Raw genomic sequence first — 500935 nt, 5'->3', positions numbered from 1 at the left:
TCTAGATGTCTGTTTGTTGTATGGAAAATTTGGGGGAAATATCCAAAATACAAACTGTGGGTTGAAATATTAACTGTCTCCTTGGTTCCTTGGTATTCACCGTGCCTGATCTGCACATTTCATTGTGGCTGTTTCTGTATAGCCTATACTGCATTAGCCCAAGAGATAGTTGCTTTGTAACTTTTTGCACTATTGTTTTGGCTGGATTTGTATTACACACAGTTTAAAAAAAAATACCTAAGCCAAAGCCGGTTTGGCTCAGTGGATAGAGCGTCAGCCTGAGGACTGAAGGGTCCCAGGTTCGATTCCGGTCAAGGGCACGTAACTTGGTTGCGGGCACATCCCCAGTAGGAGGTGTGCAAGAGGCAGCTGATCGATGTTTCTCTCTCATCGATGTTTCTAACTCTCTATCCCTCTTCCTTCCTCTCTTGTAAAAAATCAATAAAATATATTAAAAAAAAAAAAAAACCTAAATAGACACTTCTCCACACTGGGCATATAGATGGCAAAGAGACATATGAAAAAAATGCTCCAAGTCACTGATCATCAGAGAGATGCCAATTAAAATGACAATGAGGTATCATCTCACATCTGTCAGAATGGCTACTCTCAACAAATCAATAAATGACAAGTGCTGGTGAGGATGTGGAGAAAAGGGAACCCTTGTCACTGCTGGTGGGAATGCAGACTGGTGCACCCATTGTGGAAACAGTATGGAGTTTCCTCAGAAAATTAAATATGGAACTGACATTTGACCCAGTGATCCCACTTCTAGGAATATATTTTAAGAAACCCAAACACCAATCAGAAAGAATGTATGCACCCCTATGTTCATAACAGCACAATTTACAATAGCTAAGATCTGGAAACAGCCCAAGTGCCCATCAGTAGACAAGTGGATAAAAAAGCTGTGGTACATTTATACCATGGAATACTATGCAGCAGTGAAAAAGAAGGATCTCTTACCCTTTGATACAGCATGGAGGCACTTGGAGAGTATTATGCTAAGTGATATAAGCCAGCCAGAGAAAAACAAGTATCACATGACCACACTCACATGTGGAATCTAATTAACAAAATAAGCTGATGAACAAAATTGATCCAGAGAAAAAGAAGCATAGAATACACTGCAGAATCTCAGAGGGAAGGTGGCAGAGGGTGGGTGGGAAGTGATCAACCAAAGAATTTGTATGCATATATGCATAACCCATGGACACAGACAATAGGGTGGTGAAGGCCTGGGGCAATTGTGTCAAACTCCAAGGTTGACTCCCAGGTACAAGATTGACTCCCAGGTCCTGAGGGCATACAGATCCCAGCCAAGTCAGAATGTCCTTTCCTTAACCAACACAAGGCAATCATGGTTAACAGAGCATAATGAATACTTCCCATAACAATAGCCAGTTCCCAATATTCCTTTCTTGCCTCTAACACTAGGAGAATAGAAGTCCAGATAAAAGAATTGTTGCCTCAACCAATTTGGCTCAGTGGATAGAACACTGGCCTACAAACTAAAGGGTCCTGGTTTCGATTCCAGACAAGGACACATGCATGGGTTCCAAGCTCCACCCCAGGAGGGGGCGTGCAGGAGGTAGCCAATCAATGATTCTCTCTCATCATTGATGTTTCTATCTCTCTCTCCCTCTCCCTTCCTCTCTGAAATCAATAAAAAAATATACTTAGCCGAAACCGGTTTGGCTCAGTGGATAGAGTGTCAGCCTGCGGACTGAAAGGTCCCAGGTTCAATTCCGGTAAAGGGCATGTACCTTGGTTGCGGGCACGTCCCCAGTAGGGGGTGTGCAGGAGGCAGCTGATCGATGTTTCTCTCTCATCGATGTTTCTAACTCTCTATCCCTCTCCCTTCCTCTCTGTAAAAAATCAATAAAATATATTTTTTAAAAAAATATATATATATAGTTAAAAAATAATTGTTTAGTCCTGGCCTGTGTTTGTCAGTGATTAGAGTGTCACCCATTGCACCAGAGGATCTCATTTCAATTCTGGGTTGAGGGCAGTTACCCTGGGTTGTAGATTCCATCCTCATTCCAGTAGGGGTGCATATGGGAGGCAACCAATCAATGTTACACTCTCACATGGATCTCTCTCTCTCTCTCTCTCTCTCTCTCTCTCTCTCTCTCTCTCTCTCTCTCTCTCTCTCTCTCTCCCGTGCTACCTCCCTATCTTCCACTCTAAAAATCAGTGGAAAAAAATATCCTTGGGTGAGGATATTTAAAAAAAAAAAAGAATTATTTGAGGCAGGAAATTAGAGAGCTAAGGTAGACTAACATGTTAACTTTTACCATTAAAGAGAAAAAAAGGCAAACACTGGGCAGGGAGTTCAGTTCATTAGGGCATTATCCAAGCACACCAAGGGTTCCATCCAGGGTCAGGGCACATACAAGAATCAGCTAATGAATGCATAAATAAGTGAAACAACAAATCAATGTTTCTATCTCTATCTCTATCTCTATCTCTATCTCTATCTCTTTCTCCCTTCCACTTTCTCTCTAAAAATTAATTTTAAAAATTTACTAAATAAAGAAAAGAAGACAATATTTTAATAATTGAAGCACTGAGGACATTTTTATGTGGAAGAAGGAAGTTGTTCTTTGTTCAATGTGAATAATAACTCATTATCCTCTTACCAACAGGTAAAATAGTTAATATTACTGTAACACTTTTACAGATAAGGAAACTGAGGCGAAGAAAGGATAAGAAACTTATCCAAGACACCTATGGAGAGAAACCAAGATGGCAGCATAGGTAAACACCTGAACTTGCTCCTCGCACAACCACTTCAAAACTACAACTAAAAGACAAAACGGACATCATCCAGAACCACGGGAAGGATGGCTGAGGGGAAATTATACAACTAGAAGGAAAGAGAAAAGCACACTGAGACTCGGAGGAGGAGCGGAGGTGAGAAAGTGAAGTGCGGAGGTACGGAGGTGCATGCGGAAAGGGGCAGGAAAATGAGTAAGCTGTTGTCTTTTTCAATCTCGAGGGAGACACAAGCTCCCAACTGCTCTGAACTCCAGTTCTGGGCAAGACTCTGGGGACCCAGACTCATACAGGGAGAAACTGGACTGTCTGGCATCGTGCCGGAACATGAGGGCAGCTTTCCCTCAGAGGTGCTTGCAGCAATCATTGTTCCTGCACAGTGCCATGGGACACAGAGAACCAGGGACCTCTTCCAGGCAGGGCTGACGGTCAGCCATTGCTGTTTGCTCCACCCTGGTGATTCTCTGAGACCCCACCCCACCCACGTTACAACCCCACCCAAGCTGTGCACAGAGGCTTTTGCATAAGAATGGCTTGGCACTTTGCAATCTAAAACCTAACATATTGCAGCTGGGTCAGAGCCCCAGAGCCTACAAAAGAAGGCCCAGGGCTGGACAGCAGCTTGCATTGCTTCACAGCTGGGCCTCATCTGGGCACCTCCAAACCCCAAACAAAGAGGAAGACTCTGCCCTAGCTGGTTTGGCTCAGTGGATAGAGCAGCCTTGGGCAAACTACGGCTCGCGGGACAGATATGGCTGTTCTATCCGGTTCTCTTGCTCTCCCCTCTGCTCCTTTACTTTGAATTTATATTAGTTTACACAAACACTCCATCCATACTTTTGTTCTGGCCCTCCGGTCCAGTTTAAGAACCCATTGTGGCCCTTGAGTCAAAAAGTTTACCCAGCCCTGGGCTACAGCATCGGCCTGTGGAATGAAGAATCCCGGGTTCGATTCCCGGTCAAGGGCACATCCCCGGATTGCGGGCTTGATACCCCCATAGGGGGTGTGCAGGAGGCAGCCGATCAGTGATTCTCATCATTGATGTTTCTCTCTCTCTCCCTCTCCTTTCCTCTCTGAAATCAATAAAAATATATTTTAAAAAATCAAACAAACAAAGAGGAAGAATCTGCAGATCTCTCTGTAGCTCCTGCTGGGTGGCCTCAGGCAGTGGCTGACTTTGCACCTCCTTAGAGATCCAAGAGCCAGTGTATCCAGTGATCAGAGTGAGACCATCCAGATTACAACTCTTCACATGCATAAGAGACACACTCAGGGGGCAGACTCAGTGAGCGCCAAAGCCCCACTGAAGCAAGTCTTGCCTCATAAGGGTGTCTCCAGCACAGAAGTTCTCCCATTGTAGACACAACTGATCCTCACAGCCAATTGGCCTGGAGGTCAATTCTTCCCAGTGATACCAACACTCAAGGTTTAACTACCACAATACTGTGCTCACAGCCCACAAAGGGTTGCACCAAGAGTGTCCACCTTAGGTAATTAGGGAGGCCCAGCCACCCCTATAGGACACCTAGCACACAAAGCCACTCTATCAACACATGGAAGCAGCCAAAATGTGGAGACAAAGAAACAGGTCACAAATGACAGAAATGGAGGAAAGCAAACTACTGGATATAGAGTTCAAAACCACGGTTATAAGGTTACTCAAGAATCTTCTAGAAACCTCTGAGAAATTTAGTGAGACCCTCAAGGATATGAAAAAGGACCAACTGGAAATTAAGCATACACTGACTGAAATAAAGAATAATATAAAGTGCCGAAACCGGTTTGGCTCAGTGGATAGAGCATCAGCCTGCGGACTGAAGGGTCCCAGGTTTGATTCCAGTCAAGGGCATGTACCTTGGTTGTGGGCACATCCCCAGTAGGGGGTGTGCAGGAGGCAGCTGATCGATGTTTCTCTCTCATCGATGTTTCTAACTCTCTATTCCTCTCCCTTCCTCTCTGTAAAATATCAATAAAATATATTTTTTAAAAAAGAATAATATACAGAGATCCAACAGCAGACTAGAGGATCCCAAGAATCAAGTCAAAGATTTGAAATACAAAGAAGCAAAAAACACCCAACCATAAAATCAAAGAGAAAAAAGAATCCAAAAATATGAAGATAGTGTAAGGAACCTCTGGGACAACTTCAAGCGTACCAACATCTGAATTAAGGGGGTGCCAGAAGAAGAGAGAGAGCAAGAAAACCTATTTGAAGAAACAATGTCAGAAAACTTCCCCTACCTGGTGAAAGAAATAGACTCACAAGTCCAGGAAGCGCAGAGAACCCCAAACAAGAGGAATCCAAAGAGGACCACATCAAGACACATCATAATTAAAATGCCAAGGGCAAAAGGCAAAGAGAGAATCTTGAAAGCAGCAAGAGAAAAACAGTTAGTTACCTACAAGGGAGTACCCATACGATTGTCAGCTGATTTAACAACAGAAACGATGCAGGCCAGGAGGGAATGGCAAGAAATATTCAAAGTGATGAATAGCAAGAATCTACAACCAAGATTACTCTACCCAGAAAAGCTATCATTTAGAATTGAAGGTCAGACAAAGAGCTTCACAGACAAGAAAAAGCTAAAGGAGTTCATCACCACCAAACCAGAATTATATGAAATGCTGAAGGGTATTCTTTAAGAAGAGGAAGAAGAAGAAAAAGTTAAGGATAAAAATTATGAACAAGAGAGAAACCAAGATGGCGACATAAGGGATACACCTGTATGTGCTGCCTCTCACACCACACCAAAACTACAACTAAAAGACAAAATGTCTATCACCCAGAGCTATGGGAACGCTGGCTGAGTAGAAGTTCTACAACTAGAAGGAAAGAGAAAAGAGCATTGAGACGTGCACAAGCGTGGGAAAGCTGAGGTACACAGGCGCGCGAATCAGGCTGGCAGTTGGCCATTGGGTGCGCTGTTTCTTTCAACCCGAAGGGAGACACAAGCTCCCAATTACTCTGAACTCCAGTTTCTGGTGAGACTCTGGGGACCCAGACCCCTACGGAGAAGCTGGACTCTCTGCCATCGGGTCGGAAAGTGAGGGTGGCTTTCTTGCAGAGCTGCGCGCAGGAATCATTGTTTACTGCACTGGGGCGCGGGACATGGAGACTTGGAAACGCGGAGACTTGGAAACGCAGAGATGCAGAGACAGCTGACTGGCAGCCATCGCTGTTTGCCACGCCCTAGGGACTCCCTGAGACCCCGCCCCATCCAATTTACAAACCCAACCAAACTGTGCGCAGCAGCTTTTGCATATAAATGGCCTGCCCTAACGCAGCTTAACCTAACAAACTGCAGCTCTGGTCAGACCAGGAGAAATCTGTAGACCTCGCTATAGCTCCTGCTGGGTGGCCTCAGACAGTAGCTGACCTGCATGCCATTGGAGATCCAGAAGCCAGTATACCTAGTGGTCAGTGTGAGACAACAACAGATTTCAACTTCTCACATCCATAAGTGACACATTCAAGAGGCAGACTCAGTGAGCACCAAAGCCCCACTGAAACAAGTCCTCCATAAGGGTGTCACCAGCACAGCAGTTCTTCCATTACAGACACAGTGGGTCCTCACAGCCAATTGGCCTGGAGGTAAATTCCTCCCAGTATACCAACAGCAGTCAAGGCTTAACTACAACAAGACTGTGCACGCAGCCTGCAAAGGGGTGCACCAAGAGTATCCACCTCAGGTGATTGGGGAGGCTGAACCACTGGGCCCTATAGATCACCTACCACACAAAGCCACTCCATCAACACAGGGAAGCAGCCAGAATGCGGAGACAAAGAAACATGTCACGAATGAAAGAAATGGAGGAAAGCAAACTACTGGACATAGAGTTCAAGGTTTATAAGGTTACTCAAGAACAGGGGTCCTCAAACTTTTAAAACAGGGGGGCCAGTTCACTGTCCGTCAGACCGTTGGAGGGCCGGACTATAGTTTAAAAAAAAAACTATGGCCGAAACCGGTTTGGCTCAGTGGATAGAGCGTCGGCCTGCGGACTGAAGGGTCCCGGGTTGATTCCGGGCAAGGGCATGTACCTTGGTTGCGGGCACATCCCCAGTGGGGGGTGTGCAGGAGGCAGCTGATCGATGTTTCTCTCTCATCGATGTTTCTAGCTCTCTATCCCTCTCCCTTCCACTCTGTAAAATATCAATAAAATATATTTAAAAAAAAAACAACAAAAAAAACTATGAACAAATTCCTATGCGCACTGCAGGCATGGGACAAGTCGGCTGCTAAGCAGGACAGGCAGCGGCACCTGGCAGGCCGGATAAATGTCCTTGGCGGGCCACATGTGGCCCACGGGCCGTAGTTTGAGGACCCCTGCTCAAAAATCTGCTAAAAACCTCTGAGGAACTTAGTGAGACCTTTAAAGATCTTAATGAGAATGTCAAAAAATGGAAAAGGACCAGTCAGAAATTAAGCATATACTGTTTGAAATAAAGAATATACAGAAATTCAACAGTAGATCAAAGGACCCCAAGAATCAAACCAAAGATTTGAAACATGAGGAAACAAGAAACACCCAACCAGAAAAACAAAAAGAAAAAAGAATCCAAAAATATGAAGATAGTGTAAGGAGCCTCTGGGACAACTTTAAGCGTATCAACATCCGAATTATTGGGGTGCCAGAAGAAGAGAGAGAGCAAAATATTGAAAACCTATTAGAAGAAATAATGACAGAAAACTTTCCCTACCTGGTGAAAGAAATAGACTTACAAGTCCAGGAAGTGCACAGAACCCCAAACAAGAGTAATCCAAAGAGGACCACATCAAGACACATCATAATTAAAATGCCAAGGGCAAAAGACAAAGAGAGAATCTTGAAAGCAGCAAGAGAAAAACAGTTAGGTACCTACAAGGGAGTACCCATACGACTGTCAGCTGATTTCTCAACAGAAACTATGCAGGCCAGAAGGGAGTGGCAAGAAATATTCAAAGTGGTAAATAGCAAGAACCTACAACCAAGATTACTCTACCCAGCAAAGCTATCATTTAGAATTGAAGGTCAGATAAAGAGCTTCACAGACAAGAAAAAGTTAAAGGAGTTCAGCACCACCAAACCAGGATTACATGAAATGCTGAAGGGTATTCTTTAAGAAGAGGAAGAAGAAGAAAAAGGTAAAGATAAAAATCATGAACAAAATGACAACAAATACATACCTAACAACAAGTGAATCTAAAAATCAAGTGAATAAAAAATCTGATGAACAGAATGGACTGGTGAATAGAATAGAATCAGGGGCATAGAAAGGGAGTGTACTGACAATTCTCAGGGGAAAGGGGGTGTGAGGGGTGCGGGAAGAAATTGGACAAAAATCTTATACCTATGGATGAAGACAGTGGCAGGGGGTAAGGGCATGGGGTGGGGTGAAAACTGGGTGGAGGGGAGCTATGGGGGAAAAAAGAGGAACAACTGTAATAATCTGAACAATAAAGATTTATTAGAAAATATAAAATAAAAACAAATTTAAAAAAATAACTATGTTAACCAGTGTCACCCTAATAAATTCAATTAAAAGTAATAAATAAAATATAAACTGAAATTTTTAAAAATTAAAAATAAATTATGAACAACAACGTGACAATAAATACATATCTATCAACAAGTGAATCTAAAAATCAAGTAAATAAAAAATCTGATGAACAGAATAAATGGATGAATATTCTTGGGGGGGAAAGGGGTGTGGGGGTGTGGGACGAGACTGGACAAAAATTGTACACCTATAGATGAGGACAGTGGGGGGAGGTTAAGGGCAGAGAGTGGGGTGGGAACTGGTTGGAGGGGAGCTATGGGGGAAAAAAGAGGTACAACTGTAATAATCTGAACAACAAAGATGTATTTTAAAAATATCTTACACCGCCGAAACCGGTTTGGCTCAGCGGATAGAGCGTCGGGCTGTGGACTGAAGGGTCCCGGGTTCGATTCCAGTCAAGGGCATGTACCTTGGTTGCGGGCACATCCCCAGTTGGGGGTGTGCAGGAGGCAGCTGATCGATGTTTCTCTCTCATCGATGTTTCTAACTCTCTATTCCTCTCACTTCCTCTCTGTAAAAAATCAATAAAATATATTAAAAAAAAAATCTTACACCTATGGACAAGGACAGTGAGGGAGGGAGAGCATGGGGTGGGGTGGGAACCAGGTGGAGGAGAGCTATGGGGGAAAAAAAGAGGAACATCTATAATAATCTGAACAATAAAGATTTTTTTAAAGTATCATATTAGCCAAATTATAGAAACAACTTAAATGCGCATTAATTGATTAATGGATAAATAAAATGAGATATAGCCATACAATGGAATATTATTCAACAATAAAATTCAATATACCATCAATACATGGTACAACATGGATGAACCTTGAAGACACTGTGCTAAGTGAAAGGAGCCTCTCCCAAAGACCATTATCTGATTACATTTATATGAAATGTCCAGAAGAAGCAAATATAGAGAGAAAAGTAGATTAGTAGTTGCCCAGGGTGGAGGTGAGGCAACTAGGGAATAAAAAAAACTTATCCAAGATTACATAGCTAGCAAGAGGCACTCAAGGACCTAGGATTCTTGGCTCCAGAGTTCAGAGTCTAAACCACCTCACCAAGCTGCCTTTGCAAGGTATGTTTCTCCTAATCCTATATAATAAAGCTTAATATGCTAAGTGCCCAGTCATCTGATCATCTGTTAAACCAATCAAAGTATAATATGTTAATGATATGCTAAGACCACTCAACCACTTGCTATGATGTGCAATGACCACCAGAGGTAGACACTCCAACCAGTAGGTTAGCTTGCTGCTTGGGTCCAGTCAATTGGGACTGAGCGAGATGGGCAAGACCCGTCCTGGAGCCCTCTCACAGTCCCTCCCTGGCTGGCCAACCTCCCACATCCCTCCCCTACCCCGATCATGCACTGGTGGGGTCCCTAGACCTGGCCTGCACCCTCTCGCAATCTGGGACCCCTTGGGAGATGTCAGAGAGCTGGTTTAAGCCCAATCCTGCAGGCCAGGCCAGGAGGCCCCACTGGTACATGAATTCATGCACTGGGCCTCTAGTTTATAATATTTAAGTCTAAACATATCATTCTTTTTTAAAATAAAACTTTATTGTTGAAAGTATTACATATGTCCCTTTTTTCCTCCATCTCCCTCTCCTCCCCTCCACCACCAAGCCTTACCCTCTATGTTGTCTGTGTCTCTGGGTTATGCATATAAACATATGAGTTCATTGGTTGATCTCTCTGCCCTTCCATCCTCCTCTGCCTTCCCTCTGAGGTTTGGCAGTCTGTAAACGTATCATCCTATCTAATAAAGAGGGAATATGCTAATTGACTGTCACGCCCTCACAAAGATGGCAGCACCCACAGCCACAAGATGGCAGTACCCAGTCCCCTCAGCCCCACTGGGGTGGCAGGCACATGGCACAGTGGGGCCTGCCCCCAGGCAGGTCCGGCTGCTCCGCACACCTGCTTCTGGAGTCCCCAGTCCTCTCAGCCCCCAGCCGCCCAGGGCCGGCCCGAGGTGCAGGCAAGCCTCAGATGGTGGCTGCCCAGTCCCAGGGCCGCCCCAGGCTCATGTAATCAGGGCTGGCCAAGGCTTGTGCTGCCGGCAGTGGCAGCAGCAGAGGTGTGATGGGGAGGTCACCTTCCCTTTATCACTGGGTCACCTTCTGCCCCTGAGGGCTCCAGGGCAGGCGGGATCCCACCTCCAGTGCATGAATTTTCATGCACTGGGCCTCTAGTTCTTATATACTTTAAAACACTGTATAAAGGAATACATTATAGAGAATAGGCTTATAAACTTTTTTTGACCATGACAATCACTAGGATACATATTATACACAAAGACCCAGTATAAACCTAACTATATACATAACTACATAATTGAAATAAAAGTTACTTTAGAAAATTATTGCCTTTACTACCTTAGGTGGATTTTATATTTTATGTTCTACTCTATTTAAATATAGTCTGGCCCAAACCAGTTTGGCTCAGTGGATAGAGCATCAGCCTGGGGACTGAAGGGTCCCAGGTTCGATTCCGGTCAAGGGCATGTACCTTGGTTGTGGGCACATCCCCAATAGGTGTGCAGGAGCCACCTGATTGATGTTTCTCTCTCATCGATGTTTCCAGCTCTCTCCCCCTCTCTGTAAAAAATCAATAAAATATATTAAATAAATAAATAAATATAGACTGTACTGTTTTCTTCCATTTTGTTGTTGCTTTTGGTTTTGAGGGTTTTTTGTTGTTTTTTTTTGGTGTGTGTGTTTTTATTGAATTTCAGAGAGAGAGGAAGGGAGAGACAGAGAAAGAAAGAAGCATCAACATGAGAGCAACACATTGATGGCTACCTCCTGCATGTCCCTCATTGGGGATCAAGCCTACAACCTGGGCACATGCCCTGATCCAGAATCGAACCAGCAACTCTTCAGTGCAAGGGATGACGCCCAACCAACTTAGCCACACCAACCAGGGCTGTTGTTGTTTTTAATAAACAGTGGTTCCAACCCACCAAATCGATTTCTTAGCTTACAAACTATGATTTGAAAAACATAGGTGGAGCCCACAGAAAATGAGAAAGTTGGCTGACCCATCCCCAGGCCTCCTGCCGCTAACAAACCAGCCTTAGAGTGCAACTTGCCCCCTCTGGCTCAAAGCTAAGTCCCGTGGAGAAAGACACAAACTATAGATCACTGGAACTTCAAACAGGTTGCTGGACCCCAAAGGAGGACAATTTCTGATATTGGACAGCACCTAAGTACCTCTTAGGGAGCACAATGTTGGCAGACAGAATAGTCAGCTGCAGTCCTCAGAAGATCAGGAGATCAGGATCCAAACGCAGCTCCTAGGAGGTACTCAAGTCAGCTGAGAGAAATGAACCTTAATTTTTTCTTTTTTTCTTCCCTTATTTTTCTTTTTACAAAATTTTAAATGATTTTTTTAAAGTATATTTCCATTGCTTTCAGAGAGGAATGGAGAGGGAGAAAGAGATAGAAGCATCAATGGTGAGAGAGAATCATTGATCTGCTGCCCCCTACAGGCCCCCTACTTGGGGGTGGAGCCTGCAAGCCAAGCATGTGCCCTGACCAGGAATGGAACCTCGACCTCCTGGTACATAGGTCTCAGCCCAACCACTGAGCCATGCTGGCTGGGCTCTTTTTAAATTTATCTTCTTTCTCTATCTGCATTATTGATTTATTATTATTTTAGTATCTATTGTTTTTTCATATATCTAATTTTTCTCTTCCCTTCTCCTACTCTATTTTTTCTTTTTCTCCTGTTTTCTCATCTTTTCTCCTTTTCTAATTTGTGTCTATCTACTTTCTCCTCTATTTTCCTTTTCAAATGGTTTCTTCCTCTTTTTTTGACATTTTCAACTACCATTATATTTTTTTATTTTTAATTATTGTTTTAATAATACTTTATTATTGAAAGTATTACATATGTCCCTCTTTTTCCCCCATTGACCCCTCCAGCCCACCCCGTACCCCTGCCCCAGGCCTTCTGCACCCTATTGTCTGTGTCCAAGGGTCATGCATTTATGCATACAAGGACTTTGATTACCTTCCACTCACCCACCCACCTCTGTTTTCCCTCTGAGATTGTACACTCTGTTCCATGCTTCCATACCGCTAGATCCACTCCATTCATCAGTTTATTTTGTTAATTAGATTCCACATATGAGTGCAATCATGTGATACTTGCCTTTCTCTGGCTGGCTTATTTCAGTTAGCATGATACTCTCCAGGTCCCTCCATGCTGTCTCAAAGTGTAAGAGAGTCTTCTTTTTTACCGCTGCATAGTATTCCATGGTCTAAATGTACCACAGCTTTTTTATCCACTCATCTACTGATGGGCACTTAGGCTGTTTCCAGATCTTAGCTACTGTAAACTGCGCTGCTATGAACATAGGGGTGCACACATTCTTTCTGATTGATGTTTCTGGTTTCTTACGATATATTCCTAGAAGTAGGATCACAGGGTCAAATGGCAGTTCCATATTTAATTTTTTGAGGGAACTCCATACTGTTTTCCATAATGGCTGCACCAGTCTGCATTCCCACCAGCAGTGTCCTAGGGTTCCCTTTTCTCCACATCCTCGCCAGCAGTTGTCATTTGTTGATTTCTTGATGGTAGCCATTCTGACAGATGTGAGGTAATACCTCATTGTTCTTTTAATTGACATCTCTCCGATGATCAGTGACTTAAAGCATTTTTTCATATGTCTCTTAGCCACCTGTATGTGTCTATTTAGGTTCTTTGTCCATTTTTTAATTGGTTTGTTTGTCTTCCTTTTGTTAAGTTGTATGAGTTCCTTACATTGGATATTGGATATTATCCCTTTATCAGATGTATCATTGCCAAACAGATCCTCCCATACAGTGAGCTCCCTTTTCATTTTGATGATGGTTTCTTTTGCTGTGCAGACACTTTTTATTTTGATGTAGTCCATTTGTTTATTTTCTCCTTAGTTTCCTTTGCCCTAGGACAGTGGTCAGCAAACCGCGGCTCGCAAGCCACATGCAGCTCTTTGGCCCCTTGGGTGTGGCTCTTCCACAAAATACCACAGCCTGGGCAAGTCTATTTTGAAGAAGTGGTGTTAGAAGAAGTTTAAGTTTAAAAAATTTGGTTCTCAAAAGAAATTTCAATTGTTGTACTGTTGATATTTGGCTCTGTTGACTAATGAGTTTGCCGACCACTGACCTAGGAGATGTATCCAAAAACATATTGCTATGAGAGATGTCTGAGATTTTATTGCCTACTAGAGGCCTGATGCATGAAATCCATGCAAGAGTGGGCCTTCTTTCCCCTGGCTGCCTGCACTGGCTTCCCTTCGGCACCTGGGACCCGGGCTTCCCTCTGGCTGCCAACAGGCACCCAAGAACCCAGGCTTCCCTCACAGTCCTGGCTTCCTCCGGAAGGTTGTCTGGAAGGATGTCCATCTAATTAGCATGTTATGCTTTTATTATTATAGACTAGAAGCCTGGTGCACAAAATTCGTGCAAGGGGTAGTGGATCCCTCAGCCCGGCCTGCACTCTCTCCAATCTGGGACCCCTCAGACATCCCTCTTGCAATACGGAACCACTGGCTCCTAACCGCTCGCCTGCCTGCCTGTCTGATTGCCCCAACCCCTCTGCTTGCCTGCCTGATTGCCCCTACCTTGCCCACCTGCTGGCCTGATTGCCCCTAACTTGCTCCCCTGCCAGCGTGATTGCCCCTAACCACCTCTGCCTTGCCCCTGGTCTAAACCACAGTCTGGACTCCCTCTGCGGGAGGCAACCTCGCCAATCAGGGGAAGACGCCGCCCCCATCACCCCGCTGCTGCTGCCACTGCCGACCACCATGGCTGCCTGAGCCTGGGCCCTCGCATCTGCTGCAGCTGCCTGAGCCATGGTCTGCCCCTCTTGTGTGGCACCAGACCAGCCGCACCTTCTGTGCAGTGCCGGCCCTAGGCTCTCACAGCCGCTGTGGCTTTGTCCAGATGGACGTCTGAATGGACATCCGGAAGACGTCTGCTCTAATTAGCCTATTACCCTTTCATTAGTATAGATGGTTTCTTCTAGGATTTTTATGGTTTCACCTTCCATTTAAGTCTTTTACCCATTTTGAGTTTATTCTTATGTATGGTTGTAAGTTGGTGGTCTACTTTTATTGTTTTGCATGTATCTGTCCAATTTTTCCCAACACTATTTATTGAAGAGACTGTCTTGACTCCATTGTATGTTCTTGCCTCCTTTGTCAAATATTAATTGAGCATAATGTAATGGCTTGGGTAGATTTTTAGGGTCTCTGTTAGGTTGCATTGATCTATATGCCTGTTCTTGTGCCAGTACCAGGCTGTTTTGATTATAGTCGCTTTGTAGTACAACTTGATATCTGGGATTTTGCTTTCTCCAATTTCGTTCTTCTTTCTGAAGATTCTTGTGGCTATTCAAGATCTTTTTTGGTTCCATATATGTTCTTGGAGTATTTGTTCTAAATCTGTGAAATATGCTATTGGTATTTTAATAGGGATTGCATTAAATCTGTAGTTTTGATGTGGTTGTGCGCAGCAGCAAGTTCGGGTGTTTACCTATGCTGCCATCTTGGTTCCTCTCCCGCTTTCACCACTCTTATTCAACATAGTACTGAAAGTCCTAGCCACAGCCGTGGGCACCCCAATTAGGTTCATGCTCAGAGCGGCCTTGGCCATTCTGGTGTACTGACAACAAGGCCTCTGTGCTCCCATTGGCCTTGACTATCCGGGGACCCTGGTGTGATTCCCACAATAGCTAAAGAATTAATATATTATATTAGGTTACATTATGTTATAATATGCTATTTTACTAGTAGTAATATAACATCAGTTCCTACTGAACTACAAGGTTTTTATTTAAACTCATTGATCTTATATTTGTATTTTCTTTGTTTCATGCCCCAAATCCAAGTTCTCAGAGACATACTTCTTAGTTGCTTCATCCCACATACAGACACAGCTATCATAACATAACAATACACATAATATAATCACTGAAAATAGTTTAAAATTAGTATAAAGCTACTTTTTCCTTAGGGAAAACTCAACTTAGCATGCTTGATAAATTAATGTATATAAAGTCAGTTGGTGTGGCTAAATGGTTATGCTCCCAACTGAATACACAAGTTTTGCTTTACTTTCAAATTTTAGGGATGACTTTTTAATTTTTAATTATGTTTTGTAATACATAAAATATTTACATGGAGTATAGGGAAAAATTAGAGTTAAAATATTGTGAAGTACTTATATATTTATTTTATTTTGTTTTATTGTTAACCCTCATCTGAGGATTTTTTTTCCATTGATAATTAGAGATAGTGGAAGGGATGGGGAGAGAGAGAGAGAGAAACATCTGTGTGAGAGAGATACATCGATGGGTAGCCTCCCACATGTACCTTGACCAGGGCCAGGAATCAAGTCTACAACTAAGGCATGTGCCATAGACCAGAATTGCACCTGCAATCCTTCCATCTACGGCTGACGCTCTAATCACTGAGGAAACTGGCCACGGCAGTACTTATAATTTTTAAGAGGAGAGCATAAGTATAATTTACATAGATATTTCTAAAGCAAGTATGTATGTTTAAAAATGTAAGAATAGCTAGTAAAAGAATACAAAAATTAGTAGTAATAAGAATAAGGGAAACTTGAAAAATCACACAAAAGGCAGTATATTATTTGCTATCTATAATAATAAAAGCGCAATATGCTAATTAGACCAGACAGCCAAATGACCTTCCGGGCGTCATTCCAGATGTCTTTCCAGAGGAAGCCGAGGCAGCAGGGGCCAAGGCAGAGGAAGTTAGGGGCGATAAGGCAGGCAGGCAGAGTGGTTAGTGGCAATCAGGCAGGCAAGTAGGCAAGCGGTTAGGAGCAAGTGGTCCCGGATTGCGAGAGGGATGTCCAACTGCCAGTTTAGGTGGGATCGGGCCTAAATCAGCAGTCGGACATCCCCAAGGGGTCCCAGATTGTGAGAGGGTGCAGGCCGGGCTGAGGGACCCCACCCACTGTGCACGAATTTCGTGCACCGGGCCTCTTGTTAATATATAACAAATTACCCCAAAACCTAGTAGCATAAAAGAGCAAATATTTATTATCTCACAGTTTCTTTGGGTCAGCAATTCAGAATCCTAGCTGGATGGAATGGACTCAGGGTCTCTCATGAGGTTGCAGTCCACAGGTCAGCCAGTGCTGTAATCTGTCTGAAGGCTTGCCCAGGGCTAGTGGATCTGCTCTGGGGCCCAGTCATGTGGCTGCTAGCATGTGGACTCAGTTCTTTCCTGACTGTCCCTAAAGTTGCAGTGTGCTTTTCATATAATTCAATTAAGCAGAAGCAAGTACAGTAGCTAAATGCAGGCCCTGCTCAAGGAGAGAAATAGGCATCACAAATTAAGTGGCAGAGTAGCAAGAATTTATAGGTATATGTTAACACCATCACAGTCAGGAAGGAGGAAAATACATTAGCAAAGAAAAAACTTAGGAAACACAAAGATGTTTCTTTCTCTCCCCATCTCTCATTTCCTCTTCCTTTCTCTCCCTCTCCCTCCCTCCCTTCCACTCTAAAAATCAATAGAAAAAATATCCTCAGGTGAGGTTAAGAAAAATAAATAAATAAATAAATAAATAAATAAATAAATGGCAGCAAATGTGCTACTTATGAGATACTCCAAATATAATAGAAGATAAAGAGATTTTTAAAAGAATTCTTCACAAATACAGGGGTGGGCTAAACTAAGTTTACAGTTGTGAGTACATGAAACCATTTATTCTTGTATTAGTATTTATTAATTATTGCATTATTTATTCATATTAGAACTGCAAACCTACTTTTGCCAGTGCCTATATTAAGCAAAAGAAAGTGATGAAACAATATCATATAGACTAGGCATCATTGCAAAAGGCATAGTAGGCAAAATAATTTACTGATTAAAGAAACTAACCAGAAAAGTCTAACAGCTCTGATATTGTATGCACCTTATATGCAAAATTGAAAATTATCAGGAGAAATTTGAAAATCTACAGTTATGCCACATTTTCATAAAAATCAAGCAGAAAAAATATTTTAACTTATAGATCTTTTTTCAATTATAGCCTTTAAAAGCTGCTCCAGAGTCATAGCAATGTGGAAAATTTCACTCACTCACATAGAGGAGCATGAAAGGAAAACATGGAACCTTTGAAATTGCAGATTAAATAACATGTCACTTTTGTTTTCCATTTCCAGAAGAAAAGGACTGAAGGCTACCATTGACAATCACACCCATCTGCAGGACACCCAAGGGCCACTGTTTTAGATCTACATGATACTGGGGCACACACACCTCCCACTGTGATCTTCAAAGTTGCCTCAAAAGGTTTTATCCTTTTATTTTTTCCATGTGAAAATTAAGTACAGCTTCTCAAGTTTCCCCAAAATCTGAGACATGATTTAGATTGAAATTGCAGTCAGTTTATAGGTGAACCAAATTGACCTCCTTACAATTAATTTTTCCCACCAATAAGCACCACTGGTCCCCTGATGCAGAGCTTCTGTTCTGCCTTCAATGGTGCGTTAGGACACTATCCTGAAGGTCACACAACCTTTCCTTAGATTTATTACTTATACTTTTAAAAATATTATGTCTCAATTACAATTGATATTCAATATTACTTTATATTAGTTTCAGGTGTAAAGGATAGTGGTTAGACATTTATATAATTTACAAAATGATTACCCTTCCCCCCTCAATAATTCAGGTACCCACCTGCCACCATACAAAGTTATTACAATATTTTCACTATATTCTCTATGGTGAACTTTATATCCCCGACACTACCAATTTGTACTTCTTAATCCCTTCAACTTTGTTACCCAGTCCCCGAACTCCTCTCCCCTCTGGCAACCATCAGTTTGTTCTCAGTATCTGTTTTGTTTGTTCATTTATTTTGTTTTTTAGATTTCACATATAAGGGAAATCATATGACAATTGTCTTTCTCTGTTGAGTTATTTCACTTAGAATAATATCCCCTAGGTTTACCCATGCTATTGCAAATGGTAAGATTTCATTCTTTTTATGGCCAACTAATATTCCATTGTATATATACACAATCTTTTTGTTGTTGTTTTTTTTTTGTTTTTTTGTTTTGTTTTGTTTTTATATATATTTTATTGATATTTCACAGAGAGGAAGGGAGAGGGACAGAGAGCTAGAAACATCGATCAGCTGCCTCCTGCACACCTCCCACCGGGGATGTGCCAGCAACCAAGGTACATGCCCTTGACTGGAATCGAACCCGGGACCTTTCAGTCCGCAGGCCGACGCTCTATCCACTGAGCCAAACCGGTTTCGGCTCTTTTTGTTTTTTAATCCTCATCCAAGGATATTTTTTTTCCATTGATCTTTAGAGAGTGGAAGGGAGGGAAGTGGGGATTGGGGAGAAAGAGAGAGACAGAGACAGAGAGAGAGAGAGAGAGAGAGAGAGAGAGAGAGAGAGAGGAGAAATATCAATGTGAGAGAGACACATCAATTGGTTGCCTCCCTCATGTGCCCTGCCTGGGGCCGGGTACTGAACCTGCAACCAAGGTATGTGTCCTTGACCAGAATCAAACTTGGGACCCTTCAGTCCTCAGGCTGACACTCTATCCACTGAGCAAAACTGGCCAGGGCTACACCCTGTATTTTTAGTGTAAAAACTGTCTATTTGCTAATTGTATAATTCTGCATATATATATATATATAGTATATCTCCTAATTTATTTTTTTAATCTCCTTGATCAATCAATTTCTGAGAGTGGATATATTAAAATCTTCAAATAAAACTGTTTATTGATTTATATAATTCTCACTTAATTTTTTTGTTTGGCTTTATGGCTATATTATAGTAGTATATTACTTCCTTAAGGCAGCCTTAACAAGTTACCAAAAATTTGGTGGCTTAAAACAACAGAATTACACAGGTTATCATAAACATAGATCACAACATTTGTGGGCATGAAGGATTAGAGAGAAAAGAAACTAAGGGAATTAATACCTCAGATAAACCAACAACAAAACAAAAAAGTATTTTAAGAAAGAAAATGAGGAAAACTTGTTAGAGCTTGAAAAACTTAAAATGGCTGGTTGATTTTTCAAACTTTCTTCCCTCTCTTCTAATAATGTTTAAGATGAATACAATGATTTCCTATACTACTATCTGAGATGGTGGAAATATTAGGTATCTGCACTGTCCAAGGAAGCTACTAGGAGTAAGAGTTTAAGTAATTTGCTAACTGGTAACAAAGATTCAAAGGCAGGCAATCTTAGTCCCAATGCTCCTGCTTTTCCACCAGTGGTGAGTTCTTAATTATTAAAAGACCCATAATAAATAACATTGTCTTTTTCTTATCAGTTTCATGATTTTTTTATTTGGCTCTTACAACATCCTATATTATATTACAAACCAGAGGCCCAGTACACAAAATTCATGCACAAATAGGGTCCCTAGGCCTGGCCAGCGATCAGGCCGATCTGGGACTTCTGGCTGCCAGCTGGGGCCTTTCTTCTGCCTGCTGGCCAGGGCCTTCCTTCATTCTGCACCGCCCCCTGGTGGTCAGCACACGTCATACTGAGTTTTCGAACTCCCAGTTGAACTCCTGAGGGGACCTTTGCATATTAGCCTTTTATATATATAGACTAGAGGCCCGGTGCATGAAATGCATACACGGAGGGTGGGGTGTCCCTCTGCCCAGCCTGCACCCTCTCCAATCTGGGACCCCTCAAGAGATGTCCGACTGCCCTGGTAGGATCGGGCCTAAATGGGCAGTCAGACATTCCTCTCACAATCCAGGACTGCTGGCTCCCAACTGCTTACCTGCCTGCCTTCCTGATAGCCCCTAACCGCTTCTGCCTGCCAGCCTGATCACCCCTAACCACTCCCCTGCCAGCCTGATTGATGCCTAACTGCTCCCCTGCCAGCCTGATTGCCCCTAACTGCCCTCCCCTGCAGGCCTAATCACCCCTAACTGCCCTCAACTGCAGGCCTGGTCACCCCTAACTGCCCTCCCCTGCAGGCCTGGGTCCCCTCAATTGCCCTTCCCTGCAGGCCCGGTTGCCCCCAACTTCCCTCCTCTGCCGGCCTGGTCACCTCTAACTGCCCTACCCTGCAGGCTTGATCACCCCCAACTGCCCTCCCTTGCAGGCCTGGTCCACCCCTCTCAACTGCTCTCCCCTGCAGGCCTGGGTCCCCCCCAGCTGCCCTTCCCTGCAGGCCCAGTCACCCCCAACTTCCCTCCTCTGCCGGCCTGTTCACCCCTAACTGCCCTCCCCTGCAGGCTTGATCGCCCCCTACTTCCCTCCCTTGCCGGCCTGGTCCCTCCCAACTGCCCTCCCCTGCTGGCCATCTTGTGGTGGTTATCTTGTGATGGGGCAGCCATCTTGTGTGTGGGAGTGATGTTCAATTTGCATATTACTCTTTTATTAGATAGGACTAGAGGCCCTGTGCACAAATTTGTGCACGGGTGGGGTCCCTTCACCTGGCCGGCAATGGAGGCCAGTCAGGGTCATCTCACCCAGTCCTGATTGGGGCCAATCGGGCCAGTGGCAGGGAGGGACCACGGGTTGGCTCCAGGGCGTGTCCGGCCCCATCTCACCCAGTCCCCATCAGCGGGACTCCAGCAGCAAGCTAACCTACCAGTTGGAGCATCTGCCCCCTGGTGGTCAGTACATGTCATAGCAACCAGTTGGTCAACTGCTTGGTTGGACACTTAGCATATTAGGCTTTTATATATATAGATCGTAACTCATGGTGCAGAATGCTTGGCATGCACTTTCCCTCCAGCCCCTGATCTTGGAGACCTCATGTCCTTCCAAGGCTCTGCTCAGCCTCTTAAGCTGCCACATGAAGCAAATTGCATCGTGTGCGTGGAAACCCTTTGCAGGCTCTAAGTGTCTTTACTTAGCTGCAGTTCTGATTATTCCAACATAAGGAGAGACACCCTCATTATCAGGTAACACCATCATGGTAAGACCACTGCTCAGCCTACTGCAGCAGTTTTAAATAAGCCATGGGTCACCCTAGAAGGTTCGGCTCAGTGGATAGAGCCACAGCCTGCGGACTGAAAGTTCTGGGTTTGATTCCAGTCAAGGGCACATTCCTGGGTTGTGGGCTCAATCCCCAGTAGGGGGCGTGCGGGAGGTGACAGATTGATTCTCTCTCATCATTGATGTTTCTATCTCTCTCTCTCTGCCTTCCTCTTTGAAATCAATAAAAATATATTAACAAAAATATAGGCCATGAATCAAATGTCGCTGCTCTCCATCCATCCAGTCCCCTCACACCCTCTTTTGTCTTTGCCCCCCCGGCCACACACACACTCCACTGGGTCTGTAAAATGGGGTCAGGATTTATACTTCAACCAAGGGCAACGCTTCTGCAGGGCCCGCCTTCCTCACCCATCTCTGTCCCCAGTCCTGTGGGGTCTCTCCCTCCCTCCCTTCCATTTAACTTGGTGGGCACTGCTCTGTCCTCTCCTCTTGCGACCTCCTATCTGCAGCCTCCCCCTTTCTCCTCCAAGGTGGAGCTCCCCAAAGGCTATGCAGGGCGGGGCTGTGTGGGAAGGGGCTATGTGAGGCCATGGGGAGCTGTGCAGGGGTGGTGGGGGGGAGGGCGAGCAGAGAGCTGGGGTGGCAGGTCATGGGGAGGAGGAGGGAGGGACGTGGAGCCTGTCCTGTGGGAGAGGCACCAGGCTCCTCAGCTACCCCCACCCAGCAGCTTTTCTAGGCCCCTGCGCAACTGTTGCCCTCCTCTCCTCACTGCCTCCCACTTCCTCTTAAGTTTTGGACTGGGTTTCTCTGACTCAGCCCCGCCCCCCCTCTCTGCTGAGTCCTCACGAGCCTAAGGCCACCTCATGGCCTCGAGCAAGTGTACCTGTCTTGTCACCAATGTAATGGTGCTACCCATTCTCCTGGAGTAGTTAGTGAAACTTAACAAATAAAAAGAAGAAGCTCTTAAGATTATAAATTGCACACTGAGAATGCCACAGACTGGGGAGGGCTGCGCAGTCCACAGCTCTTGGATCGCATGTAGCAGCCTTCCACGCCACCATGTCCCTCCTGGCTCCTGCGTCTGCCTGCCTTCACCCAGGGCTCATGCCAAACCTTGGGATCTTCCTGAGGGCTCGCACCTCACACCTCACTTTCCAGTCCAGCCCACCAGTGCCTGCAGCAAGCTAACCTACTGGTCCAGCGTCTTCCCCCTGGTGTTTAGTGCATGTCATAGCGACTGGTCCAGCCATGGAACTCCCAGTTGGGGGGACAATTTGCATATTAGGCTTTTATTATATAGGACTAGAGGCCTGTTGCAGGAAGATTCCTGCAAGAATATAGCTTCCTCGGGCCTATTCCTGCAAGAATATGGCTTCCTGCGGCCCGGAGTGAAGCAGAGAAGGGAGCTTGGTGGGCCGCTCCCTTCTCCGCAGCCTTGCTCCCTCCCGTCTCCGCTGCCTCGCTCCCTCCCTTCGCCACCGCATCGCTGCCTTCTGTAGTGCTTGGCTTCCTTCTACGCTGTCTTCAGTCTTTGCTCTGTGCCTGTGTATGCAAATTAACCATCATCTTTGTTGGGTTAATTTGCATACTTGCTCCTGATTGGCTGGTGGGCATAGCGGAGAAATGGTCAATTTGCATGTTTCTCTTTTATTAGTATAGATTAGCAAGTGAAGCTGAGGGAGAGTAAGAGATGGTCAAGGGGCCTTGGATGGCTAGCTCAGTTGGTTAGCAGGATGTCCTGATATGCCAAGGTTTTGTGTTTGAGTCCCAGTCAGGGCACATACAAGAAACAACCAACCAATGCAGAAATAAGTAGAACAACAAAGCCTTGGCCGATTTTTCTCAGTGGTTAGAGCATCTGCCTATGAACCGAAGGGTCACAGGTTCTATTCTGGTCAAGGGCACATACCTTGTACCTCAGTAGCAGGCTGGATCCCGGGCTCCAGTAAGTCGGGGTGAATGCAGGAGGCAAACAGTTGATGTTTCTCTCTCTCTCCCTTCCAGTCTCTCTCTATAAAAATCAATGGGAAAGCCCTGACCGGTTTGGCTCAGTGGATAGAGCGTTGGCCTGCGGACTGAAGGGTCCCGGGTTCGATTCCGGTTAAGGGCATGTACCTGGGTTGGAGGCACATCCCCAGTGGGAGGTGTGCAGGAGGCAGCTGATCGATGTTTCTCTCTCATCGATGTTTCTAACTATCCTCTCCCTTTCCTCTCTAAGAAATCAATAAAATATTAAAAAAAATCAATGGGAAAATATCTTAGGGTGAGGATTAACAACAACAATTTAAAAAATCCTATCAATTAAAAAAGCCATTGTTTATCTTAATATAAAAAAATGTATTTAGGAAATAAATTTTGTGTGACATTCAATTTATTGAAGTATATATTAACACTAGAGGCAGGTGCACGAAATTAGTGCACGAGGGGTGTGTCCCTCAGTCCAGCCTGCACCCTCTCCAATCTGGGAACCCTCGAGGGATATCCGACTGCCCATTTTAGGCCCGGTCCTGGTAGGATCGGGCCTAAATGGGCAGTCAGACATCTCTCTCACAATCCAGGACTGTTGGCTCCCAACTGCTCGCCTGCCTGCCTTCCTGATTGCCCCTAACCGCTTCTGCCTGCCAGCCTGATCACCTCCTAACCACTCCCCTACCAGCCTGATTGATGCCTAACTGCTCCCCTGCCAGCCTGATTGCCCCTAACTGCCCTCCCCTGCAGGCCTGGTCCCTCCCATCTACTCTCCCCTGCTGGCCATCTTGTGGCGGCCATCCTGTGGCCACATGAGGCAGCCATCTTTGACCACATGGGGGCAGCCATCTTGTGTTAGAGTGATGGTCAATTTGCATATTACTCTTTTATTAGATAGGGTAGAGGCCTGGTGCAAGGGGGGGGGCAGCTGGTTTTCCCTGAAAGGTGTCCTGGATCAGGGTGGGGGTTCCCTTGGGGCGTGGGGCAGCCTGGGCGAGGTGCCTGTGGTGGTTTGCAGGCCGGCCATGCCCCCCGGCGACCCAAGTGGAGGCCCTGGTATCTGGGATTTATTTATCTTCTACAATTGAAACTTTGTAGCCTTGAGCGGAGGCCAGGGAAGGCCAGGGCGGGCGGGAAGCTTGGCTTCCTCCATTACTGGGTGCAACCCAAGCCTCCTGCTTGCTCTAGCTCTGTGGACGCTGCTATATTTGTTGGGTTAATTTGCATACTCAACCCTGATTGGCTTGTGGGTGTAGCGGAGGTACAGTCAATTTGCATGTTTCTCTTTTATTAGGACAAATGAAGACTTTTTAAAAAAATCTTTATTGTTGAAAGTATTACAGATGTCCCCATTGACTCCCTCCACCTCCAACTGACACTCCCCACGTCTTCACCACACTATTATTTGTGTCCATGAGTTATGCATATATGGATATCAATTGTTTGGTTAATCTCTCCTCACCCACCCGCCCACCCCTGCCTTCCCCCTGAGATTTGTCAGTCTGTTCCATGCTTCTGTCTCTGGATCTATTTTGTTTATCTGTTGTCCTAAAATTTCAACATTCTCTGATAATCGCCTTTATCAAGGAAAAGAAATGTTATCAATTTTTCATCTTTGAAGAGTATCAAATTCAAGAGAATGGTGAGCAAGGTAGTACTTCAGAAAAAATATGAAATGTGGCTACTTAACCTAACAATTTAAAGTTTCTGACAGCCCTTACTTTAAATGATATCTACAGAGCTTTTCTCTACCAACTTAAATTACTTCTGGCTTTGCATTTATAGGTGCTTAACACAAGAAGGATGACTAGAATTTATAACAGTTATGAAAATGTTGGAATTACGTCTTGTTGCTTCATTTATTTCCAACCAATAATTGAGGGCTGGTAATAAAATATTGGTGACATTAACAATGTCCATGAAATATAGCACAGTGTATACAAGAAACCTAGGACTCTCATCAATCTATGAACATGATTTTGTCTTAGAAGTTGTTTAAGTTTAAAAAATTTGGCTCTCAAAAGAAATTTCAATAGTTGTACTGTTGATATTTGGCTCTGTTGACTAATGAGTTTGCCGACCACTGTCTTAGATGATTTGCGTCTGTTAATTCAATAAACTTGTCTTTATCCTAAGTACTCAGAAGTAATCAAATGGGGTTCAATCTGTTTTTTACTTAAATGGTGTTACCTGTGTTTCAAGACATGATCAAATGGTGTTTGACCAACTTCCATTAAATCCCACTCAGCCGCTAGGGGGAGACGCAGGCGGGCGGCGGCAGCGCCCAGAGACTCGCAGCGGGTCAGGCTCCAGTGGCGCCCCCAGGGCCTCCATCTTGGCCTTTGGGGTGGGAACCGTGTCTGGGTCTCCTTGCCGTCTCCAGTCCCTGGGCCCCACGCGGACGCCGGGAGCAGGCTGTCCCTTGGCCGAATGGCGGAGCGCAGCGGTGTCTGCAGGGGACACGTCGCCCAGCCCCACAGACCCGGTTCCGAGTGGTTCCGACAAGATGGAGGACGCCATCTCCTCCCGCAGCCGTGACGGGCGGCGGCGGTGCTCCTCACGGGATGAGGCGCGGGTGGACGTGCGTCCGCCCCAGATCGCTCCGGGACGCCTTCGCCCGCCGCCCGATACGCTGGCCCGGGGCTACTCCTGCCCGTTGACCCGCACGGGGCCTCCAGCCTCCAGGACTTGGACAGGAGGGCGTAAGGGACATCGAGGCCGCGTCCCTTCCCGGGCAAAATGCTGGGAACCGCCGCGGCGGACTGGGCGCCCCGGCCCGAACGAGGGAAGCGGTCCGGCTTCAGTGTCTCGGACTCTCCGGACACAGCAACATCTTGCCCATAGTCCAGGGATCCAGCTCTTGGCCGTGAGGCGGCAAAACAAGGGTGACAGGCCCGACGGACTAGGTGGGGGCGGGGTAGGGAGAGAGGAGATGGCCGGGCCGGCAGGGGGAGCGAAGGCCGAGGGTGGGACAGCCTCATGGGCCATCCCTTGATGGACAGCCTCACGGGCCATCCCTTATAGGGATTCCTGAAGGAAGGCAGATGTAGCCAATGGACGCGCCCCCGGCCGGACCTCCACTGCAGCCATTGGGAGCTTGGGAGGCGGGGCCTGCCCCGGCTTGACCGCGATGTCGCCGCCTCCCGCTCACAGCGCTAAACCCGGGACTGCCTGGAGTGGGCTAGTGCGTGTCGCTCAGGGGCGTGGGTCGGGGAGGGGAGCTTCATTCCGGGGAGCCACAGCCAGAACCGGTGAGGCTCATCTCCGCGGTGTTTGCATTCCTGGCACGCCGACAGCCTCCAGAGGCTGAGATGGGCGAGGGAGGCCTCCAGAGCCTCTCACCGGCCCGTGACTAACCCCTGAGGCGCGGCTGCTGTCGCCACTGCGCGTCGGGCCCAGGGGACTAGTCGGGTTCCCGTGCGGCCTGAGGGCTGCGGGCTGGCGGGCAAGGCCAGGTGGCCCGGGTGAGGACGCTGGGCGGGGACGCCGCGGGCATTTTCCTTTCAGTCTGGGGAGCGATTGGGGAGGGGGGCCCGGTCTTCCCTCTCTCCCTGGGCTGCGCCAGAGCCCGGGGTCCCCAATTTTGTGGGTGAAGTTCCGCGTCCGCTCCAGGGCCTGCGCTCCCCTTCAGGTCTTAATGGGGCGCATTCTCGTGGCGGACGGGTCGCAAGTCTCGGACCCAGGGCAAACGATCGGGACCAACGTGGGAAATTTCAGCTCTGTGGCGATGTCTACAGCGCCTACCTGGCGCCCGGAGTGATGCGGGTGGGTCCATTTGGGAGGTAATGCCATTATGCCATTTCCCTTGCTGGCGTCAAAGCAACGTTTGCCCGGCTCCCATCCTTTGAGCTGGCCGGGTGCCTCCGCCCCCCGTTCTGTACTTTGAGGGAACAGACTCAGCTCTGTCTGGTGGTGCGATACCAGTTTTTAAATTCTGGTTTCCCTGCTTCATTGGGGGATGGGGAGGGCAAAAGAGCCCTGAGTGTCTTTATTCTGTGTCCCTCTGCAGGGTAGGAATTGTACAGCGTCCAGGTTGGCTGTAACTAAACCGTTTTTCATCTTTTCTCATTCTAGGACCAGGAATTACTTTCTGGCCAATCTGGTGACGCTTTGGCAGAAATTAAGAAGGAAAATATTCCCCTTAAGAGTAATTTAACCCTGCTTCTCTGTTTCATACATTGAGTGCAATAGTACAATGTTGTTCTGTGTGATTTATCTTTCTGTTATCTTGAAGGCAAAAAGCTAATTGCTTGGATGGACCCTGTCACCAGAGCCCTGCCAGGCAAACACCTGGGAAAGTTCTGGGAATGGGTGCTATTGATACTTAATACCACTGATATTCTCTAAAGTTCCAAAATAGGACTTAAAGATAGTTCTATTTTACAGGCTTTGCATTTAATATTTTTTCTTTCCAATGAATACAAAAATTTTTTTGTTTACTGTTGTATTAACAAAAATCTGACTCTCCAGTTTTGTTTTAAAGTTCATATAAAGAGTATTTTTTTGTATGTGTCTGTCTTACATTTCAGGGAAATTTAATTTTATGTACCCTTCTGGTCCCCAATGAGCATCACATCAGGAGGTAGATAGTCTAGTTGTCATAATACATAGTTCCGAGATCAACCACTGAGTTGATAGTGACCAGTGACCACCAGATCCTTCCATTATGAAGTGAATATTTTTTCCTTGTTATCAGAAAGTAATCTACTTGGTGTTCACTTTTTTGAAAAATATTTTTATTGATTTCAGAGAGGAAGGGAGAAGGGGAGTGGGAATGGAAGGGAATGGAAAGGCACAGGTGTACTCCCAGGAGGTAAAATGCCTTTTTGCAACTTTAAAAAAGCACATTTAAAAAAACGATGACACCAAAATATGCATTTAAAAATGATTAAAATGGCAAGTTTTATATATACACTAGAGCAGTGGTTGGCAAACTCATTAGTCAACAGAGCCAAATATCAACAATACAACTATTTTAATTTCTTTTGAGAGCCAAATTTTTAAAACTTAAACTTCTTCTAATGCCACTTCTTCAAAATAGACTCACCCAGGCCGTGGTATTTTATGGAAGAGCCACATTTAAGGGGCCAAAGAGCTGCATGTGGCTTGTGAACTGTGGTTTGCCGACCACTGCACTAGAAGTCTGGTGCACAAAATTGTGCACTGGTGGGGGGCATGGCCTGTGGGGATCAGCCCACTGTGGGAATGCTGCTCATCCTGGTCAGCTGAGTGCATGGACCACCAGGGGGCAGCTCCTGCGTTGAGCGTCTGCTCCCTGGTGGTCAGTGCACATCAGAGCAACTGGTCACCTGGTCATTCTGGTTGTTCTGCTGTTCGGTCACTGGGCTTTTATTATATAGGATTTATATATAATTGTTTTTTAAAAAAATATATTTTATTGATTTTTTACAGAGAGGAAGGGAGAGGGAGAGTTAGAAACATCGATGAGAGAGAAACATCAATCTGCTGCCTCCTGCACAACCAAGGTACATGCCCTTGACTGGAATCGAACCTGGGACCCTTGAGTCCGCAGGCCAACGCTCTATCCACTGAGCCAAACCGGTTAGGGCTATATATAATTGTTATGTACATTTTTTAGAAATAATGCTGTTGCATACTTAATAGACTACTATAGAGTGAAAGCATAACTTTTATATGCACTGGGAAACCATGTGTATCACTCTTTATTGTGATATTTGCTTTATTGCAGTGGTATGGAACTGAACCCTCAGTATCTCCAAGGCATGCATATAAAAAAAACTATGAGCCCTAACAGGTTTGGCTCAGTGGATAGAGCGTTAGCCTGCGGACTCAAGGGTCCCAGGTTTGATTCCAGTCAAGGACATGTACCTTGGTTGCAGGCACTTCCCCAGTAGGAGGTGTGCAGGAGGCAGCTCATCAATGTTTCTCTCTCATTGATGTTTCTAACTCTCTCTTTTTTTTAAAAAATAAATCTTTATTGTTCAGATTATTACAATTGTTCCTCTTTTTTCCCCTCATAGCTCCCCTCCACTCGGTTCCCACCCCACCCTCTGTCCCACCCCCCACTGTCCTCATTCATAGGTGTACAATTTTTGTCCAATCTCTTCCCGCACCCCCCACACCCCTTTCCCCCCCGAGAATTGTCCACTCCCTTTCTATGCCCCTGATTCTATTATAGTCACCAGTTTATTCTGTTCATCAGATTTTTAATTCACTTGATTTTTAGATTCACTTGTTGACAGATACGTATTTGTTGTTCATAATTTTTATCTTTACCTTTTTCTTCTTCCTCTTCTTAAAGAATACCTTTCAGCATTTCATATAATACTGGTTTGGTGGTGATGAACTCCTTTAGCTTTTTCTTATCTGTGAAGCTCTTTATCTGCCTTTTAATTCTGAATGATAGCTCTGCTGGGTAGAGTAATCTTGGTTGTAGGTTCTTGCTATTCATCACTTTGAATATTTCTTGCCACTCCCGTCTGGCCTGCATAGTTTCTGTTGAGAAATCAGCTGACAATCGTATGGGTGCTCCCTTGTAGATAACTGTTTTTCTCTTGCTGCTTTTACTATTCTCTCTTTGTCTTTTGCCCTTGGCATTTTAATTATGATGTGTCTTGGTGTGGTCCTCTTTGGATTCCTTTTGTTTGGGGTTCTGTGTGCTTCCTGGATTTGTAAGTCTATTTCTTTCACCAGGTGGGGGAAGTTTTCTGTCATTATTTCTTCAAATAGGTTTTCAGTATCTTGCTCTCTCTCTTCTTCTGGCACCCCCATAATTTGGATGTTGGTATGCTTGAAGTTGTCCCAGAGGCACCTTACACTATCTTCATATTTTTGGATTCTTTTTTCTTTTTGCTTTTCCGGTTGGGTGTTTTTTGCTTCTTTGTATTTCAAATCTTTGACTTGATTCTTGCGATCCTCTAGATTGCTGTTAGATCTCTGTATAATATTTTTTATTTCAGTCAGTGTATGCTTAATTTCTAGTTGGTCCTTTTTCATATCCTCGAGGGTCTAGCTAAATTTATCAGCCTTTTCTAGAAAATTCTTGAAAAACCTTATAACCATGGTTTTGAACTCTATATCCAGTCGTTTGCTTTCCTCCATTTCTGTCATTTGTGATCTGTTTCTTTGTCTCCACATTTTGGCTGCTTCCCTGAGTTGATAGAGTGGCTTTGTGTGCTAGGTGTCCTATGGGGCCCAGTGGCTCAGCCTCCCCAGTTACCAGAGGTGGACACTCTTGGTGCACCCCTTTGTGAGCTGTGTGCACAGTCTTGTAGTTAAGCCTTGATTGTTGTTGGTATCACTGGGAGGAATTGACCTCCAGGCCAATTGGCTGTGAGGATCAGCTGTGTCTACGCTGGGAGAACTTCTGTGCTGGAGACACCCTTATGAGAGAAGACTTGCAAAAGCCTCTGTGCTCAGCTTGGATGGGGCGGAGTCTCAGGGCGGAGCAGACAGCATTGGTTTCCCGTCAGCCCTGCCCTAATAGGCCCCTTTGTCTCAGTGTCCTGTGGTAATTGCTGCAAGCACCTCTGAGAGAAAGCCGCCCTCGAGTTCCGCCCGCCGCCAGACAGTCCAGTTTCTCCCCGAATGAGTCTGGGTCCCCAGAGTCTCTCCCAGAACTGGAGTTCAGTGCAGTCCGGAGCTTTTGTCTCCCTCCCACTTGAGAAAGCCAGCTGTGTACTCAGTTGCCCGCCCTCTCCGTGCACGCATTTCCGTATCTCTGCACTTTGCTTCTGCAGCTCCTCTGAGTCTCAGTGTGCTTTCCTCTTCCCTTCCAGTTGTAGAATTTCCACTTAGCCAGCCTTCCTGTGGTTTTGGATGATGTTCATTTTGTCTTTTAGTTGTTGTTTTGAAGTTGTTGTGTGAGGTAGCAAGTTCAGGTGTTTACCTATGCCGCCATCTTGGTTTCTCTGATGTTTCTAATTCTCTATCCCTCTCCCTTCCTCTCTGTAAAAAAATCAATAAAATATTTTTTAAATAAATAAAAATAAAAACAACTATGAGATGAGTTGTTACTAAAAGTAACTAATTACAATTGGGCAAAGTAACCTTATATATCATGCTTGTGTTAGCTTTTATCTTTAGCCCTAAGTAGACATCCTGTTAACTTTACAAGGGCTTTATTCATTACTAGAGATTTGCATTTGAGTTCTGCTTTAGTTTCTTCCTTTTTGTATAGTGGTAGTATAATTTTGTATCAACCTTCTCTGTGTAGATTTTCCTTTGATTTTACATTAATTTTCATTTTATCATGCAAAACTAAATTCAATTAAACATTAAATAATTTTTAGATGAATGAGATAACACAAGTTATGAAAATGTTTAAGATTAATTAGACAATTGTTGAAATCCTAAGATATAGGCCAAAGATTCATCTAAATACTGTCTCATGCACAATGATTTAACATTGTTTGCAATCTTTCATATGGTCCAGGCATGTTCAATTATTTCAGTAAAAACCTTGGAGTCATATTATCCCCATTTAGTTTACAGTTTGGAAAACTAAAACTCAGTGGCACACAGCTAATTATTAAATCCATAATGTTTTCTCTGTTTTTGAATAATATTATAGAAATAGTAGGAACTTTTATGTAGCCTTATGTTTATGGAATTAAGAAACTGTTAGATGGCTAAATTACACAATGGCTTTTAGTAGTGGTTAACTTTTTTATAATCTGTGATTCTGAAAATAGGTGAATACTGCCCTAACCGGTTTGGCTCAGTGGATAGAGCATTGGCCTGCGGACTGAAGGGTCCCAGGTTCGATTCCAGTCAAGGGCATGTACCTTGATTTCGGGCACATCCCCAATAGGGAGTGTGCAGGAGGCAGCTGATTGATGTTTCTCTCTCATCGATGTTTCTAACTCTCTCTCCCTCTCCCTTCCTCTCTGTAAAAAATCAATAAAATATATTTTAAAAAAAGAAAGAAAATAGGTGAATACTTAAACTTTTTTCTTTTTTAAAAAATATATTTTTATTGATTTCAGAGAGGAAGGGAGAGGGGAGAGAGAGAGATAGAAACATCAATGATGAAAGAGAATCATTGATCGGCTGCCTCCTGCACGCCCCCTACCGGGGATCGAGCTGGCAACCCCGGGCATATGCCCTTGACCAGAACCGAACCTGGGACTCTTCAGTCCACAGGCTGACGCTCTATCCACTGAGCCAAACCAGCTAGGGCTTGAACTTTTTTTCAGAGGTAGGTGACTGCAGTGAGCTGAACATAAAGAAAGAATGCCCTTTGTATTTTCTTTGAGAAGATTGAGGTAGGTCCTAGGACATAGCAGCCACAAGAGTCTACTATGCAGTTGACTATAGCTTTTTTTCAGAAATTGTTTTTTTCTGTTTTACATTTATTCAAATGAAGAAAGGACTGAGAGAGTTTGTATATAACGGTTTTTATATTTCATAACTCAGTTGAGGCTAAATTATTGCCTCTTGCCTTTGAAAATCAACCATATACTAAGTTTACTGAAGGAGTGGTGACCATGATCCCAATTTTTTGTGTTTATTTTGTAACCCTTCTATACTGGTCTCTTAGATTCATTATTTCTGCAACTTTGATATAGACTTATTTGAATGTTGACTTTTTGAAAATGAACTAGTTCATTGTAATAAAAGAAGTGATTTTAAAAAATTGTTTTATATATTAATTGCATATAACATAGTGGTTGTGAGATAGATTCTGGAGTCAGATTTCTTGGATTTGAATCCTGACTCTATCCTTCCCAGCATTAGAGACTTGCCAGGCCATGCGGATTCCTTATCTTCTGAGTCTTAAGTTTCCTATTGGATAAAGTGGGGAAAAAGAATAGTTCCTACCTCATGTAAGCATTAACTGAATATATTATTGACATAGCAGCTATTACATGACTATAACTATTATCAATTAAGTTACTTGGGAAAATTTTAGAATAGAAATGTTACTTAGCATATTTCAATATGAGGTGTTTAAAATGGAATAAAGTGAGTTTTTTAAAACATGCAACACCCATACAGTTCCCACCTCCTTCACTCTCGAGTTTCTAGCTAAGAAAATTGAGGCCAGCATGGATAAACTTACCTTAGTTTTCCACCTATCATTTCTACACTAATATACATTCCAGTTATGCCTACTTTTTCCCCTCTGGCCTTTGAAATAGAGGTGATTTTAATTTAAGATAAATTGCACTCCCACCTGTGCACATATCCACATCTCACTTGCAAGAGCCTCACTTTATTGATTATTCACTTCTCCAGATTCTTTTTTTTTTTAAATCCTCACCTGAGAAGTGAGTGTATTTTTTCTTTTTTTTTTTTTAAGAGGGTATTTTTTCCATTGACTTTTGGAGCGGGTAGACGCGTGGGGAGAGGAGGAGAAAGAGAAAACCATCAAGATAAGAGAGACACATTGGTTGTTTGCCCCCTACTGGCGCCCAGATGGGACCCGAGATCGAATTTGGGACATTTTGGTCCTCTGGTCCACTGAGCAAAACCAGCTAAGGCCAGATTCTTTCCTTTGTCATACCCAAGTGCATAGTAAGTACAAAGAAGTGTTTGTTGAATATAACAGAGTGGTTAAGAATTTGGAGTCTGGAATTAGAGGCCTGAGTTTAAGTCCTATTTGAGCTTATCCAGAACAATTTAGTTAGCTTCTCTTTCCTGATCTGTAAAATTGATTAAATTATGCCTATGTCATGGGGTTTATAGAATTTTACATAGAAAACACAGCATGATGTTTGAAGATTACTGCACAAAAGGGCAAAAGTGACTCAGAAAGATTTAATCATATAGTTATATTGGAAGAGAATTTGAAAAATGACAAAAGGCTAGGGAAATAGGGATTGGACAATGACAGTCATTTTAATAGATAGTATATGTAGTATGCTGATTATATTTGGAGTGTGGATTATTAGTACTTGATAAATTATTTTATTACTGTTTTCTGTTTTTTTAAAAAAATTTTTTATTGATTTTAGAGAGGAACGGAGAGAGAGAGAAACATAAATGATGAGAGAGAATCATTGATCAACTGCCTCCTGCATGCCCTGCACTGGGGGATCAAGCCTGCAACCCGGGCATGTGCCCTGAACAGGAATTGAATGGTGACCTCGTGGTTTGTAGGATGACGTTCAACCATTGAGTCACACTGGACAGGCGTTACTGTTTTTTATTTCAAAAGAAGACAGATATTTTTTTCCCTATAAAGGGTGAGTAGGTAATTGAGTACAGTAGGTCCTCAAAAACTGTGTCATTATAACATTGATGAGATGCTGTAGGAACCAGGTATTGTTTATATCCTATGGTTATATCAATTAGACTATGGTAAAATTGGTTTCCTTAAATGTTTTCCTTAAGGTAACAGAACCTATTGATGATGCTAAATAAGGATTACTGTTAGTTGAGTAGATGTTCTTTTAAGATTTGACTTTGGTTGTTGGTCACACAGAACAATATACAGATCTTGCAGCATAGAACCCCATACCTGAAACCTGTATGATCATGTTAACCAATGTCACCCCAATAAATTTAACTAAACATTTTTTAGGGACTACCAAAAATTGTATAAATTTTATCGAACTCTGAAGAAGTAAGCATTAATGGAAGAGGATAAACAGAATAGATGACCAATTTTTTTCCCTAAGTGTTAGATAAAAATCACATAAAGAATAGAATTTAAAATTTCATTTGTGCTAGTTCTTGCAATAATCATAATGTACTATAACTTTTTTTTTTTCTTTCTCTGTCTCTTACAGGTTTTTTTGTCATGGACACAGGTTCAGTGGGAGGATTAGACTTGACTGAACAGACTTCTGTGTTATTAGGGAGTAAAGCCATGGCAACTAGTCTCACAGATGTAGGAAATTCATTTGGTCATCCAACTAGTACTTTAGTTAATAGATCTAGAAACTCATCGGTGGAAGATGATGATGATGATGTTGTGTTTATTGAATCTATACAACCTCCTTCAACTTCTTCAGCAATAGTTGATCAAAGAGATTTTATATTTGCTTCATCAAGAAATGAAAAGCTACAAGGAAATGATTCCCTAATTCCTTCCTCAAGAGATTTGGCTTCTCAAAAGGGATATATAAGTGAGACTATTATTATTGATGATGAAGAGGACATAGAAACAAATGGAGGAAAAAAGAAAAATTCTTTCAGTTTTATTGAATGGGGACTTCCAGGAACTAAAAACAGAACCAAAGATGTGGACTTCTCCACTTCCAGTCTTTCAAGAAGAAAGGTAAATGTAGGAATGGGTAATAGTGTTATCACTACAGAATCGACTCTGAAATTCAGATTGCTAGTGTTACAACCTTAGAAACAGGTATAAGCTCTGAATGATGGGCAAGATATGAACTTAATGATTACATTTATAGCATCACTATAGAATACCAACTTGGGAGATGTCGCTAAAGGACTTCAGCCAAGTAATTTTGGTGTTAATATACAAACATACACCCCATCTTTAACTTCACAGACCAAGACTGCAGTAGGACCTTTTAATCCTGGTAGGATGAATGTGGCAGGAGATGAATTTCAGAAAGGAGGATTTGCGACTCATCATAGTCCTGGTAAGCCATGAGTGATGTACCCCAAGTAAAAAAACCATTGGCTGTTATTTTTACAACCCATTTCATTTATGTTCTATATGTTAAATATTTTCTTTCTCTTGACTTTCAGGTTAAGATAGCATATTTTACTTAACAAAACTGTGCAGTCTACTTGGTCTGTGAATTTTCATAAATTTAATCTATTTTACCTATTGTAGTTTACATCTAAAGTGGTTTAATTGAAAACCTCCATAACTATTACCATTGACCTTGTTTACTAGTGTCTATTTTAATGTAAAAAATCATAGAATAAAAAGGTGTGTTAGCCAACTTGCCTTAGTGCAGTGGTTCTCAACCTTTCTAATGCCGCGACCCTTTAATACATTTCCTCATGTTGTGGTGACCCCCAACCATAAAATTATTTTCGTTGCTACTTCATAACTGTAATTTTGCTACTGTTATGAATCGTAATGTAAATACCTTTTTTTCCCCGATGGTTTTAGGCTCTACAGCAGCCAGGGTCACCTAAGACCATCGGAAAAAAAAGATATTTACATTACGATTCATAACAGTAGCAAAATTACAGTTATGAAGTAGCAACGAAAATAATTTTATGGTTGGGGGTCACCACAACATGAGGAACTGTATTAAAGGTTGCGGCATTAGAAAGGTTGAGAACCACTGGCTTAGTGGATAGAGCGTCAGCCCACAGACTGAAAGGTCTTGGGTTTGATTCTGGTCAAGGACATGCACCTAGATTGCAAGCTCCATCCCTGGCCTGTGTGCAGGAGGCAACCAAATGATGTGTCCCTCTCACATTGATGTTTCTATCTCTCTCTTCCTACCTCGCCCTCCTTTCCACTCTCTCTAAAAATCAATGGAAAAATATCCTCAGGTGAAGATTAACAACAACAACAAAAAGATGTGTTGAACTGAAGGGGAATATAATGTAATATTATGTAGTAATTGAATTTTGTGTGAGTTATAATTATGTAACTTGAAATTTCAATTTTTGCTTAACTGGTGTTTATTTTGGGACTGCTTGTCTCTGATTTTCATTTTTAAATAATTTTATTGCTTAATTTTAAAGGTTTCTTGCTTTAATTAAGAGACCTATACTTTTAAAAGTCTTATTCTGAAAAAATTAAGATATAATGATAGTTATTTAAAACTTAGTAAATCTTTTTTGTGGCTTTTTCATGACGTGGGGTTTTTCTTTTCCAAATATATTTTTATTGATGTCAGAGAGGAAGGGAGAGAGAGACAGACACCAATAATGAGAGGGAATCATTGATCGGCTGCCTCCTGCACTAGGAATTGAGCCTGCAATCTGGGCATGTGCACTGACCAGGAATCAAATCATAACCTCCTTGTTCATAGGTTGAAGCTCACCCACTGATATTTGAGTGTTGATTTTGTTATCTGCTACGTTGCCAAATTCATTTATTAAATCTAGTAGTTTTTTGGTGGAGTCTTTATGGTTTTCTATGTACAATATCATGTCATCTGCAAATAATAATAGTTTTACTTTTCCTTTCCAATATGGTTGCCTTTTATTTCTTCTTGTCTGATCACTTTGGCTAGGATTTCCAGTACTATCTTGTAAAGGAGTTGTGAAAACAGACATCCTTTATTCCTGTTCTTAGGGGAAATAGTTTTAGTTTTTGCCCATTGAGTATGATGTTTGCTGTAGGTTTTTCATATATGGACTTTATCATGTTGAGATATGCTCCCTCTATTCCTACTTTGCTGATATATTTTATTAAAAAAAGGGTGTTTGATTTTGTCAAAAGCTTTTTCTGTGTCTATTGATATGATAATGTGATTTTTGTCTTTCAGTTTGTTTATGTGATGTATCACATTTATTGATTTGCGAATATTGTACCAGCCTTGCAGACCTGGAAGAAATCCCACTTGGTCATGGTGTATGATCTTTTTAATATATTGCTGGATCTGATTTGCTAATATTTTGTTGAGGATTTTAGCATCTAGGTCAGGGGTGGGCAAACTTTTTGACTCGAGGGCCACAATGGGTTCTTAAACTGGACCAGAGGGCCGGAACAAAAGCATGGATGGAGTGTTTGTGTGAACTAATATAAATTCAAAGTAAAGGAGCAGAGGGGAGAGCAAGAGAACCCTCCGCTCTTTCGGCTCCGCGGGCCGGATAGAACAGCCGAATGGGCCGGATCCGGCCCACGGGCCGTAGTTTGCCCACGGCTGATCTAGGTTCATTAGGGATATTGGTCTGTAAATCTCTTTCTTTGTAGTGTCTTTATCTGGTTTTGGAATTAGGAAAATGCTGGCCTCATAAAAAGAGCTTAGAAGTTTTTCTTCCTCATGGATTTTTTGGAATAGTTTGAGGAGGATAGGTTTTAGTTCCCTTTGAAGGTTTGGTAAAACTCCCCTGTGAAGCCATCCGGACCAGGACTTTTGTTTGCTGGAAGTTTTTAAAACTACTAGAGGCCTGGTGCATGAATTTGTGCACCAGTGGCGTCCCTCAGCCTGGTCTGCAGGATTGGGCCGAAACGGCTCTCCGACATCCCCTGAGGGGTCACAGATTGTGAGAGGGCACAGGCCAGGCAGAGGGACCCCACCAGTGCACAATCAGGGCAGGAGGTTGGCCAGCCGGGAGGAACTGCGGGAGGGCTCCAGGGTGTATTCAGCCCATATCGCTCAGTCCCGATTGGCTGGACCCCAGCAGCAAACTAACCTACTGGTCGGAGCGTCTGCCCACTGGTGGTCAGTGCACGTTATAGCGAGCAGTTGAGCAGCGTTAGTGTTGTGGCAAATGACCTAGGACAGTGGTCAGCAAACCACGGCTCGCGAGCCACATGCGGCTCTTTGGCCCCTTGAGTGTGGCTCTTCCACAAAATACCACGGCCTGGGCGAGTCTGTTTTGAAGAAGTGGCGTTAGAAGAAGTTTAAGTTTAAAAAATTTGGCTCTCAAAAGAAATTTCAATCGTTGTACTGTTGATATTTGACTCTGTTGACTAATGAGTTTGCTGACCACTGAGCCACATGAAAAGAGCTTAGAAGTTTTCCTTCCTCATGGATTTTTTGGAATAGTTTGAGGAGGATAGGTTTTAGTTCCCTTTGAAGGTTTGGTAAAACTCCCCTGTGAAGCCATCCGGACCAGGACTTTTATACATATTTTATATATATCTTCTTTTGGCGGGCCCCTCAGGGTGGGCTTTGTAGCTCTGCCCAAGTCAGTTAGAATGGGAAGTAAGATTACTTTTTAACTAGATACCAAACTATGCTATAAACCCCTAAAGTTACCCCTATTTTCCTTCTCATTAGCATATCATTAGCCTAGTATGCTTTGGTTGAAAGGACGACCAGACACTTAGCATATTAGGCTTTTATTATATAGGATTTTATCAGTTATCAGGTTTTCTGATTCTTCCTGATTCAGTTTCAGGAGATTGTATTTTTCTAGGAATTTGTCCACTTCATCCACACTGTCTAGCTTGTTGTCATATACTAGGTGTATCAGTTAATAATGTGGATTTTGTAATCAAAGAAAACACGATAATTTCAAGAGAAACATCAAAAGTGCTTTATTCAAAGTAAAGTTCATCGCTAGCTACACATTTCCCCCATCTTTCAGGTAATTTGTGGATACCGTCCCAATAGAATTTTTCTTGTTTTGAGGCAAACCATTCAGAGACCCAATTTTCCACTGCTTTGTACATTTTGAAGTGCTGCTCAGAAAGTGCATGTGCCATAGATCGGGACAAGTGGTATCCTGAAGGAGCAAAGTCTAGAGGATGAGTTAATACTTCCCAGACAAGATCTTTTAATGTGTCTTTAACTGGTTTTGAAGTGTGTGATGATGTATCATCATGAAGCAAAATTACTTTGCTGTGTCTTCTGGCACATTCTGGTCGTTTCATGATCAAAGTGGGGTTCACATTGATTATTTGTTGTCAGTAGTGATCAGTATTAATGGTTTCACCTGGTTTTAGAAGCTCATAATACACCACACCTTCCTGATCCCACCAAATGTAGAGCATTGTCTTCTTTCCGAAGCGATTTGGCCTTGCAGTCGATGTTGATGGTTGACCTGGATTAACCCATGATTTTGTGCGTTTGGGATTCTCAAAAATAAATCCACTTTTCATCACCAGTCACAATTCGATGCAAAAAAAGACTTTCTTTTGTGCTATTGAAGCAACATTTTACTGATGACTTTTCGGTTTTCCATTTGTCTTTCGTTCAGTTGATGTGGCACCCATTTTCCTTCCTTTAAAATCTTGCCCTAACCGGTTTGGCTCAGTGGATAGAGCGTTGGCCTGCACACTGAAGGGTCCCAGGTTCGATTCTGGTAAAGGGCATTTACCTTGGTTGCGGGCACATCCCCAGTAGAGGGCGTGCAGGAGGCAGCTGATGTTTCTCTATCATCAATGTTTCTAACTCTCCTTCTCCCTCTCTGTAAAAAGTCAATAAAAAATATTAAAAGAAAATCTTTCCCATTGCTTGTAAACGATTGGAAATTGTTTGCTGAGCAACGTTTAATCTTTCTGCAAGTTGTGTTTGAGTTTGGCACGCTTTTTCATCCAATAATGCTTGTAATTGTTGGTCTTCAAACTTTTTTGGTTGACCTGGACGTTCTTTGTCATTCACATCGAAATCATCACTTTCGAAGAGTTTAAACCAGCGTTCACAAGTATCTTGAGATGGAGCATGTTCACCATAGGCTTCCCAAAGTATACGATAACTTTCAGCAGCACTCTTCTTCAAAATAATGAATTAAAACTTCCTGCAAATGCTCTTTTTTTGGCATGAAATTTGACATTTTTAAGTGTAAAAATATCTATGATGTTAACACCTTCAGAAAATTTGACATATGAAGTTTTGAAGCTTGTTGTCAGTACAACAAAATAGCATACATATCAAATCGCATATATATCAACATATGTGTAACTTCATCTATTGAAAAAAATCTGCATTATTAACCAGTACACCTAGTAGCTGTTCATAGTATTTTCTTTCAATCCTTTGTATTTCTTTGGTATAAGTGGTTACTTCTCCACTTCTGTTTCTGATTTTATTTATTTGGGTCCTTTCTTTGTTTCTCAATGAGTCTGCTAAGGGTTCATCAATCTTGTTTATCTTTTCAAAGAACTAGCTCTTGGTTTCATTGATTTTTTTTTTTTAAGTCTCTGTCATTTATTTCTGCTCTAATCTTTATTATTTCCTTCCTTCTACTTACTCTGGCCTTTTCTTTTTTTCCCCTTTCTGATTAATTGTAGGGGTAACTAGTTTAGTATTAATTTTTCTTGTTTTTTGAGGTGGGCTTGTAATGCTATGACCTTTCCTCTCAGGACTGCTTTTGCTGTATCCCAGAGATTTTGGGTTGTTGTGTGTTCATTTTCATTTGTTTCCAGGAAGCTTTTTATTTCTTTCTTGATCTCATTCGTAACCCATTTATTGTTTAATAACATGCTATTTGGCCTCCATGTAGTTGAATGTTTTGGGGTATTTTTACCATAGTTGATTTCTAATTTCATTCCACTGTGATCTGAGAAGATGCTTGATATGATTTCAATCTTCTTGAATGTGTACAGTCTTGTTTTATGTCCTAATATGTGGTGTATCTTTGTGAATGATCCATGTGCACTTGAGAAGAATGTATATTCTGCTTCTTTGGGTTGAAATATTCTATAAATTTCAGTTTAATCCATCAGATACAGTGTGTCATTTAGAGTCACTGTTTCCTTGTGAAGTTTAGGTGCTTGTATATTGGGTGCATATATGTTTACCATGGTTATATCCTTTTGTTGGATCAATCTCTTTAGTATTATGTAGTGACCTTTATTGTCTTTTGTGATGGCCTTAATTTTGAAGTTTATTTTGTCATATATGAGTATTACTACCCCAGCTTTTTTATTCATTTCCATTTGCCTGGAATTTTTTTTTTTTTTCATTCCCTCACTCTTATCTTGTGTGAGTCTTTTATTGTGAGGTGGGACTCTTGTATACAGCATATAGTTGGGTCATGTTTTTGTATTCATTCAGCTACTGTATGTCTTTTCAGTGGAGCCTTTAAGCCACTTACATTTAAGGTTATTATTGATATTTATTGCTATTTTAATTCTGTATGCTTAGGTTTCTCTCTCTATTTCTTTTTCTCATTACAGCAGTCCCTTCAGCATTTCTTATAGTGCTTGCTTGGTGGTGATGAACTCCTTTAGCCTTCTTTGGTCTGGGAAGCTTTTTATTTTCATATCGCTCTCACATCCTATTTCAACATCTATATTAACCCATTGTACGCCATAAGCATCTGTAGACACAAGCAGTGGACCTTCCCCACATGCCTTGCAAGTCTATAAAAAAAAAATGTTTTCCCTAAGTGGCAGCCCCGACCATCTTTAAAATCATTTTTCATGAGAATTTTCAGCTGAAAATATTTAAGAACACCTGAATTAAGTAATATATTTATTTTTATAATATTCATTGTAACTTGATTTTTTAAATTCAAATCAAAATATCATGACCTGTGGGGATGGTTTCCGTTTTAGATGCATGGCACTTATTGGTTAAATAATAGCCTTGCTGAATAGAGTAATTTTGGTTTCAGTTCCTTGCTTTCCCTTACTTTGAGTAGTTCATGCCATTACCTTGTGGTCTGTAGAGTTTCTGATGAGTAATTGTGTGTCAGCCTTATGGAAGCTCCTTTGTAGGTAACAGTTTTCTTTTCTCTTGCTGCCTTTAAGATTCTTTGTATTTAATTTTTGGCATTTTAATTCTGATGTGACTGAGCATGGGCCTGTTTGGGTTCTTCTTGCTTGGGACTCTCTGTGCCTCCTGAACTTGTTTGACTCTTTCCTTATCCAGGTTAGGGAAATTTTCAGCCATTATTTCTTTTTTTTTAAAAATATATTTTATTGATTTTTTACAGAGAGGAAGGGAGAGGGATAGAGAGTTAGAAACATGGATGAGAGAGAAACATCAATCAGCTGCCTCCTGCACACCTCCTACTGGGGATGTGCCTGCAACCAAGGTACGTGCCCTTGACTGGAATCGAACCTGGGACCCTTGAGTCTGCAGGCCGACGCTCTATCCACTGAGCCAAACCGGTTTTGGCCTGCCATTATTTCTTTAAACACGTTTTTTATCCTTTGTCTCTTTCTTCCACTTCTGCCACACCCATTATGCCAATATTGTTATGTTTCATGGTGTCCCACAACTCCCTTAAGTGTCCTCCTGTTCTTTTACTTTGTTTTTATTTTTAAGACTAGAGGCCCGGTGCACGAAATTTGTGCACAGGAGGAGGGGTGTCCCTCAGGCCGGCCTGCACCCTCTTGTAATCTGGGACCCCTTGGGGGAATGTCCAACTGCCAGTATAGGCCCGAATTCCTGCGGGATCAGGCCTAAACTGGCAGTTAGGCATCCCTCTCGCAATCCGAGACCGCTGGCTCCTAACTGCTTGCCTGCCTGCCTGATCGCCCCTAACCACTCACCTGCCTGCCTGATCGCCCCTAACTGCTCGCCTGTTTGCCTGACCGTCCTTAACTGCCTCTGCCTCGGCCCCTGCCGCCGCGGCTTCTGGATGTCTGGAATGATGTCTGAAAGGTCGTTTGGGTGTCTGGTCTAATTAGCATATTACGCTTTTATTATTATAGATATGTATATATATATTGATTTCAGAGCGTAAGGGAGAAGGAGAGAGAGATACAAACATCAATGATGAGATAGAATAATTGATCTGCTGCCTCCTGCATTCCCCCTACTGGGGATTGATTCTGCAGCTCAGGCATGTATCCTTGACTGGAATCGAACCCGGGACACTTCAGTTCTAAGTCTGACCCTTTTATCTACCAAGGAAAACCAGCTAGAGTTCCTCCTGTTTTTTAATTGCTTTTTCTTTTTGTTTTTCTGATTAAGTGATTTTTTTTCTACCCTGTCTTCTAATTCACTCAACCAATACTTAGCTTCCCCTAATGTGCTGTGTATTACTTCCACTGTGTTCTTTATTAGTGCTATGTCATTCTTCATTTCGGACTGTTCTTTACTCATAGTTACTATATGTTTTCTTATGGTGGTTAGCATATTTACCATCATTAATCTGAACTCTCTATCAAATAAATGTCTTATTTCCATTTCATTTCTCTCTTCTGGAAAAATCTGTTGTTCTTTCATTTGGGGTTTTTTTGTTATTCATACGCATTTTAGTTGTCTGTTTGGGTGTGTGTCTATGTATTAGGTAGATCTGCTATGCCTCTATTCTCTAGTGCAGAACAGTGTCAAACACTGTTTTTGACTAATTAGATCAGGCAAAGACTCAAAGCTTCCAGAAACCCACTGCTGCCTGCAGACTGATTAGATTCAGTCTTGAGTAGCCCTCAGGCAATGGTCCATAGTTAGGGCAAGAGGTTTTCCAACAGGTTAGGGCAGTTGCTTCTGCATGGATTCTGTTTTTCTCAGTCTCTTAGTGGGCTTCAGAAACTCCACAGGGTGGGGCAAGGTGTTTTCCAATAGGGTGGGGCAACTGTTTTCCCCCAGTCAAAAACCACCTCGATAAAAAATGTCTGCCTTTAAAAGGTCTGCCTTCAAAAGAAGACCTCTGCAATGTTTGGGAATGACTCAACACAGAAAGCTGGGGTGTTTGCCTTCTGAGCTCTAACATCAGAGCCCCCAACCCTGGCTTCTACCCACATAGCTCCAGTTCACTCTGTTCTCCCTCTGCCGGACTCCAAGATGAGTGGCTGCACATGACATTTTGTGTGTTGGTCCTTTAAGAGGTTGCCAGCATTTCTAGGTGTCTATCCCTAGTAGACAGCAACCCTGCTGCTTTTCACTGATAGATCCTATGTAGGCACCTTTCTCAGTTCTGTTCTCTGCTGGGGAGCCAAGCTTGGGGATTAGACCCCAGAGTTCTAAGTGGCAACCCCCCACAGATGAAATATCTTTCCAGAACTTCAGTTGCTGTCTATAGGAGCCCGGCCAGCCCTTTGTCTCCTTAACTCTTCCTACCAGTATCTATGCAGTCTCCATTTTCCATCCTTGGTTATCAGGGTTCTCTCCAGCTAGTTTTCAGTTGATTATTTACAATTTTTTTTTTGTATTTTAGTTGTACTTCCAGTTTGGTCTGCATAACCTGTCTGTGTAACATCCACTTACTGTGCTGCCATTTTTTTTTAAAATAAATCTTTATTCAGATTATTACAATTATTTCTTTTTCCCCCCATAGCTCCCCTCCACCCATTTCCCACCCCACCTTCTGCCCTTACCTCCCCCCCACTGTCCTCATCCATAGGTGTATGATTTTTGTCCATTCTCTTCATGAACCCCCCCATACCCCTTTCCCCCTGAGAATTATCAGTCCACTCCCTTTCTATGCCCCTGATTCTATTATATTCACCAGATTATTCTGTTCCTCAGGTTTTTAATTCACTTGATTTTTAGGTTCGCTTGTTGATAGATATGTATTTGTTGTTCATAATTTTTCTCTTTACTTTTTTCTTCTTCCTCTTCTTTAAGAATACCTTTCAGCATTTCATATAATACTGGTTTGGTGGTGATGAACTCCTTCAGCTTTTTCTTATCTGTGAAGCTCTTTATCTGCCCTTCAATTCTGAATGATAGCTTTGCTGGGTAGAGTAATCTTGGTTGTAGGTTCTTGCTATTCATCACATTGAAAATTTCTTGCCACTCCCGTCTGGCCTGCATAGTTTCTGTTGAGAAGTCAGCTGACAGTCGTATGGGTGCTCCCTTGTAGGTAATTAACTGTTTTTCTCTTGCTGCTTTTAATATTCTCTCTTTGTCTTTTGCTCTTGGCATTTTAATTATGATGTGTCTTGGTGTGGTCCTCTTTGGATTCCTTTTGTTTGGGGTTCTGTGGGCTTCCTGGACTTGTAAGTCTATTTCTTTCACCAGGTGGGGGAAGTTTTCGGTCATTATTTCTTCAAATAGGTTTTCAGTATCTTGCTCTCTCTCTTCTTCTGGCACCCCCATAATTCTGATGTTGGTACGCTTGAAGTTGTCCCAGAGTCTTCTTACATTATCTTCAACTTTTTGGATTTTTTTTTTTGCTTTTTGCTTTTTCGGTTGAGTGTTTTTTGCTTCTTTGTATTTCAATTCTTTGACTTGATTCTTGGGTTCCTCTATTCTGTTTCTGGGTCTCTGTATAATATTTTTTATTTCAGTCAGTGTATGTTTAATTTCTAGTTGGTCCTTTTTCATATCTTCGAGGGTCTCGTTATATTTATCGGCCTTTTCTAGGATATTCTTAAAAAGTCTTATAACCGTGGTTTTGAATTCTATATCCAGTCGTTTGTTTTCCTCCATTTCTTTCGTTTGTGATCTGATTCTTTGACCCCGCATTTTCACTGATTCCCTGAGTTGGTAAGGTAGATATTTGTGCTAGGTTTCCAATATGGCCCAGTGGGTCTGCTTCCCCAGTTAACCTGAGGTGGACACTCTTGGTGCACCCCTTTGTGGACTGTGTGTACAGCCTTGTTGTAATTAAGTCTTTATTGTTGTTGGTATCACTGGGAAGAATTGACCTCCGGGCCAGTTGGCTGTAAGGATCAGCTGTGTCTATGCTGGGAGAAGCCCGGTGCTGGAGACAGCCTTATAGGATTAGACTTGCCAAATTGCAATAGCCTCTGTGCTCAGCTTGGATGGGGTGGAGTCTCAGTTTTGGCTTCCTGTCAGCCTTGCCCTTGCGCGCATGTGCGCTTTCAGTCCTCCGCCTTCCCCAGCTCGAGTCTCCGCCTGAGAGTCCAGACTCCCCCCACAAGAGCGTGGGTCCCCAGGGGCTTGCCTGGAACTGGGGTTCAGTGCAGTCAGAACTGGGGCTCAGTGCCGTCAGGAGCCTCTGACTCCCTTTCACTAGGGAAAGCCTGTGGCAACCTCCGCAGCCTTTGTGAGCACTGGCACGCGCACGCGCGCTTTCAGTCCTCCGCCTTCCCCGGCTCCCGAGTCTCCGCCCGAGAGTCCAGACTCCCCCCGTAAGAGCGTGGGTCCCCAGGGGCTCGCCTGGAACTGGGGTTCACTGCAGTCAGAACTGGGGCTCAGTGCCGTCAGGAGCCTCTGACTCCCTTTCACTAGGGAAAGCCTGTGGCAACTTCCGCAGCCTTTGTGCTCACTGGCGCGCGCTTGCGGGCACTTTCAGTCCTCCACCTTCCCCGGCTCCCGAGTCTCCGCCCGAGAGTCCAGACTCCCCCCGTAAGAGCGTGGTTCCCCAGGGGTTCACCTGGAACTGGGGTTCAGTGCTGTCAGAACTGCGGTTCAGTGCAGTCAGAAGCTTCCTTCCCCCTTCCGCCAGAGAAAGTCAGCCAGGCTCTCAGCCGCCCTTCCTCTCTGCGCGCACAAAGCCCCTTTGCCGTACCTCCAATTCTCTGTGAGCTTTCCTCTTTCCTTCTAGTTGTAGAATTTTCACTCAGCCAGCTTTCCTGTGGTTCTGGATGGTGTCCGTTCTGTCTTTTAGTTGTAGTTTTGAAATTGTTGTGCGAGGCAGCAGTTTAGGTGTTTGCCTATGCCGCCATCTTGGTTTCTCCCCCATTTTTAATCTCCTTATCTTATTTTCTTGAGTTGAGTTTCTTTAATGAAATTGCTAAGTCCACATATTTTATAAAGCTTTTGTTGGTTAATGCAAAATTGCTCCCATGAGAAAACTATTACTTATAACTTTTTAAAAAATATATTTTATTGATTTTTTACAGAGAGGAAGGGAGAAGGATAGAGAGTTAGAAACATCGGTGAGAGAGAAACATCGATCAGCTGCCTCCTGCACGCCCCCCACTGGGGATGTGCCCACAACCAAGGTACATGCCCTTGACTGGAATCGAACCTGGGACCCTTCAGTCCGAAGGCCAACGCTCTATCCACTGAGCCAAACCGGTTAGGGCATTATAACATTACTTTTGTTTCCATATTGTAAGCTTCCCACAGGGGTAGGAGTATTACTTAATGTTTGCTAAACTGTGCTGTCTTTTTTATTTAAATATATTTTCATTGATTTTAGAGAGGAAGGGAGAGGGAGAGAGAGATAGAAACATCGATGATGAGAGAGAATCATAGATCAGCTGCCTGTTGCATATCCCACACAGGATAGAGCCTGGAATTCGGATATGTGCCCTGAACAGGAATTGATCTGTGAACTCCTGATTCATAGGTTGATGCTGAACTACTGAACTATGCCAGCTGGGCTAAAATGTGGTATCTTGATTTAATTTGTATACCACTGAACTTTTATGAAAAGTATATTTGAAAGTATATTTGCAAACTTTTTTTTTTTATGAAAGTATATTTGCAAACATTTTTTTAAATATATTTTATTGCTTTTTTACAGAGAGAAAGGGAGAGGGATAGAGAGTTAGAAACATCGATGAGAGAGAAACATCAATCAGCTGCCTCTTGCACACCACCTACTGGGGATGTGCCCACAACCAAGGTACATGCCCTTGACCGGAATCGAACCTGGGACCCTTGAGTCAACAGGCCAATGCTCTATCCACTGAGCCAAACCGGTTAGGGCACAAACATTTTTATGAAGTCTTCACTCATGTTTGTTATCCATTTACTACCATGTACACCTTTTCTTTTTTGTTTAATAGTTAAGCCTGTCAAATAATTTTATAAAAATTTGGGATTACTATATTGAATAATGTGTTAAACTTACAAGTAATTGCAGAAGATGTTGATTGGAAATAATGTTCAGCCCTGGCCAGTGTGGCTCAGTTGGTTGAGTGTCACCCCATGTACTAAAATGTCAATGGTTTGATTCCTGGTCAGGTGCAAATCTAGGTTCCAGCTTGGTTCCCATTGGGGTTTGTATGGGAGGCAATCAATAGATGTTTTTCCCTCACATTGATGTTTCTCTCCCCCTCTCTTCTTCTCTCTCTTGAAAATTAATAAAAACATTTTAAGAAACCAAAGTAGGGAAGAAATCCTATCTAATAGAAGAGTAATATGCAAATTAACCACCACTCACTACACCGACAAGCCACGCCCACTAGCCAATCAGGAGCGAGTATGCAAATTAACCCCAACAAAGATGGCTGGGGCCACGGAGAGAGCAGGAGGGCGGCTTGGGTTTCCCGGGTGATGGAGGAAGCCAAGCTTTCCACCTACCCTTGTTGGCCCAGGCCTCCATTCAGTGCTACAAAGTTTCAATGATAGAAGATAAATAAATTGCAACAGAAATGGCGGCAGCCATGGAGCTGGAGAGAGCAGGAGGCTAGGGTTGCCCGCGGCGATGGAGGAAGCCAAGCTTTCCGCACACCCTGGCCGGCCTAGGCCTCCGCTTAAGGCTACAAAGTTTCAATTATAGAAGATACATAAATCCCAACAGAAATGGCTGCCACCACAGAGGGAGCAGAAGGCTTGGCTCCACTCCAGGCTACAAAGTTTCAATTGTAGAAGTTAAATAAATCCCAGATACCAGGGCCTCTACTTGGGTCGCCGGGGGGCGTGGCCGGCCTGCAAACCACAACAGTCCCCTCGCCCAGGCCGCTTCACGCCCCAAGGGAACCACCACCCTGATCCGGGACACCCTTCAGGGCAAACCAGCTGGCCCCTTCCCATGCACCAGGCCTCTGTCCTATCTAATAAAAGAGTAGTATGCAGATTGACCATCACTCCAACACACAAGATGGCCACCACAAAATGGCCAGCAGGGGAGGGAAGTTGGGAGGGACCCTGCCGGCAGAGGAGGGAAGTTGGGGGTGAATGGGTCTGCAGGGAAGGGCAATTGGTGGGAACCCAGGCCTGCAGGGGAGAGCAATTGGGGGGTACCAGGCCTGCAGGTAGGGCAGTTAGGGGTGACCAGGCCTGCAGGGGAAGGCAGTTACGGGCAAACAGGCTGGCAGGGGAGCAGTTAGGCATCAATCAGGCTGGCAAGGAAGTGGTTAGGGGGTGATCAGGCTGGCAGGCAGAAGCAGTTAGGGGCAATCAGGAAGGCAAGCAGGCAAGCAGTTGGTAGCCATCAGTCCTGGATTGTGAGAGGGATGTCGGGCCTAAACAGGCAGTCAGACATTCCTCGAGGGGTCCCAGATTCGAGAGGGTGCAGGCTGCACTGAGGGACACCCACTCCCCCCGTGCACGAATTTCGTGCACCGGGCCTCTACTTTTATAATAAGAAAAGAAATAATGTCCATTGAAAATTATTCTTTTGGGAGAAACTAAGATGGCGGCATAGGTAAACATCTAAACTGCCGCCTCGCACAACAATTTCAAAACTACAACTAAAAGACAAAACGTCTATCACCAAGAACCACGGAAAAGCTGACTGAGTGGAAGTTCTACAGCTAGAAGGAAAGAGAAAAGAGCATTGAGACGTGCACAAGCGCTGAAAAGCTGAGGTACGGAGGCGCGCGAATCGGGCTGGCGACGGGTGACTGGGTGCACTGCTTCTTTCAACCCGAAGGGAGACAAGCTCCCGATTACTCTGAACTCCAGTTTCTGGGGACCCAAACTCCTATGGGGAGAAGCGGGACTGTCTGCTATCGGGTCGGAAAGTGAGGGTGACTTTCTTCCAGAGGTGCGCCCAGCAATCATTGTTTACTGCGCTGGGGTGAGGGACGCGGGGACTTGGAAACGCAGAGACGGATGACAGGCAGCCATCACTGTTTGCCTCGCCCTAGCCTAGTGTCTCCCTGAGACCCCGCCCTGCACAATCTATAGACCCACTCAAGCTCCGCGCAGCGGCTCTTGCATATAAATGGCCTGCCCTATCGCAGCTTAACCAAGCAAACTGCAGCTCTGGTCAGACAGCTCCAAAACCTCCAAACCCCAAGCAAAGAGGAGAAAACTGTTCTAGCTGTACCTCCTGCTGGGTGGCCTCAGACAGTAGCTGACCAGCACCCCATTGGAGATCCAGAAGCTAGTGTATCTAGTGGTCAGTGTGAGACAACACCAGATTTCAACTACTCACATCCATAAGTGACACATTCAAGAGGCAGACTCAGCACCAAAGCCCCACTGAAGCAAGTCCTGCCCCCTAAGCATGTTTCCAGCGCAGCAGTTCTTCCATTATAGACACAGCGGGTCCTCACAGCCATTTGGCCTGGAGGTCAATTCCTCCCAGTGACACCAACAACAATCAAGACTTAACTACAACAAGGCTGTACACACAGTCCACAAAGGGGTGCACCAAGAGTGTCCACCTCAGGTAACTGGGAGGCCGACCCACTGGCCCATATAGGACACCTAGCACACAAAGCCACCCTACCAACATAGGGAAGCAGTGAAAATGCAGAGACAAAGAAACAGATCACAAACGAAAGAAATGGAGGAAAACAAACAACTGGATATGGAGTTCAAAACCTCGGTTATTAGGTTTTTCAAGAATTTCCTAGAAAAAGCCAATAAATTCAACGAGACCCTCAAGGATATGAAAAAGGACCAACTAGAAATTAAACATACACTTGCTGAAATAAAAAATATTATGCAGAGAGACAACAGCAGACTAGAGGAATGCAAGAATCAAGTAAAAGATTTGAAATACAAAGAAGCAAAAAACACTCAACTGGGAAAGCAAAAAGAAAAAAGAATCCAAAAATTTGAAGATAGTGTAAGAAGCCGCTGGGACAACTTCAAGCATACCAACATCCAAATTATGGGGGTGCCAGAAGAAGAGAGAGAGCAAGATACTGAAAACCTATTTGAAAAAATAATGACAGAAAACTTCCCCCACCTGGTGAAAGAAATAGACTTACAAGTCCAGGAAGCGCACAGAACCCCAAACAAAAGGAATCCAAAGAGGACCACACCAAGACACATCATAATTAAAATGCCAAGAGCAAAAGACAAAGAGAGAATCTTAAAAGCAGCAAGAGAAAAACAGTTAATTACCTACAAGGGAGCACCCATACGATTGTCAGCTGATTTCTCAACAGAAACTATGCAGGCCAGACGGGAGTGGCAAGAAATATCCAAAGTGGTGAATAGTAAGAACCTACAACCAAGATTACTCTACCCAGCAAAGTTATCATTCAGAATTGAAGGTTAGATAAAGAGCTTCACAGACAAGAAAAAGCTAAAGGAATTCACCACCAAACCAATACTATATGAAATGCTGAAAGATATTCTTTAAGAAGAGGAAGAAGAAGAAAAAAGTAAAGATAAAAATTATGAACAACAGCCCTGACTGGTTTGGCTCAGTAGGTGGAACGTCGGCCTGCGGACTCAGGGGTCCCAGGTTCGATTCCAGTTAGGGGCGTGTGCCTTGGTTTCGGGCACATCCCCGGTGGGGGGTGTGCAGGAGGCAGCTGATTGATGTTTCTCTTTCATTGATGTTTCTGACCCTCTCCCTCTCCCTTCCTCTCTGTAAAAAAATCAATAAAATATATTTTTTTAAAAATTATGAACAACAAATACATATCTATCAACAAGTGAATCTAAAAATCAAGCGAATTAAAAATCTGAGGAACAGAATAAACTGGTGAATATAATAGAATCAGGCACATAGAATGGGAGTGGATTGATAATTCTCAGGGGGAAAGGGGCGTGGGGGGTATGGGAAGAGACTGGACAAAAATCATACACCTATGGATGAGGACAGTGGGAGGGAGGTAAGGGCAGAGGGTGGGGTGGAACCAGGTGGAGGGGAGCTATGGGGGGAAAAAGGAGAATCATCTGTAATAATCTGAACAATAAAGATTTATTAAATTTAAAATAAAAGAAAATTATTTTGGTTCTACTTATTTCTTTCATTGTTTAAAATATTTATAAAATATATTTTATTGATTTTTTACAGAGAGGAAGGGAGAGGGATAGAGAGTTAGAAACATCGATGAGGGAGAAACATCTATTAGCTGCCTCCTGCATACCTCCTACTGGGGATGTGCCCGCAACCAAGGTACATGCCCTTGACCGGAATCGAACCTGGGACCTTTCAGTCCTCAGGCTGACGCTCTATCCACTGAGCCAAACCGGTTAGGGATAAAATATTTTTTGTTTTGTAATTATGCCCTAAATTTTAGATGTGTATTTGTGTAAGCAAGAATTCCATCTTAATGTTCATGCATGCTCTTATGTGGAGTTAAAACCACAACACTTGTTGCCATGTATTTCTTTGATGTTTCAGTGTTCCCATTTTTCACCTTCTAGGCTAAATTGTAGTTTTTTGTTTAATATTGATGTGGATGAATAAGGTGCTTTTCAATGTAAAAGCATAGCATAATGGAATAATTAGATATAAAAAAATCAGCCTGTAGTTAAATACTATACTCATTTCACTCAAATTGTGGGCATAATTGAGAATTGGAAAATTGTTTGAATGTAGTTGTTCTTTGTTGTTTTAAAAATATTTATTGTTGAGAGTACTACAGATGTCCCTCTTTTCACATACCCCCATTATGTGTCTCCACCTGGTTCCTGCCCCACTCCATGTCTTTGCCACCCTTTTTTCTGTGTCTGTAGGTAATGCATATAAGCATATAATATCTTTGTTTAATCTCTTCCCATCCTTCCTGCTCTCCTTCCCTCTGAGGATCGTGAATCTGTTCCATTTCCATGCCTCTGATTCTATTTTATTCACCAGTTTATTGTGTTCATTAGGTTTCTTGTTTGTATATTTTTAATTTTAGATTCAATTGTTGATAAGTATGTATTTATTGCCATTTTATTGTTCATATTTTTGTTCTTTTTCTCTTAAAGAATACCCTTCAACATTTTATGTAATACTAGTTTGGTGGTGATGAACTTCTTTAGCCTTTTCTTTTATGTGTAACTCTTTATCTGCCCTTCAATTCTAAATGATAGCTTTGCTGGATAGAGTAATCTTGGTTGTAGGTCCTTGCTAGTATTCACTTTGAATATTTCCTGCCACTCCTGTCTGGCCTGCATAGTTTCTGTTGAGAAATCAGCTGACAGTCTTATGAGCACTCCCTTGTAGGTAACTAACTGCTTTGCTCTTGCTGCTTTTAAATTTCTCTCTTTGTCTTTAATCCTTGGCATTGTAATTATGATGTGTCTTGGTGTGGTCCTCTTTGGGTTCCTCTTATTTGGTTCTCTCTGTGCTTCCCTGACTTGTAAGTCTATTTTTCCAAGTAGGGCAAGTTTTCTGTCATTTTTTCTTTTGTTTGTTTTAGAATTTTTTTAAATTATATTTTTATTGATTTCAGAGAAGAAGGGAGCAGCAGAGAGAGATAGAAACAACAGTGATGAGAAAGAATCATTGATGGGCTGCCTCTTGCATGCCTCACAGTGGGGATCGAGCCCACAATCCGGGCATGTGCCCTTGACGGGAATTGAACCTGGGACCCATCAGTCCACAGGCCAACACTCTATCCACTGAACCAAACCAGCTAGGTCTGTCATTATTTCTTCAAATAGGTTTTGAATATCTTGCTCTCTTGCTTCTCCTTCTGTAACCTCCATAATGTGAATGTTGTTATGCTTGAAATTGTCCCACAGGCTCCTTACATTATCTTCATATTTTTAGATTCTTCTTCCTTTTTGCCCCTTTTCCATTTTTAAGCTTTCATCTGTTTATTCACCAAGAGGTATCTTTATTTTAAAAATAGGTTGAACACGATTATTCTTTGTGACTAATTCAGATGGCCATGAGAGGGCAAAGTATACATTATATCACTTTATTAAGAGTGAACCAGTATCAGTATTCCTAAACTATAAACAATTGGGAACTGAGGTATCAAAGAAACACATTAGGGACCATATTTAAATAAACAAAATCCCTTAAATTTTCTTATTGTCTTTAAACATCAATGTGTAATATTTTAGCTTAAGTGAATTCCTTATTAAGCAAACATTTTTGCATACATTGCTTTCTCTTTATCTTCCTGTGCCTTTATCTTTTGTTTGACTTTCAGCAATTCTGCCTCGATAACTTTATCTTCTAGTGCTATCTCCTGAACTTTCTTAAGATCAGCCAATGCTTGGTCATATTCTTTCAATTCTTGCCATCCTTGACCTCTATGATATTTGATATTTGATGGATCTATTTCAAGAGCCTCCAAACAACTGTCAGTTGCTCCCTGCTAATTTGACATCGTCAGTTTACAATCACCAATATTGGGCATGCAACTTAAAAGCTACAGGTTGCAGCTTAAATCTCTGCTTTCTCAATAACAGCTTTTGAACCTTACACATATTTTAAAACCTTTGTGTGTGTGTGTGTGTGTGTGTATACACACATATATATATATATAAACACTTAAATATATTTTTGTTCAGAGAGGAAGGGAGAGGGAGAGAGATAGAAACATCAATAATGAGAATCATTGATCAGCTGCCTCCTGCATGCGCCCTACTGGGGATCAAGCCCACAACTCAGCATGTGCCCTTGACCAGTATAGAACCTGGAACCCTTCAGTCTGCAGGCCAAAGCTCTATCCACTGAGCCAAATCACCTATGGCAAAAACCTTTGTATATTTTTTAATGGCCATCTCCCAGTTCTGGGATTTGAAAAAAGTATTTCCAGTGTTTTTTAAGTCTTCTGTTATTAATAATACTTTATGTCTTTTAAATCTATATCTGCATCCTCAGGGAAATCAGGATGACTGTCACCATAACCATCTTTTGAGAATATTCCCCAGTCACCCCCTTCCTTCAGTTCTCCACATTCTGCAATAACACACAATTTGGCAGTTTTTTCACCATTCACTTCTACATTTTCTAGAATTCTTGCCATACCCATTTCTTTAATTACCTAGCCAAATATTACGTTTCCCATTCAAATGAGGAGTTGGAACTGTTGTGATGAAGAACTGAGAACCATTTGTATTGCAGCTTATATTTGCCATGCTCAATAAACCCTCTTGGTTATGCTTATGAAGAAATTTTCATCTTCAAACTTTTCACCATAATACTTTCTCCACCTGTCCCCTTCTGATTTGAGAAGTCTCCATCCTGAATCATAAATTTCTTAATAATTCAAAGGAGAGGTTTCCCAGTGGTGGGTCCAGTGAATTTTTCTCCTATACACAATGCATGCAAATTTTCTGCAGTTTTGTGAACAATATCTGCAAACAATTCTAAGACAATTTGACCAACTCGCTAGTCTCCGATGTCCCTGTCAAAAAAGACTCAGGTTTGGGAGAAACCAAGATGGCGGCATAGGTAAACACCTAAACTGCTGCCTCGCACAACAATTTCAAAACTACAACTAAAAGACAGAACGGACACCATCCAGAACCACAGGAAAGCAGGCTGAGTGAAAATTCTACAACTAGAAGGTAGGAGAAAAGCTCACAGAGAATTGGAGGTACGGCAAAGGGGCTTTGTGCGCGCAGAGAGGAAGGGCGGCTGAGAGCCTGGCTGACTTCCTCTGGCGGAAGGGGGAAGGAAGCCTCCGACCGCACTGAACCCCAGTTCTGACTGCACTGATCCCCAGTTCCGGGCAAACCCCTGGGGACCCACGCTCTTACGGGGGGAGTCTGGACTCTCGGGCGGAGACTCGAGCTGGGAAAGGCAGAAGTCTGAAGGCGCACGCGGGCCAGTGCGCACAAAGGCTGCGGAGGTTGCCATAGGCTTTCACTAGTGGAAGGGAGTCAGAGGATCCTGACTGCACTGAGCCCCAGTTCTGACTGCAGTGAACCCCGGTTCCAGGCGAGCCCCTGGGGACCTACGCTCTTGTGGGGGGAGTCTGGACTCTCGGGCGGAGACTCGGGAGCCGGGGAAGGCGGAGGACTGAAAGCGCGCTCGCGCCAGTGCGCACAAGGGCTGCGGAGGAAGCCGCGGGCTTTCCCTGGTGGAGGGGAGTCAGAGGCTCCTGACGGCACTGTGCCCCAGTTCTGACTGCACTGAACCCCGGTTCCAGGCGAGCACCTGGGGACCTACGTTCTTGTGGGGGGAGTCTGGACTCTCAGGCGGAGACTCGAGCTGGGGAAGGCGGAGGACTGAAAGCGCACATGCGCGCAGGGGCGGGGCTAACAGGAAGCCAAGACTGAGACTCCACCCCATCCAAGCTGAGCACAGAGGCTATTGCAATTTGGCAAGTCTAATCTTATAGGGCTGTCTCCAGCACCGGGCTTCTCCCAGCATAGACACAGCTGATCCTTACAGCCAACTGGCCCGGAGGTCAATTCTTCCCAGTGATACCAACAACAATAAAGACTTAATTACAACAAGGCTGTACACACAGTCCACAAAGGGGTGCACCAAGAGTGTCCACCTCAGGTTAACTGGGGAAGCAGACCCACTGGGCCATATTGGAAACCTAGCACAAATATCTACCTTACCAACTCAGGGAATCAGTGAAAATGCGGGGTCAAAGAATCAGATCACAAACGAAAGAAATGGAGGAAAACAAACGACTGGATATAGAATTCAAAACCACGGTTATAAGACTTTTTAAGAATATCCTAGAAAAGGCCGATAAATATAACGAGACCCTCGAAGATATGAAAAAGGACCAACTAGAAATTAAACATACACTGACTGAAATAAAAAATATTATACAGAGACCCAGAAACAGAATAGAGGAACCCAAGAATCAAGTCAAAGAATTGAAATACAAAGAAGCAAAAAACACTCAACCGAAAAAGCAAAAAGCAAAAAAAAAAATCCAAAAAGTTGAAGATAATGTAAGAAGACTCTGGGACAACTTCAAGCGTACCAACATCAGAATTATGGGGGTGCCAGAAGAAGAGAGAGAGCAAGATACTGAAAACCTATTTGAAGAAATAATGACCGAAAACTTCCCCCACCTGGTGAAAGAAATAGACTTACAAGTCCAGGAAGCCCACAGAACCCTAAACAAAAGGAATCCAAAGAGGACCACACCAAGACACATCATAATTAAAATGCCAAGAGCAAAAGACAAAGAGAGAATATTAAAAGCAGCAAGAGAAAAACAGTTAATTACCTACAAGGGAGCACCCATACGACTGTCAGCTGACTTCTCAACAGAAACTATGCAGGCCAGACGGGAGTGGCAAGAAATTTTCAATGTGATGAATAGCAAGAACCTACAACCAAGATTACTCTACCCAGCAAAGCTATCATTCAGAATTGAAGGGCAGATAAAGAGCTTCACAGATAAGAAAAAGCTGAAGGAGTTCATCACCACCAAACCAGTATTATATGAAATGCTGAAAGGTATTCTTAAAGAAGAGGAAGAAGAAAAAAGTAAAGAGAAAAATTATGAACAACAAATACATATCTATCAACAAGCGAACCTAAAAATCAAGTGAATTAAAAACCTGAGGAACAGAATAATCTGGTGAATATAATAGAATCAGGGGCATAGAAAGGGAGTGGACTGATAATTCTCAGGGGGAAAGGGGTATGGGGGGGTTCATGAAGAGAATGGACAAAAATCATACACCTATGGATAAGGACAGTGGGGGGGAGGTAAGGGCAGAAGGTGGGGTGGGAAAGGGGTGGAGGGGAGCTATGGGGGGAAAAAGAAATAATTGTAATAATCTGAATAAAGATTTATTAAAAAAAAAAAGACTCAGGTTTACTGGGGTTGGAGGTCTTAGCCTGGGGGTTGAGTTACTGGGGTTGGAGGTCTTAGCCTGGGGGGTTGAGTTACTGGGGCTGGAGGGCTTAGCCTGGGTGGATGGGGAGGACATTTTGACTTCAGATGCATTTGAAAGCAGATTCAGGGCACCTTGTAGCTGCAGGTCACTGAAACCTTTGAGCATCTCTCATTGGAGACCTGGAGGCCCTTTTCGCTCTTCTGATTGGGTGTTTTTTGCTTCCTCATATTTCAAATTGTTTATTTGATTCTTGGAATCCTCTACTTACTGTTGAATCCCTGTAAATTATTCTTTATTTCAGTTAGTGTATGCTTAATTTCTGACTGGTCCTTTTCCTTGGCATTCTCACTAAGATTCTTAAAAGTATCACTAAGTTTCTTAAAGGTTACATGAAGATCCTTGAGTAACCGTAACCATGGTTTAGAACTCTGTATTCAGTAATTTGCTTTCTTCCATTTCTAGGACTCTGGGAGGTCTAGATGTGGGGTGGGACCCCTTGTTCCTCCTGGCGGCCTCTGCAGGGGCAATCTCCCGCAGGATTAAAAAACGGCCCACATGTGTGTTGCAGCAGCCTGTTCTGTGCCTTTGCTCCTCCACAGTCTCTGTTTGAATGTAGTTTTGATTATTCTTGGACTTTTAAAATTATTGTCATCCTTTTATTTCAGTAATTCAAAACTGTATTTTATATTTCTGACATGTTTCTTTGTGACATGTTTCTTTGTCTCCACATTTTGGCTGCTTCCCTGTGTTGTTTCTATGTATTGGATAGAGCTTCTATGTCTCCTGGAGTTGGTAGAGTCACCTTGTGTAATAGGTATCCTTTTGGGTCCAGTGCCTCAGCCACTCCAGTCACTTGAGCTGCAGTGCATCCCTATGTGGACTGTGTGAAAGGTCTTGTAGTTGAGACTTGATTGCTGTTGGCCTCATTGAGAGGAATTGACCTCCAGGCTAACTGACTGTAAGGACCAGCTGCGACTACAGTGGGAGAGCTGCTGTGCAGGAAACACTGCTATGGAGCAGGACTTGCTTTAGTAGTGCTGTGGTGCTCACTGAGTCTACTACCCCTTGAGTGTTTCACTTGTGGAAGTGTAGATTTATAATCCGGTATGGTCTGAAGCTGATCACCAGGTGCACTGGCTCTTGGGTCTCCAGGGAGGTGCAAAGTCAGCCACTGCCTAGGGCCACCCAGCAGTAGCTACATTGAGATCTGCAGCATCCTCCTATTTGTATTGTATTTGTATTTGGAAGTGCCCAGGCAAGACTCAGCTATGCAGCAATGCAGGCTGGTGCTGGTGCCGGATATTGGTCCTTATATTGATAGGCTTGGGGCTCATTGCCATCAGCTGTAGCTTGTTTGAGATTTTTAGCAAAGTCTGAAGCCTGAGCCAGAATAGGCCATTCATATGGAAAAGCTGCTGCAAACAGCTCTTGTGGAGCTGTAAATTGGATAGGGTGGGGTCTCAGGGAATCACCAATATGGAGTAAACTGTGTGCGCCAGGTTGATGGAGACTCAGATATGGTTTCCAGTCTGCCCTGGGGCAAGGGAGGTCTTGGAATAGGAACAGTGACCCCTGAGAGCACCTTGATCTGGTAGAAATCCACTGCTGAGTTCTTGCCCCGATGCCAGACAATCTGGTTCCTCCCATATGTGTCTGGGTCCTCAGTGCCAGAGGAAGCTAGTCCAAGTAAGTTTGTTCCCCGCCTTTAAGAGGGTCGTTTGGATCTCCAGCAGCCTCTGTTTCCCTCAGGCACAATCCCTGTTGGTTTTTACAGCCCAAAGTTACAGGGGCTTATCTTCCCAGCTCTAGGACTCTGGGAGGTCTAGATGTGGGGCTGGGACCCCTTGTTCCTTCTGGCGGCCTCTGCAGGGGCAATCTCTGCAGGATTAAAAAACGGCCCACATGTGTGTTGCAGCAGCCTGTTCTGTGCCTTTGCTCCTCCACAGTCTCAACGTGCTTTTTTCTTTACTTCTCTAGTTGTAGTATTTCCATTCAGCCATCTTTCAGGCAGTTCTGGTTGATGGTGGTTCTGTATTTCAGTTGTAATTTTGCTGTGGTTGTGGGAAGTGGGCGAGTACTGACATTTGGCTACTCCAACATCTTGGTTCTTCCCTTTCTGTTTGAATGTAGTTTTGATTATTCTTGGACTTTTAAAATTATTGTCATCCTTTTATTTCAGTAATTCAAAACTGTATTTTATATTTCTGATACTTTCTCACTGCATAAATTATCAGTGATATTTTTTGAACCTACAAAGCTAAGGTGTTTTTCTTTTATTGTTTAAAGTATTACAAATAGTAGAACATATGTCTCCTTTATCCCCTATTGACCTCCCCCCAGCCTCCTCCGCTCCTCCTGCACATGCCCTCACCCCCTTAGTGTCTGTGTCCATTGGTTATGCTTATATGCATGCATACAAGTCATTTGGTTGATCTCTTACCCCAGTGGCCAGCAAACCGCGGCTCGTGTGCCACATGCGGCTCTTTGGCCCCTTAAGTGTGGCTCTTCCACAAAATACCACGGCCTGGGCAAGTCTATTTTGAAGAAGTGGCGTTAGAAGAAGTTTAAGTTTAAAAAATTTGGCTCTCAAAAGAAATTTCAATCGTACTGTTGACATTTGGCTCTGTTGACTAATGAGTTTGCCGACCACTGTCTTACCCCCATCCAGCCCTCCCCTGCCTTCCCCTGAAGTTTGACAGTCTGTTCGATGCTTCTTTGTCTCTATCTATTTTTGTTCATCATTTTATGATGTTCATTACATTTCACAAATAAGTGAGATCATGTGATGTTTATCTTTCTCTGATTGGCTTATTTTGCATAGCATAATGCTCTCCAGGTCCATCCGTGCTGTTGCAAATGGTAAGATTTCCTTCTTTTTTATAGCAGCGTAGTATTCCATTGTGTAGATGTACCACAGTTTCTAATCCACTCATCTGCTCATGGGCACTTAAGCTGTTTCCAAATCTTAGCTATTGTAAATTGTGCTGCTATGAACATAGGGGTGCTTATATCCTTTCTGATTGGTGTTTGTGTTTTCTTGGGATATATTCCTGGAAGTGGGATTACTGGGTCAAATGGAAGTTCCATTTTTAATTTTTTGAGGAAACGCCATACTGTTTTCCACAGTGGCTGCACCAGTCTGCATTCCCACCAGCAGTGCAAGAGTGTTCCCTTTTCTGTGCATCCATTCCAGCACTTGTTGTTTGTTGATTTGTTGATGATAACCATTCTGACAGGTGTGAGATGGTACCTCATTGTTGTTTTGATTTGCATCTCTTGGATGATTACTGAATTTGAGCATGTTTTCATATATCTCTTGGCCTTCTTTATGTCCTCTTTTGAAAAGTGTCTATTTAGGTCCTTCGCCCATTTTTTTTATTGGATTGTTTATCTTCTTTTTGTTAAGTTGTATGAGTTCCCTATAAATTTTGGAGATTAAACCCTTATCGAAGATGACGTTGGCAAATATGTTTTCCCATGCAGTGGGCTTTCTTGTTTTGTTGATGGTTTCTTTGCTGTGCAGAAGCTTTTTATTTTGATGTAGTCCCATTTATTTATTTTCTCTTTAGTTTCCATTGCCCTAGGACAGTGGTCAGCAAACTCATTAGTCAACAGAGCCAAATATCAATAGTACAACAATTGAAATTTCTTTTGAGAGCCAAATTTTTTAAATTTAAGCTTCTTCTAACGCCACTTCTTCAAAATAGACTCGCCTAGGCCATGGTATTTTGTGGAAGAGCCACACTCAAGGGGCCAAAGAGCCTCATATGGCTCGCGAGCTGCAGTTTGCCGACCACTGCCCTAGGAGCTGTATCAGTAAAGATATTGCTACGACATATGTCTGCTATTTTGTTGCCTATGGCTTCTTCTAAGATTTTTATGGTTTCTCATCTTTCGTTTAAGTCCTTTATCCATTTTGAGTTTATTTTTGTGTATAGTGTAAGTTGGTGGTCTAGATTCATTTTTTTCTTTTTTGCATGTATCTTTCCAATTTTCCCAACACCATTTATTGAAGAGACTGTCTTGACTCCATTGTATGCTTTTGCCTCCTTTGTCAAATATTGATTGAGCATAGTGGCTTGGATCGAATTCTGGGCTCTCTGTTCTGTTCCATTGCTCTATATATCTGTTCTTGTGCCAGTAACAGGCAGTTTTGAGAACAGCGGCTTTGTAATATAGCTTGATATCTGGTATTGTGATCCCTCCAACATTGTTCTTCTTTCTCAGGATTGCTGCAGCTATTTGGGGTCTTTTTTATTCCTGATGAATTTTGGGGGAGTTTATTCTAGGTCTGTGAAATATTCTTTGGGTATCTTAATGGGGATTGCATTGAACCTACCCTTGGGTAATATGCACATTTTAATGATGTTGATTCTACCAACCCATGAACACAGTATATTCTTTATTTGTTTATGTCTTCTGCTATCTCTTTTTTGGACGTCCTTTAGTTTTCTGAGTAGAGGTTTTACCTCCTTAGTTAAGTTTATTCCTAGGTATCTTAATTTTTTTGTTGCAATGGTAAATGGGATTATTTTTTTTTTTTCATTTCTCTTTCTGTGAGTTGATTATTGGTGTATAAAAAGGCCATAGATTTCTGGGTGTTAATTTTGTATCCTGCTACATTGCCAAATTCATTTATTAGGTCAAGTAGTTTTTTGATGGAGTCTTTGGGGTTTTCTGTGTATATTATCATGTCATCTGCGAATAAGGACAGTTTTACTTCTTCTTTTCCATTTTGGATGCCTTTTATTTCTTCTTCTTGTGTGATCACTAAGACTTGTACTTCTAGTACTATGTCGAACAGGAGTGCTGAAAGTGGGCATCCTTGTCTTGTTCCTGTTCTTAGGGGAAATGGATTTAGTTTTTGCCCATTGAGTATGATGTTGGCTGCAGGTTTCTCATATAGGGCTTTTATTATGTTGAGGTATGATTCCTCTATTACCACTTTGCTGAGAGTTTTTATCAAGAAAGTGTGTTGGGCCCTAACTGGCTTGGCTCAGTGGATAGAGCATCGGCCTGGGGACTGAAGGGTCCCGGGTTCGATTCCGGTCAAGGGCATGTACCTTGGTTTCAGGCACATCCCCAGTAGGGGATGTGCAGGAGACAGCTGATCAATGTTTCTCTCTCATTGATGTTTCTAACTCTTTATCCCTCTCCCTTCCTCTCTGTAAAAAAATCAATAAAATAAAGTGTGTTGGATTTTGTCAAATGTTTTTTCTGCATCAATTGATATGATTATGTGATTTTTGTCTCTCAGTTTGTTTATGTGATGTAACACATTTATTGATTTGCAGATATTGTACCATCCTTGCATCTCCAGAATAAATCCCAATTGGTCATGGTGTATGAACTTTCTAATGTATTGCTGAATCCGATTTGCTAGAATTTTGTTGAGGATTTTAGCATCTATGTTCATCATGGATATTGGCCTCAAGCTCTCTTTTTTTGTGGTGTCTCTGTCTGGTTTTGGGATTAGGGTAATGCTGGCTTCATCGAAAGAGCTTGGAAGTGTGCCTTTCTTTTGAATTTTTTGGAATAGTCTGAGGAGGATAGGTTTTAGTGCTTCTTTGAATGCTTGGTAGAACTCCCCTGCAAAGCCAATCAGACCAGGGCTTTTGTTTGCTGGAAGATTTTTGATCGTTGTTTCAATTTCTTCAGTAGTTATCGGCCTATTCAGGTTTTTTTATTCTTCTTGGTTGAGTTTTGGGAGGTTGTATTTTTCTAAGAACATGTCCATTTCATCTAAGTCAGTGGTTAGCAAACTCATTAGTCAAAAGAGCCAAATATCAACAGTACAAAGATTGAAATTTCTTTTGAGAGCCAAAATTTTTAAACTTAAACTCCTTCTAACGCCACTTCTTCAAAATAGACTCGCCCAGGCCGTGGTATTTTGTGGAAGAGCCACACTCAAGGGGCCAAAGAGCTGCAGGTGGCTCGCAAGCCGCAGTTTGCCGACCACTGTAGTAGGTTGTCCATTTTGTTGGAATAGAGTTGTTCATAGTATTTTTTCATAATCGTTTGTATTTCTGTGGGATCGGTTGTTACTTCACCTCTTTCATTTCTGATTTTGTTTCTTTGGGTCCTCTCTCTTTGCTTCTTGGTGAGCCTGGCTAGAGGTTCATCAATATTTTTTATCCTTTCAAAGAACCATCTCTTGGTTTCATTGATCTTTTGTGTTGTTTTTTTTTTGGACTCTATGTCGTTTATCTCCGCTCTGATCTTTATTATTTCCTTCCTTCTGCTTACACTGGGCTTTTCTTGTTACTCTCTTTCTAACTCTTTGAGTTGTATGGTTAGATAGTTCATTACCATTTTTTATTGTTTTCTGAGGTAGGCCTGTAGAATTATGAACTTCCCTCTCAAGACTGCTTTCACTGTGTCCCATAGATTTTGGATATTGTGATTTCATTGTTGTTTGTTGCCATGATGCTTTTTATTTCTTCTTTGATCTCTCTGGTAACCCTGTCATTGTTTAATAGCATGCTATTTAGCCTCCAGGTGTTTGATTTTTTTTATTGTTTTTATTGTAGTTGATTTCTAGTTTTATGCCATTGCGATTTGAGAAGATGCTTGATATGATTTATATCTTCTTGAATTTGAAGAGACTTTACCTGTGTCCCAATATATGGTCTATCTTTGAAAATGACCCATGTGCACTTGAGAAGAATGTATATTCTGTGACTTTGGGGTGAAATGTTCTGAAGATGTCAATTAATTCCATCTGATCTAGTGTTTCATTTAGGATTGATATTTCTTTGCTGATTTTTGTTTACAGGATTTTGTCCAGTGGTGTTAGTGGGGTATTAGAGTCCCCTACCATGACTGTATTGCTGTCAATCTCTCCCTTGATATCCTCCAGAAGTTTCTTTATGTATTTGGGTGCTCCTGTATTGGGTGCATATATAACAAGAGTTATATATTCTTGTTGGATTGCTCCCATTAGTATTATGAAGTGGCGTTCCTTATTTCTTGTTATGTCCTTCACTTTGAGATCTAATTTGTCAGATATAAGTATTGCTACCCCAGCTTTTTCTTTTTCATTTCCATTCTCCTGAAATACCTTTTCCATCCCTTCACCATCAGTCTGTGTGAGTCCTTTTTTCTGAGATGGGTTTCCTGTAGACAGCAGATATATGGGTCATGTTTTGTTATCCACTCAGCTACCCTATGTCTTTTGATTGGGGCATTTAATCTATTTACATTTGAAGTTATTATTGATAGGTACTTGTTTGTCGCCATTTTTATTTTTTATGCCTGTGTTCCTTCTTCGCTTCCTATTTCTTCTTTTTACAGCAGACCCTTTAGCGTTTCTTGCATTGTTGGTTTGGTGGTGATAAACTCCCTTAGTCCTTTTTTGTCTGTGAAGCTCCTGATTTCATCCTCAATTTTGATTGATAGCCTTGGTGGGTACAGTATTCTTGGATTCTGACCCTTTCTTTGCATGAGTTTGTATATTTCATTCCATTCCCTTCTTGCCTGATGTGTTTCTGTTGAGAAATCAGTCACTAGTCTGATGAGGGATCCTTTGCAGGTAACTTTCTGTCTCTCTCTGGCCACTTTTAAGATTCTTACTTTTTCTTTGGTCTTTGCCAATTTAATTATAAAGTGCCTTGGTGTCGGTCTTTTGGGGTTCATTTTGTTTGGGACTCTGTGAGCTTCTTGGACTTGTGTTAGTTATTTCTTCCTTATAACAGGGAAGTTTTTTGTCATTTCTTCAAACAGGTTTTCTATTCGTTGATCAGTTTCCTTTCCTTCTGGCACCCTTATTATGCAGATGTTGTTTCATTTCATGTTGTTCCAAAGTTCCCTTAGGCTCTCCTCTTGTTTTTTAAGCTTTTTTTCTAGATGCTGCTCTGCTTGGGTATTTTTTTGTACCTTGTCTTCTAGCTCACTGATGCAGTCCTCCGCTTCTTCTAGTCTACTGTTGATGCTTTCTTTTTTTTAAACATTTTTATTGATTTTTAGAGAGAGAGAGGAAGCGAGAGGGAGAGATAGAAACATCAATGATGAGAGAGAATCACTGATTGGCTGCCTCCTGCACACCCCCTACTGGGGATTGAGTCTGCAACTGGGCATATTCCCTTGACTGGAATTGATCCCTGGGCCCTTCAGTCCACAGGCCAACGCTCTATCCACTGAACCAGACAAGCTAGGGCTGATGCTTTCTATTGAGTTCATTATTGCAGTCATGTCATTTTTCATTTTTTCTTGATTCTTTATTTACTCTTGGTTCTTACACATATTGTTGAATTTGTCTTCCAACCTTTTCAGCGACCTTACGTCCATTTCTCTGAATTCATTCTCTGATATATTGCTTCCCTCCATTTTGTTTACTTCATTTTCTGGTGATGCCTCCTTTTCTTTCTCATGCGGGCTGTTTCTTTTTCTCCCCATGGTCTCTCCCCTCCGGGTGTCTGGTTATGTAGCTCTCTTTCTACTGTGTTGACTTAAAGGCACAAAATACAACACAACAAGGCACAATGCAAAACACACTGAAAACAAATGTTTTCACGATACTAATAACCCCAAATAAAGGTGACCACCAGAAAAAAAAGTATTTGGGGATTAAAAAAAAGTACAAGAATGATATTGAGAAAATGACAAAAAGTAAGAGAGAAAAGAAAGAGAATAAAAAATAAGGAGGAAAGTTATTTATATGGGGAGAAAACTCCAACAGGACAATAACTAATCCAAAAAAAAATGCAAACAACTAACACCCAGATATGAATACAAACTACAAGCAACAACTAATAACAAGCAAGGAGAGGAAATACAGACCAAAAAAAAAGAAAAAGAGAGAGAGAGAGAGAAACAATCACACAAACAAAAAAAACAATCTAATCAACAAACTAACAACAACAATAGGACAGAGAGAAAGAAGGGCAAAACAAAACAAAATAGAACATTTAAAAAACAAATAAAAGGGAAGAGAGGAAATAAATTTGGATTGTGAAGAGAGAAAAGAGAGAAATGTGTATGGACTTGGAGCAGGGAATTGGAAATTGGATATATAAGTAGGATGAATTTTTAACCGGTTGAAAAGAAGGAATAGGGAAAATCTAAAGCAGAAATATGGTAAGAGAAACAGGACAATAAAAGAAGAAATGTGAGGAAAAGAGTGTTTGCATAAAGGTAAAGTTGAGATAGAGTAAAATGATGCTAAAGGAAAAATGAAAATAGAATGTAGAACACTATTAATAAAATAAAATAAAGAGAAAATAAAATAAAACTTTAAAAAAAGGGGAGAAGAAACCAAAATGGCGGCATAGGTAAACACCTAACCTGCTGCCTGGCACAGCAATTTCAAAACTACAAATAAAAGATAAAAGGGACATCATCCAGAATCACAGGCTGGCTGAGTGGAAATTCTACAACTAGAAGGAAAGAGAAAAGCACACTGAGACTCAGAGGAGCTGCGGAATGCAGAGGTATGGAGGCGCGCGCGCAAAGTGGACTGGCAACTGAGTACGCGGCTGGCTTTCTCAATTGGGAGGGAGACAAAAGCTCCCGACTACGCTGAACTCCAGTTCTGGGCGAGACTCTGGGGACCCAGACTCATACGGGGAGGAACAGGACTGTCTGGCAGCGGGCAAAACTCGAGGGCGCCTTTCTCTCAGAGGTGCTTGCAGTGATTACCCTGGGACACTGAGACCCACGGGCCTCTTAGGGCAGGACTGACGGGAAGCCTTTGCTGTTTGCTCCGCCCTGAGATCCCGCCCCACAAAGCCATTGCTGATTGCTCCGTCCTGAGACTCCGCCCCATGCAAGCTGAGTGCAGAGGCTTTTGCATATGAATGGCCTGGTCCTTTGAATTCTAAAATTACCTAACAAACTTCAACTGAGTCAGTGAGACCAAGAACATCCAAAAGAAGGACCAAGGACCCGCAGCAGCTTGCATTGCTTCACAGCTGGGCCTCATCTGGGCACCTCCAAAACCCAAACAAAGAAGAGGAATCTGCAGATCTCTCCATAACTCCTGCTGGGTGGCCTCAGGCACAGGCTAACTTATCAACTCCTTGGAGATCCAAGAGCCAGTGTACCCCAGCAGTCAGAGTGGGACCATCCAGATTACAACTCCTCAGATTCATAAGGGACACACTCAGGGGGCAGACTCAGTGAGCACCAAAGCCCCACCGAAGCAAGTCTTGCCTCATAAGGGTGTCTCCAGCACAGAAGTTCTCCCATCGTAGACACAGCTGATCCTCACAGCCAACTAACCTGGAGGTAAATTCCTCCCAGTGATACCAACAACAATCAAGGCTTAACTACAACGAGACTGTGCACACAGCGCACAAAGGAGTTCACCAAGAGTGTTCACCTCAGGTGACTGGGGAGGCTGAGCCAGTGGGCCCTATAGGACACCTAGCACACAAAGCCACTCTATCAACTCAAGGAAGCAGCCAAAATGTGGAGACAAAGAAACAGATCACAAATGAAAGAAATGGAGGGAAGCAAATGACTGGATATAGAGTTCCAAACCGGTTATAAGGTATTTCAAGAATTTTCTAGAAAAGGCCGATAAATTTAGCGAGACCCTCAAGGATATGAAAAAGGACCAACTAGAAATTAAGCATACACTGACTGAAATAAAAAATATTATACAGAGATCCAACAGCGGACTAGAGCAGTGGCCGGCAAACTCATTAGTCAACGGAGCCAAATATTAACAGTACAACGATGGAAATTTATTTTGAGAGACAAATTTTTTTTTTTAAATATATTTTATTGATTTTTTATGGAGAGGAAGGGAGAGGGATAGAGAGCCGGAAACATCAATGAGAGAGAAACATCAATCAGCTGCCTCCTGCACACCCCCTCCTGGGGATGTGCCCGCAACCAAGGTACATGCCCTTGACCGGAATCGAACCTGGGACCCTTCAGTCCGCAGGCTGACGCTCTATCCACTGAGCCAAACCGGTTAGGGCTGAGAGACAAATTTTTTAAACTTCTCCTAATGCCACTTCTTCAAAATAAACTTCCTCAGGCTGTGGTATTTTGTGGAAGAGCCACACTCAAGGGGCCAAAGAGCCACATGTGGCTCGCGAGCCACAGTTTGCTGACTACTGTACTAGAGGATCGCAAGAATCAAGTCAAAGATTTGAAATACAAAGAAGCAAAAAACACCCAACCGGAAAAGCAAAAAGAAAAAAGAATCCAAAAGTATGAAATTAGTGTAAGGAGCCTCTGGGACAACTTCAAGCGTACCAACATCCAAATTATGGGGGTGCCAGAAGAAGAGAGAGAGCAAGATACTGAAAACCTATTTGAAGAAATAATGACAGAAAACTTCTCCCACCTGGTGAAAGAAATAGACTTACAAGTCCAGGAAGCGCAGAGAACCCCAAACAAAAGGAACCCAAAGAGGACCACATCAAGACACATCATAATTACAATGCCAAGAGCAAAAGACAAAGAGAGAATCTTAAAAGAAACAAGAGAAAAACAGTTAGTTACCTACAAGGGAGCACCCATAGGATTGTCAGCTGATTTCTCAACAGAAACTATGCAGGCCAGACGGGAGTGGCAAGAAATATTCAAAGTGATGAATAGCAAGAATCTACAACCAAGATTACTCTACCCAGCAAAGCTATAATTCAGAATTGAAGGGCAGATAAAGAGCTTCACAGATAAGAAAAAGCTAAAGGAGTTCATCACCACCCAACCAGTATTATATGAAATGCTGAAAGGTATTCTTTAAGAAGAGGAAGAAGAAGAAAAAGGTAAAGATAAAAATTATGAACAACAAATACATATCTATCAACAAGTGAATCTAAAAATCAAGTGAATAAAAAAATCTGATGAACAGAATAAACTGGTGACTATAATAGAATCAGGGGCCTAGAAAGGGAGTGGACTGACAATTATCCGGGAGAAAGGGGTGTGGGTGGTGCGGGAAGAGATTGGACAAAAATCGTACAACTATAGATGAGGACAGTGGGGGGAGGGGGCGGTAAGGGCAGAGGGTGGGGTGGGAACTGGGTGTAGGGGAGCTATGGGGGGGAAAAAGAGGAACAATTGTAATAATCTGAACAATAAAGATTTATTTTAAAAAATTGGAAAAAAAAGAAACTTTAAAAAAAGGTAAAATAATTTTAGTAAATATACTGATTAACAATAAAAATATAATTGAAAAAATAAAATCAAGTGAGAAAAAAAGAAAAAATATTTAGTTTCTTAAGTAAAAAGTACAAAATAAAAATGTGTAGTAGTGAAGCTCATTCACTTCCTCTACTGTTCTGTTCGCATGCCTGTTTCCTGTCAGGTAGTTAGGACAGTGTTGAAATTCCCAGCTCGTCTGTGGTGTAAACCACATCTTGTTTTCAAGCAGGCCGTATTTCTTTGTTTCTCAGCCTGCCTGTGGTTGCATTTACACAAGAGTCAATTTGTGATTCAACCCCTGGGTGGCAGTGTTTCTGTATTGACATCCGAAGCTATAAGTCCTCTCTACCCAGTATTTAGAATTTGTTTTCCCTGCTGCACTTAATACTGGTTTGATGGTATAGACTGCCCCAGATCTCGTTTTCTGATCGTTTCTCCCTGCTCTGATTCCCCAGGATCCACAAAAACAACTTTCCCCTGCAGTCTCTGAGAGTGTTTTTAATTGGGTTATCCTATGTCAGCCGTGGGCAAACTACGTCCCGCGGGCCGGATCCGGCCCGTTTGGCTGTTCTATCCGGCCCGAGGAGCCGAAAGAGCAGAGGGTTCTCTTGCTCTCCCCACCGCTCCTTTACTTTGAATTTATATTAGTTCACACAAACACTCCATCCATGCTTTTGTTCTGGCCTCCGGTCCAGTTTAAGAACCCATTGTGGCCCTCGAGTCAAAAAGTTTGCCCACCCCTGTACTATGTACTGGGCTTAGTAATCAAAAGCAAGGATTTAAAGAGAAAAAAGCCAGAGTAAGTGTGCCAACTCGTGACTTTTTCGCCCAGGCACTGCGCACGACTCTGCTCAAGTCTTTGTGCAGGTCTTTTTCCCCTGGCATAACCTAGCCAGTTTACTGGGAAAGCTTCAGGCTGCCTTTTTTTGCCCAGCCCAGCTATGGATTGATTTCTAGAGTTCCCTTCTGTCAGCAGCCCTGTGGAGCCCCTTCCACATTCGCAGACTACACTGGTCCCAATGTCCGCGGATTTTGTGGGGCGCAGACTTCCTCTGAACTCTAAATCCCGCTGTGTGCATTTCTCTCTCTAGCCTGGATCGCAGACCTCACCTTTCTCTGGGTGAAATCTGACCTTTCTGTGAGAAGGTGCAGAGCTTATCGGAGTCCATGTATTCGCAATCCTTGAGACCTGTGTTTGTGGGTTAGAAGCTGGTCCCTGGGTGTTGTGGTTGTAGGGTCCTGGGAGGTATCCAATTCTTCCCAATTGAAGGCAAGGCTAGGCTTCCAATCACAGCCACTCTCCCCTTCAAAGTGGCACGATCTCTGCGGCAGAGCCAGTCACTCCGGGAGAGATTTCAGCAGCAGTGGAGGCTGCTCAGTCAGGGGAGCCTGGTCTGGCAGTCCCCAACAGTCTCTTGGAATATAGACACTATCCCTCACTCCTGAATAGACACTCTCCGTACATCCATACACTCTCCTTTCGTTCTCTTACTCACACACTATCGTGCAGCCTACCTTCCCATCGGCAGCCATCTTTCCTCAACCTTTATTTTATTACTAGAGGCACGAGCAGAAAGATTCGTTCAAGAATGGGCCTTCCTTCTCCTGGCTGCCAGCACTGCCTTCGCTCCAGCCTGGAGTCGCCTCTCTGCCTTTGCTCCGGCCCAGAGCCGCCTTTCTGCCTTCCCATGCTGCCCAGAGGGCTGGAGCAGCTGGGGCAGTGAGGAATGCCTGCGTGGTTGCCATGGTGTCCCACCCCGCCCCTGGCTGCTCAGCACCTACATATGCAAATTAACCTGCTGTCTTTGTTGGGTTAATTTGCATACTCACTTCTGATTGGCTGGTGGATGTCACAAAGGTACGGTCAATTTGCATCTTATTCTTTTATTAGTGTAGGTTTTTTTGTTAACCTTCATCTGAGGATATTTTTCCATTGATTTTTAGGGAGTGTGGAAGAGGGAGGGAAAGCCAGAGAGAAACATTATTGTGAGAGACATCAATTGGTTGCCTCCTGCACAAGCCCCTACCAGGGCCCGGGGAGGAACCTGCAACCAAGGTATGTGCCCTTGACTGGAATCGAACCCAGGACTCTTTGGTCCGCAGGCTGATGCTCTATCCACTGAGCCAAACCGGCTAGGGCCAAATAAGCTACTTTTGAATAGAGTCTCATTTCTCAAAGTTTCACATCCGATTAATGCAGATTCTCAAGCCCCTCCTAGGACCTAATAGTTTAGAATCTCTGTTTAGATCAAAGCTTCCCAAATGATCTCATACATGTTAACATTTGAGAAGCACTATGACCTGTACATCAAATTGTACAATTTTGAAGCAACAATAATGTATGATTGGGGTCAGGTAGACCATGTATAAAGACTTTCCTATATTAATGCATATGAAATATTTTAGAAGGCTCGGAAGTAATTGTGGAAGGACTTGCTTTAAAATGTTATGTCTAGCCTGGCTGGTTTACCTCAATTGGTTGAGTGATGTCCTGAGCACCTAAAGGTTGCTGATTTTATTCCCAGTCAGGGTACATGCCCGGGTGTCAGGATTGATCCCTGGTGGAGGGCATGCAGGAGGCAGCTGATCAATGTTTTGCTCTCACATTGATGTTTCTCTATCTTCCTTCCTCTCTCTCTAAAAAAATTAATTTTAAAATGTTAAAAAATAAATCTTATGTCTAGCCAGTTTGGCGCAGTGGATAGAGCGTCAACCTGCGGACTGAAAGGTCCCAGGTTCAATTCCGGTCAAGGGCATGTACCTTGGTTGTGGGCACAACCCCAATAGTAGGTGTGCAGGAGGCAGCTGATCAATGTTTCTCTCTCATCAATGTTTCTAACTCTCTATCCCTCTCCCTTCCTCTCTGTAAAAAAGCAATAAAATATATTTAAAAAATAATAATAAAAAAAAATAAATGATATGTCCAGAATGGCTCAGCATCACCCTGTACATCAAAAGGTTGCTGGTTCAATTCCCAGTCAGGGTACGTACCTGGTTTGTGGCGAGCATGTATGGAAGGCAACCAATCGATGTTTCTTTCTCACATTGATATTTCTCTCTCTCTCTCTCTCTTTCTCTCTCTCTCAGCATGTCCTCCGAGAAGGATTAAAAAAAGAAAAAGCCAAAACCGGTTTGGCTCAGTGGATAGAGCGTCGGCCTGCGGACTGAGGGGTCCCGGGTTCGATTCCGGTCAAGGGCATGTACCTGGGTTGCGGGCACATCCCCAGTGGGGGGTATGCAGGAGGCAGCTGATCGATGTTTCTAGCTCTCTATCCCTCTCCCTTCCTCTCTGTAAAATATCAATAAAATATGTTTAAAAAAAAAAAAAGAAAGAAAAGAAAAGGCCTTAGCTGGTTTGGCTCAGTGGATAGGAGCCTGTGGGCCAAAGGGTCCTAGGTTCGATTCTTATCAAGGGCATGTACCTTGGTTGCAGGTTCCTCCTGAGCGCGGTCCTTGGTCAAGACGCATGCAGGAAGCAACCAATTGTTGTGTTTCTCTCACTTAGATGTTTCTCTCTGTCTTTCCCTCTCTCTTCCACTTTCTCTAAAAACCAATGGAAAAATATCCTTGGGTGAGGATTAAAAAAGGGGGGGGGGCGAGGGTCCTGACTGGCGTGCCTCAGTGGTTGAGCATTGACCTATGAACCAGGAGGTCTAGGTTTGATTCCTGGTCAGGGCATATGACTGGGTTGCGGGCTCCATCCCCATTGGGTGGGGGTGGAGGGCGTGAAGGAGGCAGCCGATCAATGATTCTTTCTCATCATTGATGTTTCTATCTCTCCCTCTCCCTGCCTCTCTGAAATCAATAGAAGTATTTAAAAAATAAAAATAAAGGATATTAAAATGTTACATCTAAATTACATGTATTTCAAAGTATTTTGGAGGGAAATGTATTGATGTCTACATATTACTTGAAATACAGAAAATATTTCTAGGGTTGTATAGACAGAAAGATGTGTTAAAGCATAAGTAGTAAAGTAGTAATAGTAAAGTAGTGTGGAGGGAGGACAAAGAGGGTAAAGGGGGTCAAATATGTGGTGACAGAAAGAGACTAGACTTTGGGTGATGAGCACCCAATGTAGTATACATATGTATTTTAAAATTGTATACCTGAAATTTATATAATGTTATTAAACAATGTTATCCCCAAAATTTTAATTTTAAAAAATTATAAAATGGTGTGGAATCTATTTGGTGGGCATATAGGAGTTAACTGTGCAATTCTTTCAACTTCTCTATATACTTTTAATTTTTCATAATAAAATGTTAATGGGAAAGCTGTTATGAAAATGGAAATCATATACCACACTCTATAGTTATCTTTGTATTTTCATATTTGCTTTATTTTATAATGTATTGGTATTTTGTTCCTAGAGAAGAAAAATGGCTAATATTTTTTGCAAGTGCCTTGAACCAAACATAAGGCTTTATTGTTACACTTTCATGAGTTAGATATGATTGTCAGTTTGTAGTTCAGAAAACCAAGACATAGTTTTATATACTTGTACAATCTAGTAATCTCAGAGCATACCTTTTGAACCTGGATTCTGACTTAAGAGTTGATGGCTACCGAATTGCACAATTTCAGGGCCACCGTTTTCATCATTGGCACAATAGAGTATCATTCACTTAGAATACAAAGTGGGTAGTTCCCCTGGGATTGTGTAACAAGACTGCCTGGCCTTAACCACTTGCTTATATGGCTGCCTCACTATTCTTAGACTTTTAAATATTTTTCTGATGTGAATTTTGAATTGTTCCATGACTTTTTCTTGTGTTTTATTTTTAAGATTCTTGGATCTCCCAATCAGCATCATTTCCGCGTAATCAGAAACAGCCAGGGGTGGATTCTTTATCACCAGTGGGCTCACTTCCTAAACAGATTTGCCAGTCTTCAGCCCAACAGCAACTTACTAAACCGGCTAAAATCACTTGTGCAAACTGCAAAAAACCTTTACAGAAAGGACAGACAGCTTATCAACGAAAAGGATCAGCTCACCTCTTTTGTTCTACCAACTGCCTTTCCTCCTTCTCTCATAAGCGTACTCCAAAAAAACACGATGTAATGTGTAAAAAGTAAGCTGTACTTTCTCCATATGCTTGATGCTGACATTGTAAATGTGTGTTCTGAATGTAATTGGAGAACTGCATAAATTCATGGGTAGAACTGTTGCAGACGTGTCCTCAAGTTAATTGAGCTTGAGTTATCTTAGAGTTGATCAGAGTTCAGAGTTTGTCAGCAGGCTTATTTGTACTGTCCTTACTCTTAGCAGGAAAATGGAGTGTGGGTATGGAAATAAATTGACCCTCTCCCTGCCACCAACTCTGCCTCATCAGCCCATCCCCTATCTCCTTCAGTTCTACCAAGTTGCTAACACCTGTTGTTGTTGTTTTTATTTTTTTTTAAATATATTTTATTGATTTTTTACAGAGAGGAAGGGAGAGGGATAGAGAGTTAGAAACATCGATCAGCTGCTTCCTGCACACTCCCTACTAGGGATGTGCCTACAACCAAGGTACATGCCCTTGACCGGAATTGAACCTGGGACCCTTGAGTCCGCAGGCCGACGCTCTATCCCCTGAGCCAAACCGGTCAGGGCTGTTGTTGTTGTTTTTTAAAAATATATTTTATTGATTTTTTTACAGAGAGGAAGGGAGAGGGATAGAGAGCTAGAAACATCGATGAGAGAGAAACATCGACCAGCTGCCTCCTGCACACCCCCCACTGGGGATGTGCCCGCAACCAAGGTACATGCCCTTGACCGGAATCGAACCTGGGACCCTTCAGTCCGCAAGCCGACGCTCTATCCACTGAGCCAAACCGGTTTTGGCTGTTGTTGTTTTTTTTTTAATCCTCACTTGAGGATATGTTTTTATTTTAAAGAGAGAAAAAGGGAAAGAAAGAAACATCAATATGAGAGAGAAACAGATTGCTTAGCTCTTGTAGGCACCCCTGCCAGGGATGGAATCCACAACCTTTTTGATGTATGGGACTATGCTCCAACTAACTGGGCCTTCCAGTCAAGGTTTGCTACCACCTTTTTGATTGCTTCTAAAAGTCATCAGAATCTATGGCAAGGATCTTGTGATGTAAAATATTTTTATTTATAAGTCTTTTCTTCCTATTTTGTTTAGGAACTCTTGGTGATGAAACCAAGAAGTGGATTTTGCTAGATCCCCAAATTATAGTTGATTCGTAGTATTAAATTATGAGAAAATGAAGACTGTCCATTATTTTTTATATATTTGAAAATAAAATGCAGTGTTATTAAATTGTGTTTATCCCTGTGTTTCAGAGATGCACCAACAAAAAGGGCTACTGTTGTTCCTCAAGTGCAGTCGAGCCAGCCCTTCCAGGAATTCTGCAATACATACTGTGTGTCTCCCTACAAAGACAACCAGAGTCTCAGAAAAAGAATTTCAAATAAATCAAGATGTACAATCTGTAGTAAACTAACAGAGGTCTGAGTTTTTCTATCTTAAGTTATCTGTGATAACTTTAATATGTTTTTTTTAAAATTTATTTTAGAGAGAGAGGAAGGAGGAGAGAGAGAGAGGGAAAAAAACTTCGAAATGAGAGAGAAACATCAGTCGACTGACTCTTGCATACCCCGCTACGGGGGATCGTGCCCGAAACCCATACATGTGCCCTGACTGGGAATTGAACCAGTGACCTCTTGGTGCATGGGACAACCCTCAACCAACTGAGGCACACTGGCCAGGGTTCTAGAATAATTTTAACTGTTAAGTGCTATTCTGTGCTCTGCCATCTACATAATGCACATGTCCTGAATCTGCACAGTGAAGTTAAAGGAAGGAATAAGGATATGCCAGAACTATTTTATAAACAAATGTCCTATTTGCATAGTATGAAAAATATACATCTGTTTCTATAGAAATGGATGTACTCATCCATAGAGTAATAGTTGTATAGTGGATTTTGTTCTTACCAGACACAGTAAATTAAAATGTAGGTTCAAGACACAAAGGAAGCAACCAATCCTAGTGCAAGAACATACAGAACATATGGACTGAAAGTATGTTGATAACTTCACATTTCTTAATTGGTATTTCCATCCTTCCAGTTCCAGAGAGAGGAAACATGCATGTAGGCAGTCCTTACTTAACACAGTCCTTGGTAACAGTTTGGTGTTGGTTTCTGCAGAGCCATGCAAATCCAGAACACAGTTTTATCTCAGTTACCACAGAGCTGAGCAAAGCAAGAACCACTTAGTCTTGTATATCCAGACATCATCCCAATATGGAATACTGATTCACTTAGTCCCTCCCACAAATTTTCTAGATCAGTGAAGCTTATAAGACAAGAATTCTCAATCCATTTCTTTTAAGTGGGTGGTATAAAAATCCTTTAAATCCGTTCATTTTCTGGAATGCTTAAGTGTATCTGGGGAAGTTATTGCTGATTTTATTGCTTTTTGTTATGTGTATCTTATTTTGATAAAAATCAAAGAATGATTTTACAAAGAAATCAAAGATAAAAATGAAAGAATAATGAAATGAGCTTTTTAGTCTTTTTCCTGAATATTTTTTTCATTGAGAGGTTACTAGAGTTTCTTTGTTTCTGTTGAAACTAGTTATCTCATTGCTAACTGTGCTAATCTGGTTTATTTATTTAGTAAGTTCTCATTTTTCTTTTAGATTCGCCATGAAGTCAGCGTTAATAATGTGACACACAAACTGTGCAGTAACCACTGCTTTAACAAGTACAGGTTGGCTAATGGTCTGATAATGAATTGCTGTGAACATTGTGGAGAGTACCTGCCTAGCAAAGGTTCTGGAAACAGTGTCCTTGTGATTGATGGTGGCCAACAATTGACATTCTGCTGCCAAAGTTGTGCTAACGAATATAAACAGGTAATTCTTTTAATGAATTTTAGATGATCAGGTATACAATAACTTCTACCTATTAGCTTACATTAACCAGATTGATCTTAGAATCTCATTTAGTTCCACTTTTGTCAGTCTGTCATTGAGGTCTCACATCTGAAGTGAGTATTTAAATCAATTGTTGTAAGTAAGCTTATTTAAAATTTTTACTCTTTGCAGACATTACTACAAGTAATTCTTTTCTCTACTATTTTGCACTCCTACTGATAACTCAATAGTTCCAGTTACTTCACATTCTCACCAAAACTTGGTGTTGTCTGTTTTTTTTGTGTGTTGTTTTTTAAAATATTGAGAGGTAAAGATAGAAACATCAATGAGAAGAGAAACCTGAACCAGCTGCCTCCTACATGCTGCCTATTGGGGATTGAGCCTGAAACCTGGGCATGTGCCTGACCAGGAATCGAACTGTTACCTCTTAGTACATGGGATGATGCTCAACCACTGAGCCACACTGGCTGGGTGGTGTTATCTGTTTTGATTTAAGGTATTATAGTGGATATAAAATTTGCATTTCCTCAATAACTAATATCCCCCTTTCATCATTCATATATTGTCTTTTGTAAAATGTCTACTCAAGTCTTCTGCTCATTTTTAAAATAAGGTTGTTTTTGTATTATTGAGTTATAGGAATTCTTTATATATTGTGGATGCATATCTTTTATAAAATAATGTATTGAGAAGATGTTCTTCTGGGCAGTGTTTTGTCTTTTCATTTTCTTCATGTTTAAAAAAAGCCCAAGTGTTTAATTTTGTTTAAGTCCAATTTACTATTTGCTTTTCTAATTAATACTTTTTGCATTTTGTTTTAAGGTATCTTTGCCTACCAAAGTTATGAAGATATTTACCTTTATTTTCATCCAGGTCAAGGCACATCCCCAAGTTGTAGGTTCAATCCCCAGTTGGGGGTACATACCGGAGACAACTGATTAATGTTTCTCCTCCCTCTCCCTTCCTCTCTCTTTCTAAAATCAATAAAAACATATTTTAAAAAATTAATTCAAGATGGATCATAAATATAAAACCAGGAACATTCTTCATCCTCATTGAATAAGGGTTTAAGTGGATAGCTTTTATTTTTTTAATTTTTTTTTTAATATATTTTATTGGTTTTTTACAGAGAGGAAGGGAGAGAGATAGTTAGAAACATCGATGAGAGAGAAACATTGATCAGCTGCCTCCTACACACCTCCTACTGGGGATGTGCCCACAACCCAGATACATGCCCTTGACCGGAATCGAACCTGGGACCTCTCAGTCTGCAGGCCGACGCTCTATCCACTGAGCCAAACTGGTTAGGGCTAAGTGGATAGCTTTTAGAGAAAAGTAACTCAAGTGCAAGGCTATTAAACAATAGAGGAAACAATAGATACCCATAGTTGACTGTCAGTTTTTGCAAAGAAAGCTAGTTTATATTCTCTTCATTTTTCTTAATGTTTTTTTTTAATTTCTTTATTGATTAAGGTATTACATATGTTTCCTTATCCCGCCATTATCCCCTCAAACCCCCCACTCATGCCTTCACCCCTCTGTTGTCTGTGTCCATTGGTTAGGCTTATATGCATGCATATAAGTCCTTTGGTTGATCTCTCCCCTTACCCTCCCCTACCTTCCCTCTGAGGTTTGACGGTCTGATTGATGCTTCTCTGTCTTCATTCTTTATATATAGTACATCTTCCATATAGCTAAGCTGTTGGATGTGGCTTCTAGAAAAGCACAGTGAGCAATTGAAAAATGGCAAAAAGACAGTATAGATTATCTTTCCAAAAGAGTACATGGCAAAAATAACCTAATGAACTTGAGATTGGTAATAAACAACTATTTTAGGTCTTAATATTTTTACAAATCTTTTTTTTAGTGGATGATTTACCTATATCTGCATACACTATGAGTTTTTGCAATGAGCTCATAATTTTTTTTTTTTTTAGGACAAATCTATTTATCATAATGTATGTTTTAGAAACAATGTGCCAAAGTCTTGGGGATTAATTACAGAAATCATGGTGTATACAATTATATATAATTTCTAAATAATACTTAATCACTAAAAAGTATGTTATAGAATACTTCCTGACATGAGAGTGTTTTATTTAAGAAAATTAGCAAGTTACAAAGCAGGATGTATAATATGATTATACTAGAGGCCCAGTGCATGAAATTCGTGCATGGGGAGGGGGTGTGTCCCTCAGCCCAGCCTGCACCCTCTCTAATCTGGGACCCCTCAAGAGATGTCCGAATGCCATTCGGACATCCCTCTCACAATCCAGGACTGCTGGCTCCCAACTGCTTGCCTGCCTGCCTGCCTGATTGCCCCTAACTGCTTCTGCCTGCCAGCCTGATCAACGCCTATCTGCTCCCCTGCCATCCTGATTGTCCCTAACTGCCCTCCCATGCCAGCCTGGTCACCCCTAACTGCCCTCCCCTGCTGGCCCGGTCACCCCTGCAGGCCTGGTCACTCCCAACTGCCCTCTTCTGCGGGCCTGATCACCCACAACTGCTCTCGCCTGCTGGCCATCTTGTGGCAGCAATCTTTGACCACATGGGGGTGGCCATCTTGTGTGTTGGAGTGATGGTCAATTTGCCTATCACCTTTTTATTATATAGAATTTTAGTTTGGAGAAAAAAACAGATTTGAAAAATTATAGTTAATTTTTAAATTAAAATAGATTTGAGCCCTAGCCAGTTTGGCTCAGTGGATAGAGCATCTGCATGTAGATTGAGGGGTCCTGGGTTCGATTCCAGTCGGGGGCACATGCCGGGTTGCAGTCTCGATCACCAGTGAGGGCCGTGCAGAAGGCAACCAATCAATGATTCCCTCTCATCATTGATGTTCCCTCTTCCTCACCCTTCCTCTCTGAAATCAATAAAAAATATTTAAAAAAATAGATTTGAAAGGACACAAAACAATGACTCTGAGTACTGTGATAGTGAGTGTATTTTCCTTCTCCTCCCCTCCCCCTTCTTCTTCTTCTTCCCTGTTTTAAAGTTAAAAAAAAAAATGATCTACTATAAGCAGTAAATTTTAAACAGTCTTATGCGGTCTCCACTTTCGTTTCTCGGGTATCAAGGTTTTCTCCTGTGAGTTTTCCATTAATTATTCAGGAAGTTTTTCTGTATTTTAGTTGTAATACCAGTTTGTTCCTGGGAGAATGTCTGTGCAGCATCCACTCACTCTGCCGCTATTTTTAATCTCTGAGCTCATAATCTTCAAACAGATATAAAGTTTATCCTGTGAATAGGGTAAGGCTTACTAGTACACATAGATTATGAATTTTTTATTCCTGAACAAAAACGACATAAAAGTGGGAAAACAGAGTCAAAATAAGCAGCAACTATATACCTAGACTTTCTTGAATAACTACATTGCCAGCCACTCTGATTCTACCATGGGTGTATTAGTAGTGCACAATAGCTCATAAACAGTTTACAAATGCAGGAGTGTCATTTCTATAGAATGCAGAAGTTTTATAAATGTGCTCTCACCACCAACAACAATACATTTGGGGTGTTTTTGTTTTTGTTAATCCTTACCCAAGGATATGTTTTTATTGATTTTAGAGGGAAAGAGAGAGAAACATCAATCGGCTGCCTCCCTTTCATACCCCAACCAAGGATGAAACTGGCAATCTAGGTATGTTATGTGCCCTGAATGGGAATTGAGCACTCCAACTGAGCAACCCAGCCCGAGCCACATTGGTAATTTTTGTTTGTTTGTTTGTTTTTTAATATTTTTATTGCTTTTTTTAGAGAGAGAGAAAAGGAGGAGAGGAGAAACGTTTGGTTGCCTCCTGTATGTACCCCAACTGGGGATGGAATCTCCATCTTGGGCATGTACCCTGAAAGAAATTGAATTGGCCATCTTTTAGTGCATGGGACCTCCCTCAACAAACTAAGCCACACCAGCCAGGGCTGGCCACAATGTTTTTGTTTGTTTGTTTGTTTTCTAAATATATATATATTTTTTAATTTCTTTATTGATTAAGGTATCACATATTTGTGCTCATCCCCCCATTCCACTCCCAAACCCTTCCCCACGCATGCCCCCACCCCCCTGTTGTCCGTGACCACTGGTTAGGCTTATATGCATGCATACAAGTCCTTTGGTTGATCTCTTCCCCTTACCCCCACCCTCCCCTACCTTCCCTCTGAGGTTTGACAGTCTGATCGATGCTTCCCTGTCTCCGGGTCTGTTTTTGTTCATCAGTTTATGTTGTTCATTATTTCCCCTAGATGAGTGAGATCATGTGATACTAGAAATACACTTATAAGAACCGAAAATGGGACAAGCAATAATGGTTATGCTGAGAGGCAAATGAATCAGTCTGTAGTGAGTTTCTTTCTGGGCCAACAGTTCTTTTGAGTCCCAATTTCAATGTCAAACAGTTCCTTATGTGTACATGTCAGCAATGATATTTCAGTTCTGGATGGTGGACAAATGGTGGTAATGCAGGTCCGACCCTCTCTGGTTTGGTCCTGGGCAACCTGCAGCGATGCACAGCTGCTGACTGCTAGTATGGCAAGGCGTCGTCAGCGTCTTCCATCTCTGGACTGTTTCTCTTCTGTCTGCATGGCTGGAGCAATTCCTCTCTGTTGCAGGAATCCACATGGTCTTGGAGGTGTTTTCTGAAAATATACAAACATATTCTCTACCAAAAGTTAATAAAGGAATCTTTTCTATAAATTTGACTTGGGATCCTTTTTCATTTTTTTGCCCAAATGATTTTCCTTTGGCTTGTTTTGACACCATGTGTGTTTTTCATGGTTGTCTTGCTGTTAGCATTACATATGAAAGTTAATTTTCTAAAGTAAAAATTTTCTAGATGTAATTTACTTACAGGTTATTTTTCCTTACATGATAGTCTTCTACTGTCCCCCCTTTTTTGATTTAAATATTAGGAGGCTTTTGGAAATTTTATAATGTAGTCTTGATAGCTTTTAAATTTTAATATTTTGCACTAAAATATAATTGCTTTAGGTTAATTACATGTTACGCAATTTTACCATGAGATGAACTACCAATAAAAATTTTAGTTAACCCTTTAGGAACAGCTTTTTGTCCAGTATCATTAATTTTTCTAGAATATTCGCTTATTTCAATTAGCCAATTTAAATTAGTCTGAGAACTTGACTACTATTTTACTATCAAATTTAATACTCTATCAACAATCTTATTTCACCCTGTAAATATTAGTGGGAAGGATTATTTGCCTTCTTGAGTAGGCCCTGAGCATTCCTGGTGCTAGGCTGGATTTAGATATCAAAAATCCACTTCCCCACACCATGGGTACAAGACAACTCAAACAAGTCTTGTTGCAGTGAGAGGGCAGCTGCTGTCGGCCAAGTCTCTGTCTGTTACCTGGGTCCCGATTTGAGTTGGGCATGGGATCTAAATATATTTTTATTGATTTCAGTGAGGAAGAGGGAGGGAAAGAGAAATGAAAACATCAATGATGAGAGAGAATCATTGATCAGCTGCCTCATGCATTCCCCCTACTGGGGATTGAACCCAAAACCCTGACTGGGAATCAAGTCCTGACCTCCTGGTTCATGGGTTGATACTCAACCAGTGAGCCACACTGGCCAGGCCCACATTGGTGTTTTTAAGTGATTAGTGGCAGGCCTTATCACATTAGAAAGCCTTTATGATCTATGAAGATCTTAAGAAAAAACTGAAGTTTTGCTGTTATAAAAATGGATTCTTGATCTTACCCAGTGACCTAATTAGGATTGATTTTGTCCGCCTGGGGTCATTTGGCAGTGTTTTAAACAATTTTGATTACCACAGCTGGGTGGTTGCTGCTGGCATCTAGTGGGAAGGGGTCAGTGATGGTATTAAACATCCTGCAATCCACAGGACAGTCCCTACAACAGAGTTATCTGGCCTAAGACTTAGTGCCAAAGTTGAGGAAATCCACAGGATAAGTAGGTGCTAGACAGCCGTGGGCAAACTACGGCCCGCGGGCCGGATCTGGCCCGTTCAGCTGTTCTATCTGGCCCGCGGAGCCGAAAGAGCGGAGGGTTCTCTTGCTCTCCCCTCCGCTCCTTTACTTTGAATTTATATTAGTTCACACAAACACTCCATCCATGCTTTTGTTCCGGCCCTCCGGTCCAGTTTAAGAACCCATTGTGGCCCTCGAGTCAAAAAGTTTGCCCACCCCTGTATGTGTGTATATGGTAAGTATCATGAGAGGAAGATCTAAATTCCCATCCTCCTCATTGAGAATTCAATTGATGATGCCTAAAATAGGAGGCAAAATCAATAAATAGTCATGCAGACATGTTTCTTTGCTATTTCAAAATAAATACCAAAAGAATCAGCTAAATGTGTTAAAAGTAATTTAGTTTTGGGAAAGTGAACTACAGGGTGTCCCCCCCAAAATGTATACACACTTCAAATTATTTTAAAGTCATTGTTTTTTAACGTACAGTTCATTTTCAAAATTTAAAAGAATCTACAGAAATGAGTAATTATTTTTGTCATAATAATTACTGGTCCAATAATAATAATAATAATTATTATTATTATTATTATTATTATTATTATTATTACTGGTCCAGGTACTGCTGATAACTCGGAGCAATGGAATCACAAACATCAAGAATAATTTCAATTGAGCTCTAGCCAGTTTGGCCCAGTGGATACAACATCAGCCCTCAGACTGACAGGTCACAGATTCAATTCCAGTCAAGGCAATCAATCGATGTGTTTCTCTCACATCGATGTTTCTCTTTGTCTGTCTCTCCCCTTCTCCACTCTAAAAATCAATGAAAAATATCCTTGGGTGAGGATTAACAACAACCAAAAAGAGAACCATTTCGTTCAGTATATATGTGCCCTCAGTTCGTCAACTATTGCCATTTTTGTACCATAAATTTTATCTTTTATATATCCTCATAAAAAAAAGTCTAGTGACACTTTAAGCTAAGTTTTCTTTGTTCAAAGCTTAGTCTGGCTTTACCCACTATTTCATATCAGTTAAATCATTAAAAGTGAAAATTAAGTAAGTTATCAGCTGTTAAAGTGTGTTTACATTATTTGGTACACCCTATATTTGTTGTAATTAACCAGGTTTAACTAGTTGATGCTTTATACTAAATGTATATTCAGTTTTGATTAAGTAAAACCGTATAATACATTAAAGATACTGAAGTTCAGAGAAAACGTGTTAGCCAGAATCACAGCTAGATTTGACTTCACATTGGAAACCTTAATTAGTGCATGAAACAAACATTTGATTTACATGTGCCTCATTTTCCCAAATAAGCCATAGTTCCCTGAGGCCAGGATCTATATCTGATTCCATTCAGAAATCTCCAGAATAACTAGCCTTATATGTGGGGTGACCAAGCCACTGGGACACTTCTGAAAGTGAAATGATCTATTAATAAACGTAGTGCTCTCCATCTTGGTACCTCCCCCCCTCCTCCTCTTTTTAGATGCTTTAGTTAATTGGTGCCTATCACCTACCTTTTATTTGCCTTTAGTTTTCATCCAGGTCATCAGTAAAAATATTTATGTGACAGAAGAATGTAGTATTGCACTAAAGTATTTTTGAACTTGATTTTCAAGAAATCTCAGATGTGTTTTCCTGGAGAGAGAGCCTGAGTATCATGGATGAGGAGAGATATTTTAACCTTCAGCCTAGAGCAGTGGTCGGCAAACCGCGGCTCTTTGGCCCTTGAGTGTGGCTCTTCCACAAAATACCACAGCCTGGGCGAGTCTATTTTGAAGAAGTGGTGTTAGAAGAAGTTTAAGTTTAAAAAATTTGGCTCTCAAAAGAAATTTCAATCGTTGTACTGTTGATATTTGGCTCTGTTGACTAATGTGTTTGCCAACCACTGGGAGTATACTGCAGAAAATTTATGAGCCTTTGCACCAACGAGTAGCTGACTCAACAACCTTTATCTTTATCATCAGTTCTTTGCTATCAGACCCTATTCAGTAATTGTCACATAATTATGAGTCTCATTGTATGTGTGTATGCCAATAAGGTCAACTAACATGAGTTTACTCTGATGCTAGATACAGCTTTTCATGCATTTTCACATTTAATCATCTTAAGTCTTCCGAGTTAAGTACAATTGAGGTCTTCATTTTATTGGGAGGAAACAGAAGCTTAGGTGATTAAGTGACTTGCCCAAAGTCATATGCCTGGGAAGTGTCCCACCCATTGAGAATTATAACAAGTTGACTACTTATTCATTACCAAGAAACTCAGGAAGATAAAAGAAAAGATCAGCGTTTGGGTTGGGTTGTGTAAAAATTAATATTGCAATCCTTGGCTTTCTGTTTCGTTCTTTTTTAAAATATATTTTTACTGATTTCAAAAAGGAAGGGAAAGGGAGGGAGAGAGAGATAGAAACATCAATGATGAGAGCAAATCATTGACCGGCTGCCTCCTGCACACCTCCCAGTGGGAGTTAAGCCCACAATCCAGGCATGTGCCCTGTCCAGGAATCAAACCCTGACTTTCTGGTTCATAGGTCCACGCTCAACCACTGAACCATGCCTGCTGGGCTATTTATTTTCCTGTGTGCTCTTGTAGTATAGTCTTCTCCACTACCATAGTTTCAATTAATATGTATTTTGATGACTTCCAAAATATCTGAAGATCATATTTATTCAGTTTCAGACCACCTGTAATCTCCATTTGACTGTTTTATATACCTCAAATTCTATCTAAAACTGAAACTCCAAACTTGTTTTTTTTTAATTTGTTTCCCTTGTTATTAAATTATCCCATCATCTAGTCAGATGCTTGAGAGGAGGGAGAGTCATTATTTATGACAAATATTCCACATTCATGATCCTCTCTGGCCAGAAGTTCTTTGAAACCATGCCATGGAGTCATCTGACTCACCCATCTTAGGGTCATTCTCTACACCTCCCTCTTCTCAGTCTCCAGATTCACTCAGTTACCAACTAATACAGATGTTGCTTTCTAAATCTCTCTGCACTCTATCCTACCTCTATACCTATCATCCTAGACATAGCCTCCATCCACTTGCCAGCATTACCACAGCTTTCTGTCTCTTTACGCTTGGCCTTCCTTACAGTTGCAAATCCATGTTATAATCAGAGTGATCTTTCTAAAGTACAGATTTGATCATGATACACTTCTGCTTTTTTTTACTTTAGTGCTGTCACATTGCTTTTAGGATTACATCAGAACAAAGCTCCTCCTGTTTTTTGTTTGTTTTAACTTTCGTTTACCAATTTTTTACAGAGATGAAGAGAGAGGGATAGAGAGCCAGAAACATCGATGAGAGAGAAACATTGATCAGCTGCCTCCTGCACACTCCTCTACACTCCTTAGTATGTGCCTGCAACCAAGGTACATGCCCTCAACCAGAATCAAACCCGGGACCCTTGAGTCCACATGCCCCATCCACTAAGCGAAACCGGTCAGGGCTGTTTTAATTTTTTAAAAAGATTTTTAAATTGATTTTTAGAGAGAGATTAAAAGAGAGGGAGAGAGTGCCGAAACCGGTTTGGCTCAGTGGATAGAGCGTCGGCCTGAAGACTGAAGGGTCCCGGGTTCGATTCCGGTCAAGGGCATGTACCTTGGTTGCGGGCACATCCCCAGTGGGAGGTGTGCAGGAGGCAGCTGATCGATGTTTCTCTCTCATCGATGTTTCTAGCTCTCTATCCCTCTCCCTTCCTCTCTGTAAAATATCAATAAAATATATTTAAAAAAAAAAAAAAGAGAGAGGGAGAGAGAAATATTGATGTGAGAGCAAAACATCTATTGGGGAAGGGGTGTTGAGCCCACAACCCTGGCTTGTGACCTGACCTGGAATTGAACCGGCTACCTTTTGATACATGGGATGTTGCCCAACCAACTAAGCCACACTGGCCAGGGTTTGTTTTTTGAGCGAGTTTATTAAAGCTGGGAATAGTGGCCTAGTCAGTGTGGCCTGTGAGTGCCAACCTCTGGACCAAGTGGTCATGGTTTGATTCCTGGTCAGGCACATGCCTGCATTATGGGCTCTATTCACAGTGCGGTGGGGAGGGCCGTGAAGGAGGCAGCCGATCAATGATTCTCTCTCATTATTGATGTTTCTGCCTCTCGCTCTCCCTTCCTCTCTCAAATCAATATAAATATATTTTTAAAAAAAGCTGTGGATAGTGAAATAACAAAGGGCTTAGGACAGAAGAAGCAAGAGGAGAGAGCCTGAGAGGGAGCTGCTTTGGCCTCTAGAAATGTTATAGTAAAGAAGTGAGGGAAAACTCACAGGAGAGAACCCTGATACCCAAGGACCAAAGGTGGAGACCACATAGAGACCGGTAGGTGGGGCGGAGTCAGGAAAGGGCTGGCCGGACACCAGAGACAGCAATTGAAGTCCTGGAGAGATATCTCAGCTGTGAGTGGGAGGCACTGAGAACTCTGGGATCTAATCCCAAAGCTGGTCTCCCCAGCAGAGAGCACCAAACTGAGGAGGGTACCTACATAACATCTAGCAGTGAAAAGTAGTGGGGTGCTGTCTGCCAGAGAGTGGCAGCTGAAAGTTCGGGCACCCTCGTAAAGGGCCAACTCACAAAAATTCCCTGTGGAGCCACCCACCTTGTGCTCTGGCAGAGGGAGGGTGAAGTCGACTGGAGCTGTGAAAGCAGAACCCAGGACTAGGGACTCAGGAGATAGAGCTCAGAAGGTAGACACCCCAAGTTTCCTAGGCTGAGTCATTCCCTCACACAGTGGAGGACATCTTTCCCACACAGACATTTCCCTTGCCTAGAGGGGAAGACAGTCGACACATCTTATTGAAAAAGACCTTGCCCTTAGGCATCTTAAAAGTAACAATTAGCCCTAACCGGTTTGGCTCAGTGGATAAAGCATTGGCCTGCGGACTGAAGGATCCCAGGTTCGATTCCAGTCAAGGGCAGCAGGCAGCTGATCAAGTTTCTCTCTCATCAATGTTTCTAATTCTCTCCCTCTCCCTTCCTATCAGTAAAAAAATCAATTAAAAATATATTTTTTAAAAAAGTAACAGTTAGCCTCCAGACAGAAGCAGCTGCCCCACTCTGTTGAAAAACTCTTGCCACACCTGAGGACGATTGCCTGGGGGCATTTCAAGTCAGAATCCTACTAGTCCAGGGGTGGGCAAACTTTTTGTCTCGAGGGCCACAATGGGTTCTTAAACTGGATCGGAGGGCCGGAACAAAACCATGGATGGAGTGTTTGTGTGAACTAATATAAATTCAAAGTAAAGGAGAGGAGGGGAGAGCAAGAGAACCGGATAGAACAGCCAGATCCAGCCCGCGGGCCATAGTTTGCCCAAGGCTGTACTAGTCTGTAGACAGAGGCACTCCCTGTGGAGGCTTTGAGTCTTTGCCTCATCCAATTACTCAGAAATAGCCTTTAACACTATCCTGCACTAGAGATTGAGAGGTGTAGAGGACCTACCTAAAACATAGTCACAAACCCAAGCAGACAACCAAAATAGGAGAAAAAGAAACAACCCTCAGATGAAAGAACTAGGGAATTCTCCAGAAGAGATAAATGAAGCAGAGATAAGAAATGTATCTGAAACAGAGTTCAGAGTAATGATGTTAAAAATGCTCACCAGTTGAAAAAAAGATGCAACAACTATGAAAAAAGAACAGTCAGATAAAGAATGACATAACACAAATAAAGAACACATTGGAAGGAATACACAGCATTAGGGGAAGCTGAGGATCGAATCAGTGAATTAGAAGACAGAGTTGAAAATATCACTCAATTACAGAACCCTTTAGAAAAAAACAAAAAACAGGAGGACAGTTTCAGAGAGTTGTGGGACAATGTGAAACGTAACAATATTAGAATAGTAGGTGTGCCAGAAGAGGCAGAAAGGGAGAAAGGAATAGAGAAGGTGTTTGAAGAAATAATGGTAGAAAACTTCCCTAACCTGGTAAAGGAAAAAGTCACACAAGTTCAGGAGGCACAGAGAATCCCAAACAGACCCATGCCCAGACACATCATAATTAAAATGCCAAAAATTAAAGACAAAGGAAGAATCTTAAAGGCAGCAAGAGAAAAGAAAACTGTTAACTACAAGGAGTTCCCATAAGGCTGACACCTGATTTATCAGAAACTCTACAGGCCAGAAGAGAATGGCATGAAGTACTCAAGGTAATGGAAAGCAAGGATCTGAGACCAAGATTACTATATCCAGCAAGGCTATCATGCAAAATAGACGGTCAAATAAAGAGCTTTCCAGACAGAAAAAGGCTAACGGAGTTCATCACTACCAAGCCAGCATTACAAGAAATGCTAAGGGATTGCTGAGAAGAAGAAACACAGAGAGAAACCTAGCCATACAGAATTAAAATGGCTATAAATAAGTACCTCTCAATAATAACCCTAAATGTGAATGGATTAAATGCTCCAATCAAAAGGTGTAGGGTAGCTGAATAAATACAAAAACAAGACCCAACTATATGCTGTCTATAAGAGAACCACCTCAAAACAAAAGACACACAGAGGATGAAAGTGAAGGGATGGAAAAAATCTTTCCATGAAAATGGAAAAGAAAAAAAACTGGAGTAGCAATACTCATACCCGACAACATAGACTTTAAAAGTATCAAGCTAAGTGAAATAAGCCAGTCAGAGAAAGATAAATATCATATCATCTCACTCATTTGTGGAATATAATGAAAAACATAAACTGCTGAACAAAAATAGAGCCAGAGGGGGAAAATATCCTAGAATATAATAGAAGTAATCCTGTTATTTGCAGGTTTTTTATATTTCCTACAACTTTTGTGATATACTATGTTAGTACAGTTCTGGTAATATTATTATACTTAAAATCCATTTATTCTTGAAATATTAATGTTTATTGAATGTAATATTATATGTAAGATCATTTTTCTTGAATAATTGGTGTTTATTGCAGGTAACATTTAAAATCATTTTTCTTGAGATATTAATGTTTATTGCATTTAACATTATTATATTTAAGATCATTTTTCTGGAAATATTAAGGTTTATTGCATGTAATATTATATTTAAAATTATTTTACTGGAAATTTAAATCAAAGAACTTCATCAGCAAACTGAAAGAGAAGGCATGTTAATATACCATCAGGTTTAATGACTATTTTAATTACATAAAATTAATTTTAAGTAAATGGAGAGATATACCATATTCATGGATTGGAAAATGTCAATACTGTGAAGATGTCAGTTTTCCCCAAATGAACTGTAGACTCAATGTAATTACAATAAAAAGCCCAGGAGAACCCTGGCCAGCCAGTTCAGTGGTTAGTGTCACCCTGCACATGGGAGGATTGCAGGTCCAAACCCCACCCTCCCCCACCCTCCAGTGCTTGTGGGAGGCAACCAATATATGTCACATAAATGTCTCTCTCTCTCTCTCTCTCTCTCTCTCTCTCTCTCTCTCTCTCCTCCCTCCCTTTCACTCTGTCTAAAAGCAATGGAAAAAATATCCTCACTCCTTAGGTGAGCATAAAAAAAAATCCCAGTAGGATGTTTAATTGACAAACTGATTTTTTATATATTTATATTTATATTTATATTTATATTTATATATATTTTTATTTCAGAGTGGAAGGGAGAGGGAGATAGAAACGTCAATGATAAGAGAGAATCATTGATCAGCTGCCTCCTGCACGCCCCCCACTGGGGTTCGAGCCTGCCACCTGGGCATGTGCCCTTGACCGGAATCAAACCTGGGACCCTTCGGTCTGTAGGCCGTTGCTCTATCCACTGAAAAAAACCAATTAGGGTGACAAATTGATTTTAAAACACAGTAAGGTTATAAAAAGAAAAAATGATAACTTGAAAAAAGAAGAAAGTTGGGTGAAACTACCTGATTTCAAAGCATAGGCTAAAGAAAGAACAGTACAGGTCAAGGAAAGAGAAAAGAGTGCAGGTTTTCTTTTCTAGACTTTTGATAAAGATACAAGGTAACAAAGAAGAAATACTCTTTCCAATTAATGGTGTTGGAACAAATGGGTATCTACATAAAAAAAAAAAAGTGAGCCAAGGTGGGGCTAATGTCAGCTAACTCAAAAGTCAGGTAAAAGGGAGCCTTGGGGACAGGTTTAGGGGTTTAGCCCAGGACAAGCTGCCACTGCCCATTGCTCCACTTGTTGTAAGTCTCATCAGATCCCTTAGAGTTTAGGAGATACATGCCTGTGGGGGAATAAGAAATAGAAGGGACAAGTTTTGGCCTGCTCTGGGGAGGGAGAACACACCAACTCTTAGTTTCTTAAGCTCCATTGTATAAATTGTTCAAGTTATGACATATAAAACTATTGTAGCTATCAGGCCTTCAATTCCCATTGTATACATCATCGTTCTTTTTTTCTTTATTTTGTATTTTTATTTTATTGACTCCAAAGTAAGTAATGTATCTTTTTATTAAATGGAATCATACAATATGTGGTACTTTGTGACTGGCTTTCACATACTTACCATCTGTTTTCAAGGTTCAGCCGTGTTGTAGCATGTATCTTGGCTTCACTTTTTATTGTCAAAGTAGAGGTTGGTGTACAAATTCATGCACGGATGGGGTTCGGCCAACTGGCCCCAATCAGCCCTGTTTGGACTGGGCTGGCCGAGAGATTGGCTGGCCGCCCCCCCCCCCTGATTGGGGGGGCCAGCTTGGGGAAGGGACCACAGGCAGTTGGACTGCTGGCCCGCCCTCTGGTCAAATTCCCAATCAAACTCCCAGTCAAGGGGACAATTTGCATATTAGCCTTTTATTATATAGGATAATTTTCCATTGTATGGATAATACATTTTAATTTATCCATCAGTAATGGACATTTGAATTATTTCTACATTTTGCCTATTAGGAATAATATTGCTATGAACATTTTGTGTAAATCTTTGTGTGGGCATATATTTTCGTTTTGGCATTGCTAGGTTATATGATAACTCTCTTTAACTTTTGAGTAATTTCCAGACTGTTTTTCCAAGCAGATAACACCATTTTACATTCCCTCCATCACCGTAGGAAGATTCCAGTTTTTCCACATCTTGTCACTACCTGTCTTTTCATTGTAGTCATCCTAGTGGGTGTAAAGTAGAATGTGGTGGTTTTTATTCGTATTTCTTCTTTGATGACTAATGATGAACATCTTTTGGTTGCTTACTGGGCATTTGTATATACATTATTTTTTTTAGTGTTAATAATTCTAAGATAAAAGTATAATCTGTTTCTCCTTAGATGTTGGAAACAAAATCAAAGAAAATATCCATATCAGAAAACAGGAAAAGAAATGCTATTAGAGAAGAAAATGAAAGGAAATTATATGGATCATTGAATACACTTTTGGAAAAAATAGAGGGAATACCAGGAAAAAAGGAAAAGATTTCAGAGCCACAGGTATCAGCAGAGTGCAAGATAGAAGCATCACTAACCAAACAGGATATGAATTTACCTGCTTCTGTGTCCATCATAGATGATACATTTCAAGAGCAACTGGAAGATAAAAAATCCGAAGACTCCACTCAAGCAGTTGTGCTTTCTGCAGATCCAGGCACATGGCCCCGAATTTTAAATATTAAACAACGGGACATTCTTGTTGAAAATGATCCCCCTCAAGTAAGAAATTTTAACTTTCCAAAAGACAATACAGGGAGGAAGTTTTCAGAAACTTATTATACACGAATTCTTCCAAATGGTGAAAAAACCCCTAGATCCTGGTTGCTTTATTCAACCTCAAAAGATTCTGTGTTTTGTCTATATTGCAAACTCTTTGGGGAAGGAAAAAATCAACTGAAGAATGAGAATGGGTGCAAAGATTGGCAGCATTTATCACACATTCTTAGCAAACACGAAGAAAGTGAAATGCACATCAACAATAGTGTTAAGTATTCAAAATCAAAATCTGATGTGAAAAAAAAACAAAACTATTGAAACTGTAGAACACAAAGTAAATGAGAAAGAGACCAAAGAGAGTGTGCTCTTGCTGTACACATGATATACCTGATAGGATCTTATGTTCACTCACAGGAGATCTGTACCTCACAGTCATTACCATTGTGTTCTAAGGCTCCTACAGAGAGTAACTCAACAGTCCATTTGCAATAAGCATAATAGCAAAGAAATAGTAAAGAATGTTTGTTTTCCAAATTCTAAAGGTATTTTGGTTCAATAGGAATTAATGCAGGTTTCAATAAACTAAGTTGTTAATTTTTTCAGTCAATTCACACGTTTTTAAAATGGCATTTAATAGGTTTGGTTAATTTTCTATTCTGAGTAGAAAACACAGAAAGAGGTAGAAAAAGGCTTAAATTTATCAATACCAGTTTAAACAAGATACTTATGTGAACAAGTGTTATCATCATTATTATTAAAGTAAAAATATTCAGCAGTCTAAGAATAGAATGGGATATGAAACTACAGATTTTTGCTCTTAAACCAAATACTTGTGATTTATTTCTTTTGGGTAAAACATCCTTTTATTTTAGGAAAATAGCATCATTTGTTAAATAAATGTTTGAGGTGGTTAATTTGCATTTTATTGGTTTTGTTTTAATTTGTAAATGTTTTAGCTTTTATTGTTTTGTGAGAACTGCAAGCATAAAGTACCTATTTTAATCTTGGTATACATATAAGAAATATGAAAATAAAAATATATTAAGTTAATCTTTAGGTATTGTGGCATTTTTTTCCTTTGAAGGAGGCTTTCTGCTTGAAATCTGAAAAATACTCATGAAAAGTAAGGATCTCATTTTCTCAGATGGTCAATCAATGTTCCCATCACTGTATATTTAGTAATTCTCTATTGTTTCTGGTTTCTGATAACAATTTTTACCAGATATTAAATTCTTTTTAAAAATAATATATTTTTATTGATTTCTGAGAGGAAGGAAGAGGGAGAAATAGAAACATCATGGATGAGAGAGAATCATTGATTGGCTGCCTCCTGCACACCCCACACTGGGGATAGAGCCCACAACCCGTGCATATACCCTGACCAGGAATTGAACTGTGACCTCCTGGTTCATTGGTCGGCAAACTCATTAGTCAACAGAGCCAAATATCAACAGTACAATGATTGAAATTTCTATTGAGAGCCAAATTTTTTAAACTTAAACAATTTCTAATGCCACTTCTTCAAAATAGACTCGCCCAGGCCGTGGTATTTTGTGGAAGAGCCACACTCAAGGGGCCAAAGAGCCGCATGTGGCTTGCGAACTGCAGTTTGTCGACCACTGTCCTGGTTAATAGGTTGACACTCAAATACTGAACCATGCCAACTGGGCTAAATTCTTATGTATACTTCAGCTTCTCTTAAGGCTTTTCCTAGGAAACAAAATGGCATATGAGCAGAACAAGGTACATTCTTGTTGGTGGGGCTGACAATCAAGAGTACTTGACTGTAAGTGAGGCCTGTGTTAGATCCCCCAGGGCAGTGGTCGGCAAACTGCGGCTCGCGAGCGACATGTGGCTCTTTGGCCTATTGAGTGTGGCTCTTCCACAAAATACCATGGCCTGGGCGAGTCTATTTTGAAGAAGTGGCATTAGAAGAAGTTTAAGTTTAAAAAATTTGGCTCTCAAAAGAAATTTCAATCTTACTGTTGATATTTGGCTCTGTTGACTAATGAGTTTGCCGACCACTGCCCCAGGGAAATCAATCTCATTAATTTATAATGCTTTGTTTTTTTTGTTTTTGTGTTATTTTTGCAGTGATCATTTCAGTCTTTTAGACTTGGATCTGAATGAGCCTTTGGGATGTTTCAAAAAATCTAGTTTACTCTGAGAGGCTTATAAGGATATTCTAGAAAATATAGCAGGTAGTTCTGAAGTTCCTTTGCAAAAGGTTAATGGGCTCATTATTTCATTAAAGCTTAGAGTTAATTGAATGACACATTTGTTACATGATTATATTAGACTAGGGGTCCAGTGCACAAATTTGTGCACCTTGAAAGGAACTGTGGGCCGCAAGGCTGTGGTGGGCACATGGGCAGGTCTTGGCCCATCCTTCACGCCCCTGCCTTGCCCCTCCCGCTGTGGCCCCTGGTCCCCTGTCTGCCGGCAGTCCCACTCCTGCTGCCACTGCTCCCACATGCTGACAGCGCTGGCACCGCTCGCACCTACTGATGGCATGGAGCGATTGGGGCCAGCGCCAGCAGTGGGTGCAAGTGGGGCTGGTGCCATCAGCGGGTGTGTGCGAAGGCTGCTGCCCCAATCGCCCCTTAGGAGCAGGGGGAGATGGAGAAGCCCTCAGGGGAAATCGGGGCCAGCAGCTGCCACTTGCACCCACTGATGACGCTGAGTGATCGGGACCTGTGCTGGACACTGGCAGTGGGTATGAATGGCAGCTCCACCACCAGCTGCAGGTGCAAGCAGCACTGGCACCAGCAGCAGGTGCGAGGCGGGACCATGGTGCATAGGAGCAAAGAATTTTCAGTAACCACCAGAGGCTCACCCCAATGACAGCGACCAACATCTCACCTTGGTCTGGCACCCCTGCTCACCTGCTGCACCATCCCGCCATGGCCAACGCCCGCCATGTTCCGTGCTCTGCCCGCCTGCTGTCAATGCGTGCCATTTTCCGTACGCACCCCCTGGTGGTCAGCACACATCATAGTGACTGGTGGTTCGGTTGTTCTGCAGTTCAGTCTATTTACATATTAGCCTTTTATTATATAGAACTAGAGGCCTGTTGCAGGAAGATTCCTGCAATAGGGCTTCCTGCGGCGGTCTGCTTCCCTCCCTTCTCCCCCACCCCACCTGCTTCCCTCTCTTCTCCCCCAACCCACCTGCTTCCCTCCCTTCTCCCCCCCCCCGCCTGCTTCCCTCCCTTCTCCCCGCCCCGCCTGCTTCCCTCCCTTCTCCGCAGCCCCACTTGCTTGCTTCTGCAGCTTCGCTCCCTTTTGCAATGCTTGGCTTCCTTCTACGCTGTCTTCAGTCTTCGCTCTACTCCTGGTTATGCAAATTAACCACCAGCTTGGTTGGGTTAATTTGCATACTCGCTCCTGATTGGCTGGTGGGCATGGCTTGTGGATGTAGTGGAGGTGTGGTCAATTTGCATATTACTCTTATTAGATAGGATAGACTGTTGAGTGTCTGAGCAAAGTAATGAAGTCAACCAGTGTCTACTTAAATAATTTGGTAAGATCATCAAAAACAAAATTAGATCCTCAAATTCTTTCATTTCTTCACCATAACACACATCTATCAGGCACCATTAACCATTCATATAGTAATGAGTTAAATGTGAAAAATTCAAAATTTAGGTGCTCAGTTTATCTGTGTTCACTGTAAATTTCTTTCAACTTTTGGTATGTCTGAAGTTTTTGATAATGAAATGTTGAGGGGAAAAACCAACTGTAAATTCAGGAGATGATAAAAGTAAATATTTCTTGGCAGGGGAATAACTTAGGTGTTTGTTTTCTTCTTATCTAGCTCTTTTCTTTACATTGTAAAATTAGAATGTACTTGCTGTAAAGAAGGAAGGCAGAACACAGAATGAGAAAGGCAAGTCCTGTTTTCTGTCCCCCACTCTTCTGCTGTGGGATTGGTCACTGCAGATGTGAACTATACTCAGGGTTTGTTTCCCATCCTTTTAATTTCACTGAGAAAAGGCATTAGAAAAAATTAGAAAGGACAATTCAAAGTAACAGTCCCTAAGAAATGGCAATTTGTTGTTTTTCTAATTGAGAACAAGTGAAATTTTTTTCATAAACCTCACAATTTCAAATATTCCATCTTTAAAATTCTTACATTGAGACTTTTTTTTTCCTGTGATCCCCTAGTTCACCTCTGCTCAGTGCTGGAAGCTAGTAAGAGTTGCTATTTGCCACTTTATGTATAATGTACAATTTGCGACTTAAGATATAAAAGTAAATAAGAGGTTGAAATAAAGAGTTCAATCAAGTTTGGTAGAAAAAGTAGTGCTATATTACTTCAGGTCTTATCTATTGTGTTTCAAAGTTTTGAAGTTCCCCACTGCTTCTAGTTTAAAACTCCAATTTCTTAACGTAAGTTAGGTAGATGTAGTCATCAGTGGCAGGTAATAGGGGAACACTGTAGACAGAACATGAAATACAAAATTTTGGAAATGGAATAGTCTTCTATAGTGTTGAATTATATAGAGTGATTATATTAGGGTGAAATTAGGAATTTGAAAATTTAACTGAAGCTGAAAGGAAAATCTGAATCATGTGCCTACATCTGTTTCTAAGACAGTGAGAAGTTAGTTTGAGGAGATAGTAGCATAATATTGAGGACTAGAGATAATTTTCAAAAGCTTGTAGTTATCATTATTGTACAAATTAGCCAACAAGGTCCTGGCCAGGTGACTTTGTTGGTTGTGTTACCAGACAGCCACCTGAATCAGGGGACAATGGGTTCTCCCCTCCTCAGCTCTTGCTAATCTTGTGAGAAGGAATACAGACAAATGGCAGACAGCAGAAGGAATACAGACAAGTAGCACAAACAAAGCAAGCCAATTTATTAAGAATACACTTGATGCCCTAGCTGACTTGACTCAGTGGATAGAGTGTCGGTGTGCAGACTAAAGGGTCACGGGTTTGATTCTGGTCTGGGGCATATGCCTGGGTTGCAGGCTCGATCTCCAGTAGGGGGCATGCAGGAGGCAGCCAATCGATGATTCTCATTGATGTTTCTATCTCTCTCCCTGTCTCCCTTCCTCTCTGAAATCAATAAAAATATATTTAAAAAAAAAAAAATACACTTGGCATAAAGCACAAGTGGGCAACTCAGCTAGTCTGAGCGTACTGCCCTGTGGAGGTTCAGAGGGTTTTATAATCTTGGAATGTTTGTTTGTACACATACATCTGGTCATCTTGTTGGGCAAGTCCTAAAGCAGCTGACTTCTTTTTTAATAGGTGAAATAAACTGCCCCCTTTTTTCCTCTCCCCCTCCTTCTGCCCTAGCATCTATTTTTCCTGCATAACATCCCCCAAACGGTATCTGTCTTTGGGTTTAGCTGGCACAAATTGCATTAATTTGGTCTTCGTTCTCTATTTTCCCAGGCTAGGATGATTTAAGCTATGTGTTCTCTGGTTAGGGTGGTGAGGTATAAATCATTTACTCTCAATATCTTTGGTTGGGAAAGATAAGGTCTTGCAATTCACAAGCTGAATACATGCTGCCCAAACTGTTTCACCTTGTTTAATTTTCTTGTCTGTTTCCTCATTCCATTTGCCCAGGAATTTTCTTAGCTTCTTACTATCCTGCCATAGTTGGAGCATCATCCTGTATACCAAAAGGTTGCAGGTTTGATTTCGGGCCAGGGTACATACCTAGGTTTCGGGTTCCATCTGTTTTGGGGTACCGGAGGCAACATCGATGTTTCTCTCTCTCACTCTCTCTCTCTCTCTCCCCCTCCCTCCCTCCTTCCCTCCTTCCCTCTCTCCCTCTCTCCCTTCCTCCCTCTGTAAAATCAATAAAAAAATATTCTTTAGTGAGGATTAAAAAAAAAAAAAAGAGCCTTCTATTTTATGAAAAGTTTAAGGACAAACACAGTATCTATCATCCAGTGTAAAGAACGGTGGAGGTGGCCCTGACCTGATACCTCAGTTGGTTAGTGTCATCCTGATACACCAAGGTTACAGGTTCAATTCTGGTCTGGGCACATACAAGAATCAACCAATTAATGCATAAATAAATGGAACAACAAATCAGTGTTTTTCTCTCTTCCCTTTCCCTTCTCTCCCTAAAAAACCTATAATAAAAGAGTAATATGCTAATTAGACAGGAAGGCCTTCTGGAGGTCCTTCCTTCGACAGAGCTGCAGCGGGTGGGGGCTGCTGCGGAGGTGGCAGAGCCCCACCCCCACCCTAACCCCGGCGGGTAGGGCTGGGGCCAAGGGCCTTGCATGAATTTCCTGCATCCTACCTCTAAGTAAGTAAGTAAGTAAGTAAGTAAGTAAATAAATAAATAAATAAATAAATAAATAATGGTCGAGCTGTCTTGGAATACCCAGGGGATCAGCCTACACTGTAGTGTAAGAACCTAGCAGCATCAACCAGTCAAAATAAATGAATAAATAAATAGAGCTACTTTAAAATGGAGCTAGAGCTGCCATGCCAGAGGAACTGCCTTGCATTTATTATGCCTCAAACCTTGGAAAGTTAAAACAGAGCAAAATAACTTGAACTGGGCCTAAAGCAACACTCTGTTCCAAAAAAATGTTTGCAAAGATAACAAGAAAGCAAATCTTATGACTACTGAACTGATGGCTATAGTACTAAAACTTAAAAACATTCTTTAGAATTAACATCACTATATTAACTTATCTGCATCAATAAAAATGCCTTCCTTCTAGTAATACAATTGTTCCCCTTTCCCTTCTCATAAACACCCCTTACCTTTGTCCCCTAACATAACATCCTGAATGAATTAGTGGGTCATGTTCTTTGATCTCAAATAAATGCATGTTGTGCTGTCTTTGGAAGGCTTTTTTATTTTTATGTTAGAGACCTATGAGAGCCTGTGAGACATAGGCCATATTTGGAGGGCTGAGAACATGAAAAATACAGACATTAAGAAGCAACAGTGTGACAAGTGTTCATTATTCCCATCTTTATTCCACAATTTAGAAAGAACAGGTCTGTGAAGAAATTTACTTGATTTAGGAGAAGAATACTAGAATGAGAAATAAATTTGTTATATTTTGGCCTCTTTTCTTACATGTTTTGGTGAGAAGAAATATTTCATTCCAGGAAAGACATTTTCTTTGTTATTCAGTAACAGAATTTAAATATTTAATATTCTTTTCTTAAAGCTAAAAACATTAAACTCAAAAAGGTTGCCCTGGCTGGGTGTCTCAGTTGGTATTAGCGTTATCCCATACATCAAAAGGTTGCGGGTATGATTCTTGGTCAGGTTGCATATGGGAGGCAACTGATTGTTTCTCACATCGATGTTTTCTTTCTCTCCCTTCTTTCTTCTAAAAAAAAAAAAAAAAGAACATATTCTCAGGTGAGGATTCAAAAGAAAAGGCAACGACTTTCTTAGACTCTATAATCTCAACATTCAAATACCAGTATAAATTCCTTTGGATTTTGATCCTTAATTTGCTGCTATTACAGACAAAAATATTTCCTGTGGTTTTCTCAGAAAGTTAAATGCTGTTTTCAGAGATTTCTAGAAGTGTTCTTCTATTTAGAGAACCTAAGGCAAACCTGAAAAGCTTCTTTAAACTTTGGATTTCTGATGTATGGCCCTGGCATCTGTACTTTTCACATACTGGAGAGGATTCTGATGCTATTACTAGGTCACACTTTGAGAAACACTGGCCCAGAGGAATGGATTCCTTACAACTGAATTATGCATATGTGTTGGTCCTCTTTTCTATGACTACACACATATTAGAATTGCCAAAATCCAGAACACTGACAACACCAAATTCTATCAGGGATGTGGAGCAACGGAATCCTCATTCATTACTGGTGGGAATACAAAATGGTGCAGCCACTTGGGAAGATAGTTTGGTACTTTATCAAACACTAAACACACTCTTATGATGTTATCCATCAATCTTGCTGGTAGGTATTTTACCCAAACAAGTTGGAAATGGGTCCACCCAAAAATCTGTGTACACAGATGTTTATAGCAGCTTCATTTATAATTGCCAAACTTGGAAACAACCAAGATGTCCTCCAGTAGGTGAATGATTAGATAAATTGTGGTCATCCAGACAATGAAAAAAAAAAATGAACACTAAAAAGAGATGAGCCCTGGCCAGTGTGGCTCAGTGTCTTGCACTGAAGGGTTGCAGGTTCAATCCCTGGTCCTGGTCAGGGCACATGTGGGAGGCAATCAAACCATCTGTCTCTCTCACATAGATAGTTCTCTCTCTCTGTTACTCTTCTCTTTTTCTCTAAAATAAAATATTTTTTAAAAAGGGGTGAACCAATATTTTTCAAATGACTAGTGCATGATGTTACAAAATCATGGGTAAAAGAATTCAAAGTGAATGACCAATGGATTTTAATGTAACAGCATGAAAAGTTCATTGGTATGGTTTCAAAATCCACATTGCAACTAGTCTTGTTTTTGGTTTTTTTTAAAAATATATTTTATTGATTTTTTACAGAGAGGAAGGGAGAGGGATAGAAAGTTAGAAACATCGATGAGAGAGAAACATCGATCAGCTGCCTCCTGCACACCCCCTACTGGGGACGCGCCCGCAACCAAGGTACATGCCCTTGACCGGAATCAAACCTGGGACCTTTCAGTCCGCAGGCTGACGCTCTATCCACTGAGCCAAACCGGTTTCGGCATTTTTTTTTTTTTTATATATTTTTATTGATTTCAGAGAGGAAGGGAGAGGGAGAGAGAGATAGAAACATCAATGATGAGAGAGAATCATTGATGGGCTGCCTCCTGCACGCCCCACACTGAGGATCAAGCCCACAACCTGGGCATGTGCCCTCCACTGGAATCGAACCCGGAACCCTTCAGTCCACAGGTCGATGCTCTATCCTCTGAGCCAAACTAGCTAGGGTGCAACTAAGCTTTAAGAAACTACAACTTGTTGAATTTTGGTGACCAACCAAAAAGACTGTCCACAATTATCTGAAAAGGTTAGAATAATCCTCCCTTTTCCAACTACATATGTATATGAGGCTGCATTTTTTAAACACTTTTGCAGAAATGTGAGGCAATGCTAGCCTTCTCACTAAATTATGTTTTGATATAGTTCCCTTTCTTTTTTTTTAAAATATATTTTATTGATTTTTTACAGAGAGGAAGGGAGAGGGATAGAGAGCTAGAAACTTCGATGAGAGAGAAACATCGATCAGCTGCCTCCTGCACACTCCCCACTGGGGATGTGCCCGCAACCAAGATACATGCCCTTGACCCGAATCGAACCCGGGACCCTTGAGTCCGCAGGCTGACGCTCTATCCACTGAGCCAAACCGGTTAGGGCTATAGTTCCCTTTTATAGAAAAGATGTGACTTATGTAAACACATAATGAGTTTATTATTGCAAATTTAAATAAATTATTAGGTACGTTTAAAAGGGGGGGGGCGGGCTGGCCAGGTAGCTCATTTAGTTATAACATCATCCCAATACATCAAGGTTGTGGGTTCAATCTCTAGTCAGGGCACATACAAGAATCAACCAATTAATGCATAAATAATTGGAACAACAAATCAATCTCTCCGTCCCCACTTCCTTTATTTAAAAATCAGTAAAATTATTATTATTTTTTAAAATGAGCTATTCAGCCCAACCTGCATTGCTTAGTGGTTGAGCATTGACCTATGAACCAGGAGGTTATGTTTCGATTCCTGGTCAGGGCACATGCCTGGGTTGTGGGCTCCATCTCCAGTGTGGGGCCTGTAGGAGGCAGCTGATCAATGATTCTCTCATCATTGATGTTCCTATCTCTCCCTTTCCCTTCCTCTCTGAAATCAATAAAAATATATTTTAAAAAAGAAGGTAGAAGGGAAATGATCAATAATAATAATTTTATGGTGCCAGAATATTTTCCAAAGACTAATGAACTCATTTAACATGCACAATAAGTTTACAAAGTAGGTATTATTCCCATATTATACATAATGAAACTCAGGCACAGATCTACCATGTCAAATGCTGTTGAATGATCTGAGGTTTGACTGTTGTATCTGGTAAAGTGGAGGCTGTTGTCCACTGTAATGAGAGAGGTTTCAAAGGAATGGAATGTGAGGATGGATATCTAATTAGTGGGGCTTAAGGAGAAATCAAGAGATGAGCAATTGGAGACAGAAAATACTGATGACCCTTTCTTCTGTAAAGAAATAGTAGCTAAAGTACATGTGGTCTAGGCAGGTTTTTTTCCCATTATTATTATTTTTTTAAATATATTTTATTTTTTTTTAAATATATTTTATTGATTTTTTACAGAGAGGAAGGGAGAGGGATAGAGAGTTAGAAACATCGATGAGAGAGAAACATCGATCAGCTGCCTCCTGCACACTCCCTACTGGGGATGTGCGCACAACCAAGGTACATGCCTTTGACCGGAATCGAACCTGGGACCTCTCAGTCCGCAGGCTGACACTCTATCCACTGAGCCAAACCAGCTAGGGCTTTTTCCCATTATTTTTAAGATAAAAGTTTTATCAGCAGTTTGTTTTGCAGATGGGAGTAGTTCAGTATTGATCAAGTAACTGATCACTTGGAAAGGTGATAGATAAAAGCAAAGTACTTGGAAAGAGGATGCTATCCCGTGGGTTGGCATTAGAGAAGCTCAGTGGCAATTAACTCAATATAACAGGAGGGAAGGCAATATATAAGGGTACATATGGAGTTGAGTTGGTAGATTTTGTGTTGATAGAAGGAGGCAATTTTATTTTGTCTTTTTTTTTTTTTTATGAGTGAGGTGGGGATGAGTGTTGGTTTGAGGAGAAAAAAAACGTGTGAAATTGTTAAATAGGAAATTAGGTGAGAGAAATAACTAGGGGCCTACCAGATATTTGTGGTTATAAATTTAGAGGGGCCAGAAAGAAGGGGATAAAGGAGAGTGGGAGAGATGGAGTTTATGCTGTCATGTGCTTTTTGGAGCTGGGATTTTTGTTGAAGGAGAGAGGGGACATGTCCTAGTTGCAAGGTATAAGCAACCAAGAATCCCTGCTATTGAAGGGGTTTGGGCAACTGCATTTGTGGGACCTACAAGGAACCCTGGAATGGGAAATTGGTACTGCTGTGCACGGGTCCATGCTAGCTCAGGTGCGTTGGTGCCAAGACTATTCTATTTTTTATCGTGTAGTATATTCTATTACATGAATGTACCACTGTTTATCCATTCACCAGTTGGACATTTGGATTGTTTCCAGTTTTTTGCTGATTGTAACAAAAGTCCCTATAAACATTTGCATATAGATTTTTTTTTGTGTGTGAAGACAAGTGTTTATTTTACTTGGCTAAATAGGAGTTGGGTTGCTGTTCTAAAGTCATCCTGTGTTTAACTTCATGAAAAACTATCTGTTTTGCAGAGTGACTATGAATTCATTTATTCACATTCATTGAAGACTTACCATTTACCAAGAGCAATACTGGGAAGAACTGGCTAGTTTGGTAGACACTGTATGGTTCTCAGATCTTAAAATATTTGCAGTCAGGTCTTTTACAGAAAACATTTGTGGACCCTTGTCAAAGTAGGTCGATAGTTCTGGATCTGGCTGTACTACTTTCTTTTTTTTTAAATATTTTTTATTGATTTTTTACAGAGAGAAAGGGAGAGGGATAGAGAGTTAGAAACACTGATCAGCTGCCTCCTGCACACTCCCCACTGGGGATGTGCCCGCAACCAAGGTACATGCCCTTGACCAGAATTGAACCAGGGACCCTTGAGTCCGCAGGCCGACGCTCTATCCACTGAGCCAAACGGGTTAGGGCATGGCTGTACTACTTTCATAGGCACACTTATTTTATAGAATTGTAGTGTCTCATTAGAAAATATAATAAAAACCTTGCTCTTGAAATAGACAGAAATGTATTTTCACCTGTTTCAATTACTGGAAAATATCCCGTTATTCAAAGCTGTGTGTAAAATGGGCAGGTTTTTATTTTCTCATTGTCACTGAAAATTGGGCTGGATATTTATAAGAATGGTGCCAATCAATGAACTCATTTAACATGCACAATAAGTTTACAAAGTAGGTATTATTCCCATATTATACATGATGAAGCTCAGGCACAGATCTACCATGTCAAATGCTGTTGAATGATCTGAGGTTTGACTGTTGTATCTGGTAAAGTGGAGGCTGTTGCCCACTGTAATCCCAAATCAGCGTGGCCCGCATTTATCCTACACTCCACAGTATTGGAACGGCGCTGAATTATTGTATCTAATAAAATGTGTCTCCCCTCCAACACGGGAGGTTTCCGTGTTTTGGAATTCTATTGTTTTACTTACATATCATATTTTCACACACTGCTGCACACATCGCACAATTTTGTCAACGTAAGAAACATTTAAACCTGTAGAGAATTTTTGTGAGTTTATCTGAGCCAAACTGTCAATAATTGCCAGGCAACAAAATCTCAACAGATTAAGATAATGCTCAGGAGCAGTGGTCGCCAACCTTTCTGACCTCACAGACCACCGGTTGGTGACCGCTGCTGTGGAGAATGGCAGTTTTGTATCTTATTTTATACATTACAATCAAAAGAGGAGACCTATGTGGGTTACATGAAATCCATTGGTGATAGGTGGGAAAAAGCAAAATAGGGCAACTTCTGGGGTTGGATCAAAAGTAAAATGAAGACACATACTTCTTTTACATAGGTGGGTATAGGATAGTTAACGGTCAACAATTAACTCAATAACAATGAGAGGATTTGTGACTTTGGCTAAGTGGTGCCTGTGCTTTGAGGGGTCAGAACAAGGATAATTACTTTGACATTCCAAAGATGCAAAAAGACAACAGACAGGCTCAGTTGGGTAAGGATTGAGCTTTGTCATGGAAATGCCAGCCTAGGACATGACTACCTACCATAAACTGCTTTTAATTAAAATTTTTTAATTTTAGGTCATCTTTTGTGTGTTTTTTTTTTGTCTCTTGAGTTTGTAAGGTCGCCATGCAAACCTCCCCTGAGCTTGTCAGGTTTAATATGTGGCCCCTTTTAGTCCACAATGTTTACCATCGACATGTACAACCAAGAATCCCTGTTATTTTAGACGTTTGGGCAACTGCATTTGTCAGACCTACAAGGAACCCTGGAATCGAATAAGGGTAATGCTGTGCGCAGGCCTATGCTAGCTCAGGTGCACTGGTGCCAAGACCGCGCAGGCGCCTTGACTCCGTTCTTGTGATTACGTAGGGGCGGGGCTTGTGGTCGGCGTCACTTCCAACTGCGGCTGGAGGCAGCGCCATTTTGAATGTGCAGCGGCTGCAGGCATTAGGTGGGTTGGAAAGGGTTGCTGGTTGCCGGCGTGGCGACCTCCTCGTCTTCTCTGGCTTTCTCCTTCACAGTACCGTCTCCATAGTGAGACACGGAGCCATAGACACATCTCTAAGGTTGCTTCCCGGCCCGAGGTGAAGCCCTCCGATGATGTTAAGGGGAAATCTGAAGCAAGTTCGCATTGAGAAAAACCCGGCTCGCCTGCGTGCTCTCGAATCGGCGACGGGCGAGAGCGAGCCTGCAGCCGCCATGGCCCTCTCACTGGCTGGGGAGCCGGCGCCCCCCGCTCCCGTACCCGCAGAGGAGCGCCCGGAGGAGGAGGTAGGCTTCACCATTGACATCAAGAGCTTCCTCAAGCCGGGCGAGAAGACGTACACGCAGCGCTGCCGCCTCTTTGTGGGCAACCTGCCCACGGACATCACGGAGGAGGACTTCAAGCGGCTTTTCGAGCGCTACGGCGAGCCCAGCGAGGTCTTCATCAACCGCGACCGCGGTTTCGGCTTCATCCGCCTGGTGAGTTTTCTCCCCGCCGGCGAGTAGCCGGCGGTTTGAGCCGCCTGCCTCACTGACGGTTAGCCAAGCCCGGCTGGATGTTGGTTACTAGTCCGGAGAACCAGTGGGGTGGGAACTCGGGATCCAGGCAGAATAGTAGGGAAACGAACAGGATAGGAATTGGGAACGGGAGCCGTTTCTTACCAGAAGTCTCATTGGGCCCGAAGGCCCTCCCAGCGAAATTGCTTCTTACAAATTTACCCATATCGTCCCTTTGGCTTCCAACAGACCTGCAAGCATTTAGCGGTAAGCCTCGGTGTTTCTCACGCCGCCTCCTCCCGAATCAGCGTGGCCCGCATTTATCCTACACTCCGCAGTATTGGAACGGCGCTGAATTATTGTATCTAATAAAATGTATCTCCCCTCCAACACGGGAGGTTTCCGTGTTTTGGAATTCTATTGTTTTACTTACACATTTTAATACTAGAATACTATATATCTTTATTACTTTTAAGGCTAAACCTTAGGAATTTATCCAGTAGCTTGCACAATTTGTGCCTCCCTTGTATTTTTAAAAAAATATATGTTTTTTTGATTTCAGAGAGGAAGGGAGAGGGAGAGAGAGAAAAATCAGTGATGAGAGAGAATCATTGATTGGCAGCATTCTGCACAACCCCCACTGGGCATGGAGCCCACAACCCCAGGCTTGTGCCCCAGAGTAATTGAGCCCAGGACCCTTGAGTCTACAGGCCAAAGCTCTATCCATTGACCAAACTGGCTAGGGCTCCCTTGTATTTTTTAAAAGAATCTGATTGGTGAGGATTTACACTTAACAGGGACACAATATCAGCTGCTTGGTTTTCCTATGTGCTTTCTAGTGAATTTCATCAGTGTCAGTTATACAGCACTGTTTTAATTCATACTTAGATGCTGAATTTTTGCCAACAAAATAATCTTTCTTGAATGGAGGCTTTTTTACACAAAGTAATGTTTGCACAAAGAAGTGTGTTGTCTGCCTTGACTCTCAAATTATTTTTTTATATTTATTTTTTATTGTTTATTAAAGTATTACATATAATAGTACATATATCTCCTTTTTTTCCCCATTGACCTTCCCCCAGCCTCCCCTACCCCTGTCGCATGCCCTCATCCCATCCCCCGAGTGTCTTGTGTCCATTGGTTGTGCTTGTATGCATGCATTCAAGTCCTTCATTGATCTCTTTCCCCCCCTTTGACTCTCAAATTTTATGTTCATGGCAATTTGTGGAAGCTTTCTTTTGGAACTTTAGCTTTTAATATTGGGTTTTGTCAGTGAGTGGTCAAGGCAGAATTTTAATATGCATAGAAAATTGATTGTAATTAAATGACAGTACCTTTTAGGGAGAACATTTGAACATCTAAATGGCCTCCAGAGAAGGGTAAATCTTCATAGGGTATTAATGAGACATGGAAATTTCCTTAAAATTCAAGTTAAAGAATGCATTTTCAACATAAAATCATAAATGCTCTTTATTATGTATTGGATATTAGAGAAACAGCTTGTCACTTGGTAAATTTGTTTTTAATATATCTACTCAAAATTTTCTTAAAGGAAGTTAAGAATACTATAATAAAGTATTATAGACAACTTTTAGTAAACTTTCCAAAAGGATGCTGTTTAACATTTTCTTGGTCTATTCTGAAGCTGCCATTCTGGAAGAATGGTCCGGCTGCATTTCCCTCTCTTTTGGAAGTCTTATGCTTAAAAATAAGCCAATTTATCTACATGGGAAAATATTTTTCCTTCCTATCTTTAAAGCTAATAATCCTTCCTTCTTTAGTGTATTAGTGCTGTGCAATAGAACTTTCTGCAATGATGGAAATGCTATGTTTCTGTGCTGTCTAACATAGTGGCCACTATATGTGATTGTTGAGTAATTAAAATGTGGCTATTGTGGCTGAGGAATTGAATTTTACATTTTATTTATTTTTGAATAGTGGCTACTACATTGGACAGCACAGCTCATTGCTTTTCTTTCTTTAAAAAAAGTCTATGAAATTATGAAATGTGGAACTAAGAGAGACTGCTATTACCTTGTTCCTTTGGGATATGCCCCTCCAAGCCTATCACCTTAAATTTTTGTGTAAGAATGTTAAAAATTTGTCAGTTGGAAATTAGAATTTGGCTTACAAAATTTGACTTCATGGATAACTTTACTATTTAATCTGAGCTCTGTGATTAATAGGTAAGTTTTAAAGCTTGAAATATTTTTGAGCTATTATGTATTTATTTCTGCTTAGGAAAATCATAGAACGTATGTCTGATTTGAATGTAAGTAATGGTATAGTGGCTATAGTGTGGATGTAGGGATGGCTCTAAAATACTGCTGGTTTTATCTGGTTTGTGTTTTTACAAATACTGTTGTGTGGGGTTTTTTTTTTTTTTTTTGTAAATATGTTTTCATTGACTTTTTTTTTTTTTTTTTTTTAAAGAGAGGAAGAGAGAGATTGAAACATCTTAAAGAGAAACTTAGATCTGCTGTCTCCTGCACACTCCCAACTGGGGATTGAGCCCCCAGCCTTGGCATGTGCCCTGATCTGGAATCCAACAGTAACCTCCTGGTTCATAAGTCGATGCTCACTGAGCACTGGCTGGGCTATGTTTTTTGTTGTTTTTTTAAAAAAATATATTTTATTGATTTTTTTACAGAGAGGAAGGGAGAGGGATAGAGAGTTAGAAACATCAATGAGAGAGAAACATCGATCAGCTGCCTCCTGCACACCCCCTACTGGGGATGTACCCGCAACCAAGGTACATGCCCATGACTGGACTCGAACCTGGGACCTTTCAGTCCGCAGTCTGATGCTCTATCCACTGAGCCAAACCGGTCAGGGCAGGCTGGGCTATGTTTGTTAATCTTTATCCGAGAATATTTTTTCCACTGTTCTTCCCCCCCCCCCCCCCCAAAGTGGAAGGAAAGTGGTGGCAGAGAGAGAAAGAGAGAAACATGGATGTGAGACACATCTATTGGTTGCCTCTTGCACACGATCCAACTGGGGCCTCGGATTAAACCCCACCCTTTTGGTTCCCTTTTGGTTCGAGGGTGTTCATTAACCACTGAATCACACATGCCCGGGCAGCAATTAATTTTTAAAATGCAAATACATTTTCTTAGACTGGTAGTTGTAGTTTTGCAGTTAACTGATGAGGTCAGACAAAATTTTTTTTTAAAGGAATCTCTTTAAAAAGTTAATTTTAGAGCGAGAAAGAGAGAAACAGTGATGTGTGAGAGAAACATCTGCTGCTCCTGTACTTGCCCAGACGAAGGATTGAATCCTAATCTGCCACCCTTTGGTATACTAGCTGATGCTCCTACCAAGCCACACCGCCCAGGGTGAGAGAACATTTATGAGATGGTATAGCATCAGCATTACTAGTATATAATGGTAGGGAAAAGAATTTTAAAAATTTTTATTCCTTGATTTGAGAGAGATAAACATCGGTTTGTTGTTCTGCTTACTTATGCATTCATTGGTTGCTTCTTGGGTGTGCCCTGACCAGAGATCCAGTATTAGGATGATGCTCTAACCAAGTGAGCTACCTGGCCAGGGCAGGGGAAAGAATTTTTTTTTGTGTGTGTGTTTTTTTTAATTGCAGTTTTAATTTTATTTTTTTAAAATACATTTTTATTGATTTCAGAGAGGAAGGGAGAAGGAGAGAGAGATACAAACATCAATTATGAGAGAAACATTGATTGGCTGCCTCCTGCATGCCCTACACTGATGATGAAGCCCACAACTCAGGCATGTGCCCGGACCTCCTGGTTCATAGGTTGATGTTCAACCATTGATCTACACTGGCTGGGCAAAGAGAAAGAATTTAAGTAGCACTTCCTTGTAAGATCCTAGTCCATAGTGTGAGCCCCTGGTACATTAGAGATGAAATAGACTGTGTATTTTGGATACATTTTGTGGAGTTTTTGGACCCAAAAGCTTATGTTTTTACTGGTTACTGCAAATTTAGATTGGATAAATTAACTCAAAAGTTGTAGTGCATTTTAAAGCTAGTTTAATGTAAAGCTCTTTATTACTTTCACCTGAACTCGGTTTCGGCTTCTTCTTTTTTTTTTTTTTTTTTTAACCCCAGCCCCTACTTTTAGCTTTAGTAAACCAGATTTCTGAAGCAATATTTCACAAAAGTGTGGTCCCTGTCCCAACAGTTTCCATTCTCTCCGTAGTGTAACACGAAGGCCACTTATTTTCCCCTACCACTCATGCTAGCAATGCTGATCTTTTTTTTTTTTTTTTTTTAAATATATTTTATTGATTTTTTACAGAGAGGAAGGAAGAGGGATAGAGAGTTAGAAACATCGATGAGAGAGAAACATTGATCAGCTGCCTCTTGCACACCTCCTACTGGGGATGTGCCCGCAACCAAGTTACGTGCCCTTGACCGGAATCGAACCTTGGACCTTTCAGTCCGCAGGCTGACGCTCTATCCATTGAGCCAAACTGGTTTTGGCAGCAATGCTGATCTTATACCATCTCAAAAATTATCTCACCTCAACAGTCAACTGGGAATTTGTTAGAAATAGAAATGCAAATTCTAGGGCTCCTTTGTAGATCTAAGTCAGAAATTTTGGGTTTGGGGTCCAACAATCTTGGGTGGTGGTCTTAAACTATATGTGTTTTTTTTTTTTTGAGAGAGAGCGAGAGAAAGGGAGAGGGAATGAGAGAAACATCCATCAGCTGCCTCCTGCATGGCCCCTACTGGGGATTGAACTCAGGCATATGCCCTGACCAGGAATTGAACCTGCCACTTCTCAGGGAATGGGACTATACTCAACTAACTGAGCCACATCAGCCCAGGGCATCTTTTTTTTTTTTTACTTTAAAAAAAAAATCCTCACCAGAGGGATATGTTTATTCATTTTAGATGACGGCGGCAGGGGTGGGGTGGGTTGGGGTGGGGCGGGGAGAGGCAGAGAGAAGAGGATTGAGGAAGGAGAAAGAAAGGAGAAAAGGGGAAGGAACATTGATTGGTTGCTTCTTGTACACACCCCAACCAGGACAGAATTAGGAACCTAGGTATGTGCCCTGAATGGGAATAGAATCTGCAAACTTTATTATTTTTTTTCCTGCAAACTTTTGGTGTATGGGATGACACTCTAACCAACTGAGCAACATCAGCCAGGGCTTGGGTGTTATTCTGATGCTAAAGTTTGAGAACCATTGTTCTCATTAAAGAATTAGAAATTAACTGTATTTACTTATATTTAATTATGGAGGACTAAACCCTCTTCCCTCATGCTTTTTATTTTATTTTTAAAATATATCTATTGATTTCAGAGAGGAAGGAAGAGGGAAAGAGAGAGAGAGACATCAATGATGAGAGAAAATCATTGATTCACTACCTTCTACACACCCCACACGGGATTGAACTCACAACCAGTGCATAGGGCCTGACTAGGAATCAAACTGTGACCTCCTGGTTCATAGGTTGATGCTCAACCACTGAGCCACTGAAGCTGGGCTAATGTATGCTTCTTATAGAATGTTCAAATATTAATTAGACAATGCAAAATGTACTTAGTGGGCCTGTTCAGCATAATTTCAAGTCATCTTTTATTTCAGGGAAGTTATCTTAATTATAATTTTACACTAGTGAAAGATCTTCCTCCCCCTAGTATACTTACTAAACATGATCACTTAACTTTTGTGTATTTTTCCATAAAAATCAAACTATACTATACATTGTATTGTGATTTGAGTTTTCATTATATCTTTGACATCTTTTTGTGTCATTAGATTATTATTTTTTATTTTTTTATTTTTTAAATATATTTTATTGATTTTTTACAGAGAGGAAGGGAGAGGGATAGAGAGTTAGAAACATCGATCAGCTGCCTCCTGCACACCTCCCACTGGAGATGTGCCCGCAACCAAGGTACATGCCCTTGACCAGAATCGAACCCGGGACCCTTCAGTCCTCAGGCTGATGCTCTATCCACTGAGCCAAACCAGTTTCGGCGATTATTATTATTTTTTAATCCTCACCTGAAGACATGCTTAGAGAGAAGAGGAAGGATAAGAGAGAGAGAAACATTGATGTGAGAGAGAAACATTGATCCATTGCCTTCCATAGGTCTTCCAAATGGGGATTGAACCTGCAACCCAGGTATGTGCTCTGCTGGGCAATCAACCAGCAACCTTTCAGTGCACTGGACCTGCTTAACCAACTGAGTGACTCAGGCCAGGCTAGATTCTCTTTTTTTTAAAATATTTTTTTATTGATTTCAGAGAGGAAGGAAGTGGGAGAGAGAGATAGTAACATCCATGATGAGAGAGAATCATGGATCGGCTGCCTCCTGCAAGTCCCCCACTGGGGATCGAGCCCACAACCCGGGCATGTGCCCTTGACCAGAATCGAACCTGGGACCCCCCAGTTCGCAGGCCGACGCTCCATCCACTGAGCCAAACTGGCTAGGGCAGCCAAACCGGCTAGGGCTAGATTCTTTTTAATGACAATATTTCACAGTATGAATGTATACTGTAAGTTATTTATTCAACTTTCTATTGATTAGACTTGAAGGCTATTTCCATTTTGCATTAGTGGGTTTCCTTATACTTATTAACTTAGTATTCTTGCAGTGGGGTATTTTAATCACTAATAAATAATGAGAGTAAAGATCATGTGGTTTGGAAAGGATTCCCTGGTAATCATTAGGTTCTAGTTCAAGCAGCCTCCCTCTTAGGTAGTCACTTCGTTTATTTTTATTTTTATTTATTTATTTTTTGTATTCCTTTCAGTTAAGAACCTGTAGTTTTACCTTTTGTGCAGACTGATGTAGGGACACAAGCTGGAAGGTAGGATTTGTATTGGTGGAGATTGTGAATTGTGCATAGATTTAAATTAGCATTTGCAGTGTGTGATCTTGGGCAGGTAAATTGAACATCTTTAGGCCTGTTTCCATATATGTGAAGTGGGGATAGTAACAGAACCTACGTCATAAGATTTGGCAAGGATAATGTTATAATGAATGGCTGGAATATAATAACTACTTGGTAAAAGTTTTTCTGATGCTGAAAGTTAAAGAAATCTCTGGTTTCATTTCAAATACGTATTTTTAATTGATTACTAATACTTCAGTACACATTTAGAGAAGTGGTTCTCAAATAGGGTAGTTTTGTTTTCCAGGGGACATTTGACAGTATCTGGAGACATTCTTTTCTTTTTTTTTTTTTTTAATATATTTTATTGATATTTCACAGAGAGGAAGGGAGAGGGATAGAGAGTCAGAAACATCGATGAGAGAGAAACATCGATCAGCTGCCTCCTGCACACCTTCCAATGAGGATGTGCCCGCAACCAAGGTACATGACCTTGACCGGAATCGAACCCAGGACCCTTCAGTCCGCAGGCCGACGCTCTATCCACTGAGCCAAACCGGTTTCGGCTGGAGACATTCTTGTTTGTCAAAACTGTGGGTTGGTTCTACTGACATAAACATCCTACAATGCAGTGGACAGCGACCCGCCCCCCCAAGAATGATCTTGCCCATGTCAATGGTGCAAACGTTAAAAAACTCTGAAGTAGCTCTGGCCAGTCTGTGGGTCTGTGGGTCAGTGGGTCAGTGGATAGAGTGTTCATGGGCCATGGACTGAAGGGTCCCAGGTTCGATTCCGATCAAGGGCACGCACCTGGGTAGCAGGCTCAATTCCTGGCCCTGGTCAGGGTGTGTGCGGGAGTCAACCAATGGATGTGTCTTTCTCATATCAATGTTTCTCTCTGTCTCTTCCCCTGTCCCTCCCATTCTCCTTAGAAAAATCAATGAAAAAATATCATTGGGTGAGTATAATTAGTAACAATAACAAAAAAAGTTATTATTTTGAGGCAGGAAGTAAAGAAATCAATGGTTTCATTTCAGATACATATTTTTAATTGGTTACAAATACTTCAATACACATTTAGAGCAGTGGTTCTCAATGGGGTAGTTTTGCTTCCCAGAGGCCACTTGACAGTGACTAGAAGCATTTTGTTTGTTAAAACTTCACGTTGGTTCTACTGACTTAAACATCCTATAATGCATGGGACAGCCCCTACCCCCAACAAGAATTATATTTCCCATTATGTCAGTGGTCTGAGGTTAAAAAACCCTGATGTAACCCTCGCCAGTGTGGTTCAGTTGGTTGAGCATTGTCCCATGCACCAAGAGGTAGCTGGTTCTATTCCTGGTCAAGGCACATGCATGGGTTGCAGGCTTGATCCCCAGTAGGGGATGTGCAAGAGGCAGCCTGTCATTTTTCTCTCCCTCTCTCTTCCCCTCTCTCTCTAAAAATCAATAAAAACATACTTAAAACAAAACACACAAATAAACCCTGATATGGAGCTATTTAAAATCATGAACAACATAAACTTTAAAAAAGCGTGATGGAATTGAAAATTCTGACCACATAAACATTTTCCTTGGGCCAAGAAGTATAAAAAATTGAACTCATTGCCAACAGTGAAGAATTACTTGATTTAATAAAAATAGAGATTCCTTGCTTCCCTTAAAACAAAACAAAACACCCACGCTAAGCCATGGCTGGTGGTCTCAGTGGTTAGAGCTTTGGCTTGAACATTGAAGGGTCTTGGGATCAGTTATCAGTCAAGTGCATGAACCTAGGTTGCAGATTCAATCCCCAGCTCTAGTCAGGGTGCTTGTGGGAGGCACCCAATTGATGTGTCTCTCTCACATCCATGTTTCTCCCTCCATCTCTAAAAATCCATGGGAAAAATATCTTCAGGGAATGATTAACAACAACAAAAGAAAGTTGTGAAATTTATCTGACTGAATCTGAAGAGGTGAATCCCTCTAGAAACACTCTTTAACTTTACAAAGGCCTCACCATGTTTTCTTATCCTCCTGCCCCAAACATCTATATATATAAAAGCCAAGCGACTGGAATGGCAGAACAAGAACGACTAGTTGCTATGACATGCACTGCGGTGGCCAACCAAGCCCGATGAGGGCCCTGATCAGCATCCCCAACCGCCCACTGCCCCTCTACCCCAGCCGGCGCATCCCCAGTCGGCCCTCTCTACCCTGATTGGGGGCAGGACCAGCTGGCCAGCCTTCCGCGTCCCCTCCCTGCCACTGCCTGGCCCTGACCAGTCCCCATTGGGGTGCTGGCCAGCTGGATCCCACCCTTGCATGAATTCATGCACCAGGCCTCTAGTCCTATATAATAAAGAGGTGATATGCAAATTAACCCTCAGGCCCTCACAGGATGGCTGCCTACGACCAGGCCGGCATGGGGGTTAGTGAGGGACGACCAAACGACTGAACAGCAGGCTGTGTGGGGCGACCAGGCCAGCAGGGGCGTTAGTGGGCCTAAACTGGCAGTTGGACATCCCCCAAGGGGTCCTGGATTGGATAGGGTGCAGGCTGGGCTGAGGGACCCCTCCCCCCGTGCATGAATTTTGTGCACCGGGCCTCTAGTTTTATAAAATATTTGAGACAGAAATGAATATGCATACACCCATCACCTAGATTTCACAGTTAAATGTTTTGGTATATGTTATGTTTATGTTAAACTAGAGGCCCGGTGCACGAAATTCGTGCACGGGGGGAGGGGTGTCCCTCAGCCTAGAGTGGAAGAGAGGGAAAGATAGAAATGTCTATGTGAGAGAATCACATCATTTGGTTGCCTCTTGCAATGGAGGTACATACTCTCGACCAGAATTGAACCTGGAACCCTTCAATCTGCCCCGACGCTCTGTCCACTGAGCAAAACGGGCTAGGGCTGATTTGGTGATTTTAGGTAATTACATTCATCTGTTTAATTCAGACTCGTGTATGATAGAGAACATTATCGCCATCCTTAACATTTCCTTGTGTCCCTTCTTATTCGCAGTTATACCTGATAGCATTTAAATTCAAGATTCCATTCCCAAAATGTACTTCACAACATATCACAGGTTATATGATATATTAAATACATAGTAACTATTCCTAGTTACTCATTAAATATTTGCTAGTACTACTATTAAGTGTAAACAACAAAGTGTCCATTTTGAATATCTATTAAAAGTTTGGATTCATTTGTCTTTGTAATATTAGCTCTGTAGATGGATTTTTGCATAAGTGTAGTACTTTGAAGCTGTTGTTAACATTTTAGGGATTGAATAAAGAGCTATTGTGACCTTCAGACTTTTTTCATAAGATAGTATATTTGTACTCTTACAAATGCATATGAAGCCTCTTTTACATCTCTCTGGAGAGTTCTCACAACACAAAGAAAAAGAACATACTTGCATTATTAAGTTTACCAGTTTGTTGTTGTTTTATATGCCTACGTTCTATACCAGGGGTGGGCAAACTTTTTGACTCGAGGGCCACAATGGGTTCTTAAACTGGACAGGAGGGCCGGAACAAAAGCATGGATGGAGTGTGTGTGTGAACTAATATAAATTCAAAGTAAACATCATTACATAAAAGGGTACGGTCTTTTTTTTTTATTTCAATAGTTTTATTCATTTCAAACATTTTAACAATGCTGAAACCGGTTTGGCTCAGTGGATAGAGCGTCGGCCTGCGGACTGAAGGGTCCCAGGTTCGATTCCGGTCAAGGGCATGTGCCTTGGTTGCGGGCACATCCCCGGTGGGAGGTGTGCAGGAGGCAGCTGATTGATGTTTCTCTCTCATCGATGTTTCTAGCTCTCTATCCCTCTCCCTTCCTCTTTGTAAAGTATCAATAAAATATATTTAAAAAAAACAAAAACATTTTAACAAGAAGAATGTAAACACTAATTATTATAATTTGAAACTTCAAAAAATGGGGGAATCATAGCACAATAACATACCTTATATTGAAGATGGCAAAGGCAAAATAAAATTGCCTAACAAAGGAAAGGTACAAAAGCCTCTCAAATTAAACTTAAATATAATAAACTAATTTAAAACTAAAACAAATAGAAAAGAACAAAATGTGTAAACAGTAAGTTAAACATTTTCTTTAGTGCAACTTCCAAATTATGCCCGGGACGTAGATGTAGATGGCAGTGTAGACTGGGTTGAAAGGTTTTTGGTCTTTAAAACATCAACTTCAGTGGGAACAGTGTTGTTGGTCTCCTTTTTTAGCTAATGCATCAAAGTCTGGAGTTAGTTTTGTTGTGGCTATTCTCAGGATAGATCTGAGGTGTTCGTCAGTTAAGCTGGATCTGTGAGGGACTTTGTTGATGTTCATGACGCTAAATGTCTGCTCACAAACAGGTTGACCCAAACAGCACCAGTATCTTCTGTGCCATCCTCCGGATGTTTGGAAAAGTGGCTTCATTAAGTGAAGCATAAAAGTCTCTTAGTTCAAGAGAGCTGAATTTCTCCTTTAGGACAAAGTCAGACTGAAGATCGATGAGTTCCAGTTGCACCTCTTCTGGTGCTGTTTCAGGGTTTTGTGACAAAGGACAGGCCACCAGTTGAAGTGACTGGTCAATTTTTTCAACATCAGAAAACCGACGACAGAATTCTGCATGCAGGTCATCCAGTGATTTGCTGTATTTCTTCACATTTTGGATGGTCTCCTTCTGTGTGGCTAGTGTGGTAAAATGAGTGAAGACTTTGTCTGAAATTTGTCTGGAAAAGAAAATCAGCTTCGATTTAAAGGCTTTCACATTAGTGTACATGTCATGTACATACTGATCTTTTCCCTGTAGCTTCACATTTAGCTCATTCAAATGTGAAAATATATCTACAGCAAATGCAAAGTCACACAGCCAATTCTTGTCACTCAGATCAGTAAATTCGTTAGACTTCCCCTTTAATTTCAAAAATGCACCAATCTCTTCTTTGAGCTCCTACAGTCACTGGAAAACTTTGCCCAAACTCAACCAGCGGACACGAGAGTGGTAAAGTAAGTTGTGGTGATCCGCATCAGTTTCCTCCAGAAACTTAATAAACTGATGGTGCTGAAGTCCCTTTGCTCGAATGAAATTAACAAGCTTTACGACTGGATTAACAACATGATTAAGTTGTAATATAGACTTGCACAATGATTCCTGGTGAATAATACAGTGAAGAAAAATAACATCTTGGTTAGGGTTCTCCTCTTCCACTTTATCCTGAATTCTTTTTAGCAGTCCAACATTTTTTCCAGTTAAATTTGGAGATCCATCTGTCGTGACATTAGCAAGTTTACTCCATGGTAGCTTCATTTTCTCGATGACAGTAGACACCCGGTCATACATGTCCTCTCCCCGTGTTTTTCCTTTCAGTGGCTCATGGCTAAAAACTCCTCCGTAATTTCAAAATTGTCACTAATCCCTCGGATAAAAATTAAGAGCTGAGCAGTGTCCTTTATGTCATTACTTTCATCCAATGCTAGTGAATAAAACTTAAAGAACTCTGCCTTACTATTTAACTTGCTGGCCAAGTCTTCATCAATCAGTTCCACTCGACGAGTCACTGTCCTGCGCGATAAGCTGAGTTTTTCAATCTTGCCTTTGCTCTCTGGACACAAGAGACCTGCTGTCTCTATCATACATTCTTTCAAAAACTCTCCTTCAGAGAGAGGTTTGCTAGCTTTTGCTAATTTGAATGATAGCATAAAACTTGCTTTGGTAGTTGTCTCTTGAATTGCAGTTTGTCTGTGAAAGACATTTTGCTGAGCCTGTAATTTAGCCATCAACCTCTGTGCAGTAGCCTCCCGTTCTTGAGGTGACTGCTTGCTAGCATAGTTGCCATGCTTTGTGGCAAAGTGACGGCTGAGATTGTACTCTTTGAAGACTGCAAGTGTTTCCTGGCATATCAGACATACTGGCATTGATTGGACTTCAGTGAAAAAATACTTTGTCGTCCACTCCCTCTTAAACACTCGGCATTCACTGTCCACTTTCCTTTTCTTTGGTCCACTCATGTTTAATATTGGGCTAAAACCAACAGTACCGTTCTCTTATTAAATTCTTTACTAAAATAACACAGTAAAGTATAAAAACAAGTGATTAAATTTGCTCTACTCTAACATTTTTGGTCTTCTAAAAAATATATATATAACAAAATCATCTGAAAAAGTTCAGACATGGGACAGAGGCACACCCTGACCATAGAGAACAACCCCTTTCCTCCACAGGAAACCTGTGTATCTTTCACACAGGCCCTTTGTTTATGGTAACACACATAGCTGCACATTGCTGTGTCTTCCAGACACACTTGTATGGGAGGTGCTAGGGCAGTGCAAAACATGGGTAACCAGTAGTTACCACTAGCACTTCCGTTACTGGCAAAAAACAGCCACAGTGCACATAGTGTGAAAGAGCCCATTATCAATGTCAGATTGCATCCACTGGACTCTATAAAAACAACCAAGTGCCACTTTTAAATGCCCATTGCAACAGTTTTTCTTATTAAAAGCTGGAAATGGCAGGATATTTATATATATACCCCTACTGTGACAGCCTGGCAGAGCATTACAAAGGAGAAAACCCAGCATCTGGTGATGTCCATAAGTACAAGACTTCAGGCTGTCATTACCAGGAAAGGGTTTCATCCAAGTATTAGATATGAACATTTGATTTTCAGTTTTTCATTTGTCCAGTTACTTCTGAAACCCTGAAATTAAGTGATTTTGTAATAAAATCTTTAGTTCATCACATTTCTATACAATCTTTTTGTTCAACCCACTGAATTAGGGTTCGTTCACACTAGCCGTGCTGCCGTTGCAGTGTGGTGCAGTACTGCAATGCAGCGCAGCTAGGGTTAATGCAGGGTACACAGGTTTCCATCATGTTTGCGTTGATGCTAATGTGCAGTGGTGCATGTTAACACATGCCTTGTAGCACGCATTTTTACAGGCGCAAGGGGGAGAAGCAAATGCAGCACAAAATGCATTTGTTTTGCCGCTAACACATGCGGTTAGTGGCCATGGTAGCGTTACTGATACCGCATCCGTATCAGCAAAAAAATGCAGCCGCAGCATGGCTAGTGTGACATGTCCTCTGTGTGTCTTTTTCCCTGCTGCGCGCATCCGCAGTGGGAAAAAAAACCTGCAGTGGATACGAGCCCTAAAAGCTGAAAGTCTTTGTTGTTTTATTAACAAGTCATTGTGATGTACAGAATGTGGGAACAGGAAAAAATTTTGTTTGAGTAGAGCTCTTAATCTTACCTCAGAAAGGCTCTGATACTGTGCTCTCCAGGGGCGTGTCTCCCTACATCACCATGATAACGTGTCTACGCATTCCCAGGGTGATGTTGGGAGACGCGTCCGTGGGCATTACAAGGAGACTCTGGAAGCTTGAGAGGTTGTTCCTTCTACTGAATGGGTGGATATAAATCCGCCCACTCAGAAGAAGGAGCTGCGGCCGTGTTTCCCGACGTTGCCATGTTAACACTGCTGCTGGTGAAGGAGTGGAGGGGAGAGCAAGAGAACCCTCCGCTCTTTCGGCTCCGCGGGCCAGATAGATCAGCCGAACGGGCTGGATCCGGCCCGCAGGCCGTAGTTTGCCCACGGCTGTTCTATACCTTCTTTCAAGAAGTATCATCTTTTGTGATTTCTAGTTTATAAGTGCATGTGCACTTGCTTTTCTATGAAATGGAGAGAACTCTTATAAACCATGAATGTGTGTGTGTGTGCTTCTTTCAATATAAAGCTGAGAAATGTGTAGCCCATGAAAGTATTTCTGCAGAAGTGATTAACAATAACTGATAGTTTTCACAGATAATCTATAATAATAACAGCGTAATATGCTACTTAAACCAGACAGCTGAAAGACCTTCCAGACGTCATTCTGGATATCCTTCCGGACGAAGCCACGGTGGTGAAGGCCAAGGCAGAGGTTGTTAGGGGCTATCAGGCAGGCAGGTGAGCAGTTAAGGGTGATCAGGCAGGCAGGCAGAGTGGTTAGGGGTGTTCAGGCAGGCAGGAGAGCGGTTAAGGGTGATCAGGTAGGCAGGCCAGTGGTTAGGGGCGATCCGGCGATCAGGCAAGCAGGCGAGCGGTTGGGGGCGTTCAGGCAGGCAGGCAGAGGGGTTAGGGTTGGTCAGGCAGGCAAGCCAGTGGTTGGCCTCTTAGTCTATAATAATAAAAGCATAATATGCTAATTAGACCAGACGTCCTTCCTGATGATGCCCGGGCTGTAAGGGAAGCCTGAGTCCTGGTTGCCTGCCCGTGGCCAGAGGGGAGCTGGTGCCGGCAGCCAGGGGAAGGAAGGCCTACTCTTGCATGAATTTTGTGCGTCAGGCCTCTAGTATAAAAGAAAAATGGAAATAGAAAGGAAAGGTGATTTGTTTGACATTGGAGAGGTAGATCTTTTATTAAGATATTGATAAATATGCCCTGACTGGTGTGGCTCAATTGATTGGGCTTCGTCCTGTGCATGTAAAGTTTTCCGGTTTGATTCCTGGTCTGGGCACACGACTATGTTGGGGCTGGATACCTGGTAGGGGGCAAGCAAGAGGCAGCCCATCAATGTGTCTCTCTCACATTGATGTTTCTTTCCTTTCCTTGCTCTCTAAAATATCAATGAAAAAAAAAAGATATATAAAAAATGCATGGACATTTTGTTTTTACAGTAGTTTCTTGTAATAGTAACTGGTACTTGGTCTTGAATAGTAATTATGTACAGTATTTCTTTTAACATATGTAGGAAATTTTAAAATATATTGCTTGGAATAATTAGTGTGTAATTTTTTATGAGCAGATAACATTAAGTGTTGGCTTTTAATAGGACATTGGGCTTGGGATTTTCTAGAACATTTAAAATTACTTACTTTTTATATATTTTTATTGATTTCAGAGAGGAAAGGAGAGAGAGAGATAGAAACATCAATGATGAAAATCATTGATTGATTCCCTACTGCATGCCCCCTACAGGGGATCAAGCCAGCAACCTGGGCATGTGCCCTGAGTGGGAATTGAAATGTGACCTCTTGGTTCTTAGGTCTGAAACTCAGTGGTGGGACTAAAATTAATTAACTTTTAAAATTAGCTTTAATTAATTTTTTGCTACCAAAATTGAAAGACACAGAAACAAAGTGGTTTTATCAGTCATTTCCTAAAACTACCCAGCAAGTCTCCCTAGAAACAAACCACTATTTTAAATTTTTTGTGTTGATATCATTAAAAAGTGATTTTTCCTCCTAAAAAGGAATCCAGAACACTGGCTGAAATTGCAAAAGCAGAGCTGGATGGCACCATTTTGAAGAGCAGACCTCTCCGAATTCGTTTTGCTACACATGGAGCAGCCCTGACTGTCAAGAATCTTTCTCCAGTTGTTTCCAATGAGCTTCTAGAGCAAGCATTTTCCCAGTTTGGTCCAGTAGAGAAAGCGGTTGTGGTTGTGGATGATCGTGGTAGAGCTACTGGAAAAGGTTTTGTAGAATTTGCAGCGAAACCTCCTGCACGAAAGGCTCTGGAAAGATGTGGTGATGGGGCATTCTTGCTAACAACGTAAGTTTTAAATATCTTGTTATTTCCTAGGCAGTTACATATGGGTTTCTTTCTGTTTTGGATTTCTGTGTTTCCTTGTAGTTCATATTATCTTGGCATATGGTCAGTAGGTATTGAGAAAAGACTCAGTGAAGATTAATAGGGAATTTTTGTGTACCTCTAGGAATTGGGGTCATACTTTCATCTAACTTAAGTATATGGATTCATACTTGAATTTTAGGGACGTTTCAGATTATGATTTTCATTTAACTTTTTGAACATCTATTATATGCAAAGCAAAATTTTATAGAGGAGATAATTTGGGTTAAGTTTCAAACCAATAAAATAAAGTGAATATGGTGATAAAGCAAGTCACATGAATGTTTTGGTTTCCCAGTGCATGTAAAAGTTATGTTTATACTATATTGTAGTCTATTAAGTGTGCAATAGCATTATGTCTAAAGTACATACTTTAATTTAAAAATACTTTATTGCTTAAAAAAACAAATGCTATTGAAAGAATGGCAATGATGGTAGACTGCTGGACACAGGGTTGTCCCAAAACTTCAATTTATAAAAGCACACAATATCTGTGAAGTGCAATAAAACAAGGTATGTCCATCCTATATAATAAAAGCCTAGGTGGTGTCACACCCTCACACAAAGCTTTCAGGTCATCACAAGATGGCCACTCCACGTCGTCACAACATGGCCACCACAAGATGGCTGCCCCCATGTCATCACAAGATGGCCCCCACAAGATGGCCGGCAGGGGAGGGCAGTTGGGGGTGACCAGGCAGGCAGGGGAGGGCAGTTGGGGGCCATCAGGCTGGCAGGGAAGCAGTTAGGCATCAATCATGCCAGCTAGGGGAGCGGTTAGGGGGCAATCAGGCTGGCAGGCAGAAGTGGTTAGGGGCAATCAGGCAGGCAGGTGAGAGATTAGGAGCCAGCAGTCCTGGATTGTGAGAGGGATGTCTCCCAAGGGGTCCCAGATTGGAGAGGGTGCAGGCTGGGCTGAGGGACACCCTCCAGTGCACAAATTTCATGCACCGGGCCTCTAGTATCTACACTAATAAAAGAGAAACATGCAAATTGACCATCACTCTGCTACGCCCACAAGCCAATCAGGAGCGAGTATGAAAATTAATTCAAATATGGTGATGCCACAGAGCTGGAGCAAGCAGGAGGCTTGGGTTGCCCCTGGTGATGGAGGAAGCCAAGCTTCCTGCCTGCCCTGGCCGGCCTTGGCCTCTGCTCAAGGCTACAAAGTTTCAATTATCCTATCTAATAAAGAGGGAATATGCTAATTAACCATCACTCCATCACAAAGATGGCTGCACCCACAGCTGAGGCCAAGTTCCCATAAGGAGCCTTAACAAGCAATCAGCAGGGACCTGAGGCTACGCCTTCCCCTGCCCCTGTGGGGCTTGACAGGGGACCTCAGGCTGGCAGGGCTTGACAGGGAATCTCAGGCCGCAACCCCCACCTGCGGGGCTTGACGGGACCTCAGGCCACCTTCCACACCCAGCAGGGCTTAACCGGGGACCTCAAGGTGTGCTTCTCGTCCTGGTGCTGGGCTAGGGGACCTCAGGCTGCTACCCCCACCCCAGCGCCAGGCTGGGGACCTCAGGCCACGCCCCCCACCAGTTGGGGCTTGACAGGGGACCTCAGGCCATGACCCCACCCCAGCACCGAGTCAGGGGACCTGAGGCTGCGCTCCCCTGCCTGGTGGGGCTTGACAGGGGACCTCAAGGTGCACCCCCAGTGCTGGGTCGGTGGAACTCAGGCCGCGCCCCCTGCCCGGGGGGACCTGAGGCTGCACCCCCCTGCCAATGGGGCTTGACAGGGGACCTGAGGCTGTTCTCCCCTCCCAGTGCCAGGCCGGAGGACCTGAGGTTGCGCCCCCCCTCCTGCCTGGCGGGGTTTGACGTGGGACCTCAGGCCATGCCCCCCACCCAGTGGGGCGTGACAGGGGATCTCAGGCCATGTCCTACACCTGGCTGGGCTTGACGGGGGACCTCATGGCATGCGCCCTCCTCCCCCCCCTCCCGGGTCTGGGCTGGGGGACCTCAGGCCATGCCCCCCGTCCTGGCGCCAGGCCAGACCTGTGGCTACGTTCCCTGCCTGGCGGGGCTTGACAAGGGTGGGACTAGCGAGGTCTGGATCTATCCCAATGAGGGTTGGGGGGCTGGCCAGGTCTGGGTCGCACTCGATTTTGAGGCACATGTGGGTGGGCAGGGACTTGACTCTGGGTCCCGTGGTGTGCCCCAGACTCTGAAAGGAGGAAGGTTTTCATATACATTTTACTAATTTTCTTCCATCTCTGACACTTCTATTATAGAGAAAGGGCAAATAGTAATATTAAATTTTTCCCTCTAATTAATCCCCTTTTAATGTGCACGAATTTCATGCACCGGGCCACTAATAAATATAAATAAATCCCAGATCCCTGCTTCTAGCCGGCCCTGGCCTCTGCTTAAGGAGGCGCTGGGAAAAAAAAAAAAAAAAAAAAAGGAGGGGCTGGGAGCCTGGATTGCTGGGGGCATGGCCAGCCTTCAAACAGCCCTCAACTCCTCACCCAGGCTGGCCACACTACCATGGGGTGAGGGTCCCCGCTGGGGGGCTTAGCCAGCCTGCAAACAGCCATCAGCCCCTCACCCAGGGTGGCCAGACACCCCAGTGGGGACCGCCATCCTGAAGTGGGTATGGCCAGCCTGAAAACAACTCTCAGCCCCTCACCCTGTCAGTGGGGGTCAGTTGGAGGTGATCAGGACAGCAGGGGGGCAGTTGGGGACGAGCCGGCCAGTGTGGAGGGAAAGTGGGGGTGAGCAGGCCAGCAGTGGGGGGTAGTTGGGGGTGATCAGGCTGGCGGGGGAGGCATTTGGGGGTGAGCAGGCGGCCGGCGGGGGGGCAGTTGTGGGTGAGCAGGCCGGCAGGCGGAGCGTTTAGGAGCCAGCAGTCCTGGATTGCAAGAGGGATGTCTGACTGCCGGTTTAGGCCCGTTCCCTGTAAACCGGCAGTAGGACATCCTTCGAGGGGTCCCAGATTGGAGATGGTGTAGGCCGGGCTGAGGGGACCGCCCCACCCCCCATGCATGAATTTTGTGCACTGGGCCTCTAGTTTAAATAATAAATGAAAACAACATGTTCATCAACTTTATTGGGGTATAATTTACATACATCAAAATGCACTCAATTTTATTTTATTTTATTTTTTTAAATACATTTTATTGATTTTTTACAGAGAGAAAGGGAGAGGGAGAGAGAGCCAGAAACATCGATGAGAGAGAAACATCAATCAGCTGCCTCTTGCACACCCCCTACTTGGGATGTGCCCACAACCAAGGTACATGCCCCTGACCGGAATCGAACCTGGGACCCTTGAGTCCGCAGGCTGACGCTCTATCCACTGAGCCAAACTGGTTAGGGCAAAATGCAGTCAATTTTAAATCAATGAGTTTTAACAAATCATATGTATTCACACAATGTACCATCATAAGATAAAGAATATTTCCATCATCCCACAAAACTACTTTTGTGTCCTTTTGCATGTATTCCCCACTCCTTATCTTTGTCCTACACAGCTATTGATCTATTACTATAAATTAGTTTTGCCTTTTCTAATATTTCATAAAAATGGAAACATATGTACTCTTTTGTGTCTGATTTATTTTGCTTAGCATAATGTTTACAAGATTGCGTCCTTGTCATTGTATTCGTATTTTGTTCTTTTTTCATGCCTGAGTTGTATTCCATCATATGATTATAACCACAGTTTGTACAGTGACCTAAGGTTGGACATTCAAATTTCTTCCAAATTTTGACTATTATGAATAAAGCTATGATGAGCATTTGTGTATAAGACTTGTGAACATTATGCTTTCATGTGGTTTCAGTATATTTAAGAGTTAATGGCTATATATTCACCCTTATAAGAAATTGCCAAGCCCTAGCCGGTTTGGTTCAGTGGATAGAGCGTGGGCCTGCGGACTTAAGGGTCCCGGGTTCGATTCTGGCCAAGGGCATATGCCTGGGTTGCGGGCTTGACCCCCTCCCCCCCCAGTAGGGGGCGTGCAGAAGGCAGCCAATCAATGGTTCTTTCTCGTCATTGATGTTTCTATCTCTCTACCTCTATCTCTCTCCCTTCCTATCTGAAATCAATAAAAAAAAAAAAAATTAAAAAAAAGAAAAATTGCCAAACCCTTCCAAAATGGTTATACCATTGAACTCTCCCACCAGCATTGAATGGGAAAGTTCTAGTTGCTGCATATTTCTATCAAAACTTCATAGTGTCTCTGTCTTTTAGATATCTTGAGTGTAGAATATCTTCGCAATGGGTTTTATTGTGGTTTAAATTTTATATTCTAATGACTAATGATGAGTATCTTTTCATGTCCTCTTTACTCTTTTTATATTTTTGTAAAGTATTGAAAGCTTTTATTTTTTTTTATTTTTTTTTTAAATATATTTTATTGATTTTTTTTACAGAGAGGAAGAGAGAGGGATAGAGAGTTAGAAACATCGATGAGAGAGAAACATCGATCAGCTGCCTCTTGCACGCCCCCTACTGGGGATGTGCCCGCAACCAAGGTACATGCCCTTGACCGGAATCGAACCTGGGACCCTTGAGTCTGCAGGCCGACGCTCTATCCACTGAGCCAAACCGGTTTTGGCGAAAGCTTTTATTTTTAATTGGGTGGTTTGTCTTATCGCATTAACAAATTTGGGAACAGGTGTGTATTATGACTATTTGTCCTGGACTGTGGGTTTTTAATTTTCTTCATAGTGTTCTGCAAAGAGCAGAAATGTTTATATTTTATGAAGTCTAATTTATCAAATATATTTTTTTATGGTTTGTTTGTGCTTTTTGTAACGTTGTATTAAATCATTGCCTTTCCTAAGGTAGGTAATAAAGCATTTCTTGTGTTTTCTTGAGAAATTTTATAGCTTTTTTATTTATACCGGTAATCCATTTGGAGTATAAGGTAACAATTCATTTTTTTTTCATATAGATACCCATTTGTTCCAACACCATTAATTGGAAAGAGTATTTATTTCTTCTTCGTTACCTTTTATCTTTATCAAAAGTCTGGAAAAGAAAACCTGCACTCTTTTCTCTTTCCTTGACCTGTACTGTACATTCTTTAGCCTAAACTTTGAAATTGGGTAATATTCAACTTTATTTATTTTTTTTCAATTTTTTTCTGGTTATCATTTTTTCTATTTATAACCTTATTGTGTTTTAAAATCAGTTTGTCAATTAAATATCTTACTGGGCCTTTTTTTTTTTATCCTCACCCAAGGAGTGAGGATATTTTTTCCATTGCTTTTAGACAGAGTGAAAGGGAGGGAGGGAAAAGAGAGGGAGAAACATTCATGTGACATCTATTGGTTGCCTCCCACAAGCACTCCAGAGGGTGGGGGGTGGTGGGGATTGGATCTGCAATCCTCCCATGTGCAGACCGACACTAACCACTGAACTGGCTGGCCAGGGCTCTCCTGGGCTTTTGATTGTAATTACATTGAGTCTACAGTTCATTTGGGGAAAACTGACATCTTCACAGTATTGACATTTTCCAATCCATGAATATGGTATATCTCTCCATTTACTTAAAATTAATTTTATGTAATTAAAATAGTCATTAAACCTGTTGCTATATTAACATGCCTTTTCTTTCAGTTTGCAGATATTCTTTTTTTTAAATTTCCAGTAAAACGATTTTAAATATAATATTACATGCAATAAACCCTAATATTTCAAGAAAAACGATCTTAAAATAATAATGTTACATGTAATAAACATTAATATCTCAAGAAAATGATTTTAAATATGATGTTACCTGCAATAAACACCAATTATTCAAGAAAAATGATCTTACATATAATATTACATGCAATAAACATTAACATTTCAAGAATAAGTGGATTTTAAGTATAATAATATTATCAGAATTGTACTAACATAGTATGATATCACAAAAGTTGTAGGAAATATAAAAAACCTGCAAATAACAGGATTACTTCTATTATAGGATATTTTCCCCCTCTGGCTCTATTTTTGTTCAGCAGTTTATGTTTTTCATTATATTCCACAAATGAGTGAGATGATATGATATTTATCTTTCTCTGACTGGCTTATTTCACTTAGCTTGATACTTTTAAAGTCTATGTTGTCGGGTATGAGTATTGCTACTCCAGTTTTTTTTCTTTTCCATTTTCATGGAAAGATTTTTTCCATCCCTTCACTTTCATCCTCTGTGTGTCTTTTGTTTTGAGGTGGTTCTCTTATAGACAGCATATAGTTGGGTCTTGTTTTTGTATTTATTCAGCTACCCTACACCTTTTGATTGGAGCATTTAATCCATTCACATTTAGGGTTATTATTGAGAGGTACTTATTTATAGCCATTTTAATTCTGTATGGCTAGGTTTCTCTCTGTGTTTCTTCTTCTCAGCAATCCCTTAGCATTTCTTGTAATGCTGGCTTGGTAGTGATGAACTCCGTTAGCCTTTTTCTGTCTGGAAAGCTCTTTATTTGACCGTCTATTTTGCATGATAGCCTTGCTGGATATAGTAATCTTGGTCTCAGATCCTTGCTTTCCATTACCTTGAGTACTTCATGCCATTCTCTTCTGGCCTGTAGAGTTTCTGATAAATCAGGTGTCAGCCTTATGGGAACTCCTTGTAGTTAACAGTTTTCTTTTCTCTTGTTGCCTTTAAGATTCTTTAATTTTTGGCATTTTAATTATGATGTGTCTAGGCATGGGTCTGTTTGGGTTCTTCTTGTTTGGGGTTCTCTGTGCCTCCTGAACTTGTGTGACTTCCCTTTACCAGGTTAGGGAAGTTTCTACAATTATTTCTTTAAACACTTTCTCTATTCCTTTCTCCCTTTCTGCCTCTTCTGGCACACCTTCTATTCTAATATTGTCATGTTTCACATTGTCCCACAGCTCCCTGAAGCTGTCCTCCTGTTTTTTAATTGTTTTTTTTCTAAAGGGTTCTGTGATTGAGTGATATTTTCAACTCTGTCTTCTAATTCACTGATTCGATACTCAGCCTCCCCTAATGCTGTGTATTCCTTCCAATGTGTTCTTTATTTGTGTTATGTCATTCTTTATCTGACTGTTCTTTTTTATAGTTGTTACATCTTTTTTCATACTGTTGAGCATTTTAAAAAATATATATTTTATTGATTTTTTTACAGAGAGGAATGTAGAGGGATAGAGAGTTAGAAACATCGATGAGAGAGAACATCAATCAGCTGCATCGTGCACACCCCCTACTGAGGATGTGCCTGCAACCAAGGTACATGCCCTTGACCGGAATCGAACCTGGAACCCTTCAGTCTGCAGACCGAAGCTCTGTCCACTGAGCCAAACTGGTTAGGGCCTGTTGAGCATTTTTACCATCATTACTCTGAACTCTGTTTCAGATACATTTCTTATCTCTGCTTCATTTATCTCTTCTGGAGAATTCCCTAGTTCTTTCAACTGAGGGTTGTTTCTTTGTCTCCTTTTTTGGTTGTTTGGGTTTGTGACTATGTTTTAGGTAGGTCCTCTACACCTCTCAATCTCTAGTGCAGGACAGTGGACAGTGTTAAAGGCTATTTCTGACTAATTGGATCAGGCCAAGACTCAAAGCCTCTAGAGACTGCCTGTGTCTATAGACTTAATAGGATTCTGACTTGAATGGCCCCAAGCAATAGTCCTCAGCTGTGGCAAGAGTTTTTTCATCAGTGTGGCTGTTGCTTCTGCCTGGAGGCTAATTGTTACTTTTAATCTCTTATGTGGCCTCAGGGCACGGTGGTATTCAATAGGGTGTGTCAACTGTCTTCCCCATAGGCAAGGCAGATGTCTGTGTGGGAAAGATGTCCTCCACTTTGTGAGGGAATGACTCAGCCCAGGAAGCTTGGGGTTTCTGCCTTCTGAGCTCTATCCCTCGAGTCCCCAGTCCTGGGTTCTGCTCTCAGAGCTCCAGTCCACTTCATCCTCCCTCTGCTAAGGTGAGTGGCTCCACAAGGAATTTTTGTGAGTTGGCCCTTTATGAGGGTGTCTGAACTTCCAGCTGCCACTCCATGGCAGCAAGCACCCCACTGTAGATGTTATGTGGGTACCCTCCTCAGTTTGGTGCTCTCTGCTGGGGAGACCAGCTTTGGGATTAGGTCCCAGAGTTCTCAGTGGCATCTCCCCCCTGCCCCCCTCCCCTGACTGCTGAGATATTTCTCCAGGACTTCAGTTTCCATCTCTCGGTTCCCTGCCACCCCTTTCCTGCCTCTGCCCCTCCTACCAGTCTCTATCTGGTCTCCACCTTCGGTCCTTGGGTATCAGGGTTCTCTACTTTCAGTTATCCATTGATTATTCAGGAAACCTTTACGTATTTCAGTTGTAATTTGCAGCTTGTTCCTCGGATCGTGTCCATGCAACATGCCCCTTGTTTCCTGCCATTTTTAATCTCTCCTAGAAATCAAGAAATTCTTGATATTCATCCTTAGTCTATAGTTTGTATTTGATGTATAAGGTTTTTATTTGATTACTAGTGGCCTGGTGCTCGGATTCGTACACAATGAAAGGAAATTAATTAGAAGAAATATTTTAATATTGCTATTCGCCCTTTCTCTAAAATAGAAGTGTCATCCAAATTCACGATCAACAATGACAGATCAAAACACACGTGTGCAATTGGTGCCGAGAGCTTTATATGTATTGCACATGCACGAGTCAACGTTTAGTTTTAAATTGCCAGTGCTTGTCATTTGTACTGGCCAGTCGATTCATCAGATGGACATACAGTCGGTTACTTAGCCTTTATATATATAGATTGCATTGATTCCTTTTATCTCTGAAACTGTGCCCACCTCTGGTACTTGCTGTGCTATCAGTTGGAATCATTCAACTGTTTTAGGGTTTGGGGAATTGGGTACAAAGACTATGTAAAAAAATTGTTTTCTGCCCCCACCAGCTTAGTTTGGTGAATTGTAAACCATTGTTCAGTTTGTTTTACATCATGCCGAAACCGGTTTGGCTCAGTGGATAGAGCGTCGGCCTGCAGACTGAAAGGTCCCAGGTTCGATTCCGGTCAAGAATCACGTACCTTGGTTGTGGGCACATCCCCAGTAGGAGGTGTGCAGGAGGCAGCTGATCGATGTTTCTCTCTCATCGATGTTTCTAACTCTCTATCCCTCTCCCTTTCTCTCTGTAAAAAATCAATAAAATATAATTAAAAAAAAATGTTTTCTGCCCCCACCAGCTTAGTTTGGTGAATTATAAACCATTGTTCAGTTTGTTTTACATCAGTGGTTCTCAACCTTCCTAATGCCCCGACCCTTTAATACAGTTCCTCATGTTGTGGTGACCCCCAACCAAAAAAATATTTTCGTTGCTACTTCATAACTGTGATTTTGCTACTGTTAATGAATCGTAATGTAAATATCTGTGTTTTCCGATGGTCCTAGGCTCTATAGCAGCGGTTCTCAAGGTTGCTATAGAGCCTCAGACTATCGGAAAAGACAGATATTTCCATTACAATTCATTAACAGTTGCAAAATCACAGTTATGAAGTAGCAACGAAAATAATTTTTTGGTTGGGGGTCACCACAACATGAGGAACTGTATTAAAGGGTCGCGGCATGAGGAAGGTTGAGAACCACTGCTTTAGATGGTTAAGCATTTGTGCCATGTCTGCTGTTTCACAACACTGCCAACTTGTTCTCTTAGAGACTTTGGTCTTATCTCCTTTGCTTAGAGAATTTTCTCCCAGTTACGATAGACCTTGATTTTCCATTTTTTTTCAAATTTTGCTGGGATGTTATCTCCTGATTGTATTACATTAAGATAGCATCACTCCCCATGCTTTACTCTCCAGTTTTTTTTTCTTCAGAGAATTTACAGTTTTAATTTGTATGTCTTTCTCTGCGGCAGAATGTAAGCTCCACAAAAGCAGGGACTTAGTTTTGTTCAATACTATAATCCTAGCAGCGGTATTCTAATAATTCCTAACCATATAGTAATAAGCTTATAGTAATTATTTAATGAATGAATGAGGGAAGGAATGAAAGCAATAGACAACGCATGTGATAGTATTTTCCCCCACTGCTAACTTTGGTTAATTGGTGTTTTTTAAAGTCATAGCTAGGCATTGGTAAAAATATATATGTGTATGTGTGTATATATATGTGCACATATATATATATATACACACATATATATTTTTTAATATATTTTATTGATTTCAGAGAGGAAAGGCGAGAGAGAAACATCAATGATGAGAGAGAATCATTGATCAGCTGTCTCCTGGACACCCCTATGGGGGATTGAGCCCAAAACCCAGGCAGGTGCCTTTGACCAGAATTGAACCTGGGACCCTTCAGTCCGCAGGCTGACACTATCCACTGAGCCAAATCAGCTCTTGCGTAGCAATTGGTAAATATTTAACCAGTTCTTACAGGTAGCTTTTAGAATAATTGAAAAACAGTTTTAATGGGATGGGTAAGGTGTTGAATATTTTATTATCTGTCAGATATTTCATAATCATGATCTCTTAGATTTCCATAACAACACTGGCTATTATTTGTCCCATGTTTCAGGTGAGAAAATTAGGCCAGAGATGTTAAGTGTTTTGCTTAAGATTGCTCAGCTAAAAAGTGGCAAAGTTTAGTCTGATGCTAAATTATTTTTTTTTTATAATTAAAAAAAAAGTTTTTATTGGTTTCAGACAGAGGAAGGAAGAGGGAGAGATAGAAACATCTATGAGAGAACCATAGATTGGATGCCTCCCGCATGCCCTCTAATGTGGATCGAGCCTGCATATGTCCTCACTGGGAATCAAACCTTGTCCTCCTGGTTCATAGGTCAGCACTCAACCACTGGGCTCTACGGATGCAAATTCTTGCCTTTAAAAAAAATCACTGATTGGCTTCCTCCTGCATGCCTCCCACTGCGGGGAATCGAGTCTGCAACCCGGGCACCTGCCCCTGGCTGCAATGGTACTTGGGACCCTTTAGTCCGCAGGCAGATGCTCTATCCACTGAGCCAAACTGGCGAGGGCAAATTCTTGATTTTTATATTGTGCTACAAGTGGAGTTATTTATTCTTCCTGTGCCTCCATGCTCAGGAACTTTGTTGTTAGTTAAACCTTGTCATGGAATTCAGGATGTTGTTTTCTGGGCTGCTAGATCATTGGGTCTCAGTTAAAATGTCACTTCATGGAGAGGATTTCCTGACTGCCTTATCTAAAGTGTGTTCCCTCTGTTCTTTCTAATAGCTCTTAAAATGATTACACTCTTTTATCTCTCAGAAGACTTTAGGGATTATTTTGTTTACCCTTGTATTCCTGGCCCTAAGTACTTACTAGGTATACCGGTTAATAATTGGATTTTTTTCCATAGATGGAGTTACACATATGTTGATATATATGTGCTTTGATATTTATGCTATTTTGTTGTATTGACAACAAGCTTCAAAACTTCATATGTCAAATTTGCTGAAGGTGTTAACATCATAGATATTCTTACACTTAAAAATGTCAAATTTCATGCCAAAAAAGAGTATTTGTGGGAAGTTATAATTCATTACTTTATTTTGAAGAAAAGTGCTGCTGAATACTTCAGGAAACTTATGGCGAACATGCTCTATCTCAAGATACTTGTGAACTCTCCTTTAAATGTGATGTTTCTATGTGAAAAACGAAGAATGTTCAGGTTAACCGAAAAAGTTTGAAGACCAACAATTTCAAGCATTATTGGATGAAAATGCATGTCAAACTCGAAACAACTTGCAGAAAGATTAAATGTTGCTCAGCAAACAATTTCCAATCATTTACAAGCAGTGGGAAAGATTTTAAAGGAAGGAAAATGGGTGCCACATCAACTGAACGAAAGACAAATGGAAAACTGAAAAGTCAACAGTAAAATGTTGCTTCAGGGGCACGAAAGAGTCTTTGCATCGAATTGTGACTGGTGATGAAAAGTGGATTTATTTTGAGAATCCCAAATGCATAAAATCATGGGTTGATCCAGGTCAACCATCAACATCGACTGCAAGGCCAAATTGCTTTGAAAAGAAGACAATGCTCTCTGCATTTGGTGGGATCAGGAAGGTATGGTGTATTATGAGTTTCTAAAACCAGGTGAATCCGTTAATACTGATCGCTACCGACAACAAATAATCAATTTGAACCATGCTTTGATCATGAAAGGACTAGAATGTTCCAGAAGACACAGCAAAGTAATTTTGCTTCATGTTGACGCACCATCACACTCTTCAAAACTAGTTAAAGACACATTGAAAGATCTTGCCTGGGAATTATTAACCCACACGCTGTGTTCTCTAGACCTTGCTCCTTCAGATTACCACTTGTTCTGATCGATGGCAGTCGCACTTTCTGAGCAGCACTTCAAAACATACGAAGAAGTGGAAGATTGGGTCTCTGCATGGTTTACTTCAAAACAAGAAGTATCTACAAATTACCTGAAAGATGGGGAAATGTCTAGCTAGCAGTGGACATTACTTTGAATAAAGCACTTTTGATATTTCTCTTGAAATTATCATGTTTTCTTTGATTACAAAATCCACATTATTAACTGGTACTAGGTAATGAATTATTTATTGATGAACAGACTGAATCTCAGACATCTGAGTTAAATGAAGTGATTTGGTATCATAGTGATTTATTTATTAAATGTAGACATATTGTGTAATGAAAATTTCTTTAAATTGTCTTAAAATGGTATATATTACAAATGGTTTATGTATTTGTACAGTATATATAATTATTAACATATGGAAAAGTATGTGTACATTATGTACTTATGCTCTTTTGAAATTATAAGAGGGAGAAAAATGGGGGTGGAGGAAAATTAAACACCTTTATTTCTGATAATAATGGTATATCCACATTGTTAAACATTAGAATCGCACCTAGCTCATGCCTAGAATTGCACAGGAATGATAGACACTCAATAGTGAAATTTTTCTCTTTCTAGCTTTTTAAATTTTTAAAAAGATTATTGCAGGTTAAATTAAATGAAAATTCCAGAGAGAGGGGACAATAATAGGTTTACAGTTGTTTGTATAGAAAATAAATAAATAATAATATTATTGTAGACTTACTTTTGCCCCAGTCTATTTTTACCATTTTCCAGCTGATACTTAAAAATAATGTTGGAGCCCTAGTCGGTTTTGGCTCAGAGGATAGAGTGGACTGCGGATTGAAGGGTTTCAGATTTGATTGGGGTCAAGGGCACATGCCCGTGTTGCGGGCTGGATCCCCAGTAGGGGTCATGCATGAGGCAGTTGGTTAATGATTCTCATCATTGATTTTTCTATCTCTCTCTCCCTCTCCCTCCCTCTCTGAAATCAATAAAAAAAATATTTAAAAAATAATAATAACGATGTTGGAGTTGCTTCCCTAAAAGCAGAAAAATGTGACTCTGGCCTGGTGGCTTAGCTGATTAGAGAGTGTTGTCTCGTATACCAAAGGGTTGTGTGTTTGGTTCCCGGTCAAGGGCCCAGATCTAGGTTTTTGGTTCCATCCTGGTTGGAGGCAGTCATTAGATGTTCCTTCCCTGCTTTCTCTCTCTCTTGCTCTCTCTCAAAATCTATAAAAACATATACCCTTAGGTGAGGACTAAGAAGAAAAATGCAAAAAAATGTGCCCATTTCAATTTTGGTTAGGAGAAGAAATTTTCTCGTTAAAACAATCCTTTAATGGTATTTGCATTTACTAATTGTTAGCATTTGCCACATTCCCTCTACCCCTCCACACTATGTACACACCCAAATTTTGCTTGCAAATTCATTTGTTAATCAGCTACAGATTTTATACTATACCCCTGAATACAGTACTTGGCATGTGTCTCCTGAGAATATTCTCTCATAAAGCTACAATATCATTATCACACTGAGGAAATTTAACATTTATTCAGTATTATCTAATATAGTAGAGACCTGGTGCATGAAATTGGTGCACAGGGGTATGTGTCCTTCAGCCCAGCCTGCACCCTCTCCAATCTGGGACCCCTCAAGGGATGTCCGACTGGGCAGTCGGACATCCCTCTCACAATCCAGGACTGCTGGCTCCCAACTGCTCGCCTGCCTGCCTTCCTGATTGCCCCTAACTGCTTGTGCCTGCCAGCCTGATCACCCCCTAACCACTCCCCTGCCAGCCTGATTGATGCCTAACTGCTCCCCTGCCAGCCTGTTTGCCCCTAATTGCCCTTCCCTGCAGGCCCGGTCGCCCCCAACTTCCCTCCTCTGCAGGCTTGATCACCCCCAACTGCCCTCCCTTGCAGGCCTGGTACGGCCTGGTACCTCCCAAATGCCCTCCCCTGCTGGCCATCTTGTGGCGGCCATCTTGTGTCCACATGGGGCAGCCATCTTGTGTGTTGGAGAGATGGTCAATTTGCATATTACTCTTTTATTAGATAGGATAGTCTATGTTTGAAATTTCCCCATTGCATAGTAATATTCTTTATAATTTTTTTTCAGTCTAGTAATCAAAGACCACACACTGAATTTAGTTGTCATCTTTATCTATAATAGTTCTCCAAATGACAAAATGTCAGTGCCAGGACATTGGCACTTTAAAAGACATTTTGTTTCTAATTTTTTCTTTCTTTTTTTTAAAAAATATATTTTTATTGATTTCAGAGAGGAAGGAATAGGGAGAGATAGAAACATTCATGATGAGAGAGAATCATGGATCGGCTGCCTCCTGCAAGTCCCCCATTGGGTATCGAGCCCACAACCTGGGCATGTGCCTTTGACCGCAGTCAAACCTGGGACCTTTCAGTTCACAGGCCAATGCTCTATCCACTGAGCCAAACCGGCTAGGGCTCATTTTTTATTTCTTAAAGTGGGGCAAAAGTAAGTTTATATCAAGCTTTTTAAGGTATTTCTTTCTCTTTTTAAAATTGATTTCTGAGAAGAAGGAAGAGGGAAAGAGAGATAGAAACATCAACGATGAGAGAGAATCATTGATCAGCTGCCTTCTGCATGCCCCCACTGGGGATTGAGCCTGCAACCCAGACATGTTCCCTGACCAGGAACCATGACCTCTTGGTTCATAGGTCGATGCTCAACCACTGAGTTCAGGACAGTTTTTTTCAGAATGTGCTTCAGTTTTTTTTTTTTTTCTTTTAAGTTTTAAGAGTTTATGCTTATTCTTTTTTTGGGGGGGGGGTTTATAGGAAGATTTTTGGACTTTCTCCTTTACATCTCTACCTACTTTTTTACCTTTGGGATTTATTTATTTATGGTAAATCCAAGAACAACTTTAAAAAATTTTATTTTAAAGATTTTTAAAAATTGATTTTTAGAGGGAGAGGCCGGAGAGAGAAACATTGATATGAGAGAGAACAAGCTATTGGCTGTCTTTGCATGCCCCCTATCAGGGATCAAGCCCATATTGATGTAGCTCAAATCATTGTTATGTGTAGTATTAATCTATTTGATATATATTAGTCCCTTTCATTTTTTTTTCTTTTTGAGAAAGAATTTATTACTTCTTCCTAATTTACCAATTCTCCTTCAACTCCTAGGGCTTTCTTTTAACTGAGGAGAGACAGTTGTGGCTAGGTATTTTTTGTTGTTGTTAATCGTCATCCAAGGATATTTTTTTCATTGCTATTTTAGAGAGAATGGGAGGAGGGCAGCGAGAGAGGGAGGGGGAGAGAGAGAGAGAAACAATGTGAAAAAGACACATCTATTGGTTGCCTCCCTCAGGAGTCTCGACTGGGAACGGGGATCAAACCTACAACCCAGGCATGTACCTCTGGCTGGGAATCGAACCCTCTACCCTTTGGTGCTGACCCCCTAACTAACCATAGAACCTCACTGGCTAGGCAGGGCGTGGCTGGATATTTAAATCACTTTTAATTAGTAATTAAAGAAAGACAAACTTAAAAAAAATATTATGTTGGTAAATATTTAAAAATACACAGTGAATGAAAATGATGCACATGAGCGTTTTTATAACTCCTGGTGCAAATGAAAATTGTTTATTTTCTTTTTGGAAGGCATTTTGCTACTGGGTATAAAAACCAGGGCCTGGGCTGGGGAGAAGCCTGAAACCGAGGTACATGCCCTTGATGGGAATCAAACCTGGGATCCTTTGGTCCGCAGGCCCATGTTCTATCTAGTGAGCCAAACCTGCTAGCAGTCTTTTTTTTTTTTTTTAAATTCTCACTTGAGGATATGCTTCCATTGATTTTAGAGATAGAGCAAGGGAGAGAGAGAAACATCATTTAGTTTTCTTCTGTATGTATACCTGACCAAGGATTGAACCTACAGTTTGGGTATGTGCCCTGACTGGGAATTGAATTTGTGACCCTCCATTGCATGGGACAACGCTCCAACCAATTGAGCCTCACCAGCCAAGGCAAAAAATTTTTTCAATTAGAGTTTACATTATTTCCTACTGTTTTTGATACCCTCTTCCTGTTATCTTGCTCCTTGAATATGTTGTATCTTCTGATTCCCTTTCCTTCCCCTATGCCTGGCTGATACCTTTTAGGTCTCATTTCATGTTTTAGAAAGACTTTTCTGAAGAAGATTGGTTAAACACAGAGGCTATGAGAGGTAGGTAGAGATGGGAGTTTGAGGTCGTGGGAAATGGGAACATGATACCATATACATAAAATATGAATTAGGTACTCATTCCTATTCTTATCCTTCATACTTTATAAAGGTTAACTACATGTTTATAAAGGTTCATAGTGGGTTTTCTTCTCTCTCATCTTAAATAGACTCTGTTCTCTAGAAACAAGCATTCGTCTTTGTCTGACTTTGTTGTTCACCTGTGTCTGGCTCAGCAAATGGTAATTGATTTTCTGAGTATATATGATAAGTTCTGAGAAATTTATCTTGAGAGACAGTTTCCAAGTATATATCTTGGAATTATAAAACATTGCTAAGAGAACGTTAATTTTAGATACTGTATTAATCCTTATTAATGCTCTTTACCTGTCCAGGACCCCACGTCCCGTCATTGTGGAGCCAATGGAGCAGTTTGATGACGAAGATGGCTTGCCAGAGAAGCTAATGCAGAAAACTCAACAGTATCATAAGTAAGATTGTGTGATAAAGATATTTTACATATGTGCCATCTAGGCTATTTATTACGTCACATTTGTTTTCAAATATTTTTGGATTATAAGGTATTCTGTTTAGTCATATAATCTGGTTATCAGAGTGGCCTGGTCTACATGGAATGCTAGTTTTCTTTGTATATGGGTAAAACATTAAGTTAATACTTTTAGAAAAGTCCCTACTTTTATAATGGCCTGTAGTGGGGTAGGTAGGAGGATATTGGCAGTATTTATTTTAGAGAAACAATGAACTCTAGATTTATGAACATAGTTCTTTAATTAGTATACTTTAGGTATGTTATTAGTTAAAAGGAGACTTTTTTGGGAGGTAGAGTTGGGGGCGGTCCCAGATAAATAACTTGGCACTTTTTATCTCTTGTTAGAGGTTTAAAAGAAAATTATCCTATTGTTAAAATACTGTATATTATTTTATCAGTTGCTTTTCACTCAGTATGATGAAACTTTTTAAAAAATTTAAATTATTTTTATTGATTTCAGAGAAGAAGGGAGAGGTAGGTAGAGAGAGATAGAAACATCAATGATGAGAGAGAATCATTGATTGGCTGCCTCTTGCACTTCCCACATTGGGGATCAAGCCCGTAACTGGGCATGTACCCTCGCTGGGAACCGAATGGTGATCTCCCTGGTTCATATAGGTCAAACCGAATGGTGATCTCCTGGTTCATAGGTCAGTACTCAACCACTGAGCCACACCAGCTGGACTGATGCAACTTTTTATGTAAGTTGCTGTATAAATACATTTTAACCAGTCACTTGTTTATTATAATGTATAAAACTGTAACTGAATTGAACAAATATTGGAATATCTTGGTGCCAGGCACTGTTCTAGGTGTTAATCAATGCAACTTTGCACTGTTACTGCTCTTACGCTGCTTACATTTCAGGTGGTGGAGATATCTGATAAGTAATGAACCGAAGAATAGAAAATAAGAACAAAAAAAACCACACATTAAAACACCCTGGCCAGTGTGGCTAAGTTGGTTGAGGTTCTTCCTGTGCACTGAAAAGTTTGCCAGTTCCATTCGCAATCAGTGCACATACCCAGATTGGGGTTCCATCCCCTATGAGATGCCTACGAGAGGCAACTGATTGATGTTTTTCACATTGGTATTTCTCTCTTCCTCTCCCTTTCTCTCTCTCTAAAATCGGTAAAAAAAACACACCCAGAAACCTGTAAAACTAAATAATGATCTAAAGATTATAAAACATCTATTAAGTAGTGAGAGGTACTATTTAATTTACTTTTTATTTTATTTTATTTATTTTTAATATATTTTATTGATTTATTACAGAGAGGAAGGGAGAGGGATAGAGAGTTAGAAACATCGATGAGAGAGAAACATTGATCAGCTGCCTCCTGCACACCCGCTACTGGGGATGTGCCCACAACCAAGGTACATGCCCTTGACTGGAATCGAACCTGGGACCCTTCAGTCCGCAGGCCGATGCTCTATCCACTGAGCCAAACCGGTCAGGGCTTTAATTTACTTTTTAAAAGAAATCAGTATTTTTATTGTAATATATATTTTTTTTATTTTTAGACAAAGAGGAAGTGAGAGGGATAGAGACATAGAAACATCATTGATCAGCTCCCTACTGCATGCTCCATACGTGGCATTGAGCTTGCAACCGTGGCATGTGTCCTGACAGTAAACCGAACCATGACCTCCTGGTTTATGGGTTGATGCTCAACCATTGAGCAGCACCAGCTGGGCAGAAGTAATATTTAAAGAACTACTGAAAGCCTAGCCAGTGTGGCAGCCGATCAATGATTCTCTCTCATCATTGATGTTTCTATCTCTCTTTTCCTCTTCCTTTCTAAAATCAACCTAAAAAAACAACAACACTTAAAGTGAGGTATAAAGGCCTAGATCAAAAGTCATGCATATTGAAAGTTGATTGATACTGCCAAATGGTTCTCCAACAATTTTATACCAATTTATACTTATGATGTATATTTAAATGTATTTTTCTTCATGATAAATGGGTGTTAGGATTTTAAGATTTAATCGTCTGTTCAAAATACTATATTTTGCCTGTTATTTTATTTATTTATTTATTTATTTATTTTTTGAAATTTCTTTTGAGAGCCAAATTTTTGAAACTTAAACTTCTTTTTTTAAAAAATTTAATTTAATTTTTTTAAATTGTTTGAAGTATTACAAATAGTAGTACATATGTCTCCTTTTTTTTCCCCATTGACCCCCCCTTGCCTGTTATTTTATTTTATTTTATTTATTTTTATTTTTTTAAATATATATTTTATTGATTTTTCACAGAGAGGAAGGGAGAGGGATAGAGAGTTAGAAACATCGATGAGAGAGAAACATCGATCAGCTGCCTCCTGCACACCCCCCACTGGGGACGTGCCCGCAACCAAGGTACATGCCCTTGACCGGAATCGAACCTGGGACCTTTCAGTCCGCAGGCTGACGCTCTATCCACTGAGCCAAACCGGTTTTGGCTTGCCTGTTATTTTAATTGGCATTTTTTATTTTATTTTAGTGTAGTTAAATGTTTTCCATTTCACTTGATTCAAATGATATATAGTGGTTGCTATATGCCTAGTGATGAAGATGTATCAGAGAACAAAATAGATTAGAAATTCATGCAGTGTGGGGTGGTAAAATTTATGCAGTGTGGGGTAACCAATAATGTAAGTAAAATATGGTGACAAAGAATGGGAAAAGTGGGTGCTAGGGAGCAGAGGATTGTGGCTCTTTTTTGTTGTTGTTGTTAATCCTCACCTAGAGGATACTTTTTCCATTGATTTTTTTTTTTTAGAGAGCATGAAGTGGGGAGAGAGAGAGAGAGAGACATTGAAGTGAGAGAGACATATCTATTGGTTGCCTCCCATACGCGCCCTGGAGATTGAACCTGCAACCCAGGTTTGTGCCTGGAAATCAAACCTGGGACCCTTTGGTGCCCGGGCTGACAATCTAACAGCTGAACCATACCAGTCAGGGTAAGTGTGGCTCTTTTACATGTGCTTTTACTACTATCCTTAAAAGTTACTACTTAAAAGGGGGAAAAAAATTGATTCCAGACAATTAACTTCTGACACATTTGATTTATATGTTGCAGATTCATTATGTAAAATTGTTTGTTGAATGAATACTAGAAAGGCCTTATTGTAGGAGATAATTAGGGCAGTACAGGTTTAGTATTCTATTGCATAGGTTTGAATCTGTTTTCATTACCTATTATTGGGGCATTCTTGGGCAGTTTATCAAAATCATGCTTTTTAAAATCCGCATCACAGTATTGCCATGAGGCAATTCAGGTAGAGTATTTGCCTGACAGTGCCATGAATATTGTGAGTGCTCAGTAAATGGGGCTCTTTTATTTTTAGCTGTTTTACCTTTTAAACATACACTTCTGTATGTTTTTAACTGTAAACTTAGGGAAAGAGAACAGCCACCACGTTTTGCTCAGCCTGGGACGTTTGAATTTGAGTATGCATCTAGATGGAAGGCTCTTGACGAAATGGAGAAGCAGCAGCGTGAGCAGGTCGACAGAAACATCAGAGAAGCCAAAGAGAAGCTGGAGGCAGAAATGGAAGCAGCCAGGCATGAGCACCAGTTGATGTTGATGAGACAAGGTAAGGGGGTTCATGTAGATGGGTTGGTTTTCTTTTTTTTTTTTTCTTAAGGCTTATTTATAGTTCCCAGTGACATCTATTAATAATTAAGTTGCCACTTAGTTGTTTAGAGACAGTTGGAACTCAAGATATTAGAAACAACATTCTCCTTTTTCCGAGAGAATCTCCTTATAAAAAAAATAAATTTTCCCTACACAAGTAGTGTTGTTGGAGGTAATTAAGAATGTTAAAATCAGGAAAGTAGATAATTTTTGGTATGTAGATAATGTTAAAAAGTCACACATCAAGATTTTTCTTTTGTGTGTGTGTGGAAAGAATTAGGCCAAATGCTGGCTATTTAAGATTATTACCACATGTGAAAAGATTGCAAATGGATATTCTTTGGCAGAGATAAAAAAAAAAAAAAAGATTCATGTCCTAGACATTTGGCTCAGTGGATAGAGTGTCGACCTGCGGACTGAAGGGTACCAGGTTCAGTTCCGGTCAAGGGCACATGCCTGGGTTGTGGGCTCTATCCCCAATAGGGGTTGTGCAGGAGGCAGATGATCAGTGATTCTTTCTCATTGATGTTTCTCTCTCTCTCCTTTCCTCTCTGAAATCAATAAAATTATTTTTAAAAAATTGAAAAGATTCATGTGTACTGGTGGATATGATTTAGGAAGACTAAATTCTTAGTGATTGCAAGAACATTTTAAACACTAGAGACAGCTAACAATTTCTAAGAAGTCATAATTTACTGGTCAAATAGCTAACAACATGATAAGCTCTTTAAATCTACATCAGAAGCTCACTTCTTGTCCCCTTTCCTCTTTCTAGGTTTCTTTTTATACCTTTTTTTTTATTTCTCTCTTTTCCTTTTTTTTTTTGTTCTTTAATTCTCCAAATAATCTTTTCTGGTTCTTCCTATCTGTCATCTTTTTCACTATTTATAATAGCTTTGTATTTAAAAAAAGCACCTAATTTTTATTACTTTATTCTTAAATCGCTTTTTTTCAAACATCTTTATTGTTGAAAGTATTATAGCCCAGCTGGCGTGGGTTGAGCATCGACCTATGAACCAGGAGTACACCGTTCGATTCCTGGTCAGGGCACGTGCCAGGATTGCGGGCTCAGTTCCCCAGTGTGGGGCCTGCAGGAGGCACTGATTAATAAATTCTCTCTCATCATAAAAAAGAAAGTATTACATATGTCCCCTTTTTTCTCTCACTGACCCCTTATAGTCTGCCCCCTCATGTTTTTGTTCTTTAATTTAGCATTTTAGTAAATGTTTATCTACCTTTTCTTGGCAGCCCCCAGAGATCAAGGTCCCCCTCTTTCCCCCCTCCAGATGCCTTTCTGGATTTCTGCAGTAGCTTTCTTATCAGACGTTTTGCCATCTTCCTCTAAACCATTTACAAAATATATGTTTTTATTGATTTCAGAGAGGAAGGCAGAAGGAGAGAGAGAAACATCAAGGAACAGAGAGAATCATTGATGGCTGCCTCCTCCACGCCCTACACTGGGGATTGAGCTTGAAACCTGGGCAGTGCCCTGTTCAGGAATCGAACCGTGGCCTCCTGGTTTGTAGGTTGGCATTCAACCACTGAGCCACGCCGGCTGGGCTAAACCATTATTTTTTAATTCTAGAGCCAGTATTTCTTTGAAAGATTTAAATTTGTTTATCACTTAATCTGTAAATCCTTTTGGTAGATTCTCATTTCTTTTAGAACAAAAATACGGGATTTTACTCCCTCTCCCTATTCAGAAAATATTCATTGAACAGTTTGCTCAAGTCTCTGAATAACTGTGCTGATGCCAAATAAGTTAAAACAAAATCCAGCTCAACCAACAATAGAAATTGGTCAGACTTTTATTTTATTTACTAGTAGCCCTGCGCACAGCATGAATCCATGCGCCAGTAGCTTGCTGCCACCCTCCAGTAGCTCTCCACTCACTGCCCTGCCCTCCTGTAGCTCCCTCCACCCCCCCATAGCTTCCTGCCCTGCCCTCTCCTATAGCTCTCTGCTGCCCTCCTTTAGCTCCCTCCGCCCCCCGCCCCCCCCCACTACCAATTGCTTGCTGCCCTGCCCTTTCCTGTAGCTCTCTGCCCCACCCTCCTGCTGATCCATGATCTGGTCCTTACACAGTCAGTTGTTAACGCTTCACAGCGTAATGACCATTTGCATATTACATCTTTATTCTATAGGATTTTAAAAAATATGTAAGGCTCCTTGAATTTGTGTGACATCTTTGCTCAGGGGCCATGCTAACCTCTGTATCGTTCCAATTTTAGTATATGTGCTGCTAAAGTGAGTACCAGACATTTCTTTTAATTTAGACCCTAAACCTAGCTGTTCTGTAAGTTTTCTAATAAAATTGAGCTCATTTATATGATATAGTATGCTTAAAAAGTATTTCTCTTGCAGAATATTTGAAAATTGTTACCTAAGATAAAATCCAGAATCATTGGCTAGAGTGGAAGAGAGAGCTTAAGGTTCATCCAGTTTGGTGGTTTTGTGGTTTTAAAATTTGGTTGCACATCAGAATTAACTGGGAAATTTTAAAAACTTGATTTATTAGGCTCTAGCACTTCTATCTGATATGAATTGTTCTCTGTTCATAGACTGTTAGGTCCTTTACCATTTTAGTTTCCCACTATCTACAGTCATGACATGGCTAGTAAATAAGAAGTGAAAGCACTAAAAGATATTTTGTTGCTACTGACAGTAGTGTAAGTCATTACTTCAGCACTCATTTAATGTTAGTTGTAGGAAACATTATCTGAGGTATTAAGGATATAGTGATGACAAAGAATAATATGTATTTTTTTAGGCCTCATAGAGATCTTGTGAGCTCTTAGAAAACTTTGCCCCGCCCAGCAGGCATGGCTCAGTGATTGAGTGTCCACTTATGAAGCAGGAGGTTAGGGTTCAATTTCTGGTCAGGGCATATGGTTGGGTTGTGGGCTCGATTCCCAGTAGGAGGCAGCCAATCAATGATTCTCATCAATGATGTTTCTATCTCTTTCTCCTTCTCCCCTCTTCTCTGAAATTAATAAAAATATTAAAAAAAAAACCACACACACAAAAAACCCAGCTTTGCCTTACCCAAAGGGTATATTGACTTCTGAAGTAATTTTGCAAAGTTAATTCCCATGAGCTTTTATTTTATTGCTTTTTGTGTTTTTGTTTATAATCCTTGTTAACAATATTCTGGTTTATAAAATTTGAAAAGCACATTGCTTAATGTTTTCCAGTCTGTACTTCTGGGTTTTCTTCTGCTGAAGTACATCTTGTATTTATTTCAGCAAAAGTCTGCAGGTGATAAATTTGTTTCAATGTTAGTTTGTTTAAAATTCTTCATTTTTTTTTTTTTGTTCTACATTTATTATTACATATTTCGGCTAGCATTTCTAAGGGTGTTTTTAAGTGGGGGAAGGACTCTGGGTAATCTTATTTTTTGTGGCTCTGTGGAAACACGGGACTTTCCTTTGACCTATTATGTAAGGAGAAAGCTCAAACGGTACAGGAAAAGTCCCTCTTGCCTTTCCCACCTTCTATTTTCTGTGGGAAACACTATTTCTTCTGTACTTAAGTTTCTTTTGTATTTTTAAAATATATATATTTAAAATATATTTTTATTGATTTCAGAGAGGAAGGGAGAGGGAGGGAGAGATAGAAACATCTGATGAGAAAGAATCATTGATTGGCTCCCTCCTGCATGCCCCTACTGGGGATCGAGCCCCGACTGGAAATCAAACTGTGACCTCCTGATTCATAGGTAGATGCTCAACCACTGAGCCATGCCTGCAGGCTTTATATTATATTTTTATTGATTTTAAAGAGAGAAAGGGAAAAGGAGAGAGAGAGAGAAAGAAAAAAAAACACATTGATCTTCTTTCTCCTGTATGCTTCCTACTGGGAATCGAGCCCACAACATGGGCATGTGCCCTGACTGGGAATTGAACCATGACCTCTTGGTTCATAGGTTCATACTAAGCCACTGGGCAATGCTCGCTGGGCACACCAGTATTTTTAATAACTGCTTCATTTATACTTTACCAAATTTTATTTAGTCCCTTCTAGATCCAAATCTCTTTATACTCATTACATGTTATATTTTTCCTTCTTTGTCTGTGTTTGATCATAAGTATAGTAGCAGTTCTTGAATTTTCTTTATGGTTATTTTTGTGTTTCCTTTGTTATATTCTTACTACAGACCCGGTGCATGAAATTCGTGCATGGGAGTTTTGCGTGTGTGTTTCTCAGCTCAGCCTGCAACCTCTCCAATCTAGGAACCCTCAAGGGATGTCCGACTGTCTGGTGGGATCTGGCCTAAATGGGCAGCTGGACATCCCTCTCACAATCCAGGACAGCTGGCTCCCAACCGTTTGTCTGCCTGCCTGCCTGCCTGCCTGATTGCCCTTAACCGCTTTTGCCTGCCAGCCTGATCACCCCCTAACCACTCCTCTGCCAACCTGATCGAAGCCTAACTGCTCCCCTGCCGGCCTGATTGCCCCTAACTATCCTCCACTGCAGGCTTGGTCGCCCCCAACTGCCCTCCCCTGCAGGCCCGATCAACCCTAACTGCCCTCCCTTGCCAGCCTGGTCACCCCTAACTGTCTTCCCCTGCTGGCATGGTCGCCCCCAACTGCCCTCCCCTGCAGGCCTGGTCACCCCCAACTGTCCTCCCCTGCAGGCCTGGGTCCCCCCCCTCCCCCCGCCAACTGTCCTCCCCTGAAGGCCTGGTCCCCCCTAACTGCCCTCCCCTGCAGGCTTGATTGCCCCCAACTGCCCACCCTTGCAGGCCTGGTCCCTTCCAGCTGGCCTGATCAGCCACAACTGCCCTCCCCTGCTGGCCATCTTGTGGCAGCCACCTTGTGTCCACATGGGGGTGGTCATTTTTGACCACATGGGGTTGGCCATCTTTTGTGTTGGAGTGATGGTCAATTTGCATATTACCTCTTTATTATATAGGGCAGTGGTCGGCAAACTCATTAGTGAACAGAGCCAAATATGAACAGTACAACGATTGAAATTTCTTTTGAGAGCCAAATTTTTTATACTTAAACTTCTTCTAACGCCACTTCTTCAAAATAGACTCGCCCAGGCCGTGGTATTTTGTGGAAGAGCCACACTCAAGGGGCCAAAGAGCCGCATGTGGCTCGCGAGCCACGGTTTGCCGACCACTGATATAGGATATATATAAACTAGAGGCTCCATGTACGATGTGCATACACTCAGTGGAGGCTGGGGGGGGGGGGGGGTCCTCAGCCTGCCCTGTGTCCTCTTACAGTCCAGGACCCCTCGGGGTACATTCCCTGAGGGGTCCTTAGCACTGCCACAGAGGAGGGAGAGGCTCCTGCCACAGCCGCTGCACTCGCCAGCCTTGAGCCCGGCTTCTGACTGAGCGGTGTTCCCCCTGTGGGAGTCACTGATCATCAGGGGCAGCTCCTATATTGAGCGTCTGTCCCCTGGTGGTCATTGTGCATCATAGCGACCGGTTGTTCAGTCGTTCGGTTGATTTGCATATTAGCCTTTTATTATATAGAAAATCTTATATGCAAAGTGTCTTCTCTGGAGTTTGACCGCTCGCTATGACGTCCGCTGACCACCGGGGGGCGGCACAGAATGAAGAAAGACCCTGGTAGGCAGCTGGAGAGGCAAGGCCCCGGCCTGCAGCTGGCAGGGACCCTATCTGAGCACGAATTTTGTGCACTGAGCCTGTAGTGTAAGTATATAATTCTTGGTGGATAGCGTTAACTCTGCCATGCATTTTGCTATTACTCTCCACTCTTGTACCGCTGGACATTTTTGACTATGCTATTATTTTTGTATGCGTTTGTACTGATAAATCAAGTAATAGAAGTACATTTCTTTCCTTTAAATGATATCTTTTGGTTCCTGGTTACCGAAGGAAAAAAGAACAACAGAACAACAAAATAGGATATTTAGCTCCTCTTCCTCTCACTTTTCCCCTTTACTTTTATTAATTTTGTTTCCAATTTATCTAGATTTATTACATTGACTTAATTTTATTTATTTATTTACTTATTTATTTTTTTAAAAATATTTTTATTGATTTCAGAGAGGAAAGGAGAGGGAGAGAGAGATAGAAACATCAATGATGAGAGAGAATCATTGATTGGCTGCCTCCTGCACGTCCCCTACTGGGGACCGAGCCCGCAACCCAGGCATGTGCCCTTGACCGGAATTGAACCTGGGACCCTTCAGTCCGCAGGCTAATGCTCTATCCACTGAGCCAAACCAGCCAGGGCTACATTGACTTAATTTAAAAAAATTTTAAAGCTGACTTTGTCTTTTATGTGTGAGAACCTTTAAGTTCTAATCTCTTTAATCAGTTTTTAATTATATAATACTGTTACCAACTCTAGTCACCATATTATAGATGAAATCCACTGACCTTACTCATCTTTTAGCTGAAAGCTTGTACCCTTTTTTTTTTAAAATAAATCTTTATTGTTCAGATTATTACAGGTGTTCCTCTTTTTTTCCCCCGCATAGCTACCCTCCACCTGATTCCCCACCCCACCCCACCCCATGCCCTTACCCACCACCACTGTCTTCATCCATAGGGGTAAGATTTTTGTCCAGTCTCTTGCGGCACCCCTCACACCCCTTTCCCCCTGAGAATTGTCAGTACACTCCCTTTGTATGTCCCTGATTCTATTATATTCACCAGTTTATTCTGTTCATCCGATTTTTTATTCACTTGATTTTTAGATTCACTTGGTAGGTATGTATTTGTTGTCATTTTGTTGTTCACAATTTTTATCTTTACCTTTTTCTTCTTCTTCCTCTTCTTAAAGAATACCCTTCAGCATTTCATATAATACTGGTTGGGTGGTGATGAACTCCTTTAGTTTTTTCTTGTCTGTGAATCTCTTTATCTGACCTTCAATTCTGAATGATAGCTGTGCTGGGTAGAGTAATCTTGGTTGTAGGTTCTTGCTATTCATCACTTTGAATATTTCTTGCCACTCCCGTCTGGCCTGCATAGTTTCTGTTGAGAAATCGGCTGACCGTCGTATGGGTACTCCCTTGTAGGTAACTAACTGTTTTTCTCTTGCTGCTTTCAAGATTCTCTCTTTGTCTTTTGCCCTTGGCATTTTAATTATGATGTGTCTTGGTGTGGTCCTCTTTGGATTCCTCTTGTTTGGGGTTCTCTGCGCTTCCTGGACTTGTGAGTCTATTTCTTTCACCAGGTAGGGGAAGTTTTCTGTCATTATTTCTTCTATTAGGTTTTCAATATTTTGCTCTCTTTCTTTTTCTGGCACCCCAATAATTCTGATGTTGGTACTCTTGAAGTTGTCCCAGAGGCTCCTTACACTATCTTCATATTTTTGGGTCCTTTTTTCTTTTTGTTTTTCTGGTTGGGTGTTTTTCGTTTCCTCATATTTCAGTTCTTTGGTTTGATTCTTGGAGTCCTTTGATCTACAGTTGAATTTCTGTATATTCTTTATTTCGGACAGTGTATGCTTAATTTCTGACTTGTCCTTTTCCGTTTTTTTGCCATTCTCATTCAGGTCCTTGAAGGTCTCACTAAGCTTCTCAGAGGTCTCATCAAGTTTCACGGCAGTTTTTAGAAGATTCTCAAGTAACCTTATAATTGTGGTTTTGAACTCTTATGTCCAGTAGTTTGCTTTCCTCCATTTCTTTCATTCGTGACATGTTTCTTTGTCTCCGCATTTTGTTGTTTCCCTGTTTTGATGGAGTGGTTTTCTGTGGTAGGTGACCAGTGGTTCAGTCTATCACCTGAGGTGGACACTCTTGGTGCACCTTTTTGTGGGCTGAGTGCAAAGTCTTGTGTAGTTAAGCCTAGATTGCTGTTGGTACACTGGGAGGAATTGACCTCCAGGCCAATTGGCTGTATGGACCCGCTGTGTCTATAATGGAAGAACTGCTGTGCTGGAGACCTGAGTCTGCCTCTTGAATGTGTCACTTATGGATGTGAGTAGTTGAAATCTGGTGTCGTCTCACACTGACCACTAGATACACTAGCTTCTGGATCTCCAATGGGGTGCAGGTCAGCTACTGTCTGAGGCCACCCAGCAGGAGCTACAGCGAGAACTACAGTTTTCTCCTCTTTGCTTGGGGTTTAGAGGTTTTGGAGCTGTCTGACCAGAGCTGTAGTTTGTTAGGTTAAGCTGCGATAGGGCAGACCATTTATATGCAAAAGCTGCTCCGGGGAGCTTGGGTGGTTTGTAGATTGTGTGGGGCAGGGTCTCAGGGATTCACTAGGCTAGGTTTTGGCAAACAGCAATGGCTGCCAGTCAGCGGTCTCTGCGTCTCCGCGTTTCCAAGTCCGTGTGTCCTGCGCCCCAGCGCAGTAAACTGATTGCTGCGCGCACCTCTGCAAGAAAGCCACCCTCACTTTCTGCCCTGATGGCAGACAGTCCAGCTTCTCCCCGTAGGAGTTTGGGTCCCCAGCGTCTCCCCAGAAACTGGAGTTCAGAGTAATCGGGAGCTTGTCTCCCTTCGGTTTGAAAAAAGCAGCGCACCCAGTCGCCCACTGTCAGCCCGATTCGCGTGCCTCAGTACCTCAGCTTTTCAGCGCTTGTGCACGTCTCAGTGCTCTTTTCTCTTTCCTTCTAGTTGTAGAACTTCCACTCAGCCAGCTTTCCCGTGGTTCTGGGTGATAGACGTTTTGTCTTTTAGTTGTAGTTTTGAAATTGTTGTGCGAGGCAGAAGTTTAGGTGTTGACCTATGCCGCCATCTTGGTTCGGTCAAGCTTGTACCCTTTACCAACTTCTTTCTACTTCCCCTTGCCAGTTCCTGGCAACCACTTTTGTACTCTATTGTTTCTATGAGTTTGACTTATTTTGGATTCCATATATGTTATACCATACAGTGTTATTCTCTGGCTTATTTCACTGAGCACAATGACGTAATGGTTCATCCATGTTGTTTCAAATTGGCATTTATAAAAATTTGCTAAGATTGCTCTGACCTGTCTGGCTCAGTTGAGCATCATCCCCTGCACCAGAAGGTCACCTGTTCTTTTCCTGGTCAGTATAAATGCCAAGGTTGCAGGCATGATCCCCAGTAGGGGGCATGCAGGAGGCAGCCAGTTGCTGTTTCTCTCTCCTTCTCTCTCAGATCAATAAAAACATATTTAAAAACATTTGCTAAGATATACTGATTTCTCGTGGCTGAATAATACTCCACTCCATGGTGTGTATGTATATTCATACCTATATTTTTGTACTTATATTGTGTATATAGTTGTGTATGTGTGTGTCTATATATATATATCACATTGTATGTCATATACACCACATCTCATATATATATTGTATTGAGTTAATGGTGTGACGTTGGTTAATAAAATTACATAGATTTTAGGGTACCATTCTATAGTACATCATTTCTATAATATATTGTATTGTGTGTTCACCACTCCAAGTTCACCACTCCGTCAGCATTTATGCCTCTCACCCCACATCTTCCTGATCCAGTCACCTGATGACAGATCTTAGTTTTTTTTTCCATATATTGTCTAGTGTGAATAATGCTGCGATGTTAGCTCTTTAACATTGTTTTAATGTTCTTTAACAATAATCCTTATATGTGTTTAAATCTTAACCTTTTTTAAATAGGTTGAGGCATGATGTTTCTCTTCATTACTTCATTGTCTGATGTTTACCCTCATAATTTTTTAAAGAAGGTTTTACAAAAACAATCTTCCTGAAGTACTCTGTGATACTTATATTTAAACTGGCACTTGAATGGTAAAAATTCGTATGATTTTTCTCCCCTCCATTTCTTAAGTACTTTATAGCATGTCTCATTGTCTTCTAGTATTGAATGTTTCTGTGAGGAAGTCTGAAATAAGCCTGGATTCAACCCCCCCCCCCCCCACACACACACACCACACACACTTGTTACTTGATCCTTTCACCAAGCTTGCATGTGAATTTTTTCTTTTTAAAGTCTAGTAACTTATCCAGGACATGTTACCCCAAAAATTTTTGTTATGAGGAATCTTCAACAAAATACTTGAAAGAATATTAGGGTGCTCCCTACTTAGATTCTGTTGATAACATTTTAGCATTCTTGCTTTATTAAATCTTTCCATGTGTCAGTTTTTAAAAAATTTTATAGAGATATTTTCATTGATTTCAGAGAGGAAGGGAGAGGGAGAAATAGATAAAAACATTGATGAGAGAGAAACATTAATCGGTTGCCTCCTGCATACCCCCCAGTAGGGATGGAGCCTGCAGTCTGGGCATCTGCCATGACCTCCTGCTTCCTAGGTCAACCACTGAGCCATGCTAGCCAGGCAAAAGTATTTTTATTTTTATTTTTTTACTGCTCTTGACTGGGAATCAGACATGAGATCCTTTGGTTCATGTGCCAACGCTTTACCCACTGAGCCAAACTGGCCAGGTCCCTTGAGGTTATTTTTTTAAAGAAATTCCTATATGGGTATGATTTACTGGATCAAAGGATGAAAGTTATATATATTTTTGTTAATTTACCCCGAGAAGGATGTTATTGCAGTGTACAGGTATATACACTTTAGTGAAACTTGAGGAACTTTGGATATTAACAAAACTTAAATAATTTAGGTCCTGGACGGGTTGCTTAGTGGGTTAGAATATCGTCCCAGTATGCCAGGAAGTTTGTGGATACAATCCCTGGTCAGGGCACATACAAGAATCAACCCTATGAGGGCATAAATAAGTGAAACAACAAATCAGTTGTTTGTTTCTCTTTTTCTCTCTCTTTCTATTTTTATTTTTTTACTGCTCTTGACTGGGAATCAGATCTGAGATCCTTTGGTTCATGTGCCAACGCTTTACCCACTGAGCCAAACTGGCCTGGTCCCTCCCCCCCCCCCTCTCTCCCTCCCTCCCTCTCTCTTCCCCTCTCCCCCTCTCCTTCCTCTCTCCATCTCTCCCTCTCTCCCTCCTCCCCTCCCTCCCTCCCTCCCCTCCTGCTCTCTCTCAAATCAATTAAAGCAATTTAGTAAATGTAAAATGGTAGTTTTAAGTTGATATTGTGCCTATTTAGTATCAGATAATATGCTTATCTGATAATTGCATTGTCCAGTCCTTTGAACTAATTATTATACCAAAGTTACAGGCAAGGAAATGTGATCCGAGAGGGTAAACTAGCTTTATCAACTGGCACAACTTAAAAGGAGAAGATACAGTTGTCAGAAAACAAACATTCATGTTCTTTTCTTCTTTTTCATGGACAAAAATGTAATGTATATACATACAGTTAATCCTCACAGAGGATATTTTTTCCCATTGATATTTTTTAGACAGTTGATTTTTTTTTTTTTTTAAGAGATATTGGAAAGAAGGGAGTGGGGGAAGAGGAGGAGAAAAACAGCTATGTGAGAGAGACACATCAATTGGTTGCCTCCTGCTCTAGCCCCGACTGGGGCCTGGCATTTGATCCTGCAACTTAGGTATGTGCCCTTGACTGGGAACCAAACCCACTACCCTTTGGTGCTTGGACCGACGCTCTAACCATTGAGAACACTGGCCAGGGTTGTAATTCATATTTTTACATCTATAATTATACTAGAGGCCGAATGCATGAAATTCGTGCAAGAGTAGGCCTCCCTTCCCTCGGCTGCCGGCACTGGCTTCCCTCTGATGCCTGGGACCCGGGCTTTCCTCCGGCACCTGGAATCTAGGCTTCCCTTGGCCACCAGCAGGCATGCAGGACCTGGGCTTCTCTCGTAGCCCCGGCTTCGTCCGGAAGGACGTCAAGTCTAATTGGCATATTATGTTTTTATTATCATAGACTAATGGCCCGGTGCAAGAAATTCATGCACATTAAAAGGGAATTAGAGTAAATATTTTAATATTGCTATTTGCCCTTTCTCTATAATAGAAGTGTCAGATATGAAAGAAAATTAGTAAAATGTATATGAAACTCTCCCTCCTGTCAGAGTCTGGGGCGTGCCATGGGACCCAGAGTCAAGTCCCCGCCCACCCGTGTGCACATCAAAATCACGTGAGACCCAGACCCGGCCGGCCCCACAGCCATCAAACCCCACAGGGTGGGGGGCGCAGCCTCAGGTCCCCTGTCAAGCCCCACCGGCTGGGGGGCGCAGCCTCAGGTCCTTCATCCCGGCCTCAGGTCCCCTGGCCCGGGCATGACGGCACGAGGGCATGACGATGATTTGCATATTAGCTTTTTATTATATAGGATATGGTAGGTAGTCTCAAAAACTACAAAGGCATGATAAATTTTTACAGGCTATACTGGATTGACTTTCTTGGATACTTAATGATAGTAGGACATTTTTCATAGCTTCGCTTATTGAAGAAATAGAGTCCTGGTGCACGAAATTCATGCATAGGTAGGGTCCCTCAGCCTAACTGGCGATAAGGGTTGATCGGGGCCTTTCTTTGTTCTGCGCCACCCCCTGGTGTTCAGCGCACAGCCACAATTTGCATATTAGCCTTTTATTATATAGGAATAGAGGCCTGGTGTGTGAAAATTCATGCACTGGAGGGAGGGGGATCCCTCAGCCCAGCCTGCCTCCTCTCTCAGTCCGGGAGCCTTCAGGGGTGGGAGGTGAAATGGCGATCAGGGTAAGGCGATGCCCTGGATGCCACCATCTTGTGGCTGTGGGCGCTGCCATCTTTGAGGGTGTGACAGTCAATTAGCATATTCCCTCACTGGCTGTGGGCACCACCATTGTTGAAGGCAGGGCAGTCAATGAGCATATCCTCTCTTCATTGGCTGTGGGTGCTGCCATCTTTGAGGGCGGGGCAGTCAATTAGCATATTCCCTCCTTATTGGCTTTGGGTGCAGCCATATTTGAGGGCAGGGCAGTCAGTTAGCAAATTCCCCCCTTATTGGCTGTAGGCGCCACCATCTTTGCGACGGTGTGAGGGTCAATTAGCATATTCCCTATTTATTAGATAGAATTTCTCTTAGGAATATAAGTTGATTTTATATTTTAGATTTCTCCCACTAAAGTAATTATGTCATAGTTTTGTGGCTCTCAATGTTGGTTGCACAATGGAGTCATCTAGGGAGGTTAAAAAAAAATACTGATGTCTGGTCCACTTGCTAAGACATTTTCATTTATTATTTTTATTTTTTAAAAATATATTTTTATTGATTTCAGAGAGGAAGGGAGAGGAAGAGAGAGATAGAAACATCAATGAGAGAGAATCATTGATTGGCTGCCCCCTGCACACCTCACACTGGGGATCAAGCCCGCAACCTGGGCATGTGCCCCTGACCAGAATCGAACTTGGGACCCTTTGGTCTGTAGGCTGATGCTCTATCCATTGAGCCAGACCAACCAGGGCAAGCTAGACATTTTCATTTAATTGGTCTGTGGTTAAAAGGTATTTAAGTAAATCTAATTAGCAGTCAGTTATGGTTGACAACTAATTGTGTAACTATTTGAAATTATTTTAGTCATATTTGATATTCTTTAAGATAGCTAAGTGTTATCTCATCGTGAATCTACACTAATAAAAGAGAAAGATTCAAATTGACTGTACCTTTGCGACACCCACCAGCCAATCAGGAGTGAGTATGCAAATTAACCCAACAAAGATGGAGGGTTAATTTGCATATGCAGGCGCGGAGCGGCCGGGGCCTGTGGGCAGCATGGGAAGGTGGAAAGGCTGCACCGGGCCGGAGCAAAGGCAGAAAGGCGGTTCCGGGCCAGAGCGAAGGTGGTGCCGGCAGCCAGGGTAAGGAAGGACCATTCTTGCATGAATCTTCATGCATCGGGCCTCTAGTGTTACTATAATTACCTGGTCCCTATCCCATATGCCAAAACTGACTTTTCTGAACAGAGTCCCAAAATCTGTTTTTTAATTTCTACTTTTTAAGTTTCCCTCTGTTTCTAATTATCCAGGCTTGGGGCACTAGCATTTTGGAAAGAGCTTTGTAATTAGGACACATTTGGCTGTGTATTCCTGTTGAACTGAGCATAGCTGAATGGCTAGAATACATTTATAATCCATATGAATCATTTTTGGGGGGAGAGGGCATAACATACAATTTGTTTCCAATCTATAAGATGACTTGATAATATTTACCTTGTTAGGGGTGTGATTCCAGTCCTGTTATGGTTATGATGATAGGGTTATTGTCACATAGAAAGTTAACTGGAACTGTTAATATTTTGTAAGTTATGAATGTAGTAATTTATTATGAAGTGTTAAAAGTGAAATAATTTATGTTTATTTTAGAAATTCTGGTATCATGATGAGAGACAAGGAAAATAAATGTAACCAATAATTGTGCCATTCAGAGTATTTCATTATTTTGATACTTGTTAGTCTGTGCTTATATGCACACATAATTTGGTGAGATATTACAAAGATTTTATTGTTTGGAAAGTTAATCCACTACTTCTCAACACAAATGCACTTTTTGTTATCGTACACTATTATCGATCTCCTGTTCTTGATGTAGCAAGTATGGTGACAGTGGGAGTGGAGTGCTTTGTTTATCTTGTTCAAAATGATCTTGTTCATCTCAGTATTCAGCCTTTTTCCTCTTTCAGGGATTTTTTCCTCATTGCCCTTTTTTTATAAAACACTGACTTAGTGTAGGAGGAATTTCACACTAATTGTGTTGGGAGGGATGCTTTTTGGGCTTTATACAGTGTATAACCGCTATACCTTCTGTTTGTCTGGTGTGGTCTTACATGCCCTCTTGCTGATGTCTTCTAAAGAATGTTTTTGGGCTTTGCACTTGTTACTGAAAAATTCTGATTTGTTTAAAAGGTGTAAGTGAAAATACAGCTATCATTTATCCTGTTTTCAGTATGGTTTAGTCCCTATGTTAAAAACATTTATCTATTTTAATTTCTGAAGAAAAGGATGAATTTTATTCTCTTCAGACAAATGAAGAAATAGGCCCAGGAAGTATATTAATTTTATTAATTACATAGCTTATAATCTTTTATTATAAGGTTATATGAATGAGAATAAATTATGAATTTTGCATAAATATGAATAAATTATTGCCCATAATAGATTCTATATGCTCATTGATAAAAAAAAGTACAGAGGCAAGCTAAAATATTCAATGGGTATATTAATGGGTAATCAATATTTTATAGATTTAATGAGGCGTCAAGAAGAACTCAGACGCCTGGAAGAACTCAGAAACCAAGAGCTGCAAAAACGGAAGCAGATACAACTGAGGTAAAAAAAAGTACATTGTAACATAGATGTGAATACACATAGTTCTTGTGTGTTACTAATAAAACATTACTCTCCCATTGTAAACAAATTGTACAAGTTGGAAAATACAAACAAAATTGTCCATTTTTGACTATACTTAGGGATTTATTCCACAAAGTAGCATATTTTTTTTGTTATTCATAGGATTTTTAGCTGGTTATTGACACTTTGATGGCATACACTGTGACTTTACATATGGGGCCTAAGCATTATTGCATACAATTGATTGTAAGAATACACTGTGATTTACTGCATTTTTTTTTAGTTTTAATTTTTTGCCTGTGTATGATACTGCTATGAAATCCTTTATGCATCTTTGTGCTTCCGAAACACATTTCTATGTACCTGTAATATTTAATTGTGAAATATGAGGTAAATGTTACTCTTAAAAGTTAAAAATCATAATAATTAGGAAATGTTATGAACAAAGCTATGATAGATTAAAGAAAACTTAAAATTTGGTTCTGAAAGTACTATAAAAGTGCAGTAAGTTCTTAAATAGGAAGTAAGGTGCTCATGGGAAATAAAAAATAAAGAAGAAAGTAAAAAACATTGAATGAGTGTGAAGTGTCTTCATAGTCTGGGAATAGGTAGTATTTAGTATTTTTTAGTTTATTTTTTCCAACTTTGTACCTTGTTTGTATATATGTTTACATCTTGGAACTACTTTGATTTTACTGTAACCTACTTATTCTCAAACTAGAGGCCTGATGCATGAAGATTCGTGCATGAATGGGCCTTTCTTCCCCTGGCTGCCGGCACTACCTTTGCTCTGGCCAGAGCAGCCTTTCCACTCTGGCCTGGAGCTGCCATTCTGCCTTCCCATGTTGCCCAGAGGCCCAGAGCGGCTGGGGTTGTGCGGAATGCCTGTGTTGGAGCCTGCGTATGCAAGTTAACTTTCCATCTTTGTTGGGTTAATTTGCATACTCCTGATTGGCTGGTGGGCGTCACAAAGGTACGTCAATTAGCATGTTACTCTTTTTTTTCTTTTTTAAAAAAATATATCCCATTGATTTTCTACAGAGAGGAAGCGAGAGGGATAGAGAGAAACATCGATGAGAGAGAAACATCAATCAGCTGCCTGCTGCACACTCCCCACTGGGTATGTGCCTGCACCCAAGGTACATGCCCTTGACCGGGATTGAACCTGGGAACCTTGAGTCCGCAGGCTGACGCTCTATCCACTGAGCCAAACCGGCCAGGGCAGCATGTTACTCTTTTATTAGGTAGATTGTAGTACTTGACCAGGCTACACCAGTGTTCTAACCAGGGAATGGTTAGTAAGTCTCAAACCTCTCCTCATAACTATAGGGACAGAGCTTTAATAAATTCTCTAGGTAATTCTGGGATTCCCTAATGCTTCAGAGTCATTGTTGTATACAACTCCCCACATGAACTCATTATATGAGAGATCTTTTTTCTAGCTCTTTCTTGTATCTTCTTTTTATGTGAATGTGTTAAAGTCTCTTCTACTTTTACAAAGAAAAGGAATCCTCCCCTTCTATAACAAAAAACCCTATCTGAATTCAGCTTTCATTTACAGTGATACAGTGGAACCTTCATTCCAGCAGGGAAGGGATATGTTCAAAAAGTGAAATAATTTTTTCCCATTAGAAATAATATGAATTGTATTAACTCGTTTCAGACTCCAAATGATTTTGTTTAAATGTTTCTATGTACAGTATGTCTATGTACAGTACTGTTTATAAACAAACACTTATTTTCTTAAATTTATTGAACTACAGTTTACTAGCCTTAAATCATTTTCAATACTGGTTCCAGGGGTGTCTTTCAGGAGGTCAGTATGAGGCATCTTCGCTCTTTCACATATCATTACCTCTGAAATGACGTCACTTATTCCAAGTCATCATTGTTTCTTTTACACCCTTAGCAACATTAGCACTCTTTCTTTTTAAGATTTTTTTAATTGATTTTTAGAGAAATATCGATGTGATGGAAGAGTGAATAATCAATTGGCTGTCTCCTGCAAGCCCCGAGTCTACAACCTGGGCATGTGCCCTGACTGGGAATGAAACTAGCAACCTGTTGGTGCACTGGGCGATGCCAATCTAAATCAGTCACACTGGCCAGGGCAACATTAACACCCTCCCCCCCCCCTTTTTTTTTTAGGTTAATATTCACTAGAGGATATTTTTTTCACTGATTTTTTTAGAGAGGGCAGGGAGGAAGGAGAGAGAGACAGAGAGAGAAACATTGATGTGAGAGAGACACATCTATTGGTTGCCTCTCTGAATTGGGCTGGGGATTGAACCTGCAACTCAGATAAGTGCCCTTGGATTGGAATTGAATCCATGACCCTCCTGTGCTCAGGCTGATGCTCTAACCACTAATCAACACTGGTCAGGGCAATATTAGCACTATTGATAACCTCCTTATGTTTTAAAATTGTGCTAATCTGTCCATTTGGCCAGTAAGAAAAGCAAAAAACAACAAAACAAAAAAACCCCCAAGAGAACAAATATAAAACCCCCCAAAATATTCACAGCACAGTTTTCTGAGATGTTAACAAGGAGATGTTTAGCTGTATACTGACTCACCTGGGCACATTCTCTCCTTTGTTTTTGCTTTGTCATGCTAATGAACCAGCATGAAAGGGTTTTCAGTATACCAAAGTTAACAAAAGACATTTTGACAGTTTTTTTTTTTTCCATGAACAACTTGGTCAAGAACCAAATTGAGAGATGGGAGTTCAAGAACCACAGTATGACCCTGGCCGGTTTGGCTCAGTGGATAGAGCATCGGCCTGTAGACTGGAGGGTCCAAGGTTGGATTCCGGTCAAGGGCATATGCCTTGGTTGCGGGCACATCCCCAGTGGGAGGTGTGCAGGAGGCACCTGATTGATGTTTCTCATCTATGCTTCTAGGTCTTTGTCCCTCTCCCTTCCTCTCTGTAAAAAATCAATAAAATATATTTTTTTTTAAAAAAAAGAACCACAGTATGTATGACTGTTTGACGGCTAGGATTTTTACTTATTTATTTAAAATGGATTTTTATTGATTTCGGAGAGGAAGGGAGACGCAAAGAGAGATAGAAACATCAATGATGAGAGAGGATCATTGATTGGCTGCCTCCTGCATGCCCCCCACTGGGGATCGAGTCCACAACCCAGGCATGTGCCCTTGACTGGAATCAAACCCGGGACCCTTCAGTCCACAGGCTGACGCTCTGTCCTCTGAGCCAAACCAGCTAGGGCAGTATTTTTAATTTTTTTTTTAATATATTTTATTGATTTTTTACAGAGAAGAAGGGAGAGGGATAGAGAGTTAGAAACATCGATGAGAGAGAAACATCGATCAGCTGCCTCCTGCATACCCCCTACTGGGGATGTGCCCGCAACCAAGGTACATGCCCTTGACTGGAATCGAACCTGGGACCTTTCAGTCCACAGGCCGACGCTCTATCCACTGAGCCAAACCGGTTTCGGCAGTATTTTTAATTTTTAAAACCAATTTAAACTCATCTAATATGACTATAGTAGTAGTTTTTCTTTTCTTTTTTTAAATTTTATTTTTCAATTACTGTTTACATTCAATATTATTAGATTATTTTCAGGTGAACAGCAATAGTGGTTAGACCTAACAATCATATGCTTTACAAAGAGTTCCCCCTATATTTCAGTACCCACCTGGTACTATATAGTTATTGCAGTACTATTGACTATATTCCTTATGCTGTATTATACATCCCTATGACTATTTTTATTTTATTATTTTTTAACTAGAGGCCCGGTGCATGAAATTCGTGCACGGGGGGGGGTGGGGGAGGTGTTCCTTAGCCCAACCTGCACCCTCTCCAATCTGGGACCCCTTGGGGGATCAGGCCTAAACAGGCAGTCAGACATCCCTTTCACAATCCAGGACTGCTGGCTCCCAACTGCTCGCCTGCCTGCCTGATTGCCCCTAACTGCTTCTGCCTGCCAGCCTGATCAACGCCTAACTGCTCCCCTGCCGGCCAGATTGCCCCCAACTGCCTTCCCCTGACAGCTCGGTCACCCCCAAATGCCTTCTCCTGTATATTCCCTCTTTATTAGATAGGGTTTTTTCTTTAATATATTGGACAGCCCTAACTGGTTTGGCTTAGTGGATGGAGCGTCAGCCTGCAGACTCAAGGGTCCCAGGTTCGATTCTGGTCAAGGGCATGTACTTTGGTTGGGGGTACATACCCAGTGGGGAGTGTGCAGGAGGCAGCTGATCGATGTTTATCTCTCATAGATGTTTCTAGCTCTCTATCCCTTTCCCTTCCTCTCTGTAAAAAAATCAATAAAATATATTTTTTAAAAAAGAAACATTTAAGATTCCTCCATATCTGCCTGGCTGGTGTGACTCAGTGGTTGAGACCCCAGGCTGCCGCCGCTGAGAGGGGATCGGCTCTGTGGGGGTGCGCGTCCCTCTCAGGCTGAGACCCCAGGCTGCCGCTGCTGGGAGGGGATTGCTCCATGGGGTTGCGCGTCCCTCTCAGGCTGAGACCCCCGGTGGGGCTGAGAGGACTGGGTGCCGCCATTTTTGTCGCGGAGTGATGGTTAATTTGCATATTACTCTTTTATTAAATAGGATGCTCCCCCAAGGACATGCTTTTCATTGATTTTTACAGGGAGAAGGGAGAGAGAGGAACAGATTGGTTACCTTCTATATGTGTTCCACATGGAGTTCAAACCCAAAACCTGGGTATGTGCTGTGACTGGGAATCAAACCTGTGACCCTTTGGTGCACGGATGATGCTCCAACCAACTGAGCAACACTGGCCAGGGCCCCATGACTATTTTGTAACTACCAATTTGTACTTATTTATTTATTTTTTTAAAATATATTTTATTAATATTTTACAGAGAGGAAGGGAGAGGGATAGAGAGCTAGAAACATCGATGAGAGAGAAACATCGATCAGCTGCCTCCTGCACACCTCCCACTGGGGATGTGCCCGAAACCAAGGTACATGCCCTTGACCGGAATCGAACCCGGGACCCTTCAGTCCGCAGGCTGACGCTCTATCCACTGAGCCAAACCGGTTTCGGCCAATTTGTACTTATTAATCCATTCACCTTTTTCACCCAGTCCCCCACCATCCCTCCCTTCTGACAATTATTAGTCTATTCTCTGAGTCTATGAATCTGTTTCAATTTTGTTTATTTTGTTCTTTAGCTTCCACATATAAGTGAACTCATATTGTATTTGTTTTTCTCTGACTAACTTATTCATTTAGCATAATACCCTCCAGGGCTTTCCATGCTTGACAGCTAGGCTTTTAAAATTGGTACCCTACCCTTCATGCACTGAAAAAATAAATAATTAAAACCAATGAGAATTTTGGAGACTTGAAAATAGAGTACAAACGTAACAAATGGCCTAGCTAGTGTTGCTCAGTGATTGAGCATCGACCTATGAAGGTCAGGGCAACATGTCTGGATTGTGGGCTCGATACCCAGTAGAGAGTGTGCAGGAGGCAGCCAATCAATGATTTTCATCATTGATTTTCTCTCTCTCTCTCACCCTTTTTCTTCCCCTCTGAAATCACAGCAAAAAAAGAAAACAACCATAACAAATATACCTAACTATTTCAACTGGAAAATATCACACTGAAAGCAGATGGGAAAGAAAATAAGGAATCTAAGTAACTTTGGAAAACAGTATCTTGATTCGATAGTATAGACCAATGACAAAAAGAACAATGTAATGTATTTGGTCTTTTTCACTGAGATGATGTATTAGCAATTCTGAAACTACTTTGTATGTTTGTTTTATCTTTAATCAGGTCTTTAATCAGGAATAAATGTATATACTTTTTAAATTGAACACATGAGTAAATATAGATAATGAGACCCAGGTTTCTCATTGTTGGAGAAAGAAAGGAGCAGGGCTAAAATTAAAACGATCTTCTGTCATATTAGTATCTGAGGTGTCAGTATGAATTTTGTAGTATTTAATTTAGACAAATATAGAAATATAGATGTGTGCATATGTGTGTATGTCCAGGTGCATTCATTTATTTTATAGTCCTATCTCGAAGCAGTGATGCCTTAGAAACGGTGGGCCCATCTAGTGCCCAGATTTTTGTTTCAAAACATTTTTCTCTAGCCATAGCCGTTTTGGCTCAGTGGATGGAGTGTCACCCCGTGGACTGAAGGGTCCTGGTTTCGATTCCTGTCTAGGACATGTACCTTGGTTGCAGGTTTGATTCTCGGCCGTACGTGCGCTGAAGGCAGCCAATTGATGTTTCTCTCTCACAATGATGTTTCTCTCTCAGTATCTCCCTCTCCCTTCTACTTTCTGAAAATCAGTGGAAAAATAACCTCAGTGAGGATTAACTTTATTTCTTTGCTTTATTATTACTTTTTATCTTTATCATGTTGAGAGAGAGAGAGAAAGAGGGAGAAAAATTGTTGTGAGAAACATTGATCGGTTGCCTTTTGCACCTTCAACCCAGGTATGTTCCCTGGCCAGGAAGCGAAGGCAAACTTTAAGTACAAAGGACGAGGCTAAACCAACTGAGCCACTCCTGAGGACTGGCTAGGATAGAAAAGTTTAAGATGAGCCTGGAACCTTTTTGCCAGATAGTAAGAATATAATAAAAATAGGATGGTACCTGCTCTGGCTTGTCCCTCAGTTGGTTGGGCTTCGTACCAAGCACCAAAAGGTTGCTGATTCCATTCCTGGTCAGGGCACATGCTCTGGTTGTGGGGTCAATCCCTGGTAGGGGGCGTATAGGAAGTAGCTGATTGATGCTCTCTCACATAGATGTTTCTCTCTCCTCTCTCTCTTTCTCTCTCTCTCTCTTCTCCCCTCCTCCCTCCCTCCCTTTCTCTCTTAAAAATCAATAAAAAGCTGTTTTTTAAAAGAACGAAAAGGTTAGGACATGTTGAAAAGAACATGAGCCAAATTGAAGGAGACCCTAATGGCCAAAGTTGGAACAGTTTCAACAACAAAGTAAAAAATGGTAATGTTAGATTAAAAATATTTTTTTAAATTTACTGATTTGAGGGAGAGTTGGGGAGGGAGGGAAGGAGAGAAAGCATCGATTTGTTGTTCTATTTATTTATGCATTCATTGGTTGATCCTTGTAAGTGCGCTGACCAGATATAGAACCTTGGCATATTGGTACGATGCTCTAAGCCAGTAGTCGGCAAACTGCGGCTCGCGAGCCACATGCGGCTCTTTAGCCCCTTGAGTGTGGCTCTTGCACAAAATACCATGGCCTGGGCGAGTCTATTTTGAAGAAGTGGCGTTAGAAGAAGCTTAAGTTTAAAAAATTTGGCTCTCAAAAGAAATTTCAATTGTTGTACTGTTGATATTTGGCTCTGTTGACTAATATAGATGAGAATTTGCCGACCACTGCTCTAAGCAAATTAACTAGGTCTGATAATGTTAGATTTTAAGCTGTAGAATAAATACCCATGAGTCCATATGATAGGAGTACATAAATAAATGAATGAATAAATAAAAGGAGGAGAATGGGTGGCACATTTTTTTCAGTAAAATTCCAATTAACGCAGAAGGAATGAGAGGGATGAGAAAATCACCAGTGGACAGATACTGCAATGATGATTGTTACTCATAAAGTCTACTGATGGGTGCTAAAGCTGTTATGCAAAACTTGCAAAACAAGATTTGCGTCATCTCAAATTTGTATTATGTACATATCAAAAAATAGTAAACTTAAAGTGGAGAAACCCGCCCTGGCTGGTTTGGCTCAGTGGCTAGAGCGTCGGCCTGCGGACTGAGAGGTCCCAGGTTCGATTCCGGTCAAGGGCATGTACCTTGGTTGCGGGCACATCCCCAGTGGGAGGTGTGCAGGAGGCAGCTGGTCGATGTTTCTCTCTCATCGATGTTTCTAACTCTCTATCCCTCTCCCTTCTTCTCTGTAAAAAACCAATAAAATATATTTAAAAAAAAAAGTTTTAAAGTGGAGAAACCCAGCAGAGCCACCATTACCAAGTGTTAAAGTTTAAGTGATGTGTAATAAGACATTGACACCAAGACCCCCTTGATATGATTCACTTAGAAGAATAGTGTCATTTCGGGGAAAAAAGGGGACATATGTAATACTTTCAACAATAAAGAACGATTTAAAAGAAAAAAGAATAGCGTCATTTCTGTGGTTTTCTTGTCGAAATTTGTATAACCTCATGCTAGTCATGAGAAAACATAAGACAAACTCAAATTGAAGGATATTATACAAAATAATCAGTTTCCTTTAAAAATGCCATGTTTATGAAAGTCAAAAAGTGAACTGTTACAGACTGGCCGAGAATAATGAGAGGAAATAATTAAATGTAATGTGGGATTCTCGATAGGGTCTTGGAACAGAAGAAGGACATTAATGGACAAACAGGTGAAATTTTGAATAAGATTTGTAGTATTATACCAATGTTAATTCCTGGTTTTCACAATTGTATCATGGTCATGTAAAATATTAGTATAAGGGAATGCTGCGTGAGGGATATGTAGGGACTCTGTACTATTTTTGCAGCTTTTCTGTAAGTTTAAAATTAGAAATAAGGGGAGTGGGGAGAAGTACCCTAGGTATTGGGAATTCCGTGGGGGAACAAAAGACAAATTCTGATACTTTGGAACTTACATAGGAGGGAGGCACATGTAAATTGGAATTTTCAGATTATTAAAAAGCAGGTGAAGTACACAGAACTAGTATGGAGTACTTATTGAAATTTTTAATAGGTTATTTTGTTTCATAATAGGAGAAATATTGGTTGCTTGACCAATAAATTTTCTGTGTATATGGTTATTTTTCATTGAATGTTGTTTTCATTAATCTTGTTTAATATGCAAAGATTTATCATATTCAACCTAAAATTCAGGTAACTGTATATTAATAGTAAAACTATCTCATCCCTGGCCAGTTTTTGTTCAGTGGTGTGGTCCATGGACTGAGGGGTCTCGGGTTAGATTCCCGTCAAGGGCACCTACTTTGGTTGCACGCTTGATCCCCAGCCCCTTCCATTATCTCTAAAAAATCAATGGAAAAAATATCCTCGGTGAGGATGTACATAATGCACATCTCTACAGTGAGGTGATAATTTGATGGATAATCTTTGTGCTTGGTTACATTCTAGTAGATAAGTGCGGGGACATATGTGTTAACAAGTTTACCCTGTGCCTGGTGGTGGGGAGTTCCTTTTGGAATTACTGTGATAATACTGCTTTAAGAATCTGAACAACTTTTCTTAAAATCATTAGTTTTGTAGCATGCGTCAAGGGAAGGGAAAAAGTTGCCGTGTTTGGGAAGTTAATTTCATGCTAGTAATACTTGTAAGACAAAGCAAATAAAATTAATAGCAGTAAAACTGCAGAGATATATCTGACCAGACTGCTACCATGGAAGAAGTATTATTTAGGCCCTGGCTGGGTAGCTCATTTGGTTAGTGTCACTCCTATATACCGAGGTTCAGAGCTTGATCCCTGGTCAGGGTACATACAAGAATCAATCAGTGAATGCATAAATAAGTGGAACAACAAAAATTGATGTTGGGGAGGGGGCGCAATGGAGGGATAAGGACACATATGTAATACCTTAATCAATAAAAAAAATAAAATAAAAAAATTGATGTTTCTTTCTCTATATTGTACATATGTTTGCTTATTTAAAAAAAATTCTTTTTATTGCTATTTAGAGAGAGAGGAAGGGAGAGGGGAAGAGAGAGAAACATTGATCTGCTGCCTCCTGCATGCCTCCTACCAGGGATAGAGCTTGTAACCTAGGCATGTGCCCTGACTGGGAATTGAACTGGCAACCTTTCAGTCCATGGGAGGATGCCCAACCAATTGAGCCACACTGACCAACGGATATAAACTTTTTCATGCTCTCTTTTCTCCTCATACAAAATGATTTTTTAAAGTAGCAATTGACCCAACTGGTTTGGCTCAGTGGTTGAGCATCAACCTATGAATCCGGAGGTCAGGGCACGTGTCCAGGTTGTGGGCTTTATCCCTAGTGGGAGGAGTACAGGAGGCAGCCAGTTTTCTTTTATTGATGTTTCTGTCTTTTCCTATGCCTTCCTCTCTGAAATCAATAAAAATATATTAAAAAGAAAAAAGCAGCAATAGGAGTACTATTCTAGTCCTAGCTAGTTTCGCTCAGTGGATAGAGCATCAATCAACCTGAGGACTAAAGGATCCTAGGTTTGATTCTGGTCAAGGGCACATACCTTGGTTGTAGGCTTGATCCCTGGCCCTGGATAAGACGTGTACTGGAGGCAACCAATCGATGTATCTCTCTAACTTGGATTTCTCTCTCTCTCTCTCTCTCTCTCTCTCTCTCTCTCTTTCTTTCCTCTCCCTCCCTTCCACTGTCTCTACAAATCAATTGAAAAGTATCTCAGGTGAAGATTAACAACAACAAAAAATAGGAGTGCTGTTCTTATACTTGCTCATTTTTCTGACAATAACTTGGACATTCACTCATGTCTGTAAATGCAAATTTACTTCTTTTAACAGTTGTGTAGTGTTCTTGGCATTGGGGAACCATAGTTGTCCCCCCATTTATAATTGACTAGTGGCCCGGTGCACAAATTTGTGCACATTGAAAGGAAATTAATTAGAAGAAATATCTTAATATTGCTATTTGCCCTTTCTCTATAATAGAAGTGTCAACCAAATTCATGATAGACAATGACAGTTGAAAACACACCCGTGCGATTAGTGCCTGTGAGAGCTTTATCTGTATCGTGCATGCGCGAGTCAACTTAGCATAGATATAGAACAAACTTGCTTAATTAGACCTGCTTTCTGATTAATTGTCAGCAACACGGCAGTAAATATCAACAAGAAGCAGATTATTATTGTAGATCACACAGGGAGAACAAAGGGTGAAATATTTAACTGTAGCAGTGTTTGACTATATTCTGCGCAGTGAGAAAACCTGAAGTTATTTTCAAGGTCCACCATTTCTTACTTCCTCTCAGTCGGGTCAAGTTTCTAAGCTCTAAATCTCCATTTTCCGGCTAATGAAAAGAAAATAGGATTCCATCGAGTCCCCTATCTACTTACTCCAGGACTTCTGTGAGGATAAAATGATGTGAGGCATGGGAAAATGCTTCACTTCACAGACATTTGGTTACAGTGTAAAGTGTTTTCCACCTGGCTATAAAGCAAGTTGTGTTCCGAGGCTGCAGAAACTGCAAGGAGGCTAGTAGTAACCAGGGAGAGGAAGCCAGTCGTTGCTATGTGATGTAATTACCGGACAGAGGGAAGGACACTTAGCATATTGGCCTTTTATATATATATAGATAGATTGTGTCTACAACCTTTGCCACAGTATATATATGCATATAGACACCCTTGCACATTTGTGTAGATATTTCTGTTTAGTTTACTGGGAATGGACTTGCACATTTAAAGTTATCTTACGTATGTATTACAAATTGGCCCTCAACAAGGTCATTGTTATAATTCCAAAGACCAAAAAAACCTGAAAACCCAAAAGCCTTTTCATGTACCATTATGTGATAGGATCTGATATGAATGTGTTGTATGGAAAAAACCTGACCTGCACTTATGATTGTCGTCATGTCCAAGCTTTTCTTTTTTTTAATCCTCACCCAAGGATATTTTTCCATTGATTTTTTTTGAGAGAGAATGGAAGAGAGAGGGAAAGACAGAAATATCGATGTGAGATTGGTTGCCTCCTTCACGAGCCCCGACCAGGGCCCAGGTACGTGCCCTTGTGCTGAACTGAACCGGGACCCTTGACTCTTCAGGCTGATGCTCTATCCACTGAGCCAAGCCGGCTAGGGCCTCTCCAGCCTTTTCTATGTCCACAGAATGTGAATTTTCATTTTTACTGCAGAAATAATGATATGGTTGATTATTAGGTCTTGTCTTAAATCCCACTGGGGATATAAAAATAGTATATTAATCCTTTTTAAAATCGGAAAAACTCAGTTTCAAAACACATGTGGCCTTAAGAATTTTTGAATAGGGTAAATTTTATCTGTACTTACGTACATTGTCAACAGTATATGAATACAAAGCTATTTTCTTTTTTTAAATTTTGTTTTTCAATTATAGTTTACATTCAACAATGTTTTATATTAATTTCTGTTGTACAGCATAATGGTTAGAGTGACAGTCATACTTTACATAGTGATCTCAATATTTTTATTATCCACCTGGCACTATACATAGTTATGCAATATTAATTACTATATTCTCTTATCTGTATTTCACATCCCCATCACTATTTTGTAACTACCAATTTGTAGTTCTTAATCCTTTCACTTTTTTTTTTTACCCAGCCCTCTACCCCTTTTCCCTTCTGTCTGTTCTTTGTATTTATGAACCTGTTTTAATTTTGTTCATTTATTTTGTTCTTTAGATTCCACATATAAGCGAGATCATGTGGTATTTGAAAGTATTTTAACATTAAGATTTATGATTGTGTTAATGTCCAATAAATGGATTAACCAATTCACTTGAATATTTAATTTACTTAAGTAGAGTTTTATATAGGGAACATTATTCTCAAAATATTTCAGATTTTGCTTGAAATCGCTTATGAACATTGTCTTATTACTTGCATGTGGTCTGACATGAAGTCCTAACAGCCATTTATTTCTGCTGATTGTGGGAGATTTCACCATTTCTTTTAGATCTTGGACTTGTAGTACAACAAACAACAACAAAATTTCTTGAATTTTGAATATTACACTCAGTGTAGAAAGGTGCTTATAAGAGTAACCTGGATCCCTGGATGGTGTGGCTCACTTGGTTGAGCGTTGTCTAGTGCACTGAGAGGTTGTGATGTCAATTCCCGGTCAGGGTGCATGCCCGAGTTGGGGTCTCTATCCCCAGTAGAGGGTGTGCAGGATGCAGGTAGTCGATGTTTCTCTTTCTTTTATCGATATTTCTCTCTATCCCCATCTCTCTCAAATCAATAAAAACATTAAAAAAATAAAAGAGTAACCTGGAAAATGAGACCTATTTGAGGGGGCTATCAGCGTTAATATAGTCTTTACTATTTTTATTTGTTATTTTTTAAAAATATATTTTATTGATTTTTTACAGAGAGGAAGGGAGAGGGATAGAGAGTCAGAAACATCCACATTGATCAGCTGCCTCCTGCAAACCCCATGCTGGGGATGTGCCCACAACCAAGGTACATGCCCTTGACTGGAATCGAACCTGGGACCCTTCAGTCCACTGGCCGACACTATCCACTGAGCCAACCCGGTTAGGGCAGTCTTTACTATTTTTTTAAAAAATATGTTTTTATTGATTTTTTACAGAGAGAGAAAGGGGGAGAGAGAGATAGAAACATTGATGGGCTACTTCCTGCACAACTTTCACCAGGGATCAATCCCGCAACCCAGGCATGTGCTCTGACTGACAATCCAATTGGCAATCTCTTGGTGCATGGGATGACCGTCAACCTACTGACCCATACCAGCTGGGCTCGTCTTTACTATTTAAATTACGTTTTTGGCTTGGCCAGTGATGCTCAGTGGTTAAGCATCAACCTAGGAACCAGGTGGTCATAGTTTGATTCCCAGTCAGGGCACATGCCTGGGTTGAGGCCTAGATCTCAAGTGGGGAACATGCAGGAGGCAGCTGATCAGTGATTCTCTCTCACTATTGATGTCTCTATTTCTCCCTCTCTTTTCCTCTTTGAAATTAAAAATATATATGTATTAAATTTTTTGTTTTTGGGTGGAGGTTATCTGTATTTGAGTTTGATTTAAATGTCAATGTAATATGAGTCTATTACTTTACTATTATTTTGTAGGATTTCATCTTAATCCTATATAATAAAAGGCTATTGGGCCAATCAACCGAATGGCAGAACGACTGGTCGCCATGACATGCACTGACCACCAGGGGGCAGACGCTCAACTCAGGAGCTGCCCTGTGGTGGTCAGTGTGCTCCCACAGGGGCAGTGCAGTGGCAGTGGCAGGAGTGCTAAGGATGTCCATTGCAGAGTGGGCCTAAGCCGTCAGTCAGATATCCCCCAAGGGCTCCTGGACTCTTCGGCCGTGCCTCTGCCTGGCCCCTCGCGCAGTGGCCCCTGTCTGCTGCCAGCCCCACTCCTTCCACTCCCACGCGCTGAAGGTGCTGACCCAGCTCGCACTTGCTGATGGTGCGGAACAATTGGGGCCTGCAGCATCAGTGGGTGCAAGTGGTAATTACTTTCCCGATTCCCCCTGAGGAGCAGGGGGAGGTGGAGGGGCCCTCAGGGGCGTTCAGGAGCGGCACTGGCAGCGGGTGCAAGCGGCGGCTCTGGCATTGGCAGTGGGTGCCAGCGGGGCCGGTGCTGGCAGGACTGCGGCATGCGGGAGCAAAGAATTTTTAGTAACCACCAGATGACAGCCACCGGTGCCCCGCCTTGTTCACCTGCTCCACCATCCCACTGTGGCCAACGCCCACCATGTTCCACGCTCTGCTTACGCCTGCCATTTTCCGCGCATGCCCCCTGGTGATCAGTGCACATCGTAGTGACCAGTTAGTTATTCTGCCATTTGGTCTATTTGCATATTAGCCTTTTATTATATAGGATAGGATTACTAATTTAATAGTAATCCTGCACATATATATGGTTTTATTTTTATTTTTACTTTTCCATTAATGCTTCAATATATTTATAGGGCAGAGACTGACAAACGTTTTTGGGAAAAGGGATAGATAGCAAGTACAATTTAGGCCTTACAGGTCATACGGTCTGTCTCAACTACTTATCCTGAGGTAGCCATAGACAGTAAGTGCTTGTTCTCTGAAACATAATTTACAAAAACTGGTGTGGGCTGTCCCTTGCTACACAGGAATTTGTCAGTGGTTTGTTGAAATGGGGATGGGAGAGTTTAAGACCTTCTATTTGTAATAGAATTTTTGTCTAGGCAGTACAATCCTTTGCACTGGCTTACATAGGGATACATTCTGAGTGTCTGTGCGAACTTTGCTATACCAGTGATTGATCCCACGCTTTTCTTTAAACAGCAACATAGTACATATTTGGGTATTTGGACTCTGAATTTTTTTTTTTTCCTGTAAGCCTTTAACTTTACTGGTTATATGTTGTTATCTTTTTGGAATTATTCTAATTAAGTTACTTGATATTTTTGGTTTATTTGATTTATTAAAGATTTAGAGCAAAATAGAGGGAAGGTAAATCTGCTAAACCAGTCATTGTCAACAGATTTGACAGTGTATTTTGCATAAATGATTTTTTTTAACCTGAAATAAAATACCTGATTATGGCTTACAAAGCAATCATGTTGAAGTTTTTATTTAAATATCTTTTAGACATGAAGAAGAGCATCGTCGTCGTGAGGAAGAAATGATTCGACACAGAGAACAGGAGGAACTGAGGCGACAGCAAGAGGGCTTTAAGCCAAATTATATGGAAAATGTAAGTAAAATACTAGTTAATTAAAATTACTTTTTGTTGTCAGGTGGATTATGTATGTTGAGCATTCTTTAGGTATTGCTTTATATATTAATATATTTTTTAATCTTTCTGAATTTTTTAAATTTTTGTGTGTTAAATGATTTTTTTAAACCTCTTTCATGTAGAAAATTAAAATTAGTTTCCGACAGTAATATTCATGTTTTATGAAATATATGTTAATTTTTCTTCAGTTTTACCTTATTTAAAAAAAATGTTACTTAATTAGAAATCTTTATAAATCCATCTCCACTTGATTGATTTTCATCATTTAATAATAACACAAATTCTTTACTTTGTAAGATTTTAGATATTGTAAAAGTAGATTCGCATATGTTCATCACCCAAACATAATAGTTACCAACACCCGGCTGATCTTTTTCTTCATCTTCAAGTATACCTACTTTCCCCATTTATTTTGTATAAAATTCCCAACTTCAAATGATTTTACTCATCCGTATTTTAATATGTATTTCGAAATGATAAGGACTTGAGGATATGTTTTTATTGATTTTTAGAGAGAGAGAAACATCAATTGGTTGTTTCCAGTATGGGCCCTGGCCGGGCATCGAACCTGGCAGATGACCCTCCCATCAACTGAGCCACCTGGCCAGGGCAGGACTCTGTTTGAAATTATCTTTATATCTTAAAAATTGTTGATTCTTTTTTTTTTTAATATGTTTTTATTGAATTTTGAGAGAGAGAGGAAGGGAGAGGGATAGAGAGATAGAAACATTGATAAAAGAGAAACATCATTGATCTGGCTGTCTCCTGCACACCCCTTACTTGGGATCGAGCCCACAAACTTGGCATGTGCCCTGACCAGGAATCAAACCTGTGACCTCTTGGTTTATGGGTCTATGCTCAACCGCTGAACCACACTGTTAGGGCAACAAATTATCAATTCTTTAATATCCTAACTAATAAAGAGGGAATATGCTAATTGACCCTAATGCTTTCGCAAAGTTGGCGGTGCCCACAGCCAATAAGGAGGGAATATGCTAATTGACTGCCCTGCTCTCAAAGATGGCGGCGCCAACAGCCACAAGATGGTGGTGCCTAGTCCCCTCAGCCCCCCAGCCGCCCAGGGCTGGCCTGAGGCGCAGGCAAGCCTCGGATGGCAGCTGCCCAGCCGCCCAGGGCTGCCCAAGGCTCAGGTAACCAGGGCCAGCCGAGGCTTGTGCTGTCAGCAGTGGCAGCAGCAGAGGTGTGATGGGGTGTTGCCTTCCCCTGATTGCCAGGTCGCCTTCCACCCTGAGGGCTCCCGGACTGTGAGAGGGGGCAGGCTGGGCTGAGGGCCCCCCGCCCCCTCCATTGCATGAATTTTCATTCACCGGGCCTCTAGTTAAGTAATAAATGCTTAAATTTGCCCAGGCCTTTAAGGGTTTTTTTTTTTTTTTTTTTTTTTTTTTTAGACAATTGGTTTCCTTAAATTGATAAGTCATTTTAGTTCATAGGTTTTTCTCTCATTTTTAAGTTTTTCCTTTTTTTTTTTTTTTTTAATCCTCACTGGAGGATATATTTATTGATTTGAGAGAGAGAGAACATCAGTTGCCTCTCTTACGTACCCCTACGGGAGATTGAACTCGAGTTCTAGGTATGTGCCCTGTTCGAAATGAAGTCTGAGACCTTTTTGGTAAATGGGACTAAGCTCCAACCAACAGAGCCATCCAGCTGGGTCATTTTTTCCCGAGTGTTATTGTATACATTATCTCATATCGTGAATTTTGTTGAATGTTTTGTTGCAGTGTGTTTAACAAGTTTCTTTTTTTCTGAATTTCTCATGAAGTGGAGTTAATTCCAAAGAGATGATCTGACTCAGGTGGTTATTTTGGGGAGGCAAAATGCTAGGGCAAACAAGGATACCTTAAATATGTTAAAATTCACAAGCTCTTAATAAGTAACAGAATCTCATTGTTTACATTATATGAATGCCAGCTTAATTCATTCTGTAAAATATTTACTACTATTTTTTCTCCAGCTGTTTAAAAGCCATGGTTCTTTAATAAGTTTTTGAAGCTATAAGTATTCAAGTCATTGTTGCCCTTTTTTCTGACCTTCTTTGTTCCTGTTTTTTTCTGACCCAGAACATTTTTATTTTTTTAATGCTTTTATTTTATTTTGTTAGAGAGAGAGAGAGAGAGAATCGATTTGAGGAAGAAACATTGATTGCTTGCCTCCCATATGCACCCCTATCGGGGACCAAACCCGCAGCTACCTACCTGTGTGTGTGTGCACTGACTGGGAATCAAACCAGTCACCTTCTGATGCATTAGACGATGCTCAACTGAGCCATACCCGCCAAGGCTATCCCTAGAACATTTTTCCACTTTCTTATTTGAAAGAATGTTCACACTGTAAAATAAGTTCTAACTTGTATAGCAGTAAGAAATTTTTATCTTCACTCCCATCAAGTAAATATTATTTGAAAATTATGCGTCATTTAAATTCAATTTAAAATTTTTTTATTTATAAGTCATATGAGCTCAGCTGGAGTGGCTCAGTTGGTTGAACATCATCCTGTTCACCAAATGGTTGCCGGTTTGATTCCTGCTCAGGGCACATAATTGGGTTGGGAGGTTCGAACCCTAGTCAGGGAATGTATGGAAGGCAACCGATCGATGTTTCTCCATCACATCCATGTTTCTCTCTCCCTCTCCCTCTCTCTCAAATCAATAAAATAATATCCAAGGGTAAAAAAAATCTCTTAAGATGTATCAAAGATTTAATTTATTTTTAAATTCATCACCAAATTAGAAGAGTAAGTATTTTTAAGCATTGTAAATAGTTTTTGAATAATTCCTAACATTTTTCAATTCTATTTTTCTCTTTGAGGGCATATTTTAAACTGTTTTAGATTTCTTTGATTGTTATATTTGAATATAAACCTCTTGGATTTATCAATGTGAGGATATTTTCTGATGTTATAAAAGAAAGTAGAATTTAAATTTTCAGGCCCATATTTTGAAAACTAGTTGCTAGTGTTTTTCTTTTCAAATATAGTCAAGATATAAACCTTTTCTTAGGAAAATTTTATTTGTTTTCACTGAGGATTAGAAAATTCTTCCTAGTCCTTTTATGTATCTGAACATTTCTTTTACTAAAGTGCTTGGTGGAATTAACATTCTTAATATTTTTCTGGCATAAACTTTACATCCTTGGAGAAAACATGTAGCTATTTGTGATGATGTGATATACATAAATCATTTAGGTTTGTAGAAGAAAATGATTAAAACATACCAGTATCCTGCTGTTAAACTTGATTAAGTTTACCATCACAAACTTCATTGCAGACTATTTGAAATCTTTTCAGTTTACAAAACACCAGTGTTTTAATATGCTCATTGTCATTTACTGTAAGTATGTTTAATGGACAGATCATTTTAATTTTATTTTTCTATTAAAAAACTACTTGGAAATGTTGCTACAATTTAACACTGAAATACTACGTAGCCTTATTTTTAATTTAAAAACATTTGTATGCTTACGATGCATTTTATTTTATTTTCTATCATCTTTTTAAAAAAATTGGTTTTAGAGAGAGAGGGGAAAGGAGAGACATCGCTTTGTTATACTTATTTGTTGCATTCATTGGTTGTTTCTTATATGTGCCCTGGCCAGGGTTGAACCCCACAACCTAGATGTATCTGGATGATGCTTTAAACAACTGAGTTAGCTGGCCAGGGCCTAAAATGCATTTTATTGGTGGGCAAAAGTTTATAAATATTTGATGAATTTTGTGAATAAAAAAATTAAATATAAATCCAACTCATTTTGGATTTATATTGGCATTTGAAAAATAGATTATTTACTGTTCCACTCTACTGCAGAGCTAAGAATAGTGTTTACATTTTTAAAGGGTTGATGAGTGGTGGGAAAAAGGAATATTAGAGAGTATTTGTGACCACAGAACCCAAAATACTTTTACTCTTTGACCCCTTAACAGAAAAAGTTTGCTGACTCCTGGGCAGGAGTGTTGATTTTTTTTTTTTTTTTAATTAGTACTCTGTTAGGCCTCAAAGTTTACTAAGTTGTTAATTTTTTTGAAGAGGAACCATATTTAAAATAGTGTGTAACAATGAATTAAATCTTTGGGTGAAGATAATCTTTGTTCTATTTTTAGATCTCTGAGATTAGAAATTATGAGCAGACACAAGTGCTGTCAATTTTGTTTAATTCCTAACTTCCTGATACTTGTTACTGTACACTAATCAAGTACTAAAAAAAAAACTAACAAAAAGCTCTATAGGTCTTGGCTATTTTTATTTTAATGGAAAAAATATTGAGGCAATTGTTTCAGTTATTTTATATTTACTTTGAAAACTGCCTTTGGAAAAATTGTTTAAAATTTTAATGTTTGTTTTTGTTCTTAAAAGCCTTGAAAATTAGGCCTTCTTATGTGCTTTCTCTTTTTCACTGTTCAGTTTAATGGAATCAAATGGTAAGTGTTCAGCTCGCTCACATATTAAGAGTAAAGTAGATTTACTTGTTTTAAGATGCCACCTCTGATTTTTTGCTAATTTTTCTCTTAGAAGTATTTCAGAACAACTAATAGTATGGGCTTTGAAGTATAAATAAATACTGATTTTCTTATTTTGTGTCTTTTAATAATACTTTGTAAAAAATGGGACAAAAGATGAGGGAAGACATGTATCATGCTTGGCCATGCTTTTTTTTGTTAGCCTTTAACTTTATGGTGTACATGTGAATATATTTTTCAAAGTTTCAAGGCTATGTTAGTACTTCATCACTTAGATGTTGTCATTTTTATTTCATATCTTATTTCTCCTTAAAGAAAGGCAAGCTCTATGATAAAAGCTTTAGCAATTATAAATTAAACATGTTATTTTTCACTCCTATAGCATAATGTATATTTGAAAAAACTACCATAACAATGCATATATTTTTATGTTATGCCTTCATTACATTTACTTTTTATCTTTATTGTAGTGTAGAATGTATTTGAACCATATTTTAGATATTATTTACGAGGTTCAAATTTTCTACTTAACACAGTTTTATAGCTTTTGGACATATCACAAGAGGTTATTCTATATACATTAGGAATTTATGAAATTGTCTTGTGATTGTCTTCGTGTTAGTTTGCTCCACTTATTGTTGATTAAATTAGTGTAAATATTGATATACTACATTGTCCCAGCCTTTATTTGTGGATTCAATCTGGGTTGGAGTAAAGGGGACATTTTATTTTATTTTATTTTATTTTTTTTAAATATATTTTATTGATTTTTTACAGAGAGGAAGGGAGAGGGATAGATAGTCAGAAACATCGATGAGAGAGAAACATCGATCAGCTGCCTCCTGCACACCTCCCACTGGGGATGTGCCCGCAACCAAGCTACATGCCCTTGACCGGAATCGAACCTGGGACCCTTCAGTCCGCAGGCTGACGCTCTATCCACTGAGCCAAACCGGTTTTGGCTAAAGGGGACATTTTAAATAGAATTTTAAATAATGCAGTTTCTAGAGTAAACTTTGTTTTCTTGGGAAAATGGTAATCTCATAAAAATTTCTAAATGTCATTCTAGCTATAGTAGTTTTAAAATACTTTGTTTAGGAAAATTGGGTGCTAATTTGTTAAAAGTGTCCTCTGATAAGATATTTATGTTTGGTTTTTATTGAAGAATAGGTCTTCATATTTGATTCAAAATATATATGTGACTTGATATTGAAGAGTTTTTATTCCTATTTGAATAGTTGGGAATAGGTGGGAATATGTCTATAATATATGAACAAATGTGCATAATGAACCTGAAAATGAATGTATATTATATGCTATGGCAATAATTTGACCCAATCATGTTTCTTTGTCAGTGGCTATTCCATTATAGCTCCAGGGATTATTAAATAGTGAGATCAAAAGCATTGAGGAGATGTGACCAAGAGGCTAAAGGTATAATGTCTCTTCCATGACATTTTCAAATAATACATACACAGCTTTTTTAAAATATGGGTTCTTAGGTCTCCAACCTATAAATTTATTTGTGTTTTGGTTTCAGGCCAAATTTGAACACTGTTTATGGAACAGTTTTATTGGAACACAGCCTTGTTTATATTTTGTTTATGGCTGCTTTGCCTCAATATGGCAGAGAATTGTCTAGTTGAGACACAATCGTATGCAACTATATCAAGACTCTATGACCTATAAAACCTGAAATATTTACTATCTGGACCTTAACCAGAAAAGTTTGTAAATTAAAATGGAAATGTATTAATTTATATGTTCTTTTCCAGTGTATTTTAGAAGGCTTATTGAGCAGAGCACCTCATATCTTAGACCCAAAGTTCCTGAAGAATCCAAATTAGTGCCAGAAGGTTCATTGATAGTCATGGTTATATAAGTCAGAGTAAATTTATGGGAAGAACTGATAGAGCATTGCTGCACTATAGCCGATGGCGTTTTATTTATTTGTTTATTTTTTTAGTTAGTAGAGACATAAAACATTATTTTTGTTTGTGTGTGTGTATGTGTGTTTGTTTTTTTTTAATCCTCACCTGAGGATGTTTTTATTGTGTAGATAGAGAGAAACATTGATGTGAAAAGATTAACATCAATTGGTTGCCTCCTGTACAAGCCTGGACCTGGGATCTAACCTTCAATCTAGGTAGATGCCCTGACTGGGAATCAAGCCCTGCATGGGACAACGCTTTAACTGACCGAGCAAACTGCCCAGGGTGCGTTGTTCTTGATCAGATGTTATTTCCTTTTGATCAGTATTGCCATATTTAGCCTGTTGTTTAGTCAGCCACTTCTTTATGTCAGTGTCTTTTTTCTGCTTCTTGAGTGGGTATTCTGTCTCTTATTAACCCTTGATTATAACCAAAATTCTCCTGATGTGCCTTGTACAAAACTCAAAACAGACACTTCAGCCAATAATAAAATTTTATTACTAAGTGCTAGCAGAGAGAGCTGATATCTATTGAGTAGGTACAAATGAGTATGTGCAAATACATTTTCTGATAAGGTTTGTGAATTTTTGAGGGCGGGGGAAAGAAGTTGCCATTTTGTGGTTTCCACATGGCCATCACTCCTCTTTTTTTTTTTTTTTTTTTTTTAATATTTAGCCCCTCTAAGAGATTTGATTGTATTGCAGTAGAATATTGGTTTTTTTGGAAGTCTAAACATCTTAAGCTTTCGAGCAATTGAATATTTCACAAGGATTTTTATAGGCTCTCCGTTATTCTTTGGAAATCACTGAAGAACTATTTGCTGTAGGGTTTGGTGTTATATTTAGATGCGACCTGCTTTAGTATAATGGCAGCTAATTTCCAATGGACATGATGCTGAAAATCAAATTGGATAATAATAGTTATATTGCAGTGGTCTAAAATATAATGCTCTAGTTATGATCAGTTTTTAAAAAGTTATTCATTAAAAAATTGAATTGATTTCCTACAATGAACTAAGAACTGCATATTTGGGATGCTACATTATTGGAACTTGACTTAAACTTTTATAGTCACAAAAACAAAGATAGATGTTTATAATGGTTACATATACACTTGGAAGTGACCTCTAGGATTTTTACAATTTGTTATATTTGAGTTGAAGATGTATGTTAATTTGAACAAACTTGAAATCTTGGATCACTTATCAAAAGGATTATTTAATAGTTTTAATAATCCATCATATGCAGGGGTAACAAAAAGTTTCATTCAAACTGGGAGAAGTGAAGATGGGTACTGTTATGGTTATTGTGTGTGTGTGTGTGTGTGTGTGTGTGTGTGTGTGTGTGTGTGTGTTTAATATCTGATTAAAGGTTTTCTGAATAAGTCCAGATGAAAATGATTACTGAATCCTTTACACCCTGCATACACACTATCAGAGGACACTTTATTGAATTAAATTATTTCTGTGTCATACTAGATGATTCAGATACTTCTTTTTGTCTTACTTTCCATTAGAGTTTCAGAGAGGCTTATAATCAGGAAAAATTTTCAGTATCTTTTTTCCTCCTGGAAACTCAGTGCATACATAACCTCTTCTGACTACTCAACCCAGCTGTGATCCTTTATCATTTTTAATATGGTTTCTATTACCTATCACCTTGCTTTCTAACTATTTTCTGACTTTGTTGTCCACTAATTGAACTCTAAATTTTTTCAGGTCAGGAGACTTTTTCATATTGTAGTCACATAGATATGAGCTGAGAGAATTAAGTAGTTGCTTGATGTCTGATTTTTTTTTTAATCCTTACCTAAGGATATGTTTATTGGTTTTAGAGAGATAGGAAGGGAGAGAGAGAAAGAGAAACATCAATATGAGAAAGAAACATCGATTGGTTGCCTCTCGTACGTGCTATGATTGAGGATTGAACCTGTAAATTTATTGTTGTATAGGATGACACTCCAACCAACTGAGCCACCAGCTGGGGTTGGTGTGTGATGTTTCACATGCCAGTGCAGCTCAATCACATGGTTTTCAGTGTTCTTTATGGGCTACCGTACTTTCTTACAGATGTTAACATCACTATTTTTGAAAAATAGGTGGCATTGAGCCACCACTATTTTTCTAGACTTCATAATGAAATAACATAATGAAGAGTGAATTTTAAACAGTTAAATGACCACAATTTTTGTGTACTTGGTTTTCAGTACACCTAATATTTCAATATGCTGTTTCCAATTGATTATCCCTTCAGAGCATTAGACTTACAGGAAGACTTGGAGGTTTCCATTTAGTACAGTAGAGGATACAGAGGGGATTTCAGAGTATTTTAGGTACGGATACCTCTGTAGAGCAAGCATATGAAACCACAAGTTTGATATGCTTGCTAGAGTATGAGAGAGATATAGTTAAGAAGTTTAGAGAATTTACAGGTTCTCTATTAGGGAATGCCTGGTGTGTTGAGCATTCTTAGCACTGTTGTCAAAATTATTTTCGGTTTATTTTCTGTTCGTAAATGACATGATTGGTTTATTATTCCACTGTGTTGTAGGTATAGCCCATATCTTTTCATTTGAAATGGTAAGTTCTAATCTTACTTGGTTCAAAATGATAAGATCTTTTAGTGACACCATTTTTGAGGGGTCAGAGAAGAGGAGAGTGAAGATTGTCAAATAGTTTTCAACTGAAGCAAACACATTTTTATAATATCTAGTATATGTAATATGAATAAGAATTTTAATTATTAAATAGTTTGAATTAATAGCAAAACATTTTATTTAACCTGTTACTGCTGCCTTGTGACTTTTTGATATAATATTTAGAGCCTCTTTACATTTTTTATATAATTACACAAGGTGATTATATAAAAAATTTTTTTAGGCCAATCAGTATCTAGTATCTTCTGTACTTCATATGGAAGGCAGTAAGCTCTGGTAGTATCACTTGAAATGGCAGAATTTTATACCGGATCTAACAAGGTAGATATGAATGTCAGTGTCCATGTGTAGTTATTAACTAAATTACTAGTGATGTAGGGGGTAGGAATTTGGGTTTGTAAGCATGCTCTGCTGATGAAATATATTTGTTTCTGTTTAAGATTTTAATTAAAAGTACATAGGTAAATTTGCCTATTCGTCTTATGATATCCTGCATATATTGTGTTTTAAATTCTTCTTTCTGGTTGTAAGTTTCTCAAAAGTAACTTAACTACCGCTTAAATAATTAAAAATTACTATTATATTGAATCTGTTGCTTTATCTACTTAGGAAAAATATATACTTTGACAGAATTTCAAAGCTTCAGTAGACAGATAATTTGGTTAATTTCTAGTATTACAAACAGAAAAAGATACTATCTATTAAGTGTGTATTTAATTTTTCACACATTGGAACACATAGGCTTTGTTTGCTGCTTCTACTGCTTTCGTCTGTTTGTGGGACCAAGTTGGAATAGCTTCTCGTGCAGTTTATATTTGTTCTTTGGCTTAATCTTTCATACTTTAATCTGGCTAGTCATGGTAGTAGTTTTGATTTTGATAAGGAAGTGTACTGGGTAAGGGGTTATGGGTAAAAAAATGTAACTAGTCTCATTATGTGAACTTTGATATGATACTATATTAAAAGTATTGTGTTTTTAGAGTAGCTGTGAGATCGTTATTGTTGATTTCTTGAAGAATTTGAGATAAAATAAATTAGAAGAGTAATTAAATTCTAATCAATTTCAGTTTTTAAAAGCACCTCTTCAGAGAGTTTGCCATGACAATTGAAAATGATAATCTTGAAAATTTTCCTGAGTTATATAGATTAAAAATAAATTCTCAGCTGAATATAAATTTAATTGTTTTGATGCATTCTGGATTATATGTTACTATATTTAATTCATGTTTAGTTATAAAGCTACCCTGTGTATTTTAAAAAGTGGCATTTAATTTTGCTACATAGTCAGTTGAATTTGACAGTGACATCAGAATAATCTGTTTACTCAATTACTTGAACCAGACAAAAAATACATTGTCGAGTAAATCTAGTTTAAGAGGAGGTATATATCTTTTGATTAATGAATACAGTGAGCTAAGAATAAGTTCCCCTTCTTACATTTGTTGTTCCCTCTATTTCTGATATGAAATTTAACAAATATTTTGTGACTAATACTTGTGATATAAAGTAGGATAATTGTGCAAAAACATTTTTAAAGTTTTTTTTTTTTAAGATAGACTTTTTAAAAGTAGTTTTAAGTTCAGAACAAAATTGAGCAAAAGGTATAGAACATTTTCATGTGGCTCCTTCTCCCACATACACACAGACTCCATTATCAAATTCCCACAGTACAGAGTGGTACATTTGTTGTAATTGACACATCCTCGTCACCTGAAGTTTATTGTTTACATTAGGTTCATGGTTTGTGTTGCACAATCTCTGGGTTCGAACAAATGTATAATGTCATGGATACACCATTATAGTATCACACAGAGTAGTTTCACTGCCCTGAAGTTTTCTATGTTCCACCTGTTCATCTGCCCTCTTTCCCTCATTTCCCCAACATCTGGCAACCAGTTTCTCCATAGTTTTGCCTTTTCCAGAATGTCATATAGTTGGAATCATAGTAGCCTTTTGATATTGGCTTCTTAGTAATATTCATTCAAGTTCCTCTGTGTGTTTCATGACTTGATACCTCATTTATTTTTAGTACTAAATAATATTATTCCTTTGTCTGGATGCACCACAATGTGTTTATCCCTTCACCTACTGCAGGAAATTTTAGATGCTTCCAAGTTTTGACCATTATAAATAAGGCTGCAATAAACATCTATATGCAGGTTTTTGCGTAGACATAAATTTTCAACTCCTTTGAGTAAATACCAAGGAGTGTGATTGTAGGATTCTGTGGTAAGAGTACTAGTATGTTTACTTTTCTAAGAAACTGTTAAACTGTCTTCCAAAGTGGATATTCCGTTTTGAATTTCTACTAGCAATAAATGAGAGATCCAATTGCTCCATATGATTGCCAGCGTTTTATGTTGCCAGTGTTTAAGATTTTGGCCATTCTGACGGGTGTATTTTGGTATCATTATTTTAATTTGCAATTCCTTGATGGTATATATTGTAAAACTTCATTTTAACAATAACATAACTGAAAAATATTTCCCCAGTATTGATGGGTACAGATATTTTGTCATGCATGTATTCAAATTGAGAGGAAAAAACCATCATGGATTGTGTATATTAAAAGATCATCTTACGTTACAGAAAGTATTTTCCCCTTCCTTGTCTAGCAAGTTTTCCAAACGTTCTCTTTTGGTTATGTTGGAAAGTTTGCATGATATTATTTGAGTTGTATCAATGGCAACATGTCTTCACCTTTTTAGTTTAAAATTTATTTACTTTTTAAAGGAAAAGATACTTAGTTGATGCACACCTTTTAATATCTTAACACCTTTTAAATGAGTGAATAATTTATTGGCAAAGGGGCCTACTTTTCAGATTTATTTCTTTATACCTATTTTAATATTTCACATACTTGATGTCCATTCCTCAGAATATATTGTTTATTACCTAATATTTCTGGATAGTAACATTGTCTAATTTCTCCCATGACAATTTGACTGGCTATCTAATCATCTTATTATTCCTTTACTTCTAATGAAATAAAATATAAATTTTCAAGTGGTAAGTGTAATTTCTTTTTAGGAAAAAGATTTGGAATATTTGATGATGAAAAAGTTGAGTCTTGTTAACCGCCAAAACTAATACATTTCTCTGTAATCATATTTCTTTTAATATTTTAAATATGTTCTATATCAGTATTTTTATAACAGGACTTTGAGCATTTTCCTTATTAAGACAGGGAATCTAAATGGCTCATGGTGATCCCTAGACAATCCATAGAATCTTTTAAGGGACATAATAAAGATGTCTTTATAAATTAAAGAAGAGAAATGATTGTGGCTAATTGAATCCAAACAAGAATTTAGGTTGATCACAGTGTTAGATAAACATTTTGTTTGTTTTTTTAAATATTCACTCTTGTTTTACAGTTCCTTTTCTTTATTATTGGTTTTTTAGAGAGAGGAATGGAGGGAGGGAGCGAGAGAGAGAGAGAGAGAGAGAGAAACATCGATGTCAGAGAGTCCCCAACCTGGGTATGTGCCATGACTAGGAATCGACTGGTTGCCTCCTGCTCAGGCACATGCCCCAACCAGGGGACAGGGTGCAAACTTGCCCTTGACCTGGAATCCAACCTCTGATGCTCCAACTACTGTTTACACTGTCAAGGGTTATACATAATTTTAGCCTTATTTTTGTACCATGTAAAACCTTTACCTAGAATAAATATGTTTAAAATCACAGATTGATATCCTTAGTATTAAAGGAAAAAAATCCTTACACAAAATAATGTCAGATGTTGCACTTTAGGGTATATTGCTTTAGTTAATTTACATTAGTGCAAATTTTCTGCTATTTTATGGTTTTCAGAGTTTTTGGTTTTGAAATTCTATTTATAGAGTATTAAAAATTAGGACCCCCAAAGAGCTTTTGTTTAGGTTATATCAGTGTTTACCATATTAGAAATTTAAAAGGAATTTGGGGGGTGGTGGTTAGTGGGAAGAATGGCCTTATTTTGTATATATTTTTTGCAAACTTCTTTAATGCTCAACTGTAATGTAGTAGGAAGAATGGTATTATTTTACTGTGTTGTAAATTTATTTAATGTTTGCCTTTATGGAAAATGGCTGGCTCCCCGTATTTGCTTCTGCATTCCATCTATTGCAAAATGCTCTTGGTTAAAGTACATGAAAAATGTGCTGAGTGGCCAGATTATTATTATGCTCTCTGAAGGCATAATAATCTGGCCACTCAGTGTGTGTGTGTGTGTGTGTGTGTGTGTGTGTGTGTGTGTGTGTGTGTGTGTGTGTGTATATATATATATATATATATATATATATATATATATATATAAATATATAAATATATTAGAGGCCCGGTGCATGAATTTGTGCATGGGTGGGGTCCGGCCAGCCTGGCCAGGGGGAGGGGACATGGGTGGGTGGCCGGCCTGCCTGCTGGTTGAACTCCTGGTCGAGGGGACACAATTTGCATATTAGCCTTTTATTATATAGGGTATACACTGGCCAGATCATTATGCGTTCAGACATCATAATAATCTGGCTACTCAGTGTGTATGACTTCACAGTGGAGATGTGCTTTAAATTTTTCAGGTAATTGTGGATATGCTTGTTTGATACTATAGTAAAACTTGATAGGCAGTAATTTCCATTACAATCATATTGGTCTACTTTGAACTTTGAATGGCTCTTTTACCCAGGCATGTTTCGTAATGTCATGTACCCAACATTAGAAAAATACTGGTTTATCAAGTTACACAAATATTTTAGATTTTAATGTATTTTATTATACAAAGTAAAAATCCACATCTTAATACTAACACTGATGTCATCATAAAATGTCTGCAAAAATTTGCCTGTCTAATGCTGTCTCAAGAAAAATTCTTGTTACAAACCTAAAAGGGTTTCATTCAGCTTCTAACCCAATCACAGTAATTGTTTTTCTTGAAACAATCATTGTACTTCATAATGCAGCAGACATGCTTTATGTATATATCCTGTGTTGTTGCATAGAATATTAAAAAGATATGTATCCAAGGATAGTGATTTTAATAAACTTAATTTTTATTGCTTCACCCAGGTATCATGATTGAAAATTTTAAGCTGCTATTGTATTGCATGTGAAGAATACAATGATTTCTAGTAAACATTTGAATACAAATGCTTTGATTTTTGCCAAAAAAACAGGATTTTTGCCCATCATTGCTTTTGCACTATCCACAGATGTTGTAGAGTGAAAAGCCCGACTAGATCATAACATTATAACTATGTTCTAGTGTTAATAAGGCATGAAACAGTTTTGAATCTGTGCACTTCATGAAATGGTGTGGGGACTCTGAGTATTCCATGAACCACACTTCCAGAATTGCTGTTTGAATGGAATGTTGCTTTGATATATATTTCTGAAAATCAGTCAACTTTGGTTGATTTGTTGGTAATATGTTAATTTAAGCTTTCTTCAGTGACAAGCTTTCAGGGATACCTATGCAGAACTCTCAATGGACAGCATACCTTCTGATAAACACTGTAAGGGTAAATTTAAAAATTGTGTCTTTTGTTAGTTTTTGTTGGAGTTCTTAAAAAATGAAGGTGTCTTATGAAAGTGAAAATGTAATAAACTGTTTTGGCAGAATTTTATAGGCCAGCTCAGCCACTTACTATATGTATGTATGACCTTGAGTAAGTTATTTAAAAGTTCCGTGCCTCAGTTTTATGATCTCTAAAATAGGATAACAATAAATCTACTTACAGGGTTGCTATGAGGTTTAATTGAATTAAAAAAATTTCATAGCTTTATCTTAGCTTTATTACACTGCAATCTTTTGAGGTTTTGTTTACATATAGGTTGTCTCATGTTAAACCACAACTCTTAATTTATGCTAAAGTAATAAAGCATTGTTAAAATTTGTATTATAAAAATATCACACATACTGTGAGCCAGTTCTAATTTGAAATATATAAGAATAATTTATAGGAGAAGTGAAGGCCTATGAATTGCTTCTTGGGTGGGTACACAGTTATAGTGAACTTCTTTAAGTGATTCTCCTTTTTGATATGTCAAGCTATAATGAAATTTACTGTCTTAATTTCCTTTGATGACACTTGAATAAAATTTCTGCCTCTTTCATTTTACTACAAGTATATAGCAGTTGATTTATAGAAGGAAACAGTAACCTTAAGACATTACTAGGAACCTGAAAACTTTGCTTATTCTAAAATAGTTTAAAAATGATCTTTCATCTAATTATACTATCTTTTTTAAAGTTATGAGTGAAGCTGTATAAAAGCACTAAATTATACTCCTTAAGGCAATCTCAACACTAATAAATTGTATGTGTGTTTAGTGAAACATGCTGTGTTGTACAATATAAATTGCTATGTTAACATGGATTATTGTAAGCTTTTGATTATTTTATTTATAGAAATATATTTTAGAATTGGAACCAGGTTCTAAAAGAGCATCAGGAAGGGAATGTTACAGCCACTGTTGCATAGTTGACTTAAAATCATAGATCTCTTCACTGTGTTAATATGATTTTCACAAAATTATGTTAACTAAGAAAATGGAATAATAGAACAATTTAAGAATATTTTTTAAAGTACTTAACTTTGTGAATAGTAAAGCTAAACATGTTATTTCAGAAAGTGATAGATATAGGTAAAACTGAAGTTATAAAAATATAATAGAAATGGTAGTCTCTCCCCCTTAATCCTACCAGTGAATCATAGGCATCGAGTTAAGGTGTTGGGGTATGTAAGGGGGATTTGAAAATTGAAGCTTCAAACAGTGAGACTATAATAATTACCTTCTGTTAACTGCATTTCTGATCTTCGTAGTTAAGTCAAATATAAAAGTAAAAATACAAATTGAACCCTTGTCCTTCCCCCCCGCCCCCTCTCCCGAATGTCATGATCATAAAATTCACGAATTAAGTATCTGCTATAAATAATGCCTGGAAGATTTTGGGTATGCTGAAGCTGTCCACACTTTATCAGTAGGTTTGGATATGTCAGCTTGTTTGATTTATTGGTACTAGTACTAAGTGTGATTATAAAATAATATTTTCATACAATTAGAAAATTATATGGCTTTATTATTAGTCAGTTTTATAAAATAGTCTAGTTTTATTGCTGGTGAATAATGGTATCATTAATCAAGTTTTATGAGTCAAAATCATTTTTAGGAAAGCTAAAAAACTGGCTCTGATAACGTTTTGGCATTTAAATTTTCTAAATAAGGCGACAACATTTATTTTTTGTTGTTTTTAACCCTCACCCGAGGATATTTTTCCATTGATTTTTAGGGAGAGTGGAAGAGAGAGGGAAAGATAGAAACATTGATGTGAGAGAAACACATTGATCAGCAGCCTCCTGCACGCCCCACACTGGGGATCGAGCCCACAACCTGGGCATGTATCCTGACTGGGAATAGAACTGTGATCTCCTGCCCTAATCGGTTTGGCTCAGTGGCCTGCGGACTGAAGGGTCCCAAGTTCGATTCTGGTCAAGGGCTATGTACCTTGGTTGCGGCACATCCCCAGTAGGGGGTGTGCAGGAGGCAGCTGATCAATGTTTCTCTCTCATTGATGTTTCTAACTCTCTATCCCTCGCTCTTCCACTCTGTAAAAAAGGCAATAAAAATTAAAGAAGAAAAAGAAAAAAAAAAGAACTGTGATCTCCTGGTTCATAGGTTGATGCACAAGGCTAAAATTGATTTTAAAAGTAGAAAAATTATGCTTTCTTTAGATTCAGACATTGTTACTTTTGTCTGAGTATGTTTTTTAGGATCACTACATTTAACACATTTGATACTGGAAAAGATGATCAAATAATAGTGCAAATTGTAACTATAATAGGTTGAGTCATTTCACCAAATGAAATGAAAAATTTTAGGAAACAGTTTCTGTATTGATATTTAACATTTTATACATTTATATGACCTTTGGTGTTCACCTCAAGAGCATTTTGTTTCATAACTTGCCACCTGTGTAATACCACTTTTATTTAGGTTTCCAAATAAAAATACTGTTCTAATGAAAGAAGGGAATGTTACATTGAGCACTCAATAATTATTTGAGTTTTGTGGAGACTTTTATGCTAACCCTATATTATATTGGTCGTGGGTAAAATAATGCTTGAATACTTGAATAAAAAGGCAAGGATGAATTACAGTATTTCAGAAGTGAAAATAATCTATAACTGTTTTAGCTTAGTGTCCCACAGCTGTTTGGATTGTATGTATGAATGTGTTTGAATATAAAAGTGGTAACAGTCATTTCTGTTTGAAGACTTTAGTGATTTGGGAGGAAAAAATAATTGGCCCTGGTGGTTATTATCATGAGATTTTTTAAAAATCTAGGCATGTGTCTTGGATGTATTAGAATAAAAACATTAAAAATATTCTGTGGTAAATTTCATGTAATCTGATTTATAATCTAGCATTATGAACTGGGTGCTTTAAACATTGTAGTATGTTAAGCCTGGGAAACTGAAGTTTCTTTTCAGTGCTCTTATTAAGTAAGAGGTATTGGAAAATTAAAATTTTTAATGGAAAGTGTTGTCCCAATTTATTCTTTTCTTTTTGATTTTAGATGGGAAATGTGATAAGATCGATAGGTTGACTGTGACAACTATGTTTACTTACAGAGAGAACAGGAAATGAGAATGGGTGATATGGGTCCCCGTGGAGCAATAAACATGGGAGGTAGGGATTGGAAGCAAAGGCTTCTATAACTTACTTGTAATTCTTTGGGCAACGGTACATGCTATTTGTGGTATCTACATGTCAGTAACAAATAAAATTTGGAATCAATATTTTAATGATGAAATCTCTTACATTTATGAAATTAAAAGATACAAGTATATTTAAAAATATATGCCTAGGGAGAACTTTTTGTTTATTTGAAAGCTAAAATAGGCAGTATCTTTTGTTTTTATATTTTTATTAAATATGTTTTTATATTTTTTTAGAGAGGAAAGAAGAGGGATAGAAAGATGGAAATATTGAAAAGAGAGAAACATCAATTGGCTGCCTCCTGCACACCCCTTACTGGGGATCAAGCTGCAACTTGGGCATGTGCCCTGACCTGGAATCGAACCAGTGATCTACCTCTTAGTTCATGGGTTGACGCTTAACCAGTGAGGCACACCAGTCAGGCTGTATTATCTATTAATAGATTTAATGAAAAATACCTGTAACCAGGTTTTGATACAATATGAAACTTGTTCAGTTAATTGCATGGTATAATATTTCAAAAATCAAATTTCATGCCTTTAAATTGACCTTTTTACTTTGGAAATTTGGTAGTTTTTGAGTTGTAGAGTATTTAAACGTTTGGGGAGTATTTTAGAAATTTCTATTTTAAGGTACCTTTTCTGTAACTTTGTTGTGTAGCTAATTTTATTTATTTTACTAAGTGTTTAATATTTTGCCGTATTGTGCACAGAAACATGCTCTTTGGAAACATTATGACTGAGAAGGAAATGAGATGTCTTACACATTTAGGTTAATACATAACTTTAGAGTTGAGTTGATATAGTTGTGTGTATGTGTGTGTTTTAAATTATGTTTTTATTGATGTTAGAGAGGAAAAGAGAGAAACATCCATGTAAGAAACATTTACTGGCTGCCTCTTTTATGCACCCTACTGGGGATCAAGCCCTTAGCCCTGGCATGTGCCTTGACCAGGAATCAAACCGGCGACCATTTGGTGCATGGGTCAACACTCAACCAACTGAGCCATACCGGCCAGGGCAAGAGTTGATATAAAGTTTTTAAGAAAATGCCTATGATAATAACATCTTTAATATTTGTTGGCTTATAACCATGTTTTTAGGAAAATAGCACTGAGTAAATAAGCTAGGGAAAAGTAAGTGTGGAAGTTTTTCATGTTATTAACTTTGAAGTGTCTCGCATTTAAAAGTTATATAAATCTTTACATAACACACGTACATATTGTAAAAATTATATTACCTTAACATTTCAATATGCATAACATGCACACCCACTGAACAAATCCAAATTGTACTTAGATTACGTAGTATATGGAATAAAACATCTTAAAGCCTCTAATGTGTGATACAAGTATTTTCCATTATCAGCTTCCTTTCTTCCTCTCATGGCAGTTTCTTTGCCACTGCCAATTAGATGATCTAAAATTGTTTATTGCTGCTCACTTTGTTGCTTTTCTTACCTGCTGAAGTAGTAACTGAGAATCTCTGGCATGCAAAGTAAGCATGAAACATGGCCCTTACCCATAATGAACTCCATTGTGAGTTAATGCAGTCGAGGCACAAAGTAATCAGCAGAGTAAATTAATTGTAAATTATGAAGCACAGTTGTATATATAATAAGTACAAGTAGTTCAGTATTTATGTCTATTTCAAAGTAAATTGTGGGTTGGTCCAGGTGGTTTTAAGAATAAAAGTGTGATTTTATGGATTGTAGTTCGCTTTGAAATGCCATTTTAATTATTAGATTGTCATTAATATCAGAACCAAACTTGAAGTATATCTGATGTTTCCAGGGATACAAAAACATTCTGACTGCTTGGTTAGCAACTTTATCAGAAGAAATATAAAACTGTGCCTTTAGATTCTTTATTTAGTTAGGAATTTAAGAGAATCACAAATTTTATGGCATTTTATTCACCAGAGAACCATGTTTACATTTGAGCATTTACTCAGCTTCCTAAAGTCTAACCCATGTAATTTTTTCCTCTTTACATTTTATTTAACGTGACACTTGTCCTAATGATTTACTGGGTTATGTATCATTATATAGTTTTGTTGCTGGTGTCAGTTCACATCCTGTCAAGTTACATTGATGGAATGTGTCAATAGATTTTCTGGTATGTTTACCAGTGTACATACCAAGTGGAAAATACGTTACAAAACTGTTTTTCATGGGATCAGATAATTCTAAGATTTCTTGGATCTTTAATTTTTTTTTTTATATTTTTATTGATATTTCACAGAGAGGAAGGGAGAGGGATAGAGAGCTAGAAACATCGATGAGAGAAACATCGATCAGCTGCCTCCTGCACACCTCCCACTGAGGATGTGCCCGCAACCAAGGTACATGCCCTTGACCGGAATCGAACCCGGGACCTTTCAGTCCGTAGGCCGACGCTCTATCCATCGAGCCAAACCGGTTTCGGCTTTAATTTTTTTTTTTGAGAGGAGGGAGGGAGAGGGGGAGAGAGAGAGGGAGAGAGAGACTGGTTTGTTGTTCTACTTAGTTATGTATTCATTCATTTGTTGATTCTTGTATGTGCCCCGACTGGGGATTGAACCCACAGCCTTGGCATATTGGGCAGATGCTCTAACCCAGTGGTCGGCAAACTCATTAGTCAGCAGAGCCAAATATCAACAGTACAACGATTGAAATTTCTTTTGAGAGCCAAATTTTTTAAACTTAAACTTCTTCTAACACCACTTCTTCAAAATAGACTTGCCCAGGCCGTGGTATTTTGTGGAAGAGCCACACCCAAGGGGCCAAAGAGCCGCATGTGGCTCGTGAGCCGCGGTTTGCCGACCACTGCTCTAACCAACTGAGCTAACTGGCCAGGGCCTTAGATTTTTATTTTTTAAATATGTACTCTGTAGCTTTTACAAAACTGATTTGAGAGAGAGATTTATTTATGTTGGAAACATCCATAGGCTGCTCCCAGGATGTGCCCTGACCAGGGATCAAACCTGCAACCTGGATGTGTACCCTGATCCGGAATTGAACCCAAGACCCGTAGGTGCACGGGACGATACTCCAACCAACAGAGTTATACTGGCCAGGGCTAGATTTTGTTAAGTTCAGTTTAATTACAGCTGTGTGGTAGAAGATGTAATTAGTAAAAATAAGACTGTACTTCAACTATTGATAGTTGGAAATATTATTTTTTAGTTATTTTACTACACCTATAGTAGCATAGTTATATTTGAATCTCACAAGTTAAATGTAACAATTCTGTTCTATTAAAAAAACCCTCCCTGATCTATAACCTGTTGTTTTTGCAAAAGTTGAAGTCAGATTGATTCCTCCCAGATCCATGTCTTCATTCTTTCTCATTTCCATTGTGAGAGATGTTTTGAAAGTCTAGTAAAATTTTTTGTTTATAACTGTGCTAAGGAATAGAAATTTCTTGGTTAATGTATAGATTTATCAGGAAGAACATTTATGGATTAAGGAAATAATTCCTTCCCTAAGAAGTTGTTAGATTCCTGAGGATTGGGTTCAGAAAGAGCAATAGTGTGTTGTCAGGGACAGATAAAGGAGTAGGACTTTTCTCTCGCAGCTGTTCCTTGTGTTCAGCCATTTAGACTTGTCAGTTTTTTTGTTTTTTTAAAAAATATATTTTATTGATTTTTTACAGAGAGGAAGGGAGAGGGATAGAGAGCTAGAAACATCGATGAGAGAGAAACATCGAGCAGCTGCCTCCTGCACACTCCCCACTGGGGATGTGCCCGCAACCAAGGTACGTGCCCTTGACCGGAATCGAACCCGGGACCCTTCAGTCCACAGGCCGATGCTCTATCCACTGAGCCAAACCGGTTTCGGCTAGACTTGTCAGTTTTAATGAAAACTTCAACTCATGTTATAATGTGTTTTTGAGAAATTGAATTCAGGATGTTATAAAATTGACCTACATAATGAAATACTAGAAGAAAACTCGAAGTTAAAGTCAATTTTTTTATTTTTTAAATATTTTTATTGACATATATATATATATATATATATATATATATATATGAGAGAGACTCATTGATTGGCTGCCTCCTACATGTCCCCTACTGGGCGTTGAACCCACCAGGGCATGTACCTTGACTGGGAATAGAACCCAGGACTTCTTGGTCCCTGAAACAACACTTTAATCCACTGAGCCACCACAGCCAGGCTGAGTCAATTTTTATTATGAATGTTTAATGATAAATATATCAGTACTTTAAAAATTAAAAATTTGTGGAAGGTATCTAAAAATGCTGTGTTTGAAGCCATTATAAATGTGGTATTACAGCTCAAACACTATTGTAGTTTTCGTCTTTCTTAAGAAAGAGTTTGTTCCCATTTGCAGAATTTCAGCGCGTTGAAAAATTTAAAAATCTAATGTATTAATATTATATCTGTATTTGGTTGCAGTGGCTTTTAAAAATAAGCTTTGTCATGTTGAGAGTCATTTCAATTTGTTTGTTTAGATCACATATTTCTACATAAAGTTAAAAAACAGTACCTCATAATTTTTGGAGATGTTCAATAACTATATAAAAGTCAAGAGATTAGTTATAGTGAACACTATATATTTAAGGAATGGATTCTCTCAAAATTAATGCAATTTACATGATAACATTTTTAGTCATGACTACAAATATTAAGTGATTTTCAAAGTGCTAATCTTTTGCTTTTCATTTAAACTGGTAGAGTTTAGCCACCATGTAAAGGGAGTATTTGGTTAAAAAGCAAACTATAGAAATCATACTGATTTTTTTTTTTTTTTAAATTCTCAAGCTTTTACAGTCTCAAATGTCCTTAAGTGATTGATAGTTGTCTCATGTTTTATATACTTTTGTTTGGGGAATGAAAATTCTGTTAGTGTAGGTAACACTCTGTTACAGAGTAGTTAGCTGAGTGTCCCATTCTCAGAGAAGGAAAATTATTTTGATGATGTCATCTGTATACATTGCCTAAGTGTTCTTACTTTTTTGTTGTTGTTACATTTTTAATGTTTATTGAACTAAGATAGGACAGCTCTAAGTTTAGATTGTTTTGCGTAGATGGGTTTAGCCCAGCACCTGCTGGTAACCAAGGTCCTCCTCCAATGATGGGTATGAATATGAACAACAGAGGAACTATACCTGGCCCACCAATAGGTCCTGGTCCTGCCATGGGACCAGAAGGAGCTGCAAATATGGGAACTCCAATGATGCCAGATAATGGAGCAGTGGTAATGTATCATAACTATTATTTTGATTATATTCAATAATATATACTTATGCTCCGAAGGTAACTTCACACTTAAGATAATTTGGGACTTGTTTTGGCAGTAAATATTAATATGCAATGAAGAAAAAGCAATCTTGTGAAGTTATATGTTAATTATGAGGCAATTTTTAAGTATCTTGAGAGAGTTATGATTACCATCCATGGCATGCTTTGTACTTAAGTATGTAGCAAACACATATGTTACAGTTGTTTTTACAGTGCTTTTAATTTGTATCCACCTCTTACCAGCATTCAAGTACTTTATGTGTTCTTTTCCTGTGTGGACTTCTTACCTTTGGTGGGGGACAAAACTCTAGTACGTGTGAAAACAATTTTTTGTAAACATAAGTTTAAAATTTTAAACTTACATTGTAGAATTACTAATTACATTTGTTACTAAGTTAAAAGTAGACAGTTTTATGTCTTGGTTTGAGAGTGTGAAGATATCTTTGTGTGCATTATTATAAAAATGTTTTTCAGTAATAATTCTTACATTTGAATATCAGTAGCAAGACTTAATACCTCTTTCTTTTCCCTCAAAGTAAATCACTGTTTAAATGAGCTTTATATTAGTTAAACATTTTCTCATTTGTTTTTTGTTGATGGTTGTTCTAGGTACCATTTAGAAAAGGAAAATTGGTTGACTGTATATTTTGAAAAGGAAATTTAGTTTTAAAACCACTACAAAAATCTTAAGGCGCCATTGCTGCTAAGAAAGAAAAAGCACTGCAAATTAAACTCAGACATGCCATCAGCTGTAACTTCTTCCTGGTCTCAGAGGTGTTAAAAGTGAATGTGTGTCTTAGAATTGGTGGATGCAATATTTTACCATTTTAAAATTTATTTATTTATTTTTTAAAATTTATTTACTTTAAATGCTATCTTTTATGAATTTGGGGAAATTAGACATGCTAACAGTGTTTTTTAAAATGAGTGTAAAGGGAGATAAAGAGGCAGTGCTGTCATATCTACTATGATCAGATGGCGCTTAATGTAATTAGTGTATTTGTTAACTTTAGTGGAGGATTTTTTTTTAGAGTAAAATATCTGAAAGCTAGTAAAAACTTGTAACACCTTGTTTAAATTTTTGTGTAGCAATATAATCATTAGTAGTAATTTTGAAGTGCTATAAATGGCCAATTTTTCCACCCCTCCCTCTGAAATTGTACACTTTATTTAAATATTGTCTTTGGTCTTTTTCACACTGGAGTTTTGAGTCTGTTCAACTTTTGAGATTAATATATGTGGTTATTACTGTGAAATTTTTCTAACTATATGATTCAGATGTCTAATAAATTGTTGATTTTAAAAAACTTTATTTTCTCAATAATAGTCTTATACAAAAAACATCTCAAAGATTTCATAACTTTTTACGTACTGAATATGATGCTACTCCTCATTTTTATCTCTGATGTTTTTTTAAAAGTATTTTTTATGCACCACAGTTACATGCAATATGAACTTTTTTTAAAAAGGTACCAGAATAGCACTATAATATTGATTAGAGGTTTTTAAGATGGCATTTGCTCCATTAAAATCATTTTGTTCTTCATGAAATTGGGGCATTATATAGCAGTATGTAACTCTTCGGATGTTTTGCTTTTTTAAACATAGTAACTAATTAAATTGCTCCTTTCTTCCTTCTATGTGTGATCCTGATTCTGCTGGACTTTCTGCTGAACTTCATGACACCACTACTTGGGATTTTGCCAATTTTTCTTGTCACTTATATTTGGCGTGTTCCAAATGGACTTCATATTTATTGTGTTGTATTCTAGCACAATGATAGATTTCCCCAAGGACCACCATCTCAGATGGGATCACCTATGGGTAGTAGAACAGGTTCTGAAACCCCTCAAGCACCCATGAGTGGTGTAGGTCCTGTTAGTAGTGGTCCTGGTGGTTTTGGTAGAGGAGGCCAAGCAGGCAACTTTGAAGGCCCTAATAAGCGTCGTAGATATTAAACATTCTTTCATTCCTATTTAGAGAGAAAGAATTCAGTGGTATGCCTTTACACTTAATCTGTTACCTTGGAAGAATGGTTTTATTGTTAATGTATGCAGATGTTAAAGTATTTCTTTGTAAAATGAGGTTTTGTATTTTTCTTTATTCATGAGCTTTGTAGATTAGAATGGTAATGCTGATGCTCATCATTGTGAATGTTAAAATGTGTTTGTGACCTTAGCTAAATATAAATATCCCATAGTACTGTTGAAATCTATGTAGTTACTTCAATAAAGAAATCATTTTGGATGATTTATAAATGTTATTAGTGGTATTCTCTTACAGTTTTGCTGAACTTGGCTATAACAGTAATACTTTGGTTGCTTTAACTAATCCAGCCATCTGAAAATGAAAATGGATTTTCTTTTTTTTAGTTTGTGCAAGAGCACTGAAGATAGCAGCTTAGTGAAAGGTAATGTTAATAAGGGGTCTGGCCTGGGAGTTTACATTTGTGTAAACCATTCATGTTCTGTGAAACCAGAGTTCCTGTCAGATTTCATATAGAATCTGAATATTCAGATATTCCAAGAGGAATCTTAAGGATACCTTTGTCCTGTGCTGATTTTTTCAAATAAATCTTTTCAATATTGGAAAAAAACCTGTTTGAAGGCAAATCTCTCTTGCTTATGATACAATGTTTGTGTTTTTTTTCATTTTTTATTTATCTTTCCTCCCATTTGGTGTCAATATCTAGATCTTATCCTTTAAATTTTCTTTAAAATTAAACAATACTGTTAGATTGTATACTAAGTGAGGATTTGCTGCATGATTTATAAGAAATAAGACATTTCTTGAGGTTAGTTTCTAAAAATATTAAAGATGGTTGACTCTGCAGTGTTGTAAATATTTTCCTAGAGTTGGTAAGTCTCCACTAAAACTTGTCTGATGGGCTAGGTGTATTTGTCTCCAAGGAATACAAGTTTAATTTTAAAAAACAGAATTAACTTGAGAACGGCTAAAGTCATTGGAATCATAATACATCTCTCTATTATTGAATATGTAATTTGAATTTTGATTTTCAATACTAGGGAAAAACCGATTTTATGACATAATTTTTATTTTAAAAGAAAGCCTTTGCTGTGTTTAAAATTTTGTTTTTTAACCATGCATGTTTTAAAATTGCATTTAAGGAACATATCTTTAAATTAAACTGCAGATCTGACACATTAGCCATTGATCACAGCATATTTTTTCTTCATAACTTTTCAGTGTTACCATATCATGCTTTAGCATTTCTTTTGGAAGAATAATGCACTATTATAAAATGAACAGCATGTAAATACTACCTTTTATTTCTGCATGGTTTCTGTTTTTGCTGGAGGGCATACTTTGGAAAAAAAATAAATTTGCTTAATTTAAAATCTTGCATAAACACAGTTGGGTGTGAAGTATAACTGAGATGACTTCTTTTGTACCAGTTAAAATGTTCTTATGTACTATTTTTTAGATACAACAGTATGGGTGGAATTATTTTCTAAAATTTGCACCAATCACAGGCTTTTGTTTATTTTGGCAGTCATGGAGATTGTAAAATAATAAAGATTATTCTCATTGCTGTTTTCCATGAATATATATTGGCAGCGAGTGGGATTTGTTTTAATTTGTATATTAATTTCAGTGTGAGGAGTTTAAACATTAGCTAAAATTTTAAAGTAATATATATTGCACCTCATTATACCTTTCCTATCATCTATGGGTGTTTTTTTTCTTTTTTTCATATAATTCTTAAGTAATTTTTAGCTTTGTATTTTGTTTCAAAGCAGAATTGATGTTGGGAAAAACTTTATCCTTTGATGTTAATAGAATAAGCTATCTTTGGCCAAGGCTGTGGAATTCTGTAAGATTCATTCAAGAACATTTGAAAGCCAGTGCACAAAGACGTGCAAATCTGCTGAACATTCTAGTGTCCGGCTCAGTTCTGGCTCCAAGAAAAGAGTTCTGCACAGCTTTTCCCCTGCATCAAGAAAATCCTTGTTCCAGTACTTAACCAAGTTTACCCTGGGAACAGTCAGCTTCTGGGAGACAGTCAAGTGGAGCATCTGTGAACTCCTAGCTATTCAGTTTTTAGTGTGCCTGTAGAGTTAAATACCTGTGGCTGGATTAGTCAATATTTTTTCTTGTGAATTAGTATACCAATGAATATATTTCAATGGTATTTGCTTAAAAGTGGTAGATATGAAAATAAATGTAAGTTTGTTTATATATGCTACCATAATTATTTCCATAAAATGGTAATATGAAACAATTTTAGTATTATAATATCACAATATTATGTTTTGTGCCATGATTTGAAACACGGTTTAAAGTCTGCAGGATTTAGATTTTATATACTATTAATGTGTAATTAATATGCATAAAATAAAGGAACACTCATTTTTCTAATTGCTTTATTTTAGCAGTGTATTTTCTCAGAATTTCCCTGTTTTTGTTTATTATGAAAATAAATGCATTCACTTTCTTGAGAGATACAGTTTTATTTGAAGGATTCTACGTTCACTTATATTTCATAAAGCATAAAGCTTAATTGGTTATTCTTTGAGTTTTTGGATTTTTCTATTTAAATAAGTGCTGAGTGTTCATTGGAGGAGATTAAATACTTGTTTTTTTTTAAACTCTACAATATCAATAATATTAGGGAAGAAAATGTTTAGTTGGAATTGTGATTTAATGGAAATTATCAGTAAGGACAGTAACTGAAATCTTATTTCTCAAATACTAATGGAAACGTATATTTTCATGTTTTATTCAGAAGCATACTTGAATATTTCAGTAACTTGTTGTTTATGTGTAAAGTCTATAATTGCTAAATGTTACTGTAATCAATAGTTAATTAAAAATGAGGGTTAGGTTGATAATTACAACCAAGATTCTGAATGAGAAAAAGAACATAAATGTGTGATTGAAAGGAATTATTTTATGAAATAATGTAATCAAGTGTATGTTTAAACCTTTAAAAGGTTGGAAATTTAGTGTCAAATGGGACTAGTCCAAAATAAAAGGTACTAATTTTTTTTTTTTTCAATAACGGTAAATTTCTTGGGGGGAGTACTGTGGTATTTATGTTTTTTTTTGTGTGAAGAGTTTTGTTACAATAGCTAATATGTTAAAATACATTCCTGAAATTTGAGAGGGTAGTGATGATGTAAAAAGTCACAATTTCAAGAATTAGCTAGTAAACACCCACATACCTAACTCCTAGATAAAAATGTTTTTCTGTGATTATTTCATAGACAGATATTCTTAGACAGTGGCATTACTATTTCAAAGTAAGTTTCAAGCTATATTTCATGGTAAAGAAATGATCATTAAGTAAAATAAACAGTACTTTTAACATAACAAGAGCAGTATTTTCTTTAAATTATCTTTCATTGCTAAATTTTAAAAAAATCAATTTTAATGTGCTCACTTTACATATTTTTCCGCCAGTTGTGTAAAATGAAGTATGCATACAGTTTCCCAATTGAATGCGATCATATAATTTATGGAATGTCACACTGGGGAAATAGTAAAGAATTTCACTATTTTAATAATATTTGATCTTTAAAATATGCATTTATATACTTCATTAGCTCTTTTTTTTTTTTTTTTTTTTTTTTTTTTTTGGTCAAAAGCACTGTCTTCTAAATGTGGGGAAAATACTTAAAATTTTTTATTTGTTTCCTTGATTACATATAACAGTATTAATTGTTGACATTTGAATCTTAAAAAACTAAAGGCCCAATCAGAGTGCTATGTTGGGAATATTTTTTGACCACATGTCTTTCTCTATAAAACCATGTGTAGATTATAAATATCTAGGGCTTCCTTTTGGTTGAAACTTCTTATTCAATAAGAAACTTCTTACTCACTTTAAATATATTTTTATTTATTTGAAAGGAAGGGAGAGGGAGAGAGAAAGAAACATCAATGATGAGAGAGAGTCATTGATGCACTGCCTCCTGCACACCCCACACTGGGAATTGAGCCTGCAACCCTGGCCTATGCCCTGACTGTGAATTGAACCGTGACGTTCTGGTTTATAGGTTGACGCTCAGCCACTGTGCCAAGCCAGACGGGCATTATTCAATTACATTTTTATTCACCTGGTAAAATTAGCAGTCTGTACTTTCTTTGTTTATAGTATTTAATTTTCCTTGTCAGTGAGACAAGCCTATATATTCTAGGTGGAGGATACTGCATCCCTTAAAGTAATTTAGGTGGAGTTTGTAATTCCCATTTTAAAAAAACCTTATTCGAGTATATTATTTTATTGCTCAAATTACTATATCTATACCAACGTCTCTTTCCTCTATAACAGATACTATATTTTGTTGACTATGTTCATTTAAAAACCTTAAGTTAACATTACCGTTTAATTTGTCTCTGAGTTAAAGCATTGAATTTTAGGAGAGATGGTATTCTGCTTATACTTGTAAATAAAATTTCAGTTCTTTTTCATAAAATACAGTCACCTAAATTTCATGTGAGGCACTTCTCTCTCAAAATTAAGACTCAAAATAGTATGTTTAGGTAAAAAAAGAAATGTAATTAGTTTGAATATCTGACCTTTTTCTATTCAGTTTTCCTTATTTTTATAAAAGTATAGTTAAGTAATATTTTTGTTATTAAGTACAAAGGTCAATAGTAATTTAAGTGGACCATATACTTCTTAAATGCTCTGTATAAGTGTGTCATCTGTAGTGTTGAGGACTTTGAATTGATATTTATACTAAAATTAGTTTCTAGCTCTGAAGTTGTCAGTGTAGATTCAAACTTCACATTTTTATTATGTACTAGAGGCCCAATGCACGAAATTCGTGCACAGGGCGGGGGGAGGGTTTGTGTGTCCCTCAGCCCAGCCTGCACCCTCTCCAATCCAGGACTGCTGGCTCCCAACTGCTCGCCTGCCTGCCTTCCTGATTGCCCCTAACAGCTTCTGCCTGCCAGCCCAATCACCCCCTAACCATTCTCCTGCCAGCCTGATTGATGCCTAACTGCTCCCCTGCCAGCCTGTTTGCCCCTAACTGTCCTCCCCTGCAGGCCTGGACCCGCCCAACTGCTCTCCCCTACAGGCTTGGATCCCCCCCAACTGCCCTTTCCTGCAGGCCCGGTCGCCCCCAACTTCCCTCTTCTGCCGGCCTGGTCACCCCTAACTGCCCACCCCTGCAGGCTTGATCGCCCCCAAATGCCCTCCCTTGCAGGCCTGATCCCTCCCAACTGCCCTCCCCTGCTGGCCATCTTGTGGTGACCATCTTGTGTCCACATGGGGTCGGTCATCTTTGACCACATGGGGCAGCCATCTTCTGTGTTGGAGTGATGGCCAATTTATTCTTTTATTAGATAGGAGGATTAGATAGGATAGAGGCCTGGTGCACAGGTGGGGGCCAGCTGGTTTGCCCTGAAGGGTGTCCCGGATCAGGTTGGAGGTTCCCTTGGGGCGTGGGATGGTCTGGGTGAGGGGCCTGTGGTGGTTTGCAGGCTGGCCACGCCCCGCGGAGATCCTGGTATCTGGGATTTATTTATCTTCTATAATTGAAACTTTGTAGCCTTGAGTGGAGCCAAGCCTCCTGCTCGCTCTGTGGCCACAGCCATTTTTCTTGGGATTTATTTATCTTCTATAATTGAAACTTTGTATCCTTAAGCGGAGGCCAAGGCAGGCCAGGGCTGTGGAAACTTGTCTTTCTCCATCGCCGGGGGCAACTCAAGCCTCCTGCTCTCTCCAGCTCTGTGGCTGCCATCATTTTTGTTGGGATTTATTTATCTTATATAATTGAAACTTTGTAGCCTTAAGCGAAGGCCAAGGCAGGCCAGGGCAGGCAGAAAGCTTGGCTTCCTCCATTGCTGGGGAAACGCAAGCTTCCTGCTCTTTCTGTGGCCGCAGCCATCTTGGTTGGGTTAATTTGCATACTTGCTCCTGATTGGCTGGTGGACATGGCTTGTGGATATAGCAGAGGATGCATATTACTCTTTTATTAGAGAGGACTAGAGGCTCAGTGCACAAAATTCGTGCATGGGGGTGCGTCCCCTCAGCCCATTCTGCACCCTCTCTAATCCAGGACCCCTCGGGGGATGTCTGACTGCTGGTCTAGGCCTAAACCCTGGGATCGGGCCTAAACCAGCAGTTGGACATCCCTCTCACAATCCGGGACTGCTGGCTCCTAACCGCTCTCCTGCCTGCCTGATCGCCCTTAACTGGCCCCTCTGCTGGCCTGATCACCCCTAACCGCCTCTGCCTGCTTGCCTGATTGCCCGTAACTGCCCTCTCCTCCTGGTCTGATCGCCCATAACTGCTCCCCCCCCCCCCCTGCCAGCCTGGTTGCCCCTCACTGCCCCCCTTTTGGCCTGGTCGCCCTCAACTGCCTCCCCATACCGGCCTCTTTGCCCCTCACTGCCCCTCCCTGCCAGTCTGGTCGCCCCACGCAGCCTGCTGTTTGGTCATTGCATGAGGGCATCCTGACTAATTTGTATATTCCTCTATTATTAGTATAGATTATACATCTCAATTTAAGGTAGAAAATATATATATTTAAGGTAGTATCAGACTCTTAAATGAAAAGCCACAGTGGTTTACTATGTTTTATGTTATGATTGGATCTCTAGGACATAGTCTTTCTTGTTCTATCTCTTATGCAGATTGTCACTCAGATAGACTTTTGTAAATGTGAGATTTTTAAGTATGTTTCTGGATTTTAGAAGAACTGTGTAAACAATCCTTATCACGGTGAATAACATTTTCTGTGCTTAAGTTTATTTTTTTTCAAATTATCCATATTATCATATGTGAAAATAAAGAACATTTTATTTTATTGTATATTTTGCCAGAATAATTTCCATTAATTTTCCCCTAGGGCAGTGGTTGGCAAACTGCGGCTCGTGAGCCACATGTGGCTCTTTGGCCCCTTGAGTATGGCTCTTCCACAAAATACCACGGTCTGGGCCAGTCTATTTTGAAGAAGTGGCGTTAGAAGAAGTTTAAGGTTAAAAAATTTGGCTCTCAAAAGAAATTTCAATCGTTGCACTGTTGATATTTGGCTCTGTTGACTAATGAGTTTGCAGACCACTGCCCCAGGGTATACAGATTATTAGATAATGTCAATTGGTATATGTGAGACATTGCTTAGATTTACATATCTTTTTTTATAATGTAATGAGAAAAAGTCACGCACGAAGTGATTCTCTTAATAGTTTCTGACCTTTTTAGTTTTGGAGGCATTAGTGACTTAACTGAGTGATTATAATGTTAATGCTTTAATTTGGTTAGAATATTTACATGTTCTTGGACTTGGTTAGAATATTTTAAACATTAGGATCACTATGGAGCCAATAGTTGGGCAAACTGAACATAGTAATTGGAGTAATTGTGTACAAAGTGATATTTTTTCAGCCATGTGGAATTTTTGGGGTAGCTATGCCATTCAGAACTTCCCTTTATGCATTTATTGATTGTACTAGTATTTACCAAGGGGTCCTATTGCGTGACTGGATCCTTTCCTAGGGCTGATAGAAAAGCAGCGGGAGAACAAAATCCCTAACTTGTTTGTTCTCAGAATTCCCTGGAGGGCTCATTAAAAAATAGACTTCTGGACCTCTACCCAGTAGTTTCTCATTCAGCAGGTCCCAAAGGGGGCTAAATAATGTACATTTTTAACAAGGTCCCAGGTGATACTGATAATAGGTTTAGGGACCTTACTTTGAGAACCTCTGTTCTGGTGTTACTCAAAATACGCAGTGTTTTTGTTGGTTGATTTTGTTACATAATGACTATCCTGGTATATTGTGTATTGTTTTAGACGAGTGGTTGGCAAACAGTGGCTCGCAAGCCACATGCGGCTCTTTGGCCCCTTGAGTGTGGCTCTTCCACAAAATACCACGGCCTGGGCGAGTCTGTTTTGAAGAAGTGGCGTTAGAAGAAGTTTAAGTTTAAAAAATTTGGCTCTCAAAAGAAATTTCAATCGTTGTACTGTTGATATTTGGCTCTATTGACTAATGAGTTTGCCAACCACTGTTTCAGACAAAAAGCGGCTACATGCTATGTAGGGAATGCCTGCATAACAGCCTTGCAAACTTAGAGACCTAAACAAGCATGTCAAACTCAAAGGCTAACACGGGCCAAATAAGGTTTATGTGGGTTGCAAAAAAAACAAAAGCTTCAATTTTCATAGAATTGTAGGTTTATTTCGATAGAGACAAGTTGAATGCGAAGGACTGAAATAAATGAGTGATGGTTAAAATAATAGAACATTTTAATAAAAATATTTTTTCTTTGTATACTAACTAATCGGACACTGAACAACTGCACAAAATAATAAGCGTAATGCAAATAAACTTATTTTGCTTGTTCTTCGAAAGCGAAATAGTTCCTGTTAGGAACACCAAACAAGTCAGTCCAAGACTAATGACGTGGCAGTTAGCTGCTAAAAGATTCGCTGCTAGTATTAGTGGAGAGAAATGGTGCGCCTGCACATGAGGCGTGTGAGGGAAATGAATTCAACACAATTATAGTAATCAGTCATTAGTGAACGTTGTAGTTCGTTATTAATAATTATGTATAACAGGATATTGTAAAAATTAGTCTACAAAATTTTTATTAAAACATTTCTTACATACCATTATATTGGCTGGGCTGCAAAAATATCCTTTGTGGGCTGCATGCAATCCACGGGCCATGAGTTTTACATGCTTGACCTAAAGTAACCACAAAAGATGGTCTGAATTTAAAACCTTTTAACTAAAAGCAGTTTATGGCAGGTCGTCATGTCCTAGGCAGAATCTTCCCAGACAAAGGTCTATCTTTGCTTTAAGCCTGTCTATTGTCTTTTGCATCCAGGATAACATTCCTTTGGGATGTCAAGGTAACTCCCCCTTTCCAGACCCCTCAGGATGCAACCAGTTCACCAGGCCAGAAACCTTAAATCCTCTCATTGTTATTGTTAATTGTTGACTGTTAACTATCCTGTACCCACTTGTGTAAAAGATGTGTCTATCATTTTACCGGATGGCTTCACAGGGGAGTTTTACCAAACCTTCAAAGGGAACTAAAACCTATCCTCCTCAAACTATTCCAAAAAATCCATGAGGAAGGAAAACTTCTAAGCTCTTTTTATGTGGCTCAGTGGTCAGCAAACTCATTAGTCAACAGAGTCAAATATCAACAGTATAATGATTGAAATTTCTTTTGAGAGCCAAATTTTTTAAACTTAAACTTCTTCTAACGCCACTTCTTCAAAATAGACTCGCCCAGGCCGTGGTATTTTGTGGAAGAGCCACATTCAAGGGGCCAAAGCACCGCATGTGGCTCGCAAGCCGCGGTTTGCCGACCACTGCCCTATGGAAGTGCACTGACCAGCAGGGGGCAGCTCCTGCATTGAGCGTCTGCCCCCTGGTGGCCAGTGTGTGTCATAGTGACCGTTCATTCTGCCATTTGGTTGATTTGTATATTAACCTTTTATTATATAGGATTTTAATCTAGATGTCATCTGCGTGCCTCTCCTGCTTCCCAAAGACTACCATAGCTTAATGTGCTTTCAATTTCCCAGGAAGTTCACTTGTCCAAGCTTTTTGTATTTTTTGTGTGAGGTACAAATGTGTTTGGCTTTGGAAAGGTATATATGAGATCAAGGAAGTCCTCTTATCAATCCTTTTATCTTTTAACTTTGCACCAACCCACCTCTCCCTCATTTTTTAAATTAAGGAGTCAAGATTCCTTGCTGCTTCTAGCCCAGGACTTTGAGTCAGCTTTACCATAAGGGGCTTCTTAACCTGTTTTCCAACTGAGCAATTCTTATGAGGGCTAATGAGAGTAAAAAAGTTTGTCTCATCTGCTAAAAAAATTTATGAGGCTAGTTTCTTGATAAGATTTATTTTTCTGTTCAATTATTCCAATCAATAAATTATTTGAAATCCTGTGATTACAATGAGTTAGTTATATCTCTACAGAAGTTAGTGCTTAACTTTATTTTTGGGCACATGAATACAGAAAAATAAAACGAATTTTGAGTTTCTCATTTGGTTTCCCTTATACTCTTCGCTTTTCCTCCTCCCATACATTTTTATGTGATAATAGCCCGACTTTTATCCTACTAGACATTAAAGTTTTAAATTTACATGTGAACTATTGGCACTATTTAGATTTATGCATGATGATTAACTAGGAAAATTTAAAAAGACCTTGGGTTGTTTGTTTTTGTTTGTTCGTTTGTTTCTTATTTGTATATATACCTGGAGCCATTAATGCTTTTAAAATATTAGTACGAGGAAGATCAGAAGTTTTTGGAAAATTACATACTCCAAATTTGGGGGTGGGTGGGAAGTACAATATAGAATATACGTATTCAGATGTTTCTGCCTTGCAATAAATATAATGTGCTTTTAGGAAGATTAAGTTTAATCTACGTCCTAGTATTTGTGCTACAAGTGTGAGAGGTAAGGTAAAATTAAAGTATAATGTGTCATATTATGATCTTTTAGACCTATGAGGTATTCCATAGGTTGATTAAAACTACAGATCTCAATTTGGATTATTTTCCAATTGATCAATATGGAAGAAAACTATCTGTCACAATGAGTTCCTAGTCATACTTTTTTAAATTTTTTATCCTCATTGGAGGATATTTTTTCCCATTGATTTTTAGAGAATGGAAGGGAGAGGGAAGGAGGAGAGAGAGGAGAGAGAAACATGAATGTGCGAGGGACACTAGGGGTGGGGAAGGAACCCAAAACCCTGGTATTGGCCCTTGACTGGGAATCCAACTGGAGACCCTATGTGTGTGGGCTTATGCTCTAACTACTGAATTGCTGGCCAGGGCTTGTAATTCTTTTTTATAGATCATATAAGAATCATGTGTATCAAATACAGGGGTGTGGAAAAGTAGTTTTAGCAAGATTTGAAATGCTCAATACTGGTTTTCTACAATTGCTGTATAGACAATTTCTTGCAGTCTCGACACTTAGGATATAGCTATGCATAAAGTAGACCAGCCCTCAGCTCCCTGTGGCACATGTGTTCTAGATCTGCAGGGACAAAGAGTGACTAAGAGTTGAAATAACTTAATGTCAAAAGGGTAGAGAAAAGGACAGTAGCTATTTTAGATAAGGGGACTAGAAATTGCCTTTCTCAGGATATGAAGGGGCAACATTCTGTTTACTTTAGTCTGTTGGCCAAACAAAGCTGTGGTGTTATAAGTGGATGCAGTAAAGTGCACTGTGGGAGCAGTGCTATCCCGTGTGGTGGCCATGTGTGGCTGTTGAATCTTAGGAATAGGACCAGTGCAACTGTAACTAACTTAAATTCAGCTATCAAATGTAAGCAAACTTGGAATGACATGGGTGTGTGCATCTAAATTTAATGAACTCTACAAGTATCAAAGAAATTTTACCACTTGAATTAAAGGTGTAAAATATACACAATTGCAAATGTTTTGGTATGAAGAAATGAATGTGAAATATCTTTTAATTTTTACATGGTTACATATTGAAGCAATACTTTGACTATATTGCTTAAATAAAATATGTATACTTAATAGTATATATACTAATTTTATCTTGCTTTTTACCTTCTTTAACTTAGTTTCTAAGAAATTTAAAAATTCTTATGTTTGCACTTTTCTTTTGGGTAGTGCTAGTTTTAAATAATAAATTTTTATCTTTTCCTTGCATGATTGTAATCCCAGAATCTCATTACATGGTCTGTAGTGATTATAATTCATTTATTTTTAATCTGTATATCTACCTATCTATTATTTTAAAAATATATCTATATGTATTTTTTTTCAGAGAGGATTAGAGAGGGAGAGAGAGATAGAAACATCAATGATGAGAGAATCATTGATCAGCTGCCTCCTGCACGCCCCACACTGGGGATTGAACTCAGAACCTGGGCATGTGCCCTGACCGGGAATTGAACCGTGACCTCCTGATTCATAGGTTGATGTTCAGTCACTGAGCCATGCTGGCCGGGCTATTTTTATCATCATTTTAAATAAATAATTTGAGGTTGAACTTTAAAGTTTGTTAAGTACATACCATTAGGATGAGACCAATTTACTTGGTGCTTGTGCAGAAGTGCAATAGAGTTATTGGAATACCCAGTTCTCAGGAGATAAATTGCACATATTAATCTTACATTTTATTACTTTCACTTTTATTACTTTTCCTTTGTGTTTTATATCTACTTGGTACTCTCTTCATAAAAATATTTAAGCAAACATAAGTCCTGAAAAATTTTTGTCATCAAGATTCTCTTTAAAAAAAAAAATTGTCTTAAAACCTTTATGTGAGCCCTAACTGGTTTGGCTCAGTGGATAGAGCATTGGCCTGAGGACTGAAAGGTCCCAGGTTCGATTCCGGTCAAGGGCATGTACCTTGGTTGTGGGCACATCCCCAGTAGGGGGTGTGCAGGAAGGCAGCTGATGGATGTGTCTCTCTCATTGATGTTTCTAACTCTCTATCCCTCTCCTTTCCTCTCTGTAAAAAATCAATAAAATATATTTAAATAAAAATTATTCTTAAAAATATTAAATAAATAAAAGATAAAACTTGTCCCAAACGCACATCTTTAAAAAAAAACAACAACAAAAAAAAAAACACCTTTATGTGAAGTTTCCATATTTATTTATTTGTTTACTTCATTCCAGGATGTCAGCTCTAAGAGAGTAGGGATCTTATTTGTCATTGAGTGATTTATCTTCATTTTCTAGCAAGTCTTTATTAAATGTTTGTTCAGTGAATGAATGACACCAACTGTAGGACAGATGATGTTTACTAATGAGAAGACAAAAATGAACAAAATGTGGTCCCTGCGCTCTTGGGATTTGGAGTCTATTGAGTATCTGTAGAGCTGTAAGCATACTGACCATTTTGTTTTAATGAAGGGAATTGCAAATGCTCTGAAAACATACACAAATATACACCTATGTTGGGAAGACTTCAGTTAGATAACTTGAGCAGATCTTAAAGGTGAGTATGTATTTGCCAGTTACTGATTTAAAAAAAAAATTTTTTTTTTTAGGGAGAGGGTAGGGAGTGTGTGGTTAAAGGCTAATAACGTTCTGGGGAGAAGGCAGAAAGTTTAGATAAACTGTGATTGATCTAAGTTAAAGAGTTTTGCGCTTTATCTTTTAGGTAACTAGGAGTCAGGTCAGTTATTTAAAATACAAGAGTAATGGAGAAAATGGAAAGCAGAGGGACCACATGGAACATCGATCCACTGCCCCACCCCCAATGTGATATTTGAAAGAATCTTTAGTGTCAGGTTTGCTCAGATTCCAGACAGGAATAATTCAGAAGTAAAATGAATTGAACATTTTTATTGGTGTGTAGATGGGGGAGAGGGAAATGCAGTGGTCTGGGAGTTTCTGGTTTGAATGGTGGAGTGATGGTGATACCACTAACAGACATGGAAGGTAAGTATATTCAACATTGTGGTTGGGGTATGGGTGACTGCCTGAGGGTGAGGAAGATGGATGTTGGAATCTGTTTGATTTTATATATTTTGGTTGTGAATACCTATGGTTCTTGGGATTTTGAAAACTAGACAACCTGTTTGCCTGGTAAAAGCGTTCTTTCTCAGGGCACTACCGTGTATTGCTGAAGGTGACTGGTGCCCTGACTGGTCCTGCTTTTACTTTTGCTCTTGCAAATTATTCTCCGAGTAATATCTTCTGCTTCCTTTAGAAATGTGAATTAGATCATTGTTCCTGTCCTTCAGATGCAGCCACTTTCTGTCTGTATCAAAATCCAACTACATCGTAGGGCACAGGGCTTTATTTGATCTGCTTTCAGTGGAACTTTCCAGCCTCATACACCTTTGATTCCTTGCTCCCTAAATACTCAGGTGGTTCCTCTGTCTCCCCAGGTATTTTGGTAGGTTTCTAAAGAAAGAGCTCCCCAGTAGAAGGACATATCATCTCTTCTCATTCTTGTCACTTGGTCAGTATGTGATATTTACTTTTTGTGCCCGCATTTTATTAATCTTTTATTAATGTTCTCAGTATCATAGCACAATGTTTGGCAGTATTTTTTGACCCAGGCTGAAGGAAAATCCAGGAGAAAAATACAGAGTAATGGCACAGATTTATTGTTTTCACTACCAGTTGGAAGTGTGTGGCTAAGAATTGCAGATGGCTTATTTATTCAATAGTTATTAAGCATTTTTATCTCAACTCTTTAGAATTGCTCCCCATCTTTGAGCTTGGACTCTGGTGAGTGGCAGGAGAAATTATGGGAAACAACGAATTCTCAGACAACTGCATGTTTGTGACAGAGCAAGAAGAGCCAACAGAGAATATGAGTCCAGTTTTTAATAAAATTGGGATGTGTACTCCTGCATATGTATAAATAGAGATATGTCTAAAAAGAAAGTACTAAGAGAAGTGGAGAGAGAGTGAATATGTAAAGGGTGTAATTTGGGATAATGGATGGAAGTCCAGACCTCTTTGTCTGAGGCTGGAGAGGGGCTAAGTAGAAGACAAGTTCTTATCAACTGGAACAATAATCTCAGGGTTTGTTTAAATTTTTAAACTTTGAAATCACAGAATATCTTTTGTGTATTGGCTATACTGATACAATGTTTGGTGTTGGTGGAACCCCAAGCAAGGAGAACAGAAGAACTATAGTAAGTTTAAAATGCTTGCCTGAAATGTCCAAATTTTACTCATAGTTCTCTTTAGGAAAGTAATTTTTTTCTAATTGAGTGTAAAATGAAGACTGTTGGTTTTAAAAGTTTACATATTTTTTTCCTCTTTTATCTTACATGGATGTACATTGAAGAGACGATCAGAAGCAGCAAAAGTGGGGTAGGTTAGCAGTTAAGAGCAACTTATAAGGAAATGTTCAGAACTATCTCATTAAAATGCAAAAACTTCTCATTGATGTGGCTATCCGTATATACTTCTATGTGATCATCATTTACACTTCTACAGACACTGAAGGTCTAATGATGGTAACCCTCCTAGTAATTGAACTTTAAAATGACAAAGTGATTAAGATATCCAAGAGAAATAATTCAGTAAACCTTGTATGTTATTATGAAGGGTACACTTAATCCTCTCAGAGGCTTTATAAATAAGTTGACTATTGCACCAAAAAACATTGAAAAATCGTTTTGCACAAATACTGGAAGGATGAAAAGCATGTAATGCTTAGTTTGAAGAAACATTTCTCTGACTTGTTTTTTTTGTGTTAATAGTTCCAATTTGAGAGTGGATAATTCTAATATTCTAAGAGGTTCTTAAATGTGACTTCCCTTCCACCTGTCCTGTTTTATCTTGCTGCTTTTATTATGATCTTTAAGTTTAAATTTTTCACTGTTCAATTGAATGGATTGTAGAGATTTTTAAAAATTACCTATAAAATAAGCATTGTTAGTTTCTCAGGATTGCCTTTAAAATTATTTGAAATGTTTCTAAGAGGACAGGTTAAATTAAGATTTTCTTAGTGATTGGGTAAACATTACTGAAGTTCCTGTGTTTTTAGTTTTTCTTTTATTAAGTACTAGAGGCCCGGTGCACAAATTTGTGTACCAGTGGGGTCCCTCTGCCTGGCCTGCGGGATCGGGCCAAATCTTGCTCTCCAACATGCCCTGAGGGGGTTCCGGATTGCGAGATGGCGCAGGTCAGGCCAAGGGACCCCACCGGTGCACGATCGGGGCCAGGGAGGGACACGGGAGGGGCCACTGGAGGGCTCCAGGACATGTTCGGCCCATCTTGCTCAGTCCTGATCAACTGGACCCCAAGCAGCAAGCTAACCTGCCAGTCGGAGCCTCTGCCCCTGGTGGTCAGTACACATCATAGTGACTGGTTGACCAGTTGACTGACTGCCCCCTGGTGGTCAGTGCATGTCATAGTGAGCAGTTGAGCAGCCTTATCATATCATTAGCATATTACGCTTTGACTGATTGAATGGACCACCGGACACTTAGCATATTAGGCTTTTATTATATACGATATTTAGCATGTTTGTGTAAGTATCCTGAACTATATATGTTACAATGAATGCAAATTAATATGAGCAGGTCAAGAAGAATTGGAGTGCCACCATGTTTTGGGTAATAACTTGTTACAGTGGTATCATCTAACTTCTTTTGAAGGACAAATGGAATCAAGTCAGGTTAGCCAAAGTTCTAATATAACTTGTTTCTATATAGCTAATATATAGTATATGAAATATAAATATATTTTAATACATTCATTTACTCAAGTCATGCTGAAATTTCTATCTTCATACTTAATAGGGTGGAAAGAGGGTTGTTTGTTTTTTCTTTCTTAATACTCGCCCCAATGGGTATTTTTCTATTGATTTTTTTTAGAGAGAGTGGAAGGATTGGTTTTTAAGACCATTAATTAGCTGGTTGAACCCATTTGTGTAAGTTTGTCATAAAATTTTTTACCCAGCATCAATACCTCTACCATTTCCTTAATTTTCCATGCCCTTCATCATCCTATCTTTATTTAGCTCCTCTCTGTATTACACACTTCCCTCTGGAGGCCTGCCTTTCTCTGCTCTAATCTGAGCTGATGCTGTGTAGAATAACAGCAACAAAAACAAATCCCTTAGGATTCCAGTGCTCTTATAGACTCCATGTGCTCTTGGCTGAATTATCTTTAAAGACTTGGATTCATTTTGACAGTTAACTATAATTCTTTCCTGTTTATCCTTTAATAGTTAATTTCTTTTGCATAGTACATAAGTATGCACACATACAATAGCATGGGTACCAGTACTACCATGAGTTCTGCTTTAAAAACTTTTACTACATTGTTAAAAGTAACTAAGGTATTAAAGTGTTAATTTAATGCACTTGGTTTGTTGCTGTCACATGATACTTGGCTATATATTAACACTATTTGGTCAATAAAACAGTTTAAAAACCATGTAAAGGGCACATGAATTAATTGTAAAGGTTTATAGCATTGTCATATTTGGAAATAGTGTAGGTTAATGTACACCAGAAGTGGTCATCAGTTATAAATGACTAAGTAGTTCTATAGTAGGTATGGGTGACCTGGAATATGAGCTCCATTCAGTAACTATTTCCTTCATTTACAACTAAGGCAGCCAATATGAGTTGGGTACAAGGTGCTTTTCTTCTTGAACAATTCCACACTCAGAGATAGAGGTGAGAATACAACACAGCAGTTACAATCCAATGCAGCAAAAGCCCAAAGGGAAAACCAAAGGATACACCTCTTAATAATTTATCTTGCACCACATTTGCAAGGATTGGGAAGTGGACAGAAAGGAAGGAAAAACTCAAGAAAGTACAGGGGGACACAGAATAAATCTTGGATTCCTGTTACTAAGAATGCATTTTGTGTGGTTGGCTTATTAAAGCTTCATGTAATTGGTTATCTAGTACCCATTACCCATTTGAAAAAAAATCACTGGCTCTGTGTCCAGATCAGTAGCAGTGCCTGATAAATTTGGTGACTTGACAAGTGAAGCCTGTTGTCCAAAATTGAGTGTTATAAGGAGTTCAGAGAAAAGTGCGTATAAGATAAACCAGTTGGGGGGAATTTGCATAGGATGCGTGAAAATGTTCTTGGGTGGGGAGGGTTAGAAGGCTATTTAGTACAATAGGGGTGAGTACCTTAATGTACAAATCATCTTTTAAGATACGTTATCTTTTTTTTGTAAAATGTTTTTATTTTTAGAGAGAGGAAGGGGGAGAGATGGAGAGGTAGAAACATTGATGAGAGAGAAACATCATCAATTGGTTGCCTCCTGCACGTCCCCTACTGGGGATCAACTCCACAACCTGGGCATGTGCCAGTAACCTCTAGATTCATGGGTTGATGTTCAACCTCTGAGCCACAATGGCCGGTAGAGTTATAACTTGTTTGGTAGCAGGTGCTATCAGAGAGGAGCCATTATGAATGACGCTGGATGCTGATAAATGCATGAAGCTGTTACCTACCTGAGATGAGACTGGAAAACGGGATCAGATCATATTCCATGATGAGCTACCAGGAGTTTTTGCAAAGGAGAGCAATACATTTGTGGGAAGAATGCATTTATAGTAAGCCAGAATGTAGAAGGGGAAGCAGTTGATATGTGGTGTTAGGATTGGAGAGGAAAAGTAGAAATCAAGATATATTGATCATGAAAATAGGACATGGTGGTTAGTTGGATGTGGGAGGGTTATGTGGAGGAAATAAGGCAGGGATGATTGGTGTTAAGGAAATGACAGGTACTTTTGGTTCTACCACCTTTTAGGAATAGTTAGGGCAGCAAGATCAGGATGGAAGGCATCAATTGGGTCCTTGTGACATCAGGTCCTTGAGCACAAAGTGGTGCTTAGGAAAAGGTCTTGGCTCAAGAATTTGGAATGTCATCAACAAAGTAAGCAATAATGGATAAATGAAAGTATGACACATATCTAGTTCACCAATGCAAAATTTATATAGGGCTGGGTGCTGAGATATCCCCTAAACGTCTAAAGACAAGGCTGTTTATGTCACATTCATTGGTTACAGAAGCAAGCATGTTTTAAAAAATGGCATTTATTGGAGGTTATTTTATTCATATTTGGTCAAAGATAGCATGAGGAAATGTGGATAACAGAGATGGACTTACTGCTATTCTCATCTCTCAAACTTAAAATTACCTTGGTCCTATTTTATAGCCATCATTCAAATCCTTGAGATATAGAAATAATTTTATCACATCATTGGACATTAGCCTTCAAATACTGTTGATGCATAAACTATAGTTTTGAATTCTTTGAATAATATTTATCTGATACACAAACAAATACAAATTGGTACGTAATGAAAGTAAATTTCTCTGTGTTCACCAGTTACCCAGCTTCTCTATCCAGGGGCAACTTTTGTGAGTGATTTCTTAAAAGTTTTTAAGATGCCGCCTATTGTAACCATGGACAATGAAAACTTAACTTTGTTCCTTGCATTTCCCAATCAAATGTATAAAGTAAATAAGGTCAGATATTGATTAAGAAGATTGTTTCAGGTAATAGTAAAACTTAGGTATAGAAATTATATGATTTTAGTAAATAAATATTAATATCTCAGAAGTTTACATGTTTGGTACACACACACACACACACACACACACACACACACACACACACACACTAGAGGCCCAGTGCACAAAATTCATACATGGGTAGAGTCCCTAGGCCTGGCTGGTGATCACACACACACACACACACACACACACACACACACACACTAGAGGCCCAGTGCACAAAATTCATACATGGGTAGAGTCCCTAGGCCTGGCTGGTGATCGGGGCCTTTCTGCTGCCAGTTGGTGGGCCTGCCTTCCTGCTGCTGGCTGGGTCTTCCCTCCATTCTGTGCTGCCCCCTGGTGGTCAGTGCACATCATAGCAAGTGATCTAGCTCCCAGTTGAACTCCTGAGGGGATACTTTGCAGATTAGCCTTTTATATACTAGTATATAGATACATATAGATGTGTGTGTGTGTGTGTGTGTGTGTGTGTGTGTGTGTGTGTGTGTGTGTGTGTGTATGTGTATGGCTAAGTGTCAGTCTCAACCAATAACTATGATGTGCACTGACCACCAGTGGGTAGATGCTCAACGCAGGTGTTGCCTTGATGCACATTGGCCATTTAAAAATAAATGGCACCACGGGCCTGGCACTGACAAACCAACACTCGGCTTCCCCCAAGTGGGACATAGGCCCCGCCACCACCCCAGAGTGACACCCCACCAAATCACAGCCAATGCTGTCAAGACCCCATGGCACAAATGTAGCTCATAGCCCAGCCTGGAAACAGTCACTGTGGGTGCCGGGTAATGATGCCTGGCTTCCTCTCCCTAACGATTAGCCTCCTTGGAGTTTCTTCAGCCCAGGAACACGACTTGCTTTATATTTATAGCCAGGTGTAAACATTGCACAGTTTAACCAAATGCTCGTGAAGCGTTTTCACGTGCCTCACCTCATTTGATCCTCACAAATCCTGGAGTAGATAGATAGGAGACTCCATGATATCCTATTTTCTTTTCATTAGCCGGAAAATGGAGATTTAGAAAGCTTAGAAACTTGACCCGACTGAGAGGAAGTAAGAAATGGTGGACCCTGAAAATGACTTCAGGTTTTCTCACTGCACAGAATATAGTCAAACACTGCTACAGTTAAATATTTCACCCTTGGTTCTCCCTGCGTGATCTACAATAATAATCTGCTTCGTGTTGATATTTACTGCTGTGTTGCTGACAATTACATCAAAAGAGAAGTTGGGGTGCTTCACTGGGCTGGAAAAAGTTTAGCTAAATCAGAAAGCAGGTCTAATTAAGCAAGTTTATTCTATATCTATAAAAGGCTAAGTTGACTCATGCATGTGCGATACATATAAAGCTCTCGCTGGTGCCAATCACGTGTGTTTCGATCTGACATTGCCAATTGTGAATTTGGTTGACACTTCTATTATAGAGAAAGGGCAAATAGCAATATTAAAATATTCTAATTAATTCCCTTTCAGTGTGCATGAATCTGTGCATTGGACACTAGTGTGTATGTTTGTGTGTGTGTGTATAGAGGAAGGGAGAAGGAGAGAGAAACATCAATGATGAGAGAGAATCATGGATCAGCTGCCTCTTGCACGCCCCCTACTGGGCATGGAGCCCTCAACCTGGCCATGTGCCTTTGACCAAAATTGAACCCAGGACTCTTCAGTCCGCAGGCTGACGCTCCATCCACTGAGCCAAACTGGCCAGGGCTATGTTTGTGTTTTTAAATAGCATGATGAGCATTAACATTTTGCTTTATCAGGTATTACCAAGAGTTCAATAATGGCTTAATTTACTTTTGTGATTGAAAAGGAGGGCATTAGACTCAAATTCAGAAATCTTCCATTTAAAAAAAATTCTCCAATTCTCTAGCAATGGGAAATGGGTATTATTAACATTGCTGTGACCAAATGGCCCCCAGTGGATGCTTGAAATTGTGTATAGTACTGAACCCTATATATACTATGTTTTTTCCTAAACATATATACTTATGATAGTTTAATTTCTAAATTGGGCACAGTAAGAGATTAATCAAAGTCATGTGAATATGGTCTCAAAGTAATCTTATTGTATAGTACACTCATCTTTCACTCAAAGGAAGCACTTTATGGCTTCTCTGTGGCCTTTCTGAATTGTCAGCATCACTGATTTTGCACCTTGGGGCTGCTATTAAGTAAAATAAGTGTTACTTGAACACATGTATTAGTGTTCCTGGGATTCCTCAACAGGTGAACTGATAACCTAGGCAGCTGCCAGTGGGCGGGGAGCATATACAACCAGGTATATGTGGGACAAAGATGAATCACATTCCAGAGGGATGGAGTGGGATGGCATGAAATTTCATCATGCTACTTAGAATAGTGCAGCACCCTAGCTTATGTTGCTAAATGGTTAGTGCACACCAGAGGGTCACAGGTTCGAGCCCTGGTCAAGGGTACATAACCGTGGTTGCAGCATTTGTTATATATATATTTTATTTCAGAGAAGAACGGAGAGATAGAAACATCAATGATATGATTGAATCATTGATCAGCTGCCTCCTCCATGCCCCCACACTGGGGATTGAGCCCCCAACCCATGCATGTGTTTATTTCCAGAACTTTCCATTTAGTATTTCTGGACCACTAAACACTTGTGTTCATGCCCAATGAATTGTGGTTTGTTATTTTAGTGAATTAGTACATCAATTTGAAGTATTTGTAGCAAAATGAAATGATTTTTTAATTTAAAAAATTGTATTTTAGGCTAGTTAACTTATAACAATAATGAGTACATTTATACGTAAGGACTTGAAGGAGTGCAGTTGGCTATTTGAAAAAAATCTCCATCTTATACTTTAATGTTCATTGTAATTGTGAATGTTATCTTCAAGTTATGAATGAAGAGTAAACATTTTTTTTCATCATATATTGTACTTAATAGTACTATGTTTATTAACAAATATTTGTTGAGCATATACTGTAACAATACTAGGGACTGTTCTAGGCACTGGGAATATCTACTGGTATCACTGTGGTTTGGGAAAACAAATACATCCATTTAGGTAGGATGGTCTGGGAGGCCCTTCTGAGGAGACATTTGAGTTGATATCTGAAAGATCAAAAGGAGGGACTTGCAAAGTTGGTGGTGTTGAATTCAACCCAGTTCAATGTGAGGGGATTACCATATAATACAAGGAAGAGGAAAATGTCTAATGTGTCTGAAATTGAGTGAACATGGCAAGTGTTTCTCAAATCTTTTTTCTTTCTAATTGACCCAATTCTCTAATGAAATATTAACACCACAGACAGCTGTTTCAGTTTCATAGGTGTATCTTTTATCTATGCTTTAAACATAAGGGATTAAAGTTTAAGATTTTTGTCCTCTCCTACTCCCACCTCCAACTAATTTTTCCTTACTGGGGGCAATGTAGAGAAACAACCTATGCCCTGACAAATAGTTAAGTCTTTTCTTGATGAAATATAAAATGGAAAGGCTTTGGCCACATAGTGATGTGATCTAATTTATGTTTTAGAAGAGAATTTTAACTACTCATGGAGACCTGGCTGATGGAGAGCCAGAATAAAAGCTGGCAAACAAATTGGGCCAATAAGGTGAGGTGGAAAGTGATGGTGGTATAGTCTACAAAGACTACTGATAATGTAGATGCAGAAGAGGAGAAAGGAAGAGAGAGAGACTCCTATATAATAAAAGGCTAATATGCAAATCGAACCAACGGCGAATGACTGGTCGCTATGGCGTGCACAGACCACCAGGGGGTAGGCGCTCAATGCAGGAGCTGGCCCCTGGTGGTCAGGGTGCTCCCACAGAGGGAGGGCTGCTCAGCTAGAAGCCCTGAGCCAGGCTCATGGCTGGCTAGCATAGTGGCCCTGGCGGGAGCCTCTCCTACCTCCATGGCAGCACTAAGGATGTCCAACTGCTGGCTTAGGCCCACTCTCCACAGGGAGCAGGCCTAGGCTGTCAGTCGGACATCCCCTGATGGCTCCTGGACTGCAAGAGGGCACAGGCTGGGCTGAGGGGACCCTACCCCCCCCCCCCCAAATTGCATGAATTTCGTGCACTGGGCTTCTAGTAATTAGATATAGCATTAACGGTCATAAATAAGGTAAGTCTGCACAATATTGATGAAAGCTTAGGGAAAATACCCTTGTAGACACAGAGTTTGCCCTGTGCAACACACTTTATTGTAGGAAAGAAACGTCCCTTGGGTAATGAGACTCGTCTGATTTTTAACCTTGATATAATTTTCCTATTTCTCAATCGTTTGTAATTAGTTGATTACACACAACCTTCCCTCCCACCCCCATCCCCCACCCCCGATAATTTAGAGTGTCAAAACTCTAGGTTCATTTAAGTTTTTATTTTGTTTCAGTAGGAACATGCCCCCATCCCCATATTTTGTGCCTTCCATTCACTCCATGCCTTTTACTGGGGAATCTGTTTAAAAGCCAGTCTACTCTCTTTTTCTGCTATAGTAGTAGTGATTATAATTGTTTCTGTTAGAATTAAATAATCTTTTTATAGTTCTTGGACCCTCTGAAATACTGTGAGTTCCACAGGGCATCGGGACTCTGTTGTACATGTTGACTGCATTTTTGTTGTATCAGGAGACAAGACAGTTTTTCTAAGGTCATACTGGAGTAATTAGAGTCAAAATGAGCCCGGCTGTTGTCGCTCAGTGGTTGAGCATTGACCCAGGAACAAAGAGATCACAGTTCAATTCCCTGGCATGTCCCAGATTGTGGGTTTGATCCCCAGAAGGGGGAGTGCAATAGGCAGCCTACCGATGATGTTTCTCTCTCATGGGTGTTTTTATCTCGCCCTCTCCTTTTCTCTCTAAAAATCAATAAACATTTTAATTGGTTTTAAAATCAAATGAGATTTATTTATACTACACAGTTTTGTCTCCATTCTATGTAATCAATGCAATGTTTTATTGTGAATATTTTAATAAGCCCTGATGGTGACTGAAAATGTGAAAAGCATATATGGTCTACAGCAGGGGTGGGCAAACTTTTTGACTCGAGGGCCACAATGGGTTCTTAAACTGGACCGGAGGGCCGGAACAAAAGCATGGATGGAGTGTTTGTGTGAACTAATATAAATTCAAAGTAAACATCATTACATAAAAGGGTACGGTCTTTTTTTTTTATTTCAATAGTTTTATTCATTTCAAACATTTTAACAAGAAGAACGTAAACACTAATTATTATAATTTGAAACTTCAAAAAATGGAGGAATCATAGCACAATAACATACCTTATATTGAAGATGGCAAAGGCAAAATAAAATTGCCTGACAAAGGAAAGGTACAAAAGCCTTTCAAATTAAACTTAAATATAATAAAATAATTTAAAACTAAAACAAATAGAAAGGAACAAAATGTGTAAACAGTAAATTAAACATTTTCTTTAGTGCAACTTCCAAATTATGCCCGGGACGTAGATGTAGATGGCAATGTAGACTGGGTTGAAAGGTTTTTGGTCTTTAAAACATCAACTTCAGTGGGAACAGTGTTGTTGGTCTCCTTTTTAGCTAATGCTCTGATACTGTGCTCTCCAGGGGCGTGTCTCCCTACATCACCACGATAACGTGTCTACGCATTCCCAGGGTGATGTCGGGGGACGCGTCCGCGGGCATTACAAGGAGCCTCTGGAAGATTGAAAGGTTGTTCCTTCTACTGAATGGGTGGATATAAATCCGCCCACTCAGAAGAAGGAACTGCGGCCGCGTTTCCCGATGTTGCCATGTTAACACTGCTGCTGGTGAAGGAGCGGAGGGGAGAGCAAGAGAACCCTCTGCTCTTTCCGCTCCGCGGGCCGGATAGAACAGCCGAACGATCCGGCCTGCGGGCCGTAGTTTCCCCACGGCTGGTCTACAGGGAGTTCAAAGGTTCACACACTGTTTAGGAGATAATATTATGCATTGTCATGGGAGACATGGCATCCTATTGGGTTCTGATGAGACATAGTGCAGGTGTTGTGTTTGGAGTTTTTCATGATGGAAGTTTTTGAATTTACTGATGAAGTGGAGGCACAGAAGTTTGAGAAGTGAGATTTATGACTGTAGTACTTTGTGTCTTGTTTTTTCTTTTTAAAAAAAATCGTTGTAATTGCAAGTATTATATATGTCTCCCTTTTCTCCCCATTCACCCCCTCAAACATGTCCCACCCCTCCACCCCAGGCCTCCACCACTCTATGGTCTGTGTCTAAGGACTATACGTATATGCATATAAGTTCTTTGGTTAATCTCTCCCCGCCTTCCCTCTGAGATTTGACAGTGTGTTTCATGCTTCTATATTTCTGATTCTATTTTGTTCATTAGATGCCACATTTTTTTTCATTAATTCCCCACCCCACCACCCCCAATTCTCATCCAAGGATATGTTTTTATTGATTTGAGAGAGAGAGCGGAAGGGAGAGAAAGAGAGAAACATTGGTTGGTTACCCCCCATACACACTCCAACCTGGAATTGAAACTGCAACCTTGGTATGGGCCCTGACCAGTAATTGAACCTACAACTTTCCTATGTACAGGACAACACTCCAAACAACTGAGCCACCCAGCCTAGGCATTTTGTGTCTTTTTAATACCTTATTTTTCTGTTAATCTGGTTTTTATGCTCCAAATTTCTCTCAATAAAGCTTAAGTCTTGTGACATCTAAAAATGTGAATTTTTGACTCGTAATAGAGGACAGGCTGATAGCTGTTGGGGGAGGGAGGAGGAGTATTGAGCAAAAAAATCCAAACAACTTATGGACATGGATAACTGTGGTGATTGCTGGGGACGGGGAGAAGAGCAAAGGGGGGATAAGTGGTGATGGACATAGACTTGACTTGGGATTGTGAACACACAGTACAGTGTACAGATAATGTGTTTTGAAATTGGGCAGTTGAATCACATAATTTTGTTAACCAGTGTCACCACAGTAAATTAAATAAAAAATAAAAAGAAAGTATATGGGGGAAAAATAAATAAAAATGTGTCTTTTAATTCTCCCCCCTTTAAAAAAATATATGTTGGTAACTTGTTCAGGATAAAGCATTAACACATTTAACAAAGTGCCCTGATTGGTGTTGCTCAGTGGTTAGAGCATACATCTACCTTTACACCAAGGGGTTGTGGGTTTGATTATCAGTCAAAGAGGATGTACCTGGGTTTCAGGTTCGATCCCTGGCCCCAGGCCATTCTTGTGTGGAGGCAACCAATGGTTGTGTCTTTCTCACACTGATGGTTCTCCCCCACCTCCCAACCACCTTCCTCTTCTACTCTAAAAATCAATGGAAAAAAATAACCTCATGAGGATTAACAAGAAAAAAAAATTAATGTATTTTTGTATTTTCATGTAATTTTAGTTTGGTGATACATTTCTAATTAGAAATAGGGTACCCCCACAAATTGAGTACCCCAGGGAGGACTTGCTAAATGAAGAACTAGATAAAGGAGGGTTCTGATTGGTGTTCACCATCTTGCCTCAACACTGATTTTGTTTACCACCTGCTTCTACCCTATTTTTTTTTGTTTTTGTTAATCTTCACCCAATTACTTTGGTGCAAGGGTGAACACTAACCATTGAGCAACACTGGTCAGAGCGTGCCATCCTATTTTTATTTATTTTATTTTTTAAAAAAACATTTTATTGCCAAAACTGGTTTGGCTCAGTGGATAGAGCGTCTGCCTGTGGACTGAAAGGTCCCGGGTTCAATTCCGGTCAAGGGCATGTAACTTGGTTGCGGGCACATCCCCAGTAGGAGGTGTGCGAGAGGCAGCTGATCGATGTTTCTCTCTCATCGATGTTTCTGACTATCCTTCCTTCCTCTCTGTAAAAAATCAATAAAATATATTTAAAAAAAAACATTTTATTGATTTTTTACAGAGAGGAAGAGTGAGGAATAGAGAGTTAGAAACATCAATCAGCCTCTTACTGGGGATGTGCCCACAACCAAGGTACATGCCCTTGACCGGAATCGAACCTGGGACCTTTCAGTCTGCAGGCCGACGCTCTAGCCACTGAGCCAAACCGGCCAGGGCTTATTTATTTTATTTTTTAAAATATTTTTATTGATTTCAGAGAGGGAGAGAGTGATGGAAACATCAACAATGAGAGAGAATCATTGATAGACTGCCTCCTGCTCGCCCTATACAACCTGATTATGCCCTGACTGGGAATTGAACCATGATCTCCTGGTTCATAGGTCAGTGCTCAACCATTGAGCCACGCCGGCTGGGCCACCCTATTTTTAAATAGATTTTAATAGGTGGTTAACACTGAACAATTCAGATTGTACTTGTTGGATGTCTGAGTAATTTTTCCCACATACAACATTGTGATATTATTTACTGCATACCAGTAAGTTCATTTCATGGATTCTGCAAAAGTTTTTCCTAGTAGAGTTACATGGGATCTTCAAAGTAAGTAACAATGGATGCTATTTTTAAGTGGTTTTAACTATATGATCAAAAATTAGCTGTTGACTATCATTTCATAATTGTTTTCTGTGCTGCTTCATTAAATATGAACGTGGTTTTACATTAAGTAACTAACAGGAATTCTTTGATGTAGCAGTAATTTCCTAGACATATTTTTTAAAATAAATCTTTATTGTTCAGATTATTACAATTGTTCCTCTTTTTTCCCCCCATAGCTCCCCTCCACCCGGTTCCCACCCCACCCTCTGCCCTTACCTCCCCTCCCCCACTGTCCTCATCCATAGGTGTATGATTTTTGTCCAATCGCTTTCCGCACCCCCCCACACCCCTTTCCCCCCGAGAATTGTCAGTCCACTCCCTTTCTAGGCCCCTGATTTTATTATATTCACCAGTTTATTCTGTTCATCAGATTTTTTATTCACTTGATTTTTAGATTCACTTGATAGATATGTATTTGTTGTTCATAATTTTTATCTTTACCTTTTTCTTCTTCCTCTTCTTAAAGAATACCTTTCAGCATTTCATATAATACTGATTTGGTGGTGATGAACTCCTTTAGCTTTTTCTTATCTGTGAAGCTCTTTATCTGCCCTTCAATTCTGAATGATAGCTTTGCTGGGTAGAGTAATCTAGGTTGTAGGTTCTTGCTATTCATGACTTTGAATATTTCTTGCCACTCCCGTCTGGCCTGCATAGTTTCTGTTGAGAAATCCGCTGACAGTCGTATGGGTGCTCCCTTGTAGGTAACTAACTGTTTTTCTCTTGCTGCTTTTACTATTCTCTCTTTGTCTTTTGCTCTTGGCATTTTAATTATGATGTGTCTTGGTGTTGTCCTCTTTGGATTCCTTTTGTTTGGGGTTTTGTGCGCTTCCTGGACTTGTAAGTCTATTTCTTTCACCAGGTGGGGGAAGTTTTCTGTCATTATTTCTTCAAATAGGTTTTCAGTATCTTGCTCTCTCTCTTCTTCTGGCACCCCCATAATTCTGATGTTGGTACGCTTGAAGTTGTCCCAGAGGCTCCTTACACTATCTTCATATTTTTGGATTTTTTTTTTCTTTTTACTTTTCTGGTTGGGTGTTTTTGCTTCTTTGTATTTCAAATCTTTGACGTGATTCTTGCTATCCTCTAGTCTGCTGTTAGGTCTCTGTATATTATTTTTTATTTTAGTCGGTGTATGCTTAATTTCTAGTTGGTCCTTTTTCATATCCTTGAGGGTCTCGCTAAATTTATCAGCCTTTTCTAGAAAATTATTGAAAAACCTTATAACCATGGTTTTGAACTCTATATCCAGTCATTTGCTTTCCTCCATTTCTTTCATTTGTGACCTGTTTCTTTGTCTCCGCATTTTGGCTGCTTCCCTGAGTTGATCGAGTGGCTTTGTGTGCTAGGTGTCTTATAGGGCCCAGTGGCTCAGCCTCCCCAGTTACCTGAGGTGGACACTCTTGGTGCACCCCTTTGTGAGCTGTGTGCACAGTCTTGTAGTTAAGCCTTGATTGTTGTTGGTATCACTGGGAGGAATTGACCTCCAGGCCAATTGGCTGTGAGGATCAGCTGTGTCTATGCTGGGAGAACTTCTATGCTGGAGACACCCTTATGAGACAAGACTTGTAAAAACCTCTGTGCTCAGCTTGGATGGGGCGGAGTCTCAGGGCTGAGCAGACCGCAGTGGCTTCCTGTCAGCCCTGCCCTAAGAGGCCCCCTGGGTCTCAGTGTCCCGCGGTAATCGCTGCAAGCACCTCTGAGAGAAAGCAGCCCTTGAGTTTCACCCGCTGCCAGACAGTCCAGTTTCTCCCCAAATGAGTCTGGGTCCCCAGAGTCTCGCCTGGAACTGGAGTTCAGAGCAGTAGGGAGCTTCTGTCTCCCTCCCGGTTGAGAAAGCCAGCCGCGTACTCAGTTGCCATCCCTCTCCGCACGCATGCCCCCATACCTCTGCCTTCCACAGTTCCTCTGAGTCTCAGTGTGCTTTTCTCTTTCCTGACAGTACTGTTTCTCCCCGAATGAGTCTGGGTCCCCAGATTCTCACCCGGAACTGGAGCTCATCGCAGTCGCGAGCTTTTATCTCCCTCCCGCTTGAGAAAGCCAGCCGCCACTCAGTTGCCAGTTCTCTCCGGGTACGTGTCTCAGTACCTCTGCCTCCTGCAGCTCCTCTGAGTCTCAGTGTGCTTTTCTCTTTCCTTCTAGTTGTAGAATTTCCACTCAGCCAGCTTTCCTGTGGTTCTGGATGATGTCGTTTTGTCTTTTAGTTGTAGTTTTGAAATTGTTGTGCGAGGCAGCAGTTTAGGTGTTTACTTATGCCACCATCTTGGTTTCTCCTCAATTTCCTAGACATATTGAACTTTTAAAGAAAATAGTGAAGGCTATACAGGTAAGTTCATAATCATCATCTGTTATCTTGAACTAGAAAAGTATTTTATTATAATCTAAATTTTAAAAATTATTTTTGTTAATCCTCTCCCCCCCTTTCCATTGAGTTTTTAGAGAGGGTGAAATGGAGGAAGAGTGGAGAGAGAGAGCGAGAGAGAGAGAGAGAGAGAGAGACCTATGAGAGAGAGACACATTGATTGGCTGCCTCAAGTAAGCACTCAAAGGACCGAAACTGCATCCCAGGCTTGCGCCTTTGATCTGGAATCAAACCTGAGATCCTTCTGTGTGGGGGCTGATGCTCCAACCACTGAGCCACTGGCCAGGGCCCAACTTGCCTTTAAAACTTAACCTTGATTATGCAGTGACCAAGGGATTTTTTAATTTAACCTTTTGGGGACGGGTGCTTGATAAATCTTAGTTTATCACAAGACCATAATGCAGCATTTTAAAAATTGCACTGGCTTTAAAAGAATTTGGGGTCAAAATTAAGTTTGAAAAATTTCAGTGTTATCTTTCACTCCCCATTCTTTGTTTACCATCTCAATTGCTTTGCAAATATAGCACATAGAGGTCTGGACCCTTGACTCTGCAGTAATACTAACTTTTCTTAGAAGTTATTAATTGAATATGTTTGATCAAGTCATGAATTTGTACTTTATTGTATTTCATTTGAGTCCTTGCTGAACTTTGATAACCACAGTAAATGTTACTTAAGACCTTTAGAGGAAAAGATTGTATATATCTCAATAAATTATTTTCCTGAAAAATATTTGCCATCAATAAAACTGAAAAAATGTGCCTTGTGGCTTAAATAAAAAGTTACAATCTTTTTTCCTTCAATATTTTCTAGGTTTCAATGTTGATATTTACAAATGCTGATTCTTATTTCTTAAATAGAACCTTATTTATGTACTTACTTCTTACTTTTGAGTTGCTTCATGAATTTAAAATAACCTTTTCTGATTCATTAGTTCAAAACTTAAAATCCTGCTTTTTAAAAATGTAGACTTCCTTGTCACTCAGAATTTGTGATCTTGCTTGATTCGACAGTGTCAGTTTTCATATATTTCAGATCTTATGAGGTACTTCTCAGTCCACCTCCCACATCAGAGGTAACCATTATTCTATTCTGATTACCATAAGGTCAGTGTTCGCTGTTTTTGAATATCATATAAATGGAATCTTACTCTTTTGCCTGTGGCTTCTTTCACTCAACATAGTGTTTTTGAGATTCATCTGTATTGTTGCATATGTCAGTAGTTGTTTCTATTTTAATTGCTGCCTAGTGTAACCATTAAATATACATGCCATGTTTTGTTTGTCTAGTCCAGCCGTGGGCAAACTATGGCCCGCGGGCCGGATCCGGCCCGTTCGGCTGTTCTATCCCGCCCGCGGAGCCAAAAGAGCGGAGGGTTCTCTTGCTCTCCCCTCCGCTGCTTTACTTTGAATTTATATTAGTTCACACAAACACTCCATCCATGCTTTTGTTCCGGCCCTCCGGTCCAGTTTAAGAACCCATTGTGGCCCTCGAGTCAAAAAGTTTGCCCACCCCTGGTCTAGTCTGTTATTGATACACCCTTGGAATAGCTTCCAGTTTGGGGTTATCCTATATAATAAAAGCCTGATCTGCTGAGTTTCCAGTCATCCGTTCAACCAATCAAAGCATAATATGGTAATGATAGGCTAAGGCCACTGAACCGCTTGCTATGATGTGCTCTGACCACCAGGGGGCAGACGCTCCAACTGGTACGTTTGCTTGCTGCTGGGGTTCAGCCGATTGGGACTGAGTGAGATGGGCTGGATACACCCTGGATCCCTCCTGGTGTCCCTCTCCAGCTGGCCAACCTCCCGTGTCCTTCCCCAGCCCCGATTGTGCACCAGTGGGGTCCCTCGGCCTGGCCTGTTCCCTCTCACTATCTGGGATCCCTTGGGGATGTCAGAGAGCCAGTTTTAGCCTGATCCCACAGGCTAGGCCGAGGGACCCCACTGGTACACAAATTTGTGCACCGGCCTCTAGTTGTGAATAAAGCTGCTATGAACATTACTGTACCAGTCATTTACACATTTTTCTTTGGAGTGGAATTACTGAGTATAGGGTATAGGTATGTTTCTTATATATTGTCAAACAATTTTCCAAAGTTTCCTGCTTTACACTCCCATGAGCAGTGTATGTGGATTCTGTTGCTCTGCACACTTGTCTATACTCAGCATAGTCAGTCTTACTGGTTTTAGACATTGTAGGGCGTATGTAGAGGTATGTCATTGTGGTTTTAGTTTATATTGCTCTAGTGACTTCTCATATGAATACCATTTCATATGCCTTTTCCTACTCATCATACCCCCATTGCTATTTAAAGTTAGGCTGTGTGGTTGCATTGCTCTCTGATGCAAAGCATCGGCGTATGTATAACCTGTGGTGTAAAAATAAAAGTGGCTTTGTTAAAATTCTGGAAAACCAGATGCTGATGGGAATCCAGAATTAAATGTTCCTATTATGGATTTTTGTTCATATTATGGAAGTTATTCATTATATAATTGAATTTTCAATTCAGCAGTCTTGAAAATTAAAGTGTTTACAATTTTTTCTTTTTAATTTCTAATGATATTGTCACGTAATTTGTTCACCAGTTAAAACTATTGCTTCAAAAAGCAGAATAAACTTAGTATGTTGTCAAGTATTTTACAAATTTGCTTCTTTCATGGGCATTTTCTCAAGTTCAGTATGAAATTATGGATTTTGAGTTTTTTGCCTTAATCTTTTTGATATTATCTCCACATACTATTTCTCTATACTGTGACCTTCTTTGCTGCATTTAAATAGAATCTATTAGTTAACATTGTAATAAGATTACTTCAGTGGAGAGTATCCTGCATATTTTGCCTGTTGTGAATTGCCTGTAATAGCATTTGGCTTATTTATTGCTTTAATCTGCATCTTTGTCATGAAGGCAAAGGATCATCAGGTGTGAATACCGTTACGTAGATCTTTCTGGACATGTTTGATAATGTGGAGCCCCGGCCCTGTGTTGAGCATGTAGATAACAATACAATTCCTTCATTGTTCTCTACCATGGGTGTCTGCTTGAGAGAAAGCCTGCCTTTGAGGTTGACTTCTGGCAAGGAGTCTTTCCACGAGTCCTTATTGAAGTCCTATTTCTTGGATTCTTACAATTTGTATGTTGTAATTTGAACAGATTTGCAGAGCACTGTTCTTGCCTCTATGCTTGTTGGATCCTGTTATGTATTTCTTTCCTTAGAATGACCTGTTCTCAGTAGAAAAGGATACCGTTTGTAACTTAAAAGGGAGGGGAGAATATTAGGTGCATTATTACTATTAAGAATGGGACTTTGTATCTTCAATGCTGTATTCTTTATGGAAAGTCTTCAGAAATGTATATGTAGTATTGGCTGTCTACATTTCTGACTATATGAAAAAACCTTAGGGTGTGGTTAGAGATGCTTCTTCACTGTTAACAATTCAAATGTTTTGGCATAGGAGGGTAAAATGCAACATTAACTTGCACATGGTTCTCATTGACCCAGTTTTACCTTAAAATTAATTAAAAACACTACTTTTGTCCAAAGTGGTGTCACATAGTCTTGTTACAGTTAAGCTTTAAGATTTTAATTAAAAGACTTTTCCTTTTAATGCAGTTATTTTTTTCCATATTTAACAGTATCATTTTGATATAGAACAGCTATTCCTTAAGATTAAAGTGCCTCTATCTTTTTGTGTATGAACTGTCTCACAGATTTTAAAATCCCAATTACCAGTATCACTGAAAGGATGCACATGTGAAGGAACTCCACATGATGTTTTATTAGTGTTGATTATATTGCAGTGTACAGGAAACGTGGCCACAGAACTTGACTGGCTTTGAACATTGTGTTCAAATAGTAACATAAGTCTCCCTTTTAAAGTCTGAATATTGGCAACTAGAATTTGGCTAAATTCTAGAGATGAGTTGTGGACTACTGTTCTAATATGTCAGGTACCTTATAAGACACACATTTTGTAAGGATATGAAACATAAAACTGCCCCAATGAAAAATCTGGGGTACACTTTTAGGAGAACATTGTTCCAGGGTTTTTTAGTAGTGTACGTTAAGAGTCTTTCTATGGAGTGCAGCAGACATTTATGTGCCCTCCCTCGCTACAAGAATAAAATTTTGTAAATACAGTAGGAATCAGGATTCTGTGTAGGATTTTGGATAATACGCCTTCAAGAGAACCAATCTAAGGAAAACAAAGAGGATTTAGCAAAATAGTCAATATTTTATAATCATTAGCAGACTTGAAGATGTAGTGTTTAGAATTTAATAGTGTTTAATGCCAAAACGTAAAAGTGAACTGAATTTTAAGTCAGTTGATCTTTGAGGAAATGAATTAAAGAAACATCATACTGAATGGAAATAATCAAATGTGGTATAGACTTTAAATAGCATCTTAATGAAAACATTACTGTTAACACCTCTAAGGAATGAGTTAATATTTCTGTCTTTTAAATCAGTGGTCGCCAACCAGTGGTCCGTGGACCACTAGTGGTCCGTGAGGTCCGAAAGCTTGGCGACCACTGTTTTAAATGATTACTGAAACTGGTTTATAAAAGGCTAAATTTGATTTTATTGTATCCTAGGATGAAATAACACATGGATGAAGCTACCTGAAATTCTACTTCCAGCATGAAACAAGTTTAGAGATGATGTCCTGAAGTCATTTATTTTCAGGTGTGTCTCTGTTGTAATTGTTTATTCCTTCTTTCCTTGTTTTTTTTTCTTCTTTCTTTATTAAGGTATTGCGTATGTGTCCTCATTGTCCCATTCTCCCCCCGCCCCACCCCCTGCTCATGCCTTCCCCTTCCTGGTGCTTGTGTCCATTGGTTATGCTTATATGCATGCATACAAGTCCTTTGGTTGATCTCTCTCCCTTTCTAGTTTCTTTAGTGATTTTCCCTGGTGCTGACGGTTGACTTGGTGAACATTCCATTTTCTCTGAGCAAGGATGGAGGTTATTTTTTTGTTTTTTTTTTTTTTTTTAATCCTTACCCAAGGATATGTTTATTGATTTTAGAGAGAAAGGAAGGGGGTGGGAGGGAGTAGAGGGAGAAAGAAACAAGAACATCAATTGCCTCTCCCATTTACATGCCTGGACTAAGGATTGAACCCTCAACTTAGGTATGTGCCCTGACCAGGAATGAAACCCATAACCTTTTGGTATAAGGAAAGACGTTCCAACCAGGTGGGCCACTGGAGGTTATTTTTAGCTCCAAATTGCCCTTGTATTTCCTCAGTGGTAGTAATGTGCCTTGATTTGTCTTTAGGTAAAACTGGACTGAGAATAGAAATTACATATTGTCTTACTTACTAAAGGAAAAAAAATTTCCTCTTGGTGTTCAGGGATCTGAAGCCTAAAATTTTAGTCTTACGTTCCCTTGGAGAGACTGTAATCTTAAAAATGGTTTAATATCAAAAAATCCAATCAATGGTAGGGGGATAGAAGGTCCCTTTCTCCCTTGTTGCTTTCCAACCTTTGTAGAGGGATAACACTTTTTCTATTATGTTGTCAGACACAAAACTTTGTTAACATTTATAATTCTGTGATCTTTATGACTAGAATTTTTATGATGTTGTAGTCATCCTGACAGATCCAGAAGTATTTAGTGTATTCCTTATCTGCTGAAATTTCCATTCTCTTGGGACCAGAAACGCAAGCATTACCTGAGCCTCTTGAAAGTGCAGAATCTCAGGACACACAGTGGAACTACTGCCGTTTCAACAAAACTCAGAGATTGCCATGCACACTAAGGAACACTGATGTAGCATACTTGACTTTTGAGAAGTTCAACCGTTTAAAAATATCTGACACCTCATGCAGCCCCGAAATGTGACAGCCATTTTGCGTACTATTGTATAGCTCTAGAAAATTAAGGTTGGGCAGTGATTGTCAAAGCTAGTCCCTAGTAGCATTACCATCTGGGAACTTGTTAGAACGAACATTCTCAGATCCACCCTTGCTCCACTAAAGAAAATCTTGGGGTGGGATCCAGCAACATTTTTTGTTTTGTTTTGAAAAGCCCTACAAATAGCCCAGCCGTTGTGGCTGAGTGGTTGAGTGTGGACCTATGAGCCAAGACCTCCCTGGTTCGATTCCTGGTCAAGGCACATGCCTGGGTTGCAGGTTCGATCTTCAGTAGGGGGCATGCAGGAGGCAGCTGACCAATAATTCTCCCTCATCATTGATGTTTCTCTCTCCCCCCTAAACATAGATGTTTCTTCCTCTCTCTAAAATCAATAAAAATATATATATATAAAGCCCTATAAATAAATCTGGTTTCTACTAGAGAATCACTTACCTATGGGTCAAGAAAAAAAAAATCTAATATACGTAGGCTAAATGCACCACACACCAAAACATTTGTTATTGGAACTTTGGGATTAAGTTAATTTGGGTAAAAAAAAAAAAAAAAAAAAAAGTGCCTGGCCAGCATGGCTCAGTGGTTGAACGTTGACCTATGAACCAGGAGGTCATGGTTCAATTCCCGGTCAGGGCATATGCCCAGGTTGTGGGCCTGATCCCCAATGTGGGACAGCTGAAAAATGATCTCTCTCATCACTGATGTTTCTCTCTCTTCCTCTCTGAAATCAATATCCTATATAATAAAAGCCTAATATGCAAAGTGTCCAGTTATCTGGTTGGCCATTCAACCAACCAAATTATAATATGCTAACGATATGCTAAGGCCTCTCAACTGCTTGGTATGATGGGCACTGACCACCAGGGGCAGACCCTCCAACCAGTAGGTTAGCTTGCTGCTGGGGCCAGGCCGATTGGGAATGAGCGAGATGGGCCGGACATGCCCTGGAGCCCTTCCACAACTCCTCCCCGGCCCCTATAATGCACCAGTGGGGTCCCTTGGCCTGGCCTGCGCCCTCTTGCAATTCGGGGGATGTCGGAGAGCTGGTTTCGGCCCAATTTTGCAGGCCAGGCCGAGGGACCCCACTGGTGCGTGAATTTGTGCACTGGGCCTCTAGAGTGTGTGTGTGTGTATACACATTACAGTAACTACTTTTCATTACAGAATTTTATTTTCTAGTCAGTGAAAAGATACAGGTTCATTCCAGGAAGATAATTTTATTAACTTTCTTAACATTAAATTAATAAAATACCAGATACAAATTTAATACTCATAGAAGGAAGTGACATGGCAATTTCCTCTTTCAAAAAATCTTACTAAAAACATTGACATCTTCAGGTTATCCTTTCAAACAGTGGTTCTCACGCTTGGAGGTGTAGAAGAATCCCCTGAGGGCTGGTGAAAGCGACTGCTGGCTTCGCCTGCATGTGATTTGAGTCTGAGGTTCTCATTTCTACAGAGGTGGGGCACTCTGGTCTGGGAACCATTACTTTTTAGTATTAACATATTTATCCCCTTAGGTCCTTAATCTCTATATGACCTCACAACAAAATGCCAGTCCTAGAAGTAAGTGAATTACTGAATAATATTTTATAGTTCAAATAGACTAGTTCAATGCTTGAATATTTTTGGGTCTGCTGCTCAGTGACTCAGCAAATTATTTTCTTTATAACAGAATGCTTGTAATGACATGGGAGGGAAAAAGCCATAAAGCAATTGTATTTCATTTGTGAGTTTATTACTCCATATAAGCAATGTATACATATAGGAGCAATAACACTTAAAATTTAAAAAATTAGGCCTCGTGGACAAATTCTCTATGGTTTAAATGTCTGGAATAGAGCAAACTTTACATTTTTGTTAAGTTTTTTTATTTTAAAGATGTGTACCAACTCCTTGTGTGGTCTTTCTGGTTAATGTTGGAAAGTATTATGGTAGCAGCCCACAAACACAGAATAACTGACAAACCACTTTTTCAACTCTTTGTGAATAGGAACCATTGGAGGGATTTTTACCCCATGCAATTTTGGGTCAGTCTGCAGGATAAGGAGCCATTCAAGAAGTTTGTCATTGTTGTGAGAAAAATCATGTTTTTACTAAAGCATGTATCTTGGCCCGAGGAAAGTAAATGGGCGATATGAGTAAGGCAGAGATAATAATGAAAATCATATTCTTACAAGTTAAACTGGTTTAGATTCCAACTGGGAGTCCTCTGGGAGCTCAGGATGACAGACAGATAACTATTTCACAATTTTGTTTTAATTTGTTTCTGATTTAATTGTGAACCCTCTTTCATTATAATTTCCAGCTTATTACTAGAGCTCCTATGTACAGGGAGGTAGCATCCAGGCCTAGAGATCCCAGACTGGGTTGGAAAGAAGTATTATCTACATGTTAGCACAGGATGGAGGAAGCAAGGTGTATTCTATCAGCCAGCCTCTGAAATGAGTAACATTTAGTTTTAGATGTTTATACAGTATTATACTATGAAACATTAACTGTATGAAAAATTTCAAAGTTCTCATTTTTGAAGTCAATTTTGGCTATTGCGGTATGTAAGGGTTTGGCGAAAGTAGATTTACACTTTTCTGTTTCTCCAAGTTTTTACTCAAAGTCTAGACTTTCATGGTAAATGGTTTGTGAGGCCTTTTCACCGTTAATATTCTGTCAGCACTAGTAAGTTATCCTTTGACTTTTAATGCTAACAGTGTAGCTAGTCAGCGTGGGTCAGTGGTTAAACCTCATCCTATGAACCAGGAGGTCATGGTTCGTTTACCTATCAGGGCACATGCCCAGATCTCTAGTGGGGTGAGTGCAGGAGGCAGCAGATCAATGATTCTCTCTCATCAATGTTTTCATCTCTCCCTCTCCCTTCTTCTCTGAAATCAATAAAAATATATTTTTAAAAATAAAGCTAACAGTGTAATGCTGAGAATTTTAAAAGCAGTACCTGAGTTTCAAATTGCAACCTCCTGACATTCCAATGAGTAAATTCTACAAATTTAAGAATTCAGATGGAATTACTTGAGAAGCTATTGTATGAAATTAAATAATTTCATATCCCTGGACTGAAACCAAACTATTTAACTGTAGTCCATCATTTAGTGAGTGTTATTTGGTACTTCTCTTTGGTACTAGGTATTGCAGATAAAAGAATGTGTATGTGCTGTCTATAAGCCATACTCAGAGCAGATCTGAATGGTGCAGTTAGGAAGTTAAATTGACTGAATAACCCAATTATGTGTCCTTATGTCATTATACATTGGAAAGGAGTAATGGCTGAGTGATTTTTTTTTTTTTTTTTTTAAGATAAAATTGGAGCAAAAAGCTATTACTAACTGCTTTTCAGGGAGTCTGGCCAAAGAGGAACGCTTCCCATTTTTGATGACCAGCTTAGTCATGAGATCACCTGTGGCTGAAATGATAAGCTCAGGTATGTGTTCTGAATTATTTATACACATTTTATACAAGGAGATTGTTTTGTTTTGACCTGTAGTATTAAGCCTATCTGTATAAATTTTGGTAAGTTACCACTTAGAAATTGATTTGATTCCCAGAGAAATCATTGTTCATACCATCCTATATAATAAAGAGCTAATATGCAAATGGTTGAAACGGCTTCACGGCATCATGCTGTAATGGCTCAGACACTCAGCACTGGGGAGAGAGGAATGGGGACCAGCCAGGCACAAATGAGCTCACGAGAGAGGAATGGGGACCAGCTAGGTTGTGGCCTGGGAGAGGGACAAGTTGCCCGCCCATGGTCCCCTGCGGCTGTGGGCGGCCGGCCGGGCAAAGCGGGCCTGGGTCCTGGGTGCCTGCGACCAGCCGGAAGAGGGAATCCGGGTCCCGAGTGTGGGGCGAGGCAGAGGCGGTTAGGGGTGATTAGGCCAGCAGGGGAGCAGTTAGGGGCGATCAGGCAGATGAGCAGTTAGGAGACAGTGGTCCTGGATTGTGAGAGGGATGTCCAACTGCCTGTTTAGGCCTGATCCTGGGGGTTCCAGATCAGAGAGGGTGCAGGCTGGCCTGAGAGGACTCCCCTCCATGCATGAATTTCATGCACCGGGCCTCTAGTTTACATATAAGAAACCAGAACTTTCAGCATTTTCCACTCAGGGACAAGTATGTTTTTAGAGAAGCTATAGGTCTGAGCAACTGTATTAAATTACTTATCTCTACATATATTCCAGTAGACATACTGTTCACATAATTTACTAGCACATCTGTCACAAGGTGGGTAGAAAACTGACTCAAACTTTCATGTTCTCTGATCCTGGTTCAGTTGAAATAACTGACCAATTTTTCCCTTGATGACTTTTCATAGCTCATTCTTATTTCTCAGCCTAAACTCCTAAAGGAACTACCTTATTTCTACTCGTTTTCTACCCTAGATAGCCATGCCTCCTGATAAATAGAATATAGTTGTTTAATATGTTCTTGCAAAGTAGTTATGACCTAATAGGAATTTTCTTAAAAAGACCATTCCTCTTATTTCTCTTACATGTACTGGACCAAGGTAACTGCTGACCCCTTCCCCCTTAATGTTCCTGATCTTTTGCACTGTTGCTAACTGAAATCTCAATTTTTTTTCAAAAACTATGAAATCAGATACAGTCTAGTACAAAATTTAGCTAAAAACTACACATTTGGTATCCACCCTGTTTTGTGATACAAAGAAATAAGAAAGACCAACATTGGGGTACTTTAATGAGAAAACTAGGGAAAGACAGTTTTAGTCTATAAAGTAAAAATGGCTGTCTGAATTGTAAACACAATGTATACAACATATAACAGCCTTGGGCAAACTACGGCCCGCGGGCCGGATCCGGCTGTTCTCTCCGGTTCTCTTGCTCTCCCCTCCACTCCTTTACTTTGAATTTATATTAGTTCAAACAAACACTCCATCCATGCTTTTGTTCCGGCCCTCCGGTCCAATTTAAGAACCCATTGTGGCCCTCGAGTCAAAAAGTTTGCCCACCCCTGGTCTAATATGTGACATTCTGAAAAAATTTTTATTAAAATTACTAGAGGCCCGGTGCACAAAATTTGTGCATGGGGCAGCGGGGGGTGTCCCTCAGCCCAGCCTGCACCCTCTCCAATCTGGGACATCCCTCCCACAATCCAGGACTGCTGGCTCCCAACCGCTCACCTGCCTGCCTGCTTGCCCCTAACCGCTTGTGCCTGCCAGCCTGATCACCCCCAACCACTCCGCTGCCAGCCTGATCGATGCCTAACGGCTCCCCTGCTGGTCTGATCGTCCACAACTGCCCTCCCCTGCTGGCCCTCTTGTGGTGGCCCTCTTGTGTGTTGGAGTGATGGTCAATTTGCATATTACCTCTTCATTAGATAGGATAACTCCAGACTGAGCTTGATTTATTAGTTTTATTTATGGAAAAGTCCTTAAGAACATTAACCTCACATGAGGCAAAAGCTGGCAAAACTGGTTTGGCCTCCCAGTATTCAAAGTAAGGGCACTTATAATATTTCTTTTTAGGCCTCACAATGTTCTGGTTTACATCTTTTCTATTTCTTAGGTTCTGATCTTTTCAAATAAAAAATAACTGGAAACATACAAAGATTTCCTCTTCCAACTTGGGATGTGTGGCAACTGCATATCAGAAATAGATCAGTCCTTTTTGCTCAAATTTCAAGGGGGGCAAATTCACACTTTATTTATTTACAGAAATTCACCTGGGGTAGTAGAAAACTTCAAGGTAAAAAGAAAATTTCAAATTAAAAAAAAAAAAGTAATTTTCTTAAATAATCCCGTACCATTCCACATTGTGGAAAACCTAAGTATGCAGTTCAGACACAACACCAATTTCAGAGCATTGGCACAAATACTTACATTTCTGTATTTTATGTTACAGAGAACAAATTATGTCCCACATATAACAGATGATAGGCCTTAAAACTGCATGAGGTTTACAGATCAAACTTTAAATTTAGAAGAGTTAGTTGTGCCAGAATTCCAAATTGTTTAGAAGGGAGTATTTAAAAATAGGTCTGAAAGCCATTCCATCCCAATTCTTTGTTTGATCATTGCAGCTGCACTCTGTACGCACCTATTAGCAATTTCACCTGTAGGAAGCAAAAAAACATCATATGGATCAGCACAGAGGTAGTTCTCCTTTCTTAGAAGAGGGGAGAAATATACATGCCCAAGACTTGTTCCTGTTATTTGCAATATTCTCAAATTGGTTATCAATGTAAGTGGTTAGATTATCACTATTTTAATAAAAAATCCAAGTGCTTATAATTTGATTTTGTTATATTTAATACTTTTACTATTACACAGACACCAGCTTCATTTTACAAAGAGAGTTTAGTGACTAGCCTAGAGACATAACATATGGCAATTAAATACCAAAGCCAAGACTGCTATAGAGATGCAGTGTATTTTATATCTGCCATATTTTACATTCATACTGCACTGACTTCTACCCAAGGGAGCACAGGTCTGTAGGACAGGCATACCAAGAAGCCACAATAAGATAACGTTGTCTAGCATAACAATTTGAGTAGGAACAATAAATATGAGGAAAGACTTCTCACCTTAGCAGAGGGTGCTTCTGTCAACCTTATAAAGAGTTTATTGAGGCCTGCAACAGGGCTGAATGAGTAAACAAAATGACTATCCTAGGGAAAGAGACCAAAAAGGGTCAGTATTTCTTCCAACATCTACATTTAGAAATAGGCCAAATCTGAAGAGACACCAGAAACCTTTAAAACTCTGTAAGCTCTGTATTTGAATTCATGAGATAGTAAACTATGATTTCTTTAAATTTCCCTTGACTTATTAAAAAGCTACAAATAAAAAACAAACATCCACGTAAATGTTTGATTAGAATGCATCCAGTAATATACAGCGTAAGTGTTAGAGATCTTAATAACTACGTAATTTTGCTTAATTCAGCCTAAGGAAAGAGTTCCAAATGTGACCAAGGAATCATGCATTAAGGTTCTTCAAGGGCATTTTTTTATGTTAAAAAGGAAGATCTACAGCCACTATATATTTTAAAATATTTGTAATAAAAATATAAATTTTAGCGTAATGAAAGCTAAAATTAAGCATAAACTAAGCACAAATACAACCAATGTCCTACTGTTGGTTGTATTTGATTATTTGAAGCATGAACAGGTGTACTTTTCTTTTTTGTTGAATTTCCTGTAAGTGAATGTTTATAATTATAATGGTGGGAAAAGGCATAATATTTAAATTCTTATACCATAAGAATTTATATTCTGTATGTTATTTTTGACAAAATTTAGGATGATTACAGGTTATTGCCTCATTTCCAACAATAGGTTTACTGAATTATAATTAACATTTTATTAAAACATAGCCACTTAAGTCATCTTTTGATTAGAAAAATGTACTTTTCAGTAATGAACTACAGGAAAGCCTTACCAGAAAAACAGGAAGTTGAAATTTATCATTTAAAATTACAGCTTGTACACTACATGGTCCACAGAGTCGAGCAATAACATCTTTACCCAAAAAATTCGCATGGAAAATGAACAGCAGGATGCCAGAGCCTGAGCAGGAGAGATGCACACAGATTTTTAACCCAATCCTTGAACCTCCACCTTCCAGTACCCTAAGGGAGGAGTTGAGGGTAGGGGTGGGTAGGGTTGAAGTCAGACACAACTTGTGTGCCATACCCATTCTCTCCTCCCTAGTGAAGGACTCTTTCAAATGTCCAATAACTATTGTTATTTTTTTGTCTATGTAATAGTTCCTACTGGTAGCTCATGGAACGGACTTTTTAAAATGTGCTTTTCTACGGTAAAATTATTTTGTTTGAAAAGAAGTGGCATTTGCTGAATGCATAGATATCCCTGGAAGTAAACCACTGGGCATTCTATGGTAGTTGTGTTTGGGTGTGGGTTTGAGTGATTTTCTGTTTTCTTCCACATACTGTTTTGCCTTTTCCAAATTTTGTGATTAATAGAAGAAAAAAATCTCATTTTGGAAAAAAAAGTTAGCATGAGATTTGAAAAAACTCAAGAATATAGACAACAGTATGGGATTGTGGAGGGTGAGGGGGTAGGAGGTGGTGAAGATATAAATAGATGTAGACTTGGGGTGGTGAATGCACAATACAGTATACAGATGATGTGTTGTAGAATTGTGCACCTCAAACCTGTATAACCCAATAAATTCAATAAAAAGGAAAAGGAAGTTAAAAATTTAAAATATTCTACAAGATTAATTTTGAATAAAAGCTGTTCAATTTAAAAGAATAGTTTATTGATTTTTAGAGAGAGGAAGAGGGAGATTGTGAGAGTGAAATATCAATGATCAGCTGCCTCCTGCACACCCCCAATGGGGATGCCCACAAGAGGGACATGTGCTCTGACTGGGAATCAAACATGCAACCCTTCAGGGCACAGGACTATGGCCAACCAACAGAGACACACTTGCCAGGGCCCCTTTGCTTTCTTTATTCTGGTCCCAGGGAAGGAAGGGCACACCTGTCAAACTATTTACGGTTTGACAGTGATTTTGTTTTCCAGCTCTATAATGCAAACTGACATTAACAGTCAAAACTACAAATTATGATTCTTCAATGCCAACTTCACCAAATAGTGAGTGTTATGAATGGCTGTCAATTATTGATAGGGCTAGATTTTCTTGTATACATTTTAAAATTGGTGATAGGGTTTTACTTATTTAAACAAAACAAAAAAAGCCAGGACCCAGCTTCCTACTTTTAGGAAGAGACTCAGCTTTCTGTATGTGTGGCATCTGGGTCCTAGAGAAGGCATGGTGGTCAGGAAGCAGAACTGAGGTTTCTATTTTCTGCTTTTAAACTTTATTAAAGGGCAGACATAGAGGGGAGGTCAATGGGGAAAAAAAAAAAAAAAAGGAGACATATGTACTACTATTTGTAATACTTCAAACAATAAAAAGAGGTTTCACGTATATTTTAAAAGGCTATGTAAATAATTCAATTAAATTAGTACAAATCCAAAAAAAAATAAATAAAAATAAAGATGTCGTATATGTAACAGGAAAAAAATGCAATATACAGATGATGTATTATCAACTGTACACTTGAAACATACGTTATTAACTAATGTCACCTCAATAAATTTAACAAAAATAAAAACACTTTAGAAAGAGAAAAAATAAAGGGCAGACATATATTTTTTTCTTTATAAAAGGCCAAGAGACTATTGCCAATAATAAAATCCAGAAGAAAAAAAGAAATTGATTCTGGGCTCAGAATGTAAAAATTTAAATAAAAACTAGTATAATTATTAAGACCAAACTTCCATACTTTGTAAACAAGTTCTACAACATGCTCTGTGGACCCCTCAAAGTCACCTGGGATGGTAGATATCAGCTGGTCTCTTTTTTTCTGCCAGAGCAACTCTGTTGATAATTATTATACTAATAGAATTTTCTTAAGATTTGTTTAAAGAATGAGCTAAATTAATCAGCTAACAGCTATAGTGTCACATTTCAAACTGAGAAAATGTAGGCTTACCTTCTGTTATGTTCTGTGGAGGTTTATAATTGAAATCCGTTGAAAAATCTGGCCCCTCACAGAGACGATGACATGCTATTGGAAAAATTGGTTCTAGAAGAGCAAGGCGTGCTTCAAAATAATCCTTTATGGTTTCTTCTGCTACTCTTGAAAGTCTAACAAAAAAGTATGTAGTACGAGTTAATATTAATGTAAAAAAGAATCATGAGACATAAAATTATGAAACAGTTGAATCCAGATCAACTTTAAAAATAACATGCAATTCCCTTATCCCACTACTCTGCACTCGGCATCTGACATGCCATTTGTCTTTCTTACTGTCTGTCCTCTCCCAAGGATTCTGGTTCCATGAGGGCAATCCTTACCCCCACTGCTCTCTACACCTCCCCAGCAGTCTGAAAAGTGCCTGGCACATAGTGTTCAATAAATATGTATCTAATAAATGAATGATCAATTTGCAGAATCAGAAATGAGAATTCTGTTAAAAAATAAATCCAAGAATTGGCACACACACAAGCAGTCAAAATCAGTGCTAATTCAGAAAACTTTTCTTCATTTAAACAGTTTTTAATGAAAGCTGTATATAAGATTACTTTATTCCTACATTTTCTCAATTGTTTCTTCCTTATTATTTGCCTTTTTTTTTTTTTTAACTTGGCTTTACACTCAAGGATCTTTTTGTCGTCTTTGTCCAGATTTAGTCTAGTGATAACCATCTTGCTGGGATGAATGACTATGAGATTTCTACAGATGGCATTTCTTCCTGTAAACCTTGAGTATTTTGCCAATTTGCTGCCCTTTGCCATCCTTTTGGATGGGCATGAATTGAACATTGTACGTCTGCCTCAGCTCTTTGAAAACAGGAGATACATGTGGGAAAATGCATTGAAATGGTTTTTATGGGTTTTGTTTCGGGGTCAGAAGTCACAAAGGAATTAAACTTCATTTTTGGATGCTGCTGCTTCAATGATGGCCACAAAAGGGCAGAAACTATCTCACTAAGAAAGTAAACAACTCATCTGGTTTGCCCAGCATCCCAGGAATCCCTCCATCTATCATGCAAACCAGGAAGGCTGGTCGACCTACTTGCAGGCTATCTGGATCTATTACCCATGTGAACAAACTGAGATGAACTGGCTTCCCAGGATTCCATGCAGCCATAAATGCTGGTCAGTCACACACACAAATTATTGGTTGGGCCCTGGCCAGTGTTGCTCGTTGGTTAGAGTGTTGGCCCACACATGGAAAGGTCTTGGGTTTGATTCCTGGTCAAGGGCGCTTACCTGGGTTGCAGGTTCAATCCCCGGGCCCGGTTGGGGTGCGTGTGGGAGGCAGCCAGTCCATGTTTCTCTTTCACATCGGTATTTCTCTCTCTCTCTCCCCCTCTCCCTTCCACTCTCTCTAAAAATCAATGGAAAAATATCCTTGGGTGAGAATTAACAACAAAAATCAATGTTATTAAGAAATTGTGGGTTGGGTGAGGCTCCCATCAAAGTCTGTTAAAGGGGGCACACTCACTAGGCACATAGTCCTTTATTTTGACCTCTGCCGCCTTTTTTTGTCTCCTGTCCAAAACTGACCTTACTTTCTGCTTAGAATATAGATCTCCTACACCTGGAATTGGAGTTACCATCTTGTAGACATGAAGATCCAAGTCAGATTCTAACTATGGTGGATGAGAAAAAGAGGCTATTCCTGCCCAAGGCTGCCTACCTCTATACTTGGTTATATGAATAATAAATACCTTACTTGTGTTAGCTACTGTCTGTGACGTTTCTGTGATGTGTTGCTAAAATAAATGTCTTAGAATTAATTTGAAAAAGAATGGATAAATTGTGAAGCATCTAGACAATGGAATGATTCAGCATTAAAAAGAAATGAGCTATAAAGCCAGAAAAAGACATGGAGGTCATTTAAATGCGTATCAGTAAGTAAAAGACCATCTGAAAAGGCTACCGACTATATGATTCCAACTATGTGACATTCTGGAAAAGGCAAAAATATGGAGACAAAAAGATCAGTGGTTTTCAGGGTTTAGAGGGGAGAGAGGGATGAATAAGTAGAGCCCGGGAACTTTTAGGGCAGTGATACTATTCTGTGTGATACTATGATGGTGGGCATGTGTCATCCATTTATCAAAACACACAGAATGTACAACACCAAGGTGAACTAACAAACATGGATGATAAGTGTGTATGTAGGTTCATTAACTGCACCACTTTGGTAGAAGAGGTGGGGGAGGCTGTGCATGTGTGGCGGCAGGGGTTATATGGAAAATCTCTTGTACAGGTACTTTCTGCTCAATGTCACAGTAAGCCTGAAAGTGCTCTAAAAATTGTGTCCATTGAAGAACAAAACAAAACAAAACAAGAATGAACTAAAATTTAAGAAAATGTTTGTGAGCCAAATTAAGAGCCTAGTCAAGATTTTAAGGAGATGCTTCTAGATTAAGTCTAAAAGTTTCTAAGACCTCAATACCTGTAGAAAAGTAATTCATATGCCACTTAAATGTGATCTTTTTTCTTCTTTTTTTAAAAAAAACTGTGGTACATCTACACAATGGAATACTACGCTGCGGTAAAAAAGGAATTCTTACCATTTTCAACAGCATGGATGGAACTGGAGAGCGTTATGCTAAGTGAAATAAGCCAGTCAGAGAAAAATAAATATCACATGATCTCACTCATTTATGGAATATAATGAACAACATAAACTGATGAACAAAAACAGATCCAGAGACAGAGAAACATCGATCAGACCGTCAAACCTCAGAGGGAAGGTAGGGGAGGGTGGGGGTAAGGGGAAGAGATCAACCAAAGGACTTGTAAGCATGCATATAAGCATAACCAATGGACACAGACAACAGGGGGGTGAGGGCATGAGTGGGGGGGATGGGGGGTAATGGGGCATGAAGGACACCTATGTAATACCTTAATCAATAAAGCAATTAAAAAATAGATTAAAAAAACTGAAGAAAAGCCCACTGGGACTCTACTTGACAATCTTTTCTGAGCAGTTACATATATAAGCCATTCCAGTTTTTGTGTTTTTTTTTTTTAAATAATTCATATACAGGACCTGCTCCCAGAGGGAGATAAATTAAAGTTTGAGAGACAGAGGAACCTAGCAAGGTGCTTCTTAATCCTCAAGAGGATATGGTTTTTTATTTTGGGGGAGGAGAAGGCGGGGAGCGGGGGAGAGAAATACCAATGTGAGAGAGAAACATCTATCATTTGCCTCCGGCACACACCCCAATCGGAGATCGGACTCACAACCTAGGCATGTGCCCTGAATGGGAATCAAACCTGCAACCTCCTGGTGTATGGGTTGATTGTTTAACCAACTGAGCCACCCTGCCAGAGCTAGGCCAGTGGTAGGCAAACTCATTAGTCAACAGAGCCAAATATCAACAGTACAACGATTGAGATTTCTTTTGAGAGCCAAATTTTTTAAACTTCTTCTAATGCCACTTCTTCAAAATAGACTCGCCCAGGCCGTGGTATTTTGTGGAAAAGCCACACTCAAGGGACCAAAGAGCCGCATGTGGCTCGCGAGCCGTAGTTTGCCGACCACTGAGCCAGGCCATTTCTGTTTTCATGTGTCCAGCCCTGTAACTTAACTATGGCACAGTCACAGCACACTTACGTGTCTAAATGATTCTTCAGCAAGTCGTACACCAACACATTGTTACACTGCTTTGCAAAATACATTGCGCTATTTTGGTGCTTTGACAAAATATTGCAGTCAGCTCCACATTCAATTACAAGTCGTACAATATCCAAATTTCCTCTTTTACAGGCCTAAGTCCCCCCCACAAAAAAAAAAGAAGAAGAAGTAGTAATTAGCTAAAATAAATTTACCAGTCAGTGTTTGCCTCTTTCTTCACACATGAGCCAGCCTGGGAGCTCTTTGTGAAGAGAAGGAAAGAAGGTTGGAAAAAACCTGGAGTTGGGTCTCCCCGGGTATTGGAAACGTTTACATAAACAGGAGGGGTCCAGTACAGAAATCTGTGTGCTACATTCAAAATGATACCTCTATCCCAACTCAGAAGAAACACCAGGCCTTTCTAAGCTCCACTCTCATTCATGTCCTGTTGTCCTATTAAGCTGATACCTCAGAGGCGGCGTCCAGAGGAGAAAGCCTGCTCCTCAGTCTTAGAGAGGTTATTAGCCCTGGGAATCTAAAGCGCCTCTTAGCATCACAAAATCTCAGAATTTTCCTAGTAGTTGCTCTGAGGAGACTAACAAGCATGGATACACGTCTGAATTTAGCAAATCCAGAATGGCCCTGAGACCACTCTGGCGTATCTGTTTAGAACCCACTTGGTGATTTCTCAGTAAGATGGTTTTAATTCATTCTTTGAATGCCACCTCTGCTCTAAACATTGGACAATTAACAAACATAACAGAAAAAAAATTCAAAAGTAGGGCTCCTGATCAAAATATTTCCATGAGCCACCAATGAAATGGAAACACAAACAGTGAGCCGGGTTTAAACCCTAAGTGTAAAAGCGTAAGGCTGAAGCAGCAGGTGGGCCAGGCCTTGAGTATAACGAATTAGAAAGCAGATTCAGGTAGTCCACTGTTAACCTGGCTGTGGCCGAGCTTGTTTACTGATTCCTGAAAGAAGGCTGAAAACAGACTGCAGACAAATGCCAATTGCTCACAAACTGTGTCTAAGGAGAGGGCAGCAGCACAGCCTCCACTTGGGGAATTAAACCACTACTAGGTGTTAAGAACTACTGTATCCTAATAGCATTTTAGGCCAGGAACCCAGAACTGCCCCAGAACAGACTAGAACATGCAGAATTTGCCCCCATAGATGCAAATGCAAAACCACTAACCATGGAGGGGTAATACAGGAGTGCACGGGGGCGGCTTTAACCACCTTCCCCTTAAAACTATCTGCAAACCACAATTCCCAACACACAAAGGATGAAGCGATGAATTCACCAATAAAAACTAGAGTACAGCCTCCACTTCACTCCTTAGGCCACTGGGAGCCACAGGACTGAACCTTGTCTGGACTCTGATAGAATCCCTTAGCTCCATGCTTACTCCTCTCACGTCACTCATCACACTACATGTTAAGTGCTTCTCTGATGGTCTACTTTTCCCATTCACCTATCAAGTGCAAGTCCAGAGATTATCTCGTTCCCTATTATATCCCCAGATCCCAGCTGCTGGAGGCCCGAACATGCACATCTGAGGGGATGAGCAATCATGTGAGGCATTTACCTTCATTAAAGCGGTCTCACCACTGCTCTGCTGGACATTTACAAAAGCTCCTGCTTCCAAAAGAATAGCCACTGTAGTTAAAAAGTTCTATTAAAGAAAAGAAAACAAATTTAATTATTCAAATTCTTACATTCAAAATATATTTTTGGATATTTTGAAACTTTTAGCCCAGGGGTGGGCAAACTTTTTGACTCGAGGGCCACAACCGGTTCTTAAACTGGACCGGAGGGCCGGAACAAAAGCATGGATGGAGTGTTTGTGTGACCTAATATAAATTCAAAGTAAACATCATTACATAAAAGGGTACGGTCTTTCGGCTCCGCGGGCCAGATAGAACAGCCGAACGGGCCGGATCCGGCCCGCGGGCCGTAGTTTGCCCATGGCTGTTTTAGCCACTAGGAAAAAGACAGATTCTATCCCAAGCAGTTAGGTGAAGTTTCCTGGTTCTTTACTATGCAGATGCAGGGTCGTGAGAGAACCAGAGGTGCTGGGTGGGTTCAGTCCCCCGCCCAGCCACACTCTGTTTTGCCAGTAAGTTCAATCTGAGGGTTAACCACTGCTTTCTACATAAGACCCTCTGCATAGCAATCCTTTAGATAGATATTATATGGGAACATTTTAATTATTTTCAATTGGAAATGATTTTTTAAAAGACCCAACTGATTGAAATTGAAACTGATTTTAGTACCTTAGTCAGAGGTCCTGTTGAATATAAATCATTTTCAACTAGATAATCATTTTGAAAATTCAACTGCAAAGTATTGTTGATTTAAAACATCCATTCATAACAAGTCACAGATAAAATGAAATATAAAATTAAGTTGCCTGTATGACTTATATTTCACTACAGAAACAGATTTTGTCTTAGTTCAGGAGCAGGAATTCCTGCAAGACTATGAAATGGCTACACTGTGAGTGACTAACCTTTTCAGCTGCATGAATGAGTGCAGTGGTCCCATTCTTCTGTCTGCCATTCACTTTGGCTCCCTTTCTGATGAGGAGCCTCAATAGATCGTCCTGACCTCCAGCTGCAGCCAGCATCACCAGTGTCATCCCACTTGAATCCTTCATTAGTTTTGTTTAAGGAAAAAATGTCAATGTTTAATCAGAAAAATTTTATAACTAAGTTCTTTTCATCTAGACTGTTTCAAAGTGAAATTATTAAAGTACATTGATTTAAGCATCTATTTAAATTTTTTCACTAAAATATTCTAATCTAAAAAATAAACTAATATCCTTTGGAATTTTATATATATAAATGTTATGGGAACCCTAATCAGAGTACACTGGATGTTCAAGGCCAATCTAAGCAAGGACATAGCAGTCTTACTGTGTGCACTGAGCAGGTGTACCTTTCTGTAGCCCAAATACTGATGTCACTATTTGGCAAGAAGCCTCTTCTAAGTTAGTATAAAGATGTGTTACTGACCAGGTGGTACGAGGCTGCTTTTATGTGGGCTGGGCTGCTGTGTGTGCAATGGCTCCTATGTTTGCTGAGGCTGCTTTGTGCGGCTACTGCTTAGTAAGCTACTTTGAGAAACTGCTTTGTCTAGTGGCTACTTAGCAGCAATGGCTACTTGGTCTGCTTCTCATGTCTGCTTCGTCTAATTCTCGGCATCCATGAAGGTCCAGTTCCTGGCAGAGAAGGACCTGTGCTCCACTGTTAGCGTAGTCAAGCAGGATCAAAGAGTAAGTACTCCGACAGTTACCATAAAATTTTACGACTTCGATGTATTAAGTTCTAAAGGCACATCAATACTTTGCACAAATCTTGAAGCTATCTAGATGGCAAAGGTATTTATCTCAAATTTCAGGTCTAAAAGTTTCCTTGTGTTCTAGGCCAGTGGTCGGCAAACCACGGCTCGCAAGCCACATGTGGCTCTTTGGCCCCTTGAGTGTGGCTCTTCCACAAAATACCATGGCCTGGGTGAGTCTATTTTGAAGCAGTGGCGTTAGAAGAAGTTTAAGTTTAAAAAATTTGGCTCTCAAAAGAAATTTCAATCTTTGTACTGTTGATATTTGGCTCTGTTGACTAATGAGTTTGCCGACCACTGTTCTAGGCAAAACTCATACATAGATTATATTCTTTTAGTTGGCCCAAAGATGTAAGGCTAGAAATGACCACTGGTCACCTAAGCCCAGTGTATTGAGGACACAATGAAATGAATGTTATCTGGATTAAAAAACCATTGCTAACTGCTGGGAAGTTAAGAGTTTGACTGCTCTAAGGATAAAAAAGATTCATAAGTAGGGAACAACACTGATATGAAAAAAGTGAGTAAAAAACTCCTTTGAATAAGATAAAATTACTAAAGTTGGCGAATAATAAAAAGGTAACTATTAGCTAAAATATTTCCAATTGCTAGTTAAAACGAACACCAGATGAGAAAACGAAACTATTAATTACCACCCGATACAACCAAATTCCAATAGTATGAATTAATTTGGTTATAATCTGAAAGTTTTAGCAGAATTTGCCAGTATGAGTAATCTGAAGGAACACTAATGTATGAAAAATTACTTTTCTAGATTTGTAAAAATCTAACTTTAGAAAGTTCCCTGCATGCATCTCACAAAGACTGGGTGAGTTGGAGAATAGGGGCCATAGGGTGGTGGGAGGAGGAGGAGGAGGCCGTGGCAGCAAGTAAATGGCTCTGAAGCAGGACCAAAGTCTGAATTTCAGGAGGGTTAGTGAGTGCTGCGCTTTCACAGGCCTAACTTTTTTTTTTAATCCTCACCCAAGGATATATTTAGGGACTGAGGGAAAAAGAGGGGGAGGGAGTGAGAGAGAGCGAGATAACGCTTGGAGGGAGGACTGAACCCACCACCTAAGTATGTGCACTGATCAGGAATTGAACACTCCACCTTTTGGTGTAACCAACTGATCCACCCGGCCAGGGCAACAAAGCTGCTTTTGAATGCTGGCGGTTCTATTCCTTTGACACTACTCATTTTTATAATATGTTTCTGTTATATGACAAAATGATCTAATTCCTAATGCAAAAGGTTCAATTTAGTACACATAACTGAAGATACTCATCCACTTGTGTTTTTTTTAAATTGGCACTTAAAGTGTCCATCCTTTGCAAATCATCTATATTGTTCTTTAGGCCAGTGGTTGGCAAACTGCAGCTCGCGAGCCACATGCGGCTCTTTGGCCCCTTGAGTGTGGCTCTTCCACAAAATAGCACGGCCTGGGCGAGTCTATTTTGAAGAAGTGGCGTTAGAAGAAGTTTAAGTTTAAAAAATTTGGCTCTCAAAAGAAATTTCAATCGTTGTACTGTTGATATTTGGCTCTGTTGACTAATGAGTTTGCCGACCACTGCCTTAGGCATTTTATCTTTGCTCAGATTGTTGAAAAGTGGTGGCTTGTTTTATGTGTTTTTATTTGTGACGAATGCACATTTTACCTTGGCAGATGCAACGCACCATGTGCTACAATTTTCTGGAAAAGTAAATCTTTTAGGAATTGTTTTTCAAATCTTCAAAGAAAATATCTGCTAAACCCAACATGTATCCCCGATACTTAAGCAGCTTAAAAAAAGGGCAGAGTATAGGAGGTAAACCACCAACAAGACAGAAATCAAACCTGATGCCAAGACCTTGAGGGAAAATCCTACTCAGACCAAAAACAGAACAGATTACTTCTATCACCACTGTTCAGATATCACCAATTTCACAAGACCAAAGAAAGAAATATTGAAAATAAGGGAAACAAAATAGATACTTTTAGCAAGTGGTCCAACTCTCTATCTAAAAAGGAACTTAAAAATTACCACAGTAAGAGAATTTTCTAAAGTGGCTGGAGACACAAACACAAACAGAAATCAATAGCTTTATCACAGTTAGAAAAAAAATGTGGGAGAAAAAAGATCCCAATAATCATAGCAAGATAATTACAAAATTATAAAATATTTAGAAATAGAGCTGAAATAAATGTATAATAACTATGAAGAGAAAAAATGTTTTTGCTTAAGGAAATAAAATGAAGAGCTGAATGTAGTTATGTTCCTAAATGGAAGACTGAAAATATAATCATGTTAATTCTCAGCCAAATTGATCTGTATATTTCATGCAATTTTAATCAAAATAATTTTTTGAAGTGTAACCCCAAATGATTAAACCTAAAAATCCACAACTACAGCAAGAAAATGAAAGAAGGAAATATACAAATCTTTTCTAAGCAAGAGAAGACACCCAAAAGCCATAAAGGAAAAGATCAACCACTGTGACTACCTAAAAATATAAACCCCTTTACCCTGGCCGGGTGGCTCAGTTGATTGGACGTTCGTCCTGTACACCATAAGCTGGTGGGTTCAATTCCTGATCAGGGCACATACCCAGGATGCCGGTTCAATTCCCAGTCTGGGTGTGTGCTGGAGGCAACTGACCGATGTTTCTCTCTGTCTCAAATAAAGACATTCTCAGGTGAGAAAATAAAAATAAACAGAAATCTTCCAAGCAATAAAAGATTAAAAAAAAAAACACACCCACAAACCAACAAACCTAAAAACCAGGAAAAAAAGGGTTTATATGCTTTCATATTTTAAAAAATAACAAAACATTCAATCTTCTCTCTTCCATTTTTTTCTTGGAAGCAACCAAAATTTTGGTGGCCTTGTTTCAATAAGGCTGAAAAAAAAATTCATAAATCAGTATAAAACCCACGGCAACAATAGGAAGTCAGGCAGTTGCTGTTAATAGACAGGTCTCAATGAAACATGGTGACATGAAACACCCCTAATAGCAGCAGAGGTTAAACCATTGACAAAATCAGAAGGATCACAGCTGAACCAAATGGTCACTTTAGGAGTGGGAATACAGGGACTAAAATTTCCTACATTCTACAATTTTTGAATTTTATAAAATGAAAATGCATTACTTTTCTAGCTAAAATAAAAAAGTAAAACAATTATTTTAAAAGAGCTAATTTACATATTCCTTTCATGAGATTTTACAAAGATGTATTTATTACCTCTTGGTCCAGGTTATATTCTTCATTTGAATTAAGTGCAACCTTCACAGTAATATAATCCCCATTTTTCACAGCATCCCTCAATAAATCTAAAATGAAAGAAAAGATATTAGGTTTCTGTATCTAGATTCATGAAAAGGATGCCCATAACTCCCAAACTACTCACTACTTGGAACGGCATCTGTTACAGAAAAGTTCTCATCTTCCCCATCAAGATGCTTTTGAAAATCTTCTAGTTTCATCCATTCCAGCTGCAGGTCCATGCCCAGACTCAAAATCTGCTGTCTGCCATCTGGAACACAGAAGGGCTTTAAGATACTTTTTTTTGTATTGCCTTAACCAAAACTTTATATACACCTTTAACATATGTCATTATGTAACTGAGTCTTCAATGAAATTTCTGATTTTCTGTGGCAAGTAACATAAACTACCCATATTTAGAAGTTACAATGCTTCAAAAGCTTGAAGATAAATTGGTAAACTAATTACCTGATAAAAGGGTAATACGCAAATTGACCCTAACAGCGGAATGACCAGGAATGACCGGTCACAATGATGCGCACTGACCATCAGGAGGCTGACGCTCAATGCAGGAGCTGCCCCCTGGTGGTCATTGTGCTCCCAAAGGGAGAGCTCTGCTCAGCCACAAGCCGGGCTGACAGTGAGCGCAGCAGTGGCGGGCGCCTCTCCCTCCTCCTCCGCAGCGCTAAAGATGTCCCCAAGGGCTCCCCAACTACCAAAGGAATGTCTGACTGCCAGCTTAGGCCCGTTCCCCTGGGGAGCAGGCCTAAGATGGCAGGTGGACATCCCCGGAGGGGTCCTGGACTGGGAGAGGACGCAGGCTGGGCTGAGGGACCCCCTGAGTGCACAAATTTTCATGCACCGAGCCTCTAGTTAACTATAAAATAGTAAAATATGAATTTTAAGTATAACATTAAGTAACTCAAAGGAAGAGAGAAACTAGAGTCAGTAAAACTGCTAACATTTCTTTCTTTGGCCATTCTTCTTGTACATTGCTTTCAATCATTAGAAATGTGTAAATCAGACCTGTGTGTAAATAAAAGTAAATGCTCTTTGATCTTTCCAGACTCAACTCACACTTTTCTTCCTGAAAGCTCTCTCTACTGAGAGTACTCCAGGCCCCACCACCACCATGAAGCAAATGCTGGTCTCAGCTGTCTGATCCCTGGATTCACCATTAGGATGGACAGCTCATCCTCTATTGACAGTGCGGTAATTGAGACTTAAGCATAACTCATTTGGGAGAAATTCAAAATGACTGAAAAGCACAAATAGTTAAAGGATCTTCACCTAAAACCAATTCCTCAAATGACACAGATGTTAGGCAGTTAACCTTGCCATAGAAATGGAATTTGTAAAAGCCATGCAAATACATTTTTCCCAAAGCTCTCAACTGGAACCAGCACTGAGCATGGAGACATGACAGCACAGCCTCCAGAGTGACACACCTGGATCTGTACTCCAGTTCCCTGTTAGCTGTAGGACTTTAAGTCACAGAACTCACTGTACCTCCCTCTCTGAATAGACAAAGCAGCTAACACTTCATAAGGATTGTGTAATTATTTCTGTGAATTAATGCATTTAGACTGTATAATGACCTGTGAGGTCACTGACGAGGAAAGCGAGCCACCTCCTCCCACAACTGTGGGAAACCACAAACCACAGGAAGCACTGGGGAGGTCATACAAATGAGAGTCCATATAAACGGAGACAATGCCATCTAATTTACAGGACTGTTAAGTAACAGAACACAGAGCTCCAAATCAAGAGCTCTCTTCCCCATGAATGTGTGTCTATCTGTTTTTTAGATCTGCAAGAACCTAATTCTGAGGTGTCTAAACACCCAGTTAAGTGCTGTTATCTCCTGCTAGTTTTATACAGCGGCCTCAATAGAACATGGGGCGATTACTGCTGAAGCCCGATACATGGATGGTCTAGTCCAGTGGTCGGCAAACTCATTAGTCAACAAAGCCAAATATCAACAGTACAACAATTGAAATTTCTTTTGAGAGCCACGTTTTTTAAACTTAAACTTCTTCTAACGCCACTTCTTCAAAATAGACTCGCCCAGGCCGTGCTATTTTGTGGAAGAGCCACACTCAAGGGGCCAAAGAGCTGCATGTGGCTCGCGAGCTGCAGTTTTCCGCCACTGGTCTAGTTGGGCAACCTGTCCAGAGGGGTTACAGCTGTTATTCAACCCAACACGACACTGTCTGTATGGAAACAGAGAGGGCCTGCAGCAGCCAGTGGGCTGAACTCAGTAGTTTGGCTGATGATCAGTCAGGATCCCTGGCCATTAATATTTTGCACTAACAGGTGGGCTATTCTAAAGGGATTGACCCTGCAGCTCAGTGTAAAGCCACAGGTGGATGATCATGAGTGAGCTTTTGTGGGGTCAGGGCATGTAGAAAGGCATTTGAGTCCACCTGCAAGAGCCTAAGGCTCCTTACTTTTCCACATCCCAACACATGAGGCACTGACACCCCCTGGCAATCAGGAAAGTGAGGCCCTGACAGCTGACCCTTCAGTGGATGCAGCAGATAGGTACATATGAGTGGCCACCATAGCACCTGGGTGGGATGGGAGTATCGCTCCATAAATAGTGACTTGTTAATGCAGTGACAGTATTAAACAATTCACAGGGCAACTGCCACAGGAATTGGGGGCCACACATTCATTGTATCAGCGCCTCCCTCCAAGTGGGGCAAACCGAAGCTATGCAAACCAGGCTGCCACTACTAGAGAATTAGAGAAGTTGAGAAGACAGTGATGGGGTCACGTTTCAGAGATCATAATGTGCTAGACTGGGCAAAAGAACATGACACGACTGGAGGCCCATCCCCCTTATGACCTACAGGCAACAGGGCTGGTAGAAAGGAATGAGTAGTAAAGCCACAGATTACCTTACTAACAGGTAATCCACCTTGCCAAGGTAGGCTAAAGTACTATCCCAGGCTTTCATAGTTGAATGATCAGCCAGTAGGGCCCATTGTCCATATGATAGACTAAGGACCCCTATTGAGGCACCTAATGCCATAAAGCAGGGGTGGGGAACGCTGCCGTGGCCCGCAAAATCATTTGGTCTGGCCCTGCCAAGGCATTAGGGTTGAGTTAATTAAATGCTAGCAGGCTAATTTTTTTAAGTTAATAATTTTGTATGGCTGGCAAATTATGTTATAAATATCCCAATAGCCCTTGGCAGAAAAAAGGTTCCCCATTCATGCCATAAAGGAACGTAAGTCACAAGAGACAGTCATTGCCCTGACTCGCATTGTGGACCAAAGTGCTGTGCTGCTAAGAACACGAAGCCCCCTCACACTTGGGAGATGCATCCATCACCTACAGGAATTTGCAATGAGATGCCCCACTGGGATGAGGGTGACTTGGCATCCCAGGTGAGGGGAACTACCCAGTCTCCACTGGAACCCTGCTGTCCTGCCAGCTGACCAGTGGAAAAGCACCTGGAATGAATCATGCACCACTGAGAGAGAAGATGAGCTGGGGGTCCTGGTATGGCATGTTCTACTCCCAGCAGTACATCTCCTCACCCTGTGTGCCCCAGCTGACATGAATGGTATACACGTCCTGGTCAAGTTCCTAAAGTTGCCAACCCCCCTCTCTTCAAGGCCAGATTCGGTTTCCCATAGATGCCATAATTCAGCTGCCATCTCTGTTCCCTCCATTGTCCTGGAGGATGTTACAACACACAAGAAAGCCCCTACACTAAACTCACCCAAGCCTTGAATGTTAGCCAACAAAACACATCTTTAATGAATACTAAAATGTTCCTAAAGAGAGAGCTGTCCTCTGAAGCAGGATGGCCTTGGACATTATTACTGCTTCACAAGGAGGCAGACCTGTGCCATTGTCCAAACAGAATGTGTTCATACCATAAGTCTGCTAATGTATCACAATGAGGACACACATGAATGCACTGAGTGATCTGACCCCTAGCCTAGCAGACTTAATAAATCAGTGGTTCTAATCTTGGGGCTTAGTGGAAAAATTATTACTTGCTTTGGGAATCATTATCTTAACCTGTTATCGCTTGCATATGCCTGTACTGTTGCTGTGGTGTCTGTCTCCAATGCAACCAGACAGAGGCCAAAGGAGCCACCTCCATGCTGTGAAAAACCACGCTGACCCCTCAGGGCACATTGCGGAAGAGGAGGCATGTGACATTGTAAGAGCCAGTCATAAGGGGCGGAGTGTTGGAGGTGGTCATTCAGAGGACATGACCATCGACTGAACAGTGAGATGGACATAGGCAATTGGAGGATCCCTCAACCCTCCCATACCTGGAATGTATGTCCTCACCACCGTTCCCCACAGTGGGAGCCACTTCATGGATGCAGCCTTGATAGCAGAAGGTATTGTGAGACCACCTGGACTGAACACCATTTAGGCCTCTCTATAAACTTTAAGACTTGGCAGGCAGTTTGGAGATGTACTTGCCTCACATTCCCCCAAGATGAGCCTCTTATGTTAAGTTTCCTTGCTTATTCCACTTGCCAACTACCAATTTGGGGTGGCTGCCTTCCAGTCTCTCCCTGCCCTCTGTGTAAAGGGTGATTCAGATGTCACCTGGGGATGCCCAAGGGTACAAAGCAACATCTACTGTGTGTGTTCATTGCCTGGCATCCCGAACAGCAGAGTTGCTATTTGACATTTGGCCTCGGGGCAAGCCATTTCCTCCCCCACCTTGTCTATTGGTCCTAGCAATTGTCTCAATTTCCTACAAGCTAAGTAATGCATCTAAAAGCATGATTTACCTGATACCCAGGGCCTAATTGTTTTGTAGTAACAAGGCAACCCAGACTATGCACTCTGCCATATATTCTGTAACATTAATTCTCTTCAACTGTTTCAAGATTCAAATGATACAGTTTTATCAGCTTTATTCTGTCCTAGTTATAAGTACATATATATGCACTCTTTCTGTTACCCTCAAAGCCAGTGTGCCCAACATTCCATACATTGACCTCCCTCCTCAACCAATCACAACATCCTCAGGAGGGCATTTACAAACATGCCATTTAGGAAGTGTCATTTACTGCAAAGTTAAAAGGACAGAATACAAGTAAGCCTGCATTTGATAATTTTCTGAAAGAAATCTATTAGATATACAATCAGGCTACTTCGCAAGAGTGGTGAAGACAGAACACCTGAAATTTGTACAATTTTAAAATGTGCTGGTCACATCACAGGGACTTACAAAACTTTGTGTGGTCAATTTAAAAACCACAGAATGCCCTAAGTCTTCAATATAAAAAGCTGTTTATTCAGGAAATTGAAACAAAATTGTCTATGCCTTTATTTTCTGATCTTGAGTTACAATGGGAAAAAATGAGGTGAGTGAAATCATACTGCCCTGAAAAAATATGCAAACTCACTGCAAACACACTCACCAGTATTCTCGTCGGCTGGGCACATACCATCTAGAACATCCTGATCACCTTCTGCAGCTATATATGCCCATGTGTCAGCCTCATCTCTTGTATTCCTCCTTTCTTTAAGTACCTGATTGTTTTCCTTGGCTTTGTGATCTTCTGCAAAATTACAATCCAGTGGTGTTTCTTCTCTTTTCTGATTATTTTCAAGAAAATCATTTTTTTCTTCTGGAGTTAATTTAAATAAATCAAATGCATTTCTGATTTCCTTAAATGCTAGTGGAAAAAAATAAAAATGGTAATGAATAGGAACCACAATTTCTGTTGTAATCAAAAGAAAATCTGGGTTTGGGTTAAAGAAACAGGTATTTTCTTAATTTTTACTAATATCTACCTTGGTTCTAAAGCAGGGGTGGGCAAACTTTTTGACTCGAGGGCCACAATGGGTTCTTAAACTGGACCGGAGGGCCGGAACAAAAGCATGGATGGAGTGTTTGTGTGAACTAATATAAATTCAAAGTAAAGCAGCGGAGGGGAGAGCAAGAGAACCCTCCGCTCTTTCAGCTCTGCGGGCCGGTAGAACAGCCGAACGGGCCGGATCCGGCCCGCGGGCCGTAGTTTGCCCACGGCTGTTCTAAAGCATCATTAGGTTTGTAGTATCAAACCCATGAAGCTGTTTTAATTGGTCTTTCTATTGGCTGCTCAATGCTTAGAAAGGGTTTATATCCAAAATGAATGGCTGTTTTCCACTGTTATGAACCATTCCCAGTTTTGACAAGACAGTCTGCCTCAAAATAACCCCAGTCATGCCACCAACTGTCCTGCTTAGACAACTGCCTACAACTGTAACCTGAAGCTAACCTTGTACACAATGATCTCTGGGGTGAGTGGGGAAATAGAAGGGTACCATGCCAGCACACTGACTGTGCACCTGGTAAAATTTAGCTGATGCATGTGAAACTCCACAAAACTTTTTTTTTTTTAATATATTTTTATTAATTTCAGGGAGGAAGGGAGAGGGAGAGAGAGACAGAAATATCAATGATGAGAGAGAGTCATTGATCAGCTGCCTCCTACATGCCCCACACTGGGGATCGAGCCCGCAACCCGGGCATGTGTCTCGACTAGGAATCGAACCCTGACCTCCTGGTTCATAGGTCGATGCTCAACCACTGAGCCACACCAGCTGGTTCAACTTTTAACTAAAGATAAAAGTGAAAAGAAGACTGGCAAAGCACTAGATCTGACATAATAACCGAAAAAGGGGCAGATATACAGAACAGGCTGGGGCCACACCCAGCTGTGGCGGTTTAAAATTGGGAGGCATGGCCAGGGGAGGGATGGCCCTGACCTAGTAACTCAGTTGGTTAGAGCAGTGGTCGGCAAACTGCGGCTCGCGAGCCACATGCAGCTCTTTGGCCCCTTGAGTGTGGCTCTTCTACAAAACAGCATGGCCTGGGCGAGTCTATTTTGAAGAAGTGGCGTTACACTTCTTCAAATAAGTCTAAGTTTAAAAAATTTGGCTCTCAAAAGAAATTTCAATCGTACTGTTGATATTTGGCTCTGTTGACTAATGAGTTTGCTGACCACTGGTTTAGAGCATCATCCCAATATGCCAAGGATGCAGGTTTGATTCCTGGTCAGGGCACATAGAAGAATCAACCAATGACTGCATAAATAAGTGGTACAATAAATCAATGTTTCTCTCTCTCTGAAAATAAATTAATAAAACAAAACTGGGCCTTGGCCAGTGTTGCTCAGTGTTTAGAGAGTCAGCCGCACACCGAAGGGTCACGGGTTTGATCCCCAGCCCTGGTCAGGACATGTGTGGGAGGCAACCGATCTATTTGTCTCTCTCACGTTGATTATGTTTCTCTCTCTCTCTCTCCCTTCCACTCTAAAACTCAATGGGGAAAAAAAATCTAGGTGAGGATTAACAAAAAAAAAAAAATAAAAAATAAATATAAGAGAAGTCCCCATAACTTCTGGCTGGAAAAACCACCAGGGACTGTGGCTGAGGGAGATGGAGGGCTGCTTGAATCCCAGGCAATTCCTCTTAAAGGATCCATGCATGGACTTAGTCCAACTCACTCCGTTTAAGCTCCAGTGCTGGAGTAGCAGCTTGAAAGGAAACAGGGACTTACGAGAAGGAACTGAATTGTCTGCCATGAGGGCAAGAGCAGGGGAGGGGGCAGTTTTCTGTTCAAATGAAAAGTGCTGGCAGAGGCCATATCTCAGTCTCCATTAACCTGGCTCACACTCTTTACCACACCCTGGTGATTCCCTGAGACCCTACCACACCCAGTTTGTGGACCCACCCAAGCCATTTCCAGTGGCTTTTCCATACAAATGGCCTCTCTTGCCTCATGCTTCGAACTTACTGAAAACCTCTCAAACATGCAGCATCTGGCCTCTGCATATCTCATACCTCTTGCTAAGTGGCCTCAGGCCTAGCACTAACAACAGCCAACCTTGGTTCACAGCTTTGCCTCTCCTGGGCACCTCCAAGCCCAACACAAGTAGCAGCCATCTGCAGATTGCTCTATAGCTCAATGCCAGGTGGCTGACCTTGCATTTCCAGAGTCAGGGCATCCAGGGGACTGCTGCAGACCATACCAGATTGTAACCCTATCAACTCCAAAAGTGATACATTCAAGGGGCAGACTCATGGACATCAAAGCCCCACTGAAGCAAGTACTGCTTCATAAGATCCACTCCTGCACAGCAGCAGCTCTGCTGTAGTTGCAGCAGGGCCTCACAGCCAATCGACCTGGAAGTCCATCCCTCTGGCCAAAAACAATCAACACTCAACTACAACAGGACAGTGCACACAGCTCAGACAGGAGCACACCTGGAGTGGCCAGCTCCAGTGACTTAGGAAGGTGTGCCACAGGGCCCTACAGGACACCTACTACAAAAGGCCATTCTACCAAGTCCAGGAGACATAGCAGCTCTAATACATAGAAACAAATATATGCAGAGACGAAGAAATAAGTTCCAAATGAAAGAACAAGAGCAATCTCCAGATAAAGAACTAAATGAAATGGAAGCAAACAACCAACCAAATACAGAGTTCAAAACAATGGAACTTAGTGAGAACTTCCAACAACATGAAAAAGGACAACAAAACCATAATAAGGAATCAGTCAGAAATGAATGGTACATTTACTGAAATGAAAAATAATTTACAAGGAATCAACAGTAGTGTAGATGATGATGAGAATCAAAGAGCAATTTGGAATACAAGAAAGCAAATAACAACAAAACACTCCATCAGAACAACAAAAAGGAAAAAATCCAAAAATATGGAGATAGTGTAAGGAGCTTCTGAGAAAACTTCAAGCATACCAACATTTGCATCATGGGAGTACCAGTAGGAAAAGAGAATCAGGAATTAAAAACCTATTTGAAAAAATGACAGCCCTGGCTCGTGTGGCTAAGTGTTTAGAACTTCAGCCTATGCACCGAAGGGTTGCGGGATTGATTCCTAGTCAAGGGCACGGGAATTGAGCTGCAGATTAAATCCCCAGCTCTGGTCAGGGCATGTGCAGGAGGCAACCAATTGATGTGTCTCTCTTGCATCAATGTTTTTCTCTCTCTCTCTCTTCCTCCTCCCCTGCCCCACCCCGCCTCATCCCTTCCCTTTCTTCCACTCTCTAAATATCCTCCGTGAGGATTAACAACAACAACAACAACAACAAAAGACAGAAAATATCCCTAACCTGGTGAAGGAAATAGACATACAAGTTCAGGAAGCGCTGAGTCCCAAACAAGATTAGCCAAAGAGGCCCAAACCAAGACACATCATAATTAAAATGTTCAAGACAAAGGAAGTGTCTTAAAAGTAGCAAGAGAAAAACTGTTGGTTACCTACAAGAGAGCTCCCATAAGACTGTCAGTTGATTTCTCAACAGAAACTTCGCAGGTCAGAAAGGAGGTTGCAAGAAATATTCAAAGTGACAAATAGCAAGGACCTACAACTAAAATTACCCAGTAAACCTATCAGATAGAATCGAAGGACATATAAAGAGCTTTCCAGGCAAGAAAAAGGAGTTCACCACCAAACGAGCATTACATGAAATGTTAAAGGGTTTTCTTTAAGAAGAAGAAAAAAAAATTTTTTTAAATGAACAATAAAATGGCAATAAATATATACCTATCAACAGTTGAATCCAAAAAAAAATCAAAATAACAGAACAGAAACAAACTCAAAGATACAGAGAACATATTGAAGGTTGCCAAGATGGAAGGAGGGTTGGAGGAATGGGTGAAAAACGTGAAGGGATTAAAAGTACAAATTGGTTTTTACAAAATAGTCTTGGTGATGGAAAGTATAGCATAAGGAATATAGTCAATAGCATTCTGCTAACAATGTATGGTGTCAGATGGCTGTGAGATTTACTGGGATGATAACTTAGTAGTTATATAATATCTAATCAATGGGGTGTACACTTGAAACTAATATAATAATGTGTGTCAACCTAACTGAAAAATAAAAAAAAATGATTAAAAAATAATAAAATCTCCAGTTCTGTGACATTGCAGATTAGAAGAGAGAGTATCCCACAGTAAATTTAATTCCTTGTATAAAAGATGGAAATGGTAAATGGTAGTATTAACACTCACTGTTTAATCCCTTTGGCTCTTTGCGGCCTTCCTTGTCCAAATCATGTCTTTTTTGATATTTTTCTTTGGGTTCGTTTTTTTTGGTCTCTTTCTCCTGAAAGAGAAACATGTAAGACCCAGAACAGGAACATATAAGAGCTCATACCACCTGATACTGACACCTCTGTGTGCCATAGCACCTGACCCTCATGATTCAAAATCTTGTTCATATAAACTGCTTCCCCAAGTGAGATTATTTCTCAACAATAATTTACAAAACGTCAAATTCGAAACCCAACACCAATTTCCTCAAGTCTGTATTAAGAGTTTTTTTTTACTATCAAAAATAAAGAAAATTAAAAAAAAAAATGGTGCCCTACAATCCTACTAACCAAACATGACTTATTTCTGCACATTCTTACCTTCTGAACATTCTAATTTTGCAGATAACTTTGTTGTTTAAAATTCATTTTAAAAATTTACATTGCATAGATTTTTTTTATATCACTATGTTCATATGTATGTATGGTTTTCTTCACCATAAAATTTTGTTCTTTTGATCTCATGATTAATATTTCTGGATATATAATAGTTCTCCAATTGATACAACAGTTTCTTAACCATTTCCCTCATAGCTAGACAGACTGGTATCAGTTTTAGTGAAGATAACACTACTATAAATATATTTGTCTATATAACTCTTTCTCCCTTTAAAATAATTACCTTAAGTCTACAAAACTGGGAATAATGAATGAAAAAAATTCACCATTTTTATAGCCCTTCATAATGTGTAAAATAGTTTCATTTTGAAAACCCATATGAAAATAACTTTTTAAATAAGGGGGCAAATTACTTAATATATTTTTGTAAGAAAAGACTTTTAATTGTTAGTGTACTCTGTGCACTATTATTTGAGTAAAAAGTGGTAGATTCTTAAGACAATAGGGGGGAAATACGAAGTAGGATGTGAAAAGCTAAAAAAGACAACTGATGAAGCTGTAAGCTTTACAATACAATGCTACTAGGCACACTAAACGCCCTAACAGGAGAAAAATTGTTCCTATACTTCCACTGTTTCCTCATTATTTGTGAAACTTCCTGGCCACTCAAAAGAGCGCTAGCTAGATGGGAATATTGCTTACCCTGTAAGATTTTTAACACATAGTCCTTCAACCAAACCCTCCCAGAGTACTCACTTCTCCAGCAGAGTCAGTGGACCGAAGGCCCCTCTCTTCCCCACCCACCCTTGAGCTCTTTTGTGTCTGGGCCAGTCCCGATGTCAGATTATCTGACTCAGTAATACTTCTGCTTTTGTCTTGATTCCTCTGCTTTTTATGTGCATTTTTCTTCTCTAAAGAAAGGTTCTTATTTTCTAGCTTTTTGCTCTCTTTAAATTCCTCAACCTTTCTGGGTTTCTTTTTGTTTCTCCTTCCTCTGACATCAGCATCTTCATCAGCACTTCCGGAGCTGTCCAGGTGTTTATCTAGAACAGCATCTTGAGCTGCATCTAGCCCTGCTTTGTCTTTTCCACTTTTAATCTTTAGTTTCTCTTCTCTGTTGTCAGACTGTAAATCTTCACTGTCCCCTTCCTGAAAGGGGAGATCATTAAGTACATCTGATTCAGAGTCCAACTGAGATTCAACACATTTCTCTTTTCTTGTTTTTCTGTTTTCTTTGGAATCTTCTTTTATTTTAGTCTTTAAATCTCTTATTTCACCCTTTTTAACTTTCTTTAGTTCCTTAGTTTCTTTTATATAATCTTTTTTGGGCTTTTTGGATTCCTTTAGTTCTTCTTTGGCTTCTGAAATTCTTTTCTTTGTCCTTAAATCAAAAAATGAAATTTCAGAGTTCTCCAAGTCTGGTTTGGATTTCTCTTTTAGTTTCCCAGGCTTTGCTTTTTTCTTCTTCAGATCATCTGGACTTTTCTCTTCTCTCTGCCTTAATTTTTTCTTTTTCTTTTTTGGAGAAGTATCTTCTTTTGTCTCACTTTGCTGATCGCTATCAGAGTTTGCCTCAAATATGTCATTATTTAAAGATAATCTCTATAAAATAGAAAATATTTAAATACTCATTAACATAGTAATTCAGAAGGTATTGGAAAGTAGTACTAATAATATATTGTAGAAATGTCTTTTTTCTCCCCAGCAATTTCTCACTCCTTAAAATTACTTACCTAAACAGAAGTTGTTTAATATTACTTATATCTCTGATTTAGCAAATAAGACTTGGTAGTGATGATGAACTTCAATTTAAGAAAATAGATAAACACATACAGAGGAACAAAACTGTTAGCATTGCTGAAGGTCTGAAGCTAAAGGTTATGAACCAAGAGTTCAAGGTTCGATTCCCGATCAGGCACATGCCCAGGTTGAGAGCTCGATCCCCAGTGTGGGGTGTGCAGGAGGCAGCTGATCAATGATTCTCTCTTATCACTGATGTTCCCTCTCCCTTCATCTCTTATTCTCTCTTATTCTCTCTTATCACTGATATTCCCTCTCCCTTCATCTCTGAAATAAATAAAGAAAAAATAATAAACAACAAAGCAACTTCAAAACTAAAAAAAAGTCTTATGTATGGTGATGGTAGTGGTGATGGTGGTGGTGGTGGTAGGGAATGGGGTTGTACATGATTTGAACCTCAAAATACTCCAAAACACCAAGTAATTTGTATAGACTTTCTTGGTTGCCAAAAAAGTATTTACCAATCCAAACAAAATTTTGTTTATTTTTTTTAAGATTTTAGGTCCCAGAATGGTCATAAACTTGCTGTTAAACTTCAATGTTGCATATGGAATGAGCTAAGATGGCATCCAAATCTCACCTCCACAACTGATTTGTTATATACAGTTGATCCTTGAACAACTCAGGAGTGGGGCCACAGATTCCTGCACACTCAAAAATTAGAACATAACTTTGAACCCACCAAAACTTTACAGTCGTGCTTCAGTATCCAGGGGACCCCCACCTCCACAGATAAAAAGATCCATGGATGCTCGTCCATTATATAAAACTAGAGGCCCGGTGCATGAAAATCCATGCACTGGAGTGGGGGGGGGGTGTCCCTCAGCCCGGCCTGCCCGCTCTCACAGTCCAGGAGCCCTCAGGGGCAGGAGGCGACCTGGCGATTAGGGGAAGGCAACGCCCCCATCACACCTCTGCTGCTGCTACTGCCAGCAGTGCAAGCCTTGGCCGGCCCTGGTTACCTGAGCTTCGGGCAGTCCTGGGCAGCTACCATCTGAGACTTGCCTGCGCCTCGGGCCCGCCCTAGGTGGCTGGGGGGCTGAGGGCAGGTCCAGTGCACCTGCTGCACCCTCCCCATGCCGGCGGGGCTGAAAGGACTGGGTGCCGCCATCTTGTGGCTACAGGTGCCACCATCTTTGTGACAGCATGATGGTCAATTTGCATATTCCCTCTTTATTAGATAGAACTAGGTGCCCAGTGCAAGAATTTGTGCACCTTGAAAGGAACTGTGTGCTTCCAAGCTGTGGTGGGCACAGGGGCGGGTCTCGGCCCATCCTCTGTGCCCCCGCTGGCCCCTCTTGCCACGGACCCCAGTCCCCTCTCTGCTGGCAGCCCTGCTCCTGCTCCACCACTCTCACAAGCTGATGGCGCCAGCCCCACTTGCACCCCCTGACGTGTGAAGCGATTGGGGCTGGTGCCAGCAGCGGGTGCAAGCAGGACCGGTGCTGTCAGCAGGTGCGAGCCGCGGCTGCTGCCCTGATCACCCCTCAGGAGCAGGGGGAGGTGGAGAAGCCCTCAGGGGCAATCGGGGCCAGCAGCTGCTGCTTGCACCCACTGATGGTGACAAGTGATCGGGGCTGGCACCAGACGTCGGCAGCGGGTGCAAGTGCCGGGCGGGACTGCAGCACATGGGAGCAAAGAATTTTCAGTAACCACCAGAGGCTCGCCCTGATGACAGTGATCAGCGCCCCCCGCCTTGGTCTGGCGCCCCCGCTCACCTGCTCCACCATCTGGCCACAGCCAACACCCACCATGTTCCACACTCTGCCGCCTGCTGCCAACGCCTGCCATGTTCCGCATGCGCCCCCTGGTGGTTAGCACACGTCATAGCGACTGGCTGTTCTGTTGTTCTGCCTTTCGGCCTATTTGTATCTATATATATTACATATATAGATGGCATAGATCAATATATACACAGTAGGACCTCACATCCACAGACTCTCACAGTTGAATCCATAAATGAGGAAACTAATAGGGAGGGCTGGGCTAAAGGTATATTTATTGAGAAAATCCACACATAAATGGACCTCTGCAGTTCAAACCCATATTGTTCAAGGATCAACTGTACTTCAAATTAGGTATGGACTGGGAGACAGGGAGAAAAAGGTACTAATTAACAAATAAATGAACCTGTTTACCAAATTGATAATATAACCACACAAAATAATTAACCCACGTAACTTTAACACTAAACACCCTCAGTGAATTTTGTATGTACAAAAAAACCCTGCAACTAAATTTGGAATTTTACAGTAAGATGGGTGTAACAAATCGGAAGCTAATTCCTAATCACTGTTGTACTGAGTAAATTAGTACAGATAATGTTGATGGGAACCAGAGTATGAAAAGGGAGCTAAAACAATGACCACTGTGAATGAGAGGAGGGCATTGTAGTGACAGACTGAAATTATAGATATCAATATTAATTTATGATTTAAATAAAAAATGTACGTTTTCCTAAAAGGGCTTAGAAATAATGGTACCCTAGTAGCAGTGAATACATCTTGGCTTCTAAACCCTATTCCCCTCTAGAGAATGAGTGCTGGAGCAGAAAAGTTCATGGCAAAGCAAGGATTTGCTCAAAACTGACAAGGGAATATCAAAAGGACATAGGAGGTGGATGGAAGGGGATCCGACTAGACAAATTAGGAACCATTTTAGCATTAAAATGAATAATAACAGGAATACACATAACACATTGACTAATAAGATTCCATGAGTGTACTGACACTAAGAAAACTTGAGAGAGAAGGGCTGCCCTTATAAGACACAGATTGAAAAACACAGAATAATAAATAGGAAAATCAATATTTTGCAACAACACAGTAAAAGCTAATTGAGGCAAGAATCACCCAAGTATTTGAAAATCATGGGGTGACAGGTTGGGGAATAAGAGATTCTCACAGTTTCAAAGATTACAGTCAAAGCTTGGTTCTTGAACATCTACCATCTTGAACAATTCAGTTCTCCACCAAATAGTTCATGGGTAAAAATGTCTCTGCTGTTGAACAAGCTTCAGTTTTTTACCTGACAACCCTTTCCTACTCTATATTAGCATAACAAAAAGCATCTCTCAGGCCACAAACAAAGGAGAAAATGCTCCAGTATGAGTCAGTTTATGGCTAACATCTCAAGATAATGTGCTGTGAATATTTTTTTAAGTATATTTTTTATTGACCTCAGAGAAAGGGAGAGGGAGAGAGAGATAGAAACATCAGTGATGAGAGAGAACCATTGGTTGGCTGCCTCCTGCACACCCCGCACAGGGATTGAGCCCACAACCCGGCATGTGCCCTTGATCAAACCCGGGACCCTTCAGTCCACAGGCTGGCACCCTATCCACTGAGCCAAACAGGCTAGGGCATGCTGTGAATATTTTTGTGGGGTTTTTTTGCTTTTGTCGCTGGCAAATGGACAATTAGCACAATTTTAAAACAGAATGAGGCCATCAAGAGTGCTAATGTTACTAATGGTGTGAAAGAAACAATGATCTTGAGGAGAAACCAAGATGGCGGCATAGGTAAACACCTGAACTGCTGCCTTGCACAACAATTTCAAAACTACAACTAAAAGACAAAACGGACATCATCCAGAACCACAGGAAGGCTGGCTGAGTGGAAATTTTACAACTATAAGGAAAGAGAAAAGCACTCTGAGACTCAGAGGAGCTGCGGAAGTAAAGGCAGAGATAAGGGGGTGCGCGCGTGGAGAGGGCTGGCAACTGAGTACGTGGCTGGCTTTCTCAATCGGGAGGGAGACAAAAGCTCCCGAACGCTCTGAACTCCAGTTCCGGGCGAGACTCGGGGGACCCAGACTAATACGGGGAGAAACTGCACTGTCTGGCAGCGGGTGGAAATCGAGGGCGGCTTTCTCTCAGAGGTGCTTGCAGCAATTACCACGGGACACTGAGACCCAGGGTCACTTAGGGCAGGGCTGACAGAAAGCCATTGCTGTTTGCTCCGCCCCGAGACTCCGCCCCATCCAAGCTGAGAACAGAGGCTTTTGCATATGAATGGCCTGGTCCTTTGAAATCTAAACTTACCTTACAAACTGTAGCTGAGTCAGTGAAACCAAGAACATCCAAAAGAAGGCCCAAGGCCCCCCAGCACCTTGCATTGCTTCACAGCTGGGCCTCATCTGGGCACCTCCAAAACCCAAACAAAGAAGAGAAATCTGCAGATCTCTCCGTAGCTCCTGCTGGGTGGCCTCAGGCAGAGGCTAAATTTGCACCTCCTTGGAGATCCAAGAGCCAGTGTACCCAGGGGTCAGAGTGGGACCATCCAGATTAAAACTCCCCAGATCCATAAGGGACACACTCAGGGGGCAGACTCAGTGAGCACCAAAGCCCCATTGAAGCAAGTCTTGTCTCATAAGGGTGTCGACAGCACAGAAGTTCTCCCAGCGTAGACACAGTTGATCCTCACAGCCAATTGGCCTGGAGGTCAATTCCTCCCAGTGATACCAACAACAATCAAGGCTTAACTACAACGAGACTGTGCACACAGCCCACAAAGGGGTGCACCAAGAGTGTCCACCTCAGATAACTGAGGAGGCTGAGCCACTGGGACCTATAGGACACCTAGCACACAAAGCCACTCTATCAACTCAGGGAAGCAGCCAAAATGTGGAGACAAAGAAACAGATCACAAATGAAAGAAATGGAGGGAAGCAAACGACTGGATATAGAGTTCAAAACCACAGTTATAAGGTTTTTCAAGAATTTTCTAGAAAAGGCTGATAAATTTAGCGAGACCCTTGAGGATATGAAAAAGGACCAACTAGAAATTAAGCATACACTGACTGAAATAAAAAATAATATACAGAGATCCAACAGCAGACTAGAACAGTGGTCGGCAAACCGCGGCTTGTGAGCCACATGTGGCTCTTTGGCCCCTTGAGTGTGGCTCTTCCACAAAATACCATGGCCTGGGTGAGTCTATTTTGAAGAAGTGGCGTTAGAAGAAGTTTAAAAAATTTGGCTCTCAAAAGAAATTTCAATCGTTGTGCTGTTGATATTTGGCTCTGTTGACAAATGAGTTTGTCGACCACTGGACTAGAGGATCGCAAGAATGAAGTCAAAGATTTGAAATACAAGGAAGCAAAAACACCCAACCGGAAAAGCAAAAAGAAAAAAGAATCCAAAAATATGAAGATAGTGTAAAGAGCCTCTGGGACAACTTCAAGCGTATCAACATCCAAATTATGGGGGTGCCAGAAGAAGAGAGAGAGCAAGATACTGAAAACCTATTTGAAGAAATAATGACCAAAAACTTCCCCCACCTGGTGAAATAGACTTACAAGTCCAGGAAGCACACAGAACCCCAAACAAAAGGAATCCAAAGAGGACCACACTAAGACACATCATAATTAAAATGCCAAGGGCAAAAGACAAAGAGAGAATATTAAAAGCAGCAAGAGAAAAACAGTTATCTACAAGGGAGCACCCATACGATTGTCAGCTGATTTCTCAACAGAAACTATGCAGGCCAGACAGGAATGGCAAGAAATATTCAAAGTGATGAATAGCAAGAACCTACAACCAAGATTACTCTACCCAGCAAAGCTATTATTCAGAACTGAAGGTCATATAAAGAGCTTCACAGATAAGAAAAAAGCTAAAGGAGTTCATCACCGCCAAACCAGTATTATATGAAATGCTGAAAGTTATTCTTTAAGAAGAGGAAGAAGAAGAAAAAGATACATATCTATCAACAAGTGAATCTAAAAATCAAGTGAATAAAATATCTGATGAACAGAATAAACTGGTGAATATAATAGAATCAGGGGCCTCGAAAGGGAGTGGACTGACAATTATCGGGGGGAAGGAGTGTGGGGGGTGCAGGAAGAGACTGGACAAAAATCGTACATCTATGGATGAGGACAGTGGCGGGGGGGATAAGGCCGGAGGGTGGGGTGGGAACCGGGTGGAGGGGAGCTATGGGGAAAAAAGAGGAACAACTGTAATAATCTGAACAATAAAGATTTAAAAAAAGAAAAAGTAACAATGATCTTGCACATTATTCATGGTGGCCAAGACATGGAAACTACCAAGATGTCCTGTGATAGAGGATTGGATAAAGAAGCTGTGGTACATCTACACAATGGAATATTTTTCAGCCATAAGAAAGGATGAAATACTGCCAATTGCAACAACATGGATAGACCCTGAGAATATTATGCTTAGTGAAATAAGTCAGAAAAAGCTAAGAACCATACGATTTCACTCATGGGTGGGATATAAAACAAACTCATGAACACAAACAGCAGTGTGGTAGTTGCCAGAGGGAAGAGGGTGGGAGAAAAGGGGGACCTAATATATGGTGACAGATTTGACTTCTACATTAAAAAAAAAAAAAAAAAGAAAAGAAACAATAATCAATCACAGACAATTGAAGAAGCAGAAACACTGCTGATTTGGATAAATGAAAAGCACTTGGCTGGTGACAGCATTTGGAGGCAATGACATGTGAAAAAGCTAAGACACCGCATACTGACCACCTGGAAAGACAACCTGGAACGAGTGTTGACAGTGACTCGTTTAAGGCGAGTAGGGATTGGTTTAATAAATTTAAGAAAAGTGTTTATTTATAGGTTCAACAGTACTGTATTAAACATGTACTGTATTTAAGAAAGGTTTTAAAAACAGAATCATTTGGGGGTCTGGGATGAACTAATTCAATTTACATGATATCTAATGGGAAAAAAATGATTCGGTTTTCGAACAAACAACAGCCTTATGGAATGAATTAAGTTCGAAAACCGAGGTTCCACTGTACTTATTAAATGACTAGAGACCTAGCGCGCAAAATTGTGTGAGACCCAGACCCAGTGCACCGTGGGACCCAGCGTCAAGTCCTGCCGGCGCCACAGGACCCAGTGTCAAGTCCCACCGGCGCCGCAGGACCCATCAATGCACCTCCTGGTGACCGGTCTTTGGTCGTTACGGTGTTACGACCGCTGGGTTTTTATTATATAGATTTATTATCAGGTTACTTAATATTTTAAAAGTAAAAAGGTATTTTTAAAAAGGGTGAAAAAAATAATGGGCCTGATTATCACATAACTATAATTTATGATCAGCAATAAATTAGAAAACTGACATCACAATCCTTTTTAAAAAAATTCTCACCTGAGGACATGCTTAGAGACAGGAAGGGAGAGAGAGAGAAATATCAATGTGAAAGAGAAACATCAATTGGATGCCTTTCAAAGGTGCCCCAACCAGGGATTAAACCTGCAACCCAGGCAGATCATGTCCTGATGGGGAATCAAACTGGCAACCTTTCTGTGCAGGGGACAATGCTCAAGCAACTGAGCCACTCCAGCCAGGCAGACATCCTATCTTGATGTAATTATTGTACACCACACTGAATCTAATCAAGAGAAAACAAATCATCTTATTCCAATTTTAAAAAATACTGTTTATTTGTGATTTAATATTAATTAATATTCGTTAATTCCAATTTAAATGACCTATGAAACAACTGGCCTAGATTCATAAAAAACTGTCCACATCATGAAAGACAAAAGGCTATGGATGTTTTCTAGACTAGGACAGGAAACTAGAAAGACATGAAGCAAAATGCCCTGCATAACAGGAAGCAATAAAGGACCTTTGACAAGGACAATGCGGAACACAGCAATGTGTCAGCTAGACATTAGACAACAGTGTTGCAGATGTAATGCTACTGATAGGTACAGTGAATTTTCCTGAGGATGTCTCTGTTGTTATGAGAAACATGCTGAGGATTCAAGATATAGTTTGCAATGTGCTCTGAGGTTATCATGTCCTCATCCTACAACTACCTGTTTTGTTTTGTTCTTTTAAAGGGATGTGTTTTTTATTTTATGTATTTATTTTTTTATTGATCTTAGAAAGGGAGGGGGGCGATAGAGGAATAAACAATCAACTGAGCCACTGCAGCCAGGGCAACAAATACCATTTTCTGCAACATGTGTATTTTCTGGTAAACAGCATTAACAACTATTTCTGGATTATTTTAAGAAACCATTTCTAACTTCTTGTTATACTTACTAAGTCCTAAGTAGGCAGTGCTTCCAGAATTAACGAAAGAAAGTGACAAATCAATATTCTTACAGATGCTACTTTGTTAAAACCTCTCCTTAAGACAAAAACTTTGGTGATTGGGAAATACCACAACATTCATAGGCAGCACATATGCTACTTATATGAATGCACACAAAGAGATGAATGAAGGGGCTGGCCAGGTAGCGCACTTGGTTGGAGCATCGTCCTATACAACAAAAGGTTGGGGGTTTGATCCCGGTCAAATGAGTATAGGAGGCAACTGATCAATGTTTCTCTCTCTCAAAATCAATTAAAAAAACATTTCCTTGGATGAAGATTAAAAAAACAAAGAGGAGATGAACAAAGTAATTTTCTCCTACTTTTTGTTGTTAAACCTCACCTGAGGATATTTTTTCTGCTGATTTTTTTAGAGAGTAGAACAAAAAGTGGGAGAGGGAAAGGGAGACGGGAAGGGGAGAGCAACATTGACTGGCTGCCTCCAACAAATGCCCTAACTGGTGAGGGGATTGAACCTGGAACCCAGGGATATGCCCTTGACGGGAATCAAACCTGCGACCCTTTGGTGCTTGGGCCAATGCTCCAACCACTGAGTAACACCAGCCACGGCTCTCCTACTGACTCCTTATTCCTCTATCTACAGTCAAAGAATCACGAGAGCTTATGAATAGCAAAACTAGCAGGTCAACAAACAGTTGCATTTTTGCCATATTCCTGTTTATTGACACCACTTCAATGATTAGGCCAGAGTCATAGAAATATAAATATTGGAAATACTTTATAAACAACAATCCATGAGAAAGCTGGCCTGATACAGGAAATTGAGATTTCATGCTTATAAAGTTTCAAAATGTTAGTAGTGCCTAAAATTTTAAAATATTTATGAAATAGGAAGGATAGCTCACAAAAAGATAAAGTGAAGTAGCTTTCTAAAAATGGGACAAAAAATTTTTAAGCTTAAGAATATGCCTCATACATCAAACTAAAAAGTTTTTGCACAGCAAAGGAAACCCATCAACAAAATGAAAAAACCCACTGAATGGGAGAACATTATTTGCGGACACATCTGATAAAGGACTAATTTTCAAAATTTGTAAGAATGTATAAAATTCAATACCAAAAAACCCCACAATCCAATTTAAAAAAAAAAAAAAAGGGCAAAGGACCTGAATAGACACTTCTCCAAATAGGACATCTAGATGGCTTACAGACATATGAAAAGATGCTTAATGTCACTAATAATCAGAGAAATGCAAATTAAAACCACAATTAGCCAAGGTGGTGTGGCTCAGTGGTTGAGCAACGACCTATGAACCACAGTTCGATTCCTGGTCACGGCACATGCCCGGGTTGTGGACTTGATCCCCAGTGGGGGGCGTGCAGGAGGCAGCTGATCAATTATTCTCTCATCATTGATGTTTCTAGCTCTCTCTCCATCTCCCTTCTTCTCTGGAATCAATTAAAATATATATAGATATTTTAAACATACTGAGATATCACCTCACACCTGTTAAGAGTAGCTACCAAAAATAAATCAACAGCCCTAACCGGTTTGGCTCAGTGGATAGAGCGTCGGCCTGCGGACTAAAGGGTCCCAGGTTCGATTCCGGTGAAGGGCATGTACCTGGGTTGCGGGCACATCCCCAGTAGGGGGCGTGCAGGAGGCAGCCTGATCGATGTCTCTCTCATCGATGTTTCTAACTTTCTATCCCTCTCTCTTCCTCTCTGTAAAAAATCAATAAAATATATTTTAAAAAAAATAAATAAATCAACAAACAAGTGTTGGCAAGAGTGTGGAGAAAAGGGAACCCTAGTGCACTGTTGAAGTGAATGCAGACTAGTACAGCCACTGTGGAGAACAGTATGGAGTGTCTTCAAAACATTAAAAATGGAACTGCTGTAAGACCCAGAAATTCTACTTCTGGGAATTTATAAAAAACAACAACAAACACCCAGAACACTAATTCAAAAGAATATATGCATCCCTATGTTCATTACCACTCTTATTTACAATAGCCAAGATTTGGAAGCAGCCCAAGTGTCTATCAATAGATGAGTGGATAAAAAAGCTGTGGTACGTTTACATAATGGAATACTACTCAGCTGTAAAAAAGAAGGAAATCTTGCCTGGCCAGGTGTGGCTCAATGGTTGAGCCTATGAACCAGGAGGTCAGTTTGATTCCTGGTCAGGGCCCATGCCTAGGTTGAGGGCTCAATCCCCAGTGGGGGCCGTGCAGGAGGCAGCTGATCAATAATTCTCTCTCATCACTGATGTTTCCATCTCCCCCCAACCTTCCTCTTTGAAATCAACAGAACTATATCATAAAAAAGGAAAATGCAAGTCTTAAAAAAAAAAGCCTTAGCCGGTTTGGTTCAGTGGATAGAGCATCAGCCTGGGGACTGAAGGGTCCCGAGTTTGATTCTGGTCAAGGGCACATGCCTTGGTTACAAGCTTGATACCGGTCCTGGTTGGGGTGTGTGCAGGAGGCAACCAACTGATGTCACTCTCACATCAAAATTTCTCTCTCTCTCTGTCTCTCCCCCTCCATTTCACTCTCTCTAAAAAAATCAATGGAAAAATATCCTCAGATGAGAATTAACAACAAAAAAGAAGTAAATGTTATTTTTAAAAAATATGCTTTTATTGCCTTTTAGAGAGAGAGGAAGAGAGAGGGAAAGAGAGGTAGAAACACTGATGAGAGAGAAACATTATAGATCAGCTGCCTCCTGAGTGGCCCTGATGGGAAATCAAACCACTGTTTGGTTAACAGGTGGAAGCACAATCACTGAACCCACCCTCATAGGGCATAAAAAAGAAGGAAATCTTACTCTTTGTGACAGCATGAATGACCTGTTGAGCATTATGCTAAGTGAAATAAGCCAGTGAGAAAAAGACAAGTGCCATATGATTTCAATCATATGTGAAATCTAATGAATAACAGATTAACAAGCAAAATAGAGACAGACTCACAGGTAGAGAACAGATTGACTGCTCAGTATGTATGTGGGGTGGGAAGGTGGCTGGGTGAGGAGGGGGTGGTGAAGGGATTGAGCCAAAAAGAGAAAAAACTCATAGACATGGACAACAGAGTGGTAATTGCTGTGGGGAGGGGAAGTGGAGGAGGGAATAGGAGGGATAAATGGTGTTGGACGGAAACTTGATTTGGAGTGGTGAACACACAATACAGTGTACAAATCATGTGTTGTAGAATTGTGAACCTAAAACCCGTATTAATTTTATTAAATAATGTCACCCCAATAAATTCAATAAAGAGGGAGGGGGGAGTATGCCTCAAACACTGTACCAGTCATCATCAATCATTTTAAATCAAGGGAGTTGCTGTTGGGTTACACTGGAAGCTTAGTAAAGTGAAATAAAGGGATGAGAAAGCCAAAGCTGTATAATACAAGATTTCATGGGAGAAGTGTGAGCAAATATCTTACTAATAAAGCAGGAAAGTGAGAAACTGAGAAATATACATTAGGGTGACTTCAATCACAATATCTAAATTTTGGGAGAAATATGAACCAAATCACTTATTAAAACATGTGCATTGCCCTAGCCCAATGGTCGGCAAACTCATTAGTCAACAGAGCCAAATATCAACAGTACAACGATTGAAATTTCTTTTGAGAGTCAAATTTTTTAAACTTAAACTTCTTCTAACGCATTTCTTCAAAATAGACTCGACCAGGCCGTGGTATTTTGTGGAAGAGCCACACTCCAGGGGCCAAAGAGCTGCATGTGGCTCACGAGCCGCAGTTTGCCAACCACTGTCCTAGCCGGTTTGGCTCAGTGGATAGAGCCTCTGCCTATGGAATGAAGGGTCCAGGTTTGATTCCGGCCAAGGGCACATGCCTGGGTTGTGGGCTCGATCCCCACCGCTGGGCGTGCAGGAGGCAGCTGATCAATGATTCTCATCATTGATGTTTCTATCACTCTCTCCCTCTCCAAAATAAATAAAATATATACTTTTTTTTTTTAAATGTGCATTTGTGTGAATTTTTAGGGAAAGAATTAGGGATGGAGGCAGTAGGCACCCATTCTAAAAAAGTGAAATATACCTAGAGCAAAAAAATTGGGAGGAAAAAAGTTTTTCCTTTAACCTGAACTCATTTTGAAAAGGGTTTCATTTATAAAAAATTTTAAAGTACTAAGCATTCTGCTTAGTAATTTAAAAACCATATTTATTAAAGGCCTTGCCATAGTAGCATAATTTTAAAACACTGATACTCCACTTCTCTAAGTAGATTTCAAGCTATTGCCAAAACTAAAAGGCAACCTACAGTGGTTACGAGTGCAGTAGCCTGGCTCTGTCATTACTAATGGATGAATTTGGGCTAATTACCTTATCAAAGCCTCAGGTTCTCATCTTAATCCATATAAAGTGCTAATCCAGTGTTCAGTAAATAAAAGCTGCCTCTGTTGTTGCTGTTATTATTATTAACAACAGTACACATAGTCAAAACTGGGTCTTTGGACACAGACAACAGGGGGGGTGAGGGCATGAGTAAGGGGGTGGTTTGGGAAAGTAATGGGGGGATGAGGACAAATATGTAATACCTTAATCAATAAAGAAATTAAAATGCAAAAAAACCACAAAAAAAACTGGGTCCTAATATTGTTTTGGCAATTTAAAAAATACTTAAGTATTTTTTAAAATGTGGCTGAAGAGCGGAGGATCCAAGATGGCGGCGTAGGTAAACACCTAAACTGCTGCCTCGCACAACAATTTCAAAACTACAACTAAAAGATAAAACGTCTATCACCCAGAACCACGGGAAAGCTGGCTGAGTGGAAGTTCTACAACTAGAAGGAAAGAGCAAACAGCATTGAGGGGTGCACAAGCGCGGAAAAGCTGAGGTACGGAGACGCGCGAATCGGGAGCACTGCTGTTTTCAACCCGAAGGGAGATAAGCTCCCGATTACTCTGAACTCCAGTTTCTGGGGAGACGCGGGGGACCCAAACTCCTACGGGGAGAAGCTGGACTGTCTGCCATGGGGTCGGAAAGTGAGGGAGGCTTGCTTGCAGGGCTGCGCGCAGGAATAATTGTTTATTGTGCTGGGGCGCGAGCCGACTTCTGGCAGCCATCGCTGTTTGCCACGCCCTAGCCTAGTCAAGCCCTGAGACCCCGCCCTGCACAACCTACAAACCCACCCAAGCTCCAAGCAGCGGCTTTAGCATATGAATGACCTGCCCTAGCAAACCTAGCAAACTTGCAGCCAGGGTCAGACAGCTCCAAAACCTCCAAACCCCAAGCAAAGAGGAGAAAACTGTAGTTCTCGCTGTAGCGCCTGCTGGGTGGCCTCAGACAGTAGCTGACCTGCACCCCATTGGAGATCCAGAAGCCAGTGTACCTAGTGGTCAGAGTGAGACACCAGATTTCAACTCCTCACATCCATAAGTGACACATTCAAGAGGCAGACTCAGTGAGCACCAAAGCCCCACTGAAACAAGTCCTGCACCATAAGCGTGTCTCCAACGCAGCAGTTCTTCCATTATAGACACAGCGGGTCCTCACAGCCAATTGGCCTGGAGGTCAATTCCTCCCAGTGTACCAACAGCAATCAAGGCTTAACTACACCAAGACTTTGCACTCAGCCCACAAAGGGGTGTACCAAAGGCGTCCACCTCAAGTGATTGGGGAGGCTGAGCTACGGGCCCCTATAGGTCACCTACCACACAAAGCCACTCCATCAACACAAGAAAGCAGCAAAATGCGGAGACCAAGAAACATGTCACGAATGAGAGAAATGGAAGAAAGCACACTACTGGACGACATAGAGTTCAGAACCACATTTATAAGTTACTCAAGAATCTTCTAAAAACCGCTGAGGAACTTAGTGAGACCTTTAAGGATCTTAATGAGAATACCAAAAAAATGGAAAAGGACCAGTCAGAAATTAAGCATACACTGTCTGAAATAAAGAATATACAGAAACTCAACTGTAGATCAACGTACCCCAAGAATCAAACCAAAGATCTGAAATATGAGGAAACAAAAAACACCCAACCAGAAAAGCAAAAAGAAAAAAGAATCCAAAAATATGAAGATAGTGTAAGGAGCCTCTGGGACAACTTTAAGCGTACCAACATCCGAATTTTTGGGGTGCCAGAAGAAGAGAGAGCGCAAAATATTGAAAACCTATTAGAAGAAATAATGACAGAAAACTTTCCCTACCTATGAAAGAAATAGACTTACAAGTTCAGGAAGCACACAGAACCCCATACAAGAGGAATCCAAAGAGGACCACACCAAGACACATCATAATTAAAATGCCAAGGGCAAAAGACAAAGAGAGAATCTTGAAAGCAGCAAGAGAAAAACGGTTAGTTACCTACAAGGGAGCACCCATATGACTGTCAGCTGATTTCTCGGCAGAAACTATGCAGGCCAGAAGGGAGTGGCAAGAAATATTCAAAGTGATGAACAGTAAGAACCTACAACCAAGATTACTCTACCCAGCAAAGCTATCATTCAGAGTTGAAGGTCAGATAAAGAGCTTCACAGACAAGAAAAAGCTAAAGGAGTTCATCACCACCAAACCAGGATTACATGAAATGCTGAAGGGTTTTCTTTAAGAAGAGGAAGAAGAAGAAAAAGGTAAAGGTAAAAATTATGAACAACAAAATGACATCAAATACATACCTACCAACAAGTGAATCTAAAAATCAAGTGAATAAAAAATCTGAAGAACAGAATGGACTGGTGAATATAATAGAATCAGGGACATAGAAAGGGAGTGGGCTGACAATTCTCAGGGGGGAGGGGGTGTGAGGGGTGCGGGAAGAGATTGGACAAAAAGCTTACACCTATGGATGAAGACAGTGGCGGGGGGTAAGGGCATGGGGTGGGGAATCAGGTGGTGGGAAGCTATGGGGGAAAAAAAGAGGAACACCTGTAATAATCTGAACAATAAAGATTTATTAAAAATAAATAAATAAATAAATAAAATAAAATGTGGCTGAAAACTCAAATTGTAGGGAGAGAAGGGATCAATATTCAGTCCTTACATAAAGACCTCAATAAGTAAGAATCCGTTTCTTGTGAAAATTTTTACTACATAGTTCTAAGTTCAAGAACCTTTGCCAGTATTAAAAAAAAAATTATTCCTGATGAAAATGAAAATTCAAAAGCAAGTGAGTTAAAATTGGTTCAATATATAAATAGAAGCTATAAATGAAATTTATATTATAAAGAAAAATGGGAAATTCTTCCAAGACTCATAAATAAAGCCAATTTAATTATTTGTGAAATAAGAGAATCAAGGATCAAACAGTGGACACATCATTAAACCAAATTCATGTGTTAGGAGTTTTTGTGATTTTTTTAATCCTCACCAGAGGATATTTTTCCATTGATTTTTTAGAGAGAGTGGAAGAGAGAGGGAAAGACAGAAAGAAACACTGATGTGAGTAAAACACATCAACTGGTTGCCTCCTGCACATGCCCTGGTAAGGGCCTGGGCCGGGGAGTAGCCTGTAACTGAGGTACATACCCTTGATGGGAATTAAATCTGGGACCCTTCGGTCTGCAGGCCAATGCTCTATCCACTGAACCAAACTGGCCTGGACTGTGTGTTAGTTTTAACATTATTCCTCTCTAGCCCACAATCAAACATTTTTCCAAATTGCTGATGAAAAAATTTAACTTCAGTGAGTTCCTTCCATCTTTTTATTCTTCCTTACCATCAGGAAGAGCTACAAAAAGCAATAAAGTAACTAAAATTGAAGTGGGAACAGAAGAGAAAAACAAAGGACCTGGATAACCAGACCTGTGAATAATCTGAAATGGATTAAAATTGATAGTTTTATAAAAAGATCTAAAAATTGTGTTATTTTAATTAGCAGTAAAATCAGATATAAAAAATATGTTAATAATGCATATTAGCTCTGGCCAGGAGGTTCAGTTGGTTGGAGCGTCATCCTGTGCACCACAAGGTTGTGGGCTCCATTCCCAGTCAGGGGCGAATATGGGAGGCAAGCAATCGATGTTTCTCTTTCACATCTATGTTTCTCTCTCTCTCTCTCTCTCTGTCTCTCTCTCTCTCAAATCAATACAGAAATATATTCTCAGGTAAGGATTTTTTTAAAAATACAAAAGTATGCACTATATCTATAGTAGTAATATGAACGGCACACAAAATATTCCTTAGGTATTCAAAAACAAGATGCTCATCTCATGGATAGTTTTGACATGTCTTTTCCCCACTTTCATCTTACTCTTAACTTAAAGGAAAATATTAACATGTCCAAGCTATACCTGTTTGTCAACTGCAATCACAGGTTGGCTACAAATAGTTTGGCAGAACTCAATGAAAGCATTCTGTGAGAACTAATCGGCTATATAGAGTCTGTAATAGGAATATTATCTATTTCATTATTACTTGTAAGTTCTATAGTGCATTCTCTGTATCAGTAAAATTTATACATTTATTGTACCAAAAAAAAAAAAAAAAAAGAAGAAAGAAATGAGATAAAACACGATACCTGAATATCTTTCTTGACTGGTTTAGCTTTGTTATCCACAACTTTCTTCCTAAATTCAAGAAGAACTTCTTTACAGTCTTCAAGATGAACCTCAGGCTCCCAGGTATCATCATCTGAGGTGTATCCTTTCCACCGAACTTTGTAAAGGATTTTACCCTGTTACATAAATTAAAAATAGGCAAATAAAAGACATTACTGACTTGATCAAATTTCCAAAACAATACAATTACTGAGAATATGGGAACAAACTTGAAATGGAGATTAATATCGTTATAAAGTATGTTCATCTCCTGAAGTGGCTTAAGAACAAAACAGGAGCACACCAAAAGCAAAAACAAAGCTTCCACACAGCAGAGGAAATAATAAACAAGATGAAAAGGAGCCCACTGAATGAAAGAAAATATTTCCAAATTATATAAGGGGCTAATATACAAAATATATAAAGAACTCATATAACTCAACAGCAAAAAAACAAACCAATCTGATTTAAAAACGGGCAGTTCTAAATAGACATTTTTTTCAAAGAAGATATACAAATGGCCAACAGCTACATGAAAAGATGTTCAAAATCATTAATCATCAGGGAAATGCAAATAAAAACCATACAGGTATCACCTCACACATGTTAGAATGGCTGTTTTCAGTAAGACAAAAAATAACAAGTGTTGGTGAGGATATGCAGAAAAGAAAACCCTATGCACCATTGGCAGGAATGTCAATTGGTGCAGCCATTGTGGAAAACAGCATGGAGGTTCCTCAAAATATTAAAAATAGAACATGATCCAGCAATTCCACTTCTGGATGTGTATCTGAAGAAAATGAAAACATTAACTCAAAATGACGTATGAATCCCCATGTTTACTTAGCATTATTCACAATAGCCAAATATGGAAGAAACCTTGGTGTCCATCAACAGATGAAGAAAATGCACAGGGTATAGCAAAAGTAGGTTTACAGTTGTTCATATGGAAAACTAGTGGCCTGATGCACGAATCCATGCACATTGAAAGGAAATTAATTAGAAGAAATATTTTTTTAAAATATATTTTATTGATTTTTTTTTTTTTTTTTTTTTTTTTACAGAGAGGAAGGGAGAGGGATAGAGTCAGAAACATCTATGAGAGAGAAACATCGATCAGCTGCCTCCTGCACACCTCCCACTGGGGATGTGCCCGCAACCAAGGTACATGCCCTTGACCGGAATCGAACCTGGGACCCTTGAGTCCGCAGGCCGATGCTCTATCCACTGAGCCAAACTGGTTAGGGCAGAAGAAATATTTTAATACTGCTATTCACCTTTTCTCTATAATTGAAGGGTCCACCAAATTCACGATTGATAATGACTGATCGAAACGTGTGTGACTGGCGCCAGTGAGAGCTTTATATGTATCGCGCATGCACGAGTCAACTTAGCCTTTTATAGATATAGAATAAACTTGCTTAATTAGACCTGCTTTCTGATTTAGCTAAACTTTTTCCTGCCCAGTGAAGCACTCAACTTCTCTTTTGAGGTAATTGTCAGCAACACAGCAGTAAATATCAACATGAAGCAGATTATTATTGTAGATCATGCAGGGAGAACAAAGGGTGAAATATTTAACTGCAGCAGTATTTGACTATATTCTGCGCAGTGAGAAAACCTGAAGTCATTTTCAAGGTCCACCATTTCTTACTTCTTCTTAGTCGGGTCAAGTTTCTAAGCTTTCTAAATCTCTGTTTTGTGGCTAATGAAAAGAAAATAGGATGCCACGGAGTCTCCTATCTACCTACTCCAGGATTTCTGTGAGGACCAAATGAGATGAGGCACAGGAAAATGCTTCACAGACATGTGGTTAAAGTGTAAAACGTTTGCACCTGGCTATAAAGCAAATCGTGTTCCTGGGCTAAAGAAACTCCAAGGAGGCTAGTCGTTGCTAGGGAGAGGAAGTTGAGCGTTGTTACGTGACGTCATTACCCGGCACCCACAGCGACCGTTTCCTGGCTGGGCTGGGCTGTGGGCCACATTTTGCACTATGGGGTCTTGGCAGCATCAGCTGTGATTTGTTGGGATGTCGCTCTGGGGTGGTGGCGGGGCCTGTGTCCCACCTGGGGGAAGCTGAGTGTTGCTTTGTAGGCACCAGGTCCACAGTGCCGTTTGTCTGTAAATGGCCAGTGTGAGTCATGGCAGCTCCTGTGTTAAGCATGTCTGTGCGCATCATAGCAACCAGTCAGACAGTCAGACACTTAGCATATTAGCCTTTTATATACATAGATAATACAATAATCAATGCCTAATAATTTAAGAATAAACTGTTTTGCGTAAACTCACAACTGTAAACAGAGTTTTGCCCCACCCTATATATTATTCGGCCATAAAAAAATATGAAATATTGGCTTTTGCAACAACATGGATGGATCTAAAGTAGTGGTTCTCAACCTTTTTATGGCCATGCCCCACCTAAGCATCTCCAAAATCCTAATGTCCACCCTGTGTCTGTGACACAGACACTGGGCAGTGGGGGCTTGCTCGAGGTGGGAATTGCTGGGGGGGGGGGGTCAATTGGGAAAACAGGAGACATATGTAAAACTTTAGACAAAAAAAAAAAAAAAAAGAAATGACCAAATCAAAGTTACCCAAAGATATTGACAACAATTTGATCTATTTCCTTCACCTTTTACATTTATAACATATTTAATATATATCTTTTTTTTTGTATATTTGAAAGTTGCAAATGTTAAATGAAGTTATTGTGGTAAAAGATTTTAATATATCTATCTATCTATCTATCTATATATATATACACACACAAAATAAAATCATTTCTATACACCTAAAACTAATATAATATTATATGTCAATTATATCTCAGTAAAAAAAATAGCTTTATGGTTGACAAAAACATTTCTTCAGTTGTTTAAAAATAAAAAATACTTCTATTTTCAGGAAGATGATAAAGAGGAAGAAAGTCATTATTTTTTACATTCAAACACTAATGAAAATAAGACTGACATTTCAAGAACAATTCATGAAATAAATTCATCTTTAATACTTGAAGCACCCAAGGTATTTAGTAAATTTATTTCCCATTTGAATGGTTTGCTGTGAGCTAAAGTTGCTATAAAGAAGACAAATCTTGTTTCCACTACCTTACCTAAATATATAAAATTTATGTATTTTTCTTCCCCGCTCCCTCAGCACCAGCCCAGACCCTAACCGCCCCATTGTCTATGTGTCCATGAGCCAAGCATATATGCATACAAGGTCTTTGGTTGATTATCTCATGCCCACCCACCCTCCCCCACCTTCCCTCGAGTTTCTGCACTCTGTTCCATGCTTCCATGTCTCTGGACCCACTCTATTCATCAGTTTACTTTGTTACTTAGATTCCACATATGAGTGAGATCATGTGATACTTGTCTTTCTCTGACTGATTTAATTCACTTGGCATGATATTCTTCAGGTTTCTCCATGCTGTCTCAAAGTATAAGAGATTCTTTTTTTTTTTTACTGCTGAATAATATTCCATAATATAAATGTACCACAGCCTTTTTATCCACTCATCTACTGATGAACACTTGGGCTGTTTCCAGATCTTAGCTATTATAAATTGTGCTGCTGTGAACTTTCTTTTTCATTGCTAGTTAGGGTTTCTTAGGATATATTCCTAGAAGTGGGATCACTCGGTCAAATGGCAGCTCCATATTTAATTTTTTGAGGAAACTCCATACTGTTTGCCATAATGGCTGCACCAGTCTGCATTCCCACCAGTAGTATACTAGGGTTCCTTTTTCTCCACATCCTCACCAGCACTTGTCATTTGTTGATGATAGCCATCTGACAGGTATGAGGTGACACCTCACTGTCATTTGAATTTGCATCTCTCTGATGATCAGTGACTGAGCATTTTTCATATGTCTCTTGGCTATCTGTATGTCCACTTTGGAGAAGTGTCTCTTTAGGTCCTTTGCCCATTTTTTAATTGGATTGTTTGTCTTCCTTTTGTTATGTTGCATGAGTTCCTTATATATTTTGGATATTAACCCTTTATCAGATGAATCATTGCCAAATACATTCTTCCACACAGTGGACTCCCCTTTCGTGTTTTGTTTGTTTTTATAGAAAATCAAACATTAAAAACACTTTAATTCTAGCCTAACAGCGCCAGGTGCAATGTCTGTGGACAGACTCTGGGTACACACGTGGCTCCAAGAAGGCCCCTGAGGGGGACTTACCTTCAGGGGGCCGACCCAAGGGGAAGAGGGAAGGCCTCCAAACAGGGAGTAGGGGCAAGCATGGGGAAAAGGTGCTAATTCTTGGCAAAGGAGATCTTCATGGTGTTGTTCTGGGTGATCTTAAAGCCCTGTAGGGCACTGCAAGCAGCCCCTGCCTGAACCACATTGTCAAGCTCCACAAAGGTGATGTTGTGCTGCCCTGGGACCAGCTGGACTTCCTTGAAGCCATGAGCACGGCATCAAGTGCCCATCAACTGAGCGGCACTCCCACTGTGAGAGCACACTGAACACCTGGGGGCAGCTCCTGCATTGACCGTCTGCCCGTGGTGGTCAGTGCATGTCATAGCGACCGTTCAAACGGTGAACCAATCATTTGGTTGCTTAGGGTTTTATATATGTAGATATAAGTGAAATCATAAGGTTCTTGTCCTTTTCCATCTGACATGTTTCTCTTAGCATGATATTCTCAAGATCCATCCATATTGTTGCAAATGGCAATACAATATTTCATCAATTTTTATGGCTGAGTTGTATTCCATTGTATATATGTACCACATCTTCTTTATCCATCGAAGGACATTTAGCATATTTCCAGGTCTTGGCTACTATGAATAATGCTGGGATAGGGGTATATACTAGTATATCTTTACAAATAAATGTTTTCACATTTTTCATCATTTAATCTTCACAAAAATGCTGCGAAGTACTATTACTCATTTTATTGATGAGAAAACTGAAGCTTCTAGACAGTAAGTAGTGAAGATTATCCTATATAATAAAAGCCTAATATACTAAGTGTCCGGTCATCCGTTCAACTAATCGAAGTGTAATATGTTAATGATATTCTAAGGCCGCTCAACTGCTCGCTAGGATGTGCACTGACCACTAGGGGGCAGACGCTTCAACTGGTAGGTTAGCTTGCTGCTGGGGTCCAGTCGATCGAGACTGAGTGAGACAGGCTGGACATGCCCTAGAGCCCTCCCACAATCCCTCCCCCGCTGGCCAACCTCCTGCGTCCCTCCCTGGCCTCGATCAGGCACCAGTGGGGTCCCTTGGCCTGGCCTGCACCCTCTCGCAATCCAGGACCCCTTGGGGGATGTCCAGAGAGCAGGTTTCGGCCCGATCTTGCAGGCCAGGCCAAGGGACCCCACTGGTGCATGAGTTCATGAGTTCATGCACCAGGCCTCTAGTTACGTAGATAATGATTAGAGCTGAAATTCAAACCCAGAGCCTGGGCTCCTAACCTACTTCTGCACATGAAGTTTTCCAACCCTGGAGGGCAGGCTGTGTAACTGCCAGAAGCAGACAAAGGGAATACATTACATTTCAGCGAGTTTCCCAGAGGGATGCTCATTGTCTTTGAGAGACGGAAGGTTTTCTAGGAGAATGAGATCACATTTCTACCATGATAGCAAATACTAACTTTACACCACGAGGTCTAAAGTATTTACTATATGCCCAGCCGGGTGGCTCAGTTGGTTGGAGCATTGTCCCAAAGACCAAAAATGTCACAGGTTTGATCCCAGTTGGGGTGTGTATGAGATGGGGCAGAAACAGAATACTGGGAACCAACTAGAATGTTAAGAAATATTAATCATGTTCTGTTAACCATGATTGTTTTATTCTGATTAAAGAAGGCACATTCTAACCTGGCTGGCAGTTACACAGGACCTGGGAGCTCACCTGGAAATGCAGCCCATCCTACCCATTTGGAACAGCCTATTATCATGGAAAGATTAACAACTTTGATACATAAACCAGAAACGCCAGCCCTTTGAAGACCCCCACCCAGCCCTTGCACATCACTAGCCATTTGAAGATCCCCAGTCCTCTGCTTACCTATTAACTGCCTATTTGGCATATCCTTTGGCTACTTCCCCATTTAATCTTTGCCTTTTACCCAAAATAAGTAGCTGGTTTATAGTGGGGTGCAGAACAGATTTTTGTGGTAACTGCTGCTCTCCCATACTGCCAGCAGTATTGGAATAAATGCTCATATATCATTCAACCCTGTCTCTGCTTAATTGGCTCAGGTAGTGACAGGCAGCACAGAACCATACTTTGTCTGGTTACATATGGGAGGCACCAATTGCTGTTTTTCACATATGTTTCTCTCTCTCCCTCTCTAAAAATCAATAAACATATCCTCAGGTGAGGATTAAACAAAAAAAATATATTTACTATATGGTGACTTATCAAAAATGTCTGTTGACTTCTGTTGTATAACATGTCCACTTACAAAATTATCATTAAGCCATTTACTTTTTTCTTTAAAAAAATTACCTGTTGTGTGCCCATGCTCACCACTTCAACACTAGAGGCCTGGTGCATGAATTCGTGCAAAGGTGGGGTCCCTCCGCCTGGCCGGCAATTGGGCCCTAGCAGGGGGGCTGGCCAGCTCGGGGGGGCAAGTGAGGGGACCACGGGAGGTTGGCCGGCCAGCCAGCCAGCCAGCCATGGGAGGTTGGCTGTCGGAGCACACTAACCACCAGGGGGCAGCTCCTGCATTAAGCATCTGCCCCCTGGTGGTCAGTGCATGTCATAGCAACCAGTCAACCAGTCATTCGGTCGTTCGGTTGCTTAGGCTTTTAAATATATAGATAGTAGTGAGAGTTCTAGCCAGAGCAATTAGACAAGTAAAAGATACAAAAGGCATCCAAGTTGAAAAAGAAGAATCCTATACAATAAAGAGGTAATATGCAAATTGACCGTCACTCCAACACACAAGATGGCCGCCCCCATGTGAACACAAGATGGCCGCCACAAGATGGGCGGCAGGGGAGGGCAGTTGTGGGCGATCAGGCCAGCAGGGGAGGGCAGTTGGGGGGGACCCAGGCCAGCAGGGGAGGGCAGTTGGGGGGGACCCAGGCCAGCAGGGGAGGGCAGTGAGGGGGACCAGGCCTGCAGGGGAGGGCAGTTGGAGGGGACCAGGCCTGCAGGGGAGGGCAGTTAGGGGCGATCGGGCCAGCAGGGGATGGCAGTTGGGGGCAACCAGGCCTGCAGGAGAGGGCAGTTGGGGGTGACCAGGCCTGCAGGGGAGGGCAGTTGGGGGCGACCAGGCCGGCTGGGGAGGGCAGTTAGGGGTGACCAGGCTGGCAAGGGAGGGCAGTTAGGGGTGACCAGGCCAACAGGGGAGGGCAGTTAGGGGTGACCAGGCTGGCAAGGGAGGGCAGTTAGGGGTGACCAGGCCAACAGGGGAGGGCAGTTAGGGGCAATCAGGCTGGCCGGGGAGCAGTTAGGCGTCGATCAGGCTGGCAGTGGAGTGGTTAGGAGGTAATCAGGCTGGCAGGCAGAAGTGGTTAGGGGCAATCAGGCAGGCAGGCATGCGAGCGGTTGGGAGCCAGCAGTCCTGGATTGTGAGAGGGATGTCCAACTGGGACTAAACAGGCAGTTGGACATCCCTTGAGGAGTCCCAGATTGGAGAGGGTGCAGGATGGGCTGAGGGACACTGTCCCCCCCACCATGCACAAATTTCGTGCACTGGGCCTCTATTGAAACTATATTCACAGATGACATGATTCTATATATAGAAAATCCCAAAGAATCCTCAAGGAAATGACTAGATCTAATAAGTGAATTCAGCAAAGTTGCAGGGTTCAAGATGAATACAAAATCAGTTGTTTTTTGGGGGCATAAAAAATAATTTTTGGCATATAAATAAAGTTTGCGGATAATTTCAGTCCATAAAAAAAAAATTTTCTTCCCACCTTCCAAGTTCTTTTACCTGGGCTAATAATCAAATTAACAGATACAGATTAACAGGATAAAATCAAATTTCAAAACATGTACCTAGGGAATTCAAAAAAACATGTACCTAGGGCAGTGGTTGGCAAACTCATTAGTCAACAGAGCCAAATATCAACAGTACAACGATTGAAATTTCTTTTGAGAGCCTAATTTTTTAAACTTAAACTTCTTCTAATGCCACTTCTTCAAAATAGACTTGCCCAGGCCGTGGTATTTTGTGGAAGAGCCACACTCAAGGGGCCAAAGAGCCGCATGTGGCTCGCGAGCCGCAGTTTGCCGACCACTGACCTAGGGAATTCAAAAAAAGTATGAAAATTCCAAAGACAGTGAGGAAAAATGAGGTATATACTGGATATCCCAAGAAAATGTATACACACTTTAACAGCTGATAGCTCAATTTTGAAAATGAAATGTATTTTAATAAACACTGCCTTTACAATTGTTCAAAATGTGTGTATACATTTTTGGGGGGACACCCTATATGTCATTTTGGACACTATAGAAAGTAGGGGGAAGGGTTCTGGGATTTCAATGGAGAATTAGGCAATTCACGGGTAGCAAACAAATTCTTCGTAAGCAACTCAGAAACAATGGGACAGAGGGAACTCTAGTGAACAGATTTTTGCATGGATCCTTCCTGTCGACCATACTTAATTCAGATGTGCTAAAATGACTATGCTAAGGCAATTATGCTTAAGATTCCCTTCCCCAAGCAGGTTTTCCTATCTGAATCTATTTAAGAGAGAAAAAGGGGTAAAAAAAACTCTTCCTGAGTTTGTTGGGCTTTAATTGTTTTCAACAAAAAATAATCTGCCAGAGTGGCACATTCCCAGGAGACTCACTCCTGACCTCCAGTTTCTATATACCTACTGCAACACACAATCCAAAAAGGAAACTAAGAAAGCAATTCAATTTACACTAGCATCTGAAAGAATAAAGCAAATATTTTTAACCAAGGAGAAGACTTGTACATTAAAAACTAGAAAATACTGCTGTAAGAAATTAAAGACAAATAGATGGAAAGATATCTGTTTTTAGGTAGAAAGACTTAATATTGTTAAGTAAACACTAACAAAGTGATTTGCAGATTTATCTCAATCCCTCTCAAAATTCCAACAGCCTTGTTTGCAAAAATGGAAAAGCCAATCCTTGAATTCATATGAAATTACAAGAAACCTAAGTCAGAAGATTCAAACTTCCTGATTTACAACTAATACAAAGTTGCAGTAATCAAAACAGTGAGGTACTAGCATAAGGACAGACACAGAGAGTCCAGAAACAAATCCATACATATATGGCCAATCAATAGGAAAACAGATTGTGCCAAGACTTGCAAAAGATTGATGTTAAAACTGGACCACAAGAAACCGGACATGTTTATACAGTATCCTATAAAAAAACACAGGAGGCTGTTCTCAGTCTATCCACAAGGACCAGCCAAATTAGCTAACATCGCCTAAAATGAATCCAGCTAACTAACCTAAGTCTGCAGTTAGCAGTTGAATGACCCAAGGTGACCTTGAAAGCTCAGCAGAACCAAAATTCACTCTTATAGAACTATCATGTAAAAACCTGGTCCTCACAGACCCATTTCTAAAGCAAGAGGTACCTAAAACTGTTGCCCAGCAGGAAAGAAAACCAGACACCACTAGGAATGTGTGACTCCAATCAACTAGACCCTGCCACATTGGAATTCCTTTGTGCCTTCTCTTCCCCTTCCCCAGACCTTATCTTAAATGGCTAAGTTTCAAAATTATCCAATCAGACCCTCCCAAATCAGAATTTATGACTATATATAGGTTGTCCCCTAAAAATGTATACATAACAGCTGATAACTCATTTAATTTTGAAAATGAATTGTATGTTAATAAACACTGACTTTATAATTATCCAAAGTGTGTATACAATTTTTGGGGACATCTTGTATAACCTCTACCTTTTAAAACTTGTCTCTTGCCCTGACAGATGTGGCTCAATGGTTGCAGTGTCTGCCCACACATCGAAGGGTCTTGAGTTTGATTCCAGTTAAGGGCACATACCTGGGTTGCAGGTTCTGTCAGGGTGTGGGTCTCTCTCTCTCTCACATCGATGTCTCTCTCTTCCTCCTTCCCTCCCATTCTCTCTCCCGTCCTCCTTTCCCCCCTCCTAAATATCAACAGGAAAAATATCCTCGTGTAAGGACTAACAACAACAACAACAACAAAAAAAAAGGGCAAAGGAGGACAACATGAAGAGGGGAAAGTCAGGTGGCTGCTACCGCCAGTTAGTAGCCAGAAGGAAAATGGAGGAGCAGTTGTCTGATGAGAAGTGGTATAGCAGCAAAACTCATCATTCATGCCCCTCCTGGGGAATTCATCGAGGTATTTAATGATGCTCGGTTACTGCTTAATAATTAGATAATCTTCTCAGGGAAGGAGCAGCTCATGCATTTGCATATAACTTGGACCAGTTTATTCCAGCAAAAATTCAAGGTTATAATAAACAGTATCAGGTACTGATAAAACATAATGACATGGGAAATGACAAGTTTTGGGATCCAAAAAACAGAATCAGTTTCAAATTTAAAGCAACTGATCCAAGACTGTATGAAGCAGAGAATGCAACTGAATCATGGAGAACTTCAGTAGAAACTGCTCTAGGAGCATATGTAAAAGAACATTACCCAAATGGGGTCTACATTGTATATGGTAAAAAAAAAAAAAAAAAAAAAAAAAAAAAAAGGCTAGCAAACTATTATTACATGCACAGAAAGCCATCAGTTCCAAGGAAAAAAACCTTTGGAATGGTGACTGGCAGTCAGAATGGAAGTTTACAATCATTCCTTTAACCACTTTGACATGTGGTTTGCATCTTGAAAATTCAGGTTCATTATTATGAAGATGGTAATGTTCAGCTAGTGAATCATAAAGATATACAAGATTCCCTAACTGTCTAATGAAGTGCCAACAGCAAAAGAATTTATAAAGACTGTAGAACAACCGTGGGCAAACTACAGCCCGCGGGCCGAATCCGGCCCGTTCGGCTGTTCTATCTGCCCCCATGGAGCCGATAGAGTGGAGGGTTCTCTTGCTCTCCCCTCTGCTCCTTCACCAGCAGCAGTGTTAACATGGCAACGTCGGGAAACACGGCCGCAGCTCCTTCTTCTGAGTGGGTGGATTTATATCCGCCCATTCAGTAGAAGGAACAACCTCTCAATCTTCCAGAGGCTCCTTGTAATGCCCACAAACGCGTCCCCCCAACATCACCCTGGGAATGTGTAGACACGTTATTGTGGTGATGTAGGGAGACACGCCCCTGGAGAGCACAGTATCAGAGCATTAGCTAAAAAGGAGACCAACAACACTGTTCCCACTGAAGCTGATGTTTTAAAGACCAAAAACCTTTCAACCCAGTCTACATTGCCATCTACATCTACGTCCTGGGCATAATTTGGAAGTTGCACTAAAGAAAATGTTTAATTTACTGTTTACACATTTTGTTCCTTTCTATTTGTTTTAGTTTTAAATTATTTTATTATATTTAAGTTTAATTTGAAAGGCTTTTGTACCTTTCCTTTGTTAGGCAATTTTATTTTGCCTTTGCCATCTTCAATATAAGGTATGTTATTGTGCTATGATTCCTCCATTTTTTGAAGTTTCAAATTATAATAATTAGTGTTTACATTCTTCTTGTTAAAATGTTTGAAATGAATAAAACTATTGAAATAAATAAATAAAAAAAAAGACCGTACCCTTTTATGTAATGATGTTTACTTTGAATTTATATTAGTTCACACAAACACTCCATCCATGCTTTTGTTCCGGCCCTCCGGTCCAGTTTAAGAACCCATTGTGGCCCTCGAGTCAAAAAGTTTGCCCACCCCTGTTGTAGAAGATACAGAAAATTAATACCAGACTGCTATCAGTGAGAATTAACAAAGACATCAGACACTACTTTCAAGCCTTATGTTAGCGGTTGCCAGTTACATGCACTAAGATTAAATGGAACAAGATTTTACAAGATTGGCAAAAAGATGTAGAATGCATAAGATGAACATTGCATGATCGAATCATTTAAATGTCTTTGCATTTAAAAAAATTTATTGCAAAATTATTAAGAACTGTCAAGCTACCTAGTCAGATGGCTGTTGCCATTTAAAGATCACTGTAATTAGTTTGGTTAGAGCACAAAGCTTAGCTAATCAACCATTATTTTTCATTTATTTCATTCAAAGAGGATTGAAAATCAATTTAGTTTAAATATCTTTCACTTTCAGTTATGCCTTTCTTACAATGAAGAAATGATTCCTAAGTTTAATATCAAGTTTTTTAAGTGTTTCAAAAATTTTACTTACCGTAATCCTAAAATTATTTTCTTTTGGTTTATGAAGTAACTTTTGATATTTACCCAGTTCTTTTTTGTTGTTGCAAATCCTCATTTGAGGGTATTTTTCCATTGATTTTTAGAGAGAGTAGAAGGGAGGGGGAGAGACAGAGAGAAACATCAATGTGAGAGAGACACATCAACTGGTTACTTCCTGCACATGACCCGACCAGGGCCAGGGATCGAGCCTGCAACCAAGGTACACGCCCTTAACTGGAATCGTACCCAGGACCCTTCAGTCTGAGGGCTGATGCTCTATCCACTGAGCCAAACAGGCTAGGCCTCCCCAGTTCTTTTTAACAGGGTCAATAATGGACATTCTAGTTTAAGGTGGTTTATGGATTTAGCCATATATACTGCTAAAGAAATTGTCTACCTTTTTCTTCTCACCTCTTCCATTTATGTAAGATTGAGATTAGAAGGAAAGCCTTTTCTATATCAATTATGTTTAAAGCTTTCAAGGTTATTTAGCTAGCTGAGTGTTTAAATAAACATTTTTAAAACAAGGGCAATGTCTAATGCTGTTTTGAGATTCCAGAATTAAATGAAAAAACTTATTTCAGAAATGTATTTAATGCTTTTTTCTTGTGACAGTTACGCAAATTAGCTTGAATTCCGTATGTTCCTGAGTTGTTTTTAACCATAATGCTCTAAATTTATAACAAAGCAAATTTATAATATACATAATCCTGAAACCCTAAAAAAATGGGCAAAGGACTTCACTAGACATTTGTAAGATATACAAATGGCCAAGAAGCATATGAAACAATGTTCAACATCATTAGTCCTTAGGCTAATGCACATCAAAACCATAAAATACTACCTCACACTACCCACACCTACTAGATGACTAACAAAACAAACAAAAGCATGAAAAATAACCTGTACTGGTGAGGATGTGGAGAAATGAGAACCTTTTTACATTGCTGGTGGGAATGTAAAATGCTGCAGTTGCTGTGGAAAACAGTTTGGCAATTCCTCAACAAGGTCAACTGAATTGCCTCATGACCCAGCTAATTCCACTCTTAAGTATATACTCCAAAGTATTAAAAACAGGGACTTGCCCTAGCTGGTTTGACTCAGTGGATAGAGCATCAGCCTGCAGACCTAGGGGTCCTGGGTTCAATTCCGGCCAAGGACACACGCCTGGGTTGTGGGCTCAATCCCCAGTGTGGGGTGTGCAGGAGGCAGCTGATCAATGATTCTCTCATCATTGATGTTTCTATCTTTCCCTCTCCCTTCTTCTCTGAAATCAATACAAATATATTTAAAAATAAAAATAAAAACGGACTTGGATAGACGGTCGGCCTGCAGACTGAAGGATCCTGGGTTCACTTCCGGTCAGGAGCACATGCCCGGTTGCAGGCTCTATCCCCAGTAGGGGGCATGCAGAAGGCAGCTGATCAATGATTCTTCCTCATCATTGATGTTTCTATGTCTCCCTCCCTCTCCCTTCCTCTCTGAAATCAATCTCTACTAATAAAAGGGTAATATGCTAATAAAACCGGACATCTTCCAGCCGTCTATCCGGACAAAGCCACAGCGGCTGCGAAGGCCGAAGGACGAGGACTGGCAGCGCAGGAGAGGTGCAGCCGCGAGAGTGGGAGTAGAGGTGGTGGCGGTGCTGCAGCTGCCTCCGCCACCACCCCTTTCACAGAGGTGGCCTGGGAGAGGCCTCAGTGTGGGCCGGTCCAGTGCCAGGGCCCCTTCCTCAGAGGCAGTGGGAGAGAGGGCTCTGCGGTCCGGGTCCCAGTATTGCCACTTCTGCAGAGGCAGCCACAGAGTCAGTGGCACGAGTGGCACGGGCGGTCCCGGCACCATGCCTCCGCAGAGGCTGGACGGGGTGCGACCTGCTGTGCTTCAACCTCCCACAGCCCCTCCCCCAGCCAGCCTGGCCCCCGGTGGCTGGGGGGCGGGGCCAGCGCTAAGAAGCAAGGGTTGAGGGCCTGCAGTGGCGGCGGCGGCGGCGGCGGCGGCGGCGGCGGCGGCGGCGGCGGCGGCGGCGGCGGCGGCAGCGGTGTGATGGGAGCAGTGCCTTCCCATGATTGGCCTGGTTGCCTCCAGCAGAGGGAGGCCAGACTGTGGCTTAGGCTCACTCCCCCTGAGCTGTCAGTAGGACATCCCCTGAGGGCTCCGGGACTATGAGAGGGGGCAGGCTGGGCTGAGGGACCCCTCCCCGCCACAGTGCACAAATTATCATGCACCGGGCATCTAGTAAAAACATTTAAAACAATAACAACAAAAAAACAAACAAACAGGGACTCAAACAGATACCTATACACTCATGCTCAGTGCAGCACTGTTCACAATGGCTAAAAAGTAGAAAAAACCCAAGTGTCCACTGATGGATGACAAATGGATAAAACGTGGTCCATCCAAACAATGAAATATTCAGCTTTAAAAGGGGAGGAAAACCTGATATGCTACAACATGGATGAACCTTAATAACATTAAGCTAGAGCCCTGGCCGGTGTGGCCTAATTGGTTGGAGCATTGTCCCTACACTGAAAGGTCATGAGTTTGATTACCGGTCAGTGCACATACCCAGGTTGTGGGTTCGATCCCCAGTCAGGGTGAGTATGGGAGGCAATCAATCAATGTTTCTCTCTCACAATGATGTTTCTTTCTCTCTCCCACTCCCTTCCTTTCTCTCTAAAAAATCAATAAAAACAGCCCTAGCCAGTGTTGCTCTAAAGTTAGAGCACCAGCCCTCGCACAGAGGGGTCACCGGTTTGATAACAGTCAAGGGCACATACCTGGGTTGCAGGTTCAATCCTTGACCCTGGTTGAGACATGTGTGGGAGGCAACCAATCGATGTGTCTCTTTCACACTGATGTTTCTCTGCCTCTCCCCTTCCCTTCCACTCTCTAAAAATCAATGGAAAAAATATCCTCGGGTGAGGATTAACAACTACAAAAAGGTTCCTGACACAGTATTTGTTGAATGAATGAATGAAACAAAACTATAGAAATAAAGGCTGACAACAATGATCAGTAAATTAAACCTGGAGCTAGAATTGAAATGTGCTCTTTAATACTCGAAAATGATAATACCTTCACTCATTAACTAGATCAAATTTAATTGATAACAAATATTAAATTTACAGCTGTTCAATGTAGAGGTAAAAGTTTATTAGTGTTCCGACTGCCATTTTTTTTTACCAATGAGGAAAGCTGTAAGAATACATAGAATTCCCATTAGATCTTCATCCAGATCCCCAGTTTTTAATACTGGCTTTATCTTTTTTCTATGTATCCATTTTTGTTCTGACCTATTTGAAAATAAGTAGCGTGGCTCTGGCCAGGTAGCTCAGTCAGTTAGAGCTGATACACCACAGTTGTGGGTTTAATATAAGCAGCATTCAAACCGGTGAAGAATTTTTGTGATATTATTTGAGCCAAACTGATGACAAATGCCGGAAAACAGAATCTCAATGGATTGCGATAATGCTCCAGAGAATGGCAGTTTTGCACTTTGTTTTATACATTACAATCAAAAGAGGAGATGTAAGTGGGTTACATGAAATCCATTGGTAATAAATTAGGAAGGCGGAAGCAAAGGGGGGTGGGATAATCTCTGGGACTGGATAAAAACTAAAATGAAGAGAAACGTACTTCTTTTACTTAGGTGGGTCCAGGATAGTTTACAGTCAACAATTAACTCAATAACACTGAGGGTATTTGTGGGTTCTGCCGAGGGGTGCCTGTGCTTTGAAGGGTCCGGAAAAAGGAAAATTACTTTGACATTCCAACCATATGTTATGATATGTTAGCATAGATGCAAAAAGATAATAGGCTCAGTTAAGGTAAAGATTGACCTTTGTCAGGGAAGATACCAGTCTAGGACATGACTACCCACCATAAACTGCTTTTTAGTTAAAAAGTTTTCATTTCAGACCATCCTTTGTGGCTACTTTAGGTCTCTGAGTTTGCAATGCAACCACAAAAGCCTTCCCTGAGCTAGTCATGTTAGCATGTGGCCCCTTTTTGTCCACAGGCTCATTCTCTAGTCAGGGCACATACAGTGTAAGAGTAACCAATGAATGCATAAATAAGTGGAACAACAAATTGATGTTTCTCTCTCTCTCCCTCCCTCTCTCCAAAATCAATAAACAAACATTTAAATAAATATGTAAGTAGTGTTTTTGAAAAGCTACAATGAGTAACATTTACCGCTATTTTTATGCGTACACAAAAATAATATGGCGGATCATTAGTTTGCATACCCTGTTATTGAATAAATTATCATATTCCAGCATTCTATCTTATAATGATATAACTCTTCATATGATGTTTCTACCAAGACCAAGCATACTGCTTTTTTAAGGTGGTATTGCATACTGCTAAGATTTCTTTTCGTTTCCCTTATTCATACAAGCTTCTTAAACCTTGTTTATCTCACCTTTATCTTCAGTTTTACCTACATCTTCATAGAAGCTCCTACAAAGTTGCATATAATAGTAGGTTTTCTTTTTCACACTTATACTAAAAAGAATGTACATAGGGAAAGAAGATGGCTGCCGACGGGAAGGCAGACTGCAATATAGTGTGTGAGTGAGAAAACAAAGGGAGAGTGTGTCATCACACGGGGAGTGTTTGTTGGTGAGTTGACGGACAGCTATACTCCAGGAGACTGTGGGGGACTGCTGGATGGGGCTCCCCTGACCAGGCAGCCCCCACTGCTGCTGGGTTCCCTCCTGGAGCAACCGGCTCGGATGCAGAGACTGCGCCTTCTTGAAGGGGAAAGTGGATGTAATCAGAAGCCTGAAAAGCCTGGGGAATCTACAACTATGGCTCGCACCGAACAGCTGCGAACCCGAGAACACCAGTCCCCAAGTGGCGCAAGCACACGATTCAGAGGAGCTCTACAATGCCTCACGGAAAGGTCAGATTTTCCCTAGGATAAGGTGAGGTCTGTGGTCCTGGCAGGAGAAACATGCACAGCGGGAGCTGGAGGAACTGGGGAAGTCTGCGCCTAGAAAAATACGCAGCTGTTGGGGCTGGCATGATCCGTGAATGTGGAAGGGGGTCCGCAGAGCTGCTAACAGAAGGGAACTCTAAAAAGCAACCAGTTTTGATCGGGGCGCAAAAGGACAGCCTAAAAATTTTAAAAGTGTGCCGGCTGCTTAGACCCAAGGGGAAAAAAGACTGCACAGACTTGCGCACAGCCCCAAAGTTCGCACACTTACGCTGGCTCTTCCCCGCCCCCCGCCTCTTTAAATCCTTGCTTCTGATTACTAAGCCCAATACATAGGATCACGCCGTGACCGGTTTGGCTCAGTGGACAGAGCGTCGGCCTACGGACTCAAGGGTCCCAGGTTCGATTCCGGTCAAGGGCATGTACCTTGGTTGCGGGCACATCCCCAGTAGGGGGTGTGCAGGAGGCAGCTGATCGATGTTTCTCTCTCATCGATGTTTCTGGCTCTCTATCCCTCTCCCTTCCTCTCTGTAAAAAATCAATAAAATATATTTAAAAAAAAAATACATAGGATCACCCAATTGGGGACACTCTAAGAGACTGCAGGGAAAAATTTTTTTCTGGAACCTGGGGATCAGAGCAGGGAATAACCATCACAGAACCAGCTCTGGGGCAACCCACTCCCCTAAACCAGAATTAAATGCCACAGGGAAAACAAATCTAAACACTAGCTAGAGAGGACCTATAGACCTGGAGGGCAACCAGAAACACTGACACCCAGGGGTTGAATCACAAATTGACCCTTGTGTAAACACAAATAAAGGAATATAAGAAATAAAGACGTACTGCCTGCTTAAATATCAGGACTGGCTTACAACACTGAGGAGCAGTGGAACACAGAGAACTTCAATACTGTCCTGACTAGGAAACAGGAATGCCAAACAGAACAGTAGAGAAAGTGAATGACCTTCATAACTGCACATTTTTTATTTTTTTCATCTTTTACTTAAGAAACTAAATTTTTTTCTTTTTTCCTTACTTGATTTTACCTTTTTAATTATTACATTTTTATTTTCAATCAGTATTATTACTACTATTTTACCTTTCTTTTAAAAAAAGTGCCATTTTATTTTCTCTTTATTTTACTTTGGGATTAGTGTTCTACATTCTATTCTCATCTTTCCTTTAGCATCATTTTGCTCTATCTCAACTTTACCTTTATGCCAACACTCTTCCTCACTTTCCTTCTTTCGTTGTCCTTTTTCTCTTACCCTATTCCTGCTTTAAATTTTCCCTATTCCTTCTTTTTACCCCTGTTAAAATTTCACCCTACTTATATATCTAATTTCCAATCCCCTGCTCCAAGTCCATACACACCTCTCTCTTCTCTTTCTTCACTATCCAAAAAAATTTTTTCTGTCATTTTGTTGTTGTTTGCTTGATTGTTGATTATATCGAATTCTTTATGCTTATTTGTGAGATTGTTTTGCTTATTCTTTTTTTTTTGTTTTTTTTGTTTGTTTGTTTTTTGCTTCTGTTTTCCCTCACCTCGTTTGATATTAATTGTTGTTTGTAGTTTGCATTCATCTCCAGGTACTTGTTGCTGGCATTTGTTGGGATTAGTGGCTGTTCTATTGGCTTTTCTCCCCATATATGTACTCCCCCCCCCCTTCTTTCTTATTCTCTTTCTTTTCTCTCTTACTTTTTTTCCTTTTCCCAATTTCATTTTTGCACTCCTTTTTTTTCTCTCTCTCTTCTCTCCTATCCTCTAATTTGCCTTTCTCTGGTGGTCATCTTTATTGGGGTTATTAATATCGTGCATACATTTGTGTTCAGTGCCTTGTGCATTGTGCCTTGTTGTGTTGTATTTTGTGCCTTTAAATCAACGCAGGAGAGAGAGAACTACATAACCAGACACCCAGAGAAGAGAGATCATGGGGAGACAAAGAAACAGCCCCCATATGAAAGAAAAGCAGGGATCACCAGAAAAGGAAGTACACGAAATGGAGGCAAGCAACCTGTTAGAGAAAGAATTCAGAGAAATGGTCACAAGGTGGATGAAAAGAATGGAAGACAAATTCAACAATATGTGTAAGAACCAAGAGGAAATGAAGAAGAACCAAGAAGAAATGAAAAATGACATCGCTGCTATAAAGAACTCAATAGAAAGCATCAATAGTAGACTAGCAGAAGCAGAGGACCACATCAGTGAGCTAGAAGCCAGGTAGGAAAAAATACCCAAGTAGAGCAGCTTGTAGAAAAAAAAAATTAAAAGGCAGTAGGAGAGCCTAAGGGAACTTTGGGACAACACAAAACGAAACAACATACACATAATAGGGGTTCCAGAAGGAGAGCAAACTGGGCAAGGAATAGAAAACCTGTTTGAAGAAATAATGACACAAAACTTCCCTGATATAGCCAAAACCGGTTTGGCTCAGTGGAAGAGCGTCAGCCTGCGGACTGAGGGGTCCCAGGTTCGATTCCGGTCAAGGGCATGTAACTTGGTTGCGGACACATCCCCAGTAGGAGGTGTGCAAGAGGCAGCTGATCGATGTTTCTCTCTCATCGATGTTTCTGACTATCTATCACTCTTCCTTCCTCTCTGTAAAAAATCAATAAAATATATTAAAAAAAAAAAAAAAAACTTCCCTGATATAGGGAAGAAAAAACCCACACAAATCCAAGAAGCTCAGAGTCCCAAGCAAAATGAACCCCAAAAGACTGATGCCAAGGCACATTATAATTAAATTGACAAACACCAACGACAAAGTAAGAATCTTAAAAGCGGCAAGAGAGAGACAGAAAGTTACCTACAAAGGATCCCCCATCAGACTAGCAACTGATTTCTCAACAGAATAAAATCAGGCCAGAAGGGAATGGAATGAAATATACAAAGTCATGCAAAGGAAGGGTCTGAATCCAAGAATACTGTACCCAGCAAGGCTATCAATCAAAATTGAAGGTGAAATCAGGAGCTTCACAGACAAAAAGGACTAAGGGAGTTTATTACCACCAAACCAGCAATGCAAAAAATGCTAACGGGTCTGCTGTAAAAAAAAGAAATAGGAAGTGAAGAAGGTACACAGGGGTAAAGAATAAAAATGGTGACAAGTACCTATCAATAATAACTTTGAATGTAAATGGATTAAATGACCCAATCAAAAGACATAGGGTAACGGATTAGATAAGAAAACATGACCCATATATCTGCTGTCTACAAGAAACCCACCTCAGAAAAAAAGACACACACAGACTGAGGGTGAAGGAATGGAAAAAGGTTTCTCAGGCGAATGGAAATGAAAAAAAAAGCTGGGGTAACAATACTTATATCTGACAAATTAGATCTCAAAGTGAAGGACATAAGAAGAGATAAGGAAGGCCACTTCATAATACTAAAGGTAGCAAGAAGAAATCCAACAAGAAATAACTCTGGTAAACATATACACACCCAATACAGGAACACCCAAATACATAAAAAAAAACTCCTGGAGGATATCAAGGGAGAGACTGACAGCAATACAATCACAGTAGGGGACTTTAATACCCCACTATCACCACTGGACAAATCCTCTAAACAAAAAATCAGCAAAGAAACATCAATCCTAAATGACTCACTAGACCAGATGGAATTAATTGACATCTTCAGAACATTTCACCCCAAGGCCACAGAATATACATTCTTCTCAAGTGCACATGGGTCATTTTCAAAGATAGACCATATATTGGGTCACAGGCAAAGTCTCTTCAAATTCAAGAAGACAGAAATCATATCAAGCATCTTCTCAGATCACAGTGGCATAAAACTGGAAATCAACTATAATAAAAACAATCTAAAAAAATGAAACACATGGAGACTAAATAGCATGCTATTAAACAATGACTGGGTTGCTGAAACCGGTTTGGCTCAATGGATAGAGCGTCGGCCTGCGGACTGAACGGTCCCGGGTTCGATTCCGGTCAGGGGCACATACCTTGGTTGCGGGCACATCCCCAGTAGGAGGTGTGCAGGAGGCAGCTGATCGATGTTTCTCTCTCATCGATGTTTCTAGCTCTCTATCCCTCTCCCTTCCTCTCTGTAAAAAATCAATAAAATATATTTAAAAAAAAACAACAACAATGACTGGGTTACCAGAGAGATCAAAGAAGAAATAAAGAACATCATGGCAACAAACGACAATGAAAACACAACAATCCAAAATCTATGGGGCATAGCGAAAGCAGTCTTGCTTGAGAGGGAAGTTCATAGCTCTACAAGTCTACTGCAAAAAAAACAAGAAACAATGGTAATAAGTAACCTAACCCTACATCTCAAAGAGTTAGGAAGAGAGCAACAAGAAAAGCCCAGTGTAAGAAGAAGGAAGGAAATAATAAAGATCAGAGCGGAGATAAACAACATAGAGACCAAAAAAAAAAAAAAATTACAAAAGATCAACAAAACCAAGAACTGGTTCTTTGAAAGGAAAAAAAAGATTGATGAACCTCTAGCCAGGCTCACCAAGAAGCAAAGAGAGAGGACCCAAATAAACAAAATCAGAAATGAAATAGGAGAAATAACAACAGACCCCACAGAAATACAAGGGATTGTTAAAAAATACTATGAACAACTCTAGTCCAACAAACTGGACAACCTGGAGCAAATGGACATATTCCTAGAAAAATATAACCTTTCAAAACTCAATCAGGAAGAATCTAAACATCTCAATAGGCCAATAACTATGGAAGAAATTGAAGCAGTCATCAAAAAGCTTCCAGCAAACAAAAGCCCGGGGCCAGATGGCTTCACAGGGGAGTTTTACCAAACATTCAAGGAAGAACTAAAACCTGTCCTACTCAGACTATTGCAAAAAATTCAAGAGGAAGGATCACTTCCAAACTCATTCTATGAAGCCAGCATCACCCTAATACCAAAACCAGACAAAGACAACACAATGAAAGAGAATTACAGGCCAATATCCCTCATGAACATAGATGCCAAAATCCTCAACAAAATTCTAGCAAATTGGATCCAGCACTACATCAGAAAGATCATACACCATGACCAAGTAGGATTTATCCCAGGAATGCAAAGATGGTACAATATCCGCAAATCAATAAACGTGATAAATCACATAAACAAACTGAGAGATAAAAATCACAGTCATATCAATTGATGAAGAAAAAGCATTTGACAAAATCCAACACCCTTTCTTGATAAAAACTCTCAGCAAGGTGGGAATAGAGAGATCATACCTCAACATAATAAAAGCTATATATGATAAACCCACAGCCAACATCATACTCAATGGGCAAAAACTAAAACCATTTTCCCTAAGAACAGGCACAAGACGGATGCCCACTCTCACCTCTCCTGTTCGACATAGTACTGGAAGTATTAGCCATTGCAATTAGACAAGAAGAAGAAATAAAAGGCATCCAAATTGGGAAAGAAGAAGTAAAATTGTCCTTATTTACAGATGACATGATAGTGTACATAGAAAACCCTAAAGACTCCATAAAAAAACTATTAGACTTCATAAATGAATTCGGCAATGTAGCAGGATACAAAATTAACGCCAAGAAATCTATGGCATTTCTATACACCAATAGTGAACTTACAGAAAGAGAGACTAAAAAAGCAATCCCATTTACCATCGCACCAAAAAAATTAAGATACCTAGGAATAAACTTAACTAAGGAGGTAAAAGACCTATACGCAGAAAACTACACGACACTGAAAAAAGAGATAGAGGAAGATGTAAACAGATGGAAGAACATACCATGTTCATGGATTGGGAGAATCAACATCATTAAAATGTCCATACTACCAAAAGCAATCTATAGATTCAATGTACTCCCCATTAAAATACCAATGGCATATTTCACAGACCTAGAAAGAACTCTCCAAAAATTCATCTGGAATAAAAAAAGATCCCGAATAGCCACAGCAATCCTGAGAAAGAAGAACAAAGTAGGGGGGATCTCAATACCAGATTTCAAGCTGTATTACAAAACCACTGTTCTTAAAACAGCCTGGTACTGGCAAAAGAACAGACATATAGACCAATGGAATAGAATAGAGAATCCAGATATCAACCCAAACCACTATGCTCAATTAATATTTGACAAAGGAGGCATGAACATACAATGGAGTCAAGACAGTCTCTTCAATAAATGGTGTTGGGAAAATTGGACAGATACATGCAAAAAAAAAAATAAATAAATGAAACTAGACCACCAACTTACACCATACAGAAAAATAAACTCAAAATGGATTAAGGACTTAAACATAAGACGGGAAACCATAAAAATACAAGAGGAATCCACTGGCAGAGAAATCTCAGATACATGCCGAAGCAATTTCTTCACCGGTACCGCTCCTAGGGCAATGGAAACTAAAGAGAAAATAAACAAATGGGACTACCTCAAAATAAAAAGCTTTTGCACAGCAAAAGAAACCATCAACAAAACAAGAAAGCCCACTGTATGGGAGAACATATTTGCAAATGTTATCAATGATAAAGGTTTAATCTCCAACATCTACAGGGAACTTATACAACTTAATAAAAGGAAGATAAATGATCCAATAAAAAAATGGGCAATGGACCTAAATAGAATCTTTTCAAAAGAAGACAGCAGGAAGGCCAAGAGACACATGAAAACATGCTCAAAGTCACTAATTATCCAAGAGATGCAAATCAAAACGACAATGAGGTACCATCTCACACCTGTCAGAATGGCAATCATCAACAAATCAAGAAACGACAAGTGTTGGCAAGGATGCGGAGAAAAAGGAACCCTCGTGCACTGCTGGTGGGAATGCAGACTGGTGCAGCCACTGTGGAGAACAATATGGAGTTTCCTCAAAAAACTAAAAATGGAACTCCCATTTGACCCAGTAATCCCACTTCTAGGAATATATCCCAAGAAACTAGAAACACCAATCAGAAAGGATATATGCACCCCTATGTTCATAGCAGCACAATTCACCATAGGTAAGATTTGGAAACAGCCTAAATGCCCATCAGCAGATGAGTGGATTAGAAAACTATGGTGCATCTACACAGTGGAATACTACGTTGCTATAAAAAAAGAAGGAACTTTTACCATTTGCAACAGTATGGATGGATCTGGAGAGCATTATGTTAAGTGAAATAAGCCAGGCAATGAAAGAAAAATACCACATGATCTCACTCATTTATGGAAAATAAAGAACATTATAACCTGATGAACAAAAAGATAGATACAGAGGCAGTAAAGCACCAAACAGACTGTCGAATTACAGTGGGAAGGCTGGGGAGTGTTGGGAAGGTGGGGAAAGAGATCAACCAAAGGACTTGTATGCATGCATATAAGCACAACCAATGGACACAAGACACTGGGAGGGGTGCGTGCGATGAAGGCATGTGACAGGGGTTAGGGGAGGCTGGGGGAATGTCAATGGGGGAATAAAAAGGGAGATATATGTACTACTATATGTAATACTTTAAACAATAAAAAAAATGCCACAAAAAAATAAGTACATATAATTGGAAAAAAAAATGTACATACATTCTGGGCTGATAATCAGTTCCCCCCACACCCCCGTTATTTATCTGAACCATAAAACTATACTGATAGAGACTCTTAAATATTATTTTAATATTATAAGGATTTTCGAGATTATCTTTAAAAATTAAGTCTAAGTCTACTCTTTTTCCATTATATCGTAGTTTCTGATCCTAGAATTTAATGCTTGGTCTTCTACAGCTGGCAGAATGATTGAAGGCCGTAAGGGGAGGAAGTAGTGCCCGGCACTCGGCCTGAAAGTTTACTGCCTCGGTGCTTGTAAGAATAAAGTCAGATAAGTGTTGAATGCGTTGACATAAGAAACGTCCAAACCTGTAAGAATCTTTACGAGTTTGAGCCAAACTAATGACAAATGCCAGGAAGCAAAATCTCAGCAGTTTTGCACCTTATTTTATATATTAGAATCAAAGAGGAAGACATAAGGGGGTTACATGAAATCCACTGGTGAAAGGTTTGGGAGGTGGGAGAAAGCAAAATGGGGAAATCTGTGGGACTGGATAAAAAGTAAAATTAAGAGGCACATACTTCTTTTACATTGGTGGGGACAGAATAGTTAACAGTTAATAATTAACAGGATAACAATAATAATTAGGGGCTTCTGGACTCCTGCTCTGATGGGAGATTATGCTCTGAGGAGTCCGGAGAAAGAAAATTACCCTGACATTCCGAAGGTATGTTATCAGTAGATACAAAAAGACAATAGGCCCAGTTAAGTAAAAATTGACCTTTGTCAAGGAAGATACCAGCCTAGGACATGCCTCCCTGCCATGACTCGCTTTTAGGAAGTTTTAATTTCAGATTATCCTATGTGGTTACTTTACTAGTAGGTTTCTGAGTTTTGTAAGGCTCACCATGCAGGCCTCCCCTTCTGAGCTTGTTAAGTTTAGTGTGTGTATCCTTTTTTGTTCACAAGTGTATAGCCAGAATGATTCTCTGTAGTTCATGTGGAAAACTATTTTCTGAGTTTGTTCTTGCTCCTCAGTAAGATTGGGTGTTGAGCAGAAAAAGTAAACCAGAAATCTTGAGAAGCAAAAATCTGGAATACATATGACAAAGATTGAATAGCCACAAATATTCAAAAAGAAAAATTCTTATACAGTGGAACCTGGGTTCTCGAGCTTAATTCATTCCGAAAGGCTGTTCGAGGAGCGATTTGTTCAAAAACTGAATCATTTTTTCCCATTAGAAATTATGTAAATTTAAATATATTTTTATTAATTTCAGAGAGGAAGGAAGAGGGAAAGATAGAAACATCCATGATTAAAGAGAATCATTGATTCTCCCCACTGGGGATTCGAGCCCAAAACCCAGGCATGTGCCCTTCACCGAATTGAACCTGGGACCCTTTAGTCTGCAAGATGACGCTCTATCCATTGAGCCGAACCAGGTAGGGCTGAAATAATGTAAAATTTAATTAATCCGTTCCAGACCCACAATGCTTCTGTTTTAACCTTTCTTATATACAGTACATATCTAACGTACTGTTTAATCTATAATTAAACACTTCTTTTCTTAAATTTATCGAACCACCTTCTACTAGGCTTAAATCACTTTCAGCACTCATTCCAGGGGTGTCTTTCAGGTCACCATCTTTGCTTGTTCATGTATCATTGCCTCCGAAATGCTGTCACTGGCTAACTGCTTTTTCATTTATCAAAATCTACAACAGTTTTTCTATCTTTTAAATTGCCTGTGATACTTGTGTCTTTCACACCCTTAGCAATATTAGCACTTTAGGCCCTTTTTATGTCTTAAAATTGACTTCCCCAACAACAAAAGCATTCTCTCATTTGTTTGTGGCCTGAGAGCTCTTTGTCATGCTGAGCTATCAGCACAAAAGGGTTGTCAGTTCAAAAACCAAAATTGGGGGGAAAAAGGAAGACTATGTACTACTATTTGTAATACTTTAAACAATAAAAAACAAAACAGAGTTGGAGGGAGACATTTTTTCTGTTAACAACTTGGCTGAGAACTGAATTTGAGATGGAAGACATTCGAAAAAAGAGGGTTGGCTGTAAATGAACAAGAAAATGGGCAAAGGGTACAACAGGTAACTAAAAAAAATTAATTTTATATTTTTTATATATGTATCTTAAAATTTGCTATTTAGCCATATTCAAATGTACAGCATTAAATACATTCACATTGATGTGCAACCATTACTACTTTCCATCTCCAGTACTGTTTTCATCTTCCTCTTGCCAGTGGAAATGGTGTTCTTTCAGAGTCCCAAGGAAAGAATTTGGAGAGACCTACACGTGGGAGGTTATGGTGTGGTAAGAATAGAAGGCTGCCTCTGGGTTCCCAGTGTCCAGAAATTTTGCACCATTGGTTCAGTTCATGTCCTGTCCCAATCCAGCTAGTCTGTTTCTGGCTGTGCTACAGCTGGCTGGTACTGCTATATCCAGTACCCAGGCTCAGCTTGAAGTCCATGCAGCTGTTGGCCAGGGAAACTAACCAGGTGAGTGTGTGTTACTAAAGTGGGTGAGCGGGAGGGAGGCTTTAAGTATACTGCCTGCAATTCTTGGGGCTTACAAAATTAAGATTGCATGAATAGACGAATTCTCTTAATTCTAAAATACTACCCTCCTAGCCAAATATTTTCTAAATATTTGCTGTGTGCCAAGCACTGTGTTAAATGCAGGTGATACAAAATAGTGAAAGATTGGCTCCATCTCTCATCTCAAGGCATTTACAATGTATTTGGGGAAATTATACTTAAAAATGTTCCTATCTTTACTGTACTGTGCAACTAACAATAGTAATAATGGCACTGGACTTCAATTATTCACTGGACAGAACTGTTCAATGTCAGCAAGTGTGTAGCTACAGTTCATCTCTATATCCTCAGGAACCATCACAGCCCCTAGCACACAGGAACTGATTAAAAAGTTTGTTGAATGACTGAACAAAATAATTAAATCAAGGAAGTACAAGACCAATGAGAAGTTAATAGACAATGAAAAGAATCCACTATATGTGTGGGGCCTTTGGTTATCTCTCCCCTTCACCCCAGCCTCCAGCCTACAATTCATTTCCTCATTTAATAATGGGATATACACTAAGCTCTAACTGCATGCTGGGCACTGGATTAAGTAACATGATACCAAGATTAACAAAATCACATTCCCTATATACAAGGAGCAGAACAACATAAAACGGAACACTGATGCTTTAAGCGCTGAAACAGAGCCCCGAGAAGGACGCATCTCACTCCTGCGGAGGCAGGAAGAGGAAACAGGCAGAAAGAGGAGGACTCAAGAGGGGGAACGGTGAGCGCCAGGAGGTCGGATGGCCCGTGGCGGCCATCAGATGATGCCCAGGAGACAGGGTGGCAGTGGACAGTTTCGGTAGACCTTTAAATGCACCCTCTAGGGTTGAGGATGCCGAAGGCGAATGGACGTGTAAATTTTTGTTTACTTTTCAATTACAGTTGATAATCCTGAAGATTTCACACCAGAAAGTTGACTACAGCTTCGAAAAAAAACTGAAACGACGGCGTGGACACGGACTCTGAGCAGCAGACTAATTTCAACGTCACGTCCCCCCTTTCCAGTAACATGGCCCCAACCAGGTATGTCAACACCCAACATTGTGTGAACCAGTCACCGACCCTCACACTCCGCCGCCGAGACGCTGCCGGTGACCCAACTTTCACAATTTCCCGAGACTCCCCATTCGCTGCCGCCCCCGCCGAACCAGCTGACCCGCGCCCTGCCCGCTCACGTACCCCCTCGGTCTTCATGTCCAGGATTCTCTCCACCTCGAACACATCCTCCCCGTCCTCCTCGCTGTCCCCCACGGCCTCCGCTCCTTTCTTCCCAGGGTTCTTCTCCTCGCCCACCGCTCCCTCGCCTTCTCCTACAGGCGGCTTGCTGTGGCTGTGGGCGCCCAACACCGGAACCGCATCCATGCTTGCGCCCTCCGCAACCGCCGCCGCCATAGCAGGAGAGCTGGAAACCCCCGCGAGAGCGGTCGCGACGCACGCTCAACGTTCTCCGCGTTCCGCGCTCGACCTGAGCCCGTTTGGCCCGCGTGACGCAACTGGAGAGGAGTCAGCAATGGCGGTCACGGAGCCCCGCAATGATACTCTCACCAACCAATCCTGTCGAGGCGGACGCGCCGGAGCCCAGTGGGGTCCACGGGAAGTGGGTGGGCGGGCCGAGGGGCGCGCTGGGCGGAAGAGGGCAAGGAGGGGCTGGAGAGCCCGGAGGGGAGGGGCGGGGATTATCGCGCGGGCGGGGACAGGGGCGGGACTATGGGCTGACTGAGTCCTGGAAGGGATCGCAAGCTCTGCCAGGCCTCACTGGTGAACAGGCCAAAGCTTTCTGTTGAGAGCGTACCCACCCCCCTCACCCCCCAAACCCCGCCACCGAGACCTATCCTGAGCGAGACCCAGCCTGAGCTTAACGCCCAGAAATTCACGTGTAAGATTAGGACGCGGCTAACGCCTGTCAACAATTCAGAGTGCCGTACACTAGCGAGTGTACACAATTTTTATTATCGGGTGAAAATCATGTTTTGCAGATTCCACTTGGGTGTTTTCTATTGGAACTATCTGGTGGGGTGGGGTGAGGTGGAAGCTGGGTGAAAAGATGGAAGGATTGAGAAGTACAATTGGTAATTACAAAATAGTCACAGGGATGTAAAGCACAGCATAGGGTAAAGAGATTCAAAAGGGTGGCTGAGTAAGTGGATGCTGCACGGACATGCTCCCAGTAACAAACTGGAATTACAACTAAAATACAGAAAAACTTCCTAAATGATAAACAGAAGACTCGCAGGAGAGAACCCTGATACCTGTTGACTGAAAGTGAAGATCGCATAGACTGGTAGGAGGGGCAGAGGCCTGAAAGGGCTGTCTAGGTGCCCACAGACAGCAACTGAAGTTCCAGAAAGATATCTTTGCTGTGGCGGGTTGCCACTGAGCACTCCAGGATCTAATACCCAAGCTGGACCCCCCAGCAGAGAGCACCACAACTGAGAAAGGTACACACATAACATCTGACTGTGAAAAGCAGTGGAGTTGCTGTCTGCTAGGGAGAGATGGCTGGACATTCAGTCACCCTTTTAAAGAGCCAATGCACGAAATTCCCTGTGGAGCCACCCACCTTTTGCTCTGGCAGGAGGGCAGAGTGGACTGGAGCTGTGTGAGCAGAAGCCAGGATTCGGGACTTGGGGGTAGAGCTCAGAAGGCAGACACCCCCAGTTTTCTGGCCTGAGTTAGTCCCTCACGCAGGGGAGGACAGCTTTCCCACACAGACATTTGCCTCATGGGGGGAAGACAGTTGACGCACCCTATTGGTAAACACCTTTCCCTGAGGCCACTTAAGAGAGTAAAAATAACAATTAGCTTCCAGGCAGAAGCAACTGCCCCAACCTGTTGAAAAAAAATTCTTGCCACACCTGAGGACGATTGCTTGGGGCCATTCAAGTCGGAATCCTATCGGTCTGTAGGCAGAGGTAGTCTCTGGAGGCTGTGAGTCTTTGCCAGATCTAATTAAAAACAGCATTTGACCCTGTCATACACTAGAGATTGAGAGGTGTAGAGGATCTACCTAATACATAGTCACAAACTCAAACAGACAGCCAAAATGAGGAAACAACCCTCAAATGAGAGAACAAGAGAATTCTCCAGAAGAAGAGATAAATGAAGCAGAGACAAGAAATTTATCTGAAACAGAGTTCAGAGTAATGATGTAAAGATACTCAACAGTATGAAAAAAGATACAATAACTATGAAAAAAGAATAGTTGGAAATAAAGAATGACAACAAATAAAGAACACGTTGGAAGGAATACACAGCAGATTAGGGGAAGCTGAGGATCGAATCAGTAAATTAGAAGACAGCATTGAAAAAATCACCTAATCAGAGAAGCAAAAAGAAAAAAACAATTAAAAAACAGGAAAACGTGAAACGTAACAATATTCAAATAGCAGGTGTGCCAGAAGAGGCAGAAAGAAGGAAAGGGATAGAAAACGTGTTTGAAGAAATAATGGCAGAAAACCTCCCTACCTTGGTAAAGGAAAAAGTCACACAAGTTCAGGAGGCACAGAGAACCCCAAGCAAGATAAACCAAACAGGCCCATGCCCAGACACATCAGAATTAAAATGCCAAAAATTAAAGACAGCAAGAGAAAAGCAAACTGTTACCTACAAAGGAGTTCCCACAAGGCTGACACCTGATTTCTTATCAGAAATTCTACAGACTAGAAGGGAATGGCATGAAGTACTCAAGGTAATGGAAAGCAAGGATATGAAAACAGATTAATATATCAAGCAAGGTTATCATTCAAAATAGATGGTCAAATAAAGAGCTTCCCAGACCAAAAAAAAAAAAAAAAAAAAAAAAGCTAGAGTACATCACCACCAAGCTAGCATTACAAGAAATGTTAAAGGGACTGCTGTAATGAGAAGAAGAAACAGAGAGAGAAACCTAGGCATACAGAATTAAAATGGCAATAAATAAGTACCTATTAATAATAACCCTAAATGTAAAGGGATTAAATATTCCACTCAAAAGGCATAGGGTTGCCAAATGGATACAAAAACATGACCCAACTATATGCTGTCTACAAGAGACCCACCAAAGACACACACATGATGAGAGTGAAGGGATAGAAAAAATTTTTCCATGCAAATGGAAAAGAAAAAAAAAAAGCTGGAGTACCAATACTCATATCCGACAAAATAGACTTTAAAATGAAGGCCATCACAAGAGACAACAAAGGTCACTACATAATACTAAAGGGATCGATCCAACAAGAGGATATAACCCCTGGTAAACATATATGCACCCAATATAGGAGCACCTAAATATATAAAGTACAGCATAGGGGATATAGTCAATCATATTGTAATAACTATGTGCCAGGTAGGTATTTGAAATATCAGGGGATCACTTTGTAAAGTATGTGATTGTCTAACCACACTAAGCTGTACACAAGTAATCAATGCAAAATAATATTGAATGTAAACTATAATTAAAAATAAAATTTAAGAAAACACATCAGAGGATGTGTTAAAAGTATCTTCTCTGGGTTATAAATGACTGACAAAGGTAGTCACCCAAAGTTGCTGGAAAAGTCCACTTAAGGGTAAATGTTTTTCTCACTTTGAATCACAAATAGTCTTTATGACTTAATTTACAAGGTTAATTTTTTAAATTTAACTCTGAGGTTAACTAAAGAGTACTCTATGATTGGCACATCCCTATGGAGAGGATCACCAGCTTTGAGTTGGTGCATTATTTGAGTTGGTGTCATTTGTTGAGCTTACTAAATGTACTATGATGATACTAGGCATTAGGAATACAACAAGCATAGTCTGCCTTCCAGGGATTCAGTCTATAAAAGGCAGACACACAACAATTCTAATAATTAGATATCTTTTTAAAAATATTTAAAAAATAGCCTGGCTGACATGGCTCAGTGGTTGAACATGGACCTATGAACCAGGAGGTCACAGTTCAATTCTCAGTCAGGGCATGTGCACCCAGGCTCGATCCCCAGGGTGGGGCGAGCAGGAGGCAGCCGATCAATGATTCTCTCTCATCATTGATGGTTCTACCTCTCCCTCTGCTTTCCTCTCTGAAATCAATAAAAAATATTTTAAAAAAACTTAAAATATATAACCAAATAACATTTGTTGAAGGGGGAAAGCTCATTATTTCAGAAGAATTCCAGCTAATATGTGTAGAAGAGAGAATCACAATATTTCCTGAAAATGATTCAGACAACGAAACTATTAGGTGAAAGATGGATGAGGAACTGGATGCCAAATATCTCCACAGATTCAGAGGAAACACACCACCACTGTGGAAACCCACTGATCAATGTAAACATTATTAAAAGTAGAACAATAACCAGACTCAATGGCTTTTTTGGACAAAAATGTTGATCCTTAATCTACTTGGGCCTTTAGACCTAATTTCCAGTCTACAAGAAACATGGAGAAAGAGAAAAGGAAGTAATTGGACAAGTCCAGAATGTGCAACATCCTATAGGACAACTAACCCTGTTTCTTCAACAAGTCAACAGCAGAAGAGGAAACAAAAGAAGGTTCTAAATTTATAAAAACTTGGCAAAATATTTTAAATCTTAAAATAAATTTTTTATTTAGAGAGAGAGAAAGGGAGAAAAAAGAGCAAAACATCAATGCACTTATTTATGCATTCATTCGCTGAGTCTTGTATGTGCCCTGACCTGGGATTGAACCTGCAACCTTGATGTATCAGGACAATGCTCTAACCAACTGAGCTACCTGGCCAGGGCTAAAAAATTTAAGTATATATATTCATGGAAAATTTTTTCAATTAACCCACAATATATAAGATAGAAATAAAGTTTCTACTCCTCAAAGGTAACCAGTTTGTAATATGGCATGACAGATTTTTATGTAATACATACATAGGCACCCATTTATATCACTTTTAAAGTGAGTTTTATTGCACTTTGTTCTGTGTGTGTCCATATTTCTGTAAGGTGAATTTCTAAAAGTTGAATTCCTTTTAGTGAAATTTATAGTTCAAGGAGGGTATGATTTAAATTTTGATAAACACCTATCTTGCAAAATTTTGTTTTACTAGCATGTTTCCAGTAACAATGTAAGGAAGTATCTGTTTACTCACATATTCTGTGTTACTAGGTATTACCAATCATTTAAATCCCTTAATCTAATAAACAATGAAAAGATTGTTTATCAGGCAAAGATATGTGATATGTCAAGCCACTGTATATTTAGGTGATTTATATAGGCAAGAGGAATGCCTAGCCAGTTTAACTCAGTGGATAGAGCATTGGCCTGTGGACCAAAGGGTCCCAGGTTTAACTCCGGTCAAGGGTATGAACCTTGATTGCAACCTCTTCCCTGGCCCGGGCCCTGGTTGTGCAGGAGGCAACCAATTGATATGTTTCTCTCACATTGATGTTTCTCTCTGTCTTTCCCTCTCTCTTCTACTCTCCCTAAGAATCAATGGAAAAATATCCTCGGGTGAGGATTAACAAAAAAAATTAATAAATAGCAAGAGGAAGAGTAGTCAAAGACACCACCTCTCCTTGCCCCACACTTCCAAAGGAGCTAGATAATTGCTACATGAGTTGTGGTACATATCATTGTTGAGGAGCCAATTCTAGGAGGGCAGGGTTGGGAGGTAGTCTGCAGCTGTATCCTGAGCTTCATACCTCATCAGAACTAGGAAGTGATGAGAAACTATCTCATGACAGCCTCCCAGGGAGACATGGAGGCAGGTGGGAGCTCCTTACAAGCCTCTCATTCTTTTGGTTACCAACTTGATCACAAGGCCTTCTACCAAGATTCAATAAGCTGCAGTTCAAGGCCAGGGAATTAGGATGGGTCATACAGCAGGATGTTGGAGGTTACTCAAGATAGGCAGGACTAGCAATAGAAAGGGAAGTCCCGAACCATGTGAACAAGGGGAGATATTGGGCAGTTGGTGAATGGCAGCAAAGAGGACAAGTAGGAGGTAGCCAAAAGATTGTATACCAGAGAAACCAAGGTTTTATGAAAAGGTAGAGAGGAAATGGCCTAGGAGGGGTAGTGAACCTTATACCTTTCACAAAAAATAACTAAAACTGGCATAGACCTAAATGTAAAGTGCGAAACTATAAAACTTCTAGAACATAAGTGAAAATCTAGATGACCTTGGGTTTAGTGATGAGATTTAAGATGCAACACCAAAAGCAAGAGCCATGAAAGCATTGCTTGGGATACCCAGTTTCTCTAAGTAAAAGAAACATATCAGGAATCTGCAGACCAGGACCCACACCAAGGAGAATGCATACTGGGGGATACCCAGGACCCTGGAAATGGAATTATGGACATTGGCCAAAGACCTTGTTTCATCCCAGCTTGCTTAGTCCAGCTGGACCAGTCTGTACCAGACTTCTGAAAGGGGAGAAAGCAATGACCATCCAGGATCATCCAGATGTGTATTTTACCACCTTAAAATATTTTTTAAATATATTTTTATTGACTTTTTACAGAGAGGAAGGGAAAGGGATAGTTAGAAACATCGATCAGCTGCCTCCTGCACGCCCCCTACTGGGGATCAAGCCCGCAACCAAGATACATGCCCTCGACTGGAATCAAACCCGGGACCTTTCAGTCCACGGCCCGACGCTCTATCCACTGAGCCAAACCAGTCAGGCCACCTTAAAATATTTGAACACAAGAAATCTTACTGTAAATTTTGAACACAAGAAATTACACTGTAATTTTTATTTTACTATTGCTTTTTCATTAAAATAATTCTGCTTCCATTTATTTTTAAAGGACATTGCTACATTTGATAAAATCATAATTAAATTTCATTATAGGTATCTATTAATATTATTATTTTATTGAAAGAAGCATGAAAAAAGTTTAAAATACAGCTTCATCTGATTAAGCCTTGACCATAATTAAGAACTCTGAAGAGGAAAGGTGGTATTCATGGGTTGGATTCCCAATAGTTGTTTAGTGGCACAGTCCCAGTTTTTACCCAATTCAAGCCGTTGGCAGATAGATGGATATTGTCCTTCAGTTCTTCTAACCCATTCACTTGCTTTCTTTATTTTCTCAAAAGCCCAGGGAATATTCCTAGATTTAAAAAACAATGTTTCCATCAATTTCAGAATATCTAGCACATTAGCTCAGACAAAATAATTCTGTCAGAAATTAAGATATTTAAGAAAAACAGTTCTCTTTAACACTTGATTAAAGTTCTACCAGCCTGACATGCTTTAACTTATAAAGTATATTTTTAAGTATATTATACCCATCACTTCCCAGCTTCCACTGTGCACCACAACTTCCTCGCTGCCTCCAGAATAACTCAAGCATCTTCTAGCCTTTATACATTTTATTGTCATTCTTTTCCACTCTTCTCCATTTAAATCCTACCCATTCTTCACATACAAGCACAATTCTATTTTACAAACTAGGCTTCCAATTCTCTGTCCTTTCACTGAACCAGGAATTCTCAACTTGGCTAGTTATTTTTGCAAAGTGTCTGAGAGTCACATATGAAACTGAAACTGGCATATATTTAATCCTATCACATAAACTAGTAAAATGTGCATATCAAAAGCTTCAAGTTTGTAACCATTAAATGCTATTGAATATTCGAGACTGTCAAATATTCTGGTATATTTAAGACTCAGAAAAATTCTGAATTTTTAAATTAATATTAGCTGCTTCCTCTTTTGTCATCTCAAACTTGTTAGTAAACAAGTGGTAATATATATTAAACTTTTAAAGAAAATTCTGTCGGGGGGAACTAAAAATTTGAAAGATTCTCTTCATCTTCCTGATTTTCCCCCCTATAAACTGGGAAAGGGCCATCAGAATAGTGTGGTAGTGTAGACCTGGGTTCAAATTCTAATTCTGTAATTATACAGTGGTGCCTGTGTGATATTGGGCAGCTTTCATTCCACACTGGAAGTTTCAGATTCCTCAGTTATGATAATGATATGAGGTGTTGTGGGGATTAACAAAATGCATGTTTAACAGTCCCTGGCACGGAGTAGGTAGTCAATAAATATTTGCTGAATATCATGATGCCATGAACATACCAAATAGCAACAGGCCTGAAGTGGTTAAAAGATTTGTTTTTCAATAATTATTAGTCTACTTATAGTTACTATGGAAAGCAACAAAACTGACTTTAAATGTTCTCACTAATTCAACTGGCCTTCGTTTAATCCAGATGGCCTTGAGACTTCTGACTGACCCTCCTGATAGTGTGAAAATTTTGTTCATACACCTCCATGCAATGTGCTACTACATTAACATTATGTACATCACGAAGTAGGAAAAAGAGAAATAAAAGTTTTAAATAGGCAATAAATAGGAAATAAAAATTATAAGTTTTATTTATTACAGTTCCAACAAACCATTTTGCTCTCACAGTAAAAGTAATATAGTAAGAGCAATATTTTACTTTTTAAAAATCTTGCTTTAATACTTTGTGATATGCAATTCAAAAGTAGGTTTAAAGTTGTTAATACTTAATCTAGAGGCTGTCATAGCTGTAGAAGATCAAAACAGAAGTGTCTCTTTGTGAGAGGGTAAAAATTGGTCTGCTCATTTATTTTAATTTCATCTGTAAATATGTATCTCTAAGGATAAGAACTTTTTCTTAAATATGACTCTTAAGATATTTATAAATTATTCTTTTTAAAAATATATATTTTTAGTGATTTTTTACAGAGAGGAAGGGAGAGGGACAGAGAATTAGAAACATCGATGAGAGAGAAACATCGATCAGCTGCCTCCTGCACACCCCCCACTGGGGATGTACCTGCAACCAAGGTACATGCCCCTGATTGGAACCAAACCTGGGACCTTTCAGTCCGCAGGCTGACACTATCCACTGAGCCAAACCAGTTAGGGCTATAAATTATTCTTAAATATCACAAAATATCCAGGTAATGTTTAAGTTTCCCTAATTGTGTCTTTTTAATACAATGGATTTTGTTCAAATCAGGATCCAAACAAGGTCTACACATTGCCCTTGATTCATATGACCATTAATTTATAGATTCTAATTCTCTCCTCTTTCTTGTCTTGCCATTTATTTCCCGATATCCCAGACACTGCTGAGCACATTCCCATGTATAATTTAACATGTTCAAGCTCTATTCTCTGATATTTAATCTTTATTATTTAAAATACTAGAGGCCCGATGCACGAAGATTCGTGCAAGAATGGGCCTTCCTTCCCCTGGCTGCCGGCACCGCATTTGCTCCAGCCAGAGCTGCCTTTCCACCTTCCCACGCTGCCCAGAGGCCCAGAGCAGCTGGGGTGGTGCGGAACACCCCCAGCCACTCGGCGCCTGTGTATGCAAATTAACCTGCCATCACTGGTGTGTTAATTTGCATACTCACTCCTGATTGGCTGGTGGGTGTCACAAAGGTATGGTTAATTTGCATATTACTCTTTTATTAGTGTAGATTTACACAGTTTCTAAGTCAAAACAATAAAACAAGGTATATTAGGAGAAACCTAGCTTTCATCCTTGTATCCTTCCTCCTCCATAGATAATAGTTTTATTAGTTTAATTAGTTTTTTAAAATATATTTTATTGATTTTTTACAGAGAGGAAGGGAGAGGGATAGAGAGTTAGAAACATCAATGAGAGAGAAACATCGATCAGCCACCTCCTGCAAACCCCCCACTGGGGATGTGCCCGCAACCAAGGTACATGCCCTTGACCGGAATCAAACCTGGGACCCTTCAGTCCGAAGGCCGACGCTCTATCCACTGAGCCAAACCAGTTAGGGCTAGTTTAATTCGTTTTCCCTTTATCTTGCCTTTAAAAATCACATAAGCAAATTACATACGTGTGTGTGTGCGCGCACACACAAGGATAGCCATTTGCATGGGGTATGATGGAGTTCTGATGGGTAAGGGATATTCATATGTGCGCTTGAGGCCTCTTATGATAACAGGGGTCAGCCAAGGGCTAGCAGCCAGGGACCAAGAACTGGATCTCTCCACATTGCAACATTTTGGCATAAAACTTCAAGTCATCCCATACTTCTAAATTTGAATCTGGTCTTCTAGATGGTTATGAAGTCAGATTTGTCAAGGTAAAACTTCAGAACATATTTTATTTAACAATTTCCTGGTTTAATTTATAAATTTTAAAGACTTAGACTTACAGCATATGGGTTTGCATTTGTATTTTTGGCCTAGGCCTGATCCCAACAATTATATTATGGATTTTTCAAAAACACATAGAATCCATATACTATAGTGAAAAGAGTTCTAAGCCAGGTGCCAAAGATATGGACTCCAGTGTAAGCTACACTTAAATTCTCTGAGTTTTCCTGTGCAACCAAAGAGACAAATATACTGTGTCGGCCCTGCCAACGGAAGAGTGCAGACGAGACATACCCTGTGAACAAATTCTCTTTGTGCTTACAATTCTGTGTGGCTTCTTATTAGGTTTAGTTAAGAAATGGTTGAAAATATACGTCATTTGCTTAGTAATATAGTTAAATGGAAAAATGCTAGTATAGTTAAATGTTAAATAATATTTAAAAATAAAAAATATATAGTTAAGTGGAAAAAAACCTGTAAATTGAGGTGTTGTCCAATTTCATCAGGGATTTGAAGACTATTCCAGCTTGTTCCAACCTGGTACGAAGAAACTGCAATACCAGAAATGTGGCAATCAGGTCCAGAAGTCGTTCTCTTCCTTTTATACCTAAACGTGGAAAACTCGGTTATGTTTGCTGGAAACTACACCTCAAACTATGCCCATTTATAAAAGTTCTATGAAAGAATTATAATACTATAAAACCATACCACAATAGCAAATCATAAAACTCACTGTTACTTTTCAAGGTCCTTAATTAGTCTGCTATTTAAATAAAAAATGAGGATGATTTGGAACATGTGCCTGTCATATTATCCTGAAGGTTGTCAGGAAACTGAATAAGATCCAGTCCTCCTCTCTCTTGCCATCTATCCTATATAATAAAGAGGTAATATGTAAATTGACTGTCATGCCCTCGCAAAAGATGGTCGCCCCCATGTGGCCACAAGATGGCTGCCACAAGATGGCCAGCTGGGGAGGGCAGTTGTGGGCGATCAGGCCAGCAGGGGAGGGCAGTTGGGGGCAACCAGGCCTGCAGGGGAGGACAGTTAGGGGTGACGGGGCCTGCAGGGGAGGGCAGTTAGGGGTGACCAGGCCTGCAGGGGAGGGCAGTTGGGGGAGACCAGGTCTGCAGGGGAGAGCAGTTGGGGGCGACCGGGCCAACAGGGGTGGGCAGTTGGGGGCAATAAGGCCGGCAGGGGAGCAGTTAGGCATCGATCAGGCTGGCAGGGGAGTGGTTAGGGGGTGATCAGGCTGGCAGGCAGAAGTGGTTAGGGGCAATCAGGCAGGCAGGCAGGCAGTCCCGGATTGTGAGAGGGATATCCGACTGCTGGTTTAGGCCTGATCCTACAGACATCCTCCGAGGGATCCCAGATTGGAGAGGATGCAGGCTGGGCTGAGGGACACCCCCTCTCCCCAGTGCATGAATTTCGTGCACCAGGCCTCTAATATATATATAAAAGCCTAAGCAACCATCTGACCGTCTGACCAGTAGCTATGACATACAATGACCACCAGGGGGCAGATGCTCTGACCAGTAGCTATGACGTGTACTCACTATCAGGGGGCAGATGCTCAACACAGGAGCTGCCGAGCTGCGGTGACTTGGCAGCTGTGGTTCTCAGGTGATGCACCTGGAACCAGAGAGGTGGGAGCCCACTTCCAGGGTGTATCACCCGAGAACCACCCTCTCACAATCCAGGACCCCTCGGGGGATGTTGGAGTGCCAGTTTCAGCCTGATTCCCGCAGGCCAGGCTGAGGGATTCCACCAGTGCACAAATTTGCGCACCAGGCCTTTAGACTTTAATAACCAGAGAAGCATGAACTAAGCAGAGAGAAATTCAGTTTCTAGGCTTCAGCTACAACTAGCTCAAGAGAAAACCTAAATACACAATAAATAAACAATCAATATGGCAGACCAGTGTATCAAATTATTTCAAGTTCTGGACTCTGGACACCTCCAGCCAAACCAAGTACTTCTTTCTTATGTCCTGCTTGCCTCTTTCTATAAAAGCTTGCAGCTCTTTCCTCTTACTTTTTTTTTTTTTTCTGAAGAGCCAGTTTTATTTTACACTTGGCAGGGGTGTGATAGCATCAGTACTTACATTGCATGAGATCACAGAAAACATGTAAAATAAAATCAAGCCCACACCTTCCCAGGGTCCCTCATGGACATAATACATATATTACTGGAGGTAAAAACAACAACATAGCAGTATAAACAAAATACCCTCAGGCCAAATACATATCACGTACTTAATACTGTCCAACATGACATTTTTAAGTTATTTATTGAGTTTAGATTATTTCAGTAGTAAATAAGTATTAAAAATAAACCATTAAACATAACACTGATATTTACACCATCAAGTAATGTGAACATTCCCAAAATTTCCTAACCCTCAGGAACAACAATAATTTTATTTGTATTACTTGTGCACATTCTTCAACTAGAATAAAGAAATGAAAGGAGCCGGAACCGGTTTGGCTCAGTGGATAGAGCGTCGGCCTGCGGACTGAAAGGTCCCGGGTTCGATTCCGGTCAAGGGCATGTACCTTGGTTGTGGGCACATCCTCAGTGGGAGGTGTGCAGGAGGCAGCTGATCGATGTTTCTAGCGCTCTATCCCTCTCCTTTTCTCTCTGTGAAATATCAATAAAATATATTAAAAAAAAAAAAGTAATGAAAGAAGCTCCATGATATCATGCTCATTATGGGTCATGCTGATTATGTGAAGATGTGTCTTCAAGTCCCTCCCTATAATGCTGGTAAGCACTATTCAATGGATCTCCATCCCCTAAACCCTACAAACCCTTTCAACTCACCCTAAAGACCCAAAAGCCCACAGAATTCTTGACATGAACCTTTCCCCTTACTTTGTAGGTCTCTGGACTTGAGAGGGGAGACTGCTCTCCTCATGACGTATGAAATAAAAAAATTTTAATATTTTACTTATTGATTGATTTTAGAGGGAGAGGGAGAGGAAAGAGAGAGAGAGAGAGAGAGAAGAGAGAAAGAGAGAAAGAGAAGGGGAGGGAAGGAGAGACAGAGGAACATTGATTTGTTGTTCCACTTAGTTATTATGTGTTCATTGGTTGATTCTTGTATATGCCCTGACCAGGGATCAAAACTGAAAAAATTATGTATTGAATGATGCTCTAACCAACTGAGATAACCAGGCAGGGCTCTGAAATAAAAAATTATTATATCAACTTAATTGTTCTCTTTGATTATTTTAATAGTACCTACTGATAACCAGTGTTATCCAAATGAAGATATATTATGAAATACCAAGATTGAAAATGGAAGTTAACATATATTGGACCCAGAAATTAAACCTTTTTTATTTTTTTAAATGCAAATAATGTATTTGAAATGACTTTATATAATGGTTAGATTTCAAATAATGTTATTTTTCCAATCTCACATTTTATAAAACCAAAATTCCCACAGCTACCTTGAGGGGTTTCAGAACAAAGCCACCCCAGAATATGCCTTGGGCATGTGGATAATTTTGAGCTTAAGGCAAGCAAGACCCAGCAGACTCATGAAAAGCTTTATACGTCCCCCTAACTGCCTAAAAGAAATTGGAAAGGGGCCTGTACCAGGAAGAGAGTTACTACCAGAGCTAACTATTTCATCTAAGAGACTTATCTGCATGTCTGGCCAAACATCTGTTTATCAGACATTGCCTCCTCTCACCTGCAGGTGAATTGCCTCTTCCACTTTGAAGACCCAGACCCCTATTCCTTTCCTTAGCTCAATTGCCTGGCTGCCTTTTATCTGATATCTTTGTTGGGCTTCCATTCCTATAGGTCCATATGTATGTTCATAACTAAATTGTTTTCCTTTTGTTAATCTGTCTTTTATCATGGGGGTCTTAGCTAAGAACCTAGAATGGTAGAGGGGAAGTTATATTTCTTCCTCCACAATCTTCATCAATAGAATATAGTAAGTCATCTGATAATTTCCCCGGTAAATTATCTTTATTTCCATCTAAGATATTTGATATGTAGTAGCATTGTTTGCAACACAGCCACTGGGTGTTTTTTTTTAAATATATTTTTATTGATTTCAGAGAGGAAAGGAGAGAGAGAGAGATAGAAACATCAATGATGAGAAAAAATCATTGATGGGCTGCCTCTTGCATGCCCCACACTGGGAATCCAGCCTGCATGTGCCCTTGACCAGAATCGAACCTGGGACCCTTCAGTAGCAGGCTGATGCTCTATCCACTAAGCAAAACTGGCTAGGGCCTGAATGTTTTTTTATTACAAAATATTTTAATTATAAAGAAAAGTAAAGAGAATAATACTATTATAAATATCCTTATCACTGCATAACAGGTCAACTTTTTAAAAAAATCCTCACCCAAGAATATGTTTTTATTTATTTTTAGAGAGAAATGGGGAGGGAGAGAAACATCAGTTAGTTGCCTCCCAAATGTGGCCCGATCCAGGCATGGAACCCACAACTTAGGGATGTGCCCCGACTGGGAATCAAACCCATGACTTCTTGGTGTACGGGACAATGCTCCAACCAACTGATCCACACCAGCCAGGGCAGCAGGTCAACTTTTAACAGTTTCCCACATTTGTTTCAAATTTCTCTCTTTTTCTTTTAAGAAAAGGTATTATCTTTGTCCTTGAACCCATGCCCCAGCTCCTCAAGGTAAACACTATTCTGACTTGGAATTGGACATTGCTTTTTAAAGTTATCTTCAATAGGCTCCTTAAACAGTATTCAGTACCTGCAACTTTCAATTCGTTTTCCTTTTTAGGACTTCTGTCAGATAATCTCCCTAAGAATCCAAAATCAGCACTAAATAAGGCCATTTCAGGCTGAGGGCTCTCATCAATTGACACCTTGTTATTCAAAATAAAATAACTGAGAGAACACTTTACAATATAAAATATCTGTAAAGACTCATTGTTATTGTAATATTTAGCTAGTTATCCTATATAATAAAAGCCTAATATGCAAGTTGACCGAATGGCGGAACGACCGGCTGCCATGACGTGCACTGACCACCAGGGGGCAGATGCTCAATGTAGGACAATCAGTGGAGACCAAAAAAAAAAAATAGAGACAGTTTAATTTAATGGATCCTTTTTTTAGTGGGTTTTTTTTTTTATATTTCATATAAAATCTTAGACTAATTTTTATTTATTTTTATTTATTTTAAATCTTCACCTGAGGATATTTTTCCATTGATTTTTAGCGAGAGTGGAAGAGAGAGGGAAAGACAAAGAGAAATATCGATGTGAGAGAAACACATCAATTGGTTGCCTCCTGCACGGGCCCTGACCTGGGCCAGGAAAAGGGAGGAACCTGCAACCAAGGTACCTACCCTTAATTGTAATTGAACCCGGAATGCTTCGGTCCACAGGCTGATGCTCTACCCACTGAGCTAGGGCTTAGACTAATTTTTAAAATTGATTTTAGAGAGAGGAAGGAAGAGAGAGAGAGAGAGAGAGAGACAGAGAGAGAAACATCGATTGGTTGGTTGCCTCCTGTATACACCTGACTGGAGATTGAACCTATAACCTTTCGGTGTATGGGATGACACACCAGTCAATTGAGCCACACTAGCCAAGGCTTAGATTAATATTTAAATGATATTAATAATAAGCAGCATATAACTCAGGAATATCATACATATGATATTGAAGAATATCACAAATAATAAAATTATAAAATATCTAAATAGTATATCAGAGTCATCCTATATAATAAAATCGTAATATGCAAATTGACCATCACTCCAACACACAAGATGGCCGCCCCCATGTGGACACAAGATGGCCAGCAGGGGAAGGCAGTTGGGAGGAACCAGGCCTGCAGGGGAGGGCAGTTAGGGGTGACTGGGCCTGCAGGGGAGGGCAGTTAGGGGCAACAAGGCCTGCAGGGGAGGACAGTTGGGGGCGACCAGGCCTACAGGGGAGGGCAGTTAGGGGTGACCAGGCCAGCAGGGGAGGGCAGTTGGGAGGGACCAGGCCTGCAGGGGAGAGCAGTTGGGGGTGACCAGGCCAGCAGGGGAGGGCAGTTGGGAGGGACCAGGCCTGCAGGGGAGGGCAGTTGGGGCGACCAGGCCTACAGGGGAGGGCAGTTGGGAGGGACCAGGCCTGCAAAGGAGGGCAGTTAGGGGTGACCAGGCCAGTAGGCGAGGGCAGTTAGGGGCAATCAGGCTGGCAGGGGAGCAGTTAGGCATCAATCAGGCTGGCAGGGGAGTGGTTAGGGGGTAATCAGGCTGGCAGGCAGAAGCAGTTAGGGGCAATCAGGCAGGCAGGCAGATGGGCGAGCGGTTGGGAGCCAGCAGTCCTGGATTGTGAGAGGGATGTCCGACTGCCCGTTTAGGCCCGATCCCAAATGGGCAGTCAGACATCCCTTGAGGGGTCCCAGATTGGAGAGGGTGCAGGCTGCGCTGAGGGACACCCCCCCTGGATGCATGAATTTTGTGAACTGGGCCTCTAGTTTAAAAATAAATTCAGAAGGGGAAGAAAAGACAAAAGAGAAGCAAGGAAGAGGATAAAAGAGAAAGGAAGTTGGATGGAGAGGTATAAAAAACAAATCAGAGAAAAGAAACAGACATCTTGAGACTACATATAGAGGAAAAAATTCAGAAAAGCCCACACATACAGGAAAATAACACAGATAATCTAGAGCACAGGGAAAACCCACATGAAAGGTATATCCATAAAGAAATTTCACCTCTTGGCACCTGTGACACCAAACTCTCTAGCTTTCTTCTTATTTCTCTGCCATTCCTTCTCAGTTTGTTGTGATTGCTGTTCTGTCTGACTAAATAGTGGTATGCCCAAGGATGGCCTAATGTCCTCTTCTCTGTCCTAGGCTACCCTCTTTCTTTTCTTTTTTACTTTGAGGGTACGTTTATTAAAACTGTGAAACAAGGAAGAAGCAAGAGGAGAGACCTTGGTGGGGCTGTCCTGGCTGTGCTGTTATAGGAAAAAATGAGCTGAGGAGGAACTGTTTTAGCTCACTGGGAAGTCAGAGAAAAGGGGGCCTTGGAGACAGGTTCAGGGGGTTAGCCCGGGATGAATACATTTTTAAAAACAATACAACGAAAGCAATCCATTATCCAAAAAAAGACAATCAATGGAGACCAAAGGAAAAATAGAGACGGAAAAAATAGACTTGGTTGCAAGTCTAGTGGGGAACCTTAGCATTTAGGAGATGTATACCTGTAGGGGGTGCCAGGGGCGGGGGGCGGCGAGGAAAAGGCTTGGACATGCTCCCAGGAGGGAGAGCATGTACTATCCTCTTTAGGTGGTCTCATTCAAGCCCATGATCCATGGCTTCAAATACCATTCTGACCTCTTCCTGAGCTCTAGCCTTATATCACAACTATGTATTTCTTTCCAATATCTAGGTATCTCAAAAATTAAATGTCCCAAACCTAACTATTAGCATTTTTCCTGGCTCAGTTTCCAGTGGATGTTTTGCCCTTCCCACACTCAATACTCCTTCCTCCTCAACACCCACATCCAATCAATCACCAAAGCTTGATGTTTCTTTCTGAAAAATGTATCTCAAATCTCCCCAAGCATACACTTAAATTTAAAAAATTAAATATTGAGTAGATACAACTGAAAATGAAGTATTTGTAGGGTAACCTATATAATAAAGAGGGAATATGCTAATTGACCCACACGCCATCGCAAAAATGGTGGTGCCCACAGCCAATAAGGAGGGAATATACTAATTGACTGCCCCGCCCTCAAAGATGGCAGCACCCACAGCCAATAAGGAGGGAATATGCTAACTGACTGCCACACCCTCAAATATGGCGGCACCCACAGCCACAAGATGGTGGCACCCAGTCCCCTCCCGCCCCACTGGGGAGGCAGGCACGCAGCAAGGCCGGGCCCGCCCCCAGGAAGCCCAGCCACTCCGCGTGCCTGCCTCCAGAGTCCCTCAGTCCCTTCAGCCCCCTAGCCGCCCAGGACCGGCCCGAGGTGCAGGCAAGCCTCGAATGGCAGCTGCCTGGCTGATGCCCAAGGTGCAGGCAAGCCTCGGATGGTGGCTACCCAGCCAACGCCTGAGGCACAGGCAAGTTTCGAATGGTGGCTGCCCAGCCACCCAGGGCCGGCCCGAGGCACAGGCAAGCCTCAGATGGTGGCTGCCCAGCCGCCCAGGGCTGCCCAAGGCTCAGGTAACTAGGGCCAGCTGAGGCTTGCGCTGCCAGCAGTGGCAGCAGCAGAGGTGGGATGGGGCATTGCCTTCCCCTGATTGCCGGGTTGCCTCCCACCCCTGAGGGCTCCTGGACTGTGAGAGGGGACAGGCTGGGCTGAGGGACACCCCCCCCTGCTTCAGTGCATGAATTTTTATGCACCAGGCTTCTAGTTATTAATATAGCAGTGAAGTATGAAACCTGTGCCCATTAAACACTAACCTCTCATCCCCTACTCCACATCCCATGGCAACCACAATCTACTTTCTGTTTCTATGAATTTAACCCTTCTTGGTACTTCATATAAATGGAATCATACAGTATTTGTCCTTTTGTTACTGGCCTATTTCACTTAGCATAATGTTTCCTTCCTTTTTAAGGCTGAATGATACTCCACTCTATGAATATACCACATTTTCTTTATCCTTTCATCAACCAATGGATACATGGTCACTTCTACCTTTTTTTTTTTTTTAAATATATTTTATTGATATTTTACAGAGAGGAAGGGAGAGGGATAGAGAGCTAGAAACATCGATGAGAGAGAAACATCGATCAGCTGCCTCCTGCACACCCCACACTGGGGATGTGCCCGCAACCAAGGTACATGCCCTTGACCGGAATCGAACCCGGGACCCTTCAGTCCGCAGGCCGATGCTCTATCCACTGAGCCAAACCGGTTTCGGCCACTTCTACTTTTTTTTTTTTTAATTGATTTTTCACAGAGAGGAAGGGAGAGGGATAGAGAGCTAGAAACATCAATGAGAGAGAAACATTGATCAGCTGCCTCCTGCACACCTCCCACTGGGGATGTGCCCGCAACCAAGGTACATGCCCTTGACCGGAATCGAACCTGGGACCTTTCAGTCCGCAGGCTGATGCTCCATCCACTGAGCCAAACTGATTTCGGCTCTACTTTTTTTTTTTTTTTTTTAATAAATCTTTATTCAGATTATTACAATTATTTCTCCTTTTTCCCCCCATAGCTCCCCTCCACCCATTTCCCACCCCACCTTCTGCCCTTACCTCCCCCGCACTGTCCTCATCCATAGGTGTATGATTTTTGTCCATTCTCTTCATGAAACCCCCATACCCCTTTCCCCCTGAGAATTATCAGTCCACTCCCTTTCTATGCCCCTGATTCTATTATATTCACCAGATTATTCTGTTCCTCAGGTTTTTAATTCACTTGATTTTTAGGTTCGCTTGTTGATAGATATGTATTTGTTGTTCATAATTTTTCTCTTTACTTTTTTCTTCTTCCTCTTCTTTAAGAATACCTTTCAGCATTTCATATAATACTGGTTTGGTGGTGATGAACTCCTTTAGCTTTTTCTTATCTGTGAAGCTCTTTATCTGCCCTTCAATTCTGAATGATAGCTTTGCTGGGTAGAGTAATCTTGGTTGTAGGTTCTTGCTATTCATCACATTGAAAATTTCTTGCCACTCCCGTCTGGCCTGCATAGTTTCTGTTGAGAAGTCAGCTGACAGTCGTATGGGTGCTCCCTTGTAGGTAATTAACTGTTTTTCTCTTGCTGCTTTTAATATTCTCTCTTTGTCTTTTGCTCTTGGCATTTTAATTATGATGTGTCTTGGTGTGGTCCTCTTTGGATTCCTTTTGTTTGGGGTTCTGTGGGCTTCCTGGACTTGTAAGTCTATTTCTTTCACCAGGTGGGGGAAGTTTTCGGTCATTATTTCTTCAAATAGGTTTTCAGTATCTTGCTCTCTCTCTTCTTCTGGCACCCCCATAATTCTGATGTTGGTACGCTTGAAGTTGTCCCAGAGTCTTCTTACATTATCTTCAACTTTTTGGATTTTTTTTTTTTGCTTTTTGCTTTTTCGGTTGAGTGTTTTTTGCTTCTTTGTATTTCAATTCTTTGACTTGATTCTTGGGTTCCTCTATTCTGTTTCTGGGTCTCTGTATAATATTTTTTATTTCAGTCAGTGTATGTTTAATTTCTAGTTGGTCCTTTTTCATATCTTCGAGGGTCTCGTTATATTTATCGGCCTTTTCTAGGATATTCTTAAAAAGTCTTATAACCGTGGTTTTGAATTCTATATCCAGTCGTTTGTTTTCCTCCATTTCTTTCGTTTGTGATCTGATTCTTTGACCCCGCATTTTCACTGATTCCCTGAGTTGGTAAGGTAGATATTTGTGCTAGGTTTCCAATATGGCCCAGTGGGTCTGCTTCCCCAGTTAACCTGAGGCGGACACTCTTGGTGCACCCCTTTGTGGACTGTGTGTACAGCCTTGTTGTAATTAAGTCTTTATTGTTGTTGGTATCACTGGGAAGAATTGACCTCCAGGCCAGTTGGCTGTAAGGATCAGCTGTGTCTATGCTGGGAGAAGTTCGGTGCTGGAGACAGCCTTATAGGATTAGACTTGCCAAATTGCAATAGCCTCTGTGCTCAGCTTGGATGGGGTGGAGTCTCAGTTTTGGCTTCCTGTCAGCCTTGCCCTTGCACGCATGTGCGCTTTCAGTCCTCCGCCTTCCCCAGCTCGAGTCTCCGCCTGAGAGTCCAGACTCCCCCCACAAGAGTGTGGGTCCCCAGGGGCTCGCCTGGAACTGGGGTTCGCTGCAGTCAGAACTGGGGCTCAGTGCCGTCAGGAGCCTCTGACTCCCTTTCACTAGGGAAAGCCTGTGGCAACCTCCACAGCCTTTGTGCACACTGGCACACGCACGCGCGCTTTCAGTCTTCCGCCTTCCCCGGCTCCCGAGTCTCCGCCCGAGAGTTCAGACTCCCCCACAAGAGCGTGGGTCCCCAGGGGCTCGCCTGGAACTGGGGTTCACTGCAGTCAGAACTGGGGCTCAGTGCAGTCAGAATCCTCTGACTCCCTTTCACTAGGGAAAGCCTGTGGCAACCTCCGCAGCCTTTGTGCGCACTGGCACGCGCACGCGCGCTTTCAGTCCTCCGCCTTCCCCGGCTCCCGAGTCTCCGCCCGAGAGTCCAGACTCCCCCACAAGAGCGTGGGTCCCCAGGGGCTCGCCTGGAACTGGGGTTCACTGCAGTCAGAACTGGGGCTCAGTGCAGTCAGAATCCTCTGACTCCCTTTCACTAGGGAAAGCCTGTGGCAACCTCCGCAGCCTTTGTGCGCACTGGCACGCGCACGCGCGCTTTCAGTCCTCCGCCTTCCCCAGCTCCCGAGTCTCCGCCCGAGAGTCCAGACTCCCCCACAAGAGCGTGGGTCCCCAGGGGCTCGCCTGGAACTGGGGTTCACTGCAGTCAGAACTGGGGCTCAGTGCAGTCAGAATCCTCTGACTCCCTTCCACTAGGGAAAGCCTGTGGCAACTTCCGCAGCCTTTGTGCGCACTGGCGCGCGCGCGCGGGCACTTTCAGTCCTCCGCCTTCCCCGGCTCCCGAGTCTCCGCACGAGAGTCCAGACTCCCCCCACAAGAGCGTGGGTCCCCAGGGGTTCGCCCGGAACTGGGGTTCAGTGCTGTCAGAACTGGGGTTCAGTGCGGTCGGAAGCTTCCTTCCCCCTTCCGCCAGAGAAAGTCAGCCAGGCTCTCAGCCGCCCTTCCTCTCTGCGCGCACAAAGACCCTTTGCGTACCTCCAATTCTCTGTGAGCTTTCCTCTTTCCTTCTAGTTGTAGAATTTTCACTCAGCCAGCTTTCCTGTGGTTCTGGATGGTGTCCGTTCTGTCTTTTAGTTGTAGTTTTGAAATTGTTGTGCGAGGCAGCAGTTTAGTTGTTTACCTATGCCGCCATCTTGGTTTCCTAGCTTGATCCCTCGGCTCTACTTTTTAACTATTGTGAATATATGTGTACAAATATCTCTGAGTCCCTGGCTTCAGTTGTTTTGGTATAGTCCTAGAAATGTAACTGCCAAATCATATGGTAATTCAATTTTTAATTTTTTGGTGAACCGCTGTATTGTTTTCTATAGTGACTGCACCATTTTACATTGCTACACAGGGAACAAAGGTTTCGATTTCTCCACATCCTCAACAACACTTGTTATTTTCTGTTTGTTTTTTATAGTAGCCATTCTAATGGGTGTGAGGTGGTATCCATTTACCCTTTTTAAGAAACAGAACATAATGACTACCTTAGAAGTGTCTGTGAGCTGTGTTTCTGCTCCTTCTTAGAAACAAATACTGTGCTAATGTTTGTGCTTATCACTCAGTTCTACCATAGATTTGTACATTGTTTATCTGTGTTGCAAATATTTTATTCCAGTTTGTGGCATGTCTTCTTCACATTTTAAACATTATTTATTTGTTTTTAATGAAAAGGCATTGCTGATGTTAATGCAGTCTACTTTATTAATCTTTTCCTTTATGGCTTGTGCTTTGTTTTTGTATTATAAAATTCCTCTCTGATTGATAAATCAAGTGTTTTCAAATGTTAATATCTGAGAAATTTGGGTGAAGGATATATGGGAGTTCTTTGTACTATATTTGCAACTTTTTGTCAAGATTAAAATTATTTCAAAATAAAACATTTTTTAAAATGTTTCCTATGTTAAAATCATAAAGATACTTCCCTATTTTTTTTTTAAATATATTTTATTGATTTTTTTACAGAGAGGAAGAGAGAGGGATAGAAAGTTAGAAACATCGATGAGAGAGACACATCTATCAGCTGTCTCCTGCACGCCCCCTACTGGGGATGTGCCCGCAACCCAGGTACATGCCCTTGACCAGAATCGAACCTGGGACCCTTCAGTCCGCAGGCCGACGCTCTATCCATTGAGCCAAACCGGTTAGGGCGATACTTCCCTATTTTTTTTTTTTCCAAAAGTTTCTTTTGCCGTAGCCAGTTTGGCTCAGTGGATAGAACATCGGCCTGCGGACTGAAGGGTCCTGGGTTCGATTCCGGTCTAAGGCATATGCCCAGGTTGCGGGCTTGATCCCAATACTGGGTGTACAGGAGGCAGCCATTCAATGATTCTCTCACCATTGATGTTTCTTTCTTTTTTAAAAAACATTATTATTTCGTTTTAATTATTTTTTAAAAATTTCACTTAGGTTTTTGTTTTGTTTTGTTCTTTTTTTCAGTTTTTTTTTTAAATTTCAAGAAAAACAATTTTAAATATACTAATGTTACATGCAGTAAACCTTAATATTTCAAGAAAAACAATAAAATATAATAATGTTATGTGCAATACCAATTATTCAAGAAAAATGATCTTATGTATAATTTTACATCAATAAACATTAATATTTCAAGAATAAAAGGATTTTAAGTATAATAATATTACCAAAACTGTACTAACATAGTATGATATCACAAAAGTTGTAGGAAATATTAACAATCTGCAAATAACAGGATTACTTCTATTATATTCTAGAATATTTTTTCCCTCTGGCTCTATTTTTGTTCATCAGTTTGTGTTGTTCATTATATTCCACAAATGAGTGAGATCATGTGATATTTAGCTTTTTCTGACTGGCTTATTTCGCTTAGCATGATGCTCTCCAGGTCCATCCATGCTGTTGCAAAGGGTAAGAATTCCTTCTTTTTTACAGCAGCGTAGTATTCCATTGTGTAGATGTACCACAGTTTTCTAATCAACTCATCTGCTGATGGGCACTTAGGCTGTTTCCAAATCTTAGCTATTGTAAATTGTGCTGCTGTGAACATAGGGGTGCATATATCCTTTATGATTGGTGTTTCTGATTTCTTGGGATATATTCCTAGAAGTGGGATTATTGGGCCAAATGGGAGTTCCATTTTTAATTTTTTGAGGAAATTCCATTCCATACTGTTTCCCACAGTGGTTGCACCAGTTTGCATTCCCACCAGCAGTGCAAGAGGGTTCCTTTTTCTCCACATCCTCACCAGCATTTGTCATTTGTTGATTTGTTGATGATAGCCATTCTGACAAGTGTGAGATGGTACTTCATTGTCGTTTTGATTTGCATTTCTTGGATGATTAGTGAATTTGAGTATGTTTTCATGTATCTCTTGGCCTTCTTTATGTCCTCTTTTAAAAAAGTGTCTATTTAGGTCCTTTGCCCATTTTTCGATTGGATTGTTTATCTTCCTTTTGTTAAGTTGTATGAGTTCCCTGTAAATTTTGGAGATTAAACCCTTATCAGAGATAACATTGGCAAATATGTTCTCCCATGCAGTGGACTTTCTTGTTGTTTTGTTGATGGTTTCTTTTGCTGTGCAGAAGCTTTTTATTTTGATGTAGTCCCATTTGTTTATTTTCTCCTTAGTCTCTCTTGCCCTAGGATCTGTGTCTGTAAAGATATTGCTACGATATATGTCTGCAATTTTGCTGCCTATGGATTCTTCTAAGATTTTTATGGTTTCTGTCTTATGTTTAAGTCATTTATCCATTTTGAGTTTATTTTTTTAATTTAATAAATCTTTATTGTTCAGATTATTAAAATTGTTCCTCTCTCCCCCCCCATAGCTCCCCTCCACCCAGTTCCCACCCCACCCCATGCCCTTACCTCCCCCCCACTGTCCTCATCCATAGGTGTACGGTATTTTGTCCAGTCTCTTTCCACACCTCCCACACCCCTTTTCCCCTGAGAATTGTCAGTCCACTCCCTTTCTATGCCCCTGATTCTATTATATTCACCAGTTTATTCTGTTCATCAGGTTTTTAATTCACTTGATTTTTAGATTCACTTGTTGATAGACATGTATTTGTTGTTCATAATTTTTATCTTTACCTTTTTCTTCTTCCTCCTCTTCTTAAAGAATACCTTTCAGCATTTCACATAATACTGGTTTGGTGGTGATGAACTCCTTTAGCTTTTTCTTATCTGTGAAGCTCTTTATCTGACCTTCAATTCTGAATGATAGCTTTGCTGGGTAGAGTAATCTTGGTTGTAGGTTCTTGCTGTTCATCACTGAATATTTCTTGCCACTCCCGTCTGGCCTGCATAGTTTCTGTTGAGAAGTCAGCTGACAGTCGTATGGGTGCTCCCTTGTAGGTAATTAACTGTTTTTCTCTTGCTGCTTTTAATATTCTCTCTTTGTCTTTTGCTCTTGGCATTTTAATTATGATGTGTCTCAGTGTGGTCCTCTTTGGATTCCTTCTGTTTGGGGTTCTGTGCGCTTCCTGGACTTGTAAGTCTATTTCTTTCACCAGGTGGGGGAAGTTTTCTGTCATTATTTCTTCAAATAGGTTTTCAGTATCTTGCTCTCTCTCTTCTTCTGGCACCCCCATAATTCTGATGTTGGTACGCTTCGGTTGTCCCAGAGGTGTACGGTATTTTGAGGCTCCTTACACTATCTTCAAATTTTTGGATTCTTTTTTCTTTTTGCTTTTCCGACTGAGTGTTTTTTGCTTCTTTGTATTTCAACTCTTTGACTTGATTCTTGCGGTCCTCTAGTCTGCTGTTAGGTCTCTGTATAATATTTTTTATTTTAGTCAGTGAATGTTTAATTTCTAGTTGGTCCTTTTTCATATCCTCGAGGGTCTCGCTAAATTTATCGGCCTGTTCTAGGAAATTCTTGAAAAACCTTATAACCGTGGTTTTGAACTCTATATCCAGTTATTTGTTTTCCTCCATTTCTTTCATTTGTGATCTGTTTCTTTGTCTCCGCATTTTCGCTGCTTCCCTGAGTTGGTAGAGTAGCTTTGTGTGGTAGGTGTCCTCTAGGGCACAGAGGCTCAGCCTCCCCAGTTATCTGAGGTGGACTCTCTCGGTGCACCCCTTTGTGGACTGTGTGCTCAGCCTTGTTGTAGTTAAGTCTTGATTGTTGTTGGTATCACTGGGAGGAATTGACCTCCAGGCCAATTGGCTGTGAGGATCAGCTGTGTCTACACTGGGAGAACTTCTGTGCTGGAGACACCCTTATGAGACAAGACCTGCAAAATTGCAAAAGCCTCTGCTCAGCTTGGATGGGGCGAGTTTCAGGGCAGAGCAGACAGCCTTGGTTTCCCGTCAGCCCTGCCCTATGAGACTCCTGGGTCTCAGTGTCCCTCGGCAATTGCTGCAAGCACCTCTGAGAGAAAGCCGCCCTCAAGTTTCGCCCGCTGCCAGACAGTCCAGTTTCTCCCCGCATGAGTTGGGGTTCCGAGAAACTCGCCTGGAACTGGAGTTCAGGGCAGTCGGGAACTTCAATCTCCCTCCTGCTTTAGAAAGCCAGCCGCGCACTCAGCCTCCCGTGCATTCAGCAGTCAGTCCCCTCTGCGCGCATGCACCTCTGGACCTCTGCCTTCCGCAGCATCTGAGTCTCAGTGTGCTTTCTCTTTTCCTGACAGTACAGATTCCCCCCGAATGAGTCTGGTTTCCCAGCATCTCACCCGGGACTGGAGTTCAGTGCAGTTGGAAGCTTCCTTCTCCCTCCCACTTTAGAAAGCCAGCCGCGCACTCAGCCGCCCGTGCACACAGCCGCCCGTCCTCTCCGTGTGCGAGTCTCCATACCTCAGCCTTTTGCAGCTCCTCTGAGTCTCAATGTGCTTTCCTCTTTCCTTCTAGTTGTAGAATTTCCACTCAGCCAGCTTTCCTGTGGTTCTGGATAGTGTCCGTTTTGTCTTTTAGTTATAGTTTTGATATTGTTGTGCGAGGCAGCAGTGTAGGTGTTTACCTATGCCGCCATCTTGGTTTCTCTCTTGAGTTTATTTTTGTGTATGGTGTAAGTTGGTGGTCTAGTTTCATTTTTTTTGCATGTATCTGTCCAATTTTCCCAACACCTTTTATTGAAAAGACTGTCTTGACTCCATTGTATGCTCTTGCCTCCTTTGTCAAATATTAATGGAGCATACTGGCTTGGGTCGATTTCTGAGTTCTCTGTTCAGTTCCATTGGTCTGTATGTCTGTTCTTGTGCTAGTACCAGGCAGTTTTGAGAACAGTGGCTTTGTAATATAGCTTGATACCTGGAATTGTGATCCCTCCAACATTGTTCTTCTTTCTCAGGATTGCTGCACCTGTTCGGGGTCTTTTTTTTTTATTCCAGATGAGTATTTGGAGAGTTTGTTCTAGGTCTGTGAAATATTCTGTTGGTGTCTTAATGGGGATTGCATTGAATTTCTAGATTTCTTTGGGTAGTACGGACATTTTAATGATGTTGATTCTACTAATCCATGAACACGGTATATAAATGAGATTGTTTTTTTAGTTTCTCTTTTTAGTTTTGTATCCTGTTACATTGCCAAATTCATTTATTAAGTCTAGTAGTTTTTTGATGGAGTCTTTGGGGTTTTCTATGTACAATATCATGTCATCTGCTAATAATGACAATTTTACTTCTTCTTTTCTAATTTGGATGCCTTTCATTTCTTCTTCTTGTCTGATCGCTAAGGCTAGCACTTCCAATACTATGTTGAACAGGAGTGGTGAAAGTGGGCATCCCTGTCTTGTTCCTGTTCTTATGGAAAATGGTTTTAGTTCTTGCCCATTGGGTATGATGTTGGCTATAGGTTTGTCATATATGGCCTTTATCATTTTGAGATATGCTCCCTCTATTCCAAGTTTGCTGAGAGGTTTTATCAAAAATGCATGTTGGATTTTCTCAAATGCTTTTTCTGTGTCTATTGATATGATCATGTGATTTTTGTCTTTCAATTTGTTTATGTGATGTATTGTGTTTATTGATTTACGAATATTATACCAACCTTGCATCCCTGGAATAAATCCCACTTGATCATGGTGTGTGATCTTTTTAATATATTGCTGGATCCGATTTGCTAATATTTTGTTGAGGATTTTAGCATCTATGTTCATCAGGGATACTGACCTGTAATTCTCTTTCTTTGTAGTCTTCATCTGGTTTTGGAATTAGGATAATGGTGGCCTCATAAAAAGAGTTTGGAAGTGTTCCTTCCTCTTGAATTTTCTGAAATAGTTTGAGGAGTATAGGTGTTAGGTTTTCTTTGAATGTTTGGAAAAACTCCCCTATGAAGCCATCCGGACCTGTGCTTTTGTTTGGTGGGTGTTTTAAAATTACTTCTATTTCATCAGTTGTTATTGGCCTATTCAGGTTTTTTGATTCTTCCTGATTCAGTTTTGGGAGATAGTATTTTTCTAGGAATTTGTCTATTTCATCCACATTGTCCAGCTTGTTAGCATATAGTTGTTCACAGTATTTTGCTATAATCCTTTGTATTTCTGTGGTGTCCATGGTTCCTTCTCCACTTTCGTTTCTGATTTTATTTATTTGGGTCCTCTCTCTTTGTTTCTTGATGAGTCTGGCTAATGATTTATCAATTTTGTTTATCCTTTCAAAGAATCAGATCTTGGTTTTATTGATTTTTTTTTGGTATCTTTTTTAAGTCTCTATGTCATTTTTTTCTGCTCTATTTTTTATTATTTCCTTCCTTCTTCTTACTCTGGGCTTTTTTTGTTTTTCTCTTTGTAGTTCTTTAAGTTGTAGGGTTAAATAATTTTCTGCTAATTTTTCTTGTTTTTAGTGGTTTTTAGTGCTAACATGTGGTCTATCTTTGTGAATGATCCATGTGCACTTGAGAAGAATGTATATTCTGCTGCATTGGGGTAAAATGTTCTATAAATATCTATTAAATCCATCTGATCCAGTGTGTCCTTTAGAGTCTCTGTTTCCTTCTTAATTTTTTGTCTGGAAGATCTGTCCATGGAAGTCAGAGGGGTGTTAAAGTCCCCTACTATGACTGTATTGTTGTCAATCTCTCCATTAAAGTCATTAAAGTCATACACACACACACACACACACACACACACATACATTTAGGTACAACTATATTGAATGCATAAATGTTTGCCAGTGTTATATCCTCTTGTTGGATCGATCCTTTAGTATTATGTAGTGACCTTTGTTGTTTCTTGTGATGGCCTTCATTTTAAAGTGTTTTTTGTCGGATATGAGTATTGCTACTCCAGCTTTTTTTTTCTTTTACATTTGCATGGAAATTTTTTCCATCCCTTCACTTTTATCCTGTGTATGTCTTTCATTTTGAGGTGGGTCTCTTGTAGATAGCATATAGTTGGGTGATGTTTTTGTATCCATTCAGCTACCTTACACCTTTTGATTAGAGCGTTTAATCCATTTACATTTCCAGCTACTCTGGCAGCCTCGAACTCCAATATCTATGTCATCATTCTACTGAGAATTCCTGTTTCTGTTCTAACCTCCATGTGCCTCAGGAACTGAGAAGTGTCTTCAGTTGAAAAGCTGAATAATGGCACTCGCCTTATTTGCCTTCCTTCTTTCAAAGACTGTGTCCCCTCCAGTTCTGCCTGTTTTTTTATTGCATTCCAGGTCTTCAGAGAGAGGCTTTCAGATAGATGTCCAGGGCTAGTAAGTGTTATTGTCAGGAGTGTTAGTCAGATACAAGCTTTTCTATTGTTCCAGAAACCAGAACTCTCTCAATATGTAAAATTTCATCACTCCTTTTTAGTCTAATACAAGTCAAACACATGAAGAGTCTGCAAACTCTGGAATAGGCCTGAAATATGGAAACCCTGGCACTTTAGAGGTGATGGCAGGGAATTAGAAACTGCCGTTCAATGAATACTGGCTGGTTTAATAATGAGTTTTTTTATATTTAAAAAAATCTCTTGGCCGAAACCGGTTTGGCTCAGTGGATAGAGCGTCGGCCTGCGGACTCAAGGGTCCTGGGTTCGATTCCGGTCAAGGGCATGTACATTGGTTGCGGGCACATCCCTGGTGGGGGGTGTGCAGGAGGCAGCTGATCGATGTTTCTCTCTCATCGATGTTTCTATCTCTCTATCCCTCTCCCTTCCTCTCTGTAAAATATCAATAAAATATATTTAAAAAAAAATCTCTTGGAAAAACCAAGATAGCAGTATAGGTAAACACCTGTACTCACTGCCTCCCAGAACCACATCAACATTACAACTAAAGGTGATTAAAAATGGTATTGGAGTATGTGGGTATTACATAGACATGCTCTGAGGACCAAACTGGAATTACAACTAAAATACAAAAAAAAATCCTTGCCTTAGCTGGTTTGGTTCAGTGGCTAGAGCATTGGCCCACAGACTAAAAGGTCCTGGGTCCAATTCTGATCAAGGACACAAACCTTGGTTGCAGGTTCCCCGGCCCTGGTCAGGATGTGTGCAGGAGATAACCAATTGACGTGTTAATTTCACAGTGATGTTTTTCTCTGTCTCTCTGTCTCCCTACCATTCCCTCTAAATCAGTGGGAAAATATCCTTAGGTGAGGATTAAAATAAAAAAATAAAAATAAATAAATAAATAAAATATAAAAAAATATCCTGACTAATCAACTGAAGACTAGCTGGAGAGAACCCTGATAACCAATGACAGAAATTAGAGACTGGTAGGAAGGGAGCAGGTGTGAAAGGGCAGGCTGGGCTCCCACAGACAGCAGCTGAAGTTCTCGAGAGATACCTTAGCAGTGGAGGGTTGCCACTGAGAACTCTGAGATTTAATCCCCCCGTCAGGCCCCCCAGAAGACAGCACCAGAACTGAGAAAGGTGTCCATATAACACCTGGCTGTGAAAAGCAGCAGGGTTGCTGTCTGCCAGGGAAAGATAGCTGGAAATGCAGGCACCCTCTTAAAGGGCCAGTGCACAAAATTCTGTGTGCAGCCACTCACCTTGTGCTTAGCATAGAGAGAGCAGAGTGGACTGAAGCTGTATGAGCAGAATCCAGGGTTGGGGGCTCTGGGGTTAGAACTCAGAAGGCAGACACCCAGGTTTCCTGTGCCGAGTCATTTCCTCATGCTGCAGAGGAGGTCATCTTTCTCATGCAGACATTTGCTATTCAGGTAGTTTTGGCAGTTGTGGGGGGAGAGGGGGAGGGAGATAGTTTACCCTATTGAAAAACACCTTGCCCCACACTGAAGTTTCTGAGGCCCATTAAGAGACTGAGAATAACAATTAGCCTCCAGGCAGAAGCAACTGGCCCACCCTGTTGGAAAAACTCTCACCACACCTGTAGACAATCGCCTGAGGGGTACTCAATACTGAATCCAATCAGTCTTCAGGCAGAGGCAGGTCTCTGGAGGCTTTGAGTCTTTGCCTAATCTAATTAGTCAAAAACAGTGGTTGACACTGTCCTGCACTAAAGAGAGACATAGCAGATATACCTAATACATAGTCACAAATCCAAAGAGGTAATCAAAATGAGGAGACCAAAAAAACCCAAAAAAACCACAACCCCCAAATAAAAGAACAAGAGAATTCTCCAGAAGAAGAGATGAATGAAATGGAGATAAGAAATTTATCAGATATAGAGTGCAGAATTATGATGGTAAAGATACTCAACAGCATGAAAAAAGGTACAGTAAATATGAAAACAGAAATAATGAATGACATAGCACAAATAAAGAACACATTGGGTCCTAGCTGGTTTGGCTCAGAGGATAGAGCATCCGCCTGCAGACTTAAAGATCCCAGGTTCGATTCCAGTCAAGGGCACATGCCCAGGTTGCAGGCTCCATCCCCAGTAGGGGGCATACAGGAGGCAGCTGATCAATGATTTTCTGTCATCATTGATGTTTCCATTTCTCTCTTCCTCTCCTTTCCTCTCTGAAACCAATAAAAATATATATTAAAAAAATAAAGAACACACTGGAAGGAATACACAGCAGATTAGGAGAAGCTGAGGATTGGATCAGTGAATTAGAAGACAGGGTTGAAAAAAAATCACTCAATAAGATAACCAAAAAGAAAAAAAAACAACTAAAAAAAACAGGAGGACAGCTTTAGGGAGCTGTAGAACATGAAATGTAACAAAATTTGCATAGCAGGTGTTTCAGAAGAGGCAGAAAGAAAGAAAGAAAGAAAGGGATAGAAAAATGTGTTTGAAGAAATAATGGCAGAAAACTTCCCTAACCTGGTAAAGAAAAAATTCTCACAAGTTCAGAGGGCAAAGAGAACCCCAAGCAAGAAGAATCCAAGCAGGTTCATGCCCAGACACATCATAATTAAAATGCCAAAAATTAAAGACAAAGAGAGAATCTTAAAGACAGCAAGAGAAAAGCAAACTATTAACTACAAAGGAGTTCCCATAAGGCTGACACCTGATTTCTCATCAGAAACTCTACAGGCCAGAAGGGAATGGCATGAAATACTCAAGGTAATGGAAAGCAAGAATCTGAAACTAAGATTACTATATCAAGCAAGGCTATAATTCAAAATGGACAGTGAAATGAAGAGCTTCCCAGACCAAAAAAAAAAAAAAAAAAAAAAGGCTAAAGGAGTTTATCACCACCAAGCCAGCATTACAAGAAATGCTAAAGAGACTGCTGTAATGAAAAGAAGAAACAGAGAGAGAAACCTAGGTTTACAGAATTGAAATGGCAATAAATAAGTACCTATAAATAAAAACCCTAAACTTAAATGGATTAAATGCTCTAATCAAAAGACATAGGAGAGCTGAACGGATACAAAACTTGACCTGACTATATGCTGTCTACAAGACACCCACCTCAGAACAAAAGACACATACAGGATGAGAGTGAAGGGATGGGAAAAATTTTCCATGCAAATGGAAAAGAAAAAAAAAACTGGGGTAGCAATACTCATATCTGACAAAATAGACTTCAAAATGAAGGCCATCACAAGAGACAATAAAGGTCACTACATAATACTAAAAAGATTGATCCAAGAAGAGGATATAACCCTAGTAAACATATATGCACCTAATATGTTTCATACATATAAAAAAACTTCAAAAGGACAATAAGGGAGATATTGGCAGCAATACAGTTATAACACCCTGCTGACTTCACTGGATAAATCTTCCAGACAAAAAGTTAACAAGGAAACAATGACTCTAAAGGATACAGTGGATCAGATGAATTTAATAGACACTTCTAGAACATTTCACCCCAAAGCTGCATTCACATGGGTTATTCACAAAGATAGACCACATGTTAGGACACAAAACAAGTCTCTACAAGTTCAAGAAGATTGAAATCATATCACTCATCTTCTCAGATCACAGTGGAATGAAGTTAGAAATCAACTATAGTAAAAACACTCAAAAACATTCAAATACATGGAGGCTAAATAGCATGTTATTAAACAATGAATGGGTTACCAATGAGATCAAGAAAGAAATAAAAACTTCCTGGAAACAAATGAAAATGAACTCACAACAACCCAAAATCTCTGGGACATATCCAAAGCAGTCCTGAGAAAGAAGTTCATAGCACTACAGTCCTACCTCAAAAAACAGAAATATTAATAATAAACTATTTAACCCTACAACTTAAAGAATTAGAAAGAGAACAACAAGAAACATAGATGCTAAAATCCTTAACAAAATATTAGCAAATTAGATCTAGCATTATATTAAAAAGATCATGCACCATGACCAAGTGGGATTTATTCCAGGGATGCAAGTTGGAATATTGATTTGCAAATCAGTGAATGTGATACATCACATAAACAAATTGAAATATGAAAATCACATGATGCAGAAAAAGCATTCACCAAAAAACAATACCCATTTTTGATAAAAACTCTCAGTAAGGTGGGAATAGAGGAAGTGTATCTCAACATAATAAAGGCCATATATGGCAAGCCTACAGGGAACATCATACTCAATGTGCAAAAACTAAAACCATTTCCTCTAAGAACAGGAACAAGACAGGGATGCCCACTTTCACCACACCTGTTCGACATAGTACTGGAACTGCTAGCCATAGTGATCAGACAAGAAGAAGAAATAAAAGTCATCCATATTGGAAAGGAGTAAGTAAAACTCTCATTATTTGCAGATGACATGATATTGTACTAGAAAACCCTAAAGACTCCACCAAAAAGCTACTAGATTTAATAAATAAATTTGGCAATGTAGCAGGATACAAAATCAATACCCAGAAATCTATGGCTTTTTTATATACCAATAATAAATTCACAGAAAGAGAAACTAAACAAACCATCCCATTTACCATTGCAACAAAAAAATTAAGATACTTAGGAATAAACTTAACCAAGGAGGTAAAAGACTTGTACTCAAAAAATGACAGGACATTGAAAAAAGAGGTAGAAGATATAAATATACTGTGTTCATGGATTGGTAGAATTAACATTATTAATATGTCCATATTGCCCAAGGCAATCTATAGATTCAATCCAATCCCTACTAAAATACCAACAGCATATTTCACAGATCTAGAATAAATACTCTAAAAACTGATATGGAACCAAAAAAGATCCAAATAGCCACAACCATTTTGAGAAGGGACAAAGTTGGAGGAATCACAATACCAGATATCAAGTTATACCACAAAGCCACCATAATCAAAATAGCCTGGTACTGGCATAAGAACAGGCATACAGACCAATGCAACAGAACAGAGACCCCAGAAATTGACCCAAGCCATTATGCTTAATTAATATTTGAAAAAGGAGGCAAGAGCATACAATGGAGTCAGGAAAGACTCTTCAAATAAATGGTGTTGGGAAAACTGGGCAGGTACATGCAAAAAAAAAAAGAAACTAGACCACCAACGTACACCATACACAAGAATAAACTCAAAATGGATAAAAGACTTAAATATAAGTTAGAAAACTATAAAAATCCTAGAAGAAACCATAGGCATCAAAATTTCAGACATCTCTCATAGCAATATGTTTATAGATACATCTCCTAGGGCAAAGGAAACTAAGGAAAAAATAAACAAATGGGACTACTCAAAATAAAAAGCTTTTGCACAGCAAAAGAAACCATCAACAAAACAAAAAGGGAGCCCACCATATGGGAAAACATATTTGGCAATGATACATCTTATAAAGGGTTAATATCCAAAATATATAAAGAACTCATACAACTTAATAAAAGGAAGACAAAAAATTCAATTAAAAAATTGGCAACTGTCAGAATGGCCATCATCGACAAATCAACAGATGACAAGTGCTGACAAGGATGTGAGAAAAGGGAACCATCATTCACTGCTGGTGGGAATGCAGACTGGTGCAGCCATTATGGAAAACAGTATTGAGTTTCCTCAAGGAATATATCCTAAGATTCCGGAAACACCAAACAACATCAGAAAGAATATATGCACCCCTATGTTTATAGCAGCACAATTTACAATAGCTAAGATCTGGAAACAGCCCAAGTGGCCATCAGTAGATGAGTGGATAAAAAGGCTTTGGAACATTTATTCCACGGAACACTATGCAGCAGTATCTCTTACCCTTTGAGACAGCATGAAAGGACCTGGAAAGTATGATGCTAAGTGAAATAAGTCAGTGAGAGAAAGACAAGTATCACATGATCTCACTCATATGTGGAACCCAATTAACAAAATAAACTGATCAAGGGAGTGTATTCAGAGACATGGAAGCATGGAACAGAGTGCAGAATCTCGAAGGGATGGTGGGGGTGGGTGGGTGGGTGGGAGGTAATCAACCAAAGACCTTGTGTGCATATAAGCATTACCCATGAACAAAATAGGGTGGTGAAGGCCTGGGGCTGAGGGAGGGGGCGGGCTGGAGGGGAGTCAATGGGGGAAAAAAAAGGAACATGTGCAATACTTTCAACAATAAAATTTAAAATAAATGAAGAAATAAATAAAACACAAAAACAAAAACAAAATTGCAACTAAAATATGGAACAACCATCATTTAGAACCACCTGAAAGCTCAACGAATGGAAGTTCTACAACTAGAGAAGTAAAGAAGAAGGCACATTGAGACTGGTAGAAGGGGCATAGGGGCAGGCAGGGTTGGACCAGCACCTACACGTGCCACTTTTTAAATCAGGAGGGAAATCATCTTTGTGGAGGCCGCCTGTGAGGAGCAAGGGGTCCCAGCCCTACACCAGACCCCCAGCCCAGGCTCCCAGAGCTGGGAAGAGAAGTCCCTGTAAAATTTTTTAGCCACAGCTGTAAAAACCAATAGGGATTGGAGCTCAGTGGCACGGAGGCTGCTGGAGACCCAAATGTTCCTTTTAAAGGGCCAGCACAAGAACTGAACTTACGAAGTCCCACTTCCTCTGAGCTCCAGCACCAGGGCAAGGCTCTGGGAGACCCAGACACATATGAGAAAGAACTGCATTGTATGGAATTGGAGCAGTAACTGTGGGGCAGCTTTCTCCCAGATGGAGGTGCTCATAAAGGTCATTGTTCCTGTGCTGGGACCTCCCCTGTTGCAGGGCTGACTGACAGCTGTATCTGTTTGCTCTGCTCTGTTGATTCCCTGAGAACCTTCCCCATCCAATTTGAAGCCCCACCCAACCTGTTTGCAGTGGCTTTTGCATATGAATGGCCTGTCCTAGCTCAAGCTTCAGACTTCCCTAAAATCTCCCAAACAAGCTACAGCTGGGTCAGCATGCCCCAAACCTATCAATAAAGTGTCCCAGACCCTGCACAAACACAAGCCTGCCTTGCTTCACAGCTGGGTCTTGCCTGGGCACCTCTAATTTCAATACAAATAGCCCCTGCAGAGTGGACCCAGTCAGTGGCTGACTTTGCACCTCCCTGGAGGCCCCAGAGCCAGTGCACCCAATGGACAGCTTCTGACCATAGCAGATTGCAACTCTACACATCCATAAGCGACACACTCAAGGGGCAGACTCAGTGAGCACCAAAGCCCCACTGAAGCAAGTCCAGCTCCATAGGGGTGTTTCTGGCACAGCAGCTCTCTCACTTTAGCCACAGCTGGTCCTCACAGCCAATTGGCCTGGAGATCAACTCCTCCGAGAGACGCCAACAGCAACCAAGGCTCAACTACAAGACTGTGCACATAGCCCACACATGGATGTACCTAGAGTGCCCAGCTCAGGTGACTGGGGAGGCTGAGCCACTGGGCCCTACAGGACAACTACTACACAAGGCCACTCTACCAATTCCAAGATACACTACAGCTCTACCTAAAACATAGAAACAAACACAAGGAAACAGCCAAAATGGAAAGACAAGGAATCATGTCACAAATGAAAAAAATGGGAAGAAGCAAACTTTTGGATACAGAGTTCAAAACCATGGTTATAAGGTTACTCAAGGATCTTCATGGGACTTTCAAGGATCCAGAACATCAAAGACATGAAAAAGGACTCGTCAGAAATTAAGCATACACTAACTGAAATAAAAAATAATTTATAGGGATTCAACAGTAGAGTAGAGGAGTCCAAAAATCAAATCAACAATGTGGAATATGAGGAAGCAAAAAACACCCAATAAGAAGAGAAAAAAAGAAAAAAGAATCCAAAAATATGAAGTTAGTGTAAAGAGGCTCTGAGATAACTTCAAGTGTACCAACATTCGCATTATGGGGTTGCCAGAAGAAGATGATAAAGAGCAAGATATTGAAAACCTATTTAAAGAAATAATGACAGAAAACTTCCCCTACTTGGTGAAGAAAATAGACTTACATGTCCTTCTGGAGACATGTAAGAACATGAGTGTTCCAACCAAGAGGAACCGAAAAGGCCCACAGCAAGACACATCATAATTAAAATGCCAAGGGCTAAAGACAAAGAGAGAATCTTAAAAGCAGCAAGAGAAAAGCAGTTAGTTACGACTGTCAGATGATTTCTCAACAGAAACTTTGTAGGCCAGAAGGGAGTGGAAAGAAATATTCAAAGTGATGAATAGTAAGGACCTACAACCAAGATTACTCTGCCCAGCAAAGCTCTCATTAGGGTCAGATAAAGAGCTTCACAAAGAAGAAAAAGCTAAAAGTGTTCATCACTACCAAATCAGTATTATGAAATGTTAAAGGTTATTGAAGAAGAAGAAAAGAAGGAGGAGGAGGAGGAGGGGGAGAAGGGGAACAACAAGAAGAAAATATGAACAATAAAACGGCAACAAATATATATCTATCAACAATTGAATCTAAAAATCAAAATAAACAAACAAGAAATCTAATGAACAATATAAACTGGTCAAATAAAATAGAATCAGAGGTATGAAAGCATGGAACAGACTGATGAATCCCAGAAGGAAGGGGTGAGAGGGCTGGAAGAGATTAATCAAAGATCTTACCTATGGACACAGACAGGAGGGTCGTGAAGGCCTGGGGCCCATTGGGAACCAGGTGGAGAGGGACAATGGCATGGGGAGGGGACATCTGTAATATTCTCAACAATAAAGATTTAAAAAAATAATAATAAACAAATCTCTTAGCCCAGCCGGTGTGGCTCAGTGGTTGAGTGTTGATCCATGAACCAGGAGGTTATGGTTCAATTCCTGGTCAGGGCATTTGCTGCTGGGGTTGTGGGCTCGATCCCCAGTAGGGGGCATGCAGGAACCAGGCAACTGATGATTCTCATCATTGATGTTTCTATCAACCTCTTCCTTCCTTTCTCTGAAATCAATTATAACGTAGGAAAAAATAATTAAAAAATCTCTTAACCTAGGGCTAGCATTTGGCCTTCAAACTACTTTGGTGTTTGAGGATGTCCAGGATCTTCTCATCCATCCAATTCATTGTCATAAAAAGAATCAGGTCCAGCTGAACAACCTGCTCTGGCAGAGACTGACTGGCTGCTTATTAAAACTGTCTTCTCTTCCTGGGCACAAAGTCCTGTATCTGGGTGGGGCTCTGTGACTAATGCTTGCCACATTTTCACTCTCTTGCTGATGTCTACCTGGTAAATGATGCCAGAGTCATCTTTTTTCTTCTTTTCTTCCACCAGAGTAATTTTAAAGACACATGTTGATGATAGTAGAGCCACAATACGGAAAGGGCCTGGGTCTCTAAATGACTATGTGGAGTGGAACTTCTCTGCTTACTGATATTTGACTGTGATATGGGCAAGAAAGTAATCTTTGTGTTAAGTGACTTAAAATTTGAATTTTTAAAAATAGTTATTGCTACTTATGCTAATAAATTTGCACAGGTGATACCCTAATTGGTGATAAAGATACGACTAGAAACTAGTCCCCTATTTCCTTTTATGATTAACAAATATAATTCCATTCATATGTAACTTATATAATTATTAGATTAATACACTAGCTTACAAAAATTATAACAGTTAGAGCGTGTGATTTAATGAATAGAAAAATAGTGACTTACCTAGAGATCGAATGCCTTTTTGTTCAAGAAAACTGTTCAAAATAGTTGTATTCAGATTTAATATGAGTCCCAGTGCTGGTGTAAGTTTCCAGAAGCCATCCTATGAAGTTCAGAAAACAAATTTAAGTAACATTCTTGAAATTTCATCACATAAGAAGTTATGGGATGAGTAAGTTTCCAATTATTTCAATTCAGTTTATTAAGACATGTCTAAAATTTTTATTACTGTAAAATCAAAGTTCTTCACATACTAGTGACACAGTACATACTATAGACACTAAATATCTAGTGGCATTTATAAAAAGTCTGAAAAAAGGCACATGTGTAGAGATACTTTAAAAATGGTACTATATATTTTTTCTTCTAACAATGCATTGTTTCTCAAAGCAATGTTCCTCAAACTTTTAAATAGCATGATTCCTTTGTTAAATGTTAAAAATGTGCCCTTATGATATCTGAAACATGAAACTGACAATTTTTTACTAAATATAAAATTTTTATGTTGAATATGCTCTTTAAAATTACTTCCTTGTGTTCACTGTCCCCCACCCACCCCAGCAAAGAACCACTGTTTTTCAGGCTACCCTTTGTCACATGCTTATGGGAGTGAGGTAAGCTTCCATGTGAGGATTAGACAGACTCTAGGTCTCAGGGAAACCCATACAGGGAGCAGAATGGAGGGTGATGTCACAGGCAGGTGCATATGTTAAAGAATCTATGGCCATAATTTGAAAAATACCAGCAGTGATAATATGTGCCAACCAGTACTGAACAGGTGCTAGGTGGTATTTTATCTTTTCAGCCATTCTTTGTGGAGGTATTATTATTATAGTCACTTTGCAGATTGAGGACACTGCAGTACAGAAAGGTTAAGGTACTTGTTCAAAGTTTCACAGCTAAGAAGTGGCACAGCCAGGATTTGAGCCCCAAACAGTCTGGCTCCAGGGTCCACAGAGAGCAGTGGCTGCTATACTGCTACCTATACTGCGTTTATGTACATCCTTCCAGGTTAGGGCAGTTGGGCAGCTGTTATTATCTTGTTTAAACCTGAAACCACAATATGATGTAGATACTATTATTATTCCCATTATATGGGTAAGGAAACTGAGGCTGAAAAAGGTTATCTGACTTGCCCCAAATCACCAAGCAGCAGCGTTGGAACTCAAACTTAGTCTTATACTAAATCCAGTTGTTTCTGTTACTAAACTACATAAAAAGAAATAATTACAGATGCGAGAGAGGGCCTTAGTACCTGTGCAGGAGGTAAATCTCTTTAATCATTCCATTTGAGAAGCTAATAAGCACAATCCTAGATCCTGACACATGCTCTAACACAATCTTACATACTGAGTTACATTCCCAGGATCTTCTGCAGAAATATTTAGAGTATGCTTACTAGTATAGTGTCTGTGCTTAACACGACAATGGGAAATTCACGTGACTTGCAGATCATCAGTCTTAGAACCTAGGAAATTAAGGTCTTACCCTTGGCCCATTCAGGGATGCTCATTTTCAGCTAATAAATATTATCATTCACTAGCATGATATTCTGGCCGAAGAGTTATAGGTAGAGAGACAAACAACAGTCATCATAGACTACAATGTTTTGTGCAATTGCCTTTTTTTTTTTAATCTCTCAGTAAGATTTTCTCAATGAAGGAAGCAGTGTGTTGATACACTCTGGCACAAGTCCCTTCTTAACTCACTGTGGATTGGTTATATACAGTTTGATGACCAGCTACTTGATTTATGAAGCAAATCAACAACAGATATAGGTGAAATAAAACTAATACCTCAGTTTGCAGATTGAAGAGTTCAGTCCCAGGTACAAAATTCATCCAGCTTTCTTTGCAGTCTATGTCATCCCCGTTGTTTAGTACCAGAAAGCTTGCAGGAAAGTCTCTTCTTGTTATATCAGATTTTTCTACCTTTTTAAAAAGCCTACTTGCCAAAAATCCTGGTGTTTCATCACTTTCTGTTTCAAAAGAACTTAAGCCAGTCAAATACGTATATGGGAGAGAATCTGATGATGCAGTTCTTGCAGAAATATTTGATGGAGAAGCCTCATATGTTGGAGGAGCCCCATAGTGAGCAAAGCCAATTGGATGCATTGGCTGCTTGTAACTGGTGCTCAAGGGAGCGGAGGAATTTGGAAAATGAAGAGAGGAACCAGGAAGAAGATAAAAGCTAGACCCTCCGGTTGGATCAGGGGGAGGAAGTCTAGGAGAAGAGAACAAAGGATTCTGCTGAGGGGGAGAACCCAACGCAAGGGAACTGTCAGTACAAGGACAGAGCTTAGGGCCTTCATAAATTTTAGGTAGATCAGACTGTCTGCAGCTAAATAAGTCACCTGAGAAAGCAGAACCAGTAAAAGATCCAAAAGGTGGGTTGTGGGAAGGCAGTCTGGGAGGAGAACCCCATTCAAGGGAAATGCCAGTAGAACAGCCTGTCTTAAGGCCTTGGTCATTATTAGATGGACCAAACTGTTTGGGACTAGCAAGAGAACCAAAAAGAGATCTCTGAGGATAGAGGAAAGCAGAACCAACAGAGGAAACAGCTAGAGAATTGGTTGAACCAGGGGCAGCAAAGGAGTTGTAAAGAGCCATTTCTGGTGAACTGGCTTTTGTAAATACTGGTTTAATTTCTGCGTATTTAAATGAATCTATCTGACTTAAGCCCAATGGCCTTTCTGCATCTCTACATTCAAAATTGTGTATTAAAGGTTTCTCTGGTATGTGGGAACCTAAGCTAAGCACTTCAGAACCTTCAAAAACTTCCAGCTTAGATGATTTGCATTTTTTTTTAGTCAAACGTTCAAGTTGCAGTTCTTCGTGCCATTCAGAGGATGCTGAAAGAGTCTGCCCAGAAGAAAAAATTACCATGTCACGGAAAATGGAATAAAATCACCAATCAAGCCAATGCCCTTCTTAGTAGCTGACTTCCCTGTAGTCAAGCAATTGCTTATTCAAGATCATTTAAATGAAACAAAACCTTGCCGAAACCGGTTTGGCTCAGTGGATAGAGCGTCGGCCTGCGGAATGAGAGGTCCCGGGTTCGAGTCCGGTCAAGGGCATGTACCTTGGTTGTGGGCACATCCTCAGTGGGAGGTGTGCAGGAGGCAGCTGATCGATGTTTCTCTCACATCGATGTTTCTAGCTCTCTATCCCTCTCCCTTCCTCTCTGTGAAATATCAATAAAATATATAAAAAAAATAAAAAAATAAATGAAACAAAACCTCATTTTATAGGTATGGAATATAAGATTTGGAGAAGATATCAGCAATAAATACATTACAGATCTTAATCTCTCTTAGTTCTCAGAATCACAGAATTTTGAACATCCCTTATTTTTACACAAGAGAAAACTGAAGACCAAAGAAGTAACTTACCCAAGATTTTACAATTAGCAGTATCATATGTGTAAAGTAGCCCTAAAATAAGCTGGTAATTTGAAAAAAAATTTTCTAGTCCTTTATACTGTTTTACAGCACTATTCAGAAAATGAGAAAACTGGAAAAATCCCTCAAAAGCTTTAAAGTAACTAAATGAATATATCTTTATAACAGAATATAAACAACATATATAACAAAAGGAATTGAAAGGTGCTATGTTACTACTATTGTTTGAATATAATTTAAAGAGTATTCCTTAAATAGTTACATGTAAATAAAATGCAATTTTATATAAATTACAAGCCCTTGAGGCATTTTGGAATTGGCTAGCCTCTAATTTTACCAATGTAAATGAGCTATTTAGAATTTTCAAGAATCAAGATGGTGCTGCCTCCCACAACCACATCAAAATTACAACTAAAATACAGAACAACCATCATTCAGAACCACCTGAAAGCTGGCTGAATGGAAGTCCTAATGAAGCATAGTAATCCCTCCTTTGGAAAACTGCTGTTTGAAACTGCTGTTTGAATACTCTGGTATTCTTAGACAGTCCCTTGTTCTATAGGTCAACTCTATTATTTTTAGATAGTCCCTTATTCTGTAAAATAACTGTTTTAGTTTGAATAATAGAAAAAGATAAAAACTTAATTGTCTGACCTTGCAAGCTAGCCATCTAACATAATTGACTAATACTGATAATATTCCCATGCCAAGTGTTTGTTCACTATGTATCCAAGGTCACAAACTGTCTGCAAAAATAACTTACACAGAGCTCTTTGTAAAATCTGCAAAGAGCTCAAAAGAGTATAAATAAGGAAAACTTCCTCTCTGTTGGCTCAGATTTTGACAGAGACATTCTGCTCTGAGCCCGAGCATAATAAAGACTCCTAATTAATTGGCTTGTTCAGGTGTCTTGTATCTAGCTCGCTGATTTACGATACAACACTGCAACTAGAGAAGTAAAGAAGAAAGCACATTGAGATTGGTAGGAGGCACATAACGGGCTGGTCCCACACCCATGTTTGCCGTTTTTTTTTTTAATTGGGAATTTTAAAAAAGGAGTTGTCCTTTCCCAGCTCAATCAAATTTTAAGTATAAATTTAAGTAATTAATATTGAAGAACATATGACAAGACATACATTCTAAAATAATAGTTAAAAATAATGTTTATCTGTTAAAAAAGTTCTTAATCAGATAACTAAAAAAGAACAATTACAATAGTGATGGGCTAGACTTATTAAAGCATTTTGTTAAATTGCAATAATTATAACAGACAAATCAATAGGACAGAACACCTGGTCCAGCAACAGATCCTAAAACATGTGGGAATCTAGTAGATGATAAAGATGGCATTTCAAGTAAATAGGAGGAAAAGAAGAATTATGCAATAGATAGTGTTAGAAAAAGTTGGCAGCTACCTGAAAAAGAATAAAGTTGGTTTCAGACTTCCTATCTTATACCAGAATAGATTCCAATTGGGTGAAAAATTCAAACATGAAACCATAAAATGATTTAAAGATATAACTAAGGAAAAATTTTAAAAAAGCATAATCTCTGAACAGGAAAGGTATTTCTAAGCATGACAAAAAATAAAAATGATAAAAAACAAAACCACCATAACTGAATTTTAAAATTTACATATAAACTGTTTGCTCCACATAAAACCACAGCACATTTACTAGTAAATAGTTATCCATTTTGCCTGGCTGGTGTGGCTCAATTGGCTGGGCTTTGTCCTGTGCACTGAAAGATTGTAGGTTCAATTCCATAAATAGCTGCCTGTTTGGATTTTTTTTTAATGTTTAAAAAGCTTCCTTTGGAATCTGAAAGGAATGATTCAAAACCTGGCAAAGATAACACAAAAAAAGAAAAATACAGACCAATATTTTTGATGAATACAGATACAAAAATCCTAAAGAAAATACTACCAAATCAAATACAACAATACATTTTTAAAAAATGATACCTCACGATCAAGTGGCATTCATTTCAGGGTCACAAGGATGCTTCAGGATACACAAATCAATCAATGTAATAAACCACATTAACAAAACAACAGATAAAAATCCTCTGATCTTATCAATAAATGCAGAAAAAACATTTTATAAAATACAACATCTACTATGATTAAAACACTCAATAAAGGAAAGTACCTCAACATAATAAAGGCCATGTATTACAAACCCTCAGCCAATATTATACTAAATGGTGAAAAACTGTAAGTTTTTCCTCTAAAATCAGGAACAACACAAGGGTACCCACTCTCACCACTCTTACTCAACATAGTTCTGGAAGTCCTAGGCAGAGCAATAAGCAAAAGAAATAAATAAAAGGTATTCAAATCAGGAAGGAAGAAGTAAAAGTGTCACTTTTTGCAGATGACATGATTCTGTATATAGAATACTTTAAAGACTCCACCAAAAAACTATTAGAAATAGACAAATACAGTAAAGTTGCAGGATACAAAATCAATGTACAAAAATCCAATGCCTTCCTGTATACTAACAACAAAACGTCAGAAAAAGAAATGAAAAAAAACAACAATACCTTTTGCAATTGCAACCAAAAGAATAAAATAACTAGGAATAAACAAAGGATGTGAAAGACCAAATACCAAAAACTACAAAGCATTATTAAAAGAAATAAAAAGACACAATAAAATGGAAAGATATTCTGTGTTCATGAATTGAAAGAATCAACATAGTTAAAATGGCCATATTACCCAAAGCAATATACAGATTTAATGCAATCCCCATCAAAATCCCAGTGTCATTCTCTAAAGGCATAGAACAAAAACTCATCAGATTTGTATGGAACACACAAGACCTCGAATAGCCAAAGCAATGAAGCCAGAGGTATCACACTACCTGACTTCAAATTATACTGCAGAGCTATGATAATTAAAAACAGCATGATATTGGCAGAAAAACAGATCAATGAACAGAATTGAGAGCCCAGATATAAAATCACATGTATATGGGCAGTTAATTTTCGATAAAGGAGACAGAAACATACAATGGAGTAAAGAAAGTCTCTTCAATAAATGGTGTTGGGAAAATTGTAAAGTCACATGCAAAATAATGAAACTAGATTATTTTGTCCCCATGTACAAAAATTAATTCAAAATCCATCAAAGACCTAAATGTAAGATCTGAAACAATAAATTACATAGAAGAAAACATAGGTACTAAACTTATGGACCATGGTCGTAGAGAACATTTTGTGAACTTGACCCCAAAGCAAGGAAAGAAAAGGTAAAAATAAATGAATGGGACTATCCTATCTAATAAAAGAGTAATATCCTATCTAATAAAAGGGTAATTGCAAATTGACCATCACTCCAACACACAAGATGGCTGCCCCCATGTGGTCAAAGATGGCTGCCCCCATGTGGACACAAGATGGCCACCACAAGATGGCCAGCAAGGGAGGGCAGTTGGGAGGGACCAGGCTGGCAGAGGAGGAAAGTTGGGGGTGACCGGGCCTGCGGGGGAGGGAAGTTGGGGGCGACCGGACCTGTAGGGAAGGGCAGTTAGGGGGGACCCGGGCCTGCAGGGGAAAGCAGTTGCGGGGGACCAGCCTGCAAGGAAGGGCAGTTGGGGGGGACCCAGGCCTGCAGGGGAGAGCAGTTGGGGCAATCAAGCCTGCAGGTGAGAGCAGTTAGGGGTGACTAGGCCAGCAGAGGAGGGCAGTTGGGGGTGACCAGGCCTGCAGGGGAGAGCAGTTGGGGGGGACCAGGCTTGTAGGGGAGAGCAGTTGGGGGGGACCAGGCCTGCAGGGGAGGGCAGTTAGGGGCAATGAGGCTGGCAGGGGAGGGCAGTTAGGGGTGACCAGGTCAGCAGGGGAGGGCAGTTGGGGGGGACCAGGCCTGCAGGGGAGGGCAGTTGGGGGGGACCAGGCCGGCAGGGGAGGGCAGTTAGGGGTGACCAGGCTGGCAGGGGAGGGCAGTTAGGGGCAATCAGGCTGGCAGGGGAGCAGTTAGGCATCAATCAGGCTGGCAGGGGAGCGGTTAGGCATCAATCAGGCTGGCAGGCAGAAGCGGTTAGGGGCAACCAGGAAGGCAGGTAGGCGAGCAGTTGGGAGCCAGCAGTCCTGGATTGTGAGAGGGATGTCCGACTGCCTGTTTAGACCCGATCTTACCAGATGGGCAGTCGGACATCCCTTGAGGGGTCCCAGATTGGAGAGGATGCAGGCTGGGCTGAGGGACACCCCCCCCCCATGCACGAATTTCATGCACCGGGCCTCTAGTATAAAACTAAAAGCTTCTGCACAGCAAAATAAACTGACAACAAAACAAAGAGGCAGCTGACAGAATGGAAGATGATATTTGAAAACAAAAGCTCTGATAAAGGTTTAATATCCAGAATATGTAAAAAACTCATAAAATTCAACACCAAAGAATCCAATTAAAAGATGGGCAGAGGACCTGAACAGACACCTCTCCCAAGAAGACATGCAGATGGCCAACAGATATATGAAAAGATGTTCAACCTCACTAGTAATTAGGGAAATGCAAATCACAACTACAATGAGATACCATTCACACCTGTTAGAATGGCTATTATCAACAAGAAAAGTAATAGCAAGTGTTGGAGAGGTGGTGGAGAATGTAGACTGCTGGTGGGAATGTAGACTGGTACAGCCACTATGGAAAACAGTGTGGCAATTCCTCAAAAAATTAAGAACAAAATTACGATATGACCCAGCAATCCCTCTCCTGGGTATATACCCAAAAAACTTGAAAACATGTATTCGCAAAGATATATGCACCTTTATGTTCATTGCAGTATTATTCACGTTGGCTAAGACATGGAGACAACCAAAGTGTCCTTCAATAGAGTACTGGGTAAAGAAGATGTGGTACATATATTACTCAGCCATAAGAGAGAATGAAATACTGCCATTTGCAACAACATGGATGGACCTTGAGAATATTATGCTAAGTGACATTAGTCAGAAAAAAAACTAAGAACTATATGATTTTATTCACATGTGGGATACAAAACTGAAACTTGTGGAAACAAACAGCAGTGTGGTGATTGTCAGAGGGAAAGGGGTGAGGGGATTTGAAGTGAAAAAGCCCTAATATATGGTGACAGAAGATTATTTGACTTTGGGTGGTGGGCACATAGTGCAATGTACAGAACTTGTATAATAGAAGTGTACACTGGAAACCTATCTCATCTTATTAACCAATGTCACCCCAATAAATTTACATTTTAAAATCAATTAAAAATTTAAAAATAATATGTTTATAATAGCTAACTTAATATCCTTGTTTACTACCTTTATTATATTTTAACTAGTAGCCCTGCACACGAATCTATGCACCAGTAGCTCATTGCCACCCTCCAGTAGCTCTCTGCCCAGTGCCCCACCCTCCTGTAGCTCCCCCAGCATCCTCCTCATAGCTTGCTGCCCTGCCCCCTCCTGTAGCTCTCTGCCCTCCCTCATAGCTCGCTGCCCCACCCTCCTGCTGATCCGTGATCCAGTAGTTATGCAGTCAGTCGTTACGCTTCACGGTGTAATGACCATTTGCATATTACATCTTTTTTATATAGGATTTCTAGTTTTGTTTTTATTGATTGATTTTGCTCCTCATTATGGGTCATCTTTCCACTTCTCCGACTGCCTGGTAATTTTTAAATGGATAATAAACATGTGAATTTTACACTGTTGAAGTACTGAAAAAATAGTAAAGTCCCTTTACATTGTTTTAGGCTTGGTTATGGTACATAGTTCAGTTATTTTGAAATAATTTTATTCTTTTGAGTCTTAAGGTGGGATGAGAATAGCTTTAGTCTAGATCAGCCGTGGGCAAACTACGGCCCGTGGGCCAGATCTGGCCCGTTAGGCTGTTCTATCCGGCCCGCGGAGCTGAAAGAACGGAGGGTTCTCTTGCTCTCCCCTCTGCTCCTTCACCAGCAGCAGTGTTAACATGGCAACGTTGGGAAACACGGCCGCAGCTTCTTCTTCTGAGTGGGTGGATTTATATCCGCCCATTCAGTAGAAGGAACAACCTCTCAATCTTCCAGAGGCTCCTTGTAATGCCCTTGGACGCGTCCCCCGACATCACCCTGGGAATGCGTAGACACGTTATTGTGGTGATGTAGGGAGACACGCCCCTGGAGAGCACAGTATCAGAGCATTAGCTAAAAAGGAGACCAACAACACTGTTCCCACTGAAGCTGATGTTTTAAAGACCAAAAACCTTTCAACCCAGTCTACATTGCCATCTACATCTACGTCCCGGGCATAATTTGGAAGTTGCACTAAAGAAAATGTTTAATTTACTGTTTACACATTTTGTTCTTTTCTATTTGTTTTAGTTTTAAATTATTTTATTATATTTAAGTTTAATTTGAAAGGCTTTTGTACCTTTCCTTTGTTAGGCAATTTTATTTTGCCTTTGCCATCTTCAATATAAGGTATGTTATTGTGCTATGATTCCTCCATTGTTTGAAGTTTCAAATTATAATAATTAGTGTTTACATTCTTCTTGTAAAATGTTTGAAATGAATAAAACTATTGAAATAAAAAAAAAAGACCGTACCCTTTTATTTTGAATTTATATTAGTTCACACAAACACTCCATCCATGCTTTTGTTCCGGCCCTCCGGTCCAGTTTAAGAACCCATTGTGGCCCTCGAGTCAAAAAGTTTGCCCACCCCTGGTCTAGATCCTCTGGTAAAGCACTTCAACTAGGGCAATAGTCTTCTGAGAGCTCTGTATGGAAATCTTTCCACATAGGCTGTGGGATTGCAAGCTATTTCTGACCCTGTGTGAGCTTCATAATGATCACTCCACCTGCTTCTCCTTTCTTATGGTTTTCTCTAGCCTCGATTTTTACTTCCCACATATCCTAATTAGGCCTCAGCCAAGGACTAGAAAGGAACCCTCCACAGGTCCCATTCTATGCCAGTGCTTTACCTCTTAACCTTAGCCACTTTGGTCTCCCTGATCCCCACTCACTCTGTCCCCCCTCACTCAGAGGCACTACCAGGTTGTTTTCGGGTCTATTATCCTTGGGCTATTGGCTGGGGACTCTTCCCAGGTAGTGAGCTAACAATATAGGACTCAACTTCATTTGTTTTCATCTCTAAGGGATCACTGTTCTGCTCTATCCGAAAGCCACCGGTTCATATATTTTGTCCAATCAAATTATATATACTAGTATATAGTATATATATTGTTGTTTAAGGTTGGAGAATACATCCAATTCCTAACTGCATGCTGTTACTCCTTCATGGTCAGTAGCAGAGTTTCCTTCTCTATTTAAAACTAGAGGGCCCAGTGCACGAAATTCGTGCATGGGGGGGGGGTGTCCCCTCAGCCCAGCCTGCACCCTCTACAATCTGGGACCCCTCGACATCCCTCTCACTATCTTGGACCACTGGCTCCTAATCGCTCACTTGCCTGCCTGCCTGGTCACCCCTAACTGCCCCCTGCTGCCGACCAGGTCGCCCCCAATTGCCCCCTCCCTGCCGGCCTGGTTGCCCCTAACTGCCCCCCCCCCCCCCGCCGGCTTGATCGCCCCCAACTGCCCCCCTGCCGTACCATCTCACACCTGTCAGAATGGCTATCATCAACAAATCAATAAACAACAGTGTTGGTGAGGATGTGGAGAAAAAGGAACCCTCATGCACTGCTGGTGGGAATGCAGATTGGTGCAGCCACTGTGGAGAACAGTATGGAGTTTCCTCAAAAATCTAAAAATAGAACTCCCATTTGACCCAGTGATCCCACTTCTAGGAATATATTCCAAGAAGCTAGAAACATGATTAATCAGAAAGGGTATATGCACCCCTGTGTTCATAGCAGCACAATTTAACATAGCTAAGATTTGGAAACAGCCTAAATGCCCATCAGCAGATGAGTGGATTAAAAAAGTGTGGTACATCTACTCAATGGAATACTATGCTGCGCTAAAAAAGAAGGAATTCTTACCATTTGCAACAATAGGGATGGAACTGGAGAGCATTATGCTAAGCGAAATATAAATATCAGAGAAAGATAAATATCACATGATCTCACTCATCTACGGGAAATAATGAACAACATAAATTGATGAACAAAAACAGATCCAGAGACAGGGAAGCATCCACCTGATCGTCAAACCTCAGAGGGAAGGTAGGGGAGGGTGGGGGTAAGGAGGGGAGATCAACCAAAGGACTTGTATGCATGCATATAAGCCTAACCAATGGACACAGACAACAGGGAGGTGAGGGCATAAGTAGGGGTGGTTTGGGAAGGTAATGGGGGGATAAAGACAAATATGTAATACCTTAATTAATAAAGAAATTAAAAAAATAATTTGCATTTCTCTTAGCCACAATGAGGCTGAGCATCTTCTCCTGTTTAAGAATCGCATTATTTTCTTATTCATGATCAAACCCTTTGCCTGTTTTTCGCTGGAATGACTAATTTTGTTCTTAATTCATAGTTCTTTATATATTAAGGAAATCAATCTGTCTTTGGTGAAAATATTTTTTTTTCTCAGTTTATCACTGTCTTAGGATTTTTTCTATCATATGCCTAAATTGCTTTCACTTTTTGGAAACACCATTCAAAAACTCCCTCCATGTTAACTTTTCAGTACCATGTTGGTTTATTTACCCACTGCCCTTCTCCCTCCCCCATCTCATACAAGGAAACATTTGTGGTTTTGTTGATGTTGTGTTTTATTTACCATCTTAAAACATAGTAAACATTAGTAAAATGTATAGTACCAGGTGGGTACTAAACTTATCAGGTGATCACTTCGTAAGTTATGTAAATGTCTAATCACTATGTTGTACTCATGAAACTAACATAATATTGTATGTAAACTGTAATTGATAAAAATATTTTTAAAAGTTATACTAAACATGACTTTATGAGCAAAGCAAGTGACATCTAATGTGTTTTTATGTCCTTAACTGACATCATAACCTTAAAATGGATCCAAGAAAATGAATGTTGCCTATATTGTATTTTCCAAAAATTCCTCTCCTCACAAATTTTGTCCCTTAGATTCTAAATTCCTAAAATTTGGCAATTTTATTTCGCTAACCTAGATACCTGAAAGCACTGTCTTGTTTCTTTGCTTTTGAATATGCCTTACAATTTTTAGTTAAGTCACATTTGTCAATTTCTAGTATATCTCTGGCTGTAAAGCCACGGTATAAAGCACTATAAACTTTAAGACACATTGGTGGTGAATTTAGATTATTAGGTAAGACTTTATCACTACTTTCAGGCAAACTTACTATATTAATGAGAGTAAATGACTATAGCTTTCTGTGTGACAGTTTATTTGTCTATGAATGAAGCAGAACCATACTTGTTCCCTTTTTTGTACTTTATAGCTACATTTATATATGGTGACTTCCTCCGTTATTAATAGCATTTTTATAAATGTACAAATGTTTGTATATATATTCTGCATACACAAGTAATAAAGTTACTATTTTAGCAAAGGGCTCCCCTCACCACCATAAAAATATGGAAACATAATACCAATCTATGTGGTAATTAATACTTACCTGTTGTATACTGGCGTTGGGGTGCTCTTCCTGCCAACTCATGTACGGCAGAAAATCTACATCTTCTTTGGCAATAAGTTCCAAAATATTTGGAGTATTAGGAAAAGGTGACTCATTACCATCCTATATTGAATCACAATTAGATAAAACAAAACAGCTATTATCAAATGAAATGATTATTATACATCCTAAAGACCTGAGAATGTTTGGTTTGGAATATGTATGGTTGTCAGATTGGATCCTGTGTCCTGGGCCAAAAGTGAGAGAGAAAGAGGCAGAGAAGACAGACGTCCTTAGTTGAGTGGCTTTCCTCTTTTTTCTTTTTTTTAAATTTTCACCCAAGGATATTTTTCCATGGATTGTTATTTTTTATTTTTTTAGAGAGAGTGGAAGGGAGGGGGAGAGACACAGAGAGAGAAACATCAATGTGAGAGAAACACATCGATTAGTTGCTGGGGATTAAGCCCGTAACCGAGGTATTTGCCCTTGACCAGGCCGATACTCTATCCACTGAGCCAAACTGGCCAGGGTGAGTGGCTTTCCTCTTTACTAAACCCTTCCTAGGCTCAGGTGCTGAACTAAGTGCCTTATATTTATGGAGGAGAAAGGGCTTTTCAGAGAGAGGGTAGGGGAAGCCCAGGCCTTTTCTATTTTTTGAAGATCTTAGCTTAATAAAAGATGAGAAATGCCAAAAAAGTAACAAAATTGTAGTAAATCTTAAAAGTACACATGTAACTAATTAATAATTATATCATCTATAATAATAAAAGTGTAATATGCTAATTAGACCAGACAGCTGAATGACTGACTGGACGTCCTCCTGGATGAAGCCGGGGCTGTGAGGGCCAAGGCAAGCTGGCATGGCTGTCAGGGCCGAGCCCCTTGCATGAATTTTGTGCATTGGGCCTCTAGTTACAAATAATAAAATATGCATCTCATTTAGAGAGGTCACCATGAGTCCTCACACTGAGGTCCTGGCTTGATGACCCTCCACCTCTCTTCTCCCTGTCTGTCACAGGCCCAGGACATGGATATTTTCAGTGACAGACTAAGAGTAATTTTGTTAATATGTAAACACAAAGAAAATAACCATGAGTTAACAACAATACGTACCCTTTTCTCAATTGCCACAAAGCTTGTAAACTCTGTTATGAGAGAGTTTTCTTTACTGAGTTGAATAATGAGAGATTTTAAGATTTGCTTCTTCATCTATGATAGAATAAAAGAAATGCAAACATGTCCTGTTTTATTTTTCATTAAATGAGTATTAATTAATCTAAAAGACTTTTTCTATAAAAAGCAAATCATCCCCTAACTAGAATTTCAAACTAAATATTGAGTCAATAGCCCTATCTAAATATCTCAAGTTGGTGACTAAATGTTCTCTACTGGACTGAGCAGCCAAGTCATAGAAGGAATAATTCTATTTATAGAGCCCTTTGTAGATTACAAAGAACTCTCACTCTGGAGTGTGCTGAGCTTCTGAAATCTTTTACAGACTGTCTGTGCCTCCTGTTTTCTACATAAGACTCTCCAGCGTGGACTGGTAGGGTGACTTGCTCAGGACTGTCTGTGGCAGAGCTGGTCAGTGACCCCAGAGGTAAGAGGGATGTAAGCAAAACAAAACTCAAGGCTGCTAATGGAAGGGCAGTAAAGGAGAGCATTGAAGGCACAGGCCACTTATCACAAGCTATAACTGCTTGCAAGGAAATCTGGGCCCTGTGTGGCATACTGGTACTTTCTTTTGGGGATGGCACTGAGCCCTAACGCTCTTAACCTCATTTAAGACCAGAGCTTGGAGGGACCAGCAGGGCCGTGATGGTTGGCTGGCTGAGAGGGATCCCCAGCCAGGGGCCTCATCAGCTCAGCCAAGAGGGAGCAAGGTGGCTTTTTCTCTGCTGTGTGTCCTTAGGCAGGTCACCCACCCATCCTGCACCTGGTTCTTCACCAGGAAGAGGGGAATACGACCATTACACTTGAGAGCTCCATTGATAGACACCCTTTAAGCCCTCTTCCGGCCTCTCTGATAGGTACAATTACCACAGAGTTCTCAGGAAGTTACAGAGCACCCTGCACCCCAGACCTGACAATATATGCCCCCAATACTGTATGCACCTCCATTCAGCTAGCCTCACTCTCCATGTCCATGGATAAGTCAATTTCTAAAGAGCCAGCCATGAACAAAACATAATGGTTTTTGCTATGAAAAGAGCAAACCTCATGATTCGTTTCATTTTCGTGGAGAATGCCATCTTCATAATCTCTAATCAGAGCTCGTGCTGTCAGCTTGTGAATCATCTGTTTAACCAGCAAAGGAAAAATAATTCAAATGTCATATGTATTTTTTAAATCCTCACTCTAAGGATATGTTCACCAACTTGGGAGAAAGAGAGAGAAAGAGGGTGAGTGGCATCGATGTAAGAGAGAAACATCGATTGGTTTCCTCCCGGACACATCCCAACCAGGGATGGAACCCAGAACCGAGGAATGTGCCCTGACCCAGAATTGAACCGCACGCAACCTTTTTGGTGTACGGAATAACACTCTAACTAACCAAACAATGAGCACCTGGCCATGGCTCATTTGCCTTTAATCCAAAGGTAGAAAAAACAAACATAGCCTCAATAAATATGTTTTATTTTAGACTACTACTGTTATTTACTATTTTAAAATAACATAGGTAGTCCAGTGGTACTTAACTTTTATTGAGTCATGGACATCTATGAGAAGCTCCCTAAAAATTTTTCATGCATAAAATACCAAATTTAATTAGTTATTCATGTCCATATGGACACATCTAAAATCAAGAACCCCAGATGAAGAACTGCTACTGACAGGAGGTGTCCTCTTGGTACTGAAATGTCAACATAGAAAAACAGCAACAACAAAGGAAACACATTGAACATTCTATATGAAAATGTAAAATTATTATTAGCTTTCAAGCACTGGGTCCACAGTTTAAGTTTGGAATCTTACAGTTCCAGTTGTCTTCTGTAGTTCAGTAGTTGATACTATTGCAGAAAATTCTTTCTCTTGAATTAATGCACATAGAGTTGCCTGAAACAGAAAAAGAAAATTCCTTATTAGCTTTTTTGGGGTTTTGTTTTGTTAATCCTCACCGGGGATATTTTTTCCATAGATTTTTAGAGAGAGTGGAAGGGAGGGAGAGAGAGAGAAACATGGATGTGAGAGACATGTGGATTGGTTGCCTCCCACATGTGCCCCAACCAGGGCCAAGGATTGAGCCTGCAACCCAGGTACGTGCCCCTGACTGAAATCAACCCAAGACCCTTCAGTCTGCAGGCCGATACTCTAACCACTGAGAAAACTGGCTAGGGCTCTACTCCACAGTATTTTGGTCAGTGATTTCCTCTCTCCTTTCAAGGGAAATTAAAAGGCTCTCCAGGGCCCTGGTTAACCACCTGTTGTAGTCCCGGAAAGAGAAAATTTGTCAGCATATTTTGATTTAGGGAAGAAAGAGAGGGGTAAAAACAGAAAAATTATTAGCAAAATACATTGCTCTTCCCACAGTAAAACAAATTGTGTAACTCTTTACCTGAGTACAATGAGGAATAAAGCTATAGACCAAGAGCCGGTCATTGTGGAACAAGGCTTGCACCTGGGCCGGGCCCTGCAGAGGCTCAGGTGCATCAGGACTGAGCTGCTGCCACTTCACGGAGATTGAGTGGCAGCTTGGGGATCGTGACCGAGTCATCTGGTCTTCTATCTATTTGTAAATGAAGAATTATTTCTCTTTCAATGCTGTATCCAGAAAATAGTTCCTGAATACTTAAACTTTACATTCTATCCTTTGAGACTTATAGCTCTTCCCTCCTCCTTCCTGCTGGAGGATACTTTCCAAAAAGATTTTTAAGTAGAATTTTTAATAACAGCACTAACACATAATTTAAATCTACATAACAGCCTAAAATTATTGCATTAGTTAATTAGTTAATTACTAATATATAGCTCCGGCATAGATTCCAGTTACAAAAATTAATCCTACAAAGACTTGGGCAGACAATTTTCCAAAGAAGAGACATGAATGGCTAATAAGCACATGAAAAGGTGTTCAACATCATGAGTCATTAGGAAAATGCATGTCAAAACCCCAGTGAGATACAACTGCACACCCATTAGCATGGTTAATATAAAAACAAAAAATGGAAAAAAAGGATTGACCAGAATGTAGAAAAATTGGAACCCTGGTACATTGCTGGGGATGTAAAATGGTATAGCCACTGTGTGAAAATGGTGTGGCAATTCCTAAAAAAACTTAATATAAAATTACCATATGATTCAGCAATTCGACTTCTGGGTATATACCTCAAATATTTGAAATCAAGATGTCAAACCATACTGGTATACTAATACTCATAGCAGCATGGTTCATAATAGCCAAAGGTGAAAATAACCCAAATGTCTACTGACAAATGGATAAACAAAATGTGGTAGATATAGACAATGAATATTATTCAGCCATTAAAAAGGAAGAAAATTCTGACACATCCTAGAACATGGATGAATCTTGAGGACATTATGCCCAATGAAATAAGCCAGGCATGAAAGGGCAAATACAGTATGATCCCAATTATATGAGGTATCTAATGTAGTCAACTTTGTAGAGACTGATAGTACAGGGGTGGCTGCCAGGGGCTGGGGAGGAAGAATCAGAAGTTATTATTTTTTGTTTGTTTGTTTTTTAATGTTTTTATTGATTTGAGAGATAGAGGAAGGAAGAGGTATAGAGAGATAGAAACATCGATTAGTTGCCTCCTACACACCCACCATTGGGGATTGAGCCTGCAACCCAGGCATGTGCCCTGAACGGGAAACCAACTGGTGACCTTTTGATTCATGGATCAATGCTCAATCACTGAGCCACAACGACCGGGTGCAGTTGTTTTGTGGGAACAGAGTTCTGTTTGAGAAGATGAAAAAGTTCTGGAGATGGATAGTGGTGATGGTTGAATAACATTGTGAATATACTTAACGTCACTGAACTGTACACTTAAATATGGTTAAAATGGTAAATTTTATGTATCTTTTACCACAATAAAAATTAATTTTAGGCACTCTCCCTGCCGGGAGCATGCCCACACCTCTCCCCTCTGTTCCACTTCTTTCTCCCCCCAAGGCAAGTTTCCTTTACTCTTTCTCCTAAGCTCCGTGGGCTCTTCTTTTGCCACTGTGGCTTGTTTCCTGAGCCCAGTTTTTCTGCCACTCACTTCTACCTCTGAGACTTTCTAAATAAACATTATCTTATAGTTTAAAATTTTTTTAATTTTATCAAAACATGTTTAATACTTCACTTTTAAAAATTAATCTATGACACTTTATAGAGCAGAAATCAAACTATTAGCTAGGGGAATGACCCCATTTTGCTCCCACTATTCTCCTGCCAGGTGGAAGATCAGTGGTCACCAAGGGTGGGGTGCACACCTCAATGTCTTTGCCTCTTTCCAGCTCCCATTTCCATTAATGAAAACACAGTTTACTGTCAATAGATCTGTGCAAAGATAACATTCCCACAAGTAAACATAAGACTAGAAATAAGATGTTTGAGAAACGTACCTGTTTTTTCCAACTATGTTTGGATTTTGAGTTAAAATATTCAAACAGTCCAGCACCACACTGGGACAGAGTCCTTAAGATATGACGATTTGCTGTAGAACTGATCACATTTCACAGGTATTATTTTAAAAGAAAATTTGGAAACATTTTAGAAGTCCATGTAGTTAAAAAGGTTGACACAGTTCAAAACTCAAAAGAAGACATTACATGCAGAATAATTTACTCTTCTTTAGCTAAGGTTCAGGAGATAAAATAGATGGCAGACAGTATGAAATATCACAAGATTTGGGAAACTTAAGCTCCCACACATCAGAGGGCTTATTTCTCTCTCACAACAGAATGAAAGCAGAAATTCTTAACTTTGATTTACCGAAGGAGGGAGCAGATGATTTTGAAAACCCCCCAAAAGGTACCAGAATAATGACAAAGATCAACCTACCTTCAAGGACTGTCAAAACTACCTGAATTGGTTCCAAAGGCCAAGAACTGGCAAAAGTGTTAATAAAGTCTACATCTTGAAATCTGATCCACATCTAGATAGCAAAAGCTATAAAGAAGTGACTCTCTCTCTAGCCGAAACTGGTTTGGCTCAGTGGATGGAGCGTCGGTCTGTGGACTGAAGGGTCCCAGGTTCAATTCCAGTCAAGGACATGTACCTTGGTTGCGGGCACATCCCCAGTGGGAGGTGTGCAGGAGGCAGCTGATCGATGTTTCTCTCTCATCGGTGTTTCTAACTCTCTATCCCTCTCCCTTCCTCTCTGTAAAAAAATCAATAAAATATATTATAAAAAAAAAAAAAGTGACTCTCATTCTAGCAAAGATAATCTGACATTTACATGACAACGTCCTATTAAATTTCTCTCGATAATAATTCTACACCTATGAAGAATGATTTTCTTATAGTTTCCTCCTGAAATATTAAATGATCAATAACTTTTCAGAAAAAGAGCTTAAGAAAGTTATGTCTGAAACATGTTTTAGTCTATGATAATGATCAGATTTGTCTTCAGCCATCAAAATTAAATGGTGGTGCCCTAACCGGTTTGGCTCAGTGGATAGAGCGTCGGCCTGCGGACTGAGGGGTCCCGGGTTCGATTCCGGTCAAGGGCATGTACCTGGGTTGCGGGCACATCCCCAGTGGGGGGCGTGCAGGAGGCAGCTGATCGATGTCTCTCTCTCATCGATGTTTCTGACTCTCTATCCCTCTCTCTTCCTCTCTGTAAAAAATCAATAAAATAAAAAAAATAAAATAAAATAAAAAAAAATTAAATGGTGGTGATTACAACACTGATTAGAAAATCCCTCAGCTGGAGTTTATCTGTATTTTATAAATTCCATCAGTTAATGAGGCTACTTGGAACCTTTCCTGTGGATGGACTCTGAGACAACTTGTTACTATGGCAGGTGGGAGGGTCTCTACGCCTGGAGAACTCACAGCATCTTGCTGGAGTTTTTGAACACAAGTGAGTATGTATAAAATGAGGAGAAACATTTAGAAAGATCCTAAAAACTGGATAGAAAGTCAGTAACAATTCCTGCTCCCTCAGGTTGGGTCATGTCAACCAGCACAAAGTCATCCCCTCACAACCCCTTTCTTTCATTCCTGGCACTTAGCACCCCATCTCCCCTTGAGGTTCTGGATTGCTGTCTGTCTGTATGTATCCCACACACAGTACTGCAGCCTGAGCTGAGCAGGGTCTGTCCCATGACAGACCCTCAGCAAAGACACCGTGCTTTCTGTACTGAGGTGTCTGAACCCAACCACAGCACAGGGGGCCCAACACACAGTATGGGGAGCAGGCAGGTATTGCTGGGACCAGGAAGATGAAATATGGTGCTGACTAAGGCAGGAAGAAGACACCTCCCTGTGGCAGGCTTATAGCTGGCCACCCAGTGTCCACAGGTGCAAGTTATTCAGGTAAAGTCCTGTTAGGAACAATTCCTAGAGGAGTTCGTTATGGGTTGCACACATTTCCTAGTTGGAATGTGATGCCGTGTTAGGCCTCAGATGACAGAGAACAGGACTAGGAGCTGGGACCGAGGAAGGGCAGAGAGAAGAGCCCTCTGTGCAGGCAAGAAGGGCCATCCAGGGGCATCGAGGGCCCCAGATCACTGCAGAAGCTCAGGGGCCTAGGACAGCACAGTGTGGGGAAGGGTAGACTTGGTGACCGCTTGCCAGGATGGTGACTATAGGGGGAGAGCACAGGGAGGTGCAGGACAGGCATGTTTCGTGCAAAGACCAGTCCAGCCCCTTTAGTTTGGTGTTTTCCTTGTATTTACACCATATACCCAGTTCAACCAGGAAAGCTAACTGTAATTGAGAGGGGGTTAATTCCAACAATCAGGTTTAGCCTCCCCAAAGATAGATTCTCTGTACATCTCAGGGTTTGACAATGCAAACCTCACAGAAAGCTCACCAGTGAGGTGTCGTGAGGAGCAGAGCAGGTAGGTGGGGCCTCTGAGGCAGCAGACGCCCTCAACCCCCATCAGAAACTGCCATGGGCTTCTCAATAAGTTGGAAATTTGGATTTTTATGCAAAATAACACTAACATTGATTTGGAGCTTGCCATGGGCCAGTCCAGTCTAAGTGCTTTCTATACGTGAGTTCATTTACCTTAATCATAAAGAAAAAAAAAGTGGTGTTTGCATCAACACCTTAATTGTATAGAGATTAAGCAAGTTGTACAAGGTCACAGTTAATAAGAAGCTGGCTTGGGGGTGAGACCCAGGCAGTCTGGCTCACAGCCCAGAGCTCCACATCTGTACCCTAAACACCTTCTATACACAAGTGTCAACGTCACACCTGCCAAGAACCCTGTGCGGGACAACAAGATGCCTGCTTGCAGGCTGCCTCTCACTGTGGCCTTCACAGTGACAACCTCCCACTCACCCGACACCGCAGGAGAACAGCCGGGTGTGCTGCACATGCCTCTTCACAAGCTGCAGAGTCAGGCTCTCCTCCTGGAGGTGACCATCAGAAATGAGGAGGATGTTCCGTATCCCTCGAGAAGGGGGCAGTAAACTTAAATATCGGAGTGTTTTCCAGAAGTCAGTGTTTCCCATGGTAGGCAAGGCAGACTGCAAGAAATGAGAAAAATTATTTACCCCTTTTTGGGGATATTCACTATTTACTCTAGTCATTTACTGAACAAGTCTTTCAATAAGAGTTTAGAAGTATCGTCAGTGAAAAGGTATTTTTCCCTAATTACACATTTATAGAACAACTACATTTACAACCTTTGAGTTTATTTCATGTTACAAAGTAACTACAATATTATTAATTGGCACTTATCTGCTTTTTTAATGGTTTTCAAAGAAATATTACATCGAACACCCCTGGGCCTGTCATCCTAGACTGAAGTGGTGACTGGTTATTCTGAGCTTGCTCCACTTAAAACAAAGAAAAAAAGGGACAGAAGAAAACACTGCAAAACTGTTAATGCTGGTTGTACCTGGGTGGTGGGGCTATGGGTGATTTTTTTCCTTTTTACTCTTTTTAATTTCCAAATTTTCTTCAATGAGTTCATATTGATTTTATCAGTCAAATAAAAGAGCCCACCAACATACAAAATGGAAGGACTGGGGTTGTTCTGACAGTGATCTCCAGGGCAATACCACTAGAACTGGATAGAAACAGGCTCAGGAGACAAAGGAAAGTGCCTTTACTCACCATAATGAACTCAGCTGGCATATTATTGCTTGTGATGTACTTCGGAAATGAAAATAACTCCTTGTAACCTGTATAATAAGATTGGTGTGAGGTGCTACCATTAAATATTCACTTTATTGACCACCAACAAACAATAATATTTGATAATTTTTAACATATAAAAACTCACTACAATATTTCTTTAAATAATAAAATTCTAGTGCAAACTATGCACTTTACTGTGCAAAAGGTTCTGAGTCAAATTATCTGTGTTGACTCTGTCTTGTAGCAGATTGCTTATGTAAAGTCTGATGCAGGTATCATTATAGCACAGGCAGCTTGGCCACCAGAGGTACATATTCTCTTTCCATGACCTATGCCTCCAGCAGTAGCAAATTCTGACTCCTTCATGTAGCAGGGGCTGGGCCTTCTGCTACATGACAGAGAAGAACCAATAGGACATGATATCCTCTCACTCCACTCTGTGGTCCTTCTCTCATCTCTAAAGTGTCTTCTTCTAGTAGTTAAGAAGGCCCTGACCCCTCACCTCCAGATGGCATTACTTGTCTTCTAATAGGCTGATCTGCTGCTTGCTGAGATTATTCCTTATACATTTTCTACTACTGTGCTAATTTCAAATGTTCTGTCCATATCCTTGGGACCCTCATACTCATGACAACAAGGGTGTTGTGTTTGGTTTAGCTGATAATGACTGTTATGTTTATACTAGAGGCCCAGTGCACAAAATTTGTGCACGGAGGGGGATGGTTCCCTCAGCCCAGCCTGCAATGGTTCCCTCAGCCCAGCCTGCACCCTCTCCAATCGGGGACCTCTTGGGGGATGCCCAGCAGTCGGACATCCCTCTCGCAATCTGGGACTGCTGGCTCCTAACCGCTCACCTGCCTGCCTGCCTGATCACCCTTAACTGCCTCTGCCTGCCTGCCTGATTGCCCCCAACTGCCCTCCCTTGCAGGCCTAGTCCCTCCCAACTGCCCTTCCCTGCCGCCCATCTTGTGGTGGCCATCTTTGACCACATGGGGGCAGCTATCTTGTGTGTTGGAGTGATGGTCAATTTGCATATTACCTCTTTATTATATAGGATAGCACTTGAATGAGGCCCTGTTTCAAATCCTTTACATACATTAGTTTACTCCTTATAAAAACACTGTGAGGTAGAGACTATTACCTTCAGAATACAGATGAGGAAACAGAGGCATGAAAAGTTTAAGTAACTTGCCCAAGGTGACACCTAGAGCTAGTAAGTGGCAGAGCTGGGACATGAACCCAGGGACCAGGATCAGAGTTCCTGAACACTATGTTATGCTATGTGAGAACCCGCCAAAGGTGAAGTCAGGGATGCTGACAGATGTTGTCTCTACCCATGAATATGCTGATATTAAGGAGGAAGCATACTATGGACTTCAGTCAAAGAGCACTCACCTGAGCCAAACTTGACAACATTTATCTTCTGTTTCTCATCCACCAAGGACAGTGCATATAAGGCAATTTGCTTGGCTTGCAAGAATGTCACACCCTCCATGGAATTGGAGCAGTCAAGACAAATAATCACTTCATTCCCCTCAGCTATGTCAGGGTGGGTGATGCCAAGATCTGGATGGAAAACAAGCATGCAGGCCTAAAAGGAGAAAAAGGTGCTGGATTGACACTTCTTATAACTTAAACTGGTCTGGCTTTTCAAATTGGGAAGCACTTATGTGTCAAAAGACCACAAAATTTTGATCCAAAAACCCACCCACACAATCTCTCTAAACAATGGGCATGTGATTGGGATAGAGTAACAGAGGGTAAAGAATGGCCCCCTTATAAACCAGTGAAGACCCCCTGGGCTAAGGCATAGTGCTTCTCCCTAGATCTCTGACTCTAGTGGGAAGGTGCCACTTGTCATGGGAACAGCTGGTACAAAAATCTTACGAGCCTCATAGGGCGAGACATAAACACACTAATGTAGACATGTGTGTGTTTTTAATTTAAAACCCATGTACAAAAACCCATGTTTACAGAAAAGATGAATTAAATTGTGCTTATTCCTGTGACTAAAGGGGTTATTGGTTTACCATGCTCAAATGTGGCATTTGGAAGAGAATTTAGTTTATATGCTACCAATATTTCAGGCACCTCTCTAAGGTACAAAGCAAGATATATAGAGAGCTAGGGTTTGTAGAATTTGGCATAAACATGTGTCATTTTTATTGGAAAAGTTCTCATAAAATTTGAAAACTTTTTAGCCAGGTAAGATAATACTATACCGCCAAAACCGGTTTGGCTCAGTGGATAGAGCGTCAGCCTGCGGACTGAAAGGTCCCAGGTTCGATTCCGGTCAAGGGCATGTAACTTGGTTGCGGGCACATCCCCAGTGGGAGGTGTGCAAGAGGCAACTGATCGATGTTTCTCTCTCATCGATGTTTCTGACTATCTATGCCTCTTCCTTCCTCTCTGTAAAAAATCAATAAAAATATATTAAAAAAAAAAAAGATAATACTATACAAATAAAAAGAGTAAGATTTATTCAACAATATGAGTTCAAATAAAAAAGTAGAATCTGAGAACTGGAGTTTCCAATATACAGTCAGTCCATAAACCCCTGAGAGGTAAAAAATAAATATATAATTAATATCTAGAAATTTATATGGTATGAACACTGACTGCAGAATGAATAAATAATATGTGTTTTCTCACATATATATATACTGTACTATTCTAAAAGGAATATAGATACTATTGTGATTACTAAAATATACATAATTATCTTTTATTTTATTAATCAACCAATACTTAAAGTACAACCACTATCATGTAAATTTCAATTTTTAAAAATTTTCCCTTAGCCCTGGCCGGGTTGCTCAGTTGGTTAAAGTGTCGTCCCAATAAGCCAAGGTTGCAGGTTCCATTCCCGGTCAGGCAGGGCACATACAAGAATCAACCAATGAATATAAATAAGTGGAACAACAAATCGATGTTTCTCTCTCTCTTTCTCTCTCTCTTTCCCACCTCTCTCCCTCTCTCAAATCAATTTTAAAAATTAAAATAAATTTCTCTTAGCTTTATTGAGATACAATTGATATATATAATACTGTGCAAAATGAAGATGTATAATGTGATGATGATTATATATATATATATATATATATATATATATATATATATATATAGTGAAATGATCACCAAAATAAGGTAAGTTAGCATATCCATTACCTCATATAACTATATATATATTTTTTGTAGTGAAAACATTTAAGATCTATTCTCTTGGCAACTTTCAAGTATATAATTGAAAGTTGCCAAGTCATCGTGCTGTATATAAGATGCCCAGAACTTATTCATCTTATAACTAGAAGTTAGTACCGTTGGACTAACATTTCCCCATTTCTACCCCAAGCAACCACCATTCAACTGTTTCTATGAGCTCAACTTTTTTCAATTCCCTATATAAGTGAGATCATACAGTATTTGTCTTTCTCTATGTGACTTATTTCATTTAGCATAATAAATGCAGGATTTCCTTCTCTTTTATGGCTGAATAATTTCTAACTATCTCACTTTTTCTTTATCCATTCATCAGTCGAAGGACACTTAAATTGTTTTCATGTCTTGATTATTATGAATAATGTTGCAATGAATATTGAGATGCAGATATCTCCTCGAGATAGTGATTTTATTTTCTTTGGATATATGTCCCAAAGTATGATTGCTTCATACAGTAGTGCTATTTTTAAATTTTTTAGGAGCCTCCCAACTGTTTTCCACAGTGGCTACACCAATTTGCTTTCCCACCAATAATGCACAAGAATTCCCTTTTCTTCCACTTGTCTTTCCAACACTTGTCTTTTGTCTCTTTGCTGATAGCCATTCAAACAGGTGTGAGGTGGTATCTCTTTGTGGTTTTGATTTGCATTTCCCTGTTGCATGGTGATGTTGTGCATTTTTTTTTCCATGTACCTATTAGCCATCTGTATATCCTCTTTGGGAAAATGTCTATTCAAGTACTTTGCCTATTTTTAAATCAGATTATTAGTGTTTTTGCTGTTGAGTTGTATGAGTTTCTTACATATTTTAGATATTAACCCCTCATAAGATATATAGAGAGTGAAACCACGGTTCTTGAACTTAATTCATTCTGGAAAGCTGTTCAAGAAGAAGATTTGTCCAAAAACCAAATCATTTTTCCCCAGTAGAAATAATGTAAATGGAATTAATCTGTTCCGGGACCCACAAGTGATTCTTTGTTTTAATCTTTCTTGTTTTTTTCACACATCACTGCTTCTGAAATGCTGTCACAAACTAACTGCTTTTCATTTATCCAAATCAACAACCGTTTTTCTACCTCTTCAATTGCTTGTGATTGTTGTTTTGTGAGCACTTTCACACCCTTAGCTACATTAGCACACTTGATGGCCTCTTCCTGTTTTAAAATTGTGCTAATGATTTCACCAGCAACAAAATCATTTTCTGCTTTGTTTATTGCCTGAGAGATACTTTTTTGCCCTGAGGTATCAGCATGAAAGGGTTGTCAGGTCCAAAACTGAAGTTTTGGTCAACAACTGAGACATTTTTTCCATGAAACCCAATTGTTTGAGATGGGAGACATTGGAGAACTGAGGGTTGACTGTAGTTTGCAAATATTTTATCCCATTGCATAGGCTGCCTCTTCATTTTGTTGATGGTTTCCTTTGTTGTGCAGGAGAAACTTTTTTTGTAATTCCACTTGTTTATTTTTGCTTTTGTTGCTTGGGTTTTTGGTGTCATCCAAAAACTCATTAGTAAGACTGATAGATCCTCCCTTCTCCCAACTGATGGACAGAGTATGACGTAAACTGCACCTGTGGCCTGGACATTCCTGAGCACCTAACCAGGCACCTTATATGGACTGTACATTGAACCACCAATCAGCACCTGCCAAATACCCTAAGCCCCTGATTCCTAAGTACCTAAGTGCCTAATCACGTGCCTTATATGAAACCACCAATCAGCGCGTGCCAAGTACCCTAAGCCCCATCCCTTCCCATTCCTCCCCTAAAAAGGCGTGTTCACTCCTGCATGTGTGCTCTCTTCCTTTGCAAGGCAGCCTGGCAGGGTCCTTCTCCTCTAATAAAGCCTGTAGTCCTGGTTTTCGGCCCTCTGTCTCATCTTTCAAAGACCAACGTCAAGGAGCTTCTCCCTATGTTTCCTTCTAGAAGTTACACAGTTTTAGAACTTATATTTAAGGCTTCAATCCATTTTGAGTTACTTCTATGAGTGGTGTGACAGGGGTCCAATTTCAAAAGATATGTAGATATCTAGTTTTCCTAAAAACCATTTATTGAAAAGACTATCATTTCTTCATTGAGTATTCTTGACTCCCTTGTCAAATATTCATTGACCGTATATGCATGGGTTTACTTCTGGGCTCTCAATTCTGTTCCAATAGTCTATGTGTCTTTATAATTATTGTAGCTTTGTGAAATCAGAAAGTGTGATGGTTCCAGCTGTGCTCTTCTTTCTCACGATTTCTCTGGCTATTCATGGCATTTTGTGGTTCCATCATGGGATATCTTTTCATTTATCTGTGTCTTCTTCAATTTCTTTTATCAATGTCTATAGTTCTTAGTGTACAGATCTTCCATCTCCTTGGTTAAATTTATTTCTAAGTATTTTATTGTTTTTGATGCTACTGTAAATAGATTGTTTTATTTCTTTTTTATTTTTTAAATTTTATTTTATTGTTTAAAGTATTACACATAGTAGTACATATATCTCCTTTTTTTTCCATTTGACCTTCCCCCAGCCTCCCCTAACCCCTGTTGCATGCCCTCATCCCACCCCCTCAGTGTCTTGTATCCATTGGTTGTGCATACAAGTCCTTCAGTTGATCTCTTTCCCCCCCTCCCCAACACTCCCCAGCCTTCCTGCTGTAATTTGACAGTCTGTTTGTTTTATTTCTTTTTCAGAAAGTTCAACGTTGCCCTAACTGTTTGGTTCAGTGGATAGAGCGTTGGCCTGTGGACTCAAGGGTCCCAGGTTCGATTCCGGCCAAGGGCATGTACCTTGGTTGCGGGCACATACCCAGTAGGGAGTGTGCAGGAGGCAGCTGATCGATGTTTCTAGCTCTCTATCCCTCTCCCTTCCTCTCTGTAAAATATCAATAAAATATATTTTTTAAAAATATATTTTATTGATATTTTACAGAGAGGAAGGGAGAGGGATAGAGAGCTAGAAACATCGATGAGAGAGAGACATCGATCAGCTGCCTCCTGCACACCCCCCACTGGGGATGTGCCCGCAACCAAGGTACATGCTCTTGACTGGAATCGAACCTGGGACCCCTCAGTCCGCAGGCCGACGCTCTATCCACTGAGCCAAACGGGTTTCGGCAATAAAATATATTTTTAAAAAAAGTAAGTTCAGCCGAAACCGGTTTGGCTCAATGGATAGAGCGTCAGCCTGCGGACTGAAAGGTCCCGGGTTCGATTCCGGTCAAGGGCATGTACCTTGGTTGCGGGCACGTCCCCAGTAGGGGGTGTGCAGGAGGCAGCTGATCGATGTTTCTCTCTCATCGATGTTTCTAACTCTCTATCCCTCTCCCTTCCTCTCTGTAAAAAATCAATAAAATATGTTTGTTTGTTTTTTTAAAAAAGTAAGTTCAATGTTAGTATACAGAAATATGACTGATTTTTATATGTTAACTGAGTGTGGCGGGCCTTATCTCCAGGGGGTCCCTTAGTGCTTAGAGCCAGTTCATTGGCCACATCAGGGTCCACAGCTGGGACCAAATCTTATATGCCTATTACCTGATGCACAGATGGATCTGACTTCCCCTGAGTCCCATGGCATAGGGTGCTGATGACAGGCCCAAGCCAAACCAGGCCATAGCTAGTTTCTCAGGGACATGAAGCTTCTTCTATTTCATCAACTGGGACCATGGTCAGTGAGTCAGCTACCTGGGTGGGGCCGCCTGGGTGCAAAATGACTCTCCTCAGGTCTTGGACTGCACTGGGATTTCACAATCTCCTACCTGGATCTCAAACCTTTTACACAGGCAGGATGAATGGATAGATAGATGCCAATTTATTTTTCGTGGGGAAATATATGCAAGGGACATTTTATTCAACCATCTTGCTGATGTCTCTTTCAAATTTTATTTTAATAAGAAGAGATTCTTTGTCTCAGCCATACAAAATGATCGTATGGACATAAATAATTTTGTATCTGTTTTTATAGTATCAATGTTTAAAAGCTATAAAAACTATACAGGCAAATCAGTGTAATATGTGAAGGCAGATTTTCCTTTTCGGGGGGATTAAGGTAAAAATTACAATCTTTACAAGGAACTAAGCCACATCTGAGGTCGAAACCTGTCTGTCATGCTTGATATCATCAGTATTTTTAGTTGCAGAATCTTGGGGTGGGGAGAGCTCATTTAATAATGCTAGTTTTAAAAACTAGCAATAATTTACAAGTTTAAATAATTTATTCCGAAATATTTTTCAATAATTTGCTAGTTTTAAGTAAAAAGGACAATACCTCGCTTTCTTTTTCTGGATGTTTTTCAACCCACATTCTTGGGAGATATGCATCAGACAAACCGATGTGGAGAGAAAATCCACTGCTGTCTAAGGAGCTCCTGTCCACAGTGCTAACAACAGCTTTGCAGTCTGTAACCTACAAACAAACAGCCATGACAACAAAGTAAGTAATGGAATAATACTATAATATCAATATGCACTTACCTGTCAGGTAGCAAAGCCTTGCATAAGTTATATAACTCCACTAAGAATCAACAATGTAGTAATAAATTCTAAAATTATGAACTGTAAGTTTTAGAAGTGTGACCATTATCTTATCACTTATCCTCCTGATATTCTAAGGTTTATATAGTCAAATTTAGGTAAGTTTGAAACAGTCTCAAACCCTGGGTCCAAAGATGATAGATTTGTGAATTCAGTTAGACTTCTCTGGAGATAACAGAAAGTATATCAGATGGTCATAACTTAGAATAGCAAAATGGAAAATTCAACAGAAATCTTAGAATTATATCTTCTTTTAAAAATATATTTTTATAAATATAAAATCCCTTTAAACTTTTAAAAATATTTTTTATTTATTGATTTGAGAGAGGGAAAGGGGGGCAGAGAGAGAGAGAGGGAGAGAGAAATATCTACAGTATTTCTTGTTCCACTTATTTATGCATTCATTAATTGCTTCTTGTATGTGCCTTGAATGGAGATCAAACCCACAACCTTAGCATATCAGGATGATGCTCTAACCAACTGAGCTACCCATCCTGGGCCAATATAAAATTACTTTAAACTTTGGCCAGCGTGGCTTAGTTGGTTGGGTGTCATCCTGTGCACCAGGAGGTTGTAGGCTTGATTCCTGGTCAAGGGCGCATGCCCAGTTTTCAGACTCGATCCATGGTAGGGAGTGTGCAGGAGGCAATCAATTGATGTTGTACTTTCACATCAATGTTTCTCTTTCTCTTTCCTTTCCTCTCTCCCTAAACATCAATAAACAATTTTTTAAAAAATATATTTTATTGATTTTCTACAGAGAGGAAGGGAGAGGGATAGAGAGTCAGAAACATTGATGAGAGAGAAACATCGATCAGCTGCCTCTTGCACACTCCCTACTGGGTATGTGCCTGCAACCAAGGTACATGCCCTTGACTGGAATCGAACCTGGGACCCTTGAGTCCGTAGGCCAACGCTCTATCCACTGAGCCAAACCGGTCAGGGCTCAATAAACAATTTAAAAAAACACTTTAAAAATGTAGATGTTAGGATTTAAAGTCATAAAGGCAATGTGGTAACTTATAAAATGGTAACTTATAAAATGGTCACAGAGTCTTTCCATTCTGGTGTGCTTGCCCCTTTGCAATGTGATTTGTAGCTCCTCCTGTCAGAAGGTGGCATCTCTTCCTCAGCCCTGGAGTCTAGAGTTTGCCATGTGACTTGCTTTGGCCAATGGGGTATCAGCAGACATGAGGCAGGGAGAGGCTTGAAAAGTGTTGTTTGTGCTATGGAGCCTGCCCTCTTTTGTTGCTGTGGTCTTAGGCTAGCAGGGTCACCTAAGACCATCGGAAAACACAGACATTTACATTACAATTCATAACAGTAGCAAAATTATAGTTATGAAGTAGCAACGAAAATAATTTTATGGTTGGGGGTCACCACAACATGAGGAACTGTATTAAAGGGTCACGGCATTAGGAAGGTTGAGAACCACTGCGCTATGTACTAAACTGTTGAACCTTCAGGCCCTCTCCCTACCCTAAGAAATCAAGTAGCTGGCACCAAGAAATAGCACCCTATTCTCTCACTAAAGAAAATTAGAGATTTATTACTCAGACTAATTCAACCAAATGGAATCCAGACTTGGGTATCCTAGACATAATGGAGCATAGGAATATAGGGCTGCAAATGGCACTGAACTGAGAGGCAGCATCCCAAAACATAGGACCCTTAGTTGCCCTCTCTGTCATACTTTATAAATATCCTAGAGGTGTTCTGAATAACCACAGAAATGGCTAAAACACCACCACAATACTCACCACTAAACAGCTGCCAGTGGCCTTTGATGCAGGCCTTTGGTACACTCACTCCACTCACCTCAGAGCATCTAACTGGCTTTCTCATGTCTAAATTAAAGATGAACACAGACAAGTCATCCAGACATTTGAGGAAAAGCCTCTAACCCAGGGGTGGGGAATGTCCAGCCTGTGGGCCGTATAAGGCCCTTGAAATTATTTGGTCTGGCCCTGCCAAAGTATTAGGGGTGAGTTAATGAAATGTTTGACCAAATATAGCAGGCTCATTTTTAAGTTGACAATTTTATACGGTCTGCAAATGATGTTATAAACATCCAAATGGCCCTTGGCAGGAAAAAGGTTCCCCACCCCTGCTCTAACCTGACATATGTAGACCAAACAAACAAAAAGCCAGAAGGAACTAAAAGAAAGGAGACACAACACAGAAAATAGAAGGGAAAAACGTTATAAATGCTTTCAGAGAGATGAGAGAGATGATAATGCATCTGTAAAACACAAAAAATTCTATAAAAGAGAAATAAATACAGAAGAGCTCCTACAAACAAAGATATATGAGAACTAAAATAAACATTTCAGTTGAATTTAGAATTTAGAAAAATCACCCAGAAAAAAACCAAAAAGACAATAAAATGGTCAATATGAGATAAAACATAAGAAAATAAGGGTCTCAATTCAGGGGACATCTGACTGAAAGGTATTGCAGAATGATGAAAGAGAGAGGACCAACTTACTTTTCAAAACTATAATAAAATTTTCCAGAACTCAAGTCCATGAGTTACACACAGTGAATGAATATCACATTATTGTGGAATTTCAGAATACCAGAGATAAAAAAAATCTGAAATTCTTGCAAAATTAAAAAAAAAAAAAAGCAAAACATAACAGACTACAGGCAAAGAATGGGAGATATAAATATCATTTAACTTTTCAAAAGTAACGTTAGAAGCTAGAAGACAATGTTTTCAATATCCTAAGAGAAGATGATTTTCAACCAGGATTAAGCACCTCACCAATAGCAGCACACGGAATAAGGATATCTTGCGACATTGCTGCCCATCCTTCTCTTTTTTAAAAAAAATATTTATTTTTATTGATGTCAGAGAGGAAGGGAGAAGGAGAGAAAGAAAAAAGCTGCTGCCCATCCTTCTTACTCAGGAAGGAAATGAGGTTGTGCTCTGCCAAATGGAGAGAACAAAACAAGAAAGAGGATAAAGATAAAACCCCTACAAAAACAAAGAGTCAAGGGAGGCTCTCTGATAACAGCTGTCCCACAGTAGCCAAGCTGGGTGGAGTGAAGAGAAGAGGCAGGACATCTGTTAGAGGGGACATAAATTAATGGATTCTCTGAAGCATTCAAGAGGAGTTTTAATCTATGTGTTAGCATATGTGAAGAATTGTCCTAGATGTCTAAGCAAATGAAAAACACAATTTTCCCCAGGAAACACTATATAAAGAGGTAAAAACAAAAGAATATACTTATAATCACAATACATTTCTTGGTTCAATAGTGAACATCATTTAACAGTCATAATAATGTAAACATTGATTTGATTTAACCAAAAATTGTAATATAACTTTTGGAATGAAGGGGAGAGAAACATTGGGGAGTGAGGGGAATGCAGAGGTAAGGGACTTAAATTTTCATATACCATAACAAGAAGTAAAAAAATGTTTTTCTGAAACAGATGAATCAAGAACAAGCAGCAAAAAAATTTTTATTTAAAACTTTGGAGGCCACCAGGAAAGAGCTAAAATATGAAAGTAGTTCACTGTCTTGGGACTGCTGCTGCTTGTAAGAAGCTGTCTTTAGTATTTCACTTTTTAGACCTTGTGCATGTCTTCTTTTATAACATAAAATTAATGTCAAAATAAGAGCTCTTAAGAAATAAAGCAAAGATTTACTAACCTTTTTTTTCAGTTCATGTGTATCACTAGAAATGAATTCAATCACATATGGCATCTCAATAGACATACTCAGAGAGAAGCTACCAAAAACAAAGAGAAAGTTGTCTTAGTCTAATAATATCTTAATGTTAAACAGCTACCTGTGTTTGTTTTACATAATTTTAAATGGAAATTTAAGCCATAAAAAAACTAATGCCCATTGTATGATTAATTGTCAGGTTTTATATTTTAGATACTAACCTTTGCTGTGTTCCTATTTCCTTTATACAAATCTTCTCTACTGTATCCTGTTAAAAAAACCACACACACATATGTATAAGTATCAAGTTTTACAGTAAGACTCAACTGAATGTAATGTCACCAAGGCCACAACCTATAGCAGCAATGAGACCTGGTCTCACTTTGCAATAGGGAGACATTGACCATTTGTTCATGAAATGACAGTGAGTTCTAAAAGGTAACTGATAATCAGGATAATTTATGACCTTTTCAACTATATATACACACAAACACGCATGTACATATACACACAATTTATAAATATATACAGAATAGGAAGTCTGAATAGATAAAAACCAAAGTGTTAACCAGTAGCTTTGGGCTACTATGTCTGGCAATGGAATTAAGGATGATTTGAATTTTCTTCTTTGTCCTAGCTGGTTTGGCTCAGTGGATAGAGTGTCGGCCTGTGAACCAAAGGATCCCGGGTTCAATTCCAAGTCAAGGGCACATACTTGGTTGTAGTCTCCTCCCTGGCCAGGGTCCTGGTCAGGGCTTCTACAGGAGGCAACCAATCAATGTGTTTCTCTCACCATCGATGTTTCTCTCGGTCTTTCCCTCTCCTACTCTCCCTAAAAATCAATGGAAAAATATCCTTGGGTGAGGATTAACCAAAAAAACAAAAACATATTTTCCTCTTTGGCTTATTTGTATTCTGTGGGCTTCTCTGAATTCTTAACGTATAACATAGACACAAACTTGTTAAAGTGACTAAACAGAAAAAAATATCCCCATTAAGCATATTTGTCTTTATTCTTTTTGTTTTACAAACATTTTATGGATACTTTGCATTATATGCATTTTTTTCTTCCTTGTGCATAAATCACACACACACACACACACACACACACACACACACACACACACACACAAAGGGTTCTTTAAATCTTATCTTAAGCACACGAACCTGGGTGTTTTCTTTCAAAGCTTTGTCCTGTTGCCAGGGTGCGACGGTGGCGGGCATGAAGAAGACGGCCACAGTACCTTGGATGCTGAGTTCCGTGATGTAGGTTATTTTGATAAGAACCTTAGCCTTGGGGGGTAAGTTTCCAACACTTACAGTAAAGACATCCTGAGACAGAAATATATTACTTAGCTTGTGACTCAAATGCATATCCACTCTACGCTAGTTAACCATATTACATGAACTACTGGAATTTCAACCTGCCAGATTCTTCCTCAGAAAACAAGAATAGAGCCTACAAGCCAAGCACTGGTGGTGCAAAAGGGGATTCTTAAAGCCACTCCCCAGTGGTGGGAACAGGGTGACATCTAAAAGGAGCACAGAGAGAGAAGGCCCCTTGGCAGCAGGACCTGTCTGGACTAGGGAACTTCACCCAGCGGCCTCTTCACCCCAGAGGCCTCACATGCAGGGCTCTGAGCAGGGACCCCCTCCACGCTGCCCTTCCTGAAAGAACTATGGAGGTTTCTCTGAGCTCCACAGCCTCCAATCCCAGTTCCACCAGTGGCTGTAGAACCAGAGCAGTTTTCACTGAGTTTGGCCTTCACATAATTCTTTTCCCCTATAGTAAATTTAAAACTTTATTTTTTAGAGAGAGGTATTTCACTTTCTTTCAATGGGATATTGATAATCACTGCATAAAGAGACAACCTCATGACTGTTTATGGCTAGATGTATTTTTTTTTCTGATACACAGAGAACCTCTTAACCTGCCAACCATGTCCTCCATTCTACTTGACCATGTTGCCATGAAAATGTAACATGTTTAGATGAGGAGTGTATAACATTAATAGATAGATTTAAGGGATGGATTATTACTTTTGGCATCAAGGATACCTACTTGCAGGTTGGAGATAAACAATGAAGAGATGATTATTAAACAATTAATAGTGCTCATTTTTAAAATGTTTTATTAAATTCATTGGGGTGACATTGGTTAATAGATTACATAGGTTTCAGGTGTACAATTCTGTAATACATCATCTGAATACTGTATTGTATGTTTATCACACAAACTCAAGTCTCCTTCTGTTACCATATATTTGACCTCTTTTACCTTTTTCTACCCACCCCCTGCCCCTTTCCTCTAGTAATCACCATACTGTTTGCTTTTTTTTAAAAAAAAAACTCTATTGTTGAAAGTATTCATATTATTTGCTATTAAAAGAAGTGTATAAAAGCCTGAGGTTCATTTGAAAGACTGACACTTAATCATGTGAGGTTGCAATGCTTCTGCACAGGATATAAATGGGTGGAAGGTGTCACTTCCATTATAACAAGTTAAATAGTCTATAAAATCATATAGACATAAAATAATGTCCTTCTGGTACTTGGAAACACTGTATATATAATATATAATGTATATTTCTATATTATATTGTCCATATAATATTGTATACAATATCACATATAATATTATCTATACATATAAAAAACCAGCGACCATAACGGCCATAATGACCATAACAACCGGTCGCTATGACACCCACTGTAGCCAGTGAACCAGCTGATCAGGGGGTGGGGCCAGCTGGCCAACCTTGTGGCCCCTCCCCACTGACAGCCTGCCCCTGATCGGACTCTTCCACCCCGATCAGGAGCAGGGCCAGCTAAATGTCCCCTCCCTTCCCACTGGCCAGCCCTGCCCCCATCAGCCCACCACACCATGATAGGCCCGCAGCCCCTCCCCCTGGCCAACCCTGCCCCTGACCACCCCCCCACCTCAATAGGGGGCGGGGCTGGCCAACCTCCTGCAGTCCCTCCCCCCAGCTGACTCCACCCCGTATGGGCCCCCACCACACTGATCAGTCCGCAGCCCCTCCCCCCACTGGCCCCATCCCTGATTGCCCCCCCACCCCAATAGGAGATTGGGCCAGCCGGCCTCTCCCCCTGCTTGGCCCCACCCCAGATTGGCCCCCCAACCCTGATTAGGGGCAGGGCCGGCTGGCCAACTACCCATGGCTCCTTCCCCAGGCTGCTGGATCCCAATCAGCACACCCAACCCCATTTGGGGGCAGGGTCAGCTGGCCCACCGCCCGCAGCCCCTCTCCATGGCCAGCACCGCCCCCAATCAGCCTCCCAACCCCAATTGGAGGCGGGGCCCACCAGCCAATCATCCGTGGCCCCTTCTCCCAGCCGGCGTGACCCTGATCAGGCCCCGATCAGGGTGGACTAGCTGGCCAACCTCCCACCATCTCCTCCTCCCAACAGGCCCAGTCCCAATCTGCCTGGATTGGGGTTGGGCCAGCCAGATCCCACCCATACACGAATTTGTGCACTGGGCCTCTAGTACAGTGGTTCTGAACCTTTTTAATGCCGCAACCCTTTAATACAGTTCTTCATGTTGTGGTGACCCCCAACCATAAAATTATTTTTGTTGCTACTTCATAACTGTAATTTTGCTACTGTTAATGAATTGTAATGTAAATGTCCCTGTTTTCTGATGGTCTTAGGCTCTACAGCAGCAGTTCTCAACCTGTGGGTCGCTACGCACAGGTTGAGAACCGCTGGCAGGGTCGCCTAAGACCATCAGAAAACACAGATATTTACATTACGATTCATAACAGTAGCAAAATTACAGTTATGAAGTAGTAACAAAAGTAATTTTATGGTTGGGGGTCACCACAACATGAGGAACCGTATTAAAGGGTCGCAGCATTAAAGAGGTTGAGAACCACTGCTCTAATATATTTATAACAAGTATACATTATATATTTGTTATTGTACTTATTATATACTAACAAATAAATAATATATCCAGAGTGGGGCAGAAGTAGATCTACAGTTGTTTATATAAAAATAAAACAATAAATAATAATACATGAATAAACTGTTTCATGTACTCACAACTGTAAACCTACTTTTGCCCCACCCTGTATTTATATAACACACTAGAGGCCCGATGCACGAAAATTCGTGCAAGAGTAGGCCTTCCTTCCCCCAGCTGCCGGCACCGGCTTCCCTCTGGCACCTGGGACTGGGCTTTCCTCCTCTTGCCACCGGCAGGCACCAGGGAACCAGGCTGGCTTCCCTCGGGTCACCTTCAGTCAGTCGGGACCTGGGCTGGCTTCCCTCCGGCCCCGGCTTTGTCAGGAAGGACGTCCAGAATGACATCCAGAAGATGTCTGGTCTAATTAGCATGTTACCCTTTTATTATTATAGATTTAACACATAATAATACATATACTAGATGTACCAGTTAATAATGTGAAGTTTTTTCAATAGATGGAGTTACACATATGTTGATATATATGCGATTTGATATGTATGCTATTTTGTTGTATTGACAACAAGCTTCAAAACTTCATATGTCAATTTTGCTGAAGGTGTTAACATCATAGATATTTTTACGATTAAAAATGTTGAGCCCTGGCTGGTTTGGCTCGGTGGATAGAGCATCAGCCTGAGGACTGAAGGGTCCCGGGGTCAATTCTGGTCAAGGGCACATGCCCCAGTTGCGGGCTCAATCCCCCATGGGAGGCATGCAGGAAGCAGCCAATCAATGATTCTCTCTCATCATTGATGTTTCTATCTCTCTCCCCTCTCCCTTTCTCTCTGAAATCAATAAAAATATATTTTTTAAAAATGTTGAATTTCGTGCCAAAAAAAGAGCATTTGTGGGAAGTCTTAATTCATTACTTTATTTTGAAGAAAAGTGCTGCTGAATACTTCGGGAAGCTTAGGATGAACATGCTCCATTTCAAGATACTTGTGAATGTTGGTTTAAACGCTTTAAAAGTGATGATTTCTATGTGAGAGACAAAGAACGTTCAGGTCAACTGAAAAAGTTTGAAGACCAACAATTACAAGCATTATTGGATGAAATGCATGTCAAACTCAAAAACAACTAGCAGAAAGATTAAATGTTGCTCAGCAAATAATTTCTGATTGTTTATAAGCAATGGGAAAGATTTTAAAGGAAGGAAAATGGGTGCCACATCAACTGAACAAAAGACAAATGGAAACCGCAAAGTCATCAGTAAAATGTTGCTTCAACAGCACAAAAGAGTCTTTTTTGCATCGAATTGTGACTGGCAATGAAAAGTGGATTTATTTTGAGAATCCCAAATGCACAAAATCATGGGTTGATCCAGATCAACTGCAAGGCCAAATCGCTTCGGAAAGAAGACAATGCTCTGCATTTGGTGGGATCAGGAAGGTGTGGTGTATTATGAGCTTCTAAAACCAGGTGAAACTGTTAATACTGATCGCTACCGACAACAAATAATCAATCTGAACCATGCTTTGATCATGAAACGACCAGAATGTTCCAGAAGACAAAGCAAAGTAATTGTTTCATGATGATGCACCATCATACACTTCAAAACAAGTTAAAGACACGTTAAAAGATCTTGCCTGGGAAGTATTAACCCACCCGCTGTATTCACCAGAACTTGCTCCTTCAGATTACCACTTGTTCTAAATGATGGCACACGCACCTTCTGAGCAGCACTTCAAAACATATGAAGTGGAAAATTGGGTCTCTGAATGGTTTGCCTCAAAACAAGAAAAGCTCTATTGAGACGATATCTACAAATTACCTGAAAGATGGGGAAATGTGTAGCTAGCAATGGACATTACTTTGAATAAAGCACTTTTGATGTTTCTCTTGAAATTATCATGTTTTCTTTGATTACAAAATCCACATTATTAACCGGTAACCTGGTACAGTTGACCCTTAAACAATGTTGACATTAGAGGCACTGAACTCACACGCAGTAAAAAAATCCACAGAACTTAACTACTGTACTAATAATCTATATATATAAAACCCTAATATGCAAACAGACCGAACGGTGAAACAACCGAACAATCGGTTGCTATGACATGCGCTGACCACCAGGGGGTGTGCATGGAACATGGCAGGAATTGGCCAAGGCAGGATGGTGGAGCAGGTGAGCAGGGGCACCAGACCAAGGTGGTGCACCAGCTGCTGTCATCAGGGCGAGCCTCTGGTGGTTACTGAAAATTCTTTGCTCCTGGGCACCATAGTCCTGCTAGGCGCTTGCACCTGCTGCTGGCTCCAGCCTCGCTCGCACCTGGTGTCTGTGGCAGAGCCGCCGCTCACACCTGCTGCTGTCACTGGCCCTGCTCGCACCCACAACTGGCACCAGAACTGCCACTCACACCCACTACTGTTGCCCAGCGCTGGTCCCAATTGCTCGGTGCCATCAGCAGGCGTGAGCAGCGGCTGCCGCCCCTGAGGGCTTCTTCACCTCCCCCTGCTCTTGAGGGGCTATTTGGGCAACAGATACTGCTCGTACCCACTGGCAGTGCTGGCCCCGCTCACACCTGCTGCTGGTCCCAGCCCCAATCGCTCCGCGCCTTCAGCGGGTGCAAGTGGGGCCAGTGCCATCAACATGTGGGAGCAGCAGCAGGAGCGGGGCTGCTGGCAGACAGGGGACTGGGGGCCGTGGCAGGAGGGGCCGGGCGGGGGTGCAGAGGATGGGCTGAGATCCACCCCTGTGCCCACTGTAGCCTAGCGGCCCACAGTTCCTTTCAAGGTGCACGAATTTGTGCACTGGGCCCCTAGTGATAACATAAACAGTTATTTTGCATGTTATACCTATTATATACTATATTCTTTCAATAAAGTAAGCTATAGAAAAGCAAATGTTAAGAAAATCATAAGAAAATATATAATATAGTACGATGTAGTATTTATTGATATTGTAAGTTTATGTCAATGTTTTTTTTATTTCACTAAAATTGTTTCCATACAGTACCAATCCTTCTACTGTTGCTTTAGTTTCAGTGCCTATATCATAGAAGGATCTATGTCATAAAAGAAGTCAAAAGCACTCATGAATAATTGAAACCCTTCTGCCAGACTGTCTAATTTCACTTTTTTTTTGGAAATGCTTCTTCTACATCTTTTTCCTCATCATCTGGCTCTGGTTCCGAAGCACTCATCTCCAGCAAGTGATCTTCTGTTAATTCCTCTGGTGTGGTGTCTGTTAGCTATTCAACTCTTCCAGATCCATATCTTGAGACCCTTCACCACCCACTTTTTTTTTAATCCTTCTTCTACTATTGCTTTAGTTTCAGTGCCTGTATCATAGAAGGATTCATGTCATAAAAGAAGTAAAAAATACTCACAAATAATTGGAACCCTTCTTAGAGAGAGGAAAGGAAAGAGAGAAACATCAATATGAGAGAGAAACATCTACTGGCTGCCTTCTGTACATGCCCCGACTGGGGATCAAACCTGCAACCCAGGTATGTGCCCTGACCGGGAATCAAACCGGCAACCTTTCAGTGCACAGGACAGCATGCAACTAACTGAGTTCACCTGGCTGGGCACCACCAACCTTATTTTGCCATGCCCAGAATCTTCCATGTATTCCTTGAATGGCTCTGTTGTACATCCTGTGAAGTCCCACACAGCATATGGACACAGTTTTTTCCAGTAGGAATTTATTGTTTCTGGCTTGATGGCTCTCACGGCTTTTTCCATAACAACAATGCATTTTCAGTGGTGTAATCCTTCCAGATTTCTGTGATGTTGTGGTTATTAGGGTTCTCTTCCATAACACTGACAATCCTTTCCATAGAGACCATGTGTAATGAGCCTTAAAGGTACTTATGGGGGCGGCCAGCATAGGCACAGAGACCACGCCATGTTGAAAAAACAGAACTGCTTGAGACTAGGATCCTAGCCTCACCACCACCCAATCTGGTTTCAGATGCAAACAAGCACCCTACAGCCACTAGGGACAAAGACCTGTGACCACAACTGCAGACCCACGAACACCAACAATCCAGACATCTTGGCCACAGATTTCTGAGTCACAGAGCCCATCCCCCTCCCCACAGGCTCGATGCAGCACCATAGGAACTACTGGTCCTGCCCCATACAAGCAGGCATCCTGCCCACACAGGGTGGCTCCGGCTCCGCTGCCCAAATTTGAACCTGGGTGTGCAAACACTGGGAATCTGCTTCCTGAAGAGACCAAACCTCACGCCCACACAGGGCAGCTCTGGCTCTGCTGCCCGAATTTGAGCCTGGGTGCGTGGACACTGGGAATCTGCTTCCTGCAGAGTGCACTGTCGTGACCAGACCCCACGCCCACACAGGGTGGCAGTGCCACCTGACTTTGATTCTGGGCAAGCACACATGGAAGTTTGTTTTTTCGCAGCACAGGAGTGGACCTCCTGCCAACACAGGGCGGCTGTGCAACCCAGTCCCCCAAACAGACCAGGGACCCTGTTTCTCTGTGTGAGAGGCAGCACTGAGCACCAGTGACTTGACTCTGGTTCTCAACAAGTGTGCTTGGGATCCCTGATTCCCAGTGCACATACACTAAGAGCCAGTGACTCCAATACTCAGTGCATGAGCACACAGGGACCCTGATTCTCAGTGCGAGGCTGCACCAAGCAACAGAGACTACGATACTCGATTCTCGGCATGGGGCAGGGGGGCTCTGACTCCTGGCATGTGTTAGGGGACTCTGATTTTTGGCATATGCCAGGGGCATCTCTTTATCAGCACAGTGGAGGTGGGGTTTCTGATTCAAGGTGTGTGCATGAGGCTGAACTGAGTGCCAGTGACTCTGATCCTGGGTGAGTGTGGCTCCCACCAACCCACTGCAGCCACAAGTCTTGGTGTCAAAGTGCTTCAGTGACACAAGGGTGGTGTGAAGCTCCCACTGCACATGGCCCAGGCCTCCACAACTCGGCGTTTGAACCTTCTGGTGATAGTTAGAATGGAGAGACAATGAAACAATCCCCAAAGGAAAGAAAAAGAGGAATCACCAAGAAAGGAAATAAGTGAAATGGAAGCATGCAACATGACAAAAAAAAGAATTCAGAGTAATGGTCATACAGTTCATACACCGGATGGATGAGAAAATCAACAACCTATGCAAAAATCAGGAAGGAATCAAAAGTAATATAGCTATAATCAAAAACACCATGGACGGTTTTAACAGTAGACTAAAAGAAGCAGAGGACCGAATTAGTGAGTTAGAAGATAAGGTAGAGAAACAAGCCCAATCTGAATAGCAACAAAAGAAAAAAATTAAAAAGCAGGAGGAGAGCCTAAGGGAGCTTTGGGACAACACAAAACAAAGTAACATAGGTATAATAAGGCTGCCAGAAGGACAAGAAGAGAAGCAAGGATTAGAAAATATATTTGAAGAAATACTGACAGAAAACTTCCCTGATATGGGAAAGAAAAAAATCACACAAGCACAGAGAGTCCCAAGCAAGATGAATCCCAAAAGACCCACACCAAGACACGTCATAATTACAATGGCAAATGTTAACGATAAAGAGAGAATCTTAAAGGATGCAAGAGAGAGACAGAGAGTTACCTACAAAGTATCCCCCATCAGATTATCAAATGATTTCTCAACAGAAACACATCAAGCAAAAAGGGAATGGAAGGAGGTATACAAAGTGATGCAAAGCAAAGGTCTGAATCCAAGGATACTCTATCCAGCAAGACTATCAATCAAAATTGAAGGGGAAATAAGGAGCTTCCCATACAAAAAAAGGCTAAGGGAGTTTATCACTACCAAGCCAGCAATGCAAGAAATGCTAAAGGGAATGCTGTAACAAGAAGAAATAGAAAGGGAGGAAGGAACACAGGCATAAAGTACAGAAATGACAACAAACAAGTACCTTTCAATAATAACATTAAACTTAAATGCTCCAATCAAAAGACATCAAGTGACTGAATGGATAAGAAAACATGACCCATATATATGCTGTCTACAGGAGACCCACCTCAGAACATGGGATTCACACAGACTAAAAGTGAAGGGATGGAAAAATATCTATCAGGCAAATGGAAAAAAAAAAAAAAAAAAAAAGCTGGGTAGCAATACTTATATCTGACAAAATAGACCTCAAAGTGAAGACCATAACAAGAGACAAGAAAGGTCACTTCATAATTCTAAAGGGATCGATACAACAAGGGGATATAACTCTGGTAAACATTTATGTACCCAATGTAGGAGCACCCAATTACATAAAAAAACTTCTGGAAGATATCAGGGGAGAGATTGACAGCAACACAGTCATAGTAGGGGACTTTAATATCCCATTAACATCACTGGATAAATTCTCTAGACAAAAAATTAACAAAGAAACATCAATCCTAAACGACTCACTAGATCAGATGACTTAAGTGACATCTTTAGAACATTGCACCCCAAAACTACAGAATATACATTCTTCTCAAGGGCACATGGGACATTTTCAAAGTTAGACCACATATTGGGACACAGGCAAAGTCTCTCCAAATTCAAGAGGACTGAAATCATATCAAGCATGTTCTCCAATAGATCACAATGGCATAAAATTAGAAATCAACTACAGTAAAAACAATCACAAAAATTCAAACACTTGGAGGCTAAATAGCATATTATTATTAAACAATGAGAGGGTTGCCAAAGAGATCAAAGAAGAAATAAAAAACATCCTGGGACACAGTAAAAGCAATCCTGAGAGGGAAGTTCATAAGCACTACAGGCCTACCTCAAAAAATAAGAAAAACAGGCAATAAACCATCTAACTGCAACTTGAAGAATTAGAAAGAGAGCAACAAGAAAAGCCCAGGGTGAGCAGAAGGAAGGAAATAATAAAGATCAGAGTGGAAATAAATGACATAGAGACAAAAAAATAATGAAACCAAGAGCTGGTTCTTTGAAAGGATAAACAAGATTGATGAACCTCTAGCCAGGCTCACCAAGAAGCAAAGAGAGAGGACCCAAATAAACAAAACCAGAAACAAAAGAGATGAAATAACAACAGACCCCACAGAAATATGAAGAATCATTAATAAATACTATGAGCAACTCTACTCCAACAAACTGGTCAACCTAAAAGAAATAGACATATTCCTAGAAAAATATGACCTTCCAAAACTCAACCAGGAGGAATAAAAAAATCTGAATAGGCCGATAACTATGGAGGAAATTGAAGCATTAATCAAAAAACTTCCAACAAACAAAAGCCCTGGACCAGACGGCCTCACAGGGGAGTTTTATCAAACATTCAAAGAAGAAATAAAACCTATCTTCCCCAGACTATTCCAAAAATTCAAGAGGAAGGAGCAATTCCAAGCTCTTTCTATGAAGTCAGCATTACCCTAATCCCAAAACCAGATAAAGACACTACAAAGAAAGAGAATTACAGGCCAATATCCCTCATAACATAGACGCCAAAATCCTCAACAAAATTCTAGCAAATTGAATCCAGCATTACAGCAGAAAGATCATACACCATGACCAAGTGGGATTTATTCCAGGGATGCAAGGATGGTACAATATCCACAAATCAATAAATGTGATATACCACATGAACAAACTAAGAGATAAAAACCATATAATCATATCCATTGATGCAGAAAAAGCATTTGACAAAATCCAACACCCTTTCTTGATAAAGACGCTCAGCAAGGTGGGAATAGAAGGATCATACCTCAATATAATAAAAGCATATATGACAAACCCACAGCCAACATCATACTCAATGGGCAAAAACTAAAACCATTTCCCCTAAGAACAGGAATAAGACATGGATGCCCACTCTCACCACTCCTGTTCGACATAGTACTGGAAGTACTAGCCACTGCGATCAGACAAGAAGAAGAAATAAAAGGCATCCAAATTGGAAAAGTAGAAGTAAAACTGTTCTTATTTGCAGATGACATGATATTGTACATAGAAAACCCCAAAGACTCCATAAAAAACTACTAGACTTAATAAATGAATTCAGCAATATAGCAGGATACAAAATCAACATCCAGAAGTCTATGGCTTTCTATACACCAATAATGAACTCACTGAAAAAGAAATTTAAAAAGCAATCCCATTTACCATAAAAATTAAGATACCTAGGAATAAACTTAACCAAGGAGACAAAGGACCTCTACTCAGAAAATTTCAGGATGCTGAAAAAGGAGATGGAGGAAGACATGAACAAATGAAAGAATATACCATGTTCATGGATTGGTAGAATCAACATTAGAAAACTGTGGTACATCTACACAATGGAGTACTGTGCTGCTGTAAAAAAGAAGGAATTCTTACCATTTGCAACAGCATGGATGGAACTAGAGAGCATTATGCTAAGTGAAATAAGCCAGTTAGTGAAAAAAATACCTCATGATCTCACTCATTTATGGATTATAAAGAACATTATAAACTGATGAACAAAAATAGATACAGAGGCAGAGAAACATCAAACAGACTGTCAAACTACAGTGGGAACGCTGGAAGGATGGGGGTGGGGAGAGGAGTTAAGAGATCAACCGAAGGACTTGTATGCATGCATATAAGCATAACTAATGGATGCAAGACACAGGGGGAGGGGGAAGGCATGTGCAGGCTGGCGGGGGGGGGGGGGGGGGGCGGTCGGTGAGGGAAAGGAGAGCCCGAGGGAAGGTCAATGGGGAAAAAAAGGAGACATATGTACTACTATTTGTAATACTTTAAATTTTAAAAAAAGGTACTTATGTCTCCTGATGGCTTAGAGACTTGTGTTTGGGGAAAGTAGACTACTTTGACACCTGTTGAACACTAGGGTTCTGGGTGGCCAAGGGCATTGTCTAATGTCAAAAGGACTTTAAAAGGCAGCCCCTTTGTCGCTGAAGCAAAGTACTTCCCGACTTCAGGGACAAAGTGATAAAACCAATCCAGAAAAAGGGTCCTCATTATCCAGGCTTTTTTTTTCCTGTTGTAAGACCAAAAACTGGCAGGTGGTTTTTATCTTTTCCCTTCAAGGCTCATGGGTAAACAGCTTTATAGCTAAGGGCAGTCCTCATCATAAACCCGAAGGAATTTGCACAAAACAGTAGAGTTAGCTTGCTGTCACTTCTTCTGTAAGTCCTGGTGTTCACTCACTTCTCTTCCTTACCTACATATATTTTATACATTCATGATATACCTAACTTTTTCTTTTATTTTTTCTGTGTTGTAGGCTACATGGTTCACCTGTGAGTTTTTTCAAATTGTCACAAGCCTCCAAAATTTTTTCAATATATTTACTAAAAAAAAAATCCATCGCCGAAACCGGTTTGGCTCAGTGGATAGAGCGTCGGCCTGTGGACTGAAGGGTCCCGGGTTCGATTCTGGTCCAAGGGCATGTACCTTGGCTGCAGGCACATCCCCGGTGGGGGGTGTGCAGGAGGCAGCTGATCAACGTTTCTCTCTCATCGATGTTTCTAGCTTTCTGTCCCTCTCCCTTCCTCTCTGCAAAAATATCAATGAAATATATTTAAAAAAAAAATCCATGTATAAGTGGACCTGTGCAGTTCAAACCCATGTTGTTCAAGGGTCAACTGTATAATAACTTATAATATTTATATATTATATATTATTATGTTATTAATGTAATATAGTATGAGAACATTATAGTCACTGGATGGCAAAATACACTCTAAGGTACCCAAAGGCTTGGGTTAGCAATGGTTCTGACTAAACTTTACCCATAAGTAATATCCTTTGTGAAAACTTTTTTTTGTGGGTCATATTCCTGGGGAAATATGTTAGCATCAAGGAGGAAACATGCAGACCAATCCATATGTGACAATAACCCCACACGGTTCAGTGGCAGTCTGTCAAAAGAAGCCAGGCTCTTTTTTATACATGCACTTCAGCAAGGGGACTGTAACTGGTTAACAATTACCTCTTCCTTGCTTACCCTCCATTCTGCAAATGGATATCTTAGATGTCAAAAGTAATCATTTATTCCTTAAATCTATTTTAATCTTAATAACTGTCCCTCCCAAACATCAAATTTTCACAATAGTATGGCAATGTGCAATACTCAGAAGTGATACTTGAAACCTATGGCCTATCTTTAAAAACAACTAAATATCTACTCAAGAGATACTAGTTAGAAGCTGACTGCTTGCAATCTAGTATCTACCAAGGGCACATTGAAAACATTTTATATATAGGAAAAGAAACCCAGTGGACATGATAGCTGTTCCTTCTTCCAGATTCTCCATATTTAATTCCTATAAAAACAAATAATCAGAAAGAACAGAACCTGGACATATCTCAGGATCCTGCAGAAATACCTCCCTGGGTTATGATTTGATGAAAATAGAATAAATTGCTAGTGAGCTTAGTTCTAGGAAACATGTAAATATATTACACACTTTTTAAACTATTATTTTTTAAAATATATATGTAATTGATTTCAGAGAGGAAGGGAGAGGGAGAGATAGAAACATCAATGAGGAGAGAGAATCATCAGATGGCTGCCCCTACACGCCCCTCACTGGGGATCAAAACCCCAACCTGGGCACATGCCCTCCTGGTTCACAGGTCAACACTCAACCATTGAGCTACACCAGCCAGGCTTTATTACTGATTTTAGAAAGAGAAGAAGGGAGAGAGATAAAGAGAGAAACATTGATTGGTTGTTCCACTTACTTATGCATTCATTGGCTGATTTGTGGGGATCAAACCCACAAGCTTGCAGTACATGGGACAATGCCCAACTGAGTTGTACTGGCCAGAGCTATATTACACTCCTTTATCAGAAGGTGAAAATTATGTATCTCAATTTTTTTTTTAATTGTCACTTCTGGGAAACTCAGGTCCCAATGACAGAGATGGCTCTTATTTGTTTGGTCACATTATTTAGATAAGCCCAATGGGTATGATCAGCTTGACCTCCCCTTGCTAATAGCATCTGAAAGTGTAGAGCCAAAATAACTTAAATTATCCTAGTTTCTAGTATGAATTTTATATTTCAAATAATTTTCCAACTCATTTTCCCTTTCTAGTAAGTGTGCTAGACTAATGGGTGAATGTCCATCCTTACAGGTGAATCCTGGTCCATCAGGTAAGCGCCATGGCCTTGACTGATGGCTTCTCGGTATTCTCGGTGGGCAGCCTCCTTCTCTTTGATCTGTAAAAGATTATTTTTATACCAGTCATAATATGAATAGTGATTTCAGACTTTACTAAGGAAAACTTCATCATTAAAACCTATGCAAAAAGAGAAAACTAAGTGTTTGTCTAAGATGAAGGGAAATATATAAAATGATCATCAATGATCATTCTTTTTTGTTTGTTTGTTTTGTTAATCCTCACCCAAGGATATTTTTCATTTATTCTTAGAGAAAGTAGAAGGGAGAGAGAGAGGGAAAAAGGAAGAGAGGGAAAGAGAAGGGAGGAGAGAGAGAGAGAGAGAGAGAGAGAGAGAGAGAGAGAGAGAGAGAGTGAAAGGGAGAGGGAGAGAGAAACATCGATGTGAGGGAGACACATCAATTGGTTGCATCCCACATGTGCCCTGACAGGGGCCAGGGATTGAAACTGCAACCCAGGCAAGTGCCCTTGGCTGGGAACCAAACCATTGACCCTTTGGTGGATGGACCAATGCTCTAACCCCTGACCAGGGCAATGATCATCTTTATCTAATAAGAGTTTGAATCAGAAAAGGCCAATTAATGAGAATTCTCTTTAAGTTGGGATCAAAATATTTAAGTCAATAGTGAAAAAAAGAGTTTGGAACTTTATGTTGAACAAAAAGATAATAATTGAACTTATCTTAAATTTAATGAAATGTTTGTTACTATTGCAACTGTGAGCTAATCCTTACAATAAACAAAGAATGAATCAACTGTTACTTCTTTTGTTACAATTTTTCTTTACAGTTAGAGCAATAGCCTTCACTTGAGTTTGCCTTTTTTTTTTTTTTTCCTGCAAAAAATTATTTCCATTTAGTCCAAGGCATGGGAGAGAGCTCCAGGGTGGTTATAGGAATTTTGTGGTTTCATGGAGAGACTCAGGCAGAAGCCAGACACCAGGAAAATTCAGAGTGGCCCCTCAAAGTCCTCTGGGCTGCAAGGGCTCCTAGTCATGTTTGAAGGTGAGCCTTTAGAAGAGATATTTGTCCGGCCCAGCCTGGGGACCAGCCAGCCTACAGAGATTGGTCAGATGGTTGCCCATCTTCTTGATGAGTTTCACCTCCTCATCCAGGTTCTCCAGGAAGTCACAGACATGAGGGTCTGTGCAGATAGAACCTAGAACCCAGGGCATGGCAAAGGGCCTGGTTCTGGTTCTTCTTCATGGCCATGCTTTCATATAGCATCCTGAATTTTATTCCCCTCATCTTGGGAAGGCTTCTGCACGTCCTGGAAGAGGCGAGGTCGAGACACTGGTTATGGATCTTAAAGAGACACATGGTGTGCTCAGGCTTCTCCTCAGCCAACTCCTGGAGGAAGTGGCCCATGCCCTCCAGAGCCACATTGTTGGTGTCAAATCCAGAGAGAGAGATATGTGAAAGAGACCCACAAATGCAGGTTGACCAGGCAGTTGACAGCGGCTTCCACCTCAGTAGACTAATTCTGATGAATTTGGGAGCTCATGGTTGCTTAGCAATAAGAAGTTAAGCTCAAAACACAGCGTAGGCTGGTTTCAAAGGCCAAGAATGGCTGAAATGGTTCCAAAGGTGGTGAATGGAAAAGAGGTTGGAGGGTGCTTGGAGGCTGGAAGAAGGGGTGTCCCTGGGTCTGTTCTGTCCAAACACTATTGAAGCAAGAGACAGATGGGTGAGGGGCACTGAGAGCACTGCCCAGTTTGACATTTTATTTATTTGCTAGAGGCCCAGTGCACAAAATTCATACAATCAGGGGGTCCATCAGCCCAGCCTGCACCCTCGCAGTCTGAGAGCCCTCAGGGGATGTCCGACTACTGCGGAGGCAGGAGAGGCTCCTGCCACTGCTGCTGTGCTGGCCAGCTCTGAGCCTGGCTTCTGGCTGAGTAGCACTCCCCCTGTGGGAGCACACTGACCACCAGGGGGCAGCTCCTGCTTGAGCGTCCGCCCCCTGGTGGTCAGTGTGCATCATAGTGACCAGTCGTTCCTCCATTTGGTCAATTTGCATATTAGCCTTTTATTATATAGGATGCTTCTTTTTACCATTTAGTAAGTTTGCGTCTGCTTGATTATATATATATATATATATATATTTCAGAGAGGGGGAGAGAGAGAAAGAGAAACATCAATGATGATAATCATTGCATTGATCAGCTGCCTCCTGCACACCCCACACCGGGAATCGAGCCCACAACCCAGGCATATGCCCTGACCTGGAATTGAACCGTTACCTCTTGGTCCATAGGTTGACACTCAACCACTGAGCCATGCCAGCCAGGCTGCATCTGCTTTTCTTATTTTTAAATGTATAGATGTTGAAAAACATAGACCTATCTTCTTTGTGTTCATAAGTAACTATTTATGATTTGAAGACATGCTAAAAATATCAAATGATGTCTGTTTAATCCTCACAAATTAAACTTGTGTGCCAGAGCACACTAAGATATTTCCTATTATCACCACAATGATGCCAGCCTAGGTGTTAGTTGTGATTCTTTCTGTGACTTGCTAGTTTTTGTAGTTTATATTTTTTTCTGAGCTTGATATATGATCTCTCTTAATATAGCTATTGTGTCATTTACCCACACATACTGATGAACAGGCTTGTCTATGGGGCCCTACTTCCAAGGCAATGATAGCTCACTCCTCCTCATGGGTCCCCATCCCCTAGTAGCTGTCACTACCATGGGAACAATAATAGTTAAATACTACTATACTCTTTGTATTATACTTCAGGTATAAAATGAGTTAAATTGGCTGGTTTGGGCTGGATTGGAAACCTAATCACTGTTTAGAACACTGTTTATATGGATAGATTTACTTATTTATTTGTTTGTTTGTTTATTTATTTATTTATTTTCCCAATTTGAGTTTTATAGCAGAGGATCAGTTTTTGCAAAAATGTATAAGGGCTTCACCGATTTCTAATGTGCTTCTCCTAAATTTTTGATAATGAAATCACACTTTTTAAAAAGTGCCCAGGCAGATAGATAAGAAAAGATGGCTGCCGATGGGAAGGCAGAGTGCAAGATAGTGTGTGAGTGAGAGAACAAGGGGAGAGTGTGTGGTCGCATGGGGAGTCTTTGTTGGTGAGCTGAGGGACAGCTGTACTCCAGGAGACTGTGGGGGTCCCCCTGACCGGGCAGCCCCCACTGCTGCGGTGTTCCCTCACGGAGCAACCAGCTAGGATGCGGAGACCACAAGATCTTGAAGAGGAAAGTGAATGTTATCAAAAGCCTGAAAAGCCTGGGAATCTACAACTATGGCACCCACCGAGCAGCTGTGAAAACAAGAACACTGGTCCCCAAGTGGCCCAAGTATGCGGATTCAGAGGAGCTCTGCACCCTCTCACGGAAAGGTCAGATTTCACCTGGGATAAGGGGAGAGAAAACTACATAACCAGACACCCAGAAAAGAGAGATAATGGGGAGACAAAGAAACAGCCCACATATGAAAGAAAAGCAGGCATCACCAGAAAAGGAAGTAAATGAAATGGAGGCAAGCAACCTGTCAGAGAAAGAATTCAGAGATATGGTCATAAGGTGGATGAAAAGAATGGAAGACAAATTCAATAATATGTGTAAGAACCAAGAGGAAATGAAGAAGAACCAAGAAGAAATGAAAAATGACATTGCTGCTATAAAGAACTAAATAGAAAGCATCAACAGTAGACAAGAAGAAGCAGAGGACCACATCAGTGAGCTAGAAGACAAGGTAGGAAAAAATACCCAAGGAGAGCAGCTTCTAGAAAAAAAAAAAATTAAAAAGCAGGAGGAGAGCCTAAGAGAACTTTAGGACAACACAAAACAAAACAACATCTGCATAATAGGGGTTACAAAGGGAGAGGAAACTGAGCAAGGAATAGAAAACCTATTTGAAGAAATAATGACAGAAAACTTCCCTGATAGGGAAGAAAAAACCCACACAAATCCAAGAAGCTCACAAAGTCCCAAGCAAAATGAACCCCAAAAGACCGATGAAGCCAAGGCTCATTATAATTAAATTTGCAAACACCAACGACGAAGTAAGAATCTTAAAAGCGGCAAGAGAGAGACAGAAAGTTACCTACAAAGGAACCCCCATCAGACTAGCAACTGATTTCTCAACAGAAACTCATCAGGCCAGAATGGAATGGAATGAAATATACAAAGTCATGCAAAGGAAGGGTCTGAATCCAAGAATACTGTACCCAGCAAGGCTATCAATCAAAATTGAAGGTGAAATCAGGAGCTTCACAGACAAAAAAGGACTAAGGGAATTTATTACCACCAAACCAGCAATGCAAGAAATGCTAATGGGTCTGCTGTAAAAAAAAGAAATAGGAAATGCAGAAGGAACACAGGGGTAAAGAATGAAAATAGTGAAAATAAGTACCTATCAATAATAACTTTAAATGTAAATGGATTAAATGCCCCAATAAAAAGACATAGGGTAACGGATTGGATAAGAAAACACGACCCATATATCTGCTGCCTACAAGAAACCCAACTAAGAAAAAAACACGCACACAGACTGTGGGTGAAGGGATGGAAAAAGGTTTTTCAGGTGAATGGAAATGAAAAAAAAAGCTGGGGTAGCAATACTTATATCTGACAAATTAGATCTCAAAGTGAAGGACATAACAAGAGATAAGGAAGGCCACTTCGTAATACTAAAGGGAGCAATCCAACAAGAAGAAATAACTCTGGTATACATATATGCACCCAATACAGGAGCACCCAAATACATAAAAAAACTCCTGGAGGATATCAAGGGAGAGATTGACAGCAATACAATCACAGTAGGAGACTTTAATACCCCACTTTCACCATTGGACAAATCCTCTAAACAAAAAATCAGCAAAGAAACATCAATCCTAAATGACTCACTAGACCAGATGGAATTAATTGACATCTTCAGAACATTTCACCCCAAAGCCACAGAATATACATTCTTCTCAAGTGCACATGGGTCATTTTCAAAGATAGACCATATGTTGGTTCATAAGCAAAGTCTCTTCAAATTCAAGAAGATAGAAATCATATCAAGCATCTTCTCAAATCACAGAGGCATAAAACTGGAAATCAACTACAATAAAAACAATCCACAAATATCAAACACATGGAGACTAAATAGCATGCTATTAAACAATGACTGGTTTACCAGACAGATCAAAGAAGAAATAAAAAATATCATGGCAACAAATGACAATGAAAACACAACAATCCAAAATCTACGGGACACAGCGAAAGCAGTCTTGACAGGGAAGTTCATAGCTCTACAAGCCTACTGCAAAAAATAAGAAACAATGGTAATAAATTACCTAACTCTACAACTCAAAGAGTTAGAAAGAGAGCAACAAGAAAAGCCCAGTGTAAGCAAAAGGAAGGAAATAATAAAGATCAGAGCGGAGATAAACGACATTGAGACCAAAAAAACAATACAAAAGATCAACAAAACCAAGAGGTGGTTCTTTGAAAGGATAAATAAGATTGATGAGCCTCTAGCCAGACTCACCAAGAAGCAAAGAGAGAGGACCCAAATAAACAAATTCAGAAATGAAATAGGTGAAATAACAACAGACCCCACTGAAATACAAAGGATTGTTAAAAAATACTATGAACAACTCTATTCCAACAAACTGGACAACCAGGAGGAAATGGACAAATTCCTAGAAAAATATAACCTTCCAAAACTCAATCAGGAAGAATCTAAACATCTCAATAGGCCAGTAACTATGGACAAAATTGAAGCAGTCATCAAAAAGCTTCCAGCAAACAAAAGCCTGGGACCAGACGGCTTCACAGGAGAGTTTTACCAAACATTCAAGGAAGAACTAAAACCTATCCTCCTCAGACTATTCCAAAAAATTCAAGAGGAAGGAACACTTCCAAGCTCATTCTATGAAGCCAGCATCACCCTAATACCAAAACCAGATAAAGACACTACAAAGAAAGAGAATTACAGGCCAATATCCCTCATGAACATAGATGCCAAAATCCTCAACAAAATTCTAGCAAATCAGATCCAGCACCACATCTGAAAGATCATACATCATGACCAAGTAGGATTTATCCCAGGAATGCAAGGATGGTACAATAACCGCAAATCAATAAACGTGATACATCACATAAACAAATTGAGAGATAAAAATCACATAGTCATCCCTAACTGATCTGGCTCAGTGGATAGAGCATCGGCCTGCGGACAGAAGGGTCCCAGGTTCGATTCCGGTCAAGGACATGTACCTTGGTTGCGAGCACATCCCCAGTAGGAGGTGTGCAAGAGGCAGCTGATTGATGTTTCTCTCCCATCAATGTTTCTAACTCTCTATCCCTCTCCCTTCCTCTCTGTAAAAAATCAATAAAATAGATTTTTTTAAAAATCACATAGTTATATCAATTGATGCAGAAAAAGCATTTGACAAAATCCAACACCCTTTCTTGATAAAAACGCTCAGCAAGGTGGGAATAGAAGGATCATACCTCAACATAATAAAAGCCATATATGACAAACCCACAGCTAACATCATACTCAATGGGCAAAAACTAAAACCATTTCCCCTAAGAACAGGCACAAGACAGGGATGCCCACTCTCACCACTCCTGTTCGACATAGTACTGGAAGTATTAGCCATTGCAATTAGACAAGAAGAAGAAATAAAAGGCATCCAAATTGGAAAAGAAAAAGTAAAGCTATCCTTATTTGCAGATGACATGATATTGTACATAAAAAACCCGAAAGACTCCATCCAAAATCTAATAGACTTAATAAATGAATTCGGCAATGTAGCAGGATACAAAATTAACGCCAAGGAATCTATGGCATTTCTATACACCAATAGTGAACTTACAGAAAGAGAGACTAAAAAAGCAATCCCATTTACCATCGCACCAAAAAAATTAAGATACCTAGGAATAAACTTAACTAAGGAGGTAAAAGACCTATACGCAGAAAACTACACAACACTGAAAAAAGAGATAGAGGAAGACGTAAATAGATGGAGGAACATACCATGTTCATGGATTGGTAGAATCAACATCATTAAAATGTCCATACTACCCAAAGTAATCTATGGATTCAATGCACTCCCCATTAAAATACCAACAGCATATTTCACAGACCTAGAAAGAGCTCTCCAAAAATTCATCTGGAATAAAAAAAGACCCCGAATAGCCACAGTAATCCTGAGAAAGAAGAACAAAGTAGGGGGGATCTCAATACCAGATTTCAAGGTGTATTACAAAGCCACTGTTCTCAAAACTGCCTGGTACTGGCACAAGAACAGACATATAGAGCAATGGAATAGAATAGAGAACCCAGAAATTGACCCAAATCACTATGCTCAATTAATATTTGACAAAGGAGGCATGAACATACAATGGAGTCAAGACAGTCTCTTCAATAAATGGTGTTGGGAAAATTGGACAGATACATGCAAAAAAATGAAACTAGACCACCAACTTACACCACACACAAAAATAATCTCAAAATGGATAAAGGACGTAAATGTAAAATGGGAAACCATAAAAATATTAGAGGAATCCACAGGCAGAGAAATCTCAGATATATGCCGAAGCAATTTCTTCACCGATACTGCTCCTAGGGCAATGGAAACTAAAGAAAAAATAAACAAATGGGACTACATCAAATTAGAAGCTTTTGCACAGCAAAAGAAATCATCAACAAAACAACAAGAAAGCCCACTGTATGGGAGAACATATTTGCAAATGTTATCAATGATAAAGGTTTAATCTCCAACATTTACAGGGAACTTATACAACTTAATAAAAGGAAGATAAATGATCCAATAAAAAATATGGGCCACGGACCTAAATAGAATCTTTTTGAAAGAAGACAGAAGGAAGGCCAAGAGACACATGAAAACATGCTCAAAGTCACTAATTATCAGAGAGATGCAAATTAAAACAACAATGTGGTACCATCTCACACCTGTCAGAATGGCAATCATCAACAAATCAACAAAGGACAAGTGCTGGCGAGGATGAGGAGAAAAAGGAACCCTCATGCACTGCTGGTAGGAATGCAGACTGGTGCAGCCACTGTGGAGAACAGTATGGAGTTTCCTCAAAAAACTAAAAATGGAACTCCCATTTGACCCAGTAATCCCACTTCTAGGAATATATCCCAAGAAACTAGAAACACCAATCAGAAAGGATATATGCACCCCTATGTTCATAGCAGCACAATTCACCATAAGGTAAGATTTGGAAACAGCCTAAATGCCCATCAGTAGATGAGTGGATTAGAAAATTATGGTACATCTACACAATGGAATACTACACTGCTTTAAAAAGAAGGAATTCTTACCATTTGCAGCAGCATGGATGGATCTGGAGAGCATTATGTTAAGTGAAATAAGCCAGGCAATGAAAGAAAAATACCACATGATCTCACTCATTTATGGAAAATAAAGAACATTATAACCTGATGAACAAAAAGATAGATACAGAGGCAGTAAAGCACCTAACAGACTGTCAAATTACAGCGGGAAGGCTGGGGAGTGTTGGGGAGGGGGGAAATAGATCAACCAAAGGACTTGTATGCATGCATATAAGCACACCAATGGACACAAGACACTGTGGGAGTGGGATGAGGGCAAGCGACAGGGGTTAGGGGAGGCTGGGGGAAGATCAATGGGGGGAAAAAAAGTAGATTTATATATATATATATATATATATATATATATATATATATATATATATATATAACTATATATTAGTATATTTAATACTTCAAACAATACAAAAATTAAAATAAATAAAAAGTGCCCCGGCAAACAATTTGCAAGGCACTGTCCAATAAAGAGTGGACAAGTTCAAGCAAAACGAGGTAATCAAGGAAGGATTTGTGAGTGGAGGCTAATTTGCATAAGTACTTAGTTCTTTAAGGAATACTTTTGTTTTATAAGGCTGCTATTCAGTCCCACACTCTAGAGACGCAAATAAAGAAGATTTGGGTAAATGGAAAACTGACTTTAGAACCAAAGAGCAGCCACAATGCATTTTCTCCCCTTACCTCTCCCACTATGTGTTTCTCGTTGATGAACGCTTGGAAACCACATACAGCGGCCTTATCATCCAAAGGAAAAATATACTTTGCCTCAATGGATACAGGGCTCTGATTTGTGTATGTCTGAAAAACAATGACCTAAAGAAGAAAAAACATCCATAAACTTGATGAAACCATATGGAATCATTTGCAGAACAACTATGAATGAAAACTATTATGCATATCTTCTTTGTATGATCAGGCATTCAAAAAGTAAGTAATTTTAGAAAACATAGACAATATTTTTACTAAGACTGAGACCTAGTATACTGTACAAATTTTTGACATCTTAATTTTTCTCCCTCAGATGAAATCATTATATAACTAAACCCAAAACGTTGAACTCATTCCAAGAAGAGTCAAATATGTGAGCCATTGAATACACAAGGTCTGTGCTGCTGGGCTTCTGTCTGGAGATTCAAGGTCATCCTATAAGCCAGCTGTCTCATCACAAACTAGTGAAATATCCACTGCTATATAATTAGTTTATTTTGGGGCAAACTTCCCTAAGAAAAAAGCCTTATGAGGTTTGAAATATTAGATGGTACAAGTTGTCTAATCCTCAGTAACAAATGGAGGGCACACATCTCTCCTTGTAAAATAGTCACTATTTGTTTTGCACCTACTGCATATGAAAAAAAAATGCCCTGGGTATTTGTATCTAATAGTCACTGACAGATATTATTATTTCCATTTTATACATGAGGAAATTGAGGCACAAAGAAGTTAAGTAACTTCCCCCAGGTTACAGTGCTAGAAAGGAACGGGCAAGGATTCACAGCTAAGCCTTTCAAACTCCAAATCCTTTGCTTCTTGCCGTCCATACCAAGCTGCATTACAGCACAGTGGTTAAGAACCTGGACTCCAGAAGGAATTCAGGTTGGTGACAGGTTCTACCTTAGGGAAGGGATGGGGGCACTGGGTTGCTACCATCTCAAATTCACCCATAATATCTTTTCACTCTTTCCCACCCAATCTCTTTCAAACAACTGCCCAAAGTTAGAACTCAATCTTTCCATGTAAAGCTTTGACTCTTGTTAAAATGTAAAATACTTGCACCAAAGTCTAAACAATGATCAGTTGTTTACACCTTAGGATAAAAATATAACCTGGACTCTAGAATCAGTTCAAATTTGTGCTTTATCATATCATGAGCATCAGCATCCTCAGTATGGATCAGAGTGGGGCCAGTGTAGAGGTCAGCATACATATGGATAGCATGCTCTGCCTATTCCACTACATCCCATTTTCACAGGTCAAAGCAATCATTAAATTTAACTTGATTCCCTTCTGAAATGACAGCAATACCACAACACTGGACTTAAGTGTTCTTATTCTCCTAAGAGGTCTTTAGTGTTGTTCAATGTAATCTTTAGTGTTAGGAGTCAATGGTTAGGTCAACTCTTAAAAAAGAAATTATTTTAGAAAATTAAGCACTTTCAGAGCTCCACCATGACATCTGGCCAAACTACATCCATGTAATGTCATGTCCAACTTCTGTCTTTCTCTCATGTTCCATATTCATCAGCAAATGTTATTGGTTCTACCTTTAATCCTTTGCCATACCCAATCACTTCTTACCATCCCCACTGCTAACATTTTGGTCCAAATCACCATCATCCTTGATTGAATTACTCAGTAATCACCTACATTTGACACTGTGGTGTGCCCCCAGACGTCCTCTTCAGGACTAAGGCTGCAGGGAGTGTTACTTGTGTCCCTCCCCAGTCAATGTCCTGCTCCAAAGATGAACTGCCTCACTCAAGAGAAAGACTCCTCCACAAGGGGCAGCCACGTCCAATGACTGGTCCCTGTGGGGTAGAAGGCCTGAGCCCCTTGCCTTATTTCAGAACATCTCAGAGCTCCCCCTGAAACTGTCTGAGGACTCTGGTATGCCTGTGTCACAGTCCACGTCTCCTTCTGCCAGGTTCTGCCTCCGATGTTCTCTTACAGATGTCACTTCAGAGAGCACTTCCCAACAAGCTTCCTGAAAACAAATTTCCATCAAGAGTCTGTTTTCCAGAGAATCTGACCTAAGTTGTCTCCAACTGGTCCACTTCAGTCAATTGTCAACAAGGTGGCCAGTGTGATCCCAATCATATCCTCTGCCAAACATCTTTGAAAGGTTTCCATTTTACTCAGAGTTAAAGATAGTGTGTCCAGCCGAAACCGGTTTGGCTCAGTGGATAGATCGTCGGCCTGCGGACTGAAGGGTCCCGGGTTCGATTCCGGTCAAGGGCATGTACCTTGGTTGCGGGCACATCCCCAGTAGGAGGTGTGCAAGAGGCAGCTGATTGATGTTTCTAGCTCTCTATCCCTCTCCCTTCCTCTCTGTAAAATATCAATAAAATATATTTAAAAAAAAAAAAAGATAGTGTGTCCTGTGTCCTGATGTGAGCTGCCCTTCCCCAACCCAACTCTCTGACCCAATTTTCTACCATGCTTCCCCTTTCCACTGGGTTCCAGCCACAGTGGAACTCTTTGGTGTCCCTTGACTGCATTAGACCCGCTCCTACCTCAGGACCTTTGCACATGCTGCTTCCTCTGCCTGGAATGAGCACCCCTCAGAAGTCCATAGGCTTTAGTCCCTCATTTCCTGCAGATCTGTGCTTAGATGTCATCTCAGTGAGGCCTTCCTTGGCCATGCAACTTCCAAGTTGAAATCCTTCTAACCTGTACAACTCCCATCCCTACCTGCTTTGATTTTTGGCTCTAGCACCTACCCCCATCTAACATGGCATGCATTTTATTTATTGATCATGTTTATTGCCTCGTCCCCCAATGCAATGTATGCTCTGTGAGGGCAGAGTTTTCATTCTGTTTATTGCTGTATGCACAGAGCCTAGAACAGTCCCCAGCATGTAGTAGATGCTCAATAAATAAACAAATTTGAAAAATGTACATGTTTTGTTGAGTTCATGCAACTGTAATCCAATGCTCATTTATGATTGACATCCATTTGGCTTAAGTATCATAAAACCACGAAGAGCTCACCTGGGCTACAAAGTCCATTATTTTCCCCTTGATGTGCAGGCCCTCAAGAGGAACTGAATTCCCAGAGGTGTCCTGGAGACCAGCCTTGATGCTGCTGAAAGGTTTGGTGTCTGGTAACTGGTAATCTATACATTAAAAATATTAATGTTACCTTTTAAAGCCATTCTTGAACTCTCTATTTTTATTATCTTGATTTTTAATCCTTCTCCTCCCCTTCATACATGATACTTCAGGAGAAATGGACAAACAGCATTTTATGATTTTCAGTAGCCAATGAAAAGAAAGAGGGCAGCATTGTCAACAGACACTCTGCCTTTTAAATCTACAGATGTTGAGAGGTCGTCTTGAAAACTTAGCCATGCCACTACTTGAAAGGCATATGTTTAAGGATACACACAAGTACATCAAGGTCTTAAAAAACTCTGAATAAGAGCAGCTTAGGCTAACTCTAGACAGCTGCACTCCCCGGCTTGTACTTTTGAACTAATCAGTCACTATTATTTATTGTTCTACAAAAGTGTGTTGGAGAAATATGAGATTCCCTAGACTTTTGATCCAAGGAAGACTAAATCAAACTCCTAATACAGTATGTTGAAAAACTGTTCATATACTATATCAGGTAGTACAAAAATACAAATATGGTTAGAGGTATATTCTCTTCCCAGACTCATTATTTTTTCTGTTTGTTTTTAATCCTCACCCAAGGATATTTTTCCATGGATTTTTAGAGAGAGTGTAAGGGAGAGGGAGAGACACACAGAGAGAAACATCTATGTGAGAGAGACACAATTGATTGGTTGCCTCCTGCACGTGCCCCAACCAGGCTGGGGACTGAGCCTGCAATCAAGTAAGTGCCCCTGACTAGGAATCAAACCCGCAACCCCTTGGTTGGCAGGCCAACACTATAACCACTGAGCAAACTGGCCAGGGCATCAAAATGCATTTTAAGTGGCTAATTCTTAATCCTTCACAAGCATACTCTATTCTGGTTCTTTTTAATAAACTGTTTCCTACAATGTATCTTTTTTCTGTTTCCAAACATAAGACATTTTCCTTAACCTACAATATGCATCAGCTGTTAACTTTCAAAAAGGAGGGAGAACATTATTCATCTTCCATTTTTGTTATCATTTATTCCATCCCTAGTAGCCCATCATCCTATCTAATAAAAGAGTAACATGCAAATTGACCATCACTCCAACACACAAGATGGCTACCCCCATGTGGTCAAAGATCCTGCCCCATGTGGACACAAGATGGCCACCACAAGATGGCCAGCAGGGGAGGGCAGTTGGGAGGGACCAGGCCTGCAAGGGAGGGCAGTTGGAGGCGATCAAGCCTGCAGGGGAGGGCAGTTAGGGGTGACCAGGCCTGCAGGGGAGGGCAGTTAGGGATGACCAGGCCTTCAGGGGAGGGCAGTTAGGGGTGACCAGGACTGCAGGGGAGGGCAGTTAGGGATGACCAGGCCTGCAGGGGAGGGCAGTTAGGGGTGACCAAGCCTTCAGGGGAGAGCAGTTAGGGGTGACCAGGACTGCAGGGGAGGGCAGTTAGGGGTGACCAGGCCTTCAGGGGAGGGCAGTTAGGGGTGACCAGGACTGCAGGGGAGGGCAGTTAGGGATGACCAGGCCTGCAGGGGAGGGCAGTTAGGGGTGACCAGGCCTGCAGGGGAGCAGCTAGGCATCAATCAGGCTGTCAGGGGAGTGGTTAGGGGGTGATCAGGCTGGCAGGCAGAAGCAGTTAGGGGCAAACAGGAAGGCAGGCAGGCGAGTAGTTGGGAGCCAGCAGTCCTGGATTGTGAGAGGGATGTCCGACTGCCTGTTTAGGCCCGATCCTCCCTGGATCAAGCCTAAACGGGTAGTCAGACATCCCTCAAGGGGTCCCAGATTGGAGAGGGTGCAGGCTGGGCTGAGGGACACCCCCCCCCCCCAAGCACGAATTTTGTGCACTGGGCCTCTAGTTCTAACATGAAAAACTCATTCTTTCAGTGTCCTGGCGTACTCTGTTTCCTAATAACCTGGTAGAGTAATCCTTTCCTATGATCATCAATGGAAACCCTCAGTCATACCAACAAATTTAGAGAAGAGGCTGTGACCACAAAATGCACTATAATTTAGATAACAGTTTTACATGTATGCTCTGCCAATCCCCAGACTCTTAAATTTATGCCATATTGTATCTTAAAATTAGTGTTTTAATTTTACCCGGTTATGTGTATCTGAATAAACCCCACCTGATGAAGCAGGTTCTTTCATCTCTAACCCTGAGGCCATCCTAGTGAAAATTGAAAAGCTTGTAATAAAAGCATAACATCAACAGATTTCATGTTGTAAGTCATCAATAACAATGTAACCCTTCCAACAAACCTCAAATAATTGAATAAAAACATTGTATAAACTCAAAATAATTATACCTTACCACAAATCTTCTTGCTCTAAATTGACAGACAACATTCTAATGAGTTTGACTTTTAAATAATTTTAAGTTTTAATTCTCTCTGGAATTTAACATCTGATATTGGTTAATCTTCAAAAGTAATAGAATTAATATGCATTTTCTTATGTAATTCATTGAGAAAATTGATTTAAACATATCACTTTCATTACATTTGTAATGTTTCTGTCCAGTAGGAATTTTTTCGTGTATCCAGTTCATTGCTAAAGATCTTGACATATTTGTATAGTTTCAAACTTATGTGAATTCTGTCTTGACCATAGGTTGTACATTTTTTATAAAGCTGATCACACTCAATACATTTGTAAGTTTTTTCCCACATAAGAACTCTGTTATATCCTATGAGGCTTAAAGTTTGATAAATGTTGTCATATATTTATGTACTTTCTCTCAAAGATGTATATTCATCAAGTGAGGTTATAGCCTTTGATTATAGCCCTGGTTATAGGCTTTGTCTCATACATGAGTTTTACATGTTTTCTCTCCACAATGGAGTCTATGGCTTTGAATAAGGTTTGAACACTTGCATAAGTTTTACTTCAATAATATGTATAAAGGTTTCCTTTTACTTTTTTAAAATATATTTTTATTGATTTCAGAGAGGAAGGGAGAGGGAGACAGATATCTTACCTAATAATAGACAAACATGTAAATTGACCATACCTCCGCTACACCCACCAGCCAATCAGGAGCGAGTATGCAAATTAACCCAACAAAGATGGAGGCTAATTTGCATACACAGGCATGGAGTGAAGACTGAAGACAGCATAGAAGAAAGGCAAGTGCTGCAGAAGGGAGCGAAGCAGTGAAGAAGGGAGCGAGGCAGCGGAGACGGGAGGGAGCAAGGCAGCAGAGAAGGGAGCGAAGCCTGCCTTAGCTTCGCTCCGGTCACAGGAAGCCCAATTCTTGCAGGAATAGGCCCAAGGAAGCCCGATTCTCACAGGAATCTTCCTGCAACAGGCCTCTAGTAAATATCAATAATGAGAGAATTACCGATCAGCTGACTCCTGCATGCCCCTGCAAGCCCGCAACCCAGGCATGTACCCTGATCAGGAATCAAACTGTGACCTCCTGGTTCATAGGTCGATGCTCAACTATTGAGCCATGCCAGTCTGGCTCCTTTTACTTTTATTCAAAGCTTCAGCTTGAGCTTTGAATAAAAGCACTGTCACAGGGAAACCAAGATGGCGGCATAAGGTATACACCTGTACGTGCTGCCTCTCACAACCACACCAAAACTACAACTAAAAGACAAAATGTCTATCACCCAGAACCACGGGAAAGCTGGCTGAGTAGAAGTTCTACAACTAGAAGGAAAGAGAAAAGAGCATTGAGATGTGCACACACGTGGAAAAGCAGATGTACGGAGGCACGCGAATTGGGCTGGTGGCTGGTGACTGGGTGCACTGTTTTTTTCAACCCGAAGGGAGACACAAGCTCCCAATTACTCTGAACTCCAGTTTCTGGTGAGACTCTGGGCACCCACACCCCTACGGGGAGAAGCTGGACTGTCTGCCATCGGGTTGGAAAGTGAGGGTGGCTTTCTTGCAGAGGTGCGTGCAGGAATCATTGTTTACTGCGCTGGGGCATGGGACGTGGGGATGCAGAAACTCAAAGACGCAGAGAGGGCTGACTGGCAGCCATCGCTGTTTGCCACGCCCTAGCCTAGTGATTCCCTGAGACCCCGTCCTGCACAATTTACAAACCAACCCAAGCTCTGCGCAGCAGCTTTTGCATATAAATGGCCTGCCCTATCGCAGCTTAACCTAACAAACTGCAGTTCTGGTCAGACAGCTCCAAAACCTCCAAACCCCAAGCAAAGAGGAGAAATCTGCAGATCTCGCTGTAGCGCCTGCTGGGTGGCCTCAGACAGTAGCTGACCTGCACCCCATTGGAGATCCAGAAGCCAGTGTACCTAGTGGTCAGTGTGAGATGACACCAGATTTCAACTACTCACATCCATAAGTGATACATTCAAGAGGCAGACTCAGTGAGTACCAAAGCCCCACTGAAACAAGTTCTGCACCATAAGCGTGTCTCCAGCACAGCAGTTCTTCCATTATAGACACAGCAGGTCCTCACAGCCAATTGGCCTGAAGGTCAATTCCTCCCAGTGTACCAACAGCAATCAAGGCTTAACTACAACAAGACTTTGCACTCAGCCCACAAAGGGGTGCACCAAGAGTGTCCACCTCAGGTGATAGGGGAGGCTGAGCCACTGGGCCCTATAGGTCACCTACCACAGAAAACCAACCCATCAACACAGGGAATCAGCAAAAATGCGGAGACGAAGAAACATGTCACGAATGAAAGAAATGGAGGAAAGCAAACTACTGGACATAGAGTTCAAAACCACATTTATAAGGTTACTCAAGAATCTTCTAAAAACCGCTGAGGAACTTAGTGAGACCTTTAAGGATCTTAATGAGAATACCAAAAAAATGGAAAAGGACCAGTCAGAAATTAAGCATACACTGTCTGAAATAAAGAATATACAGAAATTCAACCGTAGACCAAAGGACCCCAAGAATCAAACCAAAGATTTGAAATATGAGGAAACAAAAAACACCCAACCAGAAAAGCAAAAAGAAAAAAGAATCCAAAAATATGAAGATAGTGTAAGGAGCCTCTGGGACAACTTTAAGCATACCAACATCCAAACTATTGGGGTGCCAGAAAAAGAGAGAGAGCAAAATATTGAACACCTATTAGAAGAAATAATGACAGAAAACTTTCCCTACCTGGTGAAAGAAATAGACTTACAAGTCCAGGAAGCGCAGAGAACACCAAACAAGAGGAATCCAAAGAGGACCACACCAAGACACATCATAATTAAAATGCCAAGGGCAAAAGACAAAGAGAGAATATTAAAAGCAGCAAGAGAAAAACAGTTAATTACCTACAAAGGAGTACCCATATGACTGTCAGCTGATTTCTCAACAGAAACTATGCAGGCCAGAAGGGAGTGGCAAGAAATATTCAAAGTGATGAACAGCAAGAACCTATAACCAAGATTACTCTACCCAGCAAAGCTATCATTTAGAATTGAAGGTCAGATAAAGAGCTTCACAGACAAGAAAAAGCTAAAGGAGTTCATCACCACCAAACCAGGATTACATGAAATGCTGAAGGGTATTCTTTAAGAAGAGGAAGAAGAAGAAAAAGTCAAAGATAAAAATTATGAACAACAAAATGACAACAAATACATATCTATCAACAAGTGAATCTAAAAATCCAGTGAATAAAAAATCTGATGAACAGAATAAACTGATGAGTATAATAGAATCAGGGGCATAGAAAGGGAATGGACTGACAGTTCTCGGGGGAAGGGGGTGTGAGGGGTGCGGGAAGAGACTACAAAAATCTTACACCTATGGATGAAGACAGTGGCGGGGGGTAAGGGCATGAGGTGGGGTGGGGAATCAGGTGGAGGGGAGCTATGGGGGGAAAAAAGAGGAACATCTGTAATAATCTGAATAATAAAGATTTATTTTTTAAAAAAAGCACTGTCACATAAATTTGGTCTATAATGTTTCTATTTAGTATGTATTTTCTGGTGCTCAGTAAGGCTTGCAAATCATGTAAAAGCCCTGACACATACACTATATTTGTGAGGTATCTCTCCAGTATGGCTTTTCTTATGTTGAGTAAGATTTGACCTCTGTGTAAAGGTTTTACTACTCTCACCACATTTTTAAGTTTTCTCTCCTATATAGATTCTCTTATGACTCCAAAGTTGTGAATGTCTGGAAAAACCCTTATAACATTTCTTACATTTATAAGAAATAAATGTATGAGTTTCCTGATGATCTGTAAGGCCTTAAGTTCAATAAAAGTCTCACCATACAATTAAATTTATGTGGTTTCTCTCCAGTATGTATTTTCTGATGCCTAGTAAGGCTTACAAATTGAGTAAAGGTTTCTCTCCAGTATGGATTATCTTATGTCTACTAAGGATGGAACTAACAGCAAAGGCTTTTATGCATTCATGACATATATAAGGATTCTCACCTGTATGAATCTCTCACAAGTCTAATTTTGTGAACATTGAAAAAAAACACCTTATGACACTGATTACATTTGTAAGGTTTCACTCCATCATGCATTCTCTGGTGAATTGCAAGGCTTGAATGTCCTCTAAACAATTTGCTACATGCTACATTTATATGGTATCTCACCAATGTGGATTTTCTGATGTGTATAAGGTGTGAGCACTGATTAAAATCTTTGCCACTCATGATGTTTGTATGGTTTCTGTCCACAGTGAACTGTCTCATGATTCTTAATGTTTGAACTTTTGCTGAAAGTCTTCCTATAGTCCTTAAGTTGATAAGACATTCCCCTAATATGTGTTCTCCTGTACCATTTAAAAATCCTCCTACATTTATTAGACATGTTTTTGATACTGAGAAAAAAAATTTTTGTGGTGAAGCTGAGGAATAATTATTGATAGTTTTCTCAACTTTATTGCAGTCACAAATTTTCTCCTCATTTTTAAACATCTGCAGTTCAGCAAGGTGTACCTGCAAACGTAATCCAATTCTATTTTCCAAATACTTTATATACTTGTTTCCTGCATCACTGATGTTATTTTTCAGTTTTAACCAATTCCTTGCAAATGGCTCATCATGCATAGAATATTATGTATGTATTATTTCTTACAAAAACACTGTGCTTTTGAGGAAAATTAATTGAGAGTTTATTATATTGATCATTTGTACAACTGAAATTTTTGCTATAAGTAAAAGGCACCCCTTTGGTAATTTCCTGCATCACAGTGCCACTCACTCTCAAACTCATGTATATTTTCCCAGTTTTCCTCGAGGTCAAAATCCTTGGTGCCATGGCTTTCATTTTTTTCTAATATCAATGGATTGTATAGTTCTCCTTTATTAATTTCCAGTCTGGGTAATAGTTACTTTACTGCAAATCCAGCAGGAAGTTGCCAGTAAAAGAGTCATTCCTTCCGCTTCTTTCCTTTTCCTCTGGGATTTTTTTTCAGGTAAGATTATTCTCACTAGGCCCGTTTCTCCCCAGTCTGAAGCCATACATTTCTGATTAAAAAAAATACTTTGATCACAGTTAAAAATGTCTGTGTTTTACAATGCTACTAATTAAAGTTATAGTAGTTTGGGCTTATGATTTCCTAAGAAGCTTTCATCCCCTCAGTTATTTATACTACTAATAGGTAAGCTGCATGTTACAATTTTGCGGGGTGCCTTCACTTATCCCATGCAATCCTCACAGCAGCACTGTGGTATGGATATTGGTCTCATTCCCCTTAGAGAGAAGCTGATGCCTGGAGATGTTATATGGTTTGTTGGAGATCACACAGCCTAGTAAGTGGCACTTGAACCAAAGCTTCCTGATTCTAAAGTTGAACCTTCTGTCTATCCCAGTGGTCGGCAAACTCATTAGTCAACAGAGCCAAATATCAACAGTACAACGATTGAAATTTCTTTTGAGAGCCAAATTTTTTAAACTTAAACTTCTTCTAACGCCACTTCTTCAAAACAGACTCGCCCAGGCCGTGGTATTTTGTGGAAGAGCCACACTCAAGGGGCCAAAGAGCCGCATGTGGCTTGCGAGCCGCAGTTTGCCGACCACTGGTCTATCCTATCAGCCGCCATTACACTTTCTGCACACTGACATCTTAACTGTATCAGTGGGTTTTTGTGGCTATCCTGAGGTGGATGAGCTCAACTTTGGTGTGTCAGTGAAGTAGTATAATTTTGAGATCACTTTAAACTCTCACAAGCATCCTGGTTTTCATTTTTACAAAATAAAAAAGGAAATGAACATTTATGTCTGAGGTCATAAGTAGCTACCAAACATGAATATAAATTCCATTGAAAATATAATATTGAGTTCTATAGTATTACATGAAACAGCATTCAAGAACATTGTCTTACCTTCAACTTTTGAAAAATTCAAAACCTCAGGTGTGTGTTCCTCTAATTCAATATTATTATAAGGGTGAAAGTCCTTTACTTCATCTCCAGGTATGCAAAATTTAATAATATATTTCATTTTAACCTGACTGGTTTTATATACAACAAATTCATCATCCTAGAGCAAACATAAATAGGTGGGGAAATAAGCTTTATTGGTACATGTTTTTATAAAAGCAGAGTTTCATGTTTGCTAATTATTGAATGTGAAAATATTGAATCCAGACACTAGATATACAATAATTATTTAAACTTAAGCATATTAAGTAAAAACAGGAGCCTCTCTGTCTATTTCTTGATACAAGTACCTCAAAGTCTGTGGTGACAGTGGCTGTTTCAGGAACCCCATGGACACTGTCATAACCTGGTGGTGCTTCTATTAAGGAAAAATCTTTTTTGTATAAGTCCATGCACTTCCCGAGGGCGACATCACAAATGACCAAGAGTCTAGTGCCATCTGTCTCTCCTGGGTGTGAGTATTTAATACTTGTACTGCAGGTGAAAGGAAGTAAGTACAAATTTACAGTTTATAGTAACATGGCTACAACATTTTATTACATACATAGGAGATTTTTCAAAAAAAACTTTTCTGGTAGAACATTCCAAATTTTACTGTTATTGAAGTATCTCTGAAGATTCATTTAGAATTGTATTATTCATTTATTTATTTAAAAATTTGATGTAGCCTGGCCAGTGTGTTCAGTGGTTAGAGCGTCAACCCACACACCAAAGGGTCGCAGGTTTGATTCCCAGTCAAGGGCACGTACCTGGGTTGCAGGTTCAATCCCTGGCCCCAGTTGGTATGCATGCGGGAGGCAACCAGTCGGTGTCTCTCTCACATCGATATTTCTCTCTCTGTCCTATCCCTCCCTTCCACTCTCTCTAAAAATCAATGGGAAAAACATCCTCGGGTGAGAATTAACAAAAAAATAAGACTACTAAAAAATAAAAAGTAGGCTAATTCTCTGCACGAAAGCTCAGAAAGGACATTAAATACCAAGTATTACTAAGAATTGATCAAAGGGAAAGACAGGTGCTATATTCTCACGAGCCTTCTGAATCCAAAAAGAAAAACAAAAATTTCCAATGACACCCAAATGAGGGATTCTGTAACTTTCTTCAGGAATCAGCAGCTTTTAATAAAGCACTTTTTGCTATGAGGAACACAAGTTGGGACATTGGGGACATACTTCTATTTTTTCAAAGATCAAGACCAAAATGTAAAAGCATTGCCTAATGACCATTTGTTCTATCCTTTCTAAGACTTGCACTTCTAAAAAATGAATTTCCCCCATTCCTCTTATACACCTCTCCTTTCTGTGGGCTCTTTTCTTGTAACTACAAACATGCTAGCTCCTTCCCATGGAACCTGGACCTAGACTTTGTCTTCTAGACCCTCTCCACATCTGCCCCTCTCTGTCTCCTCCCTTTCTCTCCACCCTCCACAGTCAGTGACCATCTCTACTAGATTGTTTGCTGACCATTTCTCAGTCCACTGTAGTTTGGCTCTGTTCATATGTCTACACCAAAACCACTCTGTCAAAAGTCATGAAGGACTTCATTAAATTCAACTGAATGTCAATTAATTTTTTGAATCAAATTTCTTTTATTATTTTTTTAATTTTTAAAATTCAATTTTAAAATGGGCAGAGGAGCCCTAGCTGGTGTGGCTCAGTTGGTTGAGCATTGTCCCATGCACTGAGAGGTTGCTGGTTAGTTGCAGGCTCAATCCCCAGAAGCGGCAATTGATCAATAGTTCTCTCTCTCTCTTTCTCTCTATCTCTCTGTCCCTCTCCCTTCCTCTCTCTCTCTAAAAATCAATTAAAAAGCATCTTTTAAAAATGGGCAAAGGATCTGAAAAACACTTCTCCAAAGAGGACATAAGGGAGTTCCATTTTCAATTTTTAAAAAAATATTTTTTTTTATTGATTTCAGAAAGGAAGGGAGAGGGAGAGAGAGAGAGAAATACCAATGATGAGAGGGAATTATTTATCGGCAGCCTCCTGCACACACCCTACTGGGGATCAAACCCACAACCTGGGTATGTGCCCTTGACGGGAATCTAACGTGGGACCCTTCAGTCCGTAGGCTGATGCTCTATCTACTGAGCCAAACCGGCCAAGGCCATTTTTAATTTTTTTCAGAAATCTTCATACTGTTTCCCATAGTAGCTGCACCAACCTGCATTCCCACCAACAGTACACAAGGGTTCCCTTTTCTCCATATCCTCACCAACACTTGTTTGTTGATTTATTGATGACACCCATTCAGAAGGTTTTTTCATTTTGTTGATTGTTCTTTTACTGTGCAAAGCTTTTTAGTGTGATGTAGTACCATCTGTTTATTTTTTCTTTTGTTTCCCTTGCCCGAGGAGATATATAAGAAAAAAATATTACTAAGAGAAATGTCAGAGATTGTATTGCCTGTGTTCTCTTCTAGGATTTTTATGGTTTCAGGTCTTACATTCAAGTCTTTTATCCATTTTGAGTTTATTCTTATGTATGGTGTAAGAAGGTGTTCTAGTTTCTTTCCTGTTTTTGCATATTATCTGTCCAGTTTTCACAGCTTGTTTGCTGACCGCTTCTCAAGTCACTGCTGTTTGGCTCTATTTATACTTCTTCACCAAAACCACTCTGTCAAAAGTCACAATGGACTTCAATTTGGTTAGATTCAACTGAATGCCAATTGAAAAAATTTAAATATTTAAATATCTAAGAATTTTTACTTTGAAATATTTTATACACAAAAGAGCATTTGTAATATTAATGTTGTTTCAATAATTATAATAAGACACCCATATAAGTGCCACCAAGTTTAAGAAATAGAATATCATCAATATTTCTGTTGGTATCACCTCCCCTGCCACCCAGGGGTGATCTAATCACTATCTTGATTTTGTGTATATCGTTTTCTTTCTTTCATAGTATTGACACATCGGTATGTGTCCCTTAACAATGTAAAGTTTAGTTTTGCTTGTTTTTGAACTTTGCATATATATGGAATCATATGATCATTTTTGCTGTGCTATATGCCCAGGCTCATCCATTTGACATGTGTAGCTGTTAAGTCACCTGTTAAAAGTGCCATGCAGGACTCCATGTAGGACCACACAAAAATGTATCAATTCATTGCACTGTCAGTGGACATGTGAGTCATTTCCAGCATTCTGTTACTAGTGATCTTAGCCACTCCCATACATGCCTCCTGGCCTAGAGTTTTTCTAGGGTAGTGATTCTTGACCCAGGCTGCATATTATAATCATCCAGGAACTTAAAAACTATTGATACCCAGGCCTCACCCCTACGGATTCTGATTTAACTACTCTGGGGTAAAATCAGCACCATAGTGTTTGCACCAATGGAGCTCCCCCCTGGTGATTACAATGTGCAGCGAGGTTGGGAAGCACTGTTTTCTGGTTCACAGGCCAACCTATAGAACTCCTGAATCATGCCATCAGCTCTGTTCTTCAATTATACCAGATAATACAAAAACTGAAGGTTTATCAATTATACTCTTATTAGCAGTGTTTGAGAATTCAGATTGTTCTAGAGAGACTGCCACCTCGAGATGTTAAGCTTTTTTTTTTTTTTGTCAAAGTGATAAGAGTAAAAAAAGGTAGCATTATGGTTTACTTTTCATGTTCTTGATTACTTATCTTTTCAAATGTTACCTTTCATACATGTTTCCTCTTCTGTTAAGTTCCTATTCATGTCTTTTGCCCATTTGCTTACTGGATTGTTTATCTTTTTCTTATTGATTTGTAGAAACTCTTTACATATCCTAGATAATTAAATATCCTGGATAATTATCTTTAAATATCCTGGATAATTATTCTTTATCCCAGGTTCCATCTTTAACTAGCTCTGTGACCTTAGGAAAGTTACTCAATCTCCACGACTCTGTTTCCTTTCCATAAAACGATGTGATAATACCAATTGTGAGGTTTACAACAACATGCATGAAGCACTTAGCCTGGTGCCTCACACAGGGCAGGCACACAATACATTGTGGCTATTATGAGGCAGATTTAACTATTAACAAGTATATTCAGGATGAAATATTATTCCAGGCATATAGAGTTTTATATAAAATAAATTTTTTAGAAGAGAGGTCATATGCTGTAGAAGTTAAGATTCCTGGCTCTGGAGACAGACAAAATGCTGTGTGACCCTGGGCAAGATATTCTCACTGGCCCTCAGTGTTCTCACCTGTGATAAGGCGATAATAATGAGACGATCAGGAGGCTTTTTAAGGATTAAGTGGATACATATATGTAAAAGTTCTTAGGGTAGTAAAATCACTAAGATGACTTCAAATATAATTTTCCTGCCTATCCACCACAAAAGACATGCTTCTACAGTATACTGAGAAAACTGGCTGCTTTTAGTGACGTGTTTCTTTCTCATATTTTTAAGTTTTCATGAATTTTTAAAATTGAATTTAGCGGCAAATAAAATTATATAGGTTTCAAGTGTACAATTCTATAATACAACATCTGTGTGTTTACACCCCAAATCAAGTCTCCTTCCACCAACATTCATTCTCCCTTTACCCTCTCCTACTTCCTCCCATCCCATCCTACTTTCCCTCTGGTAACCACTATACTATTGTCTAAGTCTATGAGTTTTTGTTTGTTTGTCATATTTGTTCATTTGTTGTTTTCAGTTTTATAGCCCACATATGAGTGAAATCATATGGTTCTTGACTTTCTATCTGACTTATTTCACTTAGTATGATATTCTCAAGATCACCCATGGTGTTGCAAATGGCAGTATTTCATCCCTTATGATGGCTGAGTAGTATTCAATTGTATATATGTACCACATCTTCTTTATCCCATCATCTATCTAAGGCAGCAGTCGTCAACCAGTGGTCCGCAGATCACTGGTGGTCCATGAGGTCCGAAAGGTTGGCGACCGCTGATCTAAGGACACTTCAGTTGTTTCCACATCTTGGCCACCGTGAATAATGCTGCAATGCTGGTGCATATATGTTTGCGAATAAATGTTTTCAAAATTTTCAGGAAGATACCCAGAGGAGTGGTGAGGGTCATATGGTAACTATTCTTAATTTGCTGAGGAACCTCCATACTGTTTTCCATAGTAGCTGTACCAGTTTACATTCCCACCAGCAGTGAATAAGGGTGCCCTTTTATCCACAGCCTCTCCAACACTTGTTATTACTTGTCTTGCTTATAATAGCTATCCTAACAGGTGTGAGGTGGTATCTCATTGTAGTTTTAATTTGCATTTCCCTAATAACTAGTGAGATTGAGCATCTTTTCATAATTTTTTTGGCCATTTGTATGTCTTCTGGGGAGAAATGTCTGTTCAGGTCCTCTGCCCAATTTCTAATTGGACTGTTTTGTTTTTTTGGGGGGTGTCAAGTTGTATGTGTTCTTTCTATATATTGAATATTAACCTCTTGTCAGAACTGTTGTTTGCAAATGTCTTCTCCCATTTGGTTGGTTGCCTTTTTGTTTTGTTGGCAGTTTCTCTTGCTGTGCAGAAGCTTTTTAGTTTGATAAATAAATGAGTTACCTGTTTCTGGGTGAGAAATCCCTCACCAGGGAAGACAGAGGAAAACATATAGCAAGCATTCAGCAATGATTCCTTGGTAATGGGTATGAGTAACATGATTAAGGATATAATAATACTAACCTGAGTGAATCGCTGAAATATATTCCACTCCCAAGATTTCCAATGTCTGTTCTTTTCACACCACGATCTTCAACTACTTTGGGCAAAAGCAACCCCCTAAAAAGAAAAGGGCATTATAATGTTTACTAGAAAGAAGTAACTTTTTATTATAGCCTCATAATTCTAGCAGAAACAGGTACTATTTAAAGGGTATTATGCTAAGTGAAGCAATCCAGACACAGAAATACTGCATGACCTCCTTACTAGTATATGTGGAATCTTAAAAAGTCGAATTCATAGAACCAAAGTCTAGAATGGCTGGGAGAAATGGGAAGATTTTGGTCAAAGGGTACAAACTGCTCTGGCCAATGTTCTCAGTGGTTACAGCACCAGCTCCAGCACCGCAGGATCATGGGTTCGATTCCTGGGTTGCAGATTCCCATCCCCAGCCAGGTTGGAGCGCGTGCAGAGGCAACCAATTGATGTGTCTCTCTCCCATCAGTTTCTCTCTCTCTCTCTCTCTCCCCTCCAGCCCCCCTCTTCCACTCTCTCTAAAAAATAAAAAAAAACAATGCAAAGGATACAAACTTTCAGTTATAAGATGAATAAATTCTATATCTGTAATGTACAGTATGATATCTATCTATCTATCTATCTATCTATCTATCTATCTATCTATCTATCTATCTATCAGCCTATGTGACTGTCACAACCGAACGGACAACAGAACAAGCTGTGTGGGGCAACCAGGACAGCAGGGGGGTTAGTGAGGGGTGACCAAATGACGGAGCAGCAGGCTGTGTGGGGCAACCAGGCCAACTGGGGGGATAGTGAGGGGCGACCAAACGACTGAGCAGCAGGCTGCATGGGGTGACCTGGTCGGCAGGGGGTTAGTGAGGGGCGACCAAACAACCAAGCAGCAGGCTGTGTGGGGTGACCAGGCAGCAGGGGGGGCAGTTGGGGGCAACCAGGCCGGCAGTGGGGGGGGGGGCAGTTGGGGGTGATCAGGCTGGCAGGCAGAGGCAGTTAGGGGTTATCAGGCTGGCAGGGGGGCAGTAAGGGGCAATCAGGCAGGCAGGCAGGTGAGTGGTTAGGAGAGCCAGCAGTCCAGGATTGTGAGAGGGATGATCCGACTCCCGGGGATCAGGCCTAAACCATCAGTCAGAGGGGTCCCGGATTGGAGAGGGTGCAGGCTGGGCTGAGGGGACCCTCCCACCCCCTGTGCACGAATTTCATGCACCAGGCCTCTAGTATATACACTGAGTGGCCAGATTATTATGATCTCTGAATGCATAATAATCTGGCCACTCAGTGTTTGTGTGTGTGTTTGTGTTTGTGTGTGTGTGTGTGTGTGTGTGTGTGTGTGTGTATTAGAGGCCCGGTGCATGAATTCGTGCATGGGTGGGGTCTGGCCAGTCTGGCCAGGGGGAGGGGACATGGGCGGTTGGCAGGCCTGCCTGCTGGTCAAACTCCTTGTCGAGGGGACAATTTGCATATTAGCTTTTTATTATATAGGATATACACTGAGTAGCCAGATTATTATGCATTCAGAGATCATAATAATCTGGCCACTCAGTGTATATAAAAGGCTAATATGCTAAGTGTCCCTGCCACCATCCAACTGGTCGCTATAACGTGCACTGACCACCCGGGGGCAAACGCTCAATGCAGGAGCTGCCGTGATGCACACTGGCCATTTACAGAGAAACAGCAGTGCGGACCTGGCACTGATAAGGCAACACTCGGCTTCCCCCAAGTGGAACAGAGGTACCGCCACCACCCCAGAGCAACACCCCTCCATATCACAGCCAATGCTGCCATGGCGCAAAATGCGACCCACAGCCCAGCCCAGCCAGGAAATGGTCTCTGTGGGAGCCAGGTAATGATATCATGTAGCAATGCCTGGCTTACTCTCCCTAGCAACCACTAGCCTCCTTGGTGTTTCTTCAGCCCAGGAACATGACTTGCTTTATAACCAAGTGCAAACATTTTACACTTTAACCAAATGTTTGTGAAGTGTTTTCACATTTTCATCTCATTTGATCCTCACAGAAGTCCTGGAGTAGGTAGAAAGGAGACTCAGTAGAATCCTATTTTCTTTTCATCAGCCAGAAAACAGAGATTTATAAAGTTTAGAAACTTGACTCAACTGAAAAGAAGTAAGAAATGGTGGACCTTGAAAACGACTTCAGGTTTTCTCACTGCGCAGAATATAGTCAAACACTGCTGCAGTTAAATATTTCACCCTTTGTTCTCCCTGCATGATCTACAATAATAATCTGCTTCATGTTGATATTTACTGCTGTGTTGCTGACAATTACCTGAAAGAGAAGTTGGGGTGCTTCACTGGGGCTGGAAAAAGTTTAGCTAAATCAGAAAGCAGGTCTAATTAAGCATGTTTATTCTATATCTATAAAAGGCTAAATTGACTCGTGCATGTGCAATACATATAAAGCTCTCGCTGGCACCAATTGCAAGCGTGTGTTTCATTCTGTCATTGTCGATCATGAATTTGGTTGACACTTCTATTATAGAGAAAGGGTGAATAGCGATATTAAAATATTTCTTCTAATTAATTTCTTTTAAATGTGTACGAATCCGTGCACTGGGCCACTAATAATTAATAATATGGTACTGTATACTTGAATTGGCTAAGATGGTAGATCTTGCGTTCTCGACATAAGAAAGAAAAGGTAAGATATGGAAGTTTTAACTAAGTTGATTGTGATAATCATTTTATAATGCATACCTATATTATATCATCATGATGTATACATTTAAAAAAAATCATATTGTGGCCCTAGCTGGTTTGGCTCAGTGGAAAGAGTGTCAGCCTGCAGACTGAAGGGTCCTGGTTTTGACTCCAGTCACGGGCACATGCCTGGGTTACAGGCTTGATCCCCAGTAGGGGGTGTGCAGGAGGCAGCCAGTCAATGATTCTCTCTCATCATTGATGTTTCTATCTCTCTCTCCCTCTCCCTTCTTCTCTGAAATCAATAAAAAAATATTTTTTAAAAAGCACATTGTACAACCTAAATACATGCAGTGTTTGTCAATCATACCTCAATAAAGCTGGATAAAAATAAAAACACCAAAGAAATCATCAGCACCACCACCCAGACTGGCCTTGGACACTGCTGGTGACCCTGCAGCCACTCCAGCCAAAATCCTGCTGCCCCGCCCGCAGACCTGCAGACCCTAAGACGTCCACCTCCAAGGCTGCACAGCTCCTGCAGCAGTAAGTGAGACTTCCCCCTCCCTGGCTGCCAACCTCTGGACACCTCAGTTGTGCCTTCCCAGCGTGCAGGCTTCCTGAGCGACCACCTCACCGGCCGCTCTTGGGTGCCGCTGTGAGCCCCCGCTGGGCATGCTCTTATCCAAACAAGGGTGCATGGCCCAGGCAGTAGAAATTCTGAATTCCCCCTTCCCAGCTGCCTACCCACAGACATGGTGGTCACGTGGTTTCAGCATGCAGGCCCCCTAAGGCAACCGCCCCAGCAGGCGACTCCTGGGTGCCTCTGTGAGCTTCCACTAGGCACACTTGTATCCAAACAAGGGCACAGACCCCGGGAGCAGAAACATGGATGTCTCCCTCCTTGGCTGCCAAACTCCAGTCACTGCAGTTGTACTGATCCAGTGCGCAAGCCCCCTGAGCCTGCTGACCCAGCAGATGGCCCCTAGATGCTTCTCTGAGCTGCCGCAAGACACAACCCCAGCTGCTGGCATCCAGTCCCCGTGGTAGCACTGCTCCAGCACACGGGCCCCCTGAGCCCACTGCCCTAGCAAATAGCTCCTGAGCACCTCTGTAAGCAGCCGGTGGACGCGCATATCCAACCAAAGGCGCACATCCCTTGAAGCAGAAACTGGGACTTCTTCCTCCACGGGGCTGGTGGCACACCACAATCACTCAGATCCAGCGTATGGGCCCCACGAGCACACACCCCTTGCAGACGGCTCCTGGGCCCCTTTGTGAGATGCCACTGGGTATGTACATCTCCAACCAAGGGCGCACGGCTCCCTCAGCAGGACCCACAACATCCCCCTCCTGGCTACCTACCTCTGGACAGCTTGGTGAGTTACTGAGGACTTGCCTCCCTGGACAAGGTCACATTCTTTCAGCCATAGTCACTGATATTTCCACATTCTCAGCTGCTGGATCCTGAACCCCCTCGTGATTCAGAGAGAAAAATCACTTTAGCCAGAGTCCCACTGCCTCAACCACAGACTAAAAGACACCCGCCCCCCAATGTCACAGGCTCTGGGACCCTCGTAGTGAGTTGCAGAGTGATGCTAATCCAGCAAGAGTCATACCACACCAGCCAAAGTCACAGTACCTGAGCCTGAGGTCCCGAGACTCCTTCCTCCCAGGCTGTGGACTCTGGGTACCCACAGTGAGCACATACCAGTGAGACCTCAAACAACCTTTACCACAAGAGCTGAAAACATGATCACATGAAAAACAGCTTGCGCCCTAACCGGTTTGGCTCAGTGGATAGCGCGTCGGCCTGCGGACTGAAGGGTCCCGGGTTCGATTCCAGTCAAGAGCATGTACCGTGGTTGCGGGCACATCCCCAGTAGGGGGTGTGCAAGAGGCAGCTAATCAATGTTTCTCTCTCATCGATGTTTCTAGCTCTCTATCCCTCTCCCTTCCTCTCTGTAAAAAATCAATAAAATATATTTAAAAAAAAAAAAAAAAGAAAAACAGCTTGCACAACAAAGCCGGGGGTGAGTCACATTGCCAATCCATGATGAGACTTCATCCATGAATAAGAAACTAACATTCAAGATCCAACTACATCAAGAAAACCCAAATAGCTCAAGTAGAGAGCTTTACTAGATCACCAAGCCCAGAGAACCTGAGAGACCACACCAGTAGCACCACTCCCAAAAGAAACTGGGTAGCAAAGCAGTTGGATCCAAGACATAGAAACAATTAAAATGTTACAGGAAAAAAAATGGGGAGACAAAAAAAAAAAATCCCCAAAAGAAAGTAAAAGAGGAATCACCAGAAAGGGAATTAAATGAAATGGAGGCAAGTAACATGTCAGAGAAAGAATTCAGAGTAATGGTTATAAGGATGCTCAAATGGCTGGATGACAAATACACACAACTCAATGGGAATTACAAGGAGCTAAATGAGAATGTTACCAACATGAAAAGAAACCATGAGGAAATGAAGAATGACATAGCTGCAATAAAGAACACAATGGAAGGTTTAAACAGTAGACTAGAAGAGGCTGAGGACCGCATCAGTGAATTAGAAGACAAGTTGGAAAAAACACACAAACACAGCATCAATTGGAAAGAAAACTTAAAAAACAGGAGGAGAGCTACAGGAGCTTTGGGATAACACAAAACGAAACAACATCTGCATAATAGGGGTACCAGAAGGAGAGGAAGTGGATCAAGGAATAGAAAACCTCTTTGAAGAAATAATGACAGAAAACTTCCCTGATGTTGGCAAGAAAAAGCTCCAAAAAGATGAACCCAAAAAGACCAACACCAAGACACATCATAATTAAATGGGCAAACATCAATGACAAAGTAAGAATCTTAAAGGCTGCCAGACAGAGACAGAAAGTTACCTACAAGGGATCTCCCATTAGAATATAAACTTATTCCTCAAAAGAAACACACCAGGCCAGAAGGGAATGGAATGAAATATACAAAGTGATGCAAAGCAAGGGACAGAAACCAAGAATACTTACCCAGAAAGACTATAATTCAAAATTGAATGTGGAATCAGGAGCTTCACAGACAAAAAAGGGCTAGGAGAATTTATTACTGGGGAAAAAAATGGCGGCGGAATACAGACGTGTTCCGAGCCTTGTCCCAGAGCAGAGAGAAAGAACAGCTGAGGGTCGCACGAGGAGTGTTTGTTGGCAAGTTAAGGGGCAGCTAAACTCCAGGAGAAGGTGGGGGACTGCTAGATGGGGTTCCCCTGACCGGGCAGCCCCCATTGCAGCTGGGTCCCCTCCCGGAGCTACGGACTCGGATGCAGAGACTGCGCCATCTTGAAAGGGAAAGTGGAGCTTATCGGAAGCCTGAAAATCAACAACTACGGCACCCACGGAACAGCTGCAAGCCCCAGAACACCGGTCCCCAATAAGCACAAACACGCGAATTCAGAGAAGCTCTACACTCCACCACAGAAAGGTCAGATTTCGCCTGGGATAAGGAGAGAGAGAACTACATAACCAGACATCCGGAGAAGAGAGACCATGGGGAGACAAAGAAACAGCCCGCATATGAATGAAAAGCAGGCATCACCAGAAAAGGCAGTAAACGAAATGGAGGCAAGCAACCTTCCAGAAAAAGAATTCAGAGAAATGGTCATAAGGTGGCTGAAAAGAATGGAAGACAAATTCGACAATATGAGCAAGAACCAAGAGGAAATGAAGAAGAACCAAGAAGAAATAGAAAATGACATCGCTGCTGTAAAGAACTCAATAGAAAGCATCAAGAGTAGACTAGAAGAAGCAGAGGACTGCATCAGTGAGCTAGAAGACAAGATGGGAAAAAATACCCAAGTAGAGCAGCTTCTAGAAAAAAAATTAAAAAGCAGGAGGAGAGCCTAAGGGAACTTTGGGACAACACGAAACAAAACAACATCCGCATAATAAGGGTTCCAGAAGGAAAGGAAACTGAGCAAGGAATAGAAAACCTATTTGAAGAAATAATGACAGAAAACTTCCCTGATAGGGAAGAAAAAACCCACACAAATCCAAGAAGCTCACAAAGTCCCAAGCAAAATGAACCCCAAAAGACTGACACCAAGGCACATTATAATCAAATTGGCAAACACCAAAGACAAAGTAAGAATCTTAAAAGCGGCAAGAGAGAGATAGAAAGTTACCTACAAAGGAACCCCCATCAGACTAGCAACTGATTTCTCAACAGAATAAAATCAGGCCAGAAGGGAATGGAATGAAATATACAAAGTCATGCAAAGGAAGGGTCTGAATCCAAGAATACTGTACCCAGTAAGGCTATCAATCAAAATTGAAGGTGAAATCAGGAGCTTCACAAACAAAAAGGACTAAGGGAATTTATTACCACCAAACCAGCAATGCAAGAAATGCTAAAGGGTCTGCTGTAAAAAAAAAAGAAATAGGAAGCGAAGAAGGAACACAGGGGTAAAGAATAAAAATGGTTGCCAAAACCGGTGTGGCTCAGTGGATAGAGCGTCGGCCTGCGGACTGAAAGGTCCCAGGTTTGATTCCGGTCAAGGGCATGTACCTTGGTTGCGGGCACATCCCCAGTAGGGGGTGTGCAGGAGGCAGCTGATCGATGTTTCTCTCTCATCGATGTTTCTAACTCTCTATCCCTCTCCCGTCCTCTCTGTAAAAAATCAATAAAATATATATTTTTTAAAAAAAGAATAAAAATGGCAACAAATAAGTACCTATCAATAATAACTTTAAATGTAAACGGATTAAATGCCCCAATAAAAAGACATAGGGTAACAGATTGGATAAGAAAACATGACCCATATATCTGCTGTCTACAAGAAACCCACCTCAGAAAAAAAGACGCACACAGATTGAGGGTGAAGGGATGGAAAAGGTCTTCCAGGCGAATGGAAATGAAAAAAAAGCTGGTGTAGCAATACTTATATCTGACAAATTAGATCTCAAAGTGAAGGACATAATAAGAAATAAGGAAGGCCATGTCATAATACTAAAGGGAGAAATCCAACAAGAAGAAATAACTCTGGTAAACATATATGCACCCAATACAGGAGCACCCAAATACATAAAAAAACTCCTGGAGGATATCAAGGGAGAGATTGACAGCAATACAATCATAGTAGGAGACTTTAATACCCCACTATCACCATTGGACAAATCCTCTAAACAAAAAATCAGCAAAGAAACATCAATCCTAAATGACTCACTAGACCAGATGGAATTAATTGACATCTTCAGAACATTTCACCCCAAAGCCACAGAATATACATTCTTCTCAAGTGCACATGGGTCATTTTCAAAGATAGACCATATGTTGGTTCATAGGCAAAGTCTCTTCAAATTCAAGAAGATAGAAATCATATCAAGCATCTTCTCAGACCACAGTGGCATAAAACTGGAAATCAACTACAATATAAACAATCCAAATAAATCAAACACATGGAGACTAAACAGCATGCTATTAAACAATGACTGGGTTACAAGAGAGATCAAGGAAGAAATAAAAAACATCATGGCAACAAATGACAATGAAAACACAACAATCCAAAATCTATGGGACACAGCGAAAGCAGTCTTGAGAGGGATGTTCATAGCTCTACAAGCATACTGCAAAAAACAAGAAACAATGGTAATAAATTACCTAACCCTACAACTCAAAGAGTTAGAAAAAGAGCAACAAGAAAAGCCCAGTGTAAGCAAAAAGAAGGAAATAATAAAGATCAGAGCGGAGATAAACGACATAGAGAACAAAGAAACAATACAAAAGATCAACAAAACCAAGAGCTGGTTCTTTGAAAGGATAAACATGATTGATGAACCTCTACCAGGTTAAGCAAGAAGCAAAGAGAGAGGACCAAATAAACAAAATCAGAAATGAAAGAGGTGAAATAACAACAGATCCCGACGAAATACAAAGGATTGTTAAAAAATACTACGAACAACTCTATTCAAACAAACTGGACAACCTGGAAGAAATGGACATATTCCTAGAAAAATATAACCTTCCAAAACTCAATCAGGAAGAATCTAAACATCTCAATAGGCCAGTAACTATGGAAGAAATTGAAGCAGTCATCAAAAAGCTTGCAGCAAACAAAAGCCCGGGGCCAGACGGCTTCACAGGAGAGTTTTACCAAACATTCAAGGAAGAACTAAAACCTATCCTCCTCAGACTATTCCAAAAAAATTCAAGAGGAAGGAACACTTCCAAGCTCATTCTATGAAGCCAGCATCACCCTAATACCAAAACCAGATAAAGATAACACAATGAAAGAGAGTTATAGGCCAATATCCCTAATGAACATAGATGCCAAAATCCTCAACAAAATTCTAGCAAACTGGATCCAGCATTACATTAGAAAGATCATACACCATGACCAAGTGGGATTTATTCCAGGGATGCAAGGCTGGTACAATATCCTTAAATCAATAAATGTGATACATCACATAAACAAATTGAGAGACAAAAATCTCATCATCATATCAATTGATTCAGAAAAGGCATTCGACAAAGTCCAACAGCCTTTTCTGATAAAAACGCTCAGAAAAGTGCGAATAGAGGGATCATACCTCAACATAATAAAAGTCTTATATAACAGTGGTCAGCAAACTCATTAGTCAACAGAGCCAAATATCAACAGTACAACGATTGAAATTTCTTTTGAGAGACAAATTTTTTAAACTTAAACTTCTTCTAACGCCACTTCTTCAAAATAGACTGGCCCAGGCCGTGGTATTTTGTGGAAGAGCCACACTCAAGGGGCCAAAGAGCCACATGTGGCTCGCGAGCCACGGTTTGCCGACCACTGTTATATGATAAACCTACAGCCAACATCATTCTCAATGGGCAAAAACTAAAACCATTTCCTTTAAGAACAGGAACAAGACAGGGATGCCGGCTTTCACCACTCCTGTTCGACATAGTACTATAAGTGCTAGCCACAGTGATTAGACAAGAAGAAGTAAAAGGCATCCTAATTGGAAAAGAAGAAGTAAAATTGTCATTATTCGCAGATGACATGATATTGTATATAGAAAACCCTAAAGACTCCATCAAAAATTATTAGACTTAATAAATGAATTAGGCAATATAGCAGGCTACAAAATTAATGCCAAGAATTGTATGGCATTTTTATACACCAGTAGTGAACTTACAGAAAGAGAGACTAAAAAAAAATCCCATTTACAATTGCACCAAAAAAATTAAGATACCTAGGAATAAACTTAACGAAGGAGGTAAAAGACCTGTACTTGAAAAACTACAGGACACTGAAAAAAGGGATAGAGGAGGACATAAACAGATGCAAGAACATAGCATGTTCATGGATTGGTAGAATCAACATCATTAAAATGTCCATACTACCCAAAGCAATCTATAGATTCAATGCACTCCCTATTAAAATGCCAACGGCAGATTTCACAGACCTGGAAAGAACTCTCCAAAAATTAATCTGGAATAAAAAAAGATGCCGAATAGTCACAGCAATCCTGAGAAAGAAGAACAAAGTAGTGGGATCTCAATACCAGATTTCAAGGTGTATTACAAAGCCACTGTTCTCAAAACTGCCTGGTACTGGCAAAAGAACAGACATATAGACCAATGGAATAGAATAGAGAACCCAGATATCAAACCAAACCACTATGCTCAATTAATATTTGACAAAGGAGGCAAGAGCATACAATGGAGTCAAGACAGTCTCTTCAATAAATGGTGTTGGGAAAATTGGACAGATACATGCAAAAAAATGAAACTAGACCATCAACTTACACCATACACAAAAATAAACTCAAAATGGATAAAGGACATAAATGTAAGATGGGCAACCATAAAAATATTAGAGGAATCCACAGGCAGCAAAATCTCAGACATATCTTGACTGATACAGCTCCTAGGGCAATGGAAACTAAAGATAAAATGAACAAATGGGACTACATCAAAATAAAAAGCTTTTGCACAGCCAAAGAAACTACCAAAAAAACAACAAGAAAGCCCGCTGTATGGGAGAACATATTTGCCAATGTTATCTCTGATAAGGGCTTAACCTCCAACATTTATAGGGAACTCATACAACTTAACAAAAGGAAGATAAACAACCCAATCAAAAAATGGGCAATGAACCTAAATAGATACTTTTCGAAAGAGGACATAAGGAAGGCCAAGAGATATATGAAAACAGGCTCAGAGTCACTAATCATCCGAGAGATGCAAATCAAAACTACAATGAGGTACTATCTCATACCTGATGAATGGCTATCATCAACAAATCAACAAACGACAAGTGCTGGCAGGGATGCGGAGAAAAAGGAACCCCCTTGTGCACTGCTGGTGGGAATGCAGACTGGTGCAGCCACTGTGGAGAACAGTATGACGTTTCCTCAAAAAGCGAAAAATGGAACTCCCATTTGACCAGTGATCCCACTTCTAGGAATATATCCCAAGAAACTAGAAACACCAGTCAGAAAGGATATATGCACCGCTATTTTCATAGCAGCGCAATTTACAATAGCTAAGATTTGGAAGCTGCCTAAGTGCCCATCAGCAGATGAGTGGATTAGAAAACTATAGTACCTCTACACAATGGAATACTATGCTGCTGTAAAAAGGAAGGAACTCCTACCATTTGCAAAGCATGGATGGGTCTGGAGAGCATTATGCTAAGTGAAATAAGTCAGAGAAAGATAAATATCACATGATCTCATTCATTTGTGAAATATAATGAACAACATAAACTGATGAAGAAAAACAGATCCAGAGACAGAGAAGCATCGATCAGATGCTCAAATCTCAGAGGGAAGGTAGGGGAGGGTAGGGGTAAGGGGGAGAGATCAACCACAGAACTTGTATGCATGCATGTAAACATAACCAATGGACACAGACACCAGAGGGGTGAGGACATGAGCCAGGGCTGGGGGAAGGGGGCAATGGGGAGAAAAAGACACATATATAATACTTTAATCAATAAAGATAAAAAAAAAAAAAAACATGGAGTAAAGGAAGCCAGGCACCTAAGATGGCCATTTACATTTCAAAAGCACAATAGCTAAGATCTGGAAACAGCCCAAGTGCCCATCAGTAGATGAGTGGATAAAAAAGCTGAGGTACATTTACACCATGGAATACTATGCAGCAGTAGAAAAGAAGGATCTCTTACCCTTTGAGACAGCATGGAGGGACCTGGAGAACATCATGCTAAGTGAAATAAGCCAGTCAGAGAAAGACAAGTACCACACAATCTCACTCATATGTAGAATCTAAGGAATAAAATCAATGGAGGAATAAAATAGATCCAGACATGAAGCATGAAACAGACTGTGGAATCTCAGAAGGAAGGCGGGGGAGGGAGGGTGAGAGGGAAGAGATCAACTAAAGACCTTGTATGCATATATGCATAACCCATAGACACAGACAATAGGGGGGTGAAGACCTGGGGTGGGGGCTGGGGGTGGAGGTGGGCTAGAAGAGGTCAACTGGGGGGGAAGGGGACATGTGTAATACTTTCAACAATAAAGATTTAAAAAACTAAAATACAAAAAATTTTTCCAAAAAAATTTCGTAACTTAATTTTTACAATATCCTGTTATAAATAATCCTATCTAATAAAGAGGGAATATGCTAATTAACCATCACTCCATCACAAAGATGGTTACACCCACAGCTGAGGCCAAGTTCCCATAAGGAGCCTTAACGAACAATCAGCAGGGACCTGAGGCTATGCCCTCCCCCACCCCCGTGGGGCTTGACAGGGGACCTCAGGCCGCGCTCCACACCAGGCAGGGCTTGATGGGGGACCTCAAGGTGTGCTTGCCGTCCTGGTGCTGGGCTAGGGGTCCTCAGGCTGCTCCCCCGACCCCAGCACCAGGCCGGGGGACCTCAGGCCGTACCCCCTGCCCCAGCACCGGGCCAGGAGACCTGAGGCTGCGCCCTCCTTCCTGGCGGGGCTTGACAGGGGACCTCAGACCGTGCTCCCCACCCAGCGGGGCTTGACGGGGGACCTCAAGGTGCACCCCCAGTGCTGGGTCGGGGGAACTCAGGCCATGCCCCCCACCCAGCGGGGCTTGACAGGTGACCTGAGGCTGCACCCCCCTGCCAGTGGGGCTTGACAGGGGACCTGAGGCTGTGCCCCCTCCCAGTGCTGGGCCGGGGCACCTGAGGCTGCGCACCCCTGCCTGGCGGGGCTTGATGGGAGACCTCAGGCCATGCCCCCCACCCAGCAGGGCTTGACAGGGGATCTCAGGCCATGTCCCACACCTGGCAGGGCTTGATGGGTGACCTCAAGGCACGCCCCCCGCCCTGGTCTGGGCTGGGGGATCTCAGGCCAAGCCCCCCGCCCTGGCGCCTGGCCAGAGGACCTGAGGCTACGTCCCCTGCCCAGCAGGGCTTGACAAGGTGGAATGGCCAGGTCTGGATCTAGTCCAATGCGGGGGGGGGGGGGGGGGAAGTGGACAGGTCTGGATCTCACGCGATATTGAGGCGAATGTGGGTGGGCGGGGACTTGACTCTGGGTCCCGTGGTGTGCCCCAGACTCTGACAGGAGGAAGGTTTTCATATACATTTTACTAATTTTCTTTCATCTCTGACACTTCTATTATAGAGAAAGGGCAAATAGCAATGTTAAATTATTTCCCCTAATTAATCCCCTTTTAATGTGCACGAATTTCATGCACTGGGCCACTAGTTATTAATAACGAACTACAACGTTCGCTAATGACTGATTACTATAATCGTGTTGCATTCATTTCCCTTACGCACCTTATGCACAGGTGCACCATTTCTCTCCACTAATACCAGCAGCGAATATTTTAGCAGCTGATTGCAATGTCATTAGTCTTGTACTGACTTGTTTGGTATGCACAACAGGAAGTATTTCACTTTCAGAGAACAAGAAAAATAGGTTTATTTGTGTTATGCTTATTAATTTGTGCGGTTATTCAGTGTCTGGTAAGTTAATGTTCAAGAAAAAATATTTTTATTAAAATATTCTATTAGCCGAAACTGGTTTGGCTCAGTGGTAGAGCGTCGGCCTGCGGACTGAAAGGTCCCAGGTTCGATTCCGGTCAAGGGCATGTACCTTGGTTGTGGGCATGACCCCAGTAGGGGGTGTGCAGGAGGCAGCTAATCGATGTTTCTCTCTCATCGATGTTTCTAACTCTCTATCCCTCTCCCTTCCTCTCTGTAAAAAATCAATAAAATATATTTAAAAAATAAAAATAAAAAAAAATAAAATAAAATATTCTATTATTTTTTTAAAAAATAAAAAATAGAATAAAAATAAAAACACCAATTAAAAGACAACAAATAAATAGTATGAAATGAAAAAAAATACATTTTCAAAGTAACCCCACAGAGAAGTTCCAGGTGCCATGAAAATGACCCAGGCTATGGCCTGTTCACTGGTGAATGGTTCTCATCACTGTCTTGAGTAGCCCTGATTTGCTGGCCATTTTTCCTGTTCCTAGGCTCAGCATCCTTCAGGCCCAAGCCCCTCAGTGCTCAGCCAGACTATGTTTAAGCCCAACACAACCTGCACTTTTCCCCTGCTCAAGATCATTGTAGTTACTATTGGACTTGTGGGCATTCAGACGGTTCACGTTTATCTCTGGGAAAGTGGGAAAAGGAGATGTCTGCCTTTTATTATACAAATACCTACAGTTTGAATTTTGTATTATGAGAGGGAATTAATTTTGTAAAATGGCTTTGAGTTTTAGTCCTCCTTAGAAAAGCCATTCCCACTCAAAGATTATTATTTTTTATATTCTCCGGTTTTTCATTTAGTATCTTTACAGTTTTATTTTTAATATTTAAATCTTTACCCCATGTGGAGTTTATTTAAGTAAGAAATGAGATAAGGGTCCAATTTTCTACTTTTTCCCCAGGTGGTTATCCATTTATCCCAATACATAGCATTGAAGAAATGATGTTTCTTCCACAGAAATAAAAGCTACTTTTATCATACACTAAATACTCCACTTTTGTGTATTTGTGGACTCTTTATTCTGTTCATGCATCTATTTATACACCACCTCATATTTTAATTAATATAGCTTTATAACGCATTTTTAATGTGTAGTCTGGTTAATCCTCCCTCATTACTCGTTTTCAACCCTGGCAATGTCAAATTTTTAGAAAAACATGTGCTGTAGAATCAGCTTTTTATTTCTTCTAAGGAAATCTTGTTAATACTTTTACTGTGTTACCATTAATTTTACAGGTTAATTCAAGAAAAATTGGCATCCTTCTGATAAGTGCAAGTGTCTTCTGGATCCCTCAAAGAGTGTAGAAAGTTTTTTCCTGATGGATCTTGTATGTTTCTTTTTAAGTTTCTTATTACGTATTTAATTAAGGATCCAGATTAAATCATATTTTCCTCTGCTTCTTATGACTTCATTTAAGTCTTAATATTAAGTGTTTACTCAAAGCAAACAAAAAACTATAGTGGTGTTAAGTAGTCTGGACATTCTAATTAGATCTTTCTCTTTAAGTTTTGGACTATCCTTAGATTAGATACACATGGAAAACTCATAAAATAGATAATCACCTTTATTTTTTTAAATTTTTATTTATTGAATTTTAGAGAGAGACAGAGGAGGAAGAGGAGGAGGGAGAAAGAGAGAGAAAGAGAGAGAGGGAAAGAGAGAGAGAGATGGATTTGTTGTTCTACTTATTCATGTGTTGATTTTTGTATGTGCCCTGATGGGTATCAAACCCACAACATGGGCATATATTAGGATGACACTATAACCAACTGAGCTATCCGGCCAGGGCTGATAATCACCTTTCTTCAATGATACTGTCTTCAAGAAGCAATTCCTATCCATACACTGCACTTAAAATATCCTATATAATAAAGAGCTAATTGTCCCCTTGACCAGGAGTTCAACCAGGGGACAGGGCCGGCCTGCCAACTGCCCATGGCCCCTCCCGCTGGCTATCCCCGCCCCTGATTGGTCCCCCCACCCTGATCGGGGGTGGGGCTGGCCGGCCAACCACCTGTGTCCCCTCCCCACCACCAGCCGGACCCCACCCCCACCCCATCCCACCCGTGCACAAATTCATGCACCAGGCCTCTAGTATATAATAATAAACACATTATTTAAATTATAGACCAGGTACTTATAATGCAAAATGTTCGATTTCCTCTGGAATACAGTTTGCTGGCTGATTTTAACTGACAAGACCCATGTCATATATAAAAAAAATTGAGACCAACCAGTGTGGCTTAGTGGTTGAGTGTTGACCTATGAACCAGGAGATCACAGTTCCATTCTTGGTCAGGGCACATGCCAGGGTTCAGTCCACAGTAGGGGGCATGTACGAGGCAACCGATCAATAATTCTCTCTTATCGTTAATGTTTATATCTCTCTCCCTCTTCCTTCCTCTTTAAAATCAATAAAAATATATTTTAAAAAATTTTGCTTGAAAAAAAAATGTAAGACACTCCACATTTGTGAGGCTGAAAAGCTTGGCAAGTGAAGATGGTGCACTCTTACCGGGACAGGATTCCCACAAAGCTTCGCACAGGAGAGCCATGCAACAAGGGCTTCACGTTGCCAAGCTGGCTCAAAAACTCTGTGGTTTCATTCACTCTGCCAACTCTAAATACCTGCAGGATGTTCACTGGACTTTTACTATAAGAATTAGAAGAAAAACAAAGTGAAAAATCATTATCAGCAGAAACCACAAAACAGCCCAAATGTCTGATGCAATGAATTATAACACATTTTATCTGCAAAATATTATGCAGCCATTCCAACTATTAAAAAAAAAAATCACACTGAAAAAATAAATAAAGCTATGAAGTAAAACTTATAATAAAATATAAACTTTAATAGTAGGTTACAAAACTATATGCATAGTATGATCCAAAATTTTATCATATATATGCTATAGAGAATACACAGTTTGAATGAGCTCATTCATTCACTCATGCATTCAATGATTAGACTCTGTGCCAAGTATTCTGCCAGGCACTGGAAATAAGATAACATGGTCTCTGGGGCTTCATGGAGATTACATTCTAATTAAAGATAAAAATCAACAAGTTAACAAATGCCTGATTTTAAGTGCTGCTAAAGAAACAACCAGGCCCTGGCCGGTTGTTCAGTGGTTAGAGCGTCAGTTTGAGGACTGAAGGGTTGAGGGTTTTATTCTCGGTCAAGAGCACAAACTTTGGTTGCATGTTCATCTCTGCCCCAGTTGGGGCAAGTGTGGGAGGCAATCAGTTGATGTGTCTCTCTCACATTGTTTTTCTCTCTCCCCCTCCTACTCTCTCTAAAAAAATATCAATGGAATAAATATCTCCAGATGAGGATTAAAAAACAACAAACCAACCAGGTTCAGAGAGGTGGTCAAGAAAGGCCTCTCTTTGGAGGTGACATGTATTGGAAGATGGTGTAGTACATATTTTAAAGATCTAACTGCTCATTATGGGAAAACACTGGATAGGGCAGGAGTTGCAAGAACATCAGGAAGGGTGGTTGGTATAAAGGAGATAACAGTGTTCTGCACTAAAGATGGCAACATTGTAAAAGAAAACCAGTGAATTAAAGATATTTGGAGGCAGAACAGACAGAACATGTGGTGAGGTGGGGATGAGAGAGAGAGAGAATCATCAGTGGCTCAGGGTGGGTGGCTAAAATGGGGAAACAGCGGAAAGACTGGGGTACTACTGAGGGAAAGAGTTGTAAGTACCAAGGGGTTATGAAAGCTTATTGAGCACGTCTTCCCAGCTCCACACTCAGTGGTATCAGGTCAGTAGCTTGATATGCGCTATGGTAGGAGTATTTACACCACAGAAATCAGCAAATATTATAAATCAGGACTTTTATTCAGAGAGCTGGCCTACTAGGACATCACTGGGTGAAGAGGAGAATCAATAATTCAATTTGGAATATGTTCTACACCAAAGTATTTACAGTGGTTATATAATCTCTGGGTGGGAAGATTTGGAGTGATCTTTGATTCCCTTCATGTTTTTTAATGTTAATCTTCATCCGATGACATTTTTTCATTGGTTTTTAGAGAGTGAAAGGGAGGGAAGGGGAGAGAGAGAGAGAGAAACATCAGTGTGAGAGAGACACAGCAATTGGTTATCTCCAGCTCATGCCCCGACTGGGGTGGGGATAACCTGCAACCCAGGTAGGTGCCCTTGACTGGGAATGGAACCCACGACCCTTTGGTATGCAGGCAACACTCTATCACTGAGCCACACCAGCCAGGGCTCTTCATATTTTTATATAGTTTCTAAATTTTCAACAAGGAATATAAATTTTAGAACAAAAAATATATTTAAAAAATCATTATTAGTGAAATGAAATGGAGAAAATAAAATTTTTCCCAGCAGCAGAATCTCTCCCTAGAAAGAGGCCCACCTTTGTTGTATAAATACTTGGGGGCAGGAGGTGAGATCTCTAAGGGCTTGCTTGACTCACATTAGATGGTTGAACTGCACTCCCCTCCTCAGCTCATCCTTCCCTTTGACTCCATGTTTGGCTTCTTTCACTCAGCATAATGTTTTCAAGGTGCATCTGTGTTGCAGCATGTGCAAGTGCTTCGTTCCTTTTCATGGCTGAATAATATTCCATTATATGTATATAACATAATTTTGGAATTTCAGTTGTTTCAACCTTTGGGCTTTTGAATAGTGCTGCTATGAACATTCATGTACAAGTATCTGTTTTAGTACTTGTTTTCAGTTATTTTGGGTCTATAAGGAGGAGTGAACTTACTGAGGCAAACAATCATTCTGTGTTTAATTTTTTTAAAAAATATATTTTATTGATTTTTTACAGAGAGGAAGGGAGAGAGATAGAGAGTTAGAAACATCGATGAGAGAGAAACATTGATCAGCTGCCTCCCGCAAACCCCCCCGCTGGGGACGTGCCCGCAACGAAGGTACATGCCCTTGACCGGAATCGAACTGGGGACCCTTTAGTCCGCAGGCCGACGCTCTATCCACTGAGCCAAACCAGTTAGGGCTCTGTGTTTAATTTTTGAGGAATCACCAAATTGCAGCTGCACCAACTTTACATTCCACAAGCAATGTGTGAGGGTTCCTATTTCTCCACATCTTTACCAACATGTATAATTATCCACTTTTAAAAATATAACCATCTTAGTGGGTGGGAAGTGGTATTGGGAATGGAATTTGAGGATGATCACCCAAGGGAGACAGAACATATTTTGAGATAGGTCTGAATCCATCCAATGGGGAGGCATGGCTGGGTCTGGTTCTAGTGGAGTGCTGGAAAACCAACTCCTAACAACAGCAAAACCTACACAAGATCTGATTTGTAGCATTTGCTGACTTCCATGGTGTAAATTATCCTACCAGAGCTGATTTCAAGTTACTAATGGTTTAACAATCAGTTAACAAAATTTCTAAAAATTTACCCACTGGCCTCTGCAAGTATGAGCAGCTGTCATGCACCACCTTTGGCTCTAAGGCGTGTGTGAGGCTGATGCAGGTTTGCCTGGATGATATCTGAGATCCAAGATGCCAGCAATACCCAAAAGAGAGACAGCAGGCAGAGGAGTGCTGCCATAGGTTGAACAACCAAGCCAATGAAAGTTGTTCCCACCCTTGAGAATAGTCAATAAAAGTTGTTTCTGAACCTTTGAAGCCTTTAGCCGAGGTGATTCCACAGAGGTACTAACACACCACTGAGGGCTTGTCTGAGCAGCTGATTATCTGTGTTTGTTGTTACTCTTGCTGCCCCAGGTTGCAGAATGCACACCAGCACAAGAAATAGGAACGTGCACAGTCAATGAGGCAGCAGATGTGACTGACATTGAGGGGAGCCATAGCTTTTGACAAGTTTTCCAGGTGTTTATGCCAGAGTGGTTATTTTACAAACTGCCATACACATATTTTTTTTTTTGTAATTTAAAATCTTATTTAGGTGCATTTTCTTATATAACACCCTTCAAACACAAACTTAAATACCCTTTGATTTAAATTTTTAAAATGTAATTCTCATCAAGATTGGGTAACCTTGAAATCAGAGCAGAATAGTAGGGAGTGTTTTCAAGCATAGCATACTGCCTACTATTATAAACACAGACAAAAGTAATTGGTCATCACAACACAGTTATCTTGTTACTGAGAATTAATGTATCTAAGTAATTGTGGCAATCGGCTCTGTATCCATATCTGAAAAAGCATTACAGAAGAACAGATCCAAACCCATTTCCTTATGCTTACCTGCAATTATTTTGCAATACCTCTTCTCTAAGTCTTAAAAATTCCTCTGAGTTCTGTTCCACATGCTCAATCTTGCATCTCAAAGCTCGGTATTTGGCAAGAAATGGCGGGTTGGGTTTGGACAGATTAGTTTCACAGACATTAACCATGTCTCTTATTAGCTGTGGATAAAAATGATACACAGATGTTAGAATTATCACGTATGCAAATATTTATATCACGTTACACTTTCTCAAAAAGATTGAAAAATAACCTTTATTCTCCAAAGCTATTTGTTTGGTTGTTAATCGTCACCTGAGGATATTTTTCCCACTGATTTTTTAAAAATTTTTTTAGAGAGAGTAGGAGGGAAGGAGGGAAGGGGAGAGAGAATGAGGGAGAGAGAGAGAGAGAGAAACATCGATGTGAGGGACACATCAATTGGTTGCCGCCCACACGTGCCCTGACTGGGGCAGAGATGAACATGCAACCAAGGTATGTGCCCTTGATTGGGAATTGAACCTGAGACCCTTTAGTGTGGGGGCCAATGCTCTTACCACTGAGCCACAGCAGCCAGGATTATTAGCCAAAGCTCTTTTTTTGTTGTTGTTAATCCTCACCTGAACATATTTTTCCATTGATTTTTCAGAGAGTGGAAGGGAGGGGGAGAGATGGAGAGAAACATCTATGTGAGAGAGATACATTGATCGGTTGCCTCCTACACATGCCCCAACCAGGGCCGGGATCAAGCTTGCAGCAGAGGTATGTGCTGTTAAGCAGAATCAAACCCAGGACCCATTAGTTCATGGGCCAATGCTCTATCTACTGAGCCAAACTGGCTAGGGGCCAAAGCTCTTGACTAATATCTCCTGTACTGTAAGTGGCATTTTTTTAGGTTTTTTTTTTTCTTTATTGATTAAGGTATTACATATGTGTCCTTATCCCCCCATTCCCCCCACCCCATTCCCATTCATGCCCTTACCCCCATGGTGTCTCTGTCCATTGGTTATGCTTATATGTATGCATACAAGTCCTTTGGTTATCTTTCCCCCTTACCCCTCCCCTCCCCTACCTTCCCTCTGAGGTTTGAGCATCTGATTGATGCTTCTGTCTCTGGATCTGTTTTTGTTCATTAGTTTATGTTGTTCATTATAATTCACAAATGAGTGAGATCATGTGGTATTTATCTTTCTCTGACTGACTTATTTTGCTTAGCATAATTATCTCCAGTTCGATCCATGTTGTTGCAAATGGTAGGAGTTCCTTCCTTTTTACAGCAGCATAGTATTCCATTGTGTAGAGGTACCACAGTTTTCTAATCCACTCATCTGCTGATGGGCACTTAGGCTGATTCCAAATCTTAGACATTATAAGTTGTGCTGCTATGAACATAGGGGTCCATATATCTTTTCTGATTAGTGTTTCTAGTTTCTTGGGATATATTTCTAGAAGTGGGATCACTGAGTCAAATGGGAGTTCCATTTTTAGTTTTTTGAGGAAACTCCATACTGTTCTCCACAGTGGCTGCCCCAGTCTGCATTCCCAGCAGCAGTGCAAAAGGGTTCCTTTTTCTCTGCATCCTACCCAGCACTTGTCCTTTATTGATTTGTTGATGATAGTCATTCATCAGTTATGAGATAGTACCTCATTGTAGTTTTGATTTGCATCTCTCGGATGATTAGTGACTTTGAGCAGGTTTTCATATATCTCTTGGCCTTCCTTATGTCCTCTTTCAAAAAGTATCTATTTAGGTCCATTGCCCATTTTTTGATTGGGTTGTTTATCTTCCTTTTGTTAAGTTGTATGATTTCCCTGTGAATGTTGGAGATTAAACCCTTATTGGAGATAACATTGGCAAATATGTTCTCCCATGCAGTGGGCTTTCATGTTGTTTTTTGATGGTTTCTTTTGCTGTGCAGAAGGTTTTTATTTTGATGTAGTTCCATTTGTTTATTTTCTCTTTAGTTTCCATTGTCTTAGGAGCTGTATCGGTGAAGATATTGCTTCAGCATATGTCTGAGATTTTGCAGCCTGTGGATTCCTCTAATCTGTATATATAAAAAGCTAATATGCAAAGTGTTCCCTCAAGAGTTCCACCGGGAGTTCCATCGATTGCTATGATGTGCGCTGACCACCAGGGGGCAGTACGGAATGAAGGAAGGCCCCGGTCGGCAGCCAGAAGGAAGGCCCCGGGCTGGCAGCCAGAAGGCCCCGATAGGCCCTGATTGCTGGCCAGGCCTAGGGACCCTACCCATGCATGAATTTCGTGCACCAGGCCTCTAATATTTTTATGGTTTCCCATCTTACATTTAAGTTCTTTATCTATTTTGAGTTTATTTTTGTGTATGGTGTAAGTTGGTGGTCTAGTTTCTTTTTTTTTTTTTTGCATGTATCTGTCCAATTTGTAAGTAGCATATTAAAGGTAATACACTTACCTCAGTGATAGCAAAATACTTGATGATAATATGATAATAATAATAGTGTACATTATAATAACACTTCATTGTTCATAAAATATTTTTGGGTACATTATTCCTTTAACCTACACTATAACACTGGACTTATTACTATTATATCTTATTGCCTTCATGTATAGCTGAAGAAAGTGAGACTCTGAATAAAATAATTGCTCAAGATCCCACAGTAAGGAAGGGACAGTGACAACACAGGAACTTAGATAGATCCACAGACAGCAGGTCAACTCTGCTTAACAAAAATTCATTAAGCATGTTTTATATGCCAGTCATCTATTAGATTTGAAAGATTAAAAAATGCATAAGAGTCTGGCCGTTGTGGCTCAGTGGTTGAGCATTGGCCTATGAACCAGGATGTCATAGTTTGATTCTCAATCAGGGCATATGTCTGGGTTGTGGGCTCAATACTCAGTAGGGAGCATGCAGGAGACAGCTGATCAATGATTCTCTCTCATCACTGATGTTTCTATCTCTCTCCCTCTCCCTCTCTGAAATCAATAAAAATATATATTTGGAAAAAAAATGCATAAGATATGGGGTTCTTCCCTAAGCAGGAACCTACGAAGATTAATATACTCTTAGGTCATTGAGCTTGGAGGAGGGAACACAGCTCCTGGATAATCTGAATTAGATTTAATAGGTGAGTGTGTTGCTTTTAGCATCTTTGAGACTAAAGGGCTATTGAAGGAGAGCACTAGGCATTATGCTGCCACTCATCTTTATGATGCATGGGGAGGGCTTTCTAACTATAATTCAAATCCACCAGCCATAAAGTAAGGGATTAGGAAGTACAAATTGCTAGTTACAAAAATGGTCACAGGGATGTAAAATATAGCACAGGGAATATAGTCAATATATCTATAAGATATGTAAAAGCCTAAGTGACCATTACGACTGGTTAATCGAATGACCGGTCACTATGATGTGCACTGACCACCAGGGGGCAGATGCTCAGCGCAGGAGCTGCCCCATGGTGGTCAGTGTACTCCCACAGCCAGCCAACCTCCCGCAGTCCCTCCCCCAAGGCCAGCCAGATGGTCAGTGTGCTCCCTCAACCAACCTCCCGTAACCAGCCAACCTCCCATAGCTGGCCGGCCCTGATCAGCCCCAATCTCCCACGGTCTCTCCCCATGGCTGGCCAACCTCCTGCAGTCCCTCCCCCCGGCTGGCCGGCCCCAATCAGCCCCAATTGGAACTGGGCGAGATGGCCCTGATTGCCGGCCAGGCCAAGGGACCCCACCCATGCACGAATTCATGCACTGGGCCTCTAGTAGTAGTATAATAACTATGTATGATGCCAGGTGGATACTAGATTTACCAGAGTGATCACTTAGTAAGTTATGTAAGTCTAATCACTATGTTGTAGACCTGAAATTAATATAATATTATTAGAGCCTCGGTGCACGAATTTGTGCATGGGTGGGGTCTGGCCGGCCCGCCCCAATGGGAGCCCACTGGGGTATGTCGGCAGAGGGGGAGGGGCTGTGAGTGGTTGGCCTGCTGGCCCTGCCCCTGATTGGGGTGTTGGGGGCCGATCGGGGGCCAGGCTGGCCTGGGGGGGGGGGTGCGGGGGCGATCAGGGTCCGGATCAGGCTGGTTGGCTGCTGCAGTGCACATCATAACCACCAGTCATTCTGGTTGTTCTGCCATTCCAGTCACTGGGCTTTTATAAATATAGATATGGCAACGGTAATTGAAAAATACATTTTTAAAAATTGATGCATTTTTCTAAAGAAAAGTAAAAAATTTCTGTATGATGAAAGAGAACAAGTTTAACCACCACCACCAAGTTCACTATAACTAAAGTAAAATAACCAAATAACTGCAGAAAACATTTGCAACTCACATCACAGACAAAGCTCCTCAACTGATAAAGATCATAAAGAAAATGGACCTAAAAATCATGAAGAAAATTACCAAGACCCCAAAGAAAAAGAAGCAAAGACCATGAGTAGACAGTTCACAGAAAAAGAAACACAACCGTCCCTTAACCGTTTAAAAATATACTCTGGCTTGCCACACAGAGGGTCCACATCTTACCCATAGATTGATAAAGTCTAAAATTGACAAATACACTGTTGGTAGGAATATAGGCAATAGAAACTTATGCTTTGGTGGTGGGAGGATAGAACATTATCACCCCTGGGAGTGAATCATCGAAGTGTATCACAGTTACATCCTTTAAGCCATCACTTTGATTGCTTAGGCCACATCCCAGAGATACCCCTGTACAAGTAGGCGATGACAAACATGCAAGGTTATTCACTGTGGCACAGTTTGTGATAGGGAAACAATCAAAATGTATGGAGATAGGGGATACCCACCAATCTGGCACATCCCACAGTGGAATACTACAAGGATAATCTCCATGTGTAAGGTATATTAAATGAGGGAAGTAGGTACAGAACAGTAAAGTAGTACACTACTTTTTATATAAAAATAGAGGAGGGGGAGTAATTATCATTTTTATTCATTGTTATTAAATACTAGAGGCCCAGTGCACGGATTTGTGCACCAACGGGGTCCCTCAGCCTGGCCTGTGCCCTCTCACAATCCGGGACCCCTTGAGCGATGTCAGATAGCCGGTTTCGGCCCAATCCCTGCAGGCCCAATCCAGACAGGAGGGAGCCTGATCCTGTGTGTTGAGTATCTGTCCCCTGGTGGTCAGTGTGCATCATAGCTACTGGCCAGTGGTCCAGTCATTGGATCGTCCGGTGGTAACAGTCACTTATGCTTTTATATATATAGATTATTCCACCTTCTATTTTTATATAAAATAATATGCTATGTTTTCATTCATATTGATTTTCATAAAGAAGCTATGCAAAGACAAACAAGAAACTAGTAAAAATGGTTATCTATTAGGGTGGGGAATAGGAATGGGTCAGAATGGAAAGTGTAGAATAGAAATTTTCTGAGTGTACTTTTTTAGTATAATTTTGACTTTTAAATTATGGAGATATATGATCTATTGAATATATAGAATTTAAATTAAAAAGTATCTGGATGGGCAGCATACATACCCTCTCAGTAGCAAAACCAAAGACTAAGGTTCTTCATGCTGGATGTGAGACAAATTGTGGTATTTACATTTGGAAGGGTCCTATATTATCTCATTTACTGGTTCATCTCATTTGTTGATTCTTCACTTATTTTGCTTTACAGACTCCTCTGAGAATCCATTCAAAGTTAGACTTTGCCCCAAACATGCAAAATTTCAGATCTACAAACTCCTCTGAAATCTAGGTCACTCATCTCTGACCTTATCCCACAGTTTGAGGGGGACTAACCATTTCCAAGCAGTCACTAACTCCAATCTCCTGGCCAGGGATTCCCTTAGAAATGTACATAACTCAATTCTGACCAAAGAAATAAAAGTCTGCCATGGGCTTCTTCTAAAAGACATCAAAAAATATATTCCCGGTGGGATGCTACAAAATATATTGTACCTGTAAGCTGATGGCAAGGGGAGCCAGGCAAAGGGAAGCTGCCACTTCACCGGTAGGTCAGAGGTGTAACCGTGAAGTGAACTGGACCAGCAGCCTCCCTACATCTGGACTCCTTGTTATACGGGGTGATAAATGTCCTCATTGTTCAAGTCAGTTGCAACTTTTGGTTTCTTTGCAGAAAGAATCCTAACTCATCTTCTTATGTGAAAAATTATTTTACAGGGTAGCAATTCTAAACATATTTACTGTACTACTATTCCAACACATTCCAGTTTGGAAATATAGTTCAGAAAAAACTCCATTAAGGACTCAAAGCATTCTAAAATGGCTCACAATTTATTTTTGAGTAAACTCTATAGATAACTTCTATGATTCAGTGTTATCTTATTCATCAGATTTGAAAACATCTCTCCCAACGTATTTTATTTTTATTTATTGTTTTTTCAATCTTTATTGTTCAGATTAATACAGATGTTCCTCTTTTTCCCCCCATAGCTCCCCTCCACCTGCTTCCCCACCCCACCCCAGGCCCCCGCCCCCCACTGTCCTCGTCCATAGGTGTAAGATCTTTGTCCAATCTCTTCCCGCACCCCCCCCACTCAGTTCCCCCCAAGAATTGTCAGTCTACTCCCTTTCTATGCCCCTGATTCTATTATATTCACCAGTTTATTCTGTTCATCAGATTTTTTATTCATTTGATTTTTAGATTCACTTGTTGATAGATATGTATTTGTTGTCACTTTGTTGTTCATAATTTTTTATCTTTACCTTTTTCTTCTTCTTCCTCTTCTTAAAGAATACCTTTCAGCATTTCATATAATACTGGTTTGGTGGTGATGAACTCCTTTAGCTTTTTCTTGTCTCTGAAGCTCTTTATCTGCCCTTCAATTCTGAATGATAGCTTTGCTGGGTAGAGTAATCTTGGTTGTAGGCTCTTGCTATTCATCACTTTGAATATTTCTTGCCACTCCCGTCTGGCCTGCATAGTTTCTGTTGAGAAACCAGCTGACAGTTGTATGGGTGCTCCCTTGAAGGTAACTAACTGTTTTTCTCTTGCTGCTTTTAATATTCTCTCTTTGTCTTTTGCCCTTGGCATTTTAATTATGATGTGTCTTGGTGTGGTCCTCTTTGGATTCCTTTTGTTTGCGGTTCTGTGTGCTTCCTGGACTTGTAAGTCTATTTCTTTCACCAGTTAGGGGAAGTTTTCTGTCATTATTTCTTCAAATACGTTTTCAATATCTTGCTCTCTCTCTTCTTCTGGCACCCCCATAATTCTGATATTGGTACGCTTGAAGTTGTCCCAGAGGCTCCTTACACTATCTTCATATTTTTGGATTCTTTTTTCTTTTTGCTCTTCCAGTTGGGTGTTTTTTGCTTCCTCGTATTTCAAATCTTTGACTTAATTCTTGGGGTCCTCTAGTCTACTGTTGAATCTCTGTACATTATTCTTTTTTTTTTTTTTAATATATTTTATTGATTTTTTTTACAGAGAGGAAAGGAGAGGGATAGATAGTTAGAAACATCGATGAGAGAGAAACATCGATCAGCTGCCTCCCTCACACTTCCCACTGGGTATGTGCCCGCAACCATGGTACACGCCCTTGACCGGAATCGAACCGGGGACCATTGAGTCCACAGGCCGACGCTCTATCCACTGAGCCAAACCAGTTAGGGCTCTGTACATTATTCTTTATTTCACTCAGTGTATGCTTAATTTCTGACTGGTCCTTTTCCTTTTTTTTTTTTGGTATTCTCACTAAGATCTTTGAAGGTCTCATTAAGTTCCTTGGAGGTTTCTAGAAGATTCTTGAGTAACCTTATAACTGTGGTTTTGAACTCTATATCCAGTATTTTGCTTTCTTCCATTTCTTTCATTTGTAACATGTTTGTTTGTCTCCATATTTTGGCTGCTTCCCTGTGTTTGTTTCTATGTATTGGGTAGCTGCTAAGTCTCCTTGAGTTGATAGAGTGGTCTTGGGTGGTAGGTATCCTATAGGGCCCAGTGGCTCAGCCTCCCCAATCACCTGAGGTGGACACTCTTGGTTCACCCCTTTGTGGGCTGTGTGCACAGTCTTGTGGTAGTTAACCCTTGATTGCTGTTGGTGTCACTGGGAGGAATTGACCTCCAGGCCAATTGGCTGTGAGGACCAGCTGTGTCTACAGTGGAAGAGCTGCTGTGCAGGAGACACCCTTATGGGGCAGGACTTGCTTCAATGGGGCTTTGGTTGTCACTGAGTCTGCCCCTTGAGTGTATTGCTTATGGATGTGAAGAGTTGTAATCTGGTATGGTCTAACACTGACCACTGGGTACACTGGCTCTTGGATCTCCAAGGAGGTGCAAAGTCAGCCATTGCCTGGGGCCACCCAGCAGGAGCTACAGATAGATATGCAGATTCCTCCTCTTTGTATCTGGTTTGGAAGTGCCCAGAGGAGGCCCAGCTGTGAAGTAAGGCAAGCTGTTGCCGTTTGACAGGTTTTAGGCTGAGAAAGGACAGGCCATTCATATGCAAAAGCCACTGCACACAGCTTGGGTGGGGTTGTAAATTGGGTGGGGCGGGGTCTCTGGGAATCATCAGGATGAAGCAACCAGCCCTGCATCAGAGAGGTCCCAACACAGGAACAATGATCGCTACGAGTACCTCCATCTGAAAGAAAGCTGCCCTCGTCTTCCTGCCCTGATGCCAGGCAGTCCAGTTTCTCCCTGTATGTGTCTGGGTCCCACAGAGTCTCGCCCAGAACTGGAGTTCAGAGCAAGCGGGAGCTTGTACCACCCTCCTGATTAAAAAAGCATCACACTCGGGTGCCAGCCAGTTCCGTGCCTCCGCACCTCCTACCAGTCTCAATGTGCTTTCTTCCTTACTTCTCTAGTTGTAGTACTTCCACTCAGCCAGCTTTCCCGCGGTTCTGAATGATAGTTGTTCTGTCTTTTAGTTGTAATTTTTTAAAAATATATTTTATTGATTTTTTATAGAGAGGAAAGGAGAGGGCTAGAGAGCTAGAAACATCGATGAGAGAGAAACATCAACCAGCTGCCTCCTGCACACCCCCTACTGGGGATGTGCCTGCAACCAAGGTACATGCCCTTGACCGGAATTGAACCCTGGACCCTTCAGTCTGCAGGCCGATGCTCTGTCCACTGAGCCAAACCAGTTAGGGCTAATTGTAATTTTGATGTCGTTGTGGGAGGCAGCAAGTACAGGTGTTTACCTATGTTGCCATCTTAGTTCTCTCTCTTTATTATTTTTTTAATCCTCACCCGAAGACATGTTCAGAGACATTAAGAGAGAGAGAGAAAGAGAGAGAGAGAGAGAGAGAATATTGACGTGAGAGAGAAACATTGATCAGTTGCCTTCTCTATGTGCCCCAACCAGGTATTGATCTTGAAACCCAGGTGTGTGTCCTGACCTGGAATTGAACCGGAAACCCTTCAGTGTGCTCCAAGCAACTGAGCCACTCCAGCTGGGCTCCCCCAACATATTTTAAATGGAATTCTATATTCCAGAGATTTACCTGGCAGAGGTCCTCTTTCTTGGCTAATAGTCTCAGGCTAACTTTTTCAGTAGCTGTACCTCGATGAGGTATTAATCTGTAGAAGTCACTCATCATCTTTTGCAATTGTTCTTCAGTCTCTCCACTTTTCAGTCCTGCCTTTACTAGGAGGAGAATTCCCTCTGCCTTGCTCACCTTTAAACAGAAGATGATATATGCTTATTAAAGTTAGATCTTGATAATCACAAAGAAAGTGAAGCAATGTATAAAAATACCTAAAACAGTTGTTGGATATGTTGCAATGGTTAGTTTTCTGGACATGGGTCATAAAACAAATGCATAGTTTACTGGAGATGTATCTTGGTTACAATGATAATGCCATGAGGAGTTTTCCCAAACTGGGCTCGGCTTAACTAAAGGAAAGAGCCAGAGTCTTCAATATCTAATATATATATATATATGGCCACAGAGAGAGGAATACTCATGCAATAGTAGGAAACTTGCTTTTCACATAAGACATTTAGAAAGATGTCAGGATCAAACCGGGAGCAAAACCCACCAAAACATGTTTTGAATTACACAACTAATTTTGGAATACACCCCAAGAGACCTTTTTACTGTTTTTTTGCCCTGAAATAAATTCATTTAATTCCACAGAGGAATTGTCTGTATTATTTTAATATGACCATGTAGTTGCACAAGTTGGACCACTGGGAACACTTTCTTTCATTTGCTCTTTCAATAGCACATAATTAAGATGAGCAAGTTCTGAAGGGCTGGGAACCTGCCTGCCTTTCCCTCGGATGGTCAGAAGGCACAAGGTTCTGAAGCAGGCACTACAGAGGATATTAGGGTCTAAGTATCTAATGAAGGACCAAGAGCATCCACATCTCTCAGGCCTGCTACAAGTCAGAGGAACAGGCCTCCTGATGAGCCAAGCTTTGGTCGGTTCTCATGACTGACATTTTACATGTGGAAATGTCTGGTTTTCCTTTATTTTTTAAATATTTTTTATTGATTTCGGAGATGAAAGGAGAGGGAAAAATAGAAACATTAATGGTGAGAGAGAATCATTGATTGGCTGCTTCCTGCACACCCCCACTGGGGATCGAGCCTGCAACCTGGGCATGTGCCCTGACTGGGAATCGAACCATGGCCTCTTGGTTCACAGGTTGACACTCAACCACTAAGCCACACCAATGGGGCTGTCTGGTTTTCTTGAAAGCTCATCTCCCCTCAGTGTTCTCGGTGTCCCCTACTCCAGCATAAGAAAAAAAGAACAGGAGTGCATCCCAAAACAACTGAACTGGTGCTCAAACAGAAGTGGTACCATTAAAGCAAAGAAACTAGGAAAGCAGGTTTGTCAGGTGCAGGGGTGGGCAAACTTTTTGACTCGAGGGCCACAATGGGTTCTTAAACTGGACCGGAGGGCCGGAACAAAAGCATGGATGGAGTGTTTGTGTGAACTAATATAAATTCAAAGTAAAGGAGCAGAGGGGAGAGCAAGAGAACCGGATAGAACAGCCGGATCCGGCCCGCGGGCCGTAGTTTGCCCAAGGCTGGGTTAGAGGCTCTGTTTCAAGGATACGCATGACTTACATCGTTAAGACTGATCCTGCTCATGGACTCCAGGAGCGTATGTTCCAGGTGGCCGAGAGCCTCTGCCCAAATCATCTCCACTAAATCGCTCACCTCTTGGCTCAGAGTGCTTGAATGTATTACCTCCTCCAAAAGCAACTGCAACAAACAGCAAAACAATACCAACAGAAAGTTTTCGTGGGTAGGTTTATTTTTAATGGAGATGATTAGAGTCATAAGAAGAAACAATTATAGCCAAGGAGAGCCACCCACACTCAAACAACTGTTAATACTCAGGCCTCATTTTTCTGCTCAGCTCTCCTTCCACCTCCTCCCTATACCCTTTCTCTGCCCCCTTCTCTCTTTCAATCCTATATTATGTTTCCTTTTGCCTTTTTCTTCACCCTATCAACTATAGGCCTGCCAGTGGAATTAGAAGTTAAGTGGTATTAAGGGTTAAGGGGCCCTGACTCTTGGCCTAGATTATAATAAAATCTGTGATGGTTTATTGCTGAAATAATCCTTAAGTTTTGGGGTTTATCCTGGAACTCACTCCTGTCTCAGCTTCCATGCCTTTCTGTGGGTTCACTGTTCCTTTTCCTAACTCCCACTCTTCTCTCCTGCCAGTTTTTTACTTGCCATAAAGAAACATTTTTCTTAAAAATATTTAATCAATAACACAAAATAACATGGATAAACCAATCTTACTGCTTGCAATTTTTCAGATGCTAATTGGGTGGCTTTGGGGGTAAACAATTCCCTTAGTAGAAATCCTTGTTTCTTCAGTTCTTCAAGGTAATTTTTATAGTACTCACTTGCATCTTCAGAGGTTTGCTTTACAGAGAACTGCTTTCTAGGCTGTGAATATAGTATGTGGCAAAGTGTTAGGATATGAGGATACAGTAACTTAGTATCAATCTTTATTGGACACGAACTATGTCCAGGAACATAAACAAAGCACTAGACCCCTGCCACTGTCAAGGGAGTCATGACACATAAACCTCCTCCTGGAGTGGTGGCTATAGGACACCTCTCAAACATGGCAAAAAGAAGCATGTCATGTTCAAGCTACTTCATTTAAGAAGGTAGAGGTTAACTTATTTTCCATCAAAAGGGTTTAATAAAGGGAAACAGTGAGCTACAAGAGTCTCTTCTGAAACAGCTCCTTCTCTGCTGCTTAAGTGAGGATCATTTCTATCACGGTGATCAGACTTGCCAAGTAGACTCAGGCTTTGAAGAGAGGAAGGCACCCAGCAACAGCTCTCCACACAGAGAGCAGGAAGGGGCAGCTGGCCTAGGCAGCAGCCTCATTCTCTTTCTCAGTGAAAGTAACATATCTATCATGGTTTGCAAACTTGATTTTTACTTAGTTTTTACCCACATAACTAAATCCTGCACCAAATATAGTCCACATTTTGGGGTAAAAGGTTAACGAAAACTTTTCCTCTTCTTGAACACATCTGACCTTGGATTAAAGTTTATAGCTGTTCCCATGGAAACCTGAAAAGGGTGGTGTGTAATATTAGGCAAAATTGCTTGGGTAATAGTAACCTGTCATTAATCAATTGCATTGGAACTGGGAGTTCAATGAATGAACCATAAATAGAAGATAGGAAACCTGCACCTTGGGCTTCCCTGAGAGCAGGGACTCTGACAACGGGCACTTCACTTAAGGGCATCTTGACCCCAGGCCCTGTTATAAGAGGTCTGGACTCCTGTGGGTGGGCTTCTAAGTCAGGTGGACCTGCACCCACCTGATGTGAGCCTCCTTCCTTGCCTAGAACTGACCCTGGCCTGGGAACAAAGTGAATGTGTCCACAGCCTGAGTGAACTGCTCCTGGGACCACTCCCCTACTGAGCAGCATCTGTGCACCCTGCTGTTTCTTGTCGATAAGCAGAATGTCTAGATAGAAGATGGCCTGATGGTTTTGTAGCACTTTCTTTGAACTTTAGGTATTAGTTCTGAATTTATTTTTGTTTCATACTGTTTTGGGTTGGTCTCTGCAAAGCCTTCCTTGCCACTCAGAGCCCACAACCATTCATAGACATTTCACCGTCACAGTGGATTAAAGTCATGAATGTGTTGTTTCCTCCCAGGTGGTGATTTCTGAGGGCAGGTATGAGTATTTTTTTATCTTTGGGTTCCAGCCTCTAGCAGACTGCTTGGTACAAAGTAGGTGCATAATGAGGTATGTGAATGGGTTGCTTTGAGAGGTATATACATTAGCAAAGTTTCTGTAAGTGACTCAGAAGAGGAGCAAGAATCCTACACAGGGTCTTCCTCTGATGAGCCCCCTGTGCTGCTCTGGTCAAGGGGCACTGGGTTCACCTTGCTCTCCTCTCCTGACACTTTCCAAAAGGAAACACGTTCCCACTTTTCAAACCTATTTATAGGCAAAATGAAAAAATATGAACAGGTTGGCTGGCTCACTGGCCAATGTTAAGGGAACTAGTTATGAACAAGGGTGGATAAACACATGGGAATCGATATAAAGATCATTACCTCAGTGCCACCATCTGGGAGGAAGGATGCGACTATGAGGAAGGCTGGGTACCCGGGGTCCTGGGAGCACTGCAATTCCACCACTGCAGTTTCTTGACCTCCCTCCGTCCCCATCTGGAAAAAGAGCTTGGTCTTTCATAAATTGCATTCATTAAACAATAAACTGCATACGCCATTTTAAAAGGTTGATTAGCCCTGGCTGGCTGGTTCAGTTGGTTGGAGCGTCCCTCCCCACCCCCCTATCCCCGCCCCCTTGTGCACCAAAAGATTACAGGTTTGATTACTGGTCAGGGCACATGCCTGAGTTACAGGCTAGATACCCGGTTGGGGTATGTATGGGAGACAATCCATAGATGTTTTTTTTCTCTCTCTCTTTCTCTCATTTCCTTCCTCTCTCTAAAATCAATAAAACGTATCCTCAGATGAGGATTTTTTTTAAAAAGGTTGATATAAAACTAATATATGCTCATTTGGAAATGTAATGTAGAAAATATAGAAAGTACTAAGTAAAAATAAAAATCACCTGAAATCATACTGCAGATATATAATCACTATTAATATTTCAGTATTTTTCCTTCCCAAATTTTTACTATAAATATATCTGTATATGTTTAAATTATACCACTTTTCAGATCTTCTTTATTACAGAGGGAATGTTATTTTCAAGTTACGTTTTATTATAATATCTAAAAATACAAATGTAGCATCATTTTGAATGCTAAAATTAATTTGCCTTTGTGTGATGTTGGAAAAAAGTTTTTTGTTTTTCTTTTATTTATTTATATTTTTTAATCCTCATCCAAGGATATTTTTCCATTGATTTTTAGAGACACTGGAAGGGAGGGGGAGAAAGAGAGAAACATCGATGTGAGAGAGACATATCAGTTGCTTGCCTCCTGCATGAGCCTGAACCGGGCCGGGGTTTGAGCCTTCAACCGAGGTATGTGACCTTGACCAGAATCAAACCCAGGACCCTTCAGTTCAAGGGCCGACCCTGTAGTCTATCCACTGAGCCAAACTGGCCAGGGTATGTTTTTCTTTTAAATGAAAAGTAATGGAAATTCAAGATGGTGTAAATACTGTATCAAATCTACTCTTAAAATATAAGAAACTATTAAAAACAGTGATGACTTTTATTTAATTTATCTTTTAATTGATCTTAAAAAGAAGAAGGGAGGGAGAGAGAGAGAGAAAAACATTGATGTAAGAGAGAAACATGATTGGTTGCCTCCTATACACACCCTGAGTATGTGCCCTGACCAGGAATTGAACCTACCACCAGTTGGGTGTACAGGACAACACTCCAACTGAGCTACATCAGCCTGGGCAGGACCTTTATTTTTAATATCATTAATATTTTGTACTGTTTACACTTTTATTATGAGCATGAATTACTTAATCAGTAATTATGAGCAATTACTCTTACACTAAAAAATTAAACATTAAAATTTTTAAATTAACTAGAGAGAGTGGAAGGGAATGTGAGAGCAAGTGTGAAACATCGATTTATTGTTCCACCCGTTTATGCATTCACTGGTTGTTTCTTGCATGACCAGGAGGGATCAAACTCCCAACCTTGGCATACAGAGATGGCATTCTAACCCACTGAAATACCCAGCCAGGGCCATTACATTTTAAATGTAACAATTTTCTTGATTATTAAAAAGCAACTCAGATATTAAGAAATATTATTCAGGATATGCACAATTTTTCAAAACAACAAGAAAATTATTGAACAGAAAGAATAATCACATGACATTCAGCTTTTTTTCCAAATAGGAATCAAACTCTTACTTTTTCCAAGATATTATATTTTGCAACTTCAAAATCTTGAGGAAAATGAGGAATTTCAACATTCTCTGTATAAAACCTGAAATTTGTATAAGTAAAATTTTAATATTAAAATCTACTTTTAGACTACATAGGATTTTCCTAGAATTTTTCTTGTACCTCCCCTAACTACATTCAAACTGCATTATAAGTCCCTAATGCCTCCTTACAAATTCGAAAAATGGTCAAAAGGTCTTGTGGAATCAAAAGGTCCTTTACGTAATTCTAGAGCTCTGATGCCAAATATTGTGTGTCTACATTGGACAGCGGGGAGTGGTATAAAGCACAGGTATAAAAGAAACAGGCCAAAGTATTGCAGAAAGCACATCCCCTCATAGACAGGCAGCCTGCATTCACTCTGTGATGTACCCTGAGACACCATATCAACCCAGATAGGCACTTACCTCTCTGAACTACAGTCAAGCCCCCTTTATTTTATTAATCTGTACTTTTAATTTTGATACTTGTTCTCTCTTTTAGCACTACTATTAACAAGTAAAATAAGGCAAAATGTGATGCCTAATTGATACTGTAGTCTTGGGTATGCTTTAAGAAGCCATGTAGAGCCCTAGCCGGCTTGGCTCAGTGGATAGAGCATCGGTCTGCGGACCGAAGCGTCCCAGGTTCGATTCCGGCCAAGGGCACATGCCCATGCCTGGGTTGCGGGCTCGATCCCCAGTGGGGGGCGTGCAGGAGGCAGCCAATCAATGATTCTCTCTCATCACTGATGTTTCTATCTCTCTCTCCTTCTCCCTTCCTCTCTGAAATCAATAAAGAAATATTAAAAAAAAAAAAAAAAAAAAAAAGAAGAAGCCATGTAGAGCTTCAGACTCGAATACTCCATTTGGAAGTTGTTGTTATATTTTTAAAATATCAGGTAGAGATTAACAAAGTGTTTCTAAAGGCTATTCAGTAAGGTAACAGAGTGAGCAGACTGCCCAAATCTTATCTCCAGTGATTTTTCTTTTTACAAATCAATGTCACAATTACATCCAATCTCATATAATACTGAGAAGATAAAATAATTATCACTATACTAACTGAAGTAAAAATATTAAATAAAAACTTAATAAAGAGTTAAATAAGCAACATAAATTAAAATACTACCAAAAATACTGATATACTAGTAGCATTTTAATACCATACTTGAGGTTTATAAAAACTCTGTCTAGTGTTAATGATAAAAAATAAATTACTTAGTAAGTGTCACGATGTTTTCTGTCTCTGTGACATTGTCCAGGCTTAGCTTGTCTGTTTTCACTTCTAGAATTAAAACAAAAAAAACACTTGTTAACTACTCAAAGATTTATTAAAATGAGCTAACAAGGCATGACTCAGTGGTTGAGTGTCGACCTGTGAACCTGAAGGTCATAGTTCGATTCTTGGTCAAGGCACATGCCCAAGTTGTGGGCTTGATCCCCAGTGTGGGGTGTACAGGAGGCAGCTGATCAATGATTCTCTCTCATTATTGATGTATCTCTCTCTCTCAGAAATCAATAAAAATATTTTTAAAACAATAAAGGAGATATGCTACTTTTGGAGGAATTATCTTTTGAAAAAATTTTCTTTAGCCAACGCTGGTCATAAAATGTCCAGTCGTTAAGTTGTGATGAGAACTTTTTAACATAAAGATTCCTCCTCCTCCCAGTTAAAATTACACATCAAGTTTTCTTAGACTATCTGTGTGTTTTTTAAATTTTTTATTTTATCAATTTCTAGAGAAAGACAGGAGGGGAGATGGTGGGAGAGAGGGAGGGTGAGAGAGAGAGATGTTGCTCCACTTAGTCATGCAGTCATTAGTTGATTCTTATATGTGTTCTGATTGGAATCGAACCCACACCCTTGGCATATCGGGATGACACTTTAACCAACTGAGCTACCTAGCCAGGGTGAGACTACCAGTGTTTTCTGTAGTCATTCTGATTCTGAAAAATCTACTTTGCTAAAGTAATCTTTGTCCTTTGCTATTTTGCTGCCCATTTTTTGAGATAACAACAAGCCTAATTTTTAGGTAGTATTTCTGGACCATACTTTGTCTGTAATATCTTTGACAAACTAAAATGATTGATATGAAATACTTACCAGAACTGCTTGTCTCTTGATAAGGAGGTAGTGTGCTGTCCAGTGACTTGTTAGGATTGTAATTCTTTACATCCAAGAGTCTCCCTTCTTTGATAGAGTCCCATATAAAATCCAGGTTTGCAATATGGATATGGTTCTTTTGGATAGACTTTAATTGGTACTGATTGAGAACATCAGCATTGTCTAAGATTATATGTGTACACTAAGAAAAAATAATCAATTCATTATGCATTAGTAGAAACAAAATTTAAATTATTTTGTATCTGTAATTTTCACCCTTGAAAAGTCATGTTTAAAGGTAATTTGTAACAATTTTCCTCAGATTTCTAAAACTCCTATAAGTAATACAATTTCTTGCTACATTAAAAATTTTTTTACATCAACAATTTTTAAATATTATGGATATGGATGTACCATAATTGATTAACCAATCCTAGAGTTTTTTCCAAATTTTCACTCCTCTAAAAAATGCTGTGCTGGGAGAAACCAAGATGGCGGCATAGGTAAACACCTAAATTGCTGCCTCGCACAACAATTTCAAAACTACAACTAAAAGACAAAACGTCTATCACCCAGAACCACGGGAAAACTGGCTGAGTGGAAGTTCTACAACTAGAAGGAAAGAGAAAAGAGCATTGAGACGTGCACAAGCGCTGAAAAGCTGAGGTACGAAGGCACACGAATCGGGCTGGTGGCGGGCGACTGGGTGTGCTGCTTTTTTCAACCCGGAGGGAGACAAGCTCCCGATTACCCCAAACTCCAGTTTCTGGGGAGACGCTGGGGATCCAAACTCCTACGGGGAGAAGCTGGATTGTCTGCCATTGGGTCGGAAAGTGAGGGTGACTTTCTTGCAGAGGTGCGCCCAGCAATCATTGTTTACTGCGCTGGGGCACGGGAAGCGGGGTCTTGGAAAAGCGGAAACGCAGAGATGGCTGACTGGCAGCTATCACTGTTTGCCACGCCCTAGCCTAGTGACTCCCTGAGACCCTGCCCCGCACAACCTACAAACCCACCCAAGCTCCACATAGCGGCTTTTGCATATAAATGGCCTGCCCTATCGCAGCTTAACCTAACAAACTGCAGCTCTGGTCAGACAGCTCCAAAACCTCCAAACCCCAAGCAAAGAGGAGAAAACTATAGTTCTCACTGTAGCTCCTGCTGGGTGGCCTCAGACAGTAGCTGACCTGCACCCCATTGGAGATCCAGAAGCTAGTGTATCTAGTGGTCAGTGTGAGATGACACCAGATTTCAACTACTCACATCCATAAGTGACACATTCAAGAGGCAGACTCAGTGAGCACCAAAGCCCCACTGAAACAAATCCTGCCCCATAAGCGTGTCTCTAGCACAGCAGTTCTTCCATTATAGACACAGCGGGTCCTCACAGCCAATTGGCCTGGAGGTCAATTCCTCCCAGTGACACCAACAACAATCAAGACTTAACTACAACAAGGCTGTACACACAGTCCACAAAGGGGTGCACCAATAGTGTCCACCTCAGGTAACTGGGAGGCCGACCCACTGGCCCATATAGGAAACCTAGCACACAAAGCCACCCTACCAACTCAGGAAAGCAGCGAAAATGCGGAGACAAAGAAACAGAACACAAACGAAAGAAATGGAGGAAAACAAATGACTGGATATAGAGTTAAAAACCACAGTTATAAGGTTTTTCAAGAATTTTCTAGAAAAGGTCGATAAATTTAGTGAGACCCTCGAGGATATGAAAAAGGACCAACTAGAAATTAAACATACACTGACTGAAATAAAAAATATTATACAGAGACCCAACAGCAGACTAGAGGAATGCAAGAATCAAGTCAAAGATTTGAAATACAAAGAAGCAAAAAACACTCAGCCAGGAAAGCAAAAAGAAAAAAGAATCCAAAAATTTGAAGATAGTGTAAGAAGCCTCTGGAATAACTTCAAGCGTACCAACATCAGAATTATGGGGGTGCCAGAAGAAGAGAGAGAGCAAGATACTGAAAACCTATTTGAAGAAATAATGACTGAAAACTCCCCCCACCTGGTGAAAGAAATGGACTTACAAGTCCAGGAAGCGCACAGAACCCCAAACAAAAGGAATCCAAAGGGAACCACACCAAGACACATCATAATTAAAATGCCAAGAGCAAAAGACAAAGAGAGAATCTTAAAAGCAGCAAGAGAAAAACAGCTAATTACCTACAAGGGAGCACCCATACGACTGTCAGCTGATTTCTCAACAGAAACTATGCAGGCCAGACAGGAGTGGCAAGAAATATTCAAAGTGATGAATAGCAAGAACCTACAACCAAGATTACTCTACCCAGCAAAGCTATCATTCAGAATTGAAGGGCAGATAAAGACCTTCACGGATAAGAAAAAGCTAAAGGAGTTCATCACCACCAAACCAGTATTATATGAAATGCTGAAAGGTATTCTTTAAGTAGAGGAAGAAGAAGAAAAAAGTAAAGATAAAAATTAAGAACAACAAATACATATCTATCAACAAGTGAATCTAAAAATCAAGTGAATTAAAAATGTGAGGAACAGAATAAACTGGTGAATATAATAGAATCAGGGGCATAGAATGGGAGTGGATTGATAATTCTCAGGGGGAAAGGGGTGTGGGGGGTATGGGAAGAGACTGGACAAAAATCGTACACCTATGGATGAGGACAGTGCGGGGGAGGGTAAGGGCGGAGGGTGGGGTGTGAACCAGGTGGAGGGGAGCTGTGGGGGGAAAAAGGAGAAACAATTGTAATAATCTGAACAATAAAGATTTATTAAATTTAAAAAAAAATGCTGTGCTGAATATCTTCACGTACACTTCTTTGTACAACTTTGTTTTTGCCTTAGGAGTGGAATAAGAGGCTTAAAGGGTATTCATTATTATTTTGTTAATTTGCAATTTTATTCACTTATTTTAAAATAAGTAGTATATGCACATTGTAGAATATCTAAAAAGTAAAATTATAATATTAAGTTAATTTATTCCTCACCATTTTTCCAGGTTTCTGTCCAGAGGAACCTGAGCTATTCTATGTAGACAACATGCATACAAGTACACAGCCCTCTTTGTATCGACAGATGGCAGCATACTAAACATACTGCTTTTCCACTTGACAATTTATTTTGGAGATCATTCCTCATCATTACATATTGTGCTATCTCCTTCATTATAATAGCTGGTATGCACATTTCAAATGTTTATAGACACTGGCAAAACAACTGCTGAAAAGGTTGCAGTCTTGTATATGAGAAATTCTAAAAGTGAGAACCTGTGTTGTCATTCTCTGAACTGAAAGGATATAAAAGGAATGCATTATTCATGATCCATAGAAATCCTAAGACAGGTCAGTGGCTAACCTGGAAGAAAAGAGGGCCATTCTGTATCTGATATTCAAGGATAAACTACCAAATTCCAGAAGTACTCAGCATTCAGCTAGAGTTGCCTGTGCTTCACAGAACAAACTCAGCTACTTCCATTCGCAAGCCCAGGGCTGTGGACCAGGAAGGGGCAGACCCATCAGCCCACCAAGAGGGAAGAGCCTGAAGAGATTAAGATGGCGACTGGCAAGAAGGTAGGGAAGGAGAGAGTGTGAGAGAGCAAGGGAGCAATAGAGGAGTGTGTGGACGTGGGTGGTGTGTGTGTGTGTGTGAGCTAGGGGCAATTAGATCCTGCAGGTCTTCCAAGGGGCTGCCAAACCAGGCACTCTTAGACAGCAAAACTCCACTGCCACCGCAGACACTCTGGGGGCAGCCAGCGCGGGGCACAAAGACCACGTCATCTTGAAAAACAGAACTGCTTGAGACTAGGATCCTAGCCTCAGCACCACCCAGTCTGGTCTCAGACGCAAACCGGGATATTACAGCCACTAGAGACAAAGACCTGCAACCACAGCTGCAGACCCACAGACACCAAGAATCCAGATATCCCGGCAGCAGATTTCTGTGAGTCACGGAGCCCATCCCCCTCCCGGCAGGCTCACTGCACTGCCATAGAAACTGCTGATCCTGACCCATGCAAGCAGGCCTCCTGCCCACACAGGGCAGCCGCTACCTGAATTTGAGCCTGGGGTGGACACTGGAAATCTGTTTCTTGCAAAGTGCAATTGTGCAACCAGACCCCATGCACACAAAAGACGACTGTGCAACTCGGTCCCCCAAGAAGACCAGGGACCCTGATTCTCCGCATGAGAGGCAGCACTGAGCACCAGTAACTTGACTCTGGTTCTCATCATGTGCGCCTGGGATCCCTGATTCCCAGTGTATTCATACTAAGAGCCAGTGACTCCATTTCTTGGCACATGTGCACACAGGGGCCCTGATTCTCGGCGCGAGGCTGCACCGAGAAACAGAGACTCTGACACTCGATTCTCAGCGTGGGCACAGGTGGACTCTGACAACTGGCACATGTTAGGTGACTCTGATTTTTGGCACATGCCAGCAGGGTCTCTTTTTCAGAGTGGTGCAGGTGGGTCCCTGATTCTAGGCACGTGCACGAGGCCACACTGAACTCCGGTGACTCTGATCATGAACGAGTGTGGCTACCACCAACCCACCGCAGCCACACATCTTGGTATCGGAGCTCTTCAGTGACACTTATCACCAGAAGCTCCCACTGCACACAGCCCAGGCCCCCGCAACTTGGCATTTGAACCTTCTGGTGATAGTTACAATGGGGAGACAACAAAACAATACCCAGGGGGAAGAAAAAGAATAATCACCAAGAAAGGAAATAAGTGAAACGGAAGCATGCAACATGACAAAAAAAGAATTCAGAGTAATGGTAGTACAGTTGAAACACCGGATAGATGAGAAAATCAACAACCTATGCAAAAATCAGGAAGAAATCAAAAGTAATATAGCTACAATCAAAAACACCATGGACGGTTTCAACAAGAAGAAGCAGAGGACCAAATTAGTGAGTTAGAAGATAAGGTAGAGAAACAAGCCCAATCTGAACAGCAACTGGAGAAAAAAATTAAAAGGCAGGAGGAGAGCCTAAGGGAGCATTGGGATAACACAAAACTAAGTAACATACGTAAAATAGGGCTGCCAGAAGGACAAGAAGAGAAGCAAGGATTAGAAAATATATTTGAAGAAATAATGACAGACAACTTCTCTGATATGGGGAAGAAAAAAATCACACAAGCACAGAGAGTCCCAAGCAAGATGAATCCCAAAAGACCCACACCAAGACACGTCATAATTACAATGGCAAATGTTAACAACGAAGAGTGAATCTTAAAGGCTGCAAGAGAGAGACAGAGAGTTACCTACAAAGTATCCCCCATCAGATTATCAAATGATTTCTCAACAGAAACACATCAAGCAAAAAGGGAATGGAAGGAGGTATACAAAGTGATGCAAAGCAAAGGCCTGAATCCAAGGATACTCTATCCAGCAAGACTATCAATCAAAATTGAAGGGGAAATAAGGAGCTTCCCATACAAAAAAAGGCTAAGGGAGTTTATCACTACCAAGCCAGCAATGCAAGAAATGCTAAAGGGAATGCTGTAACAAGAAGAAATAGAAAGGGAGGAAGGAACACAGGCATAAAGTACAGAAATGACAACAAACAAGTACCTTTCAATAATAACATTAAACTTAAATGCTCCAATCAAAAGACATCAAGTGACTGAATGGATAAGAAAACATGACCCATATATATGCTGTCTACAGGAGACCCACCTCAGAACATGGGATTCACACAGACTAAAAGTGAAGGGATGGAAAAATATCTATTAGGCAAATGGAAAAAAAAAAAAAGCTGGGTAGCAATACTTATATCTGACAAAACAGACTTCAAAGTGAAGACCATAACAATAGACAAGAAAGGCCACTTCATAATTCTAAAGGGATCGATACAACAAGGGGATATAAATCTGGTCAACATTTATGCACCCAATGCAGGAGCACCCAAATACATAAAAAAAACTTATGGAAAATATCAGGGGAAAGATAGACAGCAAAAAAATCATAGTAGGGGACTTTAATATCCCATTAACATCACTGGATAAATCCTCTAGACAAAAAATTAGCAAAGAAACATCAATCCTAAACAACTCACTAGATCAGATGGACTTGATCGACATCTTTAGAACATTCCACCCCAAAACTACAGAATTTACATTCTTCTCCAGGGCACATGGAACATTTTCAAAGTTAGACCACATACTGGGACACAGGCAAAGTCTCTCCAAATTCAAGAAGATTGAAATCATATCAAGCATCTTCTCCAATAGATCACAATGACATAAAATTAGAAATCAACTACAGTAAAAACAATCACAAATTTCAAACACTTGGAGGCTGAATAGCATACTGTTAAACAATGAGTGGGTTGCCAAAGAGATTAAAGAAGAAAGAAAACACATCCTGGAAACAAAAGACAATGAAAACACAACAATCCAAAATCTTTGGGACACAGTGAAAGCAATCCTGAGAGGGAAGTTCCTAGCATTACAGGCCTACCTCAAAAAGCAAGAAAAACTGGTAATAAACCATCTAACTGCAACTTGAAGAATTAGAAAGAGAGCAACAAGAAAAGCCCAGGGTGAGCAGAAAGAAGGAAATAATAAAGACTGGAGTGGAAATAAATGACATAGAGACAAAAAAAAAATACAAAAGATCAATGAAACCAAGAGCTGGTTCTTTGAAAGGATAAACAAGACTGATGAACCTTTGGCCAGCCTCACCAAGAAGCAAAGAAAGCGGACCCAAATAAACAAAATCAGACACAAAAGAGGTGAAATAACAACAGACACCACAGAAATACGAAGAATCATTAAAAAATACTATGAGCAACTCAACTCCAACAAACTGGTCAACCTAAAAGAAATAGACATATTCCTAGAAAAATATGACCTTCCAAAACTCAACCAGGAGGAATAAAAAAATCTGAATAGGCCGATAACTATGGAGGAAATTGAAGCATTAATCAAAAAACTTCCAACAAACAAAAGCCCTGGATCAGACGGCCTCAGAGGGGAGTTTTATCAAACATTCAAAGAAAAAATAAAACCTATCTTCCTCAGACTATTCCAAAAAATTCAAGAGGAAGGAGCAATTCCAAGCTCTTTCTATGAAGTCAGCATTACCCTAATCCCAAAACCAGATAAAGACACTACAAAGAAAGAGAATTACAGGCCAATATCTCTCATAACATAGACACCAAAATCCTCAACAAAATTCTAGCAAATCAGATCCAGCATTACAATAGAAAGATCATACACCATGACCAAGTGGGATTTATTCCAGGGATGCAAGGATGGTATAATATCCACAAATCAATAAATGTGATACACTACATAAACAAACTAAGAGATAAAAACCATATAACCATATCCATTGATGCAGAAAAAGCATTTGACAAAATTCAACACCCTTTCTTGATAAAAACGCTCAGCAAGGTGGGAATAGAAGGATCATACCTCAACATAATAAAAGCATATATGACAAACCCACAGCCAACATCATACTCAATGGGCAAAAACTAAAACCATTTCCCCTAAAAACAGGAACAAGACAGGGATGTCCACTCTCACCACTCCTGTTCGACATAGAACTGGAAGTACTAGCCACTGCGATCAGACATGAAGAAATAAAAGGCATCCAAATTGGAAAAGAAGAAGTAAAACTGTTCTTATTTGCAGATGACATGATATTGTACATAGAAAACCCCAAAGACTCCATCAAAAAACTACTAGACTGAATAAATCAATTCAGCAATGTAGCAGGATACAAAGTCTATGGCTTTTCTATACACCAATAATGAACTCACAGAAAGGGAAATTTAAAAAGTAATCCCATTTACCATTGCAACAAAAAAATTAAGATACCTAGGAATAAACTTAACCAAGGAGACAAAGGACCTGTACTCAGAAAATTTCAGGATGCTAAAAAAAGAGATAGAGGAAGACATGAACAAATGAAAGAATATACCATGTTCATGGATTGGTAGAATCAACATTATTAAAATGTCCATACTACCCAAAGCAATCTATCAAGTCAGTGCAATCCCCATTAAAATACCAACGGCATACTTCAAAGACCTAAAGCAAATGCTCAAAAAATTCATCCAGAATAAAAAAAGACCCCAAGCCCTAGCTGACTTGACTCAGTGGATAGAGCAGCCGTGGGCAAACTATGGCCCGCGGGACGGATCCGGCCCGTTTGGCTGTTCTATCCGGCCCGTGGAGCCGAAAGAGCGGAGGGTTCTCTTGCTCTCCCCTCCGCTCCTTTACTTTGAATTTATATTAGTTCACACAAACACTCCATCCATGCTTTTGTTCCGGCCCTCTGGTCCAGTTTAAGAACCCATTGTGGCCCTCGAGTCAAAAAGTTTGCCCACCCCTGGGATAGAGCGTCAGCCTGCGGACTGAATGTCCCAGGTTTGATTCAGGCCAGGAGCACATTCCTGGGTTGCCAGTTTGATCCCCATTTGGGGGCATGCAGGAGGCAGTCAATCAATGGTTCTCTCTCATCATTGATGTTTGTGTCTCTCTCTCCTTCTCCCATCCTCTCTGAAATCAATAAAGAAATATATATTTTTAAAAAAGACCCTGAATAGCGGCAGAAATCTTGAGAAAGAAGAAAAATGTTGGAGGGATCACAATTCCAGATATCAAGCTATACTACAAAGCCACTGTTCTCAAAACTGCCTGGTACTGGCACAAGAATAGACATATAGACCAGTGGAACAGAATAGAGAACCCAGAAATCGACACAAGCCAGTATGCTCAATTAATATTTGACAAAGGAGGCAAGAGCATACAATGGAGACAAGACCGTCTCTTCAATAAATGGTGTTGGGAAAATTGGACAGATATTTGCAAAAAAAAAATGAAACTAGACCACCAACTTACACCATACACAAAAATAAACTCAAAATGGATAAAAGACTTAAACATGGGAGGGAAAAATGGCGGCGGAATAGACAGGCGTGTTCAGAGCCTTGTCCCGGAGCAGAAAGAAAGAACAGCTGAGGGTCGCACGAGGAGTGTTTGTTGGCAAGTTGGGGGACAGCTGAACTCCAGAAGAAGGTGGGGGACTGCTAGACGGGGTTCCTCTGACCTGGCAGCCCCCATTGCGGCTGGGTCCCCTCCTGGAGCTGCGGGCTTGGATGCGGAGTCTGCGCCATCTTGAACCGGAAAGTGGAGCTTATCGGAAGCCTGAGAATCCACAACTACAGAACAGCTGCGAGCCCCAGAACAATGCTCCCCAATTGGCGCAAACACACGGGTTCAGAGGAGCTCTACACTCCACCACAGAAAGGTCAGATTTAGCCTGGGATAAGGTGAGGTCTCTGGTCCCAGCGGGAGAGAGGAACGCGCATTTTGCGGGAGCTGGAGGACCAGGGAAGTCTGTGCCTAGAAAAATCCGTGGCTGTTGGGGCTGGCGTGATCTGTGAATGTGGAAGGGGGTCCTCAGAGCTGCTAACAGAAGGGCTCTCTAAAAAGCAACCCATTTTGATCTGACGTGCAGGGACACCCTAAGAATTTCAGGGGTGTGCCGGTTGCCTAGACTTACGCGCAGCCCCGGAGTTCGCACACTTGGGCTTTTTCCTCTTCAAATCCTTGCTTCTGATTACTAAGCCCAATACATAGGATCACCCAGTTGGGGACACCCTGGGAGACTGCAGGGGAAAGTTGTTTTTCTGGAACCTGGGGATCGGAGCGGGGAGTGACCATCGGAGAGCCAGCTCTGAGGCAGCCCACTCCCACAAACCAGTAGTGAGTGCCACAGGGAAAGAAGGCTCTAACAATGCCTAGAGAGGCCATAGATAGACCCTGAAGTCAATCCAGAAACACTGCCACCCAGGGGCTGAATCACAAATTGACTCTTGTGTAATCAAAAATAAAGGAATACGAGAAATTAAGACACACCGCCTGCTTAAAATCAGGACTGGCTTACATCACTGAAGAGCAGTGGAACGCAGGGAACTGCAATACTGTCTGGACTGAGAAACAGGCGTGCCAAACAGAACAACAGAGGAAGTGAATGACCTTCACTACTCCACATTTTATTTTTATTTTTTATTTTTTTATTTTTCTATTTTCATTTTTTGCATCTTTTACTCAAGAAACTAATTTTTTTCTTTTTTCCTCACTTGATTTTACCCTTTTAATTATTACATTTTTATTTTCAATCCGTATTATTACTACTGCTATTTTATCTTTTTTTTTTTTTTAAGTGTCATTTTATTTTCTCTTCATTTTACTTTGGGATTAGTGTTCTACATTCTACTTTCATCTTTCCTTTAGCATCGTTTTACTCTATCTCAACTCTACCTTTATGCCATCACTCTCTTCCTAACCTTCCCCTTTTTGGTGTCCTGTTTATCTTACCCCTTTCCTGCTTTAGATTTTCCCTATTCTTTCTGTTTACCCCTTGTTAAAATTTCACCCTACTTACATATCTAATCTCCAATCCCCTGCTCCAAGTCCATACACACCTCTCTCTTCGCTGTCTTAACTATCCAAAAATTGTTTTTCTCTCTGTCCTTTTGTTGTTCGCTTGAATGTAGATTATATCGAATTTTTATGCTTTTTTGTGAGATTGTTTTGCTTATTCTTCTTTTATTTTTTTGTTTGTTTTGTGCTTCTGTTTTCTCTTAACTCACTCAATATTAGTTGGTGTTGTAGTTTGTATTAATCCCCAGGTACTTGTTGCTGGCATTTGCTGGGATTAGTGATAGTTCTATTGGAGTTTTATCCCCAATATATATAGTCTGTACCCCTTTCTCTCTTAGTCTCTTTCTTGTCTCTCTTACTTTTTTTTTCCCCTTTTCCCAATTTCATTTTGACACTCCTTTTTTTCTTTCTTTTTCCTCTTCTTCTTTCTCTCCTATCCCCTAATTTGCCTTTCTCTGGTGGTCACCTTTATTGGAAGTTATTAATATCGTGAATATATTTCTGTTCAGTGCCTTGTGTGTTGTACCTGGTAGTGCTGTATTTTGTGCCTTTAAATCAACGCAGGAGAGAGAGAACTACATAACCAGACACCCAGAGAAGAGAGACCATGGGGAGACAAAGACACAGCCCGCATATGAAAGAAAAGCAGGGATCACCAGAAAAGGAAGTAAACGAAATGGAGGCAAGCAACCTTCCAGAAAAAGAATTCAGAGAAATGGTCATAAGGTGGCTGAAAAGAATGGAAGACAAATTCGACAATATGAGCAAGAACCAAGAGGAAATGAAGAAGAACCAAGAAGAAATAGAAAATGACATCGCTGCTGTAAAGAACTCAATAGAAAGCATCAAGAGTAGACTAGAAGAAGCAGAGGACTGCATCAGTGAGCTAGAAGACAAGATGGGAAAAAATACCCAAGTAGAGCAACTTCTAGAAAAAAAAATTATAAGGCAGGAGGAGAGCCTAAGGGAACTTTGGGACAACACGAAACAAAACAACATCCACATAATAGGGGTTCCAGAAGGAAAGGAAGCTGAGCAAGGAATAGAAAACCTCTTTGAAGAAATAATGACAGAAAATTTCCCTGATATAGGGAAGAAAAAACCCACACAAATCCAAGAAGCTCACAGAGTCCCAAGCAAAATGAACCCCAAAAGACCGACACCAAGGCACATCATAATTAAATTGGCAAACACCAACGACGAAGTAAGAATCTTAAAAGCGGCAAGAGAGAGACAGAGTGTTACCTACAAAGGAACCCCCATCAGACTAGCAACTGATTTCTCAACAGAAACTCATCAGGCCAGAGGGAATGGAATGAAATATACAAAGTCATGCAAAAGGAAGGGTCTGAATCCAAGAATACTGTACCCAGCAAGGCTATCAATCAAAATTGAAGGTGAAATCAGGAGCTTCACAGACAAAAAAGGACTAAGGGAATTTATTACCACCAAACAAGCAATGCAAGAAATGCTAACGGGTCTGCTGTAAAAAAAAAGAAATAGGAAGCGAAGAAGGAACACAGGGGTAAAGAATAGGAATGGCGACAAATAAGTACCTATCAATAATAACTTTAAATGTAAATGGATTAAATGCCCCAATCAAAAGACAAAGGGTAACGGATTGGATAAGAAAACACGACCCATATATATTCTATCTACAAGAAACCCACCTCAGAAAAAAAGACACAAACAGACTGAGGGTGAAGGGATGGAAAAAGGTTTTCCGGGCAAATGGAACTGAAAAAAAAGCTGGGGTAGCAATACTTATATCTGACAAATTAGATCTCAAAGTGAAGGACATAAGAAGAGATAAGGAAGGCCACTTCGTAATACTAAAGGGAGCAATCCAACAAGAAGAAATAACTCTGGTAAACATATATGCACCCAATACAGGAGCACCCAAATACATAAAAAAACTCCTGGAGGATATCAAGGGAGAGATTGACAGCAATACAATCATAGTAGGAGACTTTAATACCCCACTATCACCATTGGACAAATCCTCTAAACAAAAAATCAGCAAAGAAACATCAATCCTAAATGACTCACTAGACCAGATGGAATTAATTGACATCTTCAGAACATTTCACCCCAAAGCCACAGAATATACATTCTTCTTAAGTGCACATGAGTCATTTTCCAAGATAGACCATATGTTGGGTCATAGGCAAAGTCTCTTCAAATTCAAGAAGATAGAAATCATATCAAGCATCTTCTCAGACCACAGTGGCATAAAACTGGAAATCAACTACAATAAAAACAACCTAAAGAAATCAAACACATGGAGACTAAACAGCATGCTCTTAAACCATGACTGGGTTACCAGAGAGATCAAAGAAGAAATAAAAAACATCATGGCAACAAATGACAATGAAAACACTACAATCCAAAATCTATGGGACACAGCGAAAGCAGTCTTGAGAGGGAAGTTCATAGCTCTACAAGCCTACTGCAAAAAACAAGATACAAAGGTAATAAATTACCTAACCCAACAACTCAAAGAGTTAGAAAAAGAGCAACAAGAAAAGCCCAGTGTAAGCAGAAGGAAGAAAATAATAAAGACTGGAGTGGAAATAAATGACATAGAGAACAAAGAAACAATACAAAAGATCAACAAAACCAAGAGCTGGTTCTTTGAAAGGATAAACAAGATTGATGAACCTCTAGCCAGGCTCACCAAGAAGCAAAGAGAGAGGACCCAAATAAACAAAATCAGAAATCAAAGAGGTGAAATAACAATAGATCCCGCCGAAATACAAAGGATTGTTAAAAAATACTACGAACAACTCTATTCCAACAAACTGGACAACCTGGAGGAAATGGACATATTCCTAGAAAAATATAACTTTCCAAAACTCAATCAAGAAGAATCTAAACAGCTCAATATGCCAGTAACTATGGAAGAAATTGAAGCAGTCATCAAAGAGCTTCCAGCAAACAAAAGCCCAGGACCAGACGGCTTCACAGGAGAGTTTTACCAAGCATTCAAGGAAGAACTAAAACCTATCCTCCTCAGACTATTCCAAAAAATTCAAGAGGAAGGAACACTTCCAAGCTCCTTCTATGAAGCCAGCATCACCCTAATACCAAAACCAGATAAAGACAACACAATGAAGGAGAATTACAGGCCAATATCCCTCATGAACGTAGATGCCAAAATCCTCAACAAAATTCTAGCAAATCAGATCCAGCAGTACATCAGAAAGATCATACACCATGACCAAGTAGGGTTTATCCCAGGAATGCAAGGATGGTACAATATCCGCAAATCAATAAATGTGATACATCACATAAACAAATTGAGAGATAAAAATCACATAGTCATATCAATTGATGCAGAAAAAGCATTTGACAAAATCCAACACCCTTTCTTGATAAAAACTCTCAACAAGGTGGGAATAGAAGGATCATACCTCAACATAATAAAAGCTATATATGATAAACCCACAGCTAACATCATACTCAATGGGCAAAAACTAAAACCATTTCCCCTAAGAACAGGAACAAGACAGGGATGCCCACTCTCACCACTCCTGTTTGACATAGTACTGGAAGTATTAGCCACTGCAATTAGACAAGAAGAAGAAATAAAAGGCATCCAAATTGGAAAAGAAGAAGTGAAGCTGTCCTTATTTGCAGATGACATGATATTGTACATAAAAAACCCGAAAGACTCCATCAATAAACTAACAGACTTAATAAATGAATTCGGCAATGTAGCAGGATACAAAATTAACGCCAAGAAATCTATGGCATTTCTATACACCAACAGTGAACTTACAGAAAGAGAGACTAAAAAAGCAATCCCATTTTCCATCGCACCAAAAAAATTAAGATACTTAGGAATAACCCTAACCAAGGAGGTAAAAGACCTATACGCGGAAAACTACACAACACTGAAAAAAGAGATAGAGGAAGATGTAAACAGATGGAAGAACATACCATGTTCATGGATTGGTAGAATCAACATCATTAAAATGTCCACACTACCCAAAGCAATCTACAGATTCAATGCACTCCCCATTAAAATACCAACGGCAGATTTCACAGACCTAGAAAGAACTCTCCAAAAATTCATCTGGAATAAAAAAAGACCCCGAATAGCCACAGCAATCCTGAGAAAGAAGAATAAAGTAGGAGGGCTCTCAATACCAGATTTCAAGCTGTATTACAAAGCCACTGTCCTCAAAATAGCCTGGTCCTGGCACAAGAACAGACATATAGATCAATGGAATAGAATAGAGAATCCAGATATCGACCCAAACCAATATGCGCAATTAATATTTGACAAAGGAGGCATGAGCATACAATGGAGTCAAGAGAGTCTCTTCAATAAATGGTGTTGGGAAAATTGGACAGATACATGCAAAAAAATGAAACTAGATCACCAACTTACACCATACACAAAAATAAACTCAAAATGGATACAGGACTTAAATATAAGACGGGAAACCATAAAAATGCTAGAGGAATCCACAGGCAGCAAAATCTCAGACATATGCCAAAAGAACTTTTTCACTGATACTGCCCCTAGGGCAATGGAAGCCAAAGAGAAAATAAACAAATGGGACTACATCAAAATAAAAAGCTTTTGCACAGCAAAAGAAACCTTCAACAAAACAACAAGAAAGCCCACTGTATGGGAGAACATATTTGCAAATGTTATCACTGATAAAGGTTTAATCTCCAACATCTACAGGCAGCTTATACAACTTAATAAAAGTCAGATAAATGATCCAATAAAAAAATGGGCAACGGACCTAAATAGAATCTTTTTGAAAGAAGACAGAAGGAAGGCCAAGAGACACATGAAAACATGCTCAAAGTCACTAATTATCTGAGAGATGCAAATAAAAACGACAATGCGATACCATCTCACACCTGTCAGAATGGCTATCATCAACAAATCAACAAACGACAAGTGTTGGCGAGGATGCGGAGAAAAGGGAACCCTCGTGCACTGCTGGTGGGAATGCAGACTGGTGCAGCCACTGTGAAGAACAGTATGGAGTTTCCTCATCAAACTGAAAATGGAACTCCCATTTGACCCAGTAATCCCACTCCTAGGAATATATCCTAAGAAACTAGAAACACCAATCAGAAAGGATATATGCACCCCTATGTTCATAGCAGCACAATTTACAATAGCTAAGATGTGGAAACAGCCTAGGTGCCCGTCAGCAGATGACTGGATCAGAAAACTATGGTACATCTACACAATGGAATACTATGCTGCCATAAAAAGAAGGAATTATTACCATTTGTAGGCACCTGGATGGAATTAGAGAACATTATGCTAAGTGAAATAAGCCAGTCAATGAAAGAAAAATACCACATGATCTCACTCATTTGTGGATAATGAAAAACATTATAAACTGATGAACAAAAAGATAGATACAGAGGCAGTAAAGCATCACAGACTGTCAAATTACAGCGGTAAGGTTAGGGAGAGGTGGGGGAAATAAGAGATCAACTGAAGGACTTATATGCATGCATATAAGAGTAACCAACGGATGCAAAACATTGGGGGGGTGACGGCATGTATGGGAGTGGGGTGGGGGGGCAATGGTAAGATATGTACACATATAATACCTTAATAAAAAAAATAAAAAAATAAAAAAATAAAAAAATAAAAGACTTAAACATAAGATGAGAAACCATAAAAATCTTAGAAGAAGCCATAGGCAGCAAAATAGCAGACATTTGTCATAGCAATATCTTTACCGATACAGCTCCTAGGGCAATGGAAACTAAAGAGAAAATAAACAAATGAGACTATATCAAAATAAAAAGCTTCTGCACAGCAAAAGAAATCATTAACAAAACAACAAGAAAGCCCACTGCATGGGAGAACATATTTGCCAATGTTATCTCTGATAAGGGTTTAATCTCTAGCATTTACAGGGAACTCATACAACTTAACAAAAGGAAGATAAACAATCCAATCAAAAATGGGCAAAGGGCCTGGCTGGCTTGGCTCAGTGGATAGAGCATAAGCCTGGGGACTGAAGGGTCCCAGTTCGATTCTGGCCCAGGGCACATGCCTGGGTTGTGGCTCGATCCCCAGTGGGATGTGTGCAGGAGGCAGCTGATCAATGATTCTCTCTCATCACTGATGTTTCTATCTCTCTCCTTCTCTTTTTCTCTCTGAAATCGATAAAGAAATATATATATATTTAAAAATGGGCAAAGAACCTAAATAGACACTTTTCAAAAGAAGACATTCAGAAAGCCAAGAGACATATGAAAACATGCTCAAAGTCACTAATCATCAAAGAGATGCAAATCAAAACGACAATGAGGTACCATCTCACACCTGTCAGATTGGCTATCATCAACAAATCAACAAATGACAAGTGCTGGCGAGGATGTGGAGAAAAAGGAACCTTCCTTCACTGCTGGTGGGAATGCAGACTGGTGCAGCCACTGTGGAAAACAGTATGGTGCTTCCTCGAAAAACTAAAAATGGAGCTCCCATTTGACCCAGTAATCCCACTTCTAGTAATATATCCCAAGAAACTAGAAACACCAATCAGAAAGGATATATGCACCCCTATGTTCATAGCAGCACAGTTCACCATAGCTAAGATTTGGAAACAGCCTAAATGCCCATCAGCAGAGGAGTGGATTTAAAAACTGTGGTACATCTACACAATGGAATACTATGCTGCGGTAAAAAGGAACTCCTACCATTTGCAAAGCATGGATGGGTCTGGAGAGCATTATGCTAAGTGACATTAGCCAGGCAGTGAAAGATAAAAACCACATGATCTCACTCATTTATGGATAATAAAGAACATTACAAACTGTTGAACAAAAATAGACAGAGGCAAATAAGCATCGAACAGACAATCAAACTAGATCGGGAAGGTAGGGGAGGGTTGGGGGGAGATAAGAAATCAACTGAAGGACTTGTATGCATGCATATAAGCATAACTAATGGACGCAAGACACTGGGGGTGGGGGTGGGGATGAGGGCAAGTCCTTGGGGGTTAGGGGCGCTGGGGGAAGGTCAATGAGGGGAAAAAAGGAGACATACGACTACTATTTGCAATGCCTTCAACAATAAAATAAAATAAAATTTAAAATAAATAAGTGAAAAAGAGGGAAGAGCCTGTACGGGGCAGGGCCTGTACTTGTAGGCCTGGCACCAACTATGAATTTCAATTTTTAGTTCTTATGATGAGGTGGTTAAAACAGAGCAGGGTGATCTTAGTTATTTTCAAGATTTCATCCAGCTGTGAAATTCTATATCGAAACTATCAGTCCTACAGTTCATTTCAAGAGAGAAGGTAGCTTCCTTCCACCTTTAAATAAGCAGTACAAAGATCAGTTTACAATGCATGTGTTTTTTTTCTGTCCTATAAGAACCACCCTTACAGGTATCACTCCAGTGCTGACATACTGGTGAGGGACTAGAGTGCTTTTGGCAAATGCTGCACGTTCTCCTTTGAGAACAGATTTGGCTGGTCTGACATTACTTTTTTGGTGTCCTCGGCTGTGCTCTAATAATATTAGATTCACATGGCATATAGGATTGTCCTACAGCTCACAGGAATAGAAGATGGAATGGGGTGGTCTTCCCTCTGCCTCTCTCCAGCCAATTCCCTGTTGGAGATGTCACTTCCCCTGCCTCCACTGACTTCCCTGCTGCCAGTTTCTCTACTTACTTTTCTCACCATGCCCTCGCCCCGCTCAGGCACAATGGTCTATCATAGAAGGATCCTTAGGATATTTTACCTGTGGATTTAATAAAACAGAAACATTTCCACCATTTTCTTTAATGTCAGTTTGTAGCTTTTTCTTCTGTTGACCAGGTAAGTGCTTGACTTTCAAACAGAAAGTACAATTTGCAAAGACTCCCACAGTCATCCTGTAGGGAAAAGAAGTTTCAAGTCATAACTTTTAGGAATTTATTTTCAGTGAATATAAGTGACAGTGACTTTAGAATTGTTCTACAAGCAAACTGTGGGAAAGTTGGGCATTACTTTTTCAAAAAAAGATATTGCAATCATATTATAATCACAAAAGTTAGATATTACTTGAGTTTGCAATATGTATATTGGTTTTAGAATAATTTCTCGCTTTTATGGCTGATATAATGACACCCAAAAATCCTTTGGTATAGATTCATAATATACATGATTTTTTTTAAGACATGTGATTTAAAAATATATATATTTTTATTGATTTCAGAGAGGAAGGGAGAGGGAGAGAGAGATAGAACATCAATGGTGAGAGAGAATTATTGATCCGTCATGAACCCTCCTCCCCCTTCACCGCCCCCTCTTCCCCCTGGGATCAAGCCCTCAATCCGGGCATGTGCCCTGACCGGGAATTGAACTATGACTTCCTGGTTCATAGGTCGATGCTCAACCACTGAGCCACATGGGCCTCTCTCTCCCTTAAATCAATCAATAAATAAAGAATATATAGAAGTGTCCTGGCCAGTGTGGTGTGGCTCAGTGGCTGGAGCATCAGCCCACACATGGAAGGATTGAAGGTTCAATTACCTGTCAAGAACACATACCTGGGTTGCAGGTTCAATCCCCGCCCCAGTTGGGTCTCCTGTGGGAGGCAACCAGTTGATGGGTCTCTCTCACATTGATATTTCTCTCTCTCCCTCCCTCCCTCCCTTCCACTTTCTCTAAAACAAACAAACAAAATCAATAGAAAGAATACCTTCAGGTGAGGATTAATATCCTCGGTTGAGGATATATATGCATTAATTTCTAATTAAAAATTAACATTATGTGATAGTGAAACCATGGACTTTTATATGTAAGTCCTGGGAAACTTTCAGCTTCTTTCTCACAAATTCTGGCCACTCTATCCAGAAACTGTGGGTGCAGTTGGGAGCCTCCTTGGAACCCTTGGCTCTGATCCAGGACAGGCTGCAGCCTCCCCTCGGCCCTCAGTGGGCAGCTGTAGTCACACACATCCTCATAACCACTCTTAACACTTTTAGTTTCTCCAGTAGAATAGATCCCATGCGAGGGCTATGCTTTGTTGATTTTTACCTAGACTCTAGGGCACACAATAGGCACTCAATAAATGTTTGCTTACTAAAAACTCCCACATCCATTAAAACCAAGGATTACAGCCCTGACCGGTTTGGCTCAGTGGATAGAGCGTCAGCCTGCGGACTGAAGGGTCCCAGGTTTGATTCCAGTCAAGGGCATGTACCTTGGGTGCGGGCACATCCCCAGTAGGGGGTGTGCAAGAGGCAGCTGATCGATGTTTCTCTCTCATCGATGTTTCTTACTCTCTATCCCTCTCCCTTCCTCTCTGTAAAAAATCAATAAAATATATTTAAAAAAAAAAAAAACAAAAAAAACCCCCAAGGATTACAGAATATCCTCTGGCACTATTTGCATATTTGGACTCAAATAGCATCAACTCTGCACCTTCCTAATGGGACTACTGAACCCCTGAAAAGAGAGGCCCCCACTCTGGTGCTGCTCCATCTCCAGAGGCCTATCACAGCTCTGAGCACATAGACCGGAACTAAGGAGTGCTCACCGAATACAAGATCAAGTCAGCGCACGGAAAGGATCTGCAACAAGCACACATTCGGAGTGAATTTTTCCTTTATTCTAACGCCACATTTTACAGATCTTCATGTTTACTGTCATTTTGCAACCCAGAGCGTAAAGCTGAACACGGGGCCGCGCCATGTTTTTCTAGAGACTGAGATTTAACGACTCAGCCCCCGAAGGATCATTAAACTCATTTCCAGGTTTTCGACTTTGAACTTAAACTGACGGTAAATGTTATTATCACGCACGGCTTTCCCAATTTCTCACGGTGTTCCTTGATTATCCATCAAAATCCTGAACTTTTTGCAAAAGCTTACTTTGTAACCCCTTTCAGAAGGCAGATATGCCCTTTGGCACGTCGGAAACAAGAAACGCAGTGCCCCAGCGCGACAACCTCTTTCCGGGAGACCCGGGCCTGAGCGCCCCGGGCACCCCCTCCCCTCCCCTCCCCCCTTCCCCCGCGTCCAGTCCCCACCGGCGGCCGCCCGCAAGCGCACCTGGCTGACGCCAAGGACAAGGCTCCCACGCGGTGCCCACGCACCTGCCAGAGGACCCGGCCGCTCCCTGTACCTCCGGATTCTGACTCCGGGCACTTCCCAGCTTGAGACTCCGCTGGGCCAGGACGAGGTCGGGCCGGGCAGTCGGAGCCCCGCCCCCGCCGCCACCGGCCGCGCCCGCACCGGGACCGAGGGCTCGGGCGGCCAGGTCGCGGCTGCGCAGGCGGGTTTTCTTTCCCCAACCAGCCCAGGGTTAGGATTTTTTGTTTCATCTTTCTGGCGGGATTTAGCAAATGAGGGGTTACTCCAAAGTTGGAGTTTGGGGAAAGTGTGTGGATGGTGCTGCCATTTAACTGAGAAATGAGGGTGATTCCCTGGAGCTGGGAACAAATAAATTTTGGAAAGGTTTGGTATTTGGGGAAACAGGAGGGTAAGATAATGAATTTAGTTTAAGACTTCCTGAGTTTGAAGTTCCTGGCAGTGTTCCTAAGTAGTTAGAAATACAAATCTGCTCTTCCAGAGAGGTGAGGGCTGAAGATTCATTGAGTAGAGGGTGAAGTAATGGGAAAGAATAAAATTTCCCAGATATGATGAAAATAGAAAAGATGTAGAAAGGTTATGAATCTATACCCGACGATCGGCATACGTCAGTGCTATTGCAGGTTGAGCTCTGGACCACCACAATAATGCCAGTATCACAGTGTTATGGGAAAGGGAACCTGGCCTTTGGGGGTGCACCTAGGGCCAGTGGTAGTGTGTGGGATCTTGACATTGTGCGGTAAAGATTTCACAACACGAGCCCAGGTGATTAGGAGGGAACATTTATTAGAGCTGGGGACAGTAAAACAAGAAAGGGCTTAGCATAGAAGAAGGAACAGAAGGGCATAGGCTGGGCTGCCCTAGTTCTCTGGAAAGGAAAGAAAAAGGGGCCTTGGGATCAGGTTCAGAGGTTAGCCTAGAAAGGGCCGCTGCCCATTGCTTCCCTGGTTGCAAGCCTGGTGGGGTCCTTTAGAGTTGATGCCTGCCTGTGGGGGAAGAAAAGAGAAAAAGAATGGGGGTGGGGGTGGGGGTGGGGGGCTGCTTTCCAGAGGGAGAGCACAGGCTGGGTCCTTTGTCTTGAGGCTTAATCTCTTTCTCTAAGGTAAGAATCATAGGGGAGGTTTTCAGCAGAATGTTAGTCAGTTTTCTAGGTGTGCTCCTTCAGGGCTGTGTTCTTCACTGGTTGGTCCGTTATCAAAACTTATCCTGGTGTTACCCACCTGATTTTGCTGCTTGTGTGAGCAGAAATACAAATGAGGCCTAGATGTTATTTCTAGGGAGGTGACCTTCTGTAACTGCTGTAAATTGCTCTGTCAGTTTGTTTAACTATCTCAGTTTCCTCATTCCACCTGTCCTGCTTTATTGGCCTGTCACAACAGTAGAGCCAGTCACATGAATTTTTTGGTTTCCCAGTGCATATAAAAGTTGTGCTACACTATATTATTAGATAGGACAAGGGTCTCAGATCTGGGTCTCTGACAATGCTATGCTTGCTAAATGTTAACATGTAGCACAGTATTTTGCAGATGCAGCTGTAAAGGGATGATCTTGACCAGGAGCCCAACAATAAGTTTAACCAACTGCCAAGGAGAAAACGTGTAATTAACTAAATAATGTATATAAGCAATAACTAAGCCTCCTTTCTGTAGGACAGAGGTTTGGGTATGAATTCCCTGTCTCCTTTACTTGATGCAAGTAAATAAAACTACCTCAAGACGACCACATCTCATCCTAGCTCGTTTGGTTCAATGGTTAGAGTGTGGGCCTGCATACCAGAGGGTCTCAGTTCAGTGTCACAGATTCAATTCCTGCTCAAGAGCAGGTACCTGGGTTGCAGGCTCCATGTTTCTTTCCCCCTCTCTCCCTCCCTCCCTTCCCCTCTAAAAAAAATTAATGGATGCCTGGCCAATGTAGCTCAGTGGTTGAGTGTCCACCTATGACCCAGGAGGTAGAGGTTCAATTCTGGGGCGGGGCACATACCCGGGTTGTGGGCTCAATTCCCAGTGCGGGGGCTTGTAGGGGACAGTGGATTGATGATTCTCTCTCATCATTGATGTTTCTACTTCTCCCTCTCCCTTCCTCTCTGACACCAATAAAAATATATTTTTAAAAATCAATGGGAAAAAATATTTTCGGGTGAGGATTATCAACAACAACAAAAAGATGACCACTTCTCGTTCTTGACTAGAACACCCCAAGTGATGACCCCCTGGAGTTCATTATAATACTCTAATCTATTAAGTGTGCAATAGCATTATGTCTTTAAAAAAAGTACATAACTTAATTAAAAACCACTTTTGCTAAAAATGTAAATTTATTTAAAAAATGTAAAATTTTTGTTAAAAATATTTTTAACTTTTGCTAAAAAAGTTTGTAAATTTGTAAAAAAAATATATTGTTAAAAAAAATGCTTATTGTCATCTGAGCCCTAGGTGAGTGTAATCTTGTTGGTTGTGAAGGGTCTTGCCTCAATACTGATGGCTGCTGATTGCTCAGAGTGGTGGTTGCTGAAGGTTGGGGTGGCTATGACAATATCTTAAAACTAGAAGCCTGGTGCACAAATTTATGAATGGGTGGGGTCCTGCTGGTCCACCCCAATCGAGGCCAATCGGAGCCAGATGGCTGGGGGAGGGGCCACAGGAGGTTGGCTGGCCAGCCCCGCCCCCACCCCCAATCAGGGTAAGGGGGTTGATCGAGGGCGGGGCTGGTTGGGGAGAAGGGTCTGGGGAGGTTGGCCAGCTGGCCCTGCCCCCAGCGGGCCAGTTGGCCGGCTGCAGTGCATGTCATAGTGACCAGTCATTCTGGTCGCTTGGCTTTTATACATATAGATAAAACACCAATGAAGTTTGCTGCATGGGTTGACTCTTCCTTTCATGAACAATTTCTCTGTAGCATGTGATGCTAATTGATAGCATTTTACCAACAGTAGAACTTCTTTCAGTGTTGTAGCTACTTTGAACTTCTATCCAGACTACTAAAACTTTCTCCTTCTCAGCATAAAGCTATTTTGCTTATCATTTGTGTGTTCACAGGAGTAGCAATTTTAATATCCTTCAACAACTTTTCCTTTGCATTCAGAACTTGGCTAACTGTTTGGCATAAAAGACCTAGCTTTTAGCCTATCTCAACTTTTGACATGTCTTCCTTGCTCAGCTTAATTATTTCTAGCTTTTGATTTAAAGTGAGAGAATATGATTCTTCCTTTCATTTAAAAACACCATGATCCATCTATCTATAATCTAGAAGAAATTCACCTTTGGTCTAAATATACATATAGGTTGAATGTGTAAGGATGGAAAAAAGACATTCCATGCAAATAATAACCAAAAGACAGCAGAGAAGACTATTCTAATATCAAACCCATGAACCAAGAGGTCACTGATTCAATTCCCTGTCAGGACACATGGGCTTGATCCCCAGTAGGAGTGTGCAGGAGGCAGCCAATTAATCTCATTGATGTTTCTATCTCTCTATCCCTCACCCTTCCTCTCTCTCTAAGGTCAATAAAAACATATTTTAAAAAATTGTTACAAGAGAGCCCCAAAATATATGAAGCAAAAATTGATAGAAATGAAGGGAGAAATAGACTGTTCTACAATAATAGTTGGAGACTTCAGAACCCACTTTTAATAGTTATCAGATAGAAAAACTAGGAAGAAGAATAAGGAAACAGGCCATGTAAACGAATGAGACATAAAACACATATGTAGAACATTTCATACAATACAATAGAATACATATTTTTTTAAAAATATATTTTATTGATTTTTTACAGAGAGGAAGGGAGAAGGATAGAGAATTAGAAACATCGATGAGAGAGAAACATCAGTGAGCTGCCTCCTGAACACCCCCTACTGGGGATGTGCCCACAACCAAGATACATGCCCCTGACTGGAATCGAGCCTGGGACCCTTCAGTCCGCAGGCCGACGCTCCATCCACTGAGCCAAACTGGTCAGGGCAGAATACATATTTTTTAAATGCCAATGGAACATACTCCAACATATTTCATATGTTAGGTCACAAAGCGATTTGCAGTGAATTTAAGATAATTGAAATCAGCCCTAGCCAGTTTGGCTTAGTAGATAGAGTGTCGGCCTGCGGACCAAAGGGTCCCAGGTTTGATCCCAGTCAAGGTCACGTACCTTGGTTGCAGACTCCTAGGGCCCTGGCCCTGGTCGGAGGCAACCAATTGATGTGTTTCTCTCACCTCAATGTTTCTGTCTTTCCCTCTCTCTTCCACTCTCCCTAAAAAATCAATGGAAAAATATCCTCAGGCGAAGATTAACCAAAAAAAAACAAGAAGAAGAAGGAGGAAGAAGAGGAAGAGGAGGAGGAGGAGGAGGAGGAAGGGGAGGAGGAGGGGGAGGGGGAGGAGAAGGGGGAGGAGGAGGAAGAGGAAACCATAAAAAAAAAAAGATAATTGAAATCATACAAATGGAATGAAGCTAGAAATCAGTTAACAGAAGAAAAACTGGAAAAATAGCAAATATGTGAAAATTAAAACACACTTAAACATCTTATGGGTCAAAGAAGAATTCACAAGTGTAATAAGAAAATACTTTTAAATGAATGAAAACGAAAACTTATAGGATGCAGTGAAAGTGTTGAGAGGGAAATTTATAGCTGTAAATGCCTTTATTTAAAAAAAGGAAGATTCCCAAATCACAAGTTAACTTTACACCTTAAAAAACTAAAAAAAAAAAAGGCTGGCTGGTGTTTCTCAGTGATTAGAACATTGGCCTATGCACCAAAGGGCCAAGAACACATATGTGGGTTGCAGGTTTGATCACTGGCCCCGTCGGGGTACTTGCAAGAGGCAACCAATCGATGTGTCTCTCTCACATTGATCTTTCTCTCTCTCTCTCTCTCTCTCTCTCTCTCTCTCTCTCTCTCTCTCTCTCTCTCTCTCTCTCTCTCTCCCCCTCCCTCCCTTCCACTCCCTAAAAAAATCAATGGACAAAATACCCTTGGGTGAGGATTAACAACAACAACAAAACTAAAATAGAAGAGCAAACTAAATCCAAAGACAGCAAAAAGAACAAATAATTATTAGAGCAGAAATATATGAGAGAACAGAAAAACAATCAACTAAATCAAAAGTTGGTTTGTAGAAAAGATCAACAGGTCCTAGCTGGGTGTCTCAGGTGGTTAGAACATTGTTCTGATACACCAAGGTTTTGGGTTTGATCCCCAGTCAGGACACATACAAAAAACAACTAACTAATGCATAAATAAGTTGTACAACAAATCCATGTTTCTCTTTCTCTCTCTCTCCTCTCTCTCTCTCTCTCTCTCTCTCTCTCTCTCTCTCTCTCTCTCTTTCAAATCAATAAAAAAAATTTAATTTAATTTAAAAAAAGAAATAGTGTGGCCTAAGATGGTATACAGCTGCTGTGTTGTGGAATTGTGCACCTGAAATCTGCTACCCCGTGTCATCCCAATAAATTCAATAAAAAAATAGTGTGGCCACTTAGCAAGAGGTTGAGGTACTTGGAGGCCAGATGCTGAATGTTTCAGAGATTTTAGGAAAGTCTGAAGCATAAGGCAGGAGAGGCCATTTGTATATATAAAAAAGTCATTTGAAATGGCTTGGGTGGGCCTGAAAGTTGGGTGCGGTGGGGCTTCAGGGCAGGGTGAACAGTATGAGCCAAGTTAATGAAGACTCAGATATGGCCTGCCGCTGGCTCTGGGAGAAGGCAGGTCTCAGAAAAGGAATAATGGCCTCTGCCAATACTTTTATCTGGCAGAAAGCTATCCCCAAGCTCTTGCCCAGAAGCCAGACCAGCAGTTCCTCTCCATATGATTCTGGTTCCTTTCAAATTGCTGCCGCACCACTTCAGAAAACCTACCACACAAGCTCAGAGGGAGTGAGTCTGAGTCATTACTAGTGGTAGCCAGTCTTGGTTTGCAGCTTGGCCTCTCCTGGACACCTCCGACCCCAGCCATCTGCAGATCACTCTATAGCTGTGCCGAGTGACTGACTTAGCACTTCTTGGGAGTCAGGGTACCCAGTGGACAGCTGCAGACCATGCCAGATTATAACCCTACCACCTTCACAAGCGACAAACTTAGGGGGCAGACTTGGTGAGCACCAAAGCCCCATTGAAGCAAGTTTTGCTCCATCGGGTTGTCTCTTGCACAGCAGCTTCTCTGCTATAGTTGCAGCTGGTCCTCACAGCCGATTGGCATGGGGTTCAATCCCCCCAGTGATGCCAACAGCAATCAAGGCCCACACAGGAGCACACCTGGAGCACCCAGCTCAAGTGACTGGGGAGGCTGTGCCACTGGGCTCTACAGGACACCTACTACACAAGGTCATCCTACCAAGTCCAAGAGATGTCGCAGCTCTACCTAATACAGTGGTCGGCAAACTGCGGCTCGCAAGCCACATGCGGCTCTTTGGCCCCTTGAGTGTGGCTCTTCCACAAAATACCATGGCCTGGGCAAGTCTATTTTGAAGAAGTAGCTTTAGAAGAAGTTTAAGTTTAAAAAATTTGGCTCTCAAAAGAAATTTCAATCGTTGTACTGTTGATATTTGGCTCTGTTGACTAATGAGTTTGCCGACCACTGACTTAATACATAGAAACAAACATAGGGAAGCAGTCAAAATGCAGAGACAAAGAAACATGTCCCAAATGAAAGAACAGGAAAAATTTCCAGAAAAAGAACTAAATGAAATGGAGGCAAACTACCAGATACAGAGTTCAAAAGAATGGTTTAAGGATGCTCAAAAAACTTAGTGAGAACTTCAACAACATGAAAAAGAACATAAAAACCATAAAAAGGAACCAGTCAGAAATGAAGGATAAAATAACTGGAATGAAGAATAATTTATAAGGAATCAGCAGTAGAGTAGATGATGCCAAGAAACAAATCAGCAATCCCATATAATTAAAGTGTAATATGCAAATCAACTGAACGGTGGACCTACTGGTTGCTATGATGTGCACTGACCACCAGGGGGCAGATGCTCAATGCAGGAGCTGCCCCCTGGTGGTCAGTGTGCTCCCACAGGGGGAGTGCCACTCAGCCAGAAGCCAGGCTCATGGCTGGCACCAGTGGCAGTGGCAGGAGCCTCTCCCACCTACACTGCAGGTGGGCAGTAAGGAGTGAGGGGTCCTGAACTGCGAGAGCCCCATCTGCGAGTGGGATGTCTGACTGCCGACAGGCAGACATCCCCCGATGGGTCCCAGACTGTGAGAGGGCACAGGCCAGGCTGAGGGACCGCCCCCCCCCCAACCCAGAGCACGAATCTCATGCACCGGGCCTCTAGTTTAGAATATAAGGAATCATAAAACACCCAATCAGAAAAGTGAGCAAAAAGAAAAAAGGATCCAAAAATATGAAGATAGTGTAAAGAGCCTCTGGGACAACTTGAAGCATACCAACATTTGCATAATAGGGGTGCCAGAAGGAGAAGAGAGGGAGCAAAAAATTGAAACCTATTTGAAGAAATAATGACAAAAAACTTCCCCTACCTGGTGAAAGAAATAAACTTACAAGTCCAGGAAGCACAGAGAATCCCAAACAAGAGGAATCCAAAGAGGTCCACACCAAGACACATCCTAATTAACACCTGGGCAGCCAAGGTGTTGGTTGCCCTGATGCCTGCGGGGCTGGGCAGCTAACCACAGGGGTAGGAGCAGGCCCCAGGTCCCAGAATCTAGGCAGCCACTGCTTGAGCAAGGCCTGTGCCATGGCCACCTCCGCCACCTCCTGGGAGCATTTCGAGAAACTTCAGGAGATCTTCCGCAGCCTCCCTGAAGACCTATGAAGGGTGCTGGAGTGGCTCCTGGGGACTGGGGGAACAGAAGAGAAGAAATTGATCAGAGATTTTGATGAAAAGCAACAGTAAGCAAACGAAACATTGGCAGAGATGGAAGAGAAACTACATTATGCACCTCTATCTTTTCATAACCCTATGATGTCTAAGCTTTGAAACTACTGGAAGGAACTTGCCAAACTCTACTGGGAAGTGAGAAGCACACCTTTGACAGCCACATCTGGGGGCCGAGGAGACATGAAATATGGCACATACACTGTAGAGAATGAGCACATGAATCAGCTACAGTCTAAGAGGGTGTTGCTTTTGCAAGGCACTGACAGCCTGAACCAGGCCACCCAGAGTATTGAGCATTCTCATCAGATTGCCACAGAGACTGACCAGATTGGCTCAGAAATTATAGAAGAGCTGGGATAGCAAAGTGACCAGTTGGAACATACCAAAAAAAGACTGGTAAACGCAAATGAAAACTTGAACAAAAGGTTATCTGGTCAATGTCCAGAGAAATGACAACTAACAAGTTGCTGCTTTCCGTTGTTATATTATTGGAGATAGCCATTCTGGGAGACCTGATTTATTACAAATTCTTTCACAAGCATTGAACTTCCTACACAGAAGGGTTTGTGGACCAGAACTTTAACCCTGAGAATGAATGGTGTTAGAGATGTGGAATAAGCGTATTGCTGCTGTGAGCTAACAGTTCAAGAATGCACTGTGTAGCCAAACTGTGGGAAGAGGGAGGGAAGACGGAAAACCAGTTAATGTGAAGGAACAGCAACAAGACCAGTGTGACATACCAAGGTAATAAATGCTGTTTATGACTTAAAAAAATAAAATAAAATGCCAAAAGTAAATGTTAGGTCGCCGAAGGAGGAACACACGAGGCCAGAGTGCTGAGGGATTACAAAAATTTATTTGATCATCCACATACCAGGTGGCTGAGCCTGGTTGGCTCCTGCACCCAGTGAGGGGAGTCAGTGGCTTTTAAAGGACATTTGGCAGGATTTTTCTGGGCGGAGACTTCTTTATGCATACCCGGAGGGGAGAGAATGGAATGTGGTCACCGCAAGTGAAAAGTGGTCTTCAGCAAAAGGACCGTCCATAGTGAAATGACCTGAAAAGCCACTTCCTGGGGGAAGGGTATCAACTCAATTGCTCCATCAAACCTAACATTCCAGCCTTTTTGTTTTATGGAATAGGGACGAAGGTCATATCTTCTGTAATTACTTCCTGCTGAGTCAGGATGTCAAGATCACAGGGTAATGGACTTTGATAGTAGTTGGCTGGGCAAGGGGTGCAGCAGCATGATCTCCCCGAGAGACTGGCTGGTGAAGGCTCGAGAGTGATCCTGTTGAGTGACTTGGGAGGTTAAAGCTGGTCCTGAGGCTGCCACAACGTCACTTGTCTGGTTTTTGCTGTTTTTCTGGGCCTGGAGCTGAAATACAACTGAGACCTAGATGTTATTTTTAGGGGGGAAAAGAGTAGGGGTCTCAGTTGCCTCACTAGTGATATTAAAGGGGAGAATAGGTTACCCTGGGGGTGAGGTTCTTGTTTTCTTAGTTTTTCCCCTTGCTGGGCATCCACCTGTTTCTTGTAGGTCCTGAGACAGGGTTTCAAAATGGGTAGAGCAGTGGCTAGGCCCCCTATGTCAGTTTCAACCCCTGCTGTGATGCCCAGGGTTATGAGGAGAGGGATTATCTGGACTCCTCTTTTGGGTCAGATATGATGGGTTACCGGGACAGGTAAAGACTGATTATTGGGGGCTACATCTACAGTGGGTGAGAGATAGATGAGAGTACAGGTTCCTGTCCAGCTGATGGGGAGACAGATGTATGTGTTTTCCCCACAGAGGAAGAAAAATCCCTGATCATGGAGACAAGCTGAAAGGTGTAAGAAGAAGAGGTGGACTAAAGAGTATGAGATTCCCTTTCCCGGTTTCAAGCTCCAAGCTGAGAAGGTAGTCACCATGGCACTGCCAATAAGGGGTGACAGATGAGTGGTTGAGATTTTATTGCAGTGAAAGTGGGAGGGAATGTTAGAATAGGCTATTATCCAAGGGAAAAGAGAAAGGGAAGGAAAGGAACTGTTGAGGCCAGGGACCTAGATGGTTGGATAGGAAGTAAGACACTGCACTCAGACCCGCCAAATTTAGTACTTTAAATTTCCTGAGGTTATAATCTGCCACTCTCTGGCTTAATCCTTGCTGTTTTTCTGAATCTTCTGGTTTAGCTTAAGAAGTATCCAGCAACCTTGTCCTGCCAGGCTTGGAGACTGAAACCTCACTTACTTGCTCAGAGTAAAATGGCCCTTTTACAATTCTTGTAAATAGTTAACTTTAGAACTTATTTCTTTCAACATTTCTCTTTTCCTTCTCATCACATACACAACCTTCACAAATTTCACACTTTCAAATTAGCCTTCAAACCTTCCTTTTATTTTTTAAATTTTTATTTTATTTATTTTTATAAATATTTATTCTTCAGATTATTACAGGTGTTCCTCTTTTTTTCCCCCATAGCTCCCCTCCACCTGATTCCCCACCCCACCCCACCCCATGCCCTTACCCCCCGCCACTGTCTTCATCCATAGGTGTAAGATTTTTGTCCAATCTCTTCCCACACCCCTCACACTCCCTTCCCCCTGAGAATTGTCAGTCCACTCCCTTTCTATGTCCCTGATTCTATTATATTCACCAGTCCATTCTGTTCTTCAGATTTTTTATTCACTAGATTTTTAGATTCACTTGTTGGTAGGTATGTATTTGATGTCATTTTGTTGTTCATAATTTTTATCTTTACCTTTTTCTTCTTCTTCCTCTTCTTAAAGAATCCCCTTTAGCATTTCATGTAATCCTGGCTTGGTGGTGATGAACTCTTTTAGCTTTTTCTTGTCTGTGAAGCTCTTTATCTGATCTTCAACTCTGAATGATAGCTTTGCTGGGTAGAGTAATCTTGGTTGTAGGTTCTTGCTGTTCATCACTTTGAATATTTCTTGCCACTCCCTTCTGGCCTGCATAGTTTCTGTTGAGAAATCAGCTGACAGTCGTATGGGTACTCCCTTGTAGGTAACTAACCGTTTTTCTCTTGCTGCTTTCAAGATTCTCTCTTTGTCTTTTGCCCTTGGCATTTTAATTATGATGTGTCTTGGTGTGGTCCTCTTTGGATTCCTCTTGTATCGGGTTCTGTGCACTTCCTGGACTTGTAAATCTATTTCTTTCACCAGGTAGGGAAAGTTTTCTGTCATTATTTCTTCTAATAGGTTTTCAATATTTTGCTCTCTCTCTTCTTCTGGCACCCCAAAAATTCAGATGTTAGTACGTTTAAAGTTGTCCCAGAGGATCCTTATACTATCTTCATATTTTTGGATTCTTTTTTCTTTTTGTTTTTCTTGTTGGGTGCTTTTTGTTTCCTCATATTTGAGATCTTTGGTTTGATTATTGGGGTTCTTTGATCTACAGTTGAGTTTCTGTATATTCTTTATTTCAGACAGTGTATGCTTAATTTCTGACTGCTCCTTTTCCATTTTTTTGGCATTCTCATTAAGGTCCTTGAAGGTCTCACTAAGCTCCTTGGAGGTCTCATCAAGTTTCTTGGCGGTTTTCAGAAGATTCTTGAGTAACCTTATAAATGTGGTTCTGAACTCTATGTCATCCAGTAGTTTGCTTTCTTCCATTTCTGTCATTCGCGACATGTTTCTTTGTCTCTGCATTTTGCTGCTTCCCTGTGTTGATGGAGTGGCTTTGTGTGGTAGGTGACCTATAGGGGCCAGTAGCTCAGCCTCCCCAATCACCTGAGGTGGACGCTCTTGGTACACCCCTTTGTGGGCTGAGTGCAAAGTCTTGGTGTAGTTAAGCCTTGATTGCTGTTGGTACACTGGGAGGAATTGACCTTTAGGCCAATTGGCTGTGAGGACCTGCTGTGTCAATAATGGAAGAACTGCTGCGCTGGAGACACGCTTATGGTGCAGGACTTGTTTCAGTGGGGCTTTGGTGCTCACTGAGGCCAGAGTGGTGAGGGATTAAGAATTTATTTGCTCATCCACACACCAGGTGGCTGAGCCAGGATGGCTCCAGCACCCAGGGAAGGGAGTCAGTGGCCTTTAAAGGACATTTGGCAGGATTTTTCTGGGCGGAGCCTTCTTTATGCAGACCTGGAGGGGAGAGAATGGAATGTGGTCACCACAAGTGAAAAGTGGTCTTCAGCAAAGGGACTGTCCATAGTGAAATGACCTGAAAAGCCACTTCCTGTGGGTAGGGTATCAACTCAATTGCTTCATTAAACCTAACATTAAAGACAAAGAAAGAATCTTAAAAGCTGCAAGAGAAAAGCAGTTAGTTACCTACAAAGGAATGCCCATATGACTGTCAGCTGATTTCTCAACAGAAACTTTGCAGGCCAGAAGGCAAGAAATATTCAAAGTGATGAATAGCAAGAACCTACAACCAAGATTACTCTACCCAGCAAAGCTATCATTTAGAATTGAAGGTCAGATAAAGAACTTCACAGATAAGAAAAAGGTAAAGGAGTTGCCACCACCAAACCCGCATTACATGAAATGTTGAAGGGTATTAGAAGAAGAAGAAGAACTAGAACTATAAAAATGGCAATAAATATATATCTATCAACAATTAAATCTAAAAACCAAAATAAATGAACAAGCAGAACAGGAAAATGTTAGGATTTGGCTGGTGACAAAGACTGTGAAAGAATTCACAACTAAAAGAAGAGATGCAGAGAGGAAGTTTATTTTACTTTCCAAGAGAGGAAAGGGCCAAGTATTGCTAGTGAATACAGGGAAGGGAACAAAAGATGGCCTGGTCTTTTAAGCAGTGACTGTTGCCAAGCAACAAGGAAGGAAGGGACAGTTGTGTTTGAGTAGATACCAGAGGCTGTCTTGAAAAGTCACAGCTTGTTTGCTTTCCAGGAGACAGTCCAGCAGATGTCCTAGGGAGGTGTCTTATCAGTATTTTTCCCAAGCCTGTAAAACATGCTTAGAGCAAAAGTTATGAGGAGTTCAAAAGAGGCTTGTTTGAATAGGATGGGGGAAGGGACTTTCTACTAACTGGAGACTCCTTGGTGCGAATTATCCCTGAGTTGTGAAAGCAGTAGGGAGGAGGGGCATGCAAGAATGTAGCCTTGAGAGTAGCTTATTTTGTCTTGCAGTTTGAACAGAGGGGCTGTTTGAATCAGAAGAGCTGAAACTGGACAACAGATATCTAGGCTGCCTGTCACTACTTGAGCCAATTAAGCAGAGACAGGATTGAATCATGTATGAGCATTTATTCTAATAATGCTGGCTGCATGGGAGAGCAGCAGTTCACCCACAAAAGTCTGCTCTGCACCTCCCCATAAGCCAGCTGCTTATATGGGGTAGAAGGACAAAGACATCAGGGTTGTGGTATCCACTGATTGGTCAGCACCAGGGCAGAGGGTCATGGGTTTCCAATGTCCCATCTCTCTCTTTCTTGCCATGGAAAAAGTCCAACTGATGTCAGTCATGGGGTCGCTTGTCTGGTTTTGCTGCTTTTCTGGTCTTGGAACTGAAACACAACTGAGGCCTAGATGTATTTGATGTGGGGTCAGAACCTCTTGGTCCTAACATGGAAGTAGGCAAAAGGAATAAGAATGGGTAAACAAAATAAAAATGTTTATGCAGGTATGGGGATGTAGGTAAAAGGAATCAAAATGGGTATAATGATTACAGATTAAAGGCACTTCAGGCTGGGGGTTTGCAAAGGGCTGGGAGTTTGCAAAGGGCTGGTTCCTCTGGTTTCCGCAACAAGGTTGTTAATCTTTCCATGATAATAGGCAGCTCTTGGATGTGGAGGATGGGCTGCATTTCCAGGTTAACTCCCAGCCAGGTTAGAATGTGCTTTCTTTAATCAGAACAAAACAATCACAATTAACAGAGCATGATTATTATCCTATATAATAAAAGGGTAATATGCAAATTGACCCTAACAGCAGACCTACTGGGAACGACTGGTCGCTATGATGCTCACTGACCACCAGGGGGCAGATGCTCAACACAAGAGATGCCCCTGGTTGTTAGTGTTCTTCCGCAGGGGGAGTGCCGCTCAGCCAGAAGCCGGCTCATGGCTGGCCAGTGCAGCGACAGTGGCAGGAGCCTTTCCCGCCTCCACGGCAGCACTAAGAATGTCCAACTAAAGAGGGGAGTGGGCCTAAGCTGTCAGGTGGACATTCCCCGAGGGCTCCCGGGCTGCTAGAGGGATGTCTGACTGCCAGCTTAGGCCCGATTCCCCAGGGAGTGGGCCTAAGTTGGCAGGTGGAGATCCCCTGAGGGGTCCCAGACTGCAAGAGGGTGCAGGCTGGGCTGAGGGACCCTGCCCCAGCCCCTGCTGAGTGCATGAATTTTCATTCACCAGTCCTCTAGTTTCTTATAACTATAAGCTAGTCTCTACTATTCTATTTCTCCTTCCAGACCCTAACAGAACTAACAATATTGTGGTTTAATTACCAAGTGCTTCTCATAAATTGTGAAAGGCCACAACAAAGAAAAGGAGAGGCCTTCCTCTGTTCTTACAAAACAGACTCATAGATACATAGAATTTTGCCAGATGGGAGTGGGGTTGAGGGGATGGGTGAAAAAGGTGAAGATCTTGGTGGCAAAATGGCACCAGGTGTTAGACTGGCTGAGTCAGACCAGACCTGGTTTAGCAACCGCTATACTTGAATTCTGGTTAAGAAATAAATCAGAGTCAAGATTCAAACTACAAGAATAAGTTTATTTAGAAAGACATAGAGGTAGAAGAAATGGGTTCAGGAAACATGTTACCGAGGCAAAAGAAGGGCCCTTGGAGCCTAGGAGAGAGAAAGGGAAAGGTAATGGGCCTAGAGGAAGAAGAGGCAGAAAGGAAAAGCACTTTCTTGCTCCAGGAGGGAGAGAGCACTGGGTCCTCTTTCCTGAAGGCTTTTAAGGGTGGGATTCTAGGGGAGGCCCCAGGAGAGGATCTCAATAGAATATTCATCTGCTTTCCTTGTGTTCTTTCAAGGTTGTGGTCTCCACTGATTGGTCAGCACCTAGGTATGGGGTCATTAGTCAATGTAGCTGGTCCTGATGTCAGCCATGGGGTTGCTTACCTGGTTTTGCTGCTTTTCTGGAACTGGAGCTGAAACACAACCGAGATGTAGATATATTTGATGGGGGTCAGAACCTCATGGTCCTGGGGCTTTATGCTTACGGGCTATTCTCTGGCCCCTTTGTTTGTTCTTCTTTTAAGGGGATCTAACTTGTATTGTTGGAGGTGGGTTTCCAATGTCTCATCTCTCTCTGTCTCACCATGGAAAAAGTCCAACTGTGTCTTCAGCAGGGTCAAAATAAAAGCCACTGTCCAGAGTTTTTGCTTCATATTGTTTTGGAACCACACAGTCTTCCTTGGGCCCCAGGTGGCCACGAGACCCCAATGTTTGCGATTTCCCAGATAGGTGAGAATATGGGGCCCGTGAGGGAGAAAGAGCAAGAGAGTGAGTGAGAGCGAGAGTGAGAGTGAGAGCAAGAGCGCTCTTTGTTCCCCTGGGTTTTAACCAGGAGCTTTTTCACAATTAGCATCTCGAATTTTCACGGCCTTGCATTGGGGTCCACTCCCTAGCCAACAATCTTTTTTTTTTTTTAAATAAATCTTTATTGTTTAGATTATTACAGATGTTCCTTTTTTCCCCCCATAGCTCCCCTCCACCTGATTCCCCACCCCACCCCATGCCCTTACCCCCCCCCCCCGTCCTCATCCATAGGTGTTAAGATTTTTGTCCAATCTCTTCCCGCACCCCTCACACTCCCTTCCCCCTGAGAATTGTCAGTCCACTCCCTTTCTATGCCCCTGATTCTATTATATTCACCAGTTTATTCTGTTCATCAGATTTTTTATTGACTTGATTTTTAGATTCACTTGATAGACATGTATTTGTTGGTTAAGTATCTTCCCCTGCACCATTTTGACTTTATTGAGCATGATCTTATCTCTCCCTGCTCCCCCGACCCCAATCCTGTACTGGAGGGTGGAAGGGTTAGGGTTAACCCAGGGGTGGGCAAACTTTTTGACTCGAGGGCCACAATGGGTTCTTAAACTGGACCGGAGGGCCGGAACAAAAGCATGGATGGAGTGTTTGTGTGAACTAATATAAATTCAAAGTAAAGGAGCGGAGGGGAGAGCAAGAGAACCGGATACAACAGGCCTCTGTTTCCCAGCTGAATATGCTTAACAAGTCTGACTCTTCCTTTGCTTTCTTTCCCATCAGTAATTAGCTAACTATGGGAACAGTATGACTAGCAACATGCCAGGGGAGGAAAGGTCAGGGGAGGGTTCAAACCACACGATCAGCGATATACTGGGGGAGGAAAGGTCACCCTGGGGGCAAGGTCCCAGGTTTCCCAGTTTTGCCCATTGCTAGGGCTTTCTACCCTGGTGATCTTCTGTATGGCCCATTGTCCTTCCTCTACTCATGTCGAACTGCCTACCACAAAGGGATTGAGAAGTACAAATTGGTTGTTACAGAATAGCCATGGGGATAATAATGCACAACATAGGGAATATAGTCAATAATATTCTAATAACTATGTATAGTGTCAGACTGCAATGAGATTAGGATGATCACTTAATAAGTTATATAATGTTTACTGGAGTGTCCACCTGAAACTAATATAATATTATGTCAACTGTAATTGAAAACTAAAAAGTGATTTTAAAAAATTGTGTGGCCAATTTTTCCCTTTACTAAGTCACACTCAGCCAAAGCAGAAAAAAGCAAAGTCACACCTCTCAAACAGGCCGCTGTTACGCAAAAGGCCCCTCCTCCCACACTCGCATCTAC

General features: G+C 40.7%; 4 protein-coding genes and 3 pseudogenes across 34 annotated transcripts; 4 read left to right on the top strand and 3 right to left on the bottom strand.

The window, feature by feature from the left end:
- The first annotated feature begins 26382 nt into the window (after nucleotides 1-26382).
- On the top strand, nucleotides 26383-94792 carry ZMYM5 (zinc finger MYM-type containing 5). 3 transcript variants are annotated; one of them, XM_080661032.1, is made up of 8 exons: nucleotides 26463-26727; nucleotides 26895-27028; nucleotides 34981-35471; nucleotides 35709-35802; nucleotides 75071-75356; nucleotides 76577-76742; nucleotides 77940-78155; nucleotides 93368-94792. In XM_080661032.1, exons 3-8 carry the CDS (start codon nucleotides 34992-34994, stop codon nucleotides 94058-94060), a joined length of 1935 nt encoding a protein of 644 aa, XP_080517158.1. In that variant the 5' UTR covers nucleotides 26463-26727; nucleotides 26895-27028; nucleotides 34981-34991; the 3' UTR covers nucleotides 94061-94792. The 3 variants fall into 3 exon arrangements, with proteins under 3 accessions (XP_080517157.1, XP_080517158.1, XP_080517159.1); XM_080661031.1 differs by lacking the exon at nucleotides 26895-27028 and having other exon boundaries at nucleotides 26383-26514; XM_080661033.1 differs by lacking the exon at nucleotides 26895-27028.
- Nucleotides 54495-58347, bottom strand: LOC308243306 (peptidyl-prolyl cis-trans isomerase D-like; annotated as a pseudogene). The gene is made up of 3 exons: nucleotides 58236-58347; nucleotides 55107-55782; nucleotides 54495-54837 (listed from the first exon to the last, which is right to left on the bottom strand). The product of its transcript is annotated as a peptidyl-prolyl cis-trans isomerase D-like (transcript).
- A 12168-nt stretch (nucleotides 94793-106960) lies between the features above and the next one.
- PSPC1 (paraspeckle component 1) lies at nucleotides 106961-248382 on the top strand. Of its 19 annotated transcripts, none has more exons than XR_013960243.1 (10): nucleotides 106961-107534; nucleotides 123616-123917; nucleotides 140861-140956; nucleotides 144403-144599; nucleotides 159663-159747; nucleotides 175051-175156; nucleotides 234599-234689; nucleotides 237397-237442; nucleotides 239226-239309; nucleotides 246970-248382. XR_013960243.1 is itself a non-coding variant. In XM_080662158.1 (10 exons), exons 1-9 carry the CDS (start codon nucleotides 107169-107171, stop codon nucleotides 231040-231042), a joined length of 1317 nt encoding a protein of 438 aa, XP_080518284.1. In that variant the 5' UTR covers nucleotides 106961-107168; the 3' UTR covers nucleotides 231043-231073; nucleotides 234599-234656. The 19 variants fall into 19 exon arrangements, 4 of the variants coding, with proteins under 4 accessions (XP_080518284.1, XP_080518283.1, XP_080518282.1 ...); XR_013960251.1 differs by lacking the exon at nucleotides 246970-248382 and adding an exon at nucleotides 214946-214971 and having other exon boundaries at nucleotides 239186-241247; XR_013960254.1 differs by lacking the exons at nucleotides 237397-237442; nucleotides 239226-239309; nucleotides 246970-248382 and adding exons at nucleotides 192871-192928; nucleotides 197989-198158; nucleotides 199975-200612 and having other exon boundaries at nucleotides 234599-234658.
- Nucleotides 241522-313343, bottom strand: MPHOSPH8 (M-phase phosphoprotein 8). Of its 2 annotated transcripts, none has more exons than XM_080662149.1 (14): nucleotides 312895-313343; nucleotides 284381-284536; nucleotides 266794-267643; nucleotides 265623-265760; nucleotides 261015-261272; nucleotides 255752-255877; nucleotides 255586-255674; nucleotides 251535-251675; nucleotides 250611-250697; nucleotides 249019-249173; nucleotides 245374-245528; nucleotides 243288-243415; nucleotides 242432-242515; nucleotides 241522-241957 (listed from the first exon to the last, which is right to left on the bottom strand). In XM_080662149.1, the coding sequence occupies exons 1-14, from the start codon at nucleotides 313105-313107 to the stop codon at nucleotides 241916-241918; spliced, it is 2622 nt and encodes an 873-aa protein (XP_080518275.1). In that variant the 5' UTR covers nucleotides 313108-313343; the 3' UTR covers nucleotides 241522-241915. The 2 variants fall into 2 exon arrangements, with proteins under 2 accessions (XP_080518275.1, XP_080518274.1); XM_080662148.1 differs by having other exon boundaries at nucleotides 265623-265716; nucleotides 266798-267643.
- On the top strand, nucleotides 294567-312681 carry LOC308243304 (F-actin-capping protein subunit alpha-2-like; annotated as a pseudogene). Its single transcript has 3 exons — nucleotides 294567-295319; nucleotides 296219-296353; nucleotides 312598-312681. The product of its transcript is annotated as an F-actin-capping protein subunit alpha-2-like (transcript).
- A 5779-nt stretch (nucleotides 313344-319122) lies between the features above and the next one.
- Nucleotides 319123-484473, bottom strand: PARP4 (poly(ADP-ribose) polymerase family member 4). 7 transcript variants are annotated; one of them, XM_080662135.1, is made up of 34 exons: nucleotides 484328-484473; nucleotides 481988-482120; nucleotides 463845-464046; nucleotides 462959-463025; nucleotides 461727-461802; nucleotides 459933-460046; nucleotides 458138-458287; nucleotides 457451-457588; nucleotides 455873-456046; nucleotides 446461-446621; nucleotides 442748-442885; nucleotides 426590-426685; nucleotides 421238-421421; nucleotides 420891-421047; nucleotides 412528-412652; nucleotides 409501-409632; nucleotides 400426-400512; nucleotides 386590-386754; nucleotides 385644-385690; nucleotides 385405-385483; nucleotides 381476-381613; nucleotides 375398-375593; nucleotides 373979-374046; nucleotides 373199-373386; nucleotides 370308-370407; nucleotides 368290-368460; nucleotides 367710-367790; nucleotides 366951-367031; nucleotides 365847-365942; nucleotides 364734-364856; nucleotides 353609-354673; nucleotides 351816-351915; nucleotides 323245-323377; nucleotides 319123-319764 (listed from the first exon to the last, which is right to left on the bottom strand). In XM_080662135.1, exons 2-34 carry the CDS (start codon nucleotides 482117-482119, stop codon nucleotides 319587-319589), a joined length of 5142 nt encoding a protein of 1713 aa, XP_080518261.1. In that variant the 5' UTR covers nucleotide 482120; nucleotides 484328-484473; the 3' UTR covers nucleotides 319123-319586. The 7 variants fall into 7 exon arrangements, with proteins under 7 accessions (XP_080518261.1, XP_080518262.1, XP_080518267.1 ...); XM_080662136.1 differs by having other exon boundaries at nucleotides 484284-484432; XM_080662138.1 differs by having other exon boundaries at nucleotides 319608-319764; nucleotides 323245-323321.
- Nucleotides 484474-492020: 7547 nt separating this feature from the next.
- On the top strand, nucleotides 492021-492709 carry LOC308245612 (vesicle transport through interaction with t-SNAREs homolog 1B-like; annotated as a pseudogene). The gene has a single exon. The product of its transcript is annotated as a vesicle transport through interaction with t-SNAREs homolog 1B-like (transcript).
- The last annotated feature ends 8226 nt before the right edge of the window (nucleotides 492710-500935 follow it).

Source organism: Plecotus auritus, assembly GCF_963455305.1.
Source record: "Plecotus auritus genome assembly, chromosome: 3".
Taxonomy (NCBI): domain Eukaryota; kingdom Metazoa; phylum Chordata; class Mammalia; order Chiroptera; family Vespertilionidae; genus Plecotus; species Plecotus auritus.
Note: the sequence above shows the minus strand (reverse complement) of the source record. Positions and strands in the feature narration are given on the sequence as shown.

Coding starts and splice junctions, on each gene's coding strand:
- ZMYM5 (XM_080661031.1), top strand. CDS start 26,394: ATGTCGCCGCCTCCCGCTCACAGCGCTAAACCCGGGACTGCCTGGAGT. Junction 26,515..34,980: donor GGGAGCCACAGCCAGAACCG/GTGAGGCTCATC, acceptor TGTCTCTTACAG/GTTTTTTTGTCATGGACACA. Junction 78,156..93,367: donor GTGCTAACGAATATAAACAG/GTAATTCTTTTA, acceptor GTTTCTCCTTAG/ATGTTGGAAACAAAATCAAA.
- PSPC1 (XM_080662157.1), top strand. CDS start 107,169: ATGATGTTAAGGGGAAATCTGAAGCAAGTTCGCATTGAGAAAAACCCG. Junction 159,748..175,050: donor CGGAAGCAGATACAACTGAG/GTAAAAAAAAGT, acceptor AATATCTTTTAG/ACATGAAGAAGAGCATCGTC. Junction 198,159..199,974: donor TGCCAGATAATGGAGCAGTG/GTAATGTATCAT, acceptor GTTGTATTCTAG/CACAATGATAGATTTCCCCA.
- MPHOSPH8 (XM_080662149.1), bottom strand. CDS start 313,107: ATGGCGGCGGCGGTTGCGGAGGGCGCAAGCATGGATGCGGTTCCGGTG. Junction 265,761..266,793: donor TGACTCTGCTGGAGAAGTGA/GTACTCTGGGAG, acceptor AGGTGGTATGAG/CTCTTATATGTTCCTGTTCT. Junction 242,516..243,287: donor TTCAACTTCCTGTTTTTCTG/GTAAGGCTTTCC, acceptor CTCTTTCCCTAG/GATAGTCATTTTGTTTACTC.
- PARP4 (XM_080662135.1), bottom strand. CDS start 482,119: ATGACTGTGGGAGTCTTTGCAAATTGTACTTTCTGTTTGAAAGTCAAG. Junction 464,047..481,987: donor CTGTTTTATTAAATCCACAG/GTAAAATATCCT, acceptor ATTTTTTCTTAG/TGTACACATATAATCTTAGA. Junction 374,047..375,397: donor TGTTGTCAAGTTTGGCTCAG/GTGAGTGCTCTT, acceptor CTTATTATACAG/GTTACAAGGAGTTATTTTCA.